This window comes from Eumetopias jubatus, unplaced genomic scaffold, assembly GCF_037043125.1.
Source record: "Eumetopias jubatus isolate StellerSeaLion01/CBP00866 unplaced genomic scaffold, mEumJub1_p1.0 scaffold_5, whole genome shotgun sequence".
Classification (NCBI taxonomy): Eukaryota; Metazoa; Chordata; class Mammalia; order Carnivora; family Otariidae; genus Eumetopias; species Eumetopias jubatus.
In genome coordinates this window covers 93,620,761-94,178,464 of record NW_028274811.1, presented here as the reverse complement: position 1 = coordinate 94,178,464, position 557,704 = coordinate 93,620,761, and the positions used below count along the sequence as shown (strand labels likewise).

General features: G+C 40.8%; 5 protein-coding genes and 2 pseudogenes across 8 annotated transcripts; 6 read left to right on the top strand and 1 right to left on the bottom strand.

Annotated features, from left to right (window-relative positions):
• The first annotated feature begins 21,521 nt into the window (after window positions 1-21,521).
• Window positions 21,522-39,442, top strand: GABRP (gamma-aminobutyric acid type A receptor subunit pi). 2 transcript variants are annotated; one of them, XM_028102599.2, is made up of 10 exons: window positions 21,522-21,594; window positions 23,988-24,084; window positions 24,560-24,678; window positions 28,682-28,749; window positions 29,550-29,767; window positions 31,856-31,938; window positions 35,373-35,510; window positions 35,884-36,036; window positions 36,738-36,925; window positions 39,140-39,442. In XM_028102599.2, exons 1-10 carry the CDS (start codon window positions 21,522-21,524, stop codon window positions 39,440-39,442), a joined length of 1,440 nt encoding a protein of 479 aa, XP_027958400.2. The 2 variants fall into 2 exon arrangements, with proteins under 2 accessions (XP_027958400.2, XP_027958401.1); XM_028102600.2 differs by lacking the exons at window positions 21,522-21,594; window positions 36,738-36,925 and having other exon boundaries at window positions 24,032-24,084; window positions 39,140-39,177.
• A 40,690-nt stretch (window positions 39,443-80,132) lies between these two features.
• On the top strand, window positions 80,133-401,665 carry RANBP17 (RAN binding protein 17). 3 transcript variants are annotated; one of them, XM_028102718.1, is made up of 29 exons: window positions 80,133-80,158; window positions 88,313-88,459; window positions 91,974-92,064; window positions 100,303-100,469; window positions 103,693-103,758; window positions 107,284-107,388; window positions 108,843-109,008; window positions 111,963-112,036; window positions 114,483-114,602; window positions 116,714-116,860; window positions 117,463-117,635; window positions 119,674-119,867; window positions 140,877-140,982; window positions 152,316-152,451; window positions 303,083-303,142; window positions 310,754-310,827; window positions 311,882-311,962; window positions 321,846-321,909; window positions 322,000-322,108; window positions 334,291-334,394; window positions 340,110-340,198; window positions 347,559-347,666; window positions 350,474-350,556; window positions 360,408-360,622; window positions 362,627-362,765; window positions 373,747-373,913; window positions 397,198-397,296; window positions 399,162-399,289; window positions 401,248-401,665. In XM_028102718.1, the coding sequence occupies exons 1-29, from the start codon at window positions 80,141-80,143 to the stop codon at window positions 401,342-401,344; spliced, it is 3,327 nt and encodes a 1,108-aa protein (XP_027958519.1). In that variant the 5' UTR covers window positions 80,133-80,140; the 3' UTR covers window positions 401,345-401,665. The 3 variants fall into 3 exon arrangements, with proteins under 3 accessions (XP_027958519.1, XP_027958520.1, XP_027958522.1); XM_028102719.1 differs by lacking the exon at window positions 303,083-303,142; XM_028102721.2 differs by lacking the exons at window positions 80,133-80,158; window positions 91,974-92,064 and having other exon boundaries at window positions 88,334-88,459.
• Window positions 318,019-318,119, bottom strand: LOC114208766 (U6 spliceosomal RNA; annotated as a pseudogene).
• A 9,424-nt stretch (window positions 401,666-411,089) lies between the features above and the next one.
• Window positions 411,090-413,405, top strand: TLX3 (T cell leukemia homeobox 3). The gene is made up of 3 exons (XM_028102615.2): window positions 411,090-411,651; window positions 412,005-412,248; window positions 413,195-413,405. The coding sequence occupies exons 1-3, from the start codon at window positions 411,090-411,092 to the stop codon at window positions 413,403-413,405; spliced, it is 1,017 nt and encodes a 338-aa protein (XP_027958416.2).
• A 40,170-nt stretch (window positions 413,406-453,575) lies between these two features.
• On the top strand, window positions 453,576-453,868 carry LOC114208591 (ubiquitin-conjugating enzyme E2 variant 1 pseudogene; annotated as a pseudogene).
• A 9,603-nt stretch (window positions 453,869-463,471) lies between these two features.
• Window positions 463,472-478,106, top strand: NPM1 (nucleophosmin 1). Its single transcript, XM_028102766.2, has 11 exons — window positions 463,472-463,656; window positions 465,707-465,786; window positions 466,361-466,480; window positions 466,817-466,910; window positions 467,236-467,342; window positions 467,468-467,535; window positions 471,449-471,506; window positions 471,852-471,935; window positions 472,556-472,657; window positions 474,841-474,915; window positions 477,753-478,106. Exons 1-11 carry the CDS (start codon window positions 463,599-463,601, stop codon window positions 477,789-477,791), a joined length of 885 nt encoding a protein of 294 aa, XP_027958567.1. The 5' UTR covers window positions 463,472-463,598; the 3' UTR covers window positions 477,792-478,106.
• An 8,217-nt stretch (window positions 478,107-486,323) lies between these two features.
• On the top strand, window positions 486,324-518,978 carry FGF18 (fibroblast growth factor 18). The gene is made up of 5 exons (XM_028102794.2): window positions 486,324-486,355; window positions 486,529-486,565; window positions 500,309-500,489; window positions 511,710-511,816; window positions 518,589-518,978. Exons 1-5 carry the CDS (start codon window positions 486,324-486,326, stop codon window positions 518,853-518,855), a joined length of 624 nt encoding a protein of 207 aa, XP_027958595.1. The 3' UTR covers window positions 518,856-518,978.
• The last annotated feature ends 38,726 nt before the right edge of the window (window positions 518,979-557,704 follow it).

Below are 557,704 nucleotides of genomic sequence, written 5' to 3'. Positions count from 1 at the left end.
ATTCTCCTTTTTGATGGGGTCTTTGTCTGGTTTTGGGATCAAGGTAATGGTGGCCTCATAAAATGAGTTTGGAAGTTTTCCTTCCATTTCTATTTTTTGGAACAGTTTCAGGAGAATAGGTATTAATTCTTTAAATGTTTGGTAGAATTCCCCTGAGAAGCCATCTGGCCCCGGGCTTTTGTTTGTTGGGAGATTTTTGATGACTGCTTCAATTTCCTTAGTGGTTATAGGTCTGTTCAGGTTTTCTATTTCTTCCTGGTTCAATTTTGGTAGTTGATACATTGGACCACATCTTCTTTATCCATTCGTCTGTTGAAGGGCATCTCAGCTCCTTCCACAGTTTGGCTATTGTGGACATTGCTGCTGTGAACATTGGGGTGCATGTGGCCCTTCTTTTCACTATATCTGTGTCTTTGGGATAAATACCCAGTAGTGCAATTGCTGGGTCATAGGGTAGCTCCATTTTTAACTTTTTGAGGAACCTCCACAGTTTTCCAGAGTGGCTGTACCACCTTGCATTCCCACCAACAGTGTAAGAGGGTTCCCCTTTCTCCACATCCTCTCCAACATTTGTTGTTTCTTGCCTTGTCAGTTTTTGCCATTCTAACTGGTGTAAGGTGGTATCTCAAGGTGGTTTTGATTTGAATTTCCCTAATGGCTAATGATGTTGAACATTTTTTCATGTGTCTGCTAACCATTAATATGTCTTCTTTGGAGAAGTGTCTGTTCATGTCTTCTGCCCATTTTTTGACTTATTTGTTTTTTTGGGTGTTGAGTTTGAGAAGTTCTTTATAGATCTTGGATACCAGCCCTTTATCTGTAGTGTCATTTGCAAATATCTTCTCCCATTCCATGGTTGTCTCTTTGTTTTGTTGACTGTTTCCTTTGCTGTGCAGAAGCTTTTAATCTTAATGAAGTCCCAAAAGTTCATTTTTGCTTTTGTTTCCCTTGCTTTTGGAGACATGTCTTGAAAGAAGTTGCTGTGGCCGATGTCAAAGAGGTTACTGCCTATGTTCTCCTCTAGGATTTTGATGGTTTCCTATCTCACATTGAGGTCTTTCATCCATTTTGAGTTTATCTTTGTGTATGGTGTAAGAGAATGGTCAAGTTTCATTCTTCTGTATATAGCTGTACAATTTTCCCAGCACCATTTATTGAAAAGACTGTCTTTTTTCCATTGGATATTTTTTCTTGCTTTGTCAAAGATTAGTTGACCATAGAGTTAAGGGTCCATATCTGGGCTCTCTATTCTCTTCCATTGGTCTATGTGTCTGTTTTTGTGCCAGTACCATGCTGTCTTGGTGATCAAGCTTTGTAACAGAGCTTGAAATCAGGCAACGTGATGCCCCCAGCTTTGTTTTTCTTTTTCAACATTTCCTTGGCGATTTGGGGTCCTTTCTAAACCATGCATTTCTTTACTCATGCCTCCCTACGCTCCAGAAGAGAGCTGTGTCTGTCTATAAGAATGCAGACAATAAGATTAAAAGGCTCTGGGAAAATACAGGCAGTATTTACAGAAATAAAATGGAACCGGGATTGGTTATAAACCACCAAACTGACTGCATATTTGCTCAAGGATGTTGCAGTTCAAAAAAGCTCAGTGACACTGCCAGGCAGGCTGCTGAGCTGGGCCAAGGGGCAGAGTCCATAGTGTGGTGGCCCTGGTGTGGTGGCTGTGGTGTGGCGGCCTCGTTCCAGGGCCTGGCTTCAGCATTCCAAGTCTGGCAACTCGACTCCACCGAGGCTCTGAGGCAACCAGCTCATACTACCCAGCTCACAAGAGGCTCATGGACCAACTGGGATTCACTCCACTTTATGAATTTATTTCGAGAAATAGATCTACAAGAAAAATAAGAACAAGGAGAACAAGACAGGGAGGGGAGGTGGAAGCACAGGGAGAGGAAGAAGAAGACGAAAACAAAAGGAGGAAAGGAAGGAAAGCGGAAAAGGAAGGAAGGTGGGGAAGAAGCCAGAATAGGTTTGCTATATGGTCAGTGCTGGTATCTCCATAAACAAATGCAAAAGGGAAACCAAATTATAAACAGAACATCACTTCTTGGGTTGAAATCAAAGCCAAGAGAAATAAGCTAGCAGTGTGGGACGTGCAGGGGGCACCCAGAACTGTGCCGAGGCCTCATGAACTATCCTTTTCCAGCAAGAGACAAACCTTTCCAGTGACCTGAAAACACGTCTGGCAGATTCCAGCCTCTTTCCCTTAGCAAGTCCTGGATAAACATGGCCGAGTTCGTGTTTTGTGAGCTCTGCTTTTCAAGGTTCCAGACTGACCCTCCCCTCTGGATAACTCCCACGTTCTTCTGAGAGCACGTGATCCTACTTGAAGACCTGTTAGCCTCCTTAGTCACAACTCCACAGTGGGACCTGTTCCTCAAGACATTACCCAGATCCTCTCAATTGGAGTCTGAGCTTTCGAAACACAGTGTGTCATCCTCTTGGATAACGGCTATAGATGATGTCCTTCATTTTGTGTGAATATGATTCTGTAACTCTCAAAGGGCTACTTTAGTTCTAAATTCCTGGGGGGGTGGGCGGGGGAGCAGCCCCTCTGGCAGGTATGGACAGTTTATCTGCTCAGTCAGTGAAGATACCGTTCACAGAGCATTATAATGTAATGTGATAAATGTGGTAATGGAGATGAATCCAACGTACTATGCTGGTACAACAGAAGACAAGTAGAGTCAGGGGAGCTTCCACAGAAGAGGAGCTGGAGCTTAGAGAGTGAGTAACTTCACCAGGTGGCTTAGGACAAACCCAAGGGGGCTGCCTGGGCTGACACACTCTCTGGGAAGCAATTATCAATGCGGACTTCAGTGCCAGGAATTGGGTAGCGACTAGGGCCAATTCCAGGAGAGGGATGGGGGCAGCACAAACTGGACTTGGCACAGAATGGCCTGGAACGCTGACTCGGAGCCTCCACTTAGAGCAAGAACACCTCAGCCACATACACCAAAATCATCTGAACCAGGGCAGTTTATACCAAATGTGCTCCTTCAGTGTTCATCGAATGAACCAGCAGAGGGATGAGTGAACATCCCGTCTATAACATGGGACTGGTGATATTTAGTCCAGCCATCCCATGGAGTTATTGCGGAGGGGGAATTGAGATCACAGAGATGGAAAATCTCCATAAACTGTAAAACACTATACTGACATGAGGGTTACCACGTGGACTGATAAGGTTAGCCAGAGACAAAAGCCACTGGAAGAAGCAGTTGGTGAAGTTGGTGACTTATCCCGACTGTAGGGGGCAGCTCTAATGGAAGCTCTTAAGAAACTCACTTCTCTCCATCAGTGTGTTACCAGGACTACCAGGACAATTATGACAGCAATCTTTTATATCGGTAGAACATCGAACAGACAGCACTATAAGTGATAAGAAACAGCAGCAGGATTGGGTGTATAAATAGGGTGGGGACAAAGACCTAAAGACCTATCCCATCTTAGCATTCCACTAGAGAGTTACTGATGACCAAGTCTCAGCCCCTATTTGAGAAAAAGGGAAACTGAGGCCCAGAGAGGGTACAGGGCTCACTGGGACCAAATAATAATCCTAAGAGCTCACATTACTGAATGCAGCCCTATGATGGAGCGCCTACATGCATTAGGTCAGTTAATCCATACAACCCTATGAGGTAGATACTATAATTAGCTCCATTTTACAGATAAGAAAACAGACTCAAATGAGCCACACAGCTTGTCTAGCTTCATACAGTTAGTAAGCAAGGTTTATGACTTGCGTCCCCCTGTTGCCAGGGCAACGAGAAGTCCCACAAAGATACCAGGTTAAAGGTACAGAAATACATTGTTTAATGAATTTATTATTTGTCTGTTTGGGGAGGGATTTGACTAAAATGGAGAACAACACTCATTGTTGGACATAGAACATGGCAAAATCTGTAATCTCTGTTACTTGGGAGTGAAAACATGTGCAAGGACCCTCTTAGGGCCTGGGAGCCACTTAGCCATCGCTCAGCTCCAGCTAGGTCCTCGTGAAAGGAGTTCAGTTAGAGGCGCCCTAATGCCTGAGCCCTCCTGCTCCCAATCTCTCATTAGCTGACACCATCAATTCAAGGTTAACGCAGGCCAGGATTGGGAGCTAATTATTCCATCATTACGGACACAAATTTCCCCTGGAGAACAGCCAGAGAAGGGAGCCGGACAGAAGAGGAAGGGGGTTAGGAAGGAAAGAGACTGCCTGGTTTTCACAGATGGGAAACTAACATGACATCAGCTGGAGTGGGCTTCCCCAACCATTGGAACCTGTTCTCCAGGAAATCTCAGTGTCGTCCGTGGGTGAGCCCCAGCTGACCACTCTGCCATGCCCCATTTACATGGCTGAGGGTTACCAGCCATCACAGAGCCCCTACCTCCATCTGTCGTCATCAGTCGTTCCTACAAGAGTTTGTAGAAAACCCTTCAACTCCACAGTTGATTTAATTCCTAGTCTGGGCCAAGCACTTGGATGCAGGGAAGTAGGGGTGGGGAGGTTTAGCCACAACTTTAAAAAAAAAAAAAAGATTTTATTTATTTATTTGGCAGAGAGAGTGAGAGAGCACAAGCAGGGGGAGCAGTAGAATGAGAAGGAGAAGCAGGATCCCCCCCCCCCCCCTGAGCAGGAAGCCTGATGCGGGGCTCGATCCCAGGACCCTGGGATCATGACCTGAGCTGAAGGCAGACGCTCAACCATCTGAGCCACCCAGGCACCCCTAGCCACAACTATTAATAACACACAGTTCCTGACTTCAAGGAGCTTTCAATACTGCGGAAGATAAACTTGCATCCAATCAACCCTTGCACTTTGCTGGATTACAGGGGCAAAGTGCTATGGGACAGAGATTCACTCCAACTAGGAGGTTCTTGGAGAGAAGAGGCATTTGAAGTCTTAAAGGATAAGTTAGCTTTCAAGAGGGGGGACATGGGCAAGGAGGGGTATCCCAGGTCAAGGAAGCAGCAGAAGAAGAACTGCGGAGTGGAGAAAAGGCAGAACATGTTTAGTGTGGCTGGGACACAGGGTGCATCCTGTTGAAAGTGAGCTTGTAGTGGGAGTAAGGCTAGGGAAGTCATTTGGGAGAGACCACAGAGGGCCTGAAATGGCATAATATGGAATTTAGAACCTTCTACTAGAGGCAAAAGGGAGCCATTAATAGCTTTTGAGGCAGAGAGTGACATGACCAGATCTGCATTTCAGAAAGAGGGCTGGGGCAGTGTGTGGTGGATGGGAGAAAAATGGAGGCACAAGGATAAGGGGGAAGTTCTTGAAAGGCTCCAACAGGAAGAAGTAGGGATTTGAATTAGTGAGCACGTTGGCAACCTCATAAAGACGACCTTGGAGGATAAGAGATGCTTTCACCCATTGAGCCAAATTCATTTAGTGTTCCTTTTGCCTGAGGACAGGTTGAGCCAGAATATTTCTGACAAATAGTTTTGCCTGGGCATTTCTGGTTTTGCTGTAAAGAATCCTCTGAAGTGACCTTCCCACTGGCCAGACAGAGCTCTTGGTTGAGAAGTGAGGAACAGGAAATGAACAGCCACAGCCCAGGATGGGATGCTACAGAGCATGGAGACGGGGTGGCTAGCTGCTGTGTATGTCGGGGGAGGGCGTAGAGGGCACTGGGAGGGTATGAATGTGTGTGGGAAAGGTGCGGCAGTGGGGTATGTTTGTGTATGTGCGTGGGGGTATTTGGAAGGGGATAGGGGTATGTATATATTTAGGGGAAGGAAATTATGGATATCTATGTATCTATTAAGTGTGTAGATGTATGTGTCTGTGTGTGAATAGGGTGTGTGGTGTATGTGCATTTGTATCTTTGTGTGTGCGTGTGTGTGTGCATATGGAAGGTGTGTGTGTACGAATCCGTGTACAGAGTGTGTGCGTGTGTGTGTGTGTGTGTGTGTAGAGGGTCAGCAAGCAGGAAGACCTCCCATAGAGGCCAGCACTGAGTCTGGCCCTGGAAGATTGAGGAGCAGTTCAGTGGGTAAGGAGAACGGGGCAGGTGATCCAGGAAGAGAGAATCGGGTGTGCAACAACAGGGAGGCGTGAATGAATGTGGTATGTTTGGGGCATGGTGGCCGCAGAGCAGAGAAAGGAAGAAGGTGAAAAGATGAGTCAATTTGGTGCCACATCAGAGGGTCCTTCCTCGAGAACTTGGCACTCGTTAGCATTCTAGGTGAGTGCCCCGGCCTTTGGGGGAGATGGCAGTAGCAACAGGGCATTTCTCGGGTGGCCCTGGAAGAGGACTGGCAAGACCATGGCCAGACTATGGCCACAACTGACCTGGCTGCATGAATGTTTACAAAATGAATGCACGTTAGAGGGATTAAAAAACCACATTAAGTTCTAAGCACGTGAAGTGACACATTTATCATATTCAAGGAAAGAGGGGGTGGGAGCAAGCCAGAGCCTGTGGGAAAAATGGGCTGGGTTGATTCTCTAACCTCATAGGACTGGTCTTTGAGGCAGGCATCTCCAGAATTAGCTGTTCCGTGTAAGCCTCGCCTCTCTGCCAAATTGCATCTCTGCCTTCCACCTGCCTCTACTCCCCCCACCCTAAGCCAAGTGTTTCTGACATCTATATCCTTGAACGTGAGAAAATACAGCACAACCCACTACCACAGCCCAAAAGCATCTTCTTGTTCCAGGCTCTAGTTAGGGCAAGTCTCCTTAGCAAAGGGGTACCCTCCTTCAGTCTGGAGGACTGGGCTGTTGAGAGTTGGAGACGGAACTTGGGAGTTGCCCAGGGGGCTGAGGGAGGGGGCTCAGTCAAGGGAAGGGGCAGTGGATCCCAGAGATGAGACCACATCACACAGCCCACTCCAACTCGGGGCTCAGCCAGGCCTGGTAGAGGGGACACAGACTCGGCAGTCAGCCACTTGCTGGCTCTGTCCTTGGGCAAGGCATTCCTCTCTAGCTGTTGCCTAAGACAGGAATCCTAAAGTGCCAATCGCACGGAGTCACTGTGGTTCATTCAGCAAATCCATCTTCCTACTATGTGCCAGGCACTGGAATACACTGGGGAACAAGACAGATGAAGCCTCCTGCCTACATGGAGCTTTCGTTCTGTAGCAAAGAGACCCATAGAGAGTAAGCAATAAACATAGTAAGTGAGTGAATTCTGGAGGGTGGTGGAAAGAGCTAAGATATGAAGAAGAGAAAGGAGCAGGGCGGGGGGGATGGGGAGCTGGGGAGACGAACACTGTGATATGGATATGGCTGCCGCGGTGGAAGAAGTTAGGCAGAACCTGGCATAGACCAGGCAGGGGATGGCGTGGCTGAGCTGGAGTGGGCATCTGATGATGCCACGGGGTGGCTGTGCCTGCCACTCAGAAGGTGTGGATCGTTCAAGCATGGTGATCAGGCTCCCAGCCTGACTCAGTGTCTCAGGGACAGGAGGTGAGTCTCACAGGCCTCATTCTGCCCCCTGGGACCTGTTCAGCGTCTCCAGCCACCCTGGAACCCTCCTGGAGACCGACCATTGTCCCAGACATTTTCACTTGTCTGCGTTACCCACCAGAAACACGGTGCTCCTCTAACCCAGCCCGACTGCAACATTGTGTCCTCCCCAGTGTCTTGAGAACCTCGTCCCCCATTCCGGGGAAGACGAACCCTCCCTGGAAACCTGGGCAAAGCAAATAAGCTTTAGAGATCATCTAATTTAACCCCCTTCCTTTTACATGTGAGGGACAGCTGGGGAAGTGACCGGCCCAGGCCAAACTCCTCATTCAGTTCAGGCCCACATCAGCGTGTGCCGGGAACAATGCTCTGATTTCCGAGCTGAGCCCCTGGCCTTTAGTTTCTCCAACTTCAACCTTTCCCCCAAACAGCTGCCAGAGTAATCTTTCTACAATACAAATTCAATTGTGTTGCTTCACCGTTCCCATAAAATGAAGTCCAAACCCCTGAGCATGGCATTCCAAGATGGTCACGAGGCACCCTGCCAACTTCCCCACCGTACCCATGCCACACTAAGCTACTGTGTCAGCCCCTGTACTTCACTCACGCCGTTCCCTCCACTTGGAATGCCCTTCCTGCCTCTGACATCTACTCACCTTTCAAGATTCAGCTGGGGTGTCACCTCTTCTATAACCTTCGCTGAACCCCACTTCTCATCTCAGATAGATCCAGTGACACTTTTCTCATGTCCCATTACCTTCATTTCTACCACTCAAACCTCCCACATCCATTTCGGCTGAACTGGATGCCATTTTAGTTTTCATTCATCAAATATACTTTCCTAAGTTTTCATGTTACTTCATTTTGTTAAGGATTCAGGTACTTCTCAGTTCTCATGTGCTGGTGTTTCACAGAATCACAATTTCTAGACAGCACAGGGATGAAACGGTAGAATGTTCAACAATCATGGCTGGCCTAATCCTGCCCACTGCCTCATTTTTGTAAATAGTTTTATTGGAACACGGCCACGAGCATGTGTTTATGTATTGTCTGAGACTTCTTTTGAATTACTACAGCAGAATTGAGTAGTTGTGAGAGACCACAAGGCCCACAAAGTTGAACATTGTTCATTCTGTGTCCCTTTTCAGAAAGCATTTGCTGACCTGGAAGCTCATAAGGGCAAGGACCATGTTTATTTTGCACCTGGAACGTGAGAGGCACCTGATTGAGACTTTTGAGTAAGTATTGAAGGATGACTACTGAGTGATGAGCAATGCACACATTCCATAATAACAGTGGAAGCAAAGCAGAGCGCTGGGTGTGGGTTTTCAGAAAGGAGAATTTGGAGGTACCTATCATGCGAGGTGGGGACCATAGATTAGCCGGGTGCTATCTTCTGCCTCTCTGATGAGAGAAGTGTGGTTGCCTGGCCTCATAAAGGCACTGGAGGAGCATCTGGGTGGCTCAGTCGGTTAAGTGTCTGACTCTTGATTTTGGCTTAGGTCACGATCTCAGGGTCATGAGATGGATCCCCATTGGCTCCATGCTCAGAGGGGAGTCTGCTTGAGATTCTCATTTTCCCTCTCCCTCTCCCTCTGCCCCTTCCAACCCCTCTCTTTCTCTCTCTCTCAAATAAATAAATCTTTAAAAATTAAAAGGGCGCTGGAATCTATGGCCTGTGTAGAAGGGAACAACTTCCCCCCACTAGGGCTGGTTTGAGTTTGCAATGGACCTTGAGTGGGCCAGCTTTGAGAGCCTAGGGGTGAAGTCCCGCTGCCCATGGTTAGGTCCCCACTGCTGCAGTAACTCCAGCAGGAAGTCCTGAGGACCCCAGTGAGGAGTCCTCCATGGAATAGAGAAGTGACAACCCTGAGACTGTATCCTCAAGGAGGCAAGGGGGCTGTAAAGGAAAGAAATAAGGAAAGTTGATCGGAAGACCTCAGGGAACGAGTCTAATGGAATTTTATATTAAAAAAAAAGTTAGAACAAGGGAACAGGTGTTGATTTGGTGGGGGAAATTCTAGAAATGAATTCGGTTTTCAAAATGTTTCTTTAAAAGGGGCCCAATCAGGGGTGCCTGGGTGGCTTAGTGGGTTGAGCATCAGAGTCTTGGTTTCAGCCCAGGTCATGATCTCAGGGTCATGGGATCGAGCCCCCAGTCAGGCTCTGGGCTCAGCATGGAGTCTGCTTCTCTCCCTCTGCCCCTCCCCCATCTTGCACACACACTCTCTCTCTCTCTCCCCCTGTCTCTCTATCTAATATAAAGAAATACATCTTTTAAAAAATGGGGGAGGGGGCCCAAACACCGCACATAAGCAGCACTCTTGGTGCATGCTCCAGTTCATGACTCGTCAAGAGTCTAAAGCAGAGGTCGGCAAACCCCAGGCCATGGGCCAACCCTGCCCAATGCCTGTTTTCGTAAATAGGTTTTCACTGGAACATCACCCATTCAGTTACGGATTACCTGTGGCTGCCTCTACTCCACAGCGTCAAGACTGAGTAGGTGCAGTGTGGCCAGAGAGCCTTCAACACGCACCATCTGGCCCTTTACAGAACACCTCTGCTGACTCTGACCTAAAGCCTAGCAAAGGGCCCAAACCAATAGATAAGTGTTAAATGGCTGAAAGCACGCATGAATATGTGGTCTCTCATTGAGAGAGTGATCAGTCAGACAGGCTGGTCACCAGGCTCAAGGAAAAGTAGTGAATTAAGCAAATTTTAGGTCAGAGTATTTAAATGTCTAAAGCTCAAGCTAGTAGAAGGTAAAGCAGAGCCATGTATTTTAAGGTGGTGGCCAAGGGATCCCCAAAGCCAAGTGTGGTCTCTAGTCAGTGTGGTCAATACAGATGACCCTTTAGGATCTGGGGGTCACAGTGACGTAGACAGCTCCATGGTCGCCTTTGTCCTCTGGCCTGGGGTGGACTCCACGTTGGCTCCAACCTGGTTCAGCAAATGCCTCCTCGCTAAAGATGGCTTCAGTTCTAGGCAACCAGGACCCACAGCCCAACTCAAACTGGGGATCCAAGAGGAGATCTAGGTGATTGGGAAAAAGGTCTGCGCAGCTGGGAGGAGCTGGAGCAGGTCTGCCGATGTGCAGCCCACGCCCCAGACTCACAACTGCAGTTGCAGGCCTGCAGAGGAGAGTCAAGAGAGGAGACAGACAGCACGAAGAAGAGCGAGGGGACGACAGCGGAAAGGACTCCTAAGCAGACAGTGGGGAGAAAAAGACACTGCTTGGGAGAAAGAGACCGGATCTAGTCTTCTTGCTAAATAAAATGTGCCAAGCTGAAAGGGGCTCACTAAGGTGACAGAGAATGAATAGAATGGATTCTTTTCCCTATTCATTAATTCATTCAATGCCTACAGAGTATCCAGTTCTATGCTGGGCATTAAGGATGGATGCCAATAATTTCCCTAGGAGCTCATCATCTGGTGTGGGGGCAAGCAAGAAACAAACCGTGGACTCTATGGTCTGTGGTGCAGGAGACGCTGGGAGAACCGATGCGGTGCTATGGCGTAGTGGTCAGCATCGGGGAAGGGCAGAGAGAGCCTGGTTGGGACAGGAGGGACTCGGAGGGGCCTGCTGGGGTTGGCCTGATGGGTATTAAGAAGAGGACAAAGGATGTTCCTGGCAGGGAACAGCATGCGCAAAGCCAGGTCAGGGAGGAGGAGAGAGAGGGAGATTTGGAGAACTGTGCACAGTTTGGGATGGACTGATAATTTCGGAGTGAAGGAGAGATGGTAGGTGAGTACCTTTATGGCCAGACCCTGAAGGCTTTCAAATGCCATGCCAAAAAAGGCTTTCTTTAGGGAAAAAAAATCCACTGAAGGATCTTTAAGCAGGGAAGTCACCTGATGGTAGCAGAATTGCAGAAGAGAATTGACAGGGAATGGGCCTGGAGGAGGGAAGCCAGGCTGGGAGAGCATCCCTTCCTTTGGGCCCCCTTCTAACACCACCTCCTCAGAGAGGCCCTCCATGACCACCCCATCTAACATAGATCCCCTACCGTTCCCTGTCCCTTTCACTTTGTAGTTCTTCATAGCACTTATCTCTACCTGATTCTGCATCTACATGCATATGCATTTATTTATTTTGTCTCTCCTCACTAGAACGTATGGTTCTGGAAAGCAGAAACTCTGCCTGTTTTGTTCACAGCTAGAAGAACATCCGACACCCGGCAGGCTCTCAGATTGTATCCTGACTCTCTGAGAAATAGAAGACTTAGCTGTGGGCCTGTTTTTATGGGAAGCAGTAGGCAGCTCAGACTTGGGTTGGCCCTGAGGGTGGCGAGGAGCTGCTCTGAAGGTCAGTGAAGTGAGCCCCACACCTGTGATACCTGTACTCCAAGGCTCGGAAGCTACCCGACAGGCTGGTGGCCCTGCAGAACTCCGCCGACGGGTACCTGCAGAGATCCCTTCTGTATCAGCTGCTCCTAGGGCCTCGGGGCTGGTAGGTTTCTGGTGCCAGGTGCCATGTCAGCATCTTCCAACACAAAATTCTGCCAGGGAGGGTGCATCTGGCTCCGGAGGGCCCTGGCTCTGAAATCCCAGATAAAAAGTATTAAGCACACATCTGTGTGCCAGGCCGAGTGCAAGGTACACTACCTATATGTAATGCCACGGAGTCAGTATTATTAGCCCCATTTTACAGATGAAAAACTGACGTTCAAGATGCTTAGGTGACTTCCCAAGAGCACGGAGTAGGAATTGTCAGAGCCAAGGTATTGGAACCCACTTTTGACTCCAATACTGGTGCTCCGCTCTACTTGGCCACGTAAATTGAACTTGCTAATCCCACACCAGACCCAGCGCCCTGAATTCGGATAGCCTCACCACAGAGTCTTCTCATCTCCTTATGATCAACAGACCCTCAGCCCTTCTCATCCAGAGAGACTCCTGGTGACTCCTGAGGAAGGTGCCAAGGATCCTGGGTGGGCAAGGGCAAGTCGGTGAATGAAACGGGAGCTTGTTGGGGAGAAAAAACTTTTCCCGTATCTTGTGAAGGTGTGGGGAGGCCTGTGAATTAAACAGACAAAAGACAAGTTTAACAAGAGAAAAGACAGATTTTTATTTGCATACATATGGGAGTTCACAAAGAAATGTGGCTCAAAGAGGCAGTTTGAATTGCGGCTTTATATGCCATCTTAATAGGGGAAGGGGTGGGCAGGACACTTCGAGAAAACCAGTGACCCCTTAGAAGTGGGGGGCAGGGAAGAGAGAGCACTTACAGGAAAACAAATGACTTTCAGGAAAGATAAATGGGCCCTGAGGAGAATAGATGGCAGATATGACCCTTTTTGTGACAATGCCTATTTAGGTGTGAAGTGGAAACTTCTTATCTGGGGTGATAAGAATCAATATATCCTGGTTGTTCTGGGGGACGAGCTTTGTGACAATTTTGAGTTCTTTCATGAAGCAATGCTTTCAGGCAGATAAGAGATTTCAGGAGCTCAAATGCCTTCTGTTCAAAATAATTTTTATTCCACTGGACCTCTTCAGAGCAGTGAGAGGCCCCACTGGGCTCAAAAGCAGAGGCAACATCCGAGGATCCCTGAACTCAAGGATCCCTGGAAACTGACCCATGAGACAGTTTGACAAATAAAGGTAATGTATATAGCCTGACCCTCTGGCAATGGCATACGGGTTTGGTTTGGGTTTGGTTTTGTTTTTTTGAGCACAGGGAATATGGTAAGGCATGATGATCTCTTACAGTCAAGTGGTGGCAGAGGTTTGGTGAGAGAGCTTGCCCTCTTCTGGCAAATCTGTCCTACAGCCGCTTTCCTGGGAATGGCTTCGCAGGGCACACAGTAAGGGGCGGGGATGGTCTGCCCTCATTAAACACGGCTTCCCTGCAGTCCAGCCCACCTTTCTCCACCTGCCCAATGGCCAACAGTGCCAGCAATTGTGTTTGTGGCTTGGGTGTGAGCTCTGAGGTCTTTAATACTTTAATACAGCTTCTGGCAGTCTTCTAAAGGTGCCAGGGACTTAGCAGCTCAAAAGAAGAGGTTGAGAGAAAAAGAACAAAGCAGTCAGGGTTGGAGAGAATAAGTGAAACCTCCCTGGCTTCTGGAATTCTCAGACTGTGGGAGTCTGGCTGAACCCCAGGAGACGTGAAGGGTCAAAGTCTAAGCCAGGGTTTATGTTACTGTAGACATTACAGCTTCTAAGAGTTTGAGAGGGGGAAGCTCCTGAGTAGGCATGAGGCCAGCCCTCAGCTTCTCCCCTCATCAGGACTCATTTCCCTAAACCAGGGGGTGCACCCACAGGTGTCCCCCAGCCCCCATCCTACCTCCCTGGCCAGCTCCTTGCCATCCTCTGGGGACCAGCTTCAATGTCACGTCTCAAAGGGACATTCCAGGGTCAGTCTGTCTAAGTTGGCAAGCCCCCTGTTAGACCCAAGAAGGAGTACCTGGGGAGCTGATGAGACTTCAGATTTCCTAAGCCACGCTTCTTGAGATTCCGATGCAGTAGGTCAAGAGAGGGGCCCAAGAGTGTGCATTTGTACTAAATACTCGTGGTGAAGCTGACACAGGCACGTCTGGACAGACCACACTTTGGGACCCGCTGCCCTGGCTGCATGGTCTTGTCTCCACTGCAGAGACGTGGCCAAGGAAGACGCATTCACCACTTGCCATTTCTTTTCCTTCCTGGTCCTTTAAGCACATAAAGTCCAAAAGTTTGTGCATTGGAGTTGAGGGAGTTGTGGAGAAAGGGCAAAGGGGTGAAGGCGTGTACTTATGATTATTAGAAATTAGAAGCAAATACTAAAGTTAATAATACACTGCTATAACCCATCGTACAGGTGCTGTTGTTTGCCGGCATTTGGTGGCTCAGCCGACTCACCCACTACGTGGCTAAGGCGCTGACCTTGGTATTGGGGATGCACCAATTAATAATAGCTCAGGTTGCAGCCAGCTCAGTGGTGGAGGCAGGCAGGTCAGTGATGTGTTGAGAACAGTAAAACCCAACAAGAGCAACGTGTGAGGGCAGCTCCGGGGTGGAGAAGTCGAGTTGCTCCACAGAGGAAGCAGCACCAGAACCAGGCTTGTTCAGCTGGGGCTTACTTGGCCAGGAAGAGGGACGGGTCGAGGGCCAAGATCAGCATCAATTAGCAATGACCAAAGTGTAGAATCCATTTGGGAGCAAGCAGCAAGAGACCTGTCTGGAGAGGTGGACAGCATATTCCAAGGTTGGCCTTGACCTGCTCAGGGATTACAAATGCCAGCCCATAAGTTCCATCCAGGCCACGGCAGGGTTTTCTCTCGCCTGTCTGGGGTTTAAGATTTTTAAATTGGAATGTTTTTAGGCAGAGAACTCTCCTGCCTGCCGTGGTCCCCACCATGCCTTACACCCAACCCTCTTCTTACATCATGTCAGCTGCCCAGCCCCAGAAGGCAGGCAGGGCTGCCGCTCTTTCTAGGAGAGGGGGTTTGAAAGAGAGCAGAAATCAGAGTAGGAATTGGATCCCCTCTGGGTTTTTATGAAGATCAGCCTGGTGATACATGGTAGACAAAATATAATCGCAAACTGAAAGAATAGCCAGGAAATTCCTCACTGGCCTGGCCCAACTGTTCCCATACTTTCTTGACTCTATACCCTCAATATACATGTATTTATGTACTTAGAAATCACAGACATGTCTCACGTCCTAATACAGTATGGGTGTAAGTAATGACTCTGAACCCAACTCCAATGTGTGGGTTTTTTCCCCACACCAGCAAGCAATCTTCCAACACCAGCTGGGTGTCCTATAATTCAACTCAATTCTGACACTATCTACTCGGAGAGAGCATCAGGTCCCACAGGTTAAGGGCTCAGTCCCACCAGACTGCCCCCGCCCCCAATTCAGATACCAATCACAAGTGCAGCTTGACACCTGTGCTTCTGACCAACTGGCTGTAGATCAAAGGTTCCAAAGACCCCCTCCTGGAGTTTGATTAATTTGCTAGAACAACTCACAGAGCTCAGAAATATTTTACTTACTAGATGCCCGGTCTGTTATAAGGGATAGAGCTCAGGAATAGGTAGGTAGAAGAGATGCACAGGGCAAGGGATGGGGAAGGGCACAGAGCTACCACGCCCTCTCTGTGCCTGCCTCTCTCCTTCCAGCCCCACGACATGTTCCCCAATGCCGAAGTTCTCCGAACCCCGTCCTTTTAGGATTTTATGGAGGCTTCGTCACTTAAACGCGATTGATTGAGTCATTAGCCCTCCGAGGTTGATTCAACCTCCAGCCCCTCTGCTCTCCCTGGAAATAGGGGGTGGGACTGAAAGTTCCAATCACCTGGTGGTCTCCTTTGGCCACGAGCCCCGATCCTTAGGTGACCCGGGGCATTCCAAAAGTTGCTGCATTAACATAACAAAAGATATTATCTCAAGCTCCTCACCTGGAAGACCCCCAGGGTTTCAGCTCTGTGCCAGTCAGAAGGACAAAGGCCAACTACAGATTTCATATTATAAATCACAATACCACGGTTAAGACCTAGACAGAAAGAAGAATTTAAATGGATGAAATGAGGATAAAATAACACTACTTTTAATGATTTTATTTTGTTAATCATACAAAAACACCTTTTCACTGAATTATTGTGAATGCTAATGTTTTTAGTGAGTGCAGTGCGGTTGATATGCTTAATTAGGTTTGTGCTATCTGCATATTAACATTTTGCATTTCAATATTTAGAAGATCTGGTTTTAAGTGCAAATTATTTTGAGAGTTGATCCTTACAGCTTTCAGAGCTGAAAAAAGATACCTCAGTAAGGTGCAGACATCCAAATGAAAAAAGTGCTTCATTGGCTGCGCTCACTAAAATATTAATGTTTCAGTCTTTCTCACCAATTATACGGAGGCTTTTGTTTAAATTCAGCTGGTAAATTTCCATCTTCTCTGATGTCCATCAATCGTTCTTGCAAACGTATCAATTGTGTTTTTTATAGTTTTCACCAGAAGGTTTGAAAACCACTCAAACTCTTCATTTGGAAGATGTTTAATTATGTTGGGCATTAGGTAGGCCAAGTGCTGCTGGCCTCTGCATTATTAATGCTAGAAGTAGTTTCTTCTGGCGGGACTCATTTTTAAGCCATGCGTCCATTTCTTCGGGGTTTATTTAGTGAAAACAAATAATAGATCCATTTAACCTGGCCCACCTGCCCTGCAGAAAGTCAAGTTACACAGAAAGCAAAGGAGTGGGTGCCAAGCCCTCCAAGTTTAGAGCCCCTGCTTCGTCTCACACCAGTGTGGCCGGGCTGTTGGGTATGTGACCTTGGTATGTGACCTCAGATGGTCTGACTGACAGAGAAGTGAGTGGTCAGTGCCCATCCCATAGTAAATACTAGAAGATACAGTTATCTTTCCCATTGTTTGAAGCCCTAGAAATTCTAATATTTTCTCCCTATACTTCAGTGGGCTCATCTTGCACAGGGCCCGGTGTTTTGCAGGCCTTGTTTTGGAGACCCCAGTCTCCAAGGTGAGGAGATGCCGAGGAGACAAATGAGAAGGTGTCTGGGATGGGGATCAGTCAGGTGTTGATGGGGGGCAGGGAATAAGAAGATCCAGGTTGTCTAGAGTTTCCAGTGGGGACGGCAGGTTGGGGGGGCAGGTAGCAAGTCTGATGGGCGGCATCTCCTGGGAAGCCCAGGTGCGAGGTAGTCTCGTCCCACCTTGGCCTCCCAGGCCAGGGGAAGATCCAAAGGCTGGCTCCGTCCCCTGCTTCACTTGGACTCTGTTCCTCCGTTCTGCCCCACCCCCACCCCAAATCACTGAATGGACCTGTGAGGTAAGCAGCTAACTCAAAACCCTAAGACCTGGGTCTCCAGTCCATACGTGGTAGCTGTTGACTCTGGGCACAGCTTTCTCATCTGGAAAATGAGAATAAAGAAACAAACCCTGCTTGCTTCCCAGGATTATAATGCGGCTCAAATAAGACAAGACACAGGCAAATGGAAAGGCTCTGAAAACTGTAGAGCACATATAGATGGGTGGCATTATTAGGATGTATTAGTATCTCGTGTGCATGGTGATCGTATATGTATGGCGTTATTATGATGTATTAGTATCTCGTGTGCATGGTGATCTATGCGCCAGGCGAGGTGTACTCCCTCACTCCAGCCTTTGTTTTTCTGGGACACATTCTAGGAGGGTGTGTAGCCATGTGGTGTAGGAGGTGGACACCAGGATGAGTAACCCATGGGCAGTATGTCTGCATAGCTGAACATCCTGAAATACCACTGACCTCAGGCGTCCTGAGAGTAGAGGTCACACTTGGAAGGTTGGTGCAGAGACTGTCAGGGGTTCTAGAGCCAAGAAGCAAGGCCAGGACCACTGGAGCAGGACTTGGCTTCCATAGAAACTCCTCACTTTAAAGATAGAGATGATAAATATGATAAATTAATGATAGGTATAGATACTTAGACGGATGGAGGATCGGACAGAGAGGTACAAACATGAGAAGATACTAACATCAGGATAAAAAGAACAACTTAGTGAGCACCTACAATGTGCCAGGTAGTTTCAGATACGCCCTCACACCTGTCATTGCTGAATTCTTCAGCAACCCTACGAGAAGTCATTCTCGCCATTTGTCAGAAAAGGCAACAAGTCCAAAGAGGTTTAAGTAACTTGCCAAAAGCCACCCAGCCGGCCCGTGTTCTTTCATCTAAGTCTCACTGTGCCTGCGTCAGAGGACACCCCACGCCCACCCCTCTACCCCCAGCTCTGTATTGTCTTTGTTACTTTTGAGCCTTTGTTTTCTGTGAGCACATCTTGGAAACTCTGAGAAAAGCCACAAAGCGGTTTCCATTCATTGAGAACCTGAAACCAACCCCTCAGCCATTCCTGTTTCAGCCGCCTTCAAGGTTCCCAGGTGCAAGTGGGGAGGCCTCTCAGGAGAAATCAAAGAGCTTTCTCTTCAGGTGCACAGAAATGCTTGCAAGGCGGGCCAGGCTCTGGGGCGCACTCAGGAGACTGGTTTGGAGCCCGAGGCTTCTGTGGAGCACCGCACGCTGACGCCCACCCGCCCCATTCTACCTCCTTTTGTTCCTTGCAGCTTCATTGGCTCCCTGTCCTCCCTCTCCCCTGTCTCACCACCTTCTCCCCTCCAAGACTGGCCGGGGGTCTGGGCAGGGGCTTGGCCATGATGTCAGGAGGGCCGGAGGTGCCTCGGGGCTTCTTGCCACAGCCTCCGCTCTCTCCCAGTCCCCTCCATCGGACTCCCCGCTCCTGGCTGTCTCAGGGTGCAAAGCCAAGTCTCCAGGAAATTCCTTGTGCATTCCTGTGGGGCGGGAGCCAGGAGTGAGTTTCGGGGCCACTGGCTATGGTGACGGGCAGAACTTAGGGGTCTGCACACACAGGTGAAGCCCTTCTGTTACAAAGTTTGACTGGCTATGGAGGACGGATGCCCCTAAAGGGACTTCGCAGGGAGTTAAAGAACCCTCTGTGTGAGGGACAGGGATGGTGAAGGAGAAGAGATCGAGAAATCTAGCCAGATTTTTCCCCAAGTCCCTCCCACTTCTTTCTGGGCTGGCCTCCTCAGCCTCCAGCCTCCATTCCCTTGGCCCCTATATCTCTTTTGAAAACTTCCCAGTCTGGAAAGCATGATGGCCTCAGATCTACAAGTCTCCTTCCACATTGACTAGACTTTCTGTTGATTCCGAAGGTGCTCTTAAAAATGCCCAAGGAATCAGAATTTTAGAAATGGTCAAGTTCTAGCTTCAGGATGGGAAGCTGAAGACTAGAGAGGTAAAGTGGCTTTGCCCAAGGTCTTACATGCTGCTAAGTCCTGTTCCATGACACCAGGATAGAGGTGTCCTCAAAATTCAGAGCCCCGGACTCGTCTTCCAGGCATGGTGTGGGGGGCGGGGTGGCGGGGGAGTCACCCACTGTATTTGACTTTCATGGGTCTTTGACCTCAAGATTCTTCTCTGGCTGTGGTCCAGGAGCTCAGTGAGACACCAACTCAGAATCAAAGCCCCGGCAGCCAGTAGTCATAGCAGGAGCTGGGCGATTCCCACAGACACCCAGGACCAGGTCAGAGCTCCACCCGAGGGAGGAGCTGTGGGAGGTTCTGCCTACTTGTCTGCCTAGCCGGTCTTGCAGCTCTGCCTTCCCCATGAGGAGAGCCACTCCATCAGAGAGTGGCCGTGTGTGTGTGCATCCAGGAGGGCAGGGCTGAGGATGAGGAGATTCTCAGGGACCCAGAGGACCATGTTCTGCCCAAATGCCCAGCCTGAAGGCCTGAAGGACATGCCGTAAGAGAGTGTCGGCGGCATCCTGGTAAGAAAACTGCCGGCCCCTCTAGTACTTGGAGGGAAGAAAGGGAAGGAAATGCAGATAGAAACCCTGCTGGGAGTGAGCGGAGGCAGCTGGGGCTAGAATTTGCTGAGCGCCTACCTTGTACCAGGTCTCACCACAGTCTGAAGAACTATTGATTACCATCCCGTTTTATAGTGGAGGAAGCTAAAGCTCAGGGAGAAATAACACTATTTCAGAATCAGAGGCAGAGTTGAGATTAGAGCTCCTCCTGTCTGACCAAGAGCCGCAGGTGCTCCTTCCTCTCTGCACTGCCCACCAGGGCCCCCACACCCCACAACTTCACCTGCTGTGATTTTTGTAAGGAGGTTCCCATGGCAATAATGTTTCTCCTCGCCTCGACCTAACTCGGGCTCCACTCCTGCTTCCCAACAAATGATTCTGTCTATGTGGAAGTGACAGAAGCCAGGGAACTCTGCCTGAGTGGGAAGGAGGCTAGAGCATGAAATGCTTGGGGTTCACTGTCTATGTAATGGAGATTCTGGGAATGGGAGCGGAAATGTGCGCTTATTGGAATTACCTCTGCTTCTCAGAGCCGATCCAGAAAAGGCTGCCATCTGCCACCTGGGTGATACTGGTGACCCTGTCCTTCCTGAGGTGGTGCCAAAATGAGTTCCCTCAAAAGGACACTACAGTCAGCTCCTACCCTGGGTGGCCACGTAGGGGTATAGGAAGAGCTTGAGCTTTGGGCTCTCCTGGTCAGAGTGGGATCACTGAAGTCCCCATAGAAGACGTCAAAGGGGGAGGAGAATGAAAATTAATATTTATTGAGTGCTTTCTGTTCCCATTTCCAGATGGGAAAGCCCAGACTCCGAAAGGTTAACTGACTCAGGTGTGTTGACCCAAACCTCATGCTTTTCTACTAGTAGAGGCGGGATCTTGGCAGAGAACCTCGCAGAGTAGGGTAAAAGTTCCTAGGCTGCCCCTACTCAGGAGCCTCTCGAGACCTGAGTACTGTGTTTCCTGCAGGTGGGAAGGGCTAGATGCAGCTGGAAATCTCCAGGTCCCCTAGAGCTGTGGGGACAACCCTCAGGGCACTCCCCTCTGGTGGCTCAGTGCATGGCTCTGCCAAATGCCATTCCCAGTGTCTGTATCAGCACTGGTGGCCGGAGCCTTCATCCAGGCAGGCAGATACACAAGTCATCACTTGATGGTTGGTTTCTCTGCCATGTGGGGTGAAGACCTCAGTGCAGTTGCCACTTGGGACATAGTGTGGATGCAGCACTCTCTCCCAGAGGTGGGCTGGTGTAAGAAGGACCAGAGTCAAGTGGAATCCCATTCACTTTGGGAGCTGGGGCCCTCTTCCTAGATGCAATGCAAAGAACAGGGACCTGGAAGGCCTGGATTCAAATCATGACACTTAATTGCTATGTGGCTGTGGCCAAATCCCTTTACCAATCTGAGATTCTAGAAATTCACACCTACTGAGCCCAATGGTCATGAGAATTAAATGCGATTAAGCACAAAGCACAGCACCAAGGGGGTACCTAGGGGGCTCCCTCTTCTTCTTTTTTCTTCCTTACTAAAATGAGACATGCTCAACAACCTGACCAGAGCGAGCAGGGTCACGTGTGGTCATTTTTCCAGGTCTGGTGTGGGCAAAGTTTTTCAGACACGAGATTCCTTGGAGCAGATTCAGAGGCCCAGGCCCCTAACACAGCGAAACGTGATTCAATAGGGCCCTAACACGGGGAAACGTGATTTGATAGGAGTCTTGGAGCTAAAGCTAGATTGTTCTCCAACTTGCCTGATAAAATTCAATTTCCTAAAGGAGGAGGAAGACTTTAGCAATATCCCAAAATGAGAATGAAGCTAATTCAGAACAGACTAGGAAGAAGTCACAGATGGCCATGGGCTAGAGGGGAGAAACAGAGAATAAGTGGGTAAGACAGTGTTGGTGGGCAAGTCTCCCTATCTTTGCCCAGCATCCCGAGGGCCCAACCTTCCTTTGTTCACCTGGCAAATGCAAACACTTTCTTCAAGAATCTAATGAACTTCTCCATGACTTCCATCCTGGCACTGTCCCACCCCTCCCCCATGGAGTTGACCACTTGCTTCCTTTGCACACCATGTATCCCTTTGCCTCAGCCCCTGTCATAGGACAGTCCCAGGGAACGCTGTGTCACTTCATTGCTTACAGTCCTCTCTCTCCCTAGACGGGAGCTCTGGTGTTGCCTCATACATGTCTGATTCTCAGGAGGAGCTTGTGAAGCCTTTGGAAAATTGAATGAAGGGATGGGAGGGCATGGGAGCCACTCCCTGGACCCTGTTAAACTTGATGCTGGGGACAGGGGAATGGACCGAGACTGGGAAGATGAACTGCGAAGAAGGTTGGAATATGATCATTGGCGGAATGACAATGTTGACTTATTAAAAGATGAGAAGGACAGGGCTAAGGAAGAGAAATATGACAGAGCGCAGAGTTCCAGGAGCTTACATTTGTGGAAAGATGGTCATTACTGATTTTGTAACAGTAAAAAATGTGGCAATAACTTAGTACCATACGCAGAACGTGTGTTGTATAAATGTTGTTATATTGATCTGATGAAATACCTTGAGCCACTAGAAAGAATGAGGCAGATCCGTAGGAACTAAAAAACTGGCATTGAAGAAGAGCGTGTGTCATAGGGCAGGGGTTAGAAGTGATGGGGTGAGCTTGCCTGGATTCATCTGCTCTACAACCTTGGGACTGTTTCTTATCCTCTCGAAGCCTCAGTTTTTTCATTTGTAGAATGAGGAGAACGGTAGTAATTACCTCAATTAGCTGTTGTAAGGGTTTCTGAGGTTCTCAGCAGAGTGCAAGCATGCATTAAGTATTTAAGAAATGTTGGCTATCATTATTAAGCAAAAAAGTAAATAGCAAAAGATGCATTACTATCACCCCAACTTTACTTTTTAATTTTTTTCTTCATGCAGATATGCATGCATATAAATATACAATAATATATGCATAGAATACCCAACTGTTAAGAGACAACTGATTGAAGCGTCAGCCTAGAGAAAAGTGAGGGAGGGGCGCTCTTTTTACACTTTCTATTTTTAGGGATATTTGGGGCTCACAGCAAAATTGAGCCTCCCCACCCCACCCCATGCACAGCCTTCCCCACTATCACATCCCCCACCAGAGTGGTACATTTGTTAAATTGATGAACCTACATTGACACATCATTGGGACTTACTCTTTTAATTATACACTTCTATCTTGCTTTCATTTCTACAATGAGCATGTATTTGTTTTCTAGGTAAAATTAATATTAGTTGATTAGTGGCTAAATGGCACCTTAAGCCCCAGAATGGCTAGACTCTTGAAAGTGGCCCGGTTCACAGAGGTTGCCACAGAGGAAGGGCGACCCTCCCTGAGACTGCCTGCCTCGGCACAGGGCCTGAACCACACCCAAGAACCCCCACTCTGCTGTCACCAGCATGATAGGTCACAGGCTCACCTGCCTGGCTGCTGGCTACTCTCTCAGGATGACCACCTGACAGGAGCTCCCAAGCCTGAGGAGACCAGGCCCCTGGGCCATGTCTTCCCTGACCATCCTCACGCATACACAACGCTCACTCACCCAACCGGCTGAATGGCTTCAGAGCACCCAGGGAGCAGGTCTGGGAGGCTGGGAGAACAGCGAATATCATGGGTGCAAGACTGCCAGCCCCGGGCTCAAAGTCTCCTCTGATATTCACTAGCACAGTGACCTTTCTGTGAGCCTCTGTTTCCTCATCACAATACGGGATTAACCCACCCACCTCACAAAGGCACGGTGACAATGGAGTGAGGAGATCTGTGAGAAAGTATCTAATGTATTCCTTGGCACATGGAAGGTTCTTGGGAAGTTTGTTTGTTTATTATTGGGAAGTTTTCATTTCCGGCTACATGACCTGCTTAGGTCATGACAGGCCCAGACCCTTGGACAAATGGCATTATCAGGGTGAGTGCCTAGTTGGGGGTATCATTCCTGGCAAAGTCAGGATAAGGACAGGGAAAGGACAGTCTTGGGGCTTTCCAAATACACAGCCCAGGATGAACTGGCTGCATTTCTGGTGCTGGTGGGCCACTCTCTAAACGAGGTGTCAGCCTTTATTTGGGTTGGATTTAAAATGTGATCCTCCAAAATGAAGTTATGCAGGCAATAGGAGCTATAACCAAATGGTGTGGAAAGACACTGCCCCCCACACATTCTGAGAAAGTACTGTGGCTGATGACCCACAGGACGGAGATGGGCTTGGAAGAGGTGAGCCCTTTGGGTCACCTCTCCCACCTTGTTTCCCCAGGCGATTTCTACTTTGGTCCCTCTCTGTGTGAGCACCTCATCAACATGAAATACAGTCTCCATTTGACCTTCATGTGTCTGAGTCTCTTCACTCCAAGGTGAGTTTGCTGCCTCACAATGACCTTGGTCGGAATTGCTTTGCATATATGCATGAAGTAGGAAGTGGGCGCGGGTCCTCCTACTTAACCAATGGCAAGAGAAAGCCTATCCATCCACCTCCCTCATACATCCTGACAACACAACTTCCTGCCGTATATTCTATCTGGAGAACGCAAGCTTCCAAAATGGTCATAGATGGATGAACCCCTTGTGTTTTTTCTAAAGACACTTGAAGGGTTTCCCCAATTACCTCAACATTCTGATGTATGGCAAATGGGTAATAAAATGGAGTGGGATAGGGACATATTAACTCAGCAGCTGAAGATTAGAGATTTCTCTCTAGAAAAGTCACCTAGTGCTAGTACATGGGCACAACATACACACATACGTGCAAACACAAGCTCAAGTTTATGTGTATCCATGTGTATTCACACCTAAAAAAGCACATGCACCGATACCCATTTTCTTTTCCAGGATATGTATCCAGGGGAATCAGTTCAACATCGAGGCCAGCAGAAGTGACAAGCTCTCCCTGCCTGGCTTTGAGAATCTCACAGCAGGATATAACAAATTTCTCAGGCCCAATTTTGGCGGTAGGTCATCTTTTTTGTCCAGGACATCAATTCAAAAGGACAAGAACAGAGGCAATATGCAGAGGAGGGTTTCGGGAGATTTTAGTTGACTCCATTTTCTGGTCTGCAACCAGTTAAGGATGAGCAATGATGGTCGAGGACAGCCAGTGGTTTTCACACTACTCTGAAGAATGTGCTTTGCCTCTCAACCTGCAGGATAAAGAAATCCCCTTCCCCTCTGAGGAGGTCACCAGAGCCTCTAACAACCTCTTACACACTGTCTTCCTTCTGCCCCCACTTCCAGTGTCATTATTTAAGGAACTCGCCAGGACCACACCACCTAGCCTTCCAGCTTTCAGCCTGGTCACTCAAGGCTAACCCCCAACTGTGCCACCTGGATGACCTGCCTGGGCCCTTTGCCTGCTCGGAATACCTGCCTATGTCCCACCATCCTCAGCATAGAGTCCAGAGCCCCTTGGCACATCAGGCCTTCCCAGCCCGGCCTCTATCTGTCTGCCAGTCTTGCCAGCCCCAACTCCTCCCACTCTGCCCTGCCAGGAGTGTGCCCCAAACTCTCCCTGACCCCCTTGGCTTCCCTGGTCTCCATGCCTTTGCTGAGACAGTTTATCTGCTGAGAATGGCTTCCTTCAACTTGACTCCCTGGCAAAATGCCAATTTTTCAAGTCTGAAATCAAAGGCTTCCTCCTCTGAGAAGCCAGCCCTGATTCCTTTAGGCCCCGTCCCCATTCTCCATACTTACACTTCCAAATCATAGCCATTACAGGGCAATACCACCATTGCCGTCTCAGCTTTAGCCTGCAGCCCCGTGAGGGAGTCTTGCTTTATTTACCTCACTAACCCCAGCAGCAGCTCAGCACTTGGCATATAACAAGCTGTCAATTGGTATTTGGTGACAGAATGAGGCAAGGAGGGAGGGAATGAGACCAATCCCATACCTCCTCAGAGGGTCTCAGTCTCAAATGTAAGATCGACCAAAGTGGATTCTAGCGTTTCCTTACATAGAGCAGAAAGTGGCGTCTCTACTGCTTGCCAAGCACCTTAGCTTTCTAAGCCCCCTTTCTGTGAAATGGGGATATATCTTCCACCTCATAAAGGGGACTGATTGAGACGAAGTGTGTCAACATGAAGCATGGCGCCTGCCACATCATCAGGGTGCATGGGTCTATTTTAATCCCTTTCCTTCCTTCTTGCTCCTCCCCTCACATGATAAAATTCTCTGATCAAATCTAGTATTAGTGGGTTAGTCCAGGTCCTCTGAGGAGCAGACACCAAAAGGTGATTATCCATGCAAGATATTTATTGGGGCAATATCTATGACAGGACGTGGGGTGGGAAGAGAGGAAAGCTTACCATGGCGGAAGGAGAGAGGGAGGACAGGAAGGTTGGGCAGAAGTGTCTTCGACTATGGTGCAGTTCTCTGTGTGTTTGGAAAGGCCCTCAGGGAGACCTTGAGCCCAAGTTCCCATCAGAGGGGTCTCCTGTCTCCGTGCCTTCCAGGCACAGTGTGCCTAAGTATCCCCGCCACACTCAGTCATTGGTGGGGTGCAGCCTGTGGGAAGCATGGCCTCAGAGCAAGTGTGGTAAAGGATTTCAGAGCACAGCAGCTGGGCCAATTACACCCACTTCAGTTGGAGATCAGCAAGACCATCTTCATGGCCACACCGTAAAGAGTTGAGGTCCTTAAGTTAACAAACCTAGGAAGGCTTCAAGCTCCCCTGGTCTTCCCAGGCCCAGCTGAACACTAATGACAAGCATATGAGTCTGTACACCCTGGTTAGGTCCAACTTCTCTGCCTCCCAAACCCCAAACAATTAGGCCAGGATACTGTCCTTCTTGTTGCCTGCTCACAGGCCGACAAGAGGCAAGGTTCTTGGGCAAAGTGCCCATTCCAAACCTGGGGTGGACCCAAGGAGTGTGAAGCCCAGATCCACCTGGGTTGAAAAGGGGGCAAGGGGTGCTTTCGTCAAAAAGAGGGGAAGGGCACAGGCCCCAATACCTTGGCAATCTGTCTTCTAAAGGAAGCTACGTGTATGTGGCAGCCTGGCGTTCCATGGAGGGACCGTGTTCTCTGTAATGTCTGTCCACCTGGGTTCTAGATCCCTGAGGTCCTTAAGAGACAAGACCTCCATAAGGTTTTTCAGGGAATGAGGTAGCCAGAGCACAGGTTTGTAAGCTGGCCCTAGGAACACTGTCCAGGAACTAGCGTTGACCTCTTTGCTAGGAGGAAGCTGCCCTCTGGTGGCACAGCTCACTCTTATAACTCAAGGGGAAGAAAGCAAGTTCTGGTCCATAAAGAAGCCAGGTGAAGCAAGGCCTGGACTGGGCTATCTGGAAACAAAGGAAACAGAAAGCACAGTGGAGTGGAACTTTTGTGCGTGTTCTGTTCTCCATGTTCCTCAGGGAGCAAATGACACTGATCCACTGCCCACTGTGCTCCAGACACTTAAAAAGAGATCCTGTAACCTTCCCAACCCAACCCTCAAGAGTAGGCACGAGTAATTCTCTTTCGCAGGTGAGAAACTGTAGCACAGAAAACTTTAGCAATTTGCTCGAGGTCACCCAGCTACGAAGTGGTAGACATGGGATTCAAACCCTCTGACTCCAAGCTCCTTTTCTGAATTTCTGCCTTGAGGGGCAGAAAGCCACTTACCACCATGCTCCTTCAGCACCTTCCAGGGCCTGTCCTCAAAGATCTCCCATTCTTCCATCAAATGTTAACACCAAGTATTAGCTAAACTATTTTTAATTGCAGTGGTTCTAAAGCTCCATTTCCAAATCCCTACCTATATTCTATGGCTTGGTTTCCTTCAGTTAATAATTAGGTTGCTTTGTCCGATTCCTACCAAGTAGATGGTTTTAAGTTTCCTTTGAATTCCACCTCTCCTCTTCCTGGTAATGCATTGTCACAGTCCCCTGAGGCACCCCTACTTATTTATTGCAAGTGAAAGCTATTGCAGCTATTAACCTGGTGAGTAAATTTGTTCCTTTTCCAGAATTAGCTAGGATTACGGAGGTGATGGGGAAGGGAAGGCAAGTGCCATTTACCGAATCTCTATTATTATGTGACAGACACAGTCCTGGGACTTGGTACATATAATTATTTTTGAGCACCTTCTTTACACATATTTCCTCCTGCCACCACCCTGCAAAGAAGCTGCCACTTGCTAATCTCATTTACCCTCTCCATGACACTATGATGTCCGTTAGCATTATCTCTACTCACAGGTGAGAAAAACGGTAGTTCTGAAAGATTCAGTAACTTTTCCCAGCTGTGAACTCCCATGTTTCTCACCCCTGGGCTTTTCTTTCACATCTCCAGTGTGAGGAGAAGCAGACTGCCTTGGCCTGGCTTCTGAGAATGGGCTCCAAGACCTCTGTCTCAAGAGCTAAGACCGGCACTCTCAGGAGTTTGGCCTGAGGCCCGATATCTGTGTACCAGCTCACAGGGGGGCGGTTCTGGAATTCTAAATAGTTTAGGCTTTCTGGAGAGTAAAGGAAGAGGAGGAAAATGTCAGGAGGTGAACAAGAGCTCAGCCATGAGCACTCTTGAATGCCATCTTGTGGTAAATTTACTTAGTTGAGGGGAGGAGAAAAAGATCTCGGGGCACAAATTTCCAAATCTCGTACTATATCTCTAAATAATTTGTCTCTTGCAAGTGCCAATGGAAAAATCCTCCAAGTAAGAAGTAACAAATACCACTACATCCTTTAAAATATGCACTCGTGAACACAGCGTGGTCTCTCTTACATATTAAGCTATTTATATATTTGTGCATTTTTTATACAAAAATTTTTCATACCTTTTTTTTTTTCATTCTACACAGTGGTTCCTCCTGATGAGGGGAGGATAGAAATTTACCTTTCACTTTATGTACTTCGAGAGTGGCTAAAATTTTCCAATAGGCCAGTGTTACTGTTGTGTTTTCTGATTTTTAAAACATTGTGCTAATGTAGTGTGTTTGTGTTTCTGTGTAAGTCCTTCTGGTGTTTTCTTCATTCTTAGGAGAACCAGTTCAGATAGCACTGACTCTGGACATTGCAAGTATTTCTAGTATTTCAGAGAGTAACATGGTAAGTGTGGCCCCTTCATCTGCCACCTGAGGTGTCCTTCTTGTGTTTTATGGGGATGCACTTTCTAGCTGCTCAAAAACAGAACAGAGACCCACAGCCCCCATGCACTCGGAATGGCAGAAGCTGGAGACCTATCCCGAAACTCAAGACAGTGGAAGATTCTGTAAAACAGATTTTCTGAGTATCAGGAGGAAAGTGGATTCAAGGGCCAGGAGGGAAAAGATGAGGAAGTGGAGCGGGTGCATTTGGTGGGGATAAAAACCAGGGGGAGACAGAAAATGCAGTGGGGAAACCTGTACATTATGTGGAGCCTCCCAGAGCAGAAGAGAAGATAAGCTGATGAAAACTGACAACCACATTACTGCTTTCCACCATCCTCTCACTTAAGAGAACTCATTAAAGACAAAGTGACATGAAAGGCAGGTTGCCAAGAGGGCCGGCTGTGCATTCCGGGTAAATGCTGGACAACCTAAGCACTTAGCTCACCAAAACCTTCAACAACTCGGTGGGGCCTTTGGGACAGAGGACAAGCAAGTTAAGGCCCTGAACATGCTCCTGTGGGGCTCCCTTTTGGCAGTGAGTGTTATTGTCTAGCATAAACAAGGTGCTTTGTGCTCTTATTGCCATAGGCCCCTCCCCCAAGAATAAGACTTTGTTCACCAATGTCTATTATAGTCTGTACTCTTGACCTATGTAGAGGTGGGAAGGGGAGTAAGACTTCACCCCTTTCCTTCCATTTTCAAACTCTTTCCCTCACCCTCCCCCTTCCATCCGTTTCCACTACCTGGCTTCCCCCTCAGGACTACACGGCCACCATATACCTCAGACAGCGCTGGACGGACCAGCGGCTGGTTTTTGAAGGCAACAAGAGCTTCACTCTGGATGCACGCCTCGTGGAGTTCCTCTGGGTGCCAGACACTTACATTGTGGAATCCAAGAAGTCCTTCCTCCACGAAGTCACTGTGGGAAACAGGCTCATCCGCCTCTTCTCCAATGGCACCGTCCTATATGCTCTCAGGTGATTGGGTCCCTACCACCTCAGGGCTGAATGGGGAAATCGCTGGAAGAAAAGGCATGAAATATACCCTGGGTAGTTCTGACCAGCACTCAAATAAGCACGCTGAGGTCCTGCCCTTCTCATGCTCCTGCCTTCCTAGATTCTTGTCCCAGTAGTGGAAGAGCCCTCCTTCAGCTCAGTTTGACTCAACAAGCAGCCACTGAATGTCTGCTCTGTGCCAGGCCCCACAATGAACACTTAGAATACAGAGCCAAATGAGACATTGTCCTGATGCAGATGGATAAGCAAAGGAAGTCCAGAATCCCGGGGGGCTCCGAGTTGGGGAGTAAGTTAGCGGTTTGTGGTGATGCTAGAGGAAGCTTTCATAGAACTCTGAAGGGAGTCTTAAAGAGTTAAAAAAAAAAAAAGCTAGCAAGGGAATAAGGGGAATAGCAAGAGTGACAGAGAGGCAGGTCCACGTCAGGAATTTTCTTTTCATGGGGCTCAGTGGAGGTAGGGTTGTCCCAGAATGCATCTTTATTTGTCTGAGTCATTTTTCTACAGAGAAGCCAAGTGCAGTGGCCCCAAGGCCTCTGCCATCTGGAGCCATGGGCTCCCCTCTGTCCCTTTCCCAAATCCCTGAGGCCAAAAGTTCCTTCCACCTAGTTATGCATCAAAGGGCTGGTTGCCTAGAATAGGCAAGGTGCTCCCGAGATGCTGCAGGAAGCAGCCCACAGGCAGAGGCTCATCACTGCCTGTACAAGGGATGTGCAAGGACCAAGCAAACCTTATGCTCCCACGGTCCTTGGGGAGAAGGCTAGGAACCAAATACTCATGGGACTTATCTTAGATCCGAAGTAGGAGGCTGACATTATGCAACAAAGCCTGAGCTATCCAATAAACTGAATTTTTGAATTGTTCATCTGGCATTCCTCAGCTACACTGAATTTTGCAAAATCCAGCCAAAGCCCCAACCCTTCCTTCAAGAAGCCAAACTAGACCTCTCCCTTGACCCCCAACTCCAATCAACATTAATGTCCCCCTTCCTGTGCATATATATGTCTGTCTTCTGTCTGTATTATGCACATAATACAATCTGTCCTGTGCAAGGATTATGGATGATGACTGTTAACAGCCTGGCTCTAGAATCAGACACATTTAGGGGCAAGTCCCTGTTCTGTCCCTGCTCTGTGACCTTGTGGAAGTTGCTGGACTCTCTGAACCTCTGTTTCCTCAGCAGCAAAAGGAGAATAATATGTCCTACCTCATAAAGTTGTTGTAAAAATTCAAAGGGATGATGCATGAGACGCACTTTGGCCTGGGACTGGCTTGGGGTAAGCACTCAGTGAATAGTAGCTGTTGTCACTCTCTGTCTTCCTGAAATGAATGTGAGCTTCCTCGAGGTGGGCACCATGCACGCATCATTTCACTTTCTCCCAAGAACCCAGCACGGCGCTTAATAAATGAGGGTGCTTAATAAAAATATGTGACACTGAAAAAAAAGGAAGATAGAGTTCGGCCGATTGAAATCTCCACAGTGAGGGCTTTACTGATGTTTAAGTGAATGTCTCTGGGTGTCGGTCCCCAAAAGCCACGTTGCCCTCCAACGTCCTCTACTTCCTCCGAGAATGCTGATCCCCCCCAGGAGACAGGGTCCTTGAGAACTGCCCAGCCAGGAGACGTGGGCTCCAGCCCCAGGTCTGCCACTAAGAGCTCTGTGAGCTGAGGCAAGCTCCTGAGTCTGTTGTCACATGAGGCCAGTAGTGACAGTGTTCTCTGTTCTAGCTCCTTGTGGGTTTGTCATGGAGATTAAATTTTAAAACTGATGCAAGAGCATCTCAAGCCAATGAGTGATTTTCTTCTGCGATGTTGTTGCAAGTTTGCCTCTTCGTTGCCCACATTCCAGCTTCCTCCATTCTGGACCCCAGCTTTGACCACATCTCAAAGGTGTTTCTTAGCACAGAAAACCTCAGGAATGTTTTGAGTGTAGGCTCCAAGTCACACATTCACTGTAAGAGTCAAGGTAAAAGTCCTGTTGGAGTGGCCCTTAAAAGGGAATGTATCATTTCCCCCATATCACTCCTTTTGAACCCATTTTTCCTTTCTTAGAATCACAACGACTGTTGCGTGTAACATGGACCTGTCGAAATACCCCATGGACACACAGACATGCAAGTTGCAACTGGAAAGCTGTGAGTATATATTCTGCAGGCCCCTGAGATGACTTTCCTGGGTGACTTGACTTAGATCAGTGTATTCATGAAGAAAGACATAGCAGCCTTTCTTTTCTTGGTGTTGATTCCAATTGATTCAGCCCTTCTGAGTGTTTGTCCAGAGAGATTTGGAGACCTCTTAAAGACAACCCTTCCGACATTACATCTTTTGGGGGAGGACCACTGTGCATCGGCACTAAATATTCTACCTAAGAGCAGACAGGACAGCCAGGGACACGGGGGTCTATAGGACAAGGAGTGGGACTCAGAGTCGGAGAAGGCACGGAAGCCAGAAAGAACACAGCAGAGGTTAAAAATGGTAAAGGACTCAAAGCAATCATTGACACTGATTGCACAACCACTTCCAACTTTGAAAAGAAGTTGTTTGGTGTATCTATATAGCTTCACACAATGATGTCGGGAGGGGGCATCTAAACTGCAGTCTGAGGACTCATGATGAGGAATGAGCATTTTATTCTAAGTTGACGTGTGTCAAACGGCATTGTTGAGTAATCGCCATTGTTCTGAAATGCCCACCAAACTTGGGAAAGTGCTACCTGTGACAGGTGTCCCGGGGAAGCGATGCCTCAGATGGGAGTCACTAAGGCACCAAGGGATGGTTTGTACGAGGAGGAAAAACCATAGTCAAGCCCTGGAGATCAGCTCCTGACAGGAGGACACAAGTGGTCGATGTCCAAGAAGCACAACCATTATGAGGTGGCAGTCATTTTTCAGAGGTAGACATTTAATTAAAGACTCAGACAGGCAGATTAATTACTCTATTGATTAAATGCATGCAAAACCTCCTTAGAGCAATGCAACTATTTGGGGGCAGAAAAAAACTTGAGGTTATCAAAAAGAGAACTCATTTTCAGCCCCACATGGAAAAAGTAATGGCCCTCCATGTGTGGCTCTGCTCATCTCAAATCCCGGGAGTGAGATTCTCCCGGAAACTTCAGCACTCGGCTTGCACAGAGTACCATCCCCAGTGAGCAGAGGAAGTTTTCACTGAGTGTTTATTAGCAGTTATTTGGGTACAGAAACTTCACCAAGGGTTTTTTTGTTGTTTTTTTTTTCCTGAACACCATCCCTAGGAAAGATTTCCTAGCATCCCACAAGAGCCATGATAATGTAATGATTGCGAGCATTTAATAGTTCTAAAAGTAAAGTGTCCAAGTAGAAGCTTGTACAACTCACTTGTTTAGGTATTCTTTTTTTATTTCTTGGGGATCCTAGGCCTATTTGGACAGCTAAATTGGACAGTATATTTTGGGGTACTTCTGAGAGAAAGCCCATAGGCAATTTTTACCTGGAAAGCCTCTAAGAGCTCATGACTACTTCTCTGCCCAGTGGAGGGAAAATAACCTCTGCTAAACAGTGCGTACCACAAGCTAAGACTTAACAGAATGTTAGTCCTGACGCTGGGCCCCATCTCCCAGTAGCCTGGGAAAATGAAGGCAATACAGTTCCATGTTTAAGATCACAGGTTCAGGGATGAGTGGGTTTCCCTGTCACTAGCTTTGGTGGCTTTGAGAGACTAGAACTAACCTCTCCAGACCCCACTTTCCTCATCAGTCAAGAAGGAAAAATAATAGTATCTGATTCAAAGAGTTATTTTTTTAACAGCTTTATTGAGGTAAAATGTATGTGCCATAAAATTCAGCCCTTTCAAGTGTACAATTCAAATATTTTTAGTCAATTTGCCAAGTAGTGCAACCATGGCCATGTTTCATGGTTAGAACTTTTCCATCAACCAAAAAGATCCCTTATGCCCATTTACAGTGTCTCCCGTTGCCACCACCAGCCCCCAGGCAACCATTAATCTACTTTCTGTCTCTATGAGCTTGCTTTTTCTGGATATTTCATATAAAAGGAAGCAATACAACATGTGGTCTTTTGCATCTGGCTCCCTTCACTTAGCATGTTTTTGAGGCTCATACATGTTGGAGCCTGTATCAGTGCTTTGTTCCTTTTTATTGCCTTATTCCTCGTGATTCCATATGAAAGAATACACCTCCCTTTGGCTTGTTTCCACCCTGTAGTTATTAAGAATAATGCCACTGTGAACATTTGTGTACAAGTTTTTTTGTGGACGTGATTTGATTTCTCTCAGGCAGATACTTGGGAGTGGAATGGTGGATCAAATGGTAAATTTGTATTCAAGTTCTCAAGAAACTGCCAACCTGTTTTCCAAAGTAGTTGTACCATTTCACATTCCCCCTGGCAATGTTCCAGCTTCTCCACATTCTCATCATTGGTTATTGTCTGTCTTTTCATGACAGCCATTCTTACAGGTGTGAAGTGGTATCTTACTGTGATTTTGATTTGCTTATCCCTAATGGGTAATGGTCAGGCATCTTTTCATGTGCTTATTGACCACTCATCTATCGTCTCAAAGAGATATTTTGAGGATTAAATGAGACGATAATGTTATAAAGCACTTAGAAATGTAATTGCTCACTGAATGACAGCTATATTATCATCACCATCATCACCCATGGGTTTTGGGTTTAGACTTTCTGAAGGTACAATCCTGGCTTTGTTTTTAACTTGCCTTGCTATCCTGAGGAAGTTATGCAATCTCTCTGAATCTGAGAATTTTCATGTATAAAATGGGCAAAATATTACAGTTCCTCAATTCGAAGGCACAGCATTTATCAAGTAACATTTTAGGAAAAAAATGTAAGCTCTACTTCATATGTATGCATATATGTATGTATGTATGTATGTATGTATCAACTCTAAGATCCATCCCAATTTCAAAAACTGTAAAGAAAAAAATTTTTAGTGAAGAAATATAGAAATATCTACCTTGCAAGTTTGTGAGAACATTAGAGATGAAATGTATAAAAGGCCTACCATAAATGTTTCATAACAGGTAGCTATTATTACTATTATGAACTATATTAGTAAAACTGCTTTGAGATTTATCAAACGCCTAAGTTAACAGACATCAATAAAGGGGCTGGCTGCAGGTTTCTTGTTTTCCGTCGTTGTGTTTGCATTTAAGCCATCATGGAAATGTGAACAGGCCAACTGTAAAGTCGCTAAGAACACTGCCAGAGATGCTAGACTGTCCTGAAAAGCACTATGGAGCGTGGGGCTGTGTGTGTTCACAGATAGGAGTTCAATAAATATCATTTAAATAATGAGGGCGGCTACTTCTGGAGACCTATCACCTACCAAGTCTATGTGATACTTAGCACAGAACCGGTTTTCGATTGATGGCAAACAGCCCTAGCAGGTCGTCCTGTTCTGAGGAGACACTGCAATTGCACGTGAGAAATCATGCCAAGTTGTGCATGGGATCACCATCAAGACAGAGCTCCTGCTGCCCCCACATGGTAGTATTCTCCAGACCAGTTCAATCTGCTACCTTCTTGCACTGACCAGGGCACTGTTTTCCTTGCCAGGGGGCTATGATGGAAACGACGTGGAGTTCAGCTGGCTGAGAGGCAATGACTCTGTACGCGGGCTGGAAAACCTGCGGCTTGCTCAGTACACCATACAACGGTATTTCACCTTAGTCACCAGGTCGCAACAGGAAACAGGTAACTTGTGAGATGCATTGCACAAAGCACCCTAAGTGGGTTGCATTCTGAGTCAGAAATACCATCTCTTTTCCACTTTATCTCTTTGGGGCCCAGGAACCTCTCCACAGTGCGCTAGGGCAGGAGGATTTGGGCCTGGCACTCTTACCCGCTTCATGCTCAGGATCATGGGTGGGGGTACATGCACCCCTCTACATCTCATTCTATACAACAGCAATTTCTCTCATTGAAACTATAATGACAGCTCATGCTTAACCAGGTTTTGGTGAATAACAGATAACTTAATGTGAATATAGCTAATTAAACGCCCCATAGGGAAAGCACTCTGCTGCGCGAGGAGACATGATTTCCTATCTCTTCTTTACCGTATCAGGAAATTATACACGACTGGTCTTGCAATTTGAGCTTCGGAGAAATGTCCTGTATTTCATTTTGGAAACCTATGTTCCTTCCACTTTTCTGGTGGTGCTATCTTGGGTTTCGTTTTGGATTTCCCTCGACTCAGTTCCTGCAAGAACCTGCATTGGTAAGCAGCTCCAACAGGAGACTTCTAAGAACTGGGGTTACAGGTCCTTTTTTGTTTCTTTTTACCTTCTACCAGTTGTTTGTTTGTTTGTTTGTTTTTCACTGATATTCAGAGGGCAGTTCCAGGAGTTGGTGTCTTTTTTTTTTTTTTAAGATTTTATTTATTTGTTTGAGAGAGAGAGAATGAGAGATAGAGGGCACGAGAGGGAAGAGGGTCAGAGGGAGAAGCAGACTCCCTGCTGAGCAGGGAGCCTGATGCGGGACTCGATCCCGGGACTCCAGGATCATGACCTGAGCCGAAGGCAGTCGCTCAACCAACTGAGCCACCCAGGCACCCAGGAGTGGGTGTCTTGAGACACCTTTTACAGAGAGAAAGAGAGAGACAGTGCCTTTTAAAGCATGTCTTACAGTGATAAGAGAGAATCGTGATTGGATGGTCTGTTACCAGTTATTTTGCATACTGAACACTCCCCTCCAATGGGAAGACAGAAGGTGAAACATTTAGAAAACCGTATCACTCATATCCATTCAAAATGGACAAATCAATCCGGTTCTAGAAGATCACAGATTTTTCAAAAATGAGCTGTTCCATTTCTGAGTTCTGTCCCCCTTTGCCAACTCCTGAATGGTGACAGTCTGCCAGGTAAAGGTGAAAGTTTCACTGGCCACTGATGTGGGAACATTGCCCACCTGTTTTCCCAGGAGTGACCACCGTCTTGTCAATGACAACACTGATGATTGGGTCCCGCACTTCTCTTCCCAATACCAACTGTTTCATAAAGGCCATCGATGTGTACCTGGGGATCTGCTTTAGCTTCGTGTTTGGGGCCCTGTTGGAATACGCAGTTGCCCACTACAGCTCCTTACAGCAGATGGCAGCCAAAGATAGGGTAAGAATTTTGAGGGCCCTGTATATGATTCATCACTTACCATGTGCTGATCTGTAGAGATGACCCAGATTGGTTCCCATCCCCGAGTGATTCACTTTGCTCCAGCGATTGTCATCCTTGTTCAGGTGGGGGCATCTGGAAGTCATGGCACCTTTTGAAAAAGACTGCTCTTTTTGTCAAGTACAATGGGATATTAACATGTTTAATCTGCTAGCAGAAAATAACTGTTGCCTGTATGCAACATGAAATCACAACCACAAGAACAAGCATCCATGAAAAACCCAATATCAAACCGAGTGTGATCAGCTGCTTACAAGTTTCAGATTAATATGTATTTACTATTTAATTCTTTTGTTGCATTCTTATTTTCTTAAATTATACAAGTAATTGTTTGCTGGAAAATGTATGGAAAAAATTAAATGGCAGCAAATTTCTCAATTTAGCATATTTTTCTGCTAACTGGGAAAGACTGCCATTATCTGAGTTAGCAGTGAAACACTGTGGTCCAGCTCTCAGAATAATAACAACCGTTATCACCAATTGAATGTTTACATGCTCCAGACTTAGTCACAGCCCTTTGCAAACATCATTTAAAGTACACATAACAATCCAGTAAGGCTATCCCCATTTTTATAATTGTGGAATCTGAGGTACAAGAAGGGTAAGTGACTTATCCCATGGGATGTAGATAGAGGTAGAGCTAGGATCTGAACCTAAATCTGCTTAGCTCCAAAGCCTGACACTTATCTGTTATTCTCACTTGCAGTGGGCAGTAGCCAACCTCTTAACTATTGTTCACTACAGGCCCATGGAACCCTGGGAGTCTCTGGAAGCCCAATTTGATAAACACTGGTACACTGAAGCGCATGTTAATAAGCAAGAAAGTGATAGGGGTCAGCACAAAAGAGATATCCACCTTTAGCAAAGCGCCAGGACCACACAGGGTCTAATGGTGAGGAATACCATTAATACCTACCTTCTTATGAGGTAGGTATTAATATCATCACCATTTTGCAGGCAAGGAAACCAAGTTTTAAAGGAATTAAGGCGACTAGGATTTCACAACAGCAAGAGGCAGAATAGCCGAAAGACCCGGTGGCCTTGTTCCCTTGTGTGAACAATGTTTCATACAGTCATATTACCAAATACCAAAGACAAATGATCCTATGTGCTAGCCAAAGAAGAATATGGATTTCATTTTATTCTCTGTAGGCTTCCTTAAGGGGACAATGGTTAATTACCAAAAATAAATAAATAAATAAAAATCTGGATTTGGTAGACTGGCAAAAAGGGATTGGAGAACTACTAAAATCCTTCACCTAAGTCACCAGAAAGCCCTTCTTTTGCTGTGTGTAGAATAATAGCTTCACTACAGAAAGCCCTTCTTTTGCTGTGTGTAGAATAATAGCTTCACTACAATCAAACCTACTTGCTGTCCACCCAGCAGCTTATCAGATGGCTACCACTGTTATTCTAAATTTACTGCTGAGGACTTCTGCCACTCAGAGAAGTGAGATGGCTCATCTAAGACCTCACAGCTAGTAAGTAGCCTGGCCAAGGATCCAAACTCTGCTGTCTCCAACTTCACCACACTCCCCACGTGCTATGCCATTCCAGGCATGTTGGAAAATGACAGCTCCCCGGAATTGTAAGGAGCATCACTCTTTCTGTTTGTGTGGCAGAGACTTTTAGACACTGCCAATTTCTATTATCTCTCACAATCAGTTAATTCCTCTTCACTAGGACAGAACGGAATTCATCAAACACCTGCTAAATGCTTTACACAATGTATACCATTTAATCTTCCCATCCTTCTCATGAGGTAGGTATTGATATCATCACCATTTTGCAGGCAAGAAAACCAAGTTTTAAAGGAATTAAGGTGACTAGGATTTCACAACAGCAAGCGGCAGAATGGAATTCGAACCCAGACCAGCTAACTTCAAAGCCTGAGCATTTAGCACACAGCTCTGCATATCAATAGTAGGCAATGGTTATTCTTCACAGTATACAAGCTGATGACCTAGGGATGGGTGCCTATAAGCGGGTTAACAGGACTGCCAAGTCTGGCTCACCGGCCTATATCTGAGACATTCAATGCCACTTTCTATTAAACCTAATTTTTCAATACTTAGGCTTCTAAGTATTTAAATACCTAGCTATTTATTTTGCTAAGTCAAGTCTTTCAAGCTAACTGAATTGTCTATGATCTAGGGGATGGCAAAGGAAGTGGAAGAAGTCAATATTACTAACATCATCAACAGTTCCATCTCCAGCTTTAAACGGAAGATCAGCTTTGCCAGCATTGAAATTTCCGGGGATAATGTCGACTATAGTGACTTGACAATGAAAACCAGTGACAAGTTCAAGTTTGTCTTCCGAGATAAGATGGGCAGGATTGTTGATTATTTCACAATTCAAAACCCTAGTAATGTTGATCGATATTCCAAATTACTATTTCCTTTGATTTTTATGCTAGCCAATGTATTTTACTGGGCGTACTACATGTACTTTTGAGAGTACGTTGAATTGTTTGCATGTCATGGTTCTTCAACAGAACAAGGAAATGATGTAAATGGTATTCTAAGCCAAGGGTGTGCGCTAACCCAATAGTACTACAAGTGACTAAAATAACATTTGAGCATTCCTCCTCAAAGTATATTCCCCCAACCATTATTTAAGCTGTGTAGAAGTCCGAGTCTTGTAATAGAAATATCAACTCATTCCCTTTTTATCTTTACCAAAGACATCCCCATGGACCCTAAGATTACAAACCTACTCAGAGTTGACTATTTGCTCAGTGGCTCCCTGGTCTGCATTTACCTCATATAAAAAATGAAAAGGAAGTTATTATATGTATTGAGTAACCCTCAAGTGTCAGTGGTTGTTTCTAAATTAATCATACATGCTATTTACTAAATCTCTACAGTGCTTGTAAAATGCATTGTTACCTATTTAAGGAGTAACATTTTCTGGTTTTTGTTTTTGATTAAAATGAAATGTGGGCCTAAGTCAATTCACTGGAAGTCACTGCACTAACTCAATACTAAGATGAGTTTTTAATACAGTATTTAATACCACAGCAGAATTGTCCCCAAATTCCAATAAGTTCCACCACTGAAAAATCAAATGTAAATGAACAAAACATTAATGGATCAACAATCTCAAACATAAATTTGTTTCTAAGATATAATGCATTTCCCTGAATCCAAACTGAAAGGGCTCTGGGGCTTTATTCCCCCTTGATATGTCTTATTTTACCACTATACGTATTCCAGTCCTCAATAATGCGAAAGCCCTTTCCCCACATCAGGGATAGAAATGGAAGATTTTTTTAGAAGCTGATTCTAAGGAGTCTTGCTTTGAACTGTTGCCGTCAATACTTGCAGAACCGAGTCCATTTCTATCTGCTTCTCTGACACTGAGCACCACTTTCCCAGCAGCAGATCTCCTGCATCTTTCCAAGAGGAGCTCTTATTCCTATGCTCTAGTGACCAGGGCTGATGCTTATTAGATCATGAACTGCATTACCCAGAAACAAGTGGCTTAGAACAAGTAAGCTTGGCCTTGCTCGGAACCCCGATCCTTCTAGCTGGATTACTTGGAGTAGCTTATCCTACATGAGTAGGAGAATGTTGGCTCTGAGTCCTGAACTTCCTGAGTAACAGCGGGACTTGTTCCAGAACCTACGTGCAGGCTGCAGATGAGCTATCTTTTCCAAGTCCAGCCACTCTCACTTTAACACAAGAAGCACATTATGTGCATCCTTGCTCCTTGGTTAAGCTTAGCCGACAGCATTTTTAAGTGGAGATTTGCCAGGGTGTCATGATAAAGGCTTTAGTTCCGCCTCAATCTTCATTAAAAGAATCTTGCCTTCTTTAATTCTTTAGCTTCCTTTTCTAATAAATGTGTGCATTTATCTTTTCTTTCAGAAATAAACCATGGCTTCTCTTTTCTATAACCCCCTGTACCATAAGCTCTCATTCTTTTCCTCTTTTTGATAATTCTCACAATTCAATGTGTATGCGTAGAAGCCCTTGAGCTTTTAACAAAATGTTTCTAATGGGAATGAAGGAATTAAAAGAGGTGGAATGTGGTTGTATGGTTCAATTATATTTGTGATTAAAAAAAAGGTTTAAAAGGAAATATCTGCCCTGAAGCCCTGTTCAAGCATTACATATTTTTTGAAAAGCCATAAATGTGTGAAACTGTGAAATAAACATACCATACTAGCTACCCACCAAATCAAGCGGTCATCTGTAGAATGAGCAGTGTAAGATCCCATTTGGAAAAGGTATGCATCATAGCGCAAACTCAGTGGGCTCACAGTCTAACATCTCCATGTGTCCCCCCACTAGAGACAGTACACATACACATTCACACACACACACACGTACACATTCCCCTACTATTTCCTGCCAAGGAAGATACACACTAGAGGCACAGTCAATGTCTTTCTTTGAGATCACTGCACCACAACACTTGCCTTGCAGTTAAACAGCTGGGCCCGCTGCTACTGAAAGATCCGATGCTCAGAAAATGTCACAGATTCCCTTCTAAGCCTTCTTCATTGTTTTGGAATTCATTTTTGTTTTTGTTGAATGATATTTTTAAAGTTTGAGAATATACTTTGGGGGAGAATTCTTGCATTTTGTATCACTCTGACATTTATGTAGGCTACAACATAGGAGTTCTCAGTAAAACTCCTAAAATTTTAGATCTGATCCATGTATCCTACCTACCGAGATCGGTCTCAGAACTCACTTCATTCAAAATATTTCTCGGGTGAAAGTACAAAGACTAACCTCATCAAATTTCCAAAGACATGAAACTATGTAAGGGTGAGAATATTCCAAGTCATGGAAATATGATTTTTAATTACCTTGATGTTGGGAATATCAATATTCTCAATATATGAAACTATATGTGTGTGTGTGTGTGTATATATATATATATATATATATATATATAAAATGATATTCAATAGCAAATGACAGAGGGTTAATTTCCAGTGAAGGACAAAGAGAAATGGAGAAGTGAGCATAGCAGAAAAGAGTTAGAGATTACAATAGACCACATGCTGAAAACAATTAGGGAACACAGGGTGGTACCATTAGGAGAAAAAGTGTAGTAGGGGCTTTCAGTGCCAGGAACATTTAGGGACAAACTGTAGTTAAGGAGAGTTAGGCAACCAGGATTGAGATGTGGTCCTTCCTCAATGCTATACATTACTCTTACACATAGAGAGCATTCTTCTCAGCTGCTGATCCATAGTTAATTTTGATCAGTCCATAATATATGTATTGCCAAAGATCCTTGCTTCTTAATATACATTTTTAAAATTGAGTCATAACAGACAGGGACTTATACCCCAATATATGGTCAATGTACTTTATGTGTTATACCAATGACTTTAAAGAAGGAGAGAACATTTGATCAAGTGTTTCATGTTTTTTGAATAATTAAAAATATGTAATATAATTTTCAATAGTTTTTGTAGAGAATTTAGAAATACGTCAGACTGCTGTATATTTGGGCTGAAAATGTTGAGTCCAACTTTGGCCATCATTCCTTTAAAAAGGATGTAGAGAAATGGGAAGAGTCAAAGAAAAATGGCAGAAGTGATTAAAATCATGAAAAACAAGTCCAAGAAGAAGGAGCTTTTGCACCTTGAAAAGCAATGCTGCATAATGACTGTCACTATTAGGTTCACAGAGGGCTTTGTACAAGGTACATGCCATTCTGCTATTCCCCTGAATAAGTGAACCAAATAAAGAGTAAGTAGAAATGAACTTAAAAGAAAGTCTAATCGTCTAGAAGGAAGAAAATGTGCAAGTTAAATAATGAAATGCACTTGAATAATGAAATGCTCAGATAAACTTCTAGTCTCCATCTGGAAGTTTCCCATGATAATAAACAATCTTCTCTCTTTTTTGATTTTGCCATCAACAGGTCTGAAAGCAGATGACTCTGTTCTGCCAGGTAATCTCGGGAGTTTGTAGATGCAGGGAGATACCTCTACAGCTGCAGAAAATTAAAGTGTCATAGTACATGTTGCTAATGAAGAACGTATGCCTAAGAATATTCCCGGGTGACCCACGAATATTCCTGGTGGCCCACGAGGCTGAGTTCTAAAATTATAGTTTCTTTTTGGGGATTTGGGGGGGTCATGTGACTCACAGCTTTCGGTAACTTGGATATGAAAAAGGCTTTTTGATTATCTAGTCTCATTACTTATAATTGTGTCTTTCCAAAAATTAAAGAAACAGTCCCTTTTGGAAAAGTAGAAAGGGGAGCAGAACATAAAAAGTGAGTGAATAGCTAGCTGCATGTTGATCCAATGTCTCTGTGATCTCTTTTTCTCTAAGCCAGACTAGAGCCAAGGGCAAGTGGACTTGGAGAATCTGGTGGTCCATACCCTGCATTTGTGGCCTGCTTCTCAGGGCACGAATTTTTTAAAACCCTCAAGGAGTAGGATTTCATATTTCATCACCTGAATCTCCATTTTCATCTGGAAGTTTCTCCTCCTACCCAATATAGAAATTTGGCTAACGTACTGTGTAGAAAAAGGTTAACATAACAGAGCTGAGACTGTTATCTTTAAAAAGGTCTGTTTGCAAAGTTGGTCCTTAGCTGGCATGTGGGGATTTGGATTTGGGGAGAGTTCCCATTATTCCCTGATTGGTAATAGTGGCTCACTGTGCCTAAACTGTATAAACCCTGTGGTTTATGAACACCTGCCTCCTTCTGGGAGTCTGGAATTTTGGTTTGTGCTAAACAGACATTGCCAATGCGACCGGCCCCCAATAAAAATCCTGGACACTGAGTCTCTAATGAGCTTCTTGGTAGAGAACATTCCACCCATTTGCCACAATTCCATGTCAGAGGAATTGGGCACACCCTGGGTGACTATAGGGGGAGAGGTCTCTGGAAGCTCGTGCCTGCTTTCCCCCAGACTTTGCCCTATGTGCTTTCTCCCTTTGTTGATTGTAATATATTACAGCTATGAGTAGGACTATATGCTGAGTCCCATGAGTCCTTTAAGAGAATCAGTAAATCCATGGGTGGTCTTGGGGGACTCCTGACACACATACTTTGGAACCCAGCAGAGCATAAGATTCACCAGTGGAGCTTTATAGACGACAGATTCCAGAATCACCCCAGACCTATTGACTCAAGATCTGTGTTTTTCAAAGCTCTCCAGATGTTTTTGATAGGAAGTCAGATGGGAAAAGAGATGCCAAATACCTTGGTGGAAAAAACAACAGCTGCATGAAAGCTATATTTTCTAGGAAAAAAATAAAGAGTATGTCTGCCACATGGAAGGAAAGAGTCCAACAATATGATTGAGTATGAATAATGTACACAGCAGACAGAAAGCAAAATTTTTCCTTTTTTTCAATGAATGTTCTATGTTAGTGTCAAGAAGGAACAGGACAGCTTCTATTTCTGATATGGCCACAACATGACAAAAAGATACCCAATGATAAACATGTGGTTGAAGGTGGTTGGGAATGAGGCAGTTCTTCATTGCAACTCCCAGTTTTTGAGACAGTAAGCCTTAACATTCATGCAAATGAACTAAAAATCTTCATAGGAAAGCAAAAAGTTAGACTACATGCAACCAAAGATTCTGGCCTCTGCAATAGTAGGCGGGGCAGCTGACTTGAATGACACCTCATAAGTAGCCCTCAGGGAGGGTCAGGGTATGACCCCAAAGTTTCACCAAGAACTCTCAGAGTGACAAAGGGAGAAGACTCTACTAAGACGTAAGATATCGTCAAAGTTGTGATGTAAAAGGGCATCTGCAAACTCACTTTCCTTTCTCATTCTTAGGCGTCTTTCAGTCTGGCTCGCCGACTTATTCTGCATCTGCACCAAGGGCCTTGCAAGTGTAGCCAGAATCCGAATTACATTGTGCTTATTATTATGTCATGGATGAAGACACTTATTTAATTTCTAAATTTTAGAAGGAGTCTTGAGGCTGGCTCTTCAGGTTGAATACTTCTATGGCCATATTTAACAAATAAAAAATGTAGATATGTCCTCATAACATACAGAAATGGGGCATGACTGATGAATAAACAGTTGACTCAACGAGAGAGATTTCTTTTTAGGGGAAGTAGGCAAATATGTCCCTGATGGATTTGCTTTTCAATAACAAGCTACTGAACCAATTCACCAAAATACATCTTGAAGAATCAAAATGCCCTCATTCATAAATCAAATTGTATCTATGGAAGAAAACAAAAGAAATGGGAGAGGATGACAGCAGAAAGTGATAACCACAAATATCACCAATAAAAGTTAGACTCAGATGCTGTGGCATTTAAAGCCACAAACCTTAGAATGCAATAATAAAGTGAATTTTCAGAATGTAAAGAATTCCCAGGAGAAATTATCCATTTAAAAGAATATGAGATGTACCTTTTCTAGGTTTGTATATTTCTTAAATCCTAACAAAACATTCTAATCCATTTCACAGAGGGAATCAAAGGCAAATTCTCAACAAGGGAACTAGAACTCCTATAGTAATTTAAATAACTTATTCATTTATCTTTTTTCCACAAAGAATCCAATTGTGTACCCTTTCACACATATCCCAAAAGACTAATCTGGTTTAATTTAATGTAGGAGTCCAGGAATGAGAGTCAAGAGATCTGGGCCCTGCCATTAACTTAATCTCTATTTGCCTAAGTTACTAATATGTTAAATGAAACAAAAATATTTGTCTTTCCTACTTCATAGGTTTGTGATAGAGTTAAACATGAGATTATAAATATAAAAGTATTTTGGAAATGTGTAATAGAAGCAGGTCTTAATTAATCTGAGACATGATTGCGCACGTATTATATACCCATAGAAAATTAGAACTGGGATGTAGCCAGGACACCGTGATGTCCAACCAGCTTATATGACACATTAGTAGATAAGGGTCGAAGGCATGACAGGATGCATCTGAGACCAAACATGGGGGGACATTGCCAGAACTAGAAGCCATGTCTCGTAAGCCTGGCCTTCTTTTCACAGATTCCGTTACCTCCTCAAATGATTCTGTGCACACAGTCTCATGCTCTGTCGGTGCAGAAGCAGCATTGAAAGATGACAACATCTACAGCATAACAAAAAGTCATAACCCCAACAAACTTTAATGGCATTACCTGTGGCCTAAGTCTTGAAGATTTCTTTCAATTTGCCAGGACTGTTCTACCCCCAGAATTTTGAGACAAAGGTATCTCTAGAATCTTTGCTACCCAATCAGATCCCCGCGAAGGACTTCTGAAAGTCATTTTTTTTTTTTTAGCTTACAGGCCCCACTTTCCCCCCCTTCCTTCTAAAAGCCCTTGCAGAGGAGATCCCAAAAACTGGCCTCCCGTCCACAAAACATACTTCTGACCTGGCTAGCTGCTCCTGGAATGCAGTTAGCAAGGAAATCCTATTTCATTTCTGCAAAGGTGAAAGATCTCGGATCATGAATTCTCTCGGCACTGTGAATTGTTTTACAAATGCATTTGTACGTATAAGCAATGCCTTCCATTGCAATGAATCTTTTGCATTTTTAAAGGTAAGCTGTATGTTCTGACACTATAAATGGTAGTAAAGGTATTTCAAATTATCTACCATTTGTTTACTGTATTAACCAAGAGAGTACATAAAGGGCAATAAAGTTATATCTTTATCAGAAAAGCATCCAGAGTCTTGGTAAGCACCGTGCTATCACAGCACTGTTATCTCCTCCAAGTTGTATATTTCTCAAATAGAACATAGGCATAAAATAACTTTTATTCCATCTTTTGGGGGGAAATATTAAGAATAATCACCACAATGTAATCCATCAGGGGTTTTCTCATTTTGCTTCTTCTCAGGTAGTTTAGACAGACTTGCTGTTGGGAGTTACATAAAAGGATAGGAGTATATGGTGTGTAAATGCAAGTCAATAGGTATACTTTATTAAATGTCAATCGTGTACTATGCACTTAACCCTACTCTGGCTCTCATCCTGCCAGTAATCCTATAAGGTAAATGCTATTAACCCATTTTGCAGGTAAGAACAGTAATAATAAGATTGGCTGGCTCAAGGTTACACAGCTGGTCAGAGCTAAGGTGTGAACTTAGGTCTATTCGGTCTCAAGACCCATGCTTCATCCACTATACCATACCACCTCCCTCTAATAGCAAGTTGTTAGAAGTCTCCAAAATCTGGATCTAAGTTAGACTGTAATAAAAATGAAACAAATGCAAATGTAATGAGAACACGTCTCCTTCACCATCCTACCTTAGAAATACCCGCTGAACTTTCCATCTCCAAAGGCAGTAACTCACAGGGGTGATAAGAAGAAGCAAATAGACTCTGGAAAGGTTAGCAGCTATGGCTTTGACCTGAGTCAGCTTGGGTTTGTGCCCTGGGTCTGCCTATTACTAGTTAGTTGTGTGACCCCACTTAACCTCTTTGAACCTTATTTCCTTCTCTGTAAAAGAGGGAAAACATCCTTATAGTCTTGAATAATACAAGGTGTACGATATACTTAATGCAGCACCTGGCAGATTGTTGCATGCGCATTAATGCTATCTATTTTTTACTGGAACTTTGCTGTTAGGTTGCTGTATAAAAATAAAAGACATGTTATTGGTTAAAAAAATCCACAGTCTCTGGTTTAACTGGTTTGTGTTGGCACCTAATGGCTTGACATGTCTTGATTTAAGAGAGCCCAAAAAACAAAGAATGGATGTCAAGCATTGGGTTTCTACTTTCAAGAACAGATGCTTTTGTTTGGGCTCAGCTAACATTGAAGTCTAGTCGGCAGCCCAAAATAGAACCCATTTGATTTCTCCTGCCAGTTTAAGTAGGAAATTGGTGCTGCTAAGATTTTGAAACTTGAGTCTTTAGAATTTCTAATTAATATGTCAGTCCCTGAAATGCACATCCCATCCTTTCTTATTTTTACATGATGAAGTTTGAGCTCTCATCCCCACCATTCCCGAACTCTTAGTTTAAAAAAGAAAATTCTAAATAGGATTACTGAAAATAAAGCAGCAGCCTGGCTACATGCAGAGCTGAAACAAGGACAATCTCTTGATAGGTCTTCTGTCCAAGGAAACCTTTTGTATTAGACCTTCAGTTTTTTCGTCTACGGCTTAATCTAAGAAAAAAATGTAGATGTTCCTTTGGAAAGATAACACTTTAAGACATATGCCTCAGTATGAATGAAGAATGGGAGACGTCTGGACAGGGAAGTGGGAAAGGAGAATGAGGCTGCTGGGAGATTTAGGATTTGGAAGTGACAATTTGACCAAGGGCAGGCACCACATAAAATTTCACATTAAAGAATTAAACCCCGTAGTTGCATATAAGCAAAACTAAAACACGTCTTTATGGGAGTTTTCACTAAATATCACCTGCAGGGTTGGCTCCTTACAGAGTAGTAACTCTTTAGGCTTAATTTTTATTTCCTAGGAAAGACTTCCCTCTCTCTAAACAGCTCACATCCCCATATTTTCTAGACTGTAGCAGTGTATGCCTTTCGTTAAAAGCCCCATAACTGTAATTTTACACCTATTTGAATAATTTGTTGGTTACTGTCTGTCTTTCTGTGAGATTTATACTTTCTAAGGGCAAGAACTCTGTTTTCCTTCACTGAGTATCCCGCAGCGCCTAGCAGGGTAGCTCTCACATAAAAAGTGCCCTGTGAGAGGCGCCTGGGTGACTCAGTCAGTCATCTGCCTTTGGTTCAGGTCATGGCCCCAGGGTCCTGGGATGGAACCCCTAGTAGGGCTTCCTGCTCGGGGCGGAGCCTGCTTCTCCCTCTCCCTCTGCCCCTCCCTTTGCTCATGCTCTCTCTTTCTCAAATAAATAAGTAAAATCTTTTTTAAAAAGTGCTCAGTGAATGTTGTTGAGTAAATGAATGCATTCATTGAATCCAGAAATATTGAGCCAAATTCTATCTCTGGAGACTAGAACAGTATTTCCCCAAGCATCACTCTCTGGAGCCAAAATGCCTGGGCTTGAGTCTTGGCTATAACATTTACTGGCTGTGTGATTCTAGTCACATTAATCCCCATCTCTGTGCTTCGTCTGTCAACTGAGGATAATAATAGTCCTTGCTTTGCTGGGTTGTTATCAAGATAAAATGAATTACAATATATACATTGCTTAAAGCAATGTCCTGCATATAACAATGCTTGAGCAAATATAACTACTGTTATATTTCTTGAAATACCACTGTGGCTAATGACCTGGGGATTAAAATAAAAAGCATTTTTCGTCAAATAATTTTGGAAGATACTGGATTAAATAAAGTTAAGGACCTTTTTCTGATGCAGGACTTCTCAGAACTTTTAATATGCTAATGTGCATTATAAATAGACTCTAAGAGGAGAGCATAATATACACTTTTCCCAAGTTTATTTAACAACAAAATCCTTTTTTTTAAAGATTTTATTTATTTATTTGAGAGAGAGAGTGCAAGTAAGAACGAGAGAGCACAAGTACGGGAAGCGGCAGAGGGAAAGGAGAAGCAGTCTTCCTGCTGAGCCGGGAGCCTGAGATGACTTGATGACTCGGGGCTTGATCCCAGGACCCTGGGATCATGACCTGAGCCAAAGGCAGACGCTTAACCAACTGAGCCACTCAGGCACCCCGACAACAGAATCCTCTTTGCGAGTAAAATAGAGTGTCTCAGGGATAATCTACGGAACACACTTTGGGAAATGCTGCATTAGACTCCTTAGTAGCAACATAACAAGAAACAAAATTTGGGACTGGGTATTTTTCAATAGTAGAGGTAATGAAGAAATACAACAATAACAAGAAAGTAAAATATTTCTTAAAATTTAATTAATGAGACGTACATGGAAAAAAGATCTAGCCTTAAACTTTTAGAACCCAACATTGCACCTGGACCAAGATAAGAGACCCCTGGAGCACCTGAGAGCAGAGTCGGCAGCTGAAGCCAGATGCAGTTTGAAGAGTTCAAGTACAGGAAAAGGTAGAGCTTCCTACTTAAAGGTTCACATTTTGAAAAGAAGTACATTGTGCATGGTGCTATGCAGTTAGGAACTAGGATCTGCCCTTCTCTTCCTTTCCCCTCAGATGACTTAAGCAGATGTATTAGTTTGCTAGGGCTGTCTTTCTGCCTGCACAGATGAAACAACAAAATTTATTTTCTCACAATTCTGGAGGTTAGAAGTCCAAGACCAAGGTGATCTCATGGTTGATTTCTTCTGAGATCTCTCCTTGGCTTGTAGGTGGCCGTCTTCTTCCTATGCCTTCACATGATCTTCCCTCTGTGTGTGTCGGTGTCCTAATCTCTTCTGATAAGGACACCAGCCATATTGGGTTAGGGACCACCCAAATGCCCTCATTTTAACCTCATCATCTCTTTAAAGAGCCTATTTCCAAATACAGCCCCCGCTGAGGTACTAGGGGTTAGGACCTCAACATGTGAATTTAGGGCAGAGATGAGGGGAATGGCACAGTCCATCCCATAACACCAGACCTAACTTCCTCTCACGGGCCCCTTAAAGACTCTTTAAGGATGGGCGCCGGGTTACTGTGTGTCCTGTTCAATTTCCTGCACTACAAATACAAAAAAGAAAAAATATTTAAGCTCTCTGCTAAGTTATCTACCACTCTTTTTTCTTACCCAATTTTTCTCCAACTATTTTAGATCTTACTTTGTCTCCCCCGAACCAAGCATGCCCCTGAGACTCGGGCCCTTTGGTACCATCCAGTGTCCCTTTGAGAAGAACTGTAGCAACGTGTGGTTTCCCTGCTGATTCCCAGAGCCCATCCTTAAAGAGTTTTTGTACCACCCTACCCACCCGTCTTTTCCAAACCTGCTAACTTCCTCAGCTGCCAAGGATCTCCCATCACATTACAAAGCTTTAAAACCCACAGACTCTGGAAGATATGCCCAGGTGGTGTTCAAATGGGGGTAGTCTTCTTTCCCAACTGGGAAAACACTCATGATTATGTTGACAGTTTGCAAGTCTGGCAATAGTCAGCAGAGGGCTTAATACCCAACACAGGAAAGCCCGTTGTCCTGAAATAGTGAAGAATGGACTTCACCAGCTCACCTCGGAGCTGGGACTTGGCTGGAGGGCATGGCAAGGTGTTTGGTTTCTGTAATGGAAAGCAGACTTTTTTTTTTTCTTTTTAATTACCTTGTTATGTGATAGAAGTCATAAGGTAAAAGAAAAGTATGAAAAGTTGATTTTTTTAATACCTGACCTTCTGATAGCCTATATGTTTTAGGGACAAACTTCCTAATGAGACTTTTTATATTAAAGCTTCCATTGCTTTGAAAAATATTAACTTTTCCAGTTCTTCCGGGTAGATCAAACAGACCCTGCAGTTATAGTTAACAATATCCTAAAGATTTAGCTTCGCAGTAATAATGGGTAAGAGCCTTAGCATTGCCACAGGCCAAAACTATATTATTTGAAATGAAACCTCTCATAAATATCCAACTATGAAGTCACTATCTATCAACTGCTGTTATATAAACAGGACAGAGCTAAATCTCCCATCTGCCAATATCGGAGCTGCCACAAAGAATGATTTTGTGTCCAGAACTCACAAATTAAACAGGCTCTTGCTCTGTTAGCCAATTCTAGGAAGCCAGGTTTGGTTTAGGTAGTCACCATGCAGTCCAAGTAAGGAGGCCTGGAAGGTCTGAATTCTTCATGCATTTCCCTTTTGCCAAGAGCTTAGACCTCCCTCAGACTTAGAAGCTGTCTGTAGTATAAAAGATGTGACCAATTCTTTAGAAAGAGCACTGTAGCTACCAGAGTCCCAATTCTTAACCTCTTCTTTTCCACAATTTTCCCCATACCTTTGTGATAGGGTTAAGCCTTAGACTTCTGCCCTCACTCTGCTCTGAGCATTTATGTATCTAGTCTGCCATAGTTCTGTTCAGCACCAGAAATGCTAATGGAAGGTCTGTGGACCAAGCTTTGAGAAACACTGCTCAGAACAATATGAAGCCGCTGGGGCACCTGGGTGGCTCAGATGGTTGAGGGTTTGCCTTCAGCTCAGGTCATGATCTCAGGGTCCTGCCATCGAGCCCCACATCAGGCTCCTTGCTCAGCAGGGAGTCTGCTTCTCCCTCTCCCTCTGTCCCTCCCCCCAGCTCATTCTCTCTCCCTCTCTCTCTTTCTCTCTCCCTCTCTCTCTTTCTCTCTCTCTCAAATAAATAAACAAAATCTTTTAAAAAGCAATATGAAGCCATCAATAAATGTGCTTCCACATTTACCTGTTCACATCTTCTGTTCCACAGCCTGGAACTTGCCAGTCACATAATACACATGTGATAATCTAAACTGAAGGCAAGATTCTTTTTTCAAGCCTAAGATTTTTAAGTAGGGAAGTAACACGATTTAGGTTTTAGAGATTAATGAGAGCAGCTTAAGAGCTGGAGAAAGAAAACAGAGATCAGAGTCAAGGGGACCAATTGTGCATCCTCTAACTAAAATTAAAAAACATATTATAAGAGTAGTAACTAAGATTGACAAAGCTCGTATGCTATGCCAGGTCCTATCATAAAAGCTTTTCTTTTCATTTAATTCTCACAACAACCAAAAAGGTAGAGACTATCATTATCCTCATTTCAAGACAAAGCAATGGAGATCCACTTACCCAGAGTGACATGGTTAGTTAGTGGCAGAGGCCTGCCACTGAAGTAGACTACCTAGCTTCCAATTTCAAGTTCAGTGTGCAGATCACTTCCACATGCATTGTCTCAAGCAATCCTTACTTTCCATCCACCCACCTGGCCTGCCAGTAATGTAATGGCCACTGTGTCTGCCCCTCCTGCTGGCCTGTCCTACATAAAACTTCACTAGGTCTGGCCTACACGTCCCTGCTTACCACTATCAAAACTTATCTGACCTTCAGCTTGTTTCCACAGGCTCTGGGTCAATCTACTGGTTTCAGCACCTTACTGCATTTTAAGTGATACCAGGATGACTCATTATTCTTTCAACAAATATGTATTGAGCACCACTAGGTACGAGGCACTGTGCTAGGTGCAGAGGATATACAGAGAACATACCATCAAAGAAATAAACATGTAAACAAATTCAATAATCACAAATCCCGATTAGTGCCCTTAAGAAAATAAAGATGATTACATCTATAGGAAAATGACCCAAAGAAATGTTTCTTTGGTGTTAAGAATTTCAGATGCTATGACAAATCACATAGGAAAGATATTTTGGGACATTGGCAGCATTTCCATTGGGCCCCTAAATATACCAACTTCTTTGTAAAAAATAAACTATCTCTACCATTCCCCTAGAATCTTTTAGGGGTTCTTCTCAGCCTTCAGGATAAAATTCAAACCCCTTAACATGATTCACATGGCCTTCCAAGGTTGGCCTTCTGCCTACCTTCCAGACTCAACATTATGTCAGTCCTTTCCCCACCCCTTTCACACTCAAATCTCAGCATATTCAAAATTAATCATTGCATGATGCCCTAGCCACCTACGTTGCCTATCCCCCTTCTCCACACTTCACCTGAAAAACTCCGATTTATCTTCCAACACTCAGACTAGAGTTACCCTCCAAGAAGCCTTCTCCATCTGAGGCTGGGCTTGGTACTGGCCCTTGGTGATCCCTTAGTGTTATGGATTGAGTTGTGTCCTCACCCCCCAATTTATATGTTGAAGTCTTAACTTCCCGTACCTCAAAATGGGATGATATTTGGATGTGGGGGTCTTTAAAGAGGTAATAAAGTTAAAATGAGGTTATCGGGTGCGCCCAAATCCAATATGGCTGGTGTCCCCAGAAACAGAGATTAGGACACAGACACGCACACAGAAAAGACTATGTGAAGACATAGGGAGAAGGTGGCCATCTGCAAGCCAAGGATAGAGGTCTCAAAAGAAACCAACCCTGTGGTCACCTTGGTCTTGGATTTCTGGTCTCTAGAACCAAAAGAAAATAAGTTTCTCTTGCTTAAGCCACCTAGTTTATGGCACTTTGTTATGACAACCCTAGCAAACTACAAACTTAGCATCCTGTGTAAGCCTTAGTGATACACCTCCTTTGTGAACCTAAGTCAAAAAACCTCATCTTTTTACATTTTCCCACCCCCAGTGTTGACCTCAGGGCTGGGCAAATGGTCAACTCTCAGTCAGTGTTTACTGAATGAGTGAAGGAATGAATGAACCACTTATTGCACTTGTGTGGAGGGCATCATCAATGCAGCGTTACTTCTGAAAACTGGAAAGCAGGCTGGATAGTGTAATCATCTGGGAGAAAGGTTGGCTCCCTCTCAGACAGAATAAAGGGAACCAGCACTACAGTTCCCACTGCAGCAATCAAGATTTGGAAAAACAGAAGGTTACAGAGGCAACCCCCGAGGCACAGATCCGTGGTATTTCCCAGGTCTTTCAAGCACATTTAATTGTGCACATGGAAAAGAATGGCATCATTATTTAATCCAAAATACAATAACAATAGATTGCTCATGTAGGCGCATAAGTCCCCTGCAGAGAATTTAATGTGCATGTTGCCTTTACCCACATATTCAGCCAAGGCAGTGGGAATGGGGGCCAGCCCATTCTTGTGGCCTAGGAAGAGAGAACATGGATGCCTATGGTTGTTATCACAGCAAAAGGGGGGAAAACAAAAGAAAGCCCAAGGGTAGAGCTACGACTCCACTTAAGACTAATGCATATCTTTATTTTTTGTCCTCGGCAATAACCCAAAGAAATAACTGATGCCACTGAAAGACTGCTGTCATCCCTGGTAGAGACTCATCAATTATTATTAAGTATTGCACAGTTCAGGTCAAGATATAATATGTCTGAGAAAAACCGTGGCACCTCCTTTTAATCTTGCGTAGAAAACAATTAAAGTATATAAAGCACATTATTAAAATATGTAAAATTTATAATTTAATTATAAGATTGCATAGCTTTATGATCTAATAGTTCTGCTGTATTTTGCATATTAGTGAACAATTGCTTTCTTAAAGCACACAGTAGAATCATTTACTTGATGCTGGAGAATAAGTTAATTATGGATTCCCTGTATATGACTAATGGATTTAATAATCACTTTACTGTAGAATTAACTTATACTTCCCTGTGCTTATAGCACTAATGATGATATTCATAAAAGTTGTATTTTTAAAAAAATGTAAGATTGGCACAAAAAGAGGAACCAATGTACAACTTGGTTTTAGAGCCAGCAGTTCTAAATAGATCGTTCAGAGCCATCAAGGCCCTCTCCTTGCTCCATAATAAATCATACACACCCTTTCCACCCCCCACCCCCGCCACCAACCCTGCCTCCATTGGCTTTATTAAGGGAATTTATTTTATTTAAGGGAAGATGAAATGCTTGCCAGATGCATTTAGTGAAGCTTCTGATTTTTTTAACCTCAGTTGTAGGTCACAATGAGGATTATTCACTTAAATCTATTTCATGGCACTCAGGGAAGCCCCATATGTACTAAGATCACATTGGGTTGCCCAAGTCCCTCTTTTTGTCCTCAGCTTCATTCTCTTGAAGCCACTCATTTTTTTCCTTCAGCCAGAACAAACAACATTGGTGGAAGGAGTAGCGGGGATGTTCTTTGTTTAGGGAGAAGTGTCCCTAGCACTGCCTTTCTGAACTTACATCCTTTCTAACCACCAGCACCATCATCATCATCATCACCATCATCATCATCACTGCCACCTGCACACCATCATCACCATCAACTCTACCACCACCACCACCACTACCATCATCATGACCATCATCATCATCATTGACATCATCACTATCACCACCATCACCTGGATTCTTCTTCCTCACAGAATTAAGCAATGAAAGATCTGGATTTTATTTTCAGCTCTGCCAGCTTACCAGTGGGGATGAACTTAAGGGGGTCATGAAACTCTCCAAACCTGTTTCCACGGTTCTAAGATGTGAAAACTGACTCTGAAAGTCCTTTATTCTCTGTCAAGTCCTAAATACAGTCAGTGTATTGTTTTAGTGACCCCTCTTACCCAAATGTACACTACCCACCCCTCCATGAATTATTCTGCCAATTCTGGCATGGAGGTTAAATATTCTGGAAGAAAAGAACTACGGCTTACACTTTGATTTACTGCACGGAGTTGTAGAGTATAAATTCTTAAGGACCTGAGAGATTACAATTTCCTTTAAATCAGAGACCTTAGCTATTGCTGCGAATCCTTGAATCCCTGCCTCATGCCTCCACCGATCTCTTCCAGTATAATGCTCTGTTGAGAGTACAGTCATAAATGGTAATGACAGGCTGCCAGGACATTTGACCTAGCCCCTAGCAGGGACTCAGGAGACCTAAGAGTACCATTTCCTGCCCCACTGCTGGGTTCTTCACAAGGTTCCAGATACCCCAGATACTCTTTCCCTCCACCCCAGCACACTAAAGGAGTAAACTAATCTTCTTTATAAAATACTGAATCGCTTTGACAAGTGAGAAATCCACAAAGTTTTGCTTTTGTTTTTCTTCAATATATTATGCCGTTAGAGGGAAGATTTTAAGCTAAATTTTCAAGATTTCACCTATGTCCTCCTTGGCTAATTAAAATGTAATTGGTAAATGGTAGGCTGAATTAAATGTTCTCACCCCTTTAAGTCCCTAAACTTTTTGTTTGTTTGTTTAATGCACTTTATTTACAACATAACTTCCCTCCACACCCTACTCCCCAGCCACAGTCAAGATACTTCTGTGGCAACTGGAGTGATTTGTTCATACTGATTGGTCATACAAAATACTCAGGATACCTCCTGAAATTCATTTTTCTCATTAGAAGATCTAACACATAAACCCGTTGCCCAAAGTTATGCCCCTTCTCTTTATCCGCAGCCGTAAGATTTTGGCCCAAAGCAATGCTTCTGAGATTGCACTGTGCAGACCCGTCACCCGGGGTCACAGTCAAATGCCTGCCCTGACTCAGGGGGCCCAGATTCTGCATTTCCTGTCAACTCCCAGGGGAAGCAGGTGAGCTGTTGGTCCTGAGCCACACTTTGAGTAGCAAGAACCGAAACTTTTTGTGTATCAGCCTTGAAATAATACCTCCTTAATTTTATACCCAGTACATTCATATTATATAAGTTTTCATGCAAGAGACAAATGTTTAAACTTTAAAATTTCTACTACGCAGAAATAAGTTTATTATTTTTTTCTTTGAAACACTAAAACTCACTACTTTTAATCTCTGTCTCCACTTCATCTCCATTATGGTCTCATATTCCCTTCTCTTTTTTCAACCTGCTCCACAAACTAAAATATGTTGAGCGTTACAGGAGCATAACTACCTCTGGTTTCCAGGTATCTTTTGCCTTTCAGATGTTAAATCACACCTAAGATGTCTTGGATTTATATAATACTTTATGCCTTACAAAAGGTTTGCGTGCACTTATTTCATAAAAATAAGTTCATGTCTGGGGAGAGAGAGAATGATAATGTGAAAAAAGTGACGGACTTTGGAGAGAGATACACCTGGGTACAAATCCTGGCTCTGTAAATATTCAATCGTGGGCACATTATTTAACCTCTTGGCTTAAATTTTCTCATTTGCCAAAGGGGTTTGTAAATAGCTGCATCATGAGCTAGTTTTAGGTTAAGGTTGGGGTGGTGTGGTTTCAAAGGAAACTGACGAGCAAAGACTTGGAACCCAAGGGATGCTTCACGTGGGTCCCCTTCAAACTCACATCCCGCTGCCCGTGTAGGCATCTCTCAATGACCTCCGTCCTGCATAGCTGTCCTTCTCCGCGATGGCAACTGACATCAGACAGTATCTGCTCCTTTCCTCTTTATCTCCCAACCTTTCACATTTCTTCTATACAACCCGCTGCTTTTGTGAAGCATGCAGCTAGATTTCAACTGATCAAACAGGACATGATGACAAATCTAAGAAAAATGACACCAGCCTTTTGAAGAAAACCAAAATCAATTCCCTCCCCTCCTTCCTTGAGGTTCCCTCTCTTCCAGCTGTTATCTGACTTCATCTATCATACTTAGACAGAAATCCATACGTCTAGTTTAAATCACTGTTTCTCAGGCAACAGCCAGGCTACTTAGCAAGAGTCTAAAGCAAGCCAATATAATATTCTGCCTAGAGTGATATTCGGTCAAAGGTTACTGTGCCAGAGTAGGTTAATTATTCTAAGAGGACTTACTTTTACTATAATTATTGATTGCCATGAACTAATGAAAACAAAAGCTGCTATTTATTAAGTGCATCTGTATCCCCTAGAAACTTTTACATGAGTATCTCATTTCGTCCTCATCACAACTCTGAAATTTTTCCAGTTTTAAGAAAATTTTAAGATCAAGTTGGTCAAAGTCACAAGCTGGTGATAGGCTGAGCCAAGATTCAAACCAAGCCATATGTGATTATCTGATTGTGTTCTGTTACTATTACTTTTTCTTTTTTTTAAGTAGGCTCCACACACAGTGTAGAACCCAACTCGGGGCTTGAACTCACCATCCTTAGGATCAAGACCTGAGCTGAGATCAAGAGTTGGACACTTAACCAACTTACTGAGCCACCCGGGCACCCCCTATTCCTATTACTTCTAATTTAAAATTTATGTTTAGCCAAGTAATATGTGCGTATAATAATAAAGAGTTCCACAAGACTTAGAGCAAATAGCAGCAATCCCTTGCTTACCCCTTCCCAACTGTAATTCCTATTCCCCAGAGGAAATCTCTTTTAACTGCTTTTTCTGCTATTTACCTTTATATTTATTTTAGAGCATGCTTAAATGCTATTTCTTAATTTTTCAACTTTTGAATTATAATTGACCTACTACCATGAAAGATGAAAATTTAACTCTCAACTACCATGTCCCCCAACAATTTCCCTTTTCCCTCCTCCTAGTATAATTACATTTGTTTTCGTTAAGTCAATAGTCAATGTTTATATTGATTTGGACATAGAAATGTTATTCACAGCTAAACAACAGTAATAGTACAGCTTGATACCTTTTCTTGTATAACAGTTTTTCTTGGAATTAATAATTACGTCACCATTCCACTTCTTTAATATTTCATATTGCTGTTACTAATTCATCCCCAGCTCTTTGCCAGAACCATAAAACTCTCAAATGTACCAAGTGATTTATGGTTTTTCAGTGTGTGCATGTTTTGTTTTGTTTTACCCCAACATTCATCCTACAGCCTTAAACTACCAATCCACACTGATTGCTCTCGAAGTCTGTTATATTCATTGTGCCGGGCTCTTAGCAGGCTCTTTCAACCCAGAGATGCACATCCTTCAGGTTTCCTGTGTGGTTTCCTTGATAATATTCTTCCCTTTGATAGTATCTCTGTTCTCTATTTCTGTTTTTTCTTTTTTTTAAGATTTTATTTATTTATTCGACAGAAAGAGAGACAGAGAGAGGGAACACAAGCAGGGGGAGTGGGAGAGGGAGAAGCAGGCTTCCCGCTGAGCAGGGACCCCGATGCAGGGCTCGATCCCAGGACCCTGGGATCATGACCTGAGCCCAAGGCAGACCCTTAACCGACTGAGCCACTCAGGCGCCCCATCTGTTCTCTATTTCTGAACTCCTACTAGTTAGATGTTGGACTTCCAGAAAAGATCCTCTGTCTCATCTTTTCTCGCCTCCCTTTTTCACCTTTTTAGTGTATATTCTACATGATTTCTTCAACTTTTCCTTCCAACTAATGGGTTATTTGTAGTATATTATTTTTCATTTCCAAGATCATTTCTTCTTCTCTGAATGTTTCCTTATTAAGGCATCCTGTGCTTGTTCCAGAAATGCAACATTTTCTTTTCTCCAAGGATATTAGTTGTAGGCTTTTTAAAATAATAGTTTTTTAAAAATTGTTCTTCTCTCTAAAGTTTCTATTTCCTCAAGTAGTATTTTTTCTGTTTGCTTGTTTGGCTCTCATCTTTCATATTAAAGGCTCTCCTCTTGCCGGTATCACTCTGAGGCACTCTTAAATATGACACGGAAGCTCTGTGGACAGAACATCTAACTCGTGAGCTCTCTAAGAGAGTGATAAAAGAGTGATGAGGTGGTGGGTCAGCTTTTTCACTGATATCCAAAGTCACTATCCAAAAGTTATATTTCCCAAGGACATCAATTTCTTCCTTGGAAGATAGGAACCTGGCTACCAGCATCCCTGGATCCCAGAGGGAAAATGGGCATGCGGTCTCCCAGTTTAGTAAACTGACTTACACTAAATCTCCTGATCTAGCCTTTTACCCCTGGCCACAGCTGAGCAAAACTTGCAAGAAATTAAACTCGAAGGTTTTTATTGTTGTTTTTTTCTTAACTGGCTACCAGAGAGGGGACCTTACTGTTCTATATGCTAACTTTCAAAACCTGTTTTCAGCTCCACTCCACAACCTTGACTCCAGAGTTTCCTGTTGCTGTTGATTCTTGACATTGCGGAGTTCTGCAGTGTAATGTGGCTGGCTTCCTGTCACCCTCTCCTACTGCAGGTATCTAGCTTCCCACTCCCTCTGCTGTGCTAAATCTGTAACCGCCTGCTCATTTGCTTTCCATTTGCTTTCCAGCTTCCAACATTGATTTCCACGTTTGCTATGGAGCCCTCTCCAGTTCTCTTTGTCCTCATTAATGTGTATTTTTCAAATTCCTTCAGTATCATTTTAGTGGGATGTGAGGAGGGGACAGAAATACATATGAGAACTCATTTACCATGTTTGACCAGAAGTCCAATGCTTTATTCTTTTTAGCAGTTGTTTCAGAATCATAGCGTATTAAATAATGGCTTAAAACCTCACTTGACTCTCAAATAAACAGGGGCCAATTAGGTTGGGCCATAGATTTTTTTTTTAAGATTTATTTATTTGAGAGTGTGAGCAAGAGAGAGCGCACGAGCAGGGGGAGGAGCAGAGGGTGAGGGAGAAGCAGGCTCCCCATTGAGCAGGGTGCCCAAGGCAGGGCTCTATCCCAGGACCCTGAGATCATTACCTGAGCTGAAGGCAGATGCTCAACCCACTGAGCCACCCAGATGCCCCCATAGATATTTTTTAGTATTCTATAAAATAATAGCCTAGGTGTACTGAACACGTAAGTCTAAATCTTAGGACTAGAGCGGAAGGAAGAAAAGAAAGGGAGGGAGAGAGAAGGGGAAAAAAAGAAAGAATGGAAAGTCCCTAAATTTTTTTTAATCACACATGATAATAAATAAACTTTATACCTTACATAATTTTTCTTCATTAATACTGCTTGGCCTTCACTATTAGGTGGTATAAAACGATTTTATTCTCATACCATAACTGTCTTGAGATTTGCCTTCCAGAACCAACAGGAGCCAAAAACTACACTTTCATTGCCAGGAGTGTAGTTTGTTTTAAACCCAAAAGCTGTCCTTATAAAACTGCAGCCAAGAAGAGGATTTGTGGATTTTAAAATATCCCATGGATCTTCCGTAGACTTGGAATCTGAGGTCAGTATTGGCTTGAAATCTGTGGCAGACGCGTGACTTTTTTTTTTTTTTTTTTTGGAGGAAAAGAATAAAAGGAAGAAATGAGGACCTTTTTTTTTTCCCCTCTTGGCTCAAAACCAAATATTCAAGGCTTGTGCTCACTTTCCTTTGAATGAAGCCTCTGGTAAGTATAGTGGTCCTTGCAGCCCTGCTATATGATTTGCAATCCCCCCAGTTTGCATCCTGGGAGCTGGCTGACATTACTCAGGGGAAACAATGACTAAGGAAAACGTGATTTAAAACTCTGCTTCTAGCCTGCAAACTGCCTGTCTGGGACTGTGTTGGATCAATGCAGCTGCTGCTTAGAATGTGGGGATGTGGAGGGTAAGCTCTGTGAGTTGGGCAGAAAAAGTCACTTCTATGATCAGTGTAGGCACCACCTGATATGTGTCCAGATACAGAGGAGCTGGTGGATGGAACCCCCCCCCCCCCCAGCCACAAGCCATGAGGCATCTCTGTGAACCAGGAAAGCGTCTGTGGGCCTGAAGGGAAGGAAAGAACTGTGAGAATGTCTGCCAGTTCAAGGAGCTAAACCTTCAGAAGAGCACCAATATTGGCATGAAACACAAAGGATCTCCTGAATCAGGTAATACAGAATCCCCATACCATTCCCTTGAATTTTTAAAGAATAAAGAATATACGTCTCGGGGCACCTGGGTGTCTCTGTCATTGGGCGCCTGCCTTTGGCTCAGGTCATGATCCCAGGGTCCTGGGATCGAGCCCCGTGTCGGGCTCCCTGCTTGGCGGGAGGCCTACTTCTCCCTCTCCCACTCCCCCTGCTTGTGTTCCCTCTCTCGCTGTGTCTCTGTCAAATAAATAAAATCTTAAAAGAAAAAAAAGAATATACGTCTCTGCGTATATTTTCTATTTCTGACATTGACTGTGTGCGTTGAAATGATGAAAGAGCCTGATATTTTTTTGTGGTTACACTCTGACTTAATTTCCAGGTTATGTGACCTCCCACAGATCTAAAAAACTCAGGTATGAAGAACTTCGTGGTCCCAAACTTGATTTAGTGCTCCGTAGATAAAATTATACAAGAATAAAAAAATTAACTGTACTAGAGCTCAACTCTGTGACTTTATCAAGTAACAGGAAATGTTTTTGTGTTTATACATTTCATAACATTAATAGGGTTTTCTTTATCTTTTCTACAGTTATCATGCAAAATCAACTAAATTTTAATTTAGTGATATCTAGATGGAATTAAAAATAATAAGAGGCAATACAAGGTAAATGCCTTGATAAACATGAATTATATCTGTGTGGGACTTAACGCTCTTTTAAAAGTGTGGACATGGCATATAATCAATTGGATGAAATTTCATTTTGGTGTGAGAGCCAAAACTTATAACATTTGAAAGAACCACATTAAATAGATTGTAAATCTACATTACTTAGTAAGTAAGTAGGAAAGACTTCCTATGTCATTTGCATTTATTTGGGGGCACTTAAGAGCCATAACAAGATAAAATAAAGTTCTTATAAGGCTGCATTTTTCTTGACAGGATAAAGAAGCCGATGTAAACATAAAACTACTAGACTCATTGGGGAGGATGAAGAAAAATAAAGCAACTTTCACAGAGATAGTTTTACAGTCCCACATTAATGTAATTCATTCTTCAAAAATGAGTCATTCCAATTTCTTTTTTTTTTAAGATTTTATTTATTTACTTGAGAGAGAGAGAGAGAGAGAGCACAAGCAGAGGGGAGAGGGAGAAGCAGACTCCCTGATGAACAGGGAGCCTGACACGGGGCTTGATCCCAGGACTCTGGGATCATGACCTGAGCTGAAGGCAGATGCTTAACCCATTGAGCCACCCAGGTGCCCCGAGTCATTCCAATTTCTTATAGATTTTCACGTGTCTTAATGCATGTTCTCTAGAGCTTTAAATTGCTCATTAAACACTTCATAATACAGTTCTGGAGATAGCTATTAAAGGAATAGGGCAAGTTCAACAGTTATATCAGTACCCAGAACCTACTGTGTGTTATCAGATGCTCACACTATAAATACAATGTATTTCAGAATATGATCATTTCACTTAGTTTCAAAAGTCCATAGGTGCAATTTTTCCTACTACATTTGTTCCTAACAAGTAAAAATTGGAGATCTCTAGAAGCAGATGCCCAGAATGAAATAAGGCTTAACCAGCAATGTCCCCACTATAATAATGTCAACTCATTCTGATACAGTATTAGAATTGCAAATACAGATACACAGTTTGCAGAGCGATGCAGTACTGGATGTGCTGAATGTCAAAACTCCGGAGAATTACACAGTTTAGCAAAGACAATATTTTTGCCTAAGATCCATGTGTTCAAAATAATCTCTCCCATCAGCAATAACCTATTAATGGGAATGTATTCTGCTGTAAATGAGGAACAAGAGGTCTTTTCTCCAGAGTAATAGAACCACAGTGACACGTGAAGTCTAGTGATCCTGATATCATTATCATATTTATTATTAATGACTATTCATAAGACAAGCTTTTCCAGTGTCCATCTTCTTCTTCTTCTTCTTCTTTTTTTTTTTTTACAATTTTAAATTAGGGTAGCTCCTCTAGTATCACTTTTAAGGCCGTCAAAACTAGCTTTCAGAAATCTTCAACGTCATTTGTTTCACCGAATCACAACTTCTCAATGAAATCTGTGAGTTCCTAGAGCTGAGAAGATGAGTCTAAAAGAGCTGGTGATGTCAATGATTTGGGAATACGCAATCTTAACCATTTTTTATTTGGTCACCCCCTCCATACCCTATTTTCTAACTTCTACATGGATAACAATGCCATTTGAAATTAAAGTTTAAGAAAATAAATTCAGAGTAGAATTCTTTCCAAATCTTGTGATAAGCTTCTAAAACTTCACATTTACAAAAACATATTTAACCATTATTTTGTTAATTTATGTTAATACATTCCTATAATGGTCTGAATTCATGAGCTTTGCAAAATGACCAATTTGCCAACATAATTATGATTTTTTTACATTCATAAGAAACAATTTGCAATTATTTTAAAATACTGAGGTATACTGATCAGCAGTAAGCTAAAATCTTTTAAAATAGTTTCAAGACTGCATTTTACTTAACTCTGACTCAATGATCTTGAGTTAAATAATACGAACCTAAAGTTTAGCAATCCACTGAGTATGATTTTCTTTGGGGTTTTGGCAGATAATATGGTAGATTGAGTTTGAACTTTGATCACAGTAGGGCTATGGAAAGTCTGTGAGACCTTTTAAAGACAAGACAGGTAGATTTATCATGAGTGATATTAGCACAGGTTATTGTGAGCATATAGTTTGTAATACAGAAAAATTAAAGGGCCAGCTTTGCTGATTAATATGTGACATTAGCTGAACAATGAAGTCATACAAGAGTTTTCTTTAGCCAAGCATAAAGTAATTGATTTGTGGGCAACTCAGGGTTAAAACTAAATAGGTTTGATTCATTTATGTCCAAGAAAAGGTTACTGTTGTTAGCAATCAAAAAGTACTCCCCAAAGAGGAAAAACAAAAAAGAAAAGTATTACCAAATATTAAGAGCTTTTAGCACAAGACAGGACAAAAAAATGTGGTGGTTAAGAGAGCTAAGCTAAACCATCTATTCTTTATGAGTTTCTTGATATAAAGTGTACTCCCTAATGTTGAGAAGCAACAATTTAACACGAGTCCACTTTTTGTTTTATTTCTTATCCCATTTATTTTTGATTGGATGTTCACAACTTAATACTTCCAAGGGCCACATAGAGTAGCTTTGCCCTACAAAAGTGGGATTTATGTGATTTCTAGCTTTTTTATTTGGTGCCCTTGGCATCGACATTCCTGCTTTCCTGGGATGAAAAAGAAAAATTACTTTAATGTTAAATTGACTGATGGCCCATTCTGATTTCCTGAGATTACTGCTAATGAAAAAATACTTAACATTAAGAGATAGAAACTATGGAATATAAAATTTACAAAAGCTATCTGCCTTTAAAGGACCATATCAGCCATTAAATAATTATACAATGTCAGCTTGTATCATTTGCTATCTAGACTGCAACAAAGAGTTAAGTAATTGGGCAAGAAAATTCATATAGCTAGATTTAAAGACGGCTTGACTTTTTTTTTTTTTTTTTTTACCCTGGGCCATAACAAAGTCAATTTCCAAGATGTTGTATCACTTAGGATAAAACCAAGCTATGCAACGATGATAGTACATTATTTTTCAGAAGAACTTTTAGCATACATAATTAAACATTAATTAAACATATGCATATATTTTGAGTTTTATCCTCCAAATGGATAAAAATGTCCTCTGTGGCAACTTATAGAAGTTTAGGATATTTTTAATGTGATTTCTTTAAAAAATAAAAATAACACTGAAATAGAATTTACCATATTCTTAGTTGCTGTATTTCATTTCTGGATAAAGGGTCTGTTTTAGATTTAGCCCCATTATTGAAATAAAATTATAAAGCTAGTTATGGTGTAATGGGAAAAATGAGATGTATGGGAAAATGTTATCGGAAACATAATGGGAAAAATATTTACTTTGTAGACAGACAAACCTTATTTAAATCTCGGCTCTGCCACTTGATGATGTGACTGACCTTGGGTAAGGTGCTTAACTTTGTTAAAGTCACCTGTAAAATAAGAAAATATCTACCTTGCCAGCTGGTAGTGTTAAATAAGAATTGACAAAGCTTGGTACACAAATGTTCAAAAATATGTTTCCCTTTCTCCCATCCACAGAGAGAAAATGAGATCCTAGAGTAATGACTATTTTTATCCCTTGTATTATATTATAAAGTATGGCTTTTGTATTTTTTGATATGGTCCATTATCTTGTTAACTGTTTTATTGAGCCTTATGTCACATACCATACAACTCACCCACTTAAAGTGTGCAATGCAATGGCTTTTAGTATATTCACAGAACTGTGCAACCATGGCCACAATCAATTCTGTTCACCACAATAAATTTTATATTTTCATTACCCCCCAAAAGAAACCTCACTCCCCTTAATCGTCACCCTCCAACCCTCCCATCTTGTCCAGCCCTAGACAATCACTAATCCGCTTTCCTAAACTGAACATTTCGTATAAGTGGAATCATGTATTATGTGGTCAATTGTGACTGACTTCTTCCCTTAACATGTTTTCAAGGTTCATGCATGTTGTAGCATGTGTCAATATCGTTCCTTTTTATTAGAATAATATTGCATTGTATCTATACACCACACTTTATCATTCTTCAGTTGATGGGTATTTGGGTGGTTTCCATTTGGGTAGAACCGCTGTATTAGATGCTAACTCTCTGTTTAACCATTTGCTAAGCTTCCAGACCGTTTTTCAGAGCATCTGCAACATTTCATATCCCTACCAGCAGTGTATTAGGGCTCCATTTTCTCCACATCTTTGCCAACGCCTCTTATTATCTGTTTTGTTTTGTTAAATTATAGCTATCTTAATGTGTGTGAAATGGTATCTCAATGTGCTTTTCATTTGCCTTTTCCAATGGTTCATGATGTTGAGCATCTTTTCAAGTGCTTACTGGCCATCTGTGTATCTTCGTCATAGGAATGTCTACTCAGATCTTTTGTCCCTTTTTAGTTGGGTCATTTGTCTTTTTATTATTGATTGTAATAGTTCTTTATATATTCTAGATACAAGCCCCTTATCACGTGTGGTTCCTTTTCCCCCCATTATTTTCCTGTTTTTTTCACCTCAACATTCTCCACCCAACTTAGTACAACATCTTCACAGCTTTATTCTTACCCGGTCTTTTAGAATTTTTAACAAATTCTTTCCCATCCTAAGTAATCCATATTCAATTAAATGACAGGCATTTCTGAATAAGTTTATAATGCAAGGTTTCTTTGTCACTGGGATTCCCCTTTCCATCCTGCTTAAATACTACATATATTTTTGTGGCAATTTTGGCTAAAAGTCTACCATTTGAGTAGGAAAAAAAAGCCCTCACTTATTTGTGCCAATTGAATTTTATATGCACAAGTTATTTGCAAAAAAAAAAAATTTCTTTAGACACGAAATCCATTTTTTAAAAAGATTTTATTTATTTGAGAGAGAGAGAATGAGAGATAGAGAGCACGAGAGGGAAGAGGGTCAGAGGGAGAAGCAGACTCCCTGCTGAGCAGGGAGCCCAATGTGGGACTCGATCCCAGGACTCCAGGATCATGACCTGAGCCGAAGGCAGTCGCTTTACCAACTGAGCCACCCAGGCGCCCACGAAATCCATTTTTTTGACATAAATTTCTCACTTAATTTTCCTTCTTATAGCTCCTGTTTTTTGTTTTTTGTTTTTTGTTTTTTTGCCTTCTCAAAATACAGAGAACTTCAGTCAAGATACTGTCACTTTTGGTTGTAAAGTTTCATCCTATCCAGTGCTGTGTGTAGAGAGGCATGGGGTGGATGAGTGATAGACATTGGGGAGGGTATGTGCTATGGTGAGCGCTGTGAATTATGTAAGACTGTTGAATCACAGACCTGTACCTCTGAAACAAATAACACATTATATGTTTTAAAAAAAAGAAGATAGTAGGAAGGGAAAAATGAAGGGGGGGAAATTGGAGGGGGAGACGAACCATGAGAGACTATGGACTCTGAGAAACAAACTGAGGGTTCTAGAGGGGAGGGGGGTGGGGGGATGGGTTAGCTTGGTGATGGGTATTAAAGAGGGCGTGTATTGAATGGAGCACTGGGTGTTACACGCAAATAACTACATCAAAAGCTAATGATGTAATCTATGGTGATTAACATAACATAATAAAAAAAATGCAAAAAAAAAGAAAAAAGAAAAAGGCAGACAAACTGGCCCTTCCTGGTGATGATGGGTGTATTTCAATGTAGGTATTTGAGTTATTTGAACAGTACACATAGGCAGTGAGTATATTTGTTGATGATGTTAATGAATTCTTTCCTCCAGATCACATTTTAAGATTCGAGTTTGGAATATTAAAATGTTTCCACTGTAATCATGTCAGGAAATATGATAATAATTTATATATTCCAAGTATTAGATTTACAAAATCATTCCACATGTGTGATCTCATCAATATGACTTAGAGGTCTGCACATGGTGACCGAGAAAAAGGATGAAAGGGGGAGTGTAGTGTTTCTCAAAGTGTGGCTCAGAGACCACAGTCACAGGATCATCTTGACACTCTGGTGAAAGGACCAACTGCAGGACCCAACTGTAGCCAAAAATGATCCAGGATATAGGGAATGTGCCTCACAAATCTGCCTTTTAAAACAATTATTCCAGATGGCCCCAATTTATGCTCAAGTTGCACAACCACTGATATAGATAAACTAGTAAACAAATAAATAAATGAACTGCATAATATATTTCAGAATGAAAAGACCGTGAGCAAATTACTTAACCTTTTTGACCCTGTTGTCTCACCTTCTCAGGAACATCTCAGGGTTGTTTAACAATGAATATATGTCAATCATTCAGTGCATTGCATTACCCAGAGTAGGCACTCAGTAAATAGTAGTTATCAGTTTTTTAAACCACACCTCTAGGGCACTCTTCTCAGAATAATAATGGGTGGAGAGAGAATTTAGTGGAAGAAACAGTGTACACACAGCAGCGAGGACAATCATGTCATGCAAATCGCTCACTGTAACTATGTAGGGGGCGTGAGTGGGAGTAATAATAAATAAATCTGGAAATGAAGGATTGGGCTAGACAAGAGGACCCTACATTCAGAGTACAGAGTTGGGGTTTTTCACAGTAAGTCACGAAGTTATTGAAGGGTTATTTATTTTATTATAAGAATTTAGGGTTATTTATTTTATTACAAGAATTTTCTAGCATCATCAAAAGTAGAGAGAACAGTATAATAAAGCACATTATTCAGATTTAATAATTAGACATTACTCAGATTCAATAATTACCAATATTTTGCCATATTGACTTGTCCATCTCCTTTTTATTTTGATTTTTTCTTTGCCAAAATATCTTAAAGCTATCCCCAGCTTTCATGTTCTTTCACCTTCCATCCCTCAGTATAGGTCTATAGAATACATGACACTTTCATACACAATCACAATTCCTTTATCATACCAAAAAGGTTAACAATATTTCTTTGGCATCATCTACCACCCAGTCCATAATTTCCACATTTCCCCAATTGTCTAAAAAATGTCCTTTTATAGTTAGTTTTTTAAAAATTAGGTTCCAGGGGCGCCTGGGTGGCTCAGTTGGTTAAGCATTTGCCTTTGGCTCAGGTCATGATCCAAGGGTCCTGGGTCATGCAGGGATGGATCCCTGCTGAGCAGGGAGCCTGCTTCTTCCTCTCCTTTGACCGCCCCCCCCCCCGCTTGTGCTCTCTCACTCATGTTCTCTCTCTCTCTCAAATAAATAAATAAAATCTTAAAAAAAATAAAAATAAAAATAAATTGGGCTCCAAACACAGTCTACACATCACAGTTGGTTATTTGGTTTCTCAAATCTCTTTAATCTAAAAAAGTGCCCTTACCCATCCTTATCTTTTATGTCATTGGCTTATTGCAAAACCAGGTGATTTGTTTACATAAAATACTACATGTTCTGGATTTGTCTGTGGGCTCCCTTGGGAGTGGGGATGGACATTTAACTGATTTATCTGTCCCCCCACACTTCCTATAAGTCAATGTTTTCTCTGAGACTTATTTAGATTCAGGTTCAGCATTTTGGGCAAGAGCCCTTCATCAGGGTGCTGTGGACATCCTCTTGCATCACAGCAGAAGGCATACCAGGTCTGGTTGTCCTACTTTCAGTAATGCCAATATTGGTCAGTTGTTTCAGGAGGTAAAAGCCTGATCCCCCTGTGACAAATTTCCCCATCATCTTTCAATGAATAATCCTAGACCAACTGAAGATTATTGCCTAAATCAATTCTTTATTAGGGGTTATAAAATATATGCTTATAGACTGGAATTTGTCTGTAAAGAATTATTATGGTAGCATTACAATAATAGTAGGGGACATGTACACCCCACTTTCAGCAATGAATAGATCATCCAGACAGAAAATCAATAAGGAAATATTGGACTTAAACTACATGTTAGACCAGATGGACTTAACAGGTATGTATAGAACATTCCACCCAACAGCAGCAGAACACACATTCTTCTCAAGTACACATAGAACATTCTCCAGGATATATTATATATTACATCACAAAACAAGTCTTAATAAATTTGAGAAGACTGAAATCATATCAAGCATCTATTCTGACCACAATGCTATGAAACTAGAAATTTATAAGAATAAAACTGGAAAATTGACAAATATATGGAGATTAAACAACATGCTCCTGAACAACCAATGAGTCAAAGAAGAAATGAAAAAAAATTTTAAAAACATCTTGAGACAAATGAAAATGGAAATGCAAAATACCAAAACTTATGGGCAGCAAAAGGACTTCTAAGGTAGATGTTTATAGCCATAAATGCCTACATTATGAAAAAAAGAAACATCTCAAATAAACCACCTAATTTTACATTTCAAAGAACTAAAAAAAGAACAAACTAAGCCCAAAGTTAGTAGAAAAAGGAAATAACAAAGATGAGAAATAGAGACTAAAAAGACTATAGAAAATATAAATGAAACTGAGGGGTGGTTTTTGAAAATATAAGCAAAATAGACAAATCTTCAGCTAGACAAGCTAAGAAAAAAAAAAGAGGACTCAAATAAATAAAATCAGAAGTAAAAGAGAAGACATTACAACCGAGAGCACAGAAATAAAAAGGATTATAAGAAACTACTATGAATAATTATGTCGACAAATTAGATAATCTTTAAGAAAAGGCTAAATTCCTAGAAACATACAACCTGCCAAGAATGAATCATGAAGAAACAGAAAATTTGAACAGACAAATCACTGGTAAGGAGATTGAGTCAGTAATCAAAAACTCCCCAACAAAGAAAAGTCCAGGACCAGATGGCTTCACTGGTGAATTCTGACAAACATTAAAGAATTAATGCCAATCCATCTCAAACTCTTCCAAAAACTAGAAGAGGAGGCAACACCTCCAAAGTCCTTTTATGAGACCAGCATCACCCTGATACTAAAGCCCAACAAAGATGCTACAAGAAAGGAAAATTACAGGCCAATAACCCTGATGAGCATAGATGCAAAAATCCTCAACAAAATATCAGCAATCTGAATTCAACAATACATTACAGGAATCATACACTATGATCAAGTGGGATTTATTCCAGTGATGCAAGGATGGTTCAATATATGCAAATCAATAAGTGTGATACACTACAGTAACAAAATGAAGGATAGAAATTATATGATCACCTCAATAGATACAGGAAAAGCATTTGACAAAATTTAACATCCTTTCATGATAGAAAACCCCACAAACTAGGGATAGAGAGAATGCACCTCAACATAATAAAGGCCATATATGACAAGCCTATAGCTAACATCATGCTCAATGGTGAGCTGAAAGCTTTTCTTCTAAGATCAGGAATAAGGCAAGGATGGCCATTTTCACCACTTTTACTCTAACATAGCACTAGAAGCTCTAGCCAGAGCAATTAGGCAAGAAAGAGAAAATAAAGGCATCCAAATCAGAAAGGAAGAAGTAAAACTGTCTCTATCTGCAGATGACATACATAGAAAACCCTCAACACTCCACCAAAAAAACTGTTTGAACTAATAAATGAATTCAGTAAAGTTTCAGGATTCAAAATCAATACACAAAAATCAGTTGTATTCCTATACACTAACAACAAACTATACCCTCCTTACCTTGCTCAGGCTCTGACTCCCCACACCTAGCTAGCCTCATCCACATCCCTGCGTGGATGCTTTTCTCAGATCTGTTAAGCTCTAAAGTCTTATGCTGTGCCCCCCTTCAATGCATGGATACCCTTTTCATACCACTGGGGCTCCAAATCTCTACAACAGGCAAAAACTCTGCAGAGATGTCTTCCTCCCCTGCTGTCTCTGACACCCCAAGAAAAACCAGACCACTCTCATGCATAGTCACTCTCCTCATCCCATTCAGGATCTGATACCTTTGTCAACCAGCCCTCCTACACAAAAGTTCTTTTCCCCTTGCTTGTCCCACAGTGGCTCCCCCAATCTTCTTTTGCAACCCTGGTGTGGACCTTGCTCCACACTGTTAGATGGCTTTAGGACTATCCCAGAGTATGCATTAAATCTCAAAAATATAATATAATCAAAATATAATTAATTCTCAAAAGTATTCTGGGTGAATAATAAACTATATGGTCAACTTATGTATAAGTCAACCTGGGAAAACATTTTTAGGAGCAGTATTTTATATGCCTGAAGGACAAATTTTTGTCTTTTCTACCTCTCCTAGTTATAGAGAATACTGACAGCTCATTTAATGTTGCTATTATATATGTTTCATTTTTAATAGTGAAAAAGAGTAGACAAACCTAAATTTCCTTCAGTAGAGGACTGATTAAATAAATCATGGTATATATGATATCTATATACAGTGAAATATTAAGGAGTTCTTGAAAAGAAATGAGGTAGATCCAAAATACTGACATGGAAGATACCTAAAATATACTGTTAAGCAGAAAAATCAAGGTATAAAACAGTACTATAGCGTGATCTCATTTGTATGAAAGAAAAAAATGTTTGCCCACATATTTATGTGCAGAGACAGAGGCATGGAAGGACACATTAAATTGAGATGGGTTATTTTTGAGCACCTGCCATTCTTGGCAACTTTTACTTCTGATTTTGTATAATTCTGTACAACTAGGTTTTATACGAAAATCATGGATTTCTTTTATAATCAGGAGAAGATAATAGAAATACTCTTTTAAAATAAGTTGCTACAATTGGAAAGGACTAAATGTGGGCATCAGTAGTGATTGATCTTCCCTAAGCTCCTAAGTGTGGCATAACCTAATCTTGGGAATGGCTGTGAATGTGTGTTGGGGCAGGGGAGATATGAGGCAGAAGAAAGGAGAAAGAAAAGTTGACGACTAGGTTTTCCTTGAGCTATTCTTAGGCTCTTTCATTTTTTCTTATAAGAGATTTGTCTGGCTAGCTGGGTATCCTCATGGTAAATTTAAAACATAACTCTTTGCAAAAGGAAAATGTTGACCCTTAAGGAAAGGACTTAGGTTTTAAGAAATGGTATAGCTCAATCAGAGAAAGACATGTATCGTATGTTCTCACTGATATGAGGAATTCTTAATCTCAGGAAACAAACTGAGGGTTGCTGGAGTGGTGGGGGGTGGGAGGGACGGGGTGGCTGGGTGATAGACATTGGGGAGGGTATGTGTTATGGTGAGCACTGTGAATTGTGTAAGACTGATGAATCACAGACCTGTACCTTTGAAACAAATAATACATTATATGTTTAAAAAAAAGAAGAAGAAGATATCAGGAAGGGAAAAATGAAGGGGGGAAATCGGAGGGGGAGACGAACCATGAGAGACTATGGACTCTGAGAAACAAACTGAAAGTTCTAGAGGGGAGGGGGTGAGGAGAGGGGTTAGCCTGGTGATGGGTATTAAAGAGGGCGTGTACGGAATGGAGCACTGGGTGTTATATGCAAACAATGAATCATGGAACACTACATCAAAAACTAATGATGTAATGTATGGTGATTAACATACCATAATAAAATTTTTTAAAAATCTTTAAAAAAATAAAAATAAAAAATTGTCAAAGGAAAAAAAGAAATGGTATAGCTCTTGCTTACTCAAAGTAATATTAGTATGTGAGGGATCTAATTTTATATTTTAGTACAAACTAGTTTCACTCTAAAAACAATTAAACAGTATTGCTTTCATTGAGGACTAAATGTATTTTATAGAAATGTTTTAGAAGAAAGCACTAGAAATGGGGAAATGTCTATTTCTGAGAAGTAGCTATGTGCATAAAATGGGCTATGGCCAGTGATAGCTCTTTTTTTCTGCCCTGTTCTCCTAGAGTTTACACATTTTATACTCTCCATTTCAATTTAAGACAGCATTATTTTTAAAAATTATACACACACACACACACACATGCACGCACACACACACTTTCCCTTATATCAAAAAAGATTTGTAGCAATAGAGCCTGTCTGGTCAAACTCACCTTTTCTAAATGTCCTTCTACCCATATATATGTAGCTTCCACCAACACTTGTTTAATAAGTGCTTCTTTAGGGAGCATTAACAGTAATCTGTTCAGGTCTGATTTTTTATTACATCATAAGTTTTTCTCTGATTATAAAAATGAATAATGTATATTTTAGAAAATATTTAAAATGAAACCTGAAGAAGAAAAAAATCATCTGTTAATTCCACGACTCATAAGATAGCACTGTTAACATTTGTTTGCATTCTGTCCCATTAATTTTTTCTATGCCTTTTTCATTTGATTTTAATGACGTACTGTTCCATTTTGCCTTTTACACTTAACATAACATTTTCCACATTTTTACAAAACTCTCTATAAATATAATCCTTAATGACTGTGTAAGATTTTGCCATACGCTGTACCATAATTTACTTAACCTTTCAGCTTTCCCCTATTATAAATTATGCTTTAATAAATAACTTCACATATAAAATTTTTTTTTTTGCAGTTTAGGTTATTTCTTAGAATCACTTTCTTGAAGTTGGGTGAAGATGATAAACATTTTCAAGATTCTTGATATATATTGCAAATTGCTTTTCGGAATGGGTATACTACTTTATCCAATAGCCTTACATGTCAGTGACATTTTACTATGATGCTGCTTAGGGATAACTTTAAGGATACATAGTTAACATAACATTACTATCTTCCTGAGGTAACCAATGCTTTAAACTATTTATTATTATGTGGAAGAACTAATAAGCAAGTAATATAAGGCAATATACAAAATGAAAAATATTAGTTTTAATTTGTCAAAATAATAGCATTATTAATACATAGCAGTATACATTTGTTATTGCCAGTATGTCAAAAGTGCAAAATCATTTAAGGAAAAGTGTGTACAGTTTTTAGTATATGTGTAATAATAAAGATTGTGAGATAACTCATATTTATATCACCAGAGGAGAAGAATTTTTTTTGTTACTCTGGTTTCACACTGGATATTTAAATAGAGTTTAAGGTTAATGACTTGATAAAATAAAATCATAGTTGAAATCAACCAATATGAAAGAAATATACACAAATATACATATTTTATCCAGCTGTTGTGTTTTGGAGGGGTTTTACATAACTGAATTTTTTGGATGCATTTTTCTCCTGTTTCTCTCACTTGCCTGCCTTCTGCTGGATTCCTAAAACTTACTGAGGTATTAATTAATCTTATTAAGTGTATTCAATAAAATTACATTTTGTAGAATAAATTAACGGAGGTGTGTACTAATGTTTCCTATTTTTGTTTATATGTGCTACTAAAGTAAATGATTGACCATAGGTTTTATATTTTGCGTATTGATAAAGTAAGAATTTTAGTTGGAGGGGCGCCTGGGTGGCTCAGTTAAGAATCTGCCTTTGGCTCAGGTCATGATCCCAGAGTCCTGAGATGGAGCCCTTCTCCATCTCCCTGCTCATGGGGAGCCTGCTTCTCCTTCTCCCTCTGCCATCCCCTCAACTTGTGCTCTCTGGCTCTATCTCTCTGTCAAATAAATAAATAAAATCTTTAAAAAAAAAAGAATTTTAGTTGGATATTTTGAGGGTTTTTTTGTTGTTGTTAGTTGGATATTTTGAAGTTTCAGTCCCAAAGTTCAGGCCCACATAAGTCCTGTTATGGAAACAACAAAAAACAAATCAAAACTCAAAGATGTTAGGTGAATTTCCTAAGGTACCAGAATTACAAATGTTAATTGAATTTCCTGAAAAGATACAAAGATCAAAGATCCATTTGTCTTTTTTAGAAGGCTAGCTGCCATAGAAGATACTTTTGTAATTCCTAAGAGCTCTAAATGTCCCTCTTTCAATTGAGTTTTGTGATAGAAATGAATTATTTGACATCCTGGAGCATCTTTTGTGTTAGTTTTTAAAAATTTTTTTAAAAAAGATTTTATTTATTTGAGAAAGAGAGTGCACGAAAGAGAGCATGAGTGGGGGCAGGGAGAGGGAGAATTGGACTCCCTGCTGAGCAGGGGGCCTGATGCAGGGCTCTAGCCCAGGACCCCAGGATCATGACCTGAGCCAAAGGCAGATACTTAACTGACTGAGCCACCCAGGTGCCCCAGGTGTGCTAATTTTAATAGCTGCAGTGACGCAATTCTATCTTAAATTTTATTAATTGACAAAAAAGATACAGAGTTGTGTGCATATTTTGTTAGAAAATCATGGAAGGGAGAGTTCATTATAAACTGAAATCTTAAGTGGTCACTCAAAATTAAAGGGAAAAAATAATTGGCTTTTCATTTTCTGAGTTACGTTGCAAATCCACAGAATAGTCAGCTGCTGTTTTTATCACAATCTTATATTTGTGCCAAGGATATTCTGCTATGGGGCAAAAAAAAGCCAAATGATCAAATCTCAAGAAATTGTTCCTCCTGTAATAGCTTAAAATTTGAGGTAATGGGAAATGCCATTTTAAAACAATAGCTTTAAAATGTGGACTGGGGGGCGCCTGGGTGGCTCAGTTGGTTAAGCGACTGCCTTCGGCTCAGGTCATGATCCTGGAGTCCCGGGATCGAGTCCCACATCGGGCTTCCTGCTCAGCAGGGAGTCTGCTTCTCCCTCTGACCCTCTTCCCTCTCGTGCTTTCTATCTCTCATTCTCTCCTCTCTCTCTCTCAAATAAATAAATAAAATCTTTAAAAAAAAATGTGGACTGGGATTCAGAAGTTAGACAAGGGCAATAAGCAGTTAAAATAATGGGGTATTGTATGGCAGATGCAATAGGGAGGTCAGAAATCAACACTGGTGCTAGGGATGTAGGAGTCACAAATGAGACTGGATATCAAAAGTCTTAAAGCATGGAAATAGAATATAGGAATCAAAAACTCTGGGATACAGGAGTCACGAATGGCAGAATGAGGGTATTGAACATTTTCAAGTTTAGGAGCTGGGTTATGGGAACGAGGACTCATGGGCTGTGGATGAGCTATAAAAATCAAGGGTGAAGAATAGAAGATGCAAACAGTCTCATCATAATGGAGTAGTTTATGTTGAATTAGACCTCCCACTTAAATCAATTATAAAAATAGGACAAACACGCGCACACATGCGCGCACACACACACACACACGCATATACTTATATAAACACACATATATATATACATTTAACAAATATGTTAATATATTACATATATAACAAATATAAATTTGATAATTTAATGTGTATTAACAATGACACACACACACACATACACACACATATATAACAACTGCTTGAAGGCACTAGGGAACAACCAGTAAAGACAAGAAGACTTGATTGGCTTCAACCCTTGAGAGCATGAAAGCACTAAGGGCAAGGTCCACATTCAGGTCAGTTCCCACCCTGGGCATTCTGAATAAGCACGGGGTAACAGAGCTAAACAGATAGTAGCAATCTCAGTAGGCTAGGAGCAGAGATGGGAGTCTAGGAAGAAAAGCAGCTGGGATTTGAAGGATACAATTCTAGAGAGGAGAACATTACAGAGATGTGAGCCCCAAAATCTGTATATAAATTCCCTTTAAATCATCAGTAAATTCTTAAGATGCACATGCACAGGAGGAGACTTCAAGAAACTCAGCAGAACAGCAGTGCCTAAAGAGTTGAACAGAGATTTTAGCAGCTTCACAGTACTGGGGAAATGGGGATTAGAGTTCAAGCCCCACAAGGTGGAGGGGTCTTGGGCAAATATTCAGGCTTTCAAGCTCTAGTAAGATCTGGTAAGAACCATGACCTAGAAATAAGGGCAAAACTGAAATAAACTTGAATTTAAAAGCCTAAAACCAAGTTTCAATCAGATTAAGGTGATTCACTTGTATTCTATCTGCCTACTACAATAAGAGAACTTAATCCTCTTTGGAGAAAGCTGATATCATCCACAGTCTCTACAATTTTTCTACCACACTGTCTGACATTCAATAAGAGATTATAGGCATGCTTAAAAAACAAGACCAAATGCCAAAACCCAGGAGGACCCATAGGTGATTCAGATATTGGAATTATCTGATAGGGGCTTTAAACAATATAATTAAAATGTTCAAGAAAATAGAGTAAAGATAAACAATTCCACCAGAGCCTTAGAACCTGCTTAAAGAATGGAAGGGGAAGACTCAAATGAAAATTCAGGACCTGAAAATATAACTAAAATTAAGATTCCAACAGAGGGGTTGTGTAGCAGCTCAGACACAGCAGAACAGAGTTTCTACTGAATGGGTGACAGGTCAGTAAAAAATATGCAGATTAAAACACAATGAGGAAAAAAGAGACAAAAAAATACCGAAAAGAGTGTAAGAAACATACGGAGTACTCAAAAAAGTCTAACATACATATAACTGGAGTTCCAAAAGGATAAGAGACAGAGAGGAACAGAAGCAATATTTAAAGAAAAACAGAGAATTTTCAAACAGTGATAAAAATATCAGATTTCATATTTAAGAAGCCTTGCGAATCCCAAGCAGGATAACACACACACACACACACACACACACACACACACACACACACACACAGAGTTACATCACACTCAAACTGCTAAAGACAAAAAAGAAAGAAAAAAATTAAAGCAGCCAGGGGTGGGAGATATATTACCTTTAAGGAGCCATAGTCAGACCGATGGCTAACTTCTCGACAGAAACAATGGTAACCAGAAATCAAGGAAAAAGACGTTTTGTTTTTTAATGCTGAGAACATATTTTTTAAAAGACAAAATGGAATTCTATACCTAGCAAAACTATCCTTTAAAAATATAGGTGAAATAAAGATGTATTCATGTTAACAAAGGCTGAATTTGTCACTAGTAAACTTGAACTATAAGAAGTATTAAAGTAATTTTTCACACTAAAGTACAATGCCCCCAATTGGAAGGGTCAATCTTCAAGTAGAAACGAAAAGCACCAGAAAGGAGTGACTTTGACCTACTTTTGTTCAAATAAATTCTCATTCCAATGGAATCATTTGGTGTAAAATGCAAATTCATATTAAATGAAATACAGGCGAGAAGTAGTAAGAGGTGAGCTAGAATTTTACAACTTAACACCATGTAGACACTGTCATTTTAATTTTAACCCAAATAAAGTTAAAAAGAAAATGGAAGTTGGACTCTGGGAGTCAGGGGTCAAGGACAGCAGTTGGCATGAAGGAGTCCAAGGTTATGGCTGATTGTGCACAGCAAGCGGGTGTTCAGGGGACAAGAACAATTGTGGAGATGGGGGCATCAGAAGCCATGGGCAATGGTTGTGTTGTAAGGCTTCAGGATCAACAGTTTGTGGGAGATGTAAGAGCCAGGGGTCATGGCTGACAGTTGGGTTGTGGTGGTTGTGTCAAAGGAAAGATGTCAGAGGTTACGACCCACCTGAGGTAACATCAGCGGTTCAAACCTCCGCCCTGGGGGCGGTTGGGATTCTCGGCTCCCTAGGCCCCGCCCCCTCAGGCCCTCCCCCCGCGCGCCGTCTCCGTCGCCCCGCCCCATCCCGTCAGGCCCCGCCCCGTGCAGCGCTTCAAACGCAGAGGCCGCGCGGCGGAGGCGACGAACGTGCGGAGCAAGCCAGCGGCGCAGGGACCCCGCGGGCGGCTGGGGCTTCCGCGGTGCCCGCCTCCGCTCCCTCCCCTCCGGCGCTCGGGGCGGCCGGCCGGCGCCGCCTCCCGGGAAGATGGCGCTGCACTTCCAGGTCAGTGCGCTCTGCACCGCAGGCCCCCGCTCCACCGCCCCTGGAACCCGGCGGGACGCTGCGGTCTGGAGACTGAGGGCCTCGGACGGCGGCGGAGGCCGCCGGGCCTTGGACCGGCGCCTCGGAGCCCCAGCCCCCGCCCCGGCCGGAGACTCGGGCACTGGCCTGGGCTGCCCACCCCGGGCCCGGGCCCGGGCCCGAGGAGGGGATGGCCGGAGGAGGGGATGGTCCGTGCCCGGGGGTGGCGGGTGGAGGGGTAGGGGCCAGGTTCGGAGCTCGCTCTTCCGGGGAGGTGCGGATGCTGAGGATCCGCTGCGCGGTAGCCCGCACTTCTTGCGCGGGGCACGGCGCGAAGGGCTGCTTTGGCGGCGCCCAGGCAGGTGGGAACCTGGCCGGGCCGGACCAGCCTTCCCGCCGCGTCGCTGGCCGCAGCTCCATCGCCAGCCTCCACACGGTTGGGATGCAGTTCGAGAGGGGGCCAGGGCCCCCCGAAGGAACGGCGGCAGCGGTTGGATTTTTAATTGGCTACAGCGGGCAGGGGCTGTATCTGTAGGGAGTTGCGGAGTGCTTAGCAGCAGCCTTATTGGAGGAGGAAACCGGGGCAGCGTGCCGGAGGAGCGCGGAGATTAGGATGGGACGCGTGCTTGAGGAGGAAGGCTCACGTATTCTCGGGCTGCACTGGCATGTGCATCCAGTTATTCATTCAACAAACATTTATAGAGCTCCCCACTGTGTCTCAAGCACTGTGCACAGTTCTGGGTTAAAGGATTACATCATCTTACCATCCCTGCCTTCACAGAATTCACAGATAATTACAGTACATGTAAAAATGATATGGTGGAATTAAACACAGGATATCATGGGAACACTGAAGACGGGCAGTCAACCGTGTGTTTGTGTGTGTGTGTGTGTGTGTGTGTGTTGTGTTGAGAAGGAATGAGGCAGAGCTTCTCTGCTTTTCAGAGGAGATGCTTTGCGTTTCTTTGAGCTTCCGTTCGTCCAGTTATGTATTGAGTTCCTGCTTTGCTAGGCACGGAAGACAGCTCTAGCAAAACTGATTTCTACTCTACTCTCATGGAACTTGCAGGCTAGTGGGTCTTGAAAGAATTGTAGGAGCCAGCCAGGTGAAGAGGAGGGGAAGAGTATAGAGGCAAAAGGACCATGTGAATGATGGCGAGGAATTGTGGAGGAACATGGCACACTGCAGGAAGTTTGGTCTGGCTGGAGCATAAGGTTCATATAAAATAGGAGAAGGGGAGGCTGTGGATGGCAGGAATGACCTTGGAGGGTAGTCAGTTTCATAATATGACTGTGTCTATGTGTCAAGTTCTTCTTGTAGTCTTCTTCGGACTGCCTGTGGTCATACTGACTCATTTCTTATTTATTGATTCTTCCAAAGGATCTTTTCTTTTCAGCCATCCACTCTCCTGTCAGGTGATTGACAGCTCCACAATTTATAGACCAGGAAGTAGTGAGCCCCACACATTACCTTTTGACTCTGCCATTTCTGAGGGTGTCCAGGTCAAAATAATGTTATTTATTTCCACTCTGGTAAACATGCCCCCTGGGAGATTTTCACAGGAAGAAACTTACAGGGAGGACTTTGGGGTTGTAAATAGGTAATCAAGTGTTCATAGTTCAGGTGTAAATCTTGAGAGTAAAGACTGTAGTGGAAGTTTGGAAGTTTTCAGCCTTAGAAAGATGATGCATAATAGTAAATTCCTCAGTCCTGGAAGACTTCTTCATACTTAGGTATCGTGTTGAAAAAATTAGCTGCTAATGCCAAAACTACCTGTATTGGTTTTCCAGGAATGTATTTCATAGCAGCTCAAAAGTGTAGTTGGACAAATAAAAGATCAAACAGTTCTGAGAGCCAGAAAAAAAGCTCTGAAACTTTTCAGTTTGAAGTATTTCTAGCATATGACACCATATTCTCCAGTTAACTCAAGGAACATTTATTAATATTGATGACCGGTACCTAGCATTTTGAATTTCACATGCTTATTGTAGATTTTGAGCCCCACAACTAATTTGAGAGATGTGCATATATGTATATACATACATTTTATTCTTGAAGACACTGAATCTTAGAACAGTTGTGACTTGCCGCAGGCTGTAGAGTTAGAGTAGGCCTAGTAATACATAATTCAATATTCTTTCGTATCAATATCTTACTGTCCACCTACTCACCAGGGTAGCTCATCAAAAATTATGCCATTAGGGTGATGAGTAAAGATATGGACTTGTGTAAGGTGGGTTAGGGCACTTCTCCACAATCTTTTTCACATTATGGTGTACGTAAAAAATGGTGATTGTCTTGTTCATTGACATAAACTCACAGCCAAAAGCCTGGCTGCCTGGAGGGCTGGAGGATCAATATGCCAGGCATACCATCAAGGTACATGCATTCTGGTTAGGAAGCTGTGAGTGAGTTAGAATACTTTGTCCCAAAGAAAGCAATGAATCTGGATTATCATCTGAGAGGAGACAGTCCAGATTGAGGGGAGGAAGGCAGAGTGAGGAAAGATAGAGTTGGGAATAGGTAAGATATAAGAATTTTAGGTAGTACAGAGGGATTGAGATGAGAATCAAGAGATAATGCCAGGAAAAATTTAGAGTACTCATTTGGTTCATCTTTTTGCTCTCAGAATTTTTTCAGAACCAGGGACTATGGCTATGTTTCTTCATACCCAGCCAGGCTACCTGATTTATCTAGATGTGATTGTGCACTATTATATTTGAACATGATGGTAACATAATGGGAAAGAGGTTTGGGAAAGATCATGGCGGTATGGACTTGAATGGGAGAAACAATAGCTAGAACACCAATATAGTGTTTTATAATTTATCGCACACTGAAGGGATTATTTACAATTTATTGTGGATCTGCTGTGTGCCAGGCACTGGGTTAAGCTTTCTGTCTTCTGTCTTACTCTTCATGGTTATTGTGGAAAGTGGATATTACTACCTGCAGTTTCAAAAGTGAGGTTTAGAAAGGTTAAATAATTTGCTTGGGGTCAATAAGTGGTAGATTCTAGAGCTTCTCCTCATTCCCAAAGAAGCTGCTGAAGAAATCCACGGCACTGGAGGCCACAGTTAGAAAATACTGTTCTATTGCTCTGTTGTCTATGACTATCATGTAGTTGAGTCTGAGTCTCGAGTTAAAAAGAATTGTTAGGATTTTATGACAAATTAGGTATATACCAGGAATTAGCTAAACTGTGAGGTTTAAGGCATAGTTCACAAGACTGCCCTCACTTCTGACACCAACTGCAGATTTGGGGGTTTCCTAGAACCACGCTCAGATTTGATAGTTTATCAAAAGGACTCAATGAATTCACTGGAAGCTGTCATATGCATGCAGTTTATTCCTGGGAAAGGACACAGATTAAAATTGATTAAAAGAAGAGATGCAAAGGGCAGAGTCTGGGAGAGTTCCAAAACAAAGCTTTTGCTCTCCTTAGGACATGTTACTCTCCCAGCCTATATGTATGACAGAGTGCATTGAGTATTGCAAACTAGGAAACTTTTTATTGGGACTTCATTACATAGTCATGATTGACTACTGATTGCCCTCGTGATTGATCTCAGCCTTTGGGCTGACTAATACTAATGTGATCCAAAGCCCCTACCCTAAAAGACACAGTTGGTCTTTCTGGTGTGGCCAGCCCCCAACTTAAGACTACGGTGTGTATCCCCCAACTCCCAGCCCCTAAACAGAAACGGGCCAATCAGGTATGATATAGGTTAACCTTCCAGAATCTGAGGGTAAAGGCCAGACTTTTCTCTGGGCAATGCCAAACTCTTTAACTATATAGGAGGGGCTAAGGAGAAGGAAGAGACAAAGCTGACATCAAAATTATAAATCTAGATTCTGGGATAGACCTTTGAAACCACTGAAAACAAAGAGCCACTTGAAATGGAAATCTGTTCAGTTTCTGACATTTTTGGCTTGTTTTTAGCATCTTTCTGAATTTCCAAGAGGAAGAAATTGGTAGGTATAAAGATGGTGAGCAGACAGGGTTGAAAGTATGGAATAGGACATCATCTGCTTATCTCCCTGCAGATTGAAGTAAAGACATCAGGGTGGTAAGGAGACAGCATGTTCTTGAGGTCTGTAGACTTGTGTTTATTTGGCTCAAAATTGACCATTTACTCCACACTTGATCTTAAGCAATATATATATATATATTTGATCTCTCAGCCTCAGTGTTTTGTTTTGTTTTGTTTTTTGTGTTAAGATGGGTGTACTACAGATATGTACTTTGTAGGAGTCTACTTTTCAGGATTGGTTGAAAAATATGGAAATACTTTTGTAAACTATAAAGCTCTAAAAACAAATACTATCTTGATTCATTGTAGAAGGAGGAGTTTCAAGAGACCCAGGAATAAGCCTTCAGGTATGCTCAGGAAAAGGTAGTAAAGGAAAGAAGAAACAAAGATTTGTGGGGAAATTAGTAACTTCAATATGAAAGTGTTTTCTATTAATGATAATCAAGAACCTTAATTCCAGATGGCAGGAAAGATATAGAGAAGTAATTGAAATGAGTTTTAAATTCAATTGGGGTGGGATTTTTGTGGCTCATCGATTTGTTTGTTTATAATTAGGGGCCATTTTTTCCCTAGAACAAAAGCCATCATTTTTTTTTTTTTAGCTTAATATTGAGGTATAACTGACAATAAACTGCACATATTTAAATTGTGCTGTTTTGATATATGTTTACACCTGTGAAACCATCACTAAAATCAAGATAATGAGCATATCCATCACCCCCCAAAGTTTCCTTTTGTTCCTTTGTAAACCCCCATTGCCATTCCCCCATCCTGTTCTGCTCTCCTCCCTCCCTGGCCAAAATCTGTGATCTGCTTTCTTTTCCTGTAATACCTTCCAATATGTATGCTTTTTGTCTGTTTTTTTTGTTTGTTTGTTTTACTTAGCATCTACCCATTGATGGATACATGTGTGAGAATCACTGTATAGAAAGAAGTCACATCACTTAGGGGTTAATTGTATGTCACATGCAAAGACTAGAAATGAGTTCAGAATAACTTGGAAGATCTTTAAGGCAGAATTATGTCATTGTCTCATGCTATGGAAGTTGGATGCTGTCTGTTTATATTTAATAGTTATTCTTTGGGAGTTAGGTGATGTCCAATTCTACTTGTTCTACCTATTAGTTATTTTTATGGGCTTCTAATATTGATATTAAGCCTTGCAGGAGCTTTAATAACTCAAACCTGATTTGTCAGCAAATAGAGAAGGGATCCATTTCTCTAAGGCATTCTAATGTTAACCATATGCGTAGACATCAGTGTGTAAAACCAAGATGCAAATTTATCAATTCATTGTGAAAAATAAAGTCTTTCTTCATAGATTCTCTGGAAAGTCCAATGCTAATCAGAAGATTGCTTGGTCAGTCAGCATTCACCACATTGTGAGTCTAAGTGTTTTACATGTTTAGATAATGCCTTTCCGCCAGAGTAAGGATCTTTGTGGGTGTATCCTTTTCTCTAAAAAGATTTGATATGCCTGGCATGTGTTTCATTATTATCATCACAGTGAAAGAATGACTTGATTCCCGCCCCCACCTTTTTTTTCAGTCTTTCTTAAGAAAAAGTTCAAATCCTTCCCTTTTTATCTTGCACTGCCTTTCAGTTAATACTTTGAAATACTTTTGGAAAGAAAAAGGTAATTTGTAATATTGTTGACTTAAACCAATACTGTTTGAGTTCACTCTACATTTGTTCTTTGTTGAGGTTCTTTAAATCAGTATAGCAAAACAGACAAAATAATCTCCAGAACTTTTCTGGAATCTTTCCAAATAGGTTTACTTAAGTACCACTGACTTGATTAATATTAATATTTGTATTAGGTTCCTAGTACTATTGTAACAAATTACCACAAACTGGGTGGGTTAAAGCAACAGAATATTATTGTCTTACAGTTATGAAGGCCAGAAGTCTGAAACTAATATGTCAGTAGTATTGGTTCCTTCTGGACTCCTTGAGGGAGAAACTGCCCCATGCCTTTCTCCTACTTTCTGATGGCTGCTGGTAAATCCTTGGTGTACTTTGGCATGTGGATTCATCATTGTAGTCTCTGCCTCCTTCTTCGTATGACCTTCTCCCTTGTGTACCTCTGTGTCTCTGCATCTCACATGTACTTCTCCTTTCTTTTACGAGTCATTAGACTTAGGGCCCACCCTAAATCCAGGATGGTGTCATTAAGATCCTTAATTTAGGGATTTGCAATTACCTTTATTTCCAAATAAGGACACATTCAAAGGTACCAGGGTTAGGAATTGGGCATATATTTTAGGGGGATACAGTTCGACCCATTACAATGTTATTAAGTCATAATAATAATAAACAACTAGCCTTCATAGGGTATACTCTGTGTCAGAAGTCACGTGACCTTACTCATTTAATTCTCCAAACAAACCAAAAGATAGGTTTGAGTCTTAACTTTTTTGCTGCCTTTTGCTTTTAAACAGTTAGGTCTTGTCACTATTTCTGGCCCAATTCTCTTTGAATTCAAAATCTACTTCTTCAGAGACTCTTAGGCCTCGATGAATGCTTGACAGCAGGATCAGTTTATCATTAAATCATTCTGGGTATTAACAGTTCTAAAATTCAGCCCTTCAAGTTTATTAGATGAAGGAAAAGACTTCTGAGGTTGATCATGAGTCAAGAGAGGGGGAAAAAGGTAGCTCTTTCTATTTTTGTATTTCTTACCCTTGGAGAAAATATGGAAATTCATATGTATTCATGAACCATAAATTTTCTATGCATTTTAATATTATGAGCATTATGGAGCAGTACTCTGAGGGCTTGTTGGGCCAGTCTAGGTGGGGGAAATGTTTAAAATGTGTCGCACTTGAGGTCCTTTATCTTAATTTATTCATTTGAAACCTTTCTCTTTATCTTTCACTCTAGCAGAAATTTCCCAAGTCTGGGATGTTGGGCTCTGACCTGGTTAGAAAATGGAAAATGCCATAAAGGAGCTAAGAAGGAGAGAGAAGTGAGACAAATAAAGGAGCTAGAGGATGTCTCATTTCAGTGTTTTGTGTGCATTCATGTTAGGCAAAGATATATGTTTTTGAGAGAATGTTTGGACTAGTGTAGCTCTAAGGCTGCCACATAAAAATTCAGGCCAGAAAGGATAAAAATGGCATTTCTTTAGGAATAGCCCATTGCCTTCATATGACTACCTGATATTGAAATCTGTGCCATTTTTTTTTTTTTTTTTGTCCTCCAAAGAATTCTCTCTAATTCAAGTTCAAAGTGAAGTAGTTTGTTTTAGTCAAGGGCCTTTAACAAAAATTGTGTTAAGCTAACAAGAATGCTGATCTCATTTTTTTTCCCAGATATTATCCATGTTTTATATCTTCAGATGAAATTTTATTTATAAACAGAATGAATTATTCTTTGTGCTTATAAAAGAGGAGCCTACAACATGATAACCAGTTATTACACTGCTAGAAATAACATGGGGTTAGGTCATAGTTCCTGAAAATCATGACAGAGTTTGCCTGCAGCACTATGAGTCATTAGTTCAGAAGCCCCAAATCAGTGTATATTTATAATTATCTTTGCTTTTTTATGGATGGAACCATTGAAATTCTTATAATTTGAGAAATAATGTAATTGACATAGTGTCTGCATCTTGCTCATGATAATTCCCCCCACCTATCTCTTCAGCTTCGTTTGGCATCTCCTCCTTGCTGTCTACCAGGGACATTGACCTTTTAATACCTCAAAATGATTACGCTCTGTTCTGGGCCCTGGTAAACACTACTTCTCTGCCTGCACTGCTGTCTAGTCTTTTTTCATCTGGCTCACCCTTTTAGGATAAATGTTACTACTTCAGGCAAGCCTTTTAAACTCCTTGGATTAAGCAAGTCCTTCTCTTTCTGTACTCTCACTTTTCCACTACAGTACTGTCAATTTATAAATAAATAACTTGATGATAGGAGATAGGCCTTTTTTAAGTTCACCACTGTGACCCCTAGTAAGTAGTGGTAGCTCAATAAGTATTTATTGAATTGATGAATTCAGGCATGATATTTGCATCCCTCGGTTCCTGTATTATTATGTATACCTTATTTTTGTCTTTCACTCAAGTAAAATGTTAATTTTTTTTTTCTTCTCAAGAGCTTGGCTGAATTGGAAGTGCTGTGTACTCATCTCTACATAGGGACTGATCTTACACAAAGAATAGAGGCTGAGAAAGCACTCCTGGAACTTATTGACAGCCCAGAATGTCTCAGCAAATGTCAACTTTTATTAGAACAAGGAACAGTAAGTATTTGATAACAGTGATTAACCATGAAAGATCAGTAGATATATGTCAGTGTTAACGAATTTGTGTAGGTTAGCAATGATAATTGACAGATGTTACACATATCTTTTTGTTATAGTTTATTTCACTGTCAAAGAGATTAATCATAGAAAGAATTGGAAAACCTGGAAAGCAAACTTTAGAAGAGAGCCCAAGAGGTAGAAATAGGCGTGAACTGAAATAGTTTCTTCATTCGTCTTGACCCCTTTTGATGTCTCATGTCAGTGGTGGGCAAAGGTTACATTTTTTAGAAAGTTGACTAAGAGCTTTTTTTTAAAAAAAAATTTCAGGTAAGAGAGGCAGGTTGTAATTAACTCTAAAACATGAAGGAATGGTTCACAGGAATGCTGATTACCTCTTGCCTGCCTCCCTCCTAGAGATACTTAGCCATTCACTCAGTAGTCATGTAGCAAATACTTAAATGTAAAACCAGGTATAGTACTACCTACTTGCTTTATGTACATGCATTAAAAAACTCATAGTTTAGTTGAGGAGGCATAACTGTGTAAAAAATGGCTATAAAATGATATGGTATTGCTATAGTAGGAGATTGTAGGGGCTAGAGCAGAGGTCAACAAACATTTTTTGTAAAGGGCCAGATTGTAAATAGTTTAGACTTTGCAGGCCAAGAGGCTAAATCAAGGATATTTTGTAAGTACATCTATAAGAAGAGAGAAAACAAATTTCCATAAAGTTTTGTTTATGAAATTTAAAAGTATAATAATTGAGTATAGTTTTTTTGTAATACAGATCTAATAGTCAAAAGAATGAAACTATTCTTTTGGAGATAACATTTGACCTAATTAGGGTTCAAAGTTAATATTTCTGTCATCCATGTTGATTGTAAATGTTCATGTGTTAATACTCATCTGTAGTGAGATTTTTTTATATTTTATCTTTGAAAATGTCTTTTCACATAGATAGGTATTGCGAAATATTGATATCAATCCATAAGATATGATTTTAATTAAGCATATTCATCACTTAGAAGGCATTTATAGAATTCTGTTGAAACTTCTCATGATGTTTGCCTTTCAGAATGTCATTACATTGCAAATTAATCACATCCAATTGAAGGTTAGGTGGAAGCTCCTCAGTTGCTCAGTTAAATGGATTTTAAAATATGGAAATTTCCTTTGCACTTGCATCGGGGTCTGAAAAATGCTGCTGGAAGTATAGTTTGAGCTCAGAAAATATACTCAGGAATAAAGATCTTGCTATTTGTTTTAACGTTTGATGGTGTGGAAAGTGTATAAAGCCGCTACTAGTTGTGATTGAAAAAGTGTTAGTTATTATTGAAATGACTTTACTGAATTATAAGTTTTGTAATGTAAGTACTAAGCACTCGTTTGCCTTTTAGGCAATTTTGTAACTTTAGGTTGAATTCATTAAATTACATTATCAAGTTGGCAGCAAAAGCTAATTTTCAAAGCCATTTAGTATTCAACAATAGTGGGTCTTCTCAGAAAAATTTCAGTCTCAGCCCCGAGCTAAAAAAAAAATTGCGATAAAACTTTACTACTGCTAAGCTTTGAACTACGGTGTGGTGGGGCAAGTCAGGACTTTCAGCTTATATTTCTGACAGAAATTCACAGAACTGAGAATAAGTTCACAAAAGTGAATTGAAGTCTACTATTAACACCACTGATTCATTAACACATAGTAGACTCACATAATTTACTACAGAGTATCTACTGATGAAGAACATAATAACCATAGGTTTTAGACTCTTATATTTTTATAAGCTTTGTAAATTTGTACAACTAAGCTCTTTTCTGTTCCATATATTTTTACCATCACTTGTGACACATCTTAGCAGATACTGCTTCAGGTTGTACACAATTAGTGTTTTCTCAATTTCTTTGAAAATATTTCTGGCCTGAAGTTCCACATAGACTCTTCATAGAGGTCTTTAGTCACTTCAGACTTATCATTGACTTCTGGAATAAATGGATAATATTGGTAACAGAATAGGCAGAATTAGCACATCTGTCAGCTTGTTAGGAACTAAAGAGAACCTCCAAATCATTTGCCTTATTTGAAATGGACTTCTGATGTTGCTTCCATGTCTTCAGCTCTTTGAGCATTGTTCTCATTGAAAGGCTAGTAGTTTGAGGTTTATCTTCTCCGCATATATAATTTCACTACTACAGTAAAGTAATGGTGATTTTAATTAATTCTCCATTGGTAAATGACTTTCCTTGCTTGGCTAACAAACAAGTCACTTCAGAACTTTGGTCTCGGTCCCATTTTATTTTTGTGAGGAAATTCCACTGAGATGAGATACTCTTCGAATTTTCTACTTTTTCTGACTGTTGATTTCCTGTGAGTTAGGAACATTGTCATGAATACTTAGTCTGATATTGTCAACATATATTATAGTCTTTTAGGACAGCTGTAGTGCTATTTCATAAAGAGCACATTGCTCTGCTATCTAATTCAATAACAATAATTCAAACTCTGCTGTGCCTTAAAAGTTAGATACTTGAAATCTGCTTTTATCTTGTTTTGACATGATGGTTATGCACTGGTAATAATCAAAGGTACATGTCATGGCAATACCCATGGCACTCTAGGTGCTGTGGAATTATAACGATATTATTGCAATTTATAATGCATTCAGCAGCAGGAGGCAATGAGTGCCACATACAGTCTGTCTCAACTATTCAACTCTGCTGTCGTAGCGTGAAAGCAGCCATCGACAATATATAAATGAATGATCATGGCTATGTTCTGTGTTTATGGACACTGAAATTTCGATTTCATATATTTTTCACATATCACAAAATATTATTTTTATTTTCCCCCGACTGTTTAAAATAGTAAAAACCATTCATACCCCACGGACCTTGCAAAAACAGATAGGATTTGATCCACGGGCCTTAGTTTGCTGACATCTAGTCAAGAGAAAAAAAAGAAAGAAGGACTATTTTTACAAGAAATTACTGGAGGTATAGTGGATAACTGGACCAAATTTTGATGGATTGAGTATACTATTAAGTTAAGACAATTTGTGGCCAAAGAGGATACAATACAGTAAGACATGGATCTGAAGGAGTGGGGAGGTCAGGGTGGGAAAGGCATTGAAAGGGGCTAAAAGACAAGCTGTTGTGATCAGACAGTAGTGAAGAGTGGAACCAGGTGAACTGGAAGAGATAATCAGAGGCCAGAATGTACAGGACTGTGTAGACATGGTAAGAGTATTTTATTTGAACTTGCTCAAAATAATTTTTTTCTCTCGATTATTTGCTGCTGTGTGAAAAAGTGACCTACACCTTCCTCAATGACTGAACCCTTAAGAGAGATTGTATACATATATGTGTGTATTTGTATATATACTTTATTCATTGTAAATCTGCCAGCTTGGAAAACCAGAAAAATTTCCATTGTTGCTTAGGAAAAGTTCCTGTCAGTGTTTTGATGATTCTAATTTCATTTGTGATAATAATAAATAAAATTTATTATTCTTTACAGACTTCCTATGCTCAGCTCCTTGCAGCAACATGTCTTTCAAAACTTGTTAGCCGAGTCAGTCCTTTGCCAGTTGAACAGAGGGTAGATATCAGTAAGTGGTTTATTATGCTTTTTTATGAAATTGCACTTTATTTTTTATTGAAGTATAGTTGACACACAATGTTACATTATTTAACATTGCACTTCAAAATAATTTTTTCCTTTTAAATTTGTTAAACTGTTAACAGGGATGCAAGTTATTTAAAATTCTGTTATTTTTTGAAGATGAGTTGTTAGGTCTCCTTTACCCATCTAGTGATGAACAGCGATGTGTTATACAATGATGTGTAAGCAAAAAAGCATTTGTTTAGTTTACTAATAAATAAATAACTAGCATTTTATTGTGTGTACCGTTGGTAAGATTTGTACTCTCTCATTTTAATCACCACAATTATGAAGTGGGTGCTCTTATTATCCTCATTTTAGATTTGATAGGCTCTGTAGTGTGCCCAAGATCACACAGCTCAAAAGTAGAGCTGTGATTCCAATCCACACAACCTGTGTGGATTTGCTCTTAGCCATTGTCTTAACTTCATTTGCAACTGAACGATAGGAAAGAAGTCAACTCTCCATTTATTTCTCAGGATGCTATACAAAATCATTTGGGATGCATGTCAAATCAAAAGCAGGTTCCTACTTATTAGGAAGATAATGTGTATATGGAAGAATAGTATTTGGAACTTAGTGTAGTTGGAAAACTGATTCTATGAAGTAGCAGTATATTTTTCAGAAATAATGTATTTTAAGATTTGTGTGTGTGTGTGTGTGTGTGTGTGTGTGTGTGTATCTGTATGTATGTGTTTGCTTTTCATATGGACAGAAGTCTAATAATTGAGCTATGGGATTTTTTTTTTCAGTTATCTTTGTTCATAGTAGAAATGAACTGTTGATTCATATATGCTCTCCAGACTCAAGGTTCATGTTATTTGTATTTGTGTATCAGAAGAATTAAAATGTATATGTATGATGGATTTTAAGCCCAATTTTTGAACAATCAAATCACACAATGACATGTCATTTGCCTCATATATTTGACTAATACTTTTCTTTAAGGACCCAGAATCATAGACTGCAGAAAGCCTAGAGGAGGATTTATCCATGTGTTCATGGACTTGTGTGCTTAAGGAAGCAAAACAAATTTACAGTTTTAAAAATTAGAGTCCAAACATTATAAAACTAACACATAAAACATTGTGATTTTATTTGACTTACTTATGTAAAACACACACATACACATACACACACACACTTTAAATAGATTTCATTTTTTTAGAGCAGTTTTTTAAAATTGAGCAGAAAGTAGAGTTCTCATACCCTCTGTCCCCCACACATGTATAGCCTCCTCCATTATTAGTGTCCTGCACCAGAGGTACATAAGATATAATTGATGAACCTACCTTGACACATGATCATTACCCAAAGTCCATAGTTTATATTAGGGTTTGCTGTTGGTATTATGCATTCTGTGGGTTGCATAAATGTATAAGGACATATATCCCCCATTATAATAGTCTACAGAATAGTTTCACTGCCCCCAAAAAATCCTCTGTGTGCCGCCTATTCATCCCTCCCTCCCCTCTAACCTCTGACAACCATTGATTTTTTTACTGTTTGCATAGTTTTGCCTTTTCCAGAATGTCATGTAGTTGAACTCATACAATGTGTAGCCTTTTCAGATTGGCTTCTTTTACTTAGTAATATGCATTTAACCTTCTCCCATGTCTTTTCACAGCTTGGTAGCTTGTTTCTTTTTAGCACTAAATGATATGCTATTGTCTGGATGTACTGCAATTTATTCATTCACCTACTTGATTTCTTCCACGTTTTGGCAATTATGAATAAAGCTTAAAGCAGATTTTTGTGTGGACATAAGTTCAACTCATTTGGGTAAATACTAAGGAGAGTGATTGCTAGATTGTATGGTAAGAGTGTGTTTAATTCTGTAAAGAATCATCATGCTGTCTTCCAGAGTGGCTGTACCATTTTGCATTCCCATCTGCAATGAATGAGAGTTCCTGTTGCTCCACGTTATTGCTAACATTTGGTATTTTCAATGTTTTGAATTTGGGCTGTTCTAGTAGGTGTGTAGTAGTATCTTACTGTTTGAATTTGCAGTTCCCTGATGACATATGATTGAATATCTTTTCATTCGTTTATTTACCATCTGTATATTTTCTTTGAGGATGTGTCTAAGTCTTTTGCCCATTTTTAAATCAGGTTGTTTTCTTACTGTTGAGTTTTAAGTTTTTGTATATTTTAGATAGCAGTCCTTTATCAGATTAGTCTTTTGCAAAGGTTTTTCTTCCAGTCTGTGGCTTGTCTTCTCATTCTCTTGATGTTTCTCCCGAGCAGAGGTTTTATTTATTTATTTATTTAAAGATTTTATATATTTGAGAGAGAGAGCACATGAGAGGGGGGAGGGTCAGAGGGAGAAGCAGACTCCCCGCAGAGCAGGGAGCCCGATGCGGGACTTGATCCAGGGACTCCAGGATCATGACCTGAGCCGAAGGCAGTCGCTCAACCAACTGAGCCACCCAGGCGCCCCAGAGCAGAAGTTTTAAATTTTAACTGAGTCCAAATTATCACTTTTTTTCATGGAGTGTGCCTTTGTTGTTGTGTGCAAAAAGTCACTGCAAACCCAAGATGATCTAGGTTTTTTTCCTATGTTGTCTTCTAGGAGTTTTTATAGTTTTGTGGTTTACATTTAGGACTGAGATCCATTTCTAGTTGATTTTTGTGAAGAGTGTAAGGTCTGTGTCTAGATTCGTTTATTTGCATGTGGGTGTCCAGGTGTTCTGGCACCATTTGTTGAAAACACTGTCTTCATTCTTTTTTGCCTTTGTCCCTTTGTCAAAGATTAGTTGACTGTATTCATGTGTGTCTTTTTCTGGGCTCTTTGCTCTGTTCCATTGACCTATTTGTTCTTTCACCAGTACCGCATTGTCTTGAGTGCTGTAGCTTTATAATAAATCTTGAAGCTGGGTAGTGTCAGACCTCCAGCTTTGTTCTTCTCCTTCAGTATTGTGGTGGGTATTCTAGGTCATTTGCCTCTCTATGTAAGCTTTAGAATCAGTTTGTAAATGTTTACAAAATAACTTACTGGGATTTTGATTTGGATTCTGTTGAATCTACAGATCAGGTTGGGAAGAACCGACAGCTTGACAATGTTGAGCCATCTTACCCATGAACATGAAATCTCTCTTCATTTATTTAGTTCTTCTTTGGTTTCATCCATCAGCTTTAGGTTTTCTGTAACATTCTTTTTCAAGTTGAGAAAGTTCCCCTCTATTCCTAGTCTGCTGAGAGTTATAAATGGCCATTGGATTTTCTTAAATGCTTTTTCTGCATCTAATAATATGATCATGTGATTTTTCTTCTTTCCTCTCTTGATAACATTAATTGATTTTCAAATGTTGAACTAGACCTGCATAACCTGGGAGAAATCCCACTTGGTTGGGGTATATAATTCTTTTTATGCATTGTTAGATTCAATGTGCTAATAATTTGTTGAGGACTTTTCTTTATGTTGATGAGAGATATTGGTCTGTAGTTTCTTTTCTTAATAACATCTTTGTCTGGTTTTGTTATTAGGATAGTGCTGGCCTCATAGAGTTGGTTAGAAGGAATTCTCTTGCTTCTGTCTTCTGGAGGAGATTGAAGATAATTGATATAATTTCTTCCTTAAATGTTGGTAGGACCCACCAGTGAACCCATCAGGGCCTGGTACAGAATAATTACTGATTCAGTTTATTTAAAAGATATAGGCCTATTGTCAGATGGTCTTTTTGACTTATTTTTTTTAAATAAATACTTAAATAAAAAGAGGAACATGCTTTAAAGGAAATTTGGAAAAAAGAAAAGTAGAAACTTAGAAAACAATTCCAAGCAACAAATGATGTGTTCCCTTTATGAGTTTCTTTGGTTTAACCTACTGGTCTTATTTCTGCAAAGTAGATTAGAATGTTTGTCATGACATATCTGATGTGTCAAGTAGAATAATTGGCATGTCAGTTAAAGTGGAAAATGTGAGTAATTGCTTCAACAGTCACATTGCCTTTAGATCACCTCAAAATCCTCAGTTTTTCATGATGTAGTCCCAGACTACATATCTCATTATTTTCCAACATTAACTCTATTGCCAGTTCTCTGTATTCACCACACTATTTTCTACTCTTATTAGTATAATTAGCAGTGGCTTACTATTGCTCATGAGTTAAATACCATTTCCTCAGCTTAGTATTCAAGTCCCTTTATGAGCTTGTAATTGATGGACCATTCTTGTAACCATGTATGTTCATTGGTACTAGCCTAGTAGTTGTGCCAGAAGGTCTTCCCCTCATGCCGTGTTATTTCTGCCTTGGTGCCTTTTTTAATCTTGTTTCTCTGGTCTATTCAAATGAAAGTGTAGCTTAAGTTTAATTACCTATATAAATTAGTCAGTCCTCCTTACTTCCCTCCTTTCCTTCCTTCCCTTCAGACAGCTTGAGATGTAATTTATATACCATAAAGTTTTAAAGTTTGAAGTGTACAATTAATGATTTCTAGTAAATTTACAGTGTTATGTGAACATCATCACAATTCAATGGTGGAACATTTCTGTCACCCCCAAAAGATCCCTCATGCTTATTTAGTTAGTCCTGCTCCTATACAGCCAACCACTAGGATGCTTTCTGCCTCTATAGATTCACCTTTAGTAGATATTTCATATAAATACAATCACACCATATGTAGCTTTTTGCATCTGGCTTCTTTCACTTAGCAAAATGTTGTAGCATATATCAATATTTTGTTCCTTTTTATTGTAGAGTAATATTCCATTGTATAGATATATGACATTTTGTTATCCATTCACTACTTGATGGATATTTGGGTTATTTCTCCTTTTTGGCCACAATAAATAATCTTATAGTGAACATTGATACACAAGTCTTTGTGTGGACATATGTTTTCTTTTCTTTTTGGTAGATACCTAGAAGTGGAATTGCTGGGTCATAAGTAAGTTTATGCTTAACTTTTAAAGAGCCACCAGGGGCGCCTGGGTGGCTCAGTCGGTTGTGTCTGCCCTTTGGCTTGGGTCATGATCTCAGGGTCCTGGGATTGAGCCCCATGTCGGACTCCCTGCTCAGTGGGCAGCCTGCTTCTCCCTCTCCCACTCCCCCTGCTTATGCTCTCTCTGTCTGGCAAATAAATAAATAAATAAATAAAATCTTAAAAAAAAAAACAACCACCACCAAACTGAGTTCCAAAGTGCCTATACCACTTTGCATTCTCACCAGCAATGCATGAAGGTTTTAGGTTCTCCACATCCTCACTTCATAGGTCTTACCTTGACTTCTTGTGATAGTTTCTTTTGTCCCATGTGTTCTTTCTTTTCAAATATGTCCTAAGCTAATCTCTGGGCATAGCTTATAGCTCAAATTTTTCCTTAGAATTTGAGAGTTATTTCCATCAAAAAATTTTTTAGTTAAATACTGAGGTTATTTACCTTCACTTTTTTCTCAAATAACATACTAGCCTTGGGGACCAAAGTAGAGATTGAATCTTTCCCCTTTTTTTTTAGATTCTTGTGTGTTTTCTTATAAATTTTGTGGCATATTTTTTTTACCTGAAATCAGTTAAAAAGTATTTAATATTGGGGCGCCTGGGTGGCTCAGTTGGTTAAGCGACTGCCTTCGGCTCAGGTCATGATCCTGGAGTCCCTGGATTGAGTCCCGCATCGGGCTCCCTGCTCAGCAGGGAGTCTGCTTCTCCCTCTGACCCTCCCTGCATCTCATGTGCTTTCTCTCTCTCTCATTCTGTAATAAATAAATAAAAATCTGTAAAAAAAAAAAAAAAAGTTTAAAAAAAAGTATTTAATATTAAATCCCATAATGTATAATACCAAAAACATCAGTCTAATGATGGTAAACTCCCAAAGACTGCAAGTTTGGACTTAGAGTTTTGAGTTACTTATAACTACTAAGACATATGGTTTGGCCAGTATTTGAAAGCAACAAACAAACAAAAACTTAAACCAGAACAACCCGACTTAGGCCCAATTTGGCCGCTGTGATAAGTTATTTCACTTCTTTGACCTTTTACCTAAGAAACAAGATAATAGTAATAAAAGTATAATAGCAGTATCTTCACATTGCTATAAGAGCCACATAAGGAATTTGCTGGGAAGCACTTCTAACAAGCATCGTAAATGCTAAATAGTACTGTTATACAGGGTTCAACACTCGAAGAGCCTCTAGTGAGCAGCTTTGCAACTTTCTGTTAACTTCTGTCTGGGAGTGTTTTTAGCTGTTTTATTTCATTCTCCTGAGTGTCGTCTTGAGCATTTCAGTTTCTTCTTGGTATGGCTTTTCTCTGTTATCTTCGCCTGGTGATGATGAGATGGGTATTGTTTTACTTGATCCTTATCATAGATACTTACTACACTGGAAAAATATTAAAAGTCATGTAAAAAAGCTTAACATGAGTATTTTATGTAAAGTAATCAGCTAAAATAAAAATATAGTCTATTAAATTTTTTTCTGCCTTAGATAATAAACTCATTAGCCAATGTCTTTACTTGGGCAGTCTGGGAAGGTGTGGTTATTGATAAATACCTTAAATGTCAAACTTGGTTTATCTCCCATTTGGTTGTTTTATTATTTTGAGATTACCCTCCTAGGTTATCATTACCCACATACAGATTCCCACATCCCCTCCAAGTTAAAATTTTTCAAGATAGTAAAAATAATTGAAGTAAATAAACCAGATTTTCTTATATATTCTAGAAGCAGTGTCATCTTCTTAATCTTCATTATTGAAATAAAATGTTACAAGTAATGAAGCTTAGGATATCCATATTACTGTAATCCATAGGAGAAACCTTTTTCAGATTTATCTTAATTCTAGGAAAATCTGTGCTTTTTAAAAAAGATTTAATTTCGGGAGCCTGGGTGGGTCAGTTGGTTAAGCATCTGCGTTTGGCTCCGGTAATGATCCCAGGTCCCTGGGATGGAACCTTGCTCAGCGGGGAGTCTCCTTCTCCCTCTGCCCCTCACCCTACCTGTACTCCCTCTCCTTTCCTCTCTGTCTCTCTCCCTCTCAAATAAATAAAATCTTTTTAAAAAAGATTTAATTTTTTTATTTGCATAACTATATAATCTTGATGTTAATAAAAATTAAGGTTGAGTCATGAGAATTTTTTTTTTAATGTCAAGAATCTCACTACAGCTATTTCCATTAAAGCTATTTTTAGTTAAATATTGAAGAATTTACCTTTTCTTCACTCTTTTCCCTAATGGCATGTTGGCCTTTGGGGCCAAAGTAGAAATGGAATCTTTTCCCTTTTAAAATTTGTTTCCTTTATTTTCCTGTTAGACTTCTGGCATATTTGTTACCAATTATTCAATCCACTAGGAAGCTCATAGCTGACTTAGCTACCCACTTATAATGATTTTGGTATATCTACTTTGTTCCAAGTTTTAATTTACTATTCTTTTCGTACTTTTCCTAACTTATATACTTATTTTATCATACTGTACTGTACTATTTGTATTTTTTATGCCACTTAAACAGGATAGCGTACAGTCAGTTTTGCTATAATAAGATATATGCATCCGTAGAAGTGACTGTGCTGTGCATTGTTATGCAATAAAATCATAGGGCTCATGAGAGAAATGGGATATGGAAATAAAACTCAGACACTTCGTCAGTGACACATTAAAAAAAAGAAATCTAATAAAAGGTTTAGTAGAGTTTTACACATTTTAAATGGTTAAGAAATACTTAAGTAGTAGAATAAATAAGCATTTAATCTTAAAGACCTGAATTGTGTTTTTGGGTGTAGACTTCAGAAGGGTTGCAGTTTGTGAGTTATAATGAAGTGATGGAAGGAAGGTGATCTGAAATAGTTTGGAAAAGTATAAGGATGCGTGAGGCTGATAACATATAAGGTGAACCTGAGATAGTTACTAGGTGTTTGAGGTCTATGCATCTTGCATATGGTTTGCTTCATTTGGCCTGGTTGCAGTTTTCTGTATTCACATGGCAGTTTTTTCTACATGAAATCATGCAAAAACAAAATTGACGTTCTCATTATACTCAAATTATCCCCTAATATATAAATTGAATTGGGGAGCAAATTTCTTTTTTCCCAATAAGCCTTGCAGCAGAAATGACTATTTAAATAAGTATATATCTTAGAGAAAGGGATTAACTTTTTGTCAAAGAATGTGTAATTACCAGCTGTTTTTCTTCACATGATTCACATTATGTTACTGAAAAGTTCCAATGATCACAGAATATTTTCTTACAGGAAACTACATTCTTAATTATGTGGCATCACAACCCAAGCTGGTACCCTTTGTTATCCAAGCTCTAATTCAAGTCATTGCTAAAATCACTAAGCTGGGATGGTTTGAAGTTCAGAAAGACCAGTTTGTCTTCAGAGAAATTATTGCTGATGTGAAGAAGTTCCTTCAGGTAAGAAGGAATTATTACATTATTAGAACATCACTAGTTGGTTTTTTTTTTTTTTTGGCTTAGAAAACTTTTCTTAAAGCTGTATGGTTTGTTCTGTGACTACCAGTACCATATTAATTATGACTTACTGTTTATCCTCTGGGCCCTTTATTTTTTATTGCCAATAAATGAGCATCATGCCATTATAAAAGTTCAAAACCAGAAGAATGAACATTAAAATGTTAGAAAATACACAAAAATTAGAAAATTTCAAAAAATACATATTCTGTCCTTTCTAACATGCATGTCTATGTACTACATATATACAAAATGGATCTAATATTTTTCATGTACTATGTGATGTAATGCTCATTACATCTCTGTGAAGTGAATCTCATTTGCAAATGAGAAAACTGAGGCTTAGGGGAAAGTTAGGTGAATTGCATAAAGTTGCATGGTGACCTAGTAAAGCATGGATCAAGCACTTCAGCAAGTTTTCTAACTTAAGAGATACATATATTTAACTGTTGCATTAGACCATGTTGACTATGCTAGTTTCTCAGGGATATTTTTAACTTAAATGATTCAAGTTATAGCATATGCACATTTAACCTACGCAAATTCAGGCATTTAAACTGCAAAAAGTAAGAAAAATAAGCAAGAGAACAGTCATATACATTGAGCTGGTGATTCCACTTGCCATTCTACAGAATATTCTGTGTCCTGAGGTATGATGTGGCAAACTTAAATCTGCTATTTCCAGTCTCTGCATGCCTCTTAGGATCACCATCCTGCCTTGCTCACTGTGATTCAGATATTTAAAGATACATATTTTTTCATATAGATGTTATCCCTAATTGCAAAAAAAAGCACTTTAGCTGGTGCTGTGCTGTTGAAGCAGTGATCTATTACAGTTTTTGAGGAAAAACTGGCAGTTTGGGTTGAGAGATGGTTCAGTATTGGTTTATTGGCAGTTAGAGGCAATTTGGACTTTCTGAGATTTTTATCTCTTATGCAGCAAATTCCTGTGTAAGATGTAACTCTACCATGTAGTGCAATTCTAGAAACCTCAGGATATGAAACACTAGACTATGCTGCTTCTCTTTTATTCATGTTGTTAAAACCCTGGCTAACAAATACTTGGTCATCTAAAACTTCATAAGGAATAAACGTATTTTTAGCCCTGAGGAGAGCAGCCCTGGGGCGGTGGGAGAGTTTATGCAGAGACAAATGACTTCCTCACTCCAGAGTTTGGCCAACAAAATAGCAGCCCTCTCTTGTCATTTACTAAGATCACACACAGCTCATCAAGAATCATTAGTGTAGGCAAGAAGAGACTTCAGACTTATTTTAAAAATAAAATTAAGGTTGAAAATGGAATGAAATGAAGTCATTCTTGTTGGTTAACATTTCTTAAGCTCTCTTTCCAGGGACTGGTAAGTTGAACTTAAGCTGAGCTTTAGTGAAACCAGAAGAAACAAAATGTATTGTCTTCAAAGTGTATCAAAGTATCACAAAAATAAGCACTTGTTTTCTGGGTATGACTTAACCTAACTTTGAATCATGAGAAAGGCAACTGACTTTAATGTTTAAGTACTCAAATATAGTCCTACATGGTTCTTTTGGGTATTAGCAGCTTCTGTGAATTTTGTACTAAAAATTATTTTAAATTTGCTAAATCTTTAATGGCCTGAAGTTTTGTACATCTTCTTTTCTCTGTTATTGCAGTCTTACTGCTGCCACACTACAAACACTGAGGGGCTTCCTTTCTACATACATACCCAGGAGAGCCTCCTCTCCTCCATGGCAGTGCTATCCAATTTACTGATTCACAACAAGATAAGGAGCAGAATGTAAATCAATGTGGTGCTTCCTTCACCGAGGAAGACTTGCTATGAAAAAAATGCCAGCTGAACTAAGTGTACTTAGTAGGGACTTAGCTGGCTTATAGTCTTGTGCAAACTCTTTTATCTCCTCCGTCATGAGCCCGTACCAGTCCACTCTGAGATTAGCATTGAGTTTGCAGATGACCAGCAGGTGGTCAGGGAGCAGCACTTTGAGGAGCATTGATCTGGTGTACTCAGAGGATGGATGCTTCAGTAACAGGAAATCTGTAGCTCAGTTCAAACAGTTGAGATTGTTGAGAATGGCCATAAAGAATTAAAATGCAAAAATTATGGGATGTGTCCTTTGTTTATTTTTTTATCCTAAGATAATAAATAGAAGAAATGACCAACTATAAAATTAAGACATGAAAAATTTGTAATCTCTATTAGTGTTTTTTTATGATTACACTATAATTGAATGTTACTTTATTTTTTTAAAAGATTTATTTATGTGAGAGAGAGTGTGAGCATGTGGGTGGGGGAGAGGGAGGGGCAGAGGGAGAGAGAGAATCTCAGGGAGACTGTGCTGAGCACTGAGCCTGACGTGGGGCTCTATCTTATGACCCTGAGATCATGACCTGAGCTGAAATCAAGAGTTGGACACTCAACTGACTGAGCTACCCAGGCACCCCTGGATATTACATTTTTAATTTTTATACTTCTAGTGTGATTTTGCAGTAGGGTGATTTGTTAGTAATGGTGAATGTAAAATCTGAATTTTGAGTTGAAGGAAGTTTTTGAGATTAAATTAAAACATTATAGAGGCTATGAAACTGTATACCATATTGATAGTCATGTATTTATTTACCCTGGTGCATTGGGCACTTTAGATGCCTTTATTTTAGATACCATAATAAATGTATACACATGCACTATTAAATAATATTAAAAGGGCCTAAGTGATCTTATGTGATATTAGATTGAGGGATTTAGATTCGTTCCTAAGCAATTTATTCATTATTGAGTTCAGCTATCTCAGTAGCCTTCAAGCAAATTTATAGAACTAAAAAGCATTTTTTGTTCAGTCTTATGCATAGTCTCATGAGAAGTATTCAACTCTTGTATTTTACGGTTTAGTTTATTATAAGTCCTAGGTGCTGTAAACATTTTGTATAGTATTGTGCAGTTCTAAGTTAGGTATGCTTTTTTCCCACGCCACTCTGTGTGTACCTAAATTTATCCTTCAAAAAATGAACTTGACATTACTTTTGTAGACCTCATAATGATTTTTCCACATATTTTAGTAGATACATTACTAAGAATATGTGATGTTTCAGTATTTATTTAATTATTTGTTTATACCTCAAGAACCAATTATATGTCTCTACTTAGGGTACACTTGGTTGTTTTCTCCATAGGGTACTGTGGAGCACTGCATAATAGGAGTAATAATCCTTTCCGAGTTGACTCAGGAAATGAACCTGGTAAGCCTTCCATCTAATAGTGACGGGAGTTTGCTAAGTAATGCTGAATTCTTTCATATAAAATGTTTGTGTGGCATAAAACTGAATAATCAAGTCTTTTGTGTATTTTATTGGTGGGATAATTGGGTATTGGAACACTTATTGTTATTGAAAGTAACAGCAATAGTGTAAAGTACTGCAAGGAAGAGGGAATTAGACACGGTCCTTGCTCCATGAAAATTGGTGAATTGTCCTTTTATCCTCTATATATAGTAATACGCTAACCATAAGAAATAAATTATAGGAAGAGAAACCTGTATTTGCTTACAAATAATAAAAGACAAGCAGTTTGGTGAATGGATTCTCAACAGTGAGTACACAGCAGGACTCCTCAAAGAACAGGCCCCTTGGCACTTGGCCACTTGCTAGCATGGATTTTCGCTCTGTACAAGGAGAGTTTCCAGAAGCTATGCTTCCCCCAAACAGTGCCTTTATGAGCTCAGCAGCTGAGCACATTGTCACCTGTTTCTGTCACTTTTGTACTTATCAGGGTTCTAAACAGAACAAAAGCAGAAGTTGGGTTCTGTGTGGGACAATGTTTAAAGTAAAGGGGCATAAAGGCAATGTTTATATTTTAAAACTGTTGTCATGTTGAGTAGCCTGCATTTGTGTGTATGTGTGTGTGTGTATAAATATGAAGAGCTTGCATATCCTGGACTACTTGCCAACTCCCTTTGGAGTGTCAGTATAGTTCCTGTGCATAAAAAAATCACCCAAAATAAGTGTTTCCAACTTGTGTTCAGTCAGGAACTAGAGAATGTTTCTAGTTTTATTGGATGGTTTTCTTAAATTTAAAGTGATCCCTTAATTTATCACAGACCTCACTCCCTGACTCCTCTACTCGCCTTATGGTTGTCTACCAGTATCCATTTGTCCCAGAAAGGAACCAGTTTAGAATTGTGCGTCTCATTTATTTGACACGTTTTATTAGTCTCCATCGATCTGGAAAAATTCCTCAATCTTTCCCTCATTTTTCATGACCTTAACATTTGTGAAAATTACAGGCCAGTTTTGTGAAATGTCCCTCAATTTGGGATTGTCTCATGTTTCTTTATTATTAGATTCAGATTATGCATATTGGTTAGGAATATCACAGAAATGATACTGTGGTTTTCTCATTGTCTCCCGTCAGGAAGCACATGATTTGATTTGTTACATTACTGATGATGTTTACTTTGGTTACTTGATGAAGATGGTCTCCACCAGGCTTCTCTAATTGTAGATTTATTTTTTCTCGTTTGTAAATAATAACTATTTAAGACTGAAAATACCCATTCCTCATCAGACTTTCAATTTATTTATTATTTGTTTATTATATCAGTATGGATTGCTGACTTCTTTTTTTATTTAATAGATTATAATTTGTTACTAATGTTATATTTTGATGCTCACATTTTGCCAGATTTGGCCAGTAGGAACCCTTTCAGGCTAGCTTCCATGTCCATTTGACACTCACCGGTCTTTGAGTATTTTCTTACTTTTTGGCACAAGATGTTCTAGGCTTATCTTGTATATAACCAAGTGTTTTTGAAAAAAGCTTCAAGGTCTGGTGTGATTTTGGTTTGTATGGTAAAAAGTATATGGCTTTTGTGGACACATTTTACTTAGTCTAATTTTATGGCATTTATTGTTGGAACAAGCATTTGGTAAGTACTTCTGAGCCAGGCAGCAGGGAGATCTACAATGCATAGTGAAAATCGAATACTATCATTGTTAAATGTGAGCCAGGTAAATTCATGTAATGTCAATAACAAGATGTATTTTTTAAGAAAAACATCTGAACTTGAGGTTTCCTAAAAGAGGATTATATATTATCTTGTTTTTTTTCAAAGCCAAGTCTATTGTTTCTACTGTTCCTGGAGGATATTCAATGTAAAATCATCAAGAAGTAAAATATCCTTTATCTACATTATAGAGGCATAGATGTACAGTAGACAATAGATGCACGGTTCCTCTTCTCAAAAAACTGGGTATCAATGAGTAAAACAAGTAAAATAAGCAGATAGGCCTTGAAGATAACTGAAATAAGACTTGGATTTGTATTTTAGCTCCATTGCTTACTACTTTGGACAAACTTTTGAATGTCTTTAAATTTACAGACTTACTGTCTGTAAAGTGAGAATGACACCTTCCAGGATCTTATTAAGATTAGATAAGCTACTAGCTCAGGGCCTAGTATGTACAAGTGCTCCGTAAGAGGTTCTTCTGTTCGTGTTATAGATGGGGTAGTAATGAGAGGTTGGTCTAAGATCGTATGCCTATAAACTTTAATTTTTATATGTAAGAAGAGGATAATGTATTTCTCACAGGTTATTTTAAGAAGTAAGTGAAATAATATGTGATAAGTACTTCATAAATCACAATTGCAATCCTGTATGCTATTACTAATTTGTATTAAGGAAAAGTTTTTATGTATTGAGGGAGATACTGTAAGAGAGAGAGTTTGATTTAAAAGAAGGGAAGAATGCTGGAAATGCTGATTTGAATCTTACATATTGGTTACAGATTCCAGTAACTACTTTCTGTAATCACTTCTGTTATGTTTCATGTTTCTATAAGTAAATGCGACATTTAAGTATAGTCTAAATTGTATGATGGAGCTTACGAAATATCAGATAATCAATTTTGAACTCACTGCTTTTTTTTAAATATATAAGCATTAACAAAAGAGCAAAAGGAATGCGGTAGCGACTGTAGCCCATGGTGTTAATAGTCATTTGGGTATTAGACCTCAGCTTTGTTTGCTGTTTGCTGTTGATAAATGGAACTGTTAATGGCATTAATAGTATAGTTTTGACCATATCACATTTTAGATTAGAGGCTCAAGAACTACTCTTCATAAATTTATTCTTAACAGTTATCAATCAATAACTAATAAATATTCAGAGGGAATGTACTATTGCTTATACAATAAGATTTCTGGTTGTTTATTATTTCTGCCTTGGTTTCTTTTTAAAACACCAAGGATCTGTGAACCAATGAAGTTGCTGGTATATATAGAAATACTACTTTTGTATGAAGAATTTTTCTGTAATTGATTATTAACTGATTCACAGAGAGTTAGAATTTGAAGATTATCTTAGGGATTCTTGTTTTACAGGAGGAAGAACAGGGAAATTGTTAATTGCCTAATGTGAAATGGTACATGGTACAGGAGTTTGATAGTCTTAGGATCCATCTATGATTTTATAATCTGTGTTCCTATTGCCTCTGAAAGTATGATCAGTTCTGGTTTTTAATTTTGGGATTGGTATAATTAGAAAGAGCAGTAAATTGAACCAATCCAGAAACTTGGGTTCTGCCAATGGGTCTGACATTAACTCTTTGAGTAACATTAAGCAAGGCACTTACCCAGTAGATTTTTAAAAGCTTGCCTAACTCTGTACTTGATGCTTCTTTAATCGTTATTTCCATTCCTTTTCTTAGTAAATTTTTGCTTTGCTATTTGCTAAGTCTGGTTAAATAAATTCATCTTGATCTTTTTAGGTTGATTATTCTAGACCTTCAGCAAAACACAGGAAAATAGCTACCTCATTTCGTGACAGTTCTCTCAAAGACATTTTAGTGCTAGCATGCTCTCTTCTAAAAGAGGTAAGTTATTTAATAATTCAGTATCCTACTTAGAGTATTTAGGAAATTTAAGTTTCAAAATAATTTCAAATAAATCCCCCTTCTCCAACCCCCATTCTGCCTTTTAAAGAGTTATTGTGAACAATCTTAATTTAAGTACAGTAGATTTCCACAAGTCTGTAAGAGGTTCCAAAAAATTCACTTTTATTTACCAGAGATACAATAAAACAAAATCCAAAGGGAATTCAGTAACTCATCTTTAAGTAGTAGTTTCATTGCCTTCCTGCTACTACTATAGATTATTTATTACAGAAGCTAATTGAGACTTAGTTTCTTTATTTTAGTTGCCTGTATTTTAATGGGATGCAGATGAACAATGAAATGACAGTAAGTTTTCCTAATTCATCAATTATCGATATTTATTCATAGGTGAGCCAAGACAGTTAACTTTAATAATTTCTTTGGGAAATATTATTTTCTCATTTGCTACTTGGTGCCCTATTGAACATTAGGGATAATACAATTAATAATTATATTGTGTTTGCCTGTAATATAGGGATTCCATCATGCTGTTCAAGCTTTTTAATTGGTGTAGTATAGCATTTCCTAAAGTATGTTCCACTAAGTACCGGCTTCTAATTGTTTCAGTTCTCTGGTATAGTTAATAACAGGGCAACTGCCGCAGTAGGCCAAGTTAAGGCCAATAAAGACCCTCTATTATTTTTTAAATTTTCCTTTTGTATGGAAAATTTTAACATATGCAAAAAGAAAGTGGAAGAGTATAATGAAGTCCCTTGGACCCATCAACCAGATAAGCAATAACAACCCGTGACCAGTCTCTTTTCATCTCTGTACTTTTCAAACAACTTTCTTTTTGTGTTATTCTTGAAGCAGAATCCCAAACTTCGTATCACTTCCTCCCAGATATTTCACAATGTGTCTTTAGGAGATAGTAATCTCTTCTGATTGTGTCAGAATGGACATTTTGTGGTGGGCGGAGGCGGTGTGTGGTCAGGATTGTTCTCTAGAAGTTTCTGAGTGTCCTCCTTCATTCAGACAGCTCTGACAACCTTTGTTAACTGAATGTGGATCATTTACACATAAAGTTCCCCCACTTGAAGAGTATTATATTTTCAGCTTGTTCTAAGCAGCCTTTGAGCTAATAAATCCAATAGATTTATACATTTGTGCTGAGTAAAGTATTTGTCCTAAAGTTACTTTTTTTAACTTCAGAAGATGACCTATAGTTTGCAGTTGTCAAAGGTCTTATTCTCATTTTAGAAAATAAAATTTGAAAATAGGCTATTGTAGATTTTTGTTGATAGTGATTTTACAACTTTTTCTAATATATACAACAACATAACTTGGCAAACTTCCTAATTCTAATTTAACATTGAAGAATAATTTAAATTAGTGAAGTGAAAATTTGCTTATTGACATATTTCATGTTTTACTTGACTTTCAACTTTTTTCAGGTGTTGGCCAAACCTTTAAATCTTCAGGATGAAGGTCAACAAAATCTAGTAATGCAGGTCTTGAAACTGGTCCTCAACTGCCTTAACTTTGACTTCATTGGCAGTTCAGCAGACGAATCTGCAGATGATCTTTGCACAGTGCAGATTCCAACAACCTGGAGAACAAGTAAGAAGAAAGTTTAGTGTGAGGGATGGTCAGAGTAAAAGGCACAAAATTAATACGGTTGCTATACGTGCAGTTACCTCTAGTTTTTGCTAGGTAATCAAGAAATTAAAAAAGATTTGTAACACGAGGTAGCTGCTGATACCTAGTATTGAAATCTGCTTTCCTTCATATCATGGGAGCTTCCATATTTTGATACTGGAAAATAGGAAAGATAGCTCTAGAGTTAGGGGGAAAACAGGTTTGGGAGGGAAAATGAAGAGTTCTGTTTTGAAAGTTTCAGATAAATAGAGTGGGAGAGGATATAACACTGACAGAGAAGACATACTTCTCAAAGTTAGAAAGAGAATGAATTAGAGTAACTGACTTAGCAGAGCAGAATTGCAACTTACTTTCTTACAGAGAAGGATACCAAGAAAAAAAGCAGTCTGATTTGCTCTCACACATTTCAGAAGGATGATGGCACTGGGGTATTCCTGCAGTCAGAGGTGAGGTGAGGAATAGGGCTGAAAGGGCCTGGTGAAAAAGTCTGTATTCTGTCCAAATCCCCAGGATCTTCTCTGCCACCTGTGCAACTACCACCTGTGCCTTTTCTCTTCTCTTCCCTGTGTGCCCTTCCCTCTTACTTCCCAATACCAGACCTTTTTGTCCTCGAGAAATTAAGCTGGGTATTTAGGGGTATCAGATATAGTAGGGAAATACCACAGAGTTTGTGAAAACTTCTAATATAGAAATCAGAGATTAAAACAAACAATTAAAAGGGACTTAGTATTCTTAGTATCATGATGAATACATGAGCCAACACATGTAATAAAAATTACACAGACTACACAGACACGCACAAAGACACACACCCATACATACACCTGAGTGCATGTAAAAATGGGAAATATGAATAAGATTGATGGATTGTATCAGTGTGATTTCCTGATTGTGATATTGTACTGTAGTTTTGCAAGAATTTACCATTGGAGGAAATTAAGTAATGGGTGCATGGGGTCTCTGTATTATTTCTTGCAACTGCATATGCATGTATAATTATCTCAGAAAGCTTTTTTTTTTCTTTTAAAAGAGAGTTTAGTGGAAACAAAGTGAAAAGTAGAAGTAATCTTCAAAAAAGTATAGTTAATATCGCCAGGGAGATAAGAAAAGGTAACACATCCCTGAAACAAGAATAGGATATTGTTTTGTTTTTTAAGATTCATTTATTTATTTGAGAGAGAGAGAATAAGCTCATGGTGGGGAGGGGTAAAGGGAGAAGGAGAAGAGAAAATCTCAAGCAGACGCCCCACCAAGTGTGGAGCCCTACATCGGGCTCGATCTCATGACACTGAGATCATGATCTGAGCCAAAATCATGTCAGATGCTTAATCAGCTGGGCCACACAGGTGTCCCAGAATAAGATATTGTTTTAAAATAAAAGTTCAGAGAGTGTTCCAAATATACAAGACAGTTGCCAAATGAAACATTTAATAAAAGAGTTGGAAGGTAAAGTTAAGGAAATGTCCCAGAAGTAGAATAAAAAATCAAGAAGAGATTTGATAGGAGAAAAAAAATACAAGAAGATTAAAGCATGAAATTAGGAGAGCTGGCATCTGACTACCAGGAGTTTGAGAAAGAGGATAGAAAAAGAAGAAAATTTGCAAACAAATAACACTTTCTCAGCCCTGAGACATAAAATTTCAGATTGAAAGATCCCATCAAGTGCACATAGTAATGAATGAAAAAAATAAATACTAAGCTTCATAATCATAATCGCTTCAGAGTAATAATGATAAGAGGAAGATCCTAAAATCTACCAGAAAGGAGAAGTAAGTCACCTACAGAGGATTGGGGTCAAGAATGGTATTAGACTATTTAGCATCAGTACTGGAAGCTAGAAGACAATGGAGTAGTATCCCCAAACTTCTGAAGGGAAATAATTTTCAAACTAGACTGAAATTATCAAGCATAAAGTAGAATTAAGACATTTTCAGACATGCTCATCCTCCTGGAATTTATCCCTTTATGTGCTTGCTCTCAGAAAGTTACTTGTTACAAAAACCATGGAAGATAAGGGGTTTGTAAAAAGGGAGGTTCAACACAAAATGGCAATGAACAGACACATAAAAAGAAGATCATTATATAACAAATTTAGGAACAATCAGTCCCAAGTTGAAGGCTTTAGGAGGTGGGAGGGAGAAATGGAAATTATAGGTTATTTGATGCTATTGATAATGTGGAAAATGGTGTGAAGAACATTTTACAAATCTGTCAGAGCATTTGGAAAGAATTAGTGACAGATAGACAACTAAACACAGAAAAGATGCTATGATTAGATTCAGAGAGTGTTAGAAATGTAGTATGATCATATTGTCCTTGGCTCAGCTGTTAACATTACTTAATAGCCATAATAAATGTAAACCCTTAGAATTGATTTAATCTTAAATTGTTAAAATAGTGGATGGATTTTGAGAGAGGACAGATTGTGGTACGTACTATAGCCTCGTGGTATATCAGAAATTCATTTGATGTTTAGGGTAAAACAAAGAAACAGTCATATAGCATGTTATTTGGAAATATGTATGTAAGTGTAGATAAGAGTTGAAAGGTACTTGGAATGGGGTAGGGTACAGCTGTTTTTTATTATACATTTTTTAATAGTGTTTACTTTTTGATACTGTTTGAATTTTTAAATGCTTATAGTACTTTAATACAAGTGAAAATGGTAAGATTCAGTAAGAACTGTAGATGCTACATAGAAATAAGGAACATTTTAGCTAATTAGTTTCTATCTGTATTATTTCATCTTTCAAAGGAGGGTAGCTAGGAATTAAAAAGGAATTAAGCCTAACTGATAAGAGTGGCCACATGCAGAGGTCTTGGAGTTCTTGTTTGTGTGATAATGAATGTCTTACTGATTACATTAAGATCACTGATTGGAAGTAATGGTATTAGAAAAAAATTTTTTTTTCCAGTTTTCCTGGAACCAGAAACATTGGATCTTTTCTTCAGTTTATATCATTCACTTCCACCACTACTATCTCAGTTAGTAAGTAAAAATCATTCATTATTTCATTAAAAAGTACCTGCAATCTTTATCTAAGGGTGGTATGTATTTACTGTAAAAAGTCCAATTTATAATCTTGATTGGGTTTACCTCTCACAAGCAAGTCTTTCTTACATCTCCTGGGATTTATGTTACTTAAGGTATTTGTCACATTCTATTTATTTGTCAGGGTTCCATTTCATGCGTGAACCCAGAACCTTTAGCTGTTGATTTAGCTCTTGCCCAGAGCCAGGAAAACCTGTTAACCTCTAAGTGTACCTTCCTTTCCACCCAGTCCCCATCCCTTCTTCTGGGTCTCAGCCCAGTAGTTGTCCACACCATCTGTTACCTTCCCTTTTCCTACCCTGTTTCTAACTCTTCCTCAACCCTCCATGCCCTAGGCTTGCCCGGTAGCTCCCATCAGTATCTCTCAGTGAGAAACAAAGAGGATGTGCTCATTTGATTTTGTGTTCATCACTCCAGTTGTTCATTTATTTTTTGAATTAAATTCTTTTGTGTGCTTTAAAAATTTTTAAACTCTTTGGTTACATAGTAACTTTGAGAATGTGAACCCCATCTTTGTGGAACCTAAAACAGAGACCAGGCGAGATTGGAAAAAAAAAAAAGAAAAAGTTGTCAGTTTAATATCTAAGCTTCTAAAAGTAAAGTTGGAGAATTCTGATACTGCCATTTCCTGAAAAAAGATGTTCTAGATTTAAAGTACATGAGAGTGGTGTGTTTGTTTAGATATGTTATTGCCTAGAAGGGAGGAATAGATTTACAAAAATACTCTCTCACCTTCTTTTTGTTTAAAAACATGTCTGCTCTCCAATCTAGGGTTTTAAGGTGGTGGTTTTATTTTTTTTTTAATTTTTTTAAAGATTTTTATTTATTTATTTGTCAGAGACAGAGATAATGAGAGCAGGAACACAAGCAGGGGGAGTGGGAAGGGGGGAAGCAGACTCCTTGCCGAGCAGGGAGCCCGATGGACGCGATCCCAGGACCCTGGGATCATGACCTGAGCCGAAGGCAGCCGCTTAACTGACTGAGCCACCCAGGCGTCCCGAGGTGGTGGTTTTAAACTGGGTTTCACAGAATACTCACTTCCAGGTGGTGCCAGAGTTTTAGCCTTCTGTCTTTTAACCAGAATAGTTTTATTTTTAGTTATTTAAAAACCATGGTTTCATGTACAATTATGTTTTGCAATAAAACAAGCTACTGGCGCTTAAAAAATTAAGTGGAAAATAACTGCTTTGAGAGAAAGTAACTAACACTTATTGGGCCTGCCCTATCATATGGTGCTTCTTTCCTTTCATCCTCAAAGTGGCCCTGCAAGGTAAGTAGTATTATCCTCTCTGTGTTGATCAGGAAACAGAGCCAGACTGGCTAAAATGAATTTCATTAGGGCAGCAAACTAAATAATGAAGCTGAGATTCAAACCCAGATGTTTTTGGCCCCCAAACCCTGGATATTTTTAATACACTAGTAGTTCCCAAACCTTCAACACATCAGAATTGCCTAAGGAATTGTTTGTTCGTTTGTTTTTTTTTCCCCCAACAGTAAGGACTGTGGCAAACTGGAGAACATCTAAAAGGCCATCCTCTGATTCTTGTCACTGTTCTCACCTCTGCTAAGAAAGCCAGACATTATGTAATATCTCTTAATTAAAATACTTAAATATTAATAGCCAGTTCTAATTTTTTTTACAAAGCAGGCAAACAAACATATGTGGACCAAAACAAAACCTATGCGGGCCCGTTTGGCCTGAAAAGCTGCCAATTGTGGGCCTCTCACTTAATGATCAGACAGACTTCAATGGTTTTCAGTAGTAGAATTAAGAACCCAAGTAGTGAAATTGTCTGGTAAAGTATTAACTTTTAGAAGATAACTAGACCATTTTTGTAGAATATCTAATGTTTCTAGCAGCATTCTCCAAATTGCTCCTTAACTTATTAATGGATGGTATGGATAAGATGTACTGTCACCACATAAATTTGGGATATGTTGGATTAAGTAAAGTTATACCAAGTTACACTAAAGTTTTCCCACTTGCAGGATATCACCGTACACGATGTACAGTATTTCTCAAACATTCTACCACAAAACCATCTTTTATTTTTTGTAGAACACGTTGGTTCATGAACAGAGCTGGGCAACAGAAGCAATTGGGAGCCTTTTGAGTGTATGCATGTCTAGGTTGCTTTGGCATATTAAATATATGAAAATATATTAGAAGAGAATATACACGAATATACATTTTAGTGGTGGGGTTAAAGAGGGATGGGTGGTGTTGGTGATTGATGATGTGTAGCTTTCATTATTTCTGGATTCTATAATACTTTTCTATCATTAAAATTAAAAAATGTATTTTTATGTGAAGACAGTGTTCCTTACATGTGGCCATAGTTACTTTTAAAATTGAAATGAATTTTGTTGTTCCTATTTTTAGGCACTTTCATGTTTAGTTCAGTTTGCTTCTACAAGAAGGTCCTTATTTAGCAGTCCTGAACGTGCCAAGTACCTTGGTAATTTAATTAAGGGAGTAAAAAGGATACTTGAAAACCCTCAGGTATTTATGAAGTAATTTAATTAATACTTAGTATGTAGAAATACAGTTTTTCTGCTGAAAGGTGTAATAAACTTGTGACTTGATTATGATTCTGGAAGGAAATATGAAGTATATCCATCTTCCTTAGATCTCATTTGTAGTAGAAATGGACAGTTTTTAAAAATAGATGCCTTCCTGACAGACTTCTATGTTCTTCCTTTTTTATTTTCTTCCATCTTTTAGGTGAATAAGAACAGAAGGTAATATATCTTATGATGCTTCTGATTTATGCCATTGTGTCCTGCATTTCTTTGCTTGTACTTCTTAAATTACTAATTACTTCAGAGTCATAGCTACCTTCTGAACCAGAAGACGTAATATAAATCTGAATGTTAATATTGGATTAAGCGGCTTTGATTTATGAGATAATGTCTTTTTGCCCTCTTGTGGACAAATAAGAGTTTGTAGATTTAAAAATCTGTACATTAACTTGCAGAGCTTCAATAGCAATATTCATTTCAGAGAATTGCAAAGCCATTATTAGTGATTTTGGCTGCCTAGATAAAATTTTTTGTTTTACTTTTTATTTTGTTTTTGGTTTAAAATAATATGTAATGAAAGTACAGATTTTAAGAGGTTAAATGGTGTAAGGAGGTTTATCTGTTTCTTAGTTATTACTAACTTTTGAGGGACATATATTATCTGTACATAAAGAAAATGTGCTTGCTCAATAAGGAGCAATTGATTTTGTAGGTCATTCTCGGGAGTATTTTAGTATTTTGTGTGTTATGCTTTGATTTTATCTTTTCAATATTAGCACAATCATGAAATATACATGTTTTGTTGATAAATGGGATTTTACTAATATACTTTAAAATATTTAGTTGTTAAAGTCACTGTCATCAATCAGTATGTGGAAAATAATATGCTGATGTCAATTGTCTTAATTGGTTTTCCAACATCCTCACGTTCATGTTTCATGTCTGTAAAAGTTAGTTTGAATATTCTATTATTTTAAAATTATATTAAAAGACCTATGAGTATGAAGTATCTTTTTGTGATTTGTCCTTAATAATTAGACACTATTTTATATTTTCATGGTGTTCACATGGATGAAATTTCTTAGAAACTCTTTCAGTATTAAACAGATACTTTTGAATTCTCTTTCATGCCATCTCCAATGCACAGTGTTCAAACTTTTGTAAAGAAAGCACTTGTGCCCCGTCTTCAGGGAGCTCTCATAGACAATGAGGGGCCTCTTTCTTGGTCTTTCTTTTTTTTTTTTTTTTTTTAAAGATTTTATTTATTTGACAGAGAGAGACACAGCGAGAGAGGGAACATAAGCTCAGAGAGGGAGAGAGGGAGAAGCAGGCCTCCTGCCGAGCAAGGAGCCCGATATGGGGCTCGAACCCAGGACCCTGGGATCATGACCTGAACCGAAGGCAGATGCTTAACGACTGAGCCACCCAGGCGCCCCTCTTGGTCTTTCTTTTCAACCTTTCCTTCCTCAAGTTTACCTCTGTGTCTTGTGGTGCTTCTGTTAAACTTTCTGTCTTAACATTGCATTAACTTTTTGAATGACTCTACTTAGGGACCAGGAGTTTCTTGAGGGCACAGAGTCTATAGGTACTCAATAAATATTTGTTGAATTAAAAGAAATTTCTATTTGTGTGCACAAATACCATCTTAACTTCAGTTCAGTTGGTACCACTCTTTTCCAGGGCTTCAAGAACCCATTCTGAATTTTCATCTTAAATATTTCTCAAGTCTTCTGTTGACTTCTGTTTAAGCTGCAGTGCATGCACACATGCTTGCACACACCCACACATGCACGCACACATGCACATTTTTTGTGTAATACAGTGGGTTCCCAAACATAACTTAGTCATCACAGTGCAAAGCTTCTTCCGCATCCTCTACTTTGAATTTGTTACTACGAATCATTGATGACAAGATTAAATCCAGCAGCAATCATTTGTTTTCTTTCATTAATAATCTACCCAGTTGACACAGAGTACCAGTGAAAACTGTGGAAAACTTAATAGAATACTCTTGGAATTTTATTGATAGGTCATTAGCTTGGTTTGTTTTTAAGTATTTTTAAAAGCCTTCCTTTTTGTCTTATAATTTAGGGTTTGTCTGATCCAGGTAATTATCATGAATTTTGCCGATTTTTGGCTCGTTTAAAGACAAATTATCAGCTGGGAGAATTAGTTATGGTGAAGGAATATCCTGAAGTTATCAGATTGATTGCTAACTTTACCATTACTAGCCTACAGGTAAATAAAAGTATATAATTGATGTTAAAGAGTAGATAATTTTAAAACAATTTCTTGATAAGATTTGGTGGGGATTTTTAATATTTGTTACTGTACTTTGCTAAAAATACTTATTCCAGGGTTTTAGGTAAAATTTCATTGGAACATATTTTATAATAAAAATTTAGAGACTATCTGAATATCTAATAATTGAAGAATGAATTGAGAAGCTATAATAAAATCTTTGTGAAGAAATGAAAAAGACATTTTTTACAGATTTTTTTTGAAAAATTCTTTTTATAAGTTTGGGGGGAGTTTTTAAAACCACATTTTCTACATGATATTAACTCTGAAAAATATTCATGGAAAGAAGATTAGAAGGAAGTACACTAACATTTTTAACATTAGAATAATGAGAGATTGTTGGTTTCTTCTTTATGCCTTTTTGCATTTACAGAATTTGCTATGTTAAATGTTCATTGGCTATATAATTAGAATAAAATTAATTTTAAAGCCTGTGTTTAGTAATTTGTCAAAAAAATCTTTTTAGTGATTTTGTTTTTGTAATTCTTACTCTAGGAAGATATGTCATTTTAAATAACGTTTGCTTTATTTCTTTGTAGCATTGGGAATTTGCTCCCAACAGTGTTCATTATTTATTAACTCTGTGGCAAAGGATGGTAGCATCAGTGCCTTTTGTGAAATCAACTGAACCCCACTTATTAGACACTTACGCACCAGAAATCACGAAGGCCTTTATCACGTCTCGGTTGGAATCTGTTGCCATAGTTGTGAGGTATTGAAAACTAAATGTTTCTGTTGTGTTTTTATCTTTTGCATCTTGGAATTTCAGACATTTGAGTTATAATTTACCTAGTGTAAAATCACCCTTTTTAGTGAACAGGTCTGTGAGTTCTGATAAGGGCATACAGTTGTAGAACTACCCTTATAGTTAGGATAGAGAATAGTTCAATCAACCCAGAAAATTCTTTTGTGTTCCTTGTAGTCAGCCCTTCCCCCCCACCTCAGCTTCTGGCGATTACTGATTTTTTTGTTTTCCTGTAGTTTTTGCCTTTTCAGAATGTTGTATAGATGAAATCATACGGTATGTAGTCCAGCTTCTTTCCCTTAGCATAATGCATTTGAGATTCCTCCATGTTGCGTCAGGAGTTCTTAAAATTTGTTGCTGAATAATATTTCATTTTATGGATGTATCACAGTTTATTTATCCATTCACCTGTTGATGGACATTTGGGTTGTTTCTGTTTTTGTTGATTATGAATAAAACAGCTGTAAACATTCCTAAACAAATTTTTGTAGGAAGATAAGTTTTTATTTCTCTTGGGTAAATAGCTTGGGTGGGAGATTTCTGGGTTGAATGGTAAGTATATGTTTTACTTTAAGAGAAACTGCCAAACTATTTTTCAAAGTGGCTGTATCATTTTGCATTCCCACTAGCAATGTATGAGAGATCCAATTGCTCTTTATCCTCATCAGTACTTGATATTGTCAGTTTTTAAGAGTTTTAGTTGTTCTAATAGGTGGTACCTCATTTTGGATTTAATTTGCATTCCCTTAATGACCAGTAATGTTGTGCATCGTTTTACATGCTTGTTTACCATTTGTATTGTTTGGCAAAGTGCCTGTTAAATTTGTTGCCCCCTCTTTTTTAATTGGGTTGTTTATTGAGATTTGAAAGGTCTGTATATTCTGATCACAAGTCTTTTTATTGTATGTGTTTTGTAAATATTATCTCTCCGTCCATAGCTTGCCTTTTCATTTCCCTGACAGTCTTTTTCAAAGAGCAGAAGTTTTAGAGTTTAATGAAGTCTGATCTATCCTTTACTGTTTCCTCTAGAAGTTTTATAGGTTTAGAATTTACATTTACTTCTCTGATCCATTTTGAGTTAATTTTTGTATATGATATGAGTTAAGGCTTGAAGTTGGTTTTTTATTTTTTGTTTTTGCTTTTTTGGTTTTTTATGGATGACCAATTACACTATTTGTTGAAAAGACTAAATTCTCTCCATTGCATTGCCTTTATACTCTTCAAAAATTAATTGACCACATACATGTGCTTTGATTAATCTATGTGTTTCTCCTTCTACCAGTACCTTGTCTTGAATACTGTAGCTTTAATAGCTTTGAAATCAGGTAGTGTGAGTCTTTTGCCTTGGTTTTCCCTTTTCACAATTGTTTTAGCCCTTTTACTTCCTTTGCTTTTCCATATAAATTTTGGATTCATCTTGTCAGTTTCTACCAAAAAATCCTGCTGGAATTTTGACTGGGATTGTTTTAAATTTGTAGATTAATTTTTGGGGGGAAGAAGTGACATCTCAGCAGGATCAAGTCTTTAGTCAGTGAGCATGTTTATCTTTTAGTTTATTTAGTTCTTTGGTGATTTCTTTCCTCACTGTTGTATGGTATTCAGCCTTCAGATTTTATGTATGTTTAATTAGATCTAATTAATTAGATTTTTCTGGTGCCTTTGGAAGGTGCAGTTTTTTAAAGGTCAATTTCCAATTGTTCATGGCTTATAACATAGTGATACAGTTGAATTTTGTATATTGACCCTGTATGCTAGGACCTTGGTAAACTCATCTGTAAGAGGTAGTAGCTTTTTTTGTGTGTGGTTTCTTTGGGACTTTTGTGTATATAATCATGTTGTCTTCAAATATAGAATTTTCATTTACATTTTATTTCTTACCTCCCAGTCTGTTTGTCTTTTGTTTCTTTATCCATGATAGAATTTTTATTTAACATAAAATTTATTTGTGGTGAATAAAAGCATATCATATTCTAATGTTGTCTGCACACTTGTTCTGTATTTGCAGAGATAATTTAGATGATCCACTGGATGATACTGCTACTGTGTTTCAGCAGCTGGAGCAGTTGTGCACTGTCAGCAGATGTGAATATGAAAAGACGTGCACTCTTCTTGTACAGTTGTTTGACCAAAATGCTCAGAATTACCAAAAGCTTCTACATTCACCTTCTGGGATAACTGTGGATAAGGCAATTCAGGAAGGTCAGTACATTTTATATAACTATATATGGTATTATGTTGAATCTTAGGTAGTTTCGTTAGTCACTTTAATAATTTTGCTGCTAATTGTTTTTATGTATTCCCCCAAATCCTTGTCCTCTAATAAGCCATTAATTTCATTAACCTTCTGGGTATTTTGGTTGCTTGGTGGTCAATTTTCAGTTCTCCTTCCAGTTCTCTGGAATCAGTATCAAGAAAAGCCTATAATGGTATTTGAGTAGAGTTCATTAACTTGTAACTAATCATGTTTTTTTAACTAATCATGTTTCCTTCTTTGCTATAGTCGACTGTAAATTCAGAGCCCAATTTTATCCAGTAAAAAATTGTAGAAGACCTCATTATGGTTTTGCATTTGTGTATTAGCCTTCACCATGGCTTTGGTTTATTATTATATTTTAATTCCTCAATTTCCTCATTATTTTTCTTTAATCGTTTATTGAAGGAGGATTTATTTACTGCTGTATGTCCCTTTAAATCCTTTCAGGAACATAGGGAATAAAATTAAGTAAATACATTTTTCACATTTTAAAAAAATGAAATGAGTATGAGAATGGAAGTGGCTTTATATATTTCTGATAGGAGATACTTCAATTATAGTTCCAGAATTCTTTTTTTTTTCTTTTATGTTTCTTCCTCTGATCGTTTTGGAAAGGGAATGGTAGAGGATGAGAGTCACACTCTCAATGATTTCCTATCTAAACTCTTTTTAAAAACAATTGTTTAGTAGTTAACCTTATCTACAAATGTTTTCTCTTCTTAAGATTTCATTGTTTATAAATTAAATTGAGGCACAGTATTTTTTGCAGCCTTTAGTCTTTTCATGATTGATTTCTTCTTTCAGTCGAGTTTTGAAAATTATTAAATATTAAATACATACAAAAGGTTGTTTACATACATTGAAACATAGTGACTAGCAATAACAGCACCATCACACAAGCTTAAAGAATAGGTCAGTATAGGTATCTGTGCTGTTCCCATTGTTCTCTGTCCAAATCTATCCTTCCTACCAGCAGAAAATACTTGTAATCTTGAATTTTGTGTTTATCAATTGGTGCCTTTTATTATTCGTAGTATTACTGCATATATATACATATACACATGTATAATATGTACACATATGTACATATATATGTATGTGTATATATACACATAAATACATATATAATTATACATATATATATGTAATTATTCCTCTACAACTTGCTTTATTTTTTTTTTCTCTCAGTATCGCACCTATGAGAGTGTGTGTGTTGATGCTGTGGCTATAGTTCCTTCATTTGCACTGCCACTGTTCTCTGTAGTTTGAATATACCAAATGTATTTATGCATTTTCTTGTCAGTAGATATTTGTGTTTTTTCTGTTTTTTTGCTAGTAAAATGAGTGCTGCCGTAAAGATTGTTATGTATACCTATTACAGAGTTTCAGTGGATGATGCCAAAACAGTTTACAGAGTGATTTACTACTTTACATCCCAGCCACCCTGATCTAGGTCTTTGCCAACAGCTCATAATGTTAGACTTAAATTTTTACTGTTGAGGTAATATATCTCATGAGTATTTTAGTTTTTATTCCCATAATTATTAATGAAGTTTAGTGTTGTCTTGTGTTTGTTGACTATTGTATCATTATCAGTGATATATATATAAATTTTGTTCATTTTCTCCTCACCATTTGGATTAGTTTTTCTCTTTACTGATTGAGATCTTTATGTATTTTTGACATTAATCCTTTTGTTATTTGATATGTAAACATTGTCCCCAAGTTTGTGATCTATCTTTGCATATCACCTTAATGTGTCTATTCTTTTAGTTACTTTTCATACCAAACTTTATTTGAATTAATTCACCTGATCTTTTTGAAGAGGTAATGTATGCAGATCGTCCAGAAAAAAGAAATTAAAATGTCTTCTGTTTCAATTCTGTGATCTGTCCTCTTGTTCTTCACTCTAAGTAGCAATTCTTACTAGTTTTGCGCATATTTTCAAAGTTTCTGTATGCATATACAAACAATTAGGAACTTAAAAATTCTTACCCCCTTTATTTACTTTGGATGTGGCATACCACCCTTAACGTTCTGTTCCTGCCTTTTTTTCTTCATTTAACCGTGTATTTTATAGCTATTTTCAAATCAGTATACAGAAAATTCTTATGTTTTTATAGATGCATAATATTTTATTTTTTGAATGTATCATACTGTATCATAATTTATTTAACCATTCCGTCCATCACTGAAAGTCATTTGAGTTGTCATCGTCAGCTATTAAAATTAATTCCATATAGATTAACGACATACATAAGTCATTTTACATGTCTGCAAGTATATATATAAGATAAATTTCCAGAGTGGAATTACTGTTGGGGAAAGGATAAACTTTTATAGATACTGCCAAATTACTCTTGGTAAGGACTGTATCAATTTACCTGTCCATCAGCTCTTTGGGAGTGTTTCCATATTGCCTTCACAGGATGATTTACTAGCCTTTTGAATTCTTAGCACTTCTGTAGGTGAAAAATTGTTTTTCAGTATAATTTAACATTCTCATATCAGTGCAATTAGGCATTGCTTAAATTTATTTAAGAGCTATTTAGTCATCTCATTCTGTAATGACCTGTTCATTTCTTGGCTTTTTATTGGGTTGTTGGTCCTTTTCTCATTGATTTTTTTTTTTTAAGAGCTCTTTGTATTTTAGAAAAATGAGCTCCTTATCTCTCAGAGAGTTGCAAATATATATATATATTTTTTTTAGTATATAGTTTGATGAATTAAGTTATTCACAGCCGTGTAACTATCACCACATTCAAGATAGAGAACACTTCCTTCACTCCAAATAATTTCCTCAGTACTCTTTGATCCCTTTCCCTGTCTCTTGACCCAGGAACCATGGTTTGTGTCACTGTAGTTTGTCTCTTTTAGATTTCCTTATAAATGGAATCATATAATAAGTAGTCTTTTGTGTTTGACTTTGCATAGCATAATGTTTTTGACATTCAAATATATCATGTATGTTAATGTTTTGTCCCTTTTATTGCTGCATAGTATTCCATAGTATGACTTTACCATACTTTATCTAGTCACTGTGTGATGGACATTTGAGTTCCACTTTCGGTTTTGGGGCTATTATGAATTATGGTGCTATGAACATTTGCAGACAAATCTTTGTATCTACTTAAATTTTTATTTCTCATGGGTAAATACCTAAGATTGCTGGGTCATATGAGAAATGTATGTTTAATATTATAGGATACTGCTATACTGTTTTACAAAGTGTACCATTTTTCATTCTCATTAACAATGTATGAGAGTTTCATTTGCTCCACATCTGCATCATGATTTGATATTGTCTTCTTTACTTTAGCCATTCTGCTGGGTATCTAATAGTAGTGTCTCATTGTGGTTTTAATTTGCATTTCCCTGATAATTAATGGTGGTGTGCTTTTTGCCTATTCATATATCTTCTTTTGTGAAATGTTTGTTCACATTTTTGCCCATTTTTAAATTGGTTTGTTTGTTCTTTTATACGTATTCTTATTGGAATTGTAAGAGTGTTTTATATATTCTATATATAATCTCTCTTTCACATATATCTTTGCAAGTATTTTCTCCCTGCCTGTGGTGTATCTTCTTTAACTATTTTTCAAAGAGCAGAAGTTTTAAATTTTGATGACCTACCTTTTCAATTTTTTCTTTCTGACTTGTGCTTTTTGTATTTTAGAAATCTGCCACCCAAGTCACAGAGATGATATTCTGTGTTTTCTTCTAGAAGTCTAATAGTTTTTAGCTATTATGTTTAAGTTGGAACAACTTAGGGTTAATTTTTGTGAATAGTGTGAGTTAACGGTAAGGCCCCCTTCCCACCCCATACAGTTATATGGTTGTTCCAGCACCGTTTGCTGAAACAGCTATCTTTTTCCTTGTTGAATTATTGTAACACCTTTGTCAAAATCAATTGATTATAAAGGGCTCTTTTTATTTATTACCGGACTCTATTCTGTACCATTGATCTATATGTCCTTCCTTATGTTAGTGTTATACTGTCTTGGTTACTGTAACTTTGTAAATCTTGAAGTCAGGTAATCTAAGTACTCCCATCTCATTCTTCTTTCTCAAAATGGTTCTTTCTGTTCCAACTCTTTTGCCTTTCTATATTAATTTTAGCATCAGCTTGTTAATTTCTTTAAAAAAAGGCTCACTAGAATTTTGATTGGGATTGCCTCAATCAGTGCATCCATTTGGGCAATCTTAACAATATCGAGTCTTCCAGTTCACAGACATGGTATATTGTTCTGCTTATATAGTTGTCCCTTAATTTTCTTTGCAATGTTTTATTGCTTTCAGTGCACAGGTATTAAAAATGTTTCACTAAATTTATTTATATTTTTGATGGTATTGTAAATTTTATAATTATTCTGTGCTACTCTATAAAACCAGAATTGATTTTTATCTTTGTGTCCTATGATTTTGCTAAATTTACTTATTTTAATGGCTTTTTTGTGGATTCTTTTGGATTGTTATATATGACATATCATCTGCGAACAAAGACAGTTTAATGTCTTGTCTTCTTGCCTTTTATTTCTTTTTCTTGCCTTATTCCACTGGTAGGACCTCAGTACAGTGTTGAATAAAAGTGGTGAGAGTGGATAGTCTGGCCTTGTTTCTTTTTGTACATATAAAGCATTGAGCCTTTCACTGTTGTTGTAGGATGTTATCTGTAGGTTTTTTTAAAGGATGTTCATAATAAATTTGAGGAAATTCCCTTCTGTTCCTCCAGCTATTTATAATGAATGCGGCATTTTTTTTTTAATGCTTTTTATCCACCTATTCAAATGACCTATTTTTTCTCTTTTTTTACTAATATAGTGAATTACATTGATTGATTTTTCTGTGTTAAACTAGCTTTACATTCCCAGGATAAATCCTACTTGGTTATGATATAGTTTTCATTTCTATAGGGTTAGATCCAGTTTGCGAAAAAAATTGTTACTTTATATTGATGTTCATGAAGGATATTTGTCTGTAGTTTTATTTTCTTGTGATGCCTTTGCCTGGTTTTGGTAACAGGGTAATACTGGCCTCATAAAATGAGTGAGGAAGTGATTCCTCTTCTTTCTTTATCTTCTGAAAGAGTTTGTGGAGTAGGAGTATTATTTCTTTCTTAAAAGTTTTATAGAATTCACCAGCAAAGTGAGTGGGCCTAGAAGGTTTAGAATTACAAGTTCGATTTCTTCAATTGATATAGGACTATTGAAATTTTCTGTTTCTCCTGGGCTTAAATTTAGTCATTTGTATCTTTCAAGGAATTTGTCCAATTTTTAAATTTATTGGAATAAAGTTATTTCTAATATTCTGTTATTATTCTTTTACTGTCTATAGGATCTGAAATGATGTTCCTTTCGTTCTTTTTTTTTTTTTAACTGAAGCATACTTGACATAGAACATTATTAGTTTCAGGTATCCAACATAATGATTTGATATTTGTATATATTGCAAAGTGATCACCACAGTAAGTCTAGTTAACATCTATCACCAATTATTGTCTTCTTGTGATGAGAACTTTAAATATCTACCCACTTAGCAGTTTTCAAATATGCAGTACAGTATTAACTATAGTCACCATGCTGTATATTCTATCCCCATGACTTAGTTTTCGACTGGAAGTTTTTAACTTTTGACTCTGTTCACCCCTTTACCCACCCACCCCTCATTCTTTTTTTTTTTTAAAGATATTATTTATTTATTTGACAGCGAGAGACACAACGAGAGAGGGAACAGAAGCAGGGGGAGTGGGAGAGGGAGAAGCAGGCTTCCCGCTGAGCAGAGAGCCTGATGCGGGGCTGGATCCTAGGACCCTGGGATAATGACCTGAGCCGAAGGCAGGCGTTTAATGACTGAGCCACCCAGGCGCCCCTCCTCATTCTTGACATTGACAGTTGTTGCCTTTTTTTTCTTTTCCCCTCATTGACCCCAATTAGATATTTATTAATTTTGTTAATCTTTTCAAAGAACCAACTTTTAGTTTTATTGATTTTCTTTATTGTTTGTTCATTTTTTATTTCATAAGTTATTTTAGCTTTATTATTTTCTGCCTTATACTATTGATTTTATTTCATCTTTTTCCTCCCTAATTTTAGATAGAGATTCCACATCTTTGAGTTTTAGATTTTTCGTATTTTTCTAGTAGAAACATTTAAAGTTATAATTTCATTGTTAAGCATTGTTGTACTTGCATCTCATGAATTTTGATGTTTTATTTTTATAATCACTTAGTTAAAAATGTTTTCTAATCTGTATTTCTTTGTTAATTTATGGAATTTGAAGTATGTGCTTTTTATTTCCAAGTATTTGGGGTTTTCTTAGAAGTTTTCTTATTGTTGCTGATTTCTAATTCTACATTGTTCAGAGATTATCTTATAGGATTTCAAACTTTTAAAATTTATTGAGACTTGTTTTATGACCTAGTATATGGTATGTCCTGGTAAACATGCCATGTATACTTGTAAAGAATATGTATTTTACCATTTGGGAATAGCAGTTTATAAATAGAAATTAAGTCAGGATGGTTTTAATAGCGTTGTTCATGTATTCTTTGTCTTTACTGACTTAGTGTTTTGTTTTGATCTGTTTCTATTATTTATAGAGAGAGCTGTTATAATCTCTAAATAGAATTGTGGATTTGTCTTAGCTACTTTTAATTGTCAATTTGTGCTTCATATAGATACCTATAATTGTTTTGTCTTTCCTATTGAAATCTTTCATCTTGAAATCAGTCTTACTGATATTACTGAAGTCAGTGCCTTCTGTGCTCTCTGTTTACAAAGTATATCCTTCTCCATGCATTTACTTCCAGTCTGTCTGTGTCTTAATATTTAAAGTACATCACTCTTAGTATATAGTTCTTTCTTTTTAAAAAAAAAAACCTATTCTGACCATCCTGTCCTTTAATTGGAAGGTTTAGTCCATTAACTAAATGAGAACTACCAACTCAATACCATGTGAACTATTTCCTTAGAATAAGGTTCTTCATATCACATTGTTGTCTGTATTAGGGCCACAAACCAGGTGAGGTCTGACTTGAGGGTTTTTTCCTCCTCTCTACCTAATGTTAAAGTCAAGTCAGACAAGTTTCTCTGTTGTCTTTCTCTGCCAAGGGCAGGTTTTTTCCCCCTCCAGTTCATTTTTTTCACTAAGGGTGTGACTGTGTCTCAGCTTTTGTTGGGCTTCTCACATTGGACATGCCCTAGGCTTTGTCCTTTGTCCATCAAGGAGAAACTCAGGTTCTCTAGTTTTTTCCATGCTTATATCTCTAGGTTTTAGCCCTCACATCATTTTGGCCTTTGGGGATTTATTTTACTTTCTTATTAGCTCAGTAGTACATTTGGTGTCTTTGTGCCCCTTAAATGCAGATGCACCATAGTGGAGTGCACAAATTGGTGTGTAGAATACAGGCTGGATTTTCATCCCTCTTTGTCTTTTCCATTAGGTATCTTTTTGTAGCTCTGTGGTTGCCCTGTAAGCCTGTGTCGTGGTATTTTTGAAAGGTTTTTCTTTTGTCTAATGACTCAGTGGCATCCCATATAGTATCTTTTCAGATTTGTTTTCTACGTTAACTCAATTATATTATGGCCAGCTGCCTATAAAATTACATTTTTCTCTTTAGTGTATATCCCAATAGTGTTTGCTTCTTTTTAATAGTAAAGAATCAGTAGTAGCTTTCACTTTTTTGCGGTCAGCTTGATGCTCTGAAAGGCTTTTCAGATGCAAAACAGTCAGCTCCTGGATAAACTTTTTAATGCATTGCTGGGCTTGAAATAAGTACATGAAATTTTTGAGGTTCCTTCTCCTCCCCTCTGCTACTCTCCACTCCTCTGTCCTCCAGCCTCCCCACCTCTTCTGACTGTTTCTCCCTCAAAAAAATGAACTTTAACCAGAATGGGACTAGCCAACAGCGAACAAAGGCAAAAGGCAGTTTTGCTTTCAAAGGGAAATTATCAATATCAGTGATTAAATTGGTGGCAAGGCCTTAGGTCCATAGCAAGGTATGTGTACTAACCTTAAGCTTCATATATTAAGTTGGACCCTTGAAAGGGGATAAAGTGCCAAAATGATAGAGACCCTTGGCTTCCAGCAAAAAAGTAAATTAAAGCCTTCTCTGATGAATAGCAAGCATAATTTAGGGCCTTGAGAATCCTGCAGATTCACATCACCAAATGAGTGCTCATAATTTTAAAAATGACAAGTACACAAATAATGAAACAAGATGTCATCATTGAGCACTAACAGAAACAATAAATTACCTATTTGACTTAGACCTTCCCAAGGACTTAAGATACTGGAATTGGATGGGAATATAAAATAATTATGTATGAAATGTTTAAAGAAATGAAAAAGAGAGTAACAAATGAGCAAACAAGAGTATGACAAATGACTAAGGCAGATTGAAGGAGACTCAGGTAAAACTTTTAATATTGAAGAAAAACTTTTGTGATCTAAAATTTAATGGATGTGTAAAACAGTAAATTAGACCTAGCTAAGAATTAGCAAATTGGCAGTTAGTTTTGAAGAAATTTTTAAGAATGTGGAGAAACAAGGAAGTGAGAATATTAAAGAAGAAGTTAAAGGATGGGAATGAAACATCAGGGTGTCACATCAGTCCCAGGAAAACAGAATAGAGAAGGTGGAACAGAGGCAGTAATGAAGATAATCTATTTGAGAATTTTTTTGGAATTAATGGAAGACATGAATCCATTGATACAGCAAGCCCAACATATACCAGTCAAAAAAAAAATTTTTTTTAGGCATACTGTGTAGTCCCAGAGACAGATTATCTCCAAAGCAGCTTCAGAAGTATAAAATAGACTGATAAACTTACTTTTCAACAGTAAAAATGTAAGCCAGAGGAAGGTAGAGTATTATTTTTTAAAAATTGAGCCAAAATAACAGCAATCCTATGATTATATATCAGCAAAAGTACCTTTCAAGAACAAGGACGAACAAAAGACATTTTCAGACAAAACCAGAATGTTTTCTACCAATAGATCTTTGCTGAGGTTCTTCATTGAAAGTTTTCATTAACAGAATGAAAAGGTAACCTACCCAATGGGAGAAAATATTTGCAAACATATATATCTGATGAAAGGTTAATATCCAAAATATGTGAAGAACTCATACAACTCAGCAACTACAGATGCATCAAAACGTGCTCAACATCACTAGTCATCAGGGAAATGGAAATTAAGACCACAATGAAAGCACCTCACACCTGTTAGAATGACTTTTATCTGAAAGATAAGAGAAAACAAGTGTTGGCAATGATGTAGAGAGAAAGCCTCATTCACTGTTGGTGGGAATGTAAATTGATGTAGCCACTATGGAAAACAGTATGGAAGTTCCTCATAAAATTAAAGATAGAGCTACCATAATATCCAGCAATTCCGCCTCTCTGTATTTATTCAGAGAAAACAAAAACACTAACTTGAAAAGATATCTACACCCCCATGTTCATTGCAGCTTTATTTACGATAGCAAGACATGGGAGCAATCTAAATGTCCATTGATGGATGAATGGAGAAAGACTGTGTGTGTGTGTGTGTGTGTGTGTAAAATGGAATATTTTTCAGCCATGAAAAAGAATGAAATCTTGCCATATGTGACAACAAAGATGGATCCTTGGGACATTATGCTAAGTGAAGTAAGTCAGACAAAGACTAATACCGTATGATCTCATATGTAGAATCTGAAAGTAAAACATAAAAAAAAACTGAACCCATAGATAGAGAACAGATTCGTGGTTGCCAGAGGAGGGGAGTGGGGGGCTGGGCAAAGTAGGTAAATGTGGTCAAAAGGTATAAGTTTCCACTTGTAAAATAAGTCATGGGGATGTAATGTACAGTGTGGTGACTACAGTTAATAGTACTGTATTATATATTTGAAAGTTGTTGAGGGAATAAATCTTAAAAGACCTTATCATAAAAAAAGTTGGTGACTATGGGAGGTGATAAATGTTAATTGGACTTAATGTGGTGATCATTTCCTAATATATACAAATATCAAATCATTATATTTTACACTTATATAATGTTATAATGGGAATTGCATGTCAGTTTTTAAAAGTTGAACAAGTATTTGCATATAAACCAAGTCTCAACAAATTTCAGTCACATAGCATCAGAGTGTCCACATTCTTACCAATTTGCAATTAAACTAAAACTAAATTGCAAAAATAATAAAAAATGAACCCATACACTTGAGTATTTTAGAAACATAAGGCACATGAGATACCATTTTACTCCCAGTAGGTTGGCAAAAATAAGAACTCTTATAGGAGAATGTAGATCAAAGGGAATTCTTACACACTTGTGGTAGGAATCTAAAGTAAATCAATTGGAAATGGGATGGAAGTCAATCTGGTGTTATTTTGCAAAGTGGAACATTTGAATCCCTGCTGGCCTGGCATTTGCAGTCTTAGGAATGTCCTCTAGAAAATCTCTTCTCCACAAGTGCTGTGAGACTGAGTGTTCATAGTCTCCTTGTTCTTAAAGGCACAAAGTGGAAACAGCTCAAATACCTGCATATATATGTATAATGTGCTTATTACAGTACAGTCGTCTAGAACAGTAAAAATGAACGAAGTACAGGTATACTTAGGATGAATGTCAGAGATAAGATAGCTAGTGAACTAACACAGTTTTCAGGAAAACTGTATGGAATATGAAGCACTTAAAGCCCCAAAACAAATGAGACTAAAAATATATTATTTAGGAATATATGCATAAGTGATAAAATGAAAAAAAATTTTCAGAGAATAGTAAGCGCCAAATACAGGATCATGGTTACCTCTAGGGTGGCAGGTAAGGGGATATGTTTCAGGAGGGCTAGCATTGGTTCTTAAGTTGGATAGGGGATTAAACAGGTGTTTGTTTCATTACACTTCATATCCATTACACATGGCTTCATATATATCAAATATGACCTTGCAATGTAAAAAGTAAAAAGATTCAGTTATAAAATAATACCTGTTTTCCTACAAAAGGGTACTGAATGAAAGTATAGCTGTTCTGAGATACACAAATGGAATTAACTTCAATGTAATAATGTATTGATATTTAAATAGGTCCATTGAATGAATTAAGTAAGACCTGATTCTTGATTAATATAAATTCAAGGAGTTTTTATAGTTGCATATACTATGTAGTTTTAATAACATTTCAGTCTCTAATGCCCAATATATAGAAAATTTTTGACATTTGTTTTCTTACCTTTTTTTTTTTGGTCATTGGGAAGGAATCTGCCTTTTAAAGATATCTGTGTTCTACTTAAAAATGATTGTTTTATATTACAAAAAGTGCCTAATGTGGCTCTAGTTTATACTACCATATGTGGCAGTATTCAGTTTCTTTTGTGCAGACTAAACACTTCAGTTAGTGTTGAACAAAGAAAATTATATGCTCTCGTTATGTGTGCTTTAATTTAGATGCTTAATGGCTTTTAATGTTACAAAATAAGTTTATTATTATATTATGATCTCATTTGTATTATATTGTCTTGCTCTTCCATATTTGTGGTGATATGGTCATGGTTTACGAAAACAATAATCCCTAAGAAATAGGTCATTAACAGTAGTTAACGATTACTTGTGATCTATGGTAATGACTGATTTCTTTGGGATTATTGCAGTTATAAACCATAATTACAGATTATTACAGCAATAATTATTTTGTTAAAGGAAAAAATGTTCTGTGCTTGAACAGCTGCTAAAACAAGTGCCCTGAACATTTCAGAATAAATAGAAAAATGGAAAATTATAATGGAAATTTAGTCTCATTATAAAGATGAGTTTCAAAACGAATTTATAGATGTGAAACTCATGTATTGGATATTTAAATTTCTAAATGTAATTTTGATTTATGGATTTACATTGTTCTTTAAACTTTGTGGACAAAATTATATAACCAAAGTAACATTTGTTATTTTGAATATTGCCAGTCTAAAATTGTTGAGGTTTAGGGAAAGGATATGTACGAGAAATATTATTTTCTCATATAATTTCTCATTCAGTTAAATGTGAAAATTATGTTTGATAGTTTAATAATAATGCCTTTATATTCCAATGTTGATTTCTAACACTAATCCTAATTTATTCAGTCAGTGGTTGTTAAGTTTCTCAGGGTTAAGAAATGCCTGCTTTTGTTTCTTGTATGATAGAAGTCAGTGCTTTCTAAAACAAGGAGAGTAAATATTCTATTTTTCCTCCGAATAAACAAACTTCCGTTCAGAATTTACCATAATTTGAGAAAAAAATACAATTGATCCCATGTTATTTTTGCATAGTGTTTCTTGATATATAAACCTTAATTTCAGAGTCACAGAATAAAAGGAATTAATAAAAAATTTAAATTTGAGAAATTCATGTCTTATATTTAGTATCTTTTATCTTTTTATTATTGGACAATGATACTCATCAACTGCACTGAAAAAATCACTTTTCTCCTAGTGAGGTTCAATCCTTTGGGCATGGGATCTCCCCCTTCTCACCCTACCCCATACATACACATTTTTAGTTATAGCCCTATGACAAAACATGACACTTAGAAAGGCACATGCTTTTCTAAGTATGTTTTATTTGGAAATTTTTTTTTCACTTTACAGTTTTTTGCTTTGTTTTACAAACAGCATTAAGAAAATATATATGGCTGGGCGCCTGGGTGGCTCAGTTGGTTAAGCGACTGCCTTCGGCTCAGGTCATGATCCTGGAGTCCCGGGATCGAGTCCCACATCGGGCTCCCTGCTCAGCAGGGAGTCTGCTTCTCCCTCTGACCCTCTTCCCTCTCGTGCTCTCTCTCATTCTCTCTCTCTCAAATAAATAAAATCTTAAAAATAATTAAAAAAATAAAACCAGACTGGTAGGTCAACATTCAAAAAAAAAAAAAAAGAAAATATATATGGCTAATGATAATTAGCTCTAATTGCAACAAGTCTCTGGTAGAGATGAAAGAACTTAAAAATTTTTAAATATTGTGACTTAATTTTCATGAGGAGCTTTCAAAGTAAAACTTACGATGAAATATAAAAGTAACATTGGTATGTTTTGGTTTTCGTAGGTTTGATATAGAAGAACTAAAAAGGGGATGGCTATTTTATAATAATAGTAATAGTAATAATAGTCAACATTTAGTGAGCACTTGTAGGAAGCATTATTATGAGTACTTTACATGCAAAGTACTATTTAGTGCTTGTCACAAGCCTGTGAGCCAGGTATAATTATTACCCTCATATTTATAAATAAGAGAATTAAAAACGAGAAATTAAGTAGCATTATTAATAGTACAGGCAGGATTTGGACCAAGCCTGTGTTCGTGGTAGCTAAATTGTACTGCCTTCATTTTTTTTAATATTGAAATTTCAACAGAGAAATATAAAAATTACATGCATGGTGAATTCTTTGACTATTTTCAACTGGGCTTGTTTTTATCAAGAGTTAGTAGGCATATGTTTCTGTGTTTACATTAGTGATGAACCCCCAAAATAAGTTTTCTTATTTTAAATTCAGCTATTCAACACTCGTTTCATGTGTCACATATACTTGGTTTTATTGTGAGCAGTTTGGGAATCAAAGGAAGTATAAAAGACCCTAGACCTGATCCCAAAGGTAGATGCAATCTCATCTGTGGTCAAAACTTGGGAGACAGAGAAAAATTCCGGATTGGGAATTAAAATGTGTTAAACAAACATTTGAGAGATTCTTGGATCATAAGATATTGTTGGATCATCAAGGTTTGTCCAGCTAATTGACAACTATGCTGTTTGAGTATTCCCTTTCATCCATCTTGAGAGGTAGTGGTATGTATCTCCTAATGGTATGAGAACAGACTCTTGTAACTCCATTGCCTGTATGGAATCATATCTCTGCAGTTTTTAATAGGAACATTTGTGACATTAAATGAATGTAAATATAGGTAATAGATACAATGTTTAGAATAGTACCTAGTGCATAGAAAATATCATATAAATGTTTGCTATTATTTTTAGTAATAGTCAAACTTGCTTTAAGAAAAACTGGTATCTAGAAATCTAAATTGATAAAACATATAAAGAAGGTTATTATTTACATTTAAATAATATTTTTCATCTTGCAAAAATTTGCAGTATGATATTTTTTAAGTAATGACTTCCATTAATGGGGCAGGTGTATTCACCAAAAATTATACTTGCACTTTTTCAGATTCACATCCATTACTCAAAATGTGTATGTTCCATGGACAGTTGCAGCATAATCTATTAATAATGACCTCTGTAAGATTCTGAGAAATAGAGTCAAATTTTCTTATTCAGTATTTATGTTCTATAAAGTTGCGGTGAACACTGAATTAGCAAATATTAAACTATTGTTTCTAGGGTGAATATAGGTTAAGTTCCTGCAGCCTCCGGTCACAACATTTTCATTGATGAACATATAACCTTGTTTTATATGTGCTTCTGTTTAAAGACACATTGTTTACTGTATGTCATTGATTCATTAACATTGAACTCATAGCCAGCATCCCTAACACTCATGCCTGGACGAAGCTTATCTAATAATACATGTATTTTCAGTATGAGGTACATAACAGCCTTTTTTTCATGGAGGGGCACTATGCAGCACTTTACTATTCTTGGGGAGTATTGTAAACAGTAAAATCACGAATAGAAAGCACAAAAGTGCAAAAAAAAATGGAGCACCAAAAAGACCATGAAAGAATACTTACTTGTTTATAGTATGAAAGATGAAACACGAAAGCAGAGTGTTGCTTTGTTCTCCCTACGCTTGGAAGGAACCCATTGGGCTACTCAGATTATTTTGTTGTTGTACACCTATGCATGAATGGTCACAAGTATTTCTGGAGTTACAAATTTTACCAAGTAGACAAATTTTCAAGTAGGAGAATCTCCCGTCCAAGTACTAACCAGGCCCGACCCTGCTTAGCTTCCGAGATCAGACAAGATCAGGCGCGTTCAAGGTGGTATAGCCATAGACTATCTGCAAATAATGAGGATAGACTTCATCACATCTTGTGTTGAGTATGCTTTGGGTTGGTTGGTTTTGTTTTATTTAAGCAATAAAAATATAATTACCATTAACATTCACTTTTAGTAATGACTCTACATTTTAATGTTTAAAGTGATAATAAAATGTTAACTATTTCTTGCCTGTTTCATGCTATCTTTTCTATGTAATGATTTTTTAATCCAGTAACCCATGTCCTTTGATAACTTACTGTGTGCTAGGCACTGCTTTAAGCTCTGCAGATGCAATAGACAACCAAACAGAAAAAATAACCGCTATCATGCAGTTGATATTCTATTGGAATAGACAGGTAACAAAGCAAGATAAATAAGTAAAATATATATTATATTAGAAAGTGATAAGTACTGAAATTAAAAAAATAGGGAAGGGGGATATGATATGATATGATATGAAATGAAATGTTGGCAGATTATGTTCTCGTTATCTCTCACCAAAACTTAGTAGTTTATCAAATAACAGTCATTGTATTATCATCTCTCGGTGTTCTCTGAGCTTTGTTAAGTCTCAGCTGGTTGATTCTCATTTGGGATCTTTCAGGCATTGTAATCAGATGACAGCTGGCGCTGAAGTCACCTGAGTGATTATTTACTCACAAGTCTGGTATCTGGGCTGAAATGTTTGATGAATGGGCTCTCGGTGGACATTTCTCTGCCTTGCTAGCTTGGGCCTCCTCATAGTATGATAGTCTCAGGGTATGTGGTCTTCTTACATGGTGATTGGCTTCCCCAGAGTGAACATTTTCCTAAGAGACTGAAAGAAACTGCCAGTTCTCTTAAAGGCTAAGCCCAGTGCTGGAATGATGTCACTTCCACTGTATTCTGTTGATCAGCAAAGTTACAATCCAGCCCACACTTACAAAGGTTTGGAAGAATAGACTCCACTTTTTGATGGCTTATGCATACATGGGGGGAAGGAATTGATGATGGTTGTCTGCAAGGCCTTACTGAAAAGGTGAATACAAAGTGAGACTGGTCAGCATGGTTGTATCTTTCTCCAGTTATATTAAATTGTGTGAGTATAGGCAAAGACTACCTGGGGAATTGGATTTAAACAGTTAGGGTCGTAAGATGAGTGTGTCAGAGCAAGAGAGGAGTTGAAGTGGTCAAGACAGAGATTTTGATGATTGAGGATTGAGCATAGAAGTGAAGCTACCTAAAAAAAAAAAAAAAAGAAGTGAAGCTACCTAAGCAGGATGGAGAAGACGTTAAGCTTGTAAGAGACTGAAGAAATGGCAGATCCCAAAAACTGTTAGTATTAATAAGAGATTAACAAAGTTGCAGGACACAGGATCAATAAAAATCAATAGTAGGCTTATAGATTGCCAATTAATCAAAACTGAAAATCAGTTCAATTTAAAATAGCATCAAAAAGAATAAAATACTTAGGTATAAGTTTAAAAAAAGAAGCATTATACTTAGACACTGACCGCTGTAAAACCATTGTCAAAAGAAATTAGAGATCTACATGTGGAGGCACCTATGGTCATGGATCGGAAGACTTAATATTGGTAAGATGACAGTACTCCCCAAATTGACCTACAGATTCTGCACAATCTCTGTTTAAGTCCCAGCTGGCTTCTTTGCAGGAATTGACACAGTGATCCTGAAATTCATAAGGAAATCCAGGAAACCCAGAATATTCAAAATAAGCTTGAAAAAGAATGAAGTTTAAAGATTCATACCTTCTGATTTCAAAATTTACTAAAAAGCAACAGTAATCAAGACTGTGGAATTGGCATGAAGATAGACATTAGATCAGTAAAATAGAATTGACAGTCCAGGAAATCCTCCAATTTATAATCATTTGCTCTTTGACAAGAGTGGCAAGACAATTCAGTGTCAAAAGGATAGTCTTTTTGACAAATGGTGCTGAGACAGTTGGATACCACATGCAAAGAATAAAGCTGAACCACTGTCTCCCACCATACACAAAAATTAAATCAAGATGAATCATAGACCTAAATGTAAGAGTTAAAACTATGAAACTCAGAAGAAAACATGAGTTTTGGTTGGGCAGTGATTTCTTAGATGTGCACCAAAAGCTAAAGTGACAAAAGAAAAATTCAAAATTTGGACTACATCAGTTAAAAGTCTTAGACTACTTCAAAGGATACTATCAAGAAAGTGAAAATACAACCCAGAAAGTGGGAGGAAATATTTGCAAATTCTATATCTGATAAGGAACTTGCATCTACAATACATAAAGAACTCTTATAGCTCACTAATAAAAAAAACATAATTAAAAATGAGCAGAGGAGGGGTGCCTGGGTGCCTCAGTTAAGTGTCCAGTTCTTGGTTTCGGCTCACTTTCCGATCTCAGGGTTGTGGGATTGAGCCCCGAGTTGGGCTCCACACTCAGTGCAGGGTCTGCTTGAGATTCTCTCTCCCTCACTTCCTCCTTCCTGCTCAGCCCCTCCCCCTGCTTGTTTGTGCTCTCTCTCTCTAATAAATAAAATCTTAAAAATGAGCAAAGGATTTGAATAGACTTTTCTCCAAAGACGATATGTAAATGGCCAGTAAGCATATGTGAAGATGGTCAACACCATTAGTCATCAGGGAAGGACATGTCATAATTACAAGATACCACTTTACATTCACTCAGATGGATATAATAAAAAAGACAGATAATAACAAGTGTTGAGAAGGATTTGGACCTTTATATTGCTGGTGGGAATGTAAAGTGGTACAGCTGCTTTGGAAAGCAGTTTAGCCCTTCCTCAAAATGTTAAAATTCTAGGTATCATATGACTCAGTAATTCCAATTCTAGGTATATCCAAGAGAAATTAAAACATATCCACATAAAAACTGCACAAATATTCATAGCAGTATTATTTTTTTAAGTTTTTATTTAAATTCCAGTTAGTTAACATACAGTATAATATTAGTTTTAGGTGTACAATATAGTGGTTGAACACTTCCCCATTCAGCACTCGGTGCTCATAACAAGTGCACTCCTTAATCCCCACCACCTGTTTAACTCCTCCCCTCACTCACCACCCCTCTGGTAACCATCAGTTTGTTCTCTATACTTAAGAGTCTGTTTCTTGGTTTGCCTCTTCCCCCCCCCTTTGCTCATTTGTTTTGATTCTTAAATTCCACATATGTGTGACCTCATGGTATTTGTCTGACTGACTTATTTCACTTAGCATAATACTCTTCCAGCTCCATTCATGTCATTGCAAATGGCAAGATTCCATTCTTTTTTATGGCTACTATTCCATCATATATATATAAATATATAAATAAATAAATAAATAAATACATATATACACATACATACATATATATCCCCCATCTCTTCTTATCCATTCATCAGTCAGTAGACACTTGGGCTGCTTCTGAGTAGCAACATTATTTTTAAAGCCAAAATGTAGAAACAACCCAAATGCTGATCAGCTGATGAATAGATAAATAAAATGTGATATGTCCAACAATGGAATTTTTTTTAGTATAGTTGACACACAGTGTTCCATTAGTTTCAGGTATATAGCATAGTAATTCAACTTCTCTATACCTTATGGTATCCTCACCACAAGTGTGGTTACCATGTGTGGCCATACAATGGTATTATAGTTCATTGACTATAATCCCTATACTGTGCCTTTTATTCCCATGACTTATTCATTTCCATAACTGGAGGCTTGTGTTTCCCCCTCCCGTTCACCCATTTACCCCATCCTCCAACCCCCTCCCCTCTGGCAACCATCAGTTCAAACAATGGAATGGTTTTTTGTCTATAAAAAATGAAGTACCAATATAAACTCCCAATAGGGATGATCCTTCAGCACATTATGCTAAGTGAAAGAAGACAGTTACAAAGACCACATGTTAAATGATTCTATTCAGATGAAATGTCCAGAATGGGAAAAATCTGAAGAGACATAAAGTAGATTAGTAGTTACTTAGGGCTGGGGGTGGGGTTAAGGGGTATAGAGTGGAATTTCTTTTGGGAGAAATTGAAATATTCTAAAATTAGGTCATGGTGGTGGTTGTACAACCCTGTGAATTTATTAAAAAAATGAGTCATATACTTTAAGTGGGTGAATTGTATGGTATGTGAATTATATTTCAGTAAAATTGTTTAAAAAAGAAAGTGATAGGTTCATGTGTTAGCGATTCCCAGTAGAACAAAGGATTGTTGGAGTTGGAAGATTCATCTTTGTACGTATTGAAATTACTGCTGATTATGATAGAAATACTATTGGAAAAAGTGACAGCAAGCCTGAAACTAACATCTTCAAAAAATAAGGGAAAATAACCTGAGGGAGAGTAGATTATCGCAACCAGAAGGGGTATGTGGTAGTATAGTTTGATGACATGAGATGTAAAGCTGAGTGCTTTTATGATGGAGAGGGTGTATGTTTTGGAAGGGGAAATGAGGAACATCAAGAACACCTACTTCCATGTTGGAATCCTGAGATACAAGAGGTGTGGAAGAGAAATCACCTGAGAGGAAGTAGGGTCGTCAGGGGATAGTGTATGTTATTAATAGACTTTTATATTAGTCATAAAACAATTTTGAAATATATAGGTAACTTTCTTAATACCTTCAGTTTCCTACATGGGCTTTTTGTTCTGTTACTTTTTTTTAATGCTAATTATACGTATCTTGAAGCTTGAGTCTGTTTTATGAATTACTTAATCAAATTGGTGTTTTTACCGATTTGGCTGTTTGACATTGTTAATGTCCAAGGCTGCATAATTGGTCTGTTCTGATTTATTCATTGTTTTATGATAGAATAGGGGATGTGGATACTTGCCAAGTTGTATTTCTAACTTACAGGAAGTTTGTCACCTCACTAGGCTGATGTCTCTCCAGAAGTCAGAGGGAGTTGATAAGTGGTAATGATTGCTAGTATTCACAGTATGAATATAGGAAGAAAGTGCTCTTTTTCTGTAGGTATTTATCCTTCCTAAGTCTTCCAATAAGCACAGACATCTTTTTTTATGACTGTTCCAGTCAATACCTTGTAAAAAATACTTTAGTTCACTTGAGAAGGTTTCTCAATACAGAAATGTAATTGATTTTGGTAATATGAAATATCCTGGTCATCTTTGAAAAATCAGTCCCTAAAAATAGCACAAAATTTCTTTTTAGCAAGATAATTGGTATGTTGTTAATTATTCATAAAGGTCTTAAAATTTTTGGAGAATCTGATACATAGATCAGTGAATCTAGAGATGTAAAATAATAGGCTTAAATAAAAATTATTCAATAAATAACTCCATGTCTGAACCACTCAATTTTGGCTGCCCCAAAATAAGATTTGTGAAAACTGTAGATTCCATGTGTGCCACTGTTGTAAAGTTATTTAATCCCTTGCTAATATTGTCCACGAAGTTGATTTGGTCGTCAAACTATGTGATTTGAATGGTGACAGTCTTGGATTTTAAAAAGTTATGCATAAAAATACAAAGGCAATACATTTATTACCATCTATTATGGTTCAAGCAGAACTAATACTAAAAATGATCAGACTGGTATGATCATGACATTGACCATTCAGAAAAGATGCTGCTCATTGGATCATATTAGTACTTACTAACAGCCCTGGATCTAGACATTACTTTTGGTGTTTTGTTACCAAATTTAATTTTAATCGTAAGTCTTCACAGTAGATCTTATTTTCTCCATTTTTCAAATGAAAACCCTAAGATGTAAAGAGGTAAATAACTTAGACAAGATCACATAGCAAATTGTTTGAACTAGGATTTGAACATAGTTTTTTCTGGCTCTAAAGTCTGTCATTTTTACTCTTTTACTGCCTTGCTAAACTTAAAACCCACTCTCTACTCTGTCAGGGACTGAGTTCACAGTAGTTTATCACTTGTTTGGAAGAATAGATATTTTGCCAGTTTTAGAATTTTCTGCAAAATAAGCATTGTTTCTATCAATACTTCCTAAACATTTTTCTTTCTTGTTATATATTAGGACGTCTTGCATGGCTGGTATACTTAGTTGGGACAGTTGTTGGAGGAAGGTTAACATATACCAGTACAGATGAACATGATGCTATGGATGGAGAATTATCCTGCCGGTAAGTAATGGCCATAAAATTTACAGAAATTTACGAAGTAGTTAAGAAATTTAGTTATTGAACTGGTATTAAGAGTTAAAACATTTTGTACCTGGCCTTTTGAGGAAGGTATTATTTTCTTTTTATTGGTGAGAAAACCGGGGCGTAGAGGTTAACTGATTTGTAGAAGTCAAATCTCTAGTAAGTATTATAGTCAAATATATTTTAAACTTGTATTCAAATAGTGTGATGAAGATTTAGGTTGCTTTTTATGTCTTAGGACCTGATAAAGCAGGCAAAATTGCTGTGTATTGGGTGGTGGCAAAATTGGGGTGAAGTATATCTGGTCAAAAAGCAATGGATAGTCAATTACCCAATACAAGCTTTATTTATGATTGTTGACTAGATTTTTCACCTCATGACCATAGTCTTAATCAGAGGCAATGAATTACTTAACCTTAACACTGAGGAAAATTCCTACATGTGAATAATACACGTGAGTTGGTTTTCTATATATTTTAATTTATTTTTTATAACATTTTTTCTTTATAACTAAGTAATATATGTTTTTTATTAAACACTTAACTATTTCAAATAAAAAGAAAAGTCATATATTAATTTGGAGATAACTATTTCTGTCATTTTGCTAAATACCTTTGAGTCTTTTTTAATTAATGCTTGAGGGTATATGTACATTATATGTGTCTTTTTTAACATTTTTTGAACAAAAATTATATTATACTATAATACTGTTTTGTAAACTAAAATGGAGATAATAATACCTAATTCATTTTGGGCTATTATAAGGATTAAATGAGTTAATATTTTTAAGATTCTTAGGACAATGCCTGGCAAATAGTAAGCACTGTATTACCAAACACCCCTCTCCCACCAACCCCCCTCCGCAAACACTTTTTTTTTTAAATCAAGCACAATACTATGAACATTTTACTTAGACATTAAATATTCTAAGCTGTACCATAATTTTTTTTTTAAAGATTATTTATTTGAGAGAGACAGAGATAGCAAGAGAGAGCACAGGTGGTGGGGAAGGAGAGGGAGAAGCAGGCTCCCCGGTGAGCAGGGAGCCCAACGTGGGGCTCAATCCAGGACCCTGGGACCATGCTCTGAGCCGAAGGCCGACGCTTAACTGACTGAGCCACCCAGGCACCCCAGCTGTACCATAATTTAAACATACCCCAGTTTTTGGAATTTTAGGTTGTTTCTCAATTTTTCTATATTGTAAACTGCTTTGAGTTGAATGTTCTTTTATTTTTATTTTTTATTTTTTTTTACAGATTTTATTTATTTATTTGACAGAGAGAGTGAGAGAACAGAAGCAGGGGGAACAGTAGAGGGAGAGGGAGAAGCAGACTCCCCGCCAAGCAGGGAGCCTGATGCAGGGCTCGATCCCAGGACCCTGAGATCGTAACCTGAGCCGAAGGCAGACGCTTAACCATCTGAGCCACCCAGGCACCCCAGAGATGGATGTTCTTTTAGTTATATCTTTGTGTAGGTCAAAATAATTTCATTAGAGTTAATTCCTAAAGGCTGAATAGCTGGTTGAATGGTCTGCAGCACTTTAAAGAGTCACCATATGACCTTCTGGAAGAATTGTACCAGTTTATTCTCTGAACTCAGAGGCTCTGAGACTTAACCATTTTTTCTGCAGTTGAACACTAGATAATAGGATTCTTATCTTTGCCAGTTTATAGATAACAAATGCCTTGTCTTAATTTCTATTGCTTTGGTTACAAGTGGTGTCAAATATTTTTTCCATTTCAATTTTTCCCAATTGTATTTTCTCTTTGTGGTTTTTAAATATATATAGATTGTATCATTTAGCTGCTTTTCTTTTGTGATTATCTTTCTTAATTTATCTATAAGAACTCAGGGTATATCAAAATCTTAATATTTAGTATTCATTCTAAAGATGTTTTCTCCATGTTTTTAATTTGTTTTAGAAATTTTTCTTTTAATGGATTTCAATATTTATATATTGAGATCTGTGAATTTTTCCCTTCATATTTTCCCCTTTGTTCATGCTTACTTAGGTTGTTCTACATCTAGATAATAAAAATATTCACCTAGATTTTCTTTTAGTTCTTTTATGGTTTCATGGTTTTTATGGTTTTATGGTTTTTATATTTAATTTTTAATACATTTGACATTTGTTTTATATACTTTTTCCAAAGTTATATTGTGTTAACCAGTTAATGCAAACCCCACCCTTTACTGACTTGAAATGCTGCTTATATCTTTACACAAAATTCTTAGGTCTTTTTCTGAGCCTTTCATTCTTTTCCACTGATCTTAGAAGTCTGTTTTCCTCCCTCTAGAATAGAAATATAAGGGAAGTAGTACATTGCTTCTTATTAAGGCTGTGGTCATGAAGTAAAAAATCTAGTCAATGATCATAAACAAAGCTTGTATTGGGTAACTGACTGTCCATTGCTTTTTGACCAGATATATGTCACCTCAATTTTGCCACCACCCAATGAATACCACTATCACCCTACCAAAGTCCTTAAAATTATTAGACCTAGTTGTGGCATTTTCCTTCTTTACTATTCTTAAATATATCCCTGAGTATTTAATAAATTTGTTGCCATTCTGAATAGAAATTTTCTCTTCATTTCATACTCTTTTTAACCTTTAAACTAGCCCTTGTTTTAGTGAAGCTTGAGTCTGAATGGAACATAAATATTTTTAGCTTTCCTTAGATTTATTTCTAGTATCAAATAACTTTATGAATGGGGGCATTCTTAGAATGCTTTCGTTAATTTTAAACAGTAAATAATTTACCTCTGTGCCATCTTTTAATGTAACATTACATAATTTAGTAAAGTGAAAAGTAAGTATACTTTTTGCTGTAGTTAGTTTGATTTTTGAAAGTTTTCATCATCAAGTAGAGAAATACCCACTGGCATTATTTTCCTGAGAAATATATAACAGGAAATAAACAAAAGCAGGTGTCTGTTTGCTAAGGAAATAAACAAAAGCAGGTGTATTTTTGCCAAGTACAAAATTTTAATTTTTTCTTTAAGCAACAAACATATTTAACTTTAAATAAGATTTGATTTGTGTTTTAGCCATTCCCTAGAAAACAAAGTGTTAGGTGAAGTTTATGGTCTAAGGCTTTATTGGGGGTGGGGAGAACAGTGCATTTTCAAGGAAGAAAAAATGAAGGAAAAGGAAGAGTGAGAGAATAAGAGAAAACAGAGTCAGTGCTCCTAATTCACAGTTCTCATTTTTGCAGATTTGTGTACTTGCTAAAATTTATTTGTAATCCCAAAGCCAATACTCATGGTGCTACTGCAGTCGTTTTTGGATATGTGCTTGGTGGTAAAAAATTTGAGTTGCCTGATACCCACTTTCCCAGCTGAGATTGAACAGATACTCTGCCTTCTTGTTTCTTACTCTCATGCTGTAAATAAGTGTCCCTTTCATTGTGTGTTTAGTGCCATATATCTCACATTTTTGTGCTTTTTGTTAGTGGTTTTGCTGTTTTACAGTGGCCCCTGATATAGTGCTGTAGTGCTTTCTAGTGTTCCTAAGCACAACAACAAAGCTGTAAAGTACCTTACAGAGAGAATGTATATGTTAGGTAAGCCTCATTTAGGCACAACTTGTTGTGCTATTGGCCATGAGTCAATGTTAATGAATCAACAGTATAGTAAATAAGATGTCTTTATTTTATTTATTTATGTATTTATTTATTTATTTATTTATTTATTTTAGGATTTTATTTATTTGACAGAGAGAGAGATCACAAGTAGGCAGACAGGCAGGGAGAGGGAGAGGGAGAAGCAGGCTCCCTGCTGAGCAGGGAGCCCAAAATGGGGCTCGATCCCAGGACACTGGGATCATGACCCGAGCTGAAGGCAGCCACTCAACCAACTGAGCCACCAGGCACCCCTAAATAAGATGTCTTGAAAGAGAAACACAGATAAAACAAAGTTATGTGTTGATTGGTTGATGAAAATATTGTGACCGGAGTTCCTCAGGAACCTAACCCTGTGTCTCCTCTGGGAACTCAGTGGTTCAATATTCACTCATTCACTTTTCACAATGCCTTTTTAGGACATAACTACCATGAATACTGAGAATCACATCTATAAGGTGGTACATCACACACCTGGTTGCTCCGTTATAGGAGTTTTCCCCAGAGGCCACATGAAACCACTGTGTTTGAAAACATTCCATGATGATGTGGGAAGATGGGGGACTGTGGGCAAGCCATTTTTCTATTTCCTTACTTCTGTGTCCCATTTCTTTTTTTTTTCATTAAATTTTTTTAATTTATCAATTTTATACATGTAGATCTAATTCATTCATTTTAATAGTCATACAATATCAATTGAATGAATATGGCACAGTTTATTTCCCTGTTGATAGACATTTGGTATTGTTTCTTTTTTTATTATTATTATGTAATGTTAACCACCATACATTACATCATTAGTTTTTGATGTAGTGTTCCATGATTCATTGTTTGCGTATAACACCCAGTGCTCCATTCAGTACGTGCCCTCTTTAATACCGATCACCAGGCTAACCCATCCCCCCATCCCCCTCCCCTCTAGAACCCTCAGTTTGTTTCTCAGAGTCCATAGTCTCTCATGATTCATCTCCCCCTCCGATTTCCCCCCTTCATTCTTCCCTTCCTGCTATCTTTTTTTTTTTTTAAACATATAATGTATTATTTGTTTCAGAGGTACGGGTGTGTGATTCAACAGTCTTACACAATTCACAGCGCTCACCATAGCACATACCCTCCCCAGTGTCTATCACCCAGCCACCCCATGCCTCCCATCCCCCACCACTCCAGAAACCCTCAGTTTGTTTCCTGAGATTAAGAATTCCTCATATTAGTGTGTCCCATTTCTTATTGAAGTCTACTCCTGGGGTATTTAACTTCTTCATACTTCATAGCTGTGTTCCCTGACCTCTTTGAGGTGCTGTTGGGGAAGCCAGAGCTTCTGTTGGTCCTGCTGAATTGGGACATAGGGGCTGGAACTGTCATAGACCTCTCTTCTCCCCTGGGTGAGGATTTACAGCTGCAGGAACTTTGTGAATTTTTACTGGAGCTATAAGGCAAGTAGTTGAGGCCAGGGGTGGGGTGAGAGGTAGTGGTGAGGTTGGTGGGTATGTAAACAGGGCTAAGCAGATTCAAAGTGGGGCATTGAAAAAACATAAATATGTGTTTTAAAATATTGAGATTTTAAATTGAGTAAGAATGATGTTTTATGTAGAATTTTAAAATACCAATTTCATATGAAGAAGTTCTAAGTAACTGGAACCATAATACTGTTGCCTTCTATGTGTTGTTATATGATACCTTTCTAACTCCTGGGAGAACACTACCAGATTGGAAGATTGTGAAGCTTCTGCCAAAAACCTATATGCTATTTTATCAGGAAAAGGTTAATATTCATAAAAACTCCCAATATTGTGATCATTTTAATTAAAACATGTTACTTAAACATATTTAAATATGCTTCTTTTAACTTAGCAAATAAATTTATTTGTGCTCAGGCTATGCAATTCTAATTAAATAAAAATAATTTTGTAGTCATTTCAGTTTCATTCATCATTACCAGAATGTAAACCTCTTGAGAGTTTACCCAGAGATTTTGTTTTATTCATCCTGTATCCCTTCAGTTTGCTCATGCTAGTAGACTGGCTGCTTCTTTCAGGCTTATTTCTCTTGGTTATGCCACCCTCCATCTCTCCTTGTTTCTCTGACCTGTTCATCTCCCCGTCGTCCCTTATCATTCATTGAAACCTTTGACAGCTAGCTCAGAGTTTTGTTGTCTTCCCCAAACTCTGCTATCTTATGGATGACTTCAACTTCTTTCCCATGAGATCATGTTACTCTACTCTTCTCTATTTATAAGCTTCCAGTGGCTTCCTGTCACACTTGAGACAAATTCCAGCGTCCTGGTCATGGCTCAGAGCTTCCTGTACTACCTCTCTGCCTTTGTTTCCTACCCTTTCTCATTCAGCTCCTGGCCTCCTTGCTGTGCTTTGAGTGTTCCCAATATATCCTCACTTTAGGGCCTTTGCACTTCTCTTCTGCTGGGAATGCTTTCTTCTAAATGTTTATATAGTCCTCCTTCACTTTAGTCAGGTCTCTACACAGCTGTCTCTTCCTGCTCTGACTTCCCAATCCAAAATAACATCCTTATCCTAGTTCATTGTCTTCATAATACTTACTACCTCTTGATGTTTATTTGTTCATTTCACTAGAGTAAGGGAACGAATAAGCTTTATCTGCTTGGTTCACTGCTGTATTTTTATCTCATCTGCCTGGCAAAACCTTAATCCTGAAGGAATTCAGAGTTTTCTCCTATTTGTTGAGTGATAATAAAAGAAATTGTACACCTCTGTATATAGGTACCATTTGTCAATTAAGGTATCATTTTTACCTCAGCTGAGCCCTCAGCATTGCTCAGTGATTCTCTGTTTAGTAATTCTTGTCTTCTGACTTCCAGATACGTGTTGAACTGTTTCACTTACATGTTCTGTAAGTCATGTGTCTTCAATTCAGTAACTAAAACTAAACTCCTCTCTTCCTTCCCCTTCCACTCCTGACTCTCTTCACGTGTTTCATCACCATCCACTCATTTGTCTAAGCCTGCATCCCAGGAGTTATCCTTAACTTTTCCTTTTATCTCTCTCCAACATCCATGTAGTCTTCATCTTCAAATCCTGTCAGTTCTACCTTCTAGTTAGGCCAGTTAGTCAAGTTGTTTCTATCTCCCCTGCCATTTTAGCTCCTATCATCTTTCATATGGGTTCATGCTGCAGTTTTAAATAGATACCTTGCTTCCTCTCTGGCTTTCTGAAGTACAGATCTGATTATGTCAGTGCTTTGCTCAAACTCTGTAATGCTTTCCATTGCTATTGGGATTAAAATCAACGTGGCTCATCAGGTTCTTCATGATCTGGCTCCTGCTTGTCTCATTAGCCTCATCTCCTGCTGCTGATTGCTTTATAGCCATTTAACTTTTTTCAGCTCTTATATGAGCCATGCTTTTTCTTCCCTCTCTAGTTAGACTTTCTCCTTTCTCTCAACACACTCTTTCTTTGTCCTGTTCCATCCTAGAATATTATGAATCTTCGCTAATTTCTTTGTATTGTTTATTCTAGCATTTGTCATTCTTTATTTTAGTGGCTAGTTTTATGTCTTTCCCTGTATAGACTATAGATATCTGGAGGACTGGGAATGTCTATATCTTGTTCACTGTTATATTCTGGACTTCTAATGCACACCTGCCATATAGTAGGCCCTCAAATATTTGTTGACCGAATGAATACTTATTTATTTGGATAGGTAGGGGAATATAAACAACTGAGTATCCAAAATCCATTTCTTTGAATTTGAAATGGTGTGCTTATACTTGGACCAAATTATTTAATGATGTATTTGTCTTTTTATTCCCTCTGTACTCTTTACCAAAAATAATTTAACAAAATGAAAAAAATGTAGGACAATAAATTGAAACTGAAAGTGAATATTATATATGCAATACAAGCTTTGGTCTTAAGTACTTTTCAAGGTGGCCACAGATCTTTGAAGGGTACTGTGGCAGAGACTACTAGCTGTACAGTGTCTCTTCCTCCCTTCTTTTGAAGTAATAGGATATCTGATTCTTTTGCCAGGCATGTGGCTACCTGAATAAAGACTAGATTTACTAGACTCTCTTGCAGCTAGGTGTGGTTAAGTGATTGTGTTCTAGGCAGATGTGGTATGTGCAAGACATGGACAAAATGGGTGGATCTGAAGTACCCATCATCAACCAGAAAGTGATTGTGTGAATGGAGGCAAGTATAACAACACGATGAAAGGCACCTGATTCTCTGGCACACCCGTGGACCACTAGCTAGTCCTGGAGCGCTGTCTTAGATATTTGCCTGAGAGAGAAATAAATATCTATATTGTTTAAGCCATGATTATTTGGACGTTAGGCTGTTACAGCTGAACTTCTTGTACAGCTACCAAAACTTCTTTGACAAATGGATCCTGGACCCTGCTGGGGACTCTTTCCTGCTTTCCTGCTGGGATGCCATTTCCTCTTAGGCAAATGCAAATCACCAGCTTCCCTTGAGTTATAAAGGCATCCCAACAAACTGTCTTCTGGTTTCACATCTTCCTAGGGTTTTGGAATGTATGTTATAAAAAGGAAATAAAAGTAAAGGAGCAAGTACATAGAATCAACAAAGAGCTAGAGTAGGAAAAGGGAGGTCCCACTCAGTAAAGAATTAAAAAAAAAAAGATATGTCTATTTAAGTCACGTGAAATATCACCTGGATCTAGACATAGTGTGAGGCATATATCTATTTATTTAAAAATTACTCCAACTATCTGCTAATTCAGAAATACCCAGACTGAAAGTCAGCTTTGTCACTCCTCTCAAAATTATAGAACAGACACATCTTAGGGAAAAAAAAACTCTAGCAACCTGGCTACAGTAATCTAATTCTTAAATTTGTTCTTCAGTAAGTTTCCCTTCATAAATTTTAATGGTATTAAAGATATTTGGTAAATGAAGGTTACTTTTAAATAATATAGGAAATCATAACCATAAAATGGTTTTCAACATATTATTTCATAACACTTTGGCAACAAGGACCAACTTTTTTCTTTTTTTTTCATTATTTCTTAAAGATTGTTATTTATTTATTTATTTTGACAAAGGGAGTGCAAGGAGGAGCAGAGGGGGAGTGAGAGGGACAAGCAGATTTCCCTCTGAGTTCAGAGCCTGACTTGGGGCTCAATCCCAGGACCCCAAGATCATAACCTGAGCTTATCCCAGAAACCAACAGTCAGACGCTTAACTGACTCAGCCATCCAGGCGTCCCACAAGTCCCAACTTTTTAAAAGTTCATACACTATAACCTAGACACTCTGTAGAATTCTTTGGAAGTAGGGAAGAGGGCAATAGTTATATTTCCCTGAAATATGAATTTACATTCAGAATGAGATGCTTAAATTTTGAGATAGTCTTTAATATTTTATATCCATTAAAAATAATGTTTTGGAAAAATATTAAATAATATGAAAAAGATAATTGATCAAGATATATTTATTGGGACTGATCGCCGGAATAGAACACAAGGTCCGGTAAAGTAATCTGAATGCATAAATGAACCCAGTGTATATGATAAGGGATTTGGTTGAAATGGTGAGTAAAAGATAGACTATATAAGAAAGAAATGGTGTTGAAGCACCTGGCTAAAATGGGGAAAATGGGAAAAAATGTTGATCCATACCTCACAAAATGTGTTCAAGATAAGTTCAAATGTGTCAGAGAGGTAAATGTAAAAAAAAAAAAAACAAAAAAAACCCCTCAGATTTAGCTAAGACCTTGTTAGTATGCATAATCCATTTAAAAAATTGATGAAAGGGGTGCCCAGGTGGCTCAGTCGGTTAAGCATTGAACTCTTGGTTTTGGCTCAGATCATGATCTTGTGGGTGGTGAGATTGAGCCCCAAGTCTGGCTCTGCACTTAGCGGGGGGTCTGCTTGAAGATTCTCTCCCTCTGCACTCACCCCCCACTCATGTGTTCTCTCTCTAAAAGAAATAAATAAATCTTTAAAAAATGAGTGAAAATTTTATATAACAAAACTTCTCCGTAGCATTAAAAAACACCATAATCAAAGTCAAGAGACAAATGAAAACTGAGGAAAAATATTTACAGCTGAATCAAAGGCAAAGGACTCAGTTTTCTAATATATAAAGAATTTGTAGAAATCAACAATAAAAAGACAACCCAGTAGGAAGAATTGGCAAAGGATATGGACAAATATGTCACAGACAAGGACATATATATGCCTTAAAAACATGGAAAAATTTAAACCTCACATACATGAAAGAGTGCAAAATAAAACTGCACTGAGATGCCATTTTTCAGATTTCAATGAATTTTAGAGTTTCTTATCATCTGAATTATCTGAGTGTATATAGACACTTATAGACTGATGATAAGAATATAAATTGTTTCAATTTCTATGGAGAGCAATTTATTAATAGGATCAACAGTATACAAATTTATGTTCTTTAAACTAGTGGTTTTACTTTTAGAAGTGTGTGTTATAATTACAGGTGTGAAAATGATGTGTACAAGATGGTTAATTGCAGCATTTTTGCAACAGCAAAAAATTTTAAGCCGTGCCCATGTGTAGGAGAATGTTTGAAAATATAATGGTATATTCATGTAATAAAATGTTAAACAACTGCAATAGAGAATGAGGAAGTTCTTAATGGCTGACATGGAGAGATCTGTAAGATAGTTAAATGGAAAAGGCTAGGTTTGGAATCATAAGTATAGTATGTTCCATATGTTGAAAGGAGTTGGGAGGAGAATATATAGTCATATTTCCCTGTATATACATTTAAAAAAATCTCTAGAAGGTCATATAAACTGTTAACAGCATATGTATATGTTCCTGTGTGCATGCACGGAAGGAAGTGTACAGGTCGGGGCTAGACATAGCTGCCTTTGTGCAGTTAGAAAAAAGAAGAAAAAGGTGCTGGTCCTCAACAACCTCTACATCTTGGCCTTTAAAAAAGATGATTCTAATAAGCTGATTTTGTTAACATCAGGCACTTGGCAGCCATCCACTGGAAATTTTTAATGAAAATAGGTAATACAAGCATTTCTCTTTTGAAAACTCTAGACTGAGCTTTTCATTATATTGAATTACATTTTTTCTCTAGGAAATTTGACTTAACCTTCAGTTAATTTATGATTATCTTAATAATAGTTGTGTACTTGTATTAAAAATACTTGATTTTATTAAGATCACCTTGTAAATTATTCCAGATAAAATTTTTATTTTTCATTGAAAATATGACCCCCAAATATATAATTATATAAAAATATAAGGTTTATTGAAAAAGTAAAATACAAAACTATACATTCAATATCATTTTTCTTTTACCAAAATTTTATATAGATATATTAATTTATATCTGTATATGTTATATATAGTTATAGGTATTTACTTATATGTATGCATAATATTTATATGTGTATGTCATGCATTTATATATAAATTTTTAATGAAATAATAAGTATGTCCTTGTAGGTTTCTGTGTATGTACACGTATGTGTATGTCTTAGGAAAAAGACTAGAAGGAATTAGGGACTTAGACCAAATTGTAGTATCTCATAGTACTCTCTTAGTAGTAAGATTTCAGATGTTTTTAAAAATATTACCTTTATATGCTTTTGTATTTTTCGACATTTTACAGTGATTATATATTATATTACACTGACAATAAATGTTTTAATGTTGTTTCTCCAAGAACTTTTACTGAAGCTTTTTTTCTCCTTCATGAAAAGAGTTTTTCAGCTTATATCTTTAATGGATACCGGATTGCCTCAGTGTTCTAATGAGAAAATAGAGCTTGCAATTCTGTGGTTCTTGGATCAGTTTCGTAAAACGTATGTTGGCGATCAACTTCAAAGAACCTCAAAGGTAGGTTTTTACTAGAGATTTTTTTTAAAAATGTTACCGAAAATGAAGAGAGATGTTCACAAATAGTAGCTTTAAGCTGAATGATATATTTAGGTAATTTCTACCTAAGAAATTTAATTGATCAATTGAAATCGATTGATTAATTGGCACTGAAGGCAACGTGAGATTAATTTGCTTGTTTTATGTCTAGATTTACCATTTTCTTTGAAGATTGGCAGAGTTAGTGAATATTTTTTATGTGACTAGTCATTAAATAATTAAGATTATTTTAAACACTTTAATAGATTTTGCCCTATATTTTTTTCAAGGTTTAAAACAAAAGATTTACTCTTTTAGGAGTTCTGGGATTTTTTGGGCACTTATTTTTGTGGTTTCCAGTAAATTTTTCGCTCATTGCTTGGCATTTTTACATGATAACTGATGAGGACCTGGAGAGCTAGACATGTCTTTGAGAGACCACAGTTAAATCACCTTAACATAGAAGACACTCGTAGTATGATGATTGAAAGTTTAGCATCAACAAATTTAGATGAATTGACCTTAAGACATAATGAGGGATTAGTGAGGGCATTTATGTGAACCCTAACCGGATATTTAGTAGTACTTGTGACACTGAGTAAGATCTATGAGGTTTTCTTCTTCTGAAATAGTAACTCTTTCCAAGCCTTCTCTGTAAGAAGTCCTAAGGATAGTCTTATCTCCTTTGGATTTATAGCTTCTGTTAGTAACATTGAAGGATTTCTTACTTGAAATATTTAGAATAAGCTTTTTATATTGAACTGTGCTTTTTTTCCCCATGGGAAATTTAGCATAACCTTCAATATGTTTATGATTTTCTGTTCATAATAGTTGTATAATAGTGGGAAAAATTTTTGTTTGATTTTGTTAATATCATCCTTTAGTTTATCTTTGCTTTTTAAGAAAATGATATAGCTTGATGCGTCCTTTGTCAAATATATTGTGATATTTTATTGCCATTTCAATAAAATTTTCTTAGAATTTAGGTGCCATTGAACGAGACCATTAGGGAGAAAAAGGAGTAAGTAGAAATAAATGTTTTAGTTTGATAGTAAGACACATTAGAGTCAGACAAAAATTACATGATATGAAATTTATACAGGGTACCTCTTTCTAAAATCCCAGTTGTGTTACTTGAAGGCTGAGAATAAATCGAACTATGATAAATTGTCTTATTTTAAATGTACTCAGAGAGTTTGATATTTTGCTTTCACAAAAGTGAATACTCTTCAGACATTACTAATCCAGTATTTGTTTGGTCTGGGTCTTAAATCAGAATAGTACAACATGGAGTGAAAAGCCTTCATATTAATTGTATTTAAAATACTTGGAAAATGATATGTAAAATGACACTAGTTGTTCACATCAATGGGATTTAGAAATTTTTTTCCAAAATTTTTATTTGTATTAAAAAAAGAAGAAAAAATATATATGGGAGTTTTAGATATCAAGAAACAGGTCACAGAAAAATACAGACATATTTATATATCTTTTAATACAAAGTAATTGTGGAAAAAAGTAAATTATAGAAGGTCAGTTTTTCTTTTTTGAAAGAGCTTACATATTAGGAAAAAATGAACATATCATCAGACTGGTATTGATTCTTTCATTATAATTTAACATTTTTGGTGTATGCACCTAATGCTGTTTTTTTCAAAGAGTGTTTAGTCCTACAGTGACTTTATTTCTAAGGCATTCCTGCTGCACAGTCCTAAAGGGAAGCCAGAGCTTTCTGCTTTCCTTTTCTCTGGCTTGTCTGCCAATCTGCCTTTATAGGAGCCTCGAGGAGGTTTTTGGGGGGGGGTCCTTGATAACGTGCCCTGGCACTCCTCTAGGAACTCTTCACACTCCTTCTAGTCCTTACAGTAACCCTGCAAGGTTGGTATTATTTTGTTGTTTGCTTTTTCAAAGTTGGTATTATGGTTCCCATTTTACAAATGAAACAGACCATCTAAGACATTTATTAAGTTCTCTACAACTAGTTTTCTGGCAACCAACCAAGGAAGACCAGATGGAAAATATTTTTTTGGGGGTGAGTATATTGTCACATTCCAAACTGTGGCAAAAAAAAGGGGAGAGTGTTAGATACTAGTAGGCAAAAAATATTTAGTGTGCACTTATTTTTTTTATCAGGAACTGTACTAAACACTCTTAAGCATTATCTCATTTAATTCAATCATACAGAGCATGACTTACAAAGTTCTTCCCAGTCTTTTTTCTACGTATGTCACCAGTTTCATGTTCAGTCCTTCATACTTGTACTGCATACTTTATGTGTACTAAACTTTTTTCAGCTCCTTCAACAGTTTATTTTCTCTGCCGATTCTGGGTCTTTGGACAAAATGTTTCCTCTGCCTAGAACATTATTTATTTTAAATCAAATTTCCACCTGCCTTACTCTCCTGACTCCTGCTTTTTCTTTCACATCAGATACCCCATCCTTTAGGATGACCTCCTTAAATTCTGGAAGAGTTCCTTTTTCTCTGCGTTCTCTAGCACCCTATTTTAGCATTATTACCCTGCATTGTAATTGTTTGTTAGCAAAACATATATTGACTATAATTTGGGTTAGGACTGTCTCTGCCTTTTTTATTATCACTTCCAAGTGCCCGGCATATTGCTCATATGCTTTCTGCTAGATAATGGTTGAATGTATTTATTTAGTAGAATTCCATAGGTTTTGGGCCTAGATCTCATGCATAATACATTCATGTGATAAAGGCTATGTTCTTGAGTTGGAAAATGATGCTGACTTTAGTGAAATTTTAAAGAAGGTATACTGCTAAGCATCTTTAAGCAAATTTTTACATATGCATAAGTGCTTCAGGAACCCAGGTGGAATCATTGAGGAATCCTAAGTGATGTATAAAATAGAAGTATGTGCTATAAATGAGAAAGAAGAGTCATAAATGGTAGCTGTAGGCATTTATTGAAGAAATAGTCTGTGTCCAGGATTTCACATAGCACTTGACAGGCATCTAATTTCACCTCACAGAGACCGGTGGGAATAGTTGTTTTTATTAACACTCTACCCACCCCTTCTTACAGATTTGGAAACTGAGGTTTGGAATGGTTAATTAATGTGTTTAAGTGGTTGAATCTGGATTTGAACCCAGGATACCTGATAACAGAGCCTGTGTTGCTGATCACTTTGCTGCATTGCCTCCTGCTGGATCTTTAATATTAAACAGGTCTTTCAGTCTCAGTAGGTCTTACTTAATCTCCTGAAACCCATTCCACCTATTGTCCAGTTTTGAGGAGGAATGACTGTGAACCCAAAATTTCCACTTTGTTCTTACTTCTTATATCTGATCTGTCACCTAATCTTGCTGATTTTATTTTCTTAATCTCTCTCAGCTTCACTCTTTTCTCAGGCCCTCAGGTTTTATCCTTATTGGTACTGCTTGTCATTTCTCACTGGACTTCAAAAGTCTTCTGACTGTCCTCTTTGTTTCCTTTTTTGCCTTTTCCCCACTTCAGTCCATTTTCCATACTGCCACCAAAGTCATCTTTTCTTCAGTAGAAAACCAGAGAGAATAATGTAAGGAACACTCATACACCCACCATACAGCTTTGTCAGATCTGAATGCTTTGCTGTATTTGCTTCAGATCTGTATATTTTTAAATGAAACATTAATGGCCTGTTCTTGCTCTGATTCTGCCCCCAAAGTAACCATTATCCTAAATTTAGTGTTATTTTCATGCATGATTTTCTTCTATTCCCACGTTTCTATGTATTTATAACAAAACATAGCACTGTTAACTTTATAGAAAATTAGTATGCAGAAACTTGCCGTTTTTGATCAACATTATTTTTGAGATTTATTCATGGTGATACATATAGTCCTAATTTATTTTAGTTATTGAATGGTATTACAATATATTACTCTGCCATTACATACTCGTTTCTCTGTTAATATATGTTAGATTGTTTCCAGTTTTAAAGATTCTAGAAAATCCTGCAGTAAACATCCTAATACCTTTTCCTCATTCATGTGTATGAGTGTCTTGAAGGTAAATACTGGGAGTGGAATTGGTGGGCTGTAGACTACATATCTTCAGCTTTACAAGATATTATCAAGTTGCCCTCCTAAGTGTTTGGATAGTTTATTCTCCCTCTCCCAGCACAGTATGTGTTGCCGTATGTTGTCTCAATGCTTGTTTTTGTCAGACTTTAAAATTTGCAGAATTTCTCTGCTTGAAATTCTTACTGGTTTCTCATTATGTATCAGATAAGCTCCTTATTATGGTCAGGTTTTTCCTACCTTTGCAACCTTTTCTTTTGACACTGCATTCTACTATGTGACCTGTTTTGTGTGTGCTACACTTCTTTCCCTCTTGCCTATTCCTACTTATTATCCAATGAATATTAATAAGTAACCACTGCATATTAAGACCAGGGATAAATGGCAAATGGGATGGTCCATCTCTCCACTAAGTTTGTAATTAAAGAGGAAGATGGGCAAATGAAAAATAATAAAATTTACCCCCACTTATATATTGAAATGGTATATAAATAAGGAAAAGTCAGACTGTTACATAAAGGATGCTAGACTTTTGGTTATATCTATGTAAAAATTTGGATTATTATTTCACAGCATACAAAAATCAAATCTAAGTTAGTCAGTGAATCTTAGTGTGAAAAGCAGGAGATTGTGATTTAGGGATAGGAAGGATTTTTTTTTTTAAGGCCTAAAAAAGCCCAAACTCTAAATGCAAAGGTTGATTAATTCTACCCATATTAAAAATAAAAATTTCTGCAGCTCAAAATACACAAACAAAATAAAAAGACAAGCTAGAGATAGGATAAGACCCTATACTTACCTTAAAGAGAATCAATATTCAGTTATATAAACAATTTCTGTGAATCAATAAGAGAAAAACAGCCTAATAGAAAAATGGGCCAAAGATATGAATAAACAATTTATGAAAGAGGAAATCATAGTTTCTAATCAACATGAAAAAATGTTCGTCCTTTCATGGACTTAGGTGAGATACCATATCATACCTGTTAGCTGGAGACAGTTAAAAAGTCTGATGAAAGCATGTATTTGTGAGGAAGTAAAATAGGAAATACTCCTATACACTTCTAGTGGAATCCAAACCAGTAAAATGTTTTTGGAAAATAGTTTAGCAATATTTTGGAAAGTTGAAAATACATATATCTTGGACTAGGTGAAAAATGTAAAACGTCATTGAAAGAAATGAAATGAGGCCTAAATAAATAGACATATACCATATTTATGAATTGGAAGACTCAATATTGTTAAGATATGTTAAGTAAAGTAAGGTATGATAACAATATGTCATCAAATAGAGAATTTCAATAGAGATAGTAATTATTAAAAATAGAAAAAAATAGAAATTCTGTAGTTGAAAAGTACAATAATTAAAAATGAAAAGTTCACTAGAAGGCCTCAACAGTATATTTAAACTGACAGAAGAAAAAGTTAACAAACTTGAGGATAGCGTCTTAAGCATCTGCCTTCAGCTCAGATAGTGATCTCTGAGTTCTGAGATCAAGCCCTGAGATGGGCTCCATGCTCAGCGGGGAATCTGCTTGAGATTCTCTCTCTCCTCTCCCTCTGCCCCTCCCCCACTCCCTTGCGTGCATTCTCTTTCAAATAAACAAATCTTTAAAAAAATAAATAAATAGAGCAATAATGGCTTAAAACTTATCACATTTGATGAAAAACATTGCACATCAAAGAAGTACAACAAAGGTCCACATTAAAAATACATCATAGTAAAGATACTGAAAGAGAAAATGTTGATAGCAGCAAGAGAAAAAATATCATCAGTTACCAGAAGGGAGGAAGGTGGGGGGATAGGTTAAATAGGTGATGGGGATTAAAGAATGCACTTGTGATGAGCACTGGGTGATGTATGGAAGTGTTGAATAAAAACTTAAAGAAAAAGAAAACTACTCATTACATGGAAGGGGACACCAATTAGATTAACAGCTGATTAGTCTTTAGAAACAGCAGAGGTAGGAAGACAGTTGGACGACATGGTCAAAGTGCTGAACCGGTAACCAAGAATTCCCTGTCCAGCAAAACTATCTTGGAAAATAAAAGACATTACCAGGGAAACAAAAACAGAGAATTCATTGCTTTCAAAGCTGCCTTCTAAGAAATACTAATGGAAGTACTTTAAGCTGAAAGCAAGTGACCTGAGATAAATCCACATGAAAAAGCAACACTCAATTATATATAAAATAAGCTCCTTATTATGGTCAGTGAAGGTAATTAAGCAATTATAAAATACAGTACTTTTTCTCTTAACTGATTTAAAAAGCAATTGTATAAGGCAATTACATATTTTATGCACATATACACTGTACTGATGGCATATAACATATGTAATATGTAATATATTTGCCAATAACAGCATAAAGAAGATAAGTGGAGCAAAGTTGGGGGCTAAGGAAATGACACAAGATGGCAGCTCAAATCCACAAGAACCAATAAAAAAGAACCAGAAATGGTAAATAAGAAAGCTGATATAACAGACACTTTAGACATATGTTTTTTCTCTCTTTCTCTCAACTTCATTAAAAGATGTAAAATTAAATGAAGAAATAATTATCATGATTTATTGTTGGATTTATAATATATAAAGATGTAATGTATTTTATCATATAATAACAATAATATTACAGAAAGGGAGAAAAAGGAATAGAGCTATATAGGAATAACATTTCTTTATCTTTTGGAATTAAGTTAGTATAAATCTGAGGTAGATTCTGATAAGATGAATATGGTGAGTCCTAGGGAAACTACCCAGAAAGTAACTAAAAAATATATAGTAAAAAAAATTATTAAAGTTATTAAAATGTTACACTAGAACATATTCATTTAATGTAGAAGCAGCACAGGAAGGCTAGAGAAAAAAAAAGTGACAGAAATGAGGGACATAGATCTTACAGTATAAATAATAACATTAAATTTAGACTGGGTTGTGTAACCCAACCAATAGCAGAGATTATTAGATTGAATTTTTAAAAAAATAATGTTGTACATGCTATCTATCTATAGAGTGCACATTTTAAATTTAAGAATACAAATAGGTTGAAAGTAAAAGGATGGCAAAAGATATATCACATAGCAACCATTAAAAAGCTGGAGTGGCTATACTAATACCAAACAAAGTAGACTTTAAAACAAAAAATGCCACTAAGGATAAACAGGAACATTTTATAATGATAAAAGGGTTAACCCATGAGGAAGATATAGCAGTTATAAACATATATGTACCTAACAGTAGAAGCCCAAAATATATGAAACAAAAGCTGACAGAAATAACAATAATAGTTGAAGACTTAAATGCCCTAGTTTTAATAATGGATAGAACAACTAGGCAGAAGGTCTTCAAGGAAGTCGTAGACTTGAACAACTCTATAAACCAACTAGACCATAGACGACTATAGAACACTACACCCAGCAACAGCGGAATATGCATTCTTTTTTTTTTAAGATTTTATTTATTTGACAGCACGCACAAGCAGGGGGAGCGGCAGGCAGACGTAGAGGGAGAAGCAGGCTCCTCACTGAGCTGAGAGCCTGACATGGGACTCAATTCCAGACCCTGGGATCATGACCTGAGCCGAAGGCAGACACTTGACTGAGTCACCCAGGTGCCCCCAGAATATGCATTCTTATCAAGTACTCACAGAACATTGCCCAGAATAGACCATAGGCTCAATCATAAAACAAGACTCAATAAGTTTAGAAGAATTGAAATAGCACAAAGTATGTTCTCTAATCACTATGAAATGCATAGAAATCAATAACAAACATGTGAGGAAACCATAAGTATGTGGAAATTAAACAACACACTTCTAAATAACCAATGAGTCAAAGAAGAAATCACAAGGGAAATTAGGTAATAATTTCAGATGAAAGAAAATGACACAACATACAAAACTCACAAAATTTAGCTAAAGCAGTATTTAGGGGTAAATTTATAGCTTATAAACACCTACTTTAAAAATAAAGAAATATCTTAGGTAAATAGCCCAACCTTCTACCTTAACACACTGGAAAAATAAGAAGAAACTAAACGTAAAGCAAACAGAAGGGAGGATATTATAAAGATTAGAGTAGAAATTAATGAAATAGAACTTTGAAAACAATAGCAAAAGTCAGTGAAATCCAAACTTGGTTCTTTGTAAAAAAAAAAAATAAAATGAAATTGACATACCTTTAGCTACATTGACAAAAAAGAGAGTACTATAATCAGGCATGAAAATAGAGGACATTACTATTGACCTTACAGAAATTGAAGATGATTATAATGGAATATTACGAACATTTGAATGCCAGTAAGTTAGATAACTTAGATGGAAAGGAAAAGTTTGCATAAAAATATAAACTATATAAGAGAATATAGAAATGTGAATAAAAGTATGACAACTAAAGAGATTGAATTAGTCATCAGACTACCCACAAAGAAGAGCCTGGGCCCAGATAGATTGCCTAGTGATTTCTACCAGACATTCAAAGAATAAATACCAATTCTTTATAAATGCTTTCAAAAAGTGGAAGAGGAGGGGACACTTCCCAACTCATTCTGTGAGGCCAGTTTATACCAAGTTTATATCAAGACCATATAATTACAAAAAATAAAAACGTACTCACCAGTACTTCTTACGAATATAGATACAAAAAAAATTTTAAAAATACAGGCTAACTGAATCTAATGATTTATAAATACTTTCCTCTGATCAAGAGCAAGACAAGGATGTCTCTTCTATCAAACATTGTACTAGAGGTTCTGGTCAGGGATATTAGACAATAAAAATTAAATAAAGGCACCTAGATTGGAAGAGATGAAGTAAAACAATCCCTGTTCACAGCTGGCATGATCTTGAATAATATAGAAAATCTTAAGAATCACCTAAAATACTATTAGAACTAATTTTAAAAATTGGTAGGTTTGCAGAATAGATGATCAGTATAAAAAAATCATTTGAGTTTCTATACACTTGCAATAAACAACCTGTGAATCAAACATTTTATTTACAATAGCATCAAAAAGAATTAAATACTTGAGAATAAATTTAACAAAAGAAGTATAGAACTTATAAACTGGAAACTACAAATCATTGTTGGAATAAATAAAAGAAAACCTAATAAATGGAACGCTATCCCATGGTCATGAATCAGAAGACTTACTATTGGGGTACCTGGGTGGCTCAGTTGGTTGAGCATCAGACTCTTTTGGCCCAGGTCTTGATCTCAGGGTCATGCTTGAGCCCTCAGCAGGGAGTCTGCTTCTCTCTCTCTCCCTCTGCCCCTCTCCGCTTTCTCTCTAAAATAAATACATGAATCTTTAAAAAAAAAAAAAAAAAGACTTACTGTTAAGATGGCAGTACTCCACAGATTGATCTATAGCTTCAGCACAATCTTTATAAGAATCTTAGTTGTCTTAGTTTGCAGGAGTTGGCAAGCTTATCTTAAAATTCATATGAGAATTCAAAGGACCGAGAATAGCCAAAACAATCTTGAAAAGAGGAACACTCCCTTCCCAATTTCACAACTTCCTACAAAGCAACAGTAATCAAGACAGTGTGGTACTGCGTAAGGATAGACATACAGGTCAGCGAAATAGAATTGAAAGAGTCCAGGTATAAACCCTCACATTTGCAGTTTATTTTTGACAGCGATGCCAAGCCAAGCCAGTGGAGAAAAAGTAATCTTTTCAACAAATGGTGCTAGGACAACAGGATATCCACATGCAAAAGAATGAGGTTGGAACCCTAATTCAAAATGAACCAGACTTAAATATAAGAGTTAAAACTATGAAATTCTTAGAAAGAAACATAAAAGTAAATCTGCATGACTTCGGATTGGGTCATGGTTTCTTCAATACAACACTGAAAGCACAAGCAGCCAAAGGCAAAAAGAGATAAATTGGACTTCATTAAAATTAAAAACTTCTGTGCTTCAAATAACACCATCAAGAAAATGAAAACACAACCCACAGATTTGTAGAAAATACATGCGGATCATTTATATGAAAGGAACTTGTATCAAAATTTATAAAGAGCTCTTACAACTCTATAATAAAAAGATAAGTAACCCAATTTAGAAATGGACAAAGGATTTGAATAGACATTTCTCCAAAGAAGACACACAGATGGCTAGCAGGCGCATGAAGAGATGTTTGACACCACTATAAATCATGAGAGATTAAATCACTGTAATTCAGGAAAATTCATGTCATTATTACAACAAGATACCACTTCACAGCCCCTAGGTTTAATATAATCATAAATACAGATAATAATATTGGTGAGGACGTGGAGAAATTAGACCTTCATACACTATAGGGTGAGCATGTGCAAATGGTACAACCAGTTTGGAAAGCAGTCTGGAAGTTCTTCAAAAAGTTAAACACAGTTACTATATGATGCAATAACTCCAGTGTATATACCAAAGGGAAATGAAAACACACATCCACATAAAAATTTTACACAACTGTTCACAGAAGCATTATTCCTAATACCATAAAGTAGAAAAAATCCAGATGTCCATCAACTGAGGAATAAATAAAAAGTGGTATATCCCAAAATGGAATATTATTCAGTAATAAAAAGGAATGAAATATTGATACATGGTACAACATAGGTGATTCTTGACAACATTATGCCGAGTGAGGGAAACCAGGAGCCAAAGAACAAATATTGTGTGATTTCATTGATACGAAATTTCCAGAATAGGCAAATCCGTAGAAACAAAAGTAGATTATTGGTTTCCTAGTAAGGGTTTTTTTTTTATGGTGTTGAAAATATTCTAGAATTGATTGTGATGATGGTTGCAAATATCTGTGAATATACTAAAAACCATTGAATTGTGTACTTTAAATGTGTGAATCATATTATAGGTGTCTTAGCTATTACCAAAAAAAAAAAAAAAAGACAAAGCTCACTTTTAAAATGGGGAAAAGATTTAAATAAGCTCATCGAAAGATGACATTTAAATGGCCAATAATCACAAAAAGATGCTTTGCTAATTATCAGAGAAATATTAATTAATACTCAAGTGAATTACTATTACACACCTGCCATGATGGCTAAAAATGAAAAAGACTGATGAAACCAAGCCTTGATGATGATATGGAATTAATAAAACTATCATACCTTGCTGGTGGGAGTGTAAATTGATGTAACGATTTTGGAAAACTCTTTGGTAATATCTGCTAAAGCTAAACATAACCTACCCTATAACTCATCAGCTTTACACGTAGGTAAAGAAACAAATTTATATATCCACCAAGTGACATGTACAAGAATGTTCATAGCAGCTTCATTTATAACATCTAAGAACTGGAAACCCATGTCCGTCAACAGTTGAATGGATAAATTAGTGTCTAGTCATGCAATGTAAATACTCGATGGCTGTAAAAGAAAAGGAAAAGAAAACATGCTACATGCAAAAATTTGGATGTATTTATGCTAATCAATTTGCCATCATGATGAATGAAAAGTTAGACATAAAGTGTATATACTTTATGATTCTACTTAACAATTTAATGATAGTCAAAACTATGGTGATGAAAGTCAGACTGGTGGTAACCTTTGGGGAGGGAGAGTATATTCACTGCAGAAGTGAGCAGAGGAGCTTTCTGAGGAGCTGGAAATATTTTTCTCTTGATGGGGGTTCTGTGAGTATATACATAAGTAAAAATTCACTGAGCTCACATAATTCTGATTTATGCACTTTATGTGTGTTATACCTCAATATGATTTTTTTTTTTACAAAAGGTTATTTATAGAAGCCTGACGTGTAATTGCAAAAATAAAAGGAAACTTGCCCATTGGCGGGGGAATGGATAAATAGATTTTTGTATAGTCATACAATGGGATTCTGTACAGCAGTGAAAATGAATGATCTAAACTACACTCATTTTTGGCTAAATCCAAAAAAGCTTCTATACTGTTGTATGAAAAACATTGTTGAAGGATATATATATAATATGATACTCCTTCTATCAAATATGTTAAGAATAATATATGTTCATGAATTCTTTATATAGTAAAAATATAAAGATGTACATGAGATTGGTTAAAAGCTGAATTCAGGAATCTCTGAGCAGAAGCATGGGATTAGAGGAAAAGGTACAAAAGACTTTACTTGTATCTGTAATGTTTTATTTCTTAGTCTGCATGGTGGGTTTGCATGAATGTTTATTATTATATTTTATTCCTTTTACTATATTTGGAATTTTTAATCTACAAAACAAATAATGATAGTCACTCTTCTTAAACATAGCAAATTGAATATTCACGTTTATCCTCCTCCACACCTTGGAAACCTACTGTAATGACAGTGAAGGAATAAAAAAAAAAAAAAATATATACTTACAAGGAAAAAAATGGGAGAGAAGCTAGCAACCAGATATGTAAGTTGTGTTTGGCTTAATATAACTGAAAGAGCTGAATCTCACGTGCTTGAGTGGAAGAAGGCAATAATTAGGTAGACAGTTTGCACTAAGAACCCTGGAAAAGCTCAGAACTTGGAGATACTAGATACCTTGAAGACTAGGGCTCAGGGTGTGGCTGGAAATAGGAGAACTGATTTGAAATATGTATTTGGATTACTTCAGTTCTGATGGCTCCTAGCTACTCCAGCACAGCTAGAGACTTCTCCCTAGTTCTTGCAGGACACAGGACATTTTTTTGTTTTTTTTTTTTTCATGGAAGTTTGGACAGCCTGGGATGCAAATGTGATGAGACACTGGACTGAAAATCCTCCTAGACACTTCCCAACTCTTGCTATCCTAACACTGTTAGCTGGGCTTAAAACTCCAAAGCAGGAGATTGGTGAAAAGCTTTTAGGAGTAAGAAACATATTTAAGAGAGTCCCATAAATACAGGTATGTGGGATCACCAGTTTAAAAATCAGCCTACAGAATGAACCTACAGTAAAGTTTACTAGGTAATAAACCCTATTGCGAACAAAGAGTCTTGAGTGACTCATTCTCAGAAGTGAACAGATAGTTGACAACTGCCCGCCTTTTGAAGAAAGCCTCTTAAATGAAAATCAGAGAGAAAAACAAACAGAAGAAATTGGAGCAAAACAAAATAATATTGCAACCATAGAACAAGACCAGGATTCCATAAAGAGGATAATTCAGAGAAGAAAGAACTCTTTGAAATTTAAGACATGATAGCATAAATTAAATCTTAGTACACAATTTGGAAGATAAAGTAGCAAATACCACCCAGAAAGTTAAAATAAAAATGGACAATATAAGAAAAAAAATAGAAAAATTAGACAGTCAATCTAAGAAGCCCAACAGTGGATTAATAAGACTGCTAGTAAGAGAATATGAATGAGTACTAGAAAATTTCTTGTTTTATAAGAGGTTTCATATTGAAAAGGACTATGCAGGGGTCCAACAAAGTGAGTGAAAGAAGATCCATATTCAGGCACATAATTAGAAACTCAAACCATCAGGGAGAGTAAAAGAGAAGATCCCAAAAGCTTCCAGAGAGATGAAACAGGTCACATTTAAAGTATTAGGAATGAAAATTATATTGTCCTTTTCAGTTGCAGCACTAGAAATGGAAGACAGTGAAACAACACCCTCACGTTTTTGGGGGGAAATAATGAATTCCAACTTGAAATTTTATAAACCAAAGTTAAACAAGTATGAAGGTAGAATAAAGACATTTTCAGACAGAGCCTCAAATTTTACTTCCCCTACATCCTTTACCAGGAAGCTGCTAGAGGCTGTGTACCACCAAATGAAGAGAGTAAATCCAGAAAGAGGAAGGAAGGCATGGGATCTGAGAATCAGGGAATCCAACACAGGAGAGAAGCAAAGGAAATTTCCAACTTGATGGCAAATGGAAGCTCTAGGATGACATCTGTGCCTCTAGTGTAGAGAGCAACCAGTCCAGATGGGGACAGGTGGGAGGTCATTGGGGCTTCTTGTCTTGTCTGTCTTTCTTTCTTTCTTCTTTCTTTCTTTCTTTTTCTTTCTTTCTTTCTTTCTTTCTTTCTTTCTTTCTTTCTTTCTTTCTTTCTTTCTTTCTTTTTCTTTCTTTCTCTTTCTTTTTCTTTCTTTCTCTTTCTTTCTCTTTCTTTCTTTCTTTCTTTCTTTCTTTCTTTCTTTCTTTCTTTCTTTCTTTCTTTCTTTTTTTCTTTCTTTCTTTCTTTCTGGAACTGATAGATTGCCTAATATGTTGGATCATATTGAGAGGAATAGAGGGGGTTTACAGATGTGGATTCATGATATAGAAGCATAGAAAATTTAGGCAAATGAAAAGTGAATCAAACTGAATGTACAAGAACGGAAATCCAATCATAGTACTATGTAGCTTATTTGTGAGTAATAGGTACATTGTCATAAATACGTTAGGGAGTCAAAAGATAATGTCTAAAGTTCAGAAATCAAGAGAAATGGCTGGATCAGCATGTTATTTAGAAGAAGAATGCATGAAAATAGTAAAAGAAATAGCTAAAAATGTTGAAAGTGGGTTTACTGAGTATTGGAATCAGAAGTAGAAAGGAGTATGTCAGAGGATGGCAGCTTTTCATGATTACTATTTGATTTTCAAATGATGTGTATGTGTAATTTTAATAGAAATATGAATTAATTTGGAAAGTACAGTATCATACATGTAGTGATAATGGTAGGCATAAGGTGTCATAAGAGCACAGAGGATGGGGTATTAGCCCAAATGTTGAGAATCAGAGAAGGCTTCTGGCAGAAGGAAATACCGAATGGAATCCAAAAGAATTAGTAGAAGCCATGGGAAAGGAAGTAAAGCAGGATGCCTGTTCTAGGAGGTAGGAGCAAAGCCTCAAAGGTCCCACATTGGCAGAAATCCAAATAAATCATTATAGCTAGGGTTCGCAGTATCCTCAGTGACCACTGCAGAACCTAACATTAGTAAATTCTCAGTAAATGTTTGTTGAATTGATGAATACATAGTTGATGGATGGAAAGGGATTAAGAGTGAGAAGTCTAGGAAAGGAGATTCATGACTGTCATATGCAGCCTACTTTGTATCTAGAGCACCAGAAGTCTAGGCAGGAAGATATAGCAAATTCAGGCATCTACAAACTGACCAGTTTGTCATCGAACTACGTGGATTGTTTCTGAAATACATAAATATTCTGGACTTTAGTGACAGTATAATTACAATAATCCAGCATTCTCTTAGAATAAAATGTACTAATTAAAAGTACAGCTAACTGTATATGTAAATAGATCACCCTTGTAAAATATTAGGATAGAATTTAAAACATTAAAATTCTTTTAAATATAATAGAGTCTTTCTTAGGTTACAAAAGAATTCTTGATATATTTTTTATTTTTGTATTACATCAGTTCTGTGTTAAATATTACCTGCTTCCTTTGATCTCATTATATAATAGATGCCATTATTTAGCATAATTATATATATTGCTTCGGCTTATTAGTTGAATTCAGTTTTAAATGTTACATTTACATTTTAAAATGTGATATCCATTCGTTTATTAGGAAAAGTCCATTTTAATTTTTAATCCAATTAAAATTAGAAAAGGAAGAACCCTTTTTAAAAAAAACACACATCTTGGCTTCTGAATATTTACCAAAGGTTGGAAGTTTTGTTTTGTTTTGTTTTGTTTTTTTAAAGATTTTATTTATTTGAGAGAGAGAGTGAGCAAGAGAGAACACACAAGCAGGGACAGAGGGAGAGGGGGAAGCCGACTCTCCACTGAGTAGGGAGCCTGACATGGGGCTTGATCCCAGACCCTGAGATCATCGGGCCTGAGCCAAAGGCAGATGCTTAATCAACTGAGCCACCCAGGTGCCCCTGGAAGTTTTGAACTTTGCTCCTAAATCCCTTATTCAAGCCAACCCTATCATAAACATCAGTTTTGCTTTGGTTGGTTACAGAATCTCACTAATGTTAGTTGAAATGTGGTTGTTTAGATCTTGGAATGTATTTTCCTTTAAAAACAGATCCACAAGGAGCTGTTTTTTTCATTTAAATTCAATTAATTAACATATGGCGTATTTTTAGTTTCAGATGTAGAGTTCATTGAGCCATTAGTCTTATATAACACCCAGTGCTCATTACATCCTGTGCCCTCCTCCACAAGGAGCTATTTAATCAATGACACTGATAAGACATAGTATTAATACAACTTGTCTGAATTTTGGCCTCCTAGGCTAGGGTACCAAAAATTGAGGAGAAAGCAAGCTGCTTTTTCTTCTTAGGATTTAAAATTTGAAATAGGCAAATTAGTCTTAAAAATTTGCTCTGCCTTTCTTCACTCCTGGTTTTGACATCCTTGTTTTTCTTTCTCAAGATTGCTTTGGCTATTTGGGCTCTTTTGTGGTTCCATACAAATTTTAGCATTATTTGTTCTAGTTCTGTGAAAAATGCTGTTGGTATTTTGATAGGGATTGCATTGAATCTGTAGATTCCTTTGGGTAGTATTGACATTTTAACAATATTCATTCTTCTAATCCATGAGCTTGTAATATCTTTCCATTTGTTTGTATCATCTTCAGTTTATTTCATTAATGTTTTACAGTTTTCAGAGTACAGTTCTTTCACCTTCTTGGTTAAGTTTACCCCTAGGTATTTTATTCTTTTTGGTTCAATTGTAAATGGAATTGTTTTCTTAATTTCTCTTTCTGCTACTTTGTTATTAGTGTATAGAAATGCTACTAATTTCTGGGTATTAATTTGTATCCTGCAACTTTACTGAATTCATTGATTACTTCTGGTAGTTTTTTTTGGTGGAGTCTTTAGGATTTTCTAGATGTAGTATATCATCTACAAGTAGTAGCAGCTTAACTTCTTTACCAATATGGATACCTCTTATTTCTTGTCTGATTGCTGTGGCTAAGACTTCCAGTACTATGTTGAATGAAAGTGGCAAGAGTGGACATCTGTGTCTTATTTCTGATCATAGAGGAAAAGCTCAGTTTTCCACCATTGAGTATGGTATTAGCTTGGGTTTTTCATATATCTCCTTTATTATGTTGAGGTATGTTCCCTCTAAACCCACTTTTTGAGAGTTTTTATCCTAAATAGATGTTGTACTTTGTCAAATGCTTTTTCTGCATCTGTTCAGATGATATGATTTTTATCCTTTGTTTTATTGATGTGTATCATGTGGATTGACTTGAGAATATTGAACCATCCTTGCATCCCTGGAATAAATGCTACTTGATTGTGGTAAATGATCCTTTTAATGTATTATAGAATGTTGTTTGTTAATATTTTGTTGAGGATTTTTGCATCAGTGTTCATCAGGGATATTGGTCTATAGTTTTCTTTTTCTGTGGTATCTTTGTCTGGTTTTGGTCTCTGTAGTGCTGACACATAGAATGTATTTGGAAACTTTATCCAGTCACCACAAGAGGAATTTGATCTAAAATGATCTGTACCTCTCTTTTCTCTATCACACAGTGCACACTGCAACACACACACACACACCCCCTTACAAATTTGCTTTCTTTCCAAACACCTAGCATATGCCAGATGTCAAAAGGAAAGCATTCCAATTAATGTTTCAGTGAATTCTCCTAGAAAGGATTTGCCTTTTCTAAAGAAGATATTTATTAGTGCCAAAAATTCCAAATGGTATAACAAAGTTAAGTAAGTAAAAAATCAGCTGCGTTGTGGTAGTTACCTAGATATGGGTACCATATGGTTAGGAGTGCGCTCCCATGTTGGTCCCCTCCACACACACACTTTTTTCTCTCCTTTATCCTCTTGAATCTAGCTGTTTCCTAAAAGTTTCCAAATTTTTCAGGAAGTTTCTTGAGGCATTGAGGTTATTAAGCCAGAGGGAGTGAAGATCTAGTAATTTATAAATAGGGTGACCATACATCCAGATTTCCCCAGGATAGTCCTGGTTCACACTTGTCCTGGCATAATTGATAATTGCCCCAGTTTACATTCTCAAAGGTGTCCCTGTTTTGATGATAAGTTATATAGTCACCTTGTGTATAAGTCACATGTTTATAAATAAGATATTGTAGTAATCCAGAAATGGGAAATAACTTTGTTAAGCCCAGGCAAATGATTCTTTTCTTTGGCTCTCTAGTTATGAACTAGTGACTTAGAAGCACATTTTATGCTTATAATTCTGTGGAATAACTTAGAATTTGCATTAAGACAGTTAAATGCCTGCCCACTGATGAATTTTCAAGTTATCAAAAATAGACATGGGAATATTTCAACTTTTAACCATCAGCTTTGTATATGGATTTCTAAATTGTTTTGTGTAATTAATCTACCTGTTATCCAGCTTGTTTTCTCCTGTTGAGTACACACATGAAGCAGCAGATGGCATTCTCTCCCTACAGTTGTTAGGTCCTCCTGCATAGAATGTTACTAACAGTTACTGGTAAATTGAGCAGGAAAGCCCTTGAAAAAGGAAAGGAAAACGTATTGTAACAGTAACTTTAGTGGGCTGCTATAACTATAAGTGCAATCCAGTGTTAAAATAATGTATTTGCTGCTTTCCCAGGTACTTGGATATATTTTAGTTGTTGGCAAAATATATATATTTGTATTTGATAACACTACATTTTAGGGAAAAGCATTTAAGAAATGCAATCACAAGAGAACTGTTTGGGGCATAGAATTTTTACTTTGGTGAAAAATAAGTAGCAGCTTTAAAACATTTTAAACAGTAAACATTTAAAAATATTTTAGTATAACAAGTATGTCATGCAGCTTATAGGGAAAAAGTTTGAGTGTTAAATGATTGATGACTTTTGTGTTTTCTGTTAAGTGTTTTAAAACTTTTCAGACTTTAATTCTGGGATGTTTTCACATTTACTCTAAATGTACAATGTAAATATGTCTTTGTGATAGTGTTACTAGAGTTAGTTGGGTTTTCTTTCTTAGAGAATGGTTCATGCTTATAGGCGAAGTTAATGCTTATACTGCTGGATTGTTTTATTGCTTAGAGATTTGTTCTTTTAATTGTGACATAATACATATAATACATCAGTTTTCAGATAGGCCTTTTTTTTTAAAGTAATTACACTCTTACCCACTTAATCTTACATGATAATATATATTAACTAGTAAAAAATCCAAATATATTCTGTGCCCCTGCTAAACAGAAAATTGAACAAATCTGACTAAAGACCTAATTATTTGATTTTAAAACTGTTCTTGCTTTATAAATGGATTTGCTAAGTTACACTTTTAAGTATGAACTCCGTAAGTGCATTTAAGTGTTGATTCGAGAGCATGAGGTACTAAACAAGGAAGTTTAGAGCAGGAAAACGTAAAGTTAAAATGTTAGAAGCCACTAATGATTGAAATTATGATATAAATTGGAGAAATAAGGGATTTAAGTTGGAAAACTATGGATTTAGATTTTTTAAACTGGTTTAGATTTTTTTAATTGACTTATAACATTGAATCAAATACACCATTGTTTGGTATCAAATCTTATATGACTTATATATAATTATGTAATTCTTTATGCATTTGTTAAACACTTACTGTCTCCCTTGTGTGAAACACCGTGCTAGAGCCTGGAAGAATACAAAGATAATGGCTCTTTTTGATTACTTGATAAAGTGTATGCTAACTCACAGAGTATTTTTAATCTATATTTTCTCATTTTTTCCATTTATTTTTAATGATTATAAATTCTAAAGCACTTAGAAAATTTGACAATGCACAAAGTAAAACTTCATGTGCATTTACAAATTATGAATGACCTTTTTTTGGATTTTTCTCTTGATTGATTTTTAAAAAGTAAGGTGGAATGTAATAATTTCTTGTGGTGATTTTATAAGTTTTCTACCTCAGATATATTTATCTGGCTTATCTTTGGATGTTTATCCAAATCCAGTCATTTCCTAATGATTCTAAGAAATTCTTGTAATAAGAATAATAAACAAAATAGGTGGTAGGCTCTTGTAATGAGCCCTGGGTGATGTGTGGAAGTGTTGAATCATTACATTGTACACCCGAAGCTAATATAACGTATGTTAACTATGCTGGAATTAAAATAAAAACGTAATAAAAAATAATAAATGAAATATCATGTGGTATGTGACTACAGTGTATTCTTAAAGAGTGTTAAACACTAAAAAAAGCACTCAATGTAAAGAGGTTTTAGTTTTTAAGTTTTACAAAAATTTATTTTCTCCCCCCTTTAGCCCGTAGGTTTTCTTAATAGTCGTTGGGTCTTGTGCAAATCATGCACAAGACAGTCTTCCCTCACAAATCAAAAGGTGAGGCATACAAAATAGTCATTTCCTGAGAAATATTTCTTGTAATTTAAATTATGTCCACTGTTCATGATTTATTCATGATGTCTACATGTCTTTGATAGTTCTTGCTTCTGGGATAATGATGGCTATTTTTGAAAATTCAAAGAATCTGCCAAATATTACTGGCCACTTTGTAAGATGGAGATAGGGAACTTAATTCCTTGAGTCTTGGGGTAGAATCTGCTGTCTTAAAAATATTTTTAAGTTGTTAAAAGAGTTTTAAAAGAAACTTTTATGTGAAAATATTTTACTGACTTTGGCATCTCAATGATAGACGCATACACAAATTTTCTGAATTTCTACTAGAAACATGTTCATCTGTGATGCTGGTACTAAAATGGGTTATCTTTGGGGCACTGGGTGGCTCAGTTGGTTAAGCCTCTGCCTTCAGCTCAGGTCATGATCTCAGGGTTCTGGGATCGAGCCCCATATTGGGCTCCCTGCTCAGTGGGGAGTCTGCTTCTCCCTCTGCCCCTCCCCCTGCTCTCTCCCTTTCTCTCTCAAATAAATAAAAATAAATAAAAATAAAGTTGGTTATCTTTATTTAGTGTCAAAATAGTTATAAATGAGAACCTCCTACTGTATCCTTGAAGGTTATTCTCTTTCTTCTGCTCGTAATTGCTTTAAGTGGCTTGCTTGAAGCGAATCCAGGTGAGATAGGATCCATCCTACTTCTGCTGTAGAAACCTGGAAGCTACTCAGTATTTGTAAATAATCCATCATACATCTTTGTTTCCTTTTTGCTTCAAGGAATGTGTAACACCTATTATGTATTATGATGACTTGATTAACTGGAATGATAAGAAAAGTCCTGTTAGCTAAGTTTTTTAATAAATATGGTTGAAATATTTCCAAGGATTTTAGACTTTACTGCTATAGGACTACAGAACTGAATGAGGAATATTGTGGATCGTTTCATTTTTAATCATTTATTTATATCATTTTAATCATTTATATCATTCTTAAAAAGTGTTTTATATTAATCACTTATGTACTAATGCATTATGCTTTTTTGGTCGGATAAGTATAAGAAAGTAAACATAGAATATTATTTCCGAGGCACATCAGTATTTGAAGAGTAGGTATGTTTAGCCTAAGAGCAAGCCTGGTACTAAGTAGTTAAAAACATTTTAATAATATATTCATGTGAGTGTGTTTATATTTTTCTTTCTCAAATATATACTGTTCATTGCTAATTTATGTTCTAATCTATTAACTAGGAAGAAAAATCAACCAGGTAGGCTTACTGAAAAATATACATCAGTGGTAAACCAGAATTGCAGGCTATTTATTAACTTAGACATATATAGTATGATTATAATGATTTAAAACAAACAATAAAAACTAAGGTATTAGAGAAAGACAAAAGAAATATAATAAAATAATATAAAATTAATAAGATTAATTTGCTGTCTAATGTTACAATGACAGGCAGTGTTTTCTTTGTTTTTTTTTATATTTTTAGATTTTTCCCTATTGGTTATATTATATATATTTGGGAAATCCAGTAAAGTCTATTAAAAGTGCTTAACTTTTAAGTCTGAATGACACTGCCTTTGTTCAAATGATTGTTTTAGGCAAGAGTTTAACGCATAGCATAGTAGGCAGTTTATTGAATGAATTTGTTTAAATGTGTTGTCAAAAATTATTCTCCAGTTATACTGTATTCTGAGTCTTACAAATTTAGGTTCTACTACATATAGATGGGTGCAATCTGCATTTATTAGATTTCTACTGATTTCAGAGAATATTGTGTGCCTATTATATTTCTGCTTATTTTATCAAACTAGCTAGCTTCAGGTTATGTAATGTTAAGCTTCTTACCACCATGTGGCAGTAAACCAGATAAATAGAAACTTCAATAGCATAGATTATAATAGTTAATGTTTATATTCCATCTAGTACATTTATTTTTTTCTTTCTTGTGAAAAGGCCAAAAAAATATTTTGTTTTAGCTTAAACAAAGGATAAATGAGCATTCTGAATAAGGCTCTTTTACTGTCCTAATGATTAATGATCACTGAACACTTTTGAAAGATTAGCATTTTTCAGAGCTGCTAAAAAAATATACTGTTTTATTTAATTACAAGAAAGTAAAGGCTCTTCACACTGACAGGTGGTGGAAATTAGCAGGCAGTTTTGAAATTGTGCTGTGCACAAGAAATTAGATCTCATTTTAATTCTGCTTTTCTCAACTAGCAAATGAGGTTAATGCCATACATATTCAGCTGATATGGATGAAGAAATTGATATAAAGTAGATCAACATAGCTACAGGGCTAGATTAATTTATAGGTAAAGAGGCAGTGATAAATGAAAGTAATGTAGTAGTGGTCACTAAACTCCTCTACCATGAGGGATTCAATAGCGTTAGTTGCTCATTAAAGGCATTGTCGGGGTGCATCAAATAGAAATTTGAAAAGGAATAGCCAACTAACCCCTAATTATCAAAATACAGAAAATACTAATTATACCTTAATTAGCTTTTCTTTTAATGTACTGAAATTTGTTACTTTTTGTGTGGCACAAATGGATAGTTATATCAACAATAAATAGGTTGTTTTAATAACTTTCTTTTACCTCTGGGAAAACTACACTCCAATTTTTAATATGCAATAATGCTTCTCTCTAGCCTGTAGGAGATGAAAATTATTAAGTAGCTTTATTTTTTTTGAAGATTTTACAGCAGCTTTGGGAAGAATTATTTCACCATGCATCAATTACTTTTAATTGAACTGAATATTTTTCAGATTGTACCAAATGCCTCTCATTTAAGTTTAGCAGTTAGAGTTTTAAGAAAGCATCATAATGAGAACTGCATATAACCTCTGTCTTGTGTTATAAGAATGATTATTTATTTTGAATGTTTAAAAAGCAGTCTAAGGTAGAAATTGTAAGTGTAGTCACCTTTTTTATTTCTGGTGGGCAATGTTAGAGAAGTAGAGGCTATATATTTTAGAAACTTGGCTTGTGAATTTCCCCCCCCCCCAAAAAAAAGGTTGCTATCAGACAATCCAGTTTAAGCAGGAATTCATCTCTTTTGAATAAGGATGCAGTGTTGTAGTGAGAAGTAGCTTGGGCTTCTGTATTCTGTAGTCCCATAAATCTCAAGCCTGTTCTGTGCTCCTCCTCCTGTCTCTTACTATCCTTGGCAAATCCGTTAACTCTTCTTAGTATCTGTTTCCTCATCTATCAACAGGAGAGATGCTTTTTACAGAGAATTGTGAGGATTAAGTAAAATATGTAACAAGTGCCTAGCATAAAATTTAATACAATGTAGGGGCACCTGGGTGGCTCAGTCGGTTAAGTGTCTGATTTCCACACAGGTCATGATCTCAGGGTCCTGGGATTGAGCCCCATGTGAGGCTCCCCGCTCAGTGGACCTCCTACTTCTCCCTCTCTCCCTCTGCTCCTCCCTCTCCCCGCTTGTGCCCACTCTCTCTCTCTCAAGGTCTTTTATCATCATAAGGAACTAGGTTTGTTTGTTTGTAACTCCTTCTATCATTTAAACCTAAATGCCTGCTCCTTTCTTGCTTGTATTTTAACCTAAGATGTAGAGAAGGGTCGGGGGAAATGACCACTTTTATATGTCAAACATTGTGCTGAAATAAAATACTCTAGGGGAATGTGTAAGTCAGTAGAGGATCTGTGTTCTCCTCTCCTGAGAACTAAAACGCATATGGTGATATAAGGTACAAGGTAATAAACTATGGCTTATCCTAATCTTATCCTAATTTTTTTTTAAAGATTATTTATTTATTTATTTGACAGAGAGAGGGAACACAAGCAGGGGAGTGGGAGAGGGAGAAGCAGGCTTCCCGCTGAGCAGGGAGCCCGATGCGGGACTCGATCCCAGGGCCCTGGGATCATGACCTGAGCTGAAGGCAGATGCTCAACGACTGAGCCACCCAGGCGCCCCTCTTATCCTAATTTTTCAACATTTATTTTAACACTGTAAGACTAACATGAACACTTTTTTTTTTCTTAAAGGAATTTTCTAAATCTAATTTCTCTTAAAATATGGATTTTTTTTTTTAAGAAAACTGCAATCTGGACTAATGCTTGAACAGTCCTCCAGTGTTGTGACTCTTCCGTGTTCTTGGCATTTCTTTGTGTTACGTTGCTGATCTGTGGACTCATTAACTTTTAAAAATTAATACTTTTGAAGAAAAGTCCTTCAAACACTGTAGCAAGATTAGGTTAGAAGTCACACTCTTTCCTGTTGCTAGAATTAGATTGATGGGATGTAATGCCCAGTTCTCTCTTACTTGCCTTGTGATTTTTGGCAAATGTGTAATCTCTTTGAGCCATTCTTTCTACATCTAGAAAATGAGAATAATAGTGTCTACCTCTGAGGAAAGTTTTGAGATTAAAGGAGAGTGTGTATGAGATAGTACAAGATAGTTGGCACAGGGCCTGACACGTGGCGCTCGGTAAGCGCTAACTGCGACAAGAATGGTGATGGTGACGCCGACTGTGGTGACAAACAGCAATGTGGCTGTCACTTCTCTGCTGCAGTTTAACCAGTGCGCTGTGTTTTCAGTTACAAAATATTAGAGCCTGGAAGAGACCAGATGTAATTTAAATGAGCATTTTCCAAGTTGTTTTCTGCATATCACAAGGCTCCTGAAAACAGAATTTAACAGGGTAATAGTTCTTTTGAAAAGGGTTGTATTTTGTTTTTGTTTTTTATTTTGCCAAATAAATTTGGAAACTTGGAAGAGCCCATGTACTGTATTTCTCTCAGAAATTTCTAATGCATATTGGCATATTAAAGGTTTTAAGAAGGCCTTGTCTTAAATAATCCTTAGCATTTATCAAAATTACTTAACCATAGAAACCTTTTCTCTGGGGAATACCTTCTTGTGCTTTACAAAATACAGTCTGGGAAATGCTATCTAGACCAATCACTTTTGTAGGTAAAGAAGTATCTCCCCAACCCCATTCCATAGAAATTGATAACTTAACGTAAGGCTACACAGTTGTAGACTCAGTATGGAACCTGAGCTCTTCCTAGTCATGTTCACTTGTTTTTTCTAATCAGTTTTGAGTATAGAAAGGAAAATGCTTTGAGTGGAAACTTGAAGATGATTCTGTAATGTAGGGTGGCAAGGAAAGAGGATTGGGAGATAATTCTAGTATAGTGGATCTCATGTTTGCCTGATTGTAAGGCAGTCAGGATATTGTAAAAATATAGATTCTCATACTCCTGGAAATTTTGATTTATAGGAGTGTGGTATGTTATCATTGCTAGGTCATATATGAGTAGATCTAGGATTTCCAGTAATGGATCTTTATAAAATTGTAAGAGTCTTTTGATTGTGAATGACTAGAGAATTGGTGTTATTGTTCCATATTGACAGAAAAATTATTAAAAATAGGCCAGCTTATATGACAAGAAATGCAGATGTATTTCACCTGCTATACACTCACATCTTAAAGTCATGTATGTGTAGGGAAGAATGGTACTGCCTTATTTGTTGCCTTCCCTTTAAATACTCTCTAGTAGCCATTACCTAAAGCAGTTACAGAAATCTGTCTATTAAGATAGCTGTGGAGTCATTCAAAGCTATGCATTTTTATCAACCTAACAGATTATCAGCAAGCTTTATTGAGTTCTCTTTATAAATTCATGATTCATTAAATTCACTTTTTATTCTTTGACCACAACTCTGTTGGATTCATGTGAAAGGGACAGGATGCCTATAACTTAAACTAAAGTCTAGGTCTCCTTATGTCAGAAAACATTTAAGAATTTCTACATGAGGGCACCTGAGTGGCTCAGTCAGTTAAGCGACTGCCTTCAGCTCAGGTCATGATCCTGGAGTCCTGGGATCGAGTCCCGCATCAGGCTCCCTGTTCAGCGAGGAGCCTGCTTCTCCCTCTAACCCTCCCCCCTCTCATGTACGCTCTCTCTCTCTCATTCTCACTCTCTCAACATAAATAAATAAATCTTAAAAAAAAGAATTTCTACATGAAAAATTTTGGGACGATATGGATAATATTTAGAGTAATAGCACAGCTTTTGTAGCTGATATACCTATTTATTCTAATAAAGACAGGAATTCTCAATGAAATAAAAATTAATTTTGATATATTTTAATTAAGATCTGCTTTCCAATAAATATTCATAGTATATCAGTTAATTTCGGGAAGTCAGACATTATTTGGGAGAAATAAATACATATAAACTGTATATTGTTATAAACAAAGATTTTTATGACGATTTGTGGGGATTCTGTGTTACAGGTGAAATGTTTCTGATGTTTGATGTTTGTTATATGCGTATCTTTTCTTTAAGACCTTGAAATTTATGACCAAGCGACATACACGTTTTCACATTTAGCATTTTTCTTGCAGATTGTCAATTAGAATCTCTTAAGTATTAAATTGAAGTTACATTTGTGAAATTTCGACTTTTCAAAATAATAATACTGCTTATGTTTTGTTCTCCAGCTTATTTTGTAACCCACTTTTCCTTCATATTTTGCTTCAGAGAAATTGGACCAAATTACAATATAATTATAATATCAAGGTCCTTAAAAATATTCACCTCGTTAACCTATTGTCTGGAAGTGTAGCCTGAGGAAATAATCTGAAATGCAGGCAAGGCTTTGTGTACCAAGGTATTCGTCCCGGTTAAAAGAGAAGACTGATTAAGCAAGTTACGATACAGACATATGAGGAAGTATCAGGCAGACAATGGAATTTGTTTACGCTGAATGTAGAAAGTTTTTGTTCTTTATTCCCTTGTACTTTCTCTTCCTAGGCATAACTACTGTATTATTCCATACTTTTTTCTTTTGTGAAAATTTTATTGACATGGTATGAAGCTTTTGATATAATGTTACATTTTTTAAAGGACAACAAATCATAAATATGTAAATATTTTTCAAAGTCACCAAAAAAGATTGGAAGAAAATATATTAAAATGTTAATAATACTTATCTGTCAGTCTCTGTAGTTTCAGTTACCTTCCACAGCCCTCCAAGTAATAAAGAAAAAAAAAGCTCAGAGATAAAGGATAATCTTTCTACAGCAAAAGGGCTAGCAGTCTAAAAGTCTGAAAGAGAGGGTGTTTAAAAGACCCTCTTTTTTATTATCATTACTAAATTTAAATATTAGTTGAAGTTATTTTCCCCCCAAAAGCAAGGCAATGAATGAAAAGATAAGGACACAGTGGTGTCAGTGAAATACAAGGTAGGAGGAGTGGAGAAAGTGTTCATGGAAATGTGAGTTGGATGGAATGATTGTAATATCTGAAATGGATTTCAGAGGAAGCAAAAGTGATCTTTATGAGAGTGGTTAGTTTGGTTATTTCAAATTGGGAATTTATTTGATTCTTACTCTGCTGAACAGTAGCTTTTCAGTCACTACACTAGGTGAATATAAAGAAAGGTTTCTTTTCTTTTGGGGAAGATTTTGATGTCATAGATATAACATGCCAAAAGTTTTCACAGATAAAGACAGGTGAAAACAGAATTCAAACCTAGGTTGGTCAGATTCCAGAGCACTTGCTGTGTAGATGCATCATGTTGAGGATCCTAATTTCCACCTACAACATATTCTCTGATTATGGAAATAAAAGATGTATCTCAAGATATATTATCATCATTACTACTTTCCTTATTGGAAAGGGATAATTTATCTTTTTATAGCTTTACTAAAGAGAGTGAGATTTCTCTGTGTTCTTATTTGTTATGCAATGGTTTCTAAAAAATTGAAAAGTGAATTGCTAGCCAAAAGAAAAAAAAAATCAATTTTAGTTAAGTCCCAGAAGCTTTATTATAACTCCAAATCCCCAATGTGATGTTTCTGGAAAGTGGTTCCTCAAACTGTGGTGTACGTAAAAGTCCTGTGGGGGCTAGAGTCTGCTAAATGCAGAGTCTTCTACTTCTCAGAGATTCTGATACAGCAGGTCTGGGCCAGGACCCAGAAATCTATATTGTAGTAAGTATTCCTACTAATTTTGGTGTAGGTGATCCCTGAACTCCACTTCAAGAGACACTTGTCCAAAAGTTCTACCTACTAGTCCATGTACTGGATATATGACCAAGGGGTTTGAAGGGTGACTTTAGAAATCCTCCCGCAGAAGTATAGATTGCTATTTGCCTGTTTGGCTTAGTGAAGTCCTACATACCTACTCTTGTGTTAAATAAATGCTGGTTGACTAAGTAGTTTTTCAATATCCATGTCTTTAGGCCTTTATTTTACACTGTTAGAAAACCATATACTAATCCAATATTCTTGTTAAGCTATTTGTAGAATGTGTTACGAGTCATAAAGACGTACGTACCCTTTGATCTGGTAATGCCATGTCTAGAAATCTATTATTAGGAAATTGTCAGTCCCCATTGCTTTGGTATTTTTAATAGTAAATTTGGTATAAAAAGACTCATCTCTATTAGCATGACATTTGAAATCACTTACAAAAATGCTACTTTTATAATGTTAATAGAAAATAGTACATAATATTAAATACAGAATAAGATCAGGTGCCTGGGTGGCTCAGTCGGTTGAGCATCCGACTCTTGATTTTGGATTTCGGCTCCAGTGGGATCAAGCACCATGTCTGACTCTGTGCTCAGCATGGAGCCTACTTGTTCCTCTCCCTCCACCTCTGTCCCTCAGCCCGCGTGCCTGCACTCTTTCTCTCTCTCAGATAAATAAATATTTAAAAAAAAATCCAACTATATGAAAAAGGGAGGAACAAAAGGACTATAAAGAAAGGAACAAAAATACCCATTTTCTTTATTTCTCAGGACAGTTAAAGAGAATTTTTAACTATTTCCCTGTTTTTCTACATTTTCCAGTCTTATTTCTTATTAAAAGAAATATATTAATTTAAAAATAGTCATTTTTTAATGCCTGCACAGTTAACTTGATTATACAGAGAAGAGTCTAAGGATTTTTACATTACTTTCTTTCATACTTAGTTTCACAGTATGCTGTGAAGTCTGCCAAATGCGTGTAAATTTGCTGTTTTATATCTCAATGCTGTTTATCATTTCTTAGTTCCTCATCGACTGGAGAATTTTGTTGTCGTATACATAACTTTTTGAATATGATATTTTAAACATAATTGTCAGGTTGGAGCAGTCACCATTTCAAACAGTTAGGAACCTTCAGGCCATTGTGGAGTGCAGCTGTTAGAAGACATAAATAAAGCCCATTTATAAATCTTGAGTTTTTGCTTTTTAAAAAATTATTTCATTCTTAGGCATATCCATGTAAAATTACCTAAATGATTTTGATTAGTCTTTACATTGTTGTGGTATTTAAATGCTATATGTGTTCGTACAATGTAAAAAATGTATATATGCACATAGAAATAACCTCAGCGCTAAAAGTAGTAGAGCTTTGATAGTAATAATAATTCAGTGGTAGCCCTTCTCATTCAGCAGTTTAATAGTCTTGTTAAGATCCTTGAAGCATTTTAACCACCGCTAATTAAAAATGGACCTACTGACTGGTCTGTTTTATTGTGCTTTTACTTGTGTCTTAGATGTCTCTCCAGATGCTCTTGCTGATGAGAAATTAAATCATCTATTACAGTTTCAATGAAAAGAAAATATCAGAGGGATACAGGTCTTGGGGCTATGGTTTTAATTTTTATGAACTATTTTTTATTTTGTACTGGAAATTCCAGGATTTTTTTGTTATTTATCATTGGCAAGTGTTTTTTTTTTTTTCTAGATATAAGAATGTTCATGAACCTGGATAAAATACTGCATTTTAGGATATTTTACTTTAGAGTTTTAATTTTTTATTTATATACTATGTAATAGCATCATAAAGTTTAGAACTAGAAAGGATCTTGACAAATCATTTGCTACCTTGAGGCAGCTAGAAATGTTTTAACCCTATTTTAATAGTAAGGCGCTATGAGAGAGTAAATGACTTGCCCAAGGTCTTATGGCTAGTAAGTATAGAGAGACAACTAGAATCAAGGCTATTATTTTCCTAATGTAATTATTTTATCTAATTTTTTTCTTGGATCATTACATTAATGAATTTTTCACAAATACAGCTTATTTGTTTAATTATTTAAGTATATTTCTATAATTGTAGATAAAATGCTAGTATTTATTACAGGTTTTCTTTTTATCATTTGATAATATTTTTACAATAAAAATTAAGCAATTATAAAAATAAATAGCCTGTTTTTCCAATTGGTATAAGCTGGCTTTATTTTATACTGCTAATAAAAGCACATTATGTTCAAGCATTGCAATTATCATTGAAATGCTCGTCCATTAACTGAAACATTAGGCTGAGTATATAATTACTGTCTAGAGCCAATATCTTTGTGAAGTTGCATCTACAGTGCTATTAAGCTATAAGCAATATTCGTAAACTCATATTTAAAAGATTCAGAATTGATACCATCTTTTGCAAACTTAAAAATAAATACTATATATATTCAATTTGATTGGTTTCTCATGTGCTTAGAAAAATATGGGAATTCTCAAAGATGATTGAAATATGTTACTTGAAATAGATGAATTTTAATACAGTTGCTATAACCTAATACATATAATCCTACTGACGTCTTTTTACCAATATTTTTTATCTTGGTAAAATACACATAACATAAATTTACTATCTTAGCCATTTTTAAATGTACAGTGGTATTAGGTATATTCATATTGTGCAACCATCACCACCATTCATCTCCAGAACTTCTTTCAGCTTGCAAAACTGCAGCTCTAAACCTATTAAATAGTAACTCTTCATTCTCCCCTACCCTTAGTCCTAGCAACTACCCTTCTACTTTCTGTCTCTATGATTTTGACTACTCTTAAGTATTTCATGTAAGCGGAATCATACAGAATTTGTCTTTTTATGAGTGGCTTATTTCACTTAGCTAATGTCCTCTAAGGTTCATTGATGTAGCATGTGTCAGAATTTACCCCCTTTCTAAGGCTGAATAATACTCCATTGTATGTATATACCATATTTTGTTTTTCCATTCACCTGTCGATGGACATTTGGATTGCATCCACATTTCAACTATTTTGAGTGAATAAAGCTTCTTTGAAGTACTTGTATCAGCCTGGCTGAATTATAACTGCTGGACAAAATATTTTTTAAAAACCCACCATTTTAAGACACTGGAGAGTGACTAAAAGTAGGTAGAAACCAGAGAGTAGATGCTCCTTGAGTAAAAGGAACAAAACCGATTGAGATGCACATTTATCTGGTTTTTCCCTTGAAGAAACTCAGCAGTTCATGTGGTATACAGGAAGACAGCTCAAGCAGAAATCAGCCATCTTTTTTGATGAGTCAGTGGTTGAAAAATCAGGTCTTTCAGAGCAGCTGAAAATGAGAGGGATACTGGAAAGGAAGAAGGCACGCAGTGGGGAAACCCCAGAATCTGAATACAAATTTATCCCAAATCCTTATAGGGCAAGATTCCAAGGAACTGGGGTGGAACTTAAACTCTAAACTCTGTCTTCAGGAACTACTGACATCACTGCCATGCTCTTTAAGGCTTCTGATTGAGGAAATACAAATCTTAATAAAATTTTTTGCGAAAGAGCACTTGAGACCAACAATGAACTGTGGAGCAAATAGATAAAATGACAAAAATAGTGAACTTTTAAGTTCACAAGATTATCCTGCAACTATCAATTCTTCATTACAGTGTTTTTGACTACCTTCTCTTAGTAGGAAATGAGCTAATTTTAAGTATTTCTGCCAAGGTAAAAGCCTACAGTTATATTTAAATTCACAGTCTCTTTAGTTTATATGTCATTGCTGAAAAATCCACTTCCTAAAATTTGAATATTATAGTTATCGTTCTATATTTTCTGAGGATATTTTTGAGAAAACTGTTTTTTAATTTAATTTAATTATATTATGTTAATCACCATACAATACATCATTAGTTTTTGTTGCAGTGATCCATGATTCATTGTTTTTGTATAACACCCAGTGCTCCATGCAGTATGGAGCCCACCTCCTTAATACCCATCACTGGGCTAACCCATCCCCCCACACCCCTCCCCTCGAAAACCCTGTTTGTTTCTTGGAGTCCATAGTCTCTCATGGTTCATCTCCCCTTCCGGTTCCCCCCCTTCATTTTTCCCTTCCTTCTCCTAATGTCCTCCACGCTATTCCTTATGTTCCACAGATAAGTGAAACCATATGATAATTGACTTTCTCTGCTTGACTTATTTCACTTAGCATAATCTCCTCCAGTCCCATCCATGTTGATGTAAAACTTGGGTATTCATCCTTCCTGATGGCTGAGTAATATTCCATCATATATATGGACCAGATCTTCTTTATCCATTCATCTGCTGAAGGGCATCTCGGCTCTTTCCACAGTTTGGCTATTGTGGACATCGCTGCTATGAACATTGGGGTGCATATGGCCCTTCTTTTCACTACATCTGTGTCTTTGGGGTAAATACCCAGTAGTGCAGTTGCTGGGTCAAAGGGTAGCTCTATTTTTAATTTTTTGAGGAACATCCTCACTGTTTTCCGAAGTGGCTCTACCAACTTGCATTCCCACCAACAGTGTAAGAGGGTTCCCCTTTCTCCACAACCTCTCCAATATTTGTTGTTTCTTGCCGTGTCAGTTTTTTCCATTCTAACTGGTATAAGGTGATATCTCAATGTGGTTTTGATTTGAATTTCCCTGATGGCTAATGATGAACATCTTTTCATGTGTCTGTTAGCCATATGTATGTCTTCTTTGGAGAAGTGTCCGTTCATGTCTTCTGCCCATTTTTTGACTTACTTGTTTTTTGGGTGTTGAGTTTGGGAAGTTCTTCATAGATCTTGGAAATCAGTGCTTTGTCTGTAGTGTCATTTGCAAATATCTTCTCCCATTCTGTGGGTTGCCTCTTTGTTTTGTTAACTGTTTCCTTTGCTGTGCAGAAGCTTTTTATCTTGATGAAGTCCCAAAAGTTCATTTTTGCTTTTGTTTCACTAGCTTTGGAGATGCATCTTGAAAGAAGTTGCTGTGCCGATGTCAAAGAGGTTACTGCCTATGTTCTCCTCTAGGATTTTGATGGATTCCTGTCTCATATTGAGGTCTTTTATCCGTTTTGAGTTTATCTTTGTGTATGGTGTTAGAGAATAGTCGAGGTTCAGTCTTCTGTATATAGCTGTCTAATTTTCCCAGCACCATTTATTGAAGAGACTGTCTTTTTTCCATTGCATATTTCTTCCTGTTTTGTCGAAGATATTTTGACTGTAGAGTTGAGGGTCTGTATCTGGGCTCTCTATTCTGTTCCATTGGTCTATATGTCTGTTTTTGTGTCAATACCATGCTGTCTTGGTGATCACTGCTTTGTAATATAGCTTGAAATCAGGCAGCATGTTGCCCCCAGCTTTGTTTTTCTTTCTAACATTTCCTTGGCGATTCGGGGTCTTTTCTGATTCCATATAAATTTTAGGATTGTTTGTTCCAGCACTTTGAAAAATGTCATTGGAACTTTGATCGGGATGGTGTTGAAGGTATAGATTGCTCTGGGTAGTGTAGACATTTTAACAATGTTTATTCTTCCCATCCATGAGCATGGAATGTTTTTGCATCTTTTTGTGTCTTCTTCAATTTCTTTCATGAGTGTTCTGAGGTTCCTAGAGTATAGATCCTTTACCTCTTTGGTTAGGTTTATTCAAAGGTATCTTATGGTTTTTGGTGCTTTTGTAAATGGAATCGTTTCTCTGATTTCTCTTTCTGCAGTTGCACTGTTAGTGTATAAGAAAGCAACTGATTTCTGTGCGTTGATTTTGTATCCTGCCATATTACTGAATTGCTGTATGAGTTCTAGTAATTTGGAGGTGGAGTCTTTTGGATTTTCCACATAAAGTATCATGTCATCTGCGAAGAGAGAGAGTTTGTCTTCTTCATTGCCAATTTGAATACCTTTTATTTCTTTTTGTTGTCTGATTGCTTTTTCAGGACTTCTAGTACTATGTTGAACAATAGTAGTGAGAGTGGGCATCCTTGACATGTTCCTGATCTTAAGGGAAAGGCTCTCATCTTTTCCCCATTGAGGATGATATTCACTGTGGGTTTTTCATAGTTGGAGTTTATGAACTTGAGGAATGTTCCCTCTATCCCTGTACTCTGAAGAGTTTTAATCCGGAAAGGATGCTGTATTTTGTCAAATGCTTTTTCTGCATCAATTGAGAGGACCATATGGTTCTGGTTCTTCTCTCTCCTCCTATTAATGTGTTCTATCACATTGATTGATTTGTGAATGTTGAACCACCCTTGCATCCTGGGGATAAATCACACTTGGTCGTGGTGGATGATCCTTTTAATGTATTGTTGGGTCCTGTTAGCTAGGATTTTGTTGAGGATTTTGGAATCCATATTCATCAGGGATATCGGTCTGAAATTCTCCTTTTTGATGGGGTCTTTGCCTGGTTTGGGGATTAAGGTAATGCTGACCTCATAGAATGAGTCTGGAAGCTTTCCTTCTGTTTCTGTTTTTTGAAACAGCTTCAGGAGATTAGGTACTATTTCTTCTTTGAATGTTTGGTGAATTCCCCACGGAATCCATCAGGTCCTGGACTCTTGTTTTTGGGGAGGTTTTTGATCACTACTTCAATCTCATTACTGGTTATTGGCCTGTTCAGGTTGTCAATTTCTTCCTGTTTCTGTCTTGGCAGTTTATAGGTTTCCAGGAAGGCATCCATTTCTTCCAGGTTGCTTAATTTATTGGCATATAGTTGTTGATAATAATTTCTAATAATTATTTCTATTTCCTTGGTGTTAGTCGTGATCTCTCCCCTTTCATTCATAATTTTAGTAATTTGTGTCCTTTCTCTTTTCTTTTGGATAAGTCTGGCCATTGGTTTATCGATCTTACTAATTCTTTCAAAGAACCAGCTTCTCGTTTTGTTGATCTGATCTACTGTATTTCTGTTTTCTAATTCATTGAACTCTGCTCTAATCTTAATTATTTCTCTTCTAATGCATGGCTTAGGCATCGTTTGTTGCTTTTTCTCTAGTTCTTTAAGGTGTAAAGTTAGTTGGTGAATTCAGGATTTTCTATTTTTTTGGGTGAGGCTTGGATGGCTATATGTTACCCCCTTAGGACCGCCTTTGCAGTATCCCACAGGTTTTGGACCAATGTGTTTTCGTTCTCATTGGTTTCCATGAATTGTTGAAGTTCTTCTTTGATTTCCTGGTTGACCCAAACATTCTTTAGCAGGATGGTCTTTAGCTTCCAAGTGTTTGAATTCCTTCCAAATTTTTTCTTGTGATTGAGTTCGTTTTAAAGCATTATGGTCTGAGAATATGCAGGGAATAATCTCAGTCTTTTGGTATCAGTTGAGACCTGATTTGTGACCCAGTATGTGGTCTGTTCTGGAGAAAGTTCCATGTGCACTCGAGAAGAATGAGTATTCTGTTGTTTTAGGGTGGAATGTTCTATATATATCTATGAGGTCCATCTGGTCCAGTGTGTAATTCAAAGCTCATGTTTCTTTGTTGATTTTCTGCTTAGATGATCTGTCTGTTGCTGAGAGTGGAGTGTTGAGGTCTCCTACAATTAACCTATTATTATCAATATGACTATTTTGGTTAACAGTTGGCTTATGTAGATGGCTGCTCCCATGTTGTGGGTGTAGATATTTACAATTGTTAGATCTTGTTGGATAGGCCCTTTAAGAATGATATTGTGTCCTTCTGTGTCTCTAACTACAGTCTTTAGCTTAAAATCTAATTTGTCTGATATAAGAATTGCTGCCTCAGCTTTCTTTTGAGGTCTGCTGGCATAGAAATGGATCTCCATCCCTTCACTTTCATTCTGGATGTATCTTTAGGCTCAAAATGACTCTCTTGTAGACAGCATATGGATGGGTCCTGTCTTTTTATCCAATCTGCAACCCTGTGCTGTTTTATGGGAGTATTTAGGCCATTCACGTTGAGAGTGATTATTGAAAGATATGAATTTATTGTCATCATGTTCCCTGTGAAGTCCTTGTCTCTATAGATTGTCTCTGTGAATTTCTGTTCTATATCACTCTTGGAGTTTTCCTCCTTTTATTGAACCCCCCTTGATATGACCTTAGTGGTTACATATTCTTTCAGTTTCTGCCAGTCTTGGAAGCTCTGCATCACTCCATCCATTCTAAATGACAGCCTTGCCAGATAAAGTATTCTTGGCTGCATGTTCTTCTCATTTAGTACCCTGAATATGTCTTGCTAGGCCTATCTGGCTTGCCAGGTCTCTGTGGATAGATCTGACGTTATTCTGATGTTCTTCCCTCTGTATGTAAGGAATCTCTTCCCCCTAACTGCCCTTAAGATGGTTTCCTTGGTTCTAAGATTTGCGAGTTTTGCTGTTACATGCTGGGGCTGTGGCCTGTTTTCCTTGGTCTTAGGAGGGGTCCACTCTGCCTCTAGGACACGAATGTTTGTTTCATTCCCCAGATTAGGGAAGTTCTCAGCTATGATTTGCTCAAATATATCTTCTAGTCCTCTCTCTCTCTCTCTCCACCCCCTCAGGGATCCCAGTAATTCTGATATTGTAACATTGCATGGTGTCACTTATTTCTCTGATTCTATTTTCATGGATTTTGATTTGTTTTTCCCTGGCCTGCTCTTTCGCCTTCTTTTCTATCAATTGGTCTTCTGGATCACTAATTCGTTCTTCTGCCTCGCTTACCCTAGCTGTTAGATTATCTAGATTAGATTGGATCTCATTGATAGCATTTTTAAGTTCTGCCAGTTCAGCTTTCATTTCTGCCCTTAGAGACTCTATGTTGCCATTAATCGATTTCTCCATTCTAGCTCTTGTCTTCACAGTTGCTACCCTGAATTCCATTTCCGACATCTTGGTTATATCTGTATCCATTTGTAAATCTGTGGCAGAAGTTACAGTCTCTGAGTCTTTCCTACTTTGGGGGTTCCTCCTCCTAGTCATTCTGTTGAGGGGTGGTTAAGGGAATGTACAAAGTCCAAATTATTGACCACAACTGAAGCAAGATGCACCTGTTTTGTAGGGACCTTAGGGTTGCTGGCCTCTTGTTCTTCCAGCCTGTCTTCTGGGGCAGGGGCCTGCCACACTGTTACTCAGGCAACCCTGTTTGGGCAGAGTTGCCCTGCCCCCTGTGTGTATGTGGGGGGGCATGGCTCAGTGAAAACCGGTTTTTTGCGGCTTTTGTTCTCTGGTGGCTTTCCCTGGCGGCTTTCTGTGTCTCTTTCGAGAGTCAAAGCAGAAGAGATAGTTTCCAACCCTCTGCCTCAGAGCAGAGAGATGGCAGTCTGTTCTTCAGGGAGCTATCCAGGCCACACTATCTCTGTTTCTGTCTGTGCTGCTATAATCTGCAGCGTCCTGGGTTGTGTGCCCCTTAGCAGCGCTCCCAACCTCGCCTGCAGGTTGGGGCACCTCTGCCCTTTGTGCTTCTAAAACCACCAGCCACCCCCAGTTTGCACACGCAACCCCGCCGCTTGGGGTTTCAGCCCGAGGGTGCTGCCCTAAAGTCATTTCCCCATCACTACCAGTCTGCGAGTCTGTGCCCGGTCCCCAGCATGGGAGGCTTTTGTGCTTCTGTGTTATTTCACCCTCTTGGTGCCAGTGCTTATGGCAGCACCCTCCCCCTTCCGTTTATCTTCGGATATGTGCTGGGGGAATCACTGCTCCCCATGTTATACCTCGAAACCAACCGCCTGGGATATTCTGTAGAGATTCAGATCTATATTCTTACATCTCAGCCTAATTTCATGGGTGTTCAGAGTGGTCTGGTAGATAACCAGCTCAATTCTGGGGACCGGTTGGAATAGGGTCCCCTACTCCTCCACCATCTTTTCTTCGTCCTCGAGAAAACTATTTTTGATGAGGATTCTGACTCTTTCCTGAGGGTGACGAAGAATTCGGGCAAGGTATCTAGTCCTCTTTTGAGAAGTGAAAGTGAAAATTGTGAAATAAGTGGAAGTAGAAATTAAATGGCCAAATGACAAATTTTCAGTGTTCAAACTCAAAGAGAAGGTGTTAAGATTATATTGTCTTTTTTAAATCATTATTTGCTATACTACTTTGAGTTGCCTCTGATTGTCATGGTAGTTTTAGTGTACAGAAATAATCACTTTCTAACTTGGACTTTCTCCACAGACTAAATAATTTCACTTAGATTCTGAATTTAAAGAATACTTTTTAAAAGAGCAGTGTATATACTTACTGCAGATATAATCAAATCACAGGCTAGTTATATTTTAATTACTCCCATCATGTTAAGATGTCTTGTATAGCTTCATCTTTCATCTGTCAGCTTTCCAGTTAACCCAAACAAGAAAACAGTCCATTTTTGAAAGATACGCAGAAGCTTTGAATGTCTATTTTGATTCTAGGGTTACATTTCAGAAGATATTCCATTAGGTTTGTGTACATGTTCATTTTGGAACTGCCTTAAAATGACACAGTAATACTGCTGAACCATCAGTTAGTTGATACTGCTTGCAGTTCCTTATGAACTTGTTTGAACCAACTTCCTGGACTCTAAGATGATCCTAACATCCAGCTTCTTATTTTGAGCATCCATCATATGCAAGCATTAGCTGACCTGATCTTCTACTACCAGCTCAGCCCCCAACCGCAGTGGAACACCAAACTGAAGTAGAACCCTAAGCTGTTGGATTTTGAACCATAATCCAACCGATCTCCTTACTGAGAAACCACACTGGTCCCCTGTTGGTTACTACCACATTTTTTGTTCTCTTTCATAACCAGACTTTGTACAAGAGTCTGACTGCTTGTCACCATGCCCTGATCACCTGCTCATTTCTCAGTCTGTTCAAATTCATTCTTTTAAGCCCTTTCTAGTCCATTCCCTTTTACATTCTAAAATATCAACTTTATTGAGATCTATTTTATATACACAGTATCCAATTTGATGAGTTATGACAAATGTGTACATGTACAGAGAGCCACATTCAAGATATAAAATATTTCCGTCATTGCAAAAGTTTCCCTGTACCCCTTTCCAGTCAGATCCTACTCACAGTCACAGGCCACCAATAATCTACGTTTTTCACTGTTGATTTGATTTTTCTTTTTTAGGTTTTTTGTTTGTTTGTTTTTTAATATAAATGGAATCACACAGTCTATACTCTTTGGTGTCTGGAGTCATTATCTCTGCATCCTGTTTTTGAGATTGATCTATGTAATTGTGCATTTGTTCCTTTTTATTGCTAACTAGTATTCTATTGTCTGCATGTCCCACAACGTATTTATATTCACCTGTTGGTAGATTTTTTTTTTTGTCCTTTTTCCTTTGTTATTATGAAAAAAGCTGCTGTGAACATTATCTGTAAGTCTTTGTGAGGGTATATTTTCATCTCTCTTAGAGCTTTCACTGCTCTTGGAATAAAATTGCCAACTGATAGGATAGGGGATGTTAACTGTCAAACTGTTTTTCAAAGTGATTGTACCATTTTATATTCTCATTGATAATTTATTTGTTATAGTTATTCTACATACTTGCCAACGTTATCAGTTCTTTTAAATTTTAGTCATTATGGCAAATGTAGTGGAATTTCACTGTAGTGTTAATTTGTAATTTCCTGATGACTAATGATACTGAGTGTCTTTTCATGGACTTACTGTCCTTTTATATATCTCCCTTTGTGAAGTGTCTGTTCACCTCTTTTGCCCATTTCTTATTGTGATATTTGTTTTTTTATTATAGAGTGTTTTTTTAAATAAATTCTATATGCCAGTTCTTTGTCAGACATATGTATTATGAGTATTTCCTTTGCATCTGTGATTTGCTGTTTATTTTCATTAATGGTGTCTTTTGAAGCGCAGACATTCTTAGTTTTGATAAACTCCAGTTTATCGGGTTTTTTTCTTTTTTGCTTTTTGTGTCCTAAGAAATTTTTACCTGTCGCAAGGTCACAACTCTCTTCTCTGATATTTTCTCCTAGAAGTATGTTTAGCTTTTACATTCATACCTGTGATTCACTTGAAGTTAGTTTTTGTCTGTGGTGTGAGATAGAAGTTGGGCTTTGTTTCCCCCTACCATATGGATATCACATAGTTTCAGTAACACTTGTTGAAAAGACTATCCTTTCTTCCATTGAATTTTCTTGGGTCCTTAGTAGAAAACTAATTCATTAGGTATGTATACGTCTAGTTCTGAAGTCTGTATTCTGTCTCACTGGTCAATTAACCTATCCTCTGCCAATATCATACTGTTTTAATTACTGTAGACTTTAGTAAGTCTCGAGATCAGGTAGTGTAAGTCCTCTAAATTTTATATCCTTTTTAAAAATTACTTTGGTTATTCTAGTTTTTTTGCCTCTTGTACAGATTTTACAATCAGCTTATCAATCATCATTTCTTGGAATTACATTAAGTGTATATAGATCTGTTTAAGGAGAGAACTGAGATTTTAAGAGTATTGAAGTTTCCTGATTTTCTCATTTTTTCTGGCTACTCGATTTTGTTGATTATTGAGAGAGAAGGGTTGAAATCTCTGACTGTAATTTTGCAGTGTTAATTTCTTGCAGTTCTGTTTTGATTTCATATATTTTTGAAGTACTGTCGTTAAATCAATGAACTTTTAGAATTGTTATGTCCTCTTGATGAATTGACCCCTTTATCATTATGAAGTGACCCTCTTTAGTCATGGTAATATTCTTTGCTCTGAAATCTACTTTGTTTGATATTAATGTAGCTACTATAATTTTCTGTTCATTCTGTTACCATTCTTTTAGCCTATTTAAGTCTTTTTTTTTTTTTAAGATTTTATTTATTTATTTGACGGAGAGAGACACAGCAAGAGAGGGAACACAAGCAGGGGGAGTGGGAGAGGGAGAAGCAGGCTTTCCGCGGAGCAGGGAGCCTGATGCAGGGCTCGATCCCAGGACCCTGGGATCATGACCTGAGCCGAAGGCAGACGCTTAACAACTGAGCCACCCAGGTGCCCCATAAGTCTTTATTTATATATAATTAGAGTTGTAGGCAGCATGTGGTTCAATCTTGTGTTTTTTAACCATAGAAGATAATTGCTACCATTTAATTGAGCTGTTTAGACCACTTACATGAATGTAATCATTAATATGGTTGGATTTAACCCATTATGTTGCTTTTTTCTATTTGCTTCAACTGATTTTCTCCCCCATTTTCTCTCCTTCTTTCTCTTTCTTTCCTTCCTCCCTCCCTCCCTTCTCTTCTCCTCTTCTCTTCTCTTCTCTTCTCTTCTCTTCTCTTCTCTTCTCTTCTCTTCTCTTCCTTTGGATTGAATGCTTTTTTATTCTATTTAATCTCCTTTTTTGACTTACTAGCTTTAACTTCTATTAGTTTTGTAGTTATTCTTTAGGGTTTATAGTGCATATTGTTAGCTCATCACAGTTCCCTTTCAAGTAGTACCACCTCACAACAATATACTTCCATCTCTCCTCTGGCCTTGTGCTATTTTTGTCATACATTTTACTTCTACATACATATATTATAAACCCCATAGTATCTTGACATTATTTTTGCTTCAACAGTCAGTTACCTTTTAAAGAGACTTAATAAGAAAAAGAAGCTTTTTATATGCATCCAGGTAGTTACCATTTCTAATGTTTTTCATTCTTTTGTGTAGATCCAGATTTCCATGTGGCAAAATTTTCTCCTGTCTAAAAGATTTCTCATAAAATTTCATACAGTGCAGAAATCCTGATGACAGTTCTTTCAGCTTTTTTATGTCAAGAAAGCATTTATTTTGCCTTCTTTTTGAAAGATATTTCCACTGTATATATCAATCTAGGTTGCTATTTTTTTGCTTTTAGTACATTAAAGAAGTTGGGCCACTGCCTCCTCTTGATGACAGATCTGCTGTTAAGTCTTTTCTCTAGTCCTGTTTATGTAATCCACCCCTTTTCTCTGCCTCCTTGTAACATGTTTCTCTATCACTGATTCTGAGCAATTTGATTATCATGTGCTTTGGTGTTCTTTTCTTCATGTTTCTTGTGTTTGAGATTGTTTGGCTTTTTAAACCTGTGAGGTTTTAGTTTAAAAGAGTTTGGAAAACTTTGGCTTTTATTTCTTCAGAATTTTTTTTCTATCCCTCCCCCTTCTTTCTTGTGGGGACTCCAATTTTACATGTATTAGGCCATCTAGAGTTGGACAGCAGCTTATTGATGTCTTTTTTTTCCCTCTATGTATTTGATTTTGGATAATTTCTTTTGCTCTTTTCAATTTCTTTTGCTCTTGAAAAGATATTTTCTTGCATGATGTCTGATTTGTGGTTGATTGCATGCAGTGTATTTTTCAAGTCAGACATCATCGTTTTCTTCTCTAACAGTCCGGTTTGGATTTTTTTTTTTATATCCTTTCTGTCTCTACTTAACATCTTTCCTCTAACTTTTTGAACATATCAAGTACATACTTTATAATAACACTTTCTTGTCTTTGTATACTACTTCTGTCATTTATAGAATTTTATTGTTTGCATTCCTGATAATTTTTTATTGAATGGCAGACATATTTTTGTATTCCTATAAATACTCTTGGGTTCTGTTCTGGGGAGCAGTTAAATTACTTGGAAACAGTGCAATCCTTTCAGATCTTGCTTTTAAGCTTTGTTAAGCAGAAAGAGAAAAGAATGTAGTCTAGGATTAATTACACCTCAATGCTAAAACAAAATCTTTCTGAGTCTTCTACAGACTTAGATTCCAACTCAATACACCGTGAATTATAAAGTGTTCCACAGTGGCTATTGGGTACAGGAACTACTTTTGGCCCTCTGTGAACCCCTGATGCTATTCTCTTTTGTCCTTTTGCTGGGTTTTTTTTTCTCTGACATTGGATAGTTTCCTCACATGTGTGTGGGGATTGATAAATACTCTATACCTCTCTGAAATTCTCTCTTTGTAAAGCTCTCTCTTTTCCAGTACTCTTTCCTGCAAACTATAGCCACCTTGGTCCTCTGAACTTCCGTTTCCATTTCTATTTCCTGAACTTAGGGGTTCTGCTGGGGTTCACCAAATTTGTGTTTCCCGGGGCCAGTTTCACATGTTTCTCAGGGATTCTTTTTTTGTTGTTGTCGGACTCTAATGTCTTGGAAATTGTTGTTCTGTGTATTTAATTGTGTGGATCTTTAGTTATTTCAGGCAAGTGGGTAACTATAGTCCCTGTTACTCCATATTGAGAGACGGTTTTATTTTTTCTGTCCTTTTACTTTTAACATACCTGTTTCTTTTTATTTGAAGTGGTTTTCTCATAGACAGTATCCTGTCTCACAATCACTGCATTATAATTGAAATGTTTAGACTAGATATCAGCAAACCTTTTCTGTAAAAGACCAGATAGTAAATATTTTAGGCCTTGCAGGTTATCTCTATCAGAATTGCTCAACTCTGTAATTCTAGTGCAAAAGTAGCCATAGACAATATGTGAATCATCTGGCTTGGCTCTGTTCCAATAAAACTATATTTATGGATATTGAAATTTGAATTTCGAAAATTTTCATGTGTCATGAAATATTATTCTTAAAAAATTCCTTTCTTAACCATTTATAAATGTAAATGTCATTCTGAACTTGTAGACCATAAAGAAATAGATGGCAGGCTGGATTTGGCATGTGGTCTGTAGTTTGCTGATTGCTGGCTTATACTGTTTCTCTTTCTCTTTAATATAATTATTGATATGGCTGTCATCTTGCTATTTGTCTTCTAGTTTCCAATCTGTGTTTTGTTTCTTTTTTCCATATCTTGCCAGTTTTGGATTAATTGAGCATTTTTTATTATTCTTATCACCACTATTGGTTTATTAGCTATATCTCTGTATTTTTAACAGTTTATTTATGGCTTAAAATATGCATTTTAACTCATTTACCCTGAAATAATATTACAGCATTTCACATATAATGTAAGAATTTTACAACAATATGCTTCCATTTAAACCTTTCCATTCTTTATGCTCTTGTTCTAATAGATTTTACTTCTACATTTATAAACTTCTCAGTACATTATTTTTAAATTGTCTATTGTTATCTTCTAGAGAAATTGAAGACTGAGGGGGAAAGTTTTCATATATGCCCACACATGTGTTATTTGACACTTCATTTTTTTATACAATTCTAAATTCCTACATGGTATCTATTTTCCGTTTGAAAAACTTTCTTTAGCAATTCTTGTAGTTTACATATGACGGAAGCAGATTCTCTCAGCTTTTTCTCTTTTGGCTGAAAAATTATTTATTTTGCCCTTACTTTTGAAAGATATTTTTACTAGATACAGAATTCCAGTTTGACATATTCTTTCCTTCAGCTATTTAAAAATGTGTTTCATTATCCTCTGGCTCTTACAGTTTCTGACAAGAAGCCTGTAAAAATTCTGAAACTCTTTTTGGAATGCTGCCCTGAAAGTTCAGGGTGCCTCAGATTCTGAACTCTTATCTCCTCACCTCCGTGAAACTGCTGTGGTGTACCTGCGCTGTCCCCTTCTTCGCAGCCTAAAATGCTCACCCTTTTGGTTTCTCCTCTCCCAGGGATCCTAGTCCTGCCCTGCCTGTTTTCCAGTGTCTTAAAACTGTTGCTGCTTGCATTCAATCCAGTTTCCTGGTTGCTTAAGGCATGTGGGTAAGCCAGGAGCCTGTTAATGCATCATAGTTAGAAGAGCACATTCATTTTTTTTTTTTTAATTTTATGTATTCATTTGAGAGAGAGAGACAGAGAACACAAGCAGGAGGAAAGGCAGAGGGAGAGAGAGAAGCAGACTCCCTGCTGAGCTGGGGGCCTGACGTGGGGCTCAATCCCAGGACCTGGAGATCGAGCGGAAGGCAGACGCCCAACGATCTGAGCCACCCAGGTGCCCCCTAGCAAATTCATTCTTTATAAAAATAAAAAAATAAATATTCATTGAATGCACTGGGAACTACATTCCTGCTTTAGATGCTAAAGATACGAAAACCTAAAATGTACAGGCCTGACCTCTATTCTCACAAAGCTTATATTTCAGAGGAAGCAGAGAGAAACATTTAATAACCATGCAAATCAGAAAGGCAATTTAAGATAACAGATAAGTGCTCTAAAGACAGTAATGCAGGATGGTATAATAGAAAGAGTCTACATTGGGAGAACATAGAAGGCCTTGCTGAAGTGGTAATATTTGAGTCAGAGACTTGATTGATAAAAAACAGGAATCTCCAAACTATGGTCTGAGGACCTGTTTTTTAAATAAAGTTTTATTGGAAAATAGCCACACCCATTCCTTTACTTATTGTCTACGGCTGCTTTTGGGCAACAGTGGCAGTGTTGAGTAGTTGGCCCATAAGCCTAAAATATTTATTATCTGGTCTTTTAAGAAATAGTTTGCCATCTCCAGCATAAAAGAACTGCACCACTGTTGCTGGAGCTGAGATCACCAATGACTGCAGTATTTATAAAGCTGCTGTATACTTTCCTGCCCTTATTTTGATGAACTTTTAGCAGCATTCAACATAATCAACCACTTTCTCTTTGAAACAGTTTCTCCTTTCTTAGGTTCTCTGACACCATGATCTGTTTATTTTTTTTTTTTTCCAAGCTCTCTGACAGTTTCTTCTCAGCTTCTTTGTATAGTAATTTTCCTAAATCTGACCTTTAGATGTTTGAGTTTCTCAGGGCTAGGCCTAGGTCTATTATGACTCTGTTCACTGGTTTCTTCCTAGTCTCTTATACTCCTGTGTCTTCAGTTACCATCTACTGATGATTCCAAATATGTATCTCTAGCTAGGCCTGTCTTCAGATGGTTGTTTTTTTTTTTTAAGATTTATTTATTTGATAAGGGTGGGGGGAGAAGGGCAGAGGGAGAGGCAGAGAGAGTCCCAAGCAGACTCCATGCTAGTGTGGAGCCCCACATGGGGCTCAATCTCACGACCCTGATATCACGACCCAAGCCAAAACCAAGAGTCAGCCACTCAACAAGTTGTGCCACCTGGACACCCTTTGAACTTTTGACTTATATATCCAATTGCCTGTTTGACATCTGTCACTGTAAATTCAAGAGGCTCTAAAGAGAATTTATGACATCCCCTGTAAAAGCTGCTTTAGATGCCGCTATTCAGTAACAGGCATCTGATGCTCGTGTCAGTAACCTAGAATGTACTGTGTAGCCACTAAGACCTTTGAATTATCTCTCCTAAGTATTTGGTTTTGTATAGTTTTATCTGTATTAGTATGTTCCTAGTCCAGGCCACCTCTCTATGACCTATGTGACAGCTTCCTGCTGGTCTGCCTATATCCATTCTTGCATCTCTCCAAGTTCATGGTTCATCAGATGCCATAGCCAAAGATTAAAATGAAAATCAGTAGATTCCCATTGCTTTTAGGATAAGAGCCAAAATCTTTTACATGGCTAATAGAATCTACTGAAGAAACTGTCTTCTGTCTTCTTCTCCAGCCTTATCCTATACCATTTTCCCTTTTTTCTCTTTTCTGTAGGTAGTTGACATTTTTTCAATTCCTAAATTCTCCAGATAATTTACCATAGCCTTGGCATGTATTGTTTCTTCTGCATGGGATGATCTTTCATTTTTCTTTGCCTAGCTAATTCCTGCATTGTTTTCTCTGGGCAGCCTTCTCTCACCCTGCCTTCCCATCGTAGGGCCTCTAGTTATATGAAGTCATATTACTTGGCCTTTAGTTTTCAAAGCACTTACCACACTGTGATTAATTGTAGATATCATTAATGGAATTATTTATCTGTCTTCCTCACAGAACTATTAACTCCATAAGGGAAGGAGTTGTGTCTGTCTTGTTCACCATTGTATCCCCAACAGTATTTTCTGACAGTAAATATTTGTGAAATGAAATAATAAACGAGTATATTATATGCTTTAATTATCACAAAAACCCTATAATTTATAATTTCTCTTTGGGAGGCTTTTAAATTCCTTGGAAGAAAAATTTAGTAAAGAATAATGATAATAGGGCCATTTATTGAGCAACTTCCATGTGCTTGCTTATCACTCTGCCACACACACAATCATAGTTTGACCCTCACAACAGCCCTACAATGTAGTTAGCCTTATCTCCATGATTCTGTGGGAAAACTGAGGTTCAAAGAGGTTACTTCACTTGCTTAGTGTCACACAGTTAATAAGTGGGAGAGCCATGATTCAAACCCAGTTTGACTGGGTTCCTCCAGAGGCTTGTATGCTTTTACTCTTTGTCTTTCAGTCTCCTACCACATTATTACTGGGAAAACTGCCATTTCTAACTTTACCACAGGCCTCCATCTAATTTTCCCTTTTTACTTTCCATTTAACTGAAGGAATTAAAGTTAGTACCTATACATACTAGTTCAGGTATTCACTAATAGTTAATATTCACATAATGATTGTGGAAATACTTCTTAAACAAAGAGCTATAAAATACTGGAGAAACACTGAAATTTAGTAATTGGCTTAGATTTGAAGACGTACTCTAGAATAGCTAAGTAAAAATTGCACCCTGGTTACAAATGAACTTAACTTCATTTGGCATTCAAGTTTTTTCTTAGTTGTCATTAACAGTTTTGATACTAAATTGAGAAACTAATCACAAATTCAAATTAAATAATGGAATGTTTCACATTTTCTCTACCTTAGAACATGTAGTAAAACTTGAATAGATCTTTAAGAGTCCATTTCTTAAATGAATTTATCATGTAAGGCAAGGTACTGCTTTGAGAAACCACAGGTTAGCTTCATTCTATTATTACTGCATGGTTTAGGAGTCTTAAAGATTTGGCTACTTCTCTGATAAATTAGTGTCATGAAGGATTCATTTTTGACTTTTCTTTCAGCATTGGCAAACTCATTTTTACCATGGAGCATCTTATTTACTTATAATGCTCATGAAGTATAAATAGAATTACCCGTGATATTTTGGTAAAGCTAATAAACACTGATCTCCTATTTTTGTGCTTTGTGGAAAGTATATTGGCTCTTTTCTGGAATTTTCTGTATTTTACAACTTCCCCTCAGGAAAAAAAAAATCTACTTATATATGCAGAATTAGTTTGTAAGGCATTTGAACTAACCTAGCATCATATTATAGTTAATAATAATAATGTTGTCAAGCCTTGTTTTATAATAATTTCCTTTCACACTTGTGTTTAAGTACTAAATTTTGTAGCCTTATATAGTTATTTTCATTACAGAAATCAACTTTATTATTTGCCTCTTGAACTATGTAGAACATAAACTACTGGACCTAGTAGTTCTGGGTATTTTGTAGAATGGGAGATGAGAACTAGAATTGAGGAAGGGATTTTGATTTCATATAATTTTATCAGCTATTAATTAGTTGGTCTTCTAGATTTTTATAATAGTTTTTGAATTTTGCAACTAGTCTTATTCCCAGTCCTTTATTAATGTATTACTTACTAGCTTCAGTATCGTCTCCTCATATCATCTCTCTCATGTGAAATGGAGGTTTTTGCTTCGCGATATTTTAAAAATAAAAATTAAGTGATACCCATACATACAGAACGTTGAAATTCCAGACTTGCCCATGAAGGAGAACAGTTAATATTAGAATTGATGAGGCACTGAAAAAAAAAAAAAAAAGACAAAAGTTAATTGTGTTTATGAGGGCAAAATAGACATTGTAAAATCTTGGAGTTTACTAATTCTCTAAAATAAAATTGTGCATATCTGTAAGAAACACTGACAAGATGTTTTTGAATACAGATTCTAAAATTAAAAGAAGGAGACCATCAATTTTGTAGGAATAAACCACTATTTTTAGAATTCTTGTTTGAAAACTTCAATAAGGATATGTTATACCTGTGGAAAACCTGAGTGGAACATGTTAGAGACATATCAATTCCTGGTCTTCGGAATGCCAGATAATTTGAACCCTGGAAAGATATATCCTTTTAAATCACCATTTCAGTAGCTATGATATCTGAAAATAATTTAATCGTTTGGATTGACACTGGATTGTTGACATCCAAACTTAAGCATTTTTAGAAATATTCTAGGACTAATTACTTTGCCCATGAAAGCAAACTTTTGATTATTAATTTTCCCGAAATGAAATTTTAAGGAGCCGTGAAAATAATCAGTTATAATTAGCATCTTTATTATTGTAATCTCCATTCCAGAGTGATTTAGACTTTTGATACCTTTGTCTCTCCCAACTTTCGCAGAGACTTTCTTTGCCTTGTGTACAGAAAAGAGGTAGCTAATGGAGAATATGCATACCTGACTTTTTTCCTCTCCTAAGAAAGGAGAATTCATCCACTGCCACTGTACCTTTTTTTCTTTTCTTTTTTGTCTTGCACAGAAGACTGACATCTTCCTGTGAAGGGCTTGTGGCAAACCTATCCAACTCGGGTTTCTTCCTCCTTGAGAACGGTCTGATCCATCATCATCTGAACCAGGGATCACACTCTAAGGGTCCAGGTGAGGGCAAGTCAGTCTATATGTTAAGCCAATTTCTTTTCTGGTCAGGTAAGTCACACTCAGGCATGATCTCACTCAGCATCAGCCAGCCTTAGTTTTTTAAAGCTTCCTGGTCCCCAGAGAGAGACACAACTCATCTGTCCATTAATTCTCTGACCCACCTAAACTATTAATGATTAATCACATCTTTAAAAATTCTCTTTGCTATATAATGTAATCATTTTCAGGATACTTACTCACTTTTAATTCCAGAAATCTTAAAAGGATTATGTGTATGTGGCCAGAAGGGAAGACGTGTGCTGAAACAAATAGGTTTTCATAGTTGCAGTTTGAATTTATAAGACTTTAGAGACTTAAAATCAAGCTAGCACCCTTGTAATTTTGATAGTTTTTAACTGTGTTTGTAGATGTCTTGAAACCAAAGGTAGAATACTAGAGCTGGTAACATAGACATGCATGGTCATCATGAAGGTCTTTTTTGGTTTGCCATGGATTCTTTTGTTTAACGTCAGTCTGATAGAGGGCAGAGACAAGAATTTCCCTGTTCTGTATCCAACTTCCATATGCTAGTTATAAGAAGAAATTTATGATTGCTCTTCAGGCAGGTGATCTTAGCTAATTGAAGTTTGGCTTTGCACCTTGATGCTATCTTTTAAGTTGGGAGGTGAATTAACTTTGTAGCTCTGAGGCTGTTTTCAAGACAGCTTGTTTTTCAAAAGCTTTTGTTTTTTAATTAGAGGAAAAAAAAACTGCCTTGTATTCTGACATTGATAGTCTGTCCTTCAAAATGTACTTGTGCATTATATAATTTGTTTTATAGGTGACCTTTATATACAATAATAAATTAGTTTCAATCTTATAAAACTTATAAAACATAAACTTCTAAAACTTATAAACTTACAAAACTTATAAAAATTTGTTTCATCGTGGTAATGACACTGTATGCATTTAATTATGAGGAAAACAAAAGTAGTTCTACTCTGATATACCTTGCTTCCTTTGTCAACACATAGATAGGAATAAATTGGGCTTTTATTTCCTTCTGTTGGCTAATTCTCCAAATGACATATAAGCTATGAACTGAAGTTAATACACGTCAGTGAGTTTGCTACAGTAAAGAGTGACTCCTAGGCTGGGAAGAAGAGATTATCTTCCTCTCTGAAATTTTGCCAACCATTAAGCTACATAGTTGTTTTACCCTAATATATTAGCTTTTTGAGATGCATCGTTTTGTGTTTATTATTCAAAATGTCAGTACGAGTAAATTTTTTTGAATGGAAAAGCAACAAGCATTCATTATTCGTAACTGCCTGATATTTTACCATTGGGACCTAAATAAAACAGTTGTTTACTTGATTCTGTATCAGTGCAATTAAGTCAGTATGGACTTAAGACACAATTTGTTGAAGGGCGCCTGGGTGGCTCAGTCGTTAAGCGTCTGCATTCGGCTCAGGTCATGATCCCAGGGTCCTGGGATCGAGCCCCGCATCAGGCTCCCTGCTCCGCAGGAAGCCTGCTTCTCCCTCTCCCACTCTCCCTGCTTGTGTTCCCTCCCTTGCTGTGTCTCTCTCTGTCAAATAAATAAATAAAATCTTTAAAAAAAAAAAAAGACACAATTTGTTGGGTACAAATCCCATTTGTTATACCCTTATGTTTAGCATAACATGTGGAGAAGCAGAAAATATTCATTGGGTATTAAAATATTTCTGTGATATCTCTCTTGAACAGAAGAGGTATTTACTTAACTCTGCTTCAGATTCTAATGGAAAGTTATTTCCCCCTGGATCATAATTGTTTTAATATGATTAGGTTCCTATATATACATTATATGATTATGTGAACATATTCTAACTCAAGCATATAAATACATAAAGTAACTTAAATATATAGAAATATGAATTCTGTTACTTAACCAGGAATATCATAGACATTGAAATGTTAAATATTAGAATCTGCATTGTGATGAATTCAGTGGCCATGTTTCAAAGGCTTAGGTAGCAGCCCAGCTTTCCCATGCTCTTCTTGGGCTGGGCCAATCAGCTACATTGTTGAAGATTATAATGTGGAAGAAATTTGAGGATTGCATTTGACTGGCTTCGGAAGTACTTGTATGTCTAAAGAGCGTAAGTTTTAAAATAGGTGCCTGGGTGGCTCGGTTGGGCAACTGCCTTCGGCTTGGGTCATGATCCCAGGGTTCTGGGATCGAGCCCCGCATCGGGCTCTCTGCTCGGCGGGAGGCCTGCTTCTCCCTCTCCCACTCCCACTCCCACTGCTTGTGTTCCCTCTCTCGCTGTCTCTCTCTCTCTGTCAAATAAATAAATAAAATCTTAATAAAAAAAGAAAAAAAATAACCTTTTATCCTTCTCATATTCTTACTTTTGTACCTAGCAGTATTTTTGTGTAGATGTATATATGAACTTTTGACATGTCCATATTTATATCAGTGAAATCATTGCAACATTAGTTTCAAAAACGAGTGAACTATATAGAGACTGAAAAGATCAGTTTTTAGTCCCTAAAACATCACAGTGGGATCCGCTCTTAGTATCTGCACAGAAATTTGTAGACTTTAAATATATAAATTTATTTTTATAAATTTTTTTAAATATATAAATTTAGATTACCTGTAATAACATTCCATTCTACAGCAGTTAACACATTTCAGAGATGCCTGGCATGTGTAATAAGGGATATGCTAGCTAATTCACCTTACTGTAAGCAAAACAAGATTAGAAAGGCAAATTTTCTATGAAAAATAAGTAATTGATGAATTCTAAAACCAAGTATGTGACTTTGGGACTCTTCCCTGTATTGATAAGGTTGATATGCCCTTTCCAATACAGAAACAATGTTGCTGACCCACCATAATAAGCTTTGAGTTATCTTTTAAGTAAAATATATTCGATTTGAAATAAAGCATGGCTCAGGCCTAGGCATTATAGAGGTTATGTGCTAAAATTGGGGCTTCCTTTCCATATTCTCCCTTCTCAGGATTTGATTGCATTACGCTGATAAGCTTTAACTTTAAAATCATGTTTTGTGTTTCTTCATCTCCGTTTTCTGTGCCCTCTGTAGGGCAAAAAACAAAAATGACCAATGAATGTCATTCTTCTAAGAAGCTCTTTTATAGTGCATCAGGATGCCAGAAACAATCCTTTCATACCTCCTGAATAGTGGCAGCAAGCAGTTGTATAGGAATCCTCTGCCTAGCTTTTCTTTTGGTGCGGTCTTGCCATTAACTCATAGAAATGTGTACCATATCTTCAAGTAATTGGTTAGATTGCCTGACGTCTACTAATATCTCAAGTTAATAACCATAGAATATTTCAAAAAGGTGGTGCCTGCTTCATAAAATGTATCTGTGGTTGCTAAAATCTTATTTGGCTTGAAACAACTAAAGTTAGTAGACTCTAAAATTGTATATTGTTAGAATGGGATACTTCAAACAAACAAACTGTGATTTACTTTCAGTTCTGAAAATATTCAGAAGGATTTGTTATCTCTTGCAGACCTTTCTGCAAACTACTAATGGGATGAACACAATATATCACTTTTATAATAGTGAGCTATTAAAGGCAAGCATAAAGCAGTCTGAAGCCCATAAGTGCTGCCAACAGCTCCTGCTTTAATGAATTCCCTTTTAGATGTCCATTAAATGCTCGTGGCAAATGTACTCATAATGGAAATGGCAAATCTAAATGGGTAGATATGAATAATCCATGGAGTTTAAATTCTGTTTATGATCATCTTCACATTTAGTTTTCAAGACAACGCAGTTTAGTTTTCATTACAGTTTGGAATAAAGAGGACAGGGAGTAATTGATTGCTTCAAGCAGATTAAAATCAATGGTTTTCTTTTCAAAGAACCAGTTCAGTGCAGTAATTCCAACTTTAAGCATTGATTTAGGGTACTCAACACAAAATGTTTTGTGCTGTGTGAACTTTTATATAGAAAGACTAGTATTAATTTTATTTCCCTATACATCTATATAGTGAAATATAGAGGTTGTTAGTAGCATGTGCATGACTTAATAGTGATCTATATTAAGTCATTTTGATATTATTGCAGTCATATAATGAATCAATGCGATTCCCGTCATCACTGTAATACTGTTTGTAACCCATTAGCACAGAGAAATTACAGCCCATCATACATCATTACTGTGATTGAGGCTTTATTACCATATTCTCAAATTGCTTGCTTGCTATAAAACTAAATAGACACAAGACAACTATAGGTGGAGTATAGACTATGCAGTATTGTGCTACAGTAATGAGGGATTATTGTACCATAATGGGGTGAAACTTATGAGGAAAATAAACTTAGCAGTAATAGAAAACTGGAGACTCTTTTTACATTTGTTTTTATTACCTTAAAGGTCAAATATATTTGTTATGCTCAGGTTATTGTTTATGTATTACATGAATCGTAGCCTCTTGATATTTTGTAAAGATTCCTCCCCCCCCCCCCCACCCCCCCCCGCAAATGTATCTTTTCAAAGTCTGTAGTCTCCTGCACTTGGAATGCTCAGGGCTGGATTCAGAATCTGCATTTTGCCACTTGAGAGAGTAGACATTTTACTGCTACTAAGCCTGAGATTTTTGTGGTTAGGTAATACCCTTTAAACTTTAGGCTATTTTTCAGTACTCTATATATTTTATTCACAGTGTGAATAGGTCAGTAGTCTTCTGGCTCTTCAGTTGAAATAATAAATGTATGAATGCAACAATATTCTAAGCAATGAAGGAGGTAAAATATGGAACAGTTGCCTGGGGCCTGATTGTAAAAGACTTTTTGATGTCTCAAAGAGGGAAATGGAAGAAATATATTGCCTCTGTATTAAAGAAAAAAAAAATCCCATGATGCTCCAACTTGTTAGTTAAATTGTGCATATGTTCATTCTATCCCTGTTGAGTCTTGTTTTTGAGTTATAACATTGAAATCATTATTTAGAACAGTAAAAAGCCCACAGCACTGACTTTTGAGCTAAGATCATTGCTTGGATTCGAAGTTCTCCTTAGTGCTGCGTGCCTTTCTGATCTCAGCCCCTTGTGATTTGGCACCATGACAATTTAAATAGCAAATAACAATGTAAGATAAAAAAACAGAAGCTGGCATAAGATACATTCATGCTTATAAAGCACTTTACATATAAATTCTTAACCAAAGCAGTAAAAACCAACTGCAAAGTTAGAAATGGCAGCATATTCTCCAAAAGACTAAAAGAGGTAACCTATTCTCAATTTATAATATCCTTGCAAGTCACATAGGCATTATTCTTAGGCTTATCATGATATAGTTACCACCCCCTTTATAAATTGTGTTTTTTTTAATTTATAATGCATATGGTGGTTGCGGTGGTATAAAACCTGAACACTTGTCACAGTGTGTCTTGACAACAGTGAGAGATGCTGCCTAAAAAGAGAGTTTAGAATTGGCCCAAGGGACATAGACATAAACTAGTCCTCAGCCAACTCCCAACTGGTGCCTTCTGAAAATGTAAGAAACTGTAAAACCCCCTAACTAACTAACTTCATTCCTTGCTTTCCAGAGTATGCAGCCATTTTGAGCCATATGAATATTTTTGTGACTTTCTCATAATTCGTTTCATCACTTCTTGGGAGTACTTTCCATGTTACAGTCGGTTAAGCATCTGCCTTCGGCTCAGGTCCTGGCCCCGGGGTCCTGGGATCGAGCCCCGCGTCAGGCTCCCTGCTCTGCGGGGAACCTGCTTCTCCCTCTCCCTCTGCCTGCCGCTCCCCCTGCTTGTGTTCCTGCTCTTGCTAACTCTCTCTATCTCTATCAAATAAATAAATAAAATCTTTTAAAAAAAGAAAAGAAACAAGCGGAGGGAGCAATGCAAAAGCAAAATGCCAGGAATAATAGAAGCAAAGTTTAGACTTAGGAAGATGTGATATGAATGTTTAAAATCATCTAGGGCTCACATTATACTTAATATAATTTCAAGTAGGGTTTGAAGTTGTATTAAATTTGTTACCTGCCTCAGAATCTTTTGGGGAGCAGGGGAGAACAAGAATAAAACAAATTATTTTTGTTGCTTTTAATAGTCTAGTTGGAGCGATAGTATAAATAAAAATAATAACAAACAAAAAATAAGCAACAAATGCTAAGAAGAAAACGAAATAGGATATAGAGGGTAGGGAGTGCTGGGTAGGATTGTTTTATTTAAGGTCTTTATAGAAGGCCTTTCTAATGAGATGACATGTAAGCAAGAACCTGAATAAAGTCCCAAACCAGTCATAATGGTATCGGTGGTAAAAATGTACCAGGAACAGTGAATACAAAGGTTCTGATGCAAGAGCTTGTTTGGTGTATTTGCAGAACAGCAAGGATACTGTAGCTCAGCGAAGTAAAAAAGAGGGATGGGGAAGGAAATTAAAAATAATGTCATTAATTTTCCAGATTAAAATGAATTTAACACCATTAAAGATTTTTTTATTTGGTGACTTTTTGCCAGTGGAGAGGTCATTCAAACTCAGATGATCCAGTAACTTTCTTAATTTACTGTAAGTGACCTAATTTTTAACTATTTAAGTATAAAAACTTATAATATATTCACCCAATCATGTATAGCTTTTTGTGGGGCTTTAGATTTTTATTTTTGATAAGCAGAAAGTCTCAGAGTATAAGCCATGGACTTTCCTATATATTTTTAGAACTTTATAAGTGGGGAATGCTGATCTAGATAGGCTTGCAGTTTATTTCTAGAACTGAGTGAAAACAAACACTTTTTCATTTAATGGGCCTTCCAGAGCAAACCATAGGTCCACGAAAGCTTGTGAAGTTTTGCTATTTTATTGGTTTGAGTTACTGACAAGTGGAAATAGATGAGATCTAGAGTTTGGGGGAATCTTTCATTCTGTAAAAGGGGTCCTTGAATTGAAAAAAGTTTTGAGAACGACTTACCTTCTTCTAAGGCAGAAAGTGAGGAACAGAGGAACCCAACATGGGAAAACTGAGGTTAAAAAGAAGACCTTAAGAGAAGTCTGAGGTTCCAAGAGAGAGAAGCAGCTAAAAATGTATAAAAGTTAATTTTGACACAGAGAAGAGGAAGCTGCTGAAGAAGGAGTTCTTCCTAGCTGTATCCTACATTTGTTACGTAGTGCTATGTAACAGATTGCCCTCAGATTTAGGAACAGACATATTTTATTTCACACAGTTCCTGAGGAACAGGAATTTAATAGCAGTTAAGCTGAATGGTTCTGGCTTAGGGTCTGTCATGAAGTTCAGTCAAGGTGTTCAGCTGGGGCTGTAGTCTCTGCTAACTTGACTGGAGTTGGAGGATCGGCTTATAGAATGATTTGCTCACTTGGCTGCTGAACTCATCAGTTCCTTGCTGGTTGTTGACGTTCGGCCTTGTTCCCTTGCCATATGAAGCTCTCCAAAGGGCTGCTGATTGTCTTTCAGACGTGGCAGCTAACTTCCCCAAAGTGAGTGATCCAAGAGAGAGCAGGGAGCAAGCCACTATACTTTTTATGACCTACTCTTGGAAGTGACCCACTGTCACTTCTGCTATATTCTTTTGGTTAGAAGTGAGGCACTACGTTCAGCCCACACTCAAGGGAGTGGAATTAAGCTCTACCTCTTAAAAAGAGGGATATCAAAGAATGTATGGACATATTTTAAAACACTTATCCATACCAGCATCAGCCCAGCTGATCTGTACAGAGGCTGAAACCTGGTGCTCTGGAACCATAGTCTCGAATTAAGAGGAAGTGTAGACAGTCCTCCTTGAGTCTTCTTAGTTGTCCTTCTCCCAATCCTAGAATGTGGGTTTTCCTGGATTTTTATTTCCTCAGCCTTATGTCACTGTTGATCAGTAGGATCTCATAGAGTAAGTCTGAAAGGAGCCTTAGGCCTAAGTAGGAGACTTTGCAGCTCACGTGTAGTCTAGCCTACCTTATTATGACCCTAATAGAGATTTATGGCCAAAGCTCTGGCTAAAAGAGTGATATGATAATGTCTGGCTATGCACTTTGCATTATCTCCCTATGAAACTTATAATCATGGAGGTGGTTAGAGTTTTGAGGTTCAGGAGCCCATCTAATAGGGACCGTATTCATGTAATTACTAAAAACTGTAGAATCCAAGGGCTTATGCCTTATAACTGGTGGATTAATGGATAAATAGAAGGATGGCAAGATATGTAATAATGTAAAATATAGCAAATTTAATTATAAAATCTAGATGATGGTTATATGGCTACTCATTGTACTGTTCTTTCAACTTTTCTGTATGTTAAAAGTTCTCATAATCAAATGTTGGAAGAATAAAACTTTTATTCTTATAATGCTCCTCCTAGCTATTGGTCTTCCAAATGAGTGCCTACCTATGGTATCAAAGAATTGATAGCTTTTTCTCTCCAACCTGAACAACATACACAGGTTATTGTTAATAGCTGGCATCTTAGCAAGCCTAATAACATCTAGCTCTTTCTGTCTACATAATGTGATTTCTGTGATAGGGAAGCAGTGATTACAACTCAGACATGCTCCTATATATCAAAGGGCCTAAAACATAACATATCACAAAACATATTTGAACAGAATATCCATTATATAATGGCAGCTACCAATTACTTAGTCGCTGCTATTGTTTCAGGCACTATGCTAGATACTTCTGTTGTCACCTCAATCCACATAAAGATCCAAAACTGTAGGAAATTACGGATGAGGAAACGATGCTGCAGTACTTTTGCTTCTTACTGTGGTCCTTGCAAAAGTCTCCTTAGTATTGAAAATCACTATCCTGTATGTAGTTTTTGATTCTAGTATGTGATTATTAACCCTTAGCATAGTCTATGAGAAATGCCTACATATTTGCAGTGGACTGTCATAGCGCCTTATAATTTCTTACACCTCCCATGGCTCATTTGTACTTGGACTGATTGTGTAATCAAAAGACCCATGTTGCTTGGAGTCAGAAAACTGTTTTAGGGCCTAGCCACATCTATTTTTTTTAAGATTTTTATTTATTTATTTGACAGAGGCACAGCGAGAGAGGGAACACAAGCAGGGTGAGTGGGAGAGGGAGAAGCAGGCTTCCCGTGGAGCAGGGAGCCCTATGTGGGGCTTGATCCCAGGACCCTGGGATCCTGACCTGAGCTGAAGGCAGCCGCCTAATGACTGAGCCACCCAGGTGTCCCGGGCCTAGCCACATCTATTAAAAGCTTTGTGACCATATAGGGAATATAAGTGAAGCGTATATAGGAATTCTTTGTAACTATTTTTGCAGTTATTCTCTAAGTCTAAAATAATTTTAGATAAAACATAGAAAATAAATAGCTTTGTCACAACTCTGAGTGTTACTGTATTATTTTTGGAAAATAGGGAGATCTATACCTAATAATAATAACAAAAGAACATTGAAAGCCTAAAATGTGAGTATAGATAATATATCTTATAATACTTTCAGCTGTATCATACTCAATAATTTTCATACCTAGTTAAATGCACAATATGTGTTCATCAAGAATGGCAATATGATCTTGTAAGAAAATCCTTAATCTTGGGGGACCTGGCTAACTAGATTTAAATCTTGATTCTCCCACTGGATGGCCTTGAGACATTGACTATGTACTGTCATGCCTCAGTTTTTCCTACAATGGTATGAAATCGTGGTAAATACTCAATATCTTTCTTTCTTTCTTTCTTTTTCTTTCTTTCTTTCTTTCTTCATTCATTCATTCATTCATTCATTTATTGTATCAATACCTTTAGGCATTTGAGTTATCCCCTAGAAAGCTACTGTAAAAATTCAGAGTTAAATTATGTAGTATTTAGTAAGCAGTGAACTATTTCAGTAATTGATATCACCCATTTACTTCTTTTATATATTGTGGTTCCTCAGTTTTTCTGAACCATCACTGGGCACAGAGCAACATATCTCCCAAAACAAAGAAGGCCAACTACCACCACTCCCTTCACAATCTAACTTGTGATAAAATATGAAAATATATTATTTGTTGAAGGAAGTCCTGCATATATACCAGTTGAAATAATTTTTTGAAATACATCACTCTAGGCAGATGCTATGCTTAAATATTATTTTCAGTGTTAATCAAATATTTGTGGTAAAAGAGATGATTAACTAATGCTGATGAGTTGTTTAGATCAAAGAGGAATCCTCCCTTTGCTAATATCTTGAGGATGATCAGGAACATCATGAATGATTTTACCACCACAGCACTCATATTTGAATCATCTTTGGATTTAAAGTTTCTAACTAGTGTCCTTTTTGCATTGCTTTTCTTAATTATAACTATAAATCAAAAACATGTAAAATTACAGAGAGCTAAATGTTTTCTAAGAACCATTTAATGATTGTAATAATCCACTCTAGAGGGGGGCATCATCTTTTTGTCAGTGAAACCAAAATCACAGAAAGACCCCTGCTCTTAAACATTGTGCTTTGTATGAAGGGAGTGTATGTTAACAGATGTTTGGAGAAATAGTAACAGAAAGTCTTTTCTGTAGTATTTTAAAAGAGGATATAGTAGTTTGCCTAAAATTAGTAATAAGAAAGTACTTTATGGACACAAAAGTAGATGAATATGGGACTTCAGAAAAAGAGATAATGCTGATGTTACATATTGACTAGTGACTGCTTTCCTGTACTTAAACAATTTGTACTATGCAAATATCGACCTCTATCTATCAAACAACTGACTACAGTATTTTCATGCAGGTGTTCCTTTAATTACTTTGTAACAAGTAAATCTTTTCAAGGCAAATATGTGAAAATGAAGATTATTCTTTAAATAAAAACCCTAAGATCACTGTCTTCTTGCTTAAAATAATTTATTCTGAAGATTCCAGGAATATACGTAGGGTAGGATAGCGGTTTCAGACTGGCTTACAATCAGCTGTTTCTTGAATGAAATATTGCACAGAAGCAAATGGCTCTGACTGGAACGAAGATGCGGGGGTTTCAGGGTGCCAGATGTTCTAATGGCTCAGTTCTTATTCTCTCTTTCTGGTGCCCTGAAGTGTCTCTGTGGCATCCTAAGCCTCTGAGGAGTGCATTTTGAGAACTGTGGACATATGTAGGAATTTGTAATTCATAGGCCATATGCTATTCTTTTGGCTGTTGGACGACTCTGCCCTTGTATCCTTTTAGATCACATAGGCTACCAGCAGCACTCTCGTTGTTCAACAGGAATGTGTTTATTGAATGTACAAGTGATTGTTAGTCAACATGTTTGTCTAATCAGCACTGATAATTAGCTATGTGATATGGGCTTAGACACTCTCTTTTTATGTATATAATGAGATAGAACTGAGTTAGGTCAAATCAGAAGCTCCTTCCAAGCATTTGCTATTCTGTCATTCAGTGGAGAGTCTAGAACTTTCCTTTTATGAGGTAGAAAACAAGTCTTAGCCATAGTCCATAATCCTGCAGGATTTAAACTTGGACCGGCAAGATAAAATTAGTCAACATAAAACATTTAGAAAACACCTGTTGACAACATATTAATAAATTGTTTTAGACTTTAACAGCCAAAATTATAGAGATAAATGTATATAGAAAGGATCTGTTTTAAAATCCTTAGATTAAATAAAGTCTCTGAGATTTCTTCTAATTTAGGTAAACTAGCAAAGTTATATGCATTTTCTTCTAAGAACTAGAAATCCATCCTATTGCTCTATTATCTTAAATGTGGTCTTTTAAGTAGATGTAGGAAGATGTTATTTTTCTTCTCCTGCTATCAATAAATAAATATTAATAATATGACATTTTTATCTTAATGCCTCCTGAAATCCGTATTTTTAGAAATTTAATGAGCCACACTATGACTTTTAACGGTTCATATAAATTCAGTTGACTTGAACATTAAGATTAAAGTGACAAACTTTTCCTAATTTTTTATGAATACAAACTAGTATTTTCTTAGGTCCATTTTTCAAATGAATTTTTAAGATAACTTTAAGGTCACATAGATCTATCTATTTTAGCATGTTAAAGAAATAGTTTAGTAATTATTTTTATGTTAAAATTTTATCTTTCCAGCAATGTTAAGTCATTAAGGCTTATTTTTCCTTTTGTAATAATACACCAAACCATTATAAACGTAGAGAATTGTATATTTATTTGATATTTCACTATAATACCCGAATTGGTTTTGCTTTGCTCACAAAGGTAAAGAGAAATCCAAATTTACTCATAATAAAAGTATTAGAGAAACTGTCAATAAATTTACTGTTATAATTGAATCATATGATATCTAAATTGTTGATAATATGATCTGCTCGTTAAACAATAGTGTCTGGAGAAAATGATGGATTAATTGACTGATGGCTAAAGTTTCCCTCAAATATAATGGTTTACCCAGTTTGATTTGATTTGTGTAAAATAACTTTCTCTAATAAACAATTTGCTCAGAGGCAATAGAAGAAATGAATGGTTATCAAACCAAACTTAATTAGTCTATCCTAGATTGATATTACTTGGGGAGTCTTCGTTTTAATTGTGGAGGGCTGGATGCAAAGAGTTTGGTTCATTATTTTTTCCTGTATAAACACTATTGTGTAACTACCTATGGAATAATAACATGTGAATTCATTTTAATAAATGCTTGTAAAGTGAATTAGCTAATTATGCCAGGCTAAAAATGATTCCTTTAATTATTTTGGATATTTAACTGGTACTTCAATTTTATTATTGTTAGTCTGTAAATGTGATTTGTATTAGCTCTGCCAAACTAATTATAATGTATAACTTAACAAACAATTTGAACAGTTTTGTAATGCTTATAATGTTCTCTCATGCAAGAGAAAACCTTATTTCTGGTTTGCAAAGGTTTAACACAAAGAGCAAAAGAATGGCAATTTATGTGTAAACAGAGAATAAAAACCCCTCAGTATCCAGTGTGGTGACCACCATAATTATATGTATGAGAAAAAGGAACACATTTCATTCAGGAGAAGATAAAACCAGTGACTCATTAGTTTATCTTAAGATGGTGTTCAGTTAGCACTTGAAGACAAGGTGTACTATAAGAGATTTGATTAGTTCTTATTTTATGAGCTGAAGTGTTTTCTCTTTGCCCTTAGTATAGCTAGAAGAACTCAGTGTACATTCTCAAACAGAAAGATTTATATTCATAACTCATTGTGGATGTGAGAAACAATATGGTTCTTAATCATTTTCATTTAGTAGATTAATTCTAATTGTTTTTGAATCAGAAATGAATGAGAACAAAGGCTTTAGTAGTAAAAAATGTTAGCATTCTAATTTAGTCTTTGTGGGGGGAAAAGCAAAATAATCTCCATGAGAGTATGCAACCTAAAACATTCTTCTTTTTGAAATTAATACACAATAAAAAATCACTTTTTAACTTTTGAGGGGTATACAGTGCTATGAGTTTTAACCCAAGTATAAATTCATGTAACCACTACCACAATCAGGATAGGGAGTAGTTCTATTACCAAAAAAACAAAACAAAACAAAACTTCTCTCATGCTGCCACACCCTTCCCCATCCCTCACCCCTAGTAACCAGTGATCTGTTCCCACTCACTGTAGTTTTGTTTTTTTCCAGAATGTTGTATAAATGGAGTCATAATAGTATTTGACCTTTTGAAATTGGCTTCTTTGACTTAACATAATGCCTTTGAAATTAATCCATGTTTTTGTAATATCAGTAATTTGTTTCTCATCTACCCTTCCCCAAATTGAATATAGCAACACCAGTATTGGTTTGTCCAGTTAATAATATAATTGATCTTCCCATAGGGAAACTTAGTTTCTCCTTCAGCATATCCTCATGATAACTAGAACTTGATTTTTGCTCTTATTCACACATATAGTTCTGCCTTTTTAATGTCTGCATTCTAATTTTATGGCTGCACCATACTTTCTTTGACCTGTCTTCAACATAGATATGTACATTTTTTAAAAAAAATATTGCACTTAATGCTGCAGTAATTATTCTTGGGCATATCTTTTCTGTACAGGTATAACTTCTATACCAGTAACTCCTAGGAATGAAATTTTTGGGTAAAAAAATAAACACAAAAAACTTGTATGGATTGCAATTTGCCTTCCAAAATGTTGAACCAATTTGTACACATTCTTACTTTGCCTTCATTATCCTTTGTATTCTTTGCAAGTCTAGTAATTGAAAATATCTTAGTTTTGTTTTAAGTTGCATTTCATTAAACATTAGTGCAATTGAACACTATATTAAGGTGTCATTTGTCTCCAGTTTGATCTATATACTTTATAGATTTGGATACAAGTCCTTTGTTAGATATATGATTAACAAATATTTTCTTTCATTATATAGCTTGTCTTTTCATTTTCTTAACAGTGTCCATTAAAGAGCAAAAGTTTTTAATGGTGATGAAATCTAATGCCAATTTTTTGTTAATGGATCATGCTTTTGGTGTCGTTCATACCTAAATGAGCAATATATAAGAACTGTTTGCCTACTTCCTATCTTTGCACAAAGATAGTCTTTCAAAAGTTGTATAGTTTCATGTATGTCTTTGATATGTCTTTTCTTTTATCCTTTTGCTTAGACCTATCTTTAAATATAAATGTATATTCTGCTAGACAACATATCATTTGATCTTATATTTTTATCCATCCTCATGGTCTCTGTCTTTTAATAGGTGTATTTAAACCATTTACATTTAGTTATTATTGACATTTGGATTTACATCTGCCCTCTTCTTGCTTTCTGTTTGTTCCCTCTTCTCATTTCTGTTTCTTTCCTGCTTCCTTTTAGATTATTTAAATATTTATAGTATTCCATTTTATTTATCTGTTGAGTTTTTTACCATTTCTCTTGAAATGGTTTTTTTTCACGCTTGCTGTAGGAATTATAATATACATATTTAACTTACAACAGTCTATTTAGCATTAATATTGTATCACTTAAAGTGGAACATAGGTCCCTTTATCCTCCACTCTCTGTGTTGTAGTTGCAGAATGTATTACATCAACTTACATTGAAAACCCCTCAGAAAATGTTAGAACTTTTGCTTTGAACCATATTTTGTAGAAATTAAGAGGAAAATGGCGTTCTATTATATTTATCTAGATATTTACTCTTTGTTTCTCTTCTTTCACTCCTGATATTCCAGGTTTTTCTCTCATATCATTTCTCTTTTGTCCAAAGGCTTCATTTAGCATTTCTTACAGAGTAGATCTACTGACAATGAATTCTCTTAGTTTTCCATCATCTAGGAATGTCCTTATTTAACCTTTATTAATGAAGGAATTTTTTTTTTTGAATATAGAATTCTGGGTTGAAAGTTCTGACTGTTCTTTCAGCATTTTAAAAATCAACATTTTAATGTTGATTTAATGTCCCAGGACGCCTGGGTGGCTCAGTCGTTAAGCATCTGCCTTCGGCTCAGGTCATGATCCCGGGGTCCTGGGATGGAGCCCCACATCAGGCTCCCTGCTCCGCGGGAAGCCTGCTTCTCCTTCTCCCACTCCCCCTGCTTGTGTTCCCGCTCTCGCTGTGTCTCTCTCTCTGTCAAATAAATAAATAAATAAAATCTTTAAAAAATACCCAAAAAACAAAAAATGTTGTTCCACTTTCATCTGACCGCATGGTTTCCAGTCATTTGAATTCTTATTCCCCACTATGTTACGGGCTTTCTCCAGCTGCTTTCAGGATTTTTTTTTTTTTTTTGCCTTTGGTTTTCATCAGTGTGGTTATAATTGTATGGGCATGAATTTCTTTCATGTTTATTCTTCATGAATCTATAGTTCCATGTCTTTTGCCAAATTTAAAAAGTTGTCAGTAATTATTTCTTTTCTTTCTTTTTTCATTGAGGTAAAAATCACATGACACACAATTAAGTATTTTAAAGTGTACCATTTAGTGGCATTTAGTACATTCACAGTGTTGTTCATACACCACCTCCCTGTAGTTCCAAATACTTTTGATCACCTCTGAAAAATACTTTGTACCCATTAATCAGTCATCTTCATTCTCCCCTCTCCCGTCTACTGGGGGATAACACTCATTTGCTTTCTGTCTCTGGACTTGCCTGTTCTGATTATTTTATATGAAAAGAATCGTACTGTATGTGACCTTTCATGGCTGGCATCTTTTAGTTAGTATGTGTTTTGTTTTTGTACTTTCAAGTTTTTATTTAAATTCCAGTTAGTTAACATACAGTGTAATACTAGTTTCAGGTGTAGAATTTAGTGACTCATCATTTACATATAACACCCAGTGTTCATCACAAATGTCCTTAATACCCATCATCCATCTAGGCCATCCCCCACCCACCTCCATCCATCAACCCTGTTTGTTCTCTATAGTTAAAGAGTCTGTTTTATGGTTTACCTCTTTCTTTTTTTTCCCCCTATATCCATCTGTTTTGTTTCTTAAATTCCACATACAAATGAAATCATGGTATTTTTCTCCCTCTGCCTGACTTATTTCACTTAGTATAATACTTTCAAGGCTCATCCAAGTTGTAGGATGTATCAGTACTTCATTCCTTTTTATGACTGAATAATGTTTCATTTTATGGATGTACCATGATTTGTTTATCTCTTCATCAGTTAATGGGCATTTGGGTTGGTTCCAACTTTTGGCTATTATGAATAATACTGCTATAAACGTTCTTGTACAAGTTTCTGTGTGGACATACATTTTTATTTCTCTTTGGTACATATATAGGAGTGCAGTTGCTAAGTCATATGGTAATTCTATGTTTAACTTTTTGAGTTACCATTAAACTGCTTTCCACAATGGCGTGCTGCACCATTGTACATTCCTGCCAACAATGTATAAGGGTTTCTGTTTCTCCACACTCTCATTAACAGTTTTTATTTTCTCATTGTGTGTGTGTGTGTGTGTGTGTGTAATTATATATAAATATGTAACTATATATATATAGTGTGTATGAAGTGATAACTCATTGTGGTTTTGATTTGCATTTCCTTAATGGCAAATGATGTGGAACATATTTTCATGTGTTTTGGAGAAGTATCTATTCAAGTCTTATGCCCATTTTTTAAGTTGGGCTGTTTGTCCTTGTTGAATTGTAAGAATTCTTTAGTCTTGATATTAAACCCTTATCAGATATATGATTTGCAGAGCCCCTGGGTGGCTCAGTCATTAAGTGTCTGCCTTCGGCTCAGGTCATGATCCCACGGTCCTGGGATTGAGCCCTGCATCTGTCTCTCTGCTCAGCGGGGAACCTGCTTCTCCCTGCCCTTCTGCCTCTGCTTCCCCTGCTTGTGCACACTCTTTCTCTGTCAAATAAATAAATAAAATCTTTTTAAAAAAAGATATGATTTGCAAATATCTTCTCCCTTTCTATAGGTTGTCTTTTCACTTTCTTGATGATGTCCTTGAAGCACAAAGTTCTTAATTTTGTTGTTGTCTGATTTATCTATTTGTTCTTTTGTTGCTCATGCTTTTGTGTGAAATCTAATAATGCATTACCAAATCTGAGGTCATAAATATTTACCCCTATGTTTCCTTATAATTTTATCGTTTTAGCTCTTATATTTAGCCGGTTGATCCAATTTGACTTAATTTTTATATATGGTGTGAAATAAGGGGTCCACCTTCATTCTTTTGCATATGATTAGCGTGTATCTTAGTACCATTTGTTGCAAATACTATTCTTTCTCCCTTGAATGGTTTTAGCACCCTTACCAAAAATCGGCTCTCTGTGGATATTTGGGTTTATTTCTGACTTAAGTCCTTGGTCTGTGCTATCATCTGATCATTTGTGTCCCCCAAGAATTCATATGTTGAAATCCTTATTCCAAACAGTGGTGATATTAGTAGGTAGGGCTTTGGAAAGTATTTAAGGGTCTTTGGAAAGTACTTAAGTTATGATGATAGAGCCATCATGAATGGAATGAATGAGTGCATTATAAAAGAGACTGTGGTGAGATCCCTAATCCCTTCTGCCATATGAAGCTATAACAAGAAGTTTGCATTCTGGAAGAGAGCCCTCCCCCAACCATGCTGGAACCCTAATCTTGGACTCCCAGAGTCCAGAACTGTGAGAAAACCATTGTTTATAAGTTACCCAGTCTGTAGTATTTTTTTTATAGAAGCCTGATGGACTAGGGCTATATAAGTTTTGGAATCAGGAAGTGTGATTCCTCCAACTTTGTTTTTCAATATTGTTTTGGCTATTCAGAACGCTTTGCAATCCCATATAGATTTGAAGATCATCTTTTCTACTTCTGCAAAAAAAAAAAAGGCAGTTGGATTTTGATACAGACTGGAATCTGTAGGTCATTTTTGGGAGTACTTCCATCTTAACAATATTATTAAGTCTTCTGATTCATTAACGCGGAATTCTTTCCATTTAATTAGGTCTTAAATTTCTTTCAGCATTGTCTTGTAATCTTCAGTGTACAAATATTTCTTCTCTTTGGTTAAATTGATTCCTAAATATTTTATTCTTTGGGGTGTTATTCTAATTGGAATTGTTTTCCTTTTCTTGAATTGTTCATTGCTGATGTGTAGATACTTAACTGATTTTTGTGTGTTGATTGTGTATCCTGCAACTTTGCTGAATTCATTTATTAGCTTTAGTTGATTTTCTGTGGACTTTTGAAGATTTTCTATATATGGAATTGTATCATCTGTAAATAGGTATAGTTTTATTTTTTCCTTTGCAATTTGGATAGTTTTTATTTCCTTTTCTTACCTAATTGCTCTAAATAGGATTTCCAGTACAGTGTTGAAGAGCTATAGTGAAATAGGCATCCTTGGTTTGTTCCTGATCTTAGGGAGAATGCTTTCAGTCTTTCACCATTGAGTATGATATTAACTGTTTTCTGCTTCAATTCCATCAGTGTTTGCTTCAGATATTTTAGAGCTGTTGTTTGTGTATATATGTTTATAGTTTTTGTATTTTCTTGTTGATTTTACCCTCCAGTCAATATATAATATTTTTCTTTGTCTCTTGTAACAACTTTTTATTTAGAATCTATTTTGTCTGATAGTAATATAGCTGTCTTTTAATTACAGTTTGAATGGAATATCTTTTTCCATCCTTTCACTTCCAGCCTGTTTGTATCTTTGGGTCTAAAGTGAATCTTCTATAATCAGCATGTGGTTGGATCATTTTTTTTTTCCCATTCTGCCAAATTCTGTCTTTTAATTGATGAGCTTAATCTATTCACATTTAAATTTATTACTAATAATGAGAAACTTAGTTCTGCCATTTTGCTGTTTGTTTTCTCTATGTCTTTTATCTTTTTTGTTTCTCAGTTCCTCCCATACTGCCTTCTTGTGTGTTTGATTTTCTATTGCCAATTTTTTAGTTATTTTCTTAGTGATTACCATGAGGATTACAGTTAGCATCCTGAATTTATAACAGTTTGCATTAATACCAAGTTAACTTCAAGCATGCATGAACTCTGCTCTGTCTCCTGCCCTTTAGGTTATTATTGTCACAAATTACACAAAATCTGTAGAGTGTGCCCATTCCTATGGATTTATAATTGTTTTTTAGGCATTGCTTTTGAAATCATATAGAAAACTAAAAGAATTACAAACTGAAAATACAATAATACTAACTTTTATATTCTTATGTAATTACCTTTACCAGAGAGCTCTACTTCTTCATATAGCCCTGAGTTGTGGTCTAGTATCCTTTTATTTCAACCTGAAGGAATTCCTTCAGTATTTTTTATGGGACCAGTCTGCTAGTGATGACTTCCTTAGCTTTTTATTTTTTTAAAGCTGGGAGTATCTTAATTTCTCCTTCATTTTATAAGGACAGTTTTGCTGGATATAGAATTTTTGTTGGCAGCTTTTTTCTTTCAGCATTTAAAATATGATTCCACTGCCTTCTGGCCTCCATGGATTCTGGTGAGAAATCATATGTTAATCTTATCAAGGCTCCCTTGTATGTAACAAGTCATTTTCTCTTATTGCTTTTAATACACACACACACACACACACACACACACACACACACATTTATATATGTAATTTTTTTTTTTTTGGTCTTTTAACAGGTTCATCATAAAGTGTCATAGTATCGATCTCTGTTAGTTTTTCATGCTTTAAGGTCATTGACCTTTTTGGATCTGTAAATTCATGTCTTTCATCAAATGTTAGCAGTTTTTCGCCATTGTTTCCTCGAATATTTTTTCTGCCTTTTTTTTTCCTTTTTCATTCTGGAACTCCCATAATGTGTGTGTTGATATGCATGATAGTTTTTCATAGGTCCCTTAAACACTGTTCATTTCTCTTCATTCTTTTTCTTTTGGCTTCTCATACTGAATACTTTCTGTTACCCTGTCCTCAGTTTTACCACGTCTTTTTTCTGCCTGCTCAGATCTGCTGTTGAACCAACCAGTCTAGTGATTTTTTTATTTCAGTATTGTACTTTTCAGCTCCACAATTTTTACTTGGCTCTTTTTTATAATTTCCAGTTTTTAAATTAATAGTTCTACATGTTTATAGCATTCTTCTGATTCTTTTAGGTTTTTTTTTTATTCATGCTTTCCTTTAGGTCTTTGAGCATATTTAAGACAGTTACTTCAAGTCTTTATCTAGTAAGTCCAATGAATGGACTTCCCTCAGGGATTATTTCTGTCAATTAATTTTTTTCTGTGAGTGGGCCATCATTTCCTGTTTCTTTGTATACTTTGTAATATATTTTTTTTTATTAAGAACTGAATACTTTGAATATTGTAATGTGCTACCTCTGGAAATCAGATTCTCTTCCTTCACCAGAGGTTGCTGTTGTTGCTTGTCAGAGGCTGTAGTTGTCCATTTGTGTAGTGACTTTTTCAAATTATTTTTTGCAAAGACTATTCCTTGTTGTGTGTGGTCACTGAAGTCTCTCTTCTGTTAGCTCCGTGGCCAGCCAGTGACCTGACAGATTTACTTGAATATCAGGATCTAGTAGGATAAAAGGTAGGAAATTGGTGTTTGTTTCTCTGAATTCTTTCAATAGAGACCATCCAAGAATTTGCTTCTGAGGCTGAAACAATGGCTAGCCTCTGTGCTGGCCCCTCAATGAAGCATACAAGCCCAATTTTTAGTAGACAGGGTCCTTATTGCCCAGTGGGGAAATAGCAAGCTACGCTAAGAATGTAACCTCTGTCCCCATAGCTGCCTGCTACAGGTCTGGGGGTGTGACGTGGTAGCTGCTATGCAAAATACTAAAAATTACCAGCTTCATTTTCATTAGAAACTTCCCTGAATACTGTAAGTATTTAGCTAAACTCTAGAGTTCTGCAACAGTTGAATCTGATTGTACTTTTTTTTGGTGGGGGGAGGGGTAGAGGAAGAGAGACAGAGAATCTTAAGTGGGCTCCATGCCCAGTGCGGAGTCCGATACCGGGCTTGATCTCACAACCCTGAGATCATGACCTGAGCTGAAATTAAAAGACACTTAACTGACTGAGCCACCCAGATGCCTGAGAATCTGATAGTTCTTGAAAGCTTAGTGGTTATTTCAGTGAAGGGACCAATTCCTGGGGCTTTCTACGCTGCCATTTTCTGTGACATTTATCTTAAAATATCTTTTCTGCATGATACTCTTTGTCTTCTCCTCCCGAACTCCAGTGAGACACAGGGGCCTATGTGAACTTTTGTTATTTTCCCGCAGGTCCTTGAGGCTCTGTTAATTGTATTTTTTCTTACTCTGTTTAAATTGGATAATTTCTGTTCATCCTCACTTTTCACTGAACCTTTCCTCCATCACTTCCATTCTACTATTGAACCCATCAGTGAATTTTTAATTTCATGGAAATTTCCACTTCTAAATTTTTTCATTTGATTCTTTGTTGTTTTAATGAAAATTTCTTTCAGTTTATTTTAAGAATGGACTCTGAAAAACAAACTGAGGGTTCTAGAGGGGAGGGGGGTGGGAGGATGGGTTAGCCTGGTTATGGGTATTAAAGAGGGCACGTTCTGCATGGAGCACTGGGTGTTATGCACAAACAATGAATCATGGAACACTACATCAAAAACTAATGATGTAATGTATGGTGATTAACATAACAATAAAAAATTTTAAAAAAGAATGTTCTTCCCTACTTTTTGGAGCATGGTTGTAGTAGCTACTTTACAGTCATAATTCCAACATCCATGTCTTTTCAGGGTTATAGTCACTGATTTTCTTTTCACTTGAGATTTATGATTTTCCTCTTTCTTTATATGAGAGGTGATTTCAGATTGGATCCTGGACATTTTAAATATTATTGATAAGATTCTGCATTTTGTTTAAAACCTTAGGAGAATGTTACGTTCTTATTTTAACAGACACCTGACCTTTTTAGATTCAGGATGGACTCTAACCCTTCTTTTATGGGCTGTAGTTCCAATGTCAGTTTAATTTTCAGAGGCTATGCAGTACCATTAAAATCTGTCCTGTGTCTTTGCTACCCAATGGCATATTTATTCCCTGGTCTGATCAAGACCAGTAAAGTTCTCAAAGCTTTTGGTGTGCTATGTAGTGTTATATTTACACATGTGCAGATTATCATTGAACCCAGGTATTCACATATCACTTAATGGGATGGCTTTTTTTTTTTTTTTTTTTAGATTTTATTTATTTGACACAGAGAGAGAGACAGCGAGAGAGAGAATATAAGCAGGGGGAGTGGGAGAGGGAGAAGCAGGCTTCCTGCTGAGCAGGGAGCCCGATGTAGGGCTCGATCCCAGGACCCTGAGATCATGACCTGAGCTGAAGGCAGATGCTTAATGACTGAGCCACCCAGGCACCCGGATGGCTTTTTGAACTCCCTCCTTCTTGCAATATCCTGGGAATGTTACTCTTCTCTGGGGCTCCTTTTTAATAGTTCTCTGGCCTGAAAGGGCTTTAGTTCTTCTGCTGTGCCACATATGTCCTATGACTGTGTCTGAATCCAGGGCCAAGAGGCAGAGGAACAAAGAAAAAAAGCAATGGGAATTTGCCCTGCCCTCTTAAGACCACAGCTCCTCTGGTCAGAGAGGACTTCTGGGTGTCCACCCAGCCTCCATGCTGCTGCTCCACCATGGCATTGTCTGGGTGCAAAAAGCAGAGAGAATGAATAAAAGAAATACAGGGGATTTCCCCACTTTCACTGAGCTTTATGAGTCTACCATCTACTTCTTGGGCCAAAGACTGAAGGATTCTTTCTTTGCAGTCCCAGTACAGAATTCTAGGTTTTAAGGCACCTTTGAGCCCAGACTGGGCAGTATTGAAGGAAAAGATAATGGAAAACTTACACTGGTTTGGTAGTGCTTTGAATTATGGCCCCTCCCCTAGTCTGCCCACTGTCTTTCACTTCAAAGTCTTCAGATAGCTTCTCCATGTTTTCTCCACAGGATATAGGTTATTTATTTCATCTTTCTGAGATTCAGAATCTCCCTAAACCTTTCTTACTGTTAAGCTATATACCTCCCTGCTCTAGAAAAAACACAGTTGATTTTTCCAGACTGTTTGGCACATGATATGTGCCCAATTAAGTATTTACTGACTGATTATTCTACCCATTGTTAAGAGCATGAGACATTACTGAAGTAAGAGATTTGTCTGCAGTTTCAGGTAAGTGTGCATCAACAAAACTGTGTAGTGATATTGTAATAAGGATGTATGGTGACAGATGGTAGCTGTACTTGTGAACAGAGCATAGTGTATAAACTTGTCCAGTCACTGTGTTATGCACCTGAAACTAATGTAACATTGTGTGTTAACTATACTCACAAATTTTTAAGTATATTGTTCTAACTGGAATTAAAATAAAAACTTGGAGAAACATAAAGTATATTATGAGTAGACTAGAGATGAAGGGGCTTAAAATGTACAAACTCTCAGCTATAAATTAAGGCATGGGATGTTATGTACAACATTTGGATTTATAGTTAATAATACTGTATTCTATATCTGAAAGTTGCGAAGAGAGTAGATCTTAAAAGTTTTTATCACAAGGAAAAAAAAACTATGTATGGTGATGGATGTTAACAAGACTCACTGTGGTGATCATTTTGCAGTAAATATAAATATTGAATCATTATGTTGTACACCTGAAACTAATATGTCAATTATATCTAAATTAAAAAAATATAGAACATTTAATTTAGTTTACTGTCCTTAGGGGTTTGTATTCCTAAAATGTGTTCCTAGAGTAACATGCCCACATGGAATAATGAATGTTTATATATGAGTTTATTTAGTGATTAACATGGTATCTTTCATCTCTCTTCTGAATGGAAAAGTCAATAATCTTGGAAAAGGGCAGAAAATATAATTCCCAATAAAAACATTAATATATTAGAAAAATTTTTAAAAACAAGTATGTAGCATTCTGAATTTCCATTTGAAGTGAACCTTACTACTTGAGTATGTTTCTTTGTGTTTTTGTAATGATATACACCATCTAGATTTATTTTATTAATGTACACATTTTCTTCTAAGAACTAAACTTCTAGGGGCACCTGGGTGGCTCAGTCGTTAAGCGTCTGCCTTTAGCTCAGGTCATGATCCCAGGCTCCTGGGATCGAGCCCTGCATCGGACTCCCTGCTCCGTGGGGAGCCTGCTTCTCCCTCTCCCATTACCCCTGCTTGTGTTCCCTCTCTCGTTTTGTCTTTCTCTGTCAAATAAATAAATAAAATATTAAAAAAAGAAAAAAACTAAACTTCTAGGATTTTTATGTGTAATGACCAATGGAAATACCATGTGATGTTTGGTAAAAATCATCTTGAGATTTGTATGCTTATAATAAACGTGACCATTTATTTTAAATAAGCTTCATATCATTCGAATAAGCACTTTAAAAGTTCAATTTGAGGGATGGCTGGGTTGCTCAGTTTGTTAATTGTCTGCCTTCAGCTCAGGTCATGATCCCAAGACCCTGGAATCGAGTCCCACATCAGGCTCCCTACTCAGCGGGGAGCCTGCTTTTCCCTCTGCCTCTTCCCTCTGCTCTTGTTCTCTCTCTCTCAAAAAATAAATAAAATCTTTCAAAAAAATAAAAATAAATAAAAGTTCAATTTGAGTCTTCATTTTGTTAAAGAAATTATGTATACATATTGGGACAGAAAATAATAAAAATATTTTGTGATTATTTTTAAAGGATTGAGTGATTTTTTTTTAAGTACGGAAAAGGTTATCAATAGGATTATAAGTACAACTTATAAATTGTTGCTAAAAGTTCATTGAATTTCAAATTTAGTTATTAATGGCCACAAAGCAAAACTTAGAAAAAATAGAAACTTTGGAATCACAAAGAAACATACTCTCTAGTGTTTGCTTAAAAAATGGGACAAATTTTATACAGTTTGATACTCTAAAATGCTTTATAACTTTCAAGACTATCTCTCAAAATTAGTTCAGTTAGGTTATATGTACAATCATGCAGAAATGATTCATGTAGTCATAGAAACTTGAGATGGAACCTTCCTTAAAAATCTCCTAGGATCTGGTACGATGCCAGGAGTCTTCCTTTAGACTGCAGTTCCATTAATGTTTAAATTCAGCATTTTGATGTTCTACGTGATGATGTTTCTTCAGCTTCCCCAGATGACTCTTTTATAATTTAGTATCTCTTCCAGACACCTGGCTTTCTAAGCTTTAATAAGTCCACTTCTGGTTATTTGGAAAACAGACTTATTTAGCCTTTTTAATCTTCTCCTATGGCTATAGGGATTGCTGTTGAAATGTTTCTTTCTCTTTTTTTCTTCTTCTTTCTTTTTTTTTCCTTTTAAGTAGGCTCCACATGCAGTATGGAGCTCAATGCTGGGCTTGAACTCACAACCCTGAGATCAAGACCTGAGCTTAGATATCAGGAGTCAGATGGTGAACCAAGTGAGTCACCCAGGCACCCTGAAATGTTTCAGTTTCTTAGCACATCATTAAAGGTGTAATTCAAACCACTTGATTCCAGTAGTCAGTTTGGCTTAACTCATCCTTTATTGAGCTACTCATATTTTGCCAAGTACTGTGTTCTAGATACCAATGAAATAGGGAAATGATATCATACCAGATCCTGAGAAATTCTGGTTAATAAATGAGACAAACATGCAAATAGTTATAAATATACCATACAGCACATACAAGGGTAAATGCACAGTTTAATGAGACAGAATAGAGAGTGCAGAAACTAACCCACGTAAATATTGTCAACTGAGTTTTGACAGAGGTTAAAAAGAAATTTAATAGGGAAAGGTTAATCCTTTCAATAAATGGTGCTGGAAAAATTGGACGTTCACATGCAAAAAGAACATTGACATGTACCTCACACCTTATACAAAAGTCGATTCAGAATGGATCATAGACCTAAAATGTAAAATATAAAATTTCTAGAAGAAAACATAAGAGAAAAATCTGTGTAATCTTGAGTTAGGTGCTGAGTATTTAAAACTGACACCAGAAACACAACCCATAAAATGAGAAAAAAATGGATAAATTGCACTATATCAGAATTTAAAACTTGTGCTCTGTGACAGACACTGTTAGAAGAATGAAAGATGCCACAGGATGGGAGAAAATATTTGGAAACTGCATGTCCAACAAAGGACTTATATCCAAAATATACATAGAACTAAAATTCAGCAGTACAGAAGGCAGAATAATTGCCCCCTACCCTGCAGTGTTCCCATCCTAATCGCTGAAACCTGTGAATATGTTACTCTATATAGCAAAAGAGAATTAAGGTTTTAGATGGAATTAAGATTGATCAGCTGACCCTAAGATAGGGAGAACACCCTGGGTTATTTGGGTGGGCCCAGTGTAGTTATAAGGGTCCTTAAAAATGGAATGATGATGTAGAAGTTAGACCAGTGTGGTATGGGAAGGACTGAATCCAGTGTTCCTGGCTTTGAAAATGGTAAGGGTAAGGGGTAGTGGGGAGGGGGAGGAAGGACTGCGAGCCAAGCAAGGATCACACGTGGTCCTTAGACTCTAGAAAAGGCAAGGAAACATCTTTCCTGAGAACCTCCAGAAAGGAATGTAGTTCAGCTGACTCCTTGATTTTGGCCCAGTGAGATCTGTGTCATACTTTGAACCGACAGAACGTTAAGATAATAAATTTCTGTTGTTCTAAATCATTGAATTTGTGATAACTTCTTATAGCAGCAGTAGAAAACTAATACGTTAAAACAAAACAAAACAAAAAAACAAACAACCAATTTTAAAAAATGGGCAACAAATCTGAATAGATAATTCACGAAAGAAGATACAGGGATGGCAAGTAGTGATATGAAAATATACTCAAAATCATTTATTATTAGAGGATGCAGATTAAAACCATAATGAGATACCACTACATACTAGTTAGAATTGTTAAATGCAAACAAAAAATTTGACAATAGTAAATATTGGCAAGGATCTGGAGCAGTGGGAACTCTTACTTATTGCCAGTGGGAATGTAAAATGATGTAGCCACTTTGGAAGATAGCTTAACAGTTTCTTGTATATCACTTGTAAGTATTTAAGTGAATTGAAAACTTACGTTCACACAGAAACCAGTATGCTAATGTTTATAGCAGATTTATTCATAATCATCAAAAACGAGGAATGACCAAGATGTCCTTCATTAGGTGAATGGATAAACGCAGGTGAGTGGTGTATCCTACAGTGGAATACTACTCAACCAGAAAATGGAATGAACTGCTTATTCATGCAACAGCCTGGATGCATATTACATGCATTTTGCTAAGTGAACAAAGCCAGAACTAAAACACTGTGTACTGTGTGATTCCATTTATATGACCTTCTAGAAAAAGCAAAGCAAAGAATGGAAAACATCAGTGGTTATTGGGGGGGCAGGGGAAGGAGGAATGGATGGCTACAAAAGGGACACACAGAGAAATTTTTAGAGTGATAGAACTGTTATATATGGTACTGAGATGATCGATAGATGACTGGATTTGTTAAAAGCCACTGTAGAACGAATTTTAACTGGTATAAATTAAAAAGTCAACCAAGATATGAGGGGATCCCAAGATGGAATGGAGACTGAACCAATGAATCTAACTGTATTAAGGGTATGTGACATATCCTTGATGAAATGGGTGGAGAAAAAAGCTGACCTGAGTAATTTTGGAAAATGGTATTTTGATTAGCTAGTATGAGGCTAAAAACAAAAAGAACAGTATATAAACTCTGTACTCTGGTTGGTAAATTCGTTTCTCACAAGTGCACTGGTTAGTGATTCAAAAAGTACTTATGGGTATTCTAGGGTTGAACAAATAAGTAAACATATTAGGATACTGAAAACCAAGTTCCTCACTGTCAGAGTATGAAGTTACACATAAGCAAGGGAATGAACCATGGTGCTGGAGAGATGTGTGCTCAGAGGTATCCTATCATGGTTACTTTAAAATATATGCAGATGCATAGATATAGAACTAACTATAGTAATGTATGTATATATAAGTTAGTATATGTATGTATGTTTCCTAGATCTGCCTGTTCAGGGGGCGTAGAAACAGTAGCACCTCCATAGCAGCAAATACATACTGGTTTTTGCATACCATTTTCTAGTAAAAGCAACTAGGGCTCCTTGGAGAAATGGCTAATTGTAGGGCTGGGACAGGGAAAATAAATATAAGACAGCCTAGATGTGTCTTATAGGACCAGAAATTAAATAGGTGCTTTAAAAAAAAAAAAAGAAAGAAAGAAATGGATGAGAGCATGTCAAAAGATTTTCCATTGGTCAAAGCTGGAACAAATTGAACAAAATAAATTATGATATTATTAGATTATAACTGAAGGAATAAAATAAATACCCATACTGATATAAATCAGTGATTGAATTAATTAACAAGTTGGGGAGAAGGGACAAATCTTCCTTATGGAAGCATCCCAAATAATTTATAGAGATAGTGTCTCCTTCAGGAGATGGAACCTAATTCTCCTTGCCTTTAGTGTGAGCTGGTGATCACTTAGTCATTTGCTTCCAAAGAAGACAGTATGGAAAGGAACAAAGTAGTAACTTTATAGTGAAGAAACTGGGCTGACTCCACCTTACTCAAGTGATCAAGGTGAAAATTGCCAGCAATAGGTCAAGGAGTAATACATCTATGGTATTCTTCCCATAACCCACAATCCCCATCTAATTATGAGAAAACACCAGAAAAACTGAAATTGAAGGAAATTCTACAAAATACTCAACTTCAGAAGCATCAAGGACATGAAAAGCAGAGGAAGTCTGAGAAGCTGTTGCCCCCTGCAGAGACCAAGGCAACATGATGACTCAGTGAAGTGCAATCATGGACTAGATCCTTAGAGCAAATAAGGGAGGTTAGTGGGAAAACTGGTGAAATCCAAATACAGTTTGTAGTTTAGTTGATTGTATTACTGTATCAATGTAATTTTTTTAATTTGGAAAAATGTACCCTGGTTATATAAGATACTGACATTAGAAGCTGGGCAAAGATAAAATGTTTAATAATAAATAGATACTCTGTCAAAATATTTATGCAAGTGAATATCTCTTATGTTGATCATCCTTTTGTGAGTTGCTTGTTACAATCTTTACCTGTATTTTCATTAGGTATACTTTTAAATGTGGTTGCTGTCACCACATAGATTTGGTTCTGGCTCTGTACAAATTATATCAATAACTGCAAAAGCATGTGTTTATATTCATTTCCACACTGTTTTTAAGACGTGTTCTAAAAGGAAGGCTAATTACAAGTGTTTCCTTTTGTTACCTTTTTGCATTAGATGCTGGGTGCTTTTTCATACACTGTCTTATTTAGCCCTGTTAAAATCCTTGTTAAATAATATCCGTGTGTTTTTTTTTTTAAACCCCACTTTGCAGATAAGAAAGCTGAGGCTTAACAGTTGTTAACTTGCCAAAAAACAAAAACAGGGACAAGACTTAAATTTATATCCTGCTGTAGTTCCTTTCTTTCTAGTATAGTAAATGGCCTTTTCTGCAGTATGGTAGGAAAACTTCAGAAAAATTATTTTTGACTGTTTAAAATCTAATGACATACATTTACAAAATGTAAAAACCAAAACCCTTATATTTTTTCCTTCTTGTAAATATGCCTATTTGGTTAAAGAACTTACATTAGGAAAAATTAAAAACCAGATTGGTCAAGTGATCAAATTGTTATTAGAAAATCCACTGTAGTTTTAAACTTTTCATTAGGAAGCAAAATAGCAATAAAATAATATGTCACTGGGGTTTGAGGAATTTGTGGTTAATAACAGTATGATCATCGGTTGCAATTTATTGAATTTCAGGAAAGATAGTACATAATGCCTCTGAGTTTGGACTTAGATTTTGTGACTGTGATCATACTTTTTTTTTTTTACCAGTTTAAGTAAAGGCAGTCTTTAAGACTTTTTTTTACTAAATGCAGTTTAGTTTAGTTTTTGGAACCAGCTATTGGTTTGAGTCCCAGCTCTGCTTCTTACTCAATTTTGTTATTTTAATCTCCATATATATAAAAATATTACCTATCTCATCCTTATAAGTTATGATAGTGTATTTGCATAAACTACCTTGTTGAAAACCCAACATAAATCCTTTTATATACTTTAATCCCTTGTCTGGGACTCCAAAGAAAAAGACTTTCAGGGCACCAGGGTGGCTTAGTCAGTTAAGCATCTGCCTTCAGCTCAGGTCATGATCCCAGGGTCCTGGGATCGAGCCCCACATCGGGCTTCTTGCTCAGTAGGGAGGCTGCTTCTCCCTCTGCCTGCAGCTTCCCCTGCTTGTGCGCTCTCTCTCCCTCGCTCTGACAAATAAATAAATAAATAAAATCTTTAAAAAAAACTCAAAGACTTTCAATCCCAGCAGGTTGTAACATAGTGAAATAATCTCTAAGAATCTCTTCTTGGTGCCTGAATTCTGTTCCCATCTAATAAAACACAATGTTTACCACTGAAAACCCCTAGTCTAAGGAGGAGCTTCATAGGAATATGCGCATACAATGTTATCAACTTAATATAGACACATTTTTTAAAGTTAAATAAATAAACGTCAGAGCATCTAATATAGAGATTACTAGCTCAATAGCCTTTTCTTACTTTGGCACCTGCAAAAATAACTTGTCTTATATCTTAAATATCTTCCTGTGGATAAGGTATAGAAACTACCTTCCCTATATCAGGGAACTCTATACTATCTTTGCAACTTTTAACTAAATTTTTCCTTCTATTAATTATTAAGAACTGACAATATATAGCTTCAAAGAATCAAGATAATCTGGTATATTAGATGCCAAAGGAATTTGCAAGAAGAGAGGAGTTCTAAGTGTTAAAAATGGGATGTTGGATAGCCTTGAATTTCAAAATAAGATGAAGCCTGAGATTAAGGTTAAATCTGCGTGTAGGGGGCTTCTTTGAATCGAGTGATGGTACAGACATCGGTTGACATAATAAGTTGTAATTTTTTTTTACAATTTTTTAAATTTTATTTTATTATGTTAATCACCATACGTTACATCATTAGTTTTTGATGTAGTGTTCCATGGTTCATTGTTTGCATATAACACCCAGTGCTCCATTCAATACGTGCCCTCTTTAATACCCATCATCAGGCTAACCCATCCCTCCAGCCCCCTTCCTTCTAGAGCCCTCAGTTTGTTTCTCAGAGTCCATAGTCTCTCATTGTTTATCTCCCCCTCCGATTTCCCCCCCTTCATTTTTCCCTTCCTGCTATCTTCTTTTTTTTTTTTTTAAACATATAATGTATTATTTGTGTCAGAGGTACAGGTCTGTGATTCAACAGTCTTACACAATTCACAGTGCTCACCATAGCACATACCCTCCCCAATGTCTATCACCCAGCCACCCCATCCCTCCCACCCCCCACCACTCCAGCAACCCTCAGTTTGTTTCCTGAGATTAAGAATTCCTCATATCAGTGAGGTCATATGATACATGTCTTTCTCTGATTGACTTATTTCGCTCAGCATAATATCCTCCAGTTCCATTGTTCCAAATGGCAAGATTTCGGTTTGTTCACGTTTTTCTCCCCTTCCAGATGGAGCTCCGTTATGGAATGGCCTGTTTCTTATAAATCTGTATTGGCAGCACCTAATATTGGACCTGAAGTTAAGTGTTAGATTAATTTTTGAGAAGGGAGAGTGTCCTGGGAAAACTCCCTGTTTTTCCTTTACTCTCACACTACACTTCACTTCTGATATCAGACAAGTGGATTTTCCACAGATCAAGCCATTCATTGGTACCAGCTGGGTGTCCTGTAATTCAGTTCAGCTCTGACACTGTCTACTTGGAGTTAGCATCAAATTGCACAAGTTAAGAGCTCAGTCCCACAAGACTGCCCCTAGTTCAGATGACGATCGCAAGTTCCAGATTGTCACCTGTACTTCTGACTGAATGGCTATGACCCCCCTCCTTGGGTTTGATAATTTGCTCAAATGAATCACGGAACTCAGAAACACTTACTTATGTTCATGTTCACCAGTTTATTGTAAAGGATGTAATAAAGGGTATGGATGAACAGCCAGATGAGAGATATATATGGTGAATTATGGAAAAGGGGTATAGAATTTTCATGCCTTCTGCAGGCATATCACCCTTCCAGCACCTCCATGTGTTTAGCAACCTGGAAGCTCTCCAAACACCATACTTTCGGTATTTTTATGGAGACTTCATCACTGAGGCCTGATCAGTTATTAACTCAGTCTCTAGTCCCTCTTCCCATCCCAGAGGATGGGGCTAGGGCTGAAGGTTCAAAGCTACGAATCATGGCTTGATCTTTCTAGTGACCAACCTCTATCATGAAGCTATTCAGAATCCCAGCAAAAGTTGCCTCATTAGAACAAAAGACACTCCTATCACCCAGGAAATCCCAAGGGATTTAGGAGTTCTAGGTCAGGAACCAGAATCAAATGCCAAATAGTAGAACAAAAGATGTTCCTAGTACTGTTACAATTTAGGAAATTACAAGGGTTTTACTTTTTTTTTAAAGATTTATTTATTTGACAGAGAGAGAGAGAGAGAGACAGCGAGAGGGAACACAAGCAGGGGGAGTGGGAGAGGGAGAAGCGGGCTTCCTGTAGAGCAGGGAGCCCGATGCAGGGCTCGATGCGGGGCTCGATGCGGGGCTCGATGAGGGGCTTGATCCCAGGACCCTGGGATCATGACCTGAGCCAAAGGCAGACACTTAATGACTGAGCCACCCAGGCGCCCCGGGAAATTACAAGGATTTCAGGAGCTCTGTGCCAAGAACCAGAGGCTGAGAGACCAATCTGTTTTTCCTATTATTTCACAGAAGAGGAAGGAAAGGAAAAGGCTAGAGCCTGTGTGCATGCTAAGGTCATCCACAAAGATGTGTTTGTTTTCATAGTGGGTGGCAGATAAAAGTTGAGTGGGGGAGGGGAGAGGGAGAAAAATCATAGAGCCTTGATCACCTCTGCTAGGTGGGAGGCAGTTTTCAACTGAAAATAAAGGACATCAGACTAGAGTGAGGGCATTGAGAAGAGTGGAGGAAGTTTAGAGCAGCCTCTCTGGGAAATTCAACAACAAAATAAACTAAGAATTTAAAAAAATCATAAATTGCAAGTAACCCAGCTGAGTTAACAAGAGTGCTGAAGAAACCCACTAAAGCCCATTTCAGAATTGAATGTCTGAATAATGTAAGAATAATAGAATAATGATTGTTGCTATACCCCAGGAGAGTCTGGCTTTTACTGTCCAGCATGATAACATTTTTTACTTTTATAAATTAATTTTATTAAAAATTATATTTTTTATTATTTTTATAAGTTATTTCCTTTCATTGAAGGTAATCCTATTGATGGTGATGCTGTCTTTTTAAAGGTATGGCTGATGAGAGCATACCTAAGCAACGTTATCCACAAAGCTCAGAAGGGGCAATAAAGCTCATCTATGGATTATTTTCTGCTTTATGACTGTGGAGTCTAGACTGTGATTTAGGGTTGTTCACTCAGGGTGTAGTACTTAGACACTGTGTGTCTGGCACAGGCTTAGTCACACAATGCTAACCCTCCAGAAGTGACAGTCTAGTGGGAAAGATACAAATATAGAGTGTTATCTAAGAAGTGCCTTCAGGTAGTATTTTATATTAAAAGCCTATGGTACCTAATTCAAAGCGTTGAATTTCTAATTCTGGAATACCAAAGAATTCATGAAGTTGCTTGACGACTTGGAGGACGTGGGGAAAGCTTTAAGAAATGATATTTATTTGTATCTTCAAGGACCAGTTTGCCAGGGGAACCAGGGAAGGAGGGGATTTTGAACTCATATTTCTCAACATTTTTAGATCCACGACTCTCCTTTGATATAAAAAATTCATGTCTGCCTTCCACATTAATTTCAAATGAAACATGGCTGAAAGTAAAACAATGGGACCAAGTCCTGCTTTGTTTTCAGACTGTGAATTCATTTCCACCCCCTCCCTACTCCTCTGCTACCCCATCTTTGCTTTAGATGGGAGGGAGTTTATTGATTCATCCATAATTACTTGGTAGGTAGGTATGGCACATGTACAGTGCACACCACTGCTACACGATCATGAGGTTTCTCATGGAAGGCAGAGGATTAAAATGTCTTCATGCATTTGTGAGGCCAGTTGTGCTAAGAGTTCCTTGTACAATATGCCTCTAACACAATCACAGAGTATTGCTTTCCGTTCTCTTGTTCCTTTGTTGGCTAAGTCTAATGTAGGTATTCAGTAAACTATGAGCATAAATCTTTCTTGACCACGCCAACCCGTGCCCAGATGGGTTCATGTTCCCATTTACCTACCTTCTTAGAACCCTGTGCTGAAGATCTGGACACCTATCATTTTGACTAATTGTCTTTTCATTCATCTGTGTCCCTAAAAGCCTGTAAACTGATGGAGAGCAGAGATTGTGTGTTTTGTACTATAGTCTCTTTATTTCCCAGAATACTGTCAGGTACCAAGTAGGCAATGAATAGATATTTGTTGAATGAGTAAACATGATTAAAAGTCGCATTGGTATTGAGCAAAATGATGCAATAGGACAAGTTTTCAGTAGTCCGTCTTTCCCAGCTCCATCTCAAGTCCTTCCTCCTGCCTTTTTTTATAATTCAAGGACCCCACATCTACATGTGGCCTTGAGCCCCCTGGTATCAAGGCAGTGGTGGAAGGGTGAGGATCTGACTAACATTCTGATACAGAATAAGTGTTTGCTTCTGTAATTTAAAAATATCCCTATAGTGCTTGTTGGATGTCTTTTTAAAAATGTGTATTTATAGAAAAAATAATATAGTCACATGGTATAAAATGCAGAATACAGAGAAGAATGCATGTTGACAGATAATTGCCCTTTAACCGGTCTCCCTCAGCCATCAAATTCTGGCCCTTAGAAACCATAGTTCTCAGTTTCTTGAGTTTTGTTATGTAGCTGTCCTGTATATACTCATGTTGTATGTCATCTAACTTAGCTTACAGTATCTTCTCTTTTAAAGATGTTTTAAACTTACGTGTAATCAACAAGCCAGATGGTTTGTCCTGTAGAGTTTCCCACAGTCTAGATTTTGGTGATTATATCCTTATGGTATAGTTTGGCATGTTCTTCTGTCCATGTATTTCCTGTATATTAGTAGTAAGATCTAGAGACTTCAGGCTTGAATTTTTTTGTATGTTTTTGGTCAAGACTACTTTATAAGTTAGGTTGTATACTTTTTTTAAGGAGCCATATAATGGCTGGATGTCTCTCCATTGCTAATGTTAGCAGCCGCTGATGATTTTGGCCTGTGTGTCATCAAAGATTGCAAAACTGGTGATATTCTCATTCTGTCGTTCCTTCTTCATTTATTTGTTGGATATGTCAATTATTTTCTTACCCCAAGGTACAGTTGAGTATAGTCAAGGCAGATACAAATATTGGATTCTTTTCTCTAATATCTTTCAAGTGATTTTTTTTCTTTAGTATCCTTATGAATACATGGATTTGAACATAATTGAAATTAGTGTTGATACTCAAATTACCCTCTCTGTGGCCCTTGGAAGCTTCTTCAAGTTGAATTCAAATTCAACCTCTCCTGAATCCTTTTGACACAAACCTAGTAGTGTTTGATGCCTTCCTTGCTCTCTGGTCTGACAAGAATATTCCAGGCTTATCTTGTACATTTCCTGCCACAAATCTGGAATCAGCCATTTGTTCTAGAAGCTCTTGTTCCTTCGAGTGGAAAATGGTATTATACACCACAATTTGGGCTCTAAGTAAATTTTCATTATTGCAGAAGTGATCCTCACTCTAGCCATTTTTAATGGACAGACCAGGAATACGTAATTTTTAGAAGGTGAAATTAACATAAGATCATACTGATCCTTCCAGTAGAAATTCAGCACTTGAAGGCATTTACTGAACCCCATATATTTTTCATTATTGCTTCTTTGTACAGAGCTCCAAATCCCAGTTTTGAACTACACAAACATAGTTACTTCTTTTATCACAGAACACACACCCTATTTGTAATCTTAGAATAACAGTATCAGTTTTACCATCAACCATATAATAAAGGAAACCATTTGTAATTTTTAAAGTTGTTTTTGTCCTTCAGGTACATATCCTAGTAGAGTCAAACTATTGATGGACATTTGATTTTTTAAAGGCTTTATTGGGGTAAAAGTACGTACCATGAATTCACCCACTTGAAGTGTACAGTTCATTGGCTTTTAATATATTCACAGAGTTGTGCATTCATCACCACAACTTTAGGACAGTTTTCATCACTTAAAAAGAAACTCCACTCCTTAGCCATCACCCTTAAAGCCTCCATGTCCCCAGCCCTACACAACTGATAATCTGTTCTGTCTATAGTTTTGCCTTTTTGGGGTATTTCATATAAATGGAATCTACATAATATGTGATTCTTTGTGACTGACTTATTTTATTTAGCATAATTTTTTCAAGGTCCATCCATGTTGTAGCATGTATCCATACATTGTTCCTTTTTACTGTTGAATAATATTCCTTTGTATGAATATAATACATTTTATTTATACATTCATGAGTTGATGGACATTAGGATGGTTTTCACTCTTTGGCTATTATGAATAATGCTGCTTTGGGAGGAGAGTGGAAGGGGTGGGGGAGGAAAAACATAATGCTCCTATGAACATTCACATGCAAGTTTTTGCGTGGATATCTTCATTTCCCTTAGGTATATACCTAGGAGTAGAATTGCCACATCATATTACAACTCTTAGGTTTAAAATTTTGAAAAACTGCCCATCTGTTTTCCAAAGTGGCTACACCATTTTACATTCCCACCACCAGCGTATGAAGATTTTTATTTGTCCAAAACCTTGCCAACACGTGTCTTTTTTAGTCTACCCATCCTTTGAGTGTGAAGTGGTATCTTATTGTGGTTTTGACTGATCGCTGATAATATTGAACATCTTTTCTTATGCTCATTGTCCATTTTTATGGACCATTTTAGATAGGTATTATTCAGATCCTTTGCCCATCTTTAATTGGATTATCTTTTTATTATTTGGTTGTAATTATTTATATATTCCAGATACAAGTCTCTTAGATACATGATTGCAGGTATTTTTCTTTCATTCTCTGGGTTGTCTTTTCACTTTCTTGTTGGTATCTCTGGAGAAGTTTTTAACTTTGGTGATGTGCAGTTTTGTCTCATTTTTTCTTTTGTAGCTTGAGCTTTTGATGTTATATATAAGCAGTGACTGCTTAATCCAAGATCATGAAGATATACTCCCATGTTTTCTTCTAAGAGTCTTATAGTTTTAACTCTTATATTTAGACCTTTGATTTATTTTTGTATATAGTATGAGGCAAGAGTTCAGCTTCATTCTTTTGCGTGGGAATATACAGTTGTCCCAGCACCATTTGTTGAAGGGTATTCTTTGCCCATTAGCACTCTTCTTGAAAATCAATTGACTGTGGAATGAATTTGGAAGATTTCCTTCCTCTTCTATTTTTTGGAAGAGCTTGAGAACAGTAAGTATTAACTCTCTTTTGAATGCTTTATGGAGGGATACCTGGGTGGCTCAGTCGGTTAAGCAGCTGCCTTCGGCCCGGGTCATGACCCTAGGGTCCTGGGATCGAGTCCCACATCGGGCTCCTTGCTCAGCAGGGAGCCTGCTTCTCCCTCTCTCTCCCTCTCCTTGTGCTCTCTCTGTCAAATAAATAAAATCTTAAAAAAAAATTAAATAAATGAATTGGCTGCTTGAACACTTTAAAAAAATAAATAAATGCTTTATGGAATTCACCTGAGAAGCCATCTGGTCCTGCACTTTTATTTGTTGGGAGTTTTTGATTACCAGTTCAATTTCATCACTAGTAATCATTCCGTTCAAATTTTCTATTTCTTCCCGATTCAGTTTTGGAAGATTGTAGGTTTCTAGTGGTTTATCCATTTCTTCTAGGTTGTCCAATTTGTTGACATATAATTTTTCATAATATTCTCTTTTAATTCTTTGTATTTCTGTGGTGTTGGCTTTTATTTCTCCTCCTTTATTTCTGATTTTATTTGAATCTTCTCTCTTTTTTTCATGATGAGTCTGGCTAAACATTTATCAATTTTGTTTATCTTTCCAAAGAACCAGCTCTTGGTTTCATTGATCTTTTCTGTTGTTTTTGTGTGTGTGTGTGTGTGTGTGTGTGTGTGTGTGTGTGTGTGTGTGTCTATTTAATTTATTTCTGCTCTAATCTTTATTATTTCCTTCCTTCTTCTATCTTTAGACTTTGTTCTAATTTTTCTAGTTCCTTTAGGTATAAGATCAAGTTGTTTAAGATTTTTATTTCTTGAGGTAGGCCTGTATCACTATAAACTTCCCTCTTAGAACTGCTTTTGCTGTGTCCCAAGGATTTTGGACTGTTGTGTTTTTATTTTCATTTGTCTCCATGTATCTTTTGATTTCCCCGTTGGTTGTTTAATAGCATGTTGTTTGGCTTCCATGTATCTGTGAGTTGTTTTTTTTTTCAGTTTTTTTCTTGTAAATGATTTCTAGTTACATACCATTGTCATTGGAAAAGATGCTTGATATGATTTCAGTCTTCTTGAAATTATTGAGACCTGTTTTGAAGCCTAACATGTGATTTATCCTGGAGAATATTCTATATGCACTTGAAAAGAATGTGTTTTCTGATGTTTTTGGATGAAATGTTCTAGAAATGTCTGTTAGATCCATCTGGTCTGGTCATTCAAAGCCACCTTTTCCTTGTTGATTTTCTGTCTCATCTATCCATTGTTGTAAGTGGGGTGTTAAAGTATTATATTACTGTCATTTTTCTCCTTTATGTCTGTTAATATTTGCATTCTGTATTTAGGTGTTCCTATGTTGAATGCATAGATCTATACAGTTGGATTGATCACTTTATCATTATGTAGTGCCTTTGTCTCTTGATACAGTCTTTGTTTTAAAGTTTATTTTGTCTGTTATAAGTATTTACCCTGCCCTTTTTTTTTTCTCTTCCATGTGCATGGAAAATCTTTTTCATCCCTTCACTTTCAGTCTGCGAATGTCTTTAGGTTTGACTGTAAATGTGAGGACTTATTTCTAGAGTCTAAATTCTATTCCATTGACCTGTATGTCTGTTTTTATACCAGTACCACACTGTCTTGATTACTGTAGCTTTGTCGTATGCTTTGAAATTGGGAAGGAATTGTTCCTTTTCAAGATCCTTTTGGCTATTCTGGATCCTTTGGATTTTCTTGTGATTTTTAGGGTCAGCTTGCCAAAATCTGCAAAGAAGCTGGGATTTTGACAGTGACTACACTGAATGTATAGATTAATTTGGGGAGTATTGTCACCTTAACAATATTGTCCTCCAATCTATGGACATGAGATGTCTTTTCATTTATTTAGGTCTCCTTTAATTTCTTTCAATAATGTCTGTAGTTCTCACAATAAAAGTTTTACAACTTCTTTTGGTAAATTTATTTCCAAGTATTTTGTTCTTTTTGATGCTGTTGTAAATGGAATTTTTTTCTTAATTTCATTTGTGTTTTGCTCTTTGCTATAAAAATAAAATTGATTTTGTTATTTTGACCTTTATCCTATAATTTGCTGAACTCATTTGTTAGTTCTAATAGTTTTTAGTGGATTCATTTTCTGTGTACAAGATCATGTCATCAGCATGAAGCAGTTTCATCTTGGTATTAACAGTGTCTGTCTGTAATAGTCAAGGATAGCTTCATTCCTTAAGTGCCTCTCCTTCATTTTTTCTTTTCTAATACTTTTTTCTCCTTACAGTCCTTTCTGTCTTCTTTCTTTGTAGCTCTTTCTCAGTCTATCTCCTTTCTGCATTTGAGCTCTTCTCTACTATCTGAGTCATGTCTGCTTTCCTCCTTTGTGTTCTCTCTGCTGGGATCTCTAGGCTTAAATGCTTTTCCTCTTCTCTCACTCTTCCTTTTTCTTGCACTTTCTTCTCTAATGTCTATCTTTATTGCCTATCTGATGCACCCTGACCCTTTTGTCTCAGGAGAGGTGGCTGGAATCATTTCTGAGCTGTAGATTGTGTTTGCCAGTTAGCTTCTTACAGGAGTGGTTGTAGCAACTATTTTAAACTTTATTGAGGTATTTACAATAAAATGAACAGATTTTAAGTGTTTTATTTGATGAGTTTCAACAAATTTATACATAAGGGTAACCACTACCCAAGAAAATTTCCTCATTTCTATTTTTTTTAAAGATTTTTATTTATTTATTTGGCAGAGAGAGAAAAAGAGAGTGAAAGGGGGAGCACAAGCAGGGAGGAGGGGCAGAGGGAGAGGGAGAAGCAGGCTCCCCGCTGAGCAGAGAGCCTGATGCGGGCTCTATCCCAGGACCTGGGATCGTGACCTCAGCCGAAGGCAGAAGCTTAACTGACTGAGCCACCCCGGCGCCCCCCTCATTTCTCTTTCTAGTCAGTGTCCCTCTCCCCCACAAGATGAACACTTTCTAATTTTTATTAACCATAGACTAGTGCTACTTACTTTTAGACCTTATATAAATGGAAACAAAGTATGTGCTCTTTTAATTCTTGTGTTTCTTCACTCAACATAAGGTTTTTAGATTCTTCTATGTTGACAAGCATACAGTAGTTTATTCCTTCTTTTTTTAAAAAAGATTTATTGATTTATTTGAGAGAGAAAAAGTGCATGTGCAAAGGGGGTAGGGGCAGAAGGAAAGGTAGAAAGAATCTCAAGCAGACTTCCTGCTGAGTGTGGAGCGTGCCATAGGGCTTGCTCCCAAGACCCTGAGATCATGACCTGAGCCAAAGTCGAGTCCGACATTCAACTGACTGAGCCATCCAGTCATCTCTATTCCTTCCTTTTAATTACAAGGTGATATTCTGTTGTATAAATATACCACAATTTGTATATCCATTCTCCTGTTGATGGACATTTGGATTGTTTTCACTAGTTTTATTTTTTAAAAATAATAGTAACATTTTTTATTTAATTTGAAAAAGACAAAGGGGGAAAAGTCTGAAAGTAAAAGCCCAATTTCTTACCCCCTCTCTCCCAATATGATTTCCTCAATTATATTCCTTTCAGAGAGTCATATTTATATCCAAGTATTTGTGTATGTCTTTGCTATTATTTTCATACAAATGTAATCATTTCCCACATGATATTTCTTAAACACCATTCTGTATTAGTACATGTGGATTACATCACTGATATTCTTACCTATCAAATAGTTTGTGTGTACCATACTTTTTTCCATTGTACAGGTGTACAATAAATTATTTAACCAGTTGTATTTAATTACTGGATAATCAAGTTGCTTTTTTTTCTATTACAAATATTTCTACAGTGAGCATCCTTATATTTATATATTTGTGCTATTTGCTCAATACATAAATGCTGTAAGATAACTCTTATATAAGAGGAATTGCTAGGCCAAAGATTATATACATTTAAAATTTTAATAGAAATTGCCAACTTGCTCTCCAAAAGTGTTGTATTAAATCAAACCAGCATTGCCCTTTCCATACTTACTATAACATTTAAGGGTTGTTTTCTTATACGTGATGAGGGAGACTTTTATCTGTTTTTAGTTTATCCATTTAACAATTATTGAAGACCACCAACAGTATCTTGAGAGGTTTTGTTCATACACAACCTGACAGATACTAGGTCATGTTCATCTCTGTCAATTTTACAAGTGAAAAATGTTATTTTACTGATGTTTTCATAGCATTTCTGTAATAATGAATTTTTTCATATATTTATTTTCCATGTAGTTTTATCTGTAGACTACCTAGTTATTTCTTTGTGCATTTTTCTATCTGATTTTTGTCTTTATTCATACTGATTTATAAGAGCTCTTTGTCATGTGTCACTAGTTTTTCTTAGTGTTTGTGTATTGACTTTGTTTACAGTGGTTTCTTAAAAAAAAAATATCCTCTGTTTCCTCAGTGGTGTTTACATTTTTAAAATAAAGTGTTGTTTAACCCAAAAGAATAACTGTTTAAGGAAAACTTAAGGCATCCTAACAATTGAGTTGGAAAACTACTTTGGTTTACAGAAGAGATATCAAGAAATTCACTTCATTTTAATCTTTAATCTTTTTAAATCTTTAATCTTTCGAAATGAACTCTTCTTTGAAAGACCTATCTCTACCAAAAAAAGGGGGGGTATATGTAATATATCATCCATTCTTATGCTATGAGGATAAAATTTGTCTTTACTTTAGTGCTAAATATATAACAATATGGTATATATAAATGTAAGTATATATACATTTTTCCTGTCATGGTGCAGTATTTTGTCATTTGTGGTATTACAGATCTGGTACTCATCTCTATTTACTTTATTCCTTGTGTGGGTAATGACCTCAGAGAATTGTAATATCTTAGAACTGTAGCATTTGAAGGGTTCTTGTCATGGATTTCAGGAAAAGAAGTTATCTATATTTTGTCATCAAAGCACATACGTCGAGACTTTTGCTTTAAGACTTTGAAGACTGCTTAATTGATAAGTCGAATGCACTCAAATATTGCCAGTTCTTTACCTTCTTCTCTTAAATATTTCCTGAGACTCTGGCTAAGATCTTATCTGAAGGAATATGGAAATAAAATACCAGAAAGATTTAACTAGGGACCTGCTTCATGGGTACTCATCATACAATAGATATGACACTTGAGTTGCTAATGCTCTTCTAGTTAGTCCACATCTTCTAGTTAGTTCAGTTCTAGACTCATAGAAAGTAAGTACAAAACTAGGTGCTTTACCTATGCACTTAGTCTCTGCAAGGTGTAGGTTCTATTATCCCTGTTTTAAAGATAAAAAATCTGAGGCTCCAAGAAGTAAAATATCTTGCCCAAAGTCACTAATAACTGAGAGCTAAAATCTCCTGTTGTTGCTATCAGAGAATAAACTTGTTTATAGTTATGCATTCATTATTGTTATCAAGTAAATCCCACAGTACTCTTAATCCATGGGGAACTGATCCCATTTCCAGCCTCAGACGTGCAGATATGACATGGGCCTGGCCAGTCAGCTCATTCTGTTCCCCGGGCTGTAATTTTTGGTTTAATACGAGTTTGTGAACAGCTCCAAGTTCAGGTCAATGAAGTTTAATTTCTGGGACCTGTTGAAACTATTTGGTAAAAGAAGCCCTCTTTCCATTGAATTTGTAGCTGGGAAAATCTAAGTCTTGAGCTGTTAAGGGTTACAGTGTTCAGAAAGTCAGCTTGAAAGTGAATAAAAGGACTGAAAAGAAACACTGAGAGATAGAGATCCGATCCTGATACTATTTCTTTAGCCTCTGGATCCAGTGATCCAACCATGCCTATAAGAAGATCTAGCAATGGTTATTTCAGATCCTGAGCAAATACTCCCTCCATCTGTGCTCCCTGCTTTAAAACAAAAGACCATGCTGAACTTCTGTAACCAAATAGCTGCTAACGATTTGAAGTGATAATGGTGATATTCTCTCTGAGTCTCTTAAACACAGACACACACACACACACACACACACACACACACAGGAGACTTAAGTCCAGCATGGCTACTAATTCTAAAATAGGAAATGATAGTGACGATGCCAGGAGGAAGGGGGAAGTTTTCTGACCTGTTGCCAACCCTTTTTCTTCTTCTTCACATCCACACTGCATGTATATTCTGTAATGGTCACTGCAACTCTTTTTTTGAACTGTTTACATGTCTGACTTCTTGTTTGGATTTTACATGGTGATTTGATATGAATTTTTAATGCAAAAGCACTTAGCATTAGGAGTTTGACATTTTGTCTGACCTTAATCACCAGGAGGATCATGAGAGGTTTATTCAGTGGGAAGAGAACTGTTACAGCTCTGACAGAAATGATGGGAAATAAGTAAACAGCCTTTTAAATCTTCACCAGAAATCAATAGGATTTAAAGATGATGGACGTTGGTGTTTTTTGCTGCTTAAGGACTTCAACCTTTTACGGGAAAATATCTTCTCAACGTGTCAGCAGTTTTTTCCATGCACACAATGAATCACTGCTGCAAATAGAACATTCTGCATAGAACACTATTTATCATTATTATAAGGAAGAAATTGTATATGACTGTCCATGGTAATATAGAGCCTTTTGGGGCATTTTTGTATGAAAAAAGAAGGCCATTTCTCACCATTTTGTTTTTGTCTTCTCTGTAGTTCATACGCCAAACTTTTTCCTCAACACAGTAATAACAGTTGTTATTTATTGAGCATCTCCATTTTAGTGGGCATTGGCTGTGTGATATGCTAAGGTAGATCATATGACTCCATTTTATAGATGATGAAATTGAGGCCTAAAGGCTCTGTCAGAGGTCATCTCACTAGTGACATAACTGGTATTTAAAACCCTAGTCCATAAGAGTTTGAAGCTTACGCTTTTACCGCTCTTCCAACTACATCTCTGAGGACAGGCACTCAATAGGTATGCTAAGACCTTTGACTCTATTTCTTTAGTAGTGGTATCTCTTTATTTCCTGTCTTTCCTCTTTTCCCTCAGTCAGTAAAACTGACTTAAGTGACAGATTTCCACATCATTTAATAAGAGGATAAGAGCTACACCGTGGTCATTGAGTAAAGGGATATGGGTTGAGAACTGCTTCCCAATATACTCTGCAGATTTGTTTTTCATGAATGATTTATAAGATATTAGATTGATATAGCATTTAGCAGTATATTCACAATAAGCTGAATCTGATGCAAGTGTTCAAATATTAACCAAACATGTCATGCAGTGTCCTTTGTTTCAAGGTATAGAATTATGGATTTTATTGTAAAAAATACTTCTATTCTAAATACTACTTTAAAACATGGAACACTTGCCATTATAGAATAGCTGACTTTCAGGTATTCAACTGATTCGTGCATATCATTGTACAGCTGTTATCTTGGAGAAAGTAACATATTTATTTTGTAATTTGGAAATATTCTTTCTAATTCAAACCAAGAATACCAATTCAGTCTTTTAATAATAAGTAATCATGAAACATACTAGTAAATAAATATTTTCACACAAAACCTCCTGATTTGATATGACTTTCAATTTAAGGCCACATTACTTAATTGGGAATTTTTTTTAAGATTTTATTTATTTATCTGGGTGGGGGGGAGAGCACGAGCAGAGGGAGAGGGAGAAGCAGACTCCCCGTTGAGCAGGAAGCCCGACATGAGACTCAATCACAGGACCTGAGATCATGACCTGAGGTGAAAGCAGACACCTAACCAACTGAGCCACCCAGGTGCCCCAATTAATTGGGATTTTTTAAAAGAAAAGATGAGGTAAGTCCTTACCAGGTTATTGTAATACATGTTAGATATATTGAATGCAGATAACTATCAGATGTAAGGACATTCCCTGCTTCTTTATTATCGAATCATGAAACAGTTACTTAACTTTTGTAATCCTCCATTTCCTTATTTAGAAACTGAAATAAACTAAATGCCCTAAGGATCCTGCTAACTCTAAAGTCGTATATATAATTCCTTAGGCTTAGAATTTTGACTTGAAGTAATTTTTTTCTATCACATACTTTTAACTCAAAACAATCTTTAAAGTAATTTTTGCCATAACATTTTTAAATGTTTCTCGCCTTCCCCCTCAAAAGCAGGTCTTTTTCTAATACCGAGTGGTCTTCTCTGAATTGGGGTATTGTATTGCTTACCTGACTTGTGCTCACCTCAAGTAGAGTGATATGACCTTTGTTTCTCATATGAAAAAAAGCATAAAACATTGTTCTCTGGGCATTCTAAAGGTGCTAATCAAGGAATGACTGATCAGCCATTTTCATGTGTTCTCTGGGACCCTGAAGTTTTCAGGTACGTGGTGACTAATTGTGTATTTGATAAAGGAGTAAATTGATCAATTTGATTGGGTAACTAACTCCTGAACTTGTAGGAAATAGTTGAACTTGTGATGAAAGGTTGATTCTCAGGCAATCTCAGTATGGGAAAGGCTGTAAGAAATACATGCATCTGAGGATCACAGTTGCAGTCTTATCTCCCCTTTGCTCAAATTTACACTGACTCCGGACCTCTGAAAAGAGAGTATTGTAGAAATCAGGAATCTTTCATTCTAGTCTGATTCTTTCCCCTAATTTTTTGGTCACATAGATTAGAAGGTCACATAACCTCTTGAGGCCCCAGTTTTCTCATCTGCAAACTGGGGAAAATAATACCTACTCCACAAGATTATTGTGAGAGTTATATGAATTAACATAAGAAAGCATTTGAACTAAATAGCTTTGGTGGACAGTAATTTATTTAGATATCTTGCCAGTACAAGTTTTTCTTACCCGAGTTTGATGTATAACCTCAGATTCCTATACTGTGACTTGTGGGGTATAACCAGGTATAACTTCTAAAGGAAACAAGTCCTGCTGAGTTTATTTATTCACTTACTGTTTCACAGTCTTCGTCCTTGCCCCTGTTATCAAAGAAACATGTCCATTTAAAAAAAGACACTGGTTTTCCCAACATGATAGGAATTACAGATTCAACAAATGAAGAGAGGACTTTTCAATATATAGTGTTCTATTTAGTCCAGTCCTTTCCTTGTCTTTGAACTTTCAGTCCTCTCGTTAAATATAAAGTCGTTTTCCAGTTACTTTGTTTTTATATTTTACGTTGGTTACTATAGGCTTTCATGTTTAATTATTTTACTTTGATGAGGTGATTTTTAATGGTTCATTTTGTTAACAAGAAATCTTGTCCAAGAACATGTTTTAAATGTATTGAAGTCAGTGGGAAAATATGATTTGATAACTAAAAAATTAGAGTAAAACCAAACAGTTTTTTTTGCTTCAAAATTATATTTAATGTTAAGTACTGGTAAACTGTGATTATGTCTGTGTTGGTTTTACCTATATACATTTGTTCCTTTTATTTTTTTTAAATTAATTTATTTGAGAGAAAGAGAGAGAGAGCGGGGGGAGGGGCAGAGAGGGAGGGACGGACAGTCTCCAACAGACTCCCCACTGAGTGTGGAGCCTGACTTGGGGCTCAGTCTCATGACCCATGAGATCACTACCTGAGCTGAAACCGAGAGTTGGATGCCCAACTGACTGAGCCACCGATGTGCTTCACATTTGTTCCTTTTAAAGAACACACAAATTTCCTTTCCTCTTTCCTTCCTCTTTTTTTTCTCTTTTCATGGCTCCTTGTACATTCTTTTATTGCAGCAATTATATTGCACACTTACATGTTTGGCCTGCACACCATCAAGAGCTTCTTAAGTTCTGAGAATTCTCAGAGTAAATACTTCGATCTCTGGTCTGTAAGCTCTGCATTTGGCTTTTAGTGAACTCCCAATTATGTATTGAATGATACTTCAAATTATGTTGAAGATCTAAAAATACTTAGCCAAATTGATCTATGACTACATAAACAAGTTCGATTGCAGTGACTCTTACAACAAAAATGTTCCCAATTTGTGACTGATGGTCTATAAAGTCATATTTACTTCCATAATAAACAGTTACCTTTCATAATAGTGTTCCTCCTAATAAACTAAAATAAAAGAGATTTGCTGAGACTTCTCTCCCAACCATTAGGATTAACCAGGTATAAGTTTCTACCTCCAGTTAGCTGTGTGACCATACTCTCTTAAGGATTTATTTATAAAATGAGGGCTTAGGGGCACCTGGGTTGCTCAGTCAGTTAAGTGTCTGCCTTCGGCTCAGGTCATGATCTCAGGGTCATGGGATCAAGCCCTGTGTTGGGCTCCCTGGTCAGCGGGGAGCCTGCTTCTCCCTCTCCCTCTGCTGCTCACCTTGCTTGTGCTCTCTCTCTCTCTTTCTGTCAAATAAATAAAATCTTAAAAAAAAATAAAATAAAATGAGGGCTCATACTGGATTATTGCTAAGGTTCTGTCTAAGCTGAAAAAATTCTCAACCAGAAGAGCTGCCACCTACATTTATTTTTGCTGAGAGACCATTCGGCTTCTAAAAAAACCTAGGAAGCCCAGCTTGTTTCTAGCCCCACAGTGGCACTGCTTGAGGAACCCGAACTGCACACTCCCAGGAGTGTCTTGTGTGCTGAGAAGAATTGTTATTCCTCCTTAAGCTCAGTGCTTGGCATTTAGTGAACACCTACTGGTAGTTAGTTTGGTTTGGGTTTCATGTAATGGAAAGTACTCATCTGTATGTAATGTCTATATTTGTGTCTTCGAATCTGTGGGAAGACAAGTATATTGTAAAGTCAACTTCCTGCTGCCCCTTCTTTCTTAGAAGTCCTGCAGCTGTGGTTTTGTCCCCTAAATTTGTTATAAAAGATAGAAAAGTACATTGTTCTATATATCATGGACAGTCAGTATAGATATATGTATGGCCTTGACCCCTGTGAACTATAAGCTACTTGAGGGCAGAAGCTCTGCTTTATTGTTATCTTCTTCTAGTGTTTATTACAACTTAGCACATATTAGACAGTCAATTATGTTTACTAAGTTGATGATTATGCAAAATCACACACATGATGTCATAGCTGAATTGTTAACTGGAAAAAAAAATCACTGCCTTTGTAATGCTTTTGTAATGATTCCTCCCTACAAGAAAGAACATCAAGAACCCAGTTGTATGTATTAGCTTATGTAAGTGATGTGAACTTCTGGAAAAGCACCTGCTGATTGTCACTGTCTAATACATCATTTCAGTGTCAGAGGACAAATATAGTCACAATTGCTGCTATAATTTTCATGAACTCTAAACAGTTCTGTATTTTGTAATTGACTATAGAAATTTATTAGTTATTTTCACTTTCCTTCTTATGCAGTCTAGCAATATAATCAGATTATGTGTGTGTCATACACTGTTTCACTTGCAGCAGTAATCCCCTATCTGCATCAGTCTAATTTAGTGCTTTGAGCAGTGAAGTAATGCAGACTAAATCAAAGCTGGGCTAGAGCCAAGATGATGAGTTGGAAAGATCCCTGGTTTTATAATCATATAGACCTGGATCGCCACTAATTGAGGTAACATTACATAAAACACTTAACATGGTACCAGATCATGGCAAGTTGCTCTGTAAATAGTAGCTAATGTTATTTTAGTTTAAAAGGTATATTGTGAAAAATAGTCATTAGGTGCGAAAAACTATTTTAAAGGCATGAAGTCCATTGCCTTGGAAATACAGCTTACCAGCATGCAAGATATCTTGTCACGTGTTAGCTACACAGTAGGTTCTAAAACAGACCAAGGAATGAAAGAACGAGCTAACTCTGTTGCAAGGCCTTGTGCTTTTTTATTTAGTGGAAGATAATAGTCATCAGATCCCAATCTAGGTGGTGGCAGCCAACATGCGTATGGTTTTTAATTGTACATTAGGTGATGAGAGATTCTCATATGAAAAAAAGCATAAAACATTGTTCTCTGGCCTTAGGCAAGTCACTGAGTACTAGATGAACTCAACTCTGTTACATTTGTCTAGTGAAAATCAGGCCAATAATGCCTGCATTGCAAAGTTATTTTGAGGATTGGTGATTATGCCTGCAAAATAACCGTTCCAAGTGGCTGGCACTCTCAATTCTATAAATTGAATTTTTTGTTTTCATTGTTCTCAATATTAGCATCGTCATCATCATGGTCATTTTTATATAATGATCTCTGTGTTCAAGGTGGGTTTGCACCTTCGTGGATCCTCCCAGTGTTTCTCTCTTCCTCAGATCCTTTGAATGCATAACCACAGAACTTCTCTAGGCATCTAAAAGCAAAATGCTTCATCAGATTCTGTAGGCTTTTAACTCACCTAGGCCTGTCATCTAACACTGATTCTTCTGATCCTTCAGAACGATGCTCTCTCACATAGAGGAATTTATGGATGTCTGCTATCTCGCTAATCTTGGTATATGTTAATATCTTCGGTTAGAGGAGAACGTTCACTTTGTGCAGTCTTTATCTGATTGTCAATCCTACTTTACTCACACTGGCAAATTTTCTGTATTCTCTCCCTGCTTTTCTTATTCTAGTGATAATTTCATTTACTTTTACTTACCCTTAGTTTCTCAGAATCCGTTGACCCCTAATAAGGTCAGCTTTGTGAATTCCAAGTCCATTTTCACTAAACAGTTCATAATGCCATGGAGGTTTGTTATTTTACTTCATTTTGCTTTCTCTACTCTCTATCCCCTTGGCACACTTGTTATGATAACTTTAATCATGTTTAGAATGGTTCATGGAGAAAGAGTTTGGGTTGGAACTGACATGGGCCATAGACTTTATATACATGGTTGTGTGAGTCTTTCTGTTTTTATCGTCTTAAAGTTGAACTTATCTAGAAGACATTGCTGGCAATAAATAAAAAGAAAGCATAGTCCTTTCCTTCTGGTATTAGGTTTATAGCCCCCAGCAAAGCAAGTGCATTGCTGACGCTGATAAAGAAATGCATGGAAATTCAGAGGGGCTTTAGTAGTTTACTACCTTTTGTAGGTCATAAGCTTTCTGGGCCTTAGTTTTAAATGGACATTTAACTGACCTTTGGATTTCAGTGGACCATGTGAAGATCAGATGAAATCATGTGAAATGCATGTAAAAGGAATTCTCCCATCCTGAAAAGTGTTACACACTTCATGATTGTACAGTATTAGTGGCCTTTTATCCTTTGAGGATGAGACTAAGTGTTGGTATATCATATTTATTAACATGTTTTTGCCTGTCTTCTACCAAAGAGGATTTGAAGCAGAGGTCCGTAATGAAGTCATTGAATTGAAGGTGTTATTTTTGGCAAGAAGTGTGAAATAAGAGGAAAGCTGAGGAGGAAAATATCTTGTAAGGATGTTGAATTATTTTATTGTATAGGCAGTTAGTATTTAAGAGGCACAACCTCATAGGTTGTGCAGTGTGCATGTGCAATGTGCAGTGAAATGTGCAAATTAGACTGTTGTTATTGGCAGATAGGAATGATATTTATTTATTTATTTACTTATCTATCTATCTATCTATCTATTTATTTATTGAGGGAGAGAGGGAGGGGCAAAGGGAGAGGGGGAGAGAGAATATTAAGCAGGCTCCATACCCAGCACTGAGCTGGACCATGTGGGGGCTGGATCTCAGGGACAACCCTGAGATCATGACCTGAACTGAAATCAAGAGTCAGACACTTAACCGACCAAGCCACCCAGGTGCCTTGGAGTGACTTTTTAAAAGAGAAGTAATATACCATAGATGTGGAAAGGTATTTTCTATAAAAAGGTAAAATCTTAAAAAGAAGAGGTAAAGGTTAGATAGGGTAAGAAATTATGAATTTCACTCTGAGTAGTTGGAGGAAATGTTGCAACTTATAAGAAAAGAGTAATTTGGGGGAAATAATAATGAAATCTGGAGAGGGCCTAAATTTTGCATCTGAGAGGAGGGGCTACAAAGGCTAGTTTCTCAACAAGAGTTGTGGATGGAGGAGGGAGAAGAGCAATATTTATGACTTATTTCTGAGATCCTAGTGAAAATTCTAACTACACATTAGAACTTTTAGAGATTCATATCCTGATACAAAGGCAATTATGATGGTTTTGGATTACATTATGAAACATTAATTGTGGCCGTGTGATTAAAGTTTGTGATTCTTGACTTCATATCTTATTTTGTAAATTGATGTTTTATAAAAGACTTTATTACTTTCTACTTCAAAGAGCTACTGAAGAAATTCTCCTTAGTGATCTTCTGTATCCAGTGCTGAAATTGTTAGAGGCCGGTAACCAGTGGAGGGAAGAAGTCTGAATCATCTTAGCTCCTTTTTTAGTTTTTCTCTCATTACTTCTTTCCTCCGTAACAGTGTTAGATAAAGTCCCTTTTACTGCTACTTACTAGTTCTTCTTCAGGCAAGTTCCTTGGCTTTCTAAACTTTGGTTTGATCACAAAATGTGGTTATAGTACCTAGTTTGTGAGGCTACTATGAAGGTTGAGATAATATGCTTAGCATGATAACTGACATATAGAAAGTGCTCATTGAGAATTAGTTGCTTCTATTATTGTTGATGTTGTTATTGCTGTTATTACAACTGTTCTTATTATTATCTTTGAATACAGTCATTTCTTTTTCCCAGTGATTTCTTTGATTTCCCTAAATCAAGGAAAAATCATCGGGACATAATCCCAGGGATGTGTTTATATAAGTGGTGGCCATGTATTATATATTACAGGCTAATAAGCTTTGCTTCTTAGCATGTTGTGAGTATCTTTAAACTAAAACTTTTGGAGAGGAAAGAAAGGTTTTCTCTATTTGAAAATGTTCCTCTGTTTTATATCTTTGAGTAGCAAAAACCTGTATTTTTTTTTTTTAGAATTAGTCTCTGTAGATGTTAGCCTGATAGAGAAACCAAGCTTCTCAGCAGCAAGCCATTCTGAGGTTGGGGATGTTGTTGGGGAAAAAAAAAAAAATTGTACTTAGGATTCACTATACATCCTTACATTTCTCTGTATTTTATCTATTAAGCAATTACCCCTTCTTGTGCTTTAAACAGTCATCTGAGGTGCAACTGCAAGAGGTAAATTGTTTAGTAAGCTGAGTGAGCAAACTGTTGGGCATATCTCATTGGGCTCCTAGACGAAGTAAGTGGCTGACCTGCGTTTTTGGAAACTTAGGCATTCACATACTGAATGCCTTTCATGGGCCAGACATGTTGTGAAATCATCATTACCCTTAACAATCCTGTTTTTAGTGGTGAGACTGACAAGGTAAAGCTGTGACTGAGGTAAACACAGGGCTGCAAGAGCCCTTAGGAAAGGCACCTCTCTTGGGCTTCAGGAGAGCAGGACAGATGAGATTGAGGAGTCTAGTGGACTTCATGATGGTAATATCTGTTCTGGGCTTTGAGGCCAAATGGGAAATAGCTGCGTAGGTATTGGGTGAGGGTCAAGAGGGGGTAAATTTTTCCAGGTTGAAAGAGCAACACATCTGGGGAACTGTAAGACAGGGGAGTAAAGCTAAAAATACTGGGCACGAAGGAAGAAATGGGGTTTTTACTGTAGCCTTGGATATCTGTTTTATGAGAGAATGAGTCGGTTCAAAGGAGAAAAAATGATTGAAATGGTATTCATGGAACTATTTTATTCTATTGACTTCATCAGTCCATTTCAGTAAAAATACTTGAGCCTAATCATTTGGGCACGGGTTTGTTTCTGTTGCTACTCTTTTGTAATTTGTAATTTGTGATATTTTCAAAATTCTCATGTGGTTCTCAATACTGGCTGTACAATATAATCACATAGGGAATTTTTTTTTTAATGCCAGTGTGGATTTGCTGTAAAATATTCCAACAGAAATTTTTTAATGTTGGGGGATTGGGGAACAGATGATACAAGACTGGCAAAATATTAATAATCATTGAAGCTTGGTAATGGGTACCTGGGGTTCATTAAAGTATTCCCATTATGTTTGTATGTGTTTAAACATTTCCATAGTAAAAAGTTTAAAAAGTAAAATTGAATGTTTTTCTGAATGACAACCAAAAATATCCATGCCTTGGTCCCCCACCCTAAACCAGTTCAATCAGAATTTCTTGGGGTAGGATCTGAGTATCTTCTGGTTTGTTTGTTTTTTTTTTTAAGTTCAGTGTGGCCCTAGTGTATCGCCATCATCGAAAACCTCTACTTCATGAGACAAACCTAACAGGAATTATTGTTCTTATTTTACAGGTAGAGAACTAAGACCCAGAAAGGCTAAATGTTTTGTTAAAAGGCCACACAGATAGTAAAGAACACATCCATTATATTGTCAGTCTCATATTCTGGTGCTCATTTTGTTACACCTCTCTGCTTCCTCTGTTGCCTGCCGTCAAAGGAACGATTTTGTTGCTAGTTACTATCACACGATCTGTTCAGAAACTATGCTATATTGACGATATCTTAGTACTTACAACCTGTTTTAGAACACACTAGTTCCTCTTCTTCCTCTAACTGGAAGTGAGTTTTGGGTGCAAGCCATGAAAGTTGCTAAATTGGTTTTATTTGTGAGTAGATGGTCATAAGTCAGCCTGCCATTTTCTTTTCTTGGCCTGTAAATAAGGGAGTGGTGTAAGTGCCTCTTGGAAAGAAAAGATGCTGATATTTTTCTAACGCCCTGTGCACTGGGGCAGTAAATCTACATGCAAATTAAAGATTTTGGTGACAAATGATAACTCTCATCATCAGTCTAATCTCTTAACTTTCCTGGGTATTGTTAATTCATAACATAGTTTGAATTGACCTACCATTATTGATTCCTGTATTCATTAGAATGAAAAGGAAAATCTTGCCTTTGCAAGGGAAATACAGTTATAAGACACTTTTCTTTCTCATAAAATAAAAGGACCTGGTGGGATATAAACTGTGAGAATGACAGTTAAATTGACGTGCTGAAGGTTAATGCTTGCTTGCTACATTGATGTTGGAGGTTCCAATCACTTGTCAGTATGCTCTTATAATACATGCAGTACATCTTCATTAGGAAGGCATATAGCAATCAGTTTCAGGTTTCCGGATGAGCCTTGTGGCCAGGCCATAATTAACCTTTTGAACCTGGAATTGTAACAGAATGTACTATTGGCTTAGGTTATCAATTATGGTCAGAGTCAATTGATACTTTACTCAAGGCTTATTGGTGATGGATATTATCATTTACTCATCTTCCCATTATGTGATTAAAAATAAAGTTGACATGGCAAAGTTTTCCATTTTTTATTTTTGGAGAGAGAAATTTTGGTAAGCCAGATGCCTTGCCAAACAGTTATATAAGTAACTGTGTGGGTGTTTGTGTGTGTGGGGGGGGGTTGCCTCAGTTTAGGGGGAGAGGAGTTTGGTGTCAATTTTCAGTTAAATTTCTTAAGTATGAAGTAGTGCAACTACTAAGGGAGCTTTTAGAATTACATGATATATCAAACTGTAATAGAAAAGAGTCATACACAGCATATCAACATACTTTTAAGCATAAGTTTAAAAGATTAAAGTTCAGGTGTATTCATGTAGCTGTTAAGTGTTTGGTATCTTCTTTTTCTGTCTAATATTTTACTCAAATGATGTCAGAAAAATGACTGGGAGAATTTCACTTATTTTGGAAAAACTTAATGATATATGTGTTAATCAAATAAAACTGAAAATATCAGTTCAAATCAAGGGAACAGTTTGATTTAAATGCACTTCAGATTATCTTTTACAATTTAAAGACAATTACTCAAATTAAGAAGCTATTTGCTTTTTTGCTCTATTTCTGTTTATTTTATCATTATATTAGTTTTTAAAATAATTTTCTGTTAAAGTTAAATAATGACAATATGTGTTAGAAGTTGTTTCTATAAAAAAGTAACACTTCTGTTTTATTTATAATTTTTATCCACTGTTATCTATGTGTGTTGTTTTGAGATCATCTGTGAAGCTGTCTTGAGAATTTATTTTTAAATTAATTATGGGCAGAAAGAACATTATGTGCAAAAATATTTTTTGTAATATTTTTATAGTAGTGGGAAATTGAGAACAACATAAATGTCCAACACTAAGGCATTTGTTAAGTATATTAATGGTTTGAAGAAATACGATAGCCATTAAAGTAATGATAAGATAGAAATTTTGATATCCTGGGGAAATAGTTATGTTATCTTAAATTTTAAAAAGTAGGCTAAAAACTTGCATATTCAAGGGTAAGAGAAGGTCATTGAAAAACCTGGAAGGAAATATACTAAAATGTGAATAGTAGTTGCCTTAAGGTGATAGTATTATATGCCTTTTTCTTATTTACATATTTTATTACATAAAATATTTATTATAGCATTTATATGAATTACATTTAGAAGTAAGTTATATTTTTGTAAATAGAATTGTTTCTGAATATTATTACTCTTATCAGAAAAAATTAGTTTAAAAATTATTTACACATTTCTAAAAATAATGTTTTTCCTATCTGTTCATCAGTAACACAACATTGTATATAATGCCTCACTGCCTGGTTCAAATTCCAACTCTGTTACTTCCTAGCTGTGTGACTTTGGACAGATGGATGTATATTCTCTTTGTACTTCCAATTTCCTCATCTGTAAAATGGATATAATGTACCTAGCTTATAGGGTTGCTAGGAAGATTAAATTAGTAGATACGACGTTAAAATAAGTAAACACAATTACATAATGCCGTGCGTGTTGTAATCCTGTCCTCTCTCCTTGGGGCATAGACCGTCTAGTGCTGAGGCACAGGACACATCCCGCTCCTATATGACGGGCTGTTCATTAGCCCTTTACCCTCATATCTGTCTTCATTCTGTGTATCCCCACTTGTATGTCTCATGGGTTCTTTCAGACTCATCATTTCTGAGATTTAAGCGTTAACCTTCTCCCCAAGCATTTCCCATTCTTGCTAAGTGAATGTCATTCTCACCTTAGTCACAACGGGAAAGATGTGGAAATCATTTACACTCTTCTTCTGTCTTCCTAAATTCTCTTGAATATTCCTGTATTTTTCTTTCCTTTCTCCCACATTCAGACCATCTTTATTTCTCATCTTCTAATCGCAGTCTTGACTTCCCCTCCCCAAACATCCTAGACAGAGCTGCTAGGGCGGTGTCAGTCTTCATAACTCCCCATGCTTTTCAAGTTGAAAGCCAGACCCTCAAGACCTAGCCCCTTTTCTGGACTCTCCTCATTCTACCTGACACTGGCCTCACTGAGTTATTTGCCATTCTTTGAACATGCTGTGCTCCATCAGTACTTCTCGGCCCTTGTACATGTTCTTCTGCCTCTGGAATGCTATCACCTTCTGTGATAACTCTGTGCATTAGATATTCCTCCAGATTGGTTCAGCTCAAGGCACAAAAAGTGCATAAAAGTATTTATCATGTTCTAGGGTAATTCTCTGTCCTTGTCTCTGGTCTTCTTTAGGATGTGAGCCCCTTATATTTAGGAACCATGCCTTATTCATCTCTGTACATCTAGTCCCTAGAAAAATGACAGGCACCCAGTAAACACTGAATGAAAGAGTGAACTTGATGGAAAAATAGCGGGTTACAGGTGATGAATAACGTTTCTTACAAAATAATATCTATACGGGTTATTCTCCTGTCCTTACTATACATAACTGAGCCATCTTGTCCCTTTCCACCACAACCATCATTATTCTCCTAATAACTTGTCTTTAAAAAGAATCATTCTTGCCTCTTTGTGAGCAATGGTGGATACATTGAGTCAGGAAAGTTACTAATATAATACTTGCTGAGCAGGAATAAGGGTGGCCCTCAAGTGATCACTTTTCTCTAAAACAAAGTTAAAGTCAAAATCATGTCTTCTATTTCTGTTCCTTCACCAAATCTGTCATTAATGTATATAAACCTCCCTTTAAAGAGTTCTGAAAAAATATTGGCTTTCATTGGTGATGGTGACGGGCTTTGCTGCATGATATCCTCTGTTTCCATGATGTGATTTTATTTTTCTTTTAATAAGCCATCTCCTTTGGATTGGATACAGTCTGTCATCTTCATTCTGTAGACCTTCATTAAAGATAAATAGTGTGCAAGGACTTAGAACTCTGGAGAAATATTTGGAGACATTGCAGATGTTAGCTGTATGACCTCAAGTGAATTTACTTGAATCTCAGTTTCCCCTTTATAACTTGGGGATAAAAATCTGTACTTCTCAAAATGATGGCTAGCATAAAGTCGATGTTTAATAAAAGCAGCTTTCCTTTCTTCCTTCCCACTTCCCCATGTGGCATCTGTAGAGTATAATCCTAGTAAAAGAGCCCAACCAAACCGTAGGCTGCAAATAGATCTGAAGACATTATCACTAATCATCTGCTCACTTAAGCAGTCCCTACCACATTGTCTCCCCTTCCTGTGATCACATATTTTTCCTTGGCTACTAAACTACAAATGGTTAATTGTTTAGATTTGGACATTCTTGGCAGTCATTACCCATCCTGATGCTATTTCAAAGTAGTAGAGTAATTGTGTTACTGTTGGAATATGAATGCATTCATCGTATATGGATAGTCATTTTGTCTCTTCACTCATTAATTTAGTCACAGATATTTGAGCACCTTGTATGTTCCAGCTATGTTTCATATTGTGCTAGACATTAGCATTACATTAGTAAAATGGGTGGCCTCAGCAAATTTTAAATGGCAAGATGCTCATACTTCTCATACCCAGAGAAGTTAAGTGATACCCCAAATTTACATAGCTAATAAGAAGAGGAGCTGAGAATGCAGACCCAGCAACATTGAATCTAGGATCTGTGATTTTAACTTCCATAGCAACAGATTTCATCATGTGGGTCAAGGACTCCTGGAGATCCCAAGACCCATTCAGGAAGTCACTGAGGTCAAAACTGTTGTAAAAATGATGCTGGGACAATATTTACCTTTTTATTTTCATACTCTAATGAATGTACCGTAGAATTTTCTAGAGGCTATATGCCGTGTAATCTTACAACAGATTTAAGGCACAAGCAGATATAAAAATCTAGCTGCTTCTGTTTCCATTAAGCCGTATATTAAAGAGATATATAAAAATATAAAATGGTGCCACTGTTCTTACTAAATTTTTTGTAATAAAAAAATACAGTTTTTTCATTAAAAATGTTAATTACATTGGCATGTAAAAGATCTCTTCTTTTTCTAATAAATTAATATTTTTAAATTATGTTTTATTTCTAATATGGTAAATATCAGTAGATATAGCCCACATAAACAAAAGTTTTTTGAGTTTCTTCCTCAGTAGTTTTTAAAAATGTAAAAGGGTCCAGAAACCAAAAAGTTAGAGAACTGCTACTCTACACTGTTATCCCATATTTCAGAACCTTCTTTTTGGTGTACAGTTGAGTCTTTTTAAAAAACTTTATTTATTTGAGAGAGAGAGAGCCAGGGGAGGGGTGGAAGGAGAGAGAGAGTCTCAAGCAGACTCCATGCTGAGCGAGGAGCCCCACACAGGGCTTGATCTCACAACCCTGAGATCACGATCTTAGCCGAAACTAAGAGTTGGATGCTCAGCTGACGGAGTCACCGAGGAGCCCCTACAATTGAATCTTTTAAGTTGACCTACCAATTTCAAAGAATCCACAGTTCTGTTCAAGAATAATGCTTTCTCACAAGTGGTCAAAATTGTCGCAGTAATACTTGAGAAAAATAAAAAATAAACTAAAAAGCAGAATCAGACTATAAATACAGAGAATAAACTGATGGTTACCAGAGGGAAGTGGGGTGGGAGGATGGGCAAAATGGATGAAAGGGAGTGGGAGATACAAGCTTCCAGTTATGGAATGAGTAAGTCACGAGAATAAAAGGTACAGCATAAGGAATAAGTCAATGATATTGTCATAGGTTTATATGGTGACAGATGGTAGCTACACTTGTGGTGAGCAGAGCTTAACACATAGAGATGTTGAATCACTATGTTGGACACCTACAAGGACTGTAACACTATGTATCAACTATTCTCAAATACAAATTTTTTAAAAATGCTGAGACCTTTGTATATTCCTGATCCAGTTTGCCTTTTCAAAGAGCTTACAGTACAGAATATCAGAATATGATTCTGGTGTACTTGAGTCAGATTTACAGAGTTAATTTTTATGAAATACATGAAAAGAACTACATCATAATTAAAGCAGATTGTGTTTAAATGTTCTATTTTAACATATGACTGGTACTGTAACTAGTATGTCACCACCTCCAGAAGTTTATCCAGTCACAAGAAGAATATTCTGTTTTCTTTCTTAAATAATGAAATGGCTGAGGGTTCTAAATAGGATTTATCAATTGTATACTTTCCAGCATTTCAGAAGCATAGTATAGTTCGGACACACTAAATGATTTCTAAAGGAACTGTGTATTGCTTTCATTCGACAGTTACTAAGTTTATACCAGATTCTGTGTTTACCAGCTGTAGTCTTGGTTATGTTAGATGGGAGAAATAGAAAAGAAAACAAATAGAAGATATTTTTGCCAAACTGGTATAAAATTTCTCAGAAATAACATCTTCCTTATTCTTTATGATGTTTGCCATTGATTTTATGTGAATAAAAAGTCATAGCCTATTTTATATGAGTATTATTTAATTAGTAATAACATCTTCTTTCCACTATGAAAATAGAGATTGTTGAGATCTAATACAATGCTAAAGTATTTTTTAAAACCATGATTACATGTTCTTTATCTAATCTCCCTCAAGATAAAATGAGATGATATGGTCTGCTTTATTTATATAATGGACCCAGGAAAATGTTCACTGTAACACAAAATTTATTTCCAACTTGAGTTGCATTAAACTCATGATCATTAAAAGAGAACAATATCCTAAATTTCTTAGAAGGTTGAAGAACATAGAGGTATAGATTTTACATATCCATGTATGCCCCAATGAATTGCCCCATTTATGCTGGGAGAAGAGGTTTTTAGTTTAATTTTTGCAGGTAGGAGTGTTTATGGGTCTACCTTACTTACATACCTAGTGCTCAACCTAATGGCATTCCAACAAGCTTTACTAGCGTTTCATGGTCAAAGGGATTTGGGACTCCTGTATGGTGAATACCATTAGCCTGGACATAGGTGATAGTTCGCCCAGGAACAAAATTTAATATCTTTTAAAACCTGCTAGTTTTTACTGCTATAAATTTTATTCTAATGAAATGGGAGCTAGTAGGACCTAAGACTAGCTAACATCTTTTGCGGTATGCAGTGTGAAGCTAACTAGGATAGCATTTGCACCCAACCATTATCATTCAGGTTATATCGTTTTGGGGCTCAGTAAAATGGACATGAACAAAGAGGTACATTTCAATGAAATCATGGCTTTAATATGAATTTTTAAATGCCATCTGGATTGATAGTTTACTGACTTATAGAATTAAAGACAAACTTAACATTCATGGCTTTCTGTTACTATTAAGGGACAAAGGAGATACATAGTTAGAAAAGAAACTATCATATTGCTAATTTGGGGGAAATTTTTTTAAAAATATGTTTTCTATAACACTACTGAAAGAAAGCTCAATAAAATATTGGCTAATGAAGATATTGTGATTTTTTTTTTTTCCTCTCTATAGGAAGGACAAGTTCCTCCCCCAGTCTTATGAAGAGGGACTTAGTGAGTGTCTGGGGTGACTTGAGAACTTTATGTTTATCAAAATGGTGATGAAGGGTGGAAGGAGAGGGAGCAGGGTGACAGCATGAGAATGATGAGGGTGATAACACTGGAATCTACACAGAGTAGATTCTAGTCACGAGCACTGTCACTAACTAGCCTGTGAATTTCAGGAAAAAAGTTTGAAAGTGAATTTCAGTGATGAAAATTCTTCCCTCTAAATTCATAAATAACAATGACTATCATATTTGCTAATTTATTTTTTCAATAGATCTTATTGCATCTTTGCATTAATTAATTTATTTGGCCCTTCCTCAGAGATTTTATAACCTAGTTTGAAGAGATTAGATTCCTACACTAGTGGATGAAGTCCTCAAGAAAATGTATCTATCCCTCTTGTCCAGCATAGAGTCTATTGTTCTGTGTCATAGAGGTTTGTTTGGAGTGTTTGTTTGTTTTTTAGAGAGAAGAGAAGGGGGAGGAGCGGAGGGGGGAGGAAGAGAGAGAGAATCTTCTGGGTCCATCCCCAACAAGGGGCTCCATCTCGCAGCCCTTAGATCATGACCTGAGCCAAAATCAAGAGTATGATGCTCAACCAACTGAGCCACCCAGGTGCCCCTGTTTTGGGTTTGTTTTGTTTTTTTTAAGTCTTTGGCCCCATAGTGATGGTAAAGGGGGACGAGGGAGGATTGGATAGAAAAATGTAAAGCTACAAGCCTAGCGGTTCTTGTGTCTGAGAATCAATCAAAACAAAAATGAAATTTTATCCATTTCACCTTTGAAATTACAGGTGGGTCAATAGGAATCAATTACAGCATTCTGTTGCCACGCATTTTGTTATAAAAATGAAATATAGCGCTGCTTATGCCTAATTCAGATGGTATTTCAGATAGCTGGCTCATAGTTAAGGAAAGCTGTGTGGGCTTTAACTTAGAGGAGAGTTTTCCTTCCTTCAACTCCTCGTGCCCCAAACCTTCCCTCAATCTCTGAGTTACTCCAGTCTGGCACTGGAGTCTAGCCCATAGCGCCATCTAGGTGTCAGGGGAGGTGATGGAGTGCACGCCCCAAAGCTTGCTGCTTCAGTCCCTCCAGAACTCTCCTCCCCACCTCCAACCATGTCTCCTAGTGCTGAGTTAGCCAGTAGCCACCAGAGCTGCCTTTTTCAGTGAATAGTTCTGTAAAATTATGTCAAAGAAACAAATGAGTGTGATAGAGAGTTTTCTTCCCATGGCAATCTAAGAAAGCAAGTGAAAACACATGGCAGAAAACAATATTATACAATGAATAGTATCATACAAGCTTTGTCCCAGACTGACCTGGGCTCAAAGACACCCTCTGGGCTTGTAGGATTTTTCATATTATAATATGTAAAGTGCTTGGGACACAGTAGGCCCCTAGAAGTGAATCATATTATTATGTTTCAGAATCATATGGGTAAAATTAAATGGAACCAGAAAAGGATCAAATTCTACAAAAATAATGAAACTTTTTTATGCAGCATAAGAAAAGAAAATGAGCATTAAGCAGATCTATTTGACGTCAGGGCTCTACTTTTTAAAAAGAAGAATTGGAACGCCTGGGTGGCTCAGTCGGTTAAGCGTCTGCCTTCAGCTGGGTCATGATCCCTGGGATCCTGGGATTGAGTCCCGCATCTAGCTCCCTGCTCAGCAGGGAGCCTGCTTCTCCCTCTGCCCTTGCTGCTCCCCCTGCTTGTGAACGCACTCTCTCTCTCTGACAAATAAATAAAATCTTAAAAATAAAAAATAAAAAGAATTACAGGTTTTGTTGTATATCTAAATCAGGAAAGTACTTAAATTCACATTAATAAGTTATTCTGGTTACAACATAGTAGATAGAACTATATAATCATCAAAGTAAAACTGAAGTTTAAACATGTAATTAAATTGTACTTTGCACAGGAGCATTAAAACAATTCTTGTTCTCCTCCTCCATCACTTACCCCCCACCAAGATACAAGAAGTCAGAAGCCATTCCTTTCTTGGAATAAGCACAAGAGAACCTTTAAACAGATTATTAAAAAATGTCATTCATCATTTTTATTTTCTTTGGAAATTGTGCTTTTCTTACTGAATGTACCATAATATTTTTTCTTTTCCTTGCGTTTTTATACTCAATCAAAATACTTTAAAAATACTCTGTGTGTGTATGTAAAGAACCATTTTACTTCTTAAATATATCTTCTGCTTTTTAGTAAGAACCAGTTTGAGAATATAGATATATCACCATAAGCATCTGTTACCTTGGCACAGTTGAATTACAAAGTGTGTTGTGAAGATGAAAAGCTAATTTCTCTTCTAGCTGTTTCTTCTAGTGAACGGAAATTAGCAGTTTGATATGATTTCATTTATACTGAACTTACAGTATACATGTTTTTATTCATACAGCATTTTTGAGAAATCTGTCATGTTTCATATGTTCTTAGACTTTTTTATCCAAAATCCTTTGCTAACTCTACCAGTGATAAGGGTATACAGTTTGCCATAATACAGACTTGGGTTCAAACATGGTTCTACCACTTAGTGGCCTTTGGGCAAGTTTCTCAAACTCTGAGATCCTCAGGATACTTGTCCCAAAGCTAGAATAATAATACCCACAAGGCTATCGTGAGATTACATATAATAAGCTCTCAAAACTACTAGAGGTCTTTTCCTCTATAAAATAAAAAGTATCCCTAAAACGTGTTAAGATTGTGTCTTTTTTTCTTGACCATCTTCACCCACTTTGCCCAACCCTCCACCTCTCCCCACTGCAACCTCCAGTTTGTTCTCTGTATCTGTGAGTTTAAGTATTTTTTTAATTTTAGATTCTACATTTGTGTGAGATCATACAGTATTTGTCTTTTTCTAACTTATTTGCCTTCAAGGTCCATCCATCATGTTGTAGAAAATGTCAGGATTTCCTTCTTTTTTATGGCTGAATAATATTCCATTATATATATATATATATATATATATATATATATATATCATATTACATATATACCACATTATATATATAGCACACCATTACACACACACACACACACACACACACACTGCATTTTCTTTTTTTTTAATTTTTTATTGTTATGTTAATCACCATATATTACATCATTTGTTTTTGATGTAGTGTTCCATGATTCATTGTTTGTTCATAACACCCAGTGCTCCATGCAGAATGTGCCCTCTTTGATACCCATCACCAGGCTAACCCATCCCCCTACCCTCCTCCCCTCTAGAACCCTCAGTTTGTTTTTCAGAGTCCATCATCTCTCATGGTTCGTCTCCCCCTCTGACTTACTCCCCTTCATTCTTCCTCTCCTGCTATCTTCTTCTTTTTCTTTTTTCTTAAAATATGTTGCATTATTTGTTTCAGAAGTACAGATCTGTGATTCAACAGTCTTGCACAATTCACAGCGCTCACCGTAGCACATACCCTCCTCAATGTCTATCACCCAGCCACCCCATCCCTCCCACCCCCAACCACTCCAGTAACCCTCACTTTGTTCCTGAGATTAAGAATTCCTCATATCAGTGAGGTAATATGATACATGTCTTTCTCTGATTGACTCATTTCACTAAGCATAACACCCTCCAGTTCCATCCATGTCGTTGCAAATGGCAAGATCTCATTCCTTTTGATGGCTGCATAATATTCCATTGTGTATATATACCACATCTTCTTTATCCATTCATCTGTCGATGGACATCTTGGCTCTTTCCACAGTTTGGCTATTGTGGACATTGCTGCTATAAACATTGGGGTGCACGTACCCCTTCGGGTCCCTACATTTGTATCTTTGTGGTAAATACCCAGTAGTGCAATTGCTGGATCGAATGGTAGCTCTAATTTCAACTGTTTGAGGAACCTCCATACTGTTTTCCAGAGTGGTTGCACCAGCTTGCATTCCCACCAACAGTGTAGGAGGGTTCCCCTTTCTCCACATCCCCGCCAACATCTGTCGTTCCCTGACTTGTTAATTTTAGCCATTCTGACTGGTGTGAGGTGGTATCTCATTGAGGTTTTGATTTGGATTTCCCTGATGCCGAGCGATGTTGAGCACTTTTTCATGTGCCTGTTGGCCATTTGGATGTCTTCTTTGGAAAAATGTCTGTTCATGTCTTCTGCCCATTTCTTGATTGGATTATTTGTTCTTTGGGTGTTGAGTTTGATAAGTTCTTTATAGATTTTGGATACTAGCCCTTTATCTGATATGTCATTTGCAAATATTTTCTCCCATTCTGTCAGTTGTCTTTTGGTTTTGTGGACTGTTTCTTTTGCTGTGCAAAAGCTTTTGATCTTGATGAAATCCCAATAGTTCATTTTTGCCCTGGCTTCCCGTGCCTTTGGCGATGTTTCTAGGAAGAAGTTGCTGCGGCTGAGGTCGAAGAGGTTGCTACCTGTGTTCTCCTTTAGGATTTTGATGGACTCCTGTCTCACGTTTAGGTCTTTCAACCATTTGGAGTCTGTTTTTATGTGTGGTGTAAGGAAATGGTCCAGTTTCATTCTTCTGCACGTGGCTGTCCAATTTTCCCAACACCATTTGTTGAAGAGAATGTCTTTTTTCCATTGGACATTCTTCCCTGCTTTGTCAAAGATAAGTTGACCATAGAGTTGAGGGTCCATTTCTGGGCTCTCGATTCTGTTCCATTGATCTATGTGTCTATTTTTGTGCTCACACTGCATTTTCTTGATGATTCATTCCTCAATGGACAATTAGGTTATTTCTATGTCTTGGCTATTGTAAATAATGCTTCAGTGAACACAGGGTGCAGATGTCTTTTCAAGATAGTGATTTTGTTTTTTTTCAGACAAATACCTAGAAATAGAATTCCTGGTTCATATGGTAGTTCTATTTTTAATTTTTTGAGGAACCTCCATATTGTTTTCCAGAGTGCACCAGTTTACTTTTCCACCAAGAGTGCACAGCAAACACAACAATGCACCTTTTTTCCACATCCTTGCCAACACTTGTTATTTTTATCTTTTTGACAATAGCCACTCTAAGACATGTGAGGTGGTATCTCATTGTGGTTTTGATTTGCATTTCCCTGATGATGAGTGATGTTGAGCACCTTTTTATATACCTGTTGGACATTTGTATGTTTTCTTTGGAAAAATATCTAACCAGATCCTTTGCCCATTTTTAAATCAGATTGTTTGCTGTTAGGATTTTTTTCCTGTTGAGTTGTGTGAGTTCTTTATATTTTTTGGATATTAACTTCTTATCAGATATATGATTTGCATATATTTTCTCCCATTCCATAGGTTGCCTTTTCATTTTGTTGGTGGTTTCCTTAAATGTTCCTGTGCATTGCAAGTAGTTCTAATTTGTATCTGCTACGATTGTTTTCCAGATCCAGGAATAGCTTCCAAATAATGATACTTCTTTAAATAGAATGATGTTAATTTATCTAGTTCACGGCTACTGAATTGTATAGCTTGGGAAAATGTGCTGTTTTTGCAGTCTGTTCATTCAAATGGTTTATGAATCAAAGCAGAGGCCTATCATGTTCTAAGATCCCGTAGTTCATTATTGCAAAATAAAGTATCCATTTATTAGGCAAGGATTGTCTATGATGTCTGCAAGAGTAAACAGACCTACTCATAAGAATAAGTGTTGCCTTCAAATTTGTACTGAAGTATGCTGAAAAACATGTATACTATAGCTGTGGTAATGAGCAGTACAGTAGAGAGGGGTGATTTATGATACCTGTTTCTGACAGCTATAGTGCTGAGATTCCCAGGGTATCTGATCATGGCATTAGCATGCTGACAGCTCAGCATTTAGAACATTATGGTAATTTATCCTGCCTATGCTGTCACCTGCACTGTCAGAGTTTCTTTTTAATGATGGTATAACTATTTTGTTTGTTTGTACTGCATTCTTTTCATTTGGCTAATGCTTTCTCATTAGATTGAACCTAGTAAATGAGAGTAATTAAGTGCTTCCTATAGCTCAGATGCAATGATTAAGTTGCAGAGCTGCTACTGATTATGTTTTGTCATTTATCTCTATTAATCTGAGAATAATCCAGATGATAAACACATGTAATTTTTTGCTAATGTTCAATAGATGAAATTTGTAGTTCCTCAATGGAGCCAAGCAGTAAATGTATATTCATATATATATAGTAAGTTGTTATATGTGAACTCGCTTTAAATAAGCATACAAGTGACAGCTAGTGTTAATAAAAAGGGAAGATACTTTTAATTTTCATACTGAATTTATTCCTTCTTGAAATGTCCTTTATTCTGAAAAAAGAAAAAAGGCTTAAATCCCTGTTATGGAGCAAGTTTCTCTGACTTTACCTTTCTTTGAGTTATATGCAGGGATAAGATTAAAATTTGTTTTAATATACATATATGAAGTTCTTTTGATCACTCTATTCTGCTAGTTTTTTCTGATTTTCTAAACTAATAATTTATAATGATTCTAGAAGAAAATGTTTCAACTAAATTGTTCATTATATAACTCATGGGATTAATTTTAGAGCTTTTGCCTTTTAATAACCTAAGTTAAAACATGGACATAATAATGAGATGTATATATAGAAAGATAATATACAGTTACATATATATTTTCTTTATATCTGACAGTATTTGCTATAAAGAGATACACAGTTTTCATAACTCTGATTATTGTGAATATTATAGTTAATTATTCCTGCCAGCTTTCTTAAGTTAGCCAAACCAATTGATGCATTTTATTTGCAATTAGAGATAATATATGCCAGTTTCATGCATTTTAATGTAATTGTTTTGTAAAGATTTATTCCTAACTCTTTACAATTTATTTAGAAAATGATAGTTCCAATGAACTTGCAAACGGGTGAAGGAAAATAGAGAATTGTTTTTAGGAAATTACGCTTTGTGATACTATTTTAAATAAATGCTTCAAACGATCATATTATTGCTCAGTCTGTGAATATCTGTGTACATAGGCTACTCCAAATCTTCAGTTCATATACAGATGGCAGGAAAATTGACAGAAACTTAGTTACTGCATTACTAGTTTGCACTTAAGTGTATGACCAGGAGCCTGGTTAGTGTGATTCATCAAACACTGGAATAAGCACATTAACAGTTCTTTTGTTGAAAAAGAGCATTGTTGTACTCAAGCTTGCTTCCGTGCATTGCAGTGCTTTGAGAACTGCTTTTATGTTTCATTTAAGAAAAAGGTCTTTTAAGCATCCTCACACGTAATGCCTTTATTTGCCCATTTAGATCACTTGCAGAATTTTGTTCTGTGAGCAGATGGTATCACTTAAAATTAAATGCTGGAAACAATGATGTTAGGCCTACTTCAGTTGGTTAATTTTAATGGAATATTATTTTTTGAAAATGAAAACATTGCATAAATCTTAAGTGGAGTTTGATATTTTTAATGATTATTCATTTTTCTTTGGATTCCTTTCTAAAAGAATAAGTGATTTTTAAAGGGTGGGTTTAGGCTACACAGAGGACTCTTCCTCTTGTTTAGATGTACAAATGTCTTCCATGCAGACTAATTGGAAATTGAGGCTATCATAAATATTGGAGGTTTATTAAGTTCTCTGGTGTTCTATTCAAATTGTTTTTGCTACAATTTTAGAAGATTTAATATTTAGCCTAATTTATTACCTTTCTTAGGGACCAACTTTTCAGTCCTGTACTTTAGGCTAGAGTGAAGAAATAGATTGTTGAGATGATTAGATTATATATGAAGTGATGGTTTGTTAATGGTGGTATAATAGAAGAATCTGTATTTTTGAAATTGTGGGAAATGTCTCTGATAGGCAATTGTCAGTTAAGGAATGCACCAAAAGCATTTGAAAGCCCTAAGTTCTAACTCAGACGTTCTTCCCTAGTAGTTATTTCATGAGATAATCTTTCTCTTTCTTCTGCACACTAAGATAATAGAATGAGTAATGGTGAGTATTAGGCCAATTTAATGCTCTTTTAATGTTAAATTCTAAAATAGGAAGCCCAAAATAATCATGGCAGTTTTCCCATCATTCTGTACTGTTTTAAAAAAAAAAAAGAAAGAAAAAATGGGATAATAGTTTAGGATGGAATGTTTACTAATCTAGAAGATATTTCTTTTCCAGTAAAAGATGGGAACAATGGTTTTGGTGCAAGAATCTGTTCAATATCGAGTATGTGCTATTTCTGTATTCCTGCATAGTTGATTCCAAATGTCCTTTCTTTCTTAAGATTCTGATTTCAAAACTAATTTTTAATTACCCCCACCTCCACCCCTTGTCCTAACAACAAAGAAACAAGTCTATTTGAGTTGTTAATGTTGAAATACAAATTGTAACTGTTCCTTTGTCCTTGGTTAAAAAATAATTATAAAAATAGGGTAAAGAGAAAATTCTTTTTTCCCTTGTTGGTCAGTTCTATAGAAGTAATTTAAAATACCATATATTGAATTCTTTGATCATTTCTCCTGGGTGGATTGGGAAAGAAGTCAAAGCTGAGGCAATTGCTTCTGGGCTCTCTTTCCGTGTGCCTGGTAAATGAAACACAAGGAACCTCACCAAACTACATGACTAATGGCAACCTCCAGTGCCGCCTGCAATCAAAGATTAATTTGCTTTATCAAGTTTAAAGAATACCGGGTGATAAATCATGTCAAAAGGAAATAATCAGTCAAAGGCTGATGTTCTTTTCTACATGTGAGGACAGGTGCTATGAGGCATGCATTTGCTATATACAGTTAATTTTGTTTTTATGCACTTATGTTCATCTTAATTTCCATTTAGTTGATCCTTGGATCAAATAATTTCTCTCATTAAGATCAACTGACATTTCAACTGAAAGGCTGTAGGATTATAGCTCCAAAGTAACATTCTTTCCCTTTAATTTATAGAAGTGTTTTTCTCATATGAGCATTATTAATAAATGTTTACTTTTTTCAAACATGAGTTAGCTAATGCCAAATGGGAAATGAAATTATTTTCTCCCCTGTCAAGATGCCCAAGAATATTAACTGGGTGTTCATATTTGTAATAGCTGTCTGTGTATAATAGACTTACATATTTATATAAAATTTTCATTTTACTTAAATCTCCCCACCTGTTTTTTTTTTTTTTTTTCTTTTTCCTTTTTTAAAGAGAGCAAGAGCTGGAGTCTCTCTCTAATTCTGTCCCCTGGGTCCATAATGCAGGATCCATTTGAGGTAAGATTGTATTATAAAGAGGTGGTCTTCCCAGCACTTTCAGCAGACACATTTTGAACAGTATCCAAAACCAATCTTGTATTTTTTCAGAGACTGTCAGAACTCTTTTAAAGTGAGACTACTCAGAGTGTCTTTGTAGCAGAGTTTTTAATCTCTAGTCATAGTCATGTGCAAATGGAGTTTCTTTAAATGTTTTCTTATGTATAGTTATGTATTACTTCCTGCCTAGGTCTTTTCTAGGTCACTCCCCTTCCGTGGCTAATTAGAAATTTGGAAATTATTAATTTTCCATTTGATGTATAAACTTAAATAAAAAGTCATCATAGACTTGAAATGTGGAGCTGCGAAGTTGTCTAGTTGGAGCAGTTGCAGTAAATCTCCTCCCTAGGGTAACTCTTCGTTTTCTTTTGCTTCACCATTTCTCCTGGTCTTTCTGTCCAGATAGATTTTGACCCTTCTTCACTCCAATAAATTGTTGGCAGTGCAGGAGGGCTTATGGCTGGCTTTTGTTTTCCTTTTTTAATGTTTCTAATTCCTATGAATTACTCAAAAATATCTGTAAAGTTACATTATTGACATCACTAGCATCCTAAAGCGAAAATACTTTGTCAGCTTACCTGGGTTTTCAAAGACTTCCTTTTAAACTGAGTAGGAATTTAACTTGCCTATACTTCTATTTTTTACGAACTATCTATCATGATCTATTTCATATCTAAAATGGGATGATAGGACAAACTGATAAGAATCCTTCCAGTTTGAAAGAATTTTATAATGTAAGCCGTACCTATTTTGACATTAACTGAGTCAACCAGTGACCCAGTGATCTAGTGGTCATTAATAATTTGTGTAATAGCAGTCTATCCTAGTGAATTGCTGTACTATAAACTGCATAGTGGAATAAAAACAGGCGTAGATATGAAGACTGAACACTTCTATCCAAAGTCTGACTCCCAACATTTGTATAAAACCTGATAATTGTATTTGCTTTAGGGGTGCTGTTAAGAGTATGATCCCATCATATTTCTTAGTGGTCCCTATAGGAAGCCACAGGAGAGAAATTCCTTTTAAAATTTAGCACTAGGAGGGGCGCCTGGGTGGCTCAGTCAGTTGAGCGGCTGCCTTAGGCTCAGGTCATGATCCCTGGGTCCTGGGATCAAGCCCCCGCGTTGGGCTCCCTGCTCAGCGGGGAGTCTGCTAATTCCCTCTCCCTCCCCCTGCTGTGCTTTCTTGCTCTCTCTCTGTCAAATAAATAAAAATCTAAAAAAAATAAAATTTTAACACAGGCTATGCTTCTCTTTGCTTAAGAAATGTGTATATATTCCTCCTATAGATAGCAAAGACTGTAAAATAATCTTTTCTTTTTCACTTTGGACATCTGAGAATGTGGCACCAACTTATGGCTCAACTCTTCCATTGCATGAAACCTTAGAATCTGCTTTTACAAATTTTGATAACTCTCCCCTCCCCTTTTTATCTATACCCTGTATTCAACTTAATATTATACCTGATCCTCATGATCCATTTTAATCCCTCTTTTACTTTTTACATGTCTAGATTTCCTATATGTCACTCCAAAACTCAATATAAGGAGTCACTGTGTAAATAGGTAAAATTGCCCTGACCCTCACTAAATATCCAAAGAAATCCTCTCTTTCCTTTTAGAGTTTAGGTATTCTCATTTGTAAAATAATGAACTGGATTGCCTCAGAGACCTTTTTGATTCAAATTCTATTTTTTTATTTTATTATGTTAATCACCATACATTACATCATTAGTTTTTGATGTAGTGTTCCATGATTCATTGTTTGCATATAACACCCAGTGCTCCATTCAGTACCTGCACTCTTTAATACCCATCACCAGGCTGACTCATCCCCCCACCTCCCTCCCCTCTAGAATCCTCAGTTTGTTTCTCAGAGTCCATAGTCTCTCATCGTTCGTCTCCCCCTCTGATTTCCCCCCCTCTGATTTCCCCCCCTTCATTTCTCCCTTCAAATTCTAGGAGTGAAAACAACAGAAGACCTCCAGTTTCTGTTTGGGGCTATAGAAAGCTTGAAGGAGCTATACTTCCATCCTTAAAACAACAAAAAAGCTGGACAAACTGCAAGTTTATGACTCCTTGAGCCTGTCAGAAAGCTAAGGTTGTAAAGTAGCCATGTAATCTAAAATCCAGGAAGAGAGAGGTGCCTGCTAGGAGAGGAGCACAAGCACTTTTTTACCTGACACAAACACAGCCAACACCATTCAGGTGATGGGGCTGGAATGGTTGAACTGATGGAGACTGAGTATGGGCTGCCAAGAGAAAGTGGAGCCCCTGATGGCCTTAGATACATGAGGACTTTGTACCTCCTTGCAGACTGTTCTCCACATACCCCACTACACTGTCCCTTCTGCCCCAAAAAGTTACTGGCAAGAGTCCTCAGAAAGCATCCTTCAGGGTTCAGGCTTGCATTAATGGAAAAACAGTGGGAGAGACACAGAACTCCCCCTGAACCCTTCTGCCATGTCTCTTCTGGGAAAAAAAAAAAAGGTACTAATTTACATATTTAAAAGAGCAACCAATGAAAACCTATTGCAGCCCCAGTTGGGGAGCAGAAACAGAAATTTATACTGTGCCCAGAACAGCAGCTACTGGAGTGGCTGGAGTCCTGAGAAGGCCATACACTCAAGACCCAAAGACACAGTGGCTGCCTAACGCTGAGACCTAATCAAAATGACAGAGAACACGCTCCCTCATTTCCATCACCAGACTAACCAATGTCAAGTAACAAGTAATAATGTAATAGTGGAATACTGCTGGAGAGCATTAGGACAGATCCTGTCTGAGGCACAGCACAAAGGGAAGACCTCATGCTAAAGGTAGAACAGACAATGAGACAATTCCTTTTGAGAATCAGCCCCCACTCTAAATAATAGATATCGCTAGAATAATTTGAAACCTATGATATACTATGGGCAACCATACAACAAAAAATCTCAGACTCAACCCTATTCCTTACCATTAAATTAAACCCACACATGAAAGGCCTAGCAGAAAGTCATACCCATTTACAGGAGCAAAATCCAGATAAAGTCTGACTTTCAACAAAGTTTACAAGGAGAAAAAAAAGGCAGCCATCTGCCAAGAGATGAACAAAACCAAACTCAGCTATGATGCAGATGTTAGAAGCGTATGACAGGAAATTGACAGGAAATTTAAGATAACTGTGATTAATACACTAAAGATTCTAATGGTAAAAGTGGGCAACATGCAAGATCAAATGGGTATCTTCAGCAGAATTGAAAATAATAAGAAAAAATTAAATAGAAATGCTAAAAATGGAAAACTCTTTAACAGACACGAAGAAGGTTTTTGAAGGCCTTCATACACTTGACACAGAAGACGAAAGAATCCCTGACTTCCAAGGTAAGTCAGGAAAGAGTACCCAAACTGAAACACAAATAGAAAAAGAATGAAAAAAATTAAAAGAACAGGCCATCCAAAAGCCACGGGACAGTATAACATATGCATAAGGCTAGGAAAATTTCAATAACATTATCAACCAACTTGACCTACCTGACATTTATAGAACGCTTCATCTAACAACAGTAAAATACACATTCTTTTCTCATGCACATGATATAGTCACCAAGATAGACCATATTTTGGGCCATAAAACAATTGTTAGCAAATTTAAAAGAATAGAAATCCAATGAAGTAAGTTTCAGATCATAAAAAAATTAAACTTGAAATCAATAGTGGAAAGCTATCTGGAAAATCACCAAATGCTTGGTCATGAAACAACCACTTCTAAGTAGTCTATGGGCCAAAGAAGAAGTCACAATATATAAAAAATATTTTGAGCTGAATGAAAATGAAAATATAATCTAAAATATCATAATTTGTGGGATACTGCTAAAAAATGCTCAGAGTGAAATTTATAGCGTTAAATGATCAGATTAGAAAAAGAAGAAAGGGTTCAAATCAGTATCTAGAATAGGGGTTGACACTTCCAGATAGTAAATATTTTAGGCTTTGCAGGCCATATATGGTCTCTGACATATGTTGTTCCTTTCTGTTTTTGTTTTGTTTCTACAACTTTTTAAAAATGTGAAAACTATTCTTGGTTTAAGGGTCATAGAAAAAGATCATGGGCCACATTTGGCCTATGGACGATAGATTGCCTACCCCTGATTTAAAAAATAAAGAGCAAATTAAGTTCAAAGCAAGAGGAAGGGAGGAAATAATAAAGATAAGAGCACAAGTCAATGACATTGAAAACAGAAAAACAATAGAGAAAATCATTGAAATCAAAAGCTAGTTGACAAGATAAATAAAATTAATAAATACCTAGCTTAACAGGCCAAGAAAAAAAGAAACACAAATTGACATCAAGAATGAAAGTATGGATACCAGTACAAATCCCATAGACATTTTAGGAATAATAAAGTAATACAATTTGACAACTTGGATTAAGTGGACCATTTCTGTGAAAGACCTAAACTACCAAAATTTATTCAAGGAGAAATAGATAACCAGAACAGCCCTCTATCTATTAAAGAAACTGAATTCATAGTTTAAAACCCTCCAATAAAGAAAACTCTATTTCCAGATTGTTTCACTGGAGAATTTACCAAACATGTAAAGAAGAAATAATCCTAATTCTACATTTTCTTTTCTAGAAAATAAGAGAAGGAAACATATCCCAACTCATTTTATGAGGTCATCATTATCCCCGATTCCAAAATTGGATAAAGACATTACCAAAAAAAAAAAAAAAGATCAATATACTTTATGATCATAGACTCAGAAATTCTCAACAAAATATGTATAAATCAAATCCAGCAATATCTGAAAAGGATAATACAGCACAATGAAATGGAATCATCCCCGCATGGCTGGTTCAACATTTAAAAATCAGTCACTGTAACTTCACCTTATTATCAGGCTAAAGAAGAAAAAACATATGATCGTTCCAAGAGATACAGAAAAAGTGTTTAGCACTGATGCTTAATAAAAATTCAATAAACCAGGAATAGAGGGGACCTCCCTTAAACTGATCAATGCTGCCAAAACATAACGTCATACTTAACATTGAAAGAGTGGATGCTTTCCCTCTAAGGTCAGTAATCATGCAACGATGTGCTTTCTCACCACTCCTATCAGCATCATGCCAGAAGTCCTATCTGGTTCACTGAGACAGAGAAATTCTTCAACGTACAGATTAGAAAGGAAGAAGTAAAACTTTCTCTATTCCCAGATGACATGATTATATAGAAAATGCCAAAAAATGCACAAAAAGGATCCTGGGACTGATAAATGAATTTAGCAAGGTTTTAGGATACAAGGTCTATAAACAAAGTCATGGCATTTCTATGTCCTACCAATGAAAAATTTAAATTTGTTTTTTTTTAAGCACTATATAAAATAATACCCCCTCCAAATACTTTCGTGCAAAGTTAACAAAATAGATATAGGATCTGTATGCTAAAACTATGAAACACTGATGAAAGAAATCAAAGGCCTACATAAAAGGAGATAGATATACAGAGTTCATTATCAGAAGATTCAGTATTGTTAAGATGTTAATTCTCTCCCAAATTAATCTATACATTCAGTGTATTCCCAGTTAGAATTCCAGCAGGATTTTTTATAGATATCAACAAACCGATTGTAAAATTCATCTGGGAATGGATGCCTGGGTGGCTCAGTTGGTTTAAGTGTTCAACTCTTGACTTCAGTTCAGGTCATGATCTCAGGGTTGTGAGATCGAGTCCTGAATTGGGCTCTGTGCTAGGTGGGGAGCCTGCTTAAGATTCTCTCCCTCTGCCCCTGTCCCCATCTCTTAAAAAAAAAAAAAAAAAAAAAAAAATCATCTGGGAAGCCAGGAAGCCACAGGAACAAGAATAGCCAAAACAGAAGGCATACAGGTGGTCAACAGACACAGGAGAAGACACTCAACATCTCTAATCATCAGGGAAATGTAAATCAAAATCACAAGGAGGTATCACTTTACACCAGTCAGAATGGCTAGAAACAAAAAGACAAGAAATAACAAGTGTTGGCAAGGATGTGGGGAAAAAAAAAAGGAACCATTGTGCACTGTTGGTGGTATGTAAACTGGTGCAGCCACATTGGAAAACAGTATGGAAGTGCCTCCAAAAAATTAAAAATAGAGATACCATATGATCCAGTAATTCCACTACTGGGTATTTACCCAAAGAAAATGAAAACACAAATTCAAAAGGATATATACACCCCTATGTTTATTGCAGCATTATTTGCAATACCCAAGATATAGAAGCAACCTAAGTGTCCATCAGTAGATAAATAAAGAAGACATGGTGTATATGTATATAACGGACTGTTACTCAGCCATAAAAAAGAATGAGATCTTGCCATTTGCAACAACAGGGATGAACCTAGAGGAATTATGCAAAGTGAAGTAAGTCAGAGAAAGAAAAATACCATATGATTTTACTTACATGGGGAATCTAAAAAACCAAATGAACGAAAAAAGCAGAAACGGACCCATAAAATACAGAGAACAAACTGGTCGTTGCCAGAGGGAGGAGGAATGAGAGGTACAGATTTCCAATTAAGGAATGAATAAGTCATGGGGATGAAAGGTACAGCACAGGGAATATAGTCAATGCTTTGTAATAGTGTTATATGGTAGCTCTACTTGTGATGAGCATAGCATAACATATAGAGTTGCCAAATCACTATATTGTACATCAGAAACTAATATAACATTGTGTGTCAACTATACTTCAATAAAAAATAAAATATAAAATATTCGTTTCTCATGAAGAAGGAATAATCAAAACCGTTGTGGGAAAAAAACACAAGTGGAAGATGCACACATCCAATTTCAAGCCTTACCATAGAGTTAGAGTAATCAGGAGATTAGATTATGGTACTGGCAAAAATTTAGACATATAGATTAATGGAACACTAGTTACCCTACTTATAATTCCTTACTTTGGCATTGAAAGAGCTGAGAATCTGTGAAACCCTGATAGCAATGAATATACTTAGGTCTCAGATCTTGATTTCTGAATACCATTTTCCAATTTAAAAAATCAGTTCTTCTTGGAGAAAAGGTTGATTTTTAAGACTGAGTCTGGGAAGATGCCAGATGAGCCTAAAGTATCTTGTAGTGCCAACAGGTAAAGAGACGCTTTAAAAAATGAAGGAATAAAAAGGATGTGGGCATGCCAACAGGAGCTACCCTGAAGGAATTCCCACTGGCCAAAGCTGGAATAATTTTGAGCAACAAAATGAATGATGATAGTCTTGGATTATAACTCTCAGAACAAGATAGATATCCATGAGTTAATGCTGATATGCATATACAGTTGAACAAGTGGGAGAGAAGAGGAAGTTCTTCCTTTTGGGTGATTTCCAATGAATAAATTAGAAGGAATGAAGGAAATATAAAATCACGATTAGCATACCCCAATAATAATTGTTGCAGACAAGATCTACCAATGGATGCTAAAATGAGTGGGCATAAGTTTAAGTATAAACGGATTATTTTCCTAGTCTTTCACAAGGAAATTAGTATCTTCCACAAAATAATTATTAATTACAAGAGGAAAAGTAGTCACTGTACAGTGGAAAAACCTAGCAAGAGTTCAAGGTTGACATTACAGGTAATAAGATCTGTTGGCACCCACTCCCTTCTGGTATTCTTGCAAAAAAATGTGTAACCTCAATCTATTCATGAAAAAACATCAGACAAATCCGAATAGAAATTCTATAAAATAATTGCCGAATATTCTTCAAAATTACTTCAAGGTCCTGAAAGTCGAGGAAAGACTGGGGAACTTTCGCATGACAACTAAAGGCAACATGGAATCCTAGGAGAGGATTCTGGGACAGAAGAAGGACATTAGTGGAAACACAGGTGAAATCTGAATAGTCTGTAGTTTAGTTGATAGTATTATACCAAAACTTCATTTTTTACAAATATGCCGTGGTTACGTAAGATGTTAATATTAGGGGAAACTGGGTAAAGGGCATACAGAAATTATCTGTACTATATCTGCAACTTTGCTGTGATTCTAAAATTATTTTGAAATAGAAAGTTTCTAAAATAGGCAGCAACCAGCTCCCCCTTTTTGACGGGCAGTAGCCCTTTGACATAGACATAGTCACCTCCTTTTGAAGATTTAAGATGTGAAAAGCATGAAAAGTTAAATTCTTTTTAAAGAATTTTGTGTAGTTAGCAACTCCAGAAAGTCTTCTCTAGACGTGCCTTCCCCTCTGCCCCACACTGTTGTCTTGAACGTCCTTTCTCTCTGACCCTCGTCATGGTTCTCATCCCTTTATATGAAACTCATCTATGTGCTTATCTTGAATGGGAATTCTCAGTGCCCTGGTCCATGATAGACACCCAATAGTATTTCTTGAAATAAATCTGATCTTCTACCTCTGCTATTCCCCTTAATGAATGGCACCGCTCTGGCATAAGCCAGAGACTTAGGAATCATTTCCATTTCATTTCTCTGTCACTCACTCTCACCAAATTCTGTTATCTTTTTACCTCCGAAGTCTCTCACCAGTCTGTTCCTGTTGTCTCCTCAACAGTCCCAGTTCAGGTTACCATCTTTTTACTTGGGATATTACATTACCCTCCCAACTCAAATCCCCACTGTTCTTGCCCTCCCACGCGATGTTTTCAGCCTATTTTATACAGTGTAGCCAAAGTACTTTTTTCAGAAATATAAATCTTACTCTATCTTTTCATCTGTTTAAATGCTTCCCATTGTTTTTAGGCTGTTACTACACAGCCCTTACTCATCTAACCCCTACTTACTCTCTGACTGCATGTAGGCCTCACTTTCCTCACCAGCCCAGTGGCCTATAAGGCCCTGAGAATCACCATACTCTCATATAACTCTGGGCCTTCGTACGTATCAATTCCGTTGTCTGGAATCCTCTTTTCCATTTCTCCCAACCCTCCCTTTTTACCCAGGTAATGCCTACTCGCCCCTCAGCTCTCACTTCATCAGAGAAGACCTACCTCCTTGACTCCCAGACCAGGTTATGTTACCTTTGTGTATACTGTCAGAACATCTTATATTTCCATTGCAGCATCTCTCACAGTTTGTAGTAATGTTTATTTGTATGATTATTTGATTAACATGTCTCTTTCACTAGAACTGTAACCTCCATGAGGATGGGGATCCTGTTTGATTTTGTTCATACCAGCATCTGGCATGGTACCTGCCAGATGTTGGTGTATTTGTCAAGCTCAAGTTTGTCAAATTCAGTTGAACATTTATTAAATGAATAAAAGAATGAGCTATATTATGCTTGTGGAACTGAAACTGCAGCTGAATACATTTGCCAAACATTAGATTAGCCATCTCTTCTGTTAGCAGAATTTGGGTTATAAAGAGCAGATAACATATCATGCCCTAGTTTAAGAAACTCTGATCCATGGATCACTACATCAAAAACTAATGATGTATTGTATGGTGATTAACATAACATAATAAAATTAAATTAAATTAAAAAATAAAAAAGAAAGTCTGATCCAAATCCCTTTTGATGGTCAGTTATCTATTTCCTTGTTTGGTACAAGTCATATTGGACTCAGGGATCCCTAAATACAGGGATAGAAGTGAGGTTGACTACAGTGAGGCCCAAGGCAACTTTTTGGGATGTTGGAAATAATTAATATGGATATATTAATATATATCTTGATTGTGGTGGTAGTTACACAACCATGTGCATTTTTCAAAGTTCATAGAACTGTATACTTTTGAAAAGGGTAAAATTTATTCTAGTAAATTATACCCAATTTTTTAAAAATCCTGAATAATTTGAGGTAGGCATCTGCGCTGTACCCAAGAATCTCTTCAACCTATCCTTACCTTACTGTGGAAGTACATTCGTGTGTCATGAAGCTATGAAAAGCTATTTCAAGTCCAGAATATTCCTAACTACCTAGGTCTTCTCCCTGTGCTCTATCCCAATTGAACGAAGGAATGAAAAGCAGAAATTCTTGTTGGCTATTTGATCATATTAGGATAGCTCGTAAGGCCATTTTATTCCCATGATAGGCTGCCCTTACTCATTTCCACCCAATTGTTCCTTATACCATTCATTTAAGAAACATTTGCAAAGGTCTCAAAAGTGTTCCTTTCCTTCTACTCCTCTTTCCTCTACTGGCATAGCTGCTTCCTGGAAATGAATATGTTAAAGACGACCTTTCACCATAGTGTGCTCCCCTCGATGAAGACAGGATATCTTTCCCATTGAAAAGAAAATCTATTCAGACGTAACAATTCAGCTGATGAAGGTTGTGTGTAATGTTGATTTATCAAGGATGAAGCCCAAAAAATGCAAAATACATACTTCCATCTAACAAAAAGCCTAAATTAGAGAATTGGTTAATTTAGAGAAGACTAAAATCAAAATGATTATTTTGCAAAACTAATTTGCTGAATATCTATCCTAACTTTTGCTACTGTCAGCCCTGAATCCAGTCACTCAATTTTTTTAAGGTTGTATGCTTATTCAGGATTTCATTTTGAAAGTTACGAATGATGACCTAATGCTGTACAATACCTGTGCCATAGAATAGTTGGCATATTCATCACGGTTTTGTATACTTCTATTTTTATCTAAGTCTTTGGTTTCTTTTCTGCCTATTTAGTATATATCCTATAAAAAATGCATGAAATACATTGTTTCAGAGTAAAATCAAGGCTAAGAAATTCAAATTTTTTTGGTAAAATACCAGCAGATGTAATTTGTTTGAAATATACAAGATCCTGTCATTAATTCAGACTCTTCCCTGTATATTGATATTGGAAATAGAGGTATTAAATTGCTAGCTGGCATGGCCATTGGTTTGCTTCTGGTTTGTAATGATAATAAAGCTGCTCTTTTTGGTTTCTGTGCTCTGTATCTCTATTAAAATGTTTGTGGAGCCTCTCTCAAGATAATAGATGATTCTTGGAATCAAGGCTGGTCTCCTCTCATATGATTTTCTGTTAAAAAATAGTTTCAATTGTTCAAACTGTGATTGAGAAAAAAATATATATTGTTAGAGACCACATGTACAGTTGTATGTCACTAACTGGGTATCTACTAAATATATGCTCCTGCTGTGTGGTGAGACCTTAGAACCCAGACCGGGATCGCTGTTGGTGATGGAGTCAACCAGTGTTCTATCTGCCCTTTATAGATAAAGATAAGATTGTACACCTGTTGTGAATATGGAATTGTTCCATAGTTACCAGTGGTAAGATGAGTGGTCATGTTATCAATGACCAAACAAATGACTTTTTTTCTTAATAGAAGTCTAGAAAAGCTTGTCTCTCTTCGTTCATGAATACTAATTCATTAGGGAATATAGACTGTTTCAAAGGCCTACAATGTGCCAGTCTGTCTGCTAGATAATTTATTTACTTTAGTCCTTCTAACAACAATGTGAAGCACGTATTGTATCAGTTTTAGAGATGAGGAAATTAATGCTCAAAATAAGTGACCATCCCTGATGGCTAATGACTCAAAGAACAATATTTCAGACCAGGAGCTCATAACTAACTATAAAGGCACATGAAGATTGAAATTTTTATAGGTGTTTACCTTTTCTTTCTAGGCATAAGTAATAAAGGCCTGATAGTTTATTTCCTATTTAAAAATTTTTTGATCAATTGCAACATTTTGTTTTTTTTTTAATTAATGATTGTCACAAACAACCTGATTTTATCTGGTAAGCTAATAGGATAAATGGCTCCATAATTACTCAGTTGTGTAGCACAGTTGGTAAGTCCAGATTTGATAGTCCTCTGTGGGGAAAATAAGGTTTTAAGTTGAGGTTTTTGTTCCTAAAAGACAATAGAACAATGGAATTTTTCCACTTAATCCTTGTACATGTTTCTTTGACACACTGAATAACATCATAGAATTATAGAATATTAGAACTAGAAGAGATCATAAAATATGTAGCCCAGTAGTTTTCCAGCTTGCTCTGTGGTTTTGGGCAATGGGAGAAAGAGCTTGGCAGGTCATCTTCCACTTCCAAGAACCAGACAGAGCACTTTGCCTTAATCTGTCTCTCATAGTAAGCTTCCAGGTTGACTCTTATTTGAAAAAATGGTTTCACATCTTTAAAACATTCTTTCACCATTTCCTGATTTTACAGATGGCAATTTAAGGCCTGGAGAAGCAAGTTACCTTTCTAAAGTAATCTCAGTTGCTGGACTAGGATTTTCAATGCAATAGTTTATTCATTCCTTTAAAAAAATTTTTTTATTGAGTATCTGCTGTGTCCCAGTTACTATGCTTAGAGCTCACAAACTAGTGGAGGAGACAGATGGATAAACAGATAATTGACAGGTCAGCATGACAAAGGAAGTTTATAAGTGCCATATGAAAGAAATCAAGAGAAATATCCCATGAGACATTACATTTGAGCTAAGTCTTAAGGATGGAGATGATTTTGCCAGGTTGAAAGGGGAGGGTGATTATTCCCAGCCGGGGTAACAGAGAATACAAACCATGGAGGCGTGACAACATGACACGCTAAGCCCGACAGCCCGGGTCAGAGGTTTGGTGGGGTACAATTCTGGGCAATAGAGTGGAAGTTAAGGGAAAGGTTATTCCTTGCATTGGGAAAGGGCCAGGTGCTCCACAGCCTGATAGGGAAAGATGTTTTTATCTTGTAGGAAATAGGGTGTGCCGGGGCGCCTGGGTGGCTCAGTTGGTTAAGCGACTGCCTTCGGCTCAGGTCATGATCCTGGAGTCCCGGGATCGAGTCCCACATCGGGCTCCCTGCTCAGCGGGGAGTCTGCTTCTCCCTCTGACCCTCCTCCCTCTCGTGCTCTCTGTCTCTCATTCTCTCTCTGTCTCTCTCAAATAAATAAATAAAATCTTTAAAAAAAAAAAAGGAAATAGGGTGTGCCATTGAAGACTTTTAACTAGATAAGAGGAGTTACTGATAATTTATGTACTTCAGAAAAGTTATTCTGGTGGCGGTGTCTTCATCCTGGAGGGGAAAAAAAATACCAACTGTATGTTGCCCTCGAGCCATCTCAGCCTCTTTCACTTATTGGTGTCACTAGTATCTGCCAGTGGTACCCCTGGCTTCTTCCCCAATGGCAGCAAGTGTCTGTTACACGATTTGTGAAAGGTGTTTTGTCCTTGAGAGTAGCTGCCTGCCACAACACACCATAGATCACATTTGGAGGACCTTTTAAAACTGAGTGTTTGACTCTCTGTGAAATCCCTTTTCGTGTTTTGCTTCACTTGAAATGACATTATGACTTACTGTGAGACAGGATAATTTGTAGTTTCCTTTGTCATCATCTTCTTTGGATGTCACAGACCATGGAGTGCTCTGCATTGGTTTTAGGGAACTGAGAATGGGAAGGACACATGATTTTTATATTATTATTTCTCTTGAGTGTTCTTGCTTGTGATAGATTTTGGCTCCAGGCGTAAAGATGTATGGAGAAGCGGCCTACTGGGAGAGCATTTCATGTTTCACTTGGCTTTTTTGTGACTAAATGCAGTATTAAATGATTTGTGTGATACTTGCATGATATTAAATCGAAAGGGCTGTTGTTTTATCAAGAGGTCCTTTAGCATATGCTATGAAGGCTAGACATCAAATACCAGGGTTTCTATGTGTAAAGAAAAGGGACCACAGATTTCTTAGCTTGAATTATTTTCGTTAATAACCTTAGCAATGGCTCTTAAGAAACATAAAGCTTTCTTTCTCATCAGAAGCCCCAAACGGTGTGTCTTTGGGGGCCATTTTTCTTGGCATTGTACTCTGGACTCAACCAACATTCTGGGTAAGCTCTCATCTTACCTTCCTCTGTCTGTAAGCCTGTATTTATCTCTTTGACCACCTATTTTTTTTTTAAGATTTTATTTATTTATAAGTCAGAGAGGGAGAGCGCACATAAGCAGGGGGAGTGGCAGGCAGAGGGAGAAACAGGCTTCCTGCAGAGCAAGGAGCCCATGTGGGATTCGATCCCAGGACCCTAGGATCATGACCTGAGCCGAGGGCAGGCACATAACCGACTAAGCCACTCAGGCGTCCTGACCACCTGTGTTTTAAAATAAAAATCTCAGGGTGCCTGGGCAGCTCAAGTCAGTTAAGCGCCGACTCGTGATTTCGGCTCAGGTCATGATCTCATGGGTTTGTGAGATCAAGGCCCGTGTAGGCTCTACTTGAGATTCTCTCCCTCTCTCTCGAATAAATAAATAAATCTTTAAAAAATATAAAAATAAAAATCTCTGTTTCACCCTGTGCTAAGCAAGAGTCCTTTGTCTTTAATAAAACACAGAAAAGGAGCAGAAACTTTTCTTTGATAAAAAATTCCTAGGGACAATTCATATACTAAAAGCTCCCAGAGTTGACTTGCCCTTACTTGTGTCCACAATTCCTGTGTTCCCTGGCCCTCTAAACTTTGAACAGCTTTTGGGGATTTCTAAATGTTTTGATACTAGCAAAAATAAAAAGATAGCTTCTTATAGAGAAAGGATGGATAAAATAACAAGCAAAACCCAATTATACAGCTTTAGGAAGTCTCACACCAAAAATTGTCCATGACAGTAATAAAACTGTGAAGGGGAACAGTCCCAAAGTACATGTCATGCTTATTCTCTTAAAAGTCACATGGTGGGCTCTATACTTTATTCCCTAGACATAGTGTTTCCATGAGGTTGTGTAATGCTTTACCTCTCCTTTAAAAACTAATCTCCCCCACAAAAAAGGCAGGGAAAAGTATTACTTTAATTATCAAGGTGGGTATTTAGGTACTCAAAGGACAGCATTTCAGAAGAAATCCCATATGGTGTCGAGTAGGCCCCAGGAGGAAGAATAAACATTTATTAATCACCTGTAATATGCAATGCCAAACATTTCACATAAATTTTCTCTATTCCTTGTAACAGTCACTCATGAGTCCCCCTCTAACATTGGTAAGGAAATGCACCCAAGGAGATTTCCTTTCATCTTGGGCAGTGGGGTGAAGTGAGCGCCTAGAAAGGCTAAAGACCAAGCGTGTATGACGTGTGTGGAAGAGTTGAAGGGAAACATAGATGATGAGCAGTAAAAATCTAGAGCATACTGGAGAGTGGGTGAGGCTTTCTTTTGTAGAAAGAGCAGAACAAGAAAATAGAATTACCACAAAGCTATTGTGTAGCTTCTAGGTGCCATTGCTTGGCACATAAAACCAACTGAAGCCTCCCAGCAATCCTGTAGGGGAAGTGCAAACACACAAAGGATTGCACATGGACATTTTTCTGAGAGATGGTCAGTATCTTTAATAGATTCACAAAGGAGTTCATGATCCCCCAAAAGTTAAGAACTCCTGTATCATGCCACCTTAACATAAGAGGAACAAGTTGAGGAAATTAGAGCAGTGTGGGTCTTGCTTTATATTTCTTTTTAAAACTTTCCCCCCCGGGTAGTAGTAGTACATTAAACCAGGAAAAAAAAAAAAAATCTATCCTTCACAATCCTTCAGGGCTGGGAAACCTAATTTATTTTGTTAGAGAAGTAGTGTAGTGTACTGGGTAAGAGTCTAGGTTCTGAAGTCAAATTGCTCAAATTTAAACCCTAACTTCTACCAAGTATTTGTTCTCTTGCCTCAGAGAATACACCTAATTGCTCCATCTCAATTTCTTCATTGTAAAGCTTGAATAGTAATAGCGTCTACCTCATGGTAGAAGGGAGCATTAAATTAGTAAATATGTGTAAAGTGCTTAACACAGTGGTTCTTTCCAGGGGTGATTTTTACCTCCCAGAGAACATTTGATGATATTTAAAGACATTCTTCTTTGTCACAATTTGGGGGAGGGGTGCTACTGGCATCTAGTACATAGAAACCAGGGATGCGCCTAAACATTTTACAGTGCACGGACAGTCCCCCACAACAAAAAATTACCCACCCAAAATGTCAGTAGTGCTCAGGTTGAGAAACCCTGGTTTAGCACAATGACTGGCATACACACTTCAGTAAATATTTACGATTACTGTGTGTTAATGTCTATGGAAAATGGAAGAACAAGTGAAATTATGATGCACTTATCTTTTCTGAGCAACTAAAAAAAAATAAAAAAATTAAATATCAGATAATAAACTACTTTAATTAATGGAACTTCAATGTTATAGGGAAAAACCCATTTAAAGAATGTGATTTTTTTGATGGTATAAATGATTATGAACCCATGACTGAGGCTATTATAGGTGCTTTGTAAAAAATTTTATAGTTTAATCCTATTTGGTATTGATGTAACTATTATATTTCTTAGAGCATTTCATGATCATATATGAAAGGCAGTTGGTTAAGAGTGTGGTCTTTGGCATTATTCTTAATTGGGTTCAAATCCCTACTCTGTCAATACAAACTATGTGACTCAAAAGACACATCACATAACTTCTCTGCGCCTCAGTTTCTTTAGTGGTAAAATTGTGATGCTAATGCCCACCTGTTTCATAGAGTTATCATATTGATTAAATGAGATAAGGCATATAAAGTACCTAGTATAGTACCTAACGCATAATAAACACTCAGTAACTGATGGCTGCTTGTATCGTCCACATCATCATTTTCATCATCCCTGTCCCTGGAAGTCCAGTACCCACAGGGGTAGGGTAAAAGCTAGAGGGGCCAACTAGGCGGCTGAGTGTTAGCAAAGTAAACCTGACCATAGGTTCTGCAGTTAGTATGAATGAGCCATCTCGTTTGTCATGCTGCCTTTACCAATTTCATAAAATCACCTCAACTTCCTCCACAAGGTCTCTTTCTAGTTTGATACCTACCAACATCCACTCTCATCATCCCTAACCCCTTTTGTGATATTCTAGATCTTTTACACTACTCCTTTTTATTGACATCTGACTTATGCTCATTTTTCATAGCGTCCATTATAGGATTTTCCAAAATCCCATTTCACACCAGTAAGCGAATCTGAAAGGGAAGAACCCTGTTTCCTATCTGTGTTCTCTCACCATGTGACTGTCCATTTTATTCTTTTAACTTACTGTATTTTCAGCCTTCTTCTAAATGATATTATATTCTCCTTTGAAGTTCCTAGCTTAGTTTGTTCAAAGGCAAAACAAAAAAAGTATGATATTTTGTGAGAAATAATGTGTAGTTTGGTTAAGGTGCTGTGATTGCTTTCTGTTTCTAGAAGCTTACTTATAGCAATTTCTTCTGTTATTGTACTTGGGGAGTAGAAGGTATATTCCGCAAACATGGTTTAAGATTTGAGTTAGTTTGCATCTATCTCTATTAATGGGTTCCATAAGTGAGGCATTAATACCCCTTTATTGTGTTATTGTTAAAATAATTATCTTAAATCTAAGGACCGTGTCTTAATTTTGAAGAAAGATAATTCTTCCACCTCTCTAAGATTAAAATTGTGAGGAAAAACCTGCAAAGAAAAGGGAGTTCCATTTTTAAATAACAGATCTCAGTAGGCTCTTAATTTGCAGGTTGTTACTCTGCATCCTCCGCGTCGGTTGAATGTATCACATGAGCACCAGTGAGCAGATGTGGGGAGGACGCAAGCGGGATGTGGAAGCAGGAACCAACAGCGTTGGCAAACTGGCAAATGCTTCTGTTTTGCTAAGACCTGCTTTTTTGTATTCAGGCTGTCCGAACCATCTGCTTTTATATTCTCTTTACCTACTGTCAGCCATTTTGGAGTTTTTTAAAAAGCTTTAAAAGTGATAGGGAATGTTTCACAGTAAGCCAGGAAGCCTTACCGCTCTTTAAAAACCTGGTGCTTTTAGCATATTCCCATTTAATGCTCAAGAGAATAGTTATTACTTTTTAATTTAGGTGCAGTATGTTTATGTTATGTAATGAAAGTGGTTTTCTCCCTTTCCAATTACTTACTCTCAGACATCAAAATTTAAATTTAAATAGATACTTAGCCATGGTGTATACATTAACAGCAAATGCATAGTGATTGAATATAAATGATGGTTTACTTATCCCTTCTTGTTTAAAAAAGAAAAAAGAAATGCATTGCACAATTTAATGAAAATTCCTAATTTTTATAACTTAGTTATTTTCTAGATATGCAACTGATATTCTCAATAAAAATAGTATTTATAAAGTGCATCAGATACTGTGCTAGGCATTGTATCCAAATTACTGCTAGCCCTCTCTACATTACAAGGTAGGTATTACATTCATTTTGTAGATGAAGAAATTGATTCTCAGAGAAGTGGAGAAAATTGTTCAGGTCACACTTGAGACTGGGGATTTGGACTCTTCTACACTGCTTTTCAAAAATGTATTAAGGAGATGATTTGGTATGTGATAGAAGGTTTCTGGTTAAGGAATCCGGGATGGTACATTTTATTTAGTTGCAGGTGAGCAGACTTCATTTGGTTTGTGAAGTTCCCGACTCTTTCTAGCCTCTGATCATATATAGGCATTTTATTTTCTTCTCTAATCATTGAGAAATACTGTTGACACTGTCCTCTGCTTCTGCTTTTTCCAAGGTTTTTTAAAAAATGCTTTTACTTAAAAAGAAGAAGAGGAACAATTGTGGCCTGTTTGTAATAATTTCCATTAGCTAATTTGTTTTTTCCTGTTTTGTCTGTTAACATTAAGACTGCTTGTAATCTTTCAAGATTGTAGTCAGAATTAAATAGCTATATTGTTGTTACATGTTTTTGGGCCTTTGTCACTACCCAAAAATGTGGTCTGTGAAAAACAGACTCCAAAAATTCAATGGTTCAAATATTTATTTTATTTTTTTAAGATTTATTTATTTTTTTTTAGAGAGAGAAAGTCTGGGGAGGGGCAGAGGGAGAGAGAGAATCCTGAAGCAGAGTCCCCACTGAGCACGGAACCCAACACAGTCTTGATCACAGGACCCTTAGATCATGACCTGAGCTGAAATCAAGAGTCAGCCTCCTAACTGACTGAGCCACCCAGTCGCACCAATGGTTCAAATGATTTAAAAGCACAATGTTAATAGTTATAATCTATATTTTACTTTTTTTACAGCACAACTCCCTTTTACTCTGTAAAATCAACAATATGAAAGTCTTAGGAGTCTTCAGTGTAGAAAGTTAAACATTTCAGAGGGAAAATCGGGTTTTGTTTTTTTAAATCAGTATTTTGGTAGAACTTGAAATTTCTTAAATATTTAAATTCAGGAATCCCCTTAAGCCCTACATTAAGTTCAGGGAAAATAAGAGGATGTTTTACTTTCTACGATGGATAATAAAATCTATAGAACTTGTTTTCCTAAGCAGTGCCACAAACTGAAAATACATTGATGGGAAGTCCATGAATGAAAGATTGCAAGATAGTTATTAAGGAAAGATAGAAATATCTTGGTACATCTCCAGCCTTTTGAGGTTAATGGTCATAGTTGGAGGATAGGTCATTGGAATTGTAATCAGAAGCAATAAGGAACCAAATGAGCCTGATATGTTGTAATATTGTATAATTAATATAGGCAGAAGTAATCTCTTTCAAGTTCCTGGCCCACCTCAGACCTTCCTCTCATTTGAGGAAATAGAGCCAAATTGTCATAATTTTGCCACCTTGGCATTTCTTTTCATTTCCCAACCCTTTTACTTTTCTTCAGTAGCACAGTTGAAGCAGAGAGGGATTTCTTTTCCACATTCAATACCTAATTTTGGAGCTGTGGATTTAGAGTTATTTTGGTATATATTTAATTGAAATCTTATATAAGCAGATGAGCCTCTCCCAAGGAACTGGGTGTATGAGGATGGAGGGAGAGCACTCTCAGTTCAAGGATGTGGAGAATAGAAATTTCTAACCAAAAATAAAGAATTAGAAAAATGAAAAACCAAAGAGTAGTATATATCCATGAAGGTTGGACTATCAAGGAGAGGGAACACATGACATTAGAGACAACAAAGGGTCCAAGAAGGGTAAAAGCTTGGCCTCTCTAGCTGTGGCCCATCATACATACTGTAGTTGGACAGATCTTAAGCACTACTTTTATCATAGGGCTCTTCCTACTCAAAGACTTATTGTTGCCTGCATCAAGCCAGCAATCCTTGGCTTCTAAGGTCCTCCATAATCTAGCTCCTCCTACTAGCCAGTTTTAGTTCCAGTAGCTCCCCTCTATCAGGCTGACTCTCACCATCTTTATCTAAAATTGTATTGTTCTCTTTTTCCTTCTTTCCCAGCCCCATCCCCTCCCCTCCCCATCCCCATCCCCATCCCCATTATTTTTTTTTAAAGATTTTATTTATTTATTTGACAGAGAGAGACATAGCAAGAGCAGGAACACAAGCAGTGGGAGTAGGAGAGGGAGAGGCAGGCTTCCCGCGGAGCAGGAAGCCCGATGTGGGACTCGATCCCAGGACCCTGGGATCATGACCTGAGCCGAAGGCAGACGCTTAACAACTGAGCCACCCAGGCGCCCCCCATCCCCATTATTCAGTGTTCTATTCAGGTATCATTCTTACAGTTCCTAGCATCTGGGTCATATTCATTAAAGCTTAGTTAAATAATGATGACAGTGCTAACAGTCATTTATTGTTTATTCTATGCCAGGCACTATGATGATAAGCTTTTACATGCATTACATCTTGTAAACTTCAAAATAATCTTGCGATGAAGGTGTTCTTAACCATAGTTCCACCACAAAGTAACTTGACTAAGAATACAGTGGTAGGAAGTGGCATGTACAAGATTTGACCTTTAGGTCCGATTAACTCTAAATCTATTAAATGATGAACTGTAATTTTCAGTCTTGCTCCTTTGTTTTCTGCTCTGTGTTTGAGATTCTTGAAGACAGAGGCAATGTCCTATAGATATATTTGTCAGTACAGCTAAGACAATGCTAGATCATCAACTATTTTCTTCTTGATTGATTGTGGATTAGATAAAGTGAGATGGTCAAATTTGATGGTGAGAAAAGCAGAGAAACTTTATTCTGACCCTGGTCATTTTTCTGAAGTAGATGTTATTAAATAGAACAGTATTTTTATTTAGCAGATAGTGGATTGAAACCAGGCAATGTTCAGTTTTTAAGGATTGTAAATCAGAAAAGGATTTTTATAGTAGCTGTAACAATGTTATTTTGGGCTGAATCAGTTTTATTCTTTCATTCCTTAATCAAGTACTTATAATTACTGTAAATAATGTGATTTATAATAAGAAACATATGTTTGGGGGCGCCTGGGTGGCTCAGTTGGTTAAGCGACTGCCTTTGGCTCAGGTCATGATCCTGGAGTCCCGGGATCAAGTCCCACATCCGGCTCCCTGCTCAGCAGGGAGTCTGCTTCTCCCTCTGACCCTCTTCCCTCTCGTGCTCTCTATCTCTCATTCTCTCTCTCTCAAATAAATAAATAAAATCTTAAAAAAAAAAAGAAACATATGTTTGCTCTTTGTCCCCTTTTCTGGCACAGAGCTCCTAAATCCTTGGAATTTTCTAAGTGATAAGAGCCAATAAAGGTATCTTGATATTCCTAACAGACCCCTTTTTCCTACATGTGAGTTTAGTCACCTACAGGTGACTTTTGGAAAGCATCTAGGGATGGGGGCTGCTTGCCAGGGAGAATCAACCATGTGATTAGAGAGTTGGTACTTTCAGTCCTACTTCCTGACTTCTGAGGAAGGGAGAAAGGTTTGGAGTTTGAGTTCAGTCACCAAGGGCCATGCCTAGGTAAGGAAACCTCCATAAGAAGCCAAAAGGATAGGTTTCAGAAAGCTTCTGGGTTGAGAGAAAGAGGGAAATAAATCATGAGAGATTTAACTATAGACAACAAACTGAGGGTTGACGGAGGGAGATGGGTGGGGGATGGGTATTAAGGAGGGCCCTTGTTATGATGAGCACTAGGGTGTGGTATATAAATGATGAACCACTGAACTCTACTCCTGAAATCAATATTGAACTGAATGTCAACTAACTAGAATTTAAATTTTTAAAAAAGAAAAGCTTCTGGGCTGGTGAACACATAGAAATTTGAGGAGAGTGACTCAAAGAACATGGAAACTCCACACCCCTTCCCACAAACCTTGCCCTAAGCATCTTTTCCATCCCATCTGGACATTCCTGATGTACATCCTTTTATGACAAACCAGTAATCTAGTGAGTAAAATGTTTCTCTGAGTTCTGTGAGCTCCTCTAGCAAAATAATCAAACACAAGGAGGGGGTCATTTGAACCGTCAGTCTATAGCTACTCAGAAGCACAGGTGACAGTCTGGACTTTCAGTTGGCGCCTGAATTAGGGGCAGTCTTGTGGGACTGAGCCCTTAACCCATGAGATCTGACACTATCTACTTTGAGATAGTTAAATTTGGGGGACATCCAGTCAGTCTCCATGGACAATTGGAGCATTGTTTGGTATTGTTGGGAAAAAAAACACATTGAAATTACAAATACGATTGATGCTTGAATGACATGAGGATTAGGGGTGCCAACCCCCTTGTGCAGTCAAAAATCCAGGTATAACTTTTGACTCCCCCCAGATTTTACTACTAATAGCCTACTTTTGACCAGAAGCCTTACCAATAACATAAGCATTGGATTAACACAGATTTTTAATGTTATATGTATTATATACTGTATTCTTACCACAAAGTAAGCTAGAGAAAAGAAAATACTCTTAAGAAAATTATAATTGAGAGAAAATACATTTGCAGTACCATACTGTAAAAAATCCACTTGTAAGTGGACCTGTGCAGTTCAAACCCTTGTTGTCAAAGGGTCACCTGTACATGTAATTGCCTACTATGTGCTACACATTGGGACACAGTGTGACTAGAGAGATAGTCCTGCCTTCACAGGCTGGTGGAGAAGACAGACAAAGCTGACAAGCAATCATTGTCCAATATGATGAGGCCCATGATTGATATGAAGAAGGACAGTGAGAGCATAAAGGAAGTCGCCTGATGTAATCTTGGGCAAGTCCTAGAAGGATTTCTAGGTGATACTCAGGGTTTCTTTTAGCGTCATTCGGTTCTGTGTATTACATAAACAAGTAAGTAAAATATAATAACAACTAGGAGTTGCATATCGGTGCAAAAAGAGGCCAGAAAAGTCCAGCTTTATGTTTTCCACTTTCCCAGTCATGATTGCAAAATGAGACCAGGAAATCTAAATATCAATACCCTTCAGATTGTTTACCAAATTAAGGAGGTTGATGTCAAAATAAATGTTCCATGCTTCTAAGGTAATTCGTAAAACAAATGAATTCCCCTACCCCGCTCGTTTGGCACCAGGAAACCACCCCACTGGTTCCACTCTGTCATATTGGTGCACCAGATAGAAGTCAGGGTTGTCTTACATACATTGAATGAAATAGCGCCCAATAGAAAGTTTAATTTGGATTTACCAGAATAAATGTCTGTGAATACATATTTTTTCCAGTAGCTAGGAAGCAGTGTTGTCAAACAGTGAGGCCTGTGAATAGGAAATGGGAAAAGTGGTCATTTTACTGTGTAATCTTGAGCAATCTCCTAACCACTACTTGATTTCCCCATCTAAAAAAAATTGGGTTCATGATACCTGTCCTTTGAATGCATGTTCTTAGTGATCCAAGAGAGACAGTATGATGAATGAGCCCTCTCTTGGCCAAAAGGAAGATAATCCAAGTAATTAAATATTTAAAATAAAATTCTGTTAGTGAGAAGAGGGAAAGATGGGGGACATAGAAAAAATAGATATTTTGTCACCTATTTTTCTTGGTTGCTAATTGAGAATTTTACCATTTTAAATCAGCTACGGTGTGGGGAAAGGTCATGATTTCAAAAAACATGAGCATTTACTATGAAAAAGAGGCAAAAGATAAATCAGGCAATGTGTATGTACTAGGATTCTCTGCATATATTGACATATGGTTTACAGAATATCATCATGATGGTAATGACTCCCCTTTTAAAAAAAATCTGTGAGGGTGAGAAAAATTATTTCATTAAACTCTTCAGAAAAGGTTATCTCCCACAAATTCCTAATTGTTTATCATCATAATCAAGCTAATTTCCAAAGAAAGTGGGGAAAAGTAGATCTGAACGGAGAAATGGGGTGCTATAGAATATAGAATTTTTACTCGTTTGTACGGTAGACTGTCCTCTTGAAATAAATATGAAAAGGAACGAAGTTGTTTGTGCTTTGAAAACTGAAGCATTGTTCATCATGCATAATTGAAGAAAGTTGAAATTTGTAGGTATGAAACCAAAAAAAGCCGCAGCTACGATAACTATTACAGGAAATGGAGGAAATTAATAATAAAAGACAATACACTACCTCATAAATACATGCTCATCATGAGAGTAGAGGATGAGAGCATTCAGCAAATACCCTGATTAATTTAACAATTTAATCCTGGAGTTGGAGGACAGATATTTCAGGATTCATTGGTACATATAGATAAGTGAGAAAGACAAAAATAAACAGCTTACTTTCATAAAGTAAGATTTTCAGACAGTCCTTCTGGATATGTGAAGATAATATTTTAAAAGAAAGGTTGGTTATAACTTAGCAAGACGTGTTTGATGTGAGGATTTATTAAATAAATAACCAAGTTTCTGTATCTTTTAAAGAATATAAAATGTGTTAAGGGACAGATTTGGGGCATTTTTGCCTTATATCCAATGATCTTGCTTTTTATAATTTATTCTAACAATGATCCTGCTTTTTATAATTTATTCTAAGTAACTGCTAGGAGCTATGATTTTTAAAAGACTGCATGATACTAGGAACATAAATTAGGGGAAAAATTACTTACACTTACTCAGTATTCACTGAATAAAGTTTAAATTAACCCTGATTAGAACATCTTTGAATACCTTTTTGATACATAAAATGATTTATCATTTTATGTATCAAATGAATATGTGTTTCAATAAATTTTGGAGGATTTTTAGAAAGAGCAAATAGCATAAGAGTAGTTTACTAGAAAGGCTTTTATTTTATATCACATCGACGTGTGTGATTCACTTTGTCTTTTTTTCTATCGGCTATTTGGTAAAAGTCCACAATTTGCCAAAATGGTTAATAGGACACAAATATAGACATTTCATGTGATGTACCATGTAAATGTAAACCTTTGTAGTTACATGTTTCTGTAGCAAGAGAATTGTTTTAAAAGGCATGTAATTTATTAGCTATCGGTAGCTTCTTTATTGCCTTGCCGCGCTGCAGTAATAAATAAAAGAAAGTGAACTGATTTTACAAATGGCACACAAGGTGCACATTTTGTGGAAAAAAAAGTCTTTTTTTAAAGAATTGGCATTAAATCCTTTTTTTGTGATGACAAAGAGGCTAAGAGTGCAAACTGTATTTTCTGTTTATCGAAAACAGTCTTTTTTTCTCGGGGGCATTTTTTCCTATGATCATCAAGGGATTTCAAAAGCAATAAAGTGTGGAATCATTGTTCGACTTGAACAGTATTAAAACTTAGGTTTTAATTTCAGTGAAGTAATAAGATTTGAACCTGTCTCACATTACAGCACTGTAAGGCATTTAGCAATTGTATTTTAAAAGAGGTTTTTAAGATGCAGCTCACTTGTAAGCTAACTGTCTGTCAGTAATTAATAGTTTTTCTTCAGCATAGGCTGTTGTGATAAGACCAAGAAATATCCGTGTTTTTAGTAACACATTATGATAATTGTGAGTGCTTATTCCTAATTAGTCTAAATGTCTAATAATTTTCAGCTTGCTTCTCTGGCTGCTTAGTAGAAAAAAGAGAGTAATATGTAAAGCTACAGTGTGTCTTTGGGCTTTTAAAAATATGAATGTACACACACATGTATATTTCAGTAAGCTTTCCACCCAGCAGGATGATATGTCAGTTGACTCATTCATTAACCAAGTATTTTATCCTTCAATATCATTTCCTGGTCTTCAGACATCACATCATTTGTATATATAAAAACTGTTGCCAGATATGGTACTATTTGTATAGCTAAACTCAACCTGACAATCCAGATTCTTCAATACTCAACACTGAACCTATCTTTACTTTTCAAAAAAGGCTTTAAAATATGAGGATTTCTATTAGATCAGTGTGGCAACATACTTGCTGATGAAAGATTGTATTTACCATTTTGAATTGCTATTGAAAATAATTGCCTCTACAAAAGGAAACATCTGTATGATAGCACATGGTTAAAGCTGCCATCAATTTTTAACATTTGAGGGTTGAGCTATGACCTTTTATGATGACTGTGAACAGTAACTGCCTCCATTAGCCATAAGTTTTGTTTCTTTATTTTAGTAGATGGCCTAGACTGTAAATATTAGAGAATCTAAAATAAATCAACATATTATCCTAAGGATACAAAATGTAAGAGCTATTTGTGGTTGGGAACCTTTGACAGATAGTTTGGATGAAGCAGATGATTGCCTGCCTAGCGTATCTGGTCTCCATTGCTATGCCTGCAGGCAGTTTAGTGCTATGGTTGTATATTGATGTCAGGGTTAGTACTGAGTGGCTAGCAGTGACAGATGTCTATAATTACAGGCAATGCTTCCAGTATTTCTGAAAAGCCAGCCTATGTTGAACAATTATCTTATTTCTGCCTTGCCAAAGAGCATGTTCCAATTGCTAGTATTAGCAATGGTGAATATAGTGCTTCATCTGCTGCCTTGGGACAAATGTGGGAAAAGCACTTGGTTATAAAACATAAATGCAAAATATTTTTTCAGCATTTTGAATTAGTTAAGTTCAGTGTGTTTTCCTAATTTTTATCTCCCCATAACATGTCTCTGTTGAAGGAATCTTGAAATATAAAAGCACATTTGGTATACTTTTTGAGATTTTGTTTTCCCCTAGGCCTGCACGGCTCCCCAGCGCCAGTATCCCTTGTTTACTGAATAGATGTGTTTAAGTAAAGTTGGCTTTGAAACAACTTTCTTCAATGTGAATTCCATTTTCTGATTGACTTCTGTTACAAAATTGGAAGTGCATTTCAGTGGACAATCTCCCACACCTTTTGATGAGGAAAATTGTAGGAAAACGATAGGCAGTGCTGAAATTTGCAAAACACCTTAGTACACTGGTGTCTTCACATTTGCTGAGACTGGCAATTCTCAGTTTTTGTTTTAACCCTTTCTGTTCAGCCTTCAACCACTCATTGTCCTTTCCTGTCTCTAAGTGTTCACCACCACTTGCTTCCACACTCCCTCTTGACCCACTTTCCTGACTCATTAGAAATGTTTTCGTGCTTTATGGTCCGAGTTCTCGACTGTCCTTTTTGTTCTGGGCATTGCTCTGTGTGCGTGTCCTGGGCATGTGAGACACGGGCTGTACTCCCACACTCCCCAGCCAGAGTAGCTGCCTCACACAGTACTCTCCAACCCTGCCATTCCTGAAATCCCTAAAAGTTCTAGGCACTGGGTGTTAAAACATTGTCCATGCTCTAAGTTACAAATTCTGTATTTTCAGGTAATGTAGAATGAGAAATGCCTAGGAAATATCAGTTGATGATATGTACTATCTTCAACCTGACTCTAACCTGTGTTGGGTTTCTACTTTTGTGCTTAACCACTCTGTGGAGTTACTCATTACATTTTCTCATGGAGTCTTCTCAGCAGTGTTTTACTTAGTAGGTATGATTACCTTCATTTTACAGAATAGTTAAAAGATTTCAGGAAGGTTTAAAGACTTGTTCAGTGACCAACCCTGGGTTTGACCAAATCATCCTACTCTAAATCCAAGTTTGCTTTCCACTCTATCACATTGCCTGTGTGTGTATTTAGGCATGAGTTTAGGCATATGCTCCGTTTTAACTGTAATGATGAATGATAAAACGAACATCACAAGTTTTATCCCCATCTTTGCTGTTTCATTTCCCAAGGAAAAAAACTCATCTCTACAGCCACAGATTGGACCTCTCATCCTGGCTAGCCATCAGTCACAAGAGAACTGAGCTAGTTCTAGATCCTAGATATTTGATATAATCCTTCCTACTATATAAGAAACAACTCACTCCGTAGTCTAGTGTCAGAGACCAATATTGTATTCATGAATGAAAGGCAGCCCCTGTCGGTTCTTACTGAGCCGACCACACAAAAACCCTTTTGATAATTTAAAACTCTTAAACGATGGTGTTCTGGAACCCTTTCTCTGTGTGCATTAATTTAGCAAAGAAAACTTAGAGAATTGATTGGACTCACTGATCTGAATTGGGAAGACTTGGATAATTTATTGGCCCCAAGGCTGTAAATCATCTACTTCCCCGGTGAGTTGAGAACTTACCCTGGAAATAGGAAACAGGAACTTGCGATGACTCAGAAAAGGAAGATGAGGGCTTTGAAATCAAGAACTTAAGCAATGGGGGGGGTGCCTGGGTGGCTCAGTCGTTAAGCGTCTGCCTTCGGCTCAGGTCATGATCCCAGAGTCCTGGGATTGAGCCCCGCATCGGGCTCCCTGCTTGGTGGGAAGCCTGCTTCTCCCTCTCCCACTCCCCTCTGTTTGTGTTCCTGCTCTCCCTCTCTCTCTCTCTCTCTCTCTCTCTCTGTCAAATAAATAAATAAAATCTTTAAAAAAAAAAAGAACTTAATGCAGATGAGCCCTTGAGATAAAACATCACCTGTTACCACAGAACATTCTGTTTTCCTACTCTCTCCTCTCACGTTGCTTCTCTGTTGCTCCTCTTAGAAGATAGAAGATGAGGAGTTAGGCTGCCTTTCATTAGGGCTCTCTCCCCTCTAATCACTCTGTAACCATTTTTAAAGCTACACACATACCAGCTTACAACGTAGATCTACTTTCCAGCATCTAGTCCAGATAAAGCACAAAGAAAAGGGACTGTCCATCTTGGTGCATGCCTCATAATCTTAAAGTCAGACTAATGTTTGATTAGGTGTTACTTAATAATAGTGGCTATTTACTGGCCACCTGTTCTGAGGACAAATAGCTAGTGTTTATTTGGTGCTTACTGTGTACTAAAAACTTTCCAAGTGCTTCTGACACAATGCTGGCAGTGCTATAGCATGTTATGACAACAATAATAACAATTAGTACTTAATGGAAATTTTACTCTGTGCCAGGACTGTTCTGAGTGCTTTGCATGAATTAACTACTCTAATCCTCTCAAAATTTTCATAAATTAGTCCTACTATCATTCTCATTTTTTTATTCAAGAAAACTGAGATTTAGAGGGTAAGGAACTTGATCAAAATCACTCAGTAAGTGGTAGAATCCAACTAGTCTTGGGCTTCAGACTAGGTCTTAGCCAGTTCACTAGACTCCTAATTTGTGCTAGCAAGTACTGTGCTAGGCTAGCAAGTAGCAGAGTCTCACTCAAAACCCCTCGTGTCTTATACTACATACATATTTTGTGTTTCCTCCAAGGTGAATTTACCAAAAATACATAAGCAATTAACTTGCCCATTTCTGTTTTACTGAGAGAAGAAGATGCTTTCTGAGTAACTGCATATTGTCTTGGTTGAGGTTTTGCATATGTTTTAGCTAATTTTCAATGTGGAGAAGTGTTCAGTAGGAAGGCTAAGATGGAAGCAGGACTAACCTGTTTCCCCAGATACTGCCTACCCAGAGAAACCTGGTATTAGAGTTCAAAGGCATTAACAGGCCACCAGAAGGTGAACCCTGATCGCTTGCATTTGGAGTAGGTTAAAGTTTTCACTAACTAGGCTAGCGTGCAGGACAGAAAGTGAAAGGCAAAACAGATTATAGGAACAATATTTTTGAGTCAAATTTGAGAATGTAAAGAAAAAAAATGAACATAATGACCATAGCTGATTTGACAGAGTAGTACAAATGTAGCTGATGTGATTGACACCCCTTTTTCCATTCTGTGGGCCATTATTCCTCTACTCTTTATGTCAGGTTGTTCTTTCCAGAGAGAGTTGAGAGTCTCTTAGGAGGAAAGTAACGAAGTTGCTTTGGATGTGGAAAATGGGACATGTTTCAGAGAGGCAATGTGGAGACAGAAATGGAATATGAATAGGTAACATGTATGAATAAAATAAAGATGTTAGAAGTGGAGATGGGGACCTGGTAAAGTCTTAATGCCTACTGTAACTATAATTTGTGTGTTTTAGAGTAGAGGATTTAGGGGAGAGTGTGTGGCAAGAATTAGATTAAGTGGTAGAAGACTGTATGATGTACTTACCTTCTGAATAAATGAGTTCCATTTATTAAAAACGTACTCTTACCCATGAAGAGGTGACTCGGCCTACTTAAATCCTTAGCCCCAGTTGCCGCACTTGCATAATGAGAGTGCCTCATGAGCAACAACAGTCCTAAGAGATTCTTAAAAATAGTTCTGTCAAGGATTATTTATAATTTGTTCTTTTCTAGGGCTATCCTTTAGTAATTGGTTTCTTGAATTATTCCACAGAAGCAAACCCATTGTGTAATCTATATAACCACATCCAGGCTTTGAACAGCACTTCACCATTGTCTTTGCTTATAGCTTCCAGAATATAATCAGAGTCCCCAGAGCATTTTAAGTGACAGCCACAAAGATCCTGAGCCATATCCTCCCTATATCTGAAGTTGGGAAGGTCTTCTGCTCCTCCCTTATCCCTAATGTCAGGTGCCAGGTCCCTAAACTCTGTGCTTTTTAGGTTGTACACCTGAGGAGTGATGTGTCGAGAGTTCCAGAGAAGGCTTGGAAAATAGTTAAGGTGAGTTGAGTTGCTGGTTGTTGTGGTGGATCATCAGTCTTTATGCTTGTCTCACCACAGCCCCAGATTCTTATTACTAAAATAGGTACATGCTCACAGTGGTAAGTGTAGGGGTGCCTTGTCTGGATTCCCTTTTTATGCACTTCATAACCCTACAGTATGCATGTTTTATAACCAAATGTTCAACCATCAGCTAGTAAGTGGTATTACCTGCAGAGACTCTGCTTAGCTTGAATGCCTAGTACGAGAGCAGCCTGGGTTTCTCGATTACAACATTTCTGAAGTGGCCAGTTCTAACCAGTTATTCATACCTGAAAGGAGAAAGGAAGTTTTCTTTGGCTACATTGAATAGCATCTGTTATTGAAGGGTATCTACAATACGTGTATCCCTTATGCCAGAGTATGCTTCTTATGGACACCTTTGAGAGGGATGAGGAATTATAGTAAAAAAAAAAAAAAAAAAATCTTTTATGTCCCAGTTCCCCACCTCTACCCTCACCCTATCACAAATTTCATCCAGCATCAACTTCTTTCCTCCAAAATCTAATCATGATATAAATTTGCTATTGCAAAGGACTATAAATAAAATGCCTGAAATTCCCCCTTTAAACATGGTCTCAGAATCTTCCACCAGAATTAGGCAAGCCTTCTTCTAGTAGCCTCGTGCCATAGCCATGGTTAGCTTCTCGCTGTATGAGCTTGGGAAGATAATAATATTTACCCAGTGCCTTCCCATGGTTTTAGCCACAGAAGACTAGTCCAACAGAAGCTTGGCCCCAGACATGGAGTGAGTTGGCAGCCAGCAGGAGCAAAGCTGTGTCAGGACAAATGTACACTCCCCATCTTCTCTAGTTGGCTTTCAGCTGGTTGCACCACGGGAGTCTTTCTATGGGCTGTGTATCCTGTGACCAATAACTGGTGCACTCGACCCGGGTCCCTCTTGGCTAGTGAAGGCCTGTCGGGAGACATTAGGTTCATGCTGGTGGAGATCCTTAGTCAGTGGCTCCCTGAAGGAAAATGAGGCAAACAGCCAGCTTCTGTTGAACAGGTGGTAGTTAGACCTTAGATCTGGTCGGGCCCGGGGGCGGGGGGGGGGGGGGCGGTTAGGGCGGGGACAGGAGGCAGAGAAAGAATCTCTCCAAAATTACCAGTATTGCTGGTTTTCACACTGTACCTGTACTCCTCTTTCAAATAAATAATTGTTTAGAAACGAATCCAAAAATATCTCTGGCAGCATCTGGAGCCCTTCCTTAGCAGTCTGGATTTGGGCCCAAGTTAGGAATGGAAACCCCACTGGGGTGCAAGCAAAAGAGGAAGCATGTTCTTAGCCATGCATCAGTGGAGGCCCCTACTGGGAGAGGGGATTATCACAAGGCAGCAGGCGGCCCTGCACCCCAGCCTGCTGAGTTCATGCTTTGTGCCACAGGATGTGGAGCGAAGGAAATGCGAGGCCAAAGTGGTCGCTCCAAGTTCTCTGATACAATGGCTCATTCAAGCAGATTGGGAATGCCTCTTAAGAGATTTGTTAGGTACATGTCCCCTTAGCAAGATGGCCACCACAGATGGTGGGTTCGATATAATAATTAAAATAAACATTTAACATTCATATTTATTTTGTACTTCCATAGTCAGCTTTTCTTTTATCAGTTGCCATTTCTGTATTCCACTGAATGAGGCAAGCAGAATTCTAACCTTTTACCAGTTGGTTTCCATCATTAGCTATGGTTTTAAAATTAAATTCTGACAAAAGATTTTTTTTACCTAATTTTGGTCTTATATTTTGTGATGCTACTTTACATGGTATGGAAAAATTAATCAGCCAAGATTAACGTGTATCTATCCAGTAGCACTAAGTTTCTGTATTTAGTATGAAGCAATGATATTTGTACCATTATGTCTTTTGATGTGGTCATAAGTTAATTGTGATGATCATGTTTTATTCTGCTTCAAGCATTAATGAAAGACCGCAGTATCTTTAGTTCCAAATGGTTTAGATCCAAGTCATTAAATCCTCTCTATTCCCTTTTACACCTCTCCTTCTCCCCCCACCCAACCCCCACCTTTCACTTCAGTGGGTCTCTTTTATAGAAAGCAGTGCATTGACATCAGGGGCACTTGGAGCCTAAGACAAAAATATGAAAATTGGTTTCTTATTCGTAATAAGTAATATCACACTAAGTTCCAAAATTCTTTTCCTAAGGAATGTTATTGCTTTCACTATATTGAATTCTTTCTGGTGACAGGTTTTGTTTTACCAAATTACAACCAGTTAAAAATCTTGATAAATCATGTCAGCAGATTGAAACAATACTTTAAAATGTACAACAATTATAGGGATTTTTAAAATTTTTGCGGTATCAATTTTGTACTAGGTTCAAATTTTGAAGAATAAATTGGTTCAGGAAAGTATATCATCTGATGGCAGACTACTTTGTTGTTGATTTCCACAGCACTGCTAATTTTCTGCATTGAGCCTGCTTACAAAAGCTCTTTGAGAAGTTATAACATCTTAAACATTTATAGAAGGCCTAAGGGTATTAACTTACTGTAATTTTCTGAAGATTCATTATCCAAAATCTTAATTCATTATAACAACTCTTATGAAAACCTATAGAACCAGTGTTTTCTCTTATTTTCTTATTTGCACAGAATGAGAGATTCATTGTTCTTTTTAATTTGTTTCATGTGGTGCTTTTGAGTACATTTCATAGAGGGCTGTTATTGAATTTCTGTGACTGTCATTATATATCCATACAACCTTTAGGAACTAATATTCTGGGTTTCCCAGTTCTGTAATCTACTTCAAATTTAAGGATTGACATAATTAGTTTCTTCAAAGTTATAACCAGAATGTTAGAGACAACACTGCAGATACCCGAGACCAGGAATTAGGGTTGGAAAAAGAGAGCAATTTAAAAAATTATCATAGCACATGCTTTTATTCTTTATTAAATTAAATTTACAACTCAAAATCTTACCGCTATTTGTATGCTTATTCCTTGTCTGGTTTTCTTATCTTGTCTGGTTTCCCTTTAAAAAGCCAGATACAAGATCACTTAAGCTACCTGCCTGTGCACGGGCAATATTTGTCATTTGGTTAGTTGAGAAGTTAGAGGACGTATGGGTTGTTGAAGCGTTATGTACATACCCAAGTGCTCCTTTCTGAAATTGAAAAGTAAAATAAGCAGAGTCAAATAAACAGAGATAAGAAAACAAACCATACTATAAAACAGTTTTTTAGGACCGTGCCTTCTCAAATCTATAATAATGACGATTCCTTGCATTTTTAACAACTTTCTGTATTTCAAGAGCTAGAGAGATGGATCAGTGGTTAAAATGGATAATTTTTTTAGCTTCTAAGATAATAGCTATGTAGAAGTAGAAAAAAATGCAGTTTTATAGCATGAAATTTTGAAGCTTTATGGCCTTTAACAAATACCATTTCTGACCATGATTAGAGTGGGAGAATTGACTGAATATATATGTAAAGATTTCAAAGTTAGTACAGATTAAAGGTTTTGTTTGTTTTAACTTTATCTGTGCAGTGTGGAAACCTTCGAGGTAAGCACCCTCTTACTCTTCTGTTATTTTTTATGTAATGAGCCTTCTCTTGAAACGGTATTAGCTGCCAGTTTTTAAAACCTACTCTGAGAAAGGGTCCATCAGAAAAGCAGCATTTGTTGATAACTACTAAATGCCAAGCTCTGTTAGGTATCATCATTTCATCTGCCCAAAAGCCATTAAGTAGGTATTATTATTATTCCTGTTTTACAGGTAGGAAACCAAAATTCAGAGACTTTAACCTAGTTAGTGGCAGATCCAGAATTCAAATCCAGATATCTTTGGGACCAAAGCCCTTCTACATTGCTAAGTTTATCAAGGCAACGTTCTAATTTCTTCTGGAGATGTTAAAAACAAATAAATATTTCCCTGCCATCAGGCAGCACATGCTTGAAATATTTGAGGAAAGACATATGCACGTGGAAAATTAATACTACAGCAAAATTGTATTCTGTTGTCTGATATGGGATGTGCCACTAACGGGCTGGCCAACAGTGTATACTCTCCGTATCAAGGGAGAGGAACTGCATCTATAGGGAGAGCTTCTTCCAGAAATATTGTTTAAGCATTAACACCACATCTTTTTAAATAATGAAATTTTACTAAGGTTACTTCTGGTGAATAGAATTCTGATATTATTTTCACAGAGAAGAAGTTCTGTGCAAAAACTGTACCTTTTATGGGTTGTTTTCCTTTTGTTAAAAAATTGTGAAAGAAATGAAATCAGCCAAAATGTGCATTTTAACATTACATTCATTTTTTTATTCATTTAACAAACATTTATTGAGTATTAGGTATGGGAGATAAAAGAACATGATCTCTGCCCTCAGGGAGCTTATAGTCTAATAGAGAAATACAGGCATATTAAAAAAAAAAGAGTGGGAGGAGGGCACAGATGGCCAGGCAAAACTAGCTTGTAATGAGTGCACATCCAGTTATGTGAAACACATAACCAAAGGCATAGCCATTTTCAACTTCACTGTATCCCTCAGAGAAGAATGGACAACATACATGAGCTTAGTATCTTATTTCTTAAATCTTTGCTTATTTTTCATAATGATCTAATTATCTTAACTGATTCTGAAATAAAAAATTAGGAATCTATGAACTAAAGGAAGGTTTTTTTTTTTCCCCTTCTTGCATTCCTATGCCAACTTCTGTGTCCTTCCTTAAAATGAGTATTGTGATGTAGTTTCTTCTTGCTGTAATAAAATTTTTTTCGGTGAAGTGATAGAAGTTTTAGAAAATGTTGAAAACCCCTAAATATTGTGTTAGAATTTTTCCTGTAGAAAGCCTTCATTGACTTGGGGACAGACTGCTTCCCACCCCCAAATTATATATGTCTATGGTATAATGAAATTCCAAATGTTTGAAGACATTTTCGTATCATCTGCATGCTCTCTGAATGATAAGGTGCCTTGGAAAATGTGAGACAGTCTTTTAAAAGAAATGCAGTAATCATACATTGATTTTAAATGACCCTGTCACACGTGAAAACAAATCAGATTGTTGCTCTTAATGAGCTTTTCAATTTACTATTCAGTAGATCAGATAAGTGGATTTAAGAGGTAATGATCCTGTTTAGTACTCAAGCTTGACTGTCAGATCCTAGTAGTGGAGAGAAATCCCTTGGGACAAAAACGTTGACACAGTTCTAGATGGGATAATGGGAATCAAAGCTAATGGATGATAAAAGGAATGGTGCAAGTTACAAGGATAATTGTGGATTAAAGCACTGCCATGTGTCAATGTTGACTGTTTTTTCTAATATCTTATTGGGTCAAATCTGGTGCTCTGAGAAACTGTTTTGACAGCAGAGCACAACAGACCTGCCTGCCTAGCTTCCTCCTTTCTGGAAGCCAGGGACACCACAGAAAACTTCCTTGTAAGAACTACCAATTTAAAAAAGATATTTTTTAAATGTTAAAATGTCTTGAATGTTTAAAATCACATTTTAGTTATTATATTTTTATTATTCAGTGTGGCTTGGGTAAAATCAAAATTAGATTAATTCTGAGCTATGCCATAAAAAAATAGCATTTCTAAAGCCTTGAAAATGTAAACTTTTGTTTTACAAAAATACGGTACAGTGTAGTGGGGGAGATGGACACCCAGACAATTGCAGTGTGAAAAATACTGTGAGAGAGGGATAGACCAGACACTGTTGGAACATAAAGGAGAGTGCAACTCATTCTTCTTGGGAAGGCAGCAAAGGCTTCCGAGGAGATGACTTTTGAATGAGAATCAAGGGGAGAGAATGAAGGCAAAATGATTCGGGCAAAATGAACAGTACATGAACTCCTAGAAATCTGAAATTGCATGAGGAGCCTCAGTTGGTCCGTCAGTATTTCATTGTGGCTTCAGATGGAGGTATGTTGGGACCAAGTTGTAAAGGGCCTCATGTGCCATGAATCATATCAATATCAGAGTTTCCAAGGGCCCAATTTACTCCCATCCATGAGAGAGGTTTCGGGTTATGCTGAGATAAGGGAAACTTCCCTTTCTACATACCAGTCTTCCTTTGAGCCTTCTCTGTGCCTAAAGGTTTCTGATCATTGAGGATTGGTGGTAACTCATTTCCCGAGATTTTCTCTCCCTGGCTCGCTCTTCCCCCTAAACATCTTACTAACAGAGTGATAGCTTCAATCTAATGAGAGATGAAGGCCTACTCTCATGAGCAAAACCATAGCTAGAGTAATTAAAATGCTTTTCCGTAGGGCTCAGAAATTAGCAAAAGAGTTGCAACAGGAATGTAAATCTCAATCTTCCTTTCTCTCTCCCCCAGCTTTTCCCCTCCACCTTTCTGCCCCTTCTTTCCTTCTCTTGCCCTCTCCACTTGCCCCTTCTTTTCCCTCTCTCTCTCCCACTGATTCACTACTGCCTGAGCAGCTTCTGGCTATGGGACTTAGGTTGAAAGCCCAGAACATGAGCTTCTACTTTAAATAGTGTTTAAAATCCAGATACGAAATCTCTGCAATGAACAGCCAGCCTCCCTCCCCTATATAACCCTATAGTTCTGGGTGATTTGTGGTGCCCTGTGATTTTTATCTCACCTTCATGACCTATGGCAGTATACCAAGCTGGTGTTTACATGTGAAAAGCAAAAGGCATAGGGAGTGAAAGCTAAGTTGCCATACCGTACCCTAGGAAATAGGCAGATCAGGAGAAAGTGAGAGAACACAATCACAGGGGATCAAATCACAGACGAAAAATCCCATACAGCTGGTGTCTGGCAGGGAGAACCTGGAATCACACCAGAGCATCAGGGAGTATGGAGGTGTCAACCCACCTCTCGGCTTTGCCAGGCTATTAGGGAATATTCCATTCGCTGCTGGTGGCATTTTCCCAGTTGAGGTGGGATATGTGTTTATAAGCTCAATGTGGCTTGGGTTGGGACTGAAATGTTGCACCCCAAAGTCTGCAGCCAACACTCCCTAATTGGAAGCTTAGTGGATTCCCAGGCCCTGATGTATTCAGCAGAGAATCTCTGAGCCTGGGATTTCAGTTTCAGCCTGGAAAGTAAGACCTATCTCTGTATTTGGGGGAACTTAATTGAGAGATTTTTGAGGAGAATGTCTATAAATTCTTTAATTTCCTCTTACTTTTGAAATCCTTATTTTTATAACTGACTAACATAATCCTGAATTATTTGATGGTTTGCTGATATCTGGAATAGATAGAAATTTTTTAAATGCCGGAGCCTTTTATTGAGACACTTCATTTTTTAGCCCTTTATATACATATGCCCGTCTTTGAGAAAGGGGTGGTTTACCACTTTGAGAAAAAAAATTATGTGGTGTTCTGGGAACAAAACAAGTACATGAGTGTGGGTGTGTGTTTCAAAATAAGAGAGGTACTTCCTGGAAGAAAAAGAGAGTAAATTATTAAATTATACTTTTTTAAAAAAATCCTTCATTTGCTCTCCCTACCCACTCCCTTCTTCAGTGTGGATGCGACAATGCTTTAAATCTTACATTTGTTCAATTTGAATAGTCTTTTGAAAATATATGTTAATGATAAAGCTTTTAACAGTTAAATGTTTTCATCCAGGTATATGCCCGTATGTCCGAAGTTTTAGGAATAACAGATGACAACCATGTTCTAGAAACATTCATGACGAAAATGTGAGTTCTTTGATTTTTCTTTTGTTGTTGTTGCTTTGAATGTAACAGGTATTTTTACTGTGTTTAAATCTCTTAATAATTTTAGTTTTTTAATAAAAGACCTTTTTAAATTATGCTATAATTCTCAGAATGGTAGCATTGTTCTTAATTGAAACTTAATTTCACATATTTAAAATTCACCATCCAAAAGACATTCTTATCTTTCAAGGTACCCATACAACTGCAGTATGCACCATCAAAACATGGTTTTAAAACGTGTACAGACTTTGATTCTTCAAGTCAGTTGGGCAGCATTTTTGTTTTTAATTAGAATGAAAATACCCAGTTTCAAAGACCAACTGAAGAGATTATTGCAAACTGGAATCATTGGGAGAGGTCTGATTGCCTTAAGACAGGGCATTCATTGATTCCAGCGGGAACCTATGGCTATCGGAGACATACTCATGGAAACTTGCCGTAAATCATCCTTTATAATCTGTTAGCAGAATTAACTAGTTTCTAGTCATGGACATAATTTTGTACATTTAGCCTGAATTTGTATGCCTCCATTTGGCAACCCACTTTTATCTGTGTAACAGGTAGATAGTACTGTGTTGCTTGCAGAGAACAAAGCTACATAAACAATCATGATCATAAGAAGTGAGTTTTGGAGCCCCAAGTTTGATGGTTCCTTTCTTGCTCGTTAACTGTGAGCCTCTGTTTGACTTCCTTTGTAACTCTTGCTGTCATTCCCTAATATGTTTATTTTAGTTACAAACTTGATGTTTCTTCTGTGAAACAGGCAATTTTTTAATTTATAAAACTAAATTTAGAGAATTATGTACCATTCGGAGAACAATGTTCATTATACATTGATTGCATATAATTTTGATTATGCCATTAAAAAGAATAGAATAGAAAATGTTCCCCTGGTATTTAAACCTGTTTTTCAACTTTGTGAGATATTTCTGACTTAGGTGACCTAACTTATGTAAATGTATGTGTATTTCCATGTTCTCTGTATATAAGCAAATACCTTACTTACAATTAAAACCATTTTTTTTTTCATATTTAGTGTTACAAATCTTAAATACTGGGGAAGATGCGAGCCCGTGATTTCAAGGACTCTTCAGTTCCTAAATGATCTTTCTGTTGGATATCCTTTTTCCTGTATATCTAGTAATGTATAGAAACACCCTAACACGTGCATTCTGTTGCCCAGGTATTTTCCTTGTTCATAATGTTTGTAACTGTTTTTAATTAAAAAAAAAAAAAACCTTTCATTTAACCTTATCTGTAAAGTATGTTTTTGAAAGATTTATATTAGCTACCAACTATGAACATTTATCCAGAATCACAATTGAATTTATATGGATATACAGATTCCTAACTAGTTAAAGTTATGTTTATATCCATCCAGTTTAATAAATGGATACAGAAGAAAGTATGCAACCATATGTGTTTTAGTCTGTGATTTTTCTTAATTGTCAGGGAGTTCTTGTTTTAAAAGAAAGCATGTTACTAATTTGAAGAAGGTCAAGATGTTCTAAAAATATTACCTTCTGAAAATTGAATTCCTGAGGGTAAATACTATAGCTTCAGTATTCTTCAATTGAAAAGAATATTATTTTGATTAGTTAAGAGGCACGAAGGAGTAATAGGAAGAAAATTATATAAGTTTTTTTTACCACTTCTTGGATTATTGCCGCCACGAAATCAACAGCTTATTTACTCTAAAATAAGATTTCCCGTTATCATTAAATGTTTGGGTTTCTATCTTTAGCAGATTTTTTAAATCTAAAACCAGAATCATCCTTTCTTACTATATTATAGTTAATACTATTGTCCTGTTTCTACCAGTGAGAGAGAAGCATGTAGATTGTCTTTTATATGTTAGCTATCAAATATATAGGAGTTATGAAAAATAAGTGTTGGTTTAGTTAACTACCAAGATTAGCTGATATTTAAATATGAGGACAGCATTCTGAAAATCGGTGGCATTGTATGGAAATTTTTAATGTAGGTTTACTGCAGGAATATGTTTGTATTAGTTAAGTTTAAAATTGTGTTCCTTGGGAAACCATAAAAGATTTCCAAAGTATTAGACACCCACTTTTGTGCTGGAATTTAATATGCAACTTTTTATTGGAAAATAATCGTCCTTGTCTGGCAAAATCCACCATGCAATATTTCTGTTAGTAGGTATAATGTAATAAAGACAGAGAGGGCTATTTATCACTACAAATTTTGAGGATTTCAGGATTCTTTTTATTATTTTAATATATTTCTTTGATATTAAATCAGAAAAATGATAAATTACACCTGTCCAGGCTGTTTTTCCTTTTTACTGGAAAGTGATGTACAACCCAATTCCAGTGGTCATTTTGGCTTTTTAAGATATGTATTTTTTCTTATTAAAAAAAACTCAACCTGTATTTTTTTTTAATAATGCTGAAATACTCTTTATTTCTAACATATGAAGTGGTTTATAAGTACTTCCTAGTCTTGCAAACTCTGGCCTTTTCACAGTGAATTACTTTGAGAGCATATTATCTGGAAGGAAGCCGGTGTTATTTTATAGCACGTATCTATTGTTTATATTTACCCTATTTTTTAGGTTGGAATTGAAATCTAATATAAAATTAATTCAATTTGTATTCTTTTTGGAATAATTTGCATAATGCCTAATTTATTTCTATCCACTATTTAAGTAAGATCCTTTTCCTATCACCTTATATCTCTTACATATTCTTTAATCCTAAAATTATAACGGTTTGTTTCATAAGCTGTTTATTGCTTTTGAACACTTCTTTTTGACGTTAATAAAAAAATCATATTTTCAGAAAACTTATTAGATAAAACTTAAAAGCTATAACATTTAAACCAAGGGATACGAATGATTTCAACTTGGGTACATTGATTTATATTTTTTAACAATTATTTCAGGTTTCCATATTTAGAAATATGTATTAGTTCAATTTGATTTCAGTGCTCAGTTATTTGAATTATAAATCATTATGTCCCTTCTAGCTGATCAGTCATGAAATATCTTTGAATTCATTTACATAATGGAATATGTGAGTAGTATGTCTATTTCAGTGCAGTTGCTGGTTACCTAATGCATGTTTTGTTGTTTCCAATCGATTTCCTTATTATAATGTGTTTTTAAATCCTGATTTTTAAAGCAATACATTATATCTGTGTTAAAAATAGGATGGACTCTTCAGCAGTAGAAACAGTTATGCAAGATAAAAATGATCACCAACTGGCCTCTATTAATGGAAATCTGTTTATATATTCATATTCCAAAATATTTGTATTTAAAATATTAGGAAGGAATAACTGAAAAGCGCCTTACTACAAAGTTTTTAAATGTTCCTGATTACTTTCTAATGCATGCCTTCAGATACTTTTCATTTCATTTTTTCTGTTTTTATCTTCTTCAGAGTGAATCCTATTCAGTGTTTGTTTATGGTTCTCAAAGCCAGTCTGGGAACTTTGGTGTTCTTCTATCTGACCACTTGTTTGGAAATTGAAATCACAAAAGATCCTCATTTTTAGGAAGTGCTGAAAAGTCTCGTGTTTACTTGCCTTAAGGTAGTAGTCTCAAACTTTAGTGATGATCAGAATCATTAGAGGGCTTGTTAGAATACAGATTGCTGGACCTCACCCCCAGAGTTGATGTTTTAGGAGGTGTTAGACTGAGGCCTGAGAATTTGCATTTTCAGCAAGTTTCTGGTGATGCTGGTGGCTTAGGGGCCAAACGTGCTTTTTAAGATAATTGGAAAATAGAACTGGATATCCCAAATAAAATCAGGTACCTCTCTATAGGACTTTGTCTTCACTAGGGAAATGCAGACTTGACATTTTTGGAGATAGTGTAGTTCCTCTAAATTATAATGTGTGTGAGGAGGCCATTACATTAAGTCCCCAGATTTTATTTATTTATTTTTTTTAAAGATTTTATTTATTTGACAGAGTGAGACACAGCAAGAGAGGGAACACAAGCAGGGGGAGTGGGAGAGGGAGAAGCAGGCTTCCTGCAGAGCAGGGAGCCCGATGCAGGGCTCGATCCCAGGCCCCCGGCGGGATCATGACCTGAGCCGGAGGCAGACGCTTAATGACTGAGCCACCCAGGCGCCCCAAGTCCCCAGATATTAACTGGAGAGCCTGTTGCATTTTACCCCAAGGTTTGAAGCTTTCCAAGTTGGTAAGACTACTGTAATTTTAAATCCAGTGGCCTTTTTGAGGGAAAATTTGTTTTCCCATCAGATTCATTACATGGGGCATATATAATACATTTAGCACATACATCTGAGTAACTTTTTAATAAACTCTTTAAATTTCCAAGACCAAATTTCAAGAATTTCAGATTCTAAATAGCTTTATCTAACATGTACAGAGTTGAAATGGCTCTGTCCTGGGCAGCCCTCCACATCCAGGTTTAATACTTGTGAATCCTTTTCCCTCTTTCAAATACTTTCCAATTTTTGTCTAACTGGGAAGGGGGTTTCTGTCTAGTTCTAACTGGGAAAGGGGTGATACTGTTTAAGTGATGGAACAGGGAAGCGGCTGGGGAAACTGGGGAGAGAAGGGTCGTAAACTTATTTTAAGTGTTGAGAAAGAGGGAGGAAAGTGTTACATTTCATCAAGAATTCTGTTTGTTTATTAATCATTATTTCAAGGGTTTTTTTCCCTTGAAAAGTAATTGATCAGTATTTCTACTTAAATTCATTGTTTACTCAAATTTACAGCAACAACATGTCTCACTTTGGGTTTCAGGTAGATAATAATGAGAAAGGAAATTTCATTTTCTGTTGGGCCCTCTGTTGGTAGTTGCCCTTACTACATCGTCTTCAAGAAAACCCAGAATATCTTTAGCTTTTTAAAAACAGACCCCAAACCAGATTCTACACTAATTCGTGAATGTGTCCAAACTCATTTTACCCCGTTGAGACTGTTAACTACAGTTCTTAGGATGAATAACTTCTCCATGTTATTACAAGACCACCTGTATAATTCGCAGGGCCAGGTACAAAATGAAAATGTGGGGTGCCTTGTTCATAAGTTATCAAGAATATCAGGGCACCTGGCTGGCCCAGTCAGTGGAGCATGTGACTCTTGATCTCAGGGTTGTAAGTTCGAGCCCTTTGTTGGGTGTAGAGATTATTTAAAAATAAAATCTTTAAAAAAAAAAATTCAAGGGCGCCTAGGTGGCTCAGTCTGTTAAGTGTCTACCTTCAGCTCAGGTCATGATCCCAGGGTCCTGGGATTGAGTCCCGCGTGGGGCTCCGTGCTCCACAGGGAGCCTGCTTCTCCCTCTGCCCCTCACCCCGCTCATGTTCTCTCAATCTCGCTCTCTCTCTCTCTCTCAAATAAATAAATAAAATCTTAAAAAAAAAATTCAAGACCTCAACAACACAGCATTGAAGCAAGCACAGGCCCTTCTAAGCATAGAAGAACCCTGTGCAAGTGCATAGCATGGACATCTATGAAGCTGGCTCAAGTTCTTTGTTAAAGAAATAATTCCCTCCATTTGGCTTCTCACTAGCCCTCTAAGACTTTGAGACTATCTCCTTAGTTCCTGTACACCAGGATTTGGTGAATATAATTCCTACCCACATGCATCATGAATCTATTTATCTGTCAGTAGCTTCTCTCAATTGTTCGCATTTTTACAAGCCAAAAAGTCTGCTTCCTATTCAGGCTGCTTGGTCACCGTGATGCTTTTCTTTTTCAACCCCAAACCTCTTCCAGTTTCATTTGTCTTTTCATGCTTGCTTTTTGTTGTTGTGTTAGTGCAATACCCAGAACTGCATCCTTTTAGATTTAACACTAAGAGTAAAATAATTTAATTCCATATTCATCCTAATAATTTATATTACTGGCCTCTTTCAAGTCAGCAAATACTAATTAAGCATTTTCTAAGTACAGAGCAAAAAACAAATGAGACACAGGCTCTGCCCTCACAGATTTTAAATTCTAACAGGATTGATCCTGATTCCAGACCGCCTGCCTTTCACGTATTTTTCCTAAGAGCTCAAAGTCCATTGTTTTAGTAACATAGTTTCTTTTTCTTTTTAAAATTTAACTCAAATAAATTATATGCTAATTGTCTGAAAGTCTGTGCACTTAAAAATAATGTGGATATGTGACATTTTGATATGGTAGTTTTGAGGGAGCTCTTTTTAGGGTCATTTAGATGTAGCTTATATAGAAACCATTAAGTATACAAGTAATGTGCAAGCCAGACCTTCTTACCCTCTCACTGATCTTCCCACCACTGGGGTGTGAATCCTGAATTAGGTGGGGGGTCAGGAAAGAGTTGGGGGTGAGAGATGAAACCAAGGTGTAGAATGAAATAAGGGTGAGGGATGGAAGTACAATTGGGTATGTCTGTTACAGGAAATACTTAGTAGTAACCAGTAGTAATTCTGCTTTTGTGAAACAGAATTAAAATGAATTGCTTTATTTCAGTGAATACCACCATCTCCAGATGGTTTTGAGAATGTTAAATAAAACTAGTTTCAGCATATATCCCTCAGGCGTACTTCTATTAACATTTCTCATCAAAAGAAATGTTGATTTATTTCTGTTTTCTGTCTCTATTATCCATGGAAAAGTCATCCCATAATTTATCTGCTCCATTTGTTTTTATACTAGAATCAAGTGTGAGAATCCTCTCTACCCACTTATTCAAACCATCACCCAGTTCTTTAGATTCTTGCTTCACAAGATTACCTTCCTCGAGTATTATTGTGATCTGATCATTTCTCGTGCCAAAAGCCCAGAATCGCTTCCGCTTGCTTCTCGGGTCAAAGTAAAATTATTGATTAGAACTTGAGTCCTTTAACAGTACTTGACTTACTGAGTTCTCATAACTAATTTCCTGATCCACCACTCAACCACAATTTGTACTTTATGCTCAGGCCAGGGAAATTTATTTTACCTTCCGCTTGACACCCTTCATTGTCTTTCACTGAATCACCACATATGCTATTCTTTTCATTTGACCCATTGCAACTCAATTAGGTCTCTCTTAAATTTTCGGGTCTTGCTAAAGACTTAGTGAAGCTGTACCAAAGCAGTTGTGATCCTTTGTCATGGTATTAACTGAAAGAACAAAAACAAATCATTTAGTTTCTCGGAGGCTCAGTTACTTCATCTGTAGAAAGGGAATATTATCTATCTCTTGGGATTTTGTAAGGATTAAATAAAATAATAAATATGTAACAGTACATCTTTGCACAGCAGCCATGCTAACCTTCTCTGTATCATTCCAGTTTTCACCTATGTGCTGCCGAAGCCAGCACTGTAACAATACATCTGTTTATCTAATAAAATAGGGCGCCTGGCACTACTGACCCTGTCACATAGGAGGTACTCACGGAATATTAACTCCTTTCATTTTCGTTCCTATCATCTTTATTTTTCTTAATGTTCCTGAACACCTAGTTCTTATCTATATATCTGAGGATGAATATCATATAGCTTAGTATTGGCTAGGCCCTTCTTTTACTTTGTAAGTTATTAGAGATTAGGAGTCTTTTTTTTCCTCTTCTCTTGTTTCAAAATTTCACATAGTGGGCATTTGAATTAACGTTACCCCTTTTGTTAATTGACAAAGCCTTAACTTGTATTCCTTGTAAGTAATTATTAGTATTCCTTAAGATGCTTCATTTTGGTTAGACGTATTTGGATGTTTTTAGGTTAGTGGGGTTTATGGACGTAATCTCAATTTTGAAATAACAACACTAATATTTCAGTCATTGTACTTTGTACCTATCATCCGTACCTATCATTCCAACACGTCATTTTCTTATCTATGAACTTTCTTCTATCGTCAGGATCTAATTCTGTCTGCAAAAGCTATTTGTAAACATGTATGGTTTTTCAGTAATTGCCTAGATCACTGTATCATCTACGTCTGGTGCTTAGTGGATATCATATGCCTAATATACCACTCCTTTTGATTCTAAAACAAATTACTTCACATTTTAACACTTCTGTAAATAAGATATACATAAATACCACAATTGATGGTATTTTAAAACACCTTTCTTAGCACATACAATAATGATGTCTGTTATAACCAGTGGCATTTTAGGTTTGATGAAATGTTGTAGATACTCAGTAAAGACTAGATACCATGAATTGAAGTCATACTTGGTCCTGCTATATGCCCATCAGCTACTAAAGTGTGTAGTACTCCTGTAACCGAAGAAACCAGTTCATTCTCAATTTGGTTTTCCCCTTCAAAGGTAAAAATTTTCAAAATTTTCAAAATTTTCCATCTGTAACATACACCATTTGTCTTGACTTTTTCTTTCCTTTCTTCATTTGCCATGTTAGCTATCAATAAGACCATGTTCACCTTCCTCGGTATTTTCATAACCACATGGATACAGACAGGAATTTCCTAGGAATTTTGTTTAGTGTGTTAATATCAGCCAGGCTATGGAGTTTGCTCTGTCCTGGGTGTGGTGAAGGCTCATTAATGATGGTGCCTCCTAAAAGAACAGTTTCCCTGTCTTTTCTGGGACCCAGTTCCAGTTTCTCTTAATGTCTCAAAAAAAAACTAGTGATCTCTATAAAATCACTGGCCTCTTCAAAATCAAATGGATATGATGTAACCTAGTGAAAAGAGCTTATAGTATAGAGTCAGACAGATGTGGATTTGAATCTTAGCCCTACCATTTACATGTTCCAAGAGTGACCTTCACTAAATTCTTTTACTCACTACTCTAGGCTCCTGCTACTGGTGCTGTTAGCCACCATTACTGTGTTCACTGAGGAGCTGGTCCAGACAAGCCTCCGAAATCTAGCCTAGTCCTGCCATGCAACTAAAATGCTGCCACCCAACGGAAATGGTGCATCTTCTAAGAATTCGAGTCTCTTAGAGAAGAACAAGATGAAAGTAAAAAGATCATAAAGATGATATATCCATTTGCCTTTTTAAGAAAACATTACAAACTCTCTTAAGGGCCGTAATAGCTTTGAGTTGAATTCCTATAAGGGAATATAAATAATCAGATGAATTCTTATTTTTTTCTTTATTGAAAAAAGGAAAAATTTATTTTTAATCTTTTTTTTTTTTTTTTGCTTTAGAATGTAATTAAAAGGCAGTGAGGCTGGCCTTGATACAAAGTGCACAGATGCAGTTCTACAGAAAATGTGTCTTTGGCAGATGAGATTCTTCCTGTGAATGTTCTCTTTATTGCTACCATAAATATTCTATTGTCAAAACATGACTTGCTGTTTATTAGTAGCACTGACAGGAAGATTCCTATTAATGGCAGCATTCTTATTACCCATAGACCCTGTCACTTTTAACTTTGCAATTCCAAGAGAATTGTATTTGGTGTTTACTTAAGATATTTCTTAGTTTATTGATCCCCACCCCTGTTTAAATGAGTGAGGGTTGAGTGGCAGTTCTTCTGCTCAGTGGTTTATACTGGGGGAAAAAATCATCAAATCTCATCTTTGTACGCAGGGAAAAACCTCCCGCCTATCAGCCCTGATCTTGTTCCCCTTCAGCCTGCCAGAAAAACACAGTGCATTGAGCACCCACTGAGAGCATGTGCATGAGCAAAATGCATAGGTGTGGCCCCTGCCCTTAGAAAGCTTACAGCCTTAATATGGGGGTGAGCCAAATACACATGCTTAACATGCAACTGGAATTGTTGCTTTAGAGTCAGAGGGACTTGAATCTGAATTATACTGCTTGTCTTTTGGAAAGTTTTATTGAATTTGTTTGAATTTGTTTCCTCATCAGAAAAACAGAAGTGATACTGCCTGTCCCCTGGGCTTGTGAGAATTAACCCTGCAAGTAGCAAACATCTGTACATGTTAATTCTCTGCATCTTTGTGTCTTCCTCCCTGACTTATAATTGGCAAAGACATTTGCCTCATCTGATCCTCACAACAATCCTGTAAGATAGCTTGGGTATCACCCTCATTTGTTGGAGAGGGAAACTAAGGCCCAGAGTAGCTGAGTATGGTACTCATACTCATCCAGCTGATTGAATGGTGTAGTCAAGCCAGAAGCCCTGCTTTTCTGACTCGTGTTCAATGTTTTTTCCTGCTCTTTTACACCGACACCTGAATGACTAAGTAAGAGAAGAGGGTGTTTGTATGCTCAATAGATGTTCTTAGCAACACATCAGCCCTTCTTTGATGGCAGCATTAACGAGAAATTATTTAGGTCTTGTGCTAATGTTTATGATTTCTCAACTTTATTCTCATTCTGAATTGAACTGTTCAGGTGGTAATGTGGTACACTAGAAAGAACATGGCCTCTGTAGTCAAACCTCAGTTCAAATCTCAACACTGTCAGTCCATAGCTGTGTAATCTTGGGTAAGTAACTTAATTTCTCTGAACTTTGGTTTTTTTAACCTATGGATTAGAAAAAATAATATTTAACAGGGTAATTGTGAAGATTAGGTGAATGAACAAATATGAAATGTCTTAAGCCTGGTAGGTACTTGAGAAATATTAGGTCATTTAAACCTGTCCTTCAACACTTGATGACATGCAGTCGGCTACGTCTTTCTAACTGTATTCTGATCTTCATCTAAAGCAGAATTTCCTTAGATTTCTACTAACTGGGCTCATCGTTTCTTAGACTTGAATAATTTTCTCTTTCTGGATACTCTATTATGAGTCTTTTATAATTATTTTTTATGAAATAATATTAAGTGAAAAGAAGTTCTCGAGTTATATCCAAAATGTAAAAAGGGTCAGTTTTAATTTTCTACTATCAAGGCTTTAATAGTAAAGAAGTTTTTGTCTTAATTATAAAATTCATTTTTCCTTTCCATAACTAGAATATGTATAAGATAGGAAAAGTAATTGCACTGGTTAATAATGGATTATCATTCTTAACAGAATGAAAGACACTTCTGTAGGAATACTCTTTAGAAATAATATCGATTCTTCATAAATAGAAATTGATGCCATTATAGTTCAGGGTTATTTTGTGATTTCTTATCTATTGAAAAGACAATTATATTTCCCCAGATTCCTTAACTTCTTTTACCTATATCCTTTTAAAAAAACTTGTGAAGATAGATGCCGTGAAGTTTATGCTAAAAAACCACACGGTAAGTCATTTCTTTTCATTCATGACTAGAATTTTCTGGATAGTTTAGGTAAAGCATTAGTAACTTTGGATGCTCTTCTGCTTTCATTAGAGTGAACACTTTCCCTTCCTTGGAATCAGTGACAGTTACAGTCTCAGTGACTTCAGGTGCCGAACCACTTTCTACACTGCCCTCACTCGCCTTCTGATGGTAGATCTAGGTAAGGTGAAGAATTGATTCTTAACTTGATTAATAAGGGTTCAACAATATACTTGTGCAGTTAAAGGAGCAGACTACTAGTGAGTACTATATTTAAGTTACTAGAATTTGCCATCTTTGACAGTGTTCTACAACTCCCTATGATTTGGGCATCAGAGCCAAAAGACAAATCTTTGTACTTAAGGTGGTATTTTTCACTTCGAATAGAACCTGCATTAATTCTTTCCCTCAGGATTTGTTTTCTGGGTATCCTTTGATCCATTAATTTTACTGCTATGAATCTAGGAGTAGTCTTAAATACAGAAAAGCTTTACACACAAAGATTTTCTTTGTAATGACATTTAATCTAGAGAGAAACTGGAAGTGATATAAATATCCAGCAATAGGGAATTGTAAAGTTAAAGCACATCTACTTACTTGATGGAGTAGTCTGTTGTCATTAAAATCAGGATTTGAGGGCAGTGCAATACATGACATTTTATAATATTAAGTGAAAAAGCTAGCTGTTAAACTGCAAATGATATGAGCATGCCTGGGGTGTGGGTGGGGAATGCATCAAAAAAGACTTAAATGAAATTATTTAAAAATGTTAAATGTTGTTTTGTGGTAGTGACTTTTTCTCACTTTTGATTATTTGAAATTTTCTTAAGGGGGTACTTTTATAATGGGAAAAAATATAACTTCTTTAAAATTTTTTTCCAGTGAAAAGCTGAAGTTAGCTAGACATATCCACAAGTAGACAGTACCTGAGGATGGGCACTTAAGCCTCTTTGTGGTGACTATATTATGCTGGGTTCCCATTTTCCCCCCATGTTTGAATACTGCAGGTTAAATTAATCAGTTTATAGACACAAGAAAGAGTTCAATCAATGATGATATCATCCTTAGAGAATATAGTACTGATGATACTTTTTTCATCCTTTCTCTTGCAATGTATTGATTGATCCATCAACTTAAATATGAATTTTTTAAAAACATGATCATACAAAAGGAAAAAGGATAATTTTCTTTTGCACATAAAAGACATTGCTCCTTGTAATAGAAAGGTGACTAAACCACCCTCTGTTCCACATCTGTATTATTTTCATGCATTTCAACAGAATAAATTACCAGAGAGACAAACAGCCAAAAGTTGAGAGAAATGCATCTAGAATGATTAAGGAGCTTGGTGGGATTGATTTCTAAAGAAAGATTAAAAGAACCATGTATGTATAACTTGGCTAAGTGACAACTAGGGCTTGAGGCAAAGAGAACTGTCTATAAATATTTGAAGAGTGTAAACCAGGCATGCAAAACCCAATCATCTACTACCTTAGGCAAGTGGGAGATCTGAGTGACAGCTTTGCATACTGCACCCTGGTCTGTATTACCTCTTGGCTGCTGCAGTGGAGAGAAGAGGAGTGGCCTGACTCTTTGTCCTCAGTAATCACTGAGAGAACACACTGTGCTGGGAGCTCTGAGGCCAGGACAGAAACCAGCCAGGCATCCAGGCCCCTGCCCTCAAGAAGCTTGACCTCTTGCTTTCCTCCCAGTTGTCCAAGCATTAAAGAAGAGTTGTCTAGACCTTTGTCTAGACTGAATTTATTTCCTAAAGCCTTAAAAATGCTCCTTAAATGACCCTGTCATCTCAGACAGTGAAAGAAGTGGGGAGACCAAAGTTAAAGAGAACTAAATGGAGGAGATTTCCTAGAAATAGGTTCATGTCACACACATTTTCAGGACCTGGAAATGGAGTGGGTCAAGATCCTTTCTCATATAGTCATCATAGACAAAAGAACCTTCCATAAATCCATGGTAGCTTAAACAACAGGACAGCACTACCAGTATTCACAGCACGCCCGCACTTACCATTGTGGTGATAACTGAGAGTCATGATGGTGCCCAGAAAGACGCTGCATTACACGCTGCCACTTTGAAGACTACTTTTATTTAGTATCGCTTAATGTAAACTATGAGGTATGAGAAGCCCAAGTAAAATATATAAATTTGAATAACTGAAAAAGGATTTTCCTAGGTTTCTCAGGGTTTAGATTCCTTTGAATTACTTAACCCATAACAATATATAGTGTAAATTTTTTTAGTTCACAGTTTTTCAAAATGGTAAATACCCACTGTGTTGCAAACACGTTTTAGATAGCTTGGGAGAAGTAGAAACTGACTATGTGGAAGTGCCTGGTACGTGGTAGGCGCTCAATACAAGGAAATTGAATCTGGGTATAGATAAAAACAATGGCAACTACAGTCATGGAACTTTAACACTGTTCGAAAAGAAAGTCCTTATTTGTTAGTGGTTTTCACTTTTTGAAATACTTAAATGTATATTATAAGCATCAAGGGACGATTTGTGGTATATATTAGCAGAGCTTCTATTCCTTGTTAAGAACCAGAGTTGCTCTTCTTCCCAAAATACACTGAGCTCCTCCAGGGCATGGACTTTGCCTTTTTCATGTTTTCTAGCACTGATCTCCTATTGCTACATTGTAGTTGCTCAGTAAATATTTAGTGAATGAATGACACATAAGTATATTGCAACCAAGATGCCATCATCATGGTTCCTGGAATCAGCAATTCCTTCCAGGTTCTTTCTGGGAGTAGCTTTGATCATTGACCTCTCCAAGACAAAACAAATCAAGTGGCTGACTACTTTCACAAGTGATCAGCTACACTTGGCCCCTCTTGTGCTCGATTAATCGCCTGTTGCTCTCTGTTCAAAGTGTTATTACTTTATAGATGATCATTTGTTGAGTGTTGCTGAACACAGTTTTATTATTTGAAGCCTTGTCTCACAAACTAGGTTGACTGGAACGTAGCTGCCAGAGTTCCTGTATGTGTGGCTTTATAGTTTTCTATTGTGTATTCACTGTCATGGAAACAAAGAAAAAAAAAGATGGTGCTATTGTCAAAAGAAGCACAGATCCATGTATCAAATGAAAGAGGTAAAAATATTAGGTAATGAGAATTCTTCTCAAAGAAAAATTAGAGAAGAACTTCTTATATCACTGACTTTTTTTTTTTAAATCAAATAGAAAAAACACCCGAGCAACCTGCCTGTGAAGCATGAGATGTAATTCTTGGACTGAAATATAAAGCATATTCTAATCGAATCCAACAAACTAAACTGAGTATGTTGTATATGAGCCATACCTGCACATTGGGGTGATTAGAAAAGGGGAAAGAAATTGGGTGTCACATTAATTGGTGTTTACTTTGAAATGCATTTTGGTTTCTAGTCAATTATTTGTACTTTGAATGAATTTAATTAGATGCTATGTGCCCCAGGTTGTATTTCAGATGAAAATGGGGGTTTTTTGGCAATAAACTGTTGTACCATTTTATCAAATTGCTCCTTGGCTACACTAGATGAAATGTTCGCTTGTATAAAGAACAGAATTGAAAGCATTTCATCATCAGAATGATGGTATTTAATGTTGGCAATGTATTTCTGTATTCTAAGAAATTATAAAAATTAATGCAAAAACTCTCTTCACAACATAACATACATACAGAAGAAAATGGGTGGCCATCCATATGTGCACGCATGTTAGCCCTTCCAAGAATCACTTAAAGTTCCCTAGGTTATTTTTAAATTAACTTTGTCAATCTAATAAACTAAAAGAAAGATAATATTACCCAAGCCAGTAAATGGAGACCCTCCAGGGAGCTGTTCAGTATAAAATACTTGAATAAATAAAACCTTCTATTTTGTTTAATTTGAATAGAGGTGAATTCAGTTGACAAATATTGGAGAAGGGAAGTGTGGAAAAGAACTACAACAACGCTCTCTGTTTTGTGGAATACTGAATATTATTCATTGCAAATTAAGTTTTTACCAACCACAAACTTAGAATTACTCAGTGTCACTAAAATTGTTTTTCCTTGGTGTCACTAACAGTTGCTTTTCTCGGCCTTTTTATGATTGAACCTTATCTTGAACTACTCAGATGAGAAGCATGTTGCTAGGATCTGAGTGAGCAGTGTTTTCCTCAGATACTCAGACTCTAAGAAAAAGTCCTATCTTGTAATGATCAAGGGACTGTTAATATTAAAATGTTATTTATAGACATTAAGAGATATTTTCTCTTTAGGGAGGAGCGTGCTGTAATATTCACCTACCTTTGTGGCTTTTAATAGATAATTGGCACCTGAAGATATCCCTAGCTTAAATTTGAGGAATTTTAAATAAAAAGTAAATGACTTGAATAAAAAGGGAAGAGTATTATAGAAATAGCTACTAATGGTAAAAGTAAAAATATACAGAGGAAAGAAACTTTCCTTTTCTTTATTAATAACAACTAACATTTGTTTATAAATTTATAGTCTGCAAACCACTCTCACATTATTCTATTTGATCCTCACAACAGCCCACGTGAAATAGGTATTATTGCATTGCTTATCTGTTAGAAAGATGAGGTTCAGAGAGACTACATGACTTGCCCAAGGTCAGTCATATAACCTGTAGCCCTGTGACCACACATTCACTTGTACTACACTGTTACTTCACCTTTTTATATTCTCAATCAATTAGGAAAGGTAACTTTTTCTTTTTTCATTTTTATTTGAACTGTTTGGACTGAATGATTGATTTGAGGCTTGAGGGCAGTGAGAAGAAGGGAGAAGGGATTACTTTCCAAGCTTCTATCAAATAACCAGATAGATTCATGTTTATTATTTGCCCTATATAGGTATATAATGGTTCTCTGGTCAGTGAAAGTCAAATGTAGTTTTTAAAAATTTGTCCTCATGTCCTAATAATTGGCCAAAGCATATTTATCCTCATGGATAAAAAGAAACAGCGGTAGATGTCCCAGAAGGGTTTAGCAAGTGAGAAGCTTGATCAGAAATAACTAATGTTCTGATAGGAAGAATACATCAATATATCACCTGTGTCCATGACTTGGCAGAGACTATCTGGAAAATAGACATGGGGGGCGGGGGGACTGGGCAATAAGGGGTAAAGAAGCAGCTGGAAATACTTAGAATCTATAATGAGATAATTAAGACTAATTAGCCGGCCCTGTAGGCAGAAAGCAGCCCATTAAGTCCAGATCCAGTTTTAATAACTTACCTGGTTTTGAGGGTAGAGAGTCCAGAGCACCTCAGGGAATGAGATGCTTCAGGGATGAAACTTTTAGGGTAGGTTTCCTAGAAAAGGAGTACAAGGGTCTGCAATGGGCTTTGTATTTTTCTTTTGAGAACTATAATAAACATTCTGGTTCCCTAGGGAGAGGAATTAAAGGGAGCCTCAATTTTCTCATCTATGAAATGGAGATGTCTAACTTAAAGAATTGTTATGTGCTTTAAATAAGATAAAGAGGTGTGAAAAGGCCTGGGACAATTCCTATCACAAAACAAGTACTCAGTATATATTAGTTAAGACAGAAATATTTATTGGATGTACAATCAGGGGCACTGACTGACACCAGGACCTCAAAATGAGGCAAGTTCAGTACCTTTAATGGTACATTTTAATGACCTTTACTAAGGTCAGATCTAATTACTAATTACTAATATTAGTTTCCTATTACTCCCATTACAAATTACTGCAAATTGAATGGCTTAATATTACAGATTTATTATTTTACAGTTCTGGAGGTCAGAAGTCCAAAATGGATCTCAGTGGGCTAAAATCAAGGTGTCAGCAAGGCAGCGGTCCTTTCTGGGGCTCTGCAGAAGAATCTGTTCCCTTGCCTTTTGCAGCTTAGATGCCACCTGCTTTCCTTGGCTCATGGCCCCCTTTCTTGAGCAACATCTGGTCAAGGCCTTTTACTTGTCATCTCTCTGGTTTTCCCTATCTACTTTTCTCTAACACTTTCAAGGACCTTTGTGATTACCTTGGACCCATCTGGATAACCCAGAATAATCTTCTATTTTGAAGATGATTAACAACCTCAGTTCCCCTTTGCTTATAACCTAACATTCACAGATTCCAAGGATTAGCACATGGGCATCTTCGAGGGACCGTTATCCAGCCTACCCTACTAACCGGTCACTAATACCGAAGTATTTTACACAGTAGTTACCATATAATAAATCCTCAGTAACCGTTGGCCACCATGATTTATTATTATCATAATTATCTGTTCTATTAACTTCTCCTTGACTGCTGCCCCAGATCCCCAGTAATCCAACCTGTTTGCATTTGAATTTGAGGAAATGAGAAGTTTCACTGTTCGGCATACTTTTAAAGGTGTAGAGAATTTTGTTGATGGTGGTTTTTGTCGTTTGGGGTTGGGTTTTTTATTTTTATTTATTTATTTATTTATTGAGATTCACATGCCATAAAATTTACCCTGTTAAAGTATAAGTTCAGTGGTATTTAGTACATTCAGAATATTCACAGGGCTATACAACCATCACCATTATCTAATTCCAGAGTATTTTCATCACCCCAGAAAGAAATCCTGTATCTTAAAGTAGTCATTCCTTATTTCCCCTGCCCCTGGCTCCTGGTAACCACTGACCTGCTTTCTGTCTCTGTGAATATGCCCATTCTAGAAATTTCATATAAATGAACTCATGTAATATGTGGCCCTTGTGTCTGTCTTCTTTCACGTAGCATAATGTTTTCAAGGCTTATTCATAGTTTAGCATGTCTTGGTACTTCGTTCATTTTTACGGCTAACATTCCATTGTATGACTATACCACATTTTGTTTGAACAGTTGGGTTTTCACCTTTTGGCTGTTATGATAATGCTGGTATGAACATCTGTATGTAAGTTTTTGTGTGAACATACCCTTTGAATTCTCTCAGGGTGTATACCTAGGAGTAAAATTGGTTAATCAAATGGCAATTCTCTGTTTAACTTTCTGATTAATTGCCAAACTGTTTTCTACAGTGGCTGCATCATATGCTATTGGCTGCACCATTTTACTTTCCCACCACTCAGGGTCTTAAATTATATAAAATAACAAGTGAAACGTTTTAAAAATAACATATCTGAGAGTCAATATACTAAAAAGGTTACTGTTAGTATTTTATTTTATTTTTTAAGATTTTATTTATTTATTTGACACACGGGGTGGGGAGAGCAAGCACAAGCAGGGGGAGCAGCAGAGGGAGAGGGAGAAGCAGACTCCCCGCTGAGCAAGGAGCCCAATGTGGGGCTTGATCCCAGGACCCTGAGATCATGACCTGAACTGAACGCAGAGGCTTAACTGACTGAGCCACCCAGGTGCCTCTCTGTTAGTATTTTAATGTGACTTCTCTGAAGGAAAAAAAAATTGAAACTCCTAAAATGAATAACTTTCTGTTGAATCAGATCCTCAGAAATCCAGTAGAGGGGATTAGATTTGGGTTTTACCGAAAAGCTGAAGAATTTATCATTTTTATTATGCATAACTGAGAACTTAAACAATGTTATGTTATTATTTTTCCTGATGCCAATGAAAATATTCATCTGTAAATTGGCACTTCACCTTCAAATCATACTGGCTTCTGGGCTCTGGTCAGAAAAAAAATGAGCAGCTTCAATTATTATTCATAAAATGATCACATATACATTTGGCGTATTAAATATATGACTGCATACTTGAATATGAAGTTGTAAAAGAGTGAACTTGTGTTTTCCTCCTTTCCTGTCAGAAGCAGTAATTGATACCTCTAAGAGTAATACAAATAACGAAAAAAACTCTAATAAATGTTGTATAGAGTTTGCATGACATAAACAAAAATGACCAGTTTTCCAGCTTAGATAATACAACGTATCACCTTGCGATAAGAGAGGTACAGTGCTAACTGAAACATAAAACATTTTTGTGGAAATAATGCGCCAGTGTATCATATTTGCCTATCTTAAACTCAAATGATTGTTGAGGAATCCCTTTCTCCCTACCAGAACCAATCTGATTGTTCTTCACCCTCTTCTTTTCTTTTTTTTTTTTAAGATTTTATTTATTTATTTGACAGAGAGAGAGCAAGAGCAGTAACACAAGCAAGCAGAGGGAGAGGGAAACGCAGGCTCCCCTCAGAGCAGGGAGGCCGATGCGGGGCTCGATCCCAGGACCCTGGGATCATGACCTGAGCCAAAGGCAGCTGCTTAACCGACTGAGCCACCCAGGCGCCCCTCTTCACCCTCTTCTAACTTCATGCAGCTCTAAACTCAAAATTCTGTAACCCTGACTTCAGTGCCTACCTCTGATACCTTCCACCCCTGTAGAGACAGGGGAAAGAACATGAGCTGGAGGTAAAGCCAATGGAATTGGGGATCCAAGTCCACTGACATTTACCAGCCCAGGGTTGTTGGGCAAACCATTTAACCCCTTTGAGCCTCTCTGTTCGCATGTAAAATGAAGGAAATCATCATACAACTCCATAGGATTGTTGGGGCCGTTAATGATTTGCAGCAGTGCTTGGAACCTAGGAATAGCTACATTGGTGTCTGTTAAGTAAATCAAGTATTAAACTCATTGCCTTCACATAATAAGCACTCAGGAAATAACTACTGTTATTCAGTCACTACACAACTATTTTTGAATGCCAGACCCTATTCTAGGCACTGGGGATGTAGTCATGATCTAAACAGATGAAATTCCTGCATCAAGGAGCTTACATTCTATTAGGGAAGACCATGAATACATATGTGAATATACAGCACGGTCACAGTAAGTCCCATAAGAAAAATAAAGTAGATTATGGGAGCGGAAAGTGGGTGGGGGTCGGGGCGAGTTTTACAGTAATGTTTTAGGTAGAGAGGTCAGGGAAGGCCTCTCTGAGGATATGACATTAAAGTAGAATTGCTGTTCATATTCCTTTCTTTAGTATTTGCTCTTTGACTTCTCCCTGCACATGTTGGTGGCTTGTCTTCTGTGCCTTGATTTTCCCACACCTCAAACTTTGATTGAGGAAAGAGATGAGTCAGAAAGTTTTTGATCTCTGGCTCCGTGTATTAAGTGAAGGGTTGAATGGTAAAGTCCTGAATTTATCTTTGTTCTGATTAAATATCTTTATCTTGGGAAAGCTTTGCTCCCAAAGGAAGGGTATTGGGGGACAACCTGGTGGTCACACTTTATCTGACCACCGTAATCACCTCTCTAGGTCCATATAAAGCTTAAAACAACAAAAATGTTAATGGCTCTCGTTTATCCAAAACCAGAATGCTAACAAGTAGCAGAGCCAGGATTGAGCTTAGAACCTTCAAAGCATCCACTCTTTCCTGTACCCTTATCTGCCTACAGTGATTGTTACCACTGTTCTCATTAATAATTCCATATTTAGAAGATACTTTATCTTAGGAGAGTCAGAATACATCGTTTAAATATAATGTGTATATATATTATATATTTAAGGATTTGATAATGTCTGCTTCAATTAGCATAATACATAATTATGTATTATTCATATCAGGTATTCAGAAAATAAGGGATTTTTAAAATTCACCTTTATTTTCATTCAAATACAGTATTTCCCTAATACATGCCAGGCACTGTTCTAGGTGCCAATACTATAATGCTAGCACCACCCTACTATTTATTGAGCATCTTCTGTTTTTCATGTGTTAGAACATTAAATATTCACAAAGATAGGTATTTTTATTCTTATTTTGTAGATGAGAAAACTGAGACTCAGGGTAATTAGTGAATATCCGAAGTTAAACAGTAAGGGGCGGAGCCAGACACTGGTTCTGTTTATTGCTGAGCTTTACCTGCCTACATCATTCTCCTTCACTGAGAAATGCAAAGATGCAGTCTCAGCTCTCCAGAAGGAAAGCCAAAGATACTGTCAGTGTGGGCTGGCAGATCTAATAATTTACATACGCACATTATAAATTTTATTTTATTTAATCCCCACAGTAACCCTCATCAAATGGTGGTGGTGGTGGAATGATGTTAGGCATTATTATTAGTGTTATTAGCTATATGCCTAAATATCTACAAATTCAAGGCAGACTGATCAATGTTACCTATTGTCAAGAGTAGACAAAATGCTGTGGCATCTCACAGGGAGAAGGGGGATTGCCTGTGGTGGGGCCTTAGGGAGTACTTGCAGGCGAGCTTAGCTCAGATTGGGAGAGCTGCTGTTTTACCTGGGCTTGGAAAAGGAAGACCTTCTGTAAAGGCCTCTAATGTTATCATCAGCTGACAGAGGATGTAGCTAAGAGAGCTTGGTTGCATAGGCAGTTGACAGAGCAGGGATTATAATCTGGTCTGCTTTACCCTTCACTTGGAGATCTGACCCTTGTTTAGAACAGCATACCAGGAAAGTCTCATTGACCTTTTGATATCTCTTTGTGAACAAAGCTAAGTCCTTGATTCTTTTGGACTCTGGAAACAAAGTGCATAAGGTTAAAGGGGAAAGAGAAGTAACAAAAGATGAGGGTCAGCCAGATCAGCCACTCCATAAGAGGCTAAAGATCCTGATTGTGCCACTGACCTTCTGTGTTATCTGTAGAATGATGTACAGACCAGTGTTTCTCAAATATTTGCATACATCTGAATCACCTGGAGGGCTTCTTAAAACAAATTTCTAGACCCCCACCCCCAGGGTCTCTGATTCAGTAGCTCTGGGATGGAACCCAGGAATTTAAAAGAAACACCTTGGGGTGCCTGGGTGGCTCAGTCGGTTAAAGTGTCTGCCTTCAGCTCAGGTCGTGATCCCAGGGGTCCTGGGACCGAGCCTCACATCAGTCTTCATCCTTTTAAAAAACTTAAAGAAAAGAAACCCCTTGGGACGCCTGGGTGGCTCAGTTGGTTGAGCATCCAACTCTTGATTTTGGCTCAGCTCATGATCTTGGGGTCATGAGATGGAGCACTGCATCGGGATCCACATACTCAGTGTGGAGTCTGCTTGAGATTCTCTCCCTCTCCCTCTGCCCCTCCCCCTGCTCACGCTCTATAAATAAATAAATAAATAAACAAACAAAAATCTTTAAAAAAAAAGAAACCCATTATGAAAAGAATACCATATAACTTGTCAGTTGTGTAGCCAGGGTATGGAAGCAACCTGAGTGTCTATGGATAAGGAAGATGTGGTGTACGTACACATACACACACGCACGCACGCACACAATGAAATATTACATAGCCATAAAAAAGGATGAGATCTTGCCATTTGCAACATGAATGGACTTAGGGGTATTATGCTAAGTGAAATAAGTCAGACAGAGGAAAACAATACCATATGATTTTACTCAGGTGGAATGTAAAAAAAAAATGAATAAACAAAAAGCAGAATCAGACTATAAATACCAAGAACAAACTGATGGTTGCCAGAGGGAAGGGAGGTGAGGGGATGGGCAAAACGGGCAAAGGGGAGTGGGAGATAACAGGCCTTCAGTTATGGAATGAGTGAGTCAGGGGAATAAAAGGCACAACATAGGGAAGGTGGTCAGTGGTACTGTAATGGCGTTGTGTGGTGACAGATTGTAGCTACACTTGTGGGGAGCAGAGCATAACTCTAGAGAGGTTGAGTCACTATGTTGTATACCTGAAACTAATGGTAACATTGTCAACTAAAATATAAAGTTGTAATAAAAAATAAATAATTTGCGATTTGTACATATCCATGTTTGAAGTGAAGATTCTGTCTTGATAGAATCCTTAAGGAAACTGCAGTCTACATTTCAAGGGAAAAAACAATAGAAAATGACTCGTTTCTATAAAGAAAAGGAAGCTTGGTGCAAGAGGAAGTATACCCAGGGAGAATGTACTTAAAATCCAAATGACCCATGAGGGACCCCATCTTATTTGGCAGATAAAAGTTTCCCTGCTATCTATTTAACAAATTAATAAAAAAGAACATAAATAAAGGGGAATAATAACTTAGAGCTATCTGGGCACCTGAGTCTTTGAGCCCTTTAGGGCCTTGGCACCTAAAGAGAAGGGAAAAAAGGATCCCTGTCTCTGAGGCTTTGAAAGTGGCTTTCCTTGAGGCGTTGGGGAAGCTCTGGGGGCACTAAGAACTGAAGGGCTGAGATGCCCGGGGCATGAGTCTGTTTGATCCAATAAAGAGCCAGAAAAAAAAAAATGGCTGGTAAGTAATTTTGCTATTTCATTTGGTGCAAAAGAGAAGGCAAAACACAAGAATATTCAATGAGCCAAACAAAGTACAAAATGCAGCATGAGTGTGAATGCAGACTGACCCTTTCCCAGGGACATTTCTAAGCCTGAATGAAGCACTCACTGCCTAGGCTAATGTACAATAGCATGCATTTTAAACTATGGTGACCCTTTTGTTTTTCTGATAGGCGAAGATGAAGACGAATTTGAGAATTTCATGCTGCCTCTTACAGTCTCTTTTGAAACAGTATTACAAATATTCAACAACAACTTTAAACAAGAAGATGTAAAGGTGGGTTTGTTCCTAAATATGATGAAAGATGATTTTGCTCATGCTGGGATATCTAGATCCACAAAAAGGTTTCTGCATATTTGTATGTGCTCTGTGCCTCATCAGTCTTGCTTCCTCAGTTGCATGTGTCTTTGAGTTGTACTTTTCTTGTGAGTACTTCTTTAGTTTCTTGTACAAATTGACTTTGAGGTCAGCGAGTGATTTTGGGCAGTTTATGATTAGATGATTTGTCTCTTGTGGCAGTATCTTTAAAAGAACACTTCTCATGGGTACACCACTTTAAGCATCTCTCTTCCCTCATGTACCCTGCACTGTATGCCTCAATATATTTATAGGGAGGGATGCACACATACTCATGCTAAAACACTACATCTCTAAATATTTTTTTAAACAAGAGTTTATATAAATCAAGACATTATTAAATGGCTAGGCATATATGTATAAATAGGAGCTGGTCTTGAAGTATTGCATTCTTAAACTGAACAAAGTGATTAGGATAACTGATAGCTAAATAAGGTTTTTATGTGCCTGTGGGAGCCGTATTAGGATTGATTTGACAAGTCAGTTCAGCTGTGGCAACAGTCATAATATCTAAGACAACATTATGTTTTATTAGTAAAATCCTTAAGTGTAGCAAGCTGTTTGTGACAAAACAGTCCCATATCTTAATGTGGGGGGTGAGGAACGCAAGATCTGCAAAATAGGAATAGCATCTTCTGAAATCATAATGTATCTGGGCTATATTAAATAGATTAACACTGATTATTATTTTTAAAAGACTAATAAATGTACTCTAGAGGATGCAGGCACCTTTGTTAGTGATGCTCAAGTCATATTTTATCATTATTTGGAGTAAGTCAAAAACATTAACCATCATTTTGCATGGCCTGTCCTCTCTCTAAAATATATATATGCTTGCAGTAAGAAGCCAGATAGTAAAACAGTGGCCTTTGATGATTATTTTAGGGAAATTCTTCTACCAGAAAATAATTAGCCAAATGCGATACCTTTTGAAATAGTTTTTGAAATGAATGTTTATCAACATGCAGTAGTCATAGAATTTTAAAACCAAAAAGGATCTTAGAGATTTTCTGTGTTCATCATCTTGTGAAAACTCTTCACCAGAGTTTCTACTCAGGTTAGCTGTATTTTTTAGATGTCTTCCAAATATTTTGAAGGACCAACAAAAGCTTTGCAGCTTTAAGGTGGCTCTCCGTGCCCTTTTATATCAGAAAGAAGCAGTGAGGTTGAAAAACACCATCTTGATAAAAATTACATTTATCTCATTTGAAGATTTCATTATACTCCAAGTCCATTTTGATGTAATCCCATCTAGTTTGATAGAAACCATCTTCCTAGAGTCATTTTTAATGGAGTTCCAGTGATATATCCCTAAACCAGCAAGTTCTTAACGACCCTGGAAAGTGACTGCTTGATTACACTTTAACGGTATTTGCAAATAAAATCACAAGTAATTAAGGGGAAATCTCCAGGCTTTTGAGCAAGTTTGATGCATGATAACTGCCTGATTCAGCTTCATCTAGAGTAATGCTGTGTAGGCAACAGCTACTGAGATCAATAGCAACGTAATGATAGTGGCAGAATTAAGTGAGTAACCTGAGAACTGTGCCTCAGAATGCATGCAGCTGCCGCGAACCAAGGCCACACAGTGCACTCCGTGCTTCCGTCCTAAATGTTCATCAAAAGACGCCCTGCAGGAAAATGGAGTTAGATGCTCTTTATTGCTGATCGTGTCTCTTGCCACATTTATCAGGGAAATTGGATTAGCAGTTGGCAGCTGCAGGTAGACAAGATTCTGCAGTGATTAAATATGCAGCTTGGCTGCATTTGTTGTGACAGACCTTTAGTAAATTCTACTGTAAGCACCATCTGTCTAATTTGTATAAAGAAAACTTGGTGCTTTAAGCTACCGATAAAGAACTAAATCTGTTGCTTTATCATAAACAAAACTTTTGCACTAAATGCTTTTAAATGTAATTTATTAGGTTAAGCCTATTTTTCTATCATGATGAATAAATAATACATGCAAAAGTGCTTTCAGGTACTTCATTTTGCAAGTACTAGAGATAAAAACAGTTCTGTTTTGTTCTTCAATAAAGTATTTAGTATTCCAATCCACAGGAGGTGATGCTGTTAAAATATCTCTATGAAAATGCCGCAGGACTGCCAAATTCATTTAATTTGCAACCCTTACCAGCATTTTCTAGCTCCCTATTTATAGATATTTTTCAAATGCGGGTTTTAGGATGAACATAAGCATCAAGGACCTATGTTGCCAAATTGAAATATGGTTGTGAGGGGAGGAAATGCTGCAAAACTCTTAAATTTATAGCTTTGTTTTCTTACTTAGTCCTAATAAAATTGAAGAGAACATTGAATTTTTGTCTTGGGTTTTTCTCTCCATAGTAAAGGGAAAAAGAAAGCAAATGCTGTGACAAATCCTGGCTCCAAAGCATTAGTTCAAAATATATGTGTTCCCCCTATAATTGTATCCACAGTAAAATATAGTCCACACTCCCTTGACTCATGCATCATTTTTGATTTGGCCATGACGTCATCGAGTTTAAGGAAAATGAATGAAAACTTCTCGGAGGAAGAGGAGCAGTTAAATAGGAACCTGCTATCTTTAGTCCCTTCGTAAAAACTCCACAATGTTAAATTATTTAAAATCCTTGATTTTCAGCATGCGCACATTAAAAGTTTTCGCACTAAGTGCCAAATGTTGCAAACAGCACTTTAACAGAATGATTTTGCTTTGATCCCTGTAGCAGTTCCTGAATAATTTATCACAGGTTATTGCCTTAATTCTGGAGAGGGATAGAGCAATAAAGGCAGATGAAAACACTCCAGTTGAAACACCTTGGGGCCTGCTCATTCCTCTGACACGGCTCTTTTGTTGGAACTATTTAGAGGTTATTAAGATGTGTCTCCAGAATTAAGAGTATGCTGTAAGGATGAAGACAGCCATCTTAATTCTAAAGACAAAGCACAATGACCCTTCACCTTCTTTTTCTTTGTTGTTATTATATAGTAGAATTATGAGGATAATATTATAGCTGCCCCCAGTAGTACCACTACAGTAAAGGGTCTGTCAGACTTCCCATTAGAAACCCTGTTTTGGGGGTCAGGGTGGAAGAAGCCGCATTTCAGCTGTTTCCCGGCCCATTCGTCTCACACTTTGGCACACAGACAACTGTTCACCGTGCAGCGTGCTGAGGCACTGAGCGGTTTCTCCTCGAACTATCCAGAAGGAATCCTTAAGATCAGATACCCCAGACCTACCCAGCTCCCCAAACCAGCCTCACTAAAGACATAGGATCAATCAAGTGTGAACCAACTGTAGGAGAAGGGCAACTTTTGAAATAAACCCCTTTGTACTATTTTAAATGAGATGGTGAACCGAGGCTCCTCCTTCCCTAAATTTCAGTCAGAACGCCTCTTGCTCTCTGAGAATGCTTAGTAGTCCAGTTGAACTTCTAGGTAACAGTCGGCCTGTCTCATAGCAGAGCTGGGTACATTTTGGCTACCAAGAAAGTACTCCCATAGTGTTGAGTATCTGTATAGACTGTTACAGTACTCTTGCTGACGTAAGATACAAGATATTGTTTGAGCATAAGAAATCTGTTTCTTATTCACGTGAACACTGCATTTTCCTGTCCAGTTGAATCTATTGAAAACATACAATTAGTTCCTATATTGTTATATGCTTCCTCTGCTCTGTAGTAACATTTTCTAAAAGTAAATGTTGATATAATTTCATAGATTTGAGTCACTTAGAGTACTTTTATTAACTTGGCATCTTTTAAAGAAGAAAAATTTGTGAAAAAGTAAATGTTAACCTTTTTGTGTAATGAAGATGGTCTAAAGATATTTTAAGAGCCCTTTGCACTAGGCATGAAGAAAGTGAAACTCCTGGTTCCTATTGACCAGTTTAGAGCTGAATGTGGGTGCCTTATGTATATGTGAAAACTTAATGTTATTTGAAGCATAACCTGTAACCTGTAAGTATACATAATAAATATAGAAATGCCCACTGTCAGAGAAAGACTGCAGAGCTACGTACTCAGAATAGGATTGTTCCAAGAAGACTTCTTAGAAGATGTATTTTGTTCTGGAGGCTGTGAGAAACGTGGAAAGCTACAAAAGAGGGGAACAGGTTCTGGGTGGTGAAAATAGGTTGCATAAAAGGCAAAATGGCTTTTTTTAAAAAATAGCAAGTCACATGAGAGAACTGTAAGGAGGTGAGCCGGTTCTAGACTAACAAGAACTAGTGAGATTATGAGAGGAAAAAGAATGAGTCATTTAAAGAAACAGAAACAAATTCAGGGTTTACAGACTCAAATTCAGATTACCATCACTTTAGAAACGGTTAGGCGGTTAGAAACTAAATATTTTATAAACGACTTCTGGTTATATCAAGTCACCTTTTAGGTACAGGGTTGGGGGACGATCAGAAATTGCAGGTACTTCTGACAGATAAACGGTTATTTTACTTTGAGATGTTATTTAGCCATTAAGATGAGGCTTATGATTCACTTCCAAGTCCTTGATGATCATTTAAAGGCCTTCCTATAAAGAGGTTTTCATTTCTTAACCAATGTGTGAGGAAAAAGAAAATCTGGTAAAAAGAAAACTTGAGAGCCATTTCCTGGCAGAATCTTCCTACTGAAACAGTATCTTCAGAAACCACAGTTGCATATCTCAATTATCCCACCCCCTTGTTTTGCAATTATGTTTATTTGTGCTCTTTGTTCTGACGTTCTAGCATCTGTTCCTGGGTTTTCTTTTTCTCTTCCCAAGCATCATCCTAAGGACAGCTTAATTAAGAGTCCGTAGTACAAATCAGATCTCTTTTATTTAAGAGTCAAGTGGTTTTTTTTCTGTCTCTCTGAAACTAAAGATTTATGGAACATTTAGTACGTGTCAGGCTCTTGTTAGGCATTCTTACATAAATTTATTAAATTTATTCCTCACAATGCCTCTGTGAAAGAGGCAATAGTAGCCCCTTTTATAGATGAGAAAACTGAGACTGTAAATTGTTGCCTTGCCTTAAGTCTTACAGCCAAGCAACAGAGCTGGGACTCAAATTCAAGGCTTCTAATAACCAAAACAGATCTCTTTTCCTTACACCTTTTCCTTTTCCTTGCTTGGGGATTGTGAATGCCCTTCTCGGAATGTCATGGTAGCAATAGGTCACCTGGCCAGTTTTATTTTGTCCTCGGTGACTAGAGATATTCTTTCAGGATCTTTAAATGCCAGTGTGCTTCCAGGATAGACTCTAGGTTGCATAGTGGACTGACTGCATGCAAGCCGGTGTGGTTAAGATTTGCTATTATTAAATAACGTCTAGACCCTGTGCATCTCTGTTCTGTGGAATTATCAATCCTCATCTCCCCCCCCTTTTTTTTTCTAATTTGGCATTATTCAGAAACAAAGTATATTAAGAATCCAAATGTTCCTAAACTACTGGAATCATGACTTAGCTCAATTTATAAGAAGCAAAGTCGAGTTGGTCAGCAGATTTGATGGTCTGTTTGTTTAAAAGGGTCTACGGTTTTCTATAGAAAGGGATCTGAGCGAGACATTTTAGCTAATGAATCAAAATCAGATATGTGGTCATTATTGCCTGATTATTACTCCATCTGCTCTGTGCTAACGTGAAAATCAATTACTGTGTCTCTTTCCCACTGACAGCGTATGTTGATCGGGCTGGCAAGAGATCTTCGAGGGATTGCCTTTGCACTGAACACAAAGACCAGCTACACCATGCTGTTTGACTGGATGTATCCTTATTACACTGTGACAATACCAGCTCTGTGCACAGAGGGATGCCAGGCCCCTCGCTTTCGTTTAATAGTATGGCACAGTAGGGAAGAGGAAACAAAGCTAAATGAACTAATGTGTAATCAGCTAAAAATTACAGCACAGTGGCAGCAGTGCAGATAACTGAGCACAGCATTTGGAGACCCAGCTCAGAGAGGTCACTTTTTGGTGCCATTAAATATTGACAACTTAAAAATCACATCCCCAAATGATTGTTTATATAGGGATTGCAGGGATAATCAGGCTAACATCTTTAACTCAGGATCAATGAATCTTACCATTTGACATTTTTCGAGGAGATTTGAATTTCTACTCCATCTCAATTAGCAGGGCTGAGAAGGTTACTTTATCTCTCAGAGGCTTAATTTGTCATGCTACAGTTTTTCGCCATCATGAAAATATTAATGGACATGAAGAAGGGGGAAATAAATGGTCAGGATTTTTCATTTGGTATAAAATCTGAATTTTCCTTTGCCAAGGCTTAGTACAGAGAACGGCATCAATAAACAAAGAAACAAACAAACATCTCCCACAGAAATACCTCTTCACATAAGAGTGAGACGAGTGTGGACTTTGGTGTCAGACCAGGTTTGAAATCCAGCTCTCCACTTGCCGTGTAAACCTTGGCAAGTCATTTCACCTCTCTGAGTCTTGGTTTTCTCATCTAGAAAAGGAGACATCCAGTATCATAGCTCACTGTGACCCTTAAAATAGGTAGCACACTTTGTATAATGTCTGGAACATATCTGGGAGTCATAAACAGTTGCTATTAGTACTGTTTTAATAATATTGTATGAATCCTCCTTGATCCTAACAGGAAGTGACAATTTACACAAGTCGTATAGGTGTAATATGTTTTCATGTCTTTATACATAAAACCATCAGAACACCTAAAAAGAATTCGATAGCCTTAAAGCTATTTTATTTTTTAAGTTACGCTATTTCTCAGTTGCTCTTAAAGTCCTTCTTATCCAAACTTCCTTCATAAATTAAACTGCAAAAGAAACTTCTTAAAGGCAGTCTTTCACTATGGATGCCACATAGCTAACAAGGGATTTGGGCATGTTTTAGGGCGAACTCTATGCATTAAAAAAATTTTTTTCATATTAATTGGAATACTGACTTACATTTTTAGTTACTATTAAAACCTACTTCATCAGATATATGTGTCCATAGAAGGGTTAGAGATAAGAATTTTCCATGTCATTGAAGAACCATGTCTTTATATCAGCATACAAAGTACATATACAGAGACTGTAGTTTTTAACATGGAAAGTCCTAAAAGTCTTTTAACTATGAAAAATAAACTGAAATTACATACGACCTTTTATTTATCTAAACATAAATAGAAGCTCACAAAGTAAAAACTTTCATTTATTTGAAAAAATCATAAAAACCTAGTTTTGGCACTTTAAAATTGATGGTGATCTACCAAGCTGCAACTCGAGGCCTAGTCCAGCAATTAATGTTTCATGTTTCCCTCCTCAACAGTTCCAACCAAGAATCAAGTCCAGAACCTTTCCTCTCAGTGTCAAAGAATACAGATATCTGCCATAATTGATACTGCCTAAAATTCATAGAACATATTGTAATTTAAGTTTTTAATTAAGTCTGTTTTCCATTTCCTCCCTAAGCTTCGTCTTTTGGGCACCTAGCTGAAATGAAACTTTTGTCCAGCAGATGGCAGACAAGAGCAAATGGAAGGCCTTGGGACTTAATGTTTTGTTTTGAACTGGAAACTATTGTCTCCTCCATGTGACCATAGATGTTGATGTTATTAGGGTCAGTGGCGAAGGGTGAAGTGTCAGTTATGCAGGAAGCTGTGTTAGATTGCCAAACAGGATGGCTTGGTACCGGCTTTGCTTATAATAATTGAGTTTCAGTAGCAAATCAGCTTCCTTGGGAAAAGGCCAAAGGCTTTTCATAATTGTATTGACAACAAAATGAATATGATAAATGGTGTTCATTCAGTTGAGACAAGATTTATAGTTTTCCTTTGGGCAAGGGATGAAGAGCAAATATTTATAATAATAGTAAAATTTGTTTAAAAGTTACATTATTTGATAATTCAAAAAGCTTTATTAAAATATTTTGAAATACTTTAAGCAGTTTCAGGTGATAAAGTATAGATTCTTTTCAAAGTATTCTAGTAAAGTAAAAATGAATAAGTATATGGTAAAAAAAAAAACATGGATATGAAAGTCATTTATTCTTCCTGAAATATTGATATGTCAAACCGTCAGTGATGATTCCCACATTACTGCTGGGGAAAGTTAGTTTTGCCTTTTATCCACATAAATGTGTGTTCTTTAATTTGTTATACAGTCCTTAGCATGCAGAAGAAATGTCCTATAAGAGCATATGTCATCTTAAAGTCAAAATGCATTTTATTTATGGCGATTATTTGATAAAATGCTATTTTAGTGGTTAGCTATTTAATTCAAAAACATATCTGCAAACACTACATTAACTGCTACACGAACTGCATTGCTTATCACTGTCCTTCCAAAACCAAATTGCCTGCAACTACATAGCAAACATGTTGATAAATTGTTCTGCTCCTGGAGAATTGAAGAATCATTGATGCACTTCTTTGCCCCTATAGTGAGAACATGGCAATATAAAAACACCTTACCTTGTAGTGCATTTAGTCACCTTGTTTAGACTTTTCCCAGATCATACTTAGACTGCTAAGTGTCAAAAATCCAGACGGCAATTGGAAAAAAAAGAAAAAGGAACGTGTATGATCATCATAACCTGATCTCTAAGTGCACTGGTTTTCAGTCAGGTCATCGGTGCTGTTTATTAATATGCATAAACACATCATACAAAGACAAGACCATGTGTAGGTATATAGAAGGGTGCAAACCTCTGAATAAAACAGTCGTGGATTCCAGTCCTGGCTTCACCACTTAACCTGTGGGGCCTTGGGGAACTTCCTTACTATCTCAGCATCAGTTTTCTCTTCCACAAAACAGGGTTAATCATACCTGTCCCACAGGTATAGTGTAAAAAGTGAGTGAACTGCCATCTATAAAGGGCCCACTATAATGTCTGGCACAAAGTAAATACTGCACCACTGTTGTTAGTTCCTCTCCCTGATACGGAATGAGACAAAGGAATCCCATTTGCTCACTTATTCAGCAAATTTGGCTAAGGACTGTGCTAGGTTTCATGAGGGATGTAGATTACTTAGACTCAAATCCTACCCCAGAATGAGCTTATAATTAAATAGAGTCTGTTAGATACCTACATAAATGACTGTAATAAAATATAGAAGGTGATGAGTGCCATAACAACAGATACAAATAGAGTGATTGCATTTAGCTGGGGAATCAGAAAGGGCTCTGTCAAAGTGCAGATATTTCCCTGGATCTTACCAAACAAGTAGGATTCGAGTATTGGAACTATGAAGTAAGAGGTTTTCGGTTGGCCTAAGCACAAGTTTTGGAAGGGGAGTAGAGAAGATGTTTTGTTGTAGGTACCACTGATTTCATGGTTAGAAATGCAGGTTGCCTGGGACCCTTGAATATGAAGCTAAGGAATTTAGACCCTTATCCCATAGATAGAATTAGGCAGTTGTTTCCATTGACTAACAAAATCAGAATTGTGTTTCAAGAAGAAAATAATCGGCACTATGTTGGACAGACTGAAATAGGGAAGAAGGTAAACCTGAAAAATCACTGTTCGGCAAGCATTGTTTTAAGTACTATGTGTCAGGCCTGAGGAATGAATAAAAGGATTGCTTTTTACCAGAATGAATAAAATGGACGGCTCTTTAGAAGCTCACAATCTAGTGGATATATAACAGCCTAATATTCACTAGTATAACATACTAATGAACAGTCAATGTGTTGTCACAAAGATGTACGCAAAGGGCCATATGAACATGTAAGAGGAAGAGATTGGCATTTTGGGCCAAAAAATAAAAAATAAAAAAAGTAGGCTTCCCAGGGAAGTGAAAGTTGGGCAAAGTGTTGGAAGCTGGATAGGCATTTGCTAGACAGGAGAGAAAGGAGAGACTTCCAGCAGCATTTGGCTTCGCGGACAAAGGTATGCGTGTTTTGCATTCATGGAGTACCTTTAAAATAAGCTGTGAACTGGCAGGCTGTTTCTCTTCTGGAATCACATCCTCACACCCCTATCTCCTAACAGGTTTAAGAAAAACTCCTTTATTGCCTTCTAGGATATTACCATGCTTCCCCTACTATGAGATCCCAGAGGGAGAGAATTACGTTTTTACTCATTTCTGTTTTCTTGGGGCCCAGCACGTAGTAAGTTAGACTAATTACACGGTGGATGGATGGATGGGTGGTTGTTGTCAAGAAGGAAACCCCATACTTCTCATTTTGTCGTATTTGGCATCTGATTAAGGCAATGTCACATCATTAATGCTTTTGATCTTTCACTTATCTGATGGAGACGTTAGGAATTCGTCAAGAAGGTTTAGGTGAAAGCAATAGGGCTGTGCCTCTTCTACCTAAGGGCTCCCACTGTCTTCCCGCTTTCCATATATACGTAGTCCTCACAGGCCCTGGAAAATTAAACTCTGAGAGCAGGTTCTGCTTCTCACCCTGTAATCTGAGTCTGGCACTCTTGCTCTGAAGCCCTTTTCACCTCCCTGCTCGGTAGGCCTCTACTCTGCTTCCCAGTAATCACTCATTTTCTCTGTGGCAGTCACCTCTGTCAAAAGCATATTAGAATTGGCCCCACTCTCATTCCACACAGAAAAGGGAGCATCCCCTCATATCCCCCGGCTTTCTCCCATAGTGCATGCAGTGTGCTCTGAAAAATAGGATGGGCCTGATGCCTTTAGAATGCCTGGCAAAGGGGCTTGCGTGTGCCTAGGGTACTCTGAGATTCCGAGATTTGGGTCTTTGCCGTTTCCTGACAAGCCTTTCCGATGCTTTCCCACCAGTGATCACTGAGTTCATGCTCAGGGGATCTCTTGGTGGAATCCTTTCTCACCTGTGCTCCTCTGGCACTGCTTCCGAATTTTGGTACTCAGAGCATCTCTACTAGATGTCAGCCACTCAGACTTGAGGATGAATTCCCCAAGAATAAAAGCCACGCCTTACTTGTCTCTGGATCCCTTGCCCCTAGTGCAATAAATAGCACATAGTATCTATGATCTGTCGAAAATAGCGTATTTCCTACTACGTGGAAAAAACAGTAAGTTATCTGACAATAGCCAAGATAGAATTAATAATTAAGTTCATTAAGTTCAATTAATTTCATTTTTTTTCATTTCTATCCAACTGAAACCTTATATATACACACTTCTTATCTCCCTTCTCCACCTTATTTTCCATTGTAGTACTTTCTAACATATTATGTATGTCTTTTATTTATTTTCTGCCTTTTCTTATTAGAATATAAATTCCATGAGGGCAGGAATTTTTCAGTGTTTGGTTCACTGGTGTCTCCAGAGAGTCTAAAACAATGAATAGATAGTTCTACAATAGGCCTTCAGTAAATACTTGTTAAGTAAATTCTTTCAACATATACAAATACAACAAATACAAATACAGAGCCTTAACATTGTATATCTGGGGAGACGAAGTGTTGCTTTTTGCAATTTTAGGGAGCTTGCCACTCTTAAGGGATTAGAAGCCTTATTTTCATTGGAAGAAATAAATAGATAGTTCTAATCAAATACACTATACCTCATTTTTAGGTTGACAAGTTTACAGCAACAAATATTTATTGAAACCTACTTTGCGCCAGGTCCATGTGTACAGCAAGTGCTGTACAGCTAGGTCCTGCCCTCAAGAGGCGTATAATAGAATAGGAGAGATAAAGAGATAGGAAAGCACTAGCACAGGGTACCATAGCCATGCACAGGAAACATACCTAACCAAGTCTTAGGGGAGGGGGAGGCCAGGGAGGCTTCTGAGGGACAAATAGCAATAGCAGGGGGCATGGTAGGGAAGAACAGTCTGCCCTTTAGAAACTCACTTTCTAATGGGGCAGGCAGGTGACACAAGCAAGCAACCCTAGTAGAATCTGTTGTTAAGAGACCCTGTATCGGAGTGCTCATTGAACGTAGACGAGGAAGAGATTGACGCCTTTTGACAAAAGAGAGAAAGTTTCACCATCCCAGGGGAAGTGAACTTGAGCTAGGTTGAAAGAGGAATGGGTTAAAGCAGAAGAAGCCGCATGTAGAGGAATGGAGACAAGAAAGTTGGCATCTGTGGATTTGCAGAGAATTAAGAACGACTGAACCATGGATAGGGCAGGAGTACTAAGAGATGAATCTGGAGGTATGCAGGACTGGATCTTAAAGGTCCTTGTATGCTATCCTCATGAATTTGAAATGTATTTTAAGAACAGGGGAAAAATTGTGATCTTTTTCACCATGGAGATCTCTACCCATACCACACAGGGAAGGAACGCCATAAAGTGATCCAGTTCAGCACTTTCATTGAAACAGAAAGACAAGTACGTTGGAAAACATCAGAAAGAGAGAGACCTAGAGAGTAAGAAAAGAAAAAGGAAATGAAGGAGTGGCACAGTAAGAGTTTTTTTCCTGCTGCAATTTTAGGCCTTAATTTTCTATTTATGTGTCCATTTGTCAAGGAGGAGGTCAGTTATGGCTTAAAGGGCCAGTGGCGCTGAGGCAGAGTTTTCCAGGTTCTGTGGTCTCCGCCATTGACTTATCAGAGGCATACACTGCTTACTATTGATGAGGATGTTTGAGAATTTCTCCTTGGGTGTACATGGGACTACCTTTTAGCTGACCCTGAGTATATTAAAAGTTACCCGAAGCTTTTCTTCAAGCTAACATCTCCTGTGTTCCCTGGATCAACTGCAGTGGGACCAAGCAGAGCAAGTCAACAACTTAAAAAAGATAGATGTATGGGGGTTATTATTACTATTTCCCTCCACTTTTATGTATTTTCAAAATTTCATAATAAACAACATTTTTTTCTTAAGTAGTTTAATGTCCAAGAAAATGGTATTAACAATTCAAATATATCTTTTTCCTCATTAAATTTCTCTTCCTTTCCTACAGTATTAAGCACAATTCTTTAAATGTGTTACTTATATGATACTTTCGGGGTATGTCTTTTATTTATAGTGTGTACCAAGAATGAAGGAACATAATGTATGGGAGATGTTACAAAGAAGAGCAAATCATTTACAGTCCCCCCAAAAATGTACAGCTGTGCAGGTTAGGGAGAGCAATTTATAAACTTACTATTGTATACCAAACATAGAGCAAATGTGGATTCCTTTTTTGCTTTTTAAGTGCCACTAATTTTCAGGAACAATATTTCTTTTGACCCAACTTAAGTTCTTTAACAGCCTTTTTAAAAGGTACCCCACATATCTTCCCATTCTTCAGACGACGATTGAGCGGTGGTATGGAGAGCCAGCATGTACCACTCCCATCTTAAAACTTATGGCAGAACTGATGCAAAATAGGTAAGAAGTGCACTGAGGGAGAAAAAAAAAATCGCTATTTGGCAGCATCTCCAGAGGTCAGATTTTCCTGCCTGCTATGTGTATATTCAAGGCTTAGCAAGCACTCAGGAACCAGAAGGTTTAAAATAACTGGTGAAAGCAATAGAATTAGAGACATAAGGTTGAGACCTCTTGGGAGAAAGAACCTAGTACACTTAGGTATGTGAGGTGAAAGACTACCGCCACCATTATCTAAAATAGTCAAAGGCACAAATGGAGGGAGGGCAGCTATTTTAACCATTTCACGGCGTAACTGAATTCTGTAGACTTTTAAGGCAGGAAAGAAGTTTAGAGGTCTCCGAGTTGGGCTGCTTTCTTTATGAAGAAGGGGACTGAGTCCCAGAGCAGTTCATGGACTCATAGTTTGTCTCAGGAGCCCCCGGGATTGTCCCTGCTTTGACTCCTAAGTTATCCTTCTTCTTCTTTGGCAGTATGCATGTATGTGGATGATTTGTGTGCTCAATGTTTTCATTTAAATTGCGATGACAATAAACAGGGGTGCCTATATCTTTTCGAATTACTGTTTTCATTTGGAAGAGGGAACGTAAATGCTCAGTAGTGGAACTGCTGGGTCATCTGGTAGTTCTAGTTTTAATTTTTTGAGCACCCTCCATTCCGCTTTTCACAGTGACTACACCATTTTGCATTCCACCAGCAGTGCGCAAGGGTTCCTTTTTCTCCACATTCTCACCAACACTTGTTATTTCTTGTCTTTTTGACTCTAGCCGTTGTAACAGGTGTAAGCTGTAATCTCATGGTGGTTCTGAAACTAATATGACACTATATGTTAATTATACTTCAATAAAAAATTTTAAGAGTGAAAAATAGCATAAATAGCAACGACAACACTTGTTTTTTGCAGCTACAACACTTCTTAAAAATTGCCTGAAAACTTAAAGAAAAAATTGCCTAGTTGACCTTATAATTTGCACAGACCAGCAGAGATTCAAATACTCTGCATGTAAATATTAACAAAGATGTAGCTAAAAGAGAAAAACTGCAAAAAGCCAATTGGTTTTACCTCTTTAAAATATGTCATTATGAATATGGCTTCACACCAAATTACCTGTCACTTAGCCATCCTATTTCATCAGCTCCTCCTTGTAAACTGCGTGTTGGAAGGGAGATATCCAGACAGGGAGGGAGTATGGACTGCAGCTGTAATTTAGCTCTCATGCTGGGTTTTTCACAGTAATAATTTAAAATCTATTAAACAAGAGGTGGGAAAAGACCTGGCAAATAAAGAAATGTGAGTATTACTCTTTTTAAGGCTGTTTGTTTTTTAAAAACTATTCTCGTATTTATCTTAGATACTGAAGGAAGGATAGCTATGTATTTCATATTAGAAATTTGGTTTTATGAAATTATGTTGCTGATATATATTGCTGATAGAACATTTAATACTAAATGAAAAAATCATTGCATTATATATTATATTTTATGCCTGCCGTAGGCAAATGATTCATATCTATCTAGCGCAATTATCATATAAGAAGTACCTAGTGAAAACCTGTAACCTCAGAAAATGTTATCTTGTCTATAGTTCTCCAGAATCTAATGTGAATTATGTATGTACATTTCTTTTCTTTAGTCAGTAATTGTATGCCAACAATCAAAAAGTTCACAATATTTCTAATAAGTTATCATTGCACCTTATCCTAAAGCATTTTGAAAAAGCCTGGAGAAGCAACAATTCATCATTCCTGGCAAAAGGACTTTAGCAAGTATCTTTGCTTTTTTGGTATTTCTTTGCTAGGACCTGGTTTCATATTTTTTGCTAGTCCTTTAAAAATATATACCATTATTTCTTGAAAGCACAGACATCCGGCATATCAGAGCCAACTAAAGCCAAACTGATGTTTAAAAAGCAAATATGATGTCAGAATGGCATGTCAGTGCTGTATCCTGTTCATTCTGTTCCCCCACCTGTCAGGAACCCGGGAAGTAGAATTGTTCTCGTTTAGAACTTCTGGGACTTCTTTCTCTTTATTTGAGCTATGTACAATGGACACTATAGTCTGAATGGAATTTATTGTACTTGAAATATGCTTGAAGTTTCAGGTGATTCATTATGCATATGAACAGTATTAAAATTACCTAGATCTTCTATCCGTCACTTTAGAATTTGTTTTGAAAGTATGTATGGGGCACTACAGGAGATTGCAAATGTAAACCTCTGTCCAGGTATTTATATCAACTTACATATACACACCTGGATTTTGTTAATACTATCTATCAACCACTTTGCATGAAAAGAGAAGAGAAAGGTCTGCAGTATAGGATGTCAAGATATTGTTTTGATAGATAAAAGTGAATCCTTTAATCAGCAAATGAATGAAATTAACTCTTCTTAATTGTCCTAATATCTTTATAGTGAGAAATCAGCATACATGTTTTATCAACACTTGTTTAATGGAATGGCACTTTTTTAAAAAAAGGATAATTGTAGGGGCGCCTGGATGGCTCAGTCAGTTAAGCATCTGACTCTTGGTTTCCGCCCAGGTCCTGATCTCATGGGTTGTGAGATCGAGCCTGCCTCGGGCTCTGTACTCAACAGGGTCTTGAGAGTCTTGAGAGTCTTTCCCTCTGCCCCTCCCCCACTCACGCTCGCATGCACGTGCTCTCTCTCAAATAAATAAATAAATCTTTTTTAAAAAGGGATAATTGTACTGCTGCTACTTCTAATACATGAAAATGCTAGGGACTTTAAATCTACATCTGGTTTCTTTATCTACATACAGAGTCTGATTTTTTGCTGTATTTCTTAGATCCCAGCGTTTGAATTTTGATGTATCATCTCCTAATGGAATTCTTCTCTTCAGAGAAGCTAGTAAAATGATTTGCACTTATGGTGAGTATCTTTTTCCATATTTGTCTCAGCAATATAACTTTATCTCTTTGGAGAAAAGAAAGATGTTAGTTATTTTGTTCTTTTGAACCTTCATATCTGTATGAATTTGTGAAGTGGGTAATAGGAGTGCAGAAAGCCAGAGCTGTCATACTGGCATCAAAAGTAAGTAAGCAGCACGCCTTTGACTACAAATCATGCCTGACCAACTTGATGAATTTCTTTTGGATAAAATTGCAGTGTCAGTAAGCAAAGGGAATACGCTAGATAGAATACTGAAAAGTTATAGCATATTCAGAATTGCCAAAAGTTACATCAGGGAATTTGCTACTGTGAATCAAGGAATGCTTAGACCAGTATGTCACCAGCACTGAATTTTGGAAAAATATCCTGCTAAAGAGCAGTAAATATTTTATTGCAGTGAGTTTTTGGGCACTGCACTCTTAGAATCAGAGTTCTGTAGTAAAGCTGGTCCTATTCAGTTATCGTCAAAAAATTCGGTTAGCGGTTACAGTTGAACCTTAAAACTACCATAAACCCTAATACTTGCCAATTCTGACAGCTTCATCAATGAAGTTCTCAACTCTCTGAGATCTTTATGGAGCCTGGCCATGGGGAGAGGATGGGTAAGAATCCTCTGTTCTACCCTGCCCCATGAATGCTGCTACAGGCTGGGCTGTGTGCAGTGCTCTTCTTGAGAGATGGTTCCCTGTGTCGTCTCCTCGTATTCTCTGCTTTGCCTGTTGGTTCTTACTTTTCCAAATCAGTAGCCAACTCTGAGTACATTTGGTCTCAGAAATTACCTGAAATTCTCATATTTCTTTTTGAGCACCTTGAAACAGATTTTGCAAAATTTTGTAAAGCCTCTTTGTGTGTGTGTGTGTGTGTGTGTGTGTGTGTGTGTGAGTGTGTGCACACATATGTATAGGAACAACCACTAAAAGTGTATCACCTTTTTAAAAGTAAAAGCCTGGTTTTTTTTGGTTTTTTTGTTTTAAAAAGCAGAAAAACAAAAATTGTTTTCACTTCAATCCAAAACCCATTCTGGGATGGTAATCTATATGCATTGTAGGCCTCTATTAAAAATGCTTAGTCTTAATTGTGCATTTGATTTTTAGAGATTGAGATTGTAAGTGTATGAAAACTACAGAAAGCACCTATTTAAGGCAGTAAACTTTCACTCTCCCCTATTCATCTGTACCAGCAACTACACTGTCACAATTTTTTTTATCTGTTGGAAATAGACACTTCAGAATCAGATAAAGTAGAAATGCTTTGCCTCCTAAAGGTAAAAAATGGACCCCTTCTCAAATATTCTCAATGCAGTTTGCTGTACTTCCAGTGTATATCTAACTCCTTTCATTGTTTTACCATACAAAGATAAATGTCTGGACCATTTTCCAAAATGGTATCTTAGAAAAAGCATAGTTTTGGGGACACCTGGGTGGCTTAGTTGGTTAAGCATCCAACTCTTGATATCAGCTCAGGTCTTGATCTCAGAGTCATGAATTCAAGCCCTGCATTGGGCACCACGCTGGGAATGGAGCCTACTTAAAAAAAAGAAAAAGCATAGTTTTTGAAGATTAAAAGCTCTGAGTACCAATCATAGTACCAACCCTTATCAACTCCATGACCCTCAGCCAAGACACCATACCTCTTTGTGCCTTGTTTTCTCATACACAAAATTAGGAATAATGACTACCTACTGACCTACCCGTCTACTTAGAAGAGGTGGTTAAGTGAGCTGCTCCGGGTAAAGGGCTTGGCACAGGGTGTGACATGGAATGGCATTCGGCGAACATGCGTCTCCTTGATCCAAAGCCATTCTCTTACACTCACAGAACCAGCCTTCTTTGGACAGGGCTTCACTGACCACATCACTTTTTGGTTGTACTCTTGCTGGGACCACACCGTCCTGCTTCCTTCTGCCTATAATAAGTGCTTCGCTTCTATTTCCTCTCTTTTAAAGAGGAAATGATGTTTCTTATTAGGAAACAATGTATGTATAAGAAATGCTTAGTAGTTGATAGAGCTTTAAATGTAGAAATGTCAGATTTCTGTTACCAATCACAATTGTATCTTTCCTTCTTCTTTTTCTCGATCCAGTTTCTTTCACTAAGTGTAATTTTTCCTTTGGGGCTTATTCACTATTACATTAGGACTGATAAGAGCAGTGACTTTCTCGTCCAGTGTTCCTGGACCTCTAGGGCAGAATGTATGTCCAGCAAGTGACACCAGAAACAATCTCAGAACAGTGCCAAATCGCCAGGCTTCAGACGCTACCCAGTCCTCTGTCACGTTGTCTGACATAGGCAAAGGCATTGCAGCAAAAGCTGAGAAACTTAACTATGTGAGGATTACATTGGAAGAAGAAGAAGAGGAGCAGACAGAAGGAGAGAGAGGAAGAGTGGGAAGAAAAGAAAGGAGGTAAAGCAGAAAAGAGAAAAAAACCTTCAAAGCATTCTTGAGAAGGAAAGCCAGTACGTTTTCTTACCCTAAAGAAAAACTCTAGGGGATTAAAGCAAGGCGCTGCACCTTGGCTTGGACTAATAATAATGGTAGCTTTTATTTTTTAATCAGCTATTACATGCCTGCTCCTACACTAGACCATTTATCATTCATTAGCCTATCAAGTCCGCAAGGTGTATTTTTCTGCCACTCAGTACTCATTTGGCCTTGGCTAAGTTGCTTAGCCTTTCTTGCTTCGGTTTCCTGTTAGACAGAGAAAAGAATACCTACTTCATAAGGTGGTTACGAGGATTCAGTTCAATAGTGCATGGCAAACTCTTAGACCAGTTAGCTTCTGTGATGACTGTGATGAAGAAATCGAAGCTCATAAAGATTAAGAAACTTCCGAAAGATTGCATAGCTACCAAGTAGTTGAATTCGAGTTTCATTCAGTCTGTGTAACTTCAAACAGGAGTCCTGTAGGACTCCATAGTCCTTATTGCCACTTGGGAGTTGCCACAGGAAGATTGTGCCTTGAATATTTATGAGGAAGCACTGTTCTTTAAAGTATGGTGATTTCTATCGTAAAACTTAAGGGAAACCAAAGGCTCAGGGGAAAAATGTCCTTCAACTTTGTCAGCCCTGACTTCAACACGTGCACTTTACATAGAATAATAGAAAAATATCTTTTGCCCTTCACTGATTTCCATGCTGGCCCCCATCAGCCAAGCTGATTTGATCTATCTTCACCCCCTATAATGCTTTATTACCCATGCTTTTCCCTCTGGAGACTGTAATATGCTCATGGAGGGAGTTCATGTGGTCACCATCCAGGAGGCTGGAAAATAAGGGAGAGCGTGACTGGGAGGACACAGAAGAGCAGCATTATTTATTTCTTTGGTAAGCCAAGCGGAAGGGAGGGGAAACCCATGGAGGAAAGAGGCCAGAACATTCTGTGATCCCTTCTGTCCCCATCTTCACTGGGTTTCTTCTCTGCTCACGTCTCATGGGCAGTGTTTGGGCAGTCAATGATTGGGGTGGTGCAGAACAGGGAGGACTCTTTTTCATAAGCACCTGATTTGTTGTATATTTTGTGGAACACCTCTACCTTGCTGCTCAGTGAGACTGGCAGGAAAATAATACTTTTGATATGCTGTTTTATTTATCTGCATTCTGTCATGATATACTTTGATGTAAGTTTTTAATTTTGCTTCAGCTCTCAGCTGTTCTCGCCGTTACAGCTCAGGGTCAGCAATGAGGTTAGCCACAGTAGCACAAAACAATTTCCTGTTTGTACAGCCCAGGTAACATTTGGATGAGGATTAAATTTTACCACATTTTCTACTAGCCCAAGCCTATTATTTCTAATGAGTTTTAAATTGCTTCAAGAACATGTATTTCAAAACTTAGTGCTGTGATCCATTCAGCCTGAGCAACTTAATAAAAGAAATTTCTTTCTTAAATTTTTGGTTAAAATGTTGCATGCAGTGTAATAAATGTTATTACTTTGGAAACCGACTTCTCAGTTTTAAGAACTGGATGTTTTTTATGCTCAATTTCCGTTTGTCTCATCTTTTCTTCCCTTAGCCTCTGGGTACTGGTATCTTTAGTGACATCTATTGGTTGAAGAGTGCACAGAAGGGAGAAATGGTGATTATTCTCGTAAGACTAGCCAAAATGGAACTGCTTTTATTCCTTCCTTAGATAACCTGATTTAAGAAAGCTCAGTGTGCAAAAATCTAAACTTTGAAAATGGATGGAACAGTTATGATTATTCACTACATATAAGAATTTACATCAGGGTTCTTTAAAGCAGTATATACGCTCCAGGTGCATTTAAGGTATGACTTAATCACATGCTTAAATTGGATTTGTAAAGCAGTGTACAAACCACTGTTATTTATTGTGACCTAGAAAACAAACTAGTGGTTTTCCAGCTGGATTTTGCGGCGCCCAAGAGATCTGTGTAAGTACCATCGAGGCTCTCCAGATAGCAGGGGGGAAAGCACCCTCCTGCCACCTTGACCCAGAACCACCCAGCTATGTAGTTGCACTAGGTTTGTTTGTAAAGGGGATCACCTTTTGAAAAGTTTTTCTGTTAAAGACCTTGAAAATTACTGGCATGTACTATTAGAAGCATTGTAAAAATGAAGGATTATGATTGTATATTTATGTTTGAGTGATTATAAAAAGATAGTTGAAGAGTACTTTGGTCCTGAAATAACTAGAGACTTCAAAAATATCACCAGGAAATAACAGTTCTGGAAAACAAACTATTCAGGAACCACATACGTGGCCTTCTACTTGGTTGGGGACATAGAATGACAAAGTAGTACAGTAAAGCTCACAAAAGTCTTCTGAAGGCAATGGAATGATCAACCCCTTGAGGATCAAAGCACCAGGATCAGGTGGCTTACAAAAGCAAGGCCTTGAGGAACACGTTCCACAGCAGATCCACCCATGTTGGACTTGGCTCCTCTTTGCACACAAGCAGAAAATACTGAATAAGCTGTCAAATAAGTGAAGGTGATCTCCAAACAAGTGTGTGGAGTTCAGTGGATTCTTTCACCCACGCAGCTAGAATTTATTGAGGATTTACTATGTGTCTGATACTGTGAGAGTTACAAGGGATAGGAGAAGAAAGAAGACACACAAAAAAGAATCTTACTGATTCTTCTCTTGAGGAACTTGAGTCCAGCAGGGGATTCAGTCAAGTAAATGAAGACTTAGGATGCATTGTGCTCACATTTATGCTTGAGAAGCACACAGTACAATGGGATCCCAGAAGAAGTTTCTCACTCAAACTGAGGAGTCAAACAAAGAAGTACCTTTTGAAGGAATAGAATAGGGTCCAGAAGTTTGAAGATGCTATTTCAAGCAGACAGTAGCTTTTACAAAATTATATGCCTATAAAACATTAGCGTGGTGTTAGCAAACTGCAGAATTTCAGAAGAGAAAGTGAAAATTCTGATTATCTCATCAGTCAAAGGTAACCATCCCTAACAGTTTAGTGTGTGCTTTTCCATATTTTTTTATGTGTGTATAGATACATTTTAGTGGTATTATAATATACTTGCTAATATGTAGTTTGCCTCTTTTACTTATATCATGGCCATTGCTCCATGTTAATATATATAAATCTACCTTTAGAATGTTTTGAGCAGAGGAGTAACATGATTTGATACTGGCTTTGACAAGATGATAGTGAGAGTGGTGAGAAGTGGTTAGATTTTGGGTATATTTTGAAGGTAAAGCAAGTCAGATTTCTTGATGGATTGGAAATATGGTATGAGAGAAATAATGTAGTCAAGGAATTTTAGCATGAACAAATGGAAAGATGAAATTACCACTAACTGAGTTGCATGTGAGGGGGATCAAAAGTTCCATTTTGGCCATGTTCAATTTGAGATGTTGATTAGACATCCCAGTGGGGATATGAAATACAGAGTTGGTATATGAGTCGGAGGTTTGGAAGTTAGGTCCAATCTCGAGAAACAAATGTGGAAGTCATTGGCTTTGAGATGGTATTTAAAGCTGCAAAAGTAGGTAAGATCACCTATGTGGTGGGTGAATATAAATATAGAAGACTTAGGTTTGAGTCCTGGGGTGCTCCAGTGTTACCGGTAAAGGAGAAGAGGAGGAACTGGCAAAGGAAAGTGAGAAGGAGCAAGCACTGAAGTTAAGAGAAGATGAGGAGTGTGTGTCTTGGAAGACAAAAGAAGAAGAGGTAATCAACTGTGTCAAAAGCTGTTTGTGAATCAAGTAAAATAAGGATTAAAAGTTGACATTCGGCAACAAACAGGTCATTGGGAATCCCGAAAAGAGTCATTTTCGGGGCAGTGGGCATAAAAGAGAATGAGAGGAGAAGACTGTGAAGATAGTTCTTTGGAAGAGTTTTATTACAAAGGGAAGTACTATCTAGCAGGGAGGTAGGGCCAAGAGGTGTTTTTTGTTTTTGTTTTTTTAATAGAAGATATAACAGCATGACTTATATTCCAAAGAGATGATCTAATAGGAAAAAAAGATTGCATAGGAGAAAAAGGGGGAAATTTATTGGTGCTATGTCCTTAAGCACGTAAGAGGAGATGGAAGCTCGTTGAACACATCGAAGGGTTGGCTTTTACAGGAGACAGTGCATGGGAGTGCAGATGCTAGTAGATAGGCAGATATTGTAGTGAAGTTTTAGAATTAGAATATATTCCCAGAAATGGATTTACACAATTTTATATTTTTAATAAATATCTCCAAATTGCCCTCTGGAATGATTATACTAATTTGTGTTCCCAACAATTTATTTTCCTGCATCCTTAGCAACACTGCCTTGTTTTAATCTTTTTCAAACTGAAATAGAAATACTATATTCCTTTCCACTCTTCATAGCTTCAATTCTGTCCCAAACAATTTATGTCCAGGGGCCTCATATGATTTTTGCAGAAAGACAGAGTAGGTTGAGAGACCTGAAGTAAGGGAATGTCAGCAAGCTTGTGGTTCTCTTCCCATGACTGTTCTGTTGATGAATGAAGACATTCAACCTATCGAGCTGTCAGCTAAATATCACTTTAAAATTTTAGAGATTAAAAGGGAAAAAGAAAAGGTAAATCAATGTAATGGATTACTTTATAAGCCAGGAAATAACATTGTTCATACTATTGGTTCTTCCTGGTACATGATACTACTATAGTGTTTTATCCCTTGAACCTTCTTCTTTAAGTATTCTTTTGAGGACACAGAGAACTGGTAGAGTGTGGGGCAAAGAACCACCCTGTGACCCCATGATGCAGCCAATTCCTCTATTGAAGGAACAGAGGGAAGGTGTTCAAAGATATGGCATTGGCCTGACTTTGAATCATGTGTTAGAAGGAAGTGTATTATTCTACACCCCACACACCCAGCTTCACCTTCTCCTCTTTCCCAGGCCATAGCTCCCTATGTGTGAACTTACAGGCTATTAGAGTGCAGAAAGCAATGAACCCCCAGCAGTATGTATTGCTACAGTTTATGTCTCCTGAGCGCTGTGCCAGTTACTATGGTAAACACTTTACATATGCTGTCTCCTTTACTCCACATAAGAACCTTGTGAGTTATAGGTACCGTTATTATCCTTATTTTATAAATGAGGAAACTGACTTACGGAGGTTGATAGTCTGCTCAGACGCCCAGGTAGTAAGGAAAGATGTAGGATTCAAACCCAGTGGTATAGTCTCTTCTTCTGTTCCCCTAACATTTTAACACATCTCTCTCTGTTTGTCATACTGTATGGGATCATTGATTTATACATCTGTTTTCCTCACCAGACTGAACTTTTTCAGAGCAGAGATTTTATTTCATTCATTTATTTATCTGAACACCTCACACGTAGTAGCTGTTAAGTAAATGCAGTCATATTGAGTTGAATCTTTATGGAACTTACTATATATCTCTAAGGTAAGTTAGGATGAGTCATGAGAGAGGGTACAGAATTTAGTATGGAGTAAATTCCAGGATCCATCTCAGGAAGGTGTTGGTCAGGTATTGTCATTTAGATGTGTAAATTATAAGCAAAGCCTTGTGGGTTTCTAGGGATGCACAGAAGAAAACTTGCGCCTGGAGATGTTTCAGCAAGGCAGATCAAGGGGAGGAGACCTTTGCCAGGGGGCGGACCTGTGTTTCATGCTCCACCAGAAGTATTGGTCCTTCTTAACCACATAGCACACGTGTGATTACCATAACACACACATCAGGTAGTGCCCAAACAGGGAAAAACAAGCACTATGACATTTACAGAATAGGGAATTTATTTTATGAATTACATGTTGTACAATCTTGGGCGAAGATGGGAAAATAGGTCAAAAGGGAGAATTGAAAGTTCAGGAGAAAAGTCACTAACCAGCCTTCCTGAAACAATGGCATGGATGGACAAGTGGGAGCTCGCAGGGCAATCTAGAAGCTGCTGGTGTGGGACCATGAAAGGGTGTGGGGTGAAGGGGAACTGAAGTAGGACAGAAGTCAGGGGAAGACTGTTGCCTCTGTGTAGCTGCCATTCTGGAAGTTTGCTGCAGAGTAGTTGGTGGTGGCCTTGGAATCATTCATCAGCAAGGCTGATGGTTCTTTTTTTTTTTTTTTAAGATTTATTTATTTGACAGAGAGAGACACAGTGAGAGCAGGAACACAAGCAGGGGGAGTGGGAGACGGAGGAGCAGGCTTCCTGCTGAGCAGGGAGCCTGATGCCGGGCTCAGTCCCAGAACCCAGGGATCATGACCTGAGCCGAAGGCAGACGCTTAGACTGAGCTAGTAGTTTTAGTCACAGAGGAGGAAAGAACAAAGACAAAGTGAAACCCAGTAGCATTTCTACTATTTTTTCTCACTATCTTTGATCACAGTGACCTTCAAGAAACATGGCTGCTACATCACTGGGACCTTACAAATCTCATGTAAATTTCTCTTTTGCCCAATTCTAGCCCCAACCATACAGGGAAATGGGTTCTGGGACACATAATTCTTATGTAGCCAGATTGATAACCGTGTAAAACCACAACAATATACCTCTAAATTTTGTAAGTTGAATTTAGTTTCAATTTTAGAAGCAGTACTCACGTAATACAGGAAAAAACAGAGGTAAGAAACATGTATGACTTTATAGTTTTTTGAAAAATATTCTTGGGTATTGCCTAGAAACATGCCTTACCTAGCACACATTTCAGAAACAGAAATTGTTGGTTGTCAATGCTAACTGCTATAAAAAATCTTAAGGTGACTATATAAGCATTCCTTTGTCTTCTGATGGTCAACATAGAATTTAAGTACAGGTTTTAAATAGTCATCTCTTGAGACCTTCCGAAAATGATCTAAGGACAAAAGGAAGTAACATTTGTTACACACTGTGCCAAGAACTTCTTATGTCTTATTTCATCTAATTCATAGACCAAGTGTGTGAGGCTCCTAAGATCAGATTCATGTAAAATTGTTGAAAATTCACCCCAGAATTTAGAGTAACTTATATCTCAGTCTAGGCTATCTTTTTCTCTTGACTTAGTTGGTTATTTACTCCTATTTTTTAACATCTTATTGAAGAAGAGATAACATATATATTAAAGTATGTAAAGTGAACTAATTTCAAGAGTGCAACTCAGTGAATTTTTACATATCTATCTATATATTCATATAATCACCATCCAGATAAAAATACAGAATTTTTCCAATACCCTTGATTGGTTTTCTTGGGCCATTTGTACTTCTCAGGTAAACTGCCTTATATATATATATATATTTTTCCCCCCCCACTACACGGATGGTGTAATTCTTGGAACAATGGTAGGAGGAAGTGAACCTTAGCAGTAAAGTGAAAATGTTAAATAATGTGCCTCATAACTGCTTCGAATTACATCTCCTTATATCACTTTCTCTTTCTGCTTTTACCCTAAAACAGGTAATCAGATCCTGTCCCTTGGGAGCCTCTCAAAAGATCAGATTTATCCAATGAAACTCAAGGGCATCTCCATCTGCTATTCAGCTCTCAAATCTGCCTTGTGTGGAAATTATGTCAGCTTTGGCGTCTTCAAGTTGTATGGGGACAACCATTTTGACAATGTACTCCAGGCCTTTGTCAAAATGCTGCTGTCAGTGTGCCACAGTGACTTGCTAGTAAGCAGTCGTGCATCATGGGAGTCTTTGTGTGAAATGGGAAGTAACACCACCACAGGCTTGCAATGGTTATAATGAAGCCCGGGGAGTTAGAATAGCACCAGAACATTTTATGTTTTAGGACAACCTCTTGATTTAACGTAAAGAATTTGAACAACTATAGTGGCTGTATGTATATAACTAAATGGACAGGTTTCAAAAATCGCAGCTGCCACCTCTGACAGATCGGTCATCCAGAGTGCTCCAGGTTCAGCATCCAGAGAAAATGTAAATAGCAATTTCAACTAATTACTTATAACTATGCTGATAATTCAAAAAAGGTCTGTTTCCTGGAGCAGAAATGTAGGATTGGCTGCAGAATCTTCTTCCTTCTTCCTTCCTCCTCCTACTCCCATCTGCTTCCCCTACTCTTTCACCTTCCTTTCCATGAAAATTCTGGTGTGGCAGAAAGAATACTGAACTCAGAGTTGAGCATACGGGTGCATAGTCTCTACTCCGCCACTCACTAGTCATTTACCTTGAATAAATCACCTTCTCTATTTCTCCAGGCTTTAATTTCCTCACCTTTAAAATTAGTAAATTAAACAAAGTGATCTCTAGGTCCCTTTTCAACTCTACCATCTAGTTTCTATGATTTATGTCAGTGGTTTTCAAACTTTGAGGCCCTTCAGAATCACCTGGGGTGCTTGTTGGAAATTTAAATTTCCAGGCTTCTCCACTGAGCTGTGTCATTATCAGACTTTTTAAACATCCCTGCCTGATTACACAAAAGCTAATATATGCCCAATGTGGTTGCAGTAATTACTTCAGTAACAGCCAGATTCATGCTCAGACTTAGTTCAGGCTTTCCCACCTGCTCCCTGCCAAGGTTATAAGTAAAATCTAGGGGGCCTTTGTTAGTCAACCCATGTGAGAAATGCTCCTTGACAAGAATGGACGAATGGACCAGCATCACCCTCTTCCACTGTTCTAAGCTAGTCTTAATAGAAGCACAACTCAAGCCAGAGTGGTTTAGCCTCAGTAGTAGAATGGGATACTCGTTGAAGGCTACCCGTATGACAGAAATTACAAAGTAGAAACTTGACTCAGATCAGGCATCGGTTCTCATCGAGAAGACTCTTCACTGCAGTTGAGGTCCCCCAAAAAAACTAACTGTGGCTCCAGGAATTGCTCTAATCATTTTTCTAACAGGCAAGCAAATCTATAACTCAGTAATTCTCAAATTTAAGGGTGCATAGGACTCCCTTCGCGTGCGTGTTTAAAATGCAGGTTTCAAGACCTCATTCCAGAGCATTTCATGTAGTGAGTCTGGAGTGGGGATCAGGAAACTGCATTTTTAATAAGCATCCCATGTGATCTTATGGAAGTGATCTTAATCTCACTTTAATAAACACTGCTCTGGTTTATTTCTCTTATGAGCATTATGCTTCTTTGATATTGGTTTGAGTTCCATTTAAAGTTTTCCAGGTATTTTTCTCATGCACTTATCTTTTGCCTGTAGTATATGGCAAATATTAAGCCATTGATCAAATTATGATTTAGTTAGGTGGGTTAGCATTTGTAAGTAAAACAGACTATGATGTCAAATCTTACTACAACAGCAAATAGCTTTGTATTTAAAAAAAAAAAAAAAAAGGCTGCCTAGCCACTATTAAGTACTGTTCAGTGTTACAATATCCCCATCCAGAAAAATAATTCAGTCTTCTAAATTCCATACTACAGAGATTTTATTTGCATTTAAGTGTTAGCCATATAAGGTCAAATTGACATTACTTGCAGGGCTATAGCTTCAAATTAGGATTTCTAGAGATCAAGAGATTCCCTTTAGAACCCCTTTCAATACTGAATTGCGAATCATGATGTCATGTGTTCCGTGTATTTATTTTATATATTTATGTTTAAGTAAGTTTACAATTTCAAATATTATAAATGGCAGTTTCCACTAGACCTTAACATGTCTTTTGCTTCCCTTTGGCTTGACACTTCATTATCTCTGTGTTGTAGCAATATCGGAAACTGAGCCAGTCTTACTATCCACTCCTGGAATGTCTTACCCAGGACCACATGAGCTTCATCACCAACTTGGAGCCTCCTGTACTTCTATATGTTCTCACATCTATCTCAGAGGGACTCACTACTCTTGGTAAGTATCACAGAGAACATTATTTCCAGAGGAAAAGCTTGGTTGTGGTCTCTTAATGTATGTGCTTATTGAGATGGTCTACAAAGGGGAAAAGATGGTATACCCAAACTGAAAGATTATTTTGTAATTATTACTTGCAAGTGAGAGAATGCCCTTTTTTCATATTTTGATGTATAGCTAATTTCTTAACCAGCTTAATTAAGGTATAATTTACACACAATAAAACTCATTGATTTTAAGTGAACAGTTCAGTAACTACTGACAGATGTATGTACATAGTCATAAACTACCACAATGAAGATATGGAACATTTTCTTCACCACAAAAAGCTCCCTCGTGCCCCTTTCTGATCAATCCCTTTCCCCTGGCCCCAGCCCCAAAGAACCACTGTCTACTTTCTTTCACTATAGTTTGCCTTTTCCAGAATTTTGTCTAAGTTGAAACATATGATATATAGACCTTTGTGTCTGGCTTCTTTGATTGAGCATAATGCCTTTGAGATTCATCCATGTTGTTTTGCAAATCAATTTATTCCTTTCTGTTGCTGAGTTATTATTCCATTGTATGGATTATCACAATTTATTTATATATTCACCAACTGATGGCTATTTGGCTTGTTTCCATTATTTGGTTATTTTGTACAATGTTACTATGAACATTCCTGTACAAGTCTTTGTGTGGTCAAATACTGTTTCTCTTGGGTAACTACCTAGGAGTGGGATTTCTGAGTTGTATGCTAAGTGTATTTTTAACATTATTTAAAACAAACAAAGAAACAAACAAAAAAAAAACTGCAACACTGTTTCCTAAAGTGACTGTACCATTTTGTTCTCCCCAGCAATGTATGAGGGCTCCAGTTTCCCTGTATCCTCCCTAACACTTGCTCTTATTAGTCTTTTTAATCTTAGCCATCTTAGTGGGTGTAAAGAAGAATCTCATTGTAGTTTTAATATTTATTTAACTACTGAATAATGATTTGCACATCTGTTCATGCTTGTGTGCCATTCGTGTATCTTTTTCATGAAGTATTTGTTCAAATTTTTTACCCATTTTTTTAACTGGATTGTTTATCTTGTAAGTATTTGTTACATATTCTGGATACAAATCCTTTATCAAATGTGTGTTCTGCAAATATTTTTTTCCGTCTTGGCTTGTCTTTTTATTTTCTTAACAGTATCGCCTTATTACAAGAGCAAAGTTTTTAATTTTGAGGAAGTCTAATTTATTTATTTTTTTCCTTTATAGTTCATGTCTTTTGGGTCCTATCATAAGAAATCTTTGCTTAACAGGTCGTTTCTATGTTTTCTAACACAAGTCTTGTAGTTTTTTATCTTATGCTTAGGTCTTGTGATCTTATGATCCATTTCAATTAAACTTTTTGTATATAGTATTAGGTATGAGATGAAAGCTGTTTTTAAACATACAGTTATTCAATTGTTATAGCACCTTTTGTTGAAGAATATCCTTTCTTTATTTAATTACTTTGTGCCAATTCTATACTGCTCTGATTTTTAATTTTTGTCCTAACTTTATGGTAAGTCTTAAAATCATATGGCATGGACCTCTAATTTTGTTTTCTTCTTTTAAAATTGTCTTGACTATTCTGGGTTCTTTGTCTTTTTATATAAGCTTTAAAGTCAATTTGTCAGTTTCTCTTGGTAGGAAAAAAATAAGGGAATTTTGGTGGGGATTGCATTGAATCTCTAGCCCAATTTGGGAAGAATTGACATATTAGCAATATTGAGTGTTCGATTCCTGAAAATGGCATATCTGTCCATTATTTAGATCTTCCTTAATTTTTCTCAACAGCATTTTTGTAGCTTTGAATGTATGACTCTTGTACATATTTTGTTATATTTATAACTATTTTATATTTTTATGCTATTGTACATGGTACTGAATTTCAATTTCCTTTTGTTTTTGGCTACCGTGTAGAATTGCAGGTGATTTTTTTGTATGTTGACCTTGTATCCTGCAGCCTCACTAAACTCACCTATTAATTTTGGTCACTTCTATAGATGTCTTAGGATTTTCTACATAGATGTGTCTGCAAATAGACAGCTTATCTCCTCCTTTCCAATCTGTATGGCTTTTATTTTTTCTTGCCTTATCACACTGGCTAGGACCTACATGTAGTACAATGTTGAATAGAAGTAATGATAGCAAACATTTTTTCCTTGTCTCTAAGGAAATATCTCCATTCATTCTTTTACCATTCAGTATAATGTTAGCTGTAGGTTTTATATAGATGCTCTTTATCTTGTTGAGAAAATTCCCTTCCATTGTGGTTTTCTGAGAGTGTTAATCAGGGATGAATACTGAATTTTATCAAATTATTTTTCTGGACCTACTGAGATGATCATGTGTTTTTTCTTTTTAGTTCCGTTTGTACATTACATAATGTTGATTATCACATTGATGGATATTTGAATGTTAAAGCAACCTTGCATTCCACACTAAGTTACAACGTATTATCCTTCTTACATATTACTGAATTCAGCTTTCTAAAATTTTGATACAGACCTTTACATCTATGTTTATGACAGATATTGATGTGTTCTGTAGTTTTTCTTTGGTTCTTCTTCCATATCTTTTATTCTTTGTCTAGTCTCCTATATCTTTACCTTGTTTTAGCATCAGTCTAATGCCCTCATAAAATGACTTGGGAATGTTCCCTCCTCTCCTATTTTCTTAAAAAGTTTGCGTAGAATTGTTATTAGTCCTTACTTATTGTTTGATAGAACTCCCCAGTGAAGCCATTAGGTCTAGATTTTTTTAGCAGGCTTTTAACTACAAGTTAAACATTTTTAAAGAATATAGGGCTATTCCAGTTATTTATTAGATTTGGGGTAGCATTTGGTAGTTTGTGTCTTTAAAGGAATTTCTCTGTTTCATCTGATGTTCATCTGACGTTGACATAAAATTATTCATAATATCCCATTGTTCTACAATTTGATTTCTGTAAGGTCTGTGGTGATGTTCCCTCTTTCATCCCTGAAATTGACTATTTGTGTCTTCTCTCTTTTTTTTTTTTCTTGATCATTCTGGCTCTAGATTTATCAGTTTTATTACAGAGAACCAGTTTTCAGTTTTCATTGATTTCTCTGTTGTTTTCTTTTATTTCCTTAATTTCATGTACGGCCTTTATTATTTCCTTCCCTCAGTTTACTTTGCTTTTCCTTTTCTAATTTTTCATGTAGAAGCTTGGATCACTAATTTTAGACCCTTCCTCTTTGCTGATATACACATTTAATGCTTTCATCTAAGCACTGCTATAGCTATTCCTCTCAAATTTTTTGTGTATTTTGGGTTTTTTTTCTGTTCAGTTTAAAAATGTTTTCCAATTGTCCTGCTGATTTCTTCTTTTATCAATGGATTGTTACTGAGAGACACAGTGTTTCATTTCTGTATATCCAGAGGTGTTCGGATACCTGTTACTGATTCTAGTTTAATTCCATTTTGGTCATAGGATATACTCAATGATTGTTATAACCTTTATTTTTATTGCATCTTTTTTATGGTTCAAAATATGTGACTATTACATGGGCACTTGAAATGAATGTGCATTCCATTGTTGTTGGGAAGAATGTTCTGTAGTGGTCTAATTGATAATGTTTAGATTTTCTACATCCTTACTAGTTGTTTGTTTGTTTTCTATTTATTCTATGAATTACCAAGAGAGAAGTGTTAAAGTCTAACTATAATTATAGATTCTTTCATTTCTCCTTTTAGTTCTATCAGTTTTGATATAAAGCATTTTAAAGCTCCGTTATTAGGTATGTAAATATTTGGGGTTGTCTGTCCCTTTGATGAATTTTCCCCTTTATCAAGAAATGACCATCTTTATCTCTGGTAATACTCTTTTTTCTGAAATCTATTTTGTCTAATATTACTAGCTTCTCCAGCTTTCTTTTGATTAGTGGTGCCTCTTTTTCCATCATTCCTGTGTCTTTATATTAAAGTTGGTTTCTTGTAGACAGCAGGTATTTTCTAATGATATTGTAACAATTTTTACAAATTTGGTGGCTTAAACCAATGTAAATTTTTTATCTTATAACTATTTGGGTTTTTTAAAAGATTTTATTTATTTATTAGAGAGAGAAAGGGAGTGGAGGAGGAGCAGAAGGAGAGAATCTCAAGCAGACTCTGTGCTGAGTGCAGAGCTGATGCAGGGCTCAATCTCACAACCCTGAGATCATGACCCGAGCCAAAATCAAGAGTGGGACGCCCAACCAACTGAGCCACCCAGGCACCCCATCTTATAGTTCTTTAAGTCATAAATCTGACATGGGTCTTGTTGGGCTAAAGTGAAGGTGTCAGCAGAGCTGTGTTCCTTTCTAGGAGAAATTCCATTTCCTTGCCTTTTCCACTTTGTAGAGACTACCTAAATTCCTTAGCTCATGGCCCCCGGCAAGATTGCATCTATAACCACTCTTCTATAGATACATCTCCCTCTGATTCTGACCTCTCCTGCTTCTCTCTTTCACTTTTAAGGACACTTGGGATTACATTGGGCCTACCCAGATAATCCAGAATAATCTCCCTACTTTTCACTCAACTAATTAGGAGTCTTAATCCATCTGCAATCTTATTTATTCTTTGCCATTTAATCTAACATATTCACAGGTTCTGGGAGTTAGCCCATGGACATAGGACATATTTGCCTAATACATAGCATACAGGTGGGTCATATTTTTATATCAAATCTGACTATCTCTGCCTTCTCGTTAGTGTTTCAACCATTTACGTTTAATGTAACTACCAGTGTATTTGAGTTTAAATCTATAATATTGCTATTTGTTTTCTTTTTATTTGAGCTTTGTTTCTTTTTCCCTTTTCCTGCCTTCTTTTGGTTTGGATTAATTAAATGTTTCTTATGAATCCATTTATATCCTCCGTGAGTTTATTAGCCAGACTTCTTTATTTTTAGTGGTACTCTAGGGTTTATAATCTACACCTTCAAATAATGTCATCATAGTTTGCCTTCACATAAATCACAGGGGGTGCCTGGGTGGCTCAGTCATTAAGCATCTGCCTTCGGCTCAGGTCATGATCCCGAGGTCCTGGGAGCGAGCCCTGCGTCGGGCTTTCTGCTCTGCAAGAAGCCTGCTTCTCCCTCTCCCATTCCCCCTGCTTGTGTTCCCTCTCTGGCTGTCTCTCTCTCTGTGTCAAATAAATAAAAATCTTAAAAAAAAAAAAAAAAAAGATAATCACAGTTTACCTTTTCCCCTCTTATCTCCATTCCTTTTGGAACTCCAGCTGCACATGTATTATATATCTCTGTTATTATTCAAAGACTGGATAGAAAGGACTCCTTTACAGATCTCCAGAATTCTCTCTTTGTATGGCTCCCACTCTCTGAAGCTCTGTCCCATGAGTTCTAGCTGCCTCAACCCCCCAAGTTCAAACTGTTTCTCTTCCACTCATTGAGACTACTTGGCTTTGTTTGGGTTCCCCCTTCCAGGCCTATAGCCTGGAAACTCTTTGGGGCAATGAGCTCCAGTGACTGTGTACGTGGAACCTCATTTGTCTCCCTCCTCTCTGGTTTAATAGCCCTATACTGCTTGTTGTGCAATAATTGAAAAATGTTGTTTCATATTTTTGTCCTGTTTTCTAGTTGTTTATGACAGAAGGAAAAATTCTCATAGCAGTTAAACCTTCATGGACAGAAACTGATGCCTTGCTTTTCTTATTACAGTTTGCCTTGACATTCTTTTATCTCACATCATGGTAACACTTTAAGATTTTGGATTAGTTACAGGTGGCTATGTTCTCAAAGTATGGTCTTGGGCCTAGAATCTGCATTTTCACAAGGCTCTTGAGGGAGTCTTGATGGGGTAGCATTATGGAGGGAATCCTGAATAAGTCCCAGTGCTACCACTTATTAAGTGTATAATTGTGGACAAGTGCTCTGTGCCTGATGCTGTCGTAGGTGTTTTCAAGATGTGTAGCTCACCCTTGTCATTCTCAGAACCACTATGCATACCAAAACTGGGTTACATACTCTAATAGTGCTGTTTGTCCTTACTTCCTACTTAATTGTAAGCTTCCAAAGGACAGGAACAGTGTCTTGAGGTACCACTAGCATATAGTAACTAAATTAATTAAGTAATATTATTTTCAGTATACAGATGAGTAAGCTGTGGCTCAGAGAGGTGACACAACTTGCACAAGGTCACACAACTAATAAGAGTCTGATCTAGGAGTCTTTTCTAACTCTAAAGCCCATTCCTCTCCACCTCACTACTCTGCTAGATCTGTCTAATATAGGTCACAGTTTGCCAGGTGAATCTTCAAGAAAAAGGACTATTGAAAATAACCACTTGGGTTTCTCCTTTTCCAACAATAATAGATCTGCAAAGAGGCATTTCTGGTTACTGTTTGGGTTACAAGCAGGTCTCAGTTCTGCTTTAGCCTCTGGAAAAAATGAAAGGAAGGCACAAAAAAATTCAAATCAGTGATGGAGTAGTAACTCACCTAATATGCTTAACATGATATTAAAAAAATTTGGTCATTGTCATTTATCAGCATTTTTAGTTTCAGGCCAACTATAATATGGGGAAGAGAAAGATGAATGAGAAAAGAGATTATATTTTCTGTCTTTTTAATTACCCGGCCACCATCACCCCACCACCACCATACTCTTACATACAGACACCAAGTGCAGGACTTACAAAAAGCTGCTCTTAATAATAATTCTCAAGTCATTCATTCAGTAAGTGTCAATTGTGCACATACTAGGTACTTGACTATACTAAAGGGAACAAGACAGACAGATAAGGCCCCTACTTATGTGAAGCTTAGATTCTGGAGGGAGAAAGGTAATAAATAAATGAACACCACACACAGGAAAAAGTCAAGTCATGACAAGTGCTAAACAAAGATCTAAAATGGGATAATGGCTGGAGAATGATTAAATGTGGCTTCTCTAGAAGAAGTGATCAGGGAAGACTTCTGTAGTTTAGTCGGGGCTGGAATGGGGGTGCATTCCAAGAAGAAGCAAAGGATGGCACAAAAGGCAAAAACAAGGAATGGTGAAGGCAAATGAAAAGTTGAACCAACTGGAAACCACCAGACCTTTCCTCATCAAGTCCACTACTAATAAAATGTTCATTATTAATAGAGTATGTTGCTATTTTGAACACATTCTTGAATTGGGGGAAGTGGTGTGAATGTAACATGGGAGCAAAACATTCAGGAAACACTTAGAAACTTAGAGACCTTGTACATTATTAGTTTCTCCCACCAAAAACATGCTAAAGATAGAAGAAAGCTATGAATTAGCAAACTAAGTGATGGGCTTGCTGTTTCAGAGATTGAAACAGGAAAACACATGGAAAGTGAAAAGGGGGACAGTACTGTGTGTTGGGCACTATGGTAGTCTTTACACACTTCCCCTTACTGATTTCTCACAAAGCCTTGCGAAGTAGGTGGTATTAAGCATATTTTACAGAGGCGCAAATTGAAGCTCCATAAAGTCAAAACATCTAGAAGATACAGATTCAAAACTAGGCCCACCTGTTTCCAAAACTACTGCACCACCCATACGGGCCTTTTGTTTCTGAAATTGCCTTTCACACCATATTTTTCCAAGACCTTCATCCTCTCTTCTGCCATGGTGAGAAATTCTGGGCCGAAGCCAAATTTTAGCTCAGCCCCATTATCATTCTCCTGCCTCAGTTAAGCAACTCTTTCCTATACAGTTAACTTTTCAGAACAGCTTTCTGTGATGGGTCTTAGTGAACAGGAGGACTATTAGTGATGCACGTGCTTCCTGTGGAGACTGGTTGCAGGAGGAAAGGAGCATTTGGTTGTTTTTAGTGCCAAACAACAAGTTGCTGGAGAGGACGAAGTGCCTATTAGGCTTAAAAATTGTATCTACAATAGTCTAAATCACAGATGAATTGTTAAATTCATGACTTCGGCTCATCCTCTTATGTCAGGAGGTTTCATTATTTGAATCTCAAACAATAGCTTGAGCTGCACATAAAGAAAACCAATAATAATACGCAGTCCTCAGCACTCTTCATTCTGTTTTTGATCAAATGGCCCTTGATCCTTATTATTCCACACCTTTCAATCTACCCTAAACTAACATTTATCCGTTTCAAAGTCCCCCATCATAAATCAGCCGTAATGGAAGCTCTTCTTCTTGCTTTTATTGCAAGGGTATAAGCTCTAACCTTCATGTCTAAAGTGTTTACCTGGCTTTTTCACAGCTGACTCAGTAGATTGGAACCTTTTAATGCAACCTGCATGGAATGTGGTCACCAAATCTATGTGAAGTCTTCATAATTTTTGTGTGATTGATAGCATATTGCTCTTCACTGGTGAGGGAAACGGCATCTATTTCCTGCTTGCTTCCTTTTGTAGATATTAAGTTACTTAATCCATTTACTTTCGTGATTGGGACTTCAGAGGTAGAAATGTGAAGGAAAAGAGAAAAGCGACAAAGCTCAACAAATCTATGCCTGACTCTTAGGCCTCGATGTTTTCCACTGCATGATCTTACCTCCTGGAATTATAAAACCAAAGCTCCCTTTTCTGCAGAGTAACCCAGTTGTGGGGAGAGGAGATAAAAAATCAATCAGTCAATCAAACACCATAGTTTTAGGAGAAAAAGAGCCCCTTTCTGAAATCAAAGGAAAATAGAGCCGTACAGTTTACTTGCATGCGGAGCTTCCATAGCTCCACAGTTCCCCAGACTACTGTCTGCGGCCATCCTTTAGACCTTCAAACAACCCTCCTGGTCCTGCCTCAGCTACCATCATCCTCAAGCTTAAATGCAGTCATCTGTCTGTATTTCAAAACTTTCTCCCGACCTACTTCTTTCTATTTATTATGCCATTTCTCTCCAAAACGATGTATTTGAAAGAGTTTTTAAACCATGGTGTTATATCAGTTCTAGGTATTATTACTAAACACAACTCAAGACCTGTAAAAACCTTTCTCAGATCAGCTTTGTCTGCCCATTCTTTAATTCAGCTAAGAGGGCACACCTCTGATCTAGGAAAGGCACATGTGTCTCAGAAGCTCAGAGAGTAATAAGAATAAGAGATGAATGACTGCCTTAGGGAGTGTGTAATCTGCTGGTCCCCAGCCCTACTCTCCCAGTCCACTTTCCTCATCTGCATGTACCATTTTCGCCATTTTTTGAATGTTTTTAATTGTTTCTTTTGTCATTTCTGTTACTTATCATAAACTCCTCGGGACCGTGTCCATGTGTTACCTTTAGCCAGAAAATCTGGGTAGTGTCATGCTATGAATCAAAACCACAAACTTTGGGGGCGCCTGGGTGGCTCAGTCATTAAGCATCTGCCTTCTGCTCGGGTCATGATCCCAGGGTTCTGGGATCGAGCCCCGCATCGGGCTCCCTGCTCAGCGGGGAGCCTGCTTCTCCCTCTCCCACGCCCCCTGCTTGTGTTCCTGCTCTTGCTGTCTCTCTCTCTGTGTCAAATAAATTTTAAAAAATAAAAAAAAAAACCATGAACTTTGGATAAACTGTTTATCTCTCAGCTTTGTTTTTCTCACTTGAAAAATGCAAATAACACCTACTATATACAAAGTGGTTGTTAGAAGTAAGTGAATAATAATTTTAATGTACAAAATAGATAATAAATGGTTGCTATATCATGTCACTCACTTGCTTTAAAAGAAGCCTTTAATAACACCTCTGTTGTCTTTCAAATAAAAGTAATGTCTCAGCCCACTATTGGATGCCCTCGAGGAAGACCCCCAACCTACTTTGTCAGCCTTCTCTCTTTTGACTCCCTATACGTTCTTTCACTCAAACCAAAAGTCCTATGCCAAATACACCCTCCTCTTTCCATCATGAGGGCACACCGGTAGTACATCATCTTTTGAGCCCCTTGTGTTTTAAGAAAGTGTTTGATGCTTGCATATATTTTTGCTTACTGCCTAATTTTGTTTAATATCTACTGGATTTTAGCGGTTAAGAACAGAGCTCTAGAATCCAGCTCCTTGTTTATTTTCATACAGCGGCTCCACAGTCATCTAGCCGTGTAGCCGTGGACACATCATTTAATCCCTCACTGTTCTTGCCTGTGAATGGAAATAATAATAATGGTAACTATTACAGTGAGGATAATAATATAACTATTATTGTGAGGATGCAAAATAATAATTCATGTAACTAACACAGTAAGCTCTCATTAAACATCAGCTGTTTTTATTACGAGAATTTCTAGTTGTTTTCTTCTCATTCAAGTCTGCAAGATATTTTCCAACTGATGAGGAAGGTTAAGTGGTTCTTTCAAAGTAACAACAGAGCAAGTAATTGGAAAAGATGAGATTTGAAACCAGAGCTGTCTGACCCCAGAATTCCTACCTTCCCACCACCCTGTGTACACTGTGCTAATCTCTGTACCTGAAAAATGTCCTTCCTTATATCTAACTAAAATAACTTTCCCAGGCCCATCTGAGGTTCTGTCTCCTTAAAAAAGTCTCTTTGATCCCCATCCAAATGTGATGTCTTCCTCAAAATCCTCATAGTGGTGTGTCACTCGTTTGTACCCAGCATTGTGCTCCAGTGACTTCTGTACTCCATCATGAGATCTTGGACACCAGGGTAGGTGTCCAAGGGTAGAGGTTGCCCCTGAAACAGAGCACTTTGCCCCAAGTCTGCACCCTGTTTCGTCTGAAGCGGAGCACTTTGCACCAAAGAGACATTCAGTAAAGTCACTTGAGTTGAACAGAGGGTTGTTAAGGCCACAGATGGAAAATTCTGTCCAATCCAATCCAGGAATCATTTACTTACAAACACATCTTTATACCAGGTCCTGTAGTAGACACTGGGTTTAAAGAGATTAGCAAGGCAAAAACCCTGCCCTCAAGGAATTTACAGTTTGATAAAAGTGCTTTGAAACCAGAAAGTGATTTTTTTTAATTGGAGGCGTTACAATCAATCAGATGAAAAAACACTTCAGTAATGCGAAGGGGTTCTCACTTCTCATTCCTACAGATACAGTTGTCTCCTCCAGCTGCTGTACCAGTTTAGACTACATCGTCACCTACCTCTTCAAGCACATAGCAAAAGAGGGCAAGAAGCCACTTCGATGCGGAGAGGCTACCCAGGCCGGTCAGAGACTATTACATTTTATGCAGCAAAATCCAGATGTCCTACAGCAGGTAACTGGTGGTCGGTCACCTGGCTTAAGAAACAGAGTTGCCCAAAAGCCAGCCTAGACCCTGGATGTCTCTTAGAGCAAATGGTTCGGTCAAGACTCGTTATCAGTCATTCTCTAGGAGTATTTTCCTGGAAGATAGGGTAGCACACTCGCCCCAGGACTACTCACCCTCAAGAAATCTCTTAAGTCGTTCATCTTACTCCAGTGAAGCTAGAATTCAAAGAAAGGATAGCTCTTCCAGAGGCCTGAAAGAAATAAAAGGCGAAGCCAGAACTAGAAATAGTCAAGCTCTGGTTTATTTCTTGGAGCCTCTAATAATGTCTTCTGAAGTTTGCCTTGTGAGTCCTCTGGTACATCAGGGAACTGCCATTTGCTGAGCTCCCAGTCGGTGCCTAACAGCTTGCTGGGAACTTTCCGTTCATCGTACCACAATTGGTATTCTTCCCATTTAAGATAAGAAATCAAGGTTCAGATAGATCATATTCCCCAGAGCATTTAAGTAATAAAGCCACAACTTCTTCATTTTCAAATGTGTTTTCTGACTGGCTAGTATGAGTTAGGTCCAAGTTTAATATTGTTTTTTTAAAAACTCACTTCTGCAAATCACAGTAACATCATGCATAAAAATAAATAAGACATGTCGGAAATATTTCAAAGAGAATAATACCATTTTTCTAGGGAGATACCATCACTATGATATTTTCCAGTTCCACTAACTTTGGAAACTTTATACTGCTTCCAGTTGTTTTATTTTGCCAAATTATCCTCCGAATAGTTTGTGGTTTGCAAATGTAAACACTTTAACAAGGTTATTAGCCAACAAACAAGGTGCCTGCCACCAGCAGAAAGTATCACTCTGAGCAAAGAAATGATGGACGTAGAATGAGCCAGCCATGGGTGAGGTTTTCTTCCTGGCTATCATTTTTTACGATTATTCAAATGAAATTATATAAACTTATTTTGGGTGATGTCTCAGCTTGTTGTTTTCCTGGCAAGGAGGTGTGTAGTTAAGATTTTGTGTAACTAGACAAGGTGCTGTCCGCCTCTAAATATTTGGTGTGCCCCTGGAAGTGTTAACAACGCGTCGGTGATACAGTAAAGAGAAGAGAAAGATCACACGTGTGTTGAGGACTTTCTGTGCACAAGGTCCAAGAGCCACTGAGACTCGTAAGGCCTAATTTCTCTCCTTAAAAAGGTGCTATCAGGTGGGACAGAGATAATTGGTTAGTTATTAGGTAACTAACCACTTACATGATAATTTGATTAATATAGTGGTGACAGAGATTGACACACGAGGAGAGGACTTTCAGAGAACTCTTCTCATTTACACCCCCACAATAACCCTGAAATGTGGATATCATCACCCCCATTTTACAGGTGAATAAATTGAGACACAGAGCAACTGGGACGTGGAATGTGAACCAAGGTTTGTTTGACTCAAAAGCCTAAGTCCTTACCACTTACACTGTTGACTCTCAAGGGCCTAGTTGGTAGGGATAAGATCTCAGATTCACCAGGAATGCCATTTCAAACTATACATTCTATTGAGATTTGGGCGTACCCCTCCTTCCCCCTCCACCACCTACCCAGCTGCAGTAGCCTCTGGTACTGTTGGGATGTCATAGCCCTCAGGTGTTCTGCAAGGAGAAGGTTGAAAACCACAGATTTAGAGCATGTAGCCAGTGGAGAAAAGAAATACCCATGGATTGGCCAGGAATCAGACCCAGCCCCCAGCCCACCATGGCAAATGACAAGTCCCCCACCAAATCTCTCCTGCCGGCCCTCAGCCTGATCACATTATTATCCCATAAAGTTTGGCAGAAACTTTTAAGTCGGTAGATTTTACCAAAATCAATAGGCTGTGATCCTAGACAGATACCATCAGACTGTGCAGAGCAAGTGATGTGGTTGTACAGGAGATGATCAAGTTTGTCTTTACTCAGAATTACCATGCATTTGTTGGTTTAAGTAATTTCTGTGTGTTAATAATACTTGGTAATCCTTTGCTTTATAGCATAAGACTAAGTAGTGATATATCTTTATTAACAGTGGAATACATTCTATTTATTTGGAATGTAGGCTTTCAGATAGCATTTTAAATATTAATGACTGGTCTCTGATAGTCAGCATAAATATGATTTGCATTAGCACTAGGTTATATCATCTTGAGTGCCTCTGATGTCAACTATCGGGTATAGTAATATCTGACATCATCTCCTTAGGTCACTGACAACTTTGACCTCTATTCTTATGCACAGTTTCTGTAGTCTCAAAAGCTCTTTTGAATTGATTTGAAATTTTGACTCTTCCCTTTATGAGGCAGTAAAATTGATAATTATTCAGATGGGAACTGAGCGCTGAGTGAAAAATCAATTCTACCCGCTCTCTGCTGCGTATAAAATTACTTCTGAGTCGGCTGGACTGAACGGATGGCCGGAGTAAAAGCAGCAGGCCGGAGTAGTGGGAAGAATTAGCTGGACAGAGCTAATAGCCTGAAGGGATGGACTTGGAAAAGAGGGAGTGGGCCAGTTGGGGGTTATTATGAGCAAGGATGGGTCCCATTGATCATCTGTTTACATCAGCTTTCCAAGACCTTATAAATCAGCCCTGAAGAGCAGCAGAACTCGGAGATTCGGCATCTTACCAGAGGGACTTTGTATTAGATTATTCTCATTTTCACACTCAGATGAAAAGTGAGCCATTGATTATTCATTGGTTGCCCATTAAATGCTGTTTTTATAGATGATTTGCCTATCACTGAAGGTAATGAACAAGGTGGCTGCTTTATAACTCGAGGTTTCAGTTTTCAAGGCATCTGTGTCGGTTAAGTAATGCCTAACCCTATTAAAAGGAATGGGTTACAAATTGCTTAACAGTGCTGAAAAACTAGACCCTAATGACTAATTGTGCTTGGAGTTTAGAGAGGGTTTGTCAGCTCTTTAAACTAAACTGATGCAATGATACTGCAATTATTTACTAGTTTGAACTGTTTTCCCCCCCAACCTGGATATGTATTGCTGGAAGCGTAATTGCATGAAGAGTGTCAGTTCCAAATTGCAAAAGTTTATGTCCTCAAGCTTCCATAGCAAGCAAAGCATGAACCCACATAAAAGGTTTTCCAGCATCCTTGTAGGCCTTGTGATTGGTGTGCAACAGCCTGGGAAGCACATTTTAAGCGCCTCTCACCTGGAAACGTGCTTATTATGATCTGTTATGTGGCTTGAGATCCTCAGTGTTTTTAAAAATATTCTCCAAATAAGCCGTCTTCCGTAATCTGTAAACAAACCTAACTTTGCTAGCATTAAATTTAGTCTATTTGAAGACCCACTGTAATTAAGTAAATCTATTGCAAATAAGAATTATTGTCTCACCAGCATACCTTGGACTTAGCACTTGAGGAGAGCCCAGTTTACGTATAAATATTCCCAGTTTAAGAATAAATATTCCCCGTGTGTTCTTATGCCATTAGAAAGATAAACTAAAATCTTAAGAACAAGCCAATAGTAACAGTGATTAGGCACAGATGGGTTACAGCAATTTGGAAAATTAAATTTCTGTATGAATATTTTTCAGTTTTACCGCTGGTCATGTGAAGTGTTTGCCTCTTCTATAAGCCACAGATCAGCTTTCATTTAGTTATATCACAGAGTGAAAGATTTGCCCAAATTAGGTAAATGGAGGAGTGTGTTTTATAGAGTTAGAGGGGCAGTTCAGAGATGTGACAGATTCTTTTTCAGATTATAAGAATAGGGCACTGATGCCGAATGCTTCTCTAAATCCGAATTGCAGCTTCAAGTAATTGCTCTGGAGAGAGGGGCACCTTCCGCAGAAGTAGAACAAGAACTCTGTGGTTGTCAGTATTACTGATTAGGGTATGCCGTTAACTTATTAACAAGGTATTTTTAGCAATTATATTCTCTAAAATCTAAATACATTGAAGGGACGAATAGAACATTTAGGTTTGAATTTATCTCACCCTCATCTATTTAACTATTGTGTATAAGTCAGCTATCATAAAACCCCCCCAAAAGTTCTAATTATGATTATCTCTCTCTTTCACTCCCTCCCTCCCTTCCTTCCTCCCTCCGTCCCCCCACCCCCACCCCCAACCTGGTATTTAACTACAAATTGTGAAGAGCTGTCAGGAGCTGTAAGAATCATACTTCAGTAGGGATGTGTGCTGAAAGAACATTCACCCTTTTCCTCAATCAGTCAGTCAATCAATGAAAATTGCTTTTTGTATAGTGCTCTTCATGACATGCATCCCAAAGTGAATTACAGCAAAAGGGAAATCATCTGCTCTTTTTTCATTTTTGTGTTTAGATTGAAATGATACTGCTCAACATTTTGACATCCTATACAAGACATCTTTCATACTTAAGATTCCATTCCCTAATACTAAGTAGAAGAAAGTGTAGTCGCATATTTAACTGATGTTGAGATTTTGGCCTATAGAACCTTAGCAACACTCTCACGGTCAGAAACACTTAAGCAGATGAAGTATATTCATGTTCTCTTCATCCTCTTAAAAAATAATTAGCCAGATTGTCTAATGTTATTAAAGACATTTCTAGTGGACCCTAAATAGAAAGCGTGCCCTCCACATGACCCATTAGCTCAGTCTGGTTGATTTGCCACTTTATTATCAAAAATATGGCGGTAGATTGGTACCCAAAACACACGCTGAAGGGACATTCACAACTAGATCAGAGGACAACATGGGTATAGAGGTTTAAAGGAAGCCAGGGATAGGTCATTAGACACCAAAAAGTAGAAAGCAGGAACTCACGTTTCAGGACAGAACTGGTTTTTGCACATGCTGCCACAATCTCAGTTTTCTTCACGGCACTCTGTGCGTGGACTATGTATTTATTTCTAGGAAAAAAAAATGATATTGGCAAAATATAAGTGCTTCCTGTGTGCAGCTTAAGCTTTTTACATATGTGTATAATCTGATTTCATCATCACAGTATGTCTATGAAGCGGTGGTATTATGATGGCCACTTTCTAAATATAGAAACCGAGGCACAAAAAGATTAAGTAACTAACTTGCCCAAGGTCACACGTAGTAAGTGGAAAAACTACAGTTCTGGCCTGTTGAACTCCAGAGTTCACATGCTTAACCACAAAGCTATAGCTTGTTGAGGACTACTGATCTGAGGTTGTATGTATGTTTTCAGCACTCACACTGAGGCAAGTTGAGCTTCCAGTAAGTCCCACCGGGGCCATCCTTAAGGTAGAATGATTTTGAGCAGTTATCCTATACCCCAACTTCGTGTTGCCGCCAGGATGAAACAGATGGGCAGTGACCCAGAGAGGCGGTGGGCAAGGGAGAGGGAGCTTGCTTTGCCAGCTGGTACAGAGATCCTTGTGCTTCCCACCATCACTGAGGCAGAGTGAACAGACCTTCCTCTCCCCTACCCTACACCCACACCCAATCATTAATTCTGTTGCCAGACACTGAGAGTATAAAATGGGAGTGGGACCTGTATCCTTGAGAAGGCCGGCAGAGTCTAATAGCGTCACTGTCTCATGATGTTCCTGTGTTCCTTTCCTTTAATGTCTTTGAGGTAGCTCTTGAGGTTTGTTCCAGCCGCGTTTTTCTCGGATAGAGGCAATATGGCAGCCGTGAAATGAGGATGGGGAAGCAACAGGTGCTCTCTCTCTGTCCCCCGTACCCAGTGCACCTCTAGGCTTCATCCTGACTCTCACTACTGACTCATCAGTATAGAATGCCAGTCGTCACCGCTTTCTAGTTGCAAACAGCTTTTCTTCTCTAAAGGAAGCTGCTTCTGCTACTGGGTACTGTTAGCTCTTAAGGGCTTCTCACGTTGGCAAGTCTCAAAGTGATACCTTTGAGCATCCCTCTCCCTATCCTTTCCATTCTACAAACTAAGATGCCTACAGAGCCAAGCAGAAAACTTGAAACTTAGGAAAGCAACCCAAGTTGAGTACACATCCCAGTCCTTCCGGGGGCATCCTCCACACAGGGCCAGCTCATTCTTGCCCTGTAAGAAGGTACGATCCAGTGTTGGCAGCTATATTGAGATTACCTCTCCCACCCCCAAAGAGAACCAGAAATCCAGGTTTTTTGATGTTGGCCATTGACTGAAAATTTAAAACGAAACAAAAAAAAGAGAACACTCTGCAGGCCAGCACTGTATGTCTGGTTACCAGTTTTCCACCAATGTATTATGTAATCCTAGAGGATTTCAGAACCAAGATCTCCCAAAGCATGATCCCTGATACTTCTCACAGCCATCCCATGTGGGACTGCTGATGTTTTAATAATTTTTGAAGCACACTTTTTTGATTACTTGATTAAAAAGGATGCTGTTATTTTGCTCTTACATTTGATTCTGTACATAGGTGTCTATTAAAATTTAAAGAGGGCATTTATTTACATTTGGGTTGTGTCTGTGCATACAGGATGGATGCAATCAACAGTCAATGAAACTTGGTTAACACCTCCCAAACATTTTTTTTAATCTTCAGAATAACCGCATTTGAGTTAGTGTGTGTGTGTGTGTGTGTGTGTGTGTACACACAATCTAATTACTAAGGATCAAATCAGAATATATGAGAGGACCAGGGTTGGACAAAAGTATCTAGGTAACAGCCACCTTATAAAAGTCCAGATGGCAATAAAACTCTTGAATGATGAATTTGTGACCACCACCCCAAAGATCAGTTTAGAAAGTTAAAGTATATAACTTTAAAAATAGAAAAACTGCGTTGCTTTTTTTTTTACTAAAATGGCATCTTATCTGTGATATTATAAAATCATTGATCCACCTGTAAAAGGATGATTCTAGTCCAAATTTTTTGTTATATACCCTATTTTGCCATTTTGGTTCTATTTTTGTTATGGAAGTATTTGTTGAATAACTGTTTCAAATATAACCAAAAAAAAGGGTGTTTTAAAACAGAAAAATTGGTTAAAATAAAAACCTATTCTTAATTTATGAATCATCAAATTATTATCAGAACTGTAATATTTGTCTTTAACAGAGTACCTTTTCTTGCCCAAAGATCACTTCAGGCTTGATACTTGTCTCAGCGTCTAGCAGAGCCTGACACCTTGTATTGGCCAGTGAGTGTCCGCAAAACAAACCCCTCAAAATTCATTCGCAGAATTACAGTCCGCAGTCAGTGACTTTAGGTTTCAAACCCAGCATGGTCATAGACTGCTACATTATAAATGAAATCGGAACGCTAAGAGGAGATTACACCTTTATATACGATATAACGATCCTGCTGAAATTTCTCAAGAAAATTTCATCCTAAACATGGGTGAAGAAAAAAATAAGCACTTCAAATATTGTTCCAAATGGTTAACAGAACAGAAGTGTTTTTTTTTTCCACTAGGACATGTGTTTTTTACCTCTAAGCACAGTTTAAAGATGTAATCCATTGATAGCATAACTTGCCTTATTAATTGAAAGGGATGGAATCCACCAGATGTAGCCCAAACCAGCAGAGAGTTGGGTGACTAAGCAACAGCAGAGACACCATATTGAATGAGCCAGAATTCAGTCTCCAAGTCATTTATTTCAACCAGTGACAATACATTGAAGCTCCTGTGCCTCAGCAGTGATTGATGGTTTAATATCATATATAATTTTTTTTAATGAAGGAAAAACCATTTAAATATGTTACCATTTGCACTGGTATTCTCCTATGTACATAACTGCATTTAATCATTATGGGGATTGTTTTTATACTTGTGTAATTTGTATCCAAGAAATAACTGTCAAAGCCATCTCACGCTGTTGCTGGAAATGGTACAGTGTGCTTCATACTTGAATAGATTCATTCTTCCCTGCACATAATTAAGAGTGTTGGAGCTTTCCTGCCACCACATAGGAATTCCATGTTTACATTTCTGAGAATGAAAAATTAGCCACAATGTGCTTTTTCAAGTTCCCACTTTCTGGGGCTATGATATTTAAGTACCTTAGTTCTGTAGCAGTGTATGATTTGAAGAGTTTGATTTTAAGACTTTTAATATTAAAATACATAATAAAATTTTATTATCTAATTACAAGAGGGTTTAGCCTCTTATTAAAGTTGCTAAATCAGGCCTAGATTAGCATCATAATAACACAGTTTGACATGGAATACTCAAAAGTCAAGTTCGAAGGAAGGGACAGGGGTTTTTTGTTGTTTTAGGGGGTCTTCTCCTCCGCCCACCCCTTGCACAATGTAACAAGGATGAAATGCATGTATGGAAACAAACAAGGAGCAATTTGGGACGCTGGAGAAGGAGTGGAGGTGTCAGCCTGGGACGGTACCCTTAGGCAAGGCAGCTGGTATATGTAGCCTTTTGTTTATCTGCTACTGGTTTCTGTAGCCTGTAGGCCGGCACCAGAAACAATCACTCCTACAGGGTCAGCTGCTGGTCAGAAGCAAAGTAAGAAAAGACCCCGCGTTCAGACGCGCAGCCGTAATTTCTGTAGAGCTGGCACCTGCTACGGGTGCGCAGCAGGAAGGTGAAAGGTCAAAGAGGCAGTTGTTCAAAACTCCAGAATGGCTTAAAGGGACTTGTAGATTAATCTGCTTTATTAACTTCTGTATATTAGATAACTATTGCTGTGAATGACAGTACATCTTTTTTAATAAGTCGCATCTCTTTCTCTTTTAAATTAGCTTTTGAGTAATGAATATTAAATAGAAAGCATTTCAGGGGTAATTAAATGAAAACAGAATGATGTCATTTTACAATTATATTTGTATGTTTATAGAAGAGGAGAAGCATAATGTTTTCCAAAGAGCTAAAAAAAAAAGAAAAAAGAGCCAGCTCTTCCTAAAGAAGAATTTGAAATAAATAAGTCACGTGTCCATTAGCCTTTGTGTTTAAACTGAAACATATAATGTAGTTTGTGACTTAGCATCAAGTCACTGGGTGCTAGTGGCTCGATTCGGCATTCCCAGGGGCTCCAACTATTTTCTTTATAAATTAAAGTGACTGCAATCTATCACCGGTGTTTTATCTACAGTTTAGCACGGTCAGTTTTGCTGTGTAGTCCTAGCGAATGTTCTCAGAATAGCAAAGGAGTTGTAAAAGATGAACAACGGCCATACCTTTTCCTTCACATTCATGTAAAACAGAGAACACTGCATCTGGGGAAAAAGTGCAGAATTTTACACAGGTTTTGCCCAAAATAATTAGGCGTGCTTGATGACAGATCTCTCACCCAGTATGGCAAATGGCAAACAAGTTGGTTTTTAGCCTCTTCATTAGTGGTGATTGGCATAATTGGCTATCATTGTAAATTAAAAGTTCCCTAAATGTATCCTTTTTTAGAGCCTCTGCAAGGAAAATTTCTAATCCATAGATTAAATGCTGACATCAACTCTGAGGAAGTATCTCACAATCGGTGTTCTTTTTTTTTTTTTCTTTTTCAGAGAGAGTGTGTGCAGGGCAGGGGGTAGGGTGGGCAGAGAGAAAGGGAGAGAGAGAATCTTAACCAGGCTCCATGTCTAATGCAGGGCTCCATCTTGGGACCCTGAGATCATGACCTGAGCCAAAATCAAGAGTCAGACGCTTCAGCGACTGAACCACCCAGGCACCCTCACAGTCTGTGTTCTAAAGGGATGGTTTTGTCTGCTCTCAGAAGTTCTGCAGTTGACATCTGCCTTTTTATGCTGACACAGCGCAGGGAGCAGCATTTAGCCATATTTCACAAACAGAAGTCGTTCAGGATTAGTACTCCCACATTTTAACACAAGCACAGTCTTCGTGCTCTGAGCAGTGTTTCTGTGACATGTGAATATGACACCTGAGACTGTCTTCCTGTGTCATACCCAAGCCAGCCCAGGGCTCACCAGAAGAATCCTAAACTTGTATGGATATCACAAAGAAGCTGATTAGCTGGACCAGAAAAGATTGAGTTAGAAGTGTTTCCTTACCCTACCACTCCAAAGTGAAAGAACTTCCACACCTCCTTCTTAAAGATCTAGACTTTTCCTCCATCCTGTAATAGAAGCTTTATTTCCTGCAGGGTCGCTAAGACCTAAGAGGTCACTATGGAGGAGCAACTTCAGACGCAGACAATGGTGATGAATGGTTATGATGGAAAAGAAGTAGAAATAATTATATGCTAGGCTCTGTGCTAAGTACTTAAATATATGTATTTCTCATTTGTATTTATATTTGTATTTGTGAAGTTTCACTACTTTGGGAGGAAGATACTCTTTTCTACATTTTATAATCAAAATATCGTAAGTGCACCTTCAAGAAGTCTGGTAGCCCAGTCGCTGTCATAACAGCTTCTAAGTAGCAGAACCGTGTCCTCTTAGCCAGCTGTGCAATACTACTTGTAAATGACCTAGAGACAGGACTGGGTAGGGCAGGAGGGGGCAGGGCGGGACTCACAACATTCATTCATCTATAAATCCTTGACTGAGCCAAGGGCCCTTCCTTTGAGAACTGATTAGACAAGAGGTAAGCACTTGACCCAGGTTGGCTCACTGAGTCCTCTTCCCTAGACTTAGAAACTGGCATTTAGAAGATGTGGGTCGGCCTCTGGTCTTCACCTGACCTGAAATACCAAGAGCCATGTGGCACCTGTCCCTGCTGCCTGCCCAGAGAAGTAGCCAGTCGACAGCAAGAGGAAAAAGCACCAGACATGCTGGGAGGGTCTGGAAGGAGACCAGCAGCCCCAGAGAGAGACTGAGAACAATCCCACCGGCCTTCCTGGGGCAGCCTTCTCAGCCTCCGAGAGACCCAGCTACACTGCCTAATCCAGGGATCCTCAAGTCACCCCTTTTAGACCTGACTTTTGTCTGTGGTAGTTAGTTGCTGTCCTCAAAGCCAAAAGATTCTTGACTCAGGGAAGTGTGAGGACAAAATGGACCAATGAGTATAGACTCACCTAACACAGAGAAGGTTTTCGATAAGTATGTAAAATTTAAAAAACAATGTACAGGTACCAGTAACTTTTTTATGTCCCTAAGGAGAACATATCCCTGCTGTTCATACATATAAAGGTGAAAAGTGTCCTTTCCGGGAAATCCCAAGGCTGTGACTTCAGCCACATTACCTAGGTCTTCTTAGTCCCACATGTGTGTTCTGCCTTTCTTAGAGTTCTCCGTGTGACACACATTCTCAAGATCGCAAACCCTCACTGGGGTGGGCGGTGGCGGGGGGGAGGTACATGTACAATGTCATTTGGATTTGATTCTTGGCCCCAAACTGACTTCTCCTCCCTTATTCTTCCTATGCACTCCAGGCATCACCTTGTGATGGCAAGAATGAGAATAAGCTTTAGGACTCTTTCCGTTGACGTGTCTTCACACCTCATGTTTCCTCTGAGTCTCACAGAAACTCTAGTGAGCAGTAGGGCCAATATGGTTTATTTTCTCAACTTGGGAGTATAGGTACGTCCACAGATTCAGTCCGCAGTACCTGTATGGGACAAGTAGGCAGAGATGGAGAGGCAAAGTCCCAGAGCCAGTAAACAGCAGTACTGAGACTCCAACTAAGGCTTTGTTGTCTCTAGATCTCACATAGCTTTTACCTTACCAAGGCATCCCGGGACTTTAACCTGCTCTCCTCTCTTGGCATGTCTCCCACCTTTATCTCTCCAAGTGGCGTCGTGAAGGGTATGAGAAGCTCTGTGAGTTTCTTGAGAGAATGGCACTGTGGAAAGTGAGGGTCAGCTTCCTGAAGGCTTTATTCATTTTACAGTTATCACTGGTTTTTCACATACTTGAAGGGTAAATAATGGGAAATTTTCCCAAAGCATGTGAGTGTGTGCCAGAGTTGTGAGCTGAACTTTCATATTCATTTTCTGTCTTAATTCTTGGAAAGTTTAACCAGCAGCAACCATTGGTGAGGCTATGAGTCCATCTGATATGTTCAAGAAAACTTTTTTTTTAATTTTATTATGTTATGTTAGTCACCGTACAATACATCATTAGTTTTTGATGTGGTGATCCACGATCCATTGTTTTTGTATAACACCCAGGGCTCCATGCAGTACGTGCCCTCCTTAATACCCATCACCAGGCTAACCAATACCCCAGCCCCCCTCCCCTCTAAAACCCTGTTTGTTTCTCAGAGTCCATAGTCTCTCATGGTTCATCTCTCCCTCCAATCCCCCCCCTCATTTTCCCCTTGCTTCTCCTAGTGTCCTTCAAGAAGACTTCTTATCTGATTACAGTCTGATGACCACTTACAGAACAAGGTAGAGGTTCCCTAATCCTCTGGCCTGTCATGAATTACTGCTACCTTGTAAGCTTTGCGCCCAAGAATAACTCTTGCATATTAATTCTTCATCCCTTGTCATGCTTAGGAAAATACAGACAGTGCTTTCAGACGGACGAAATCCCGTCCTCCTTTCAGAATCATTTACTTGCAAATTCTGTATTTGTTAGGATTTTCTGCTTTACTACAATCAGAGCAGATTTTGCAGTCAACGAACCTGGCTTTGAATACTTCTAACTGTGTCCTTGGGATAGTTACTTTACCTCTTCAAAGATACCAGCACTTTAACCAGGGCAATTCTCAGCCTTATTGGAACTGGCCTCCAGGATCAGGTAGTTGAGCTAGTCCCTCCTGAAGTCTCATGCCCAGACTCCCCAAGACTTTGCCAAGACCCCTCGCCTTAGCTCTTTCCCATTCTGTCACTCCTCAGCCTACTCCATAACTTGGAACATCACTACCGTGGAAAAGAAGAACAATTAAAGTGCATACTTAGTTGAGGTCATGTGAATAAAGAATGTGAAGTAAACTGCCAAGAAGGAGCGATGAGAAGTGCAGGGCCTGGAGAGAACTCTCTCAGGCCCCAGAGAGACCCACCAGAAAGAAGATCCTAAGCAAGAGCTCTGTGTTAATGCCCGTACTTAATGTGGCATCTGGTTTTAGATAGGACGAAGAAGTTCCACTCAAGGAACTAAAAGCGTCAATTAGAGTTAAGTGCATTTAGGGACGATTTCTCAGAGACCCTTTAGGATTGGAAGGAAACAGCTTGATGGGCGGGCAACAAGAGGTTGATAAATACTTGGGCTCCAGGAGCTTCTTAAGGCCACAAGGACCACATTTTATTCCATTCTGTACCACGGTGCCTGGCCCGGCCCATAGTAGGCGCTCAGTGAGTCTCTGAGCATTGAATACGTGTGAGAAATGAAGAGGGAGAGGAAGAGGAGGGAGAAGCCCTGGCACGGCACCCGGCACATAGTAGGCACTTAGTACGTGTGTGTTGCCTGTGTGCACCTGCATGTAATGAGAGCCAGTAGTGGAATATTAGTGACTGGAAACCTGTGTGCAGGTGAAAGAAACCTGGCACGTCGCGAGAGGGGCTCACAACCTCATAACCCTCCAGAGGCCTGGCCTGTTTTGGAGTCTGCACTTGAAGGGAGCACTTCTGGCCTCAGCAAATGATGTGCTCTTATCCCACAGAAGAAGCATGCCCTCCCTCCCCAACCCCATCTCCTTCCTGAGCCCCCTGCATTACAAAGAGGCTGGAAACAAATTGACAGAAACCTGGAGGAAAGGAACTCAAGTGATTTAGGAGAATTGAAGGGCTGGCTTATGGGGCCAGATTAAAGAAGCTAAATATGTATAGCCTGCCTAAGTGACAACTAAATGGGGCATTTGATAAGTCTATAAATACTTGGAAGATGTAAATGCCAAGGAGGAAAGGGAATTACTTAGCATGGCACAATGGAGTATTGGCATAATGGGATAGTATTAAGAAAGGGAAAATGAAGGTTGAACATCAATAAAAAACTTCCTGACAAAGAGAACCGTTCCTGACAGGGGACACTATTAAGTTATGCGCTGCGGGCCAAGGGAGGTAATGGCAGGTGCCATTTCTCAGGGTACTGGCCACAGAGCCAGCAAAGAGGGAGCCGATCTCCACCCCAACTGAGGCACAGGGGCCAGGCAGGTGACCTGTGTCTGTGGCCTCCCGATCCTGGAACAGGAACAGAGCTGCATCCGTCAGATGGATGGGAAGTCAGACGGCCCAGGCCTCCTAAAGGGTCAGACCATCTGGAGAGGGGCTCCACCGGCGGTTTGTCCTTCTTCAGTGTCACCACCAGTTTCATTCACCGTGAACGGCACCCCATTGCCCGCAAGATAAGGCCCATGTTTTGTAGCACCCGTCCCTAGGCCCTTCACGAGATCTGGCCCCTGCCTACCTACTCAGCCTCCTCTGCCTCCACCGCCCCCTCGACACCCTCTCCAGGCCCACAGAACTGCTCGCCATCCCCCAAATACGTCCCCAAACCTGTGCACCTGCTTGCCCTTCTCCCACCCTGTGTGCCTGTCAGACTTGGCTCATTCTCTCCGACAGCTCCACATGTCACCTGTGAAGCCTTCCTCGCCTGGCCCCCACCCGAGGCAGAGTTCATCAGCCTCCTCTGGTCTCTTAAAGCCTCTCGCACACCTTGTGGCACTTCCTGTGCTGTGTTGTCATGGCTTATAAACTGTGTATTTCCTTCCCTACTCGACCGTGAGCTCTTTTGAGGGCTGGGACTGTGTGCCTTGTTCCTCTGTATGTTCCCAGGGTGCGACACAGAGCTTGGCACAAAGTGGGTGGTCAGTAGATGTCTGAATAAGTCAGGGAACCGGGTTCTATTCCTGTCATTCCTTAGGCTTCCTATGTAATTATTAGGGCAAAAGAGCTTCCAAATCTCAGTAACTCTGAATCATCTCCTTGGCCTCCTGGCCAGCACTCTCTGCCATTTAGACGACTATAAATAAAAACCCTCAAATCTGAAAGGCAGCATGCTGTCCTCTGTGGTTTAAACATAAACTCTAGACTAATCTTTAATGGAAAATGCTTCCGAGGGCCTTGTGAATGTGCCACAAAAATACTTTTTCTCCCCACACAAAATCATTGGAACATAATAAGTAAAATAATCCTCCGCTGTTGGTTATGAAGATTTTTAGGTCCATCTAACTATAAAGCCCTTCAGGAAATCAGGGAGAATGTAGTGACAGATGAGAGACAATGAAACATTGAACCTCGTACTGTAAGGATAATATATTTATTATGAAATACAATATTCATTGCACTCTGCTTGGATGACTGCACGAGATGCCCTCGTGCCATTATGCCTGATATCGCTGATATCGCTCTGTTTTGAAATACGATATTCATTGGGAAATGTTGTGATGACTGTTCAATAAAGTAGCATGCTATTGCCCACCCCTTCCCTGATTCTGAATGGCCTCCATTAGAGTTTACTTTATCGCTGAATATTTAATATAGACATGTGCTTGTAGTCTCCGTCGTGTATATATACGTCTGCCGGTTGGGGTTCATCTCACTGCTCCATCTTTCCCGAGTTCACTGTTGGACTGTTGGCTTGGGAGACAGCAGCAACCTCCCCACCGCCCTTAGCTCTCCAGGGGCCATCTAGCACCCAGCCCCTTCTCTCCATGGGCAGTCTTGCATTTGAGGCCATGCTCTTAAAGCTCTGACTTTATCTACAGCTTCAGGGGCGGGTTGCATTTCTTGGAAGGATTTCATTGCCTGGGAAGAAAATGGGGTATGCACGCAAGGCTTCTGACCGCCCCGCTCTGTCTGTGCTACCAGACTTGCTGGGGCCCTCACCGTCTCTGGGCTGGACTTTTGCAGTAGTATCTAAACATGCTCCCTTGCCTCCGGTACCAACGCATCGTTGCCTTGCTCCGGTCTCCCATCAGTCATTGTTCTAGATCCCAGAGCTCAGCATTATTCGGAAATCCTTTGAAGGCTACCCTTTATGCACTGGCCCAAACTCGGTTCTGCATTTAGCATGACAGCACAGGCCTTTTAGAGCCTGGACTCAGCCCAGCCTTCAGCTCCCTGCCCTCAGCTCTGCTCCTTTCTACTCAAAAGAACGGGCTAACTGTTCCTCAGACATCCCAAGCCCTGTCTGTTTCATCCTTTCTCCTTTTATTTCCTCTTCCTGATACATCCTTCTTCCCCGTTGATGCTTATGTGCATCTTCTAAGGTTCAAGCTAAATATCACCCATCCTATGAAGATAGGCTGGTCTTTTTAGGCAGAATCATAGCATATGTGCCCCCTCTCTCTTGAGCTTGTACACATATTTGCTAATTTAGGGACCCCCAGGGGCTAGGAGAGGCCATTAGAGGTTCTAGAACCTGGTTGTGTGGCTGTCATTCATTTGGGAATAAAAATTAGAGGAAAATGGCTTCGGAGGTGAAGGCTGTTCCTCTACATATAGATTTTCCCAACATTCCCACCCAGAGGAGACATAGATGACGTTTTTCCAAGCGATGCTGAATTTTTACGTCAAATGGGAAAAGTGTTCTGTTTGATGCTGGCAAGAGAAGAGTGAGAAGGAGTTTCCCAAATAGTGCTGCGTGGCAAGCCCTGCAGACTCCCAGTGCCCCAGGTTTTCTGGTTTTATTTGAGTGCAGCAAGCTGCTTTATGAGATCTGCAGCCACTTGAAATATGATTTACTACTCGTAAAAAGTTTCAAATGGATAATGAAGATTCAAGAATGAGACTCACAGTGTAGCGTAGTCAATTTTGTTGCTCTTGCTCTCCAGTACATCTCTGCCATTGAAATGAATTATTTATTATAATTTATTTCAACCATGGAAAATAAAACTGTTTTCATTGTGATGTGCACTGTAACGTTCAGAGTAGACACATTACATGCAGTACTCTCAATTAATTAATCCTGAAGTTTTGTTCCAACTTTATCTTCTTTCGTATAAGCCAGGAGACTGGCAGGTAATTCTTTCCCCAATAAACTATGATTAAAATGAATGTTTTCAGAACTAGGGGTAATGTCGGTAATGGAGAAAATTGAAACAACAGCAAACCTGGGTTGTGTATTTCCTTAGATTTTACAATGGATGGAATGGATGGAAGAGTTTTTTTAATATCCTGGGCGATTTATCACTTGGAGAAAAAGCATCCTTAAACTTCGTGGAGGAGGGGGCGGAGGAAGAGAGTGCTGTTGGTTTAGATGTGGACATATGCACTGCTAATATATAACCAGCTGAGTTAACCAGTCCTGCAATACCTTTATTGGTAAAAAAGATGTTTTTCTTTTCTTTTTCTTTTTTTTTTTTTTTTTAACTTCGAGAGCAAAGCTAGCATTGTGCAAAGGCCAAGTAGGCAGGACTCCCAGATGATTTTCCAAAGGAGAACAGGTCACCCATAATTGATTGCAATTCTTTAAAAATAAGAGGCTCACTGCATCTTGCATTTTGTTTGATTTTTTTTTTTCATTTAAAGTGCTAAATACTTGCTACTATTATGAGGCTGTAAAGACAATAAGAATTTAGGGAAGTGCTTAATATGTACAGATATTAGAAGATTTAATGTAACATAGATGGTGGGGCTTAGTTAATCCAGGCAGGAAAATATATGCTTATTTGTCCATTGCTTTCATTTTTCATAACATTCCGCTAATATCACATCAGTAGACAGCAGACGAAGAGAACAATTGATTCCTTTTCCCTAAAGATGACTAGTATCTAATTTGAGGAGGATCACATTTCAATATCAGCTGTGCACGTGGCCTCAGAAACAGCACTCGGTAATGACAGCAACTCCCTTACTTCCACAAGCACTGAGAACCTGGAAGCTTTTCCTCCTTCGGCAGCGTTCAGATTCTCACAGATCCTGATCTCCATTCTGGGCATGGGGCTCTGGAGAAATTACTGTGGAGATGGGTAGAAGGTTTCTCTGCTTTTTCAGATCCGACTGCACTCTCCCGGCAATCCTGTTTTTGTTTCACTGTTCTTAACTAGGGCCAACCTTCCCCCTGCTGTCTTACTGGCCTTCTGAAAGGCCATTTACGTGCGTACACCAAGAGATTCCTGATACTCAGGACCAGCTCTTCAGTTTTGGGTCCATTTATCATTGGTCGTTCGTCAAAACTTCACCAGCTCCTTGTATCAAAATCAAGAACAATCTAGCTTGACCAGAGGTGCGGAGAATTGTGTATTCTACTCCTCTTCCCATTAAGGCCCCTTACCGCACCGGTTAAGACACCTCCTTCTGCAGACATGCCCTCTGGGGCACGGCCCTGACCGTCCTTGCTTTGCCTTCCTCCCCCGGTCCTCCCACTTAGACCCAGGCACAGGGGAGCCGCATCCAGGGCCTCTTGCCTTTTCTCTGGCTGCCCTTCCCTTTGTCAAAGCAAAGCCGCCTTCTCAGGCCCTCTTTCTGCCACCTTCCGACAAGACCGATTGCTCTTGCCCTGTTCCCGTTTTCCCTCTCCCGGGTCCGCAGGCAGCACAGTCACAGCATGCCTGAAATGCACACGACCCTGAAGAGGGAAGAGCTGCGGTCCCCTCACTATAGCCGGGCTTCGGGCCCTGCGCTGTCAGGGCTCGTGGCGTCGCTCCAGCTTCAGGCTTCTGTCTGTCTGATACAGGCTGGGAGCAAGAAGGAGGGTTTGAGTTTTTTCATCTAGTTCTTAGAACTCTGTGGAATGGTTTTTAGTTACATTATTCAGTAGGCTTTAAGAACGCTAACAGTGAAAAGCATTCACCTTGTAGGGAACGTTGTAACTCAAAGGAAATTAGCGTAATTTACTAATGTTTTCAATGATGTTAATTTAAATTACTGTGTACATGGTACTTTTGGTGGGAGGGAAATTGTTATTTTTAGAAAAACATTCAATGGACCATTTTCCAGAGACAGTCTATTAATTATGTCTACTGTTGTTCATCTTGAGAGTCTGAAAATCTGTTAACCACATTTCTAGAAGCGTTAGGTAGGAGGCAGGAAGGTCTGCAAACTCTCCAGGAATTGCTGCCCTGGATTCTCATTGCGGGGATTCCAGCAGCTGCCTGACTCTTCGGCAGGTGGCAGGGTGGCTGAACAGAGGGGATGCATGTGGGCATCAGATCCGGGAGGCCCACTGAAGGTGCCAGAGTGAGCGGTGGCCGGAAGCGAGCCTCGCCGCCCACACCATCAGGGCCCCAGCAGGCTGCGGCGGGAGCCAGACATGCTGCTGATGGTTGCAGCACCACTGCAGACTGTGGCAGGCAGCAGGCTGGCGTGAGGGCGCAGCCATGGCCTCCGGACCCAGGCAGACCCGTGCGCGTATCTGAGTTCTCCCTCACTTCCGGAGAGCTGTAGCCTGATGCCTCGAGCAAGTAACTTCCTGCTCGGGACCTCAGCTCCGTAGTCTACAGAGTGAGGATAAGGCCTACTTCAAGGTTGGCTGAGGGTTAGACCTAGCACGTGCCGAACAGAGTGCTGAGCACCCAGAAGGCTCTCCATAAGCTATAACTGTTAGGACCGTGGGCAGTGAGAGGACTCACCGGGCACAGCCTCTCTTGGGTGCACCTGCTGGTCGGTGCAGAAGACGGTGCTTCAGCCTTCAGCCTTGGTAGCCCCCACGAGGGCTCTGGCTGCTGGCTGGAGGGACAGCGGGGGCTTAGGAGAGTTCTCAGCCTCTGCACACAAAGGCAAGATCCTTGGAAATGAACAGTGTATTAATTTAGATATTTACCCATTTCAGAGTTTAGCCAGAGATTGAGGCCAGAACTCTGTTTTTTATACGATCCCCTTTCAAAATGTTCTTTAGCTCTTTATACTTTCGCTCTTGATAGTTCATCCATCCTTTCTCATTCATTCATTCATTCATTCATGTATCCATTCTTTCATTCAGTCGCTATTTCCCAAGCCTCTGCTCTGTGCCAGATACCATGCCGGGCCCTGGGGGATACAGAGAGCAGGCCCTCGTGGTCTTAGCGCCCAGGAGTTTATAGACTAGTCTCACTACCAGTCATCACCCGGCACTCACTGGGGCCATGTGACTCCCACCATCCCGCTCTACCCAGCTTCTAGAGCCCCTGGGCCTCCAACTTCCTTAGAGTACATACCCACCGTCTAGCAGCAAAGCCTTCAACACAAGCGCCATCTTTGCTTATTCTACATCAGCCGGAGATAGAACAGGAAGCGCCTGGTGTGAGAGCATGTGGTCACCACCTTGCCGCTGGGAGAGCGTGACCAGCATATCCAGGCTGCAGGGTCCGCTGTGCTTCGGGCTTGTGCCCAAAGCGTCTTAGGGCAGAAGCGTAGGAGAGGGGCCGAGGGGAGAAGAGAGATGCAGATGACACAATAGAACTTGTCTTAACCTTTCCAGGTCAGATATTTGTGGTAGCTTTGTGTTTGATTTGGAAGATGACAAGCTTTCAGAACAGCAGAAACAGTCATTCAGACTCCATGCTAATACATGTGCCAGACAAATAGGGATGGCTTGGGGACTCTTTCCTATGGTGGCTTATTTTTTTACTGCAACTCTCAGTGAAGTTAGATAATTGCAAGGAGACTATAGTCTCATTTATCTGAACATAATCAAGACATGAAATGGGGTGCTTCATTGAGGCCTGAGATTCCATTAGGTCACACCACAGAGGGAAACCATAGTTGCAGTAAAGGAACACTAGTAATTTTTGAGTGCCTACTGGGTGGCAAACACGGTACACAATGCTTGACACAGATGAAGGAAGTCAGTCCTCACAGCAGCCCTTCAGAGTAGTTGCTATAATCCCCTGTTTTATATGTAAGAAAATAAAGGCTCAGAGAACTGAAGGGACTTGCCCAGCATCCAGGTTAGGTAAGTGGCAGGCCTGGATTCGGCCTCCTTTCTGGCTGGCTCCAAAGCCTGTCCCTACCACACCATGTTGGTTTTGTTTCACGGAGGGCCATTTCCTACAGACTCACGCTAAAGCCCGTGGGAAGAAGGAAGGAGAAAGGAGTAAGTGCTGAGGCAATGTGGATTATGGTTTTCCTAAGTGGACCGAGCCACACAGCTCCTCTTCCAAAATGGTCCCTTCCCTGGTTGGGCAGGAGAGCTGCTTGGGATAATACAGTGGATAATGTGTTTCAGCATAGGCCCTGGAAAATGTAGCCTCAGTTGAGCAGATCGGAAATGGCCATTCCAGCCATCCTGTAACAGTATGGAAGTGAGCAGAAGTTGGGGGAAGGGGGCCCTGCTCACAGCACTCCTTGTACTAAATCCTCTAGTGTTTTGTGACTCCGTGCAGGCTGGGGTGCGCTGGTGCAGAGTCACCAAGGGCCCTCCCCTTTCAGTCTGCATGTGTCCATATCATTGAGCACAGAGAGCCTCCTACCAGAGGTTTTGCATTACCTGGAACAGGAGTCTGTACTTAGGCATTTCACCCACTATTCTTCCAAACTGGGAGAGGGAGAGCTTCTCCAAGGGAATCTGCCACATCGCTTGTGCTGTTTCCCCCATACCCTCTAGGATTATTAGAAAGAAAAAAAAGTTCTGGAAATGAGCTGCCACGTCAATAGCACTTGAGCAGATTTGCTCACTAATCTCCATTTTTCCGGAAGAGTAAAAAAATTTTTTTTAAAAATCAGACATTTTAGCCAACTTTATTTTTAGAGAAGTATTTTATTCAAACATCGCCTTACTTATTACAGACATAAATACATGCATTCAGACAAATGAATCCACGGGAGAACCGTATAAAGTAATTGGCACATCACTTCAGGATGCTTTGTCAGTTACTGGAGGAGTTTGGTGCCTCTAACTTTAATCTTTTCCATTAAAAATATCCATTCTGCCTTCAGATTGTGAAGCCCATAATATTTTAGACTGTCTCCATAGATCTGTTAGTTTTGCTTGTCAATTTAATTTGTGGCTCTACGACTTTGGGTGACTTGTCAGATTGTACATGGAAGCATGTAATCTACAAGTCATGTTCAGCATGCCAGGCTTGAGACCTTGTCTCTCCCCAGAGAGACTGGACATACAGTAAGTGTGGAATTGGCCAGTTTCATCTGCAACCAGCCTGTTAGGATGACAACGATGATGATGTATGGGATGGCAGATATTTCTAACTACAGAGATGCTCATTACTGTTGTTATCACATACCTTAAGCGTTTATGGCACGTTTTCCTCTCTGCAACACTTTTTTTATCCACCCTCTCATTTGATTCTCAGAGCTTTCTTGGGCTAGATTATTATTTCCCTCTTGATAGCTAATGAAACTGACACAGAAGCTGGCCTGAGATCGCCAGGCAGATTGGGTTGCGGAAGTGCAGGGGACGAGAGTCGACGCCACCAGAGGCCAGTCAGGGGTCGTGTGGGTGGTAGCTTGGCCACATAACTGCCATTTCCCCTGCGCTCTTTGGGGCACGGGAGCTGAGGGGCTGTGGAAATGGAAGGACTAGAGATGGGAGGTAAAGAGCCCAAGGAAAGGCAAAGTGTACCATCAGCTGAACGCAGGGGAGCAAAGCTTGTTTCCCTGCCACTTGCCCAGAGTAGTGCAGAAACCCCAACCCTGGCCTTCCTCCTTTAATGTCACCCGCAACCGCATGCATTCTACCTATCCCCAGAGGGATCTTGCTTAAGTGCAGATCTAAGCGTGTCTCTCCTTTGCCACAAACCCATCACAGGCTCTCCCTTCATCACGATGAAGTCCAGGCTCCCCAGCATGGTCTACCAGCCTGGCCCTGGGGTCTGGCTTCTCTGGCCCCCATCTCTTCTCTCCTGTCACACTCAGTTTTTTCCCAACCTCCTTTTGCACTGCTTTCTCTGCCCAGAACACATTTATGATGCTCTCCTTAAACTGAACCCTCTCTGTGGAATCTTCCCTGCCTTCTCCCCAGAGACCCAGGAGCATCCCTCCCTCCGCTGCTAGCCCACTGCACTTGGCCCAGCCCTATTTCTGGCTATCTGTTTGCTCTGTGCCCTGCCCCAAGAAGCTTCTAGCTCCTCCAGGGCACAGGTCACGGTAGATGCCTGTTCTCTGACCTCTCTTAGGTGTCTTGCAGACTTTGAATTTAAGAGGATACATTTGTATGTACATGTAAAAGTGAAGCGAGTGAGTGAACTAGTGAATGAAGAACAAATGAGCCTGAGCCAGCAGGAAACAGGACCTTCCGAGGTCACATGGAATGTGTCCCGTTTCTCCCTCCCTCTGAGAGATGCTGCCCCTCCATAACTTGACCTCTAGTGAAATGAGAGGCAAGAAGGAAGGTGAGCTGGGCTTCTACCTGGCCACTTGCATGGAGGAAAGCATACCAGGATTGAGAGGCAGAGACTGATCCTCTTAGCTCTGTAACCTCTGATTTCTGCCCACCCGGAAGGTTCTCACTGAAGCTTTTGGTGGTAGAAACTCTTCCTCAGGGCACTGGGAGTCTTGGCCAAGAGTTCCAGCCTGCAGCATTATAGGCTTGCAGAGTCAAAGCTCTTTGTCCAGGAAGAGCCCTCATGGCTGTTGGCACGACATAGGGGTAGAAGGTGAGCACATGACAGACCTGGGATTGGGGGCACCTCTGAGCCAAGGTCTTCATTTGACTCTGTCTTCTAGATGATGTCTGTCCTCATGAACACCATTGTCTTTGAAGACTGTCGGAACCAGTGGTCAGTATCCAGGCCTCTCCTGGGGCTCATCCTGCTCAACGAGAAGGTGAGTGTGATTGTGGGAAGGTCCACAGGAGGTGGTCCCTGGGAGGAGGGAGAAGCTGTACGCCAGGCCGAGCTGTGACAAGAAGAACAGAAGGAACAATGGAGCTTGAGCTGGAACCTTGAACTCTCTGGGGCAAGGCCATATTCCCCCAGAAGGCCCTTCCCCAAAGGCCTCACATCTTCTTCAAGTAAGTGAAGGCCTCAAGACCAGCTCTTCTGGAACCCGGAGCCCCCACACGTTGGGCAGGTGGTTTGCTCAGTAGTGCTTCAAGTTCACCCTCATTCCCCTACCCCGTTTCCTGTGGAATTCCGAGCTACAACTCGGCTCCTCTTGTATTTGGGATCCTCACTGCCCTATGTGGTCGTCGTCCCTTCAGGGACTCAACTGCGGAGCCAGCACCCTCCATCTGAGAGCACAAGTCTCCAGCTCATAAGTGCACTCACCACCGGGGGCGGCCTCCCAGGCCCTCCAGCTTCCTCCTGGACGCACCCCCATCTCCCCGGCATTCAGCAGGAACAGTGCGTTACTGCTCGAGAGAATGAATTGTCTATACAATAAGATAGTACTGGGGAGAAAGACAGTGAGATTAGAGGCAGCCGCATACATTAAAATTCAAACTGAAATCCCAGCCTTGGAAGGAAACTAATAGAAGAAGAAAATATATCAAAAAGAGAAGAGCTGTCTCATCATTCACCTGTGCTGAAGTATCCAATTTTAGCCACATTCAATAGCACTGTCATTCATCTTCCCTCGGTGTTATTGTGATTTAAATCCAAGCTCTATAAAAGAGAGCAGTTCTTTTAAAATGATTGAGAGGGAATAAGGGCAAATTCAGTGTTTAGAAAAAGCTTATGACATCACAATATTATACTTTACTGATGGAGGCAATATTTCATGGTTTGGGATGAAAAACTAATAATTTTCTATTTGGTGTGAGTCACTGCATCATTATAAAAGGGAAAAATAAGTAGTTTTGTGCATTCCCAATCTTGTTCAGGAAGACATTGTGGTTTAAGTGTAATGCCTCTGATATATAGTATTTAAGTATTAGTCTGACTACATATTAATTATGTGTGTTTTTGATGTGGGCTGTTTTAATGTATGATGGAAATTAAATATCATGCTGTTTGGGCTTGGATAAACACATGACTGGCAAAATGTTGTCTTTGTGCTGAAATTAAGCTGTTTCCAAAGATGAGGAGCTGTGTGTCGTGTGAGAGCTTGTGTGTGTGTAGAAGCCTGCAGACCCCAGCAGAAGAGAGGGGCTGTGCAGCTCTTTGGGACCAGGCATGACAGGTGTATTTCTTAGTGCAGGAAGGCCCTCCCAGAATGAAGCAAGCCCCTTTAGCACCCTGCCTCAGCGGCGGAACAGACCCAGCCTAAGCCAGCGGACAGGGACTTGGGACAAAGTCCGGGGTTGTGTGAGGAGTCAGTCACTAAAGCCATGGATGATGCTGTAGCCTGAGAGAGGACCCTGAGCCTTTCCTCCAGTCACTCCAAGTTCTCCCTGTTAAGTTCTTCCCCTCCGCCTCAGAAGGGAAGAGGCCCTTCCTCTTTTAGCCTTTCTGAGATGAGTGGAGGGGAGAGTCAGGAAGACCTTCACACACTCGGTCCCCCACAGAGGACCTAAATTGTTCAGTGACGGTAGAACAATTATCACAAGAGATCTTTATGAGAAGGGATAATACAGTTTATACCTCGGAATGTATCTGTTGCCTTGGCTTAAAGTTCAAAGTGGTCCTGGACCGAAGCTCCTTTGAGAGTGAGGAGCACTGAGCGGATGGAGCAGGTCGAGACCCTCCCCCACAGCTCTCTCGGGGCCCAGGTTTGGCGTCAAGGCCCTGAGCTGTTCTGTCTCCCCACAGTATTTCAGTGAACTGAGGGCAAGCCTGATAAACAGCCAGCCTGTCCCCAAGCAGGAGGTCCTTGCCCAGTGCTTCAGGAACCTGATGGAAGGAGTGGAGCAGAACCTGTCCATCAAGAACAGAGACAGGTAAGCACTGCCCAGTAAGCTTAACATCTCTGGCTTGTGGAAAATAACTGGATCGTGCTTAACACAGTTCACATATTGATGTGACTTTTCTGTTACACCTTGTAACCGTAGACTCAGTTTCTTTCCATCCAATAAATATTACTAGGTACTCGCTTTAAAAAAAAAAAAAAAGATTTTATTTATTTATTTGACACAGAGAGAGAGAGCACAAGTGGGGAGAGGGGGGAGGAGAGGGAGAAGCAGGCTCCCCGCTGAGCAGTGAGCCTGATGTAGGACTCAGTCCCAGAGCCCTCGGATCATGACCTGAGCTGAGGGCAGACGCTTAACCGACTGAGCCACCCAGGCGCCCCATTTGCTTTTTTTTAAGCACCACGCTAGGCACTACATAGGGATGCAGAGATGAATAAAATGCAGCCTGTGCCCTTATGCACTCTATAATCCAACAGAAGATATGAAAAATAACTCACTGAAAAGGTCAAAAGAAGGAAAGCTCAGATCTGCTACGAAGGATGAGGGAAGGCTTCCCGGCATTTGAACAAGCACAGGCTTTGAGGTTAACCGGACTCCAATTTAAATTTTATCCCTGCCTTCTACAGGCTGTGTGGCAGTGAGTAAGGCAGTCAACTGCTCTGGTCCTCAGTTTTCTCACCAACAAAATTGGTTGTGATATTGAAATGACAGAATGTTGTAAAGCATGGTACCTAGGACATACGAGCCATTAGTTCTTCCTCTGCCCAACCTTTAAGAGTGGCTGGTTTTACAAAAGTTGCCAATGAGATCTAAATGAAAGGAACCCAGACTTATCAGGTATGCTTTCATCCGTTCATTTATTTAGAGTAGAAAATTTTATTGAGCATCTACTATGTGCCAGGCGTTGAGGATACCAGTGGTGAACTAATTGTTCAAGGTTTTTGCTTCACAGAGCTTCTGATGGAGGAAACAGACCATAATGAACAACGTAGACAGAAATTGTTTTTCAGGGGGTTGGGGTGGGAGGCACTGCCTGCACCATCCTTTTATAAAAGTGGCAACGTTCAGATGCTTCACCATTTGAAATGCGAGTCATCAATCATCCCAATAACCACAGCAGCGTGTGGTGGAGTCACCAGTCTGGGCTCTGGCAATAGAAGGCTAAGTCCCGTAGGCTCTGCAAACACACGCTTGACTGCTCGTCCCGTGCCATGATCCTCTGGCAGGCAGAAGAGAGTGAATGAATGGGGACTCTGCAGGTGCCTGTTGGGGGGAAGATTGCATCACCTGAGGCTTGGGAATTTGAGGACCCCCTCCTGAGCTGCTCTGTGAAATGATGCCAGACTGCCCTCCCATTTAAGACAGTACAAATGCTTTCCATGTGCTGCGCACTAGGTCGAGTACTTACGGGCATTGTCTAAACTGATTCAGTAAATTCTCACTTCCCACAATCTCATGAAGTAGCTACTCCAGTCGAGCACCAAGACAAGAGGTTAAGTGTTCATCCACGATCACTCTGCTAAGTGGTGGAGTCAGGATTCGAACCCAGGTAATCTAGCCTGGTTTTCTCATCTGCAAAATGAGGATACGAATACCTGCCTTTGGGAAGACTTGTGATGCTTAGATGAATTTATATGTAAACTCAACCCAGTGCCTGGCACATAAACTTTGAATCATTTCTTTATATTCCTTACCATCTGTGTGTAATTTGACTTTTAAGAACAGTTTTTAAATAGTACGCCCACCAAATGTGCCCCTTACAATGGTCCAGGTGTATCTGGTGGTAAGCCTTGTTTTCCAGGAGGGGAAGGAGGGGGAGGGGGTGTTGGTGGCCGAACAGTCGTGGGGCAGTGGAGGTGGGAGGTGGGAGCTTGGCCAGGATCTGGGGCTCTCTCCAAGGTCCTGAGCTCCGCAGTGGCTTTATCATCCAGAGGCTCACACCACCTCGGCCTTGCCACTGCCCCCCGCCTTTCTTCCTTTCTCCCCAGGTTCACCCAGAACTTGTCCGTCTTCAGAAGAGACGTGGCAGAGGCCCTGCGCAGTGATGGCAGCACCGAGCCGTGCAGTCTGGACATGATGAGCTGACCGCCTCCCCCGACCATGTGCCAAGCAGCCTTTACCGAGAGACTCTTGTGCGTCTGGGTACCAGGACAGTGATGTTGGCTAGCCCAGGAGAATCTATTTTTCAAAACAAACAACAACAAAATCCCTACCTTTTTATAAGTCTGGCCTAATTATAAGAATTTATAATAGTGCACAATGTAAATTCAGTCTTTGCTCTGAGGAAGCAAAAGATGGGTTTTCAGTCTTTCTATAAAATACCATTATCTTTGTTCTTATAATGCTCTGAAAGGGTGTAGAAACAATATTTAACCAAAGAACTTAATAAACCAGGTTTGAACCTAAGTCTGTACTAGTTAATGGTACTCTGTAATCAAGGGGGTGAATGTCTTGGAGCTACAGCCTTCAGCGTGGATCCTGAGTTGAGACAAATACCATTTGAACCCGTTAAATTAGTAGTTTGTTACGAGTCTGGAAGAGGCAGCGTTGGGGTCTCTGAGCTGTGGGCCTTTAGAACGAGCCTGGGAGCACTCCAGAGCATCCCACAGGACTGCGCACAGCCCTCCTGGCCTCAGCAGCATCTGATAAAGTTGAGAGACAGTAACACAATTAAATGACTTACAAACAACGTTTGCTTTTCACTGGCATAAATCTGAAGTGGTTCAGTCTAGAAGGATTAAGCCATGCAGTTACTGGCTGCAGAGCTATTCCCTCCGAAGGCGTTGGGCAGCCCTGCAAGAGGCGCTGGGTGGGGCGGCACCCAGTCCTTCCGCCTCCATCTATCAAGGTGCCTAGTTATGATATATATTCGAAGTGGCCCTGCCTCTTGGGGCCACACAAAACAGTGCTAGGTGCTAAAGTTCAGATTTTCAGAGGACGAAGAACAGCTGGTTTCCATCCCTTCACAAAAATTCTTACTACCGTGGGGGTTGCAACTTAACCCAAACCCCAGGACATGAATGAAGGAGGCCTTTCCAGTTTGTGGTAGACTGTAACTAGGCTATTAATTTGAGACTGCCCCTGTCATATGGCTTTTGTATCTTACTGCTCTGTCCTCATGGTTCAGGCTTGTAGTAAATATTGTGCCCTTTATTGCTAATAAGACATGAAAGGTTGGCCTGACTGGTGAAGAAGAAGTAAATCCACAGGCTCCTGTTATAATCACGTTTCCCAGACTAGTGTTTCTTGAAACCTTTCTTGATAGTTGAGTTTAGCAACGGGCTTGTCACATCAAAGCAAAGTCACCCAGGTTTATCTCAAAATGTTTCTCTTCTGTACTTGAGGCCAGGAAATCAGGGAAATGTGTGTTACAGAGAGGGTTGTTTCTGGTATTCCGTAGATAAGCAAGCCTTGGCCTTACGCTATACTTCATTAGCAATAGGAAATGTGATTTTCCTTGAGAAGGCAAACTTTAAATTTATAAAACATCAACTATTGGAAGAAGTCTGACTTGAGAATTTCTGTTTCTCATCCCACAAAAATGCTTCATAGATGGCCTACCCCATTCTGACACTCCTTTACAAAAGCACCACCCCGTCTGCACTGAAACACTCACAAGAAAATAGGAGTGTGCCCTTGCTTTTCTTTGCCACACTGCCGAAGGTCACCTGGTGGTTTCACCCCAGCCAGGGAAGGCTCCATCAACCTTGGCCTTGGAGAGCTGCTCCTACAGGAGGACTTACCAGGCCTGCCCCCACCGCTGACTGCAGCCTGCTCGTTGTCGTGGGGGTGGGGGTGGGGGGGTGTTCCAGAGCACGCTGCGAGGCCGCACACAGGCTGAGAGCAAACAGCACACACTTAACAGAACACCTGCCATGCCCCTTACATACGTTCTCTCCCTCGGTCCCCACAAGAGTCCTGTAAAGGAGACACCATTACACCCACTCTGCAGATGAGGACACGAAGGCCCAAAGGTGGTACATAGCTTGCCCAGACCACACAGGTGAGATCCGAACCCATGTCTCTCTCACCTCAAAGCAATTCCTGGTTTCTTCCAAGAAGACGTGTATTTCAGAACGGTGAGTTGAAACCAATTAATATTTACATCCACTTCTATTTGTTTTTCTGAACCCTGTCACTACATAACAAATTACCGCAAAATGTGGTGGCTTAGAACAACATTGATTATCTCTCAGTTTCTGAGGGTCAGAAATCTGTAGCTGGGTCATCTGCTTAAGGGTCTCTCACAGACTGCCATCAGTATTGTTGGCCAGGGCTCAGCTGGGCAAGGACTTGCTTCCATGCTCACTCGCAGTTAGGAGTCAGTTCCTCATGGACTGGCGGTCTGAGAGCCTCAGTGCCTTGCCCAATGGGCCTCTCCATAGGGCAGCACACAACATGGCATCTTGCTTCGTCATAGCGAGCAAAAGAGAGAAGAGACGGTGCTGCAGTCTGGAAGTCCAGCCTTTTAGCTAACCTCAAAGGGGGCGTCCCCTCGCTTCTACTGTATTCTGTGAGGGGTAGCTCACCGGGACCAGCCCATACCCGAGGGGAGGGGTTACACAAGGGCGTGAATACCCGGAGGCAGGGGTCTGCGGAAGCCATTTTCAAAGATGCCTGCCACAGCTCTCTATCCGGTCTCTGCTGGAGAGGTTGAGTTTGGCTACCCGTTTCTCCTTAGACACCTGGAAAAGAATCCTGATTTTCTTTGGAGGGCTCAGTTCCATTCTGTGCCCTAAGGACAAAAAGGGGGTAGGGAAGCTGGGATGTTTCAGGAGCACATTATACTGCACGTTCCGCCCCCAACCGAAGCTGTGTGGGAACCACGCCCCCACCCACCACCTGTCCCGGGAAGGGCTAGTGGGGGCTCCTGGGCAAAAAGTTCTCCGGAGAGACACCTAAACTGTGGAATCTACACAAAAGAGAACCAGGTGGATCTGTTATGTGCTCGAATGCGATCACACGTGTATGTAACACATTCAGCAACAGAAAGAAATAAACGGTGCAGGCAGATCTGTGGGGCCAGAGTGAGGGTGAGGCAGGAGGTGCGAGCCAGGCCGGGGCACCTCGTTCTCCGGATGAGTCTGCTGTGCAAACATGCGGGAGGGCGGGGCTCTAAATCTAGCCAACTGCCCCAGCTGATACTCGAGCAAGAAACAGTGTGAAGGTGTTTTGACTTTGCTCAATGTTTGCATTCCACACTGACTTAAGAACCTGACCCTGAGAAAGCTGTATCCTGCTTGTGTTCTAGATGTTTCCATTTTTCTGGGCTTTCCATTCAGGCTTCTCTTGGTTAGGGGGGGCAGGTAGAGATGAGGGAGCATGACGTCCCTGCACCATGTGATGATTCCCAACTGCCCAGAAAAGCCCTCTCAGCCCCTAGACTCCCCAGACTCGCTTCCACTGGCCCTGCCAACCTGGAAGTGCTGTTGGGTTATGGTACTGGAGGTCTCTTTCAGCATGCAAAGCAGGCCTGGCGTATAGCCACCAGCTGAGACCCCTGACAATTAGTTACCCACCAACAGAGAGTTGAGCATGAGAACAAAGAATAGGATAGTCTGGATGAGAGAAATTGGCGAAAGTGAAAAATCTGGCATATGGGAACCCTATCTAGATGGAGGCTAGTCCAGCGGTTGGGAGGGCAGTAGCATCTGGGAGAACTCAGCTCCTTACAGTGAGGAGGGAAAGAGCACCTGGAGAGGAGAGCAAGGTGAGTAGAAAGGGAGAAAGTAACAGCTTCAATGCGAAAGTTGAATGATTACAGCCACTATATCATTTATTGAGCACGCCCTGAGCACTGCAAAATTGCCATCTCATTTAAATTTAATGTTTCCCAATAAGAATGTCAAGTAAGCAGTAGTATCCCCATTTTAGAGATGAGAACACTGAGGCTGAAAGACTAACCCAAGGCCACAAAGCTAAAAAGTGGACAAGCCGGGATTCAAAGTCAGGTCAGCCGGATTCCAGAACTCATGCGTCTTTTCCCCTCTCACCCCTGAAGCTGGGTACATCACCACGGGGCTCCAGGGACAGTGGGTGGGGAGGTGGGCCCGGAACCCTCCACGGCCCCCAAATGAAGCTGGACACTCTCAGAGAAAGGCCAGTCCAACACCTGGGCTCCTTGAGTGCTGTGTCGATGGCTTCTGCCACTGATTCATACTCCTCCCTGAACTTTATAAAATCATTCTTGAGACTTTTTAATGTTTTATTGAGGTGCAAGTTTACGATGACAGCAAACCTTTCAAACTACAGCAAGAGTAACCTGCCTCCTTGGCATATTAAAAAATAATGGCGGTGTCGGTTTTTACGTCCCATAGTTTGGATTGCTGATAAGAGCGCTTCCTTGACAAGATTCTTTTTGAGGTTTACAGAAAGCGTAATAAAATATGTAAGTTACATTTCCACAAACAAAAGCTATAACATAAGTTATTTATAAGCGTGAGATACAAACAGTATCACGATAAATAAACCATAAAGGGTACCTGCAACATCCATCTTAATGTAATTTGCCCAACCAAAGTGTTGAAACGAAGTCAAATTTACTAGAGAAATCTGTCAGGAAGAGAGGAAAGGTGTAGAAGATGAAATGGAGAAAATGGCTGCTGGGTGGTGAAGGGAAAGAGCAGAGCATGAGGTCGGGGGTGGGAGTACTTCAGAAGGCCCCTGCACGGGGCCACCCTCGGTGCCCGTCCTCGCCCCCCAGTGCCTGAGGGCCCTGGCCAGTCCTTGCCCCCTGCACACGCGGCCATCTGCGCACGGTCCCCGCTCACACGCCCCTCCGCAGCCTCCAGCAGCCCCTCTCCCTCCCTGTCTCACACGCACCCTCTGTCCTACCCCCAGCCCCCCGGCCAGTGTCTTCATGTGGCTGCCGGCCGCCCTGCCAGGCTGGGCCCTCCTCCCGGCCAGGGCCCCGGTTGGACTCAGCACAAAGATCCTGGGAGTCATTCATGGCTCCACCATAGATAAAGCCGTGAATGAGACAAAGTCTCTGCCTTCAGAGACCCGCTGAGCAGGATAAATAAGAGGGGTCCCGCAGGTGAGGGAGGCAATGATGAAAATAATCAGGGATGGAGAGTGGCAGGGGAGGGGGGCTGCTTTGGAGGGTGCTGGACTGCGCACAGACCTGGACGAACTTGGATCCCTTTTCCTCTCCGCTCATCTGACCTTGCTGTGTACTCTTCAGTTAAGCACCACAAACTCTCATGATGATCCTCCAATGGCCCCAGCCCCAACACATGGAATCAAATGCCGCCAACACTCTTCTCTCCTGAAGGAACTCTCAGGCCAGTGGGGGTTGTGGGGGGGGACAGAAGTGAGCCCCTCCATGGCCAGCCCTCACCCCTGCTCCTGAGCTCCTTCCCCCAGCTCCTCCACAGATTTGCCCTCCCCACTCAGTCCAGTGCCTTGGAGCCTTACTACCTGCTCCCAGAGTAGAAATGGGAGTATGGGGTAAAGGGAAAAGCATGGGCTCTGGAGTCAAGACAGTCCTGGGTTCAGATCCCAGGTCCAGCCTTCCCAGCCGCATGCCCCTGGACTTCACTTCCCTAAGCCGACTGTCCTTTGAGTCTCACGACCTGTGCTGGGGAGGCACAAAGAGCACACAGTACCATGTGGCCTCTGCCTTTCCTCCAGCTGGCAGAATCTTGGGCCCTTGAAGGCCTCCTCTGGAAGGTTCTTCCCCTAGTATCCCCATCGTGGGAAGGCAGCAATGAAGAGCTTAAACTGCCTTACTCCCACTATCAGATGGGGAAATTGAAGCCCAAAGTTGGGACATGGTCCAGAAATGTGCATAAGTGCTCAGCACATAGGTGTTGAATAAGTGGATGAATGAGTGAATATATTTGGGCAGGTGTCTTTAGAGCCTTCCATCCTGAGAACTGCCAGTGCCCCTAGAGACTTCTTAAATAGGGTGTGCGAACCAAGAATGGAAGGTGGACAGGTAAGCAGCCTGTGTCATGGTACGTGTGCCAAATTATGTGTTTGTGTCTTTGTCTATGGAAGTAGTCCTCAGTACTTTCATCAATCTTTCAAATAGGATTGCGGACCCAAGTATGCGTAAGAGCCCCGATTCAATCTCTACCCCATTTCATAGGTAGGGAAATGGAGTCCAACTCACAGAAGAGGTCGGTGGAAGAGCAAGACTGAACTAAGCTGGCCTCCTGCCCATGTGCAGTTGGGAATTCCAGCATCCTGTGTCCCATCCCTGAAGCTACCCCTCTCTCGTCTATGTCTCCCAGCAAGGCCTCCAGCAGTTCTTCCCTTCCTCCCAGCTTCTCCATGGGGAAAAACGGACCATGCACCGCATTCTGGAAATCTTTCTGGCCCCCACGGCCCCGGGATCTCAGAATTTTCATTTTCTGATCTCCCTTCTGGTGCGTGTGCATGTGTGTCTGTCACTGTTCAGTTGATAGCAGGCAGGAAGGGACAGCAAAAAATTACAATCTCAGGAACATCAAATGCACACCAAAATGCATTTGGGCAAAAAGTACTTAGAGGTAAATGTATGACCTTAAATATATTTATAAAAAAAAAACAAGAAATATTGATAGAAATTAAATTTTCACCTCAACAAACGAAAAGGAAAATAATTAATAAAAATAAACATTCCGCAAAGAGATGGCATAAAAAAAGAAGGAACTAAAAGTCTTCTCTTTAAGACCCATAAAATAGACAAACCTTTGGTAAACATGATAAGAGAAGGCACAGCTGAGTAACACTGAGAATAAAGAGCAGAGGACGTTAGTTCAGATTCGCAGGAGAGTTTGGAACTATGAGAGCATCTTCCCACAACATTATAACAATGAATTTGAAAACGTGGATGAAATGGACACTCTTCTGGGCACCGGCTGCCAAATGTGAGCGATCATCAGAATCACCTGGAGGGCTTGTGAAAGCAGATTGCCTAGCCCAACCTGGAGTTTCGGATTCAGTAAGTCTGGGCTAGGGTCCAAGAATTTGCATTCCTAACAAATTCCCAGGTGCTGTTGCTGCTGCTGGTCCAGGCATATACTTTGAGAACCCCTGTCCCAGGGACTACTATCTGCCCCCATTTACGCCCCTTCCTGGGCTAACAGCTCTGCTCCGTCTGGGCTGGAAAAGAGTAGTTTGTGATCAGTGGCCCAAAGCGCCTACTGCTGGAAGACGGTGAAACCAGGCATCTCAGAAAGCTGGGACCTGGGGGGGAGGGGGGGGCTGCCGCTGGTGTGAGGCCGACTTCTGTCCCATGTCTGGCGCTGCTGGGTGCTTTCACCCAGACGGGCTCATTTAATCCCACAACGTTGGTGCTGTTGCTTTACAAGACTAGCAACTGAGGCACAAAAAGGATGAGTGATTCCCCAAGCCCACAGCTGGTAAACAGAGGTCAGAATCTGATCCTTACGCACTGGACCACTCATCGTGTGTGCTCTCGGAGCAGTGTTGGCCACACCACCCACCTCTCTTTAATTCTATGCCCACATACCTGTGTGGGGTGCGCCTTGTTATCCCAATTTAACAAAGCCAGGAAGTGGGGAGGACAGGCCTGGAGCCCGGGGCTTGAGAAGCCAGAAGGGAAATAGATAGAGCTGGTCAGGCGCCTACCTAGCCCTGGAGAGCGGGGCTGAGAGCCGCGTGAACTCTCTGACCCAAAGTTCCTTCATCAGGTAAAAAATGGGATCAATAAAAGCCTTTCCTCACAGGGTTGTTGTGAGGAATAAGTACGTGCTCAGCCCCCTGCCTGGCACACACTAAGTTCTCAACCTACCGTGGTTCTACTGCTGTCATTAAAGTTATTATTATATAATCCGGTTTCTCACAGGCTTGTCCACAAACCTTATCTCATTTACTTCTCACAGCCACCCTGGGGATAGCTATTACCCTTCCTGTTTTACAAATAAGGAAAAGGAGGCTCCAGGAGAGGCAATGAGGGACCAAACAGCCCCAGACCACCAGTGGCAGAGCCTGATTTAGAAGCAGGAGGCCCCCAGCATGGGAGTAATGACGTCTCCTCCATTTGAAGGTCCTTGGATCCCCAAAGGAGCAAAGGAGGGCTCACCCCGGGCCGGGGCCGGGGCCGGGCACCCTCCCTCCTCACCTCTCACTCTCCAGTAGCCTCATTCTCCCCACCCAGCAAGAGCCAGCAACTTGCCCAGGGTCACACAGCAGGACGGTGACCTGACTCAGGAACGCAGGCCTTAAGATTGCAAATCCTGAGGCCTCTTGGTCATTGGGGGCAGATTATTAGGAAGAACCCCCAACATGCTGCCTCCTGCCCTTCCGGGTCCTCTGGGACTGATCCCACTGGTAGACAAATACATTTTTCTCTTCAAGATACTGAGACTCTGCAAATAACATAAAACTGCAAATAAATAAACAAGAATCATCAGAATAATAGGTCAACCATCCCCTTGGGGGTGGGGGTGGGAGGGCAGCCAGGCAGCTCAGTGCCTACTATGTGTCAGGCCCTAAGCCCTGCATTCTCTTAGTATCTCATTCAAGGCTTACTGACAATCCTGCAATGCACACACTGCCCATTTTACAAACAAGAAAACCAAAGTCTAAAGATAGGCAGTCACTTGCTCAAGGTCACGGAGCTAGAAAGTGACCGACCCAAATGAGAACACTCAGTTCTGGGTAACCCTATCTCCGAGCTCTCACCACATCCCCAAGACAGGGTGAGAGTGAGAGGGGCCCGGCCAGGGGTGCAGCAGTCAGTTTGCACCTAATGATTTTAGAATTCGTGGGTAGACAACGATTCTGTTGTCTCCCTCCAGGGTAGACAGCCGAGGCTGGCGCTGGGGTGACCGCCCAGCGCGCGGTCCTGTCCCGTCCTGTTCACGGTCCCCCTCGCCGGCCCTCGACAGTCCCCGAGGGCGTGAGCGGAGCAGGGAGGGAGTGGTCCCAGCGCCCAGGCTGGCCTGCAGCGGGAGAGACTCGCTGCTCCCGTTACCCAAAGAGATGCCGCTATTTGCTCGAATGATGAGCCGCCCCCGCGCCTCGCCCCTCAGGGACCCCAGGTCCCCACACCTGCCGTGCCATGGGCGGGTTCCCACTCGCGACCACAGTCCCCGTCCATCCTGCAACGAATTTCGAGGGGCTGGAGCCCCGCTCCCCACCGGGCGACCCTGGGTCCCTAGACCAGCCGGGCCCCGCACGCGTGGGCACCTGCGAGTCACACCTCGGTCCGCCTGGCGGGGGCCAGGGAGTGTCTCCAAAGTGGCCCGGGCGGGGGTGAATTCTCCCCACGCGGGTCGGTGTCCTCGGGAGCGCGGAGCATGCTGCAGTGCTCCCCTCACCCCGCGCGCTGGGAGCGCGGAGCTTGCGCCCGGTGGTGCGCTCCTTTCGTTGCTCCCGTGGCGGTGGAGTGTCCAAGAGGCTTCCGCGGATTCCACAGGGTCGTTCCGGGCTTGCAACTCCATTACAATTGAAAGGATTCACATGGTTTGGGTTTTGCCCAGATGAAAAAAATTTGGAAGAAAACGAAACACCCCTCCGCAAACGACAATCTCACCAGCAGAGCACTCTGGCCCGCCCCGCGCTGTGGCCGGGTAGCGGCCCCGGCCGGGAGGAGCGGGGAGCGTCTGCTAATTGCAGCTTCGTTAGATTTCGGGTTTGGGAGGCTGCGGTTCGGGCGCTAATATCCGCCGCCCATTATCCCGGCTAATAAATTTGACCTATTGTTCGTTTGTTAAAATGATGTCACCTTGGAACAGTCCCTAAGCTCCTATTTCCATGAATTAGGCCTTTATTGAAAGCCGGGAGCCAATGGGAGGAGAGAGGCTTGTTGATCGCAGCCAATGGCTGCGGCGGGAGAGGAATTAGCAGCGGAAACTCCAGGTTCGGTTCAAGAAAGATGACACAGAGCCTGTCGGGCCCGCGCACTCTTGGCAAAGTTTCAGTGCAACGAGAGGCGCCGGGCGCTCCATGGCCGCGCCGTAACAGGGACCCAGCCGCCTCCCCGCCCAGCCCAGCCCAGCCCTTCCGCCCGCCCAGGATGGAGGCGCCCGCCAGCGCGCAGACCCCGCACCCGCACGAGCCCATCAGCTTCGGCATCGACCAGATCCTCAACAGCCCGGACCAGGACAGCGCACCAGCCCCGCGGGGCCCCGACGGCGCCAGCTACCTGGGAGGGCCCCCCGGGGGCCGTCCGGGCGCCACATACCCGTCTCTACCCGCCTCCTTTGCCGGCCTGGGCGCGCCCTTCGAGGACCCGGGATCTTACAGTGTCAACCTGAGCCTGGCGCCCGCCGGCGTGATCCGAGTGCCAGCGCACAGGCCGCTGCCCGGGGCTGTGCCACCGCCTCTGCCTAGCGCGCTGCCCGCCATGCCCTCCGTGCCCACGGTCTCCAGCCTGGGCGGCCTCAATTTCCCCTGGATGGAGAGCAGCCGCCGCTTCGTGAAAGACCGCTTCACAGGTGAGCAGGGCCAGCAAAAGGCACCGGGCCTCGGCCCTCCCGGGGCCAGAGGCGCCGCGCCCTAGGTGCTCCACTCTGGGAAACGATTCCGGAGGCCCAAGCGCGTCGGAGGCCTCAGCTCCCGGGGCCCCGGACAACCACAGGGGGGTGGAAATCAGGGAGTTTCGGGGAAATAAGCCTACGCCCAGGGGAAGAGGGGGGTAACTCCCGCCCGGCTTGGTGCCGCTGGGGACGCGAGGGACCAACGAAATAGCGGAGCACTCTGCGCCCCACCGGGCGGCACGGGGTCCGCATGGGGCCTGAACGGCAGTGGAGCCGGGCTGGGCTTCAGGGGGCCTCCCGTGTCTCCGCAGCGGCGGCGGCCCTCACGCCCTTCACCGTGACCCGGCGCATCGGCCACCCCTACCAGAACAGGACGCCGCCCAAGCGAAAGAAGCCGCGCACGTCCTTTTCTCGGGTGCAGATCTGCGAGCTGGAAAAGCGCTTCCACCGCCAGAAGTACCTGGCCTCGGCCGAGAGGGCGGCGCTCGCAAAGTCCCTCAAAATGACGGACGCGCAGGTCAAGACCTGGTTCCAAAACCGGAGGACCAAGTGGCGGTGAGAGAGGCCCGGCTCGGCCCATCTTGCACCCGCCCTTCACCCGCCCCGCGCCGCAGCCTCGCTCTCTCCCCATTCTGTGCTACCCGCTACCCGCCCTCCCAGGGCTGAGCCTCCCCTGCTCCTTCCCAAATTTTATCTCCCTTCTCTCCTTCCCGCCGGCCTGCGTATCTCTCTCCTCTCCCGCGCCTCGGCTTCTCCTCCATTCTCATCCCTGTGTCGCTCTCGTGCGCCTCTCCAACTCTCGGTGTTTTCTTCCGTCTCTGCGCCCTTTCGGTTTCCTCTCACCTGCACCTCCACCAGCAGCCGCGCCACCCCCCCCCCCCCACCCCGGGCTCTCTCGTACTCCCCTAATCCCTCCAGCTTGCCCTCTGGGATTTCCGACAGTCCGCGCGGGCTCCATGTTCCCCCTCTGGCTCCTCATCCTGACTCCAGCCCCGTTTTTATCCGATCCCTATTTCCATCCAACCCGTGAACGGCGAAGCGATCGCGTTTTTGAAGAGAGGTTCGAGAAGGGCCTGGGAGAACTGGATGAGGCTGACCCGGCCCAGGGACACCGCGCGGGCAGTTGCAGAGCCAGCCCTCCCACCCGCGGACCCTAGCGACCCGACTGTCCTCAGGGCCGAGTCAGTTACACACACGCCCTGTCCTTATCCCGCAAAAGAAACATCTTTGTTGTTGGCGAAGCCACAATACCCGGACGTGCAGGTGGGCAGCGGGCTGAGTCCCCTCCCCGCGACCGCCCGACACACAACAAAAACAAACGATGCCAACCCACTCCCCGGACGCGCGGGGCTCGAGCGCACAGCGCCGGCAGGGGTGCAGACGGGTCCTGCGCCTCGAGGCTCCCGGCTGGCCTCCGGCTCCCGGGAGGGCTGGGGCCCCGCCGGCAGCCCCGCAGTGCCGGGTGCATGACGGTGCTGTCCCTCTCCCTCCCCCGGTGCAGGCGGCAGACGGCGGAGGAGCGGGAGGCGGAGCGGCAGCAGGCGAGCCGGCTCATGCTGCAGCTGCAACACGACGCCTTCCAAAAGAGCCTCAACGACTCCATCCAGCCCGACCCTCTCTGTCTGCACAACTCGTCGCTCTTTGCTCTGCAGAATCTGCAGCCCTGGGAGGAGGACAGCTCCAAGGTCCCCGCCGTCACCTCTCTGGTGTGAGCCACCAGCGCGCACAGTGGCCAAGGATCGCCGCCCCCACCCGGCGGGGCGCCCCGGGCCCCCAGCCGGGCTGGGGGGGGGGACCCGAGGCCGAAAGGCACAGGGGCCTCCGAGCTCGAGTAGGCCCCGGGGCGCGGCCGCATCCCCGCCGGCCGCGGAGGGGGGCTGGGCCCGGGCTCCGCGCGGCTGCACAATCCGAGCCCCCGCCCCGCGCCCAGTCCCGCCCCAGGCCGGGGCCTGACAAAGAAAGCGCCTTACGTTTCTCCGCCCCTCGCCCGCACCCCCCGGGCCGGGCGCCTGTATTATACTTTGTACTTTTGCCCAAACGTGTAAATAATGAAAGTTTTGGCTTTTTTCTTTAGAAACCGGCCACCTGCTTCCCCTGCGGGGGCTGCTGGAGGAAGGGCGGCCGACCAGGTGGCTGGGGGGAGCGCCAGGGCTGGAGCACCCTGCGTTTAGGCTGGGTCCACTCCTCTCCTTTTCCGTTCCTTTTATTTAAGTCGTTTTATTTAATAAAAAAGTTAGCTATTTCACTTAACGCCGCTTTTATTTCGTTTTCGTTCCAATAATGCTCGGCAAGCCCGGCCCTGCGCCCCACCCCATCGGCGGTAGAGGCCGAGCCGCGGTGTACGGGGGCGCGTCCACCTCTCCAAGCTTCGTCGGTTTTCGCCTCAGCTCCAACCCCGGCCCGGGGCCCCGGGGAGGATCCGCCGTGCAGGTCAGTGCGTGCCGGCCGCTGGCAGTTTGGGTGCCGGCGGGGTGGGGCGGACATGGGAAGGGCACTCAAGGCCCAGAGGTCGAAGGTCGGCGCCAGGCAGGGTTGGGGATGAAAGCTCCCCCCCACCCCGGCGGGTACTTAGGTCGTCACAGGCCAGACCCACCTAGGGGGTGAAAGGCACCGTGACCTCGAACTTCTAAGAACTCGGAGCCCTTCCCCTCCCCACCCCCCCCACAACCCACTGACCTCCTCTTTTTCCAGTGAGGCCTCAGGCCCTGGGCGGACCCAAAGACTGGCAATAGGGGATCTGGGCGCACTGTGGGCGGGCGGTGTGCACAGAACCGGCGCACGTCCTGGGTCTCCAAACGCTCGGTGTCTGAGGAGTAAGCGCGGGGCACAAACCCAGAACATGGGCACACTCTTGGTTTACGTGGGACCGCAGTTGGGGCGTGACGTCAAGCAACGTCACCGCAGCCTGGCGGCGTCACTCTTCAGGAGAGGGGCGGGGCGCCCCGAAACCCTGGAATACCGAGCCCAGGTGTGAAAGCAGGGAGGCCCCGTCCACCCAGCTTTATCTCGGCTCGAAAGCTGGGAGTTTTGGGGATCACGGGACGGGCGGTGGGTGGTCCCTTCCAACAAGACACACGCCGGAAGCGTTCGTGAACATTTCCTCTTGCTCCCTCATTTTTTCCCCCTTTTATTCGGTCTTTTAATTTTTTTCTTCTTTCTGGCCTCTCCACGATGTTCTCTATTTTCTACTCTATTTGTTACTCTGGGTCTCCGTGCTACTATAACTTTTGCTTTTCCTTTACAGTTTTATGTTTCCCTGTATAGTTCGTTCACTGTTGCTTTTAGTTTCCCCGACACTTGCTTTTTGTCGTATCCTGCCCCCCCCCCGGCTCTCTCCATTTCTCACTCTCCCGTCCTCTGTCTCTCTCGGGGTTTCTTTTCCTCTCTCTCTTCCTCCTTCCCTCCTTTCCTGTGTCCTTTTTGTTTTCTTTTTCTGCTCTCAGAATCTCTTCGCTTCTCTTCCTCTGTGTCTGTCTCTGCCACCCCCTCCTCCTGACCGGCTCCCATTAGCTTCCTGAGGCGGAACAGTTCGGGGGCTGTCCCACAGGCCCTAGGGCCGCACCCCCCCCACCTCAGCACACCGCCTTCCCCCCAGGCCAAGCGCCACCCTGAGGGCTCGGGGATTTGGGCGCCTTCGTTTTACGCGGGCTGTGGGATCGTCTTCCCTGGCAGGGCTCCAGAGACGGGAGGGAGTCTAAGAAACACAGGCGGAGCTCCCATGGTTGCTGCCTTCACCTCCACCTCCAAGCCCTACCCGCCCACTTATAGACACCCCCAGAGAGGAACTAGAGGGACTCAGACCTTCAGGTCTCTTCGGCAGGTGGTTTCTGGAAATGCTTCTCTTTTCTTCGCTAAAAAGCCCGATGAACGCCCCTATCGGGATGGGAAACCTTGGCCTTCGGGCCGGGGACTTAAACATCTAAGAACAATCTTTGCCTTTGCTGGCTGAGCACGTCTTCCCCGGGGACTAGCGTTGCTTTCCAATTTCCCTCACTTTTTTTTCTTTTTCTCTATAATAAGGCATAGTGGTTTTGTTTTTCTAAATTATTTTTGTTGTTTTGCCAGGATGACCCTCAATTCTTGGGCCTTTTCGGGGAACACACACTCATCTTTTTCTTCCTTCCTGGTGCCTCTGGTCTCTGACCCGGAAGCTCGCCCGGGGTCTGCGTTCAGCCGAGCTCCGGGATGGGGACCTACGCAGTCTTGCTTCGGCTCTCGGGGACGTCAGTATGTTTCCCTACCGGGTGCTTCTGGGGCTTTTGCCCTCTCTGAGCGCTTTGCCCCAATCAAGCCTGGCCCAGCCAGAGACTAAAAGAGTCCCTCTGAGTTAGGGGGCTGAGCCCACTCATGTGGGGCCGGGTCGCGACTGTGTGGTGCCTATGCCCACCCAGAGCAGTGTGGGCGCCCCCAGGGGGTAGGACAGATTGCTGGGCGATGCAAGGGTGTTTAGTGCCGAACCCCCTCCTCCCGATGGGCAAGGCCTGGAGGTTGCCATTTCCACTGTGGCTGTGTGGGACTAGAGCCCCCAAACGCCCTGTTAAGGGTCACAGCTCCTACTCCTCACCCCCGGTAGGCTGTGAGGCAGAGTGTCGGAGCAGAAACATCCAGATCAGGCAGCTGCCCCTAAGGCTGAGCATAGGGGAGAGAGAATCTGGAATAGGCTGGGAAGCCCACCTGGACGCTTTCTTGGCGATCCGTTCCCGATATTAGACCCCACCTCTGCCGGAGGAAGTGGCCTTGGCTCCAGAGGCAGCAGGCGCGTGTGGACACCCAGCCCCACCATGGAGGGAATTAAGGACCAGAAGCAGTAGGCCTCTGGGTGAAGGCTGAAGACCGATTCGCCGCCCTTCCCCAGGGCCTTCCTTAGCCTCGGTTCAAGCGTCTCCAAAGCCGCGCCCATTTTACAGATGCAGGACTGGGAGGCAAGAGTCAGCTTGTCAGCCTGTGCGACCATTCTCCCGGGTTCTCCTGGCGCGCTGGTTTTGGGCAGGCAGGGAGGTCTGGACCCCAGGCGTCGGCCAAGAGAGGTGAGGCTGCCCTGCCCAGGGGCGAGGAGTTAGGCTGTGCTCAGCTTTCCCTGAGAGGCTCCAAAGCCGGTAGAGTCTGCGAGGACACACCGATCAGAGAGACAGACAGACTTGCACGTACACACACACACACACACACACACACACACACACACACACACACACAAGCTCTGGGGCCGGCTTCTCACTTCCCTCAAGTGGGAACGATTCTCCTTCAGCAGCAAGCAACCTATACAGCACCAGCTGGGGACAGCGAGCTTTGCACGCAGTGTGGTTTAGGATGACCCACACAACATTTCTGCAGGGTTTGGATGCCCCACACCACTTTGCAGTTGGAAAAATGAAGGATCAGAGAAGTCCAGAAATTAGTTCTGGGTCGCGCGGCTGCAGCGGACCCGCGCTCTCGTTCTGCGCCCACCCCCCCAAACCAACGCTCTCCTTCTAATACTTGGGAGGAAAGGGGGACTTGGCCTAGTGAGGGCTGGGGCGACGGCCTAGGGTGCACCTGCAGGCACCCTGACACGAGGCTCGGGGTTATCAGTGGAGCCGAAGGACCTTCCCACCCCGGCTTGGGCGCTGGACTCCGCGCGTCCCAAGGGCACCAGCGCCTCCCGCCTCCCAGGCTTGCGCACGTTTGCCCTCGAAGCAGGAGCGGGGAGACTTAGCCGCTGCCACTCCCAGCTCGGCGGTGAGACTCCCGAGGCCCCGCAGCGCCCCTGGGCTGGGCGACCTTCTCCTGCCTGCGGGGCTTCTCAAAAACCTGCGGCCGAAGGACGCAGCCTTGTCCAGGTCGGGCCGCCCGCCGGCTGCGCCTTTTCCGCGGCCGAGGCCGGTGCAGCAGAAGGCGGTGCGCGTCTCTTACGCGTTGGTCTGGCTAGGCGCTCCGGGTTAGGGGCCTAAGAATATGGCCTCTCACCTCCCATCGAGACCGCCAGGCCCAGAATGGGGCCCAGGCTGCGGCAGCGCTGAAGGTTTCTGGGAACCTTCGCCAAAATCTCACCCTCGGCCTCAGCGCAACTAAAACACAGGGCGGCGGCGTGGTGCAGCCGCCTGCATTCTGGAGTGGTGAAGGGTTCTCGACACTCAAGGCGGGTTTCCTAGTGGGAAACCCGCCGGTAGCGGCGACGCCCCACATTTGCAAGCATCCTGTCTGTTTTGAGCATCTCCTCTTAGCGACGCCCAGACCCAGTCGCACTTTCTTGTGGTTCAGAAACTCGCAAAATCCTCACGGACTTGCCACAGTGATCGGTGCCTTCCCTCTTACCACCCAGCCGCGGGTTGGACGAAGTTCTCCGCTCAGCTCCGTCGCTCTCTTTCTGTATGGCCCTGAGCGAGTGGCTCTGACTCTCTGCGCTTTGGTTTCCGCATCTGTAAAATTAGGGCTATATAGTCACTAAGGAGTCTTCCAGGGAAAATAAAAACCCATGGCTTATAGTACAGCTGATTACCAGCTTATTATGAGAATAAAAGCATTTTAAAAATATATTTATGGATAAGAAATCTAATTAAACACCTACTAAGAATGTAGGTGTTTAATCAAAGGTGTTGCTTTTAGAGAGGAAAGGGCAGGAATAGGGCAGTGTCCCCCAACTGCAGACATTCTGCCTGTCATCACTAAAGGTGGAGTCGTTGGCTGAGAAGTCATCCCGGAATTTGGGCCTGGCTCAATCCGTTAGACGTGTCAGTATCCTGGTGTTACCTTGAGATCAGTGGCCATATCTGACTCTCGCTTCAGTTAAAATGATCAGATAAAGTTGTTCTCCTTAAGTGTCAGACCGGCTGCCAATTAATAAGTTAGTTATTAAACCCCTCTCCCAGTTGGTGTGAAGAGGAGGTGGGGTGGAAGAAGAAAAAATACATTTGAAGAGAATATTTGATCGGAGGTTTTCCCACCTTCCAACACCCCAGTGATCCCCCAGAACAGTCCTGTGTTCTCATTCTACAAAGAAGGGAATTGGGGAGCAGAAAAGGCAGGAGACTCGCCCAGGCTCACCTTGGGCCCCTGGAACTCGGCTCTGGACTCAAAGCTCCTGACTGCCTGCCCAGCCGGCCACAGATCCCACAGATCGCAGCCTGTTAACGCTCCACCGGCTACCGGGTCATTAGAGAGATTTGGGCTGACCCAGACTCCCCCGATGTTAAAGAAGCCAGCCCCCACGCTGGCCCGCTACCTGCAATGTATTGGCTTCGCTATCAAGCCTTATTGATCGATGGATTTATCCCAGACGCACTGAAACTCCGGAAGGCCTGGAACCTGGGGGCGCACGCTTTGCTTCCTTCATCCCCCGCCCAGGAAAAATTCACTCCTTCCTCCTGCTGGAGATGCAGCCAGCAGGAAAATGCAGCCAGCAGGAAAATGCAGAGCGCTCCAGGAAAAGACTCACCCCTCTGGCAAAGGTCTGCCCTGGGGGGGGGGCGCGAATAGACAAGACCCGCTGAGCCCCTGGGGCTGTAGAGCGCGGGGTGGGCTCAGAGGGGCACCCTTGAATATCCAGTATGCTAAGCAGCGCGTGTTCGCACCTGCTGTCTGGGGTGCCACAGCTGGCACACTTTTGTTCCTAGGAAGTAATGGGACTAAGGAGGAGGGGGTAGGGGAGAGCCGAGAGGACACCCGACTCCAGGGAAGACGGGCAGACACAGGGAGAGGGCCCTGGGAGGGGTCCTCTTTATTAATGACTCTAGCCGCAAGTCGGTTTGTTGCAGGGGGTGGGTGGGCACAGTCTGAGCAGGGATGGGGTCCTACACCCACCCAGTCCCCAGCTCCTGGAGACCCCTCGGAGGCGCAGCCACCTGTACTCTCCCATGGTGGCCAGGCTGCGAGGGCCCGGCAGCTACCATCTGATGAGAACGTCTGGTGGAATCCTTATAAGGACCCTAGGAGATAGGTACTACTGTAATCCCCATTCTACAGATGAGGAAACTGAGACTGTGCAGAGTGTGACACAACATTCCCAAGTCCTCTGATGCCAGGACTCTAACCCAAGTGGACTGAGTCCGGCTCACTGGCTTTTACCCAAGAAGGTCCCTCAAACCTCCTTGTTATTAAAGCCAATGTCTTCAAGACTGTCAGAGGGAATTCTGGCTGGCTTGAAAATTATCATCCCCGAACAACTTCAGATACAAACCAGAATATCCTGGGTTGTATTTGCAAGAGTATTGTAAACTGTTATTTCTCTGTGGAGCCCCTTAAAGGTGGCTGGAAGGTACTGGGTCTTCCACTTTCCCTAAGGGATTCAAAGTTCTTCCATGGACCTCTCCCCAAGCCCAGGCTAACCAAAAGAGTCCAATGAGCCTCCCACGGGTGCTGACGAGCCATGGTGTACCCCTCAGCTGCTGGACCCTGAGGACATCCGGCCGAGGAAGGGAGGTGGCACTGGTATGTGGTTTGCCTCCTGTACCAAGATGCCCACAGCATGTATGCAGCTTTCATTGACCTGGGTTAAAATCCCAGTTTTACTGCTCACCAGCTGTGTGGCCTTGGATGAGTCACCCTGCCTCTCTGAGCTTCAGTGTCCTCGTCTGTACTTCATAAGGATAGATCTTCCTCACAAGGTTGTTTGAGGATTAAATGACACAACCCATTGAGCATTTCACCACCAAGAGCCTGACGCACAAGAAGCCCTGAGGTACATTCACTATACTTATTTTCAGTGGTAGATGAATTTTCACAAGATAAGTTGTTCTTGTTCTCCTCCTAGAGAGAAGAAAGCAAACTCGGAGAAGATGAGTTGCTTGCTCAGGGTCAGACATTAAGTGATGGAGCTAGAATTCAAACCTAGTTATGTCAGAGTTTAGAGCCCTGACTCACTCAGTCTGTGTAATATCTCCCCTTTAGAGAATCTTCTAGACTGTTGAAAATCCAGATTATCCTAAGTAAGAGTAACCAGGTTCTCTGCTGCCTTCTGGGGCTTCTGTTTACTTGGGTCGCTGATGATTGGCACACTGCAACAGCCCAGTATGTGCCCAGTACATGTTTATTAAATAATAACAGTAAGTAGCGTTTCCAGAACATCTGTGGGCCAGGCAGTGGATTAAGCATTTTACACAAGGGATCTCATTTAACTCTTAAAACAGACCTAGAAAGTAGGTCCCATTTTGATGATAAGGAATTTGAGTCGGGGGATGTCAAATAACTTACCGACATCCAACAGGGTGTGGATTGGAATCCAGATGTTTGGACTCCACAGCAACGAGAAACCCAATCTGTGCCGAGTGCCTACCAAGGGCTAAGCATCATCCTCGGGACATCACTTCTATTTTCTCACACAGTCCTGACAATCATCTTTTAAAACAGTTTTGGACCCCATTTTACAGATGAGAAAACTAAGGCTGGATAACTTTAAAGTGTGTTTGTCCAAGGTCACATAGCTGTCCGACTACAGCGGTTCTCTATTTACTGGCCCAGGATGCTCCACTCTGTTTCAAAGTTGAGGTCTTCAACCAAGGTTGGATTGCTCTATGGAGATGGGGGCAGCCATGGCTATGGGAGGTGTAGTTCTCACACGAAATAGGAGAAGTCTCATGGCTTTTCCCACAAGGAGGCCAGGCAAACTTGCTATTTCCTGACTCTCTCTGAGGGAGGGGATGTCAGTGATATGTTGTGAGCAGACAGTGTTGAAGTGTCTGGAGGTAAGATGAACATAAATAGATAAACCAGGGTTGGGGGGGACAAAAGGCCTGCAGGCCTGCTCCTGGCCTGCAAGTACACAGCCAAGAGCCTTGCTGGGAACTGTCCTTGTTGCTTTCAGCTTCCCCTCTCTCCTCTCCTTGCCTCCTACCCCGCTGCACTATTGGAGTCCACCCCCCACCCCACCTTCAGAAGGAGCTGCTTTAGATGAAGACCCCAGGCCCCTTATACCTTCGTGTTCAAAAGCAGGGCAGGGAGCATCTATGTTACTCAATTGCAACTAAGATTTAAAGATCAAGTAAGATGGATTGTTTTGTTTTTCCTCAAATTCATCAGGTAAAAAGCAAAAGACCTTGAGCCTGGAGTTACTAAATCCTGAAGGTCAAGGTCTGCGCTGACATCTTGGATTTGTTTCTTCCACATACACCAGGTTTAGCCAATCTCACCACGCACTGTACCAGACAAGCTTCTCCTGGGCTCCATAATGCTCAGCACACTGGGCACTTAGTAGGTGGTTCAGTGAGTCCTGGCGACCGTCCTACCCACAGCTTGAGCTGAGGGGCAGCCAGCAACCCCGCCCCATCGGGCCGTGCTTGGTAAGCAGAGGTCAGAGTCTGAGGCTTCTCTGCAGGAAGGGCACCATGAAGAGAAAGTTGAACCTACACTTTATATAGTTTAAAAATGATTTGTCAATGGTGACAATTTACAAAAATATATTTCTGTTGTGGCAGCTCCCAATCGCTGGGATTTATGGCTTCATCTCTTGGATTTGAAAGCATACCCGCATGCTTTGGCAAATGGGAAAATGTATGAACAATTTGTTGGCTTTTTTTTTTTTATCAAGTTTCCCCAAATATGTAAACTCTGAAAGTGCCTTATTCTTTTTAAATGATCATTCATTTGTCTCCAGACTCTATCTTTTGGCACAATTTATTACTCTCTATTTCAAAAAACTTAAATGCATTTTGCATATTAGCACGTAACTCTTGTTCCTGTCTCCTCAGTTGTGGAAAGGGCTGGATTGCTTTTATAAAGAAAAAAATGGCTAATAAAATTGGCCTCAGCACCATTGCTCTGCAATTCTTATGAACAGTAAAGTGGTACTTACCGTCATTGATGTTAAAAGCTATTTCTAAATTATGGTGCCATTTATTATCTCTAGTGTCCAAAGTAAGTTTAAATGATGCTTATAATTCATGTTTTACCAAATTTCCTTTTCCCCCCGAGGATACCTCTGATTAACTTATGCACATTAAAGCGCTTTTTAAATTCTTCTTTTATTGCCATTATGCTCTGAAAATCTCAGCGATTCTCAAAAATGGGTAATAAACTTGAGATAAAATGCTACAGTTTTAGATCAATGCTGACATATCACTGTGGTGATTTCTACAGAGCTAAAGTGATAATGCTTCATATTTACGGAATATATACTAGGTTATTACTACAGTATTACCATTTTGTTCTAAGATGAAATGAGTAATTTACCAATTTATTAAACTGTTACATTTAAGTATTGCTTGGGACATTACCACCCCAATCTGTTTACTTAGCTTGAAGAGTTACCATTAAGATACCCTGTTTATTTAGGTAAAATTTGTAATCATCATGCCTTCCATTAACCAACTTATTTTTCTGCAAGGCTAATTGTCTGGAAATGAGTTTCTTCTTATTTACTGTGCTACATTCTGCTTAGCTGGCTAAAAACGTCACCCCAGCAAGAAGTGCTAGGGAAATTAATAATACATACAGAGAACAGTTTTAATTAGTATAATACCAAATGTTAATAAAAGATTTATGACGCCGTTAAAAAGTTCTAACAGAAGAGATCTTAACAGCTTCGGGCTTAATTTGTCAGGAGAGGACGACCCTCTTGTGGGAGGCCAGATTTGGGAGATTCTCAGAAGCTGCTGGAGCTCCCGGGAGCACTGGATGGAGGCTCATGAGAGGCTCTGCCTTTAGAAGGGGTTTGCTGGGAGCTGAATACAATGGGTGCTGAATGCCAATTCTAACTTGAAAGACACCAAGTTTTGTGGAGAGTAGGAGAGGAATACAGGCCAGCCTGGGGCCCTTCAGAGACATTTCCTGGGGCACCATCGTCTTTAGGGAGTTGGGCATAGGACCGTGAGAGACTCGGATGTTGGTAGCTCACAAGCTACGGGAAAAACAGACCAACGTGGAACTAGGGAAAGGACGAATGATATTCACCGAGTAGTGTGTGCCGTTTGCTTACACACATCTAATGCTTACAGCAGACAGCTAGCATTATCCTCATTTCTGGGCTCAGGATGTAAAGCCCTTGGAAGGATAAGGCCCTCACTTGAGGTTATGCAGCTAGGGAGTAGAGCAGAATTTGAACCCGGGTCACTGGAAACCTCGCAGCACTGACTCCTGCCAGGCCAGGCAATACCAATGTGAGAGACCAGCAACCCCATTACTCCTCTGCACCTTTGTGCACATGATGTCCGTCAGGTGGGCATCCAGACGAGCAATGGGTTGTTTCCATTTTCATCTGGGTGAGTTGGTGCGCACTCATCCTTCCTCTGTCCTGCTGCCCCAAAGGAGCAGAGCTCTTTCTTTCTGTGCTCATCTTCCCTACTGTGACATGAAGGCAGGAGCCATTTCTTACCTTCTTTAGATCCTCGGAGCCTGGTACAGAATAGGCTTTTAAAAAAGATTTAAGGGACCGGGGGGAAATGAAGTGAAAAGGAGAGATGCATACAACTTCTGTTCATAGAGCTCCGGAGAAATAGTGACCCGAGAGAGAGATATTCTGTCGGATTGTAGGACATCATGCATCCCCCGCCCCGCCCCCAAGCCCACACACCCCCAGCTGAAGTTTAAGAGGCTGTTTTCAGTACCCACTTTTCCAGCCCCCAAGAGCCAGGTCTAGGAGTGGCAGGAATCCTTTGTAGGGTGAGCTGGTTCTTTCCTAGCACGCATAATAAAAACTTGACCAAGCCAGCTACTTTCCTAACACTCTCCAATTTGAGAAACTCCATATGATGAGGCTCTTGCAGGCCACTGATTCTTTTATCTTACTCTTGGTTAAAAGAGAAAAACAAAAAACAAAACCAACAATAGTTCTTGGACAGAAGTTCTCCAGGATATGCAGCAATCAATACAGCCTGGGCTCCTTCAAGAAAAAGAAACAAAAGGGGCGCCTGGGTGGCTCAGTCTGTTAGGCATCTGCTTTCGACTCAGGTCATGATCTCAGGGTCCTGCGATGGAGCCCCTGCTTCTCCCTCTCCCCTGCTTATGCTCTCTCTCTCTCTCTCTCAAATAAATAAATAAATAAAATTTTTAAAGAGCGAGGGAGAGAGAAACAATATCTGAGACCAGCGCCAATATCTGAGGCTCACCTGAACCCCTTGCTCTTCCCAGCTGTTCCCTCTGAGAAGGGGTTTTGGTCGTTCAGTGGATGAATGCATAAACAAATTATGGTCTATACGCACAATGGAATATTATCCAGCCATCAAAAGGAAGGAAGTACCCATACACCCTACAACCAAGATGAACCTCCAAAACATTGTGCTAAGTGAAAGACCTCAGGCACAAAACGTCACATATTCTATGATTCCATTTACATGAAATGTCCAGAAAAGGTAAATCCCTAGAGACAGAAGAGAGACTGGTGGTTGCCAGGGACAGGGGAAGGGAGGAATTGTGAGTGATTACTTAATGGGTTAGGAGTGTTTTTTCTGGAGTGATGAAAAGTTCCAAAACTAGAGCAAGGTGGTGGCGGTACAACATTGTGAATACGCTAAATGCCACACCGAATTGTACGGATTAAAACAGTTAACTATATGTTATGTGAATTTCACCTTAAGTTCTTTTTTTAAAAAGGCACTGAAGGAATACTAGTATAAGTGTCCAAAGCTCCATGTACCTGCGTGTTCATCACAGCAGTGGTTGCGGGAAGGAAATGCTAGAATAATCATATGTCCATCATTTAGAGATTGGTCACATAAAATAACATCATTCATACTATGGAATGAAAGACAACCATGAAAAGAATGGGAGAAATTGATAACCACTAGCATGGAGAGATGTCCAAATGCACTATCAAGTCAAACAACTGAGTTGCAAAATCATATGTATGTGACATCTCAGTAAAAAAATGCACCTGCTGGTGTGCCTTATATCAGCATAGGAGAAAAATCTGAGACGATTTGCTCAAGTTCCTGTTGAGGAAAGAATGCCAGAGTGGGAGGAGGCTTTCATTTCTCAAGGTACTGCATGGTCATTTACAACATAAGATTTTTGGCAGATAACTGTTTTGAATTAAGTCAAAAGCTACAATAATGTCTAAGAGGTAGAAGAGCAGTAAAGGTAAGAGAGAGTGACCCGAAGCCCTGCCACCTAAACCTTTTTTTTCAGTTTATATGGCTCAAAGTCTTTTGATTTTTTTTTTTAACACATAGGACACCAAGATTTAAAAAAACAAAAAAATGATGAAACACGGGAAAAGTAAGACATCAAAAGATGACAGTGGAGGCTAAGCAGGGCCCGGCTGGGCCTGTGGTTCTTCTGAAGCCCGGCACCGTGCCTTGAAAATGATAGGCACTCACTAATGTCCAACTCCCCAATTTTTTAAAGACTTAAAAACGTACTCCATTTTCTGTCAGAAACCAGCATGGACACGTTGAATGTAAAACATTTATGAGACAAAACGGTTGTTACATGTGCAAAGTGTGAGGACGCTTTTTAACTAAGCAATTCTGGAGGGTGAATGCCCAGGGAAAACCTTCTTATCTCAGTTATTGGGTATTTGCTTCAGAAATAGTTATTCTGAAGTTATTGCTTCAGAAGGTATTTTTACCCTAAATGACTTGGGTAATTATCTCCAATCTTTCACTTTGTTTTGACTAGCTCTGCAGACTGATTTGAGTTCAGAGGGATATCAGTTACTTCAACGAAATAATCTTTGAAATTCATTCTGCAACTCATGATTTTGTTTTGTTTTGTTTTTCAGTGGCTTTTCTCAAACAGCCAACATCTTAATTTCTGCTGTCTTATCCCTTTTCAAAAGATAGTGGTCTTAGACTCTGGAGAACGGAATGGACCTCAGTGGGTCCATTTTGTGTGTGTGTGTGTGTGTGTGTGTCTGTGTGTGTGTGTGTGTCTGTGTGTGTGTGTCTGTGTGTGTGTGTCTGTGTGTCTGTGTGTGTTTGTGTGTGTGTGTCTGTGTGTGTGTGTCTGTGTGTTTGTGTGTGTGTGTCTGTGTGTGTGTCTGTGTGTGTGTGTGTCTGTGTGTGTGTCTGTGTGTGTGTGTGTGTCTGTGTGTGTGTCTGTGTGTCTGTGTGTGTGTGTCTGTGTCTGTGTGTGTGTCTGTGTGTGTGTCTGTGTGTGTGTGTCTGTGTGTGTGTGTGTCTGTGTGTGTGTCTGTGTCTGTGTGTGTGTGTGCATGTATGTTGTGTGGTGGCATACGCATGTACCATGACAGCCCCCATGTCAAATTTTTGAGGCAAAAGACAGAGCTAATTTTTCTCTCTTATTTTCAGGGTATTATTTTCTGTGGGCTCTAAATAATTGATAAGGAGGTCCCTTTCCATAATTAAAATGGATGTCCTTACACGTCAACACCAATAGCTTTTCCAGTAATGAGTGAATTTAGATACATGTTAGGTCTGGATGGGTTGCTGTGCAGAGTGTGCAGAGTGGGGGCTAGGGGCTGGTGGGAGACACAGGGCCGGTTGCAATGCAGATGACAAGAAAGCAGAAAGGACAGAAGCCTGGGAGATCACCTGGAGGAAATTCCCTGCCTGGCCCCAAGGTCACCTTGAACAAGTAGGTGAGCCAGGCATAGAAAGGCATTGTTAGGGCAGGAAGTTTGAAAACATACTTGGTGCCATTTGGAATCTGTTCAGTTTCTTTTGTCTTTCTTCCAACCCTTAATGCCCTCCCAGTGTTTTACCTTCTTACTGACATCTCCCAGTTGCCCCTTTCCTTGATCAAAACCTGCTGCTGAAATCTTCCCTGGCAAGGCAGTGGGGGGGGGGTGGGGGGGGTGTGTGTCAGTAGAACCCTTCTAGGTGTGGTTACCATCTCACAAACATCCGAGTCAGTTCATTCACCTTTGGGTTCGACAGACACTTCCTCCTCCCCCACCAGGGGCCCTGTGCTGCTGCCAGTGCTGGAGACATTACGAGAAAAGGCTCCCTGTCCTGGAGGAACTCACACAGAGGATGGGCAGACAGACAGGGCTGGGGGGAGCAGGTTAGGTGCGAGGACTGGGCGCAGGGGACACAGAGGGTCCCAGAGGACAGACGCTCTGTGACCGTGCAGGTGGGGCTGACCCAGTAGAAAAGCTGCCCCCCAGACAGGAAGTGGGCAGGGTGGCCGGACAGCGTGTGGAAAGGGGAAGAAGATGGCAGACAGCTGGGTAGGCGAGGGTCCATTCATGGGGGTTGAATTCCTTGTTTAGGAGCTGCAACAATCAATCTGTGTGTGTCACGAGGCGTGGAAAGACTTTACGCAAGGGGGTGTGTGTGTGTGTGGTGGGAGGAGGGCTGTGGAACTTTAGGGAAGTCCCTGGGGGCCCAGGGAGGAGGGTCTGGAGGTGAGACTAGAAGCAGGACTGAAGTTTCAAGCTGTGAAAGAGGGGCTCCCAGAAGGGGGAGGTAGGATGGCACTGGGCTCCTGAGACCTCCTCCCAAGTGAGAAAGAGAGAGGAGAGGTGCGGCAGGCCTGAGTGACAGAGACCAGGCGACTGAAGAGGACGGTTTGCAGTCCAGACCTCCCTGAAGGCTCCAGTCACAGTCTGACAGGGAGGCGGGGCTGGGAAAGAGATGGGGCAGGTTCCAGCCCCAGCACCCGGCCCCGGAGCCCTGTGACCTGGGGCGAGTGACTTCACCTCTCTGAAGCACAGGGTCCTTCCCTGTGATTTGGGCATTACCATACCTGCTTTGCTGCTCTCCGCCCACCACATCCTCGCTGCTGGATGCAAAGCAGGGCCGATTATTTTCTGGAGGCGGAATAGGCCGTTCTGCAAATGCACTTACAGAAGAGCCCACCCACCGGCTTCTAAGTACAAGAGCTGAGGGTGGGCTGGGTCCGTGGGGGGTTCACCACCAAGCTCTCCTGAACAAGAATCTTGAACAAGGAAAGAGAAAGCCAGTCTGGATACACTCATTTCGAAGCAGACTCTTGTAAAGCAAAAAAAAAAAAAAAAAAAAAAAAGGCGGCAGGGTGTCCATGTCCATTCTGGCAGAAATACCCGAGACCACAGATGCATTTGCCCGCCTGCCCCCGCTGTTCTCTCTGTCTGTCTCCCTCTGGCCTCCTTCAGACGGTCTTGGCTTTGATACCGCCAGCTGACTCCGGAGAAACGACAGGCAACTCAGAGCAGAGGGCCATAGGGGAAGGAGCCTGGAGATAACTCTGGGAAAGGGGGCCCGTTCTTGGATGGTACCAAGCTCTCGGCTCCGAGAACAAACAGGGCTGATGCCGATCCAAACTTTGAAAAGGCTTTTTACAAAGCAGCCTTGCCGACACGTTAAAGATGCATAGCCATTTATTTGATTCATTTAAAATATGCTTAACGCTCCAAGGTCCCTAGGAAGATTTTCCATTGGAAACAAACAAAAAGATCACTATTTAAAGAGAATTTCGGCATCCAATTTTTCCTTTAAGGAAAAAGACAAAGAATTTCTTGCCTTGGCCAAAAGTGGGCCTTTGGGGAACTGCAAGAGCTGTGGCGGATGACACACTTCTCCTGAATGAGCCCGCAGGTACCACGGAGGGGATGGAAAGACTGTTATTAAGGGTGAATTAGTCATGGAGAGGTCAGCTGACTAGCTCTCAGAAATAGGAGCATTGAGTTAGTGGGCGACTACAAGCGTTTTGTCTCAACAGAGAAACTGTTAGAAGGGGGAAAATCTTCATGGCTGCACCTGCCAACTTCTGTGTAATATATGGCCTACTTGCAAAATATTGCACAAGAAATCTGGCAAAGACCCCAGGCTGTTCCTTCCTTCCTTGCTCCTGTGTATAGCCACCTGCCCCATGCCCCCACCTCCGGCCCCAGCACAGGCATCCACCACCCTCAGCCAGGAGCAAGCAAAACCCGAGTCTTCCATTCATAAAGCAGCTCAGACTGTGTTTGCCATAAATTTAGCTTCAAGAGCAAACCAAGCAAGAGGATGCTCACCCTAGTGACCATGACACTGCACTTCCGTCCTTTGTATCACTGCTGATGTGAATGCTACCACCCGCGTGAGCTTACTGGTTCGTGTGGTGGCTGACTCTCTGAAGTGACTGCAGTTGTGCGCACAGGGAGGTGAGTGCCAAGGGGACTGGATGTGGGTACGGGGACACCAACAGCTTGGCTGTGTCATCCTTCTTTTTTTTTTGATTTTTTAAATTCTTTTTTCTTAAGATTTTATTTATTTATTTGACAGAGAGAGAGAGACAGCGAGAGAGGGAACACAAGCAGGGGGAGCGGCAGAGGGAGAAGCAGGCTCCCCGCGGAGCAGGGAGCATGACGTGGGGCTCGATCCCAGGACCCCGGGATCATGACCTGAGCCGAAGGCAGACGCTGAGCCACCCAGGCGCCCAAGTGTCATCCTTCCCCTTGGGACCCACACCTGTGCCTCTCAACCTGCGGGCTCTTTCCCTGGCCATGGGAGCATGTGCCCTGTTGCCCTCCAAACAGGGAGCTATTGCTTATTGCCCCCAACCAATAATGGGCAGGGCGCAGATGGATTAGTACTCCAGCTGCCGGGCCCTGGGTTGCGAGGCATATTCTCCTGTCTCCTGGAGGCCCCCAGCGACGCTGAACTCTGGCTGCCGCAGTGGGAACTAGCGAGCAGACACACCTTTCGTTGGCTGACTTCCCTTCCTGTCTCACCTCCCTATTCTCTTGCTGCTGTCTCCTGGGATCACTGTCAAATAATTACTTGTACCCCTATTGTTGTCTCACGGTCTGCTTTTGGGGGAACCTGAACAGAGCAACATGGGGTTCCCTACACACAACCCTCTGAAACTGCTGTCTCTGACCAGAGCAAGCTCATATGGTTTCAGTAGTAATTGTTCGTGTGTAAGCTCTTTCCTGAGGTGTCTGATCTGATGTCCACGAGCACAGGCGTAACCCTGTCCGTGAAGCTACAGGCTGTGGGCAAGAGCAGTTTGGTATGTCCTTTGCCGTGTATGTTTTCCTCCCCCGATGGACAGCTCAGGCTTGTCATTGGTGATGATTACTTGGCATCCCATTGTTCTCACCCTCCCTGTAGGCAGAGCCAGGGCCATGGGCTGGCAGCCTGTCAGGGGCCCCACGCTAGCAAGAGTCCTGCACTTGGTTTTAGTGCTTGACTGTTGCCATCTTGGAATACTTAATTTTTCAGCAAGAGGCTCCTTATTTTCACTGTGTGGTGGGCCCACACATGGTAGAGCTTCCTGTCTGCATAATTTAGATGATCCTGACTGTTGAGCATTCCCCCACCTAATATTCTTCCTCTTTAAATAGGCCAGTGCCAACAATCAAGGAAGACAATATTATCCAATTGGCCGAGACCAAAAGTGGTGCTCTACTATGTTGGCAAGAGTAGGGGAGACAGGCGTTCTCATACACTGCTGGCAGGAGTGTTAATCGTCCAGCCTTTTTGACAATTTGACAATATCGTTACTAATTTAAAATGCCCATTCCTTTAATTGACTGATTCCACAAAGAGGTCTTTATCCAATAGATACACTTCTATGTTTCAAAGAAGTACATACGAGGTAATTCAATCCCAGCACCATTTAAAAAAGCAGTTGATTGTAAATAATCTAAATAAATAAATATCAATAGGGAATGGATTCAATAACATCCATTGATGTTATTCAATGATGAATAATGACATCATTGAATACTACACAACCATTAAAAAGATGGACTGATAATGTAACCATCTCCATATACATTGCAGAGTGAAAAAGCAAGTCCAGCACGAGGTACATGCCAACTTACGTTTGTATAAAAAAAAAAGATGAGAAGGACTAAACATTTTTAACACATGCATAGGCTGACTCTGGAAGGAAGGAAGAGCTAGTTTCAAGACTGCTGTGAAGAGGGAGCTGGGGAATGGGAGACAAGGAAGGAGGACAACCGACTGTTCACTCCTTGGACTCTTTTTTTTGGTGTTTTAATTTTCTTTTCTTTTTCCCTGCATTTTTGAAATCAATTCCAAACATTTGCTACTTTACAATGTTAAAAAAAAGAAGGGGGGTTGGGGAGCCAGCAAGAAAGTTAGCTAACAGGATGCCCAGCCAGCCAGGCAACCCTTCTGCTCTGACTTCAAGCTTGTGGCCCGGAGCCACCAGGACTCCAGAAAAGCCGCAGCTCATTTCTGGATTGCTCTGTCAACTTCCTCCACTCTCCCTCTGGGGCAGCCCCTGGAAGGTCCCAAGCGACAAGTCTTTTGAAATCCAGAGGAAATGAAAACCTTTTTACTGTTCTTGATGAGTTGGTACACTTTTCTCTGCTTTGAGAACAAGTGTGTAAAGTGATTGTGTCTCCTTTTAATTTCCCCCCTTTGGCTGCCCGGAAGCTCACAGACAAATTCTGAGCTCAATTACATGTTAGCCACATGAATGGTAGGTTAAAGGCTCTTCTCCCCTGGGCGTGATTTTCTACCCCTGTGATATGTTCTTTGATCCTGATTCTGTATTTATATTTGGATTGATTTTATTGTAAATGGGCAAGGATAGTATTTTGGATTTTCAGCTGCTCTTTTTTCCTCCCTGTATTTCCTTGTGGCTGTGCTCTCCCCACCCCCTCCCTCATTCAGTCCAGAGCAAAATAAGCCCAGGTGGCATCTGTGCCTGAGGGAAGGCATGTCACAGTAGGACGAGAAAAATCTCTTTTGAGTTTCAAAGCCCAAGCTCTGTGGGACTGTGGGCCCGAACAGTGGATTTGAGAAGGGAGATAATGAGTCCACAAAGCCAAGCTGGCTGAAGCTTCTAGGCTGGAGCAAGAGTGAGCAAAAGGCAGTTGAGAGTTAAGGGAACAGCAGAAAACCCAGAGTGCTGTGGGAACTCTGTCCCGCGGGACGCCTGGACCCTGCTTCCCACTCAACTTACAGAGAAAGCACATCGTGGCCGAAGTGGCTGTGTAGTTAGCCAGATGGGCCTGAGACAGCCTCGCAGAAGGGCCTGCATCCCAGAGGGCACAGGAACCGTGCCCAGGTGGGGGGCACCTGGATGAGTGTGGTGACAGGGTAGGAGGGCAGCGTCTGTCACGAACCCAGGACCAGCGTTGGAGCATGGTCATCACCCCAGGTGCTAGCCTGCAGGACAGGGGCTGAGGACAAGCGTCTGGCCAGCCCTGATGCCCTGTAGCCCCCAGATCGGAGAGCAGCCCAGAGAAACGGTGATCTGACCGAGATGAACTTCCTGCCATAGAGTGGGAATGGGCTCCTGAAAGAAACTGAGTTGCCTGGTAGAGAAACTGTCCCCAGTCTGCAAAATGTTGAAACTCTGAACCCCTCAAAGGAATGCGAAGGAGCAACAAATGAAGACAGCAGAATAAAGCCTTATCCTAAAATGAATCCTTTCCAGACCCTTCTATACAAGGGAACCTGGGACAGGCTGCACCCCCCTCCACCCTCCAGGAGCCCTAGGGTAGTCCCTCTGATAAAGGTAGAACTTCCAGGCTGGGGACACAACTGGATCTGTCTCCCGCATTTTGATGGGCCAGGAAGCAATCTGACTCATTTCCTACCCTTCCTCGATAACAAATGCTTTCTGAATAAACTGGGCTGCCACCAAGCACAGTTAATGGCCTGGAAGCTTCCCAGGTGCTCCAGGAAAGAAGAGGCCTTTTAACCACAGTTTTTGGCCTTCATAACTAATGTCAGCCTTAAATGCTCTTTGGAATAACAAATGAATGCCTGTCTGAGTCTGAGAGCCTTTGCTAACTGTGCTCCCAAGCTTTATTATTTCGCTGATGGAGACTGCTTTTGTCATCTGGAGCAGTCTGACCCTTAGTTTACCTGTCTTTCAAATGAGCGGAAGAATAATTTCTTCGTGGGGGACTGATGCTGAGCAGATGTTCGCAGAGCCCCTTAGGATCACCGGACAGGTCTCCCAGTAGAATTGAGGTTGTTGTTATGGAATCATTTTCCTTTCTAGTTTTGATTTAAAAAAATGATCCATGTGCATCGACGTACACAAATGTGTCACTGTGGATGTGGGCACGCACATTGGAGCCACCACCACGCAGATCAGAGTAGAAGCAGGGTGTCGCCACAGCAAGGCTCTCTCGCAGCCCCAAATTACACAAACGGAATACCTGGTGGGGGGGGATCTTCCCCCCCCTTTTTTTTAATGGAGATGTTCCTGACCTTCGTGCATCACACATTTGTGGTGAGAGGGTGGGAGAGGCAGCCTTATTCGCCGTGTGGCAGACTCTAGTGCCCTCTGCTGTCATTTGGGAAACAAACCCTTCTTTAGGGAGTCATCAATGTCTACCGCAAGGAAGGAAAACCAACCAGAGTACTGGAACCAACAAAGTTTCCACCTGAATTTGGTTGGCCCTGTTTGCAGTTATTTGGGTCGGAGCACAGGGATCCCGCACGGAGCCTAAGGTGTCCTGCTATGCCGGCCTCGTTGTTCACCCCACAGATGGAACTGCCGTGTCTGGGAACGGAAAAGCAAACTGACCAAATACCAAGACTCGCAGGGACTGGAAGAGCGTGCCTGCATATTTTTGGAGAGATCGTTAGGAGGGTAGTCTTGGCTGGCTTCGATACAGCCCAGAGCTGTTGTGTTCTGAGGGTTATTTATTCATTTTAAAATTTGCTTTAATTTTATTTTTTTGTCCATCAGGCAAGGCAAGGACACTAATTTGGCCCCGCGGTGCAGCATTCTTCGCTGGATGTGCCCCCCTTCGCCTGTGCCTCTCTGTAACACCTGGGTATGGCCCAAAGATCAAGTGCGCATTTACTCTGGAAGTGAACAGGATATTTGCCCATTAATTTCCACTCCAGTGCTCTAAGCCCCATATAAGGCACGGTTAATATAATCTCACTTTAGATGACACTCGGAGGAGCAGGAAGACAATTTGTGGGGGGAAAGGAATAAGAGGCAGTGCGCATTTAACGGGAATGTTAATATTTACTCGTTGCCGCACTTGGTATCTGGGAGGCTGCAAAGTCACTAAGTGGGGATTACATCTTCAATTAAGTAGTGGTAGCAGGGGGAGTCAGTGATGTTTCACAGAGGGAAACTGCCGAAATCATACTTTAAGGAGAATAATTTTTTTAAAAGCTACAAAAAAAATTGAAATAAAAGCCCGAGGGGAAAAAATAGAGGGAACATTTCTGTTTAGGGAATCCTAATATTTTGGCTGAGCACATTATGTAAAATTAAATACTATTTTAAACCAAGGAGATATAATATCTAATTAAGTTTTTGTGGTTGATGGGCTGAGAGAGGATTGTGATTGTTGCATCCATTGCACTGAAAGAAGTAGAAAAATTAAATAACACTGTTCTATAGTGACTTTCACCCAGACATACAAGCAGACTTCCATATTTCGCTTTTACTCTGCCCCCTACCTAGGACACACTGAAGGCATGAAAGAGAAAATGAAAATGTGCACAAGGAGCTCATTAAGCCTTATAAGTACCCCAAGGAATAGGAATCAAGAGTTGTTAGCCTCATTTCCGAGCTGTGACCATGGGTTCTGTGGGGGCCGAGGGATTCTCATCCAGGGTCATCCTGTGAGTCCAGGGGTGGAGAAAGAGCAGAACCACTAACATCCAGCTGTACTTGGAACTTCTGCTCCGGAATGCTCTCTGCTCTACAGTAAGAAGAATGTCAAACTTTGGGATGTGGAGCCTTCGGTTATTGATCAGAATTACCAAGAAGCACTAAGATTTTAAGGCTATTGGGAGTCTTACAGGGATTTCAATGTAAAATGTGTAGAAACCAAAGGCAAAAGATTAGTTTTTAAAAGATGTTGACTTCTGAGACTAATTATTACATTAGGATATTCAAATACTTAATAAAATAGTTTTAAACATGAGATATATGTGATTTTCAATGGGTGATTTTTTTAAAAAACTTAGATTGAAGATTTATTTATTTATTTGAGAGAGAGAGAGAGAGAGAGAGAGAGCACTCGTGCAGGAGTGGGGGGAGCGGCCGAGGGAGAGAGAGTAGGGAGGAAGGGCAGAGGGAATCTCAAGCTGACTCCCCAGTGAGCAGGGACCCAACATGGGGCTCAATCCCATGACCCTGAGATCATGACCCAAGCTGAAATCAAGAGTTGTATGCTTAACTGACTGAGCCACCCAGGTGCCCTGAATAGTGGGCTTTCTTTTTTTTTTTTTTTTAAGATTTTATTTATTTATTTGACAGAGACAGACACAGCGAGAGAGGGAACACAAGCAGAGGGAGTGGGAGAGGGAGAAGCAGGCTGTCAACTGAGCAGGGAGCCCGATGCGGGGCTCGATCCCAGGACCCTGGGATCATGACCTGAGCCGAAGGCAGACGCTTAACGACTCAGCCACCCAGGCGCCCCAATAGTGGGCTTTCTTAAACTGAATTGAAATACCTACAAAATACCAAAAGACAACGTAGACAAAGAACTCCATGTGCGAAGACTGAATATTTCAATCATATTCCTTAGTTTTTCCCTAAATTTACCATCACAGATGTACAATTATAGAACTATCCACCATTTTTTATTTTATTTTAAGATTCTATTTATTTATTTTTTTTTTGACACAGAGAGACACAGAGAGAGGGAACACAAGCAGGGGGAGTGGGAGAGGGAGAAGCAGGCTTCTCGCTGAGCAGGGAGCCTGAGGCGGGACTCGATCCCAGGACTCTGGGATCACGACAGAGCCAAAAGCAGACGCTTAATGACTGAGCCATCCAGGCACCCCATCCACCATTTTTAAAAGTTTAACCTTTGGCAATATCTATTTTGTATATAGTTCCTGAGTTAAATTAAGCAGGGCCACATTTAATATTGGGGGGGGAAGAACTCTCGGGACATCTTCATATCAAGTTGAAAGAAATTTGGTCAGAAGGCTATTTGAAAGGAGAATATTCAAATTACAATTTGGCAATAAAGAAGTAGTTTAAATAATTGAAAATAAGGAATGAGCTTTGAGAAGTCGCTCTTCGGTGGTCGTTTTTGTTTCAATTGCCACAGCGAGAAGTAGGTTTTAAAAATAGATCACCAGGGCAGAGCAAGTGTCTCTGACAGGCACTTGCAGGCAGGATTCTAGAAATTCCAATCATTTAACAAATTGCACCATTAAAAGTCATAATAGGTCTAAAAGCCATTCTTAAAAGAACTTACTAAGTAATTTGACCTACATAATCATCTTGTTAAATTCATTTGATATCATGAGACAGTTAGTGAAATATGCATAGTACATTATATTAAAGAGAAAAGTACCCTTCAATTGGTATCTGATGTGCACTTTGCAATCGCAGCTATTAGTTGTCTATAAAACTCCTAGACATGATTTGATTTGATTTTATTACTGTTATATCATTTTACTTTGTAACATATAGGGGTGGAGATTACAGGTCGGCTATTGCTTACTAGGAAATATTTAACGAAGGATGTTTTATTTATTAGCATAAAGAGACACAGTGGATTATTGGGTGATTAAAGTGATGATGTGGCTGCCATACTTGTCAAAAGTATAGCTCTAATTTAATAGCAAGGCGACAGTCAGTCTCTGAGTTGATCTATGCCTGAGCAAACTGGCTCTGAAAGCAGGACATTGCCCACTTAAAAGGATCTTTGTAAATTTCTATAATTGCACATTATCAAAAGCAAAGAGCAACAACAATAAACCCACAGAGTGATTTCTCAGTTTTAAGTTTACTTTCTATCTGCCATGAGCCCCTGCGTTTTATCTTTTGCATTCCTAATATCCCAAATCAATAACAGAGAATGATATTTAATGTTACTAATCTATGTGGAAAACACAATATTTTTACACGAAGTAAATTGAGAAGAGAATTCAATAAAGGGAACAAAGGAAGAAAGGAACTACGTTTATTGACTGCCTGCTTTGTGCCAGGCTCTGAGCTAAGTGTTCTACAAAGACTAGCAGACTATCTCATTTAATCCTCCAGAAAGCTGCAAAGTGAATGAAGAAATATTTATTTTTAAATTTTGAACTGCACACATGTTTACTAATTTTTTCCTTTGTTTTCCTTTGGTTTAATGTCACTTAAGCCCACGAGTAATACGTATCATCAGAACTACTTCACACCTGGCTGGGGGAGGAGGGAAATGTTGCTAATATCACTTGTCAATGAACACATTTACTGCAATTAGTGTCCATATTTTATCTATTCTTAACTCTCGCTCAAAGAATACTTAATCAGAATTTTACTCTGCATATAAATAGGCATAAATATATCCTTCCTGAAATACCAGCTCTTTGCTACTCATTGTGAATTTAAAGAAAGCTTGTAAACCATAAACTGTATCACTTAAATCATCCATTTGTTAATATTTGTTAACTGCATTATTTGTATTTCAGGACAAATTTAGTGCTATTTCAAGGTAAAATATTACAGAGTCTCATTTGTTTTGGGTTACAAGCCAAGATATGGTGCAGACCCTTTCTTAATTATTTTACTGTGCTAAAAGCTAAAATTGACCGGGTACATCATAAACCTTCCCTGGGCCTGAGGAGCAGTTTAGTTTCACAGCGCCCTCTGCTGTATTCTGTTAGTTTAGCACTCTTCCAACAAACAGAGAGCTGAACTCAGCTAGGAGACAAGCCGAGAGTCAGGGCAGGTCTGGGTCAGGTCCTCAGCCATCAGGGTTCAGAACTTGAATACTCACTGCGAACCCAGGTCCCAGCAGGCTTAAGAAACCAATGTGCCTGACGGAACTCCCCCCAGGAATTCTCTTTCCATCTCCATCCTCTCCCCCAAGTTACAGGGGCTCCTGCGTCCCACTGCCTCCACATCTGAAGGGCATCTCACATTCTGCACCTCCAAGGAAGCCCTGTTGTTTCACCACTCCCAGCCCAAACATGCCTTACCTCCAGGTCTTCTCACCTCTGTTCATGGATCACCACTCACTCAGCCCCCAAACCTGGGAGTTGTCTGTGATTTCTCTCTTGCCCTCACCCCACCTATGGAATGAACAACGAAGCAGATATAGGATGCAGCATTTCAGGGTATTAACTCACCATGGAAAACAGAAAAGCATCTATGAAAGCAGGAATAATGTCACCGTGTAATTTCCAGGTAGGTTGACCTACACGGAGAGAGGACAAGGCCAATTTACATTTTCCTGTCCATCTCTTATCTAGGTATGATAGATAGGATCCCTTTTGATTCCCACAGCCTCCATCAGACCAGGTGGGGAATACGTTAAGGGATCTGGTTTTAGGTTTCTAAGGGATAAGCACATTCCTTCCTTGTTCTCTGAAATCGTATACTGGTTATAGTTTCTTGGAGTAGAACTGGACTGCCGCCAAGCCCACCAGTCTGCTTACGGGCCCCCTCATGGTGTATTTCACCTCTTTGTGTAGCTCATCTGTGCCCTTATGTGTGGGATCTTTCTACTGTCACTTGCTGAGGGTAATTTTTTCCCTGTTCTGAGAGACCTATGTGGCCCCTTTGACCACTAGTGTTTACCAATCAAACTTGCCAATCATCAGGGATCTTCTAAATTATCTTGGCTAGTTCGATTTTTACAGAAACCATTAAGGGGCGCCTGGGTGGCTCAGTCGTTAAGCGTCTGCCTTGGGCTCAGGTCGTGATCCCAGGGTCCTGGGATTGAGCCCCACATTAGGCTCCCTGCTCGGCGGGAAGCCTGCTTCTCCCTCTCCCACTCCCCCTTCCCCTGCTTGTGTTCCCTCTCTTGCTGTCTCTCTGTCGAAATAAATAAATAAAATCTTTTAAAAAAATAAACAGAACCCATTAATATATAAGCTTGTAATACACATTTTGATAACACATAGAGAATTTAAAAAATAAACATCAGGCTAATCCTACTACCCAGGGATAACTTCTATTAACACTTGGATGCATTTTTTTAAACAGAGTTTATTTTTTAGAGCAGTTTTAGGTCCACAGCAAAATGAAGTGGAAGATACAGAGATTTCCCATAAACTCCCCGCCCCCTCCCCATCCAGCCCCAGCCCCCAATATCAGCATCCCCCACCAGAGTGGGGCATTTCTTATAACCAGTGAACTTACATGAGACATCCTGGTCAACCACAGTTCAAGGTTTACTCTTGGTGTTGTACAAGTCTGTGGGTTTGACAAATGTATAAGGTCTGATACATAAAAATAGTCCTGAAAATCCCCCATGTTCCTCCTAGTCATCTCTCTCTCCTTCCTAACCTCTAGCACACTGATATTTTCATCTTCTCATATGTTTTAGTCTCTTCTCTATGTATATGTGTGTATATTAATATCACTACAAAAGTGAGCACATACTATGCATGCCTTTATTTTCTGTTTTGCTTTCTCTTTTAACTTTTAAAGCTTTATATGATGGAAATTCTTTTTTTTAATTTAATTTTATTATGTTATGTTAATCACCATACATTACATCATCAGTTTTTGATGTAGTGTTCCATGATTCATTGCGTGTAACACCCAGTGCTCCATGCAATATGTGCCCTCCTTAATACCCATCACCGGGCTAACCCTTCCCCCCACCCCCTCCCCTCTAAAACCCTCTGTTTGTTTCTCAGAGTCCGTAGTCTCTCATGGCTCATCTTCCCCTCTGATTTTCCCCCCTTCATTTTTCCCCTTCCTCCTATCTTCTTCTTCTTCTTCTTCTTCTTCTTCTTCTTCTTCTTCTTCTTCTTCTTCTTGTTCTTCTTCTTCTTCTTCTTTTTCTTCTTTTTACATATAATGTATTATTTGTTTCAGAGGTATAGGTCTGTGATTCATCAGTCTTACACAATTCACAGCGCTCACCATAGCACATACCCTCCCCAATGTCTATCACCCAGCCACCCCATCCCTCCCACCCCTCTCCTCTCCAGCAGCCCTCAGTTTATTTCCTGAGATGAAGAGTCTCTTATGGTTTGTCTCCCTCTCTGGTTTCATCTTGTTTCATTTTTTCCTCCCTTCCCCTATGATCTTTGTCTTGTTTCTCAAATTCCTCATAATATGATGGACATTCTTATTTACCTATTTATTTATTTGACAGAGAGAGATACAGCGAGAGAGGGAACACAAGCAGGGGGAGTGGGAGAGGGAGAAGCAGGCTTCCTGCCAAGCAGGGTGCCCGATGTGGGGCACGCCCAATGACTGAGCCACCCAGGTGCCCCAATATGATGGAAATTCTTAAGCATATGTAAAAATAGAGAAAACTATAATGAATCTCCATCTGCCCAACACCTGGCTTCAATAATTATCAACATTTTGTTAATTGTATTTCATCTCTCCCTCTACTGGCTTGCTTTTCTTTTTTCCTGAAATATCTTGAAACAAATCCAAAGAATCATGTCATTTCACCCATATGCTGAAATATGTATATCTATAAACTGCCTTTTTCATTTTACATGACATCATGAATATTTTTCCATGTCATTCACTATGATTTAAAACATTTTTAACAACTGCCAAATATTGTCATTGTGTGTGCCACAAAGCTTTGAGCGCATCTCTGATTATTTCCTTAGAATATATCTGTATAAGTAAATAATAGGATCAAAAAATATGAGTTTTAAAGGCACAAAAAACTTGGTCGTATTAACTTACATTCCAATCAGTGGGATGTGAAAGGGCATGTTTCCTTGAACCCTCGAGGTATTACCAATTGTATGGGTCAAGGTGCCATTGTAGATAACATAATCTACTCTAGCTGGAAGCCAAGATTTATTACTAGTTATTTTAGGTCAGTAGAAGATTTGGAAGAGTTGATTGAGCTCCCAGGAATGAACTCCAGAACCACAGTTTGGAACTGGCTCACCAAGGCAGCCACCCCTGCCATCTTTGGGAAGCTGGGAATAAGAAAGTTGTCATCACAGTCGCAAGTTCTAGGTTCCTAGTGCTTTTCTCATGATTTACACGATTAAAATGGATGCCTCTCCAGCCCCCAGCAAAACTGGAATTGGACCCTGGGTCTTCTACTACAAATGCCATGAAAGTCCAAATGCCTCTATGATCTTGCTAGCAGAAGCAGAAGAATTATGGTTTGTGTCTTATAATACTGGTTCTTATTGTCCACATTTCATATGGGCACACTGCTAGACTGAAGGTAGGTCATCTGAAAAATTACAGCTGTAAGAGAGTCTGGGAAATGTAGTATTTTGCTTTTCAGTTTTTACCAGACAGCAAGCCATTACACAAAGTGGCTGAATGGAGCTGAATGAGCCAATCTGTAATAATCTGCTAACAGTCCACCCATTTGGCAACACAGCATCTGTATGTAGTCTTCTGTCAATAAATCTTCCAAACAAAGGGTTGCACCTTGGTGGTGCAATTGGTTAAGATTTTGACTCTTGGTTTTGGCTCAGGTCATGATCTCAGGGTCTTCAGATTGAGCCCCACGTCAGGTCTACTCTCAGCGTGGAGTTTGCTTGAGAGTCTCACTCCTTCTCCCTCTGCCCTTCCCTCTCATGCTCTCTCTCTCAAATAAATAAGTAAATCTTAAAAAAAGAAATCTTCCAGGGGCGCCTGGGTGGCTCAGTTGGTTAAGCATCTGCCTTCGGCTTAGGTCATGATCCCAGGGTCCTGGGATCAAGCCCCAAATTGGGCTCTCTGCTCAGTGGGGAGCCTGCTTCTCCCCTCCCTCTGATGCTCTCTCACTCTCTTTCTCATAAATAAATAAATAAATAAATAAAATCTTTTTAAAAACATCTTCCAAACAAAAATAATAACCAAAATCAACATACTTTCCTAATGGACTCATACCTCCTACAAACAAAAATGAGCTCATCCCCAAAAAGAAACCCAAACATCACTGCATCCATCTCTAAGTGATTTTCATCCCTCTTCCAGTATAACCACATATTGATACCCTGTAATCTAAGTGCTAATTGATAAACTCTGTATTAAATATTTGAACTTGCTCTATGTAATGTAGTAAGTGAAAGAGAGAGAGGGGGAAAAATGAAATAGTATTATGTATAAAACTTGTGATCATGGATCTCATTTCTTCAACTAGTCATGAGATATCCAATACCAGTCAATAGTCAAAGATGTTTTAAAACTGGTTTATTTGATTCCGAATCCAAACACAGCTGTGCGGTCTCACGAGTTTCTTTTATCTGACGAAGGCCTCACTCATCCTTTTTGTGTTTTGATTTGTGGCAGAAACCAGGTTATTCTTTTAAGTGTGGAATGTTTCACATTATGTATTTGGTGGATTATTTTTTCTTGATATCATCTAACTTATTCTGCTATACCCTGTATTTCCTGAAAGTCGGTAGCTATTCTAAAGACCTGATTAGACTGAATTTTGTTTGTTGGCAACAGGAGCTCAGGAGCACCCTGTGTACTTCCTGCTGCATCCCGTTGTCTGTTATCCTTCCTTCAGAGAATCTAAGATTGATCGGTGGGTTCAGGTGGTGTGGCCCTGGTCCCTCCACCAAAAAGACGCTAAACATTTCTCCTAATTATATGAATGTTCCTTGAGATCATGAACTGGACCTATTATTTCATTAAGGATCAAAATTGATGATTTGTTTAATTCTACCAAACTCATGAATCACTGTAGATCTGTAGTCCTGGCCATCTCTTTTTTTAGACAGAATGAAAGACCAAGTATGTATATAAAATCCTATATATAATAGCAGACATCACTGTCCGTTATTCCTCAATTAAGACTACCAGATTTAGCAAATAAAAATATAGGACATCCAGTTAAATTTGAATTTCAGAAATATTTTTTTAAATTTAAGTGTTTATTTTATTTTATTTTATTTTAAATTTATTTATGAGGGTCGGAGGGCAGAGGGAGAAGCAGGCTCCACGCTGAGCAGGGAGACCGACATGGGGCTCGATCCCAGGACCCTGGGACCACAACCCTAGCCGAAGGCAGATGCTTACCCGACTGAGCCACCCAGGCACCCCTATTTTATTTTTTGTAAGATTTTATTTATTTATTTGAGACAGAGCAAGACTGAGAGAGGTCACAGAGGGAGAGAAAGAAGCAGGCTCCCTGCTGAGCAGAGAGCCCTATGTGGGGCTTGATCCCAGGACCCTGTGATCATGACCTGAGCTGAAGGCAGCCCCAAATTTAAGTGTGTTTAAAATATTAAAAAATAGGGCACCTGGCTGGCTCAGTTGATAGAATATGGGACTCTTGATCTTGGGGTCATAAGTTCGAGCCCCACGTTGGGCACAGAGTTACTTAAAAAAATAAAATATTAAAAAATAAATGGAGGCATATGAAAAATTTTTTAAGAGTTTCCTTGAGCCAAAATCTATTTATATTGGGCAGCATCCAATATAGCAGATAGAAGGGAGCTCCAAGGAGCTGTACAAAATGAAAAACTTTTACAGGCAGAAGGGAGCAGGAACAAGAAAGTTATATTAGGCAAACAAGTGGGTTGGTTATTGTAAGGTTATTTTCCTTTAGGGGATGGCAGGGGTCTATCAGGCAGATTACCTAACTAGCACTGATCAGGAGATTCCTAATTGACTGGTTCATAAAGGTTCCATTTCTGGGAGACCTGAAACTGTAATTGAATTAAATCTTGGTTTGGTGATGAGGGGCTTAGCGTAAGTGACTCTATTTTGCACCTGTTGTCTTGTTTTTAACAGAAATTTGCAGGGTCAGGGTCAGGGTCAGGTTAGGGTTAGTTGGGGCAGTAAAAATCTGGAAGTGGACAGTTAGAGGACCAGAGAGAAGTCATTAGCCAGGGACCACAAAGAGCAGCCAATGAAGAAGTCTTTGTGCCTGGTGTTGGGCTAAAGTTGCAATAGGTCAACAGGGCTAGAAGTGGGAAATAAAAACTGAATGAGAAGCAGGAGAGAATGGGGATACACTGGAACACAGGAAGACATACTGGAACCCACATCTGTTTTTCAGAGTCTCCAACCTTGATGCCATGGGTCACCTGCAGAAGAAGCTGGTGCCCTTTGCCGTGCACCTCGCCCAGGACACAGAGGAACTGAAGGAGAAAATACAGAGGAGGAGCCAGCAGATGAGGGACAAGGTAAGCACATTGCAGCAACACCTGGAGCTCCCCCATACTGATCTTCAGGCCCTAATGCCTGCTAGTTTGCTCTCATCTTCCAAAATTCAGGCATACTTTTCTTGTGACCAATCTTAAACTATGAGTTAAGGGAAGGGAATTCCAGGTAACATAGCTCCAGTTTAGCCAGGTTGGTACCCTACAAAACCACCATAGTCCACCTTACCTCTATCAACCATATTTGTCTTTCAAATAAAGACAATAGCAAAATCATGCTTCTAGCTAACATGTTGCAAGTATCCCTCATACAATAAAAAGCATGTTAACCCTCTCTCAAAAACAGATATAAAGGCCCATCTTTTTTGCAAAGGATTACTTCCTCTAGGTGGGTCACACTCCACCTTTGATACCCTGTAATTTAAATACTGAGTTATTGAGTTGTGGTAGTTTTTCATTTAGTTTTATCAGTAGGACACAGAACTAAGATGCATCCCAGGGAAATGACTGCATTCCATACATAGTCCTCCTTACTCACAATGTATTCTAGTGACCCAATTTCCCTTTGATAGTCAAGATCGCTCACCCTAGTCAGTACAAAAACTCCCGTTTTGCCTGAGGAGTCCACAACGGTCAGGCAGCAGTCTCAATTCCCTGTTTAATGAAATCATTGCTATAACCTCTGGTGGAAGCCTTCTTTCCCTGGGAACTAATATCTCTAGACCAGCTATGTTAAGAGAATGGGAGGCAAGACATTTGTTAGGGATCACTAGGGGTGGAAATGGAAGGGGCTCTTCTCCCATTAACCATTCTTGTTTTTACTCCTTGATTTCCACAAATCCTAGCTATATATTAGTCATTGATTTGGTGCATATACTGCATAATGGAGAACATTATTCCAGCCCAACAAGATGTTACCATTTAGCTGAGAATGTAACTGAATCTTCACAGGCCATCCCGCCATTCGATGTGGCCATATGATGACAAATATGGAACCAGAGCTCCACGGGCATCAGTCCACTGCGTCACTTCATTTGCTAGGAAGATCCTTTGTCAGAAGAATGCATTATAGAACACTATGACAGTGAAAATATCTGTTAAGTCCATGGATGTTGGTTTTGGCAGAAGCACTGTAGACAGGACAGGCAAGTCTATATACAAAGTTAGGTGTCTACTCCATTGAGAACAACATGCTATCCCTTCCAATATGGAACTGATCCATTGAAAACAATCTAACATCTTATGACTGACGGATTCCTTGGGGAAATGGAGCCACACTGGAAGCTCATTGTTTATATTTGCCATTGGCAGATGGGGTGGTAAAAGTCCATGTTTCCATGACCATGCATTACCTCCATTTCTGCCACTTTGGCCATTTTTTCCCATAAGCTTTTTGAGCAGGGACAGGAGTCATGGGAGAAAGAGGCTGACTAATGTTGGCAGAACAGGTCATCTTGCCCATATGATAACTGAGCAGAGAAGAATCTCTGCTGAGGTTGTTCTTTGATAAGCATTCACATAAAATACAAGTATCTTCATATCCTGTGCCCATTTGGAAAGCTCTGCCCATATACCTATCCCCAGACCTCCTTGGCACCGATTTTCTAATCATGCTCCTTTCAAGTTCCTGACTATCCAGCCAAACAACTAGCCAAATACCCATGAATCATGGTAGATCTGTCGCCCTGGCCATCTCTTTTTCTAGGCAGGACAAATGACCAGGTGCACTGCTTAGAGTTCCACCTACTAAGAGGTTGTCTCTTCTTCACGGTCCTTTAGGGCCGTACATGAGTGTATCAGTGATGTAATTAACCACTCCAAAACTTAGTGGCTTAAAATGACAACAATAATTTATTTTGCTTGTGAATATGTTATTTGGGCCTTCAGCATGGCTGGCTCATCTGTATTCCATGTTTGAATAGTCAGTTTTGGAAACTTAACTGAGTTAGTCTGGAGGATGTACTTTCAATTTGGCTCAATCACACAGCTGGCCAGTTGGTGCTGTTTGTTGGCTGAGGTGTAGCCAGGACTGTAGGCTAGGCCTCTGTTCCTCTCCAAGTAGGCACATCCACAGGTTGCCTGGGCTTGCTCATGGTGGCTAGGCTCTAAGAGTGAGTGTTCCGAGAGCCTTGGGAGTCACATAACATCACTTCTACCTTAATTCTGTTGGTCAAGGCATAGGTTCAAGGGGAGGGTACATAGACTCCACTTCTTAAAGGGGGGGTGTCAAGGTTCTAGAAAAGTACATGGAATAAGACATATTATTGTGGCCATCTGTGGAAATATAATCTGCCATAATGCAGATTGAAAGAAAGAAGCAGGAAAGTGAGAAGAGGACCATGGGCACCTGGGTCCCTTGCTCATGAAATTCACCTGTGTCTTCTGAATTTACCTGAACCTGATCTCATCTGAAAATGAAGTGCCACTATGCATGTCTAACTTTGATTGGATGAGTGAGACAACACTTGGTAACCAAATGTTTAGTTGCCACTGGTGCCCAGAGCAAGCCATTCTCAAAAGAATAGTTATCTGTAGAGGATGACATAACTTTGTCCCTAAATCCTAAGTGTCTGAGTCATGAATCATCTATGGGGGCTTGCCAAAGTCTCCATGTGGCATCCATATGTTCCACAGATACTTCAAGCACCCATTGGATCTTCTGGGTCATGTTGCCCAAATGGTGGAGCAGCATCACAACCTGGACTTACTGTAGAACTTTCACTTGTTCTGAGCCCTACTGAAACCTGGGAGCCTTTTGGATCACTCAGTAAATATGTTAGAATAGCATGGCCAAATGAGATATATGTTGCCTGCCAAATCCAAAGAGGCTCACTCAGCATTGAGCTTCTTTCTTGGTGGTAGAAGGGGACAGATACAGAAGTTTGTCCTTCATGTTGGAAGAGATGTTTTGATTATGTCCCAGACCACTGGACCCCTAGAATTTCACCAAGGTGGCAGACCCCTGAAATTTTGTGGGATTTATTTCCTATGCTCTGGTATGCAAGTGTCTTACCAAGATACCTAGAGTAGTTGCTACTTCCTGCGTACCAGCTCCAAGCACCATGATATCATCAATGTATGAATCAGCTTAATGTCCTATAGAAAGGCAATCAAGGTGCTTCCAGACTAGATCATGACAGTTGAGAGTTGATATAGCCCTGAGGTACATTGTTGAAATATATTGGTAGCCCTGCCGGCTGAAAGTAAACTATATTTCATGGTGTTAATTAACAGGTATAAGGGGGAAAAAAAGCATTCTCCAGACCAGTAGCTGAATAGCAGGTCCTGGAGATGTGTTCATTCACTCCAGAAATGAAACCATATCTGAGACAGCAATGCAATAGAAGTTACCACTGATTACACTTATGATAACCTACTGTCATTCTCCAAGATCCATCCATCCAGCTACCTGGTGGTGATTTGGTAATATTAGACCCCTTCCACTCTATTTCATTCTGCCAAAACCAGTGAGTCTGACTTGCTGAGACGAGATCCCACATAATATCACCTTCGACCAAGAGGCCCACTTTATGGTACTAGAGGAGTATTGATGGACATGTAACTATAGGAGCTATTGGTCTTAGCATATATCACATCACCCCAAATTCTAGACTAATAGAACATTGGAATGGCCTTTACAAGATGCAGCTAAGTCTGAAGATAGCTCTGTAGGGCTGGGGTACTGACCTTCAGATGTGATATAAATTGCTATTACATAAATTGTGCTATATATAAATTGATACCCTATAATTTAAATACTGAGTTATTGAGTTGTGGTAGTTTTTCATTTAGTTTTATCAGTAGGACACAGAACTAAGATGGAGCTGTTTTCCCATTAGACAGAATACATAGGTCCATGAGACACGGAATGGAAGCTAAGAGTGGTCCTCTGTCCACCACTTTCAGTGGCCTTCTTAGGGACTCTGTACTTTTCATCTCTACAACTTTAGGTTAGGTGCATCTAGAGGCCTGTGATGAGAGGGTAGGGTAGGTGGAGAGAACTTTTATTTACTGTCCATCAGGGGACAATAAATATTCTACTGAACTTAAAGCTCTGGCTGCTACTTGGTCACTTTGACCTTCTCATGACAGAAGATCAGCAAAGAAAAAAGTTATATTGTCAGGAGTAATTGACCTTTCTCCTTCTATAGGGATATAGAGTCGCTTTGACATAATAGGAAAATGGAGAAACATGTCTGTAACTCAGGGAATCCACTGGGTATCTCTTGAGGCTGCCATGCCTGGTTTTAACTGTGAATGGACAATTCAGGAACCATGGCCTACAAGCACACAGTAAACAAAGGCTCAAGCCACTTGGGGTGAAGGCCTAGAATGCCCCAAAAGGCAAGCAATTCAGAGTAATGAAAGTGCTAGCAGAGGTGAGAGGGAATCTAGAACAGGTGAATAGCAGAAGGAGATGATAACTATCAACTATAGCCTCAGGACCAACTATAGAAGCAGAGGCTGTAGCTCATTCCACTATCTCTCCTCTTATACAACTCTTTGGCTAGAAATTGTGATGATCCACCCTCCTGAAGAATCACTGGTTTGGATCTAATGTGAAGCACACAAGAGTAGTGCAATTGCTCATATTCTCTCTATATCCTCAGTTTCCTTTATAATTTTGGGGCACGAGCTCCCATGTGCCTTTTCTTCCAACAGCCAGCACCTGCATCTTTTTGTTCAAGGGGTGCCCCCAGATTGCTGGCACCATGGTGCCTTTGGGCACAGAGGGCCAAAAGTGTTTGGAAATTTATAATTCCCACTCCCCTCCCCCACCCTCAACACACACACCCCTGCCCTTAACCAGTCACTGATAGCTCCCTTGGTCCCCATCAAGACAGTGTAAGTCTTGTCTATACTGTCCAGAGCTCTCTTGTGGAACTGAGCCAAAGTTACCCTCCATGGCACTTCACTAGATGTCACACCCTGGCTTGGCTTCATTCCCTTCTCAACCCACTTCCCCACACTCCTGCCAGCTTTTCCTGGGAGCACTTCCTAATCAGTCACCTTTGTTTGAGTCCTTGTCTCAGGGCCTGCTCCCAAGATCATCCTATATTATTAGGAGGTTGGAGTAGGGTTATAAAAGCTAATTTGCAATATTTTCTACCTTCATTATACATACTGATTTCTTGTGGATCCTAAACTTTAGTGACCTAATCCTTATGACCTATTTGAATAATTCCTCATAAAAAATGCAAAGATAGTTTCCAAGTATACTATCATTCTTTCTGCTCACTAATTCTACTTATACCACCCTCTCCAAAAGAAAATAATACTTTTTTATTTTTTAAAAGATTGTATTTATTTATTTGAGAGAGAGAATGAGATAGAGAGAGAGCATGAGAGGGGAGAGGGTCAGAGGGAGAAGCAGACTCCCTGTTGAGCAGGGAGCCCGATGCGGGACTCGATCCTGGGACTCCAGGATCATGACCTGAGCTGAAGGCAGTCTCTTAACCAACTGAGCCACCCAGGCGCCCGAAAATAATAATTTTTTAAAGAGGCAATAATCTTAAAGAGGGATTAGCTTGTGGATGGTATCATTGATTCTTTTAATTATTGTCATATGGTAGGCCAGAAAAAAAAAAAGGAAAAAATGATCAGACCTAGAAAACAGATAAAGAATTCAAATAGCGTGAGCTGCTTTAGTACAGTCTTAATGTGGAGGCATTAGTATTTCCTCCCTCCCTTCCTTTTGTCCTTCCAGTCCATGGGTTAGGGGAGCATGCAAAAGTAACATTAGTTCCTTACCCTTGAGAAACTCACTGTGAGAAAAGAGAGTCATGTAAATACAGTAAAACATGGTGAAGTTTATTATTGGAGGTCAATGGAAGGAAGTCCCTTCTTCTAATTAGTTGAAGCTTCATTGCAGCAAATTTTCTCCATCCCAAAGGAAGCTGTTTGGGGACATCCTGAAACCCATATACAGTACATTTCGGCCACTTGATTGTCATCCTCACCTATGGTGGTCCTTACATTTGCTCTCATTGAACTCTGTTCTCTCCTCTCTACAGCTGGAAGTCTCAAGCAAAGGTATGATGAGAAAATGGATTTAAAATATGTGATAACAGGGGCGCCTGGCTGGCTCAGTTGGCAGAGCATGCGACTCTTGATCTCAGGGTTGTGAGTTCAAGCCCCACGTTGGGCATGGAGCCTACTTAAAATTTAAAAAGAGTAAAAAAAAAGTGTGATAATAGAAGAGTCGAGGGGAGATGGCAGATTAGGCTCATCCTTTGATCTAGCCTCCAATTTTATATTGCATAGTCTTTGCATGGCACATTTTTCAGTTGAATACAGTTCAACCAATCTTCTTAAGTCTCTTCAGATAATGCCAAAGTGAAATAGTGGAAAGTACATTTCTTAATTCAAAGGAAAGTTTTTCAAAATCTTCTTTGGGCAGGAGGACTGAAAATATAGGAGGATGGTAGAGAAGAGGCAGTAAGTTCTGATAGATCAATTATCTTTATCCCATCTTATGCATTTATATAAAATTATTTTTCTTTATTTCTAACAGGTTAACATAGGAGAGAAGTGCTGGGCTAAATGGTCCCACTCCCTCTGCAGAAAGCATAGTCTGTTGGGTAATGATCTGATGGCAGCCCAACAGCAGAGGTAAACGCATGGCTTAGGAGGCAAGCGAAGGTCTGTTTCTCCCTTTCACTAGGTATGGTTCTGGGAAGTTAATTAACTTGTTTAATCCCATTTTCATATCTGCAAAATGGGGATTGTTATGGGTTGCATTGTGTTCTCCAAAAATTCATATGTCAAAGTCTTAGCCCTGAATACTTCAGAATGTGACCTTATTTGGGAATAGGGCTGTTGCAGATAAAATTAGTTAAGTTAAAATGAGGTCATACTGGAGTAGGGTGGGTCCCTAATCCAACACAACTTAAGTCCTTATTAAAAAGGGATATTTGGGGGTGCCTGGGTGGCTCAGTCAATTAAGCGTCCGACTCTTGATTTTGGCTCAGGTCATGATCTCATGGGTCATGGGATAGAGCGCTGCATTGGGGGGGGGGGTCCATGCTCAGCAGGGAGTCTGCCTGAAGATCCTCTCCCTCTGCCCCTCCCCCTGCTCATTCTCTCTAAAATACATAAATATTTTTAAAAAGGGGGGTGTTTGGACACATACACACACACAGGGAGAATGACACATGAAGATGGAGGCAGAGATGAAGATGTTTCTAAAAGCCAAGGTACCGTCCCTGCCAACACCTCAATCTGACTTCCTGCCTCCAGATCCATGAGACAGTACATTTCTGTTCTTAAGCCACCCAGTCTGTGGTACTTCATTCCAGCAAGCCTTGCCAACTAATACAGAGATTAAAACAGTTCCAGCCCTATAGAGTTGTAATGAGGATTAAATGAGATGATGCACAGGAAGTATTTAATACAGTGGTTGGCCCATAAAAAGTACTTAAAAACTGGTTGCTATTATTACTGTTTATAGTAGATTAATAGACTCAACCAACAACAAACATAGCTACTGGACCTGGACCACTTCATATCCTGAAGTTGCCTCTTCAGTATTCACTGAATGACCTACAGGATCCTGAATTTTCTAGCCATGTGCCTTGGGTACGAATAACCCCTTCCTCAATTCCAGAATGGGTTCTGAGTGGCTTAAACCATTCACTGTAATTCTCCTTCCATTTCCACTCCCACAGGGACTGGATGACACGAACAGGTAACCTAAGCCTGAGACAATCATCACATAGCATTTCTCAGGCCATAGATGGGGGTGAGGGGGAACCTGTGACCTAAGAATTAGAGAAAATCACTAGACTTTTCTTTGACAGTTTGATGAAGGATGTCTCTACCCTCTCAACCCCCAGCCCCAGATATTAACAAAAAGTTTGTCTGTGTTGGTCTTATGAGGGAAATCAAACCATGAACAGAGCCGACGAGGGTGGAGCAGAAAGTTATAGTAATCTTGATGACACCTTATACCACTGTTTGTCAAATCCTACCTGAAAGCTGCTTTGTATCTTTTTTCCCTGGTTAGTGTGAGTCTGAGTTGGGTTCTGCTGTGAATGTGGCATATTTAATGGGCAGAACTTGGTAGGAGAGCAGCAGGAAGTAGCTTTATTCTTTCTCACCGCTTACTCTTTAAACCTACTTGGTCAATTCTCCATTCTCCATCTGTGTGGTTTACTGAGCAGACCACTTAGATTTTCTGTCACTTTCAGGTATTAGAATAGTCTCATATCAGGTGCCAAAAATCTGGGTGGATTTAAGTCAGAGCTTCCATTTCTGGTGTAGATGAAATCTTCTGAGGCCCATGTAGGCTTGAAACCTGTGGGAGTGAAGGAAAAGGGTGGTCTTTTTTTTCTATTTCTTCACTATGTTCACTCGTACTTCTCTATGCTTCCTGCTGCTTCTAGGTGCCCCGGGTCAGGATGGAAAGGAGGGACGGAAGGAAGCAAAGCAGGGTCTAACTCGATGGTGGTGGTTTAATCTAGCATCACTGTCCTCCTGTAGCAGATGCCCAAATGCTGGCCTGGGGTCTCATGGGACGCTTTCATGGCTTCTTCACAAACTGCCCCTGATAGGGCACAATTGCCAGGTTGGGCATTGTACCCCTTGGTCGACCTTTCAGAGGTCACTCCCCTCAGCATCTCTTCATCTCTCTATGAACTGACATGGAGCAATTTCTAGGACGAAAAAAAGCAAAGTGTAAAGAGTGCCCATAGTATGCTACCTTTTGTATAATGAAGAAGGGGAAAATACGAAACTATGCATGTATCTGCTCAACAATGCCGTGTAAGCCATGTGGAGTTTAGACAAAAGGAACATATACACCCTTGGCTCTAATGGAAGCGATCTCATAAATATTCTCAAAATCTACTTCTTTGTTTATATTGTTTTCAGTTGAGAGAATTGCCACGTTTGATCACTTATTTTATTTTATTATTATTTTTTAAAGTAGGCTCCATACCTAATGTGGGGCTCAAATTCACAACCCCAAGATCAAGAGGTGCATGCTCTACAGACTGAAACAGCCAGGTGCTCCTTGATCATTTATTTTGATCAAGTGGCAATCTTAAATAATTTTTAATTAACTTAAGCTTAAGTAAAATTATAGTAAAGTCTGTTTTGGTATAAATAAAATATTTAAATTAAAAATAATGGTGTGAGGAGCAACAGTGATGCAAGATGGCCATCAGCCACCATGGGCTGGGACAAATTTATGAAAATCAAATATACAGTCTTAAATAACTTTAATACCCAGAAGCACCTCCCCTTTGTAATATTTGTAACAAAAATGAATATGAATGGAGTTAATAGTTTCAGTGGAGTGATGGACCCAAGAGCTATATCAGTGCTGGCAAAATGGCAGAATTCATAATAGCATCAAAGTTGTCCTGCAAGAGCTTTGGTGCCTAATGATGTCTAAAGAAAACATGAAACTCCCTCAGCCGCCCGAAGGACAGGGTTACAGCAATTAATTGAGAAGAAAAACCACAGTCCTCCCATTCAATTTAAACAGTCTTCATTTTCCACAGTTACATTTTCTAGATACATCTTGTAGACCTCAAAGTACTGGAAGGGAAGCTCCCATTCAAAGGCAATTTATATTAAGATATTGTAAATGATACTAATTTTTTAAAAGATTTTTATTTATTTGAGAGAGAGAGAGAATGAGAGAGAGAACACAAGAGGGGGGAGGGTCAGAGGGAGAAGCAGACTCCCCGCCGAGCAGGGAGCCCGATGTGGGGCTCGATCCCGGGACTCCAGGATCATGACCTGAGCCGAAGGCAGTCGCTTAACCAACTGAGCCACCCAGGCGCCCCACAAATGATACTAATTTTTGGTCCATTTGGAATATATGTTGTGCTATAAAAAATAAAATAATGTATTAGTCTACCTACTTTTTAATTTTTCAATATTTTATCATCTGCCTTAGTGTTCTTGGGGAATATCAGTCATTAAAAACTACTTAAAAAATGTACACGAGGGTACACATTTTTCCTTTTGCCTCAGGTTCCAATATGGCTCAGCTCTGTGGTCATATTTATTTAAAAATTTGATATGTTGTCATCACAGATTTTTTTGCATTAATTTTTATTTTAAAAAATATTGCATTAAAATATTATTTACTTATTTTTAAAGATTTTATTTATTATTTTGGAGAGGGATAAGAGAGCATGAGTGGGGGATGGGCAGAAGGAGAGGGAGAAAGAGAATCCCAAGCAGACTCCACACTGAGTGCGGAGCCCAATGAGGAGCCTGATACCACAATCCTGAGGTCATGACCTGAGCTGAAACCAAGAGTCGATGCTCAACTGACTGAGCCACCCAGGCACCCCTAAAATCTTACTTATTTTGACTACAGATTCCTCCCCCCTCAATTACTGTGAGCAAGGTGAGTTCCTTACCCTAATGTGGTCTCTGCATCTCAACTGTGCAAAAAGAAACACAAAAAGGATAAACCAAAAACTAATGAGATTGGTTAGGTACAGGCAGTGGATGGGGATAGGATGGAAAGGGTAAAGACACCTCTCTGAGCAATCCTTTTTATATATTTCTGACTTTTAGAGCCATGCCAATGTTTCATATACTAAAAATATGAACAAAATATAATCAACAAAGATGAGACAAAGCCCAAAATGGAATGAATATACACAAAAACCTAACTGTACTGAACAGAAAAGAACCAACCTAAGTAACTTTGGAAAAGAGTAGTTTGACTCTATACACACTAATATCCTCTAAAGCCAAAGAAAAAATAATTGAGCACAAATACTTTACTTAGTAGTTTGTTTCTATCACAAATATGGATTAGTACTCTTAAACTACTTTATGTATATTGAAACCAATAAGTAAATGTATTGTGGATAGTGAGAGCCCGGTTTCTCACTGTCAGGGAGAGCAGTTAAAATAAAGAAAGGGATAGGCTGAATGAAACCTATGATGCAGGTTTGGAATTGGAGATATGAACTAATTGTGTGTGTGTGTGTGTGTGTGTGTGTGTGTGTGTGTACATATACATACAATACATGCAACATATAAATACACACACACTTACAGATACAGGACTTCCTACTGCCTATCTAGCACCTATCACTTGATTTCTAAATACCACTATCCAGGGAATGGATCTTTTTGCTTACTGTAACCTCAGGCACAAGAATGACTTGCTGCTCCCCTACAAGCCCTGTGTTCCCTTCATTTACTTGCTCATTTTCTTTTCCTTGCCAGAACATGGTTCCCCTCACTGATGCTTCAGGAGTCAGCTCAAATGCCATCTCCTCTGGAAGGACTTCTTAGTTCCCCTGAGTCGGGCATGAATTGTTTCTGAATCCCAAGGCATGCCACCTAGTTTGTACACTCTTGAAACATGTAAGCTTATTGAGATACCTCAATAAAGCTATAAGGAAGAAAGAACTGACAGTAGCAGCTGCTGGCCTGGAGGAGGAGCCACTGGTATTCTCAAACACTGTTGTGCAAATGTAAATTGCTACAACCACTTAGAAAAGCAGTCTGGCCTTTTCCTGTAAAGTTAAACATACTATTACCGCATGATCCAGCAATCCCACTCCTGGACAGTTACCCAATTTTTAAAAAAGATTTTATTTTATCTATTTGTCAGAGAGAGACAGAGAGAGAGAGAGAGGGAGCGCACACACAAGCAGGGGGAGCGGCAGGCAGAGGGAGAAGCAGGCTCCCGACTGAGCAGGGAGCCCGATGCAGGACTCGATCCCAGGACCCTGGGACCATGACCTGAGCTGAAGGCAGACGCTTAACCAACTGAGCCACCCATGTGTTCCCAGTTACCCAATTTTTAATTAACATTTATATTGACATCGGTATCAGTATAAGAATGTGCATAGTGGCTTTATTTGTAAATGCTAAAAATTGGAAACAACTCATAAGTCCTTCATCTGATAAACTGATAAACTGCAGTATATGTAGTATAGAATACTGCTTAGCAGTAAAATAATAAACAACTGGTACATGGATGAACCCCAAATTCATTATGTTAAGTGAAAGAAACCAGACTCAAAAACCAATGTACTGTATGATTCCATTTATATGATAATTTAGAAAAAGCGTAACTATAGGGAGAGAAAACAGATGAGTGATTGCCAGGACCTAGAGGTGATGGGGTGAGGTTGACTACAAAAAGACCAGGGGACTTTGGGGTGATGAAACTTATCTATATTGATTGGAGTAGTAATTGTACAACTTTATGTACTTGTCAAAACTTGTAGAACCGTACTCTAGAAAAGGTGAATTTTACTGTATACCATTCAATCTCTTAAAAAAACAAAGCAATAAGGGCACCTGGGTGGCTCAGTCGTTAAGCGGCTGCCTTCGGCTCAGGTCATGATCCCAGGGTCCTGGGATCGAGCCCCGCATCGGGCTCCCTGCTCAGCGGGAAGTCTGCTTCTCCCTCTCCCACCCCGCCCCCGCTTGTGTTCCCCTCTGTCGCTGTGTCTCTCTCTGTCAAATAAATAAAATCTTTAAAAAAAAACGAAAAAAAAAAGCAATAAAACAAAGTTACGGTATTGACCTGGAGGTTTAATTTTCAAGAATATATATATGTTTATTTTTTTTTAATATTTTATTTATTTATTCATGAGAGTCAGAGAGAGAGGCAGAGGCAGAGGCAGAGGGAGAAGCAGGCTCCCCGCCTAGCAGGGAGCCCGATGCGGGACTCGATCCCAGGACCCTGAGATCATGACCTGAGCCGAAGGCAGACACTTCACCATCTGAGCCACCCAGGCGCCCCAAGAATACATATGTTTAAAGATGTTTATCATTTGGGGCTCCTGGATGGCCTTGTCGGTTAAGCGTCCCATTCTTAACTTCAGCTCAGGTCATGATCTCAGGGTCATGGGACAGAGCCCTGTGCTGGGCTCTGCACACACTCAGCAGGGAGTCTGCTTGAGATTCTCTCTCTTCCTCTGCCCCCCCTTCCTCAGACACACACACTCTCTCTCTAAAATAAATAAATAAATCTTTTAAAAATAGCATGTTTATCATTGTATAGTCTACAGCATTGAAAAACTAAAAATAACCCAAATATCCAACAATGGAGAAGTGGTTAAATAAATAGGGTATAAGACAAGTGCAAATTAAGTCCACACCCATATCACTTATCTATAAGATTGGCAAAAATCCAAAAGTTCCACAACATACTCTATAGATGATACTGCGAGGAAACAGGCTGGTGGGAATACAAAATTTTACATCTCATGTAAAGGGGAATGGACAACATCTAGCAAAAATCCTACACATTGTGGGAGCTGTAAGGCTTCATGTCTGATACTGCAACTTGAATTCTGCAAGGCAGTCAGTCAGGAAGCATAGATGGATATATGGATATAAAATGAGAGAGCACAAGGACAAGCCATCCACAGACATGAGCTGAAACCCATGAGGACAGACCAAAACTGATGCCAGTTCTTCCTCCCTCCAACCTTGAGGAACTGGGTGTCTTGCAGAAGGTGGTGTCCTTCTCACTGAGCTAGATATCCACAAGGCCTAGGAGTTGTAGAAACTGAATGACGATGCAAGGGGAGGTGGGGCAGTTGTAGGCCTGGATTTTGCCCTGTGCCAAACCAGTGAGCCAGTAAATAAGCTACAATGTGTGTTAGCCACAAAAGTACCTGCCCCAAGCTTCTGGGCCTGAAAACCAAAATGGCTGCAGCTTCTCCTCTGCCCATCAAGTTTCATGGGAAAATATCTCTTGTCAACCACCCTAACTATAAACATAGAGGGACGCTCAGCCTAGCCAAGTTGACCCATTATAATGCCGCGAAAACCTGATAAAAACACAAACTGATGCATGTAGGAGGCTCTTCATTGCTGTACCAATTGCAACAGCACACAACTGAAAACAACCCAAACGTCCGTTAACAGGGAACTGTAACCAGTAAACTAGAGTACATCCATACTGTGCGGCTATAAAATGGGATGTGAAGAAAAAAAAAAAGCCTTTATATGCTGTGCCATGGAGTGATGTCCAAGATACGCTGCTAAGTGAGGGAAAAAGAAAACAAGAGATGCAAAACAATGAGTATAACATGTTGCCTTTTACCTAAGAAAATATTTCCCAGTTCTGTCCATTGGAAAGTCCTAGAAAAACAACTAACTCCATAGCAACAAGCACCATTCCACAACTAGAATGTGGTCTCTAATCCCATTCCCACTAAAGGGATCAGGATCCTTAAAGAAATGGTTGAATCCAGGTTGGGGGTAGGAAATGTATAAGGTAAGCCTAGAATATTCCTTTTTTTTAAGATTTTATTTTTATTTATTTGACAGCAAGAGAGGGAACACAAGCAGGGGGAGTGGGAGAGGGAGAAGCAGGCTTCCCGCTGAGCAGGGAGCCCGATGAGGGGCTGGATCCCAGGACCCCGAGACCACGACCGGAGCCGAAGGCAGATGCTTAACGACTGAGCCACCCAGGCGTCCCAAGCCTAGAATATTCTATCATACTAGAAAGTAATGTCATTTCACAAAGACATTAAAGCCAACTTGAAGGGCATCTCACTGCCAAAATTTTTGAGCAACAAAAAAAAATTATTGAAATAACTTGAAATACTAGCTGTGTTAAAATTCATGTGTACGTGAAGATGATAAAAAAAACTTAGTCATCTTCATAGACAGGTAAAACAAGTAAATGGAAGATACAATCACTTATGGACTATTTTTCAGGGTAGCCAAATAGTTGATAAGGGCAAGTTCTCCTTTATAGAAGAATTCTAGTTAATAAATGCAGAGAGTGATAAAATTAGAAATAATGAAAAGAGGCAGTGATCAGTCAAAACTTAGGTGAATGGAGAACTTCATAAAGGAAGAATTAGGCTGACAATAGCTGAACATAACACCATAAAAAGAGAGGCAACCAGACAGTATCTGCCTCTTGTCGCAACAGGATGTATTCCCACCACCTATGAAATGTTCTTGTCAGGAAGGTGAACACGATTCTGGTGAAGCTTCTATATCACAGCTGTCCCACAGAAACCTTCTGCGGTGATGGAAATGTTTTTATGTGCTATCCCATACATAGCTATTTAGCACTTGGCCAGTGAGACTGAGGAACTGACTTTTACATTTTAGTTAATTTTAACTAATTTAAATTTAAGTAGCCACCTGTAGTTAGTGGCACCCACTAACCATTTGACAGAGCAGCTGTAGTTCTGACTGCTAACTTAAAGAAACTACAGGGGATAAAGGGACATGTTAAGTGACAACACGTCTTCCTGCGTAACGTGTCGACCTTGTTTGCATCCTTATTCAAACAAACCAACTGTGAGACAATCAGGGAAATCTCAACTGGCTAGTTCATAATATTAGTAATTATGTAAAATTTTGATTTCGATCATAATGGTATTACATTTAGGTTTTGAGGAATTGTTCTTATCTCTTAAAGATACATACTTAAGTATTTATAGATGAAAATATACATGTCTGGGATTTTCTTTAAACAATCTGGCAGAGGAGAGACTAACAGTGGGAGGGTATATATGAAATAAGAGTAGTTATATGTTGATAACTGTTGAAGCTGAGTGATGGGTATATGGGTATTCAACAGAATATTCTAAATTTCTGTGATGTTTGAAAATTTCCATCACAAAATGCGTTAACAAATGAAGGAATAAATAAAACCTGGAATTAAAACAAGAGCATATATGTACATCCTATGGCCTATTTTTTTTTTTTAAGATTTTTATTTATTTATTTGACAGAGAGAGACACAGCGAGAGAGGGAACACAAGCAGGGGGAGTGGGAGAGGGAGAAGCAGGCTGCCTGCTGAGCAGGGAGCCTGATGCAGGGCTTGATCCCAGGACCCTGGGATCATGACCTGAGCTGAAGGCAGACGCTTAAAGACTGAGCCACCCAGGCGCCCCCATCCTATGGACTATTATGCAGCTCCTAAAAAGAAAGCAGTGGGCCTCAAATATTATATCATGGAAAGACAGCTAAGTTACATGAAATCAAGAAGGGAAGTTGAGGAATAATTGCTATGGTTTGAATGCTTATGTCCCCACAAAATTCCTATGTTGAACTCCTAACCCCCTTGGTGATTGTATTAGGAGGTGCGGCCTTTGGGAGGTGATTAGGTCAGGAAAATGGAGCCCTCATGAATGGAATTCGTGTGCTTATTAAAGGAGTCCTGGGACGCCTGGGTGGCTCCACAGGGTCTGGTGGCTTAAACAACAGAAATTTATTTCTTAGTTTTTGAGGCTGGGTTAGGATGCCTGCTGATTCAGTTCCTGGAAAGAGCTCTTTTCTGGCTTGCAGATGGCTGCCTTCTCCTACATACTCACATAGCTGAGAGAGACAAGCAAGCTCTGATGTCTCTTCCTCTTCTTATAAGGGTACCAGCCCTACTGAATCAGGGTTCATCTTTATGACCTCATTTAACCTTTATCACTTCCTCATAGGCTCTGTCTCCAAATACAGTCACATTGAGGGTTAGGGCTTCAACAGATGAATTTGGGGGGGGGGAACACAGACATTCAGTCCATAATATTTGCTAAAGCATCATTTCTTACAGTAAAATTATGGAGATAATTTTAGTGTCCATCAATGGAAAAATGGACAGGTAAATTATAACATACCCATATTATGTACTAGTGTAGGGAAATGTCCAAAGGTATATATATATATTTTTTATTTTATTTTTTTTAAAGTAGGTTCCATACCCAGCATGGAGCCCAATGTGGGGCTTGAACTCACAACCCTGAGATTAAGACCCGAGCTGAGATCAAGAGTCGGATGCTTAACCGACTGAGCCACCCAGGCACCCCACCAAAATATATTCTTGAATAAAGCAAGCAAATTGAACAAAGCAACTTGAACAATATATGAATCATCCACATTAAAAAACATACAAAAGACCCTCCAACTATATCATCTCTCTCTGTATAGATAGGCAGATAGTCTGGAAGGAAAAAAGTCACACACAGCTATTAGTGCTGACTAACCCTTGGGGATATGGAAAGAGAGGCACTTTTACTTTTCCATTCTGTATAGGCCTAAATAATTTTAATTTAAGAAGTGAGGAATCGTTATATTTGTAAATCTGAAAAAATGCGATAGTTTTTTTTTAACTGCTTGATTCCACGAGATAACAGCTAGACTAGGTGCTTAAAATATTTAAAAAACAAATGTATTTGTTTATATGAGACATGGTTCCTACATGGCTCAGGCTCTGTGCAGAGCTGCATTTGAATAATCATGGCCCAGAATCCAGAAAGAAAGTACAAAGTGGTTCCAACTGATACTAGCATGGGCTCAAAGAATACTAACCTCTGGTCTTCCACTCTCCTATAGCTCATGAGACTTTTCATTCTTTCTCATGCCCAAATCTTTTTTTTTTTTAAGATTTTATTTTTAAATAATCTCAAATCCTCTGCTTAGTCCTCCTTCAGCTCTTTACATATATATCCTTCTAAGTTTCAGGATTTTCTCTAGCGATTGGCCATACTCTGCATCTCAAAGGATCCAAGAACCAGACTGGTGAAGACTCTTCTTCAGTTGGGGGTGGGGAACAGCTTGTTCCCTTTCACATATTAGTTTCACTGATTTCTCCAGATTTAGAATTATGATTCTGTTAATTAATAGTTGATTCACCTGTATTACAGTTTATCTTCCCAACTAGATTGTATTTGGAGAAGGTGGGGCACCGCTCTCACTATTTTTATTCCTTCCACTATTTCTTAAATTATTTCATCTGTTGATGTAAACAAGATAATTTAGGGGAATCCTTATAAAGGCACCAGTGCCCAGAGGCTCCAGGGGTGGGAGAGCCTCTATCAAAATGTAGCTTTTTTTTTTTTAATTTTATTTATTTGACAGAGAGAGAGCACAGGCAGGGGGAGTGGCAGGCAGAGAGAGAGGGAGAAGCAGGCTCCCCAAGGAGCAGGGAGCCCGACGCCGGGCTCGATCCCAGGACTCTGGGATCATGACTTGAGCCGAAGGCAGTCACTTAACCAACTGAGCCACCCAGGCGCCCCAAGATGTAGCTTTTTTAGAATAATTTCCAGACTCACTCCCAAAGAGTCTAATTGAGGTCTCTGCATTTCTTATAAGTCATATGTTTTCTTCACAGGTCAGAACAGGCTTAGCAGTATTAAAGATTAAGAACTGCACTGCCTCAGAGACTGGACCCCCACCTATCCCTCCAAACTTTTAGAGGGATGTTAGCATTGACTTTGAGCTAGAGCATCCTGTCTTACCATTTCATCCATTTGGGCACTTGGCCCGTTTCCTTGTTCCCAGAGTGGGTATAGTCACATCTGCCTCAAAGGATCTTACATAGGGACATATTGTGGGTATGCAGCCCTTTTAAAATCTTGGGTCTGGAGAAATCAACCAGGCTTGGTTCTTGCCCTGCTCATATGGAAGAGGTTCACTCAGTCCCCTTTAGGCCCCTAAATGACATAAAGATGAGGGATTTCAACTTCAGAGATGTTTCCTCAGAAAAGAAAGAGCTATAAAAGCAGTAGTCCGGACAGTAGCTACATCTTTTCTCCCCAACAAAGAATAATCGGTAATCCACTGTTCTGGCACCTGAAGCTCTAACTTTGGGTTAACAATGAACTCTGAGCCCAAGCCTTCAGGTAAGTCAAAATCCCAGGCGGTTATGCTTGTCTGGAGGCCTGAGAGGCACGAAGTGATGGAGAAAGATGAACCGAGCTGCTCTCTGGCTCACTTACAACCGGCACGCCCTCCATACCTAGTACCGCTAAGGGTGGCCGTCGCCATTTTGCAGGGTGGGCAGCGGAGAATCCCGGCGCTAGGCCGGCCCGCCAGAGCCGGAGAAGACGTGGAAGGGTTGGAGGGGGGTAGCGCGCGCTACTAAGGGAAAGCACGCGTGCGCACAGGCGGAGGCGGCGGAGGGGTGGGGCCGGGGTACGAGTGCGCGTGCTCGGTGGGAGCCCGCGAAGTACCTGGAGGAGGTGGGGGGCGAGGTAGAAAAGAGTGGGGTTGAAGAGCGCTTGCGCGGGAGGGCGACCGTCCGGGGAGGGGGGCTCCCGAGCACGCGCGCGGAGACGGGACTTAGGAAGCTCTCGCGAGATCTTCACGTTGCTATATATGTGCGCAGGGAGCCCGCGTCCTTTCCCTGGTGTGATTCCGTCCTGCGCGGCCGTTGTGTGGAACAGTAGTCGTTTATCTCCGTCCGCCTTCTCTTCCACCTAAGTGCGTGCCACCACCCCATGGAAGATTCGATGGACATGGACATGAGCCCCCTGAGGCCCCAGAACTATCTTTTCGGTAAGTGCTGGGGGGTTGGGGCGAGGCCGAACAGGGCCTGGTGGCTTTGGCGGGGCGGGGGGGGGGGGGCGGGAATCTTCCTTAGGCCTGGGCTGGTAGGGAAAGCTAGGCAGACTAGAGGCCTGAGGGAGGGAAGCGAGGTGCCCAGGCCTTGCAGCCGAAGAGATGGGAGGTCAAGAGAGGAGAGCTGGAGCTCGAAGCGGTGGAAGGAGGGGCGGCCTGAAGCCTGGGGCAGGAGCGATCGGAGGCCCAGGGCCTGAGGTAACGTAGAACCAACAAGCTGAGGATTCGGCTTTGCCTGGGGGCACGCGGTAGAGCCACGGGCATGATTTCCTCTCGGGCTGTGTGATTTCGTAGGCTTGTGATTCCTGACTAGTGTCTTTGATGCTGGGCCCAGGCTTGGTGCTGGAGGTTGTGGGAGTCCGTGGTGTGGAACATGGTCTTACTTTCTGGGGGAAAAGGGTATTTAGAGCCTGGCGTTGTCCTTAGGCTTCAAGAGTGCGGAGCTCTAGCGCCGAGATTCAGCCCTGGTCCCTCGGCCGGTGGTGGGGGGAGGGGAGGTGCGGCCGGGCGTGAGGAGGCCGCAACCGCTGGGAGCACGTGGTTGCCACGTGGTTGGGGGGAGGAGGGGGTGTGGGCACTACATCCGGGTCTCCCTGGTGTCTTGTCACCCCGGAGCCTGGCATCCTGGGGCTTAATTGAAGCTCTTGGGCGGGAAGTGTTCGGTGAAGTGGCTGGTAGAGCCAAGATTCTGGAAGTCTTTGTTCAGTGCTTAATATCTACGATGGCAGTTCTCATTTATAGAGCTTTTTTTTTTTTATCTCACATTGAGAGATGGAATTAGCCCACTTTGCAGATGACGATACTGATGCTCAGAACTGAAGTGACTTAACGAAGGCGGTACTTGTAGGTGAATAGAGACTAGGTGGATCTAAACCAAGAGCCTTGCCTCTAGAGCTGGTGCTTTATTTATTTATGGAGGGGAGGCTGTTGGAAACAGCCTTCTGTGCCGCGTTGAGCAAACAGCTTTTTTGAGAAGATGGGAAATGTGTGTAGGGTTCAGTTTGGGTCAATAAGAGCTGGTACTGTTTTGGAATCTTCCCTCCCCTCTCCAGAACGCAGTACCATAGTAGAAAGAGGCCAGCTTTAGTTTTCAGTCTTAATGAAATTAACTGTAAGCCCTATCTTTGTCAGGCTTGGAAGTTAAGTGCAAATCCTGCCCCACATTTGTTTCTTTGTGTATCATGCTGATATTTGTTAACTGAGATAACATTTAGGCATCTTTGTACCCGTTACTGTTAGATGGCAATTAAATGGAATCATTTAATTAAAATGTTATTCCGATGGTACATCAAACAATTGTCTTTTGATGGAATGGGAGTAGATAACTTGCACTACACATTAAGGTTTTAATTCCTAACCGTTTTGAATAGCCAGGGTTTCTGATCAGTTTATACCCTATTTTTGTGTTAATCTTTTCTATTGGAAATATCCCTAGGATGTATCTATTCTTAAATATAATTTCTGAGGATAATTTAATGTACATTATTTCTGTTGATTTCAAAGATGGGATACTGACCCCTGTAGCAAGTTTTGGTTCTTTTACATTTGTAGTTTGTCTCTTGTAAGTATAAACTGTTCATGTAGGTGTTCGTGTAACCATTCTCATTTCTAAATTTGCCACTTCTCTTGGGTGCTTAGGTAGGTAATTCATCTTTTTAAACAGTAGGATTTTATCAATATTGTACATCAGACTTAGTTTCAGATACTGGTTTCACTTCCAGATTTACTAGATCTTCAAGCTTGTTTCTTCCTAAAAACGGTAATTAGTGTAGTTGAAAATGAAATACTATTTAGTGGGAAAGTGGAATTTATAAAGCTGTGTGTGGATGTTATTTGATGTTTACAGACATTTGTGTTTAAGAAATCCAGGAATAGCTACTTCTGCCTTGCTTTCTGGTAGCTAGAACAGTAGAAAACTCGTTCACAGATTAAGTGTTACCTTTTTGGTTGTCTTTAAGTTTTCAGTGTTACTTTTTTTTCATTACAGGTTGTGAACTAAAGGCTGACAAGGATTATCACTTTAAGGTGGATAATGATGAAAATGAGCACCAGTTATCTTTAAGAACGGTACTTAAATTTTCCAAACTACACTACTTTTTTTGATATCAGCTTATTCCTTTTTGTGTGACTTAACACTTTCATAATATCTTATAACTGAGTATTGTATATACATGATAATGTACCTGTGGTATAAAACTTGGCATCTTTACCTCTCGTTTGGTAATCATGTGAAGTTCAGTCACACTACTGTTCATCATTCCACATTTATGTACTTTGTTTCTTTGGCTGCATTATAAAACCCTTTAGGGCAGCGATGATTCTTTTTTGTACTCCCCAGTAAGGCCTGTAGCCTTATTGCCTAACTTGTGGTAGGTGGCCAGTAAATGTTAAGTGATCCATACTGGGGGTAGCTGTACCTACAACTATGCCATCAAACATATTTCTCTGCATTTGTTCAAATGTGTCCAGTATGAGAAATTGATTGGCGAGGTGACATAAAACTTGAAGAAAATGTGTACAAATTAGTTTTCTTTCAGTGGTGATAATAGGTTTATAATTGCCTTTTTTATTTTTTTTTTTGAAGACAAATTTTGGGATTGTAAAATAGAAACTTAAGCTGAAATACTATCTTTGTTCACAGGTCAGTTTAGGAGCTGGTGCAAAGGATGAATTGCACATTGTTGAAGCAGAGGCAATGAATTATGAAGGCAGTCCAATTAAAGTCACACTGGCAACTTTGAAAATGTCTGTACAGCCAACGGTAAGGGCACTTAAACTTTGGGTTTTATGTCAAGGTCTAATTGTATTGGATTAAAGTAGATGTCATTTAGGTTACACCAAGGACCTAGAAGGAGGAATTTCCTTTGGTTCTTCTAGTAGCAGTAGCTGTGTCTTCTGTCACTGTGGTGTTGAATGATCACTCTTGAACATAGTGGTTTGCTACTTGTTTGTCAGAAGTGGAAAAACAGGTTCACTGGTTTGTTCATTTGGTTTATGAGTTTGCCTGTAATGCCTATAAACGCAAAACATTTTTCTAAGTCTGTTGTGAACAGGTTTTTATACCGAACCTTTAACCTTAGAAGTTTCTCCTTTTTAGGTTTCTCTTGGGGGCTTTGAAATAACACCACCTGTGGTCTTACGGTTGAAATGTGGTTCAGGGCCTGTGCATATTAGTGGACAGCACTTAGTAGGTATGTTATTATGTATTATGCTGTCTATTCTCAAATGCAGTTGCTTTGTTCCCTATTTGAAATTTGAAAAGCATGTTTAGTTCTAATACTATTGTCTTTGTAATTGTTCAAAATGGAAATAACTGGAAAAGCTTTTTTTTTTCCATTTAAGACCTAGTAGAATATTAGCCTTGAAAAGTATTTTAAAAATATTTCTGTTCCCAATTTGCTGTTTTTCTAGTAGAGTCTTTGTTTTTAAATGCTCATTACTGTACGTTATGCCCCTTCTTTCTGAGTTCTTGCTTGTTGGTTGAGTTTTAATAGCAGCTAACAAATTTTATTTTAGCTGTGGAGGAAGATGCAGAGTCAGAAGATGAAGAGGAAGAGGACGTGAAACTCCTTAGTATATCTGGAAAGCGTTCTGCTCCTGGAAGTGGTAGCAAGGTTCCACAGGTAGGTGAAATTACTGCAGATACCGTATTCTGGCCTTTACTTTTGTGATTAAGGTCAGCACTTAATCATGATTTTAGGGGCGTGTATATGTTTATATATATATATATGTACTTTTTTTTTTTAAGAAAAAAGTAAAACTTGCTGCTGATGAAGATGATGATGAAGATGACGACGATGATGATGATGATGAAGAGTAAGTATGCTTTTAGAAGCTTGACAGTTGTATGGGGAGTAGTTTATGAAAATTAATTACTACAGTCATCCTGTGAAATTAATACAATTAAAGGGTAAATGGTCTGTGGTTGTCACATTGAATTAAAATAAATGAATTAAAGAATATTTTTGGGATTAAGAGCCTTTAAAATGCTGCAGTGTATTACAAATTTTCAAAAGAATATGCAGCATTTCCCAAATGTATTTGACTAGGTACACCTTTTTTCTGAGGAAGATTTAGTGAATCTCTGGTAACAAGTCTGTTGGTACCTTTTTTATTGAATAGTATATCCTAAGTGGTTGGGTAGAAAGCATCTGAATGGTTCCAGCTACATTCATTTTTTAAGTTGTCACTTGATTCCCCCCCCCCCCCATAAAGGATTTTGGCTCATAGTTCTTTAGTCCTTACTGATAAAGTAAGATTCTTCTAAAAGAGATTAAGAAGGGGTGCCTGAGTGGCTCAGTCTGTTGGGCCTCTGCCTTCTGCTCAGGTCATGATCCCCCAGGGTCCTGGGATCAAGCCCTTCAACGGGGGATCTGCTGCTCCCACTGTCCCTCCCCCTGCTCAGTGTGTGTGCGCATGTGCGCGCGCACTCTCTCAAGTAAATAAAATTTTAAAAAGATAAAGATTTTCGAGGAAGATTTTCGAGGAGGATTTAATATTTGGTTGGAAACAATTTGATGATAGATTTATATCAGGCTAAGGTAGAGTTACATGCACACTACAGAATAAAATGCTGTTTGTAATTGGTCTTTCCTATGTGCAGTAATATCAGTAACTTCTGTTAAGTTGAACTTTGAATTACTTGTCAGCTTTGTTCCTGAGTTCCCAGGTTGGTCCATATGTATTTATTGAAAACATAATTCAAATAAAATCTAAGAAAGTCTGATCTAACACATACTAGGTAATGATGAAATATGAGAGTTAAGTTTTCAGTAACTTCAACTAGCCAAGCTGGTAGTTCTTAAAAAAAAAAACCTTTGAGCATGATAGTTGAAGGCAGAAAGTAGGAAAAGACAAAGTTGAATGCTTAAAAAACTCAAGATTACCCCCAAAACAGTGTAGTTGGTGTTTTACTGTTAACTAGTTTTGAGAATAGTTATCGTTAGTCAGAATTAAAATGATACACCCCAAGAGAAGAATGGGAAATGGACTAAAAAGAGAAATGAGGAATATGAATGGTGTATCTACTTAAATTTGAATTTAATTTAGTCCTTGATTTTAAATTACCTTTGTGTAGGTTTACTGTTTATGTCCAGTAGCATATTCAGTGAGGAGATAATCCCTTCTAGGAAGGCTTTGGAGTAGGACCCGATGATTATCTTGATTCTGCTGGGGTTTTGAAAGATTTCTGGTCTTTAAAATGGGCATATTTCCTGATATAACCACAGTGTAGAATAGTTTTGTGTTCTTCCTCTAAGTTCTGCCCCTAAGTTGTCTTCATGTTTGGTAGTGCGGGAGGAATGAAATAAATACATATAGATGTTAATCAAGGTCCAAATTTTCATATAAGGGAAAAAAGGGCGGGTAGTCAGATAAATGTATAGGTAAGGATAGTTAAATAAGACTCTGATAAATTGGTTTTATAGAAATCCTTGTTACCTTGTTTCTAGTGTGGCAAGGAACATACAGGGATTGGGTCCTAAAGTCAAAATTGACAGAATCACTTTAAAGGACCTATATGTGTGTGTGTATATATAGCTTTGCACGTACTACATGATACTAGGGCATCATATTAAATTTACCCTAGTTCTGGAAAGATGGGTGTTTTCTTTGGTGCACAGAGATGAAGTTGATCCTGTTTTAAATTTAGAGACTACGTAATGTGGAAAAGAAAAACACTGCCTGGTATAAAAGTTAGGTTTGTGAAGTAATTAAAGCATGAATTAGAGCCGCTATTAGCTAATACTTAAATGGACTTCTTAGATTAGATTTTTCCTCCTAATTCACCTATTTAGAATTAGAATGTACCATTCAGTGGTTCTTAAGTTATATTGCACAATTGTGCAGTCATCACAATTTTAGAACATTTCCTCAAAAAGAAACCATACTATATAACCGTTTATATTCCCCAGCTCTAGTCAACCACTAACGTACTTTGTCTTTTATAGATTTGCCTATTTTAGATATTTCATGTACGTGGAATCGTACATACAACATGTGATTTTTGTCTTGAGTTTTTAAGAATCATGCATGTTGTAGCATTACTAGTACTTGTCTTGATATAATTAAGTTGTAAGAGGTTTTTTTATGTTTGGGGACAAGCACCTTATCAGATACAATTCACAAATATTTTCTCCCATTCAGTGGGTTGTCTTTCCGCTATTGAGTTATGGTATTCTTTGCACAAAAGTTTCTTTCTTTATTCCCTTCTTTGTAATTGAAGCGTAGTTGACCATACGGTGGTCACATTGTATGTGCACATTAGCTTAAATTTTTGTTTTTAATGATTTGTGAAGTCCATTTTATTTCTTCGGCTGCTTGTGCTTTTTGGTATTAAACCTAAGAAGCCATTGCCAAATCTTCTGAAACCTTTACTATGTTCTATATTTAGATTTTTGATACATTTTGAATCCATTTTTGTGTGGTGTGGTTACGGGAACCAACTTAAATTCTGCCTGTGGATTTCTAGTTGTCCCAGCACCATTTGTTAGACTTTTTTCACCATTGAATTGACAGTCTGATCACTGTTGTTGAAAATAATTACTATAAATATATGGGTGTATTTCTGGACTCCTCAGTTCCATTGATGTGTGTCTGTCCTTAAACACTGGTAAAACATCTTGATTTCTGTTGCTTTGTAGTTGTTGTGGGTTTCCTTTGAAAAAACACTTAAGTGAATCCTCCAACTTTGCTCTTTTTCAAGATTGTTCTTGGCTGCTTTGGGTTCTTGAATTTTGATACAGATTTTAGGATCATTTTCTGCAGAGAAGCCAGCTGGGACTCTTCAGGGTTATGATGAATCTGTAGATTAATTTGGAGAGTTGCTACCTTAGTAAGAATATTTCCACTGATCTGTGAACATAAGTTGTGTTTCTATTTAATTTCTTTAAACTGCGATCTCCAATTTTTATATTTATTCATTTAGTTGTAAAAGAATACAATATTTACCATCTTAACTATTTTTTAAGTGTACAGTTCAGGAGTACTAGCCATATTCATACTGTAGTAGATCTTAGATAACTCTTTCATCTAGTAATACTGAAAATAATACTCATTGAATGAAAACCGCTCATTTCCACCATTCTCCAGCCCCTGGCAACCACGAATCTCTTTCTGGGTTCTATAAGGACTATAAAAATTACTTTAATGTCTCGTTAAGTGGGATCATACAGTATGTGTCTTTGTGTGACTGTTCTGTTTCAGTTAACATAATGTTTTCAAGGTTCATCCATGTTTAACATGTGACAGGATTTCCTTTAAAACTGAATATTCCAGGGGCACCTGGGTGGTGCTCACTTGTTTAGGTGTCCAACTCTTGATTTCAGCTCAGGTCATGATCCTCAGGGTCTTGAGGTAGGACCCCACCCCCCCCCCCAAGCCCCATGCTTGCTTGCTTGCTCGCTCTCTCAAAAACCTGAATATTGTAATAATAACTACCAAAATCTGAATATTCCATCGGTTGTATATATGACATTTTTTATGTATTTGACTGTTAGTGGTTATTTGGGTTGCTTACACCTCTTGGAAATTGTGAATAATGCTGTAATGAAGATGAACATGCAAATAGCTCTTCAAGATCCTGCTTCTAAATCTTTTGTCAATCCCCCAAAAGTTTGGAAGTTCTTAATGTCTTGATTGACTTAAACTTGTAGGTTCATCCAATTTCTGCATATGCTTTTTTGGCTTATGAGTGCATGGAATCAGTAATAATGACTCATTTCATTTGTAGTGATGATGATGATGATTTTGATGATGAGGAAGCTGAAGAAAAGGCTCCAGTAAAGAAAGTAAGTAGGATACAATGGTATGAGGTTGTCCGAAATAACTAATAACAGAAATGATGGAAATTTTTTAGTGCTTTTCATTTGTTTTGTAATTAACAAAAGCTGGCTTGGGAGGATTTGATGATCTCATACTTAAATTAGTCCTGAGTAGGGTTTTCGTCCTAAAAACTTTCCTAGTGTTGCAGAACGATCTATTTTCTTTATCCATGTGGCCTTCTCCCGCTTTGTTAGTTCAGAATGACTGTCTTAGCCTGACTGCTGCTTTTGTTATGTGGTTTGGGGAAGTTTTATTTGCACTCATGTCTGTTGTGTAGGAGGGCATTGATTAAGATTAATTTCTAATTGCAGTCTATACGAGATACTCCAGCCAAAAATGCACAAAAATCAAACCAGAATGGAAAAGACTCAAAACCGTCAACACCAAGAACAAAAGTAAGTGGCAACATACAAAAACATAGCTTTCATTGAAGTAGTTAGAAAAATTAAAAATTCTCCTGTGAAAGAAGCTAGTCTGAAACTTGAAATTGTTTGGAGAATACTTGTAATTGGTGTCTCAAAGAGCTAAAGTGTGCTGGCTGGTAATTATTGTCCTAGATGTATGACTGCTGGCATTCTGGTGGAGGAGGGTGCCAACAGAAAGATTTTTATTGCATTACAAACAGTTGTGTCCTGTAAGGAGTTGGTTGAAAGTATTATTTTATGGCATAGTGTAGTTTTTCAACCCTGGCTGTGTGTTAGAATCTAACAGCTTAAAAGAACCACAGTACCTGGGCTTGGAGATTATTAGAAGCTACAACATGGGCCTCGGGCATTTCAAATTGCATTTACTTGCTTCATCCTTGGGGCCTTTGGGTTTCAATTTTGAAACCTTTTTAAGTGTAGAACTGATCTGGTGTGGAATATAAAAGCAAGCTCAAACTATTCCTATTTTTTACAAGGAAGGATTGTAAATAAGAGTGATTTTCTTGAGAAAAGCCAGGTAGATAGGGGATGGTTCTTAAAAGAGCTGTACTCTAAGGACCTTTTTAAATTCATCTTTTTTTTCCCCTCAGGGTCAAGAATCTTTCAAAAAACAGGAAAAGACGCCCAAAACACCGAAAGGACCTAGTTCTGTAGAAGACATTAAAGCAAAAATGCAAGCAAGTATAGAAAAAGTGAGTAAAGGGATCTTTCCTGAAAAACTAGATAGGTTTATTCCTTCCTCTGTTAAAATAATAACCATTGTGAAGGCTTGGAACTAGATTATTATTTTTTATTTTTTATATACCTGTCCCTTTTTGTTTTGTTTTCAGAAATGGAGTTTTTTATATTCATTTCTAATCATGATTTTTCATGTGTATTTGAATTTATATTTCCTTTTCTTTTATAAAAGAAATACAAGTAAGTTTTAAGATTCATTCTGACCTTCGTTCAGGTTTTCCTTTGCTTGTTCTTTTCTTAGTTCAGTAGTTTCCTTTGTTTTTTTTTTTTTTTTTTTGGTTGTAAGATGCTACAGAACCAGCAGAGGGCGTTTGAGTCTTTTATAAAATTGCAAGCCTCTGGAAAAGTGGAGACTGGTTGCTTGTTGGTATAGTTAAAAAAATACTCATGACTGACTCTAGTCAAACATTTTCCAGCAAATTTGAGTCCTTTCTATTTGCATTTTATACTAAGATATTAGTGGTCGATATATGTGATATCTTGAATCCTTGATATGCTTTATTTAGTTGCCTTGTGTCTTACTGGGAATGTGAGAAGAAATTAGCTCTCATCCTGCTGCTTTTATTGATTGGGAAACTAAACTTACTAAACCTTAGTGAACTTGGACTTGAATAATACGGAATAAACAGTTTAAATGTCTTGAAACATTTGACAACTATAATTTTGTGAGTTAAAATATAAGACCCCAATTAGTGAGAGTAAAGGTGGGATGGTGAGGAAAAGTTGCTGACTCCTTTCCTCATGTTTTTCCTGTGCTTTCTAAGTTTTAACTTGGCTTCAGTAGATTTCCTTGTGCAGTGAGGAGTCAATTGGAAAAATAACATTTAGAACCCGAATGTGTGTGTTTTTGCTTTAGTACTACTGTATACCTTTCTAGTTTCTGGTATCACTGCTTTATTTTTATCCCTTGCATACAATGCTAAAATGACATCTTTTAGATTCCCCCCCCCCCCATTTTAATATGGTCCTATCTCCTTGGTTTAATTACAGGCGAATTGAACAGTCCTGGGCACTACTGGTAAATTAAACCCAAAGCTGGGGAGAGAAAAAGGAGAGACAAATATAGTCCCTACTGACTGTCATCAACAATCCAGACTGAAGTCTCAGATCCCCTTTCCTGATTGCCACCCACCCACACCCCCTTCCAGGCTGGAAGCAATCTCATTCTTGATCTCCCAAAGCACTTTTCTTGTGACTGCTGTGATTCAGTGACCCCTTACACTTGGCTTTCTATGATGTGTGCATTTGCCTCACCTCTTTGACAATGTTTTAATCACTTTTGTATCTCCCTAGCTGTTCAATAAATATTTTAATGAATCAAATAAGAATGTATGTGACAATAATTTAAAAATGGAAATTACAGTGAGGTTTATTTTCTAGATTATAGAGGCAATTTAAAGGATCTTACACCATACCTCTTGATCACTAGCCTATTTTGTGCCATGATTTCTTTGGCATTCTGAAACCTTCATCTTTTAAAATGCATAAATGCGTAGACGATTCAGGTTACAAGGAAAATTAAAATTTAGTTATCAAAAGAGCAAACAAAGAGGATATACTTAGTATATTAAATAAGATCATTCAAAAGTAGTAAGTAAGTGACAATGTTGATTTCTTTGTATATGGTACTCACAAGGGGGGTATACATTTATATTTGGTTCTGGGTGGTATATAATAAGAGTAGGCGATCAGATTGAGATTTGAGTCCCTGAAAAATCTGAAGTGTAGCTTATATTTTGTATTTTTAGAGTGGTTGGAGAGAATTTGAAACTTTGACAAACCTATCAATATGGGAATACTATGAAAGATCTAGGTTTTTTTCTCTCATTTAAATGCAATTGATTGACGTATGGCGTATTTATTAGTTTCAGAAGTAGAGTTCAGTGACTCATCAATCTTCTATAATACCCAGTGCTCATTACATCACTGTGCCCTCCTTAATGAAAGACCTAGGTTCTAAATATTGTTGCCCAGTAGGTGTTTCTGGGCCTAAAAACAAAGCATTGAAATGAAAGAGTTGAATGGATATGGAATGAACCAATGATCCATGTAATAGCATGAAAATCTGTGAGGAATTTGATAATATCTCAAAAACAGTGTTTCTGTACTTACCCTTAATAATACTTTTGTCTCCTAGGGTGGTTCTCTTCCCAAAGTGGAAGCCAAGTTCATCAATTATGTGAAGAATTGCTTCCGGATGACTGACCAAGAGGTAACTGAGTTTTCAGGAGAGATGACCAAATCCAAGTATTTTATTGTGATTTATTTATTTATAATTCTTTTTGTTTAAGTGTTGGCTTCTTTTAAAAGGTTCCTAACCACAGACAGCACTTCAGATTAAATACATGGGAACTTAAGAGTTTAGTTGGCAGAGATTGAGAAGATGACTCTTTAAGTACATTTTTCTCAACTTTTTATATAGTTGGTAAATTATCTCTTGGTTGCTGAACTCACCTTTACTTTTGGTACTCTGTTGGCTAAGGAAGTATTCTGTGGTTTTCCTTGCTGCTCCATTTGAGTACTTGAGGTAGTCTGGACTTTTGCTTTCTTGTGCATTGGCAGAGACCATTTTCTCCATAGGTCTTAGGGGAAGCACATTTTACTAAAATCAACCTAAAATGTCAAATCTGGAAGCAAGAATCCAAATTGTAGTTAGTACTCAGTATATTAGTTTGAGTCAGCTGTTAAGTATTGTATTTCTTACACATTTTGTCAATAGAAAAAGTTCATGCATTTTTACTGTCTTATTTATGGTTGCTGACTCAGATTTTAAAGGAAAATGTAAAAACAGGTAAGGTTGGTTGCTAGGTGTCTTGTATATACAGAATATTCTGTGTTAAATGGTTTTTGTCAATCCCTAAGCCTCAAAACGTTTTTCAGTAAATGAAGAATTTTGTCAGTTTGAGCTAATTTTCTGCCAGTTATTTAGTACTTAGATGACTTAAATGGCAGCACTATTTTTCTCCAGTTTGAAATGCTTTCAAGTGTTCCAACACTGTTTACTGTTGTTGAGTTCAGCCTTTATTGACATGGCGATGAAATTCAATATCACACTCTTTTGGTTGCTATTCTGTTTGTGTACATTTGAACCCCAAAATGCAAGTGTGAATTTTCTGAGTAGTGGATATTTGTTAAACAAAAATGCTTGTGAAACTGCAATATGCAATTGTTAGTTCAATATTGCATAGTGGAAAGTAAGCTGTAAACCAGCATTACTAACAAGGAAGCATAAGACAGATGATTTCTCCCACTAGTACCAAAGAAAGTGGTGAAATATAATTTGTGATTAAGAAAAATTCAGGGGAAGATAAAATAATAACCAAAGTTGTAAAAGGCCTTCCACACAGTGTATTTTCAGTCTTGGCAGCTGAAATGACTGAACTCACTGCCTTCAGAAGTATTTGAGTTTGAAATTGGAAGCCTATTTTCAAGTACAAGGGTGAAATTTCTACAATATTAAAAAGTAGTTCTGTTTATTATTACAGAGATTATCAAAACTTATAAATGCCTCATGTTTTTACAGCATACCCACAGATAAAGGTCACAATGTATAAAGAAATTTTTCCATTGCTTGTGTAATTTTTTTTGTGAAAAAGAGTTGCTTATGAGGATTTGGCTAGTAAAATCCTTTCCAGGTGGGATTTAAGAAATACTAGCAAATCTTTGCAGAAGCTTTTGAATTAAAAGTTAAAACAATTGTACTGCTTTTTGTGGAGAAATGACAGATCAAATTTGGTGAATATTTATGTAAAGATACAATGTTTACTAAAAGTGATGATTCTACAAAAGGTGTTTTGCTGTCCTCATTCTACATAGTACTACTCAAGTGACATCTGATGTTTCTTTTGACTGGAGTGTCATGTGATTGTTCTTAAACATTTATATTGAACTGAATGAATGGGGGGGGTTGTGAGATTTACTTATGTTTGATACTCAGTTCTCTTGTGTTTGAAACCCAGTGGTTGTTGAATAATAGCAGTTGAGAGAATCCTATTTATTTGAAGCACTGAAATCCTACTTTTGAAGAAAAGACTCCAAATGTTCTTAGTTTTAAATGGTTCATTGAATAAAGCCTACTTATTTCTTATATATAGTTTTAAATATCTGTTTAGCAGTAGGATTATGTAAATTAAGAGACGTTCAAAGAACTCACTGAAGTACACTCCTTTGTTTAAAGGAATTTGTTAAATCCTGTAGAATTGACAAATATCGAGACTTTTTATTTATATTTTTAAAGATTTTTTAAGAACCCTCACATCCATCATAGGGTTTGAACCACAACCCCAAGATCAAGATTTACATGCTCCACCAACTGAGCCAGCCAGGCATCTCAAGATTTAAAAGAATGTTATTTATGAAAAAGAAATGCCAACTTGAAGTGGATAATTAATAACTAGTTAACTGAGACTGTCACATTTAAAGAACGATTCTTTTATATGGATGTGAATACTAGCATGAGAACAAGTATAGATTTCATGATGTGTCAAAGGAGGACATAGAAATGGACAGGGATACTCTTTGTCAGTAGACCACATTAAATCATTAGATTTTAAGAATGGAAAAGCAGATTATGTCTTGGAAGATGGGTGTTAAGTGATTTAACAAACCCAGATAAGAACAAGTCTGAGTAGTTAATCTGGTGTGTTTCGAGTAAATAAAATTTTTTAGTATGTGTTCCATAGGCTTAGAAATAAATGTGTTTAACTGTGTGTTCTGTATTTTTATGTGCTAAATCTGGCAGCCCTAAAGCAGATGACATTGGCCAAACTGGCCTCTACTCTTGAATTTCATTTATCTAAGCTGTTACATACATATTAGTACCATTGACTCTGCTTAGAAAGATTCACATGATTTTATGTCTGATTTGAAGTATTTGAAATTAAATTGTCTGAGTATAAATTTCCTTGAAATCAGTTCTTAATTATGTAGTGGACCTTTTTAGTGGTAGGATGAAAAATAGATACGTTGAACTGTACAAAGAGACATGGTTTAATTTATTGGTGTCTATGAAGTGTTGTGGTTCTTTAACCGCATTTCTTTTTTTTCCAGGCTATTCAAGATCTCTGGCAGTGGAGGAAGTCTCTTTAAGAAAATAGTTTAAACAGTTTGTTAAAATTTTCCGTCTTATTTCTTTTCTGTAACAGTTGATATCTGGCTGTCCTTTTTATAATGCAGAGTGAGAACTTTCCCTACCGTGTCTGATAAATGTTGTCCAGGTTCCATTGCCAAGAATGTGTTGTCCAAAATGCCTGTTTAGTTTTTAAAGATGGAACTCCACCCTTTGCTTGGTTTTAAGTATGTATGGAATGTTATGATAGGACATAGTAGTAGTGGTGGTCAGACAAATGGAAATGGTGGGGAGACAAAAATATACATGTGAAATAAACTCAGTATTTTAATAAAGTAGCACTGTTTCTCTTTCTGTTATTTACCCTTCTTATACTTTGTCAGAGAAATAAATGTACATAGTTAAAAGTGTCAAATAGTACCCTAAAATCCCCTGAGAAGCAGTCCCTGCCCTACCCCTCCAAATAGTTCTTCTCAGAGTTAACCCTTCTATTTTTTGTGAGCATTTAATGTTTAAAGCTTCTCACCTCTTGATAACAGATGATAATTATGACCATGCAAGCATGTTTCCAAATGTTCAGTCAAACCACCTATGCACATTAGCCCAGTTTTTACTGGTAAAATGTGGCATGTTTACACCTTGCAGCAGCTTTTCTCAACTTGGGTTCTTAATCTGAACGAGAACAGAAAATGAATTCCTGTTGACTGTTTTTTGAATTTGCCCAAAATAGCACATAATTTATACATTTTTAGATTCATGGGGAAAGAATTTATTGCATGTAGTGGTTATAGGAGGACATTCAGGGGCTAATCCTTGGCATCTTTTATCTGTTTTACCCTGTGCCAGTTGCATGATGGTTGTGTAGATTACTATTCTTCCTCTTGTTTGCTGTGGTGTTCCGGGTGGTTTGCTAATATATGAGAAGGTATTTTCTGACTACTTTTAATCTTGAAAAGTCAATTTTTGACATAAAATTCAGTGCTGCTAAATCTTTTCCTCAGAATTTTAATTGTGCCCTTTATGGCTTAGGCTATTGCCATTTTCATGTGTTGTTTTGTATATGACCAGTTTTCCTGAGAACTGATTAAGATTGCCCTCTTGCTGGTTTCCTGAAATTTTATAATTTGTCTTGTTCTGGGACCTGGGTAGACTGGGTCTGTTCTCCACAGATTCTCCTGTTTGGGGGCATGTTCTTGGGAGATTTTGCTCTCCTGCTTAACTTCTATCTGTTCTTGGGCCTTTTGTTTGATGCTGTTGGATGTTTTTCATCATTCCTTTTTGTTTAAACTTTAGGAGAAAGGACTTTTATGTCTTCAAATTTGTGTTGGTTGTATTGTAAATACTCTTCCTTGGTGTTTGGGGACATACATAAAGTTTGAAGGAACCCTTTTCACCCCATGCATTGTTTACTCTTTTTTTTTTTTTTATCTTATATTGATTAGGAGGATTGCTTTCTTTGATTAGGCTGTAGTTCAAAAGACTCTGATGGGAATGAGGAGATAAAAGGCTGATGTCTTTTAATCTTTGGAATGGTTTTGGTAGAGCAACCTTATTTTTTTTTTATTTTGCTTTTTTAAGTAGGCTCCACATCCAACTGAAGTGTTGTGGTTCTCAAGAGTCAGAGATGCCCTAGGGGCTGAGCCAGCCCAGCAGGTGCTCTGAGTAACCTTACTTTTGGGGGGTGGGAAAGGTTGGTGCAGTACTGTCTTTCTAAATCCCACTTTCCAGGCTTCAGGTGCCTCTTCTAGTCATTGACTTCAGGTTTTGGTTTCCTTCATTGATTATTCCGTTTCCTCTCCAGGGTGTCTGTCCTTGTAGCTTCTCTCCTTTTATATCTTATTTTAATGGAGATTCAGTTGGAAATGGTAAATGTTCATTGTTCTTAATTTCACTGGAAAGTACCTCTATTTTAAAGGATGTTTTTACGTTTAATGTTTAAAAGATCATGTTTTAAATTCATAGAATCTCAAAATGCTTAACCTGCACATGAATTTGAAAAAGTTACTAGTGTTAAATAGTGCCACAGTATTAACTAAGAACTAAATACATTAAAGATGAGTCATTCCTTCCCTAGTGTTTCACATCACAGTATATGATGATGTATATTAGGTAATTAGTTACTTAAAATGTTCAGAAGTAGATGTATATTTAGGTTTTAATGACTTAACCAAAATGTAGGTCTGATAGGTTTATTATTTGAGTTGCTTTGTGTAGAAGTTAACCCTTGGGCTTAGCTGATGGGTACTTAATGTAGCAGGAAAACCAAAAGGACTTCTCCCCATTCTGAGAGAAAGCCATTGGCCTTACTGGTGGTCCTGTTCTTGCAAGTTCAGTTAAGCTGATCAGATCCATCTTTGTAAAAGATTGAAGGTAGGGCATGTTTTCTTGTGCCTCCAAAGTCACTTAATAGTGCTTGGTTTGGTACTGGACCTCAGCCAACAAAATATGGTAATCTGAAAATTGAACTCCTAGGCTTGTGACTAGAAATTCTTTAAAAAACACTTTTGTGCAGTGCAAACTGTTAAGTGAGATTGGCCATACTTATATCAATATTGGTTTAATTGCTAAAAATCATACAGTTGTACTTAGGGAAAACAAAAATTTTAAAGTATTTTTAGTTTCTAAGACTAATGAGAAAATTACTTCCCTTGTCCCTAGTACTAATTTTTTTTATTTATGGAACACCTGGGTGGCTCAGTTGGCTTAAGTGTCTGCCTTTGGCTCAGGGTCATGATCCCAAGGTCCTGGGATCAAGTCCCACATCGGGCTCCTTGCTCAGCAGGGAGCCTTGCTGCTCCCCCTGCTTCCGCTCTGTCTCTCTGACAAATAAAATCTTTGAAAAATTTTTTGTCCGTGAGTGCACAAGCAGGGGGAGCTGCAGGCAGAGGAAGAAGTATCCCCACTGAGAAGGAGCCTAATGTGGGACTTGATCCCAGGACCTTGGGATCATGACCTTGAGCCAGAGGCAGACACTTAACTGACTGAGCCACCCTGGCGTCCCCCTAGTACTAATTTTTTTTCTTAAGATGTTAGAGACGGAGTCAGGGAGGGATGTGGGGAGGGGCAGAGGGAAAGAATCTCAAGCAGAGTCCCCACTGAGCAGGGAGCCTGAAAAAAGGGACTTGATCTCAAGACCTTCAGATCATGACCTGAGCTGAAATCAAGAATCAGCCACTTAACTGAGCCACCCAGGTGCCCCTAAAGTACTTTTTGATGGAATAACTATATTTCCCTTTGTTAAGCCAGTCTGTTGAATGTTTAATGGCTTATTCTTTAGCAATACCATTCACTATTTTGCAGGCATTTTCTTTAAAATCCCCACTTGTATTGCCTCTACCTGACTTTTGAAAAACATTTTAATGTTCTGTTCTTTACCAGTTTTCAGAATGATACGTTGATGTTTTAGCAACCTCCAAAAGTAGTGAGTTTTTTTTTTTTAAAGTAGTGAGTTTTAATTAAGTACTTTGGATTCAGATTTTTATATATTGGTATTTCGTTCTTACATCTTTTTTGGCTGATGGAGTCCCCTTCAAGCTTGTTCCTACCATCACAGACTCTAGTAGTCTGATAGTGTCTTGCTTTCTAGTGAGAAAATGTTCCAGGTTCATCTTCATTTTCTTTCTCAGACCTGGAATGATCCATTTCTTGCAAAGAATGGCAGGGATGCCTGGGTGGCTCAGTCAGTTAAGTCTGATCTCAGGGTCCTGGGATCGAGCCCTGCATGGGGCTCCCACTCCTGCCCCTCCCCCTGCTCTTGCTTGCTCTCTCAAAATTCTTTGAAATAAAAAATGGCAATTAGGAACTGTCTGGGTGGGTGGTGCTCATTAGCTTCACTTTATGGATGATCAGATCAGACTCTGGAAAAGCAGTGGGGAATTGTCAGCATTTGGAGGGCAGTGATGGCACTTGGGTAACTTGAGGGAAGCTTCTCTTCATTTGATACTTAATCGTGTAAGGTTGTGTTACTTTAATTTCAACCACAGAACATAATAAGGCCATTTGGGGAGAGCAGATCAGACTCTAAATGGACCCATGCAAGTAATAGTATGAGGTTTATAGTTAGTCATAAAGCTGCAGAAGCTACTATGTGGTCTTGACAACCAGTAGCTTAATGAGGGAGAGAAACCGTCCAGGTTGTGGGGCTTTTGTTTGAAATTGTCCAAGAAAAGTTGAGGGTCGCATACACTGAGCCTCTGAATAAAAGGTAGTGGTCTGGGCTCTGGAGATAAAGGATTAAAGTTTAATTTTTTAAAAATTCCAGTATAGTTAACAATAAAGGGTTAATGTTATTTCAGAGTCTAAGGCTACCTTCCAGCCAGTTCTTGCCAAAGAGCCAGTTGCTCCCTGACTCATGCATTTGGCAGTAGAGGTCCTGTTTAATGCTGTGAAAGTTCTAAGAGCTGGTTTTGAGAAAATTTTAGAGCCTCGTCTGTGCTAAGGGTCTGTCTACTCTTAACTAAACTACTTGATCCTATTGAAGGCTTGAGGCTCTGTTCTGTGTTCTTAGGCTGGAGGTTCTCCTATCTGTATCCAAAATACTTGTATTCTATAGACTCCCTGAATTTTGTGAGTCTTAAATTGGAGAAAAGTAGAAAATGTCAGGTTGCTGTGCTGTATATTACTTTCATACTTGAAATAGATAGGAATCTAAAACATTTAACTACATACTGTGTCCCAAAGTTCTGGTTGTTTAGGATTAGTAAGCAAAACCGTTAACTTGCCCTGCGGGGCATACATCCCATTGCACTAGCAGTCAATATACATTCTCAACTCCCTTTAAATTTTCAGTCCCCCATAAGACAACAAAGGGGGTTTACAGATGAGAATCTGCTCAGAAAATTGCAAGTTTACTAGCTTACAACGGGGAATTTGATGTAGCATGCAGTCATCCATCCGAAACTACAGTTGCCTGGACTGGTAATAGCCTTCTTGGCCCCCCAAGTACCATAGTTGGACCATTCCAATTCATTCTTTACTTTAGCACCTGTGATAAAGCTGTTGAAAAGCAAATTCATTCTGACCCTTAGTTTCAAAGCCTTTGACAGACTAATTGCCAAACATAATAGTACATCCACACTGTTGAGTACTATTTGGCAATTAAATGATAAAAGCAACAATGAATGAGGGTGAAATCTCAAAAACATAACAAAAGCTGGACACAAAATAGCACAATAATACATGGTTCTATTTACATTACACTAGAATCTAGTGCCAACAAATTAATGTTAATTTGGGATCAGCAGTGGGTGTGGGGAGGATGCCTTAGGTGTTTACAGGGTGTCTGGGTGGCTCAGTTAAGGCCTTTGCCTTCAACCTAGGTTATGATCCCAGACCCTGGGATCAGGCCCCTCATTGGGCTCCCTGCTCAGCGGGAAGCCTGCTTCTCCCTCTCCCACTCCCCCTACTTGTGTTCCCTCTTGCTCTCTGTCAAATAAGTAAATAAGATCTAAAAAAAAAAAAATGTTTACATAGATCTTTGTTAAACTCAGCACTTAAAACAGACTTAAAAAAATTGTATATTAAGTAGTGCCTTTAAAAAAGGCCTTTGGCTACCTATTGGCCTCTGAGAGCCTATGAGGCATGATCAAGTATTTGCCTGTTTTTACCCTGAACTTTTGTCACTCACCCTGGCTATTCCTGCCTGTTACCTAGCTTTTTTCTATCTGTAGGCACTTGGTGTCTTTTGCTTGGAATATTCCTTTGCGTGGCTAGCTCTCCTCACCTTTGTGCCTTAGCCTAAATATTACTAAGAGGTATTCTCTATCCCACTGGTTTTCTTCAAAGCACTGATAGGCTGGAATTTATCTCTTGACTTCCCTTACTTATTGCCCATTTTTCCTGAAAGTGAAATAGCTTTTTTAGAACAGGAACTTGTCTGTCTTCACCCATGGCCTTGACAGTAGGATCAATAAATCGTAATTGAATGAATTGAGAAGTGACTACCAAATAGTGGTACATATGAAGTTAATATGAATGTGTCAAATTCAGATAGGAAAACTCCATATAAAAATCATGTATATAGTAAGTAAATAGGTATGTGAAAACTAGATTTGAGATGTAAATGGTAAGAAAAAATGTGGTTAAATGACGAGTTGGAGTTAAGACAGAACCTGACTGGACACCTCTTAAGCTGTAATGATACTGCTCCCTACTTCATGAAATCACAAAGAAAGTGAAAATCTGAGAAACATAATTAATAATGGCTAAAACCTTTGGAGCCTTTATTATGTGCCAGACTCTGAATGACCTCATTCAGCAACTGAAAACAACTCGAGTTGTTACTGTTCTTAGCCATGGTTTGTAGATGAGGAAGCAGAGTCTCAGACTGTTACTTGCTGGAATTTATAAGTAAATGTTGGAGGCAACATTCAAATCCAGGATTTCTGACTCTTGAGTTCATGCTCTTACTCAAGAACTGTTCTCTTGACTGGACTTTTTTGGTCAGTCTTTATTTGGGTGATAGTCTTATTTGTGAGGTTGACAGACTTTATGTGAACATTGAAAAAAATTGCAAGCATTTTACATAGAAGATAGTTATATACCCATGCCATTTAAAAGTAATAGAAAGTAATAATAGTATAAGCAAGACTAATTTTGGCAATGAGAATGTCTTAAGTAAATTCAGCCCAGCCCTTCATACAGAAGGTTTCCCGGACACCCAGCAGCTAGTTTTCAAAAGGTTTTCTGCTCTTGTGTCTAATGCTGAGACAGAGGCAACCTGTTGAAGAGCCTCTGCTTTGAAAGGGAACTTCAAGAGCTTGCAGAGAGGGCTGGTGCAGGGAACAGTTATTTCCTGTTTGACAGCAGCTACCTCAGTTTATGCTCTAGTACAATGGGATTATCAACCACTGCCAATGACCAGGTTTTTAACCAAATAGTATGGATTCCTGAATTTTGCTTTTTGAGTTTTTTTCTCACTATGACCTCTCCCATAGCTTCAGGCCAAACGACAGCCCGACTGTCGGCGGCATATGACAACACCTACATTTTGAAGTTGGTGGAAAGGACGGGAGTGTTGCCCCTGAAGCGGGGAGAGGCGGGGAGAGGAGGGGAGAGGAGATATCCTCACTGGAGTCCTGGTTAAAGGAACTAAACCGTTTAGTATGCAAACGGAAGCTAGTCTCAGCCAGGTGGCCGGCGGAGGGCCTAGAGTGGTCGCTGGCCAGAGTCCTGCTGGTTGCTCCCTGTAGCCCTCCCGGGCTGGATTTGCAGTGACGCCTCGGGGCCGCTAGGTGGCAGCCGCGCGTTTCCAAAGCTGGCTCGCCTACCTTGAGAGCCCGGCTGGGAGCCCGAGAACCGACCCGAGAGCTCTGGAGGGGGGTGAAGGGGAGAGAAGTCCTGGAGACCCCCCACCCCCGCAGCTGCAAGGACGGAGAGATCAGAAGGGGTCTTAGTGCCAGCCGTCCGAGAGGGCATCTGGGACACGCCACGGTCCTGCGTGGACTCACAGGGTGGGCGAAAGCGAACCCCCTTAAACGGAGCCGCCCCCTCCCGGCTCCCCACTCAAGCGCTAGTGGGTGTGAGGGAGTGCTAGTAGCTAATGTGGGTGAGTGAGGACGCTCCGCACCTAACTGCGTTCTTGGGGACCGCCGCCTTCCCAATTCGGGCAGCATTTGCGCCGCGGCGCGGGTCATTGCGCCTGGGCGCACAGCTCCGACGGCTTCCAGCGCTCACCAGCTCCAGGCTCGCGGGCTCTGCCCCTTCGGAGCTGCGCGTCCCGTCTCCGAGAGTCTGAGCGCCTCCCTCTAACCCGGAGCCGCCAGGAGGAGGAGGAGGAGGCGGTGGAGAGGCCGCGGCAGGCAAGCAAGCAGGCTGGGCCGCCTTTGATGTGGGCGCGGCGCACCCAGCCGAGCTGAGCGCCCGTCCGGCCGCGCCCCGAGGGGGGAGCCCCCGGGCCCCGCATCCTCATTGTGCCGACTCGGGCCCGGGCCCGCCCCCGGCCCCCCGCCCCCTCGCCGCCCGCGCGTAGAAAACGCCCCGGCCGCCGCCAGTGGTGGGAGGCGGCGATGCGCACGGCCGGAGAGACGCGTAGGAGGAGACATGAGCCGGCGGGCGCCCAGACGGTGCGGCCGTGACGCGTTCCTGCTGCAGCCGCGCGCCCCGGCCCTGGAGCGCTGACCCCTGGCACCCAACAGCCCCGCGCCCCGGCCGGAGATCGCGCCCCAGCTTCCAGCCCCGCCGCGCATGCTGCCCACGGAGTGAACCGAGCAGCCAACCTCCCGCGGACGCCCGGACGGCCGGCCGGACAGCCAGCAGTGAGCAAGCTTCCCCGCACCAGCCCGGCGTCTCCTGCACAGCGGCGGCCACCCCGTAGCCCCCGCGCCAGCCCGGAGGGCGCAGCGCTCGGGAGGAGCCGCGCGGGGCGCTGATGCCGCAGGGCGCGCCGCGGAGCGCCCCGGAGCAGCAGAGTCTGCAGCAGCAGCAGCCGGCGAGGAGGGAGCAGCAGCAGCGGCGGCGGCGGCGGCGGCGGCGGCGGAGGCGCCCGGTCCCGGCCGCGCGGAGCGGACATGTGCAGGCTGGGCTAGGAGCCGCCGCCTCCCCCCCGCCCAGCGATGTATTCAGCGCCCTCCGCCTGCACTTGCCTGTAAGCGCCCGCGCGCGGGGCTGCCTACCCTGCCTGGCCGTCTGTCCGTGTGCCTGTGACTCTGTCTGCCCGCCCGGCCGTTCGTCTGACTTTCCGGCTGCCTATCCGTCTGTCTGTCCGCGCGCCCCCCTCCCTCAAGTCCCACTGACCACCTCTCCATCTCTCTCCCGCAGGTGTTTACACTTCCTGCTGCTGTGCTTCCAGGTACAGGTACGTAGGATCCTGACTCTGACCTCCCCCTGCCCCTGCCTAGCGGTGCAGGTCGACCCCCTTCCCCTGGGCCGCGCCCCCTCCCTGTGCCCCACCCCTCCTGGGCGCCCAGCCCAGTGCACCTGTTCCCAGGGCGCCAAAGGGCGGCTCCGCGCGCGCCCTGCGCCGGCGGGGGACCAGCCAAGGGCAAGGGGCTCTGTTGCAGGGCTCAGACTGGCGCGGCCCCTGTCGGCCTTGGCTGAGAGGAGATCCCCGGAGCCAGCGGACTCAGCCGCTGCAGTGAGCCCAGCTCCACGCCCCCTGCCCACAACCGGAGAGGAGTTGGGACCTGAAGATTTTTTCTGCCATACGTCCCTTAATATCTCCGTTCGCTCTTCCAAACAAAAAGGCTCCTTTGAGCCGAATGGATTTTGAGTCCAGGGAGAAAGCTTCAGTTGTAAATTACTCTGTGGTTTCAAAGGCGTTTGCAGGGGGGAGAGAGAGAGAGGGAGGAAGAGACAGAGACAGGTTTTGGAGAGACTAGGTGAGAGATAGCAGACGGACGCTTGGGCTGAGAGGCCATTGCCCTTGAAGCCGCTCCAGAATGGGCCACGCTCCGCACACCCTCGCCCAAGGTGGTGCAGCCCTCGGCTGATTCCCCGCCTTGCTCCCCGCTCGCTCGCTCTCTGTGAATCAGAAGAGGGCTTGGCGCTCAGCCTGGAAAGCACTTGCTAAAATCTGATCTGTTACTTCAGCAGCTTTCAGACTCGGGAAGGTCTTGGCACGCAGACAGTTGGAACGCTCTGGCTTCCAAAGCCGTGGAAATGAAGGAAAGGGGGGGGGGGCGCAGAGAAAGAGAAGAGGGAAAGAGGGAGCGACTTCAGCCCCGATTAGAACCAGACCAGGGCTGCCTCAGCATGGTTGGAGGGGGGGTGGCAAAGGGAAGGGAAATAGAAGTGCCAGCTACCCTAGCCCTCCACCCACCTAGAGCTGCAAGGGAGGGGCCTTAGGAGGAGCTGGACTGGGGCCAAAAGAGATTATCTGCCCCTTCTCCCTCTGGGTTGAAGGCAGGTGTCCTCACAGGGTTAGAGACGATGCTTAGGTTTTAGCCTTTGGGGTTCCAGAGGTGCCCCAAAAGAGCCTTGAGAGGGGAAAATGGTGGCTCTCCCAGCTTTATGGCATAACGAATGTTGTGTGTGTTGAGTGCTTTTGAGCCCCAGTGGCCTCTTTCAGTGTTTGGTGTGGTGCTAGGTTTGCTTACCTCCGCTTCCACTCCTGGGAGAGAATCGTTACCATCAGAATGAACACTGGGCTGGGGGAAGCTAGTTGGGGCTGGGGGCTGTGAGGATGGATGGATGGACGGACGGACAGACGGACAGACGGACTGATGGGTTCTTTCCCCCAGCCTTGGCCAGGCTGAGGTCCCCAGTGACTCCTTGAATCAATATAACTGGAGTCAGTAACTTAAAACTGGCTGTTTGCCAAAGCAGATGTGACCCTGTGGTGGCGGGGGCAGGGGTGGGGAATGGCTGGTGTCAGAGAGAGGCCAGTGCCAGGCATGGCCTGCCTGATTTGCAGCTGAGTCCCCAAGCAGAGGGCAGGCCCCAGGGTCACTCCAGAGGATCTGCTTGTCTGATCTGGGTGAGAGCTCTTTTCCTGCATGTTGCACCTGGGGATGGGGGACTACTGCTATGAGCATGGAGGTAGAGATCTGGGGACTTTGTTGCTCAAGCCTCCTGCAGCCTGCTGCCTCTTGGTCCTTAAAGCAGGGCCCAGGAGGGGTTGCTGCAGCATCTTTGTGTTCTCTGGGGAAGCACGAGGGAGGGAACCTGGACTCTGCATCCCACCTCGACCTCCTGGCCTAGAGCTAGAGCCAGCCTCTCAGGAAAGAGCTGGGTGGTCCACCTGGGTTAGGACTTCAGGCATGTGATGGAGCGTCCTCTACCGGCTCTCTCACCTCTTCCTATCTTTTCAGATTTTCCCCTCCAAACTGCCATAAGACTGATGTATTTGACCCTTGGTCCCTGCACCCATAGAGTATCTAAGGATGTGATCATGGAGGAGGGCATGCCCCTGATATGTCACACCAAAATGGTGCCCAAATGTGCTCATGTTTTGGAGAGGGCTCTCAGCTCCCCACAGATTTTCAAAAGCATCTGTGAGTCCTAAAAGATAAAGAAACGGCAGGCTCATGTCCCCATTCATGGTCTAGGAACAAAGGTGGTGTGGCCATTAGAGGTAGAGATGAGGGGTGGGCCTCAAGTGTTCGTTGCTGGGAGTGTGAAGTCCACTCCCTGCTGAGGAGGTGTTGGGCAGGCAGAGGGGAGAGCAGCTACCTTCCTGGCAGGGCAAGCTTAGAGAGGGTGACAGGAGCTCCCTTGGTGAGCAGGGGCGGGGGAGGCCTCCCTGCGCGCCGGGAAGAGCTCAGAGCTTTGCAACCTGGTGGACTGGGCCTGAGCCCCAGCCTCATCTTTCCTCATCATTTGTGAAATGGGTGGCCTTGAGGCTGAAGTGGTACATGATAGGTGTGGTGGAAGAAGGTTTGGAGATTCTCATTCACCCAGGAGGGTACTTTGTTCTGCTGGGAAATGGATGTACCTCTGCCCTTCCCATCCCCCCGCTCCCTGGTTTTGCGGGGACTGCTCCAGTCTTAGCAATAGAGTTTCTGGTCTCTTCCTTCTCCCCCTCCATCAGCCATCAGGCCCAGAATGGGCCCCCACCTCCAGCCACATTTTCGAGAGAGCACAACAGTCAATGCCAGACACTGCCTCCCCCCACCACCCCCCATGGGGTGAGCCCCGCCCCTGCTGGCCACCCCAGGAAGCAGGAAGCTGGGAATTTAATAAAATCCCTTCTCCACACGACTTGGGACACCGCGGATAGCTCAAATCGGAAGAATTTTAAAAATTTCCGAGGGGAGCAGGCGGCGTGACCAGTAAATTGCTTTTCTGCACTTGGCTGAGCGCTGACAATGACACCGGGCTGGGCCTTTCACGCAGCTTGGCCGGCACCTGCCTGACATTGTTCCTACCGCCAGGCTCGGCTAGGTCCTGGCCTTCCCCAGACAGGCCAGGCTTGAGGCGGGCCAGGAAAGGGGGGCTTCCACCACCCACCGCTTGTCCCTCCCACAGCACCTCTTCCTCTCGCCCACCACCCAGTGTGTTCAAGTTTTGAAGTTTCCTTTCATGCCCCCTCTTGACCTGACCACCCCCCACACCTGGCTTCCTCTGTGAGGTTTAAAACCTTTCTTCTAGCTCGTTAGAAAAGGAAAGCCAGAGACAGAGTCCTTTGGGACATGAGGAGGATGGAGAGCTGTCCTATTGGGTAGCACTTTTAGTTTCTTAAGACAGTGACATCATCCATCTGTGTGTCCAGTCAGGTATTCATTCAACAAATACTTGCTGGAACCCCACTTCTTGCTGGCCTTGAGAACAAGACTAGTCAGTTTCTGGCCTCAAGATGCTCCCATTCTAGAGGGGAGAGTTCCTGTGATCCTGCCTCCTGAGAAGTACGGGGCGGGGGGCACATCCTGCTTCTGTCCAACCAAGTAAGACTCCAAGGCTCTTGCATCCAGAAGCTTGTTTCCTTCTTCCTGTCCTTCTTCCTCCTGAAGTAGGTGGGCTAATATTCCTACTTCACAGTTGGAGAGACTGAGGGACAGAATGGGGAAGGGATTTGTTCAAGGCCAATGCTAAGACTCAAGACTCTGGATTCAAGATCTTGTATTCTTTCCATGACACCAGGCAGACTTCTTCAGAAAGAATACCAGTGGGGAAATGGAGTTCCAAGGGGCATGCTAGGGGTTCTCAGTGAGAGCTTCCTCTTGGATTCTCACTGATAGGATCTCCACACTACGGATGATCAGAGCCTGGATAGGTGTCTCTGACGGAGGGCACCTGACTCGGAGTCTGCAGGCCCTGATTCTCCTAGAATGTTTTGGACTGAAAGGGTCCCAAAGCCAGAGGTGGGTGTCTAGGAGGGTAGGGCCTGGGGGAGTCAGCACTCCCCTCCCGGCTTCATTCCCAGCAGGGAAGGGGAGAGGGCACCCTGCCAGCTATCCCTGCAGCCTGAGGTAAGGAGGTGGATTGTTAAAATATCTTGTGGTGGCACCCAGGGTTAGCGGGCTTGGGGTAGCTCTCAGGGCACAGTGGGCCCCCAAAGGGAGATGGAGGGCAACAGGGGGGAGATTTCCTAGCCTCAGCAGGACCTTCTGTTCTGCAGGAGAGGTGTAGGTGTGGGAAATCAGGCTGCAGGCCCATCAGGCCGACAGCAATGCTGGTAGCCACCACCAGGCATGGTGTGCTCACGATGTAACAGGCAGGCCCTTTCTCACCTCATGGAGGCTCAGCCTCGCAACCAGCCGGAGATCAGGGAATTCTGCCGACAGGAAAGTGAGGCTCAGGGGCATGAAATAACCTGCCTTTCGCCGCACAGCAAGAGAGAGGCAGAGTGGGCTCCGACTCTGGGTCACCTGGCTCTAGGCTTGAGGCTTATGAAACAGCAGTATGAGGGTTCAGGGGTGTGCCAGCCTGGTTCCAGTGGTCATCCTGCCTTATCTTTGCTGTATGACCTTGAGCAAGTTACTTAACCTCTCGTCTCAGCTTCTGCATGTGTAAAATGGAAAGAAAACAATCAACCAAATAATCCCTGGCTTCCTACAGGTGGAGAGCAAGGGTTAGGGCACCGGCCCCTGTGTCTCTTGTTTTGGGAGGGCTCCCTTGCCCCCCTACCCGTGTTGGTGTGGTGAGCCCCCTTTCCCCAGGGCACTGTCACCTCCTGGTGACTAGGACAGGGGAGATGTGGATTGGTTCCTTTCTGGGAGCAGGGGCTTTCTGTTCCACCTCTGTGTACCCCATTTTTTTGCTGGGACACTCAGGGATAGGGCAGTGCCAAGGGCCTTGCCAGGCTGGCTCGGGCTGGGAGAGAGCCACTGAGCTTTAGAGGGTGGAAGCCTGTTGTCTCCACTTTGGGCCTGAGTGTGGGGACTTGTTCTGGAACATCGGTGGGTAAATTGGCCCCTCAGGCTTTAATCAGGGTTGCTGGTAGGGGCTGGGAGATGTTTGTGGTTTATTGCTCTGACATCTTAATGGCATAATGCCCATGGTCCATTTAAAACGCTCCTGTGCCAAAGACGGGGCCACGGACAGCAGAAACGCTCTCAGGACCCCTGGGATCAGTCCTGGATTTGTCACTGGCTCATTGGATGACCTCCCTCTCTGGGCCTCAGTTTACACACATGGGTATCAGTGAGAGGAGCTAGCTGACTTCTATGGAGCTTGAATACATGGGCTTTGGCATAGGAGAGACCTAGGTTTGAATCATGTCTGTGCTGCTGGGCAAATTTCTTAATATCAACCCTTTGCCCTTCAGTTTTCCCCACCTGTAAAGTGGGGTGATGAGAGGGACCTACTACTTCTTAAGGGTTACTGTGGGGGCTAAGTGAGATAATGCACACAGAGTAGCTAGTACAGTGGCTGGCACTCTGGAGATAACTGAGTAACCATAGTTGTTGGATCAGTTACCTGCTCTGTGTGTGTTAAGTGCGTACCATTCTGCAGCATGCTGAGGAAGGTTGGGAGGGATGTATTCCTTGCATCAGTGGCCTCAGGGCTCCTCTTGTCTAAGTTGAGAGCACAGGCTCTAGACTTAGGTTTGCACCCCTCCCAGGCTGTGTGGCCTTGGGCAAGACCCTTAACCTCTCTGAGTCTCTGCCTCCTCATCACATGGGAAATAGGGATGATAGTACCACTCCCAGGCCTGTTGGGAGGTGTAATTGAAGTCATGTTTTGGGCTAGGTATGCTGTAGTTACTCAGTTATGATGCTGCTCCTCATTAGCAATCAGCAAACATTTATGGGACACTTGCTACATGGGTGGCCTTGGACTGGATTTTAGAGGGGATGCCAAGAAGGCATCCATTCAGCTTTTCCCTCAAAGCATTCCCTGCGAAGAGATGACTGACACTTCGGGCAGCTTTATTCACCTCCCTTACCCCCATTCCACCTCTGCCTTGGAACCCCTTTGAACTTTGTCACTGTCACATGACCCAGTGTGTCCTCCATGGGGCTCACAGGGAAGCATAGGAGCTCAGGCTCTGGATCCAGCCCAGCAGATCCCACCCTGCCTTGGCCACTTCATAGTCTCATGACTGAGCAAATTGCTTGGCCTCTCTGTGGCTCATTTTTAATGTGGGCATTAGGGTAGAACCTCCCTCTTGGGGTTGCTGTAGGGGTGAATTGTGGTCACCCCAGGGGAAGTACTTGGCACAGCACCTGGATCATTATAAGTGTTAAGTAAATGTGAGCTGTAGTTAGGCATTTGACTTTGGTGTGTCGAGAGGCCTGTTTGTCTAGCAGCTCGTGGTTCCTGGAAGTCAAGGGAGGCTGGACCCATCCCGAGGGCCCTGCGGCACCTGGCACAGACCTGGTGAGCAGGATGAGTGTTGAGTCAGTGAGTTGGAGGGGCCCCAGAGAAGCTGGGGCCAGGCAGCTGGATTTAGGCTCCTTCTGACACCAGGCTTGGGGCAAGGGGGCTCACGACCTATCCCAGCCCTTGGGGACTTGAGAGAATCTGAGGGATCTGTGCAGGGGTACAGGGGCTCAAGGGTGCCATGGGTACTTTGGTGAAGGGCCACGAAACCAGACTGGGGACCAGAGGATCTGACCAGGGAAGATGCCCCATTTGAATCTTAGATTAGGAACAAGCTGGGTGAAGACATTGTGAACCTGTGTGCATGCATGTGTGCGTGTGCTGTGCATGTGTGTGTGCTGTGTGTGTGTGTGCTGTGCACGTGTGTGCTGTGTGTGCATGTGTGTTGTGCGTGCATGCGCTGTGCATGTGTGTATGTGTGTTGTGTGTGTGCACATGTGTGTATGCTGTGCGTGTGTGCACGTGTGCGTGCGTGTGCATGTGTGGTGTGCGCGTGTGCGCATGTGTGTGTTGTATGCGCTTGTGCTGTGCGTGTGTATGTGTGGGTGTTGTGCGTGCATGTGCTGTGCATGTGTGTGTGTACGTGTGTTGTGTGTGTGCATGTGTGTTGTGTGTGTAATGTGTGCGCGTGTATGTGTGTGTTGTGCATGCGTGTGCTGTGTGTGTGCTGTGTGTGCATATGTGTGTGTTGTACGTGCGTGCTGTGCGTGCCTGTGCAAGCGTGTGTGCATATGTGTGTGTTGTGCGTGCATGTGCTGTGCGTGTGTGCGTGTGGTGTGTGTGTGTGTGTGTGTGTACGTGTGCATGTATGGAAAAGCCGTTGCAGGCACATGGGACATCTCTACATGGAAGCAGGGAACAGCCTGATGTGCTCAGGGGACTCTGAGCCAGTTAGAGCATCAAGTTCAGGAATAGGGGTGATGTAAAAGGCCATGGTGGGCGTTGAATGCTGGAATAAAGGGCTTGTTTATTATCTTGTAGGCATGCCGGACCACTCCCCACCCACGTGCTTCAAGGGACAGGGAATTGAAACAGGGATTGGAGGGAAGGGGAAAAGAAAGAAAAGAAGCGAGCTTGAGTCTTTAGGGGTCCTGCCTCCTTCACCCAGCTGGCTTCAGGGTTGACTGCTGGAGGTACCCATATTGACGATCCTGTAGGGAGAAGGCTGATGTGTGGGGAGAGGGGCTTCTAGTTAGCTGCCTTGGGTGGCAGCACCTCCCTCCCATGCTGATGCCTCAGCCCTGCCAATCAATACATTGATAGCCCTGGGAGCTTAATGGACAGGCTGGGGGTGGGGAAGGGTCCTTTGCAACATCACGATTCTGGCTGGGTTGGGTGTGGGGACTATGACAGGAGAGAGGGGAGAAGCCTGGAGCTGAGGGGTGAATGGGAGCGTGAATCTGAGCCAAACTCACATCCAGGGGTGGGATTGGCCTTCCCCCTCCCTTTTCTGTCCTCAGATGCCAGCTGGGGGAAATTCATGGGCTCTAGAGCCAGAGGTGGGTCCAGATCTTGGCTCTGTTGCTTTGTGTACAACATCGTGGGTAAGCCACTTGGCCTCTCTGTGTCTCCCTTTGTCATAGGGATAGTAATCATTCTGACCTGCCCAGGTTGTGTGAGGAGGAGGGAGCCCATGCCTGCCATGTGCTTAGCCCAGGCCCTGACACAAAGCAAGTGCCCAGCAAGTGGGAGCCCGCGTTAGTCTCAGCCTCTCAGAGAATAATCCACAGCACACTGGGGCTGGCAGCAGCTCCTGGGCCCGAGTCCAGGCCTGCTCTCTAGGAAGAGTTTGGGGAGCTGCATTTTGGGGAGGCGAGCGGGGCTGACTTTACCAGGACCCACTCCTGGAGGGGGGACTTGAGAAAGTGGAGAAGCTCTGAAAGCCCTTGGCGGGGCTGGCCACACTGCTGCTGGAGGAGGCAGGCCGTGGTGGAATGTGGCCGGAAGTCTGCGGGGCTGCCCCTCCGGGGACCGAGGAGACCCTCCCTTTCTGGGCAGGCTGCCTGGAGACAGGGGCATGGATTGTAGGAGGCCTCAAGGATGGGGACCTGGGCGGGAGGGGGCAGTGTGACCCCATCCTCCTCTGGAGTAGGGGGAGTGAGCTCAAGGCCTTCAGCCCTTTCATGTTTAATCCCTGCTCCAGTCCCTGCCCCCCCCCCCCCACTGTGGCTTGTGGCCAGAACCCGTTGCCATCCTGAATTGAGGGAGGGGAGGGGGTGGAGAGAGGGGAGAGTGAAGGCTGGCGAGGGTGCAGTGCTAGAGTGCTTGGGCTCTAGGCTCTAGGCTGATTCTTTTGCTCACTAGTGCGCCTCTTTGGACATGCGATGCCACCTCTCCAAGCCTCAGTTTCCTCTTCTGTAAAATGGGGACTATACTCGCACTGACTCATGGGGCCACTCTGGGAATTACGTAAGGCCATTGACCTAAAGTGGTTCTTATGCTCAAGAAGCAGTGGCTGTTGAGAAAACAAAACACAAGAAAAAAAGAAAAAGAAAACAGTTGTAGTTGTTCCTTTCTCTGAGGTAAATGTGATCTGCAGTCCCCATCCTGTCAGTGAGAAAACTGAGCGTTAGAGAAAGCAAACAAATCGGTGGTCAGTCCGTGCTAGTCATCGTGTTGAATGTGTGTGGTGTGTGCGCCGAAGTGATGCATGACGAGGCGGACGTCTGTGGAAGTTGGCGGTGCGGCCCGGGAAGAAATAGAAGCCCCCAAACATGTCTTCAGAACAGGGGTGGGTCAGTGAAGCCGAAATCTTCAGCCAGACGGAGCAGAGGTGGCTGATGGATGCCCCGGTAGGAGGGGACCTGGGTTGATGTCTGGCAGCTGGCATTGAAATCACCCCATGGAAGGTTCACCCCAAGGTGCCTAAGGGAAGGAGCTCAGAAGGTAGAAGAGGCTAGCCGGTAAAGGACCCCGAGTGGGCACCGTGCTGTGGGCAGTGGGCAGCCAGGCCGAGTGTGCCTCACCCTGAGTGTTAGAGGGCTGTGTCCACAAGGATGAGACTGCAGGCCAGGCCGAAGGCGGGCAGCTCTGTCCCACTGGGCGCCTTGTCTGTGCCCGGGCCTGGGGCCTCGGCACACGCTGGGGGACATTTGAACCTGTCAGGCCGTTGATGCCTCTGTGCCATTCCTGGACTGGGGAGTGAATATTCCCACCAGAGCCCAAGCTCTCAGGGCGGGGAAGGGGCTGGCCGGAGGGGCATCTTAATGGGGGGTCTTGGGCTGCAGGGGGACCCCACTATAGGCCATCCTGCTGTGGGAAAAGCTGCTTTGACCCAAAAGAGAAGCTGGGGTGGGAGGAAGGCAGAGTGACAAAGGTGCCTTCCTGTGCCCAAGGACACGTCCTGGATGTACCAGCCTGCTCACCTTGTGAGAGCTGCAGTAGTCTCATTTTTTTCCGACTGCAGCTTCTCGACACCCCAGATGATTGTGCCCCGGCGGGGGGGTGTTAGCCTGCGGAGAGCAGCTACGGCTGTTCCAGGAAGGCCTGGAACACAGTCCCCCTCCTTCCCCCCCAGGCCCAGTGACCTGCCACCCAGTGAGCAGGAAAGCAGGAGGGAAAGAATGTTCCTGAGGCAGAAACTAGAGCTCCGCTTGCCCATGTTCCAGCTCCGTGGCCCTGGAGAAGCGCCTTAGAGGTCCATTCTCTGTAGTGAGCTCCAATGGGTGTCCACCTCCAGGACTGGCTAAGGAGGCACCACATCTAGAGGGCTTCCTAGCAGAGTGCCTGGAACAGAGGAAAGCTCAGCAATTGATAGCTTTAAGAATGCCCCTTGCCACCCCTCTGTGGGGCACTCTGCTTCTCTGGGTAGTAAGTGCTGGAGCAGACTTTGGCCTCCAGGTTTCCCTCTTTCTAGCCACAGTCATTTAGCAAAACTTTGCCGGGCACCTCCTGGGGCCAGAGCTGGAGACCCCAGGATGAGCCGGAGAAGCTGCAGTCTGAGGATGATAAGCCATTATAGTGTAGTGTAGGTCTGGGACCTTGTCAGTTTAGCTTTGGGGCCTCAGTTTTCTCATCTGTAATGTGGGATAATATTTCCGCCTTGAGGATGAGACCCTAACCCAGCTGGGAGGGTGGGGGGCAGGAAAGACTTCCAGAGGAGGCACCTGAGGGCAGGTGTCAGCTGGGCCGAGGGGGCAGGGTTTCCTGGGCAGAGGACCTGACCTGTGCAAAGGCCTGGGGCTCCCCAGAGGTCTTGCCCAGGAAGCCCAGGGGTCTCTCTGCCTTTTCAGAAGGATGGACTCTGTTTATGTGTCAGAGGCCACCCCTGCTACCTCCCTTGGGCAGGATATGACCACAGAATGTGGCTTGAATGGTGGAAGCTGGGCAAGATGAATTGTTCCCTCCACGTCCTGGGGAAGGGCCACTGGATAGCCCCTGCTGACCCTGGGTCACCCGCGCTGCCTCTGTCCAGTGGGCCAGGGAGAAAATCGTTAACAGGAGGCTGGCTTCTGGGGCAGGGCAGCTCCCCTTGGGGACCCAGGGTAAGGAGATTGGTTTGACCTCTGGTCGATAAGGTCTCCTGTGAGCAGGAGGAGAGTTGGAGGACAGGGAAGGAGGCTGGAGGCCCGCCCTTGGGGGAGGGGACAAGGCCAGGCTACCTCAGGAAGTCATTCTGGGGAGGTCGAGGGCCATGGGCGGGGGATCTTCAGGACACGTGCCCACCAGGTGTGAACCTCAGGGGGCACCACCCTGAGCATCGGGCTATGAGAGGAGGTGGGTCCCAGGTGTCAGACCCTGGCTGTGAATTGGTCACAGGGGCTGGCCATCGAAAAGAGTGAGAGGGAAGGGTGTGCACCCTTGGTGGGCCAGGCGCCAGGCCCCGCACCCCTGGCTGTGTGGCTAGAAGCAACCGACTTAACTTTCCTGAGCCTTGGTTTCTGCATCTGCTAAGTGGAGGTGATAAGCATTCCCAATGTGCAGGGTTGTCTGGAGGGTCAGCGGCAATAGCGTCTTCCCAGACTGCGTGTGTGCGGAGGTGCCCTGTCTGCAGGGATGGGGGTGTGGTCTGCTTCTATTTCCAGAGAGGCTCTGTCTGCAGGACTTCACTGTGAGCCTCTGAAAGGGCCAGCATTTGCTCTCCTAGTTATTGCCTCCTGAGTACTCGCTCTGTGCTGGGCACTGTTCTAAGACTTTCTGCATTTCGTCTGCGGAGCAGCCTGTGGGGTGGGTGACATTGTCACCCCTCTCATTTTCTAGGGAAGCTGAAGTCCAGAGGGGTTGGTAATTTGCCTAGGGCCCCTTAGCGAGGGAAGGGCACACCCTGGGTTCTGACCCTGGGACCTCCTCCTGATCGTGCTGGTGGGACAAGTGGGGCCCAGCAAAATGGGGCTGGAAGAGGGCCTTTGGAGCCATAACTGGGGCTAATTTTGGCATTGCTTGTTCTGGGACCTCGTCAGCTTAGCTTTGGGGCCTCAGTTTTCTCATCTGTAATGTGGGATAATATTTCCGCCTTGAGGATGATAGTGAAGGATAAATAATGTGGTCCAGCTGGAGTGCCTGTGGGGCCCAGGCTAGCCACAGGGGCCATGTGCAGGTCAGCCTGGGGACAGAGACCCTGGGCTGGGCATGGGATGTAGCAATGAGGAGAACACGGTCCCTGCCCTCAGGAGCTCACGACTGAGAGGTGAGACAGATGCTTGCGCAGCCCTGGTCCCAAGAGCTCTGCAACAGGCTGAGTGGGCCATGCTCTCATGGGAGTGGGGTCCTGCCTGCCCAGCATCCTGTCGGACCTCGTGGGCACACAGAACAAACCAAGAACACTGTCTGGGCTTCAAGAATTGTTCAGCTTTATGGTTAAGATGGGATGGGACAGGCATACATTTAGCAGGGCCTAGGTAAACCTAATTTAATAGTAAATGGAATGACAGGACTCCACATCTTTTCAGTGTTCATTTGTTCATTCATTCATGCATTCAACAAATGTTTTGAGTTTCTGCTGTGCTACATGCTGTGGATAGAGCAGTAAGCAAGAAGGAGACAGCCCCAGCTTTCATGGTACTGCCAATGTAATGTTGGGGGGAGACAGACAAAAACCAGATAAGTAGATGTTATGTCAGGTTGGTCAGTGTTAGAAGGAAAAAACATAGCATGGTAGGTAGAGAGATGGAGAGTGACAGGGTGGGGGCTGCTTCAGAAAAATAGTCAAAGAAGGCCAGTCTCAGGATGTGACACTGAGCAGAGACCCTAATGAAGTAAAGGAGCCAGAATGTAGAAATCTGGGAAAGAACACTGAAGCCAAGGGAAGAGCAAGTGTGAAGGCCCTGAGGCCGGTGTGTGTTTTGTGTTTGGAACGCTCAGTGGCATAATAAGGCAGCCGGTATAAGGTGGGGTGAGGGAGTAGTGAAGGGTGAAGAGGGGGCTCATCCTGAGGACCTTGAGGCTGTGGTAGGGACCTTTGTCTAAACGTGATGGGAAGCCCCGGAGAGTGTGGAGGGGGAGCATTACTCAAGGTGTTTGGATTTGGTGGAAGCCAGACAACCAGGGGGCAATAGTGGGAACAGAAGGCTGGTGAGGAGGTGGCTTCAAGTTGTCCAGGTGAGAGGTCGTGTTCGGGAAGGGAGACTGGAGAGATGCATGTTGGCGTAGCCAGAGACAGCTTCCCGGAGGATGTGGTCAGATGTGAACTAAACCTCTGGGGATATAGGGAGTTTTGGTGGGAGATGCAAAATGAAGTCTTCTCCAAGAGACGCCAGGGGTGTGGGCGAATGCCAGGTGAGGGTGCTTGGTTGTGGAGAGGAGAGCCCCTGGCATCAACTCCTGGGGCACACGTGACAGTGGATTCTGGCCCTTTCCTTCTCAGGGTGACTTGCCAGGCCTTTGTCCTTCCCTGCTGTGCACGCAACCAGCCGTTATATGCCCCCCCTCCTTCTCCCATCTTCATATCGACTTTGATCCTTTACTCCCCACTTGCTCACTTTATTCTCACGGCCACCCTGGAACGTAATCAGGGTAGGGGCTCTGCTTGACTGTTTCACCGAGAAGGAGTCTGTGTGCCCAAAGTCACAGGAGAAACCTCCGCTCTGTACTTCTTGCTTTAATTTGGGGCTTTGGTGGAAAGGCAGAGCAAGCTTTGTTGTCCAGTAGACCGAGGCCTGCTTCTTAGCTTTGCCACTTCTTGGCTGAGCCACCTCGGGCAGCATGCCTCACCTCTCTGAGCCTCGGTTGCCTCATCTGTGAGATGGGGATGGTAACAGAGCAGGTACGGGTCTGCGCCGGGGCCTGGTCCGGAGCCAGCACGGAGCGGGGCCCTGGCTCTCTGCTGTGAAAGTGACTCCCACGTGCAGGGCACCCGGGACTTCCGAGGTAGATCCCTGATGCCGCTCTCCCTGGCCAGGTGCTGGCGGCCGAGGAGAACGTGGACTTCCGCATCCACGTGGAGAACCAGACGCGGGCTCGGGACGATGTGAGCCGTAAGCAGCTGCGGCTGTACCAGCTCTACAGCCGCACCAGCGGGAAGCACATCCAGGTCCTGGGCCGCAGGATCAGTGCCCGCGGCGAGGACGGGGACAAGTATGGTAGGTGCCAGCCCCCTCCTCCCTCACCGTGTGCCTCCCAGCCCTCGGGTTCACATCCCAGGTCTGCCCTGCCCTGGCTGTGTAACCTTGCTCCTGGCACAGCCTCTCTGGCCCTCCCGCACCTCCTCTGCAAACTGCAGGTGCAGTCGTGTCTCTCGGGAGAGCCTTGGGGGGAGTGCTCACCGCTTTGCCGGGAAAGGTCGTGGGTATCCCTGGCTTCCCTGGGCACGGCCTAAAGCCAGGAGCTGCTCCCCACGGCACTGCTTCACCAGCCCCGGGTTCGGGTGCTCAGAGAGGTGGGAGCCTCCAGGGAGTGCTTTCTGGATGCTGCTTGCCGTGCGGAAGTTGGCCTGGTGTGAGTGTGGGTGCACATGGGCACACATGGGTGTGAGCACGGGTACGTGCTCTCCTCCACACCTGTGAGGAATGGTGCTCGTAGCGCTTGGGCTATCTCCCCTTTGACCTGCCCTTGACCCTGAAACCACTCAGCCCTCCTCTGGGGTGTTTGGGAACCATCCCTCACCTCGTGCTGCCTCTGCAAGGGGGCCGGGAGGAATGAGACACCCTGCCTCCCTGCCCACCCCACCCCCCAGCTCATACAGACCCTCAGCAGTGAGAGAAACAGACAGGACTCCACTTTCCCAGAGCCTCGAGAGGATTCTGGGGACCGGTGCTGAGCAAATACTGACCCTGCCCCATGGGTTCTTACCTTCTTTTTTTTTTTAAGATTTTTAAAATTTATTTATTTGAGAGAGAGAGAGAGAACGAGCAGGGGAGAGGCAGAGGGAGAAGCAGACTCCCCGCCGAGCAGGGAGCCCGATGTGGGGCTTGATCCCAGGACCCTGGGATCATGACCTGAGCCGAAGGCAGACACTTAACCGACTGAGCCACCCAGGCGGCCCTGGACCTTGCCTTCTTAAGCCAGGTTCTGGGAGGTGATTCCCAGGGCCCCCCGCCCCCCCACACCTTGGGCAGGGGGAGCTGGGGCTGCGGGTGGCCAAGGCGCGGGGCTGGGGCTGGGGCTGGGGCCCCGGGTATGCACTGTGGGCCTGCCAGCCTGGGCTGTTCTGGGATGATGCCCCGCTTGCCCGCCGGCCCCTTCTCGTTGCAGTCAAGACATGACAAGAAGACAAATAATTTCTTGGACCTTTTATCTTGGACCCCATTCATTTTCCCTCCGCCCCGGGGCAGGACTGACCTCATGGTAGGGCCCAAGTGTGGCAGCTGCGCCGTCACTGGGGGCTGGGGTGGGCCAGGCCGGGCAGGGCTGCGCCGGGCTGGGCTCCCCGACTCCAGGCCAGCTGCCTCCCTTCTCCCTGTGCCATCACTCTTTACAGGCTCCATTCTCCTCCCTCCCTCTCTTTCCCCTTCTTCCCCTCTCAGTCTTGCCACTCCTGCTTTTCTCTCCCTGCTTTTCTCTCGACCCCTCTCTCTCAGTCCTTCTCCCCTCCTTCCTGGTGCTCACCCCTTCCCCTCTGTGTCTGTCCATCCCTCTGTCTGTCTCCCCCCCTCCCCACCATAGCTGTCCTCCCTGCCTCCCTCCCTTGGATCACAGCTTTCCAGTCCCTCCTCCCCATGTCTCCCAGGTCCTCGGGCTGCCTCTGGGGGGGGGGGGGCCCTCTGTCTCTTCGGGCCACCCGCTGTGCTGGGCGGACCCAGGTGGCGCTTTTCCCTGGGATCTGCTGTCCAGTTGCTGCCAGGGAAGGGGCAGCTGGCTGGCCGGGGCCGGGAGGGAGGTGCCCTCCTGGGGAGTCCCCGGAGCTCTTGCTGGCCCCTCCAGGCCTGGTCTGAACCATCTGTCCACGCCCTGAGACAGGAGGTAGGAGCTCAGGAGGGAGAGGAGCCCAAAAAAGGCCACCCCCTCTGTTCGGAAGTCACTTGCCTCTCATTTCCTCTGCCTGAGCCAGACAGAGACTCAGGGGATCACACTTGCTGTGTGACATCAGACAGGCCCTTTGCCTCCTCTGGGCCTCAGTTTCCCATCTGTACAATACAAGGGTTGCATACTAGAGCAGTGCTTCCTAAACATTAACATGCCTGGGAATCACCAAGGGATCTTGTTAAATGTTGATGTTGATTTGATGGGTCTGGGGTGGGGCCTGAGCCCCGCATTTCTAACGCGCGCCCAGATGGTGCGGATGGGCCACACCTCGTGTATCCCGGAACTAGCTCATTTTGGCTTCTCGAGCCCCACAGGCCCCAGATTGAATCTTTCTCTCTCAAGGAATATGTTTATCACTTCTCCAAGCCCCCGCCAGGGCAGCGTGGGGCTTTGCTGGCTGCTGAGGCTGCTTCATTTAAGTGTCGCATTAGAAACGCAGATGAGGCAAAGGGACCCCATCTGTGAGCCCCGGGAGAGGAAGTGAGACAATGGAGCCAATTGAGGCTTCCAATCTAGATAATCAATACAAATATTATTGGGAGGGTGATTTATGTGGCCAAGCCAGCCTGGAGGATGGGGCTGCGGTAGGGGCCTGCCCTGCCTGTGGGGGATGGGCAGCCAGTAGTCTCCAGTCAGGCCAGGCGCCCCACCTCAGGCAGTGGACAGTCCCTCCTTCTCAGGACTCTGTGCAGCTGAAAGAATGATGCAGTCTGAGACTTGCATTCATATGCAGCTATAATGCAGTCTGGGAACCTCAGCAAACACCAAGTATAAACAGGGGCCCCAGAAACATCTGGAATCTGGAATCCCGACAGACACTCGGATTCTCAGATTCAATGGCATCCTGAGGTGTTAGACTCAGGGCAGGCACAAGGCACGGGCCCACTTTAGTCTGGGGCTGGCCCAGGAGCTCTTGGCTTGCTTTACATCTTTACATCCAGGAGCAGTCTTTGGTGAGATCTGAATAGATGTAAATCACACCCTGCTCTTCTGCAAGAGGATCTCCCCAGGGCTCCCCAAAGCTTTCCCCCCAAGCACTCTAAGGTGCCTGAAGGTGGGCCAGGTGCTGGAGGGACAAGCGTGCTAGTCAGGAAGCTGAGGGTTTCGGGAAGGGGACAGCTGATGAGCCGGGTAGGGCCACCCTGCCCACCTAGGATGCTTACATCTGGCCCTCCTGCCCTTGGCCCTGGCCACCTGTGTCGTGTAGGCAGTGGCTCTGTTGCAGAAACAGCACCAGGAGGCAGGACACCTCGTTTTTTGTTGCCGCTCTGCCACTGAGCAGCCTTCGGAGCTTGGGGCAAGCATGTCTGGCTCTGGGCTTAGTTTCTTCCTCTGCCAAGTGAGGATGAGAAAGGCCCGCTTGACTTGCCTCTAAGATTGATGCATTTGAGCCCGGGGTGTGGAGGCATTAGGTCCTCCTGGCTGCAAGGGGCCGGGCTGCCAGTGACAGAGGTGGAGTTTTAGAGGAGGAGGCTGGATTGGGGGGGGGGGGGGCACAAACTGAGTTTGCCTTCAGGGAGTGGGGAGGGACCCCGGTGGTGGGAATGGCGGTGTGGGGGCAACTCTGCTTTTATAAGCAGTGTGACTGGATATTCTTTCCTGTTTTCATTTGAAAAAAGGGTTTTCTACTTCAGAAAATAAAAAGATAAGAAAGCCCCCAAACTCAGTGTTTTGTAGTAGGCCAGCCTCCCAGGACTGTGCCCAGAATTGCCCCCAGGCAGGCCACTGGAGGGGCTGTGTCAGCCAGGAAGTTGATCTTTTGAGGGGATGAGAATGTAGACTCCGAATTCGACAAGATTTGAACCCAGCTCCATCACTTGCGGGCTAGAGATCTCGGATCTGAGTTAGCCTTTCTGATCCTCTTTGCTCTTCTGTGAAATGGGGTAATGGAAATGAGAGCATCTCTTATGCTCACAGATTGTATGATTATTAAAGCAAAAAATTATGAATACTAACTACTTGAACTCACTGCTGTTGTATGGGTGTGTGGGGGGGTACTCGCATGGGCTCTGGTAGAGGTTCCCCTCTCAGGAACTGATTCCTGGGGCTCCCAGAAGGGGCCAGGTCTCTCTCGCATCCGTGGGGCCCTGGTATGTCAGCTGCAGGCCTAAGAGGCTTCTTCGCCATGATTCCAAGCAGCAGGTCGGCCTGCTCTGGCTCCTGTTGGGCCCGAGGAGGCAGGGTCTTTGGACCTTCTTGCTGGGTGTAGTCTGATCTTTTCTCAGTTTGAGCTGGGGTCCCTAACTCACTCGGCACAGAATTATTGAGCCCTGGGGATACAGTGGTGAGACACACTTGGTCCTAGCCCTCACGCTGCTCCCAGGCCAGAGACCCTGCTCCATCTCAGGGGCTGACTCTGAGTAGGAAGAATCTAGTTCTCTAACTCCAGTGTGACCTGGGGTCCTTCTCATTCCCTCCCTGAGCCTGGGCTTCCTCACCATTCATGGGGGGCTGGGTGAGGGGTGTGGATTTAGCACTCCGCTGGCTTCCTCGAGAGCTCAGGCATGGATTCGTCTGTGATTCCAGCTGTGGTACTGCTGTGTGGGGTCAGGAGGAGTCAGCCCATCCCAGCATGGACCTGCACCTTCCTGCTCAGCCTTGCCCTCCTGAAAACATGAGCTCCTTGAAAGTAGTGGCCCTTTTGCATGTCCCCATGTCCAGTACAAGGCTTGGCAGAAAGCAGGTCTGCACTTAAATGTTGCTGGGTAAATGAATAAAATAATTACGGGGTAACTGCAAGCATGATCTGGGACTGACTTGTGTGGCTCAGGCAGGAAGGTGTGTGGGGCATTCCAGACCTTTTGCTGAGCAGATGACAAGAGTGAGGGGAGTCCTCTGGTCCCATTTCCCTCATCCTGGTACCTGCTGGAGGGCTGTGTTTGAATAAGGAGCAAGGGCTGGTGTGGCTGATGCTGCAGAGACCCCCTACTCTCTGAGTCAAATGCCCATAGTCCATATAGCAGTCTAAAATGTGAGACTGTGTCACTTCACTCTCAAAGGCGCTTGTCTCTCTTGAGAATTAAATCCCAATTCTTGGATCAGCCCAGAATGGCCTGGCTCTTGATTACCACTCCAGGCTCGCCTCACTGCCTCTTCCTTGCCCACTCGGCTCGAGCCCCACCCACCAGCCAACAGGCCAGGTGTGCTCCTGGCTAAGGGCCTTCTTTGCATTTGCTGTTCCCTCAACCTGAGGATGCTGTTCTCCCAGATATCCTCATGGCTTGCTCCCTCATTTCACTCAGGCTTCTGTTCAATTTTCTCCTTACCAGAGACTTGCTGTCTCTGTCTCCTCAAGGACATATTTTTCTTCCTAGCATTTATTGCTACTAGGTATTCTATTACATATTTAGCCTTTTGCTCTCTGTCTCCCCCGTTATAATGCAAACTCCTTGAGGGTAGAGGGCTTTTGTCTATTTTGTTCGCTGCTGTATCACCATGCACAGAGCCAGCCACAAGCAGGTGCTCAATATATGCTTGATGAGCCATGTGTGTGTCTGGGAGCGCTCCCCCTGGGGCAGGTGCCTGGCCCAGAGCTCAGGCACACAAATTGGTGCTCCCTGCCTCTTCTTCTCCCAACCTCTCGTCCTCCCTTCCATCCTTCCAGCCTCCAGCTCTGCATCATGCAGTGCGGGTATAGCGAGCAACAGACCTGGCTTCCCCTAGGGCCCTTGCAGCTGGGAAGAGGCATCAAAACCGCTGCCCTTTGAGCTCATGTCCCATAACTTCTGTCCCCAGTGAGGAGTGGTCACCCACACCTCGCTGACTCTGCAGCTGAAATAGCCACACTAGAGCTATGGCTAGGATTAAATATAGCTCCTGATCAATCCTATTGATTTTTTCCCTCTTCCTTTCCAGCAAGCCCACGTGGGCTGCAAACCTCCTTGGGGGACTTTAGGGAGAAGGGAACTTTGGGAGAAAGGCTGTGTGTGTGTGTGTGTGTGTGTGTGTGTGTGTGTGTGTGTGTGGACAGTGATGTAGAAACATCTCCAGAAAGCATTCCTTCTCCCCGCCCCTTCCTCTCCACCTGGTCCACCTTCAGAGGGACGAAGGGAGGATTGATTTGCTCTGACCTTCCCGTGCCTTTGGTGGCAAGGACATTTCCTCGCTGGAGGACACCTGGAGAGTGACCAGGCATGCAGTCAGCCCTGGAGCCCTAGTGGCCCGCCAGCTGCTGGTCATCTCACACAGGGCCCTGGGGGGGTCCTGGCTCCCACACTGCTCCTGTAGGTCTTGGCGGGGGGTTGGTGAGGCTGAGGCTCGGGGGGAAAAGAAACCCCCCTTCTCCAGCTTTGTTCTCTCGGGCTTCCTCTCTTTGGTTCCTGTCTCCTGTGTCTCTCTTTGCACTGTGTCTCTGGTTTTTGGCTGCCTCTCTGTGTCTTTCCCTGCTGTTGCCTATGCTTCAAACCAAAAGTCTTCAAAGGGAGGCCCTGGATCACATGCTGGGAGGCCCAGGTAGGGAGTCACACTGGAGTCAGTCAATCAGTTCAGTCAGTCAATGTCACTTCCCTTTTCCCCGCCGTGGCTGGCCTGCAGGATATCTGTCCCCTTCTGCCTACCTCGGAATCTCTGTCTTTCTCAGACTAGCTCTGGAGTTACTCAGCCAGTGTTCAAATCTCAGCCCTACTCTGTGGCTCTGGGCATGTAACTTATCTGCTCAGTGCCTCAGTTTCTTCATCTATAAAATAGGTGTTATAGTCCTTACCTCATAGGATTGTGAGCATCTAATGAGGCACTGCACATTCAGACTAAGCACTGTGCCTACAGATGGTAAATTCTCAAATAAGTATTTGTTGGGACCTTTAAATTATCATTGTTATTTCAAGCATTTAAAAAAAAATAGGGAAGGAAAAAGGCAGCACGCGTTTTTTATAGAAAGGGCACTGTGGGCATCTCTACCAATAGTCCCTCTGCATCAAGAAAGTGAGGTCAAAGCAAAGACCTTCCCTGCCTTTGGTGTTTACTCGCCTGCTCCTCCAGGGAAGGGACCAAGGCAGAGGGAAGGTAAAGGGAGCGGCGGACAAGGTAAGACCAAGACTCCTGGGCTAGGCTGCCTGGGTTTTGACTCCATCACCGCGTAACTTGGGGACTCAGTTTTCTCACCTGTCACATGGGGATAATAATAACCGTTCTCACCTTGTGGGATTATTGTGAGGATATTTTGAGTGACAGGATGCGTATAGTGCCCACTACATCATAAGCTCTAAATAAATGGAGATTACTGATAATATTTCTAGAGGGGCAGAACTGAAAGGGGCCTTGGGGATCACCTGGGCCTGGCCTGGAGAGGAAAACGGTTTTCCCCTTTGTCACATGGCAAGTCGGAAGATGTGGTAATAATCCTGAGGCTGGGGACAGGTGGGTGGGAGCTCAGAGTTCTAGTGAGTGGAAGGAGTAGCACCGGCCAGTGGGGAGCGGAGTGGCCGAGGGCGTTGGCCGTGGAGTCAGACTGGGTCCTCACATCTGCCCTGCTTTGACCAGCTGTGTGCCCTTGGGCAAGTCCCTTTACCTCCCTGAATCTTGTTTTCTTTAACTCTTACCTTAAATAGTGTTACTCATATCTACCTCACAAAGCCATTTATGCATTTACTAAAATTTACTTGTTGATCATTTCCTGTGAGCCAGATATGGGCGAGGCTCTAGAAATCACAGTGGTGTATAAGACAGATAAGGCCCTGCTGTAGTGGAGCTTACCTTCTGGTGGAGAGAGACAGATAAAAAAAAAAAAAAAAAAAAGATAGCAACTAAGACCATCTGGAGAAGAGCTCTGAGGAAAATGGAGCAGGGGTGGGTAGAGCTGGACTGGGGAGGGCGGTAAGACATTGGACGGTGTAGCCAGGAAAGGCCTCTCTGAGGAGTTGACATTTGAGTAGCAACCTAAGAGAAGAGAAGCCTCTATGGGAAGCTCTAGGCAAGGCAGCCTCCGGGTAGAGGGAATAGCAAGGGCAAAGGCTCTGAGGCAGGAGTGTGCGTGGTGTGTCAGAGAGGAACAGCAAAGAGGCTTGTTGGCCGGAGGGCTGTGAGTGAGGGTGGGATGTAGGAAGGATCAGTAGGGGCTGGAGCATGTGCACCATCTGGGTCCCCATGAAGAGGCTAGATTTTATTTGGGTTGGAGATCCCTAGGAGGCTTTTAGCAGGAAAGAGATAAAATTGATTTTATATTTTTAAAGGATCTCTCTGGCAGAGAGAGGAGGCTGCTGAGTTGTGCAGTCTGGAGGGGATGCCTAGAGAGGAGGTCTGATGAGGAGTGGAGCCAGATAACTTCCCAGACTCCTCCTGCCTGACCTGGTACAGGCCTTGAGAATGGAACTGAGCCCAGCTGAGGTTTCTAAGCTCCTGAGAGTTGCATGTTGGGGGCTTGGGTCATGAGCAGGGGGGCCATGATGCTGTGGACGAAGTAGGCTGTGGAGCAAACCTGGCCTGGGTGGGGGGGCGGTCTCTCTCCATCTCTCTCCATCTCTCTCTCTCTCTCTTTTTCTCTCTCTTTCTGAGAACTGCTGCCGCTATTACTCCCCGCAGACTTTACATAATTCTGGCCCGGCTCCCTCCTCATTATGTCATGCACCCAAGTGGAGTCTAGGTCACTGCAAGGCCTGCTGCAGTCGGGAAGAACAGACTCCCCGGCATGGCATCTGGAGCAGACCTTCCCCATGCTGGGGTGAGGGCAGCTATCTGTGGTAGGCTGTGACTGATGAGCATTGCGGGATTGGCGGGGGGCAGAGGACTACATCTCCCCAGAGTTGGGGGCCCTCCCCTAATGCCCAGGCCCCAGCAGAAAATTAGGCAGACCTGATGGCAGCCCCTCCTGCTGGGTTGCTTCTCTGAACCTCAGTTTCCTAAACTATAAAATGGGGACAAAATCACCCAAGCTCAAGGTGAAGTATAAATTTCAGTGGGCTCACGTTGGAGCCAGAATGGTAGGAACTGTTCTGGGGACAGAGGTCCAGGCATATGGTGGGAGAGGGACAGGCTTCCCCTCAGACTCACTTGGGGTTTCTTGGGCCATAGTCCTGGGGTCTGAGCCCCTTTCTATAGTCTCCCATCCTTACCCCTCTCCTAGGCTCTGTCCCAATCCCAGAGCGAATCAGAATAGGGGTGAGCCTCCCCTTCCCCCTTGCACAGATCAGGAGATTGAGGCTGGGGGGAGGTGGCGTGCCTGGCTCAAGGTCACACAGCCCAGCATGAAATGGAATCAGACCCCATAAGTCCCAGCCCAAAGCATGTTCTGATGCACTTCGCAGGGTGGGATGCCTGTGACCCTGGAGGATGCTGAAGAAGTTCAGGTCAGAAGGCATGCCTGGGAAGACAAGTTTGGCTCTACCTCTGCCCTTTTACACACATCTGATTTTTTCCCCACTATGCTGTGTGTGTGTGTGTGTGTGTGTGTGTGTGTGTGTGTGTGTAGGGGAAAAGGATTTAGTTTTGCAGTTATTACAAAACTTAATACAATAGTTACTTCCCTCACCTGGCCTCTGAGAACAGGTGCTAGGTCCTTTCTGCCTCCTTTTGTGGAATCCTCACAATACCTTTTGAAGATTAAGGATGATTATACCCATTTTACAGGTGAGGAAACTGAGGCCCAAGAACACATGGTTGGCAAGTGGAGCCGAGATTTCATTCCCAGATCTGCGCGTTCCAAAGCTCTCATGTGCTGTCTTCCTCACCCCCCTGGGATGGGGGACACTCCCGAACCCCATGACCTCCGTCCTGTGTGGTGCCTGAGCATTTCGAGGAGACACAGAAAGCAAGCCCCAGGCTGCTCTGATGTTTGGCCCTGGGTTCCCAGGGAGAGTTACAGGGAGTTTGAATTAAAGGGGAGCAGGGAGGATGCGGGGCTTGTAACCCCCTATCTCACTGTTGCTTAATTTTCTTGACTGTGTTTACTAGGGATGGGGGAAGGTGGAGAGAAGAATGTGCCTCCCCCTCCCTCCCTGTTTCTAGAATTACTAAATTCTTGTTAGATCTTTAAATTTTATGTAAATTCTTCTTATTTTCCTTGGAAAGGTGGGGTATCATATTTTAATTAGTAGTGGTGTCAAAGGAAGGCTAGATTAATTATTGGAAATCCTGAGTTCCAGATGGTTTTAATTTTCACAGCAGGGCACCAGGGTATATATTTTTAATTTTTTTTTATTAAAATCATACCTAGTGTATTTTAGGGGCACCGAGGTACACGCTTTGTGGCTCCAAGGATGCCCTATTTAGGGCTATGATTTTTGTTATGGAGAAGCAAGTAAGTCCCTTGTCACTGAAATTAAAAGTTTGTGGGTGAGGGAGGGGCAGGTGCTGGGAAGCAAAGGGTCAGAGATGGGAGGGTGAGAATGGGGGAGTCATAGGCAAGCGGTGGGAGGGGGTGTTGGGGAGGGAACCAGGCATAGGAACTCAAGGCCAGAGAGGAGAGAGAGCTCAGAGAGTGTGTGTGGCCTACTAAAGTCACACAGCACCTTACTGGGGAGAAAAAGTGGATTGGCAGAGGGACGGCGATTAGGCACAGCATGCCTAATCAAGGGACAGTCACCCTTTGACAATGACACCCTTGCTCAGTCAGGGCTTTGGGGGATCAGCTCTGGACACCACCCTCTCCTAAGGGAGGTTCTATGGAGAGTGGGTCATTTAGTGTGGGGTCTCCTACTTCGAACCAGGGAATATTGGGTCCTGATTGGGACTTATGGGCTCCTGGAAGTTCGCTATGTTTCAGCCTCGGTGGCCTTGAATGAGCAAAGTAGAATATTCTGAAGATAGCCTCCATTCCCGGGGCCTTAAACCTCCCCTCTCTGGGCCTTCCCCACTTTAAGTTACAAAGGTGTGGCGTGGGGAGGGGACATAGAAGGGGTTCTACATGTTTGCCCTGGAGGGCGGGGCCTTTGACCTAAATTTTGGAGGAAGTGGCTTGATATCCCCCAAGGCAGGGTGTGAGCATGCCCGTGCAAACTCGCATGCGTTTTTCTGTGCCCTCATTCTAGAGACTGCTACTTCTCTGGGGTTATTGGTGGCTGTGTGTCCTGTTCCGGGAACAGAGATGAGGGGCTGGTGGGGTGGGTGAGGGGAGAACACACTGATCTTTAGCCACAAGGGGCAGAACAACCCTCCAACTGGCGCCGTGTAGGTCCCAAGTGGAGTCAAAGAGAGGCTGGGGGTGGAGAACACAGGACGGAAGGCTTCTCTGGCTACCTAAGGGGCAGGGTGCCCCAATGAGACCTGTTCAAAGCCTCCCCCATGCCCAATGTTGGAGCAGTGAGGGGGTCCAGGGACAGGGTCAGAGATCATGTCGCTGAGCCTTTCAGCCAAACCATTGCCCCTGGTAAAAAAAATGTGTCTTGTTCTCCTTCTGCCTTTCGAAGCCCAGCTCCTAGTGGAGACAGACACCTTCGGTAGTCAAGTCCGGATCAAGGGCAAGGAGACGGAATTCTACCTGTGTATGAACCGGAAAGGCAAGCTCGTGGGGAAGGTGAGTGATGGTCTGGAATTCCCAGGGTATTCGGGAGGGTTCCCCCTGGTAACACTGGGTAGCTGGAACAGGGTGTTCAGGGCCTTGTCAGCCCCAAATGGAAAACAAGCCCGGTGAGTGTGTGTGTGTGTGTGTGTGTGTGTGTGTGAGAGAGAGAGAGAGAGAGAGAGAGAGAGGGAGATTCTGACTGTAATCTCTTCCTTTAGCCCCTTCTCTGCCCCCACATCACAGCCTGCCAGGCTGAGGTATCCATGGCCATGACCTTGGGGAGGTCTGATCTCTCCTGCTGGATGTGGACCCCCAGGGACTCAGGGGCTCCCTGCCTGCGTGTGTCTGCTGACTGAGAACAGGGAAGTGGCAGGCCGAGGGCTGGGGCCGCAGCATTGGTTGAACAATCGCCAGGGCTTTGCAGAGAAGCCTGGACCACGCTGCCTCCTCAGCGCTGGGCCTCATGGTTCTAGCATTTCAGGAAGATTTTGTTACTTTGGAATAGGCAACAGAGCTGCATGTAACAAATTAGGGTGGCGTGTGGGTATGGGGGGTGGACCCACATGCCTGGGGCTCTGAGTTTCCACGGGTGCTTCTTGGTGTCCCCCTTTTTTCCTGGGTGTGCCTGTTTGTGAAGTTCATACACTTGCTTCCTTTGGGTGCTCCAGGGGAAGGTGTTACTGGCAAGTAGCTACCTGGTGCTCAGGCCCTGTGTTCTCTTCCCTTTGCCGGGCCCCTACTCACCCCCATATCTAACTTGTAAAATGGTTCTGTTGGGCAGGTGGAGTGCGGGGTGCAGGGTAGATCCTGATTCTGAGGAGGATGGCTCTTCCTGCTCATGTGCAAGGCCCTGGCTGGTGATTTGCATTTATTACACGGTCTTGGGAGGAGGAAGCAGGGCCCCGATTCCCGTTTTAAGCCATGGTTTTGTTTTCCTGAATCCCCCAAATCTTCTCCCTCTTCCCCTCCTCCACGCCCTAGTGGCTGGGGAGAGTGCAACAGGCCAGGGAGTTGAGCCAGGGTGCCGTTGCTTCTTATTTGTTAACAATAACACTACCAGTAGCTTCTGCTAATTGAGCACCTACTTCTGCCAGGCACTGTGCAAAAATGCTCCCAAATAATCCCATGAGGTCGCTACCACTACCATCCCCATTTCGCAGAGGAGAAAGCTGAGGCTTGGCGCCGTCCGAGGCACTTGTCCCAGGTCCCACACTAGAGCGGCGCGGGATCCCAAGCCCGGTCTGGAAGGCAGAGGTTCCTGCCGCACTGCCCTCACCAACTGAAGCTTCTGCTCGGGGAGCACAAGAATAGTAATCCGCAGAGCGTGGCTCCGGGATGCCGAGGAGTGGTTTTAATTAGTGATTCACTTTCCGCGTCCCGGGGCGGCCGGCCGGCGAGGGGATCGGGGCAGGGGCGGCGGGCGGGCCGGGCGCCGGGTCCCCTGGCCTGGCCGTGCGTTTCCTGTGGCGGCGCGGCCCGGCCCCGCGTCAGGCGCTTTGTTCTCCTGCCCGCCCGGGCCGCCTCCCAGGCCCAACCTGCCTGCGGCTGGACGCTCGGCTTCCTTGCCTCGCGGCTTGCAGGGGGGGCGCGCGGCAGCCCGCAGTGCCCGGTGCCCGCGAGCCCCTCCCTCCGGTCTGCGCGCTTCCCGGCAGCTTGACCCCAGGGGGGCCGCGCTGGGGTCAAAAGAGCAGCCCCGCTCCCCGCCGCCGGCCGCCCACCGCCCGCCCGCCCGCCGGCTGGCCGCTGAGTCACCGCTTCCACAGGAGCCGGCTCCGATTTCCTGCCCCCTCGCCCTCTCTCCCGTCATTAATATTGGGGACGGTTCAGCTGGCGCTGGCTCGGCCAGGCTCGGCGCAACCCGGGGAGGGCCCCCTCCTTCCCGCACCGCCTCGCGGCAGCCCCCCCCATCCCCGTACAGGCGCGCCCGTCTTCTGGGCTGGCCCCCAAATCCACCTGCCCCAGGATGGCCCTGGGCAGGCCCCCTGTTGCCCTCCGCCTAGCCCAGCTCCCCTCACTGTCTCTGGCCCTGGTAGCTAGAAGCCACAGTCTCTTGGGGTGCTGTTTCATCACAGCCTCCTAGGCAGTCAGGCCCCAGGGTCCTGGGGTTACCCTTGCATTGTTCTTCATTGCTGCCACTGCCTCTGTTGTGGCTTTGTCCTTTCACTGGAACTGTTGCCCCAGCTGCCTCAGGAGTCCCAGCCTCAGGCTTTTGCCTTTGCCCACTACCCACCATCAGCTTCCTAAAGCGCATCCCCTGTCTTCCACCCCCAACCCATCTCAGAACCCATCCGTGGGTCCACACCATCTACCAACTACCAGAGAAAGGCCACACTCCCTGAGGAGACCCACAAGGCCCTGGGGAGCGTCCCTGGCCTCACAGCCCTGCCACCCATCCTTGGGTTCCTTAAGCCCTCGACACGTGGCACTGCCAACTGCCGATCCCTGGGTGGGGCGTTAGGGCTTTGTACATGCTGATCGCCCCTCCCTCTGCCCATCTGCCCTAAGTCCTGCGCAGCCTTCAACAGCTTCTGGCCTCCCCCACCCCTCATACAGCACACCCGCCCTGGAGCCCACAGTCCCTCACACGGTCCTCTGTTGCCTGTCGCTAACCCGAGTTGTCACTGTTTGTCCGTGTGCCTACATCTCGCAACTTGACTGAGGGCTCACGGAGGTTTGATTGTGGATCCATCCATCCATGCTCTGTGTACCGGGCCACAGAGCTGCAGAAGCACCAAAGAAGTAGAAAAATGGTTCTTGATTTCTGAGGATTGTCTTAACCCACAGCCAAAATTATTCATGTCAGGCCAGGGCGTCAAGTGCCCTAACTGCTGAGCCTCGGTGTCCTCATCTGTACAATGGCGATGATAATGCTGGCATCTGGTGGGCACTTGATAAATATGCAGTCACTTCCTCTTTGAAGCCAGGCCACAAAGTTACTCCTTCACCTGTGGAAACCCTTGACACGGTCAGCTCAGGCTCTGACTCCTTTGCAGGGGCCTAACAGGTTAGCTTTCTTGGGTGCTCTTGACCTGGGTGCCCAGCCTTGCACCTCTTTGGCCCTCCATGCATCGAACCCCCAACAGAGCCTTTTCAGATGTTCTGGGCCCCTGTCTGTAGCTCTCCTGTACTATAACAATCATATACCAACGCTCTGCCCCGCGTCCCTGCATGCTCAGGTAGCCCCCTTCCCTTTACCATCTTTCTGGACCCCACATCTCTCTGGCCCAGGAGGAAATACATCCTTTCATTCCATAAACACTTGTTGAGTATGGAGCACTATGTGCTAGGCATCCACCCCTCCCAATCTCTGAGGATTCAACCCAGATTGATGATTTTCTGATCTGCCCCCACCTGAGTGATCACTGGTAAGCCCTCTTGGGGCAGCACAGGGCCACCCCAGACCTTTCAGGGCAGAGGAGTCTCCTGCCCACCACCACACCTTTGGGAAGACTGCTTTGGTTGTAAATGACTGAAGCCCAACTCAAAATGCCTTAAGCGAAAAAAGGAATTTTTTGGCTCACATAACTACAAATGTCCAGGGGGTAGTTCTAGTTTCAAGTAAGACGGGATCTAGGGGCCAGATGATGTCATCAGGATTCAGTCTTCAGATCAAATAGAGGGAATAGGACTCCAGTGTGGAAAGGAGGAGGTTGGAGGTTGGAGGTGGGGTTGGAGGTGGGGGAGAGATGCTCAAATTCTACTTAATCACCGAAGTTCTGCGATGGGATATTCACTCACTCTTAAATACTGATGATCTGCCTTGCCCGAACCCATTGCGTCAACATTTTTGGGGGTGAGGCCCAAGCACAGGTGTTTTTTTTTAATCATTGCAGGCAATAAGCAGGGTCATAGAGGTAGTCAGGAACAGAGGTGAGGGTCAAGGCCAGGTGTGGTCTGCCAGTAGCTTCAGATCTGCTGTGTCTGAGCTCATGGGCGAGGTGGGGGGGAGTGTCCTGTGACCATCACGGGTACCATGGATCCTCCCAAGGGGCTCCCGAGCTCTGGGGTGCTGGGAATTTTAGCCCTCGTAAGTACACCTGGACACATACAAACACAGTGCCAGGCACTCTGCTTTCTCCTTGCATGTCTGAGACCTTGCTTCATGCTGATGGCGGCCGTGTGGGCCTGGGGAGGGGAGGTAGTTTTGACAGACAGTGCCCTGCCCTCTCTTCCACACTCTTTCTCCTCATGGACCTCTCTGGAACTGGACAGAGGAGAAAGGAGCTGCAATGGCAAATGCAGGTAAAAATCTGGCTCTGCGTCTTACAAGTCCCATGACCTTGGGCAAGCCGTTTTGCCCTCTTTGAACTCTGTTTTCTTCTAGCAGGGAGAGTCTACCTGAGCAAGTTCAGAGGATTAAATGTAATAATGCACGTGGAGATGTCGGACCTATAATTGACAAGCAGGAAATGCTGAATGAGCGAGTGAATGAAGGAGTAGGGAGCCTAAGTGGGCCAGGCCGGGAGATCTGGTCCTCTACATGCTGTGTCCCTTTCTCAGCACACCCCCAGGAGGGCCTCCCCTAGCTCCCGACAGTCTCTGGGACACTGGTGAGGGATCCAGAGGGCAACATCCACTTTCTTTTAGAAGAGAGCCTTTTGAGGGGGTCCCTGCCAGCATTTCCATCCCAGAACTCTCCTTTATTCAACCACAAATGCTCTGCGTGCCCGAGACCTGTGCTGAGCCATTAGGGCAACTGACAGGTGGTCCTGACCTCCTGAAGCTCTTGGGCTAATGAGGAGGCAGGGAGGTATAGGATTGCTCTGTTGCGGGGTGGGAGGGGGAATGGGTGCCAAGGGGGAGAGGATGGAGTATGTGAGTCCGATAAAACCTGATGCGTGAATGGAGTCTTAAATGAAGAAGAGGGAGCTGGATGGCAGTGAAGGAAAGCTTCCTGGAGGAGGTGGTTACTGAGCTTGACCTTGAAGGATGAAAGCAGTTTTCCAGGTAGTGGCAGGTAGTCTATGGTGGGGAGCAGCATGGTGTATGGTGTAGGCTTTGTTCAGTTTGCTGTGACTGTTCCATCGAGAGTGACCAAGGGACCTGGACTTAGACTGGATAGGCAGCTTCCAGAATAATCCATGGGGGGCCCAGAGACCACTGCCCTCTACCTGCCTTGTACATATGTCCCACTTCCCTCACAAGAGTCCCTCACGGCTCAGCCCCTGCCAGACACTGCCCTCTGGGTCCCACATGCCTCCCAGTCCCACCCGGTGCCTGCTCTGTAGCCTCCTCGAAAGATCTCGGCCTCCAGAGAATGTTTTCTTACCCTGTCTGTCCCTTTCTGCGAAGTTCAGCACTTTGTCTGCAGGGCCCAAGCTTGCCCTCCACTCAAAGGTGAACGTTCTTGGAAGCTCCAGCCTGTTTTCCACTTCAAACAAAAGGCTGGAGCTCGCACCTCAGGCACCACGCACAGCCAGACCGCTGGGCTTCCAACTTGGCTGGGCATCCGTCCGTAACGAGGAGTGGGCCCAGCCTAAATTTGGAGATGTTAGTTGGAAACTCGAGTGCTGCTAATTCAGGCCTTCCAGCTTTGTGTGCTTCTCACTCTTCTACATGGAGCAATTTGGCTGTCTCAGGGAGGAGATTCAGAGCCCTGCCTCCCACCATCCTTTGTCCAGCTCTGATCCGGGGAGGGAGGCCAGAGCCATCTGAACCACCTGCTCTTCGGAAATAATTTAGCAATTTCCTATTGTGTATGGGACTCAAGTAGAGGTATCATTCCTTACCACATTTCTGTGACGCAGGGGTCACTGTCCCGGTTTGGTCAGACGAGGAATCCGACGTCTAGAGAGTGGAATTAACTAGCCTGAGGTCACATAAGGAAGTGTTAGAGTTGATTCAGCTTCTGACTCCAAATCTAGGACTCCTTGCCCGGCATCCCTTGTCTCCTAGGGAGTTCACACATCTGCTGGGGAGCCTGAAGTCTCAGAACCAAAGGCATAGGCTTTGGAGTTTGGCCATGCAAAAACTCTTTATTCTTGGAGGTCCCCACCCCTCTTCACACCAAACATTTAAAATGCACCATATCCCACATTAAATGTGATTTAAATGTAACTGTATTGCAGTGGAGTGGCAATGGCGTAGCTGACTTCATATCAGGTTTTGTGCACGCCTGTAGGGACTCCTTTCTGTTGCAGGTGATAGAAAATAATCTCAACTACTTTAAAGGAAATGAGGTAATGAGCTTCAGATTGTTTGGTCCCGAGCCCAAAGGCTGTGACCAGAACTTGGTTTCTCTCATTCCCTTCCTCTTGGCTTTACTTCCTCTGTGTTGGCCTTATTGTCAGACAGTGTTTCTCCTCATTGTGGTAAAATGGCTGCCTTTGCTTCAGCCTTACGTGTTCCTCAAGTTTAAATCAGCCTATGTTTTGGGGGATTAGACAAGGGTCTTGAGGAGCACTCTGATTGGATGGCTCAGGCCACGTGCCAAGCTCTGCAGCAGTCACAGGAAATAATGTTTCATTGGCCAGGTCTGGGTCTCGTGTTCTAATAGAGTTGAAGCGGAAGCCCCTGGCTATAGCATCCTGAGTGGGGAAGGGATAGATTCCTGAATGACGGTGGGAATTAATTACCTAATTGGCGGGTAGGGAAGGAGGCAGGGGCCAATATGAGAAGTCCACTGCACAGATCCAGGAAGTGAAATTACTGGGGACAAAACTTGGGTCGGGCCCTCTACTCTACTGCCCCAAGCCTCCGCCCCCTGCGCACACCCTGTCCACGTAGCTCTGCCCCTCACACCCACCCTCCTCTTCTCACCTCCTCCTTTTCTCGCCTCCTACAGCCCGATGGCACCAGCAAGGAGTGTGTGTTCATTGAGAAGGTCCTGGAGAACAACTACACAGCCCTGATGTCCGCCAAGTACTCTGGCTGGTACGTGGGCTTCACCAAGAAGGGGCGGCCGCGGAAGGGTCCCAAGACCCGGGAGAACCAGCAGGACGTGCACTTCATGAAGCGCTACCCCAAGGGACAGGCAGAGCTGCAGAAACCCTTCAAGTACACCACGGTGACCAAGAGGTCCCGGCGGATCCGCCCCACGCACCCCGGCTAGGCTGGCCCCACCGCAGCCCCCCAGGCTGCCCCCAGGCCCACACTCACACTCACAGAGAACTGCATCAGAGGAATATTTTTACATGAAAAATTAGGAAGAAGCTCTATTTTTGTACATTGTGTTTAAAAGAAGACAAAAACTGAACCAAAACTCTTCGGGGGGGGGGGGAAGCGATAAGGATTTTATTGTTGACTTGAAACCCCCTGTCTCTGACAAAAGACTCACAAAAAGGGACTGTTGTCAGCGTACAGGTGCTTGTCTCTCTCTAGGAACAGACAACTCTAATCTCGTCCCCAGAGGAGGATTTGAAGGAGGAAAACGACACTCTGAGAAACCAAAGTCCTTTTTCCCAAAGGTTCTGAAAGAAAAAAAAAAAAAAAAAAAAGAAAAGAAAAAGAAAAAAAAAAGAAAAACAAAGAGAAAGTAGTACCTATCCCCAGACTCCCCCTTTCCCAACCCCCTTTCCCTGCCCCAGACTCCAACAAAAATCGCTCTCTGGTTTGCAGTCATTTATTTATTGTCCGCTGCAAGCTGTCCCGAGACACCGCGCAGGGAAGGCGTGCCCCTCGGAATTCTCGGCGCCTCGACTTCCGACGACAGACGGCCTCGTCCAATCAAGTGACCCTGCATTGCTCGCAGTTCTGGAGGATGCTGCTATCGACCTTCCGTGACTCACGTGACCTAGTACACCAATGATAAGGGAATATTTTAAAACCAGCTATATTATATATATTATATATATATAAGCTATTTATTTCACCTCTCTGTATATTGCAGTTTCATGAACCAAGTATTACTGCCTCAACAATTAAAAACAATCGACAAATTATTTAAAAAAACCATGAGGTGAGTGGTGGTGGGGGGGCGGGGCTCAGGCAGGGCGGGCCCCTTTGTGTTTCATTCTTGGTGGTCTGCGCTCTTGGCTCGGAGAGCTGGGGCCTCGCTCATTCATTCGTTCGCTGATTGACACCACCGCGCCTGCTCCGCGCACTGCTCTAGGCACTGAGAACGCAGCTTCAGACCTAGGGATCTTAACTTCCAGACATCCTTGCCCTCAGAGAGATTACATTCCCATGAGTCATTGATTGGATGACTGATTCAGGCATATACGTTCACAAACATTTGCTCGCCATCTCCTGTGTTCTTCCATGCACCGGGTATTTATCAAAAAACACACCAGAAACATGCCAGCCTCCAGGGGACTTCACTTAGTCACCGATTCATTGCCTCGTTCATTCATTTACTGATGGAACCCCTCATTCAACAAATATTTATTAAGCACTTCGCTAAGTGCCAGGGCACTGCTTTAGGTAATGGAAATTCATCAAAGAACGAAACAAACCCAAAATCATGCTGCATGGAGCTTATAGTCTCGGGATTATTGCTTGAGTCATTTGCGGAACCCGCATCTGGGTTTTGCCAGGCACAGGCTGAGCAAGGCGGCACTGGGTCCCCTTCTGTGTCTGGTGGTGGAGGAGTCAGAGGGCCCAGGTCAGGGAGAGACCTGGTGTTTCTCTCCTTAGACTCTCATGGGCGGGAGCGCAAGGAGTCTGTCCGCCTCTTTAACTTCCAGGGGCCCTTTCTTCCAGGTCTTCCCCCCGGGCCTGGCCGGGATGTAAGGGGAGAGGCCGGCTTAGTCTTGGGGTGGGAAGCAGATTGGGCAGGAGGTTGACTGAAGAGGAGGATGCCTCCTGTGGGGTCCTGCTGCTGTCAGCTGCCTCCCTTGAAATCACCTCCTGCCAAGACTGGCCAGGAGAAGTCCCCAGGGAGGCCCTACAGAGAGGAAGGAAAGAGGGGGGGCAGGAGAACCTTCTCTGGCTGGGCCGGGGCTTGGCTTCTGACCTGTGTGCTCTCTCTGCAACCCACCTCCGAGCTCCGGCCAAGCACAACTCTTGGTTCTGTCCTTCCTCCCTGCATGATGAGGGCCTCTCTCCATCCCTGGGCCCCATCCCGTGGGTCCCGACACATTTGCTCGGGGCTTTGTGAAGCTCTTTCAGGTGCACGATCTCATTGTGACCTCAGGACAACCTGTGAGGAAGATACTGTCATTATTCCCATTTTATAGATGGAGGAGACTGAGGCTCAGAAACATTTAGCAGCTTCCCCAAGATCACAGAATAAGAAAGCTGGGGCCGGTGTCCAAATCTTACACCCCCCAGGGTGGCAGTAGCTGCCACTTGGTGAGGCCCTCCTGTGTTTCAGACGGCCTGCTGGGGACTTTACAGGGCCTGCCTGGGCCTCACTACACATCCTGGCGTGGGACATGGGTACCCTTGACTGAGGCTCAGAGAGACCATCAATGTGTCCAGGGCCTCAGTGAGTGGGCGACTGAGCCTGAGAGCCCCGGGGATAGTAATTGTGACGGTGGTTGTCATTTCCTGAGCACCTACTGTGTGTCAGTTCCTTTCACACTCTGTCATTTAATTTCAACAATAACCCTAGGAGAAGGGTGTGCCCTGTCTTCTGCACTGAAGGTTTCAGAGATGTGGAACGACCTGCCCAAAGCAATTCAAGCTAGAAAATCGTGGAGTCAGAATTCAATCAATCATTTATTTATTCATCCAATAATATGTGTTTCGTTTACTCTGTGCCGGATGCTCTTCCAGAGGCTAGAGATACAGCAGTGAACTGAGCAGAGCCCCTGCCCTCCTGGAGCTTACATTCCATTGGGGAAAATCAATAAACCAAATAGACAGAGTATATGTCAGATAGTGATAAATCATAAAATAGGGAAAAATAAAATAGGATGAAGGGATAGAGAGGGATGGGGCTGCTATTTTAGACAGAGTGCCTCTGGAGTGGAGGGCACAGGCAGACACGGGGGAAGAGCGTTCTGGACAGAGGGAACAGAGTGCTAAGGCCCGGAGGCCTGTCACAGAATAAAGGAGGGCCTGGAGGGTGGAGCATAGTGAATAGGGGAGGAGGCAGAGTTTTGAAGGGGGCCAGACCACCACTTGGGGAGTGAGACAGAGAGCCACATGTGATATACCTTACACTGTAAAGGGACTGCTCTGGCTACCGTGTGGAGAAGGATGGCGGTTTCCAGCCTGGGACCGCCCGATGCCGTAAGCTGGGCTCTCACCACTGCCCTGGGCTGCTGGCTCTGCCCACCCCTTCACAGGCCGCGGGCGCCTCCCACACGCAGCACCTTTGCTCCATCTCACGGAGCAATGAGGCCGGCGTTTATTCTCTTTTCTTGCCCCTCTGGAGACTCCCTGTCTTTGGAAGATGCAGGCCCAGCTTCTGTTTACTCTAGACAGGCTTCCTGGATAGTTCCTGGACAATGGGAAATATGTTACTGATAGGCACAGTGGACTGGCGGGAAGATTTCCCACCCACGGATGATGTCTTAGGGTGCTCGCTTCACGGAGGAGCCAAGTGAGTGTTTCCACAGTCCAGCTGAGGAGGGAAACCTTTTAGAGCACCTATTATGTACCAAGAACAATCTTGTTGAATCTACCCAACAGTCTTTGGGGTGGGCATCTTTAGCCTTACTTTATAGAGCAGGCTCAGAGAAGTGGAGTCACTCGCCTGAGGTCACACAGCTAGTCAATAAAAGCACTGGGATTTGAGCCCAGGTCTGGCTGATCCCTACAGCTTGGAGTTCTTGGCACCTGTCCAGGGTTTCAGTCTCTCCCACCCCCGGCCCTCCCTATCCTGTCTTGGTGTCCGTCATCCCTCAGCCCACCGGAAGAAGGAGACAGATAGAGAACACATTCCCACGTCCCTGATGACAGCTCCTCTCCTACCCTCCTGGACCCTTTCCAGGATGTCAGTGTCACAGAGGGTACAGGGATCTGGGACCTAAGGCACCTGAGTTTATTTTCAGCTTGGCTGCTTTGGCAGCTATGTGACCTTGAGCAGTATCCCTCATCAATCCAATTGTTTTCACCTTGCGGGTCACTGATGTAATGTTCAAAAGAGATAGCCGAGCAAATCATTGGGGATAATTCCTGCCCAGGAAGAGCTGGAAGGCACCCAGGCAGGTGTTTTACCCTCAGTCTTCTCTCCATTTCCCTTCAACCTCATCACTTTAGAGAGGAAGCAATCACAACCCAGACAGAGAGCGACCTGCTCTGGGGCACCCAGCGAGTTAACGACAGAGCCCATTAGATGACCAGTGAATAGTGATGATAGTGATTAATAAACACACTGGAGTATGGCAAAGGGAGATGAGTCAGGGCTCTTCTAGGGAGTTCAGGGGCCAGGATGGTGGCCAGCCAGGTCCCTCTTAGCATCCTTCCCAAATTTGCTTCTTGACCCAAGGAAGCAGAGGGCAGGGAGGAGAGGGCTGAGGTTTCTTGGTCCCAGACCCTACCCCTCTGCTCTTTATCCCCATAGTGGTACCATGTGACCAAGTGCCAGAAGTGAGTAAAGATGGAGCCTTACCCTAGCATTTTAAGGGGTCAGAATAATGGGACTGGCCCCCCAAAGGGAAAGAAATGGGTTTGATGATGAGGGTGCTCGCTCTACCTACCTGCCCCACCTTTGGGCATTGTTTGGATTCAGTCTTCTTCCTCCATGGCCACCCATTCCCTGACCACTGGCATAGGACAGGGAAGTGATGTTTATCGGGCACCTACTCTAGACAGACCCTTATGATCATTGATCATAGCTGTATACACACACATCCTGTTCGGGATAGCTCCTGGTGCAGAGTGAGCTCTTGGTACCCTAGCTATTACCATGATCTCATTTGACTGGTACAAGAACTTGGCAAGATAAGTGTTAGGTGGCCCGTTTTGTAGATGGGGAAACTGAGGCACATAGAAGAACGCATTTGGCCCCAGGTCCCGTGGTAGAAAGTGACAGAGATGAGATTCGAACCCAGGCTTCCCTGGTCCCACTTTCCCCTTCCCCACTGTTTCTCTTCATCCCTTTGTTGGGAGTGGAGAGGGCAATAAAGCCCCAAAACTTGGGACAAGAGAAATAAAATGCCCCTCCCGGGTGGGTGGGGAGGACATGAGGACCAGGAGAGGCTGTGTCTGGGGCTGTTCCTGCCAAACCAGGTGAGCCTGGGCAGGGGGAGGCAGTAAAGCCCCAAGCTGTAGTGCAGGAAGTTGGGGGGGGTGGAGATGCCCTCCTTGATGCCTGTGCAGCTGGAGCCTAACAAGACGGGGCTGGGATGCCCGGGGCTTGAAAGCCCCATAAACAGGCAGAGCCCTCCCTCCCCAGGCACAGGATTGGGGCTTCCAAAGAAACAATAGTGAATTAAGTGCTAAAGATGTGAAGGCTGCTCCCCAACCATGCAATTAGGTAGTGGGTCTGTTACACACATTAGGCGGGGAGCTGGGACCAGATGTTTGTGAGGCTCACCCTCGGCTGTCCTGTCCCAGAACCGCCTGGCCTCCTGGCTGAGGTTGCCAGCTCTGAGAAGGAGGGAACGTGGCAGGTAGCCCCGGTGTGCGGCCCCCTGCAGAGCAGGCCAGTGATTAATCAGACACTCCCCCCATTCCTCTGGTAGCTTCTCGGACCTAATTAGCACTTGCTAGAATTTCTGCCCCTCCTCTGCTTGCAGACGGAGCTACTTTTTCAAGGTTCCAGCCTCCCAGGCTGACCACTCTGAGGCCGCCGGGCCCTGGGTTGCCCCCTGGGGTGGGTCAGAGGCACTGGCTGATTTTAAAAGACTGTCACAGACTGAAGTCTCATTTGCCTGCCCCACGCAGGGCTCACTGTCATCTATTGAGCATTAGCTTTCTGTGGGCATTTTACCCACTTCTCTTAATTCCCACCACATTGCCTCAGAGAGCTATTTTTATCTGCTTCCTACCAATGAGGAAACTGAGGCTCAGAGAAGGGAAGTCATCCGCTCAAGGTCATCTGACTCCCCAACTCTGGCACCTGACTGCTATGACACCACACAGCAGCCTCCTGAGGACTTAGTGTCACCATCGTTTTACACAAGGATAGAGGAGCAGAGAAGTGACCTATTCAAAGTCGTGAAGTTATTAAGTAGTGAAGCCAGGATTTGGAACTGGGTCTGTTGTATTCTAGTATCTTACGTCTCTATTCCCCCCAAACCTCTACTTCTTTCCCGGTGTTATTCGGGATTCTTTCGGTTACAAGTGACAGAAACACGTGAAGACTGACTTAAGCCGATAAGAGAATGTATTGGCTTGTGTAACAGAAACTTGTGCAGGCATCAGGCTTCAGGCAAAGCTGGATCCAAGTGCACAGTCTTCTCTCTCTGCTTTCTGCTGGGTTGGCTTTGTTCTCAGGAGGGCTTTCCCTGTAGTTCCAGGCTTACATCCTATTGGCTTAATAACTTCGGAAGGAAGAGAACATATCTTCCCCAGAGGCTCCAGTAAAAGTCCCAGGGCTGATTCTCATTGGATCAGTTCTCTCTCTTGCATATCCTTGAACCAATCACTGTGGTTGGAATAGGAAGCTCCCCTTCATTCCATGATCTGGAGTTTCACTAGGGGAACAGCATAGCTTAAGTGGCCAGGTATAGGTCACAGGCCAGACCCACGAGCTGGAGTTGGGGAGACATGGGCCAGTCCACCCAACCATAAGGTCTGCAAGTTGAAGAAGAGGTGGTTTCCCAAGGGAATATGGAAATGTTCTTATCAGAAAAGAAAAGGGGCAAAAGCAAGAAAAGTCTGTCCCAGTGCTTGCCCACTTGGGTGTGTATCAGAGTCCCCAGGAGGGCTTGTTCATATACAGATAGCTGATCCTCACCCCTGTAGGTTCTGCTTCCATAGGTTTTGGGCGGGCCCAAGAATTTGCAAGTTCCCAAGGGATGCTGATGCCGCTGGACTGCGATTCTTTAAGAACCACTGGTCTGCCCCTTTGACTTACCCTCATTCTCTCCACCATCATTGTATGCTGTGTTCCCATCCAGGACTTCAGACTGGGGACACATACACCCCAGGCTATGCAAGGGCTTTCCAAGAGGTCCATGGGTACAGTCATCTGGAGGAAATCATTTTACAGCTTCTTGACTATCCTGAGTGCTTTCCCCTAACTTGATCTGCTGGAGAATGCTCCCGTGGCTGGCAGGCTCCCCTTCCCACCACTCTTCCTACAAAGCCCCTCCTGCACTTTACAGTAGAAGATGCACCTCTCACCCTGCCTGCATCTCACTGCGGGCATTGCCTGGAGTGTAGGAAACTCCAGATCATGTGATGAAGGGATGATAGTGTGGGGATGGTGCCATGAATCTGTGGAAAGTCCTCATGCTTTTCCTTGTCTGAATATTGGTCTATTCTATCACAGGGCAAATTGTGCATTTTTTTTTTTTTTTTTTTGGTCCATGTTGGGTTATTCTGAATGCAGGTATATTGCACAGTGGGATGTACTGGCAACTTTTCTTTAATTACTTTGCCTCTTTTATTCCCCAAATGTCCTGGAACTCATTCACTACGAAGCAATATCTTGTGAAAGGAAAAGAAATATTGGTAATGGAAGTAACTTATTCAGGGCACACAAACTCCTGGGTAAGTTCCATTCCATAACTGCTCATCTATCTATCCATCTGCCTATCTATCTATCCAGCCACTCATCCATCCCCCTGTCTGCCTATTTACCTATCTACCTACCAAGCCACCTTAGAATAACAATATTCACGATTTGAAAAAAACATTCTGGACATACGAGTCTGGACCAAGTACATCCTGCTGTGTTGCTGCTACTCTCAGTGATGAGAAAGCACCTGGTGTGTATCTCATCCATCCTTTCCTTGGTCCGTGGAAAGCATTTTGCCCAATCAAAGCAGGAGGAAGTAAAATGTTCCACACTCACTTCCTCCAGGAGATCTTTGAGTAAAATATCTTGTTATCAGATGGAAGTTATTGTTTTATATTTTCTTGAACATTTGTTCAGACTTGTAGGGAAATATTTTCATTTAACTTTTGCAGAAAGATTACTGGCTACTATAAATCCACATTTGTTTTTTACTTGGGTGGAAATCTCTTATTTGCTGTCACCTGTTCATTTATTCATTCTCGGTGTATATTTATGAGATTTAGCTGAATTTAATTGTGCACGACATGGATTCTACTGAAAAGATGTAATTTTCAAAATTACTTAAGGGTTTTATGAGTAAAACAAAATGTGAAGAGCCATTCTAGGCCAATGCATGCACCTGGATGCTCTACACCCACACAGAGACAGTAGAGTCTCAATCTGGAAACCCTGGCTCACTTGCCTATCTTCTGCAGCTGGGAGCACAGAGGTGCCACAACACAGTCCCCTGTGGGTACCCTAAGAGGTAGCCCTTGAGGAGCTCACAGTCGAATGCTGCAAACAGGTGGCCTATAATGCAGCAAGAGAAGAGTGTATAGACGGAGGCGCAGAAGTTTGGGAGGCATAGAGGATGAGGGCACAAACTGGATAAGGTCAGGAGACTCTGGAAATCTGAAGGGAGGTTTAACTGCAAAACAGGGAAGGGCAGCCCAGGCAGAAGGAAGAGCATGTGCAAAGGCAGAAAAGACCCATGAAGGTGTGGCAGGGGCTGGTGAGCGGGAGGCAGAGTGGTGGGAGGTGCAGCTGGGAGGGGAGAGAGGCAAGAGAGTCAAGGCTGTGGCTTTCTTTTTTTTTTTTTAAGATTTATTTATTTGAGAGAGAGAGAGAGAGAGAGGTGGGGGAGGGGGACAGAGGGAGGGAAAGAGTCTAAAGCAGACTCCGTGCTGAGTGCAGAGCCTGACACGGGGCTTGATCCCATGACCCTGAGATTGAGACTTGAGCCGAAACCAAGAGTTGGACGCTTAACCGACTGAGCCAACCAGGTACCCCAAGGCTGTGGCTTTTGTAGTCCCCCATTTTTGCACGACCCTTCTGCACTGCGCATGTACATCTGTGTTCACACTCACCCTGATGTGCAAGTGTGTGAACAGTCACACTCTGATGCTCAGCACTAACAGAGCGCCAGGTCGGGCCTCCCTTCCTCCCTCCTTCCTCCTTGCAACGTTTTCTGAGTGCCTACCTCATACTGGGTTCCTTGGAGATAAAACAATGAATCTGGCATGGTCTCTGCCCCCGCTAGCATTACTGAGGAGACAGACCATTAACAGTGACTACACACTGTGACAACTGACACAAGGGGCAAGCACAGCACAACGTGGGAGTCAGAGAAGGCTTCCTGGAGGAAGAGCCACAGAAACCTGAGACCTGAAGAGTAAGAAAGTGTTGGCAGGAATAGAAGGGGCGGAAGGCATCTTAGGCAGAAGAGGTAGCATGTACAAAAACCTGGCTGGAGAGAGGACAGCCTCTGGAGGAACACAGAAAGGGGCCAGGAGAAGATTTATGATTTCAAAGGAGGAGTGGCAGCTTGGTTGGCAAAACCTGGGGGATGTTACTAGAAGATTCACCTTGGGTTTCTGTTTTGTTGGGGGAGTCTGGGGGCCCAAGCTGATGGACACTGATGATCGTTGTGAGTACCACACCTTCCTCAAGTACCTCCAGGGGCTCTAATGGGTCAGGTGTGGTTCTGTTCTTCCCAGATACCACCTCGGGCTTTGAGTAGCCATTGAGCATGATGGCCTGCATCAGTGGTCCCCAATGAGGGGGACTTTGTCTCACAAGACACTGGGCAGTGTGTGGAGACACTTTCGGTTGTCACAACCAGGGGGCTGCTACCGGCATCTAGTGGGTAGATCCAGGAGGGCTGCTGAATAAACATCTCATGTTGTATAGGCCAGGTCCCACAGCAAAGAATTACCTGGCTCCAAATGTCAGTTGTGCTGAGGTTGAGAAAACTTGGCTTAGATCCATTCTTCCCAGAGGGTGGCAGAACAATGATTTTCTAATTCTCTCATTTCTGTTGTGTTTATCAACTGGGATTCTCCTATGAACTAAGAACTTTCCCCCATCAACTGTTCAGTTACCCCGAGAGGTAGTTCATATAGGAAAGGCAGGTGCTTGACTCTTTCTCTTCATTTACCACTTTCCAGAATAATTAGTTAACTGGCATCCTCCACAGATGACCAATGCATTTTTTTAGTGTCACCATGGGAATTATTAAAAACCTAATTAATGTCTTTTAATACATAACAGTCATTATGCTTTTTGAAGGTCAAGTTCTTCCAACTTTGGCCAGTGAGTGCTCCTTTGGGTGGCTCTTGTGTTCTTTTGTCGTTGCCCCCAGCACTCTGAGGGGTTCCTTGCTTCCTGGTGTGACAAGATGTCCCCAGTTGATCTTCTGATTTCCCAGCCCCGCCCTGGAATCAGCTATTTCTTTCAGATCCTGGGTTCATTTTAGTGGAGAATGTCAGGGCTCACAGAGGATGGAACGAGATGGTTCCTATGAAGCTGTTAGCACTGTGCCTGGGATGTAGTGAGCGCTCATCTGGTGTGGTGGTTTTGAAGACAGATTCTCTGCCAAGTTGCTGCAACTCCCTTGCTCCCCTCCACCTACCGCACATTCCAACGCTTGCTGTCTGTACCTCCAGACAGGCTAGGGTGGGGCCTGAGTGTAGTGAGGGTTCAGGTTACCCAGGGGAAGTTTGCAGGTAGTGGCTTTGTTGGGCAGAGGGACCTGCCAGCCAAGAGAACGCGTTCATCAAAAGCCAGGGGAAGGCAGAAGAGAGGAGCAATTAGCTAATTCAAGAGTCAAGGCCTTGCTTTTGTTTTCACTGTCAATTTTCATCCTGCCATAACCTTTGACCTAAGCCTTGGGGCAATTAGTGCCTACTAATGAAGTGATGGTGGGTTTGAACTTCTGCTTTCCTCCCCAGGCTGAGTCAATACTTTGTATTCTAGCACCGGGTAATTGAGGTAAAGGGGTTTATTTAAGCTAACAAATGATTATTTCCCGCCAGAACATCTCCACCCCCGTTTGTGAATTGGCTCTTCAGGCAGCCTGTGTTTCCTCTGCAGCCAAAGCCTGTATTTTATTCACGGCTTCGTCCCCTTGCTCCCTCCCCCTTGCTTCTCTCTCCCTCTTCCTGCCCCTCCTCCTGGCCCTCACAGTTGAATTGAATCCCGTATAACTAGCATTCACACTGCACCTTAGGCAGGCATTAGGCGGGCCTGGCTTTTAGATCCCAGTACAATTCTGGTCCATCCCAGAAGGAACTCACAGCCTAGTGACAAAGACAGACTCATAAACACATTAAGTGACAGGTCATACTGTCGTTTGAGAAGGGCAAAGTAATCCAACAGGTCTAGACGAAGGAGCTGGATGGGGTGGAGTGGTCTTTGTACAGAAGAGTCTAGGAGGGGAGAAAAGACTGGAAACATTTGAACTTTTTAGACATAAGGCTTCCATGGACCAAAGAGGGTCTTCATCCAAGTGGCCTGAAAGGTGCTTATTTAAAGGGTTTAAAGAAATATGGTTTAAAAGAATGACGGCAGACTTCTCACTACAGAATATAGGTTTCGTTCTTGTTCCCTGCTCCCCTGTGGGGTTATGTACTTCAGAGGAGCCCTGTGTCATCTTCGTCCTCAGGGGCTGAGTCTTAATTCATCAAAGCCAATGGTGCTAATTGCATTCCCTTTCCCAGTGTTTGGCTTAATAAGGGACATGCGACTATAGTCTGGCCAATGAGCTATGAGGGGAAGGATGTGGGCAGCTGTGCCAGGGCATGTTTCTAGGGAAGTTTCTTAGCTCTTGTAAACATACATAAGGAAGTCACGATCCTTTTTCTGAATCCGGATTTTGGTGAGGACGTGGTGGCTGGAGCTGTTGTAGCCATATTGCAACCATGAGGACAACTAGCTGCTGCATGGAGGATGGAAAAGCAAGTGATGGAAGAAAACTGGATCTTCGTACAGCCACTGGATTAAGTCATGTGGGGCCTTCCTTGAGAATTCTCATTGTATGAGACAACAAAATGTCCTTGTATTTAAATCCCTTTCAGCTGGTTGCTAAAGGCTTCCCAAATGATACAGAAGAGGAGGGAGAATTTGAAGAATGTGTCCCAAGGAGAGGGAAAAAGCATTTCAGGAAACACCTGTAGACAGAGGTGCTGAGAAAATAGGAAATGTTCACAGTAAGTGTATGGAAAGTCTAGTTCTCAGAGGGGAGGTAATATAGGGTTTGGCCATGTTAGGCAGCACCCCGTGTCCCCTCGCTCTCTGCACCCTCTGTCCTTCCGTGCCCACTGAGGGGGTTCCTCTTCTTTATCCAGTCTCCTTTCCAAATGTGCCTGGGAGGGAGATGCAGATAGCAGCGATCTTAGCCTAGATATAAAATGTGTATCGAGTATTCAGTCTGTGCCAGGAGCTGTGCTGGGAGGAAGTGAACAAGATACAATCCCCTCTGAATGGAGCTCCCAGTCCGGTGACAGAGACACAGACGGGAACCTATGATCCTAAACATGTGATTGATTTCAGGGGAGAGCGTTTCAGATGGTTCACAGACTAATATCATGTGTGAACATTAGTTTTTTGTTTTGATAGTTATGAGTTTATTTTGATGATCAATTTCTATATATGACAGAAACATAAATTTTCCTTTAGAATGTATTTAAGGAAAGAAAAAGAGTTAATTTAGGAAAAATAGTTGGTAATGTTGTAAGTGGTGTGTGGATATGGTAAAATTTATGCAAGAATTAAATAATGTGCGTGTGTGTGTGTGTGTGTGTGTGTGTAATATGTTTGCACAGTCTTTTTTTCAATCATATGAGAATGGATCTCTGTTCTTTTAGGAATTACTGTTTCTGTGCTTTATGTTGTTTCTCTGGGACACACCATGTATATATGACCTTCCCTACACCCGCTATATTCAATTGGTCAGGATTTTCCCAACCATGAAAAGCCCCTCTCTAGTGGCAGATGCTATCAAACATGAGGCTTGGGAGCTGTTGGCCTGTTCCTTGCCCTACGAAGGACACTGACCTGGAGTGACAGAGGCAGGCAAAGAAAAGGAAAAAGAACAGATTTAGTCGATTCTCATTACTCATGATAGTTATGTTCTATAAACTGGCCACAGACTGAATTAGTGACCACTGAACCTTTGCTCCTAGGGGAAATACAGGGCAAGGTTCCTGTGAGCCCCTGGTTGTCACATTTTCATTAACTCATCAATACCTAACCTTGTTTTATTTGTGTTTCAGTTTGAAGACACCTTATTGAATATACATTGTTGACCCATTGACATTAAACCCATGGTCAGCAGCACTACAACTCACGCCTGAATGAAGCCGATCTAACACATGTGTTTTCTCCATAAGGCATATCCCAGCCTTCTTGCACTTAGGATCGCTAGGCAGAACTATGGTTGGGGACCATTTTCAATGGTGAAATCACCACCAAAAAACACTAAAAGGAGAAAAATGTGGCACTAAATAGACAATGACAAGCAGAGATGAGAGCTGAGATGAGCTGGCCACCTTGTTTGCTCTAAACTGGGGATGTGTGTGTTGGACGACTCAAATTTTTCACCACTCTGCACACATCCACGAACAACGATGAAAACGCTACAAATGTTGATTTGGGGGTTGCAAATAAATTTTAGCAAGGAAATGAATTCACATATACAGAATCCATGAAAAATGAGAATTGATTGGAAGATCGAGAAAGAGTACACTTTCAGCTCTGGTGGGGGTTTGAGTCACTGGATCTAGCTATTTCTCTGCTCTTCTTATGGTTTGAATATTCATTTTTATGAGTTATTTCAAAGTCCTTTTTACATCCCACCCCCTTTTGTTTTACCCTAAGATGATTCAGTTGGAATTCTGTTGCTTGCAACCAAGAGAGTTCTGACTTAGTAGAGAAAACACTTGGCACATAGTAGGCCCTCGGTGAATGTGGTTCTCTTCCTTCGTGGAATGCAGGGTTGGCTAAAGTAACCAGTGAACATATGTCACAGGAGCAGCAGTGGTGAGGAAAAGGAGGCTTTATAATGTGAAAAATGGGGAGCAACATATTTCCAACTTTTTTACCCTTTGCAGCAACAGCCACTTCTTGCCATGTTCCAGTACAGATGGAAAAGTCACTGAATTACAAACCCAGTTGCAAGCTATTTTTGGTGGAGTTGTGGTGTGTGCGTGTGCGTGTGCGTGTGTGTGTGTGTAATGTACGCATTGGGATTCTTGGCCACTGCCTCTGTTTGTATCAGCTGTCAGCAAATCAGAGGCGCCATACACGTTTGTCATAATTCATTACATTAATTAACCACGTTTGAGAACTGGGCGCAGGCCAGAGGGGATGCGGGGGAGGGAAGCCTCCACATTGTTGTGTCTGAACCTCCCGGGTCAGAATTTCCACGGTTTGATGGGCTGCCATCGCCTGCACATGTGTCCCCTGACACTTGGACCTTGATGAAATCATCATGTTTACATCTTTGAATATTCCCTGCAGATGATGCCTGTGGCAGGAAGCCAGAGGCAGAGAGCATCCCAGAACTTGGCTCTGGAGGCCCATCGCTGTACCCAAAAGAGTTTGGAATTACCCTGACGTCCGATACCAAACTGGGCATCCTTCTCCAGCCCATCCCTCTCTGGCCGGTTCCCTGGGCCGGCTGCCTGGCCTAGGTCTTCTGCAGGATTAATGGCGCCAGCTGGAGCACTCTTACTCAAGACCCAGTGGGGTGAAGCCATCGTCTCTGCATGACCCCCATTGAACAGTGGGTAAATGGTGCCATTGCTGAACCCAGCTGCCAGTCTCGGACCCTGCAGGTAACTCTTGACTCTTGCCACATCCAACCAGCCTCCATATCCGGTCGGTTCCCTTTGTTACCATCTCTGGGGTCCTTACACTCTTCAGTTGTGCTTTGCCACTGCCCAGTCTGGGCCTCTCTCACCTCTTACCCGGACCGTAGCACCAGCCTCATCTCTGACCTCCTCTTTAACTCTTTCTCCCTTCCATCTTTCCTGCAGACTGCAGCCAGAGAGACTTTTCTGAAATGCAAATAGAAGCAGGTCACTCTCTGGTTGCTTTCCCACTGACCTTGGGATTCTTCACAGTGGCTTACAAGGCCCTTCCAATCGTTGATTCCTGTCCACTTCCAAGCCTTATTCTCTGGCCTCTCTATCAGTTCTACCAATAAATTTCTTTTGCCTAAGTTAGTTTTTGTTCCATGCAACCAAAGACTCTTGAATCATCGGAGTTTCTATTTGTTCCATATGTGAGATTAAGAGCAATTTTTTTTTCAACAAAAATGTCCTATGTTCTTACTATGTACTCAGTCACAGGGCCACCAAACGGTGTTTAACTGCAGTCTTTCTGCTTAGAAATTAGGCCCTTAGTGATATCATTCAAGCTACTTGATGAAACCTTACCTAAAGTGAGCATCAAAAGTTTTCCAGTGTCTTCAGTCAACAGATTCTCCTTATTTTTGAATTAAATTTTCTGTGACTTTCAACTTGACACAGACATTGAATCACAAACTGTTTTGGAGCAAGGACAATGCCTGCTTCATCATGACCCTAATTATCTAATAGGGTGGACTTTTATTTGTATTATCCAGGCCTATTACCAACCTAAGGACAAACCTCCATTTGGTGATGAGAGTAATTACCCTCTGCATATTATTTACAATTTATAAAGCACTCTCACATCCATTGTCTCATTTAAACCTCTCAACCATCCTGGGAATTGTAATTGTATCATTTTATAGATGAGAAGACCGAGGTTCAGAGAGGTAACAGGCTTGCCCAAGGTTACATGGCTAGTGAGAAGCAGGGCTAGTGTTTAAAGCCTGTCCTCTGATTCAGAACTTACAGATTTTCTTATATTCATGCTTTCATTAATTCATTCCAGAACAGCAAAAATGATTAAATGCCTACTACATTCAGGGATCTTGCTAGGCTTTGGGAAACACATTAGCAAAGAGACAGAATCCCTGTTCTTAAGGAACTTCCTGACTCGCAGGAGAGCCACAGGCGGTGGAGTGATGCATGACAGGGGCATCTCTTCATTCCAAGTTTGAATGGCTGGTCGGGAAGCCACCACTGGAGGAGCCCCCACCGTTCCTGTGTCTGCATCTGTCTGGGTAAGATTCCGATTGCAGGCTTGGGTGGGGTGGGAAGCAGGTTAGAACAGATACGGTAGACTGCGAGCAGTGGAGAACGGAATTCGGCAAGAGGAGATTAGAACTCTATTAGGAAGGGGAATAGAAACAACACATGTCTGCTCTAATTCAGGACACTTGAGCCACTTACCAGATTCCAGGGTTTTCATCAGGAGTTACAGTTGCTATACTCTAGCGATTATTAACTGATTTCACAATTTTGGACTTCAGATTGTTGTCCCCTCCAGTCCTTTTGACTTACTTTGCAACCATCTTCTATGAACGTCACTAGACCTTTTAGGGAGAAGGCAGGGGCTGGTGAGGAGGGTCATCTTCTTTCGTCCCCTTCTGCAATAATGTCAATACCTGTTATACCCTTTCAACCCCTCCCATGGCAGCATGATTAGTTGAGTCTAGCATTCTTTCCCACTGCGCCCAGATAAGGACCCAGAACTCGTATTACAGTCCTCCAGGCAGCCACTACCAATCGACCAGAGTTGGCACATGAGGTGCAACCTATTTGCCAGTCCTGTTTTTGGGACCGTGGGGCCTTGGGAAAATTTCTTCCCTTCTCTGGGCCTTGGTTTTCCCACCTGTTAAATAACGGCCTGAGTGATCTGTAAGGTGCCTTCCAGTTGTGATGGTGTGGGGATGGTAGATCTTGAAGTCACTGGGTGGGAAGTCACCTCCTGGGGCAGGCTTTTAGCGGTTCCCCTCCTCCCTTTCCCCCTCCTCCGGGGCCCTGCAAGACTGGGATGTGGGTAGGAATCAGATCACGTGCTGGGACACAGACTGAATAGTTCCCTCACAACCTGTGCAGGTAGCTGCTCTGGATCACCCAAGGCTCTGGGGTGTAGATTCAAGGAGCAAAATGGCAAGGATGGTCGGCATTTATTGAATGCCTACTGTGTACACCTGGCCCTGACTCTTATCTTCAGCACAACCCTTCAAGTCCATGTTTTCATTCTTATCTGTAAATAAGATGAGGGTGCTGACTTCAGACTTTTGTCCACACAGTGACCTCACCCAGTGGCAGAGTCAGGATTAGAAATCAGAATCACCTGGCTTCCTCAATTCCACCTGCCTCCAGCTAGAGAGGCCCTAAGGATATGGCCTTTGGTACTTCTTGGGATTTGCCAAGCCCTAGTGTCATGCTAGGCCCCCTTCCCCTGGGGTGTCACTCTGTCTCTGCACCCCACACTGTCATTGCCCTGCCCAGCTTCTCCCACCCAGCCCCCAGACTCTGTTCCTTTTTCCTGTCTCTCAGCCCCTCCCCTGGATTCTGTGTTCTCTGTGCCTATTGGCCTGGCTGCAGGTGCCTCACCCAGATGCCAAGAGATGGTCGTGCCCTGGAACTTATATTCTCCGTTCACCCTATAGCAGGGCATCCTTGGCCAATGACTGACTGGTACTGGAACGTAGAAGTCCAGTTCCCATGTCCCGCACAAGCTCAGGGGGAAGGTTCATTCCCTCGTTTGTCTGTGGGATCAGGCTGAGGCTGGGGCTTTGCCTCAGTTTGCACCCTGGCTTGGCTCCTTCCCTTCCCTGTTGTCCTCCCAATCTCTTACTGAAAGCAGTTCTTTAATAAATCACTTGCCCTCAAATATTGAGCTTAGAGAGTGCTCTGGGCAAGATGACCTAAGGTACCTTCCTTCCCTCTACTTCCTAGGAAATTACCCAATCATCGGAACTTAGATTTATAGAATTAATTGCAAAGCATTTTTGGATCAATGAGCTTACACAGTTCTTTGCACATGCGGTTCTTTCTGCCTGAAATGCCCTCTCCCTGCCCACTTCCCTGCTGGGCTCGGTTCCATCCTTACTTCCTCTGGGAAGCTTCCCTGCTCAATCAGGTAGGGTTAGCCACTTTCTCCTTTGTCCCCCCACCCCCCCGCCCCTCATGGCAGAGACCTGCTAGAGGAGCATCAATCCTGGCTCCCCAGTTCCCAGCCTCCGGTGCACTGAAGTGGGGCAGTGTGACCGGTTCTAGCCAATGGAACATGGGCAAGTGAGGTACGTGAGTTCTGGGCCAGGCCATAAAATGTTCCGTGCAGTCCTCCATGACGCCTCTCTCTTGCGTGTTGGCCGACATCCAGTAGAGGATTCCAGTAGAAGACTCCAGGGAGGCCTGGATCTCATAATGATTACATGGAGCAGAAGCCCCTGCCAATGCATTGCACCATGTAATATCTTGTTACGCCATCGAGAGGCTGGGATTATTTGTTAAAGCAGCTTGCATTGAATGCCCTAATACACCCAGCATCTTATCATTCATCTATTAGAACAACAATCAAGCTCCATTATTATTGCTTACTTGTCCATCTCACTCAACGGGCCAGAAGCTCCTGGAGAGCCGGCGCAAGATTTCTCTCTCTATGCCCAGTGCCCAGGACAAGGAAATGCTCTATGTTTGCTCCTTCAATGAATGCACGAAACACTGTGAGTTTTGGTGTGATAGGTCAGTCTTCAGGCTCGGAGTTGGAGTGGCTCGGTTGGGGTACTTGCTATTTCTTTTGCTGCTTGGATCACCTTGGACAAGTTACTTAACTTCCCTGAGCTTCGCTTCCTAATCTGTAAAGTGGGGATAACACTCGTATTATTATTGTATCTATTATTGTCCCCATTGACACTGGAATTCAGAGAAAGTATTTGAGTGACCCAAGAGTACTCAGTAAAGCGTAGAGATGGCCCTTGCATCCAACTCTTCCTCTTCCTGCTACGCTTTGAGGAGTATGTAGAGAGATCGTCTGTCATCTCGGGCTTTTCCCCTGCAGCTCTGGGTGACAGCCAGGATTCCCAGCAGGAGTGGTGACCTGAGGGTTTTCAACACCTTCAGGTGCTAAGCTGAGGCAAAGGGCCCGAGTGACTTTTTAGGGAAGAGTCATGCACTTGGTTAAAAGACACTCCAGAGTGGAGACATGGCCTGGAATCCGGGCCCTTACCGTGGAGGGGTGAGGCTGCACCCTGGAGATGTCCCTTGTTGCAGGGGACAGACACTGACTTAGAAACCACAGAACCATGAAGCCAGCTGCACCCGCTTCCCAGGCCCTCTTTTCTTCCCCCCTCAAATTCTACCTCTCTTCCTCCTCCTTCAGAAAAATAGCAGTTGTCAAGCTGTGTTGGCAGTCTATGAGCTTGAATGTCCAGACCTGTGGCCTCTGAGGACGGGAGCCCAGAGGAAGACTTTTAGCTCTGCAACCCCGACAGCAGGAAGCACCGGGGTTTCCTGAGGAGCGGCGCAGGGAGGGCACGCCAGGGTTTCCCTGGGCTGCACGGGATGGGCCCAGCTGGGATCTGACCTCAGTCCCTTGGGAAGCAAGGGCCTGGACCCAGCTGGAGAAAGAAGGCCCATGGGGAATGCTGGGGCATTCTGAGGGATCCTGGCCTGGTTAGTGGTCAGGGCCCACAGAGGTCATGGGGGACACTGAAGTGCCCATCTGGAGCCAAGGTTGGCCTGCTCTGTGGCTGATGAGCTCTGCCCCTTTTCTGGCTTCTCTCTCCCTTCTGAAACACCTGTGTTCTTGGCCACCTCTCTGCCATCTTCCTGGCCTGCCGTCTCCTCCCCCTTCACCACCTGGTACCCTCCCCTCACATTTCCAGAACCTACCTTTCTCTGTGAGGCCCTCACAGCAGACCTGCTGGCCTTCTTCAGCCTCAGGTGGGCTCTGCCTCGGAGATTTTCTGTGGGGAGCATGTCTTAACCCGAGAATACTTTGAGGGCAGGGTCTGTGACTGTTCACCTTTGAGCAGATGCATCAGTGAATGATGAGGAAATGAATGAACAGAAAAACGGCTGCCTGTGCTAATGAATGAGTCCATGATGGCATGAGGGAATGAATGAACGTGGCCGAGTGGGAGTGAGTGGGTGAGCTGGGGGTCCTGAGGTGGGCCCTGGGGGCAGAGCCAGCAGGAGCAGCAGAGAAGGAGGCTCGGAGGGGCTGGGACAAGGGGCTGTCTTGGCTCATTATCCGGGGAGGCCCCAGTGGGCAGCGGGATCCTTTCCCCCATGCACAGACAGTTCTCTGTCTTCTCTCCTGGCTCCTGTGTCCCCTCAAGCTCCCATCCTTGGCCAGGCTCAGAGGAGAACCCTCCTGGCCCCCGCCCTTCGGTTTTCTTGGCAGAATCCTCCTTGGAGGCTGTTTCTCTTGGATGAAGCCTCTCCCTGACCCCTCCTCCTCTCCCCAAGTCCCCATAAAATGTTCAAAGTATTTTCTTTTACTCAATAAAGCAAACAAAGGCAAGGGCAGCCTTGAGGCCTGAATCTGCAGCCCTTGGCCTTGCTCAACCGAGGCTTGCAAACCACCTTCACACTGGAGTCTCTGGGGACCTTCCCATGTGCTCCCCTTTGCAGATGGGAAAGCAAGGCTCAGAAGAAGGGAGATCATTCTGCTAAAAGTGGCAGGCAGAGCCTTGACCTTGGGCCTTCAGACTCAGATCTGGGGAAAACATCCCCCTCTGATGGCCCCTCTCTGCCTCACTTTGATTCCAGTGGGTGACAGCAATGGGGAGGCCTTGGGCTGGGTCCCCAGCAGCCTCTGTGGTGAGGTCTGCAGCTCTTCGGGCAAGAGGCTATGATACATCTCTGTGCGTTCCTGCTGAACATGCACTGCACACAGGCGGGAGGAAGGCAGAGCTGAGGGGAGGGACTTCCCACAGCCGAGGAGATCAGGAATCCTTGCCTGGGGCTCCCTGGGACCCACAAGATGGGTGGGTGTGTAGGGCAGACAGACCCACAGAGAAGAACATGAATTGAGTGAGCACACTCTCCATGCCAGGCATTCTTTACAACAACCCCCTAAGGCAGCTACTATTATCCCCATTTTCCAGATGAGGAAGCCAAGGCCCAGAGAGGTGACATGACTTGTTCAAGATCGCACAGGTCGTAAGTAGTGGAGCCAGTATTGGAACCTAGCACTGGTCAAACTCCAAAGCCCAGGTTCTAACTTGTTCTCCTAGTTGGGTGAGAGCTTGGGGTGGGAAGGGAGGCAGGTACGGGTGTGGACTGGTGTCAGGCCTATAACAGACCTCTGCATTGCCAGGAGTGGAGTAGGTGCTCATCTGGGCTCCTGGTTTCCTACCCTCCTGTGATGGAAGGCTACGCCTGCCCAGGAAGATGGGATCTTCCTGTTCTTGCAGGATTCTCCTTGGTTAATCAGTTCTTCTAGAAGCCTGACCACTTGCTTCATCTTCTGTGGAGATAGATGCTCTCCAGCCTTCAAGTGAGGGCTAGTTTCCCTTTTGTCTGTCTTAACCCCACAGTCCTATGGTGGGCGAAGCGAGCTCCTCAGGAAAGGGGGTTCCCTCTAGACAGCTCTGCCCTCCACCCCCCTTCCTATCGCTGGCCCTGGCCAGCCCCCTGGGCCCCGGCTTGAGAACAGACGCTCACCCCTTTGCCAAGCACGGAGTGGGAAGGGAAGGGCCGTGGCAGCCCAGCCAGGAGTCCCAGCCAGGGAACGGGATCAAGAGGGATGGGATGACTGGGGCTGCTGAGAGGCCAGGACCAAGGCACAGGGACCTAGGGCTGAGGCAGGCCAGGGCGGGGTGGGGGGGGGGCAGGGCGAGAGGTCGAGGGAAGAGCAGGGGGTCTCCCTATCCCCAGCTCCGCCTGATGGTGTGGAAGTCAGGAGTCTTGCCGCTGCAGCCGAAAGGGGCACTTGGTGGGAAATGGCCTTGCCCCATCTCTCTTCCTGATGGGGCCAGACCTCTTAAAGGGGCAGCTCTTGGGCTGGGCATGGGGGGTGAGAAATCTCAGCCTGTCAGCCCTGGGGTCAGAGCTCGGTGCCTTCCCACAGGCAGAGGGGCCACCGCCTCATCGAGATGCTGTGGTTTCTTGCCTCCTCACCACAATGGCATCCCACAGGGCCTATTCCCACTTGAGAGGGCTATTATGGGGTTGGGTCCCTCATCTGCCTTGTCCTGAGTGTCTAGACCTGGGCCAGGGCCAGAGGAGAGCATCAGTAATTACTGAGGAGCAGAAGACTCTGGTAAGGGGACCTGGTGGGAGCTGTGAATTGGGACCCCAGACTCCAACCAGAGGCCTGCCCTGACTCAGTTTCCTTCTGGTCTCCCAAACCCAGCATATCTGGGTGGTCAGAATGGATCCTGGCACGGATGGGTGCTCCCTGGTTGGGCTACTCTCTGAGCACCTCTGCTCTCAAGGTCTTCGTCCCTTGTGGTGACATCACGTCCAAGTTCCCAGCCCCATAGCACAGCTAACATCTCTGATGCGCTTTTCATACTTCATAAACGGACATTGTAGCTTGTACTGAAGGGACCAGACAGGCAGGGTTCAAGTCCCCACTCTGCCCGCTCCCAGCTGTGTCTCGGTTTTCTTACCTGTAAACGGAGCCATCAGTGACACTGTATCAGAGGATTCTGATATGGATTCCATCAGTGAAGGCAGCTAAAGTGATTAGAACAGGTACAACAGATGGTAGCCAGGATTTGAACTCAGGTCCAGCTGGCGTCAAAGCCTGCTTTCTTTCTGTCGTCATGTGCTGGATCCTTCCATTGCTCAAACCATGGGACTGCACACGCGTTGGGAGCCGGTGGCTGGTGAGGCCTAGAGTGGGAGCTATAGCACTGCCATCTCACCAGGGTCCTGGAGGCCAGTGGCCCTCTCTGGCTGAACAGAATCTGCTCTTCCCCCCCAACTAGTCTAATTCCACAGATCCCAAGAATGATGGACAGTTGGGGTGAGTAGAAACACCCCCAGAGCCCTGCAGTCCCTTCCCCTCCCTGGGCCTCAGCTTCCCTGTCTGTAGGCTGGGAAGATCCAACAAAGGCAGCGTGAGCCTCAGCTGGGCTCTAATGCATGAGAAAGCTTGTAGGACACACAGTGGGCGAGGACTCCCAGGTTGGAGGGCAGGATGGGGGCCCTTTGGAGCGGGGGAAGTGAGCTGGCTGCATTCACAGACTCAGACTTCGGCCTCGGCCGGCAGCTGGGCCTGGACTCCTGCTCATGGCCGCCCCCTCTCGTGGACCTGCTCCAGGCTGACCCCTTCCCTGCTGGGGAGGCTTCTATTGCCCACGCAGGCACACCCTCTTTGCTGGGGCTGGGTGCTCGTGTGTGTGTGTGTGTGTGTGTGTGTGTGTGTGTGTGTGTGTGTGTGTGTGTTGGGTATGTGGGTGGGGTGCTGAGCGGTGCTGAAGGGTGAGGGGATCCTGAGCCCACACTGTGCCGCACACACAGAGCCCCCATGGACTCGGCCGGGCTGCCGGCTCAGCCGTTCTTCCCAGAGCCTCTGTAGCCCCTCTGGCTGCCCCCACAGGCGGCTTCCCGGCGAATGGTGCTCCTGAGACTGCCACAGGCCCAGGCTGCGTCATTCCCACCCTCCCCGAGCCCTGGGACCAGCTGGGCAGCGCTCCAGCCCCGGGAACTCCGCCTGCTGCTGTTTTTTTCTTCTCCTTCGAAACTTCACTCTATGATTCAATGAAATGTCTTCTGCTCTCCATTGCCTGGCTTGGCCAAGCTGCCCTTGTAGGGCAGAGAGCACCGGACCTGAAGTTCTGGCCTGCTGCCTCGGATGGCCTACGTGACCTCATGAGGGTCCCTTCCCCTCTGTGGGCCTCAGTTTCTCCATCTGTAAAATGGAGCGGGAGGATGGTGGTGAGGGGGAACCAAGCACTAGAAGAAGGAAGAAGGAGAACTGCCTTTGCACCCTCTCATGCCTGTCTCCTAGCTCCACGGTGGGCACCGTTCTTTCTTTGCTGAGTTTTACCCCCAGGTTCTAACCTGGACCTCTCTCTCTACTCTGCCCTCCCTGCCAAACCAGCTTACAGATCAATGGTCCCAGGCCCACCCGTGGTGGCCTTGCGTGGAGACTCATCCCTAGTTCCAAGAAGGTCCGTCTCTAAGATCTAGACCCCGACTGTCCTCCCTTCACTACCATCCTACCCCGCTGGGTAAAGGCTAAGACACCCCTCCGTGTGGGGCTCCACCACTAGAGGGCGCCCATCGCTCCCCAAAACATGATTAAAAACCAAAACCAAAACGCTTATCCCAACTGAATTTAATGATAACAGCCACTTATTGAGTATTTATCTGTGTCAGGTGCTATACCAATCCCCACAGCACCACTAGGAAGGACACAGTGCCATCATCCCCACTTCACAGATGATAAACTGAGGTTGGGAGAAGTGAAATTACTTACCCAAGGTCACTCAGCTAGTCAGAGACAAGGCTGGGGCCAGCATTCATGTCCAACCGGGATCAATCTCAGGCCCCAGGCTGAGGGCTCAGTGGCTCCCAGAGTCAGTCGCCGAGGTGGGGGATGAGACCTGGAATGGAAACCAGAGATAGGAGCTAGGACTGAGGTGATCAGAAACCTCAGTGAATGGTTACAAACTTTAAAATAAACATTTGGCAGGGTCTTTTAATACTTACACTAGTAGGTAACATCTGTGAAGCACCCACCACATGCCAGGCTCAACATCAAGTGTTCTGCACGCATGAGCTCACCTAATACTTGAAACTACCCTGTGGGGATAGGTTCCAGCATGATTCCCATTTTACAGATGGGGAAACTGAGGTTCAACAAGGCCAACAGTTCTGCCCAAACTTACTCATTTGGGAACCCCCAGGTCTGTTTGTCTCCAGAGCTTGTGACTGTTAACTTTTACACTATGCTACTTATCTTGTTTTAGATCGATCTTAGCTGAAATCCCAATATTTAAGAGAGAAAGGCGGGCAGAAGCAGAGGAGGTGGGGACATAGAAGCCTGAGACATACCAGGCCACAGCTGGAGGCCCCTTGATGGGACGCATTCCCTTTCTGGGTCCCAGAGAGGAGCAGGGACGTGGCCGAGGGCACAGATCTGGTTCAGGGCAAAGCAGGAGAAGATCCCAGGTCTCCTGGCCCCCCCATCCACTGCTTGCTCGCTGTGTGCTGCGCTGACTTGAAGACAAGCTCAGAATCCTGTCTCAGTCCGGGCCCCAGTGACTGACTGGTGAATGTCTTTCCCCTGGAGAGGACCCCTCAGGCCCGACTGGAGGAGTCTGGACACATGGGCTGTCACAGGCAGTGGCAGGCAGGATGTGGCAGTGGCTTGGGGGTGCTACCTGGGCCCCTGTCATGTCTATCAGCCCTTCTCCCAAAGCACCCCGAAGGCCCACGCCCTCCCACCTCTGCCAGGAGTGCAGCCCCAGAGCTGCTCCTGGGTAAGATGGAGGAGCAGCCCCAGTCGTGTGAGCTGAACCCGTGGTCTCATGGCAGCTTGTGCAGGGCAGGAGCACCAGCGTGGCTGTGGGCCCTGCACGGTGTGAGGCTCTCTTCTGGCGTAATTAACTTCCTGATCCCAGGTCCTGCCTTGCGCCCACCCGGGTCCTTTGGCAGAGTTGAATCTGGGGGTTTCTGACTTCTGCCGCGACACTGGCATGACCAAGTTCAGCTGCACTACAGACCACAAAGCCCTGCAGCTGGGGAACGTTTGGTGGGCTAGGCTGGGGTCAGGGGCGTGCACCCCCAGGGGGGCGGGCCAGTGCGGAGCGTGACTGCACTGAATCCTCACACCAACCCTGTGAAGTAGGCCCTCCTGCGCTTCCACCCCCTTTCTGCAGATGAGTAACTGGAGCTCATGGTCCAGCCAGAGAGACAGAGGCAGACCGGGGACGCGCCACTCAAACAGCACCGGGGCCACAAGCCCACACGGTGCGGGGCCGGATGGGGTGTGTGTAGGGCAATAGGGAATGGTGGGTTTTGTGCTGCACTGCAGAGACGCACCTTAGTGTGTCTGCTGCTGGTAGCCGTTGTTAGCCTAGTTACTTGTCATGTGGGTCCCCAAACTAGAGCCTTTAGGTTTGTTTTTTTTAATGTTTATTTATTTATTCGAGAGACATAAAGAGAGCCCTTTGGGGCGTGGGACAGAGGGAGAGGGAGAGAGAGGCTCATGCAGACTCTGAGCTCATCTCGGAGCCTGACGTGGGGCTGGGTCTCATGACTCCGAGACTAGGACGTGAGCTGAAACCGAGTCAGACGCTTAACCGACGGCACCACCCAGGTGCCCCGAGAGCCTTTAGTTTTTAAAGTCAATCAGAAATGTTGATATTTGTATGAACTTTTCCATTTTCCAAAACCTGGAAGACGAATTAAAACTTATTTTAAAAATCGGGGGTGGGGGAGGGGGAGCATTAATCAGAAAAGTTAAAGACTCAAAAAAAAAAAATCTGAGCAGTCCAATAAACTTGTAGGCCGACTCCAGCCTGATATGTTATAAGGGACCTGCGGGATCCTGAGGCAGGGCCCCTAACTCAGCCGAGCGGGTCCTCCCACAAAGTGAAAAACATCCCGAGGATGAGAAGAGATTAGGAGGTGGAAGAGTGAATCAGGCAGTGGGGACAGCCTAAGCAAAGCCGTGGGGAGGGTTTTGTGAAGATACCTGCTCCATCACGGTGCCTGGTCTACCAACATCCCTTCTAAGGGAGACTGCCCCGAAGCAGGCATTATGGTTTTGGGGGGAAAAGGAGAGGGAGAACAGAATCTCCCAAGAAAAACGCAAGGGATTCCCTTTGTTGGGACAAAGGGCCGACACACTCTAATGACAGGTAATTTTCTGTGCCTAGTTTTTTTAGCTTTTTAAAGATTTTATTTATCTCTTTGACAGAGAGAGACACAGCGAGCGAGGGAACACAAGCAGGGGGAGTGGGAGAGGGAGAAGCAGGCTTCCCGCAGAGCGGGGAGCCCGATGTGGGGCTCGATCCCAGGACCCTGGGATCGTGACCTGCGCCGAAGGCAGACGCTTAACGACTGAGCCACCCAGGCGCCCCTGTGCTTAGTTTTAAACTGAGTTTTGTTCTTTGCAGGAATATTCCTCTGTCATGGCCAAACGCCCTATATTTGGGATGCTCTGGGGAGTGGAGGAGAGGGGGCAAAAGCAGGGCGAAGAGAGACCGGCGGCTGGCGGCTGAGGTGATCAGGCAGGCAAAGTGAGCCCGAACAGCCGGCAGTGGGCCTTTGGAGGAGAACGAGAACGCTGGGGAAGACAGGGGTCCCCTGTGGATCTGCATTTCCTGCATCCGCGGGTGCAGCGGGGCCCGAGTGGCTGTGTCTGGAGGGTGCAGGGGAAGGGCGGCCCCCGCTGACTTAGGGTCAAACATGATGAGAGGGTATTTGGTGGAGCTGCCAGGAGGGCTCCAGACACACTGTGGTGGAACAGAGACCCACTCCACACCCTGGGTCATCGTCTGCAAGGGAAGGTGGTTTGACCCAGATTAAGATGGCAAGTGTTTTCATCTCATGAGTCAGTCCTCGCGGATGGCCGAGGCTCTGCATTAATAAGACTCTCAGGCTGCCTCAGCTCAGCCAGGAAGGGTGCCGAGGTGGGTCCGTGGTGCCTGCTAAGGGTGTAGGTGCGGGGACAGTTTCCATTCCTGGCTTGTTGCTCGCTTGCACCTCCGTACCTCTGAAGGAAAAGCAGTTCTTGTTTTTGTTCTCAAGTTCTCTTGACCCAAGCCTCCCTCCCTTGGAGATTTCAGACATTTCCCCCTCAGAGGGCCTGATTGTCATGTATGACTCACCCTACCCTCTGGGACTCGGTTTCCACATCTGTAAAAGGGCAAGGCAATGCTGACACTCATATTATACCCACCCTACGCCTCCTGCAAGATGCTGCAGGGGCAAAGCAATCTCTCTGTTAGATGCTGCCATTCTCATAAATGCTTGGAGGTTAGACTCAATCCCACCATTTTAAGTATTATGACTTTATAAGGTATTTTAATATCTGGTAGAGGAAGACCACCCCCACCCCAGTCATTCTTTTTCTCGCAAATATTTTGTGGCTTTTGACACAATTATCCTTCCAGATGAACTCTAGGATCACTTCATAAAATTTGATTTTCTTTGGTTATTCTGCAAGTTTGTGGAGTTAAGACTTAAGTGTAGGCTTAGTGTAGGCTGTGAAGTCAAACAGTGGGTGTACAAATCCCAGCCCTACCATCCTCACCTACTGGATTTGGGGCAAAGACAACATTCCCAGGCTCCATTTCACCATCTGTAAATGGGGCTCACGGTGGTGCTGACTTTATAAAGTTCTCAGTGAAGATGAAATGAGATCATTTGTGTGCGGCGCTTCAAAACATGCCTGGCACATGGCAAGCCCAGAGTAACTGAGAGCTAGAGCTAGTGTCCTTGAGTGTGTCCTCTCTACCCGCTGCTTCCCAGTAATGACTGTGGTGATGTGCAGCGATCAGGGCAGTGGGTGTAGCCTGCATGGGGAAGAGGTGGAGGAGGCAGGGGTGGCTGAGTGACTCCGAACCACGCGACACATGCCTATGGCACAGGCTGCCATCAGAGATGTCAGAATAAATGCCATACAGTCCCTGACCTCAGGGGCACAGTGTGAGGAGGAGGCAGACACAATGACCCAAGTCATTGCACATGGGGCTGGAAATTTCTGTCTGAGCCTAGAGGGAGGGATGACTCACCCATCGGTGTTGGGGGCGTTGCAGAGACTTCCAGGCTGAGGGGACAGATGAGCAATCAAGGAGCAGCTGCCACAGGAAACACAGCTGGGAAAACCTGGGACCACACCGTCATGGCTTTGGGGGTCAGCCTAGGAGGTGTAGGCTTTATCCTGAGAGCAAGGGGGAGTCAGGGAAAGTCTTAAAATGGGTGGAGGGGGGTTGAGACCTGGTGAGACCCATGTTTGGGAAATGAGAACTTTGGGGAGTCACTTGAAGGGATGTCCTTTGGATGTCCTTTGGCACGTTGACTGGCCCTGGCCCCCCGGGACCCTCTCTTGCACACCAGCTCTGTGAGGTGTGCTTCAGCTGCCCATCTGTTCCAATTTACTGAGCAGCGTTTTCTGCCTTCCTTCCCTCACCCAGCCCCGCCCACCCTCCTCCATGCTTTCCCTTGCTCTCTGCTTCCCACATGCCACAAACCTGCTTACACCACCCTCCTCTTTCTTTGGACCTGTTGCCTGATCCCAGCTGAGCCCCACCAATAGCTTCCAGCTTCAGATGGAACATTTCCCCTTAAAAATGGCACCTCATGTATCTAGACTCAGAGGATAACTTGGATGGAAGCAAAAACAAAAGGTGTCTGAGCGACCAAAATAGAAATCATCAAGTTCATATTCCTCACTCATTGGAGAGTCTTCCTACCTGGGATTTTCACATAAAGCTTACTTTACCCGTGATTTGAGCATTTCTTACCAAGTTTCCAGACATCACATTCTGAAGCAACACATTACAAATGCATACTAGAATTCTAATCTATTATTTACCACATTTTATTGCTTTTTATTTAATTTTGTTGTATTCTTTTTTTTTCTTTCTGATTATAAGCAAAGCAGACACACTGCAAACATTCCCAGCAAATGTGAACTTGTAAAAATGGTGTGATGGTTAATTTTATTGTCAATTTGGCTGGGCCACAGAGCCCAGATACCTGGTCAAACATTATTCTAGATATTACTCTGAGGGTGATTGGGGTGAGATTAACATGGAAATTGGAGGAATTTGAGTAAAGCAGATGCTTTCCATACCATGGGCGGGACTCACCCAGTCAGTTGAAGGCCTGCATAGACCTGAAGAGAATGAGCTCCCCTGAGCAAGAGGGAATTCTGCAGCAGACGGCCTTTGGACCTGAACTACAACACTGGCTCTCATCTGAGCCTCCAGCCTGCCATCCCACTCCACAGATTTTGGACTTGCCAGCCTCCATAATTGTGTGAGCCAATTCTTAAAAATAGATCTCTTTCTCTATCGATACATCCTATTGGTTCTGTTTGACTACTACAGATGGAAAGCAAACATACTCTTGAAAATCATCCCAACAGGGACTTTTGGTTTCTGGTCCAGCAGATAAGGAGTTTAGAAGTCTTCACTCCATTCTAACACCAAATAAAAGCCTGGAAAACCAAAAATTCCTTGTGGATCTTTCAGAGAAGTGAGGTTACAGGGAAAACTACTGCCCCCAGATTTGGAGAGACAGGCAGGTGGCTACAGAGAGTCAACAACTTCCTGGAGCAGAAAATCATGAGCAGAAGTCTCCACAGGCCCCAGTACTGGGGTAGGAGAACCTGAACTGGAATTGATGAATTGCTGGAGGTTCAGTGTGGACAACACTGACAGTTAAAAACACCAGGGGGACTCAGTCACCAAGAGGCCCCCACAGTTTTGTAAGTTGTAGCCCCAGGAGCTCTACCAGGTCCTCACAGTGAATAACAGAAAAAAAACAAAAAAAACAAAAAAACAACCCTCATTCTTCCAGCAGGGGGAGGGGAAAAGGAACCATTTTGAGATATGCTAGAAGACTCCGATTTTTCTTAACAAGGCCTGCTGGCCTCCAGAGAAATTATTTTACCAAAGCCTAACCTGTTGGGATTTTATCAGAGCCTAACTGACTTGGACGAAGGGAAATATCCAACTCTGGTTTTTCTAGCCTTCCACACGAGGATAGGGACATAGATAACTCTAGTCCCCTTCAGCCATCCTGTCCCACCAAAGGGAGGAAAAACTGAGAGGCACTGGTGAAATTCAGAGTCCAGGGGCACAGGTTTAGACCTAATCATAGGGCTATAGAATTCTTCCCTTCCTGCAACAACTCACCACCACATTATTGAAGGCCTGTTTACTGCAGTTCCTTTTGTCCAGTGCATCATGTCTGCTTTTCAACAAAGAATTACAAGGCACACTAAAAGGCAAAAGACAGCTTGAAGAGATTGAGTAAGCATTGGAACAGAGTCAGATATGGAAGGGATGTTAGAATTAAAAAAAAAAAAAACTATGATTAATATGCTAAGGTCTTTAATGGAAAAAGCAGATAGCATACAAGAACAGATGGATAAGGTAAGCAGAGAGATGGAAATCTTAAGAAAGAATAAAAAAGAAATGCTAGAGATCAAAAACACTAAGAGAAATGAAGCTCATTAGTAGAGTGGACACAACGGAGGAAAGATACTCTGAGCTCGAGGATATGACAACAGAAACTTCCAAAACTGAAAAGCAAAGAGAAAAAAAAAAGACCAAAAAAAAAAAAAAAAAGTAAACAGACCCAGAACAGAATATCCAAGAACTGTGGGACATTTACAAAAGTTGTAACATATCACAATGGGAATACCAGAAGAAAAAGAAAGAATCAGACAGAACCAAGATTTGAAGGAATAATGGCTGAGAATTTTTCCCAAATTCATGTCAGATACCAAGCCACAGATCCAGGAAGCTCAGAGAACGTGAAGCAGAGTAAATGCCAAAAACTATAGCTAAACATATCATACTCAAACTTCAGAAAATGAAAGATAAAGAAAAAATCCTGAAAGAAGCCAGAGGGCAAAACACCTTGCCTATGGAGGAACAAAGATAAGGATTTCATCAGACTTCTCCTCAGAGACCATGTAAGCAAGTGGAGTGAAATATTTACAGTGTTGGGAGAAAAAAAAGCCCCCAACCTAGAATTCTACATCATGTGAAATTATCCTTCAAAAGTGAAAGGGAAATAATGATTTTCTCAGACAAACAATAATTGAGGAAATTCGTTGCCAGTAAACCTGCCTTGCAAGAAATGTCAAAAGGACTTTTTCAGAGGGAAGGAAAATGATATAGGTCAGAAACTCAGATCTACATAAAGAAAGGGAGAACATTGGAGAATGAATAAGTGATGGTAAACAGTCTTTTATTTTCTTATTCTTAATTGATCCATCAGATAACACTTTGTTCAAAATAGTAATAGAATAGCCAACTAGTATTGAAGAAGGACAGAGTTGGAGGATGGACACTACCCAACTTCAAGACTTACCATAAATCTACAGTATTCAAGACAGTGTGGTATTGTTGAAAGAATAGACAAATAGACCAATGGAACAGAATAAAGAACCCATAAATAGACCAACATGAATATAGTCAACTGATCTTTGACAAAGGAACAAAGGCAATACAATGAAGCAAAGAGTTTTTTCAACAAAGTTTGCTGGAACAACCGGACACCCACATGCAAAAAAAAAAAAAAAAAAAAAAAAGAATCTAAGCACAGCTCTTATACCCTTCACAAAAATCAACTCAAAATGGATCATAGACTTAAATGTAAAATGCAAAACTATAAAATTCCTAGAAGGTAGCATAGGACAATGATGGTCATCATAGATGACCTTGGCCATGATGATGACTTTTTAGATGTAATACCAAAGGTACAATCCATGAAAGAAAGCATAAGGTGTATTTCATTAAAATTAAAACTGCTGTGAAGGACAAGGTCAAGAGAATGAGAAGATAAGCCAAGGACTGGGAGAAAATATTTGCAACATACACATCTGATGAAGGACTGTTATCCAAAATATAGAAAGAACACTTAAAACTCAACAAAAGGAAAATGAATAAGCCAGTTAAAAACCAGTCAAAGGACCTGCTGTATAAACATCTCACTAGAGAAGATATACAGATGACAATTAAACATATGAAAAGATACTCAACATCATATGTCATTAGGGAATTGCTAATTAAAATGACAATGAGATAATATTACACACCTATGAGAATGGCCAAATCCAAAATACTGACAACACCAAATGTTGGTGAGGATGTGAAACAACAGGAACTCTCATTCATTGCTGGTGAGAATGCAAAATGGTACCGCCACTATAGAACACAGTTTGGCAGTTTCTTATAAAACTTAGCGTACTCTTACCATATGATCCAGCAGCTGTGCTCCTTGATATTTACCCAAATGAGTTGAAAACATACGTTCACACAAAAACCTGCACATGGATGTTTTCGGAAGCTTTATTCATAATTGCCAAAACTTAAAGGAAACCAAGATGTCCGTCAGTAGGCAAAAGGATTACTAAATGGTGGTACATCCATACAATGGCATATTATTCAGCACTAAAAAGAAATGAGCTTTCAAGCCATTTGGGAAAAGACATGTGGGAATCTTGCATATTACTAAGTGAAAGAAGCCAATCTGAAAAGCCTACACACTGTATGATCTCAACTATATGACATTCTGGAAAAGCCAAAACTATGGAGACAGTAAAAAGATTAATGATTGCCAGAAATTAGGGAAGGGGAGGGATGAAGAGGTGGCACACAGAGGACCTTTTAGGGCAGTGAAACTACCATGTATGATATTACAATGGTGGATACATGTCACCATGCATCTGTTAAAAACCATAGAATGGACAACGCCGAGAGTGAACCCTAATGTAAACTATGGACTTGGATAATAAATATGTGTCAATCAATCATTGTAACAAATGCACCACTCTGGTAGGAATGTTCATAGTGGGGGACGTTATGAGCAGGGTGGAGATGGATGGGAAACTCTTTGCACTTTCTGCTCAATTTTGCTATGAATGTAAAATTGCTCTAATAAACAAAGTTTATTAAGTAGAAAACCATTCCATCAAATGAATAATTGTCAAGAGTAGCATATATCCTTTTGGAATGTTTTACAAACTATCTATCTCTATTATATATACATTTGTTAATATATGCACTGTAGACTTTTCTACAACTTGCTTTTTGCATGATTTTGTTTCGAACATCATTCATGGCCATTAACATCCCCTCCTTCTCTTCAATGGGTGAATATTGTACCATAATTTATTTAGTTAATCCTCTCTTGATGGTCTTTTGTGTTATTTTAAATTTCTTATAAACGCCATAAAAATTCTTTCCTATGTGTGTATGCCCAAGTCTTACTTGGAGATGAATTCTAGACGTGAACTTGCTCAATTATCTTCCAAAAATGTTTATTCGATTTGTATTCCCACTAGCACTAGATGAGAGGTCCCATTTTCTTATACTTTCAGTACTAATATCAACCTTTTAAATTTTTATCAAAAAGAGAGACAAAAAATTCAACTGGTTTAAATATAAAGTTTTATGATTACTGGTGAGATGAAGAATTTTTTTCACATTTCAGTGGCCTTTTGGAGTTCTCTGTTTCACCTTTAAAGTTCATTGCACATTGTATATTCTCTCGGTATCATTACCTTAATGTTCTATCTCTTCGAAATATCTGCCGACAGTTCAACCCAGCATTTAAAGCATAGCAAGTGAGTGAATAAATAAATTAATGAATGAAAAAGCATGACCACTTCCAGGTCTGAGCCATGGTACAGGGTATGGAAAAATTCCCCATTATGTTTCATGGTTCGAAAATGAATCTCTGTGCCTGGCCAGAGAGGAGGGCTTGGCAGAGAGAAGTGCCCTTTTGCAAGAACTGGAGGCTCCTCATGTGAGCAGGGGCCTGGAGCCAGGACCCCAGGAACACCCTCCTGCCTAACGTGCGAATGTGGAGCTCCACATCCTGGCACACGAGCACGTTCCCACTTCAGTCATGCAAGTGCCCTGGGGTAAATACCACAACGTTTATGCATTTTGTAAGAGGAAATGTGTTTTGGAGGAAATTATCTGCAGAAAGTCATAGAGCTGAACATTGGTGAGATTTCCTGAGAACAGATAAAAAGAACGATAACCCAGGTAAAAAGACAAATCCACGGTGCGGCCTCACTCTCCAAGATTTACTGCTAAATACGCACTGGAGAACTGGCCACGACCACTAGTGTTCCAGCCAATGGGAACACTCGGCGTGCAGGCTCATTCAGCCAACCAGAGCTCAGCATTCCTCTGATCCAGGCTCTGGCTGGCCCAGCTAGCCATTGACTTCTGCCAATGACAGAACTTCAGGAACTCAAGTGGAGAAACGGTTAATTGAAAAAGTCAAGCCCACACACTTACGAACAGCATCTTTTACATATACGGAGCATTTACGCATCAAATCGCGTTCCATAAGCTTTCAGAGAGGTGAAGTAGCCTGCGTGAGGTCACACAGCGGCGGGGGTCCGTGCTCCCAACTGCTCTAGCGCTTTTGTGAAATAGGAATTGTCATTATACTGATGTTTCCCGAATACTACCTGTGTTCCAGGTGCTGCCCTAGGGACTTTAGATGTGAACTGCACACGAGAAGTCTGTGAGGTGGAGGCTATTACTGCTCCATTTTCCTTAGTGAATGATCAGATAATGATACAAAATCTGAAACCTATCTTAAATATGTGTCCCATTGGGGAAGACTCTTGATCCTTCATGCAAATAGACACACGCACACACAAAATCCCAAATTGTAGCCCATGTGATTAATTAACAAATGTTCAACTAATGGATAGGCGGGGGGAGTGAGATGCTGTAGGGAGAGCCGATGGAGAGCCATTAAGAGTGATATGTGCCAACGTACGGTAGGACCAGAAAGCGGCTGCGGAATGCCCGAATGCCGGGACGAAAGGCCGTACCTAGTAAGGATCCAAGGCAGAGGACGGAAGATGTGGATTACCGGATGCTCCACAGCCTGTACCTTGTCCCAACCCTCCACACGGTGGTCGGGGCATTCAGAAGGGTCAGTTCCGGTACCCTCCAGGCGGCCCCCAAACCCAGAGAGTGCTCCTATTCAAACACAAGGGCGCCAGCACTGTCAGGTGGACATAGATAGACCTAGAGTCACAGGCAGGTAGAGCCCCACACACAGCTGGTTGTGCTCCTTATCACAGATACACCCATGTGTGGCCAGCTGCACACGCGTGTGCACATGCACCCACCCACGCATACACGTTTCTTTGACGATCTCGTGGAATTCCAAAAAAGGAATTCCTGCCTTTTTGTTGTTGTTGCTGGATGGCTCAATCACGCACCCACATTTATTGGGCACCTACAGAATGCCCAGGACCGTGCTGAGCCCAAGGGCCTGTCCTCAGGGGCCAGGAGGGAGAGGCCCCAACTCCAGATTCAGGAAGACTCAGGTGAAGGGTAAAAAAAAAAAAAAAAAAAAAAAAAAAGTGCTGGTAAACCCACGGTGTTGCTGGTGGGCCTGTTTGGGAGAGCTTGTCAGAAAAGCTACGGGGAGCTGGCTCCAGTTCAGACATCTTCCAGGAACACAGAAAACAACCACATTTTACTAATTATAGCAAAGGAAAACACGCTGCGATTACAGCTAAATTACATTAAGACATAACTGGCTGGCTCGGCCTGGGCTCTGTCTCTGGCTCAGGTTTCAGCCAGGCTGGGCGGTGACACAGGCCGATGGGTGGGCCAGGGAGGCCAAGCCGGCCGGGAGGGCCCCGCAGCCCCTTCCCTGTGAGGTCGTGACCCTGGCATGACTTTGGGGAGTCCCAGGGCCAGCCCCGGCCGTGTGACCATCATCTTCTCCTGCCCAGAAGGGGCTTTCCCAGGCCCCTGGGCTGGAACAAACTGCTGAGGGCCACTGAGCTTCCAGTCCCTGCTCGCCGTCCCTCGCAGAGCTGAGGGTCCGGAACTTCAGGGCTGCAAACAAGGTCTCTGAGGCAGAGCTGCAGGCATTTAGAAGGCAACTCGTGGGGGTTGTTTTTCAAAACCCTCTCTCCTGTTGTGGCCACCGACTCTGTCTTTTCCTTCCAGGCCCTGGTCTGCACCTGCCAAGAAGGGCTTGGCACCTGCTTGGGGAATGGGGTGGGGGGCGTGGTGTTGGACCCTCTACCCCCATTCTCCATGTAGTTATTCCCAGAGGGCCAATGTCTGATTCATGCCTCATTGGTGTTGGGGGGGAAGGCAGGAAGGGAGAGGCAGGGAGGGAAGGGGGGAGGGGAGGAAGAAAAGTAGTTAAGAGGCAGGCAGTAATTCATGACGAAAAGACAACTTACTGAGCCTTTGCCAAATGCCAGGCATTGTCTACACAGTATCTCCTTGAATCATGACAACAGCTTAAGGACAGGGGCCCAGCCTTATTCTCCCATGGGTGCTAGAGCTCACACAATGTAGGTACTTGAGAATCATTTCAATAATTTCTTGAATGAACAAGTGAGGCCAGTGAGCTAGGTAACATGGTTATTTGTGGTTGGAACCACTGGAGCTCAGCTAGAGCAGTGACAACTATGACATCACGGGGTTAGGGTTCAAATCCAGCTGTTTGGCTCCAAAGCTTGCTCACCCACCCCTGTGCCCAGGCTGCTCACTTTGGGGTGCTAATGAAGTGGCCGCTTCGGTGACCACACAGCTTTTAATGATGATGAGAGACCTTGGTCTCCAGCTGCAATTTTGGGGCTGAACTAAGGGGATGCTTTTATTTTACCAGACGCTGTGCTTCAAATGCATGATCTCATTTAACCCAACCAGCACAATCTGGGGAGGGGGTGGTTCTTAAAGTGCTCCTTTTCTAGACGAGGAAAATAGGGTTCGGAGGGGCCAAATGACTTGCTCAATCTCACATAGCGGCTAAGTGGGGTGTTGGGGTTCCCATCCTGGTCTGTGTACTGTACCAAGTACCACACGGTTAAGTCAGAGATCCTGTGAGGCCTGGTCTCTTGTCACCTCCTCAAGGCCTGTCCGACAGCCAAGGGCAGGGGCGGGGTGGGAGGCCCTTTCCCCTCTGAGCACAGACCCTGCAATTGTTGCCTGGGCCTTCTGACTGTGAGGACAGGGTTTGGCCGCGTCCCCTGGGCTCAGCGCAGGGAAAACACACCAGCCTGTGCCCGGTGCCTGTGGAGCTGGGCCCATCCCAGATCCAGGGGCAGCAGGAGGTGTGGCCCTGGGCATGAGGTGCAGCTGGGCTGTGGTCTGGTGGCCACCGTGTTCTGGCCAGTTATGCTGGTGTTTACAATCCACATTTTTAATAATCTAATGTTATGTTTGGCCCTGGATCCCTTCTGCAGGGCCTAAGGCTTGCCTCCAAGATGGTCTTCTAGTTCTTTCCAACTCCTGTCCTGAAATGAGCTGGGAAGAAAGACCCAGAAGGAGATGAGGGCTGGGAGACACAGGTGGAAGCAGAGGGCCAGGGAACTCCACCTGACATGTATGGAGTTCCTACTGTGTACCAAGTACATTTCTTAGGTTAGTTTTATTCAATCCCTAAAGCAACCCAGCATGGTGTGTTCTCTCCTGCCATTTTGTGAATAAAACTGAGGCCCAAAGCTGCCTGCCCAAGGTCACATATCTGGGCGAGGGCGTGGTGAGCTCGGGGTTTGACTTCATTCAAGTGTGTCCAGCTCCAGAGCCTGGGTCTTTCCCATGATGCTTGTTGAGCCAGGGGTGCACCTGGGTACTTGGTTCCGTTATGAGGACTCATCCACTTTGAGTCCCGTGCCTTTCCCAGGGGCACGAAAGCTCTCATTCCAGGTTTGGGCGAGGACAGAGATGAACGGCTCTTCTGGGCGCAGAGAAGTCTAGACCTTGGGCTCTCCCTTTTCTCTCTATGGCATTCCAGTCTGGGTCCCTCAGCCTGGGCCACCGGCATCACTAAGCCTTGCAGGTAAAGCTCCCGGCCGGCTGCGTGCCAGCCCTGCCAGCTCCATCGAGTCAGGACCCGCAAAGCTAGGGCCTTTGTTTTTAAGGAAAGGCCCAGTGTGGAGCCGTGCCTGGCTGGAGCTACAGAGGGACGGATCTCCAGGCCCCATCACTGCCCCTCTCTCATCTTGCTTTTCTCTGGTATCGTATTAGATCACAGCACCCGCACTCATTAGCTGAGCTAGTTAGTCAAAGTCATAACTGTAATGATTACAGGGCATTGTGTTCCAGAGACTGGGCTGCGTACTTTCTATCGTGTTCTGTTTGAGTCACCACAACAGCCCTTTGCAGGAGGTAAGATCATTGTTCCTAAATTACCCGGTGGGATTCACCTATGATAGCACAGACGGCAAGTAGCAGAAGTCTCACTCTTAACTGCGTGTCAAATTGCTTTCTATGACTGTGGCCCTGAGCCTTACTTTTTCCATCTGTTAAATGGGACTGCCCATCCCAACCTCAAAACACCGCTGTGATAACACAAGGAGAAAATGGAGGTCAAGGGCTTAGGACATGGTAGGTCCCTGGAAAATATTGGTTGCCTCACTTTGTCAGTCATTCAACAAGTGTTTAGTGGGTTCCTGCTCACTACCAGAACTAGGTGAAGATGGGGCAGGGAACACAGAGGCTAAGTCTCAGCTACCTGGAGCTCACAGCCCAGTGGTGAAGATGGGCACCAAGCAAAGCATTACACAGACTCGATTGGATGCTC

What these genes read in the sequence shown, in the direction of transcription:
- RANBP17 (XM_028102718.1), top strand. An exon ending in TTATGCTAAAAAACCACACG is followed by an intron (nt 321,910 to 321,999) that starts GTAAGTCATTTC and finishes TGCTTTCATTAG; the next exon opens with AGTGAACACTTTCCCTTCCT. An exon ending in ATCCAGATGTCCTACAGCAG is followed by an intron (nt 373,914 to 397,197) that starts GTAACTGGTGGT and finishes TCTGTCTTCTAG; the next exon opens with ATGATGTCTGTCCTCATGAA.
- TLX3 (XM_028102615.2), top strand. Translation starts at nt 411,090, where the DNA reads ATGACACAGAGCCTGTCGGGCCCGCGCACTCTTGGCAAAGTTTCAGTG. An exon ending in CGTGAAAGACCGCTTCACAG is followed by an intron (nt 411,652 to 412,004) that starts GTGAGCAGGGCC and finishes GTGTCTCCGCAG; the next exon opens with CGGCGGCGGCCCTCACGCCC. An exon ending in AACCGGAGGACCAAGTGGCG is followed by an intron (nt 412,249 to 413,194) that starts GTGAGAGAGGCC and finishes CCCCCGGTGCAG; the next exon opens with GCGGCAGACGGCGGAGGAGC.
- GABRP (XM_028102599.2), top strand. Translation starts at nt 21,522, where the DNA reads ATGAAGCTAATTCAGAACAGACTAGGAAGAAGTCACAGATGGCCATGG. An exon ending in CTGAGTCTCTTCACTCCAAG is followed by an intron (nt 24,085 to 24,559) that starts GTGAGTTTGCTG and finishes TTTCTTTTCCAG; the next exon opens with GATATGTATCCAGGGGAATC. An exon ending in TCTCAGGCCCAATTTTGGCG is followed by an intron (nt 24,679 to 28,681) that starts GTAGGTCATCTT and finishes CTTCATTCTTAG; the next exon opens with GAGAACCAGTTCAGATAGCA.
- NPM1 (XM_028102766.2), top strand. Translation starts at nt 463,599, where the DNA reads ATGGAAGATTCGATGGACATGGACATGAGCCCCCTGAGGCCCCAGAAC. An exon ending in ACCAGTTATCTTTAAGAACG is followed by an intron (nt 465,787 to 466,360) that starts GTACTTAAATTT and finishes CTTTGTTCACAG; the next exon opens with GTCAGTTTAGGAGCTGGTGC. An exon ending in TAGTGGACAGCACTTAGTAG is followed by an intron (nt 466,911 to 467,235) that starts GTATGTTATTAT and finishes ATTTTATTTTAG; the next exon opens with CTGTGGAGGAAGATGCAGAG.
- FGF18 (XM_028102794.2), top strand. Translation starts at nt 486,324, where the DNA reads ATGTATTCAGCGCCCTCCGCCTGCACTTGCCT. An exon ending in TGCTGTGCTTCCAGGTACAG is followed by an intron (nt 486,566 to 500,308) that starts GTACGTAGGATC and finishes CTCCCTGGCCAG; the next exon opens with GTGCTGGCGGCCGAGGAGAA. An exon ending in AAGGCAAGCTCGTGGGGAAG is followed by an intron (nt 511,817 to 518,588) that starts GTGAGTGATGGT and finishes CGCCTCCTACAG; the next exon opens with CCCGATGGCACCAGCAAGGA.